The following is a 502970-nucleotide window of genomic DNA, read 5'->3' as shown; positions in this document are numbered from 1 at the left end:
TGCTGTGATTATGCAGATAAAGCTGTCAATATAATAAAACATGCCATAGCTATATGAGAGAAAATAACTGCCTGCTATACCCAAAGATTGTTTCATGATTTATTTAAAGGAAAGCAAGAATTTTTCCCATGGTTCAACATCCTCATTTTATAACCTGCACTTGCTGTTCACGCTCTGATCTGGCCCTTTATGCAGCTGATAAACGCTGATGCTGTACATAAAAAGACAGGTTGAGCGTGTCTGTAATCAGAGCTTTTGTGATTAAGGTCTCAGTTCCTGGCCAAGACAAAAGAAGTGCATTACATCACACCAGTATTATCAAGTCTTCATTCCTAACCTTCACACTTACTAAAATATTAGCCTCATGAGTTAGCAGGCTTCTGCCTGAAACACAAAGGCTGATGGATCTGGGATATATTTAGCCTGGCTCCAATGAGGACATACTTTGACATCCCAGAATGCAACAATGACCCCGGTTACATCTGGTATTAACATCCATTTCTGTGGTGAGCATTAAATACAAGTATAAAATAGTTTTTGTTAAAAAAAACTGATCACTCGGACCACATTCTGAAGTAGTCCACATTGTATTTGTAGTGTAAATGCGCAATAATGTACAAATATTTTCTGCAAAACAAAGAGTATTTAATCATGTACATGCTCATTTAATACATTAGATAACTATAAGCATGAAGCTTAACATTTCCAGATCAACAAGTTAATGTCAGATGTAAACATTACCTTAATGTTATCCCTACTGCTGTTTTTATTTCCGTCTGGAGAACATGGCACCAAGGAGGTGAAATCCTAAAAATAAGATGTATTAAAAATAATAATAAAAGGCCTCCACATAACAAATTACCATGCAGAATGCAGATGATGATCTCCACTGCCAGCATTTTCCAGAAAGGAATATCACTTGAAGAACTTTAAGTGTATGGTGATGGTCACAATTACAATAGTTCAGAGAATTTTCACAGGCAAAAAAGGTCCATTATAGAGTACAGTCATTCTGTGGCCTAATATATTTTATATAAGACTACAAATTACTGATATAGGTGAGGTAAGTACAAATTGTTCAGAGACTTACAGTACACCATCTAAGGTGCGGTATCTTTAGCTACATTTTGTGGCTCAAAAAAGGTCCATTGTCCATTATTAATAGTTTAGCAATGTGAGAATCACTCACACAGCAATCACATTTTACACCAAGCGGCTGGTCAAAGTGGCAAATTTTCCCGACCACATTGAACGGACAAATCTGCGTGGATAAATGTTTGCCCTCAGGTGAAACTTCTGATTGTGCGGATTTTTACTGCAATGACTGGATTTCGAACCTTCACAGTAAATGTGACCGACAGCACCTCCAGGACAGTCCACCTAAAACACACTGAGGTAAGTAGCCTTCTTCAGAGAGGTAAGAACTCTTTGATCACCCGTTGTAGAGTTTAAACCTTCAACATTTAAGAAAATTAAGCAATGGGTGTTCATCGTTTAATATTTCCTGGCTCTTGTTTAACTAATGTTCATTCAGTCTCCAGTCGAGTCTCCTTAAGTTTCTTAACAGGAAAATGTAATAAATGCCTCTGGTGCAAATGATCTCTAGTTAATTTTTTAAAGGTCTATTGGTGGTTGCTACACATTTCAGTTATAGTGTTATAGTCAAAACCAATCGTATTGCTTTAGTTATTAACTCTTTACTAAGCACCTTCTCAGCCAAATTGACTTTAGGCACAAACCTAAAATATTTAACCACTAAACTGCCACCAAACCCTACTTGGCCAAAGGGGTAGAGATCATTAGAGAGGTTATATAGTAAAAGAGGAGTGAACCGTTCCCTTAAAGGTGAAGTGTGCTATTTTTCAAACTTAAAATACTTATGTCAAAGAATATTATGCAGAGACAACTATAGGTAAACAATTTAAATTTTAGTTTCACCAAAACATCTCAAAAAAGCGTTGTGGCTCTGAAACGCTGTTTGCTTGAGTGGCCAGTCAGCCAATGGCATGTTTTGGGGTAGGGCTATCTGATTAAATAACCAATGGCAGACAGAAGTTGTTTAGTGAAACCTGTTTGAAACAGTCATAAATATTGTATTTGGTGACTAGAGATCCACAAATTACACACTTCTGCTTTAGGGTATAAATTTTCACAGGCATCCAACAAATAAAATTCTGCCTTTTCTTTTTTCAGTTTTGCATCACCGGTCTTGCCATTTCATATTCAGATCTTGTTGTTTTTGAAAACATTCATTATAAATAAAATGACACAAACTAATGACGATTTTTATGATCTCCTAGTAAAAACGGCAACCCAAGACTTCAATACCTTAACATAGTATGAAATTGAATGAAAGTGGGTAAAATATTTTTTTTTAAACAGCATCTAATACATATATTATTCAGATTTGTTTTATCTTATGGAAGACACCACTTACAGAAACTGCCTAAAAACACAACACAGTTAAAAAAGATTGTCCTTATTTTTTTAGACAGGTTTTCATTTAATAGAAAATGTGTCAGGAACTTGTAGATGGTCATTTTGCCTTGTCCTTTTCCCAGCTACAGACTATGCCTTCAGGAATTGGCACACTGATAGTAAACGGGCAGAATGAAGTATTTCAGCCAGTCACAGCCTTAGGTACACATGGGGAAACAGTTATATCCTCCTCAGCTTTGCCTTAAGATGTTTATTTTATTTATTTATTTATTTTACTGCACAATCATCATAACGACTAATTTACAAAGAAATGTTATAATATATCTATATTTTCTACTTCGGTATGCTTTTGCCAGCTAGAACTTGTACAGTGACCAATGTAAAGTGTTCTTTTGGCAAGTATCATTTTAAATAGCTAGAGGAAGAAAGTTTTTCTTACACTGGCCGTAAATTTGGAATATGGACTACTATCATCCAGGTCAGACTTCCCAAGGAAACTCATTTCTGGAAGACACTGCGACAGCATGCATTGTTTTAATATAATGATGATTATATTATGATTTTTTGTCATGTATCTTGAAATGACACTTCATGATCAAATCGCGAGTTTGAAAACTTTGGCTCACTTTGTATTCTTTGCTTGACAACCTGCTTTGTAATTCTCAGTCTGTCTGTTGTGGCTAAAAATAAAAGCCAAATTCAGCTGATGGGGAGACAGGTATGCACCTGTTTATAAAAATGCAAATAAAAAACACAATGTCTTTGGACAATACTCACTCCCTTTGTCCTCTTAGAAAGTGTCAGGTCTTTGGTAAAAAGGTTTGAATGCACTGAAATAAATAATATTAGATGGACATAACTGAACAGACAAATACAGACTGTAAATTGCTTGATATGATACTTGTTCAATGTCCAATTTCAAAACGGAAGTTGAAAGAATAGTCAACAGTAGTCATACAGTAAAAATATGATGGACAGGCATGAGAAGGGCATGTTTCCAGAACGGGAAGATTTCGGAGTAAATCTCTGCTAAGGCTATTTTGCTCTCACTGACATACCAGCTCAACACCAGCCTTCATTTGTCTCACAGTCGTAGAAAGGATTCAGAGAAATGATTTATTTTTACTCTGTGTATGCATATATGTGGTCATCTCACTAAAATACCCAACTAGTGGCCTTGTAACATAACCCTGTTGTCATGATCAGCCCACTATGAATTAGCATTGCACTAATCTACTTCAATTCAGATTTGTAGTGTGAACAGAAGTTGCTGGTTGTTAATTATGGTGCTGTCAAGGAGTCGAGAGATACAAGGTGAGAACATTTGTGAGGTCACACCAGGCCTTGCAGGTAATTTATGTTGAGTAAACTTTTGACCTCCTGAGCTTTTAGCACAGACTTTATTTCTCAAGGGGTTTCTAACTTGGCATAATGGTTTGTGTGTTCCATCTGATCACATTTTGTGCTGCATTTCTTTTGTTAAACTGTATGTTAGTCAATATTTGCAGTTTAGTTAGGCCATTTTGCCTTTTAATTTCTGTGAAATTATCTTTTTATTATTATTATAATTATGTTTTTCAAACATAGCATCATGGAAACTGAGATCTGACAATCAGATATTCTCAAGCCACAAACCCTCAGTTCGCCTTCGGATAAAGTCCATATCTCAAATATTCCTCCCTCTAGTGCTAATATTTGCAGTAATTTAATTTAACGGCCTCCTCGACCATGATGTTTAAAGGACATTTTTGGGCACAGGACAAACTTTGAGAAAAGCAGAAATTCTTGCTGGATTCGCTCAATGGCAGAGATGTGAAATAGTAATTAAGCATTTATTGGGAACTCATAATTGCACATCTGTTTTTTATTTTATATTCCAAGAATGGAGTTATGTGCTTTGAATTTGAAACCAGTTTTATTTTATTTTTTGTATTTTGTATGAATTTCAATACCTGTGATAACAAATAGAGATGTGAACTCAATACAGCTATTGTCATTCCATCTTTGTAGTTATTCTTGAGGTAAAAAAAACAAAACACTTGTTTTATTATCCTACAACATTTAACTACTGTACATACATACTTCAAAATAGCTTCCAGCTGAACAGAGCTACACCTCCCAAGACTCACAGAAGACAGCAAATAAACCCAGCAGACAAATTGTTTTGAAGTAAACTCCACTAACAGCTTTATAACCTGGACCTCGTAAAAGAGGGCCAGACTTTTGGTCAGTCTTCTGATTTCACTGGAATCCCCATTTGCTTGTCAGTGTGGAAACAGGGGGCGAGTATGTGTGTGTCCCTAAGGTGATATACGACTGCTGTGTCACGTTCCACATCTGACAACCATCCCAAGATGTACATCATCCGTCCTTTTCCCTTTTCCATGTGATCCCTCAATAAAAGAGGGGGTGTGAATGTCAGAGCAGAGGGGAGGGGAGGGGAGCCGAGAGGGAGGGGTAGGAGTAAGAGCTCACACACAATCGGCATGCGTGAGAGAGAGTAAAAGAGAAACAGAGAGAGGGGAGAGAGCAAGTGAATGAAGGAGAAGGAGAAATCTAAAGGCAATTGTTGCTTTAAAAATTTATTTCTATCCTAGAGAAGCCAGTTGGGATTGGATATTGCCAGTTAAATGGTACCAGGCAGAAGGTAAGACCTCCATCGTTGTAAAGGTGACCAGGTCATCAGATATCATTTTCAATGGCTGTAATGTTATTGTCACAAGGTGACGATCTTTAGGGGCGGAACCAAAATTCGGGAAGTTTGGTTCCGCCCGGAAGTGTTTCCGCCCGGACCGGAAAAACAGAACACCGGAACTTCCGGTAGCGCCGTAAGAAGGAAAATCAGGGAATTCGATGCACCTGTGCCTAGTTAGGGACAGCGGTTGGTGATTGGAGGATACGCTGGACAAGGCAGTACTTAAGGCCAAGTTATTTTACAGTCTGGGAAGCTCTCTTTGGTGTGTGTGAAGCACTGGGTTGTGCCCGTCTTGGTACGCTGCTGGTAGCTGTCTAACTCTCTCTCTCCCTCAGGCTGGAATTGTATGATTGTGAAGACATCGCGAACCTTAAAGGTTGAGAAGTGAACAGATTATACGGCGAACTGAGACGACGTGAAAAAGGGGATTGGAAGTGGCATTGATGTGAGTACTAAGAGCCAGTCGAAAGTGCCCTGTATATTGACCTGGCGTTGTGTAGATCTCTCCAGGAGGAGGAGGGTGGCCCTACCCCTAATATAGTGTGGTGGGAGAGCCGAAGGAATACTTATTGAAGTAGTCGCAACGACGACATCACTAGCTAGGCCGCATATTCCATCGCCAGATCCGAACCAAGCGAAGTGAAGGAAGACGGGTGTCCTTTCCGTACACTGAGTGTGGTGGGTGAGTCTTCGTGCTGTGAAAACCTATAATTTTGACGTGGTGTTGTATATTGCTGTGGGCTGCTGTGTATTGCCGTGTGTCCTGTCAGATAAACCCCCGCCTTCACGCACTTCGGCGTGGGAGGACAAGGAGATTGCTGGTCCTGGCCTAGTTCAGTACAGTATATGTTGTGAGCGTGCTTCAGATCTCCGGAGATAGCACGGTACGCTGTGTCCAGCCCAGAGGTGAAAGCCATCCAAAGCAGAGTAACTGTGTTTTGTGTCTAAGTTGATACCTGTGGAGAGGAAAGGAAAGAGAGTGAGTAACACAAGGAGAAACAGAGGAAACCTGTACTTACAGTGCGCTGTGTTCAGCCCAGAGGTGAGAGCCATTCAAAGCAAACTAACGGTGCTATTGTGCCCAAGTTGATATCTGTGGAGAGAAAAGGAGAGAGAGGGAATAACACGAGGAGGAATAGAGCGAACCCTGTACTTACAGTACGCTGTGTCCAGCCCAGAGGTGAGAGCCATTCAAAGCAAACTAACTGTGCTATTGTGCCCAAGTTGATACCTGTGGAGAGAAAAGGAGAGAGAGTGAATAACACGAGGAGGAATAGAGCGAACCCTGTACTTACAGTACGCTGTGTCCAGCCCAGAGGTGAGAGCCATTCAAAGCAAACTAACTGTGCTATTGTGCCCAAGTTGATACCTGTGGAGAGGAAAGGAGAGAGAGAGTGAATAACACGAGGAGGAATAGAGCGAACCCTGTACTTACAGTACGCTGTGTCCAGCCCAGAGGTTAGAGCCATTCAAAGCAAACTAACTGTGCTATTGTGCCCAAGTTGATACCTGTGGAGAGAAAAGGAGAGAGAGTGGGTAACACGAGGAGAGACTGAGGGAACCTGTACTTACGCCGCTGCCTGTGGAGAAAGAGAAAGCGAGTGAGCACCCAAGGAACGAACTGTGTGAACCAGTACTTACTGTGAGCTGTAATCAGCGAAGAGGTGAGAGCAAAACCAAGCTGAACTAACTGTGCCTGTGTGTCCCAGCCGCTGCCTGTGGAGAAAGAGAAAGCGAGTGAGCACCCAAGGAACGAACTGTGTGAACCAGTACTTACTGTGAGCTGTAATCAGCGAAGAGGTGAGAGCAAAACCAAGCTGAACTAACTGTGCCTGTGTGTCCCAGCCGTTGCCTGTGGAGAAAGAGAAAGAGCGTGAGCACCCAAGGAACGAACTGGGTGAATCAGTACTTACTGTGAGCTGTAATCAGCGAAGAGCTGTTGCCTGTGGAGGAAGAGAAAGAGAGTGGGCACCTCGAGAACGAACTGAGTGAACCAGTACTTACCGTGAGCTGTATTCAGCGAAGAGGAGGAAGAAGGAGGGCGCTACGGATACCTAAGACTCAGGCCGGGGCCCGAGCCCCACGCCCCGGATCCCCGTGGCCCCCTTGCTCCCTGACCTCTTCCCGGCCATAGCCCATCTGGAGGGCCGAGTCAGAGTTTAGTTTTAATTGCCCTTTCCCTATTCCCTAAGCTATTTTTAAATATTTAAATAAAGATTGTTTTATCACTTACTTGTTCTCGTGTTGCTTGGCCATTGGGTCGGGTTTGGGGACCTCCTCGAGGTGGAAGTTGAGAAGGGGTGTGGCTTAGTTAAAGCATAGCCAGCCCCTGGGTGTGACAGATTTGGCGTAGTCGGCAGGATTTCCACCTCGAGTTGAGTAACCAAGGTCGTCCAATGACCGACAACGCGGGGCTTTCAGCCCAACCCCGTGCCATGCCCGTTTTTATGGGGAGCCCCTGGATTCAAAAATATGGGGGGACAGAATCCGAGGTACGATTGTCTGAATGGAAGGCTCAACTAGAGTACTTGGCCGACCTACAGGGCCTTAGTGCAGCCCAGCGGCTTCAATTTGTGTTAAACTCCCTGGATGGAGAAGCGCGGCGAGAGGTGCATGCCGCCCCCGAAGCCGTTAGAGCCAACGCCCAAACCGTGTTCCAGTTCCTCACTGAACAGTATGGTGACCACACCCCCGTAGCTGTCCTTCGCTCCCAGTTCTTCAATTGTAAGCAGGGCCCCCGCCAACCGATTAGAGCTTTCGCCCTGAGGTTGCGAGAGCAATTCGCCCGACTACAGACCCGTCGGGACCACGGGTTGGGAGATGGAGAGACTCTATTGCGGGACCAGTTTCTTCTGGGGTTGAAGGAGGGTCCGGTGAGACAGAGCCTACGTATCCAGTTTCGAAGGGACCCGGGTCTTACGTTCGAAGATCTGAAGAAAGAGGCACTGGCCCTGGAAGGTGATGAGACTGAGGTGAGTGGTTCCCCAGTGTGTGCGGTTGTCAGTGAAGTAGCACCAGCACAACCCGGAGGCCCTGACTGGAAGCAAGCACTGAAGGCTGAACTTTTGAAAGATGTCCGCGATCAGATGTCTGAACTGTCTAAAGCCCTCGTAGGAGAATTGCGCCAAGGACGGGCGCGGGAGGAACCACGGCCGGCGCCCCGAGACCGAGTGTACTCAGAGGGAGGCCGAGAGCCGTTCAGGCGCCCGAACCACTTTAACCGGCCCCGTTTCGAATGGGACGAGCAAGGGCGACCCATCTGCAACCGCTGTGGCAAACCAGGTCACTATAGCCGCCAGTGTGGGCCCCGCAGGGCGTCAGAAGGGGGTTTTTAGGTCGGCCGGCCACTGTGGGTCGTGTGGCCGGGACCCCTCGAGAAGACCCTGGAAGAGGATATGGCTCTAGGAGCCAGATGATTGGGCGTAGCCCCGTGGCGAAGGTGAGAGTGTGCGGCAAGGAGATTCAATGCCTGGTAGACACAGGCTCCCAAGTGACGTTGTTTGCTGAGAGTTTATCCGAAGAAGTGTTTGGGAAACAAGGGGCACCAGGGGCGGAGGCCCCCTGGCTTACTCTGAAGGGCGCAAACGGCCTCGACATCCCATATATTGGCTACCGATTGACGGACCTAGAGGTTCACGGAGTGATGGTCCCCCAGAAAGGTGTGATTATCGTGCAAGACCATTGTCTGGGTGCACATCGAGCCCTGTTGGGCATGAATGTCCTCGCTGATTGCTGGGAAGAGCTATTTCGGGCTAGGCCCGTATCGAAGATACCACCTGCAGAGAGGCCCAAGTGGGAGTGTGTGGTAGCTGACTGTCGAAGGGTGCAAATGAGCCAAGTCCGCAGGGAACAGGAAGAGGTAGGAAGAGTGATGTGTCGTTTTGCTTTGTCTGTCCCCGCAAAAAGTGAGGCTGTTGTGTGGGCGCGAGTACCGCCCCGAAGAGCGGGCCCAGAAGAGTGGGTGCTGGTGGAGCCCCATGTGGATTGTCCACAAGTGGAAGTGGCACGAGGACTATCGACGGTCCGGCGGGGGAGAGTCCCCGTGAGGATACGGAATGTACATCCATACGCGGTGCAACTACATCGGCACCAACGATTAGCCCGTCTGACAACGGTTACATCCCACCAAGTAAGGGAAGAGAGGGATATTAGTTTTCGTCAGGTGTGCCCCACTGTCATCGAGGTGGCCCTGACTCAAGTAGACACCCCATGGGGTGGTATGGAGAGGAGTGTGCCGAGCCACCTGGCGGGTGAGTCGTTACAAGGGGAGGATTTAGAGCAGGCACAGACACAGAAGTTACAGGCCCTCCTTCGGAGATGGCAGCATGTGTTCGCCACCCACGATGAAGACTACGGATGCACCCAGGTGGTACAACATCATATACCTACCGGGGATGCAGGGCCCAGCCGGGAGAGGTATCGCCCAATTCCGCCCACTTTGTATACCGAGGTACGTACACTCCTGCAAGGCATGCTGAAGCAAGGAGTTGTTAGGGAAAGCAGCAGCCCGTGGGCGGCCCCCATAGTGCTGGTGCAAAAGAAGACGGGGGCTTGGAGATTCTGCGTGGACTACCGTAAGCTGAACCTCGTGACTAAGAAAGACGCTTTCCCTTTGCCACGGATCGAAGATTCGCTTGCCAGCCTCACGCAGTCGGCATGGTACTCTACCCTAGATTTGGCCAGTGGCTACTGGCAGGTGCAGGTGGCCGAAGCAGACCGGGAGAAGACTGCCTTTACAACCCCGTTTGGACTATTTGAATGGGACCGGATGCCTTTCGGGCTCTGTAACGCTCCGGCCACCTTCCAGCGGCTGATGCAGCGGTGCTTGGGAGGTCAGTTAATGGAGTCAGTATTAGTTTACCTGGATGATGTGATTGTCTACTCCCCAGATTTTGATTCACACCTGAGGCACCTCGAGGAAGTCTTTCGGGCCATGGAGAAGTACGGATTGAAACTACAGCCCAATAAGTGTCACTTACTACGGAGAGAAGTCAACTTTCTGGGCCACGTGGTCAGTGCGGCTGGAGTGTCCGTAGATCCTGGAAAGGTATCGGCCGTGAAGGACTGGAAGGCCCCGAGGACAGTGAGGCAAGTGCGATCCTTTTTAGGATTTGTGGGATACTATAGGCGTTTCATAAAGGACTTTTCAAAAATTGCTAAACCCCTTAATCAGTTGCTGGTTGGCACAGGTCGTAACCGGGGCCGGGGGTCGCCCAACGTAGACTGGGATGCAAATTGTGAGTCGGCGTTCCAGACATTGAAGCAGGAGCTGCTACAGGCCCCTATCTTGGCATACGCAGATTTCACAAAACCATTCCTTTTGTATACAGATGCCAGCAATCTCGGGCTGGGAGCGGTGTTGGCTCAACGGCAGGACGGAGTTGAGAGGGTCATCGCGTACGCCAGCCGGAGCCTCCACCCAGCCGAGAGGAACGATGCGAACTATAGTTCTTTCAAATTGGAGCTGCTGGCGTTGAAGTGGGCCCTAAGTGAGAAATTTAAAGACTACCTCTGGGGTGCCAAGGTGACGATCATTACAGACAATAACCCATTAGTACACTTACAGACGGCGAAGCTGGGAGCCGTGGAGCAGCGGTGGGTGGCCCAACTGGCCAACTTTGACTATCAACTACAGTACCGACCAGGGCGTGAACACATGAACGCGGACGTCCTCTCAAGGCTGCCCGAAGCGGAAAGCCCCGGAGGGGCCAGCCCGGAGGAGGGCTATATGGTAGGAGCAGTAGAGGCACCAGGCAGCAGACAAGAGGCCGTGCCTGAGAACTGGGGATGGGATCCCCGTCGGTGGAGGGAGAGACAGGCCAGGGATCAAGATGTGCGGCTGGTAAGAGAATGGCTGGAACAGGGCCGACGGCTGACGCCAGCGGAGAGGTTAGCCCAGACGGATACTGGGAGGAGGCTGCTGGGGCAATGGGACAGGCTGGAGCTGAGAGATGGCGTTTTGTGCAGAAGGGTCAGTGACCCGAAGTTGGGCGAAGAAGTACGCCAGATCGTGGTACCCGCAGATGAGGTAACGGCTTTAGTTTCGGCGTACCACAACCAGTTGGGGCATCAGGGACAGGAGAGGACCGTGTCCCTGCTTAGGAGATTCTTCTTTTGGCCCGGGCTAGAGGCATCGGTGCACGCCCTAATTCAAGCTTGCCCGAGATGCATATTGTTTAAGTCCAGACGGGAGGTCCGAGCGCCAATGGTACCCATCCATGCGAAGGCCCCCCTTCATATCATGGCTATGGACTTCTTGACACTGGGCCGACCACGAGATCGCTACCAGAACATCTTGGTAATAACGGATTTGTTCACAAAGTACGCTTGGGCTATCCCCACCCTCGACCAGACTGCAACCACCACCGCTACAGTTTTATGGCGGGCCGTCTTCCAGACGTTCGGATGCCCGGAGTTTCTGCACTCCGATCAAGGAGCCAACTTTGAGTCCAGGGTAATTAGAGAACTATGCCAGTTGTACGGTTGCACGAAAACTCACACCACTTCGTATCATCCTCAGGGGAACGGTGGCTGTGAGAGATTCAATCAGACCCTATTGGGGCTGCTGGGGACCTTGGACCAACAGCGGCAGGACGATTGGGTGAGTGCCTTGCCAAACCTCCTACAGGCCTATAACAACAGTATACATAGTACTACGGGTTACGCTCCCACTTACCTGATGTTTGGCAGACACATACGAATGCCTACTGACCTGGTCCTAGGAGTGATAGCCGACCAAGAGGAAGCAAGTGTAACGGAGTGGGTGGGGCGCCATCACCAGCGCTTGCATTTCGCCTACGAGCAGGTGTCGAAAAGGATACAGACGGCAGGAGAGAAAAGTAAGCGGTTGTATGATCGGACTGCTAGAGAAGCCCCTCTACTGCCAGGAGAGAGGGTGTTGGTGAGAGATAATCGGCGGCAGGGGAAGGGGAAACTGAGTGACCGTTGGGAGGCCACCCCTTATGTAGTCTGCCGGCAGCAGAGGCCGGGGCAGCCGGTCTATACCATCCGGCCAGAAGGGAAGTCAGGCCCCGACCGTGTGGTGCACCGGAACATGATTCGCCCATGCCCTAACTACCCTGAAGCCGTGGAAGAAGTCCCCACGGAACCTGTACCAGCGGCCCCCTGGATTGAAGGTTGGGCTGTGGTACCAGGGAGACCCGTGGTGGCACCACCCCCGATCGCCCCGAGAGAACCAGAAGCAGCCCCTGAACAAGCTGAGCCCGATTCACCAGTGAGACGATCCCAGCGAGAGAACCGAGGCCGACCCCCTGCCCGCTATGGGGAGTGGACAGCCCGAGGACGTTCTAGGGACTAGAACGGATTGGCGGGGGAGGATGTCACAAGGTGACGATCTTTAGGGGCGGAACCAAAATTCGGGAAGTTTGGTTCCGCCCGGAAGTGTTTCCGCCCGGACCGGAAAAACAGAACACCGGAACTTCCGGTAGCGCCGTAAGAAGGAAAATCAGGGAATTCGATGCACCTGTGCCTAGTTAGGGACAGCGGTTGGTGATTGGAGGATACGCTGGACAAGGCAGTACTTAAGGCCAAGTTATTTTACAGTCTGGGAAGCTCTCTTTGGTGTGTGTGAAGCACTGGGTTGTGCCCGTCTTGGTACGCTGCTGGTAGCTGTCTAACTCTCTCTCTCCCTCAGGCTGGAATTGTATGATTGTGAAGACATCGCGAACCTTAAAGGTTGAGAAGTGAACAGATTATACGGCGAACTGAGACGACGTGAAAAAGGGGATTGGAAGTGGCATTGATGTGAGTACTAAGAGCCAGTCGAAAGTGCCCTGTATATTGACCTGGCGTTGTGTAGATCTCTCCAGGAGGAGGAGGGTGGCCCTACCCCTAATATAGTGTGGTGGGAGAGCCGAAGGAATACTTATTGAAGTAGTCGCAACGACGACATCACTAGCTAGGCCGCATATTCCATCGCCAGATCCGAACCAAGCGAAGTGAAGGAAGACGGGTGTCCTTTCCGTACACTGAGTGTGGTGGGTGAGTCTTCGTGCTGTGAAAACCTATAATTTTGACGTGGTGTTGTATATTGCTGTGGGCTGCTGTGTATTGCCGTGTGTCCTGTCAGATAAACCCCCGCCTTCACGCACTTCGGCGTGGGAGGACAAGGAGATTGCTGGTCCTGGCCTAGTTCAGTACAGTATATGTTGTGAGCGTGCTTCAGATCTCCGGAGATAGCACGGTACGCTGTGTCCAGCCCAGAGGTGAAAGCCATCCAAAGCAGAGTAACTGTGTTTTGTGTCTAAGTTGATACCTGTGGAGAGGAAAGGAAAGAGAGTGAGTAACACAAGGAGAAACAGAGGAAACCTGTACTTACAGTGCGCTGTGTTCAGCCCAGAGGTGAGAGCCATTCAAAGCAAACTAACGGTGCTATTGTGCCCAAGTTGATATCTGTGGAGAGAAAAGGAGAGAGAGGGAATAACACGAGGAGGAATAGAGCGAACCCTGTACTTACAGTACGCTGTGTCCAGCCCAGAGGTGAGAGCCATTCAAAGCAAACTAACTGTGCTATTGTGCCCAAGTTGATACCTGTGGAGAGAAAAGGAGAGAGAGTGAATAACACGAGGAGGAATAGAGCGAACCCTGTACTTACAGTACGCTGTGTCCAGCCCAGAGGTGAGAGCCATTCAAAGCAAACTAACTGTGCTATTGTGCCCAAGTTGATACCTGTGGAGAGGAAAGGAGAGAGAGAGTGAATAACACGAGGAGGAATAGAGCGAACCCTGTACTTACAGTACGCTGTGTCCAGCCCAGAGGTTAGAGCCATTCAAAGCAAACTAACTGTGCTATTGTGCCCAAGTTGATACCTGTGGAGAGAAAAGGAGAGAGAGTGGGTAACACGAGGAGAGACTGAGGGAACCTGTACTTACGCCGCTGCCTGTGGAGAAAGAGAAAGCGAGTGAGCACCCAAGGAACGAACTGTGTGAACCAGTACTTACTGTGAGCTGTAATCAGCGAAGAGGTGAGAGCAAAACCAAGCTGAACTAACTGTGCCTGTGTGTCCCAGCCGCTGCCTGTGGAGAAAGAGAAAGCGAGTGAGCACCCAAGGAACGAACTGTGTGAACCAGTACTTACTGTGAGCTGTAATCAGCGAAGAGGTGAGAGCAAAACCAAGCTGAACTAACTGTGCCTGTGTGTCCCAGCCGTTGCCTGTGGAGAAAGAGAAAGAGCGTGAGCACCCAAGGAACGAACTGGGTGAATCAGTACTTACTGTGAGCTGTAATCAGCGAAGAGCTGTTGCCTGTGGAGGAAGAGAAAGAGAGTGGGCACCTCGAGAACGAACTGAGTGAACCAGTACTTACCGTGAGCTGTATTCAGCGAAGAGGAGGAAGAAGGAGGGCGCTACGGATACCTAAGACTCAGGCCGGGGCCCGAGCCCCACGCCCCGGATCCCCGTGGCCCCCTTGCTCCCTGACCTCTTCCCGGCCATAGCCCATCTGGAGGGCCGAGTCAGAGTTTAGTTTTAATTGCCCTTTCCCTATTCCCTAAGCTATTTTTAAATATTTAAATAAAGATTGTTTTATCACTTACTTGTTCTCGTGTTGCTTGGCCATTGGGTCGGGTTTGGGGACCTCCTCGAGGTGGAAGTTGAGAAGGGGTGTGGCTTAGTTAAAGCATAGCCAGCCCCTGGGTGTGACAGATTATCACTGATATTTTTGTAAGTGTGTTTACATATATATATTTCTACATTTTTTATATATAATGCATTAAGGGAGACTGCATATTAATAAAGTTAAGATCAGATGCATATGTATCTCCAAATGACTCATAACCAAAATAAAATGGCTATGTTATATATGATGAGCCTCACATAATGAGTGATGTGGGAGGTCGGTTGCTAAGGTAAGCCATCAGCTGCTTGTCTTGCACAGACAGTGACTGAATACTCGATTTAATGCTAAGCCAGAGGTCGTTAGCTGAGCACACCAGATGAGAAATCATAGATATTCTGAGGATTGTTTATGGAGCTTGAGGAAGAGGTGAACTAGAACCCTCCAGATGTTAGATATAAAAGCAGGCATGTCAAGCAGCGTTCTGTGTGCAACTCATTCATAATCAATACTACATAATAGTCCTTTGACGACTTTGCAAGATCTTTATGAAGAAATTAAAGCCTGGGGTATTTTCAGAAGATGACATCAGCTGTCAGTTTGCACGTCACATCAAAGTGGGAAGGTTAACAGGACAACATAACAGGGTCTCTAATTAATTTAACTGGAAACCCAGCCACGGATTTGCTGTGCACAGACGCTTTCATCCTTTAGCATTCCAATCAGACCGGCGCTTTTCTGAGAAGCTTAATGTAAAGCTAACATTAGTTTAGCATTGGCTCACATGGTTCCCTGTCTATTGGCAGCAAGCTACTTATAAAATCCACTGTGTTTGTCTTATCTTTATCACAGGGGATATATTTAGTGTGGGATTTAGCTGTGGAGATGCGTGCTACTGGCGTCGGCGTGTGGTGGCAGTGCCCCTGGCATGCTGCTAAGGTTGCAGATGGGCATGAGAGGAGGGCTGCGGGGTGATCCTGGCAGGAATCTGCCCTTTGGTTTATTAAAAGCTGGTTAAACAATAGGGTGCTAAACATGCAGCAAACAGTGACGTAAACCCTTCGCCGGAGGAGAGAATTTGGGCATGTCAATGTGACTGAGAAGACAATTCTGCTTATTGGCAAATATTAGGCGACCACACGCCTCGCTCCACAACTGTGGATTCAGCTGCTGTCAGACCCAGCATGCCCTTTTGAAGTTTTCATATCACTGTTTTAATCATTACTCAAGCAGTGAAATTAATTCTGAGATATTCATAGGGAACATTAAGTGATTCACATCAATTTTCTTGTATAACCAACAAATATATACAACAGTTAAGTGGTGGAGATTTTTTGTGACTCTTACCGCATATTACAGCCTTAAGCCAGTTGGTGGCCACAATGCAACAATTAAGTCCACATTATTCATTAAACAGAAGGCAGAAGTACCCGGATGACCTACTACTTCCACCAAGATTCTGAAGTGTGCATCTGATGGACCATTTACTATCCCATGAGGCCTGGGTAGAGGAGTTGTGAATGGCAGTGTGAATGCCAATTAAAGAGATACTCCACCTCAAAATTAACATTTTGTCATTAATCACTTAGCTCCATGTCGTTCCAAACCCATAAAAGCTTTGTTTGTCATCGGAACACAATTTAAGATATTTTGGATGAAAACCGGGAGGCTTGAGACTGTCCCATAGACTGCCAAGTAAGTTACACTGTCAAGGTCCAGAAAGATGAGAAAGACGTCGTCAGAATAGTCCATCTGCCATCAATAGTTCAACCATAACGTTATGAAGTGACGAGAATACTTTTTGTAAGCGATTCAAAGCTAAATACACATAGAAACAGCGCACCCTTGTGTTGCGGCTGATACAGAAGAGCATATGCAGCATACGGTGATATGGAGAGACACAGAGGAGACTGTTGACAAAGGAATGTTACGGTTGCACCACTGATGGCAGATGGACTATTCTGACAATGTCTTTCACACTTTTCTGGTCCTTGGCAGTGTAACATACTTGGCAGTTAATGGGACAGTCTCAAGCCTCCCGGTTTTCATCCAAAATATCGTAAATTGTGTTCTGAAAACGAACAAAGCTTTTACGGGTTTGGAACGACGTTGGTGTAAGTGATTAATGACAAAATTTTCATTTTGGGGTGGAGTATCCTGTAAGTCACATGACAATGACAACATGGCAGATGTTCATACTACACCAGGGGAGTCGCAACCGGGGTGAGAAAGGGTGACAGAGTGCATAGGGCACAGAGGTTGAGATGGGCCTACAACAATGTCCTTTAAGGGGCTTCCACTGAGATTGCCACCCTAATCCCAGCCTCCCCACAATGAAAATGAATTTGAGGGGGCCCCATAGCAAATTCTATGTAAAGGGCCTAGAATTACTAGTGACACCACAGACTACACACTTTCAAACTATATAGAATGTGCTTTTTTTAACAGTTGCAAAAGTATGTTTTAATTCAAATGTAGTACCTACTCAGTATGCAAACTGAGCTAGTGTCTTCATAAATAAGACTGAATCTCCAATGATTCGTTCAAAAAACTGATTCATTCAGGAACCAGAATACTGTGTATTGCTCTAAGATGCACAAGAGATTTCACAACAGTATATGCAGAATCCTGCATTGACTCGTTTGGATGTGACTTGTTTTTGTTGACTGTGAAGAAAAAAAAGAAAAAAAAACATCTAATATTGTATCTAAAATTAAAGTTATCAAATATCATTATTCCTTTTATACAACATTATTGCTCAATTATTATGATCCAGATTAAATGTTCTTCCAATGAAATCATTTTCTCAGCATAGTTTGGTTTGAAGGCACTAGGTGACTTTGACATGGATTACCTCAAAATTGAGTTCTAACTTTAAATAAGCCCATTTCTCCTTAGCAATGTTGAGGAAACTATAACTAATAATGTGGATTCAGTTGTCTCCAGATCCAGATAATCCAACCCCTTAGGTGGTTTTGAGTAGAAAATCCTCCTTAAAATGACAGTCTGTGCTATAGCTAAAGCAGAAAGAGCAGCACGGGTTAGAACAGGAGACAGAGACTGAGATATTAAGAGTCTGCTCATGATCCCGAGTTCTTTCAGTGTCTGCAATGATAAACCATCATGTGCAGATGCCATGACATGATAAAGCTTAACCTCTCTAAATCAAACAGACATTATGGTTTTTAACAATGTCACAACACAAAGAGCTGGGTGAGGTGAGAAGCGGCACTGAATAGAGTGCAACGACTCCTGCCTCACGGCCCTAACCTGTGGCTGCTTTTGAATGTCTGGAATTTCACAGTCCTAATGGCCCCTCTCCAGCCTTGCCGTGGCCTGAGAAGACCAGCCACCATTAACAGATCCATACTCTATTTTCACAACCACCAGTGCTTCGCCTAAGGACAGTTCATTCCAGGGATCCGCTCCCTAAGTGGCGTTATAGTTGCTGACAGGACTCCTGGTTAAGATGGGGTCCCTAGGCAAGCAGTCTGGGCCTGGGAGTTCAGTGATGTGAGGTTCTGGCATGTCTCTCCCGGCCCTGGCTCCTGCCTTCCTCTTAAATGTGTTTATTATTATTTTTTTTAATTCCTGTGGGATCAAATTTGGCAGTTAGTGAATATGAAAAATACCCTGTTTTGCATCTTGCAACTTGGAAATATTGTAGGGAGAGTTCACTTTTACTCAGTAAATGTCACTCCAATGACTTTTTGTTTCTTCTGTGGGACACAAAAGAAGATATTTTCAAGAATGTTTCAACTGTTTTTATAGAACCAATAAAAATGTAAAACAACAGACTTCACTGCATAAAAAAAGTTTTCCACAGAATAACAAAGTAATAATATAATAATATATATAATAAGTCACAATAAGTTTGAAACAATACCAGTGTGAGTAAATGGAACGACCGTATATATATACCAAGAGGGTTTACTTAGAAACTGTAAGATGAAATATGCCAGAATAAGTCCTGCCAGTGCCTCCTAAATAAAAGGGCCAATGGTCAATTGGTAATGCCATTTTGTCACTGGAAACACTGTTAAGCTATAATTACAATTATACTGCAGAGCCAAAAATATTCCGGTTAAACACTTTGGTTTAGACATCTCAGAAAATGTCCAACAAGAAAACCAAATTCTTGTCTCTGTCTCGAATTGTACTCTGAGAGCTAATTAAGGAAACATTCGAGTACAGCTTGCATCAGATAGTTGTTATGGACAGATTCCAACATGTCAAAGTTAATTTCCCTAGTCTATAAACTTTACAAATTTACGTTTACAAAGCGAATAGGGAATTACAAAGCCAGAGAGGGAAACAATTCCTCTGGTCAGAGGTGGCCAGATGTATGTGGTGGATGTTGTATCAGATGTTGGGGATTGCAAGTCCTTCTGCTGTTTGTAGACACATTGGGCTTTATAAATCTACAGGCTGAAGCAGGTGTGGACACATGGTGGTCAACATTTCCTTACATTGAAATCTGGCAAGCAACACGCCCACAACTGTCCTAACAGCACTAAAAGCTTTTAACTGATGAAGCTGTCATGGATGGTTGTGCCATGAGGTCACCATCTCATTGTTTATAACCTGAATTGGATCTGTAGTTATCTTTTGAGCTGGGGTGTCTACACTGCATTGTTAATTCCCATTATGGTGCCTACAGATCAGTGCGGCAGTTGCCCTAAAACAGGTTTGGATGTCAACAGTCTTGTCTGGGCACAATGATAAAGATGAAGATGGCGATTGCAATGCCCAATAAATAAATGACTAAGCAAGAGTATCCTGTAGTCAAAGAATCCAAGTTAAGAACAGACTGTGATATTGTGCTTTTGTAAACCCAGCAACACAAGCTCTCCAGTGCAGTTAGACATTTCAGGGACTATTTATTTAAACAGGCAAATTGATACCTAAAAATCTTAATGCGAGGAATGCTAAAATTAAATGAGTCGCTCCGGTAAGAAAGACACAAGGAGAAAGCTTTAAATTAGCCTGATGTGTTTGCGATTTCAGAGCAATTGCGGGTTTCGAAATAAATTGGAAAGAGGTTTAGACATAATGCAAGGCATTGTTTTAGTGAATGATAATTTCCTCTCTGTCTGATCCAGGTTTGCGGCGTCGGTAACTCTCAGGGCTCTGTTACTCTTTCTCCCCCTCATTACGCTAAAACTTTTAGCAGTTGTGGCTCAATGAATTTAACTGCCATGCACGAAGCATTGTCATGAGGACTGTAAATTACTGAGCTCATGAAAAAAAATATATATATATATACACACACACACACACACACACACATAAGTTTCTTTTTATGAAAAATTCACTGCTGGCTGTTTATTAATATATTAGGTTTCTTCACTGTGTAATAAAAACACCATGTTTTTTCAGTGCTGGGATTGTTAGAATAACACTACAGCGGTCTGCCAGAACTCCTCATACATCACAGCCCACTTATTCCTGGCTGGAGACATGGCAACAATCACCTTAACCAGCTGGCAAAGGCACAACAGACGTCTGTCTCGGGTCATCTGTCACTGCCGGGTTCTCACGCAGACAAACTCCCCCTCTCCCTCACTTTGCACCTTGCCTTAGCTGCCCAGTCCTGCAAACTAACAATTTAAACTGCTTGGCTAACCGGACAAAACATGCGAAACATTACCTGATATTGCTCTTTCGGGTGGGTGTCTTTTCTGCAACTTTCATCCTGAACTAACCATGGCTCCTTTCTTTACCCACAGATACATCCAGACCACTCAAGGGGATGGCTGAGTTTACATTAAACGCTCACTACATGTTTCGGTACATATATGTGGTATCAAAAACACAGTGGAGAATTCTTTGTTGTCTTCTGTAGGAGACGGTCAAGCTTTCTTTTGTTTTACCTGTGGAGATTGTGGACAATATGAGGAACTCAGTTGCTCTGAGCCAGCCTGGGATTCTATTTCTTCTGGTCACATGTCCTCTGCTGACAATCCTGCATGGTGTAACCTGCAGAGCAGAGAGTGGACACTTGGGGGAAAATGATCCTGACAGGTGTATGAGGCATCATTTTGTTGAGACCATTACACATCCTATTTACAAGTGCAATTCAAAGGTAAGAAGACAAAATGTTGATGATCTCACTCTAGAGATCCTGATTGCATCTGTGCTATATAAATGTTAAATATCCATAAAATTGTTGTTGTTTTAAATGTCTTTTTATTTCTGCATGTTTGTTCCAACATGTCAGTCCAAGGACATTTTGATCACATAATTTAAACAATATTTTATTTTTAGTAAAATAGTTACTAATTACTTATTTATACATACAGTATGTCTGTGCATGTATATCTTTATTTACACATTGTAATATTAACATTCAGTCAGTAAATATATCACTGTAGTCTTGTAAACCAAAAATACACATCGCAGAAAGTGTTTCTGTTTAGAATCTGAACAATGATTCGCAGTTCAGTGAGGGAGTAATTTGCAAACTCAGAGACGGACCTAATAATCAATTGACTGAGCAAACCTGATTCAAACTTCTAACACAAAAGCGAGATAGAGGCTGTAAATCTTTCTTACTTATAATAATTAATGGCTGCCTCATTAAAAATAATCTGAGACATGAGAGTAATTTGTTTATGAACTACAGCTTTCACTGTTTGTTGTTGTGTGTATAATGTTGGTCTGTACAGTGTTGTTATTATTAACTAAGATTGGTAATTGAAATAAATTTGAAATAAAATCTAAATATTAGATGAAAAATTTAATTAGATGAAAGTTTAACTGATATTGAAGTACTAAAATACAGAAATTTCCCATACCTCAAAAATGGCAACTTGATTTTATTTTTTTATTTTTTCGCATGTCGATGTGGAGTTCTTGTGGTCTTATAAAAAAGAAAAAAAAATGCTTATTAGCATCTAAGTGAAAAGCATACAAAATCGAGCTCCCATGATCCTTACTAAATTACAAAAATGGTCTAGGAGGTCAGATCGTCTTGTAAGACAATACAATCTCTACACCCACACCTTGCTTAAAGACAAATTCAATTCAGTTCAATTCAATTCAGGTTTATTTGTATAGCGCTTTTTACGAGACAAATCATTACAAAGCAACTTTACAGAAAATTACGTTTCTACAATATTTAGTAGTAGCTTATAAGTGGTGACTGTCAGTTTGTGCACGTATGACAGGATTTTTCAGAGAAATGAATACAAGACGTAGTCAGCCAGACAATGAACAATATTAACAGCAATTATTATATGTTGCAATCACACTTGTAGCAATATTTGTTAGTTCTGTTTGTTGATTCAGGGTTAGCATCATCTGAGGTCTTGTGAGGGGTTGGCATCATCTCTTCTCAGGTGTTCTGGATCCAGACTGATGCTTGTGTAAATCCTAGTTACAGTACCACGGGATGTAAATCAAATAGAGATATAATTAGCATAGCTGCTGTTCCAACAAAGTAAAATTAATTAGTTTAACCCAAGCTAAAGAATAAGAATGCGCATTTGATCAGATGCAACTACAGTCACAATTTATGCATTATTCGAATAGCTTGGCGAAAGAGATGTGTTTTTAATCTATATGATCGTATTTTCTTGACCTGGTAAGGACTCTAGCTGTTGCATTTTGGACTACCTGTAGCTTGTTTATTGAAGATGCTGGACAACCACCAAGAAGTGCATTACAATAGTCCAGTCTAGAGGTCATGAATGCATGAACTAGCTTTTCTGCATCAGAAACAGGTAACATGTTTCGTAGCTTGGCAGTGTTTCTAAGATGGAAGAATGCTGTTTTTGTAACATGGGAAATGTTACAAAAAAAAAGTTGCTGTCTAATATAACACCCAGATTTTTGACTATAGAGGAAGTAACAGTACATCAGTCTAGTTGCAAATTGTAATCTACAAGATTCTGTGTACTGTTTTTTGGTCCAATAATTAATATCTCTGTCTTATCCGAATTTAATAGGAGAAAATTATTGGTCATCCAAGTCTCCTGATGTTTTAAAGGTTTTAAATATAAATACTGACCATGGGGATGTTGTTCATAATTAGTCATTAGAACCCAAGGCTGAGAAGAAACCTTATTTTCGTTTATTGAATCAGATAGCATGGCTGGCTTGTCTAATGACCTCTACCTTTAGTTACTTTGACACCTTGGCAGGAACACTGCAAACAGCCTGCCTGTGCGGCCCAAAGCTTTGCCAGAAATAAGCACTCATGGGATGCATAAAACGTTTGGGAGATGGCACAATTCCAGGTCTCCACACAGTGCTGTGTCTGACATTTTTTTTTTTTTTTGGTTAGTGAAAGAATAGAGTGCCTCAGATACATCCCCTCAAAATAGAAGCATTGATAATAAACACTCCAGATGCTCTGATTCACCTGTACCCCTCAGAAGGGCAACCTCTGATGATCTGTGTATCATGAATTAAGATTCTCAGGCTCTTGTTCTTACAAACCAGCTGGGCTGTGTCAAAAAATATCCAACTTCCAATAAACTGAAGATGAGCTAGTCAGTCGCTTGTGCTGGAGCTGAAAATCTTGATTCTGCAATCATTACACACAATGTATTTCCTTATGAGACAAACAACCTTGATAATCCAAAAGCAGTGAGATAAAAAAGGTGGTCAGTTAAATGAGGCAGCTCAGTCTTTCCTAAATAATTATGACTGATTTTGCGTACATTACTATTTGTATTTTTTACTGTTGATTCCAGAAACATGATTAGTGAATAGGGTTGGGTTAATATACTGATATTCTAATCAATCGTAATTTTCATTTAAAAGATCTCTATATTTTTAAAATCCCTAGAACTAACCCTTATGTTGCTAAACAGTTTTCAACGTTGCACTTTGCACGTTGCAATTTCAAACAGGCAACTTCACAGAACAAGCAGTCACAACAACATATATGCAATATTTTGATTCTGAATTAGGAAAATTATTATAATGCAGCCAAAGTTACATTGCAAGACAAATGACCTCCAGAGTCCTGAGTCTTTCATTCATTTGTTGTTTGACAAATGCCATGAACAGATGTTCAAAAAGGACCCACCACTAGCATGTTTTATGTGAGCTGCATTCCGAATTTAAACAAGATACAACAAATGCATGGTACCACAAAGTAGTTGCACAAAAAGCATGTATTTTTATGAAATTGTCCTTGTGGACGGCAGGCGATATAATACATCCGATGAAAATGATTCATAAACATATGTCCCTTTTAGTAAATCACAAACATTCAGTGCAACCAGTGTAATCAGATTAAAGAACAAATGACTCTTATGAGTCGGTTCTATTCAGTGAATTAAAAACATTCAGTGCAACCAGTATAGCACCAAACAACCTCATGACTCTTATGAGCTGGTTCTTATACAACAGTTCAGTAACCAAGAAGTGCATATTTCCAAACAAAACCACAAAGGAATATCGTCAAGTTCCAAACAGCACACAGTGGTGGGGTGTCACGGTTGGTAAACCGTGATCTCTGGGTTTTGCACTTTGTGGGTGAAGTCTGTGTGTTACGCGTCAGCACTGATTAGTTTGTGGGCGTCTCCGTTAATTGTCATCAGCAACAGCTGTCACTCATTACTCATCCTTATATATTGGCTTGTCTAGCGTCTTGTGTTCGTGAGAGCGCAACCCACCACCAAGCAACACCACTTACCTTCGGCTCGCTTCCCCACAGTTCCTGTGTCACCCTCTCCTGCTGCCAACTCACCTCCGCCTTCCGGATTCGTCATTCCTCACCACCATCTTGGACTGTGCATTCCTCCCAGCGTTATTTGTGTCTCAGTTTTGTATTGTCTCATTGTCTTCATTAAATCTCATTCATCTCGCACTTGCTTCCTGCCACTCCTTCACCCAGTCGTTACAGAATGCTCTCACCAACCATGGAAGCAGCGAGCACCACTTCACTGTCTGAATTCATTCACCACAGCATCAACCGCATGGGTCAGCAGCAGGAGAGCATCATGAACACCGGATGCGCGATCCAAGCGCTGGTGACACAGGTGTCCGAGCTCACCCAGCAGATTCATCAACTCACCTCTCCCACTGCGCCCACCGCACCGCCTGTGCCGCCCGTCCCCCGGGAGACCTCCCAGGACCACTTCCGGCCAGAGCCGCGACTTCCGGCGCCAGAGAGTTACTCCGGTGAGCCAAACTTTTGCAAGACTTTCCTTAACAAATGTTCCATGCATTTTGCATTGCAGCCCCGCACCTTCGCGACCAAGGTTGTCCAAGGAGTCCAAGGTTGCATTTGCTCTTACCCTACTCTCTGGCAGGGCCGCCTTATGGGGGACAGCGGTGTGGGAGAATCAACATCCGTGTTGTGCCTCGTTCCACTCTCTCTCCGAAGAGATGAAACGGGTCTTCAATCGAGACGCGGCCAGCAGGGAGGCCGCTCATCAGCTCTCGGACCTGAAACAATGAAAATCATCAGTGGCGGACTATTCCATTCAGTTCCGCACCCTGGCGGCCGCATACCAGTGGAACGAGGCGGTGCAGTGGGATCGATTCCTGCATGGGCTGGCCGACCTTGTTCAGAAGGAGATCTACCTCCTCGAGCTGCCCCCAACGCTCAACGGCCTAATCGACCTGGCCCTTCGGATGGACGCTCGGATTAACCGCTTGGGTAGACAAGTCAGTCCTACACGCCATTACGTCTCTCCGGAAAGGGGCTGCTCGAGTCGAGAGAACATGGTCGGTCCCGTCTACGATCACGAACCCATGCAGGTGGGTAGAGCTCGGCTTTCCCGGAGGGAGAGAGAGCGGCGGAGGTCCCAAGGACTGTGTTTATATTGCGGTGGCTCGGAGCATTCCATCCATTCCTGCCCGGCAAAAAGAGCCAGCCCGGTAGAAAATTTGAGGCTACTATCGGGTGGGATCTCCGCCGGGAAGTCCTCAACCACATCATCAACTCTCCTTCCGGTTGAAACTGTGGTGTGAGAACCACACTCACGACTGTCACGCCCTTCTGGACTCTGAGGCCGAAGGTAATTTCATTGACTCTCTCCTTGCACGTCACTTGAACCTTCCTGTCCTTCCTGTGTCTCATCCCATCCATGTCACTGCACTCAATGGCCAGGAACTGCCACACGTCACCCACTACACTGAACCCATCACTCTGCTCACCTCAGGCAACCACAGTGAAACCATATCCTTTTACCTCATGGACTCCTCTGTAGCTCCCATTGTTTTAGGTCACCCCTGGTTAATCAAACATAATCCACGAGTGGATTGGGGTTCCAACACTGTCACCTTGTGGAGTGAAAGTTGTCATGAGTCTTGTCTGGTTTCTGCTTGTCCTGTTGTGCCTGTTTCTGTCTTTCAGAAAGAGACCATGGTGTTATCAAACGTGCCCGCAGAGTACTTGGACCTGAAGGAGAAGTTCAGTAATTCCCGTGCTGCTTCTCTTCCTCTGCGTTGTCCCTACAACTGTGCTATAAATTTAGTGCCAGGTAAGTCTCCGCCTAAAGGCAAACTTTATTCTCTTTCTATTCCAGAGAGGGAGGCCATGGAGAAATACATGTCTGATTCCTTGGCATCGAGGTTCATCCGCCTTTCCTCTTCTCCAGCGGGGGCGGGATTCTTTTTTGTGGGTAAGAAGGATGGTTCTCTGTGACCTTGTATTGATTACCGAGAGCTGAACAACATCACAATAAAGAACACCTATCCGTTACCGTTGATGTCTTCAGCTTTCAAGAGGTTACAGGGAGCATCCGTATTTACAAAATTGGATTTACATAATGCTTATCATTTGGTCTGCATCAGGAAGGGGGATGAATGGAAAACCGCCTTTAACACCCCTAGAGGGCACTTTGAATATTTGGTGATGCCGTTCGGGCTCTCCAACTCGCCAGGGGTTTTCCAAGCACTCGTTAATGACATGTTGAGAGACATGGTAGATCAGTTTATATATTTTAACCTGGATGACATACTGATTTTTTCTTCATCTCTCCAGGAACATGTTCAACACGTCAGACAAGTGCTCCAGAGATTACTCGAGAATGGGCTTTTTGTCAAGGCGGAGAAATTCGTATTCCATGCACAGTCTGTTCCCTTCCTAGGGTATATCTTCTCGTCCGAGGGAATACGTATGGATCCTGACCAAGTTAAGGCTGTGATAGATTGGCCATCTCCAGATTCCCATAAGGCCCTACAGCGGTTTCTGGGGTTCGCCAATTTCTATCGACGTTTCATTCGTAATTTCAGCCAACTAGTCTCACCTCTGACAGCCTTGACCTCCCCCAGTACTCCGTTCAGGTGGTCGGATGCAGCCGAAACTGCATTTACCAACCTCAAGAGCCACTTCGTTTCGGCTCCCATCCTTGTAGCCCCTGATCCCACACGGAAGTTCGTGGTGGAGGTCGACGCATCAGAGGTGGGGGTAGGAGCAGTTCTTTCCCAACATGCTGCCTCGGACGATAAGATGCATCCCTGCGCGTTTTTCTCTCATTGGTTATCTCCTGCTGAACGCAATTATGACATTGGTAACAGAGAATTGTTGGCCGTCAAATTAGCTTTAGAGGAGTGGCGTCACTGGTTGGAAGGTTCAGGGGTACCTTTCATTGTTTGGACCGATCACAAGAATTTAGAGTACATTAGAACTGCCAAAAGACTCAATTCCAGGCAGCCTCGGTGGGCACTTTTTTTCAGTCATTTTGATTTTACTCTGTCGTACCCCCGGGTTCCAAAAATGTCAAACCCGATTCTTTGTCACGTCTTTTTGATCCCTCCGCCCGCCCGGTGACTCCCAAGTGTATTTTACCTGAGAAAATAGTCGTCTCAGCACTCGTATGGGAGGTCGAATCGAAGGTCAAGACGGCCTTAGAAGGGGTAACGTCTCCGCCCGATTGCCCACCGAATCGTTAATTTGTGCCGGAAGAGTTACGGTCCGAAGTTATTCAGTGGGGTCACTGCTCTAACGTTGCTTGTCATCCAGGGATAAGCCGAACCAAGGGGTTAGTTAAACAACGATTCTGGTGGCCACTTATGGCTCGTGACGTCCACGATTTTGTTTTGGCTTGCTCAGTTTGCGCCAGTGGTAAGTTGTCTAACCGGCCTCCTGATGGGCTTCTTCAACCGCTGTCTGTCCCTTCGAGACCCTGGTCACATATCGCACTAGATTTTGTTACCGCCCTCCCGCTCTAATGGCATGACGGTCGTTTTGACCGTAGTGGACCGATTCTCGAAGCGGCACATTTCATTCCCTAGCCCAAATTACCGACAGCCAAGAAGACAGCGGTCACTGTCCTAGATCACGTCTTTCGGTTACATGCCCTCCCGGTAGATGTGGTTTCTGACAGGGGATCCCAATTCATATCCAAATTTTGGAAAGAATTTTGTAAGTTGCTAGGAGCGACGGTTAGCCTGTCTTCGGGTTATCATCCCCAGAGTAACGGGCAGTCTGAGCGAGCCAACCAAGATTTAGAGAGAACGTTGCGATGTTTGGTCTCCAAGAATCCTTCTTCCTGGAGCCAACAACTCTCTATGGTGGAGTACGCTCACAATTCATTACCAGTGTCAGCAAAGGGCCTCTCTCCGTTTCAGTGCAGCTTAGGTTACCAGCCACCAGCTTTTCCTAGTCTGAAATCTGAAGTCGCAGTCCCCTCCGCTCACGCATTTGTCCAGAGGTGCCACCGCACCTGGACCAGAGCCCGCGAGACTCTGCTCCGGATGAGGGAGTGCACTAAGGCCAAGGCTGATCGCCACTGGTCAAAGCCTCCCGTTTACGTCGTGGGTCAAAAGGTGTGGCTTTCTACGAACAATATTCCTCTCTGTTCCGTTTCTAACAAATTAGCTCCCAAATTCATTGGCCCATTTACTATCACCAAGATCATTAGTCTGATGACAGTCCGCCTCAAACTACCTCCAGAGTACAGGAGGATACATCCCACCTTCCATGTGTCCAAAATTAAACCTGTGTTTTATTCACATATTAATCCTACCCCAGTTCCCCCGCCGCCGCGTCTCGTAGATGGGGAACCGACCTATTCGGTTAATCATATTCTGGACTCGAGACGGAGGGGACGAGGATTCCAGTACTTGGTGGACTGGGCTTGTCTAGCATCTTGTGTCCGTGAGAGTGATGTTTCATGTATATAACCTATGCCTTGCTTTCTTGTGTGTTTCTTCGTTGGATGTCTGTGCCCGGAACCCCCTTCCACTCTACGCAACCCACCACCAAGCAACACCACTTACCTTCGGCTCGCTTCCCCGCCGTTCCTGTGTCACCCTCTCCTGCTGCCAACTCACCTCCGCCTTCCGGATTCGTCATTCCTCACCCCCATCTTGGACTGTGCATTCCTCCCAGCATTATTTGTGTCTCAGTTTTGTATTGTCTCATTGTCTTCATTAAATCTCATTCATCTCACACTTGCTTCCTGCCACTCCTTCACCCAGTCGTTACATGGGGTGCCTGAATGATGAATGAATTGTACCAAGAAGTTTCCCTGTGTAATTCACAGAGATAATTTATTGGATATCCAAGCAAAATAAACATTATAGACAATCTGAAATATGTTTCCACTCTGGAAATAAATCGGAAAACAATTTCTATTACACAATGAGCAACCGCTTAACATTTCCTGTCTAAAAACAGTTTCTGATTGACAGGCAAGTACGCAGACACACTGTCTAAAAGCAGCACAATGGATTAAGCTCAACTCAGTCACCTTTAAAGAAGTCTATTACACATTGCATTAGTTATGAGGATAGCTGTTGCTTCCATGCAAAAAAAAAAGCAGTCCTACACAATAGGATCCACCTGCGCAGTCACTCTGAGATAAATATAGAGGGGAAGAAGAGCTTACATCTGCTGCCCAGCTTTTGTCACCTTGCCATGTTTCCTTGGATCTTCATCTTCCACTGGCCACACACCTCCACTGCACCTCCCTCTGAAATCCCCCACATCTCTCCACCAATTGTTTTACGAATATGGCCGTATGCCTGCAGTTTCAGGTGACATTAAATAATGACATTAGCTAAAAGCAGCAAGCAAATGCCACTTCATTCATGGACGTCGGACCGTGAGTGATGCATATCAGGTACTTTTTGGCTTAAGTCAGGCTAGTGTTCCTTATAATGGGGGTGACACTCCGCTAACACTATGCAGCTGAAAGACAACATGACATAGGAGTCCATTTACGGAGTGTTCAGGAATGTGGCGGCCCGTTGTCTGGCCAGCACCTAATATTCCAAATCAGTAGACCATTGAACTGGGTCACGTTTGTGTCTATCATTACAGATGAGAATCACTCATTAACCTTTAATTAAGAGAGAACTCTTATATAGGACAGTGCTTTTGAAATGGGGATTTTTTTTTTTTTGATGAGCTAATCTTTCTTTATCAGCCAGTGGACCTCAGCGATGTAGCCAGGTGGATCACTGACCCCCATATATCGGTCCCACAAAATGCAAAGCCTTTCATCCGTCACACAACAATCCTCACAAAGCAGACAAAGCAAATTTGTGAGATTGAGGTATTTGGGGGAGTCAAGTAGCTTGAGCATCCAGGTCTGGGAGAGATCAACAACACTCCCATCAGCATGCAGGTGCAAGGTCAAAGTGAAAGAGTACACAAGCTTTCTTTGTTCAACACTCCAAACTTTCTCAGGAAGCTTATCTTAGTCCTGACACAGGGTTCAAATTAGGGATGGCACAGAACTCTTTGTCTTGTTTTATTATAGCTAAACATGTCCACTGGTGAAACTACTCAATAAATTTAGATTTACGTTCCACATGTATTCAAAAGAGGGTAGAAGTCAATTTGGGACTACAAAAATGCAGACTCAAAATAGATTAATTTTTTCAAAAAATAGATTGGGCTCAGATAGATAGATATTTTACTTAAACATGGAACTAATGAACTTTTTTTGCTCTACAGATGGTTCTCCTGGCTCGATGTGAGGGTCACTGCAGCCACACGTCCCGCTCAGACCCACTGATCTCTTTCAGCTCCATCTTGAAGCAGCCTTTCAAAAGCACGTGTTTCTGCTGCCGTCCTCATACCTCCAAACTGAAGGCGGTACGTCTGCGATGCTCAGGCGGCACAAGGATAACTGCTACTTACCGTTACATCCTTGCATGCAGCTGTGAGGAGTGCAGCTGAATAAATTTGTCATGGAGAAAGACCCTCTGGCTGAAACACACACACAAAAAAAGTTGAAGGTACTCTTTATTGCTGATGATTCAGAGCAAGCATTTTACAATTCATTAGCACTGCTGCAATGTTGCCAACAACCCATCAAGACTTCAAGAAGAATCGCATGTCATGTAAAGCAGCACATGCACTGGGACTTCCAGATGTTGTCGCACCTGCGCGTGTGCTCATCCTGTCAATTTACTTTTATTGCATTCCATTGTTTTGATCACTGCATGTGTAAAATAGCGGATGCCAACAACATAATCGTAAATCCTGAGGGAAATGTGATGAAGCTGACGGGGAGTCACTTTGCCGGACAATGTTTTACAAAATCTGAGAGACTTGATACACAGACCAGGACAGAAATGCTTGCATAGACAATACAGTATATAAGTTGGAGTTATGTCTAGGAAAGAAATGGATAGTTCACCCCCTAAAATCTCTTGGAATCACATGACAAAATATTGGGGTGAACTGTCCCTTTATGATCTCTGGAATTGCTCACATGTTCCAGCATACATTTTGCTCCATTATACCAGCTTAATATTTAAACAAAGAAAAATACACTTGTAATGATCATATTGCCAATTTTAGACTTTGTAAACCAAGTTTTTTTTTTTTTAATACTGTGGAGTTCACTGCAGTCTACCATGCCAGACTGTATGTGGAAAATGTATGTGTGTGTTTAAGTCTGCTTATTTCATCATCAAAGTCTCACAATGACTCTTGACATATAATATCAGCAAGTTGTCAAACTAATCATGTACAGTTATGATATCTATGATGTTTGCGTTGTGGAATTGTACAGTAATTGATGAGTACCATATATATATATATATATATATATATATATATATATATATATATAAAGAAAGAAAGAAAATGTATTGTTCCTCATATTTTTTGTGTCTGTGGAATAAATTCACCCTCTACAAATTGCTAAAACTGTACCGCTGTGAAATTATGACAGTTTGCTTGCTGGAAATGTTTGTACTCCACTACAAACCTGACAGCTCTTTGGGCTCTGCACATTAATCTAATAAACAGTGCCTTTTTGTTTTTAAAGACTGACTGGCTGCCTTATGCTAGCTGTCTTATTACACATACTTTAACTCCTCGATAATATGTGACTTTCAGCGGGGCTATAATTAACTTAATGGCTAATTCGACAGCATGACAGACAATGCACATAATAGCTGTCAGTTGAGTTCTCTGTCATTTTTATGGCTGCTCCAGGACATCTCCACACACGATCGGCTGCGTTGTTCAGCGTTGATCACGTTGTTCTCTGACCTTCTTTTAATTCTAACAGAACGTTCCAGGTGTTGTACACATGTGCGTCTTTATCCCGTCTCAAACAAGTGATAATTCAAGCAAAACTGACAAGTGTTTCAAACAGAATGAGGTTAAGTATTTCACATGATTACTGTTAATTGATGCCAGTCACAATTTTTTCCCAAAAGTGTGACTTTTCCTTTTTCTGTGATGTCCACTCGAGTAAAAATTATTTTTAACTATCTAAAAAAACAAAAAGGCAAGTTATTTTCTCCCAGAAATGTAACAGAGATGCTTTGATTCTGCAATAAAAGATAAAGCCATTGTGATCACTGAATCCACACACAACTGCATTATCTTTTTGATCTCTCATAAGATACTAATATGAGGCAGTGTAGTATTCTGTCCTCTCACTTTATTAGACTGAAGCTAATATCATCTGCAATTTTTCAGTACTGAAATTGAAATAGTTATTCGCTCGTATTTGTATTACTCACTCTATTCTTTGAGACAATCCTGCTTTACTGGGGTTGCGCACATGGCTACTTCACAATAAAATATGGTGCCAGAAAAAAAGGAACAGACAAATAATTACTTAAAAGCAAAAACAACTGTAGATCAAATGCTGTAAAAGTACATTTAATAAACAATATGACCAAAAGTTTGAAGAGGCATATGCTAAAGATTTTCCAAAAAGATTGACGTTATTTTGCCCCATCTAATTTTCTTTCTATCCTGACAAGTGCTCCAGTCCCTGCTGCAGAGAAACACCCCCAGAACAGGATATGACCACCTCCACTGGAGTGCTGTCATTTGGATGGTGAGCTGTACTGGATTTTCATTAGACATATCGTTTAGTGTTGAGGCCAAATAATTAGATTTTAGTCTCATCTGCCTCAAAATCTTCAAGGCGTCTTGGCAAAGCTCTGTCGTGGCTGCATGTGGACTTTCTTGAGGAGTGACCAACCCTCCCATACAAGCCACATCTGTGTAAAATTTGTGATCTTGTTGTCACATGCAATAACCCCTCTTTGTCATAAATTCCTGCAATGTCTTCAGAGTTGCTGTAGGCCTCTTTGTTCAGTTTCCTCTGGGCTCTTTCATCCAGTTCAGAGTGAGGTTCTGATCCAGGGAGGTCTGTGTTGTACCAAATACCTTCCACTTCTTAATAATAGACTTCATAATGTTTCTAGGCATTGATAAAACCTTGTAAATTTTTTCGTATCCTTCTCCTGACTTTATCCCGGAGATCTTTTGACTCTGCCTTACCACACCCATAGCTGATTGTTTGCTTCAGTTACACAAACAAGGACTGAAATGCTCCAGGAAAGCTCTTTTCATGCTGAGTTAATCAAAATGACCACAGCTGATCACAGCTGAAATGACAGTCAGATGGTTTTGTGTGCTATTGAGAAGATGATTAGCTACACCTGATTGAGTTTACAAGTCATACATTTATGAGGGGTGATCCTTTTTCCAACTCAGTGATTCTGACTTGAAGATTGCAGTCTACAAACGGGTCACCATTGAACTGAATTGAACTTGAGCAGTTCTGCAAAGAAGAGTGGGAAAATACCGAGTAGAGATAGATACACATCCCAGCAGACTAAAAGCTGTAATTAAACCAAAAGGTGATTCAACAAAATACTGACACAATGGGGTGATCCTGTGAATCTATTTTTTATTGTTTTTAATTTTTTCTGGCATGTTGGTGTTATATCTTTCATTTGGGTGTTATAACAAAATGTGATTATTTCACTCACTGTAGGTGCTGTTGCTTGCACACTTAATGTTGCACACTTACGTAGCAATTACGCCCTCTTGTGGCCAACATAATAGCTGGACTCTCTCTCTCTCTCTCTCTCTCTCTCTCTCTCTCTCTCTCTCTCACATTCTCTTGAAATAAATATTTCAACTAAAATTCTGTCATTATTTACTCAATCAATTTTTTCCCCTTCTTCTGGGGAGCACTACAAGAGATACTATGAAGAAAATTCATGCAGGTCTTTTCCCTACAATGAAAGTATATACAAGAGCTATCAAGCTTCAAAAATGTCTATACAACCCTAAACTATATCCCAAGTCTTAAATCAAAGCATTCCAGAAGTGGCCGAAACAAAACAATCTTATCAGAGAGTCTCACTATCATGTAAAATAACTGAAAATGTAGACATTCACTGATGCACAGCTACTTATTCTAAATGTATTTCAGTTTAAGTTATACATTATTAATATTTTATATGTAATATATTAATATTGCATTTTAAGTTTATACCTATGATCAATTTAAATACTTAAACATTAGTTTTGTGTAAAATGTGTTGCTTGCATCTTGGAAAAAAAAGATGCTAAAAGATGCATCTCACTGAAGCTGAGGTTGAAGAGTCAAAGCTTGGGGTGTCTGACCTCAAACACTCTTCTAGAAAGCAGTTGTCTGGAACACAGCATAATGGTTTTGCATTTTTGACTAAAGTCAAGTCTGTGGTGACATTACTTAAGGAAGTTTTCATGCTTTGTTCTATAATATAAATTAAACACAGTCATATTTTAAAAATTAGTTCTGAAACCATTACATAGTTAAAAAATTTTACGTTTCTTTACAAGTACTGCAGTGGTTGTCCTAAGCGCAAAGAGATGTGCTTGTGTTGAATCTGGGTTACTTGCATACTCAATTGGGATCAACAATGGATTTTGATTATCTGCCATATACTTATTATGGACATTATGATGTATGGCTTGATAGCCTCATCCTGAAGTAAGTGAGGTTTAAAAAATATATATTCTATGATATATCTCATAGCCTGAAGCAAGTAAGTGAGTCTACAGGCACAACCTACATGACTACATCCACCAGATGGCAGCAAACTCTAATAGGATACACAACAAAATAATAGATGCACAGCAAAACACAAACCAAGTAGTATACAGTCGTGGCCAAAAGTTTTGAGAATTACATATTGGAAATTGGAAAAGTTGCTGCTTAAGTTTTTATAATAGCAATTTGCATATACTCCAGAATGTTATGAAGAGTGATCAGATGAATTGCATAGTCCTTCTTTGCCATGAAAATGAACTTAATCCCAAAAAAACCTTTCCACTGCATTTCATTGCTGTCATTAAAGGACCTGCTGAGATCATTTCAGTAATCGTCTTGTTAACTCAGGTGAGAATGTTGACGAGCACAAGGCTGGAGATCATTATGTCAGGCTGATTGGGTTAGAATGGCAGACTTGACATGTTAAAAGGAGGGTGATGCTTGAAATCATTGTTCTTCCATTGTTAACCATGGTGACCTGCAAAGAAACGCGTGCAGCCATCATTGCGTTGCATAAAAATGGCTTCACAGGCAAGGATATTGTGGCTACTAAGATTGCACCTAAATCAACAATTTATAGGATCATCAAGAACTTCAAGGAAAGAGGATCAATTCTTGTAAAGAAGGCTTCAGGGCGTCCAAGAAAGTCCAGCAAGCGCCAGGATCGTCTCCTAAAGAGGATTCAGCTGCGGGATCGGAGTGCCACCAGTGCAGAGCTTGCTCAGGAATGGCAGCAGGCAGGTGTGAGCGCATCTGCACGCACAGTGAGGCCAAGACTTTTGGAAGATGGCCTGGTGTCAAGAAGGGCAGCAAAGAAGCCACTTCTCTCCAAAAAAAAACATCAGGGACAGATTGATCTTCTGCAGAAAGTATAGTGAATGGACTGCTGAGGACTGGGGCAAAGTCATATTCTCCGATGAAGCCCCTTTCCGATTGTTTGGGGCATCTGGAAAAAGGCTTGTCCGGAGAAGAAAAGGTGAGCGCTACCATCAGTCCTGTGTCATGCCAACAGTAAAGCATCCTGACACCATTCATGTGTGGGGTTGCTTCTCATCCAAGGGAGTGGGCTCACTCACAATTATGCCCAAAAACACAGCCATGAATAAAGAATGGTACCAAAACACCCTCCAACAGCAACTTCTTCCAACAATCCAACAACAGTTTGGTGAAGAACAATGCATTTTCCAGCACGATGGAGCACCGTGCCATAAGGCAAAAGTGAGAACTAAGTGGCTTGGGGCCAGAATGTTGAAATTTTGGGTCCATGGCCTGGAAACTCCCCAGATCTTAATCCCATTGAGAACTTGTGGTCAATCTTCAAGAGGCGGGTGGGCAAACAAAAACCCACGAATTCTGACAAACTCCAAGAAGTGATTATGAAAGAATGGGTTGCTATCAGTCAGGATTTGTCCCAGAAGTTGATTGAGAGCATGCCCAGTCGAATTGCAGAGGTCCTGAAAAAGAAGGGCCAACACTGCAAATACTGACTCTTTGCATAAATGTCATGTAATTTTCGATAAAAGCCTTTGAAACGTATGAAGTGCTTGTAATTATATTTCAGTACATCACAGAAACAACTGAAACAAAGATCTAAAAGCAGTTTAGCAGTAAACTTTTTGAAAACTAATATTTATGTAATTCTCAAAACTTTTGGCCACGACTGTACACATTTCACAAAAAAAAACAAAAACATTTGTTAGGATTGAAAAGACTCAAAAACATACAGGACACCCTCTAGCGTCAAACTTCTAACTTATTTTCATCTAAACCACTAGATGGCATAAAAACATGGCGTAGAACTTTCCAAAACATCCGTTTTCAAGATGCACGTGTCTGATCCTGATCCTCCTGTGCTTACTTCTCAATATTTTATGTTTTTTTTTTAAGCAGCAAAAATGAGAATCGCTCAAATTAATGCATATATTTGATATATGAGTTTCATTTTTTGTTAGTTTCAGTTTTTAGATAACGAAAGAATATGTAAAAGTACGTTATTTGGGGCAAAAAATGATAACTGATGGATAGCTGACTCTTCCATTTGTTTACATGGCATGGTGTCCACATTAGAGATAATCACCATGTTGAAAAAAAACATGATATTTAAAAACATTATATTAATCAAATCAAATAATAAAATAGAATTAGTTGTTATTACTGTAAATATATATTCAATTATTATTGGATCTTCGATACTTTCAGAATCTTTACTTATTAAAATTATTTTGTTTCTGTATTTCTTAAAAAATATATATTTTCATATTAACATTTTAATGACAGTATATTTATTGATTTTTGTTTCCAAATAAACAGAAAATAGTACAAACTTTGCTAAAGTGATTGTTTTTAACAATTATTAATTTAGATATTATATAAAATAATAATAATAATAATAAAAAACAACAACATTATTTTAGCCGAAGTATTTGTATCAGTACCTTGTGCCTTTTACCCCATGCTGGTGAGCCTTTTACCCCGTGTGTGGGGTAAAAAGCCCCTTTTGCCACCTCATATATTTATTTATTTTTTAAACAAAATAACTTGAATAATTTATTTTCACACAAAATATGCTGCTCCATTAATGTTCAATACAACGTGTATATATTTTTTTTTTTCCTGCAATTGTACATTTTAGGCGCAGTGAATAGCACTTTTTTTCTTAAGGTTGTACCCTACTGTAGAGGGGAGCTTCGGTGCTCTTCTAATCTGTCGTTCCCGGTGATAGTAGGTGGGGGCGGGGCTCAGAATGCTCTGAACACAGATGCTCTTCTGCTCTGAGCGTCAGTGAGGAGGCGAACAGCACCATGACTGCGGACGCATACGACGTGATTGTGATTGGCGGTGGCATCTCAGGTTAGTGTCATCAAAATAGCGCATAAAACTTCATATAATCTCATTGCAATTAACGCACTCCTAAAGTAACTTTATATCACTGAAGATTACAGGCTGGTGATAGTAATGCTGAGTTATGATCGTCGTTATTGAGTAAAATAAGGCGCGCGACAGACCCGTGCTAAACGACTATTTCATTTCCTAAGCATAAATGCCTTATAACAAGACTGTATTATGGCTGCATTTACAAAAAAAAAATAATAACAATGCATATTTACGTTTTAAATAGGAATGTGTTAGTTTGCCAAAAGGACGGGGTTAACGTTAGTTCTGCAGACTTCAAGTGAATCTGCTCGCGATGTCACCTGAGCTTGCTTTTCCACTTCCCTGACATGATTATTTCATATTCATAACGCCAGGGGCAGAGACAGTTACAAGGCATGCAATAGTCTATATAGCTATACATAAAATCCCCATTAACTTTTTTATACTCAACATCAAGATATTAGTTTAAAATATGCGTTTGTGTATAAGAGCAAGTGTATTCTTTTAAAATCACGTTTACCCTCACTAGCTCATTTAGAAAGATACTGAAATGACAAAATTATACGAAAAAGTACAAATATTTCATAATTTCTACAGTTTGTCTAGCATCTAGTCTAGTCTGCATGTATAATAATTATAGAAGCATATATTTTTGTTTATATGTGTCTAATGTGTAATGAATTATGTCACTACATAACATTAGCTCAGGGGCGCCCCCAAGGGGTGGCCAGGGGTGGCCGCGGCCACCCCTGTATAAACTGGCCACCCCTGCGGCCACCCCTAGGAAGATTTGCAGTGGGTACTATTAATTTAAATGCAGAATGTAAATTCACAATAGTTTAAGAAGTGAAAAAAAAGTGCAGCACCTGCTGCAGCCACAGTTTTGCGTCTCTGAGCAACATTAAAGTGTTTCGTTCCTGAATGAATCAACCGTTTAAATGATTCGGTTCAATCGCAATGACTCACTTATTAACAGTGACTCGCTGCCACCTATTGGCGGTTTTAATTTCACATTTAATGGAACCTTTTCATTTTTTAAATAATTTCAAACATCAGTTTACAATGTTTTATCTTTAAAATATCAAAACATTATTTATTCATTTGTAACTGCAGGTTAAAGTATTCCATGTTCCACGGAGCTGCATTAAACAATGTGTAAAAACATCTAAATGGCACTTCAGATGCAGCTTCTGTTTTATCTGCATTGCAAAGATCAATTTTGTTGATACTGATTGCATTTGCTTGGTAACAGCCCAAATGCAAGTATTTGACCTAAAATATGGTGCACACTTTTATAAACAATGGTGTAAAGGTAAAAAAAAAAAAAAAAATCAGGTGTCAGCACAATTAAAAACAAGATATCAGCACAATAACACTCAGCAAAATAGTGTAATTATCGTTATCGATAAAATCCTAGAACTCACAGAGATATAACTTTTTGTCTATATTGCAAACCCTTAATTTTTTCTTTATTTTAATGTGCCACCCCCAAAATTTACTGTGGCCTCATTTGGCCACCCCTGTTAACATTTTATTATGGATTAGCTACCCATTTTTCAATGTCAACTACCCATCCTTGTTACGTTTTCTGGAGTACTTGATTCTGATTGGTCAATCACTGCTTTCATCAAATGAATAATGACCAGCAATGTTGTATAACTGATCATTCATCCATGTGCTATTGTTTAATGTATTTAATCATTTTAACTGAATATTTTAGCTCAGTCAGTATTTCATGGCCATATATTTTATTTGAAAAAGATCTATAGAAATAATAGTCTTGTTAGATGCAACAGTTTCTTAAAAGATGGGATTTTCACACCTAAGACGTTCTCTTATGTGGAATGATATTGTATACTGAATTTAAAACGATTTAATATTTTATTATTTTATAATTATTATACATGCTGCTTTAATTGCCTCTGTTTCATTTTCGATATTTATTTCCGTCATCGATATTTTAAGATATTTCATAAAATATATTTTCTTTAAAAAATGTATTTTTCAAACTGCAAGATCATTTAAAATTAACTGGAAAATACCCAAATAGTGTTTTAAAAATAATCCAAAATTATTTTTAATCTCAAAAATTCACATTTCTTTATATTTTATATACATTTGAACCTACACTGACTTCTAAAAAGAAAATTCCTTAAACCTGCATCAACTACCCACTTACGCTGCAGTCCTTGTATGCACATATTTGTAAAGCTCTGGTGCTCTTCATAGCCTGTGCTTAATCCATATAAAACTAGTGTGAAACATAGCTTTGAATAATGTATATAGTTAATTTTTCATAGATTGCAGAGATATTCATGAATATATTACACTACAATAGGATGCAGTATTGATTAGAAAATACTGTAAGGAATCTGTAACAGTCAGTCCTACAATGTGACCTATTTTTTGCAGAGCAGCATGAAAGCACAGCATAATGTCCTAACGGTTATGACCTGACTGGAAATTCCATTTATTTTGTGCAAACTGACTTGTTCCCACAGTGAATATTATGCATTATTATATACAGGCATGACAATAAAAACCCAGCTCAGAGGGAGTGCACACTGGATGAAATCTTTCTTGTGTAAGAACAGCATTCTTGGAGACAGAACTGAGCAAAACAGCATCAAAATGTCCTCCTGATAACCTGCTGGAAATGTTATTTCTATTCATTCAGACTTTTTCAACAGTTTCAGTTTTATATGATATGTAAACAAAGACCACAAAATCAAGTCAGATGTTTTATTCTATATACTGTAGTTAATACTGTGTCTGATTGCAGTGTAGCTCACAATTTAATATCTCCTGACCTTGATAGACTACTGATTACTCAACTCAAACATTGTTTCAGAAAATGAAAGTGTGTGCTGTGAACTGAACCAGTCATACTACTCTGCTTGAAAAAAGCTAATTAATGTAAATCAGTCAATGTTATAATAAGGCCACACATTGTGCAATCCTGATTAGAACCTTTTTCACATCAGGTCTGATTCCCTTCCAATATTGCACGTCATCGGAGGTGTGAGATTATTTATATATTCCCTCACTGGTCAAAGGTACAGTGTAATTCATGCAATGACATGTACGTTTCATGATATGCATTATCTGATTTGTGCACTATTTCATTTGAAAACATTGTTGCAGTTTCTGTGAATAGGATCCAGATATGACTGCATTTGACACATGAGGTAGAGAGAGACAAAATATGTTTTCTCTCAAATTGCATGTTATTGTACACCTGTTGAATATGCAGATGTGTTCCACCTGTTGGCCTTTGAAGGAAATCAGAGTTTCTTCTTATTTAAACCAAACTTTATGAAGTGGGTGAAAAAGAAATGCAACATTGCTTCGGGGACCTTTTAATAATGCCTCAGCACTCCTTGCAAATCCAATTACTATTTACAAAGCCACTTGAGGTGCTCAGGGTAGACAGCACATTGGCAGAGGTGGTAAACAAAACTGACAACTCATTTTTATGCTCCCTGGGATACAAGAACACATGACAGGAAATGTGTATTTGTGTCTGTTGTCAAGCACCACAGGGGCTGTGCTTGACATAGAAGAGAGACAACTGATGCCTAAACAATGCTAAACAATGGAAATGACACCTTTTACTCTTGTGACCTTATTGTTTCATGTCAACAACTGAATTAAATTGTCACCGTTTACATTTTATTCCCACGGTTGAAAACAAAGTGTGTCATTTCGTACAGCTCTAACAGTAGAGTGTTAGCTCTAACAGTAGAGTGTTAGCATGCCAAGGCCATGGGGCTGATTCCCAAGGAATGCATGAACTGGCAAAAATGTTTTAGTCACTTTGCCTAAAAGCATTTGCCAAATACACAAATGTAAATTTAAAATGGAATTTATGCACCACTAGTGTTACCAAGTAAACACTATAAAAACTCCATAATCACGGGAAGAAGGAGGCGTGAACTGGCGGACATTTAAATGTAGTTTTTAATAATAAACACAAAACAGCACGACAGCCCCTCACGGATGACTGCCTCGCACAAACAAAAACCAAACACAAAATAAAATCCAGGCCTGGTCCTCTCTCGTCCTACACTGTCATCGCTCCTCTTTTGTATCCTTCCGATTTCCTCCGTGGGACTCGAGACCGGTGAGTGGAGCAGGTGTCGCTCATTTCCAAATCACTTCACCGGCCTCACTCCGTTCCCACGGCTCTCGGCCCCGCCCCACTCGTCACACATAGCAAAACTGGAAAAGGAACTATATTTTCTAAACTATGAGTGGCTCTTTCCTGTGCAATAATTGCTGTCATGATCCTAGGATGTTTTTCATGGTTGTCAGAATGTTATCATGTGGCTGTTCTGGTTGCCAGGGTGTTGTTAGGTTATTCCTTATACTTGCCCCAAACAACAAAGCCAGTGTTTCTGTTACAAATTACCTCTAAAGGAGAGTCTCAAACAATATGGGTTTTTAGTGAATTTTTCGCCCATTTAAAATAAAAATCGTAAGTTATAGCACACCTCTTCTCAGGGGCAGTCGTGGCCTAACGGTTAGAGTGTTGGACTTGCAATCCAAGGGTTGCAAGTTCAAGTCTCGGGCTGGCAGTAATTGTAGGTGGGGGGAATGAATGTACAGCGCTCTCTCCATCTGGGGGGAGTGAATCCACCTCCACCTTCAATACCACGACTGAGGTGCCCTTGAGCAAGGCACCGAACCCCCAACAGCTCCCCGGGCGCCGCAACATAAATGGCTGCCCACTGTTCTGGGGGTGTGTGTTTACAGTGTGTGTGTGTGTGTGTGTGTGTTCACTGCTGTGTGTGTGTTTGCACTTTGGATGGGTTAAAAGCAGAGCACAAATTCCGAGTATGGGTCACCATACTTGGCTGTATGTCACGTCACTTTTTTTCTCAATGAGTTGATGAGTTTGAGATATCATTGAAGTCCATAGTGCACATTGTGAGGGACAAGTTCCATGGCTAGTTTATTTTTTACATTTAGAGATTCAAATTAGGTTCAAATCTCTCACCCTCTTTCATTGGTCAGAAAAACAGATAGTCCATCCTCCAAACTCATGCCATTGGATCAACCAGTGCTGGACTGGTTGAGATGTTCACAGTTACATTTACATTTAATCATTTAGCAGATGCTTTTATCCAAAGCTACTTACAAACGATAGAAGCAATCAGACCAACGAGAGAACAACAACAGTTTAAAACTGCCATGACAAGTCTCAGTTAGTCTAGCACAGTATACGTAGCTAGTTTTTTATTTTTTTAAACAATAGAAAATTGAATAGAACAGAATAGAATAGGTAAGTGCTAGTAATAGTTGGTCAGGTGCTGGCGAAAAATTTCTTTAGATGTTTTTTGAAAATGACTAAAGACTCAGCTGATCGAATTGAGATGGTACAGCTGAGACTTTAGTCATTTTCAAATGACTAAAGACTCAAATAAACAGAGTAATGCTTTGATAATACCACAAAGTCACTCTGTTTACTCTTGTCTGAGAAATAAACCTACAAATGACTTGCTGTTGAATGTGTGTATCAAGCTAGGAAAGGAGAAAGTGTTTTTGTGTAACAATTAACTTTATCTTTATTTGCTTACATGTACAAATAGCTGTCAGAAACAGTTTGACAATTGAACAACCTGCAAGTGTTCATCAAATAAAAGCATTAGCGGAGTTGTTTTGCTCAGAACTGTAGTAGGTCTCAGCAGCAGCTCTTATGGGTTGTGCAAGTGGAGGGCAAGAATTCCACATCTAATTGTGGAGGATGTTGATGCTGATGCTTCCTGGTGGGTGTCCTGCTCTTGCTAAAGAACTTTGGCATTCCTGTTTTGGAAGTCAGCCAGGAAAGTCCGGAAACATGGAGATTCACAGGCCATGTCATAATGGGCTGCTTTTACATTGTGGTTTTGTGCTTATATGATATGTATACATATACCTGTTAGTGTGTGCTTTTTTAACAATGGCTTTGCAAAGATGTATACTACCATTCAGAAGTTTAGGGTCAGTATGATAATTTATTTATTTACTTAATTTTATTTATTTACTTTATTTAATTAAGGACACATTGAATTGATCAAAAGTGACAGTAAAGACATGATGTTACAAAAGATTTGTATTTCAAATAAATCAATATTATACATCAAAATAAATCAGTTTTCAACATTGATAATATAAGAAATCTTTCAGGAAATTGGAATGATTTCACTGTTGCCATCACAGGAATAAATAATATAATAAAATATACTCAAATAGAAAACAGTTCTTTTATAAATGTCACTAATATTTAACAATATTACAGTTCTTTCTGTATTTTTGATTGAATAAATCCAGCTTTGCGGAGCATAAGATACTTTAAAAAAAACATTAAAAACACAACCAACCACAAACTTCTGAAAGGTAGTGTGCAAGAAAACTTTGGACAGATGTTCTCTTCCTGTCCAAGTGGGTAGATATTGCACAGAATTAGCTGTAAAATAAACCACACTTTATGCTGCTGTATTTGCTTAAAGGGGTCATATGATGCGATTTCAATTTTTCCTTTCTCTTTGGAGTGTTACAATCTCTCGGTACATAAAGAACATCTGTAAAGTTTCAAAAACTAAAGTCTCAAATCCAAGATATATACTTTATAAAAGTTAAGAGTCAACCACTCCTACATAAAACAGCTCGTTCTAACACGCCCCACATGTCTGGCGCTTCTGACTCACAGCCTGTAAGTATGTTTTTTATATTTAAAGAATTTGTCACTGATGATTCAAACGCAAGTTTTGAGTAGTGTAGAAAATCGCTTATTGTTTGTCGTTTCTCCAGTCATGGTTTTGTTTATGCAGCACGATACGCAACGCAATGCATAAAAGGACAGTTAAAGTCATTATAATCAGTAATTATGTCCCCACTGGATGCAACAAATGCCTTGTTTATAATGGTTTTGGTCTTGTCGTAAGGGGCGTAACATTTCCATCACACGCTTGATGCATTTGGCCAATCACAACGCACTGGATAGCTGGCCAATCAGTGCACACCTCGCTTTTTAGAACGATGAGCTTTGAAAAATGTACGCATTACAGAAAGGCGGGGCATAGAGGAGCAACAATAATGTACATTATGTGGAAAATAATGTTTTATATATATAGAAAATTAAGCTGCATAAACCCGTTGCATTATACTTATTACACAACATAATGTTATTTTTAGCAACGTCATAAGAGCCCTTTAAAGTTCAACTTTGTCACCTCAGACATGGCCACATTGCCAGGTGTTGCAGTGTTCTTGAAAATTGCCAGCTGTCTTCTAAAAGACTTCTGGTTGCTTTGTCATTGCATTTCACTTATGTTTCAGAGCCTATTTAAAATGAATAAATCAGTGTTTATCCCAGTAATAGATACAGCTGTAGATCTCTGAAGGTCAGTGAAAACCAATTGCAAACATTGATTTTTAAAGCTCAGCATGTTTTGATGTATTTAGAATCAACAGTGCTTTCATTCTTTAATATCTCCAGTCACTTTTTTATTTCCCCTTTTTTAAATTTTTGTAAACCAAACATATGAACTTGGAAAAACACGTCTACAGAGTCCTAGAGCTAGGGAAATACTCAAATGCCTAAATGCCTTTTTTGCAGTGTCCTCTAAGCTTGTGTAAACAAACGTCATTGGTCAGTTTTTCCCCCTCTGAGCTGAGCAGAGAGGAGCCTGACTCCAGCTTGACTGGCTTTGTTATGCAACTTAAGATAATACTGCTCTGTTCCTCTCTAGACGAACAACTGTCCTTGGGGTTGCCAGGAGAACATGCCATTTCACTGATCTCTGTGTAATTGCTTTTCAATAATGCATCCAAACATCGTTGTTGCAGCTTATTGGAGAAAGCAATTGCTTCTAGAAGAGCATGAAGCATGTGTTCGCTGTCACGTACACATTTTTTTTTCCAAGTGATTATTTTCTGCATTAAATAAAATAAAAAACATAATTTTCTTTGCATTGGATTATCTTGGTGCATATTTAAATTGAAGAAAGGAATGGAGCATGCTTTAATGTAGACAGGAAAATGGATTCAAGTTCCTGCGTGCAATTATTTGCAGGTCAGAGGCCCAAGCATGTTACAACTGCACATTTTTTTATATCAGCTGATATTGTATATATAATTGTTAATGCTTGTTTTTAAGTATTTTTACATAGATTAGTTTACTTTTCTTGTGTAATCTAATGTTCAATTAAAGTTAATCTTTAAAAACACCAATAATTGTAATAATGCTGTCCAACCTAACTTTAGCATAATGTCAGAATGATTATTCTATTATCATTTTATACTTTATACTATAATATATAGATTCATTTATAGCATTTAAAACCATTCTTTTTAGTTTATTTTTAATTCATTGAGACAAAATAGTACAGAGATTTTATATTGAACGGTGTTATCGGCATAACATGAAAATGATCCTTTTATCAGTATTGACTTAAATTATAATATCGGTCCATTCCAAGCTTTTTTAATAAGTCAACAAAACTCTTTCAAAGTTCTGGTTACTTTTGTCTTGAATGAATGACGAATGAGCTGATTGCTAAAGATGATATTAGCTTTTTAATTGAGAAATTCCTTGAGGGATGAACCACAGATTTAAAGGAGGTCTGTGTCACCTCCATGGCTTGGTGATTCTTAATGTGTTGTGATAATTTGATTGGCAATTAGCACCAAAGCTGAAAGACATAGCCTCCTAAATGTGATTCTTCTTGGTCTGTAATTGTAGGTTTTATCAGGTTGTTTAAGAGTGCAATCAAAGCAATTCGATTTAGATTGTAGGATTAACACAAAAGGTGATTTGTAATTTGATAGAGTTGTAGACCTGACCTTTCAAAGTAACAGAGTTGCAAACTAATCCTGGCTTATGTTGGAAAAGACATAATGATGCAGAGAAAAGGTGTGGATGCTTTTGCCAAAGTCTTGAGAACAAAAATGTTAATAACATAGTTATTTCTTTTTTTCATATTATTTGTTTGCATTTCAATCAATATTATTTGTTTGCATTTCAATCAATTTCATGCTTGAATTGAATATTTTAAATATGCATGCATATTTAGTTCTAGATTTCAGTATGAATGCAAATGATAGACTTTACTACTTCATGAAAAATTGTTTTAATGCTCATTTTAGTTAAATGTAGAACGTTTGGTGGTCAACTGCCACATATGGCATATATCCTGTGCAACAGGAGAAGAGTGAATAACTCTGTTCTTACAGGACAAATTGGTGCTGCATAAGATTAAGATCAGGCCTATAAGCTAGTATGTTGTGTGTTTTACTGTATTTACCTTTAGTTTGATGTCTTACTGAAAAGCCTAACCTTGTTATGTCATGTCAATTAGAGCAAGAGTGCACAGCAGATTCCTGTTCTCAGTGAATACAAGGAGGTAATTGGTATAGATTTACATTTGCCAAGCGACTGCATCTTTATATGTACTGTTGCCATGGAAACTCCATCCAGCCTGAGACTCTTGTTTCCCAGTAAATGGCCCCCTGAACCAGCCCCAACAGAAGCAGTGAATCCAAAAATATGTTGTTTTATCATGATCAGCTAGGTGAGAATGAGAAATGAATTGGGTGGAAATGCAAAGAAAAGAATAAAATGAAGAAAACAAAGACATTGAAGGAATGTATGTGAGACTTTCACAGTCAGAGACAAGAATTCTCTTCAAGGGAAGTGTGACCTTTTCCGCAGAGATTTGATGATCTAGCTGGGGTCATATCTTCTCTATATGTGGTGAATATTAATCTGTTGCATGCAATTCAAGTCTTTATCATTCAAACTAAATTAGTTTGCTAAACTAGAGCAGCGAGGTATATCACAATTCAGACTTTATTTAGAGCCACTTCCTATAAAATAGTAGTTGGCAATGCAATGTGTAATTTTACACTCAAATATTACTGTATCATTTGGCAACAAAGCTAGTCTTAGTTTTTTTTTATAAGTTCTTTTGCTTATTTTACAAACCTTCTAGGGACTGTATTCCTGAGGCTGGCTGTTTGTGTAACTGTATTGTGATTCACGGCTTGATCTTTTAAGATCGTTTGGCTTGGCAGTATTTAACCAGATTGACTGCTTAAACTTAATCGTCAGCTAAATTGTTAGCTACTGTTTTAATGTCTCCCACAGTATTTTTGATCAAGTTTAGAACATGAATAACTGCAGCTTTGATAGTCAGCCTGAAAGGATACTTCATCCAAAAAAGAATAGCTCTGCAATTATTTACTCATCTTTATATCATTGTGGGCACTTATCTGGCAATTGTCAGTTTTGCATCATACTTGTCCATCATTTCCTGAAGAACAAAAGGATGGTGTTTGTGAAAACAATAGTTATTTGTGTTAAGAAGTTTGCACCATTTTTTTTTGATTTAAGGAATGTGTGGTTAAAGTCATGATGAATGAAAGTACTTTTCTTTCATATTGTGGCCTACATCCAAGTGAAAAAAGGATGTCCTACTCTGAGACGCAGTTGAATGACTGCTGCACAGATGTGGGCCCCTACTGAGAGAAGAAACATGAATGTAACCCAATGCATGTGTACTTAGACCAACAATGAAAATATTTTGCAGATTGAACACAAGAGCATGGCCTGTGTGAATGGTCCCAAGTCTACAATTGTGATCTTATAAAAGTCCAGCAGAAATCTTTCTTAAGCTTGACCACACTTTGAGATGTTTACTGTGTGTGCTTTTACTATTACTGTCTCCAGTGTTTATTGTAAACATGTTGTTTTTATCAAGCTGTGAGCTAAGCTTCATTTTTGTATGTGTGTTTAATTGGCAGTGGTAGAGTTCAGTCAGTTTGGTCCCTTCAGGGCTGCACTTGAGTGACAAAGACCACAGCTACTATTGTGCTGCTGCCAACTTCAAGTTTTTTCTTCCTTTCCTGACCATTTTATGTCTCTTAAAGAAGAAAATATATACTTGTGAGCCAGCTTTCTCAAACAGACCAACCTTTCTCATGAGAGCTTTTTATGTTAGATGAATATCTTCAATTTAGCCAAGCAGTGACAAACAATAACAGTATGACTGTTTGGACTGTCCTTGATATGGTATCATTGTTAATTGATGGGAGTTTGATTGACAGGCTATCAGACCGATCATAACGCCAAATCTGCCATTTTGTCCGACAAACAAACCAGACAGGAGAATAGATTTACATTGGTGGACTTGAACTTGAAAAAGTTGAAACAAGTTGAAACAAGATACCTTCTGATGTTCATTCATGTTTATTTCATGCTATAACTAGTAAAAAGGAAGAGATGATCAGTTCACGTGCCGCTTGAAGTAAGCCAGCACAGCGATCTGTTACAACACATTAAACACATCTGTCGGTGCGTTGTCAGTCTTCTCTTTGCACTACGATGTATTTTTCACTGCGGGAGAACATGATGTGTGGCATGAGAGTGCCATGGCTTGTCAGATGTAGCAACAGTAACTAAGGGGGACAGGTCTTTGCGAAAGGTCAATTGCATAAATGTGTGAAATATGAGGATGTGTTGAAATGGTTCTTGGAATATTTCCATTCTCTATCTCTTTGGGATAAGACTTGAAAACCTCCTACTCACGCCTCCTGGTTAAATAATCAGGTTTCACTGCGACGTATCTGACTGCGAGCTCATGTATTGTTCTCGGCTTTGTTTCAGACTGGCCTTTTTTTGTTTTGCTTTTGTTGTAGTCCGAGCACCGAAAACATTAAATTTCAATGTTTAAAAATCAGTGAAGTTGTAAAATGTTACTTTTGTTGACAGTGTGTATTCGGAATCGTGGTGAAATGCCATCATGAACATGAGCAGAGACAAAATCTTCTTTTTCCACACTGACAGCCACTCTCAGTTAGTGTTTGAGAGCCTCTTGACACTGTGCTGATGGATTTCTATAGTAACTGATGTATACATTTAATATTGTCTATGCTGTCTGAACAAACAAATAGGATCTCATCGCTTGCTAAATAGATAGTCAATCCTAAATATTGGATTTGAAAACCAAATTCCCTTTGTGAGTTGTGTGAACAATACCTTATAGGCTTATATTGGATTTCTTTCTAGCTCTGAGACTCAGCCAAAACATAATTTAGAAAAAAACAATCATTTCAAGCCTGTCAGATATCATACTTCACAGCTGTGGCCAGGGATTGTAGGCCTCTGCGGTTTCTTTTCTACAGTGAGTATACAGAAAAGAATCACCCCCTTTAAAATGATCACATTTTGCTGTATCTGCGATATTTCTGAGAGCATGAAGTGTGTGTTAGTAGCACAGCGTGATGTGGGTCACTGCCGGCCACAGAACCCAAATGATGGAGAGTGTTTCAGATGTTTGACCCATGTGTTTGGGTAAGCTGAGTCTGCCAGTTTCTCTCCTTATCAGAGGCAGTTTGTATTATTATATAAACTTCCAAGGTCATGCTTTGACCTCAGATGTTCTCTGCTGCATTGTCACATCACTGTAGCTGTAACAGAATTTTATAAAACAGGTTCATCTTTTTATTTATTCTTTGTTTGACAAACCATTTTAAGCAGTGACAATGTATTATCCAGATGTGTATTGTGGTGTACTCCATCTGAAACGGTATTAAACTTTATTAAACTTTTATCTAAATGTTGTTTTTCCAATCACATTCTAGATGTTGTTTTTACACATCTTTAGGTTTTATGATCACATATTAATCAGATATTAATTTTCATAATGGCAAAAAAACGACTTGTTTTTTATTAAATGACTGGGTGCTCTTGTTTTTGTGACATATCAGGACACAACTCTGTATAATGACATGGGTATGACTGGTATTACAAGGAGAGGGTGACTTATGAGGACATAACCCATGTCCCCATTTTTCTAAACGCTTATAAAACATACGGAATGAGTTTTTTTGAGAAAGTAAAAATGCACAAAGTTTCCTGTGAGGGTTAGGGTAAGGTGTAGGGTTGGTGTGTAGGGCCATAGAATATACAGTTTCTACAGTATAAAAAACATTGTTAAGAAAAAAATGTTTTATCCTTGTTAACATATTACATATTCTATGCCCTGCAGATTTCCACAGAGTTGGAAATGCCCACCATTCACACCCGTTCTACACATCTTCTATTCCTTGCGTGTTCATTAGATGTTTTGGCTAATTTGACTATACTTTCAGTTACTTATATGAATATGCCACTCTCATGCCCATTTGACTAATTTTACCAAGACAGACAGACCCCTGTGTCTTCCCTTTATATGTTGAGGCAAATGGCAGACAAAATATTTCCACACCACAACTTGTTTTCACAAAAGAGTTTTAAATATGTAGATGTTTTTTTTTTACACAATAGAAAGCCACAGTCAGATAGGAACTGAGTTACCAAGACAGGAACAACCTTTAATATTATCAGGAAAGGAACAGTTTGAAAACATGTACTCTTAAATGTACTCTTAAGCTCCGTTTTAGCATTTAGCCAAAGTACTGATCTGTTCTTATGCTGTTGACACAAGTTCAAATTCATTTCCCTCTCTCTCCTCATCATCTTCTGAATAAAAATAAGTTTTCTTAAAGACCAATCTATCAGATATTTTTACATATTCTATGTCTACTAAATCTTACAGACTGCATTTTACATTCCCAATTCAAAGGTCTGAGTGCCGCCAAGCTGTTGGTGCAGAGCGGCCTGAATCCTGTGCTCCTGGAAGCCAGAAATCGCGTTGGTGGAAGAACCTACACTGTTCAGGTAAGATACTCATGTGAAGCAAATTAAATTACTGCATTGTACGACACACGTTCTGCTTTTATGTGTGATAGGAACATGAGTCTGTTGACTATAGTCACAACTAGGGGTGTGCGATACTATAATATCGTAATTATTGTTTTAACATGTCACTCACAAAACATAAACTCACATACACTCCTTGTGATGCGGTGTCTGTGCTACTTTTGCACTGCAAAAATGGATATAGTTGATACTCGTTTAATGTGATTGATAACAGTGTCTTGTTATTCTAATTGAATTTATTGATTAAATATAAGAATTTTATTAAAGATAATGCATACGTCTAATAAAGTTAGAAAAAATGACTCTATAAAAAAAAAAAAAAAAAACCTGGATCCAAATTTCAGTCATGAGCTTCATTCACAGAGTCATTTGGCTTAGGTCAGGTGTTTGCCACCATGGCCATTCTGGCAAAAGAAGGGTGAAACAGTAAAAACTGAGCTGTCGAGTGGGACGCTGCCTATACAAGCGAAGGGATTCTGCTGTCTCTGCATACATATTCTAACACCCCCTTCTTGTTTTTCCTTTTTTGGTCTCAGCGTGGCTTGTAGAAGTATTAGTGACTATTTCATTGTGAATCTGACACAGATTTTGTGTGCTTTTTAGAATAAGGAGACGAAATGGGTTGATCTGGGAGGAGCGTACATTGGGCCCACTCAAAACCGCATCCTGAGAATAGCCAAGCAATACGGCGTGAAAACATACAAAGTCAACGAGGAGGAGTCTCTGGTTCACTATGTGAAGGTAAACCTCAGTGAAGGCCTACACGTGTAGCAGATCAGACTTATTACCGTATCAAAAGCAAAATATCTGTGTAATTCAAACAAGATTTTTCCCCTGTCTCAAAATCCAGCTCTCTTCACAGCTTCAGGGCAGAGATTCAGCTAATAATACGGCCTTTTGTTTGAGCACACTCATGTCTTAATGCACAGGAAGTCAGAGCTAGCCCCAGTTTGCTCAGCTGAACAGGGCTGAATATAGAGACCCTACTTCACATTAGTCTGCTGTGCTCGAGTCTGGAGATGCTAATCGCTGCCTGAAGGAAGTCTGGTTTCAGACGCTTGGAGTGGGTAAGAAGGGCGGAACTCAAGAAACCAGCCTTTCCCTTCCTCCTGTCCCATATTCAATTTGGGTAGACGCATCACTGCCCTTAGCACATGCACATTGCATGACCTTATTAGATTTGGCTGTAGATTCAGCATCTTCGCCGCTCTGACCCTGCTATTACAGAAATAAATCACTGGATTCTTAGTACTGCTCTTTATTCTGTGGGCTTTACTGCTTTCAGTGGTCATATTTCATAAGAAAAATGCAGGTGGTTTTAAAGTTATCATGGTAAATCAGAAGGATTCTTGAGATGGAGACCAGCAAAGCGACAACTCACACATACTCAAGAAGGCAGTGTACACAAAGGGAAAGGTCACGGTGGAGATCCATTGGAGTGTTCATTGTAGATTATGTCAGGATGGAAACTGGATTTCAGCTGCTGGGGAAAAGACCCTTTGGCATGTTTCCCAAAATACTTTGCTTTCCCCAGCAGAATAGTTAACTGTGTAACACTACACCATCACATCTATACATTATAAGTGTAAATATTTGGTTAATGCTGAATATTTATAAGCTCTGAAACTTTTAACTTTGCTTTCAGTCTCAATATCGTTACAATGGCTAACGGCTCAATATTAGAAATCAGGAATGTGAAAGTTGTAGAATCTTGTTAAAAGGGGTATTTCACCCAAAAAATGAAAACTGTAGTTCTAAACCTTTGACTTTTTTTTTTGTCTGTTGAACACAAAAGGAGACATTTTTGCAGAATGTGCAGGCTGTTCTTTTCTATGTAGTTACAATAATTGGCGTTTTTAAGCTTTGAAAAACAACAAAAACATAAAATATCATAAAAGTGGTCCAGATGACTCCTGCACTCTATTCCATAATTCAAGTCATATGATAGCTAGTTGTTTCAGTGGTCAATTAAACATAGTGAGTCAGTGAGCTAAATTTTAGATCAGTTTAATGCATCCTTGCTGAATAAAAAGTGAATTTCTTCTAAAAAAATTAATAAAAAATCTTATTGACCCTGAAATTTAGTAGTGTATGTTTGAGGAAATCACCTTCTGTCTTCCACAGAAGAAGATAAGGATGAATTAAGACAGAATTGTATTCATCAATCCCTTTATTGTTTTTATTCTCTTTATTTATCACTTATTTGTTTGTTTGCGAGCATGTTTTTGATCTTTTGAGCTACAGTACAGTGACTCATATTGCCTGATATCATACAGTACATGGAGTCATTTCTATAAAAATACAACCAATGCATTAAAAAAACAATCCTTGGTTCCCATCCCTTGGTTTGTGCAGTTTGACAGCACAATCATTGTCAAGTTCAATGTCAAGCCAGCTGTTTTTTAACAGGCTTTGTCAGAATAAACCCAAAGTCACTAATGCAGAAAGAGGTAGACGCCAGGAAGAGACCATGAACACATGTAGGCATATCTGATTGATTTCAAGGCTTTATTTGTTGAAGAATGCATCAGCATGGATTCAGACATCTGTAAGAGAGATGCTGTTCAGAGGCCCAAAGATACTACTTAAAAATAAAGGAGAGAGCTGTGCTACATAATGTTTTCATTTGGCTTCTTCATTTCAACCAATGCTGTTTCTGGTCTGTCTTGCTATAGGCTTCTTTTTGGTATGTTTTGTGATTTATAAAGAATGATTAATGATGTGTGTGTTTGTGTTAGTGTATGTTCTGAAGGAGCCGTCCCCTCTCTCCTCGTGCCATTATCTCCTGATCGGAGCATCCCTGTGGGTAACCATGGCAGCACTCCTCATCAAAAGACAATCGCTATCAGGATTGAGGGGACACACTCGCTTACTCTCTGTCTCTCTCTCTCTCTCTCTCTCTTGTGTTCTCACCCCATGATGTCTGGCTCTGTCTTTGGGATCAGGGGCGTTTCCTTCTCATAACCAGATCACTTCAGTCTTCAGGTTGTTAATGTTGAGCTATGCAAATGTCACAGCAGAGAGAATTTTTACTGGTGATCGACCCACTAATTAATAAAGCCAGAGTACACTGTCCAGCTAAAATTGTGGGGTGGGTGAGGGATTAGGGTTAATAGGAATCCATGCGATCTGTAATTTGGTGTCAGTGCGAATAATTTAGCAAATTTTCAAGTTAGTCATGGGGATTCAGTGAGTTGAGCGATGGAAAGCTGCTTGATTTGAAAGATAAATCTGCTTCTGCACTCTTTCTTGAAAGTTTACAACCGCTTTTATAGTATCACCTGTTACTCAGCAATCATGTATTGGCCTTGAGGCAGTATTAGCCAATAATGGCCTTACAATGAGCAGACCATTTTATAATTAAGGTGAGCATGCAGCCAAGGTGCCCCTGTAATCAGCTTTTCTATATTTATAATCCTAAAGACCAGACACAGTTTTTCTCTGCCTTGGTCCATGAGGAATCACATGCAACTGCACTTTCAGGCAGCTTTTGCATATCAGTATTATGATTGAACAGTTGTGCAAAGGCAGTGTTGTCAAAAATTAATACAGCCTATTAGACAATGTTTGCAGAACTGTGCATTTACATTAGTGGCAAAATTCTGAGCAATACTAATAAACCACATATACGTACTTATTGTATATTAATGTTGTGGAATTACTTGGAATTACATTATTATTGTTTGTATTGCAATCAATTATGATGATATGTAATATGCGTATACCTTTACTATTAATGCTTAAAAGTTGGTTTTCCCAAATTTTAAAGTACAGTTTGCAATTTTAAAATCATAAAGAGCTTTATTGCCAAGTGCACAAGGAATTTATCTTGGTGACAGAGGCTTCCAATGCTCAGACAGGTTGACAAGTAACAAACCACAAAAAAAAAAAAAAAATGAGTGAGTAAAAATAAAATGTTAAAAAAATTCACACAATAGACAAAAAGACAGTAGCAAATATATTGTACAGATCTGCTAGACTCTTAAAAATAAAGGTGCTTCACAATGCCATAGAAGAACCTTTGTGTTTAAATGGTTCCATAAAGAACCTTTAACATCTGAAGCACCTTTAAGTTTCACAAAACGTTCTTTGTGGCGAAAGAAGGTTCTTCAGATTATAATAAAGTCAGAAAGACATGGTTCTTAAATAATATTTGACTAAATGGTTATTTGTGGAACCAAAAATGGTTCTTCTAAGGCATCGCTGTAAAGAACCTTTTGAAGCACCTTTATTTTTAAGAGTGTATATACAAATTATGCAAGGGAACGTGGATAGATTTAAGATCTATGCAACTAGCAACACCAAACAGACTTGCTGAAATAAATACTGTTTCCTAGGAATGTACAATGTATCTGTACCTTATTGGTTATTGATATTAGACATTTTATATTGTATATATATTCAATTTATATAGACTGATATTGGATATTTAATTGCTCATGCTTATTTATATTTAGATTAATTTTGCATTCATTTAGCACTCACTTATATTTTAATCTTTAAAACACTAATAATCTTTAGCAAATCAAAGTAAATATGCATTTTTAATACTGTACATTTAGTGTTGCAATGCTTAAACTCACGGATTGCATTTTAAATATTTCCATATTTTCATTCTGTAAAAAGTCAACACTGTAACATACAGGCGAACAGAATTTTACTCTGGAGAATGATACAATTGCTGTCGGACAGGATGTGGTCTCGTTTCATTGCTTGTAAGCGGGTGGTGGGCGGCAGTGTGGATATAGAGCAGTATGAGGTTAGTGATAGTAGAGAGACTTAGTTTTTGCTCTGGCCGAAAGGATATCATAAGAGATGCACTCCATCTCCCCACCTCAATTCTGTCGCCATGGGAACAGACCTGTTGCTGGAGGCTGAGCGATCTAGTGTCCTCTCCTGCATTGGTCAGGCAGGCTTGCCAATGATATGGAAATGTCAAGTCCCTTATTTGATGAACATATTTTCTTGTAGTGTTAGTTGGCTTAGAAAGTGGCTAAGTCACTTCAAAGGCAGTAAGACTGCTAAATAATAGTAAGGAACCATGAATCATGTATTTTAAATGTAAAAAATATATATGTCAGAGGTTTGATTGCCAGGGAATGCATGAAATGTATAAATGTAAACTTTAAACAGGGCTTGCAAAATCACTAGCCCGATGTCCCGGGCAATTTTATCTTCCAGTCAGGCAACCAAAATGCATCACTGCGGTGCCCGACGGGCTAACAGCACAGGTACAGGGTTCAAAATGCGAAATGGGTGTTTTTATAAAAATGTGTCTCTGAAAGGAACTGAATGTCTTCAGAAAAGTTCAGATAGCATTTTCATTTCATCTTACCTGTAATGCCTGGTAAAGCAGTGTTTATGAAAGCAGCTATATTTCTGCCGTTTTAAAAGCCTGACCTAGTGATCAACATGAAAATCAACCCATGTGTTTATGCAGCAAACACACAGTTATAAATGTAGAAGAAGTCAATGTGCCTTCTAAAAGTCTCAATTAAGACAGTAAGATATATATTTATGCTTTAAATTAATAAAATAATTTATGTTTCTTAAAAATGGTTTAAGGCTGAAATGTGATCTTTATCATTTTTGTTTTGTGAAAACCTGTATCTGAACTGCAAATCATGTCCTTTTACTGTGTAATATGTTAACATACTTTTCCGACCCTGCTTATATGGTAGTATTTTTAATTGTTTAGCTCCTAAATTGGGTCATTAAAAAGCCTTTAATTTATTTATTTTTTATTCTACAGATACCCTCTAAATAGTGAAAATAATTCCTTGATATTTGTTTATATGTTTTTTTAAAAATGCTTTTGATTGACATTTCAATTCCTAAATTTTTTCAGCCTTCCAAAATCTGAAGGGCTACCAATTATTTAGACATTTTGTGAGCCCTGCTTAAATGCAATGAAATGTGCTTTGGATAAAAGTGTCTTCAAATCGATTAATGTAAACTTATAATAAGGCATGGTTCTTATAGTTTAAAAATGTGTTAAGTTCAGTTGCCTTTTTTATAATAGGCTAGTTTTTAACCCTGGAATGCTAAATGAAGACTGCTAAGTTATGATTTCTTTTTCTTTGATTTTGGTCATGTTTTGTCTTGTTTAGGGCACTAGGTGAGCGAGAACTGCTATAGTGCCCGCTCAAAAAAGTAGGAGCATGGTGTCCTTGCAGTGCTGACAAGTGTTTTGCGGTGGTTTGATATTTGAAGTGTTCAATAATTTATCTGTCCTACTAAGTGCATTCTAGTTCTACCCAAAAACCACTCTGGTTCACCCTCAGATGTTTTCTGCGAGCAATAAAATGACAGGGTTTTCCAAAACGGTATGCTGAAAATGCACAAATTACTATGACATGACAAATCGATCGGGAATTGGATGCTGGACATCAAACCCAGTGGTATGTGAGAATCTTTCTAGGTGACAGCTCTTTGACTTTGTCAGGAGTTTTGACTATGTTGCCTGATTCAGAGCCACAGTAACCTTTATTTAGCATGCTTTCAACTGTCAATCTAGAGTTCTGTGATTATAAATTTTCTTTTTACTAAATTAGCATTATCATTAATGTCTATTAGACATTAGATGCTTTATCATTATTGTATATTCCACTCCAACTCTCTAAATGAGCATATATATCTTTCTCCTGCTCTTAATGAATAAGATTGTCACATTTTTAATCGTACTGAGATTTGATAAGGTCGAGTTGTTTCTGATCTTCTGGTTGTATTAATGCAAACTGTAAAGGCTGTGAATGTTACAGGGAGTCAGACACGTTCGGATCCATATGCAGAACTTTATTATAAGAATGGTTGGACAAGCAGTAATCAGGAACGGTGTCAGGTATGTCAGGGATATCCAGAATCAATAACAGTCACAAGCAGAGGTCGGTGCAGGCGGCAGAGAATCAAAGGCGGTATACACAATCCAAAAATCAGACACGGGAAGAACAAACACAGGAAAAACGCTTGGAAATGCTAGATGGGGCTAAACAAGACTTCGCAAAGACTGAGAGTGATTGTGCTGCGTATATGTGTGTGTGTGTGTGTGTGTATTAGCTGCAGGTATGTTTGTGTAATTAGATGCAGGTGTGTGTGTGTGTGCAGTCAGTCCCAGGAATGAGGCAGGATGGGAAATGGAGTTTGAAAAAGGGGATGGAAACCCAAATGCCAGAGTCCTGAGTGGAGTGCCCTCTATTGGAGTTTATGGGCACTCCAACTAATGATCGTGACATAGATCAGTCCCCTTCATTAACTGATTTGATTCCAAGCCAGGTGAAATGCAGTTATGTAAATTTAATCAGCAAAAAACATTTTCCATTCCAGACTGGTTACACTTCTAATGAAAATGAGGTCATGATGGCTATGATAAAGACATTACATCAACAATGACAAAATAATAATCACAATTTTCATTATTTGGTGTTAAGGTAGGTTTCTTATAGATACTGTTTTTTGTTTCCAAGGGCAAATCATATGCATTCAAAGGACCTTTTCCTCCAGTGTGGAACCCTCTTGCCTACCTGGACTACAACAACCTCTGGAGGACAATGGACAAGATGGGGATGGAGGTAAAATTTTTATTCAGAACCAATTCCATTTGTATTAATTTTTTAAGGTCCATGAACTGTTCTCCTGCAAACATGAGACTGCAATACTTGAATGTCTCCACAACACTGCTGCTGAATCTACCTCACAAAACAGACACTTAAACACAAACAGTGCAACACGTGTAATCTGATTCCCGAATGAGAGTCGATTCATTTTAGTGAATCAAACACGCACAGAGTGACAAGTATAGTCCGATTTACCGAACAAATGACTTTCGAGTTCTTTTTAGTATGCTGTTGCATGCAGTTGATATATTTATGTATGTAGCAATGTACAAACTTCATAATCATCGGGAAGAAGGAGGCGGGAACCGGCGGACAATCAAATAAAGACTTTAATTGCAAAATAAACACAAAACAGCGCGTCAGCCCCTCACGGATGACTGACGCGCACAAATAAGAACTAAACACAAACTAAAAGCCTGGTCCTCTCTCGTCTGTCACTGTCGTCTCTCCGGTTTTATATCCTTCCATCTCTTCTGTGGGACTCGAGACCTGTGGGTCGAGCAGGTGTCGCTCATTTCCAATCACTCCACCGGCCTCGCTCCTGTTCCCACGTCTCTCTCAATGTAATTTGATGATTTCATGTAAATTACATTTTTGGAACAAATTACTATAATTAGCGAGCTCTTTTTAGCAAATTGAATGCATAAAATGCAACCAGTGTAGTCAGATTTATGAACAAATGATTCTAATGAGTCTGTTCTAGTGAATAAAATGCATACCAGTAGGTGGCAGCAAGTGATGAGTGAGTCATTGAGAGGTTCATTCAACCGATTCGTTCAGACGGCTGATTCATTCAAGAATTAATCAAGTGCCTGTCTTTATTCCGTGTGTGCATTATTTTTCTAATAATAATTAAACAGATCGAAGTCTATTATTCTGCTTATACTACAGTTACCACACCTCAATCAGATGTTATATTCCAAGACCTTACATTTTTTTGTCCTTACGCTCTTGTGTGTAGGGTTCATTTCTTACGCATCTCATCCAATGCCTGCATTGCTAATTCCAAAACTTAATTTTAGTCATAGTAATGGAGGCTTGAGCCGTTGAAGGCAGTCTAATGCAATTAATAGCCTTACTAAGTTATTAGAAAGAGACATAGATTAAGAGTGTGAATTAATGTCTAAGCATCTCTCAACAGTGTTCAGCAGCAGCGTCTCTACTAATAGTGTAACTTTAAAGGGATAGTTAACCCAAAATTTGCTAAATGATTTATCTGCTTACCACCAGGGCATCCAAGATGTAGGTGACTTTGTTTCTTCAGTAGAACACAAACTGAGATATTTAAGATGTTTAAATGGACCATTGACAGTCTATCTACAATATAAATTGGAAGGTCAATGGTAAATTTGAGAGATAGGTGGCAGTAATGCACTTATAAGTCTGAGATCCGTCTTAAAGCAAGCAAGAAGAAGAAGACACCTTACGTGCAAGGCTGTGTCGAGGACACGCAGTACATTTCAGACAGTTCATTTTAGTGCACCAGAGGTAAAAAAAACTATATAAATACTGTTCAGTTTCTTGCACAGACTTGCATTGTGTCTTTACACATCAGTGTATTGTCACGAGCCGCAGGGTTTAATTTGGTTTTGTTTATGTTTTTTTTTTTTTATTATTGTATGTTTTAGCCGTGATTCCCATCCACTTGCATTACAAGACTGATAGAATGCAACGGTTTGAGTTAAATATCCTAGTTTGTGTTCTACTGAAGAAACAAAGTCAACTACATCTTGTATGCCCTGGGGGTAAGCAGATAAACATTGAATTTTCATTTTTGAGTGAACTATCCCTTTAAGTTAATTTTCTTCAAGAACAGCGCCACTGTTACCTCGCTTGTGATTGATGTCATGTAGCTTTTAAGTTGCTAAACTATTTTTACTGATAAAATCATCAGAGTAGCGCTAACAACATTAGCGTGTGTTTCCATGTGTCTATACTGTATGTGTGTGCATCCGTATGGCAGAGAGAGTGGGAGAAATAGAGTATGTGCATCCCGTACATAATAATAAAATGTAATTTTGTGGCAAAAACATTTAAATAATCTGATTCAAGCATTTAACGGCCTTGTAGTAATAACTATTAGTTTGAAGTCTTGAAGCCTATAAAATCAACGTCAAATTTTCAGGGAAAACTGCACTCTCTTGGTCTTGTCATGTATGTTATAAATGCACTTTAGATTCCTAAAGAAGCTCCATGGAGGGCCCCTCATGCTGAAGAGTGGGACAAGATGACCATGCATCAACTCTTTGACCAGATTTGCTGGACCAGGTACAGAGAAGGGACCATTTAAAATCATATAAGATTGTGGCATATTGGCTTTTAAAGGCAAAACCCATTTGCCCTCGGGTTGCTTGCAGGGCCGCTCGCCGCTTTGCCACTCTGTTCGTCAATGTGAATGTGACCTCTGAGCCCCACGAGGTGTCTGCTCTGTGGTTCCTTTGGTACATCAAGCAGTGTGGAGGCACCATGAGAATCTTCTCTACCACGAATGGAGGCCAGGTAAGTCTTTAACAGTTTAGCTCGTATACTTTATCTCGGTTGGTTATTTCTCTGACGAAGAGCAGAATTAATTATATACCAAACATATGAACTCCACGACCACGTTTTCACAGCATGATTGTGCACATCTCTTTGGCTTTCTCACCGCACCAGCACTTGTTTACAGTATAATTAACATCTGTGGGAGAACGAGAGAAAGGCAGGCTGAGGGAGTGAGATGGGGGGGTTAAAAATAGTGATATAATCAAGCTGTAGCTGTTCATTCCAATGTTCCTGCCAAGTCCAGTAGTCATTGTCACTGTTCAGTCTGTACACCCATTTAAGTTAACCACAGCTCTCACAACGAGTTTTGTTGCAAGGCAAAAAAAATTACTTTCTGCAGAAGAAAGAGAAATGTTTTGCTGTTAAGAGTAAAGAAAGAGGGTTTCATAGTTTAGTTTAGTTTAGTTTATTAAGATCCCCATTAGCTGCTGCAAAAGCAGTAGCTATTATTCCTGGGGTCTTTAGACTTCAAAAAAAATATATATATATAAATATTCTTATAACATAAAACAATACATTATACAGACAAAAATGGAGTGCACACATTCATACATAACAATACAACAACGTACAAAAAATAAAACAATAAAACAACAGCTCTACATTATTCATTATCACAGTGCACAGTTACAGCTATACTACTATAGGGTTCATCATTTTCACAATGTTTTCCCTCTCTTCAACCATTCATATCAAAACAAAAGCAACAAATATAAATAATAACAATTATTCTAATGTAAATAAATAAAGTCTTAATCTTTTACGAAAAGTCGTTGCATTCATTCCCAAAATCAAAAACTGCGGAAGAGAATTCCATACCACCATTGCTCTATACAGCACTGTCCTTTGCATAAGGTTAGTTCGACACGGAGGTAACAAAAAGCGACTCTCTGTTGACTGATGAGTGGAATATTGATGCACAGCACTAAAAAAAGACAGTCTGCTGTATAGTATTTCTGGCATTTTTGTAACAATAATTTTTCTAACAAAGTTAACAATATAATAATTAATCCTACTTTTTACACTTAGCCAAACTAACCTAGTATTCAATTCTCTAACAGAGAAGGGTTAAAGGGAGCATTCACTTAAAACAAATATTCAGAGACAACCTTGTGTCATACCCATTCATTCCTGTGACAATGAACTGATTATGTAACGTACCAAAATAGTGCCCACTGTATCTGGGTCATATTTATCTCAGGAGCCTTCTAGCAAATGTGTCCTATGATAGAACACAAATAAAGCAAATAACAGTTTTGTTTGCTAAAATGTCACTTCTTTTATCTTTTACTCACTATGGAATGACATTGTCAATAAACAGTTATGATCTGCCTGTTTCTGTTCTTTGACCAGTTTTATATTCTGAACTTGTCTGATGAGGTATGTGCATGGTGGGCAGAATTATACAACTCTAACATAATTCTGTTTTTGAGAGACAGAGACACCTATTGGTGGATTAAAGATTTTCAGTCCTTGTTGAAATGTGAATGTTTATGTATATGACTATTAAACTGATCATATTTATTACATACAAGATCTAATCAAAGTATGGAAAACTGTTTTCTGCTGCCTCATATGACAGGAGCGCAAGTTTGCCGGAGGTGCCAATCAAATCAGTGAGGCGATGGCAAGAGAGCTGGGTGATCGTGTGAAGCTGGACAGAGCTGTCTACAGCATTGACCAGACTGGAGACCTCGTGGAGGTCAGGACAGTTAATGAGGAGATATACAAGGTGAGAATTTATATATACAGCATATTATATTATATTATTTCTTGAGCAACAAATCAGCAAATTAGAATGATCATGTGACACTGAAGACTGGAGTAATGGCTGCTGAAAATTCAGCATAAATGGTAATATGTGACCCTGGACCATAAAACCACTCATAAGGGTCAATTTACTCATAAATAAGCTTTCCATTGATGTATGGTATTTTAGGATAGGACAATATTTGGCTGAAATACAACCATATGAAAATCTGGAATCTGAGGGTGCAAAAAAAATCAGAATACTGAGGAAATTACCTTTGAAGTTGTCCAAATGAAGTTCTTAGCAATCAATATTAATCATATTAATATTAATCAATACTAATCAAAAATTAAGTTTTAATATACTTACGGTAGGAAATTAACAAAATATCTTCCTGGAACATGAACTTTATTTAATATCCTAATGATTTTTGGCATAAAAGAAAAATCGATCATTTTGACACATACAATGTTTTTTTGGCTATAGCGACTCAAGACTGTTTTTGTGGTCCAGGGTTACATATAGTAGTGTGCTAGCTTTTGAGTTTAGTAACCACACTGAGTAAGCAGTATTTTACATTTCATGCTAAATCGGCTAATTTGAAGGAAAAATGTATCACTTTGAAGTATGTATCAGCATGTATGTGTCTAAGCTTGGTGGATTGTTATCAGTAAGCCGCTCTTCATCCCTCTGTCCTGGTCACATCCTCTTTCCTGTGCTGAAAGCTTATTAAAGGATGCTATAGAGCTGCTTAACCCTCAGGGGAGGAACAGTGGGGGCGACTGGAACCACTATATTGAACAATATGTCCTTGCATATGTACACTACTGTTAAAAATGTTTGGGTCTGTAAATTTTTTGTATTATTTATTTAATTAAATCTTTTATGCCGATCAAGGCTGCATGTAGTAATTTATTTGAACATTTAAATTTATTCCTGTGATGGCAAAGTTGCATTTTCAGCAAAATTGTTGTGTGCAATTATGAGTTCCACATTTCTGAGAGGTTTTGATACTGTAAATCCATTAATGTAATGTAAAACTCTTGTTGTTATATACAAGGTAACAGAGACATGTGTGATTTCAGCAAAATCGATCAGATAGAAGAACCCTTTCAATGTGCGGCATTCCCAAAATATCTCTTACAAGAGTTTTCTTTTAACACTTAAATATCTGAAAAGATGTATTTGAACATTTTTATTTTTCTCTGTTCTTGTAGGCCAAATATGTTATACTTGCCATACCACCAGGGCTGAACTTGAAGATCCATTTCAACCCTGAACTGCCCCCTCTGAGGAACCAGCTCATTCATAGGGTCCCCATGGGCTCAGTCATCAAATGCATGGTGTACTACAAAGAGGACTTCTGGAGGAAGAAGGGTCTGTACTTCTTGTCCACTTACTATTACATAAATCACATGAAAGCCAGTTACAAACAATTCTTGGGACTGAAGATGCATTGGCTGCATGCAGTGTTGTTATTGTTAACTATAATGATTAAAAATCAGTTTTGTTATTTGAAATGAAGCTGAAATTAAATAGAAATATTTGGAAAAACAAACATAATTAAAAAATGAGAAATGTTGCATTGGCAACCAACTAAAATAAAATAGTTTGATGTACTAAAATGACTAAAACTAAAGCTAAAATAAATCAAAATATTTTAAAAACTAATAAAAATGACTAGCCTGACTACATCAGACTTCGTACATCTGCTCAATTTCAGTTCGCTTCTGTACTTCTGTGTAGCAGAGTTTGGTATTACCAGGCTAAAAAAAGCACATAACAAAATGATTAAAATCTAAGCTAAATTAAAACTAAAATGAACATTTAAAAATAAAAGCTAAATCAAAATATTATTTAAAAAACGATATAATTAGTAGTACAATAACACTGGTTACACAGTCTGTGTGCTAACCTGTGCTGCTTAATTTTTTTCAGGATACTGTGGCAGCATGGTGATCGAAGAGGAAGAAGCACCTATTAGTCTCACTCTTGACGACACTAAGCCTGATGGGTCTGTGCCTGCTATAATGGGGTAAATGAAGCGATGAGCTTACCATCGTAGGATGAACATGAACTACAAACAAAATAAATGAGATGTTTGAGGTTACAGGACAGTAAGCTGGCTCCTTCTCTTCACAGTTTCATCCTGGCACAAAAATCCAGAAAATTAGTAGGCCTTACGAAAGAGGAGAGGTAGATATTTCTTTGTTTTCATATTGGTCAAATGTCACTATGACTGTGCTGTAAGGATTATTCTTACCAGAAGTGTGTAAACCATTTCAGAAAGAGAAGGATCTGTGAGATTTATGCTCGTGTGCTCGGCACAGAAGAAGCATTACATGTGAGTCTATGTGACCAGAAGTCATCCTTTAGTCTTATAATTTCTTTATAACTTTTCATGCTTCATTTTTATGGCTATATCTTCTTTAGCCTGTGCACTACGAGGAGAAAAATTGGTGTGAGGAGGAGTACTCTGGTGGCTGCTACACTGCCTGCTTCCCCCCGGGTGTCATGACACAGTATGGCAGGTTAGTGCACTGCATTATGCTAGCCTACTGATGGTAAACTAGAGCATGCATTGACATGAGAAGTGACCGTTTCTCTCTGTTTCAGGGTGTTGAGGGAGCCAGTGGGCAGGCTGTACTTTGCAGGAACTGAAACAGCCACAGAGTGGAGCGGTTACATGGAGGGGGCCGTGCAAGCGGGAGAGAGAGCAAGTAGAGAAGTGCGTCTTAGCCAATAGTAATGTATATTAAATGAAATGAATAATTGCATTAAATAACATTTGTTTTAAATCTTACTGAACCAAGACATTTAAATAGTAATGTATTTACAGGAAGCTCTTATAAACTAACACATACACTTGCTTGCCACCTGTTATCGATCTTGTATATAAAACGAAAGCACTTTTTGTAATTTGCTCTGGATAGGAGCGTCTGCTAAATGCCTTAAATGCAAATGCTAATTGAAGTTTATGTCTGATTTTGAATAATGTCAACTGTTATTTTAAGAAAAAGCTCTAAATACTCTATGCTTCTTTCTTAAAGATTTTGTGTGCAATGGGAAAACTCCATGCGAGTCAGATCTGGCAGCCAGAGCCTGAATCATTGGTATGAACTGCATTTCTGAATGCACTTAAGAAACATGTTTTAATTGAATCCAGAAATATCAAAAAAGCATTTTTAGTTTTGGATCTTATTCAAATTCCGCTCTGAACACTTTTCCCCAGGATATCCCGGCCCAGCCGTTTGTCACTACATTTTGGGAAAGAAACTTGCCATCCGTTGGGGGATTACTCAAGTTCATGGGCGTGTCCTCCTTCCTGGCTCTGGCCACAGCAGCAGGAGTGGTTGCCTACAAGAAGGGGCTCCTCCCACAGAGCTAAAGCCCCTCCCACTTTCACAGCCTGTTCTCTGCGAGCTGGCCTTGTGATTGTGAGGTTCAGTCACCTAATCACAGTCATAATGCCATCTGGGTATGTGACCCGAGTTACTTAGATGTGATTTTACACACAATTACATTGTTTAAAATTAACCACGTGATTATTATGGCTTAATGAGTATCTAGTAATTGTTAATGTGGGAATTGCCCTGTCAAAGAATTCACAAACTTCCTTATGAAATGAACCGAACATGTGACAATCCACAACCGTTCATTGCGTGTGTGAGTGAGAGTGTGTTTTCCACCAGTCTTATTGATTGACTCTGCTAATTTCAGGTGCTGTTCTCAGGAACTCGTTAATTAACCTTCCAAAATATTAAAGTAACATTACAGAGATTAGATTAGCATTTAGTCTTGCATTTTATTGTAGTCTACAGGAGAGACTTTGAGGATATCTTCTCTACATCTTCAGCACAACTCAATATATAATTCATGAGAGAAGCATAGGCTGTTCTTACATTCATTCTCAGCATACAAACGAAAGTTAGTACAGACTGGCTTTATGTTTCTGGTAGTATAATGAAGTGAAATCCATCAGTCACAGAGAGCTGATTTGAAGGTTGTCCCAGTGTTTAATGTAATTTCTAAAAGCTACTATATGACTGAATCATATGAAAACATTTGAATGTAATTTTACATATTAGATTTTTACACGGTAACAGACCAGTGTTTACTTGAAATATGAATTTGATTGTTTTGACATGCATTCATTTTCAATCATCCGTTGTTTATCAATCCTCTAATCTCATGGTAAATTATTAATAGGAAAAAAAATTCTAATTAAATTAAATGATAATTTGTAGACAAATGTAAAGGCTTTCCCAGTTTATCTAAATGGTTTAATAGGGTTTTTTCTTTTTTCCCATCTACCAGCCTTGTGACAGACAGACAGACAGACAGATAGATAGATAGACAGACAGATAAATAATTGCTATATTTGCAAAAGAACAGCAAGTAGTTAAATCTCCCTCTCTCTCTCTCTCTCTCTCTCTCTCTATATATATATATATATATATATATATATCATGAAATGTATTGTTCATTGTCTTAAATTACAATTAATTGAGAAGAAGGTGATGTAGCCCTAGACAGACAGATTAAAAATAAAATGCATTAAGTGTATAAACCTGAAGTGTGTAAATTTTGTTTTTCCAAAGATCTGTTGTAACTGTTATTCGTGGTGCCTTTATCTGATGTAGTATTCCTCATTTCTCAAGTGCCTCTGTGCTGATGAGCTCCTCCAGTTTTGAACATTGCCCCTGGGTCAGTCACGATACTCCTTTAGGTGATGCTTTCTAAAATCAAGCTCCTTTCACAAGAGTTAAAAACAGAATTTCTGGTCAGAGATTTGTGAAGCTCTTTGGCTGATAAATCTGGATTTTAGCAAAATTGAAAACTCACTGCTCTAGTATTCTCTAGTATTCAGCATACAATGAAAAGCTTTTACAACTGCTTCCTGAAGAAGCCACTGATGATCCTGGACTGACAGAATCAGAGGCAAAGCCAATCCTGACTGTTGACTACAATGTTGGATAAGAAATCTTTCTACCTGTGATCTACATCTTGGTTAGAGTCTGGTCCACTGTGAACTGAATGATGTGGTGACAGTTTTGTCCTGACATGTTGTATTTGCTGTTAACTCCTCCACCTGGTATGCTAGTGAATTGTGCCTCTATGTGTGTGTGTGCTGCTAATGTTTTTCCGAAACCACATAACATGGCCCTGTTTGCTCGAGCTGTCATCGTCTGCTCCAGTTTGCATAGCTGCCCTACTATGATCAGGCCCTTTTGTCTGATTTTGTGTGCGTATCACAATGTCCAATGGTCTAGTCTTGTAATTGCATTATTTGATCTCTTTGTACAAATTCAACGACTAAGCTGATAATAAAAGTGTATTATTTACCACCAGACCCTGCATATGCCTTTCCTTTGTTATCAGTGTATGCAACATTCTCATCTGAATTATTTGCCTTTAAAGTCACAAGCGTCTTGATTGGCGTGATGTCCTCCTTCAGGGAAAAAAACAGATGATGCTCTTCCAGCAGAGATGAGCTCATTTCAACGCAGCAGGGCATGAACTGCCTCAGCCACTGATTTCCCTGTTGAAAAAACAGCATATGCTGGTTATGTATGTTTTGAAGCATGGCAGCTGGTTTAAGCTGGTCATATGCTGGTCCTAAGCAACTAGCTCCTCCTCAGGACCAGCTTAAACCTGTTCAAGACCAACTAAGTACCAGCTCAAACTAGTTGCCATGCTTCAAAACACACCTAACCAGCATATGTTATTTTTTTTAACAGCGTTAGGTTCCTTGGGTTACATGGAAAAAAACTTAATATGAGCTTCTTTTTTTGTCTTGATATCTTGTCTTTCTGTGATTTTGTGTAAATACATGAAACCTTAAATCTTTGCGTGTGTGTTTGTGTGTGACAAAAAAAGTTTTTGTTTTTGAAAACAAAAAATCTGAGTATAACGATTCTATAATTCCATAGTATATTATTATGTTAGTATTGAAATGTAATTTAAAAAATATAAATTAAATGTTAGAAAATGAAAAAAATTGAATTGAATTGTAATTTTTAGACGAATATAAAGGATTTCAAAGATTATCTAAATGGTTTAATGGGGTTTATTTATTTTTCCCTATCTACAAACCGGAGAGAGAGAGAAATATCTTTTAAGACGTTCACCACTTGTTTTGACCATTAGAGGTTGCCAATGTACCACAGTTATAACTTATAAAATATACTATTTCCTATCTATCTATCTATCTGTCTGTCTGTCTTTCTGTCTGTCTGTCTCTTTAATATTATGAATGTTGTTGAAAGTACTTCAGAATAAAATGATCGCATTTGTTGTGTTCCTCTGACCGAGCATGCGCTAAAAATTGCTGTCAATCAACCTGAGTGTGTCCTTTGTCTCGTCTCGGCAAGGTAAATGCAGATAATGAATGTAGGAAACCTATGAAAATATTGGCAGAAATCAATCTGGCAAATGTTATTGCTTCGTAGTCACTCCCTAGACACATCTCAGCTTTAAGTTCAAAAGAAGCATCAGTGTTGTAGAGATAAGGAATGCTGGGATATCATATCATCTAATGATACTTTGAAGTTCTGAATGCTGAAAATGGGCTGAAGTGCAGAGGGGAAAACACGAATAAATTTGTATGATTAAGCACTGGATAAGATTCTCCTCCAGAGAGGAGAGAGAAGAACAGGAGCAAATCACACATGAAAGGAATAAGAAAATATCCCCGAAGACACCCTGGGTCCTTATAAGAATTTGGCGTTCATGATAAACTGTCCTGTGTCAATGTATTGAGGAATAAGCTACGAGGCACTATATAATTCTATCAAAGAGTCTGCAACCCCTTCGGCTCATGACTATTATTTCTATTCAGGATTGTGGGAAATTATAAAAATAGCCAGATGAAGACATCTTATTAAGAAAGGATGTTCTACAAACACGAGCATCAGTAAAGCATTTTCAGGCTTGCTGCCTCTATCTCATTATTAAAAAGATAGTTCTGACTCTACATTCTGATTGGATGGGCAACGTTCTGTGACTGACCTACTGTAGAGCCTACTGTTAAACTAATTATTTGTTGGTGGAAGACTAGTTTTATTAATAATGTCACGATTTTTATGTACATACATGCACAAAGAAGATGAAGAGTCACAGTCTGTAATAACCGACATTTTATTACATCCTCAGACCTCAGTCACACGACGAAAAGGCATCATGCCTCAGACTAAAAGGCTTCAGGTCTCAGGAAAAACAATGTCAGGTGTCAAGTCTCAGGTAAAAAACGGCATCTGGCAAAACAGCCTCAGACAAAAAGGCGTCAGACATAAAGGCATCAGGTGAAACAGCCTCAGGCAAAAAGGCTTCGGACAAAAAGGCATCAGGCAAAACGGCTTCAGACAAAAAGGCGTCAGACATAAAGGCATCAGGTGAAACAGCCTCAGGCAAAAAGGCATCGGACAAAAAGGCATCAGGTGAAACGGCTTCAGACAAAAAGGCCTCAGGTGAAACGGCTTCAGAACTGAGGCCTGAAGCCTTTTTGTCCGATGCCTTTTTGTCTGAAGCCGTTTCACCTGAGGCCTTTTTGTCTGAGGCCGTTTCGCCAAACTTTCTTAAACATGCAAATAAAATTACAAATTTACAAAATTCGATCAATTCGGTAACACTTCTAAACCGCGTGCATGGGATGTCACAAAGAAATAAAATAAAAATAAGAAAAGAAAAGAAATAAAGAGTTTTTTTTATAATGAACGATGATTATGCGGTGGTCAGAGATTTATTCTGAATGGATCAGTATAATATCAGTATAATAGTGAAGGCAGTGGTCTTTGGCGTCTCCCTGTGGTCATGTTTCGTCTCGCAGCTGGACTTGTGTTAATTTGTATTGAAAACTTTTATTTATTGATTGATTGATTGGTTGTGGCACTATACATACATTGTGAATTATAATTTATTTAATATGAATAAAATTGGCACTTTTTTCCCACTTCAAGCACTGAGCCTAACTATTTATTGAAGAATGTTTTTTCTACATGGGTCTCTTTTTCATATTTTTCATAACCCGTAATTTTACCACTGTTACGGGTTAATCACAAATGGCACAATGTTTATTTATCTTCTCATGTTTCATAATAATTTGAATTTGTAATTTCACTGCAGAGCTCATATTGTAAATTGAATGCATGCTTATTTTAATAAATAAACATTATTTTCTGAAATTATACAGATTGAGAGTTAATCATAAAATATTAATGAAATTAACTGGTGATTTGCTGATCTGTTCCTTTAATGTTTTGAGGGCTTCTAAAGTTTGAAAATCTTAAAGATAGTATTGAAAACAGGTGGTTCATTGAAAAATCCCAGGTCTGGAGAATACCTCGTCCATGGTTGGACACTGTTTAGTCCATTCCACTGGAGATATGCTGCAGGCATGCTTTAAGTCACATTATTGTTGGGCTAATGACGTCTATTTAAATCCAGTGTCTCCAGAGTGATTCTGAATGAAACAGGCAAACAAAGGAGGTAAAATGTGCCCGTAATGAGAAGATGAGGTCTATAATAAAGAAAACAGAAGCACAAGCACTGCACAAACCAACTGGGGAAAGGGTCAGCAGTGTCACAGACAAACTGACCTTCCACCTTAGTCTGAAATGTGTCAAAAGCAGCTATAGAACAAGGTAGGTACCTGCTCATTTAATTATTTATTTTTAAAAAAAAAATGATTTCTGGTTTTATTTTTTAAACTAATGTTATGGGTTGTTTACAAATAACATGCACTAGCTTCTAGCTTTGAACATGTCCACAAGTGAAAACTGGGGCAGCCTTTCAGTGTGTGTCCGTTACACATATGTTTGAGCAAGTCTTAAGCAGCTCAATGACAGATGAGAGCAGTGAGTGAGAGATTAGAAGTGACAAGATAGATAGAGAAGTGTGAATACAGCAGCAGTGAGAAGTTAATCACAAGCACAGTGTGAAGGCAAACAGCTGAACTTTGGCCAGCAGCTGCAGGGGGATCCTCACTTCTTCCCTGGACTGCTATCCCGAGTCTGCCACTATATGAATAGAGATGTTGTCAGAGTCTGTCAGACCAGCATGCCATTAGCGACCTGACCATAGTACCACACAAAAAATCATGTTCACATACAAACATTGTATGTAAAGACAAAAATCAGCTCATATTTATAATACGTACACAGCAAAAATTGGAGAGTTGAAATTTCTGTGTTAAACATTTCCGAGTTGATTTCAACACCCAAAGAGTAATTTTAACACATTCAGAGTAAAATGGTGTTTGGTGTTGGAGTTATTTCACAGAGTTGATCATCAGTGTTAAACAAACTCCATAGAGACGTAATTAGACTCCGCCCATGCATTTCCAATCGTCCCTGGTGAAATCCATGAAGACGTCGCCATTATCCTCGTGTGGCTTTTAAAGGTAAGTTAAATTGAATCATACTTTTACATTTATGATTGGTGCTTATTCAGTAGAGAATGTACAACATAACATGCTATGGAGCACTGTGCATAAACGTATATTAGGCTGTGTGTGTGCGTTCGCTTCCACGTTTTAAGTTAACGTACATCGTGGCAGCGGTTTACTACGCTCGCGCTTTTCGATTTAACTAAAACAAGGAATCAAATTATAACAGCTTGGCCTCAAATTAATTAAAATGATTTACCGAAATTAATAAAACGAACCATCTTTTACAAAGCCTCGTTTATTGCCATCGTCGACGTGATTAGCTTCGTTAGCTAGCTAAGTTACTGTATGAACAGCAGAAGTATGTGAAGCTGGACTGCATTGAAGAGAGGTTTAACTTTATGCAATTTCACGTCAAAGGATGTTTTTTTTCTTACTCCTTTAAAATAACTAAGAATTTGATTAAAATCTGATAAATTCTGTGTATTGTGTTGTTGCCTCATTTCTGTATTTGCCTTTATCATATAATGTTCTGTAGAAGGGGATACATTGGAAAAAATAATTCATATTTACATTTTGCTTGCATCATAAAGATACGTTTTCAAATCAGACATTTGTTGTGAAGCAAGAAAGGGCGTCAACTTAAATATTTTTTTCTAATTTTTTTTCACTTATTGAGAAATTTTGCTTGCCACCTAATGCAACAGGGACAGAAGTCGATGCAGAAATATTCAGTGACCTCATTGGGCAAGGCTGTGGTGCTGACTGTTTTCTCAAATGATGGTGAGCTTTATTGAACGTTTAAGTTGTGTTATCAAGCAACTCAGGATAAATATGATAAATTGGCTATTTCTGATTCTTGTACTGGTCATCACAATATTTGTAATATTTTAATACTTTAATTATTTAGAATTTTCAGACTCTTTGTCTTCTGAGAAGTCTGACAAAAGCAACAGTTCAAGTGCATCGACTGTAATCTTACATGAGGTCCCTAACAAGAGACAAAGAAAAGAGGACACATCTGCACTGTCTGCAAAACAGGTTAGAACAGAGCTTTTTATGTCAGTGTCCTAAAGGTTCTGTTCACACAGAAATGAAAATTATCCAAAATATATAATTTTTTAACCCCTCTGAGTCTGTGGTAATTAATGAATCACCAAGGTCATTTTTAATTTTTAGTTGGTCGAGGATGTTCTAAAATTAAGGTGGTGAAGGAGTATCAAGAAATAGAAACTCTAACAGATGCCACAAGAAGACAAATGATCAACACACTGGTGGCTCACGTGATTGATACACATGGGTATTTTAATTTATTTTATAAAAAAAAAAAGCTGCATGACCATTGTATAAATTAAGACCAATTTGATATCTTCTCTTAGGCAACTCCCTATTAAAGCTATCAGAGAACAGTATGCTCTTGGCATAGTGATACTGTTCCCTCAGAGATCCATATTCCAAGAAAGGCTACGTAAGTCATCGTCTGCATGACCCTTTCATGTTATAATTGCAATGTTATGATATCTGACATAGAAATGTGATTCTTTTAAGGAACACTTTTATGATGCTGCAAGCAACATAGGATACAATGCTTAGCATATGAAAACAGTCCACAGGAAGATTAGACGAGGATCTTTGCCACTAGACAGCCCTCATGATGTTTCTCCAGGAGGCCCAAAATGCCAAAGGGCTACTAATTTTGGAGGGCAACTTGATGGGAGTGCTTGCAAAGAGGCCATTTCTTTGCTCAGCCATACCACAGAGGTTTGGAATAACATGTTTTCACAAGAATGCAATTTGAGAATATTGTTTATAGTTTAATATCTTCTTAAAGGTTGGTCAAGACTTCACTCCTTCCTGTTTGACACTGAGACATCCTCCAGGCTGCTTCAGAAGAGGGACACATTCTTCAGGCCAAATGTCATTAAAGACACCAAGCAACTTACTTCAACAGCAGAGATGAGTCAGTTTTTGCTCTCAGCAGAATGTCCTGAAGGAAGTGACCTTCATGAGACAAGTAAGTTGTATTTGATTTGCTTGTTTTTACACATCTGCTATATTTGCAGTTACAGTTACAATATATTTTGCTTTGATGACAAAAAAATATTAAAATTCAGGAACTTCAGTTGTTTTCCGTATTAATAGCAAATAAATAACTTGCACTACATAAAATCTTTAAAAAGACTACATTAACCAGGTGAATGTTTAAAATGCTTTCTATTCTTCAACTTAAAATATTTAATTAGAAGGTTTAGAATAATTAATTCATGTGTTGTTTTTTGTTTTCATGTGAATTTCATCTCTAGTTTACGACCGGGAAATGGCATCCCTTCTTTAACTGATACATCTCCTTCCACCATCACCAGGAGGACTGAAGTCTCCAAAAATCAGTCCATGTGATGCTGCTGAAAGACTTGTAATCTTTCATAAGGTATTGACATTTTAATATTGTGTTTTGGGTTGCTCTAACATGGAGATTTAAAATCATTCATATGCATTATCATATTGCACCAGCCGTTGAGTTGTTTGAACAGTCACTTTTATACTGTTGTTTTCTCTTACTGGACATTATGTTTGTGTCTAATATTCAATGTTCATTTTAAGTTTAGTCATGCTGCAGTTTGGAGGAGCCCCTCAACAACATCCAGCATCAGCATCCGTACCTCCTTGCTGTTGGACGCCAGAAAAGCAAGACTGAGTGCTTCTACATCATCTTGGATAAGCATCTCATCCCATGCCAGGCAAACTGTTCCCTTGGAGCATTTGATGAACTTTTCAAGGCACATTTTGTGTTCAATTTGTCCTATGATGGTGCACTTGTGAACTTTTACACATTCCTGCAGACAACAGTGTATAACATTGATGAAGGTAAAATGAAGTAGTCTCCCAGGGTTAGAGATTTGAGAGCCAGACTGCTCAACCAGAAAGTAACCTTAACTTAGTCGGGCAGTATGATGTTGACAGAATGCTAATCTGTTTTATTTGTCAAAAAGACCACCCAGACAGTCAACAGCTGATTTCACTTTTAAGAGGTGAGAATAACAAATAAACAAGTCATTGGCAAATATTTTGTGTGCTGTTGTTTATTTAACATTATTTTGTAGATCTTTTGAGACTGTACAGATTTAACCACCTAAAACATGCAACTCTGAACAGTGTTATTTTAACACTTTTTTTGGAGTCAAATTAGGAACTCCGGCATTGTGTTAAATATTTAACTATTTTGAAAGTGTTATTTTAACTCCGGAGAGTGTGGAGCTATATAAACTCTGAAAAAGTGTTGAAATCAACTCTGTGAGAGTTAATTTAACACTGGACTTTTTGCTGTGTATGAGAAAACAATTAAATAGAAATGTAATACTAATACAGATAGAAAAATATTCAGTTAAAAACACTCAGGTGCATACAGAGAATAGAGCAGAAGAGAGTGGAAATTGTTGTTGGTAACAATTTATTTTTAATTTATTTTATTTAAGATGTGTTACGTTCATGACCCAGTAAAACACAGGGAGAGAGAGATCCAAGAGCAGGTATGTTTATTAGGGTAATCCAAAACGTAATCCAAACAAGTTGAGGTAAAAACCAGAAATAAACCAAATAAACAAACACGGAAGGGACAGGAAGGGAACAGGAACTCGGAAAGCGAGGAACACGGGAGATGAGAAGACTGGGTATGGCGGGAAACGTAAAGACACGTAAGGCAAGGACTCCATACAGACAACAGGAAAATACTGGTAAATATAGGGAGGCTAATGACTATTAAATGAAGGCACCTGGTGCAATTAACAGGAGTGCAATTACTGTGATGAAGGGACAAGGCTAGTGGAAATTGTAGTGCCTACGGTGAGGTGCCTAAGGGGAAGTGAGCCCACTAGTGGACACCCAGGGAAACAAAGATCAGGCAGCGTGACAAGATGTCCTTGGTACAGGTTACATGTACTTACTATTATAATAACAATTAATTATGCATAATTACATGCAAGTAACCCAAAGCCAAACCCTAACCCTAACCATATAGTAAGAACATGTAGTTAATTAATATTACTCAGTGCTTAAATGTATAATTACACTGTAACAAGGAATACCTTCAAATAAAGTGTGACCTAGTTGTTATAAAGATTTCTGTAGTATAGCAGCATCTGTGGCTGATACACAAAATTGCAAATTACCTGTAAAGGAACTGGTTCATTTTTTCAGACTGAAATTGACTAGCTACAAAACTAAAAATGGCATCCAGGTAAGTACACATTTACATATATGTTGATTTGACCCACTGAAAACCATTTGTTATTTTGTGGGGGTTTTTTTATTTTTTTTTTTACTTTTGCATGCGTATGCTTTTGAAAGCTTTTTGAGTGAAGTGACGTGACACACAGCCAAGTATGGTGACCCATACTCAGAGTTCATGCTCTGCATTTAACACACACACACGGAGCAGTAGGCAGCCATTTATGCTGCGGCGCCCAGGGAGCAGTTGGGGCTTCAGTGCCTTGCTCAAGGGCACCTCAGTCGTGATATTGCTGGCCCGAGATTCAAACCCACAACCCTATGGTTAGGAGTCAAACTCTCTAACCACTAGGCCACGACTTCCCCATACTCTATAGAGTTATAAAAGAGTGAAAATGTTATTCTGCATTCACAAAAGACATTTCAAACAAATAAATATAATGTAGCTAGTTAATGCAGTTTCAACAATTTTGCATTTGTGCACATAATAGATTAGTATCATCTGTGAATTCTCATATTTAGCAGTAATCATCTATGCATGTGTAGCCCGGTGAGACTAAAAAGAGGCTAAATTATGGTTTGATCCTAATATGTTTATTTACATTTATAATGTGTATTTTATTTTTATAGTGTTTCATTATAGTGTTTTCATGTATATGCATATAGTTATAAATTTATATATATTTTTATATTATGTTTATTGGTTTATTTTACGTGCTCACGTATCACGTGGGAGGGGGAGAAGGAGGAAGGAGAACGGAGAGACGAGAGAAATTGCGTATAAAGTTATTTGAAAAAAAAGGATGTTCTACACGATAATCCTGTATATTTAGAGTGAATCCTTCATCAATAAGAACTAATAGGAACTTTATTTAGCAAGTATTGGTGACCTTTTACCCCAGATTACACTCGCGGATAGCACGTTCATTCCATGTGCTCGTGGGGTTATTAGCACGAGTCGGATCGACATTCAACGCAGAGAAGGTGAAACAGATAGCGCTCCGGGTGACCTGGAAAGCCCAGAGTTCCTCTGTCAATGAGGGACATATCGTCACAACATAGCGCTTTGGGTGACCAGAAAAGCCCGGAGTTCCTCTGTTGCTGCGTGGGAGAGCAGGAGCCTGCTGAGGCTGTCAAAATTACAACGTTTCATCATACCGCGGGACCCGTCGCGTTCTTGGAGAAACCTCAGGTGTAGGGTGTGTGAGTGAGTGAGATCGTGATTGTGGGCCCACTTAAGTGAGTTTTGTTACTGAATTTAATGATTATTTCAGTGGGGAAATCTAAAAGTGTAAGGTCTGGTTATTGAGTTGCACATTGTACATTTGTACATTTTTCCAATTTAATTCCCTAAAGTGTGTTTAACACTTGTGAAAATAGAAGTTTGATTCATTACACATTGTCACTTATTTTGAGAAATTTGATTTGACACATTTGTCTACACAGTTTATTTATTTATTTATTTATTTTTCCCTTTATTGCTTTACCAAATTCCTTGGGTTATTTAAATATAAACAAAGCCTTGTAAAACCAGTATTGGATTTTATAGTCTTTATTGCTGCTAAAACCAACGAAACCAGATTATAATTGACAATATAAGTTAAATATAGCATTGAAATAAATACTTACCCAGGCCCCAGCTTTAACATAGCAGGTAGTGTTACTGGGGTTACATGACTCCCTCTTGATGTATTGCCTGCTGATGGATCTGATCCATGGATCCTGAGTGCTAATAGAATGGAGGTTACTGCTTTGGATGGTGGAGAGGAAAGTTTCATCTCGCCTGATGAATCTGGACAAATAGAAGAAAATCAAGAATCAAGTTTGCCTAACTTGTTGAATGCTTCTACACCCGAGTCTATCATAAGAGCTGTAGGTGATTTGCTTGCAAAAACCACCAAAATTTCGAGTGATAGCAGTTCTTTTAGACGTCTAAGGACCTTTTCAGGAATCACACCCATTCCTGCTGGAGAGGATAATTTAGAGAATTGGATGGAAGAAGCAATGCTCATGGTAGAGGAAAGTGATCGTTCCGAAAAAGAAAAGAAGTTAAGGATAGTGGAGAGTTTGCGAGGACCAGCTTTGGAGATTATACAAGCAGTAAGGTTTACAAACTCCGAAGCATCTCCAAAAGAGTATCTCGCAGCTATTGAGAGTGCTTTTGGAAGTTCAGAGTCGGGTGAAGATCTATATTTCACATTCAGAGCATTACGGCAATGTCATGGAGAATGCTTGTCGGATTTCCTAAGGAGACTTGAGAAAATTTTGATCCAAATTATACAAAGAGGAGGCCTACCTGCCCAGCTGGCAGGAAAAGCACATCTGGAGCAACTCATCAGAGGAGCGACCCAGTCTGACATCATGTTGCTTCAGTTACGCCTGAGGGAACGAAAGGATAACCCACCTGATTTCCTAGATCTGCTACATGAGATTTGGGAAGAGGAGGTAAGAGAAGCTGAAAGACAAAAGTCTAATCCGACAGTTCGTCAAGTGCAAATTGGAAGTGAGAATTCCAAAGGCTTATCCTTTCAAGAGCTGACAACTGAGATCAAGGACTTACAAACTATGGTGGAAGAGTTAACAGTCATGCCAAAGGAAGATGCGATTTCTGGAAAGAAACAGAAAAGTCATCAAGTATCAGAATTCAATGACGAAAGTTGTGAAGTAAAAGCTCTGAAGAAAGAAGTGAAAAAACTCAGACAGCAAGTGAAAGGGCTGGCTGTACAACCATCAACTAATGTGGTGCAAGAGACAAATCCAACGGGAAATCAAGCGTGTCCAGTGCAGTTCACCTGGTCAAAAGTAGCTGAATCTCCTAAAAGCTCAGAAGATTACTTCTGTTACAGGTGTGGAGGTGACGGACACATTGCTCCAAATGCAGAGCTCCTGTAAATGAAAAGAAGGTGATTCAGAAACTTATTCAAGCTCTGCAAAAAGCAAGAGGTAAACCAAGGAATTAGGAGGCTCCTGTAGAGGAACACAACTGTTCTGTGAAAAAAAGGGCAGTTAAAGTCAAGCCAACCACAAATATCCCTGAAGGACTTGTGGGACCATCTTCTGTAATTCCAGTGAAAGTAAATGGAACACCTTGTCAAGCTTTGCTGGACAGTGGATCGGTGGTAACCATTATTTTTGAGGAATGGTATAATAAATACCTGACTGATACTCCAATTCAACCCATTTCTGGACTAGCTGTATGGGGTTTGAGTGACGCAAGTTCCCCTTATCGTGGCTATGTGGAAGTAGAGCTGCAATTTCCAGAGAAGTTGACAGGAGTGCAGCGGTCCATCAGTGTATTGGCCTTAGTGTGCTCAGAGCCTCATGGACCCAAACAGGTTCCATTACTCATCGGTACCAATGCCAGTATGTTCCAGAGGTTAGCTCAGCTTTGTAAAGAGTCTGCTGGAGTAGACATCTTCCAAACCCAAAGACATCCACAATGAAACTCAGCGAACAAACAAACTCAGAAGATGTGGTGGCTGAAATTCAATGGTCCATTGGTCCAGGTCCACTCCGAATTCCACCAAGACGTGAGTGTCAAGCTACTTGCAAAGTCAAGGTGATGCAATCCATTGACAAGAGAATCTTAGTAGTTGATCAACCATCGACTTTAAGTAGTCCTGCTGAGGTTCTCGTAAAGCCTACTATTATTCCCTCATCAGCCATAAAAGTGAACCGATTTCCTGTACTGCTAAGGAATATATCAAAGAAAGAAGTCTGTATTCCTGTGGGTTCAGTAGTAGCGCATGAATACACCACTGAAGTTGCTACTAGTGTGGAGAAAGACAATTCAGAAAGAGGATCACCTATAGATCCATGCTTGTTTAATTTTGGAGATTCACCGATTCCAAAATATTGGAAGGATAGGTTATCACAGAAACTGTCTGAGAGGCCAAATGTCTTTTCACTCCATGAATGGGATGTGGGATCTGCTAAAGGAGTGGAACACCACATTCGCCTGAATGACAACACACCATTTCGAGAGAGATCCCGTAGGCTGGCCCCTGCCGACATTGATGATATACGCCGCCATCTTCATGAGTTGTTGGCTACTGGAATCATCACAAAGTCAAGGAGTCCATATGCTTCCCCCATTGTTGTGGCTAGGAAGAAGAATGGCACGGTGCATATGTGTATCGACTATAGAACGCTAAATTCAAGAACCATCCCTGATCAGTATACAGTTCCACGGATTGACGAGGCGCTAGACTGTCTTACGGGCAGCAGGTGGTTCTCTGTTTTAGATGCCCGCTTGGGTTCTTTCAGTTCGAAAGGATGTCGCAAGGAATCTCTGGAGCCCCTGCTACATTCCAGAGATTAATGGAGAAGGCTGTCGGGGACATGAATTTGCTGGAAGTACTTGTGTACTTGGACGATCTCATAGTGTTCGGCAAAACACTAGAAGAACATGAGGAACGTCTGTTAAAAGTCCTCAAAAGACTGGAAGAAAGTGGATTAAAACTCTCACTCGACAAATGCCAACTCTGTCAACCTAGGGTAAAATATGTGGGGCATATAATCTCTGAGAAGGGCATTGCCACTGATCCAGCTAAGGTTGAAGCTGTGACCAATTGGAAGCAACCCACTGACTTGAAATCCCTTAGATCATTCTTGGGATTCTGTGGGCACTACAGGCGTTTCATAGCTAATTACTCTGCTATAGTCAGACCCCTTACTGAGCTTACCAAGGGATATCTGCCTACTCAACGTGGTAAGAAAGCTGCAAAAAACAAAGGTATGTACTTCAAAGAGTCTGAAGCTTTTGGGGATAGGTGGATGAAAGAATGTACAGAGGCATTCCAGAAGATCATTCAGTGTCTAACTAATGAACCTGTGTTGGCATTTGCTGATCCAACCAAGCCCTACATTCTGCATGTAGACGCCAGCCAGAATGGGTTGGTAGCCTTTTTTAAACCAGGAGAACCCAGAAGGGTTAAGGCCCATAGCATTTGCCAGCCGCAAGTTGAAGCCCTCTGAACAACGTTACCCTATCCATCAACTTGAATTTTTAGCACTCAAGTGGGCAGGGGTAGACAAGTTCCATGACTACTTGTATGGGGCAAGATTTACAGTAAGAACAGACAAAAACCCACTTACTTACATACTTACCACTGCAAAACTCAATGCAGCTAGTCACAGGTGGTTAGCTGCACTGTCCACATACAACTTCAACATACAGTATAAACCGGGAAAAAACAACATTGATGCTGATGCTCTGTCGCTAAATTTCTCTTCAACTGCAAGAGAACAAGAGTGGCAAGAGATATCACCTTCTGGTGTCAAGGCCCTGTGTAAAACAGTGAGTATCCAAAAGTGTGTAGAGATGCTGGGAGTGTCCCCTGAAGTATTACCTGAATGCTATGCATTTCCTACCAGACTAGACGTTGGTTCTCTTGAGCATTTGAGTACTCATGACTTAAAAGCTCTGGAAGAAGACTCTGCTATTGCCCGAGTAAGACATGCTGTGTCAAATTGGCATTTGTCATCACTGTCCAGAGACAAGGATCCTGAAGTACACCTACTACAGAAAGAGGGATCCAAACTCACTGTAAGGAGAGGCTTATTATTCCGGGTAGTACAGCGACAACAGCATGAAGAGTGTCTTCAGCTTGTTTTACCAAAGAAGTATCGGTTAATGGTCTTACAGTCACTGCATGATGAAACTGGAAATCTAGGGGTACATAAGACCACTGCTTTAATAAGAGATCGTTTCTATTGGCCGAAGATGTCACATGAAATTGAACAATATGTGAAGAATTGTGGAAAGTGTATTCTTCGTAAGACACAACCCCAAAGAGCTGCACCATTGAAGCAGATCACCAGCAATGGTCCTATGGATCTTGTTTGTATTGATTTCTTGTCCCTGGAGCCTGATTCCAAAGGAGTGTTTAACATCCTTGTAGTCACTGATCACTACACTAGGTACGCTCAAGCTTTTCCGACGAAAGACCAAAAAACTCTCATAGTAGCCAAAGTGTTATATGGAAAGTACTTTGTTCATTACGGATTACCAGCGCGTATACATTCGGATCAAGACCGTGACTTTGAAAGCAAGTTAATCCATGATTAGCTGATGATGTTGGGGATTCAAAAATCAAGAAGGACTCCATACCATCCCCAAGGAGATGCAAAGCCAGAACGGTTCAACAGAACTTTGTTGTCGATGCTTGGGACTCTTGACAAGTCACAGAAGCACAAGTGGAGTCAGCATGTCAGTCAATTAGTACATGCTTATAACTGTACAAGAAATGATGCGACTGGATATTCGCCCTATGTCCTCATGTTTGGACGAGAAGCAAGACTCCCAGTTGATCTCTGTTTTTCTGTTGAATCCGAAGGCGAAGAAAAAACTTACCAGAAATATGTATCTAAGCTGAGGACAGATCTTAAAAAAGCCTACCAAGTAGCTGCAGAGGCTGCAGACAGGAGCAATCAAAAGAACAAAAGACTCCACGATAAGAGGGTTCGAGATCAAGTACTTGAAGAAGGGGATCGAGTGCTAATGAGAAATCTAGGAGTTTCAGGAAAGAACAAACTAGGAAACAAATGGAGTTCCTTACCGTATGTAGTCATCAGTAAGATGCCAAACTTACCTGTCTACCGTATAAAACCTGAGAAAGGCAAGGGAACTGTCAATACAGTAAATAGAAATCATCTTCTGCCAATCGGATACCTGGTAAGAATGCCAGAAGAGACAGAGGAAGAGAAAGTACCTCAGAGTGCAGCGACAAGATCCCAATCCCGTCAACAAAATCTTCTCAGTGAGACGGGAACAGTCAATGTGCCTGTGGAAAGAAGTTATGAAGAAGATGAAGTATCTGTAGATCATGAGGATGTTGATGCATATATACCTCTGGAGACCCTGGAAGAGTTTCAGAGACTGCCAGAATCTCTGAATCTGAGATCTATACCACAGCCACGGGTGTCCATTCCTGTAGGGGGTGAGTCATTCAGGAGCTGTGACTACAATGAGGGAAAAATAACACATACTGTTGAAGATCCTGGGCAGGAGAATATTGATGGAAATCTGAGAAGGGAAAGTCTTGTCAATGAAACAATGTGAGAAGTGGAAAGACCTAACACTCCAGTGGTAGAAAGGAACACCTTGGCTTTTCCTGAAGAGCCTGATGGTGAAAAGAGTCCAAATAGTCTAGAGCCTTCTAGAGAAATTAGGTCTAAAAGGAAAATAAAGCCGGTAGTTTAACTCAGTTATGATGAGTTGGGTAAAGCTACAAGCCGCCCAATGTATATTATTACACATGGTATGCCAGTGCAATGCAATTTTGTTTCAGAGGGTAAGAGAAGTAATTGTAACACTGTTTGGTGCCACTCTCTTGCTACTTGTAGTAAATGCAGTACAGAATCTGAGAAGAAAAGAATTAAACACCTGTAAAGGCCCAAAAGTTTGATGGGGACCTCAAACATTTAGAAGGGGGAGAGTGTAGCCCGGTGAGACTAAAAAGAGGCTAAATTATGGTTTGATCCTAATATGTTTATTTACATTTATAATGTGTATTTTATTTTTATACTGTTTCATTATAGTGTTTCCATGTATATGCATTTAGTTATAAATTTATACATATTTTTATATTATGTTTATTGGTTTATTTTACATGCTCACGTATCACGTGGGAGGGGGAGAAGGAGGAAGGAGAACGGAGAGACGAGAGAAATTGCGTATGAAGTTATTCGGAAAAAAGAAGGATGTTCTACACGATAATCATGTATATTTAGAGTGAATCCTTCATCAGTGATTTGTATTTTGCTAATAAGAACTTTATTTAGCAAGTATTGGTGACATTTTACCCCAGATTACACTCGCGGATAGCACGTTCATTCCATGTGCTCGTGGGGTTATTAGCACGAGTCGGATCGACATTCAACGCAGAGAAGGTGAAACAGATAGCGCTCCAGGTGACCTGGAAAGCCCGGAGTTCCTCTGTCAACGAGGGACATATCGTCACAACAGATAGCGCTTTGGGTGACCGGAAAAGCCCGGAGTTCCTCTGTTGCTGTTTGGGAGAGCAGGAGCCTGCTGAGGCTGTCAAAATTGCAACGTTTCATCATACCGCGGGACCCGTCGTGTTCTTGGAGAAACCGCAGGCCTGCAACGTAGGGTGTATGAGTGAGTGAGATCGTGAATGTGGGCCCACTTAAGTTAGTTTTGTTACTGAATGTAATGATTTACATTGGGCCACGACTTTGGGAAGTTGTGGCCTAATGGTTAGAGAGTCGGACTCCCAATCGAAAGGTTGTGAGTTCGAGTCCCGGGCTGGCAGGAATTGTGGGTGGGGGGAGTGCATGTACAGTTCTCTCTCCACCTTCAATACCACGACTTAGGTGCCCTTGAGCAAGGCATTGAACCCCCAACTGCTCCCCGGGCGCCGCAGCATAAATGGCTGCCCACTGCTCCGGGTGTGTGCTCACAGTGTGTGTGTGTGTGTTCACTGCTCTGTGTGTGTGCATTTCGGATGGGTTAAATGCAGAGCACAAATTCTGAGTATGGGTCACCATACTTGGCTGAATGTCACGTCACTTTCACTGTCACTTTCATTATTTCAGTGGGGAAATCTAAAAGTGTAAGGTCTGGTTATTGAGTTGTACATTGTACATTTGTACATTTTTCCAATTTAAGATTATTTTTTATATTTATTTTTTTCTATATATAAATAATCTATATACAGATAATTTTTTTTATTTATTTTTTTCCCTTTATTGCTTTACCAAATTCATTGGGTTATTTAAATATAAACAAAGCTTCGTAAAACCAGTATTGGATTTTATAGTCTTTATTGCTGCTGAAACCAACGAAAACAGATTATAATTGACAATAGTGTCACATCTGCACCTCTGTGCCATCTGCGATCAATTTCTTGATGTGGAGTTAAAATCAAGCAAGCTACAATGCAAATATAACTGAAAATGTTATATTCAAATGTATCTGGATTAATGTAGACGTAGCCTAAACCCAGTCATTCTACACCCATGAAACAAAACATTGATCATTTGTTTCTTAATCAGTCATTGAAAGTATTAATTTCAAGATCCAGTCAGGACTGGACAGGTGATGCCAGACCACATCACTTTCTGTCCACTGCATTCTGACAACAGTACCAATTTCATGCTAAATGCTCCTCTCAGAAGAAACATTGGATTGTTTTTCATCAGCGGGTAAAGGCTTTTTGAAAACAGCCCAGAGGAAAGCAAAATACATCCAGAGAACAAATCTAATTGTAAATGCGCTGTACTCCCTCAGGAAAGAGAGTAAAATGAAGTTTGATCTGCACTCTCTGTAAAACCATTCCAGGGATATTTACATGATGAACCAAAACACTGCAGCATCAAACAGAATACTCACAAAGGGTCAAGCCTCCTGAAAAAAAAGAACATTGCTGAAATAGAGTGGATGAATCTAAACTACCAAATCGTGACAATCGAACTACCCAGGGATTTGCTTGGTCTGAACAATGCAGATTCACAAAGAAACAGAAGTTATCAAAAAAAAGAGAAGAAGCTGGAGGAACAGAAATGCTCATGAGGACAATAACAATCCCAAGCAAACAATAAAGCAGTATAGTGAAGGCTGAACATTTAAAATGAAAGAGAAGAGTGGTGAAAAGCCTCCTTAAAACAACATCCACTGCTGCAAACGGGAGAACCTAAAGAGTCTACTCCACCGAACTACTGTTATAAGCATGAGCCCCGTCAGACTGGTCGTGGCGGAGGTGTTGCAACAATATATAGTGATATTCTCAATGTTACCCAGAAAACGGGATACAGGTTTAACTCTTTTGAAATACTTCTGCTAAATGTTACACTGTCAGACATGCAAAAGAAATCTAATGTATCTCTTGCTCTGGCTATTGTGTATAGACCACCAGGGCCGTATACAGAATTCCTAAAAGAATTTGCAGATTTCCTCTCAGGCCTTCTAGTTACAGTTGATAAGGCGCTAATCATGGGAGATTTTAATATTCACGTTGATAATGCAAATGATACATTAGGACTTGCGTTTACTGACCTAATAAACTCCTTTGGAGTCAAGCAAAATGTCACCGGGCCCACTCATCGTTTTAATCATACACTAGATTTAATTATATCGCATGGAATCGATCTTACTGCTATAGATATTGTACCCCAAAGTGATGATATTACAGACCATTTCCTTGTATCGTGCATGCTGCGTATAACTGATATTAACTATATGTCTCAGCGTTACCGTCTGGGCAGAACTATTGTTCCAGCCACCAAAGAAAGATTCGCAAATAACCTGCCTGATCTATCTCAACTGCTATTTGTACCCAAAAATACACATGAATTAGATGAAATTACTGACAACATGGGCACTATTTTCTCTAATACATTAGAAGCTGTTGCCCCCATCAAATTGAAAAAGGTTAGAGAAAAACGTACCGTGCCATGGTATAACAGTAATACTCACTCTCTCAAGAAAGTAACTCGTAGTCTTGAACGCAAATGGAGAAAAACTAACTTGGAAGTTTTTAGAATTGCATGGAAAAACAGTATGTCCAGCTATAGACAGGCTCTAAAAACTGCTAGGGCAGAGCATATACACAAACCATTGCATTGAAAATAACCAAAACAATCCAAGGTTTTTATTTAGCACAGTGGCTAAATTAACAAATTACCAGTCGCCACCTGATTCAAATATTCCACCAACGTTAAATAGTAATGACTTTATGAATTTCTTCACTGATAAAATAGATAACATTAGAAATACAATAGCGAATGTAGATTCTACAGCGTCTAACACTTCAGTTTCATCCATCGCACCCAAAGATAAACTGCAGTGCTTTACAAATATAGGACAGGAAGAGCTAAATAAACTTATCACTGTATCTAAACCAACAACATGTTTATTAGATCCTGTACCCACTAAATTACTAAAAGAGCTGTTACCTGTAGCCGAAGAACCGCTTCTCAATATCATAACTCGTCGTTATCTTTAGGTCACATCCCAAAACCATTCAAGCTGGCGGTTATCAAGCCTCTTATTAAGAAACCAAAACTAGATCCTAGTGTACTGGCAAATTATAGGCCTATTTCAAATCTTCCATTTATGTCTAAAATTTTAGAAAAAGTTGTGTCTGCTCAATTGAGCACCTTCCTGCATAAAAATGATGTGTATGAAGAATTTCAGTCAGGTTTTAGGCCCCACCATAGCACAGAAACTGCACTTGTTAAAATTACAAATGACCTGCTCCTTGCGTCAGATCAAGGCTGCATCTCATTTCTAGTCTTACTTGATCTTAGTGCTGCGTTCGACACCATAGATCATGACATACTCATAGATCGATTACAAAACTATACAGGTATTCAAGGGCAGGCTCTAAGATGGTTTAGATCCTACCTGTCCGATCGCTACCATTTTGTTTACTTAAATGGGGTGTCATCTCATTTATCATCAGTAAAATATGGAGTGCCACAAGGATCCGTCCTAGGTCCCCTTCTATTTTCAATATACATGTTGCCCCTTGGTAATATTATTAGAAAATAGGGAATTAGCTTCCACTGTTATGCTGATGATACTCAGCTATATATCTCAACGAGACGAGATGAAACTTCCCAATTATCTAAGCTAACAGAGTGTGTTAAAAATGTAAAAGATTGGATGACAAATAATTTTCTCCAATTAAATTCGGATAAGACAGAGATATTAATTATTGGACTAAAAAACACCACACAGAATCTTGTAGATTACAATCTGCAGCTAGACGGATGTACTGTTACTTCCTCTACAGTCAGAAATCTGGGTGTTATATTTTATAATTTTATATTTTATAATTTTATTGTAATGGGCTCCTCACCGGCCTTCCCAAAAAGACCATTAGACAGCTGCAGCTCATCCAGAACGCTGCTGCCAGGATTCTGACTAGAACCAGAAAATCTGAGCATATCACACCAGTCCTCAGGTCCTTACACTGGCTTCCAGTTACATTTAGGATTGATTTTAAAGTACTTTTACTCGTATATAAGTCACTAAATGATCTAGGACCGAAATATATTGCAGATATGCTCACTGAATATAAACCTAACAGAGCACTCAGGGGAGTCCTCCTTTAGTTACCATGCCGCCCGCAGTTGGAATCAGCTTCCAGAAGAGATCAGATGTGCTAAAACACTGGTCACATTTAAATCTAGACTTAAAACTCATCTGTTTAGCTGTGCATTTATTGAATGAGCACTGTGCAATGTCCGAACTGATTGCAATATATATTTTCACAGTTTTTTTTATTTAATTTTACGTAAAATCCTTTTCTAACTGTTTTAAATTCATTTTAAATAAGTACAGTTTTAATAATTTTAAAAGTTTTAAAAATTCCTTGTTTTATTCTTGTTATTATTTTTCTTCATTACTATTTTACTTTCTTTTATGTAAAGCACTTTGAATTACCATTGTGTACGAAATGTGCTATATAAATAAACTTGCCTTGCCTTGCCTTATATTAGACAGCAATTTTTCTTTTGAAAATCATATTTCCAATGTTACAAAAACTGCATTCTTCCATCTTAGAAACATTGCCAAGCTACGAAACATGTTATCTGTTTCTGATGCAGAAAAGCTAGTTCATGCATTCATGACCTCTAGACTGGACTATTGTAATGCACTTCTAGTAGGTTGTCCTGCTTCGTCAATAATCAAGCTACAGGTAGTCCAAAATGCAGCAGCTAGAGTCCTTACGAGGTCAAGAAAATATGATCATATTACCCCAATTTACATCCCGTGGTAACTAGGATTTACACAAGCTCCAGTCTGGATCCAGAACACCTGAGAAGAGATGATGCTGACCCTCAGAGGACCCCAGATGATCCTAACCTTGAATCAACAAACAGAACTAATAATTATTGCTACATGTGTGACTGCATCATATAATAACTATTAATTAATAATATTGATAGTTCATCGTCTAGCTGACTACTTCTTGTATTATTATTATTATTTTTATTTTTTTCTAAAATCCTGTCAAACGTGCACAAACTTACTAGCTACTACTAAATATTGTAGAAACATAATTTCTGTAAAGTTGCTTTGTAACGATTTGTATTGTAAAAAGCGCTATACAAATAAACTTGAATTGTATTGAAAAACCATGCAAATATAACAATGTATAAATGCATATCATTAGGCATAAAAGATTGCCTTAATAAACACATTCACGTCTTTTGACTTCTAATGTGAATGGCCTGTTGCTGCTTTGCTTTTCATTTAGACGCAATTACGTCCCGCTCCATTAGTTTGATGTTTTTAGCCTGAATTAGATCTAGCAGCAGGTGAGACCCTCCTGATCATCAACATCAATCAGGATGAGTTATGTGTCAGACTGTCTCATTTACTTTTCAGTCATTAGCAACAGTGGGTGGATAATTGGTTTTCTCTTGATGGGTTTCTATGTCAAAGGACAAACAGAAGAGTACGAGAGACGTTCATTGCCAACATTTTTTGAACAGGCCAGGTTTCTCATTTTCTAGGTGTGCTGTTAGTGTACAAATTATACAGTGACTTCAGAGAAATGGAAGAATTTGCGGCTTTTTAAAAGCAATTTTAAATGCATTATAGTTGATTACATGTAAATGTACAAATTTCACAAGGTAATCTTTTGAGGTTTGTCTTACATGTTATATTGCAACGTGATCTCATGAGAATACGTGTGTATTTTTACGTTAAATGTGGTTCTACCACACGTACATTTACTTACGTTTTCATGCACATAAAAACGTACAACTTAGACGTATTTATAGCAGTAAAACGTACAAATACGTACGTGTTAGCAGCTAAAAAACGTAAATAATCTAACGTAAAGTGTGAATTTATATGAATTCCCATGTATTAATATTAAAATCGTGGCTTTAATGATTTAAATCTGTTGTATTTAATTGTCATATCAATAAATGTTTTTATTGAATTTATTGAAAGCAGTTTACTCATCTACTTAATAGGAAATAACATTTCTGTGCATGCTGCAAACCATAGATACACAAAAGCACAGCATAAAATTAAAAATCACATCCATTTTATTTGTTTGCTGTACTCCATATCTTTAGAATCCAGATGTTTGCAAGGAACATATCCATATCAATCGATCTTCATCTTCATTCTCAGCAACAGCGTCCGTCACAGTCAAAGCCCGCGCTCGTTATGATTCGAATTTGAAAATAGCGCCAGTGCGCCACGGGAACGTTATGACATGGTTTACGGCACTAATATCGAACTCTCATTGGTTCTCACATAATTCGTCACAGATTGCGACATGTCGTGTTTCAGTTGATCATTTGAAATCAGTACTGCTACTGCGCCAGTGCGCCTTCATGGAGAGAAGACAGATTCATAATTTCACGGATTAATAAATTAAATTCTGCTCTGTACCATATACAAACTATTACCTCCAGAGAGGACTGCGACTGGAACTCATTATCATTTGAACTACTTTTGGTACCACTTTTGATATTTTTTCGCAAAAAATAAATGATTAACATTATGTTTGTTTGTCTGTTATTTGTTTATTTATAACATTAACGTTATGTAGTTTTAAGAAATGGTCATGGGTAGGTTTAGGGGTAGGTGTAAGATTAACGTTAGTGGCTCAAAATAACGTTTTAATGTTATATTTTTACTAAAATTGTGTTTTATTATGTTTTATTCTTTTAACATTCTGTATAAAATGGGTAGGTTTAGGTTCGGGTGAGGTATAGGGATCTTACATTTATCAAAAAAAATTATAAAAAGGGAAAATATACATAAATATTTAAAAAAGTAATCTGATACGCATTGAAAAGCAGCTTCATGAGCAAATTTCTATGGATAACTGACTGGTCAGAGAACACGTTCTATCTGTACGTATTTGAGGTTGTTTTTACGTAAATTTCGATACGTATCACACCTGTAATTACGTCCAGATAATACGTAAATGACACTGTAAATACGTAAAGGCACATACGTATTGGACAGTTTTAATTTACGTCTAAATATGTACGTTTTGATTGTGAGATCAGGCTGTATATTATTGTGTGTTACTCAGTTTGTCTTATACTTGCTATGATCTCCTATATACTGACATAGCAGTTTATCCTGCTTTAGATTACTTGCTGTTTGTTAATAAGGCTCTGACTTTATCTTATGTTTGTGTTATTATAGTTATTATCTGGTTTACTGTAGTTTCACTTTCCACTTTCCACGTGCCCAGCAACAGTTAGGCCAATCAGCAATCCCCCTTATTTTTCTCCACCAATCAGACAGTCTCTACTAGCGCAACGCCGAACTGTTGTCAGTATGCATGTAAATTTCATCGGAGACACTCGCTCCATTCCTGATCCGATATATCTAGAGAAAATATCTTTATTCTTCAGTTCTGTTTCATGCGTCCATGAGAATGTGAGTCTATGTAAATATTGTTATCTTTTCCTTGCTTAGATTAATGGTGTATGTGTACGATTCCGTACACTTTACATTGCCTATTGATGTGTTTTCCTGGAGCTAAATAACCAAACCAAATTTAGGCTACATTATAGTTCACACTTTCCCATTTCTTTGATAATGTTTAGGCAGTTTAATCATTATATCTGTGCAATTCAAGATAGTATTGTATGTGCCATTTGTATATGTACTAGTTGTATAATGTTTGGCACTGTTGAGATTGTTTATTGTTATATTCTATCCATTGTAGCGATTTAGAAATCTTCTTTTCATACCTCAACTGCATTTAATGTTACAATGGTGATGAATACTTATTATTCATGAGTCCACTTTGATTTTCTGTTTTATTTAGAAACCATGAACAAAACCATGAACAAAACCATGGACAAAACTCACATCGTCTATGTCAAACTGTTTCATTAAAGAGTGGCATGAGAGTGTAAAATTCGTCCTCATTATTGTTCTGACCGGACAACCTGGGGAGATTGAAGATTTTGTATCAACCCTAAGTACAGTCCTTCTCAGAGGTCACAAGTTTGGGTCTCCTCCCTGACACCTCTTTTATATGGTCCTTCGAGTCGGATCTTCAGTTTCCTCAGCTCTACAATGGAGCACACTCGTCCTCGCCGTGATATCCGTCGGCCTCGCTACCTCGATGACTTTCTGGTGAATATTCCGCCACGTCATCCTTCTTCTCTCACACTCCATGGCCACTCCAACGAGGGAGCAGCTTTTCAACCTCATGCTCCAGTCATCACTCCAGATCCAGTTGGACCTGCATCTCAGAACCTCAGCTCTGAAGCAGTCATGTCAGCTTTGCAGGAGATGAAAGAGGAGAACAACCAGCTCAGGCGAGATATGCAAATCCTCTTCAATTCTCTCTCCCTGAGATCAGCGCCTCAGCCTCAACCCCTCGATCCAGGGCATTCTGCTCAGTTTGGGGATAGCGCCATCACATATATGCCTTATCAACTTCCTGAGAGAACATCCACTCCTAATCGCAATCTTCAAGCAGTAGTGGATGATCTTCCGCCCTGGCCTGACGCTGTACCAATTCCTCCCTGGATCGAGCCTCTACCTCCTCCACCTCCAGATGACGTGCCACTACCTCCTCCGCCGCCTCCGATGTCATATTTGCCTTCATATGAGGGAGGGATTCACTCCACTCCAGCGTATGTAGAGCCGTATACTCTCCCTCACAATACATACTCTGTGGAGGCGACATACAGAGGTCCAAAGCCGGACATTCCATGTTTCACACATGATGATCCACGACAATTTGCCCGCCTCAAGATAGCGCTTGACAACCTCTTGCCTAGAGATGCAACTGAGCGGTTCAAATACCAAATACTAGTTGATCACCTCAAGTTCGAAGATGCGCTCCTCATTGCAGACTCCTACTGTAATAGTCCAACCCCCTACTCGAAGACAATGGCCTCACTGACTGAAATGTATGGGCAACCTCACAAACTAGCCCTGCAGCGCATCAATGAAGTCCTGGCCGAGCCTCCAATCAGAAGTGGGGATAGTCGAAGTTTTCGCATCTTCGGCCTCAAAGTCAGAGCTCTGGTCGGTATGTTAGATCAACTGGGCAAGGAGGGCAAGACTGAGCTGGATTGCGGGTCACACACCTCCCGACTTCTGTCCAAGTTGCCGCATGAACTCAGAGCACAATTCAAGCGTTACATAGACCCCATCCGCACTCCGATACCTACCTTGGTGCACTTCTCTAATTGGCTTGAGTATGAGGTCCGTGTTCAGGATGAGGACTATCAACCTTACCATTCACGGTCTCCACGAGACGAATATCAGAAGGGCTTCAAGCCCAAGTTGCAGAAGTCCAGTGCACGCCCTACCACAGTTTTGCTTGGCTCTGATCCTTCTCCTAATTCACCTGAGTCTCTGTCACAAGTTCGACCTCACGTCAGCACTAAACTTGAGAAACCTAAGAAGTATTGCCCCTTTTGTGACGACATTCAACATTACTTCAATCAGTGTTCAGAGTTTAAGAAGTTTTCCACTGATCAGAGAGCGTCATGGATCAAAACTGGCAAGCGCTGCTGGAGATGTGGCAGAAGTCACCTTGCTTCTCAATGCTATCTCAAGGCTAAGTGTCAGCAGTGTAATCAGACACATCTTGATATACTGCATGAGGTCAACACTCCCGCAGCCAAATCAGCCCATCCAACTGCAGCGACTGGACAACCAGCTACCTACTACCTCGATCCAGACCTCAGGAGTAGCTGTGTATTGCTGAAGATGGTCAAAGTTCTTCTCCACAATGGCAAACGCAGACTAGAGACTTATGCCATCCTCGATGATGGCTCTGAACGCACCATCTTGCTTCACAGTGCCGCTCAAGAGCTACATCTCAAGGGACAGAGTGAGGACTTAGCGCTCAGAACTATCCGTCAAGATGTGAAGACTGTTTCAGGAAAGTCAGTGTCATTTTCCATATCCTCATCTGCCCATCCTCAGAAACAATTTCGCATCCACAAAGCCTTCACTGCGGTAGAGCTTGGTCTTTCCAAGCATTCTCATCCTGTTGAGGCCCTACGGAAAACGTATCGTCATCTCAGAGGCCTCCCGCTACATTCAATCAGCCAAGGGCAGCCACTTCTCCTCATTGGTTCAGACTACCCCCATCTTCTCTCTCCAGTTGAGCCTGTGCACCTAGGCCCACCAGGGGGCCCCGCAGCATTGAAAACTCGTCTCGGCTGGACTCTGCAAGGTCCTGCCAAAGTCCTGCTGCACCAGACGTCCACCCCCCAGTGTCTCCTTATTAACACTCCCACTTCCTCTAATGACCTTCTCAATCACGTGTCCAGATTATGGGAGATGGACATTCTTCCCTATCGTAGCGAAAGGCTCATCACCAGGTCAAAACAGGATAAGGCGGCCATCAAACTGTTGGAGGAGAAGACAGTCAGAGTTAACATTGACAACGTGCAGAGATATGCCACCCCACTGCTCTGGAAGGAAGGTCTTCCTCCTCTCAGTGCCCCAAAAGAAGCTGTCCTGAGTCAACTACGAGGCACAGAGAGTCGTCTCGCCAAAGACCCAGTCAAGGCTGCATCATACAGCCAAGAAATCAAGAAACTGGTGGATTCGTGTTACATCAAGAGGCTCACATCACCTGAAGACCAGAGCAGGCAATCGTGGTATATCCCTCATCACATGGTCCATCACAATGGAAAAGACCGCATTGTCTTCAACTGCTCATTCACCTTCCAAAACACCAGCCTGAATGAACATCTACTTCCAGGGCCAACCCTAGGTTCCAGTATTCTTGGTGTCCTGCTCCGTTTCAGGCAATATCCCACTGCGGTGAGCAGCGACATTAAGGGCATGTTTCATCAGGTCCGCCTCCTGTCTGATGATCAGCCCTTCCTCCGCTTCCTTTGGAGGGACATGAACCGCAGCAACAAGCCTGACATCTACCAGTGGCAGGTGCTCCCTTTCGGCACCACCTGCAGTCCCTGCTGCGCGACCTTTGCCCTCCAAAAGCACGTCATTGACCACAGCAGCCATGATGAAGATACTCGGTTTTCAGTGGAGAACTGTTTTTATGTAGACAATCTTCTTCAAAGCTTCCCAACCATCTCAGAAGCAAAGCAGCTCATTCACAAACTTCAGACTCTGCTCCAATCAGGTGGTTTTGAGCTGCGTCAATGGGCCACCAACGTTCCAGACATCATCAGTCATCTGCCACCTGAACTCAAATCCGAGAGCAGAGATCTGTGGCTATCAATGGAGGGTGCAGATCCCCCAGAACGGACCCTAGGGCTGCACTGGCACTGCAAAACAGATACTCTCACCTATCGCCTTCGCCACACAAAGCAATCTGAGCCCACAATGCGCAACATTTACCGAGTCCTAGCTCAACAATATGACCCTCTAGGACTGCTCATTCCCTACACCACTCGGGCCAAAATCCTGGTGCAGAGCCTCTGGGGAAAGAAACGGGACTGGGACGATCCTCATCTTCCCGAGGATCTGCTCCAGCTGTGGCAGGCGTGGGTGAGTGAACTTCCATTACTTTCTAACGTTACTGTTAATCGTTGTTATGTCCACTCAGATACCGACCTCCCAGCGGCCTCCCAGAGCATCCACATTTTCTCAGATGCATCAGAGAGGGCCTATGGATCGGTCGCCTACCTGCGTACTGTCAGCGCCGCTGATGATGTCCAGGTAGCGTTCCTAGCGGCCCGTTCCCGTGTTGCTCCAGTCCGCCAGCAGTCCATCCCCAGGCTGGAACTCTGCGCTGCCCACCTCGGGGCCCAGCTTGGTGCAGTCCTGAAACGAGAACTCACAGTCTCCATCTCCTCCGTCACCTACTGGACCGACTCCACCACCGTGTTGGCTTGGTTGCTGTCTCCTTCCTGCCGTTACAAGGTGTTCGTCGGTGCCAGAGTTGCGGATATCCAGGAATTAACTGAGAACAGCTCATGGCGCTATGTCCACTCCAGTGAGAATCCCGCTGACGATATAACTCGCGGACTGACCCTCTCACAGATCCAGAGTCACAGCCGCTGGAGATCTGGACCTGCCTTCCTTCATGAAAGTGAGTCAACCTGGTCTTCCTGTCCAGACATTACATGCCTTGATGATTCAGCAGAGCTGCGCAAAGCCAAGTTTTGTGGTGTCATCTCTACTTCCCCTCATCCACCTTTACCCGACACTAGCCAGTTTAGTAGCTTCCCAGAGCTGCTGGAAGCCACAGCTCGAGCATGTCACGGGGCGGCCACCGACTCTAAACCCACAGCTGAGTCGTTCAGACAAGCTGAACTCTCTCTCTTCAGACAAGTGCAAAGTGACTGTTTTCCAGAGGAGTTTGCTCTCATCTCATCCCAAAAGCCCATTCCATCCAGCAGTAGGCTTATCACTTTGGCCCCAGAATACGACCCAGAGACTCAGTTAATCCGTGTCGGGGGCCGACTAAGACACTGTGAATATCTCAGCTCAGGCACTTTGCATCCCTTTGTCTTAGACCCTCATCATCCTATCACAAAGTTGATCATTGCTGATTACGACAGCAAGCTTGCACATCCAGGCCCAGAAAGAGTCTTCGCTGAGCTACGCAGAAGGTTCTGGATTTTGCGAGGCAGAGAGGCTGTGCGCAAGCAGCAACACCACTGTCCAGAGTGCCGCAAGTGGTGTAGCCAACCCATTATTCCCAAAATGGCCGACCTCCCGCCTTCCAGTCTAAGGTTACACCATCCAGCTTTCTACTCAACTGGCATGGACTGTTTTGGTCCTTTCCTCATTAAAATAGGGAGGCGCAATGAGAAGCGATGGGCCATAATATTCAAATGTCTCACCACACATGCAGTCTACCTAGATCTGCTGGCCAACATGGACACTGACTCGTTCCTCATGAGTCTACGTCGTTTCATCTCTAGATGGGGAAAGCCTCATGAATTGCTGTCCGATCAAGGTACAAACTTTAAAGGTGGCAGCTCAGAACTTCAAGAGGCCTTCAACTCACTTGCCCCCGCTCTGCAGTCACAACTCGCTAGCCAGCAAATCCATTTCCGCTTCAACCCACCTAGTGCCCCTCATTTTGGGGGTTCCTGGGAGCGAGAAATCCGCACCATCAAGTCAGCGCTGCATGCCATACTGGGATCACAAACGGTCACCGAAGAGGTCCTCAGAACCATCCTTACTGAAGTTGAGAGTATTATCAACTCCAAACCGCTTGGTTACACCTCTTCTGATGTGGCAGACCCAGATCCAATCACTCCAAATGTGCTGCTGATGGGGCGGCTGGACCCATCTACTCCGCAGGTTGTTTACTCAGGTACAGAGCTCCTCAGTCGACGCAGATGGCGACACTGCCAGGTCTTAGCGGATCATTTTTGGATCCATTTTATCAGGAACTACTTACCATCCCTCCAGAGCCGCTCCAAATGGCAACAAGACCAAGAAGACATCCGTATTGATGACATTGTTCTGGTTGTTGACCAGCAGCTTCCGCGTGCCTTGTGGCTTGTTGGCAAAGTCACAGAAGTTTTCCCTGGAGCGGATGGCAGGATTCGTATTGCTCAGATTCAGATCAAAGACAAATCCTACACCAGACCTGTCGCCAAGCTCATCAAGCTGCCTGCACTTCCTCGAGACATTCCTGACTGACTCGTGTTCAACTTTGCTGCCCAAAGTTGGGGGCGGCTGTTAATAAGGCTCTGACTTTATCTTATGTTTGTGTTATTATAGTTATTATCTGGTTTACTGTAGTTTCACTTTCCACTTTCCACGTGCCCAGCAACAGTTAGGCCAATCAGCAATCCCCCTTATTTTTCGCCACCAATCAGACAGTCTCTACTAGCGCAACGCCGAACTGTTGTCAGTATGCATGTAAATTTCATCGGAGACACTCGCTCCATTCCTGATCCGATATATCTAGAGAAAATATCTTTATTCTTCAGTTCTGTTTCATGCGTCCATTAGAATGTGAGTCTATGTAAATATTGTTATCTTTTCCTTGCTTAGATTAATGGTGTATGTGTACGATTCCGTACACTTTACATTGCCTATTGATGTGTTTTCCTGGAGCTAAATAACCAAACCAAATTTAGGCTACATTATAGTTCACACTTTCCCATTTCTTTGATAATGTTTAGGCAGTTTAATCATTATATCTGTGCAATTCAAGATAGTATTGTATGTGCCATTTGTATATGTACTAGTTGTATAATGTTTGGCACTGTTGAGATTGTTTATTGTTATATTCTATCCATTGTAGCGATTTAGAAATCTTCTTTTCATACCTCAACTGCATTTAATGTTACAATGGTGATGAATACTTATTATTCATGAGTCCACTTTGATTTTCTGTTTTATTTAGAAACCATGAACAAAACCATGAACAAAACCATGGACAAAACTCACATCGTCTATGTCAAACTGTTTCATTAAAGAGTGGCATGAGAGTGTAAAATTCGTCCTCATTATTGTTCTGACCGGACAACCTGGGGAGATTGAAGATTTTGTATCAACCCTAAGTACAGTCCTTCTCAGAGGTCACAAGTTTGGGTCTCCTCCCTGACACCTCTTTTATACTGTTCCAAATGCAAAAATGTGAAAAGGATCCATGGAAAGCATGTGAGCACTGTTACTATGATATAGCTCCTCTGGCAACTGTGACTTTTTGTTTGTTTGCATCTATTTGGCGACAGGTGAAATATTCTTAAAAATATTCCTATGGTAAATAGAGCACTGAGTTTACAAACTCTGACTCTGAACTCAGTAGATAAAGCAAATGAGAATAATTCAGCAGAGAACAAGAGTGAATAAAAGCATGCCTGCTTAAAGTTCACCATTTGAACATGCTGACAATGTCAGAGCAATATGATATTACATAGTCTAACAGCCTGGATTTTAGAGTGGGGAGTAATATTTGAGTAATATTTGCAGAGCAATCAATAGGCATGATGGTTTAAAAAAATCAGATTGGGGATTAAAATACTGCAGAGACATCAGTCCTAGTTATTTTATTCAACAACAAAAAAATAAATAAATAAAAGTGCACAATGACAAATGAAATTGATTTTCAAGGAGGCCATGTAGGATATCTCTCTAAAGTCCAGCTGTGTTCTCCATTCTGGGTTTAGCAAGTTGAATTTGTATAAACGATAAAAAACAAGAACTGTCCCATATCTTGATTTAGGAGATATTTGACTTGTAAACCTCAGTGGGATTAAAAAAAACAAACAAAAAACCTTTATTTAGAGTGTTTGCATGAAAACTATCAAATGTGTAAACCTATATTTCAGTTTAACTTAATTAGTTTTCCTCCTAATTACATTTTCTCGACTCGGGCCCTTGATTTCTATTCCTACTGCGTTTGTTAAACAAACCAAAAAAAAAACATTGGACCAAAGTATCGCAATTCATGCAGATTACATCAAACATTGATGAGGACTGATTGTAGATGTTAAAATCGTATGTTACTTGACATATTCCACAGGTTCCACAAGGCAAAACATAACAAGCATGGTGAAGTACAAAATAGGTATGGGTATAGGTATGGGCATGCCTGTTACCAGGGTTTGAAAATGGGGTGGGGTTAAGAATTGTGCTATAATAACCCTTACAAATACAGCTCATTATATACATGATCATGAACTACTACCAGGACATGCACATGTGCTTCACCACTTGTTGGCAGCAATTGGAAATAGGGATCGCAATGGGATGCTCCATTTCTCCCATCCACTTTGTGGCAGCATTTGAGGTCATCTCCATCTGGGCAAGGCGGGTGGTGGGTGGGGTCTGGCTGCCTGCAGGTCAGAGGCTCCCGCCCCTAAGGAGCTATATGGATGCCATTTCCTGCCTGCTACGAACTGTCCCATGTACAACCAGGCTTCTTAAGAGGTTGGATAAGCTTATCACCTTGGCCAGAATGAAGTTCAAGCTATAGAAGTCAAGGAGCCTCTCATTGCGAAAAGGGAAGAGAAATGACAGAGTCACCTTCACCATCAGCGGAGAAGATATCACCCGCATCGTGGATCAGCCCATCCGAAGCCTGGGAAGATCTCTGGTCTCTCAGACAAGTATATGGGGAAAATCATCCTTCAGCAGCTGTCAAAGGCCTGTCTAAGATTGACGCAAACCGGGTACCTGAAAATACAAGGTCTGGTTTTATCACTTCACCTTGTACTCTAGGGGATGTGGTCTCTGAAGCTGTGGCAAAAGCAAACTCCTTCATCTGCAAATGGCTCGGCCTACCACCGTGCTTCTCAGCTGCTGGTCTGCATGGATGGAATTCACTCCAGCTACCCCTGAAATCCATCACCTTGGGCTATAGGCAGGAGAAGGCAAGGTTGGAGATGGAATTAAGGGATTCCTCTGACAGGGCAGTGGCTGATGCAAATGCCAAGAGTTGAGACTGGAAGTAAATGGAGGGATTGGGAGGAGGTGCAGAAGGTGATGGGAAGACTGCAACATCAACAAATTGTGGGCATGGTCCAGATAGGGTGTGCAGGCCTTGGATGAAGTGATCCACCAATCCTATTGTCCAAGGTAAGTAGGAAGGAGAAGATGACCTAGTTGTTGCAGAGGTCACCAGGATTGAGCAGGAGGAGCTCAGAGTAAGGTCTATGGCACAGGGGCAGCAGGGTCGGTGGACAACTTGGGAGGGTGTTGTGAGCCGAGCAATCAGCTGGGCAGAGTTCTGGAAACTGCCACAGGCTTGGCTCAGTTTCCTCATTAGGGCAACATACATCAACCTCCCGAGCCCTAAAAACCTCCACCAATGGATTGGAACAGAGCAATCCTGTCACCTCTATGGGAAGATCAATGCATCATTCAAACATGTTCTGTTGGGCTGTAAAACAGCACTGACACAGGGTCGGCTCAGATAGCATGACCAAGTGCTCAGGAAGCTGGCAGAGGTGCTAGAGAAAAGTCAGCAGGAGGCAAATAATCTAATAATCTATAACCTGCAATGCATACCAGCAAGAGACCACACGCCAAGCTATTAACACCATGGGCAGATGGAGGTAGACCTGGAAAGGCAGCTCCAATTCCCACAGGAGATATGCAGCACCACATTAAGACCAGACGTGGTGCTGTGGTCTGCTGCTGTTAAGTCAGTGATACTGATCGAACTGACAGTGCCATGGGAGGAGTGACTGGAAGCTGCCTACGGGAGAAAGAATGTGAAGTATGCAGACTTGGTCGCGGAGTGCAGAGAAAGTGGATGGAGTGTGAGGCTGTATCCGGTGGAAGTGGGAGCCAGAGGCTTTATGGGCAGATAAATATCATGCCTGCTCAAGGACCTGGGACTATACGGGAAGCTTTGCTATAGTTGATAACTTTGTCTAATGCTCTTAGCCTCTTATGGATGTTTTTAGCATGACTTTGTGAAAATTTCACTACTATACTAAATAGCAGACACTAGTTTTTGCATATTTCATTTCATTCTGTAACCTACTTGTTCTACAGATCTGTGTACTAGTGTTAAATGCTGCGTTAGATGATTGTGATCATTGAATAGCCTACCTATTTCAATTAAAATGCAATGCATTGCATTAAGAAATGGTTACAATCAAGAGTTTCAATAACCATTTATTTATTTTAATATTATTTAATATTCTGCAGTGAAAACACATCATCATGGTTTCTGCGTTCTAGTGAAATTAACTGAACATAATGCATTTATGTTGGCCTACATAGATAAGCCTGTAGAAATAATCACTATTACCCAGGCCTGCATTTCATCTCATGTTAACATATTAGGATTGTAAATCATTCCCAGAAGTGACAGAGAACATGATTACAACTGTCTTGTATTTAGTAGGACAAGTGGGTAAATGTTTGACACCTATAGCATGAAAGCTAATCACAGTTTGCTTCTGATGGAAGTTTAGATTCAGAACATATAATAATTGCCTCATAATCACAGACATGTTATTAAATCATTCTCCCACATGAAAAGCCTAGCATGTCTGTTTCTTCCTCACCCATCAGCTTATCACAGAAAACCAGGCTTATGAGGAAAAGTGTGTGTAAACTGTAAAATTAGTATAATCCAAACAGATGTGGGAGGAACTTTGAAACAGCTTATTTATTCCAAGTAGATCATGTGGAAAATGCATGTTTAAAGTTCAACCTTTCCCCCTTCAAAATAAAATAATTAATACACTGTGCATTATTAATAAATATATGAGAAAATGTTTATTTTAATATATATATATATACTGTTTAAAAAGACTATACAGTGTGTAATATTAAAGACTTAATTTAGTTTTCTTCCCATGTTATTGTCACTAAGATGAAGGTAACCATTATGAATACCAAAGCTGTAAAACCCAGACCCAGAGCAGTTTTATAATGTCATGAATTAAAGCCAAAAGATTGTCGACAACAGCGCTGCATTTCACACAGTTCCAGAACAGTTGGTGTCTTCATGCTGGGTTCTGAATCTTGAGTTCAGTCACAGCTCAGCAGCTAGAGGAAATCTCTGCAGCTCACCAACTGTTCTCTTGCTCTGCATTCAGATATCTGAGGTTCATAGCTGTAAGTGGATATTCATATAAAATTACCATTTGAAGTAGACACAAAGACAAGTAGACTAGTTATAAAAAAATATTTTTTGATTGCCCATGGGACTCTGGGTTATTATTTTTTAACCCTATAATACATAATAGGCTATTTTTTTTTCTTGCTCTGTTTTAAGTGACTCTTATTGTGAGATATATGGATTCGCCATTAAGTTGGCGGTAAGTGGCTGCATTAAAGAGCATATAAGTTAACCATTTATTCAACCGATTTGTTTACAAACACTGAATCTTTCAGGAATGAAACATTACTTCTGTGTGATCCTCGGATACACAGCGGTTGTTCCTGCTCTAGCTACGTTTGGATATTAGAATAAAACATGCAGAATATTGTGCCTGAAATGTATGTTACCTAAAATTGCCTTGTTTACTGAACTATAAAAGCAATCAATTTTGACCAACCTAAATGGCCAGTTCCGGACAGTCTGATTCATTCTAGTGAAATGCTTTGTTAACACAGTACATTCTAATGAATAATAAAAAAACTAAGTAAGATTTACTGATTCTACTCTTATGTAACATTGCCTTTCTGTTTAATCTTGAGCCAGAAATTATGCTCCGAGTGTGTGTCCATGGTATGTTTGTTTGAGTTCACTCACTGCTGTGTGTGTGCACTTCGATGGGTGAAATGCAGAGGACAAATTCTGAGTTTGGGTAACTGACCGTATACTTGGCCATCGACTTAGAAAATATGAAAATAGAAAATATGGTTTTGATTAGTATTATAATTTATTATAATACTATTATAATTGGAGTATTATAAATAGTTATAGATAGTTATAAATACTATTATAAATAGTATTATAATTCGCTCATTTCTCAATCACTCCACCGGCCTCGCCCCGTTCCCACAGCTCTCGGCCCCACCCCACTCGTCACATACCCCCATCGCCTCTCGCCGGCTGGGGGGTACCCACGAGACTGCGCTCTACTCCCCCCCGCTCCCTCCGGGGGGGACCGCTCATGGTGACCTGCGGGAACCTGGGGGCAGGACAGACGAGGCGAGAGAAAAGGAAATGGAAGGAGGAGCGACGGAGACGAGAGAGGGGAGAGAGAAGGAAAAAAAATTAGTTCCGGTTCCCAGACACACTGCCGCTCTGCTCTCCACCAGCTGGGTGATCTCCTCCGCGGTGCCTTGCGGTGGCACTGGACGGCTCTTGGTGGACGGCACGACACTCCTGTGCCGCCTGGTGGACGGCGACAGCTCCTCCGATTTTGTGCAGCCGGCAGGAGTCCCCCATTCCCTGCTTCTCTGGATTCCTTCACGGAGGCAGCAGGCTCTGGCCCCCTGGCGAACGGCGCCGACTCCTACGCTCCCTCACGGATGGCAGCTGCCCCTCCACATTAATAATATTAATCACTATATTCCAGTGTATCAGTTTTTTTATGTTTTGTATCAATATTTAAGGTGGACTTATTGATTAGGTGCAAGAGTAGTAGTGATGGTTAAAATGATAGATTAATGCTGAAATAGTAAATTGAGCCTTGTTCCTAGATGGACAGAGAGTGGAAAGTAATAGATCAAATGGGGAGATGGAGATAGAGGAAGAAAAAGAGGGAAATGTAGAGGCAAAAGTGACAGAAAGAGAGCAGGGAACAGCAAGCCAGGAGACAGAGGCTGGTGAGAAAGAGGAAAATGTAGAGGCACGAGCATTTTCTATAGTTTTTACTATAACCGCTGTAAACTTAAAATTGTCTTCTCTATTGTTTTTTTTCATAGTTTTGTATCAACACATAATCATCCTTATCGATACGGGAATCAGCAAGGAATGCATCACAATATATTGCTGTATTGATATTTTGAACAGCGCCATTTAAAGCCTTGTTCCATGTGCCCCTTTTATAAATTCTAACTGACCCTCTGATGTCACATGGACTACTTTGATGATGTTTTTCTTACCTTTCTGGACATGGACAGTATACCGTTCATACAGCTTCAATGGAGGGACTGAGAGCTCTCGGACTAAATCTAAAATATCTTAAACTGTGTTCCGAAGATAAACGGAGGTCTCACAGGTTTGGAACAACATGAGGATGAGTTATTAATGACATTATTTAAATTTTTGGGTGAACCAACCCTTTAAAGTTTGAGCATATTGTTTGCAAACTGCAATTGATTAATTAAAAACAAAGTTGATATGCTGTGTTGTTTTTGTTGTTTAGTAGCAGTAATATGCAGTTATTAGACGAGTCCACTGTATTTTTTGTTGGTTTTCATGAGACCCCCTTGAAATGACCAGGACCCACCATTGCCCCCCCCCCCCCCAATCAAAATTGTCTGGAGCCACCACTGTCCGTGGGACTCGAGACCAGTGGGTCAAGCAGGTGTCGCTCATTTCTCAATCACTCCACCGGCCTCGCCCTGTTCCCACGGCTCTCGGCCCCGCCCCACTCGTCACACAGTCCTGCTCCAGGAAATTACAATTAAGAAGACAAATTGCACCTGTCTACAGCTATCTTCAATGTTTGCAGCAAGCTTTAGAATGGGATGTATAAGTATAAATGTTTTTGCTGATGCTATTTTGCTACAGCTTATTAAAGTAGCAGGTGTGACATGCATGAGTGTGGATCTGCTGTGTGAAGACAATTCAGAGCTCTAAACACATCCCTGTGTGGTTCTTAGTGTCTTAAGTCATCGGCTTTGACTCATGATGCTATTTACTGTGACAAGGTCTTTTACTTGTGACACACCTTTCTTTCCAGACAGGAGAGGAATGGTTTGCTGAACTATTCATCTGTCAGCCACGTCCACGGGTTCACTGTCATTGAATGAGCATTAGGTCTCAGTGATATTTAATTAAATGTCCTAAATGTTAAAAAACCTAAGAGAAAAGGAGAAAACCTGCAGTGTTTCTTTACTAACTGAATGAGCTTGTAAATGTAATCATTTTTAAATTAAGCAGTTCACTTCTGCTAATATTCAGACTGGCACTTGTTAAGATGTTTCACACCATTGATGTACTGATACTAAAGGTCTATTGGTTCTCACATTTGTTGTAAATAAATTGTATATCCGGAATCTCAAATAACATTTGAAAATAAAAAAGCCTGTTCCTCACACCAAACTATAGTATGGCTGGAGAACACCTGGAATAGACAGCAGAAGTTGTATGGACAGCTTTTATGTTTTGTTTAGTTTAGTTTTTTTCTTCTTCTTTTTTTTAAACCTGTATTTGATTTTTTTATGGGGGGGGGGGGGGTGAGTAGTTTGTGCAGTTTGAAAAAAGTACAATAAAAATACAAATCTTAGACTTGCTTTGCATTTAAAATTGGGTTTTTGAGGAAGATATACTTCTCAACCATTGATGTACTGTTTTCTTTGGGTTTAAAGGTGTGCAGTTTTTAACTTTTAGAATCTGACAGCTCTTTAGCTCCTGTGGCATTATGGGATGGAATAGTGTCTGCTGTTTTCAGAGTCTCAGCAGAAGCATTAGGTTATCTGGGGTTATTGCTTACTGCATCATGAATACTGCATATTCATTTAGTCATCCTTTGACAAATGATATGCAGGTATAATGGGATATTTATGGTGCTGTATCTGTGAAGTAGCAAATAATATCCCAGCTGTTCATCAACTGTGAGTTTCCCAAAACATCATATTTGTATTTAATTGAGACTTCTTCAAATTAGGCTGAATAGCAGGAGCAGCAATTCAATTTGAGTTGAATCTTTTTGTTAGCTGACTGCCTGCGCCGTTCTCCTATTCAACTGCTCTCTGAGTTGCTATGGAAACTGCTCTCCTCTCTTTCCCCCATTTCTATCCCTCTTGCCTTCTTTTTTGTTCCATTATGGTATCTTTTTACCAACATATTCCTCTTAAAAAGGCAAAGAAAAGAAAACTGGTTGGGATTGGCGGCATAGGCTATGGACAGAACAGGAAGAGTGGAATGAATCTCTCTATGCCTGTTCTAAAGGCCATGTCATTGGCCTGACTGTTCTGAGCTCTGACATTTCTGCATACAATCACCAGACTAGTGCTGGAAATGTCCTTTCACCCCACACAATGGAAAACTCTTGACATTTTGTATTTACATTCTGCATAATCTATCAAAAGTCAGTTCTGTCAGACCCAGCAATGCAGTTAAAATGACAAAGAGAGTCAGAATACAAGTGATCTTTTGTCACCTTGCATTTTGTTATGCATAAAATCTGCATGAAATAACCAGGTATACTTGTTTATTTTGGTTTTTTTGTTTTGTTTTCAGGACTTTTCCATATGATTCTCACTCCAATTGTAAATGTAACTAGTTTGTAAATCACCCCACACTATTTGTGAGACAGACATATGTTTGTAATGTATATTTATCTTAAATCTTATATAACTGTATATTTATTTTAAATCTTCTGCTAGTCCACAAACAGTCGAGATGCAAGACAAACACTACTACAAAATTAGCAATAGCCTACTGCAGGGGTGTCCAATCTTGCTCCTGGAGGGCCATCATCCTGCAGACTTTGGTTCCAATCTGCCAAAATTACACTTGCCTGGACGTTTTGTATGCAAGAGATCGTAAGTCTGCAGTGAGATAAAAGAGCCAAGAAGTGGTGAAGTGGTCTAAATCTAAATCAACTATTCCACAGCCCTTTTCTAAGTGGTCATAACTATGAATTTCACATTTATACTGGTTCTTCAAATTTTTGTGGACAAAATCCAGTGCATTTCAATAAAGATTTTTGGTGTATGTTGCTGAAATTTGGCTCAATCAGAATTGTTCACACATTTTTTTCTGAAATTTGAGCACACTTATAAAACATTATAAAACAAACATCTAAAGATCTTGTGTTTTAAGGCTTCAAGACATTTCCTTTAGATTTTTAAAGAGTTTTTTCAAAAGCTTTTATGAAAGGTTTTCTGCTTAAGTTTTTTTTACATAATTAAGGTAAAGAACAATAAACTGTTAAAGTAATTTCATGCTAAATGTTTACTCTCAATCTATAACTAGCTTTATGAAAATGAATGGGTGATACACCACTCTCTCCTATCTCACCTACAGCTAAATGAATGCTGTGAGCTGAATTTATCTCCGAGGACTCTTCAGCTTCACACATTTAGTTTTTCCCTGGACGATTGTTGATTAATTCATTTTATTTATTTATTTTATTTTTTAATGAAAGTGCAATTGTATGTTATTTGTACATTCTTGTGTTGCTGAAACAGAGACAAATTAATAAACAACAATCTCAATATTAAATTGCAACTGTAAATATCAGGCCAATATAAAGTCAGCTGAATTTCTAAAGTGGAATCATGGTAGAGTAGAAGTATGCTTGATTCATCATGCAGGTTACATATTATGTTGAAATACAGAAATATTCTCCTTTTCCTGCTTGTACAGTACTTTAAGACCTTTAACAGCATGTGGAATATGGTCTTCTGTTTGTTTGTCTATACATCCTGTAACCACGTCTTTTTCATTAATTCACTCCACAAATAGAATGAAAACATCTCAAGACAAACATTAACAAATATATACACTGTGGTAAAAAGTATGTGTCCCCCATATTTACCAGTGATATGCACCCAGAGTAAATAAAGTGATGCACAACTTTTTTTATTCGTCAGCATGACAAAGCCCCTTTGCATTTTCGACAGCTTTCTTGATTATAACAGGCGAGTTGTTACTGAAATAAGATCTCATGGGTAAGGTGCTGAGGTACTGTGTGATAATGTTCCACAGCACCATCTGTCACATCGCTCACTTGGTTTTAAAATGTTTGCGATATTTAGATGACAAAGTGAACTTGTTAGGTTGTTTCATAGAATAAGGAAGCAAATGTTGCCATATTGTCTTTAAATGCAAACACTTTGATATGGCATTTTCCTTGTCAAAAAAAGAAATAATAAAAAGTCATGCAGCACATATATCAAAGCACGAGAGAATGACATCGAATTCTCAGTAGCAATGAATCTGTCTTTGTGATAACAATAGATGTTCTCACTCTCTCTCACAAGATCAGTGTCACAACTCTGGTTATTTAATATTCAGAATATGATATATTTTATTTACCAATTTCAAAACTTTTTGTTTTTACCTTTTCAAAACCCTAAAACATTCTGTTTATTTCTAGGTTGAAATCTGAGTTTGAATCTGTGATTTTAAAGTTAATATCAGACTTTTGGAAACCATTGGACATTCTCTATACATGATATTATGCAAAGTGATCATGATCCAACACTACAGAGAATTATTCCTTTGAAGGACTACATCAGGCCTGTTGACTCATGTTTTAATTGTATTATAATCTGTTAAGCTGCCAAGTCAGAATTCAGAACTAGGCTTTTCCCTCTCTGTAGTAAATTCCCCACACTCTCCTCTGTCATATTTAAATCTATGCTAATAGCACATTATACTCAGTAAGAAAGCAGTCAGAGTGCCCCATTACCGTACACAGTACTCACTGCCAAGCAGACACAGGCAATTTCCATTAATTAGCACTCCTTGAAAATGAAGCTATAATGATGAGAACGACCGAGTGTTTTATTATAAGAAACATCAATGGGAATTGAACCTCAGTTGAATCATGCATCATCACAGTACCTGAGCCTGTGTTCTTTGTGCCTCAACATACTGTAAGATCAATACATCTTGAACAGTCTGTTTTAGCATGAATTGTAATGACACTTAAAACATTAAAACATGTTTAAGGTCGTTGTGAGTGATCTCTTGTACACTGCTGTGTAATTTTCATTTTTTGACATTCTGACAGCAAGTAACTTTGCAACTGATGTCAACTAGTCATTAGTGGACTGTCTGCTTAATGTCTGATGAATGTCTGACATTCTACTGACTAGTTGAATTCTACTTTACCTGTAGTTGCAAAAGTTATTGTCAACATATGTTCTAAAAGGGACCATCAAATAAAGTGTAACCCTTTTTAGCAAATCAAAAACAGTGTAGTCCAAATCACCATTTTCAATCAAAATTTACTGTTATGAGCTGGTTCCTTAGGATAAACAAAAATGAACTGAAATATGTCCAAATGAATCGGAATTTAATCAAATAGTACATTCTTAGTAAAAAAAAACAAAGAGCAGCATTAAAATCAGTAGAAAAGCTGTCAATGGGATGGTACTCTTTCAAAAGTACTAGTATGTATACAATTAGGATAGGCCTAATATTTTACCCCTTTATTTACCCCTAGGAGTAAATAAGAAATAAAGGTGTAACTTTCGGAAGAATAGTACCCCAGGGACAGCTTTTTTTTTTTAACTTTTTTAAAAGTTAGGGAAGTTAGGGAAGTCGTGGCCTAATGGTTAGAATCCCACCACAACGGCAGGAATTGTGGGTGGGGGGAGTGCATGTACAGTTCTCTCTCCACCTTCAATACCACGACTGAGGTGCCCTTGAGCAAGGCACCGAACCCCCAACTGCTCCCCGGGCACCGCAGCATAAATGGCTGCCCACTGCTCCGGGTGTTTGTGCACAGTGTGTGTGTGTGTTCACTGCTCTGTGTGTGTGCACTTCGGATGGGTTAAATGCAGAGCACAAATTCTGAGTATGGGTCACCATACTTGGCTGAATGTCACTTCACTTCACTTCTCTTGGAGTGTAATCCAAATCTAATCAAGAATATTGGCAATCTATAAGGTAAGGCAAAAATAAAAAATATATACTTCCACCTGTTCAAACTTTTAACACATAAAATACAGCTTGAGCTGATGCCCAGTAGAATTCATTAAAACATCACCAGCTTTCCCATGAGATTATTTCTTATGCCTGTCTATGTGCTCACTGCTTAGTCCCTCTTGTTTAATTAAAAATGGTTCAGTGGACATCCATCTTGTCTTTATTTTTCTTTCAGTATCTAATCTTTATTTATGCCCTCTCTCAATAGGAAGTTTCAAGTTTTGTGATAGGTAATTGTCTTTTATATCAGATTCTCAACACTCAACTCTAATGTGAGCTGTGAAAGTCAGGCCACAAGAGATTTGGACTGAAACCAGTTTGGCAGGATAGGTTTATCTTGATGAGCAATTCAGCTCTGACTCTAAAGGCAGAGCTGAGGGAATAAGCATGATAATAGTGTACCTTCACTATGCCTGCAGTGCCAACAACACAAACTCAAGGAAAATGCCACAACAAAAATCTCAACAAGAACAACAGATGAACTTATGGTTATGATTTATGATCATGCTGAGTGAATTACAACACTGATGAAGCTTTACACAGACAACATGATTTTGAATGTACATTTCTTGAAACACATTAAAAAAAATAATATCAATATTTGGGACCTAATAAGGACAGTGACTTTCAGACATATGTTGGATGGAGTTTGTCCTTGTTTGTTTTATATTATAGTGATTCTTTATATATTTGGGCTATATTTACATTTTCCAAATGACCTCATGTTCTTCTATGGGCTTTAAAAAAGCCCATTTCAAACTGCGCTATTGACCAATATTTACCTTAAATTGTAATTAATGTGCACTTTATTGTATTTTTTAAAACTTCTCAATTATCTATTAACTTAATTTTTAAGCAGTAGTGCTATTTTAGTAGTGGATGTCATACTAAATTAGTATTTTTATTTTATGCATTTGATATTTTTATTTTCAACACCCAAACAACCTGTCATGTGATGCTTTCATATTTTCAGCTTCTAGATGATCCCTCAAATGTATATGTAATGTAATTTCTCTCACATATATAATAACTTTTAGGGTATATCAATAGTGAGGAGACATGAGGTGTGTAATTCCACCATAAGATTTAATGAAGCACCATTGTTACACAGATGGGCTTCTTCTTCACAGCTGTCCACCATAATTTGGCACATATGCTGCTCTGCCATTTCAATCTATTACACTGTTACAAAACATAAAGTGGTCTTCAGACTTCGAGATATATTAAAAAGACAAGCACAGAATTGCACTGTTTGAGGTCAAATATTAGAAATATTTAATTGTGTAACTATAATCTGTTTCTTAGACAATTATCTGTTTTTAGTGCATTTACCCCTAAATGGTACATATCTAAAACTACACATTAGCACTAATATTAGTACCTTTTGAAAGGGTACAGCCACAGTGACATTTTTGTACCTTTTCAGAGTGAACAGGTATAAATCTGATCTCACCATATTTCAAAAATGTAACTTTTTCCCTCCCATTAGCATGTAAATTGGAATATGTTGTGCATATAATAGTCTGGTTTATATTGCGGTCTAAAAGGGCTGTTTAGCCTTGCATCACTAGAATAATATATTATCTTATGTCTGCATGCTCATATTGATATGTAGCTCTTCTTTGGATATTGTGACATTTATCTTCCAGCGGGTCTTTCAGTCATAATCGGAGCATTTCTTTTTCTTGACGCATCAAGAAAGAAGTCTTCTCAGATCTCAGATGTGCCCTTTTTTGTTTGTTTTCAAATATTTATTTTTGCTTTCATACAGTATATACAGGAAAGTATGGTGTAGACAGGAAGAAAGGGCAACAGCAACCTAAAACATTTTGATGGTCTTCTTTTGGCTTCACTTGAGTTGGAGCTTCACTGAGGCATTACACACAGATAAGACCCATAACACACTGCTCCAAATGTTCTTGCAGGGGGAATATCACCTGTGGGCCTGCTGCAATGTCAGTTTAATGTTAAAATCTTCAGTGTGAGTTCAGAATTGAGTCTTGCAATAAAATATAATGAAAGCACAGGATGAGCCAAGCTATTGTATTCCTAATTAAAAAGTTTTAATCAAATCTGAAAGGTGTGACTCCCTTAGTAACTTCATGAATCACTAATAACATTAGTATTAGGAGGAAAAATGTGACAAAACATGACTAGAATGACTGGCTATTCTTCTACTACTACTATATTTACTGTATTTCTTAAGCCACTGATATACAGGTAAATGACTCATTGATTATGCAAAGTATGCAAAGATAATACACTTTAATTATCAGGAATAATGTGCTGGTAGTTTTACATTCTTTATAATTTATGTGATCACGTGCTGACATGTGATTGAGCTGTTACTGACTGATTTTGGGGAGTACCATTTTCAATGAGTTATGTGTATGGAGCCAGGGGGGGGGGGGTCTTCTTAATGTCTTGTACTCCAAATTGTTTGCACACCAACTGTGAGATTTATGCATCACACTTTAATGTAAAGAACTGGAAGTGATAATTATTCTATTTTATTTTCTCAGAAACATTCTGTGTACGTTTATGTATATATACTGTACACACACATCATTTTTTAATCCACAGTCTACACTTGAATAGAATCTCATACTAGTTGTACATTCTGTACTTTGCATAGTTAAGAAAATATAAATATAAAAGTATCTCTTGTTTTATGAACTTTTAAAATGTATTCCTGAATCTGTGTAATAAATATTAAAGAATATTGGATTTAAATTGTATATAATTGTGTAGTAGCCACATGGGGGCAGCACCCATATGACGCATTCTCAATTCAATTTTTGGGTCACTGACAGAGGTGATCATAGTAAATTCCCACTCTTTCAGGCCCATTCCCTGAGCATTAAAGTTTTGTATTGTGCATAGCAGTTGCTGCAGCATTATTACATTAAAACATGTGTGGTGAAATGATTGCATTATCAGGGGGTGTATGTTGTTTAATCCTTATGCAAGAGGGCACTGATAGAACATGTCAGGTCAAGCTCTCAGGAGCATCAGGACCCTGAGCATCAAAAGTGGTGATAATCTCATTACAGCAAAGTCTAATGAATTTATCCCTCTAGGTCACCAGACTATTTTGCATCACAGAGGAAGGTAATCTGATGTAAGAACTATCCCCTCTTATTTAATAAAACATCACAGGGTGACATGTATTCATATATTTTCATCTGTGATCTTTTATTCATCCATACTCACAGTCCAAAGGCTATGTACCAAAATGCTGTGGCAGGCTCAATCTTTGTGCCTATGTATTAGGTAGGCTACTTATAGTGATGCAATTTAGTAAAATATTTGAATATTTAAATGTTTTAGAGTACCTTTATTAATTTATTGCCAGTGTAATTTGTTAAACAAAAAATAAAGATAAATGTTCCTTATATATTTCAAAATGCCAATAAGAACCTTTATTTTTTTTTTAAGAATGAGTTCTACCCTGCTTGCTTCAGACTATCACTTCAAGTGCTCTGTAGGAAATAGCGATGCTCACTTTCTAATCGATTTTGTCCCAGATTTTAAATTACTTTCACAAATGAATATTTTGTTATTATCTGCAATTTTAGTTGCAGTCTATAATTCTGCTGTAACGGAAGAGGTCTGACACAACAGGTTAGTGTCTACTATAAAGTTAATTTAGGTCACGGGTGTAGGACCCTGACATGGTGAGAATATAGTTTGTAGAACAGTTCAAAGGACATGACGAGTGGAATAATCCAAGTCCTTGCCTTTACAGGAGCTGGAATGCAAACAGGAGGAGCACACACACCTCAGCTACCTGGGAGCTTGGAGAAACAAGAGACGCTAGGAGGAACACAGATGGTAAGTATTCAAATGGAAGCAGTAGCAAAGTCAGCAAGTCCTCTACATGTATACAAGACCAGACAATGAGAGTGTCTGAGGTGTGTGCTTTTATACAGGCTGCTTGATGAGGTGCCTGATTGGTGACAGGTGCAGGTGCTCAGTACTCCAGTGATAGGGATCGTTGTGATTGGTGGTGGAGCCTGGCCATTCTGTTATACCTGCCTATTACAAATGAATTAATAACATAGACAAATGTGCCTGTTTTGGACACTACTAAAATATAATTAAAGATTACTGAACTTAAATATTTTTGATAGTCTTTTCAATAATTAACTCAAGGTATTCCGATGCTGCAGGCACAGATTTCAGACACATTCACTCTGTGATGTTTTCTAACATGATGATGAGCACCAATATTTTCCCCCAAGTTCGTTTGACTAAATGTGAATAAAACATTATTGAGCACATCAGGCATAAGGCTACAGAATTTCCATAGCTAATGATTGTGAGCATTCTCCCATACAATTAAAAATACTTTTCTTACTAATAATTACTGCAATGTCTTCATTATAGAGGCCAGAGGGAATAATAATGGGTTTTCAGGGTTTTTCTTTTTAATCTTTTCCCCCTTATGTGCATTGAAAAACCCAAATTGACTATCACAGTGTTGTTCTTCAGGGCAGCTGAAACTGAGCATATTAAGAAGATGTGATTTTCCCTGCAATCCCCGTAATGGTCTCCTTGAATGATAGTAGAGAGCAGCACAAAACATGCACCTAGGGCACTCCACAGTGTGAAACAATCCCTTGTGACAATAAAACATCACAAAGGCCTTGCCACTCACCGCATGATATACAAAGCACCAGAAAAAGAGGTCATGCTGCCTCTGGAGACTAATTTGAGCTTTCTGTATGTGTCAACACATACAGTTATAATCATCAACACATTTTTCTGCTATGGTAATTCTAGCCAGACTGACCAGACATGTCTGTTTGGAGAGGTGTTCAGGTAATGAGAATTGCTGGTTGGCTGAACATGTTGAAATATGTCAGAGTGGTTTAGGTCTTAATTCAGAGATCCCATTGAGGGACATTTCTCTGGGGAAGCGTAGCAACAATATAGGGGTCAGTAAGTCTTCCCTGTGGCGACTGAGGACCTGTTTTCCCTGTTTGATGAATCAAGGTCTTATATAGGCCTCAAAACGCTTCTCTTTTCCTGTTACCCAGTGAACGTACAATAGGAATGAACCATTGCATCACATTACAAGTGTTATTGTTAACTAAATCTATAAATGATAAAAAAACATTTTGTAATTAAAATTAAGCTGAAATGTAAAATTAGATAAAACTGGAATAAAATAATGCTGAAAATAAATATTTTAAAAAATGACAGCACAAAGTCTGAAAATGAAATAAAATAAAAACAAAAATATAAATATAAAAATATAAGTATACTGTAATGGCAAATTTAAAATATTAATATATACTATAATAATAACGTATAAATAATACTAAACCAACACTTTCTACAAAGATTGAGGACAAGACAGGCCAAATAAAATTCCATCGGCATCCGGAGGCTGCTAACATTGGAAAATGCTAACTAGCATTGTTTTGCTTCTTTGATAACATCTGCCGGAATAACTGGCAAAGACTTGTTGAGTTGTGTTTGCCATTGACTGCTATAACAGATAATTGAATTCAGTGTTCCCGGTGTGTTTTTCCAATTACAACAATACAATTAGCCCCAAATCAGAAAAGCCATAGTTGAGTTTGCATTTTTCACTGCCAATTTTCATGTCAAAGTAACAATTATTAAGTTAACTGCTAAAAAGCCATTTTTCTATTGACATCTTTGCATGTCACAAAGTGGCTTTCATCACAAATTGATGATCATGCACTGTGTTTTCAAGTGATAATAGTCTAGATTGAATCTGTTCAGCTGTCAGAAATAACAGAGAAACACAGAGAGACAAAAACAGATGAACAGAGAGGCAGTTTAATTATAAGTCATGGGCAGTCTTTAGGCTTAGGAGGATCATGTAAATCTAAACTGGTAGGAAAAATAGTTTAAAATGTAAATAATCATATAATTAAGAAAACAAAATAAATTGACTTATCAGTTGGATATACCTGCTTCTCTATCATGCATTTCATGCAAACACTACATATTTGCATAGTTAAAAGTTACAAATGTTATTTTGTAGCATTTTAATGTGTAATTGGTACCCCAGAAGTAAAATGAAAGACATTTAAGTTACTCTGGCAAGTCTAATTCTATAGATTTTTACTCAGTTTGGTTAATGGAATAGTTAAAAGAACGGACTCCCGTTAGTTCAGGTTTTGTGAAGAAACGTGTAAGAAACGTCCATCATTACAACTTTAAACCATTGCTTCTGTCCAAAATATGAGTCTATTATTCATAATAACACGTCCAAACAAGTTGCCCTCTCACATCAAAATCCACTGACATATTTTTTTAGAACTGTTTTGGACTGTTTTCACTTATAAATGGTACTTAATCTGTTCATATTTCTCTTCTGATTTAGACGAGATGACTTCATGGAAGTCATATAGATAGATGACTCATATTTTGGCTGGAAGCAACTCCAGAGTAATCTTTTTATTTTGCAATAAATGTAAAGTCTGTGTCCTGATGCTAAACTAGTTGACAGTGTGTTTGTGTCTTATGTGATTTACGCAAGCATACAGTGATTGCAGGGACTGATTGCCCTGTGGCGCAAAGTCACTCAGGAGCTCAGACTCTGGGACACACACAATGTCACTCTTTCTGCCATTCACATGCTACCATTGGCCAGGGAAAGAATATCCCCCGAGGATACCAAAAATCCTCTGTCCATCACACTCACAGTGTCTGAAATGTGTATTAAAAAGCAGCTGCCTTTCAGTTTTGTCAAACTGATGTATAATAATTTCTAAATCAGTGTCCTTAGTAAAAAGTAACAGTTTGACATTTAACCAAATTCAGTGATGGTGTGTGTGTGTGTGTGTGTGTGAATTAGTAGATATATCTTTGAAAATCACTGCAGCTGAGTCAGCTGCCTTCATGCCTTTATATATTTTTCTAAAGACTCAGACTATAAATGGACATTGAGAAGTGACTGAATGAATTCTAGACTGAATGAATGGATTCAATGTACAAAATCCAATTAGCTCAAGTGTATCCCACCAATCTTCAGCTACAGAAATCAATGCAGTAATTCAAAGGCACTAATGTACAAAGTGTAGACAAAACCCATTTCAATTTTCCTTCATTGCAAACCTTAAGTCAGCTTTCTTATATTGGACTACAAATACACCTTGCTATCTCAATAACATTTATATTTGTGATATTTACCTCCCATTACAACCATTTGTGGTATTACAACCATTCATTTTATTTGATTATTTTATTTTTATTTAATTAATCAATTATAAAAAAAAAATAACAAAATGACAATTTAGTATACATAGTAAGTAAGAAAGTAAATAAATTAAGGATCAGATTTGGATTATATGGTTGCAATGAGATTTCTAATTTATTCTAATTTTTTATCTACTTTTTATCTAATTATCTAATTATTATTATTATTATTAGCCTATTACTACTACTACTACTACTATTATTCCTTTGAGTGATTTTTATGCATACCATGCTTAGTAATATTGAACGTACAACAATCATGGCAATAAAGCATTTTGAATTCGAATTAAATTTTGAGATAAAAATGACATCTCTTTTAATCACTTTTTCGTATACTTTTATTATTACATGAATATAGTGTAGGCTACATTACTATATAGACGTATAGTCAGACTAGTAAATAAAAGGTTTAAAAAAGCTGTTTAATTTGATTAATGCTTCGCATTTAGCACCATTAAGAAACTGTCAGTTTGGCTTACAAAGTCTGAGAAGCCTAGTCGTCATTTTGGTTCAAACAGTAGTGCTGGGTTATGCAGAAATACAAAAGTCCTGTCGGAGCCATTATGGCGTTAAGGCAATCCAGTTTCATAACCTTGAGTGGGAGGAGTCTGGTTTTTCTGGAAGCTGGGAGCAGCAGCGCTGGAGTCAGGGGGAACTGGAGCAACGGCAGCCAGCGTGAACGAGCAAGGGAAAAGCCTCGCGCGTTTCAGTCAAGCCCTGCGCGTGGGTAGAATGAGTAGATTTAACTGAACTGCGCACTTTAATAACAGCTTACGTTATTTTAAATCCCAGAAACGGTGTGTAGTTCTTTTTTTGGGCTCGATAGAAATAGTTAGTTAGTTAGTTTAGCGTTTAGAAGACTTAACCTACTTGTTTCCGTGACTTCAACTGCGATTATTTTGGAGTTGTTTTTAACGTTTGAATTACCCTAGCATCGAGTGGCGGGATTAAGGGGGCCGGGAGAGAGGGAAGAGAAGGTGGGGCAGAGTGAGTCAAACGGACCGAGCGCTCACTCCTGTCCACTCGCTTCAACTGAACCACCAACGGATATTTTCTTCCCCTTAAAACGAAAGGAATCAATCATTATTTGTTTATCGGAATTTGGAGACCGATAACGTCGGCTGTCAGCGTTTCTTTTCGCCGCACATTACAGGTACTCTAATCTACACTGTAAATCCTCTGATATTTACCGTTTGGACGGATTTTTTTTTGGAGGGGGGGAGTGTAAATTCCCCGGTCTTGTTGGACCATGGCCGACGACGACGTGCTCTTTGAAGATGTTTACGAGCTGTGCGAGGTCATTGGCAAGTAAGTGTCACGGTTTGATCACTTTTATTATGACACACGGGTAAATGCCCGTCTGTAACTCGAGCTGCGTCTTTTGCATGTTGTGTCTAGTGTCAGATGAGCGTCATAGTTGTCACTGCATTTTAGGATGTCATGGTGCAGTGCCAGTGCTGCTGTCGAACACATGACAGCTCCATTCAGTCGTAACTTCAAAAACTGCATGTTGTCTGAAGCAGGAGATATGGGAGTGGCGTGTGTAAGAGATGAGAGAAGTCTGTACTTTGAGAATTCATGCAGGTAGATGCCATTCACAACTAGTGTACAAGACGGGGATATTTTTGCATAGACACATTTATTGCTGTTAGCGCTGATATCCGCAAAGGATTGGGATGAATAAACTGTGTCATTATCAAGGTATTATCGATGTATTATCAATAAATATTATTAGGTTTGTGCTTGCAGTCATGCTAGTTTGTGATTATGTTATTGGTTATTGTTAATGGCCACTGCATGTCTTTAACATTGAGTTGTCGTTGTTGGATGCTCTTTGAGTTCTGGTTATTATAATTAGTTGTTTGATTTCAATATATTACCATAATGGCCCTAAATGGATGTTTCACCGAATGACCTGATATTTGTTCCTACATTCATTAGAGATGGACCAATATTTTTCTTATATTACAGATATGCAGATTGTTTTTAAGTGTCTGAAAAATTATATGCAAAACCAATCTTATTTCTATAACACATTATTGTACCACAAAATAATATAAATTATTCATAAACTTGTTGCTAGTGACATTTTCAATTTTAATAAAAAATGTTTTATAGTAATATGTAATTCAACCACATTGCAAGAGTAGTACAGTTGTAGTCAGGCTTAAAGTAATACGAATGGAACCTTTTAGGAAAAAAGCTATAGGGATGTAACACCATGGAGATTAAAGTTGTTTCTGATTTAATGCTTTGTTAAGCCATGTTACGAGTTTGGTGACTTTTTGCTGTGGTGAAGGGTACAGCCCTCACATGTATCAGCAGGCCTGGAGCCTTTCATATTAAACTGAAACAGAGTTAGTTATCTTACTATTTTCAGGTTGTAGTTTTACTCATGGGACTATTGACTATTGTTGTTATGAGACAATTTTTGTGTTATACAACCAGGTTTTGCTCCAACTGTGTTTGCTTGAGTTTCAATGTTAAGACAATGGTGAATATACATTTCAAATTCCATGTAATTAGAGCTCCCAACATGGTACTCAGAGTTTTTAATTAGAAGCATTTTGGTACATGCAGCTGTCTTATAATAAAAAACAACATATAGTTAGCATACACACTGTGGTGGATTTCACTTAACTATGTTTAGTGCACATTATATAAATTTGGGTGTAAAATATTCAGCTAATCAAAATATGTCAATGCAATTTTTTAAAATTAATAGTAGAACAGTTTTGACCTGTAGTACTGTAAGTTTTGTTTACAGGGCCTATATTTTGTTCTGCCATAGACTGGTTCATTTAATTTCAAAATGATGCACACACACGACACGACACACACAAAATTGCAATCCTTTCTGTCTGTCTCTGTGGCTTGTTGCTGTCTGTGAAGTACTTTCTTGTTTTGTGGCCAACTTAAGGCATCATGCTGGTGTTTGGAGGTAAAGAGATTGCTGTCCATTAAGCAAATACACTCCCACTGACACTGCTTTTCTCCTTAGGCCAAGTTCTGTGAGCTCAATAAAAGATATGTGTGTGTGTGTGTGTGTGTGTGTGTGTGTGCGTGCTGTATTTATGTCTGTTATTATAAATGGCACAGATTGCTAATGTAGCACAGGACAAAGGGTCAAGATAGATGACCAAGCCAGTCTGCAGTGCCATATTTCACTGTTATATTTTGTCTGGCCTCTCGGTTTGTTTGTAAAACACTGAAAGCTGCTACCCTCCAAGCTGCCATTTATATTGTGTTATTCAAAGCAGAACTGACATATTTATGTTAGTTTTTTTGTTCTCATGTTCAGGACAGATGTTATGGAGAATAAAAACTGGAAATCTATTCATTGTTTGAGTTTCATACAGCCATGGCAGATGGCTTTGCAAACTATTAGGCATGGGCACTAGTAGTATGCCAAACTGCAGGACTGGATTTAGTGGCTGAATATGGCTCTATATATATTGTTACTGGTCATCTACAGTAGTATAATTCCAAGTGGTGGGCTTTAAGTCTAGAGTGATTGTGTTGTTTAGGCACTAGTGCTTTAGTAGTCTCAGAATGGTGCCATATCATCCTAGCAGTCTGATTGAGATTTGCTGATGCATGAAACCGTCATCAAGCAGCCTGAACAAGAGTTTCAGGCCACAATGTGCTGAACAGCAGATTTAGCTCTGTTAGACCTGGCAGTGCAGCCCACTGACAGCTATAGATAACTCTTTCATGGTTTCCTGCAGGTAAGTCCCGACAGAGCTCAAATTAAACATACCTTCATAAAACCCACAGAATTTTGGATCCTGTTGTAAAAGCACGATAAACCAGCAGTGACTGACCTTCATTTATCCTCACCTGCAGGAAAAAAAATTGTTGTAACAAAGGCAAGCTCCCCCTACACTTCACCTCAACCCCACAAATGTGTTAATGTACATTGACAGCATGCTAAGCATGTTCTCTTTAATAGTTTTTTTTATGAGCGTGGGAGTGTGGTAATGAGGTCATTAAGAGTGTGTGTCACTGCCTTTGATTCAAGTCTCACTGACACACTGACCCAGATGAGAGGGTAAGATCACCAAACCACCTTGTTTGAGCATCTTTGAGCGAAAGGTTGGAAATGTAATTAAGTTTGACAGTGTTGTGACTTCCTTCAGCTTTGTGTTGTTATGAGTTGAATTTTGGCAATCTGTGCTGTGGTGGAAAGGGCCAGCAGGTTATTATTTTAGTGAAAGCATTGTCCCTCAGGTTGTACAAAATATTACAGTGTTTCCCATACATTCATTTATTTGTGGCGGCCTGCCACAACATTGACCGCCACAAATATCCACCACCCCTGCCATCAGCTCCTGCATCTCACACACAAGCTCGACTTTAGCACTATATTTAGCAACTTTTAGTGACTTTTTTCCATAAAAGTTACATACTGATAAGGGGTGTCCCCGACTAAGGATTTTCATAGTCGAATCGTAATTTTGACATCTTGCCGATATTAGACATTGATAATCAAATCATATGTCTGGGGGTGGGACAAAATTCATCAGTCAAGTCAGACGTTTGACAGCCATAATTACTGATGTTAACACACAGGGAAAATGTGTAACAAATGCCTTGCAAATAAAAATGGAGTTAATAATGTTTTATGTTTTGATTAAAACACTAAACGACAGCGAAACCCTAATAATTCACTAGTAGTTTTTTACAATAGTGCTCTCATTGTAACGTTAGCATATCAATAGTTATTAATGTTCTGCATTTCTGTTTTGAGCTGCGCACACTGAAGGTGAACAGAGTGAATTTGATAGCAAGTTTTTAATCAATGGGATTAAACTAGTAATTTCATAGAGAATACGTTTCATCATATGCAGGTGCATCTCAATAAATTAGAATGTTGTGGAAAAGTTAATTTATTTCAGTAATTCAACTCAAACGGTAAAAGTTGTGTATTTAAATAAATTCAGTGCACACAGACTGAAGTAGTTTAAATCTTTGGTTCTTTTAATTGTGATGATTTTGGCTCACATTTAACAAAAACCCACCAAGAGAAGCAGTGCATTCAGTTTGCCATACCACTGCCGACTCGTCAATAAATAAGTACAAAACAGCATTTGCAAACACCAGTCACTTACTGACAGATTGGGCTTATAAATATGAACTTAGTTCATCTGTTAATACAGTTAATGTAGTATTAATGGATCGTGTTTAGTCACTATTTATACTTGCTTTATGTATGACAACAGGAAATATGTAAACAGCTTTATTGGGCATTCAGGCGTATTACTGTATGCAACCCTCTACTTTGCCAGTGAAACACTCACATATGTGACTAAATCTTCACTCTGGGTGACTAAATGATGTCAATTATTATCCAATGGCTAATAAATTCTAAGATTTTTTTTCTCACCAGTGTGTGATTTTGAGGCTAAGTATGAGTTTAGCACATATATTTTCACTCGCCAAACACTGACTGAGCACTTCAGAGTTTCACTCTCTGTCATGTCTGACCACAGAAGCCAGACAAAACAAAACAAAAATAGCATTTGAGCAGCAAACCCACCAGATGGGTTTAGTACAAACACAGATAAAAAGTACCCCATGTACAGGGTTAAATATACTACTGGATCTTTAATGTTGTGGGCCTACTTTACTGCCGGAGGTCCTGGACGTCAAATTTTGCATGAAGGAATGGTCTCTGATTTCTTATCAGGTGTTCTCCAAACTCTTAAAGCATTATAGGAGCTGTTATCTTGGAAAAAAGATGTTGCTATAATTGGGTGCTAATAATGGTGGCCAACATAAACTAGAGAAAACATTTATTTCACAATGAGATTTTCCCTCCACTTAATTTTTTTTTTACTTTAATGAAAGTTTAGAATTTTTAGATTTATTTAATGAAAGATCAAAAGGATAAACAATGCAGATTTATTTTCACAGCCGCCTTTTCTCAAATGTATCGAGGGTGCCAATAATAGTGGAGGGCACTGTAATGACTGATTATATGATTTATACTGGCTTTTTACGTGATGCGTTGCGTATCATGCCACGTTAACATAAAACAATGTCTGGAGAAACGACAAACAATATGAGCTACTCTATACTGCTCAAAACTTGAGTGATGAAGTTTGAATTGCAAATTCTTTAAATCTAAAAAACGTACTTACAGACTGAGTCAGAAGTGCCAGACTGTCCTTGCAAAGTTGGAACTGAGAAACAGATGGCGGCCTAGAATGAGGAACAGCTGGAATTTATTTCTTGTAAGTATATATGTACTGAAGATTCTATATATTTAACAATGTAAAAGGGATGTGCATTTTAAGCAAAAGTAATAATCGATAATCGCCGGGTATTATTCGATTAGTATTCGAAAATCGCACCCCTCCCACGCATGCACCCATGCTCTCACGCATGCATAAACACACACCCATAAAAAGAGAGAGAGGGAGAGAGACAGTTCAGGCTTTCAGTCTGTATGATAACAAACCGTTTAATTCATTAGAGAATAGTTTATCCTAACCCAAGCCAGTTTATAGTTGTATGATTGCTGAAAAATATTTATATAACATAACCGAATGACGGCACTTTTTAACATAACAGTCTGTCGATTATCAACTGCTCACAAGGCTGTAGGAGCCTAGGACATTTCTATTCTAAAAAATTACCATGAACATTAATAGCATTTAAAAAAAAGTTTACAGATTAATTGAGATTAGAACAGATTAATCCAGTCATGAATATTAGGCTTAAAACACATTACTCGCTAAAACAGAATATCATTCTTTAAACACAGTAGGCCTACGCGCTAAAACATATTGTGAACAGCCTGAATGATGGCACTAATGTGAACATTAATTTTAACGTCTGTATTTATAACAATAACCTATTTCATATTAAAAAAAAAATGATCATGTCCACATGCTCGGGAAGAAGACGGGAGCACAATCTTTTCACAATTAGTCCGGCCGCAGAGAACACCCTTTCTGATGGCTCAGAAGTCGCAGGCACACACAAGTAATCCTTTGCTGATTTTGCCAGTCGGCGGTATTTGTGGTCGTTGGTTTTCCACCAGTCCATGGGGTCGATGTGGATGGGTGGGCACGTGTCCTGTCAGTACTGATAAAATTTGGTTGTGTCTGTGTTTTCTGCGTTATAGTCCTCACCAAAACAAGACCGCAATTACAGATATATAGTACAAACATATAGTTTAGTTTTGGTTTTTAATGGCAAAGTGGTCATATTTCCTTTCGATTCTTTATTAATTTAATTCAGAAATATGATTGGAATATTTTATGTTTGTTAAATTCAAGTTTGTTTTTTAAATAGCCTACAAAGCGGCCAGTGCAAGACAGTGAGTTGAGAATTTTTGATCAGTTTATCCTTCTAAAAAAAAATGTAAAAATAAAATAAGATTAGCATCATAATATTTTAGGAATAAAGTCATAATTACGATAATAAAATCATGTTACATTGCGTAAAGTAAAAGAATATATTACACCTGTATATACTCCGCCAAAAAAGTTATTAAAAAAAAAAAGTATGTGGTACCTGTCATTCTTCACATTTAACCCAAAAACGGCTTACTGACGATTTTTTTAACTCAAATCGATTTATTTCACGAGACACTCGTTTGTATTAAATTGTTCTGTTTTTTTTTTCAACATGTACCCAAATATAATATTTATTAGTTTTTATTTCGTGCTGCAAATATTAAACAGGAAAATATAATTGATTCACATGCCGCTTGAAACGAGGTGAATATCTCAATACAGACTAAAGAGTGTAAAAAACATTTATTGTTTGTATTTTATCTTAAAATCGACAGAAGGCTGAGATGTTGTGTTATAATAAAAAGTAAATCAATTATTGCGATTAAATCGTTATATATTATTTCCAAGCATTTATACCATAATTAAAAGCTTGTGAACAGTCAGATATCATTATTTACTTAAGAAAAATCTTCATAACAGAGTAGATTTTTTTATATATGGGCGGTAAATGTTTATGGTTATCCACCAGTGGAATATTACATTTTATTCTTTCAACAAATAACAAATCATTTTAATGCAGCTAGCTCGTATTCACGACTTAATACGCGGGAAACAGGAAGTTTCTCGCTCAGCACAGTGAAGTGCATCGTTTTGTTAACTTTGTGATTCATTATTTTGTGTCGGTTGGGATGCGGTGACATAGAAGACCCTCTCACAACATATTGATTTATAGATTGCGTTTTCCGCTCAGAAGTGTTCACGTAATCATGCTGCACGTATCAATATTTCGCTGCTCCGGCGCGGTTAGCACTCACACTGCAAGCGTACCGCACCCTAATTAAACTGAACCACGCTCTGGCCCACCTCTTCCAAACAACCGGGTCCGAGCACGAGTCAACCGAATCGTGTTTTGGGAGTCAGACGCACTTATGCATGGTTCACATCCTTAAAAAATTATCGCATAGCCTAATCGATATTTTGTAATTAAATTGACTAAGCGAATAGGCCTATTTGAAAATCACCCCCCCCCCACAATGTAATAATATTTTGTATTTTCACATGTAGCAGGAATTTTGTTAAAATTTGTACTACTGTCTGTTCAAAATAAATGAAAAGAAACCGAGCATAGTAGATTTGACACGTTTTCAACTAAAAGAAAACTTTAAGATATAACACATTATTGTGTATGTCTAATCATAAACTTGTTCAGAAATGGTGATTAAATGGTGACAAATTTGATTATTAAAAAATAACATTTCTCGTTAAACGTCATTTAAATGAAAGAACATTTGAATATTTGTTTTTTATGAGCTCAAATATTCGAATATGGTTTTTTACAATGTCCATCTTTAGTTCTTAGATATAGTGTGTTATACAAGGTATTTGCAGAGTAACCAATCATTAAAACATCTCTCTGTGCATCTCTTTGTAATTGTGTGCCTGTGCTCATATTTATTTTTTTCTGTTGCATTGTTTAATTGGCCTTAGAAAGACCTCATGATCTATGTTGTGACTTGGCTTTGATATTCTTGATATACCCCTCTATTTTATTATATCATCTCCAACTGAAGAGACAAAGCCCTTCCTATTATATTAATAAAATGCATATTTCTAGCTCATCTTTGAGGCCCATAGTCTCTCTCTTGATTCTTCCCCCTGTCAATCACTGCTGTGTCTACTGCTCCTGAAGCTGCTCTCTGATGGACACCAGCCCTTATCTCAGTCTGGATGATACACACGACATTTGCCTTATCGACTCTACATAGACAGGCCAAATTAAACCACTGGATTTGCTGAGGCAGACACTACCATTTTCAGCTTTTATAAACATCTTTTCCTTTTTTCCCTTTCCCTCTTTCATGGTGGGCCTTTTGAACTGAAGTCATTTCCTGCTGCCTTGCCAAGATACACAGCAGCTGGGCTGGCAGCTCAAAAATGGCTGGCTTAAATTGAACTATATTTCCTAGGTAACCACTCAGCCCTATTTTAGTGCATTGAGTCAGGCAAAGTGAATACAGAAGTCCCTGACCTGAAGTGGTGCTTGCTTTGAACATTAATGTGAAGCATGTCAACTGCAGGGCATCTATAATGGGAATGGTTCTTTAAGAGGGTAACACTTGATGTTCACACATTACAAGGAAACTGAAAGTGTTGTGGTCTTTTTCCTGCATATGTATGAATCATATTATTAGAGTTGCAACTTCTCTCTGAACAATGATAAGAGGAAGCACATTAATGCTGTGCCCCATCTCAGAGGAAGTTAGCAATGTCACAATGTAGTGTTCAATATTAAACCAGTATGATGTGAATCAAATATATACAGACCCCACACTTTTGCGTGAGAAGGTTAAAAATGCTAGGTTGTTCATGTGATGTTTAATTCATATAGTGTTCATTTGGGGGAATCATAAAGGACAGAAGATTTAGCAGGGTGTGCAAACTTGGCAGTTTATTGTGTTTATTTGCATGTTTATTGTGATTATCATTTATTAATGTCTTCTAAATTACGAGATAACTCGTCAATGGTGTGGAAAGAGTTAAGAAATGTTTTATGCATTCAAATAATTATAAATAAAAATAAAAAATGTGGTGAGAAAAAATAAAACATTTCATAGGGCCCTAAAGGTTGATTTATACTTCTGCATTGAACCTACGCCGTAGCCTTATACTTTTGCGTCATTGTCAGCATCGATGTGCAGTACACAGGAGGGGTTCTAGCAGACCAATCACAGCACTTGCAGTCCGTGTAGAATTGGGGTGCTGTTACATTTTTGGAGAGGTGCACGTCAGGCTACGCCATATTACACATAGCCTATGGCGTATCAATGGCGTAGTTTTGATGCAGAAGTATGAATTGGGCTTAAATATTAAATTTTTGTTAAACTTTTAGTAAATTGTTGTGAAAATGTATAGGTTTCATGATTTTAATTCATTAGACATGCTTTTTGATTAATAAAATGTAATTTAACTATTAAATAGGAGTCAAAAAAATTTAAATGGAAAAAATAATAATAATCGGAATCCAGAAATATTAAAACGGAATTTGGTAAACAAAAAAAAAAACTTAATGAAATTTAGTAAAAAATTAAACTGATTTTGATATTTTGATTTAAAGATCATATTTTTTTTTCATTTAGTTCTGTTTCCCAGAAGACAAAATAAGGACAATTTACCCTGATAATCCAATTCAAAAAGTTTACACTCTCATAAAGGGTTAACCCTTTAATGCATAGTGTTGCCTTCTTGCACATCAGTAAATGTTTTCACCTTTTGTAATTGTTATGTATGAGTCTCTCAGTTGTCCTCAGAGTGAAAAGATGGATCTAATGGATCATGCAGTCACTGTTGGAAAGGGTTCAGATATGCAGAAGATGCTGGAAAACCAAAGAATGTGCAGGAGTTAGAAGATTTTTCAGAAGAACAGAGGGCAGTTTAACTGTTTAGGACAAACAAGGGACCCGTGAACCTCTAACACAAAACATAAAAACAGTTGCGGATCATCCAGGAAATGACACATAGTATTAAGATTTAAGGGTATATAAACAGGGTCATTTTTACAAATCTAGTAATTCTTTTTTTCATGTGGAGTATATATAAACATCTGTTATGTGAAATCGTTTATTCAAGACAGTACTTTATAAAAAAATAAAATGCAATTTTCACGATCCCTCTTATTTTGTTAAAATTCTGATCATTTTGCATATTCAGCAAGCAGTATGTAAACTTATGTGCACAACTGTAGGCTTAGGCTATATAGTATATTGCCTGGCTGAAAGTGTCAAATGTTTATCTTTCATATACAGTGGCTTGAAATTCTTGAAATTGCTCTTAAACAGATGACTCTACTTAAAGGTTTGTAGGTTAATATTGCAGTACTTCATTTTTTTTCCTCTCCTGTGTCCTCTTTTCAAGGAGATTTGTCCAGACTTCATGATAATTGTGAAGTACTGATGCCATGTGATGATAAACAGCTTAGTCTGACAATGAAAAATGTGACTTCAGTTCGGTAAAGAGCTGAATAAAATATTCAGTCGGTTAGGGACTGCTTCTTTGAACTCTGAAAGTCAGCTAAAGGATGTTTGGATTGACATCAAGTTGCATTATATTGTGTGTTTTGTCTTTCTGTGAATCTGTTAGAATACTCTGTGACCTGCGAGTTGTATTTTCCCTTGATTATAAGTATAAAAATAATATTACAAAACATTCTGTAATTGTACAGTAATTGTGAATACCATTAGCACCTGCAGTAAGACAACAGTTGCACTCTTCAGGGAAAATCCTACAGCTTTTTGTTTATGGATGACTATTTTCATTTTTATATCTGTCTGTCTGTGTAGCACATCCATCTGAGCGCTTTGATCACTCTGAGTTTTCTTTTTTTTTGTTACCCAATCATGCTATTTTTGCGTTGTTTTGACTGATTCACAGGCTGTTATCCCAAGCAAACTGAATCATGCAGAGCAGTGTATTATGGAAAAGTAGATTTGATATAAAGGACAAATTTTAAATACAGTAGTATTTTAAATCTTTAAAGCACCTTTGCTAACACTTCTTAAAACAGTTCTTTAAATAAGCACAGTAACTTCAGGCTTTCCTAAGAGCCCTAACCAAACTGTTTTGGAGTCGCCTTTTTATCCTCTCCCCTCTCTGTTAATATGGCTTATTTAGTTCTATTTATCTATTTATAGTGAAAGTGCCCACTGAAATAACTTTAGATCATCTTACGGGGAGAGTGGACTAAAATTATTTAACACTCATTTCCCGGGCACTTGCTTCCTGCCTGAAATAGTGATTCTTCAGGAAAAACGGGCTATAATCTCCTGCCTTACTATCGCCACAATCAGAGCTCAGCCTGAGAGCAGATACTCTAGGACTCACCATCAACTGACTGAAGAATGCTAATAAGAAATTGTGAACTTTACATGCCACTCTTTTCTTGATTAGTCTAAGATTGTGTCATTTTCCTCAAAAATCATCCAAGCTGATGACTGACAGAGGTGATCAGCATATTGTAAATTATTATATCACAATGCAATACATACAACATATTCGTAATGAGACTCATGTAAACTAATTTAGACTATTCAAACAATAAATACCGTTTTTTTGCTGTTTAATGTTGAGTGACAGATCGTGGAGTGACAGATCAATCTGGTGCATCTGATTCCGTAAATATTGTATTATTATTTGCTATTGACTGTTCAAATGTGGAATTTGGTGAAGGTGTATTATCCTTTGTTTCTATGCTTATAACTGGCGGCAGAAAGATGACAAACGAAGATGCACATTGTGTTCTGTTTCACACTGTTCATTCAAGCAGAGCTGAAGTAGCACTAGCCTGTTGTGATTTCACAATGGCGGCGTCACATGCAGGTTTACCACTCTGATATGTTCCACTCTAGTGGTGCTTGCAAAGATGTTTCCGAATGATCAGCTTGGTCATCTGCATTGTCAGAACTAACTGTTCTCATAATTGCTTTGGAAGTTGAATCTCGTGGCTGCACATTTCTTTTTTTATTTTATAGTAATACAGTGTTTCCCACAGACTTACACTCTATTTGTGGCAGCATGTATATGCAAATTCATTCTCTGCCAGCAGAAGGCACTAATAGCTGGAGAAATAGAGGTTTCCCTGGGAACGGCTGTACACAAAGCATTGCTCCACTCACAACTGCTGCTTTATGAGAAATTACATGCAAAATGAAATGAAAATTACATCCAACATTTTCTGAAGACAGTCAGTTTCCTTCAGAAATACTGTGATATGAAAACACCTGCACCGGATTTAAATTTTGAAATGTGCAGTGCTCATGTTTATTCAACGAATTCAAAGCCTTTTGGAAAATCTATTTGTGGCAGTCAGTTTGATATTGTGGTGGGCCGCCACAAATAAATCAATGTATGAGAAGCACATAATAATCATTATAAAAGAAAATATGCATAAATATGATTGTATATGTCACTTTTTTCAAAAAAAATTTTTTTACTTTCACTTTGTACAGCACTTTAGCTCGGTGTTTGGTATAAATATGGAGTAGAGGATGTAATGAGATGCCTCCGTCATCCATCTGTTTAACACAATAGTGTGTAGGATGTGAAAGGTCAGACACCAGAGCTTAATAATCCTGGACAAGGACAGGAAGTGGCGTGACCTCAGTAAAATTATTGTTACTTTGTAGATGCAATAAAAAGCAGTTCATATCATAAAGCATTCACTGCAATAAATAAATAAATAAATAAATAAAATAAGGGAAAATGTTCTGGTCATTTTTGGCCAGGACATTGTGCAGGATTTTTTATGGACATTTCTTTTAACCCTAAAATACAACACAATGAAGTTTAAAGTTCAAAAGACAGGTAAAGATTTTAATACAGTACATTGTGCCCTATTTTTACAGATTTTTTTTTTCTTTTTACAGTTTTGTTTTCTAAATGCAGAAAAAAAGGCTGAGCTTAACTTGAAGATAATGCTCCCTCTCATGCAAATACCAGCTCTCCTCTGAACATCTGCATATCAGTTTCATTCATGGACCATATGCAAATGCAGACTCAATAAAAAAAAAAACTACCACATCACATTGGCGAATACATACTTCCTCGTCAGCATTATAGTATTTACATGACCATCAAATATTTGCAGTCTCCTCTCCCTTTGCAGATAGAGAGACAATCTGTTTACAAACGGTATTGAGAGCAGACGAGAGCGAGTGTGCTCCTCATTTTCAAATCACTTACTCCTTCTCTTTCTCTGTCTCTTGTATTGCGACCTAGAAAAAACATGGTGTTTAGATTTATCATTCGAGATTGAGCTTCTGCAGTCAGTTGCTTCAGGCCTTATTAACCAGCAGATGAACAGGCATAGGGCTGTCTTTAGGTTCGCTAGTCACAGAAAACAAGGTTAGGGAAATCATACCCAGCACTGACACTTTAATATTGGAAGTTTGTATGCAAACTTGTAAAGGTTAAGTAATCATTTACCCTTTACAGAAAGCTGTAAAGGATGCTAAAGCAGCCTATTTTTCTAATATTAAGAGAAAAAAACCCCTAAAAACATTAGGTCTGTCTGAAGAATATTAATGTCATCGCTTTTGATGAATTTGATCGGTTTCATCTACCGATATTAGTCATATTATTGCTCAATTGAAACGTCCAGCTTCCAGTTGGGTATGTTTTGCCCTCTGGTTTGCTTGGTGTGATAGCTGATTTTATTGGACCTAGTATTCATTCTATTGTAAACTGTAGCCTTTCTACAGGTATTTTTCCATCATGTCTTAAGCAAGCAGCCGTTCAGCCCCTTCTCAAGAAGTCTTCTCTGGACCTTGTGGTTTTCACAAATTACCAGCCAATTTCAAAGCTGCCTTGTATTTCAAAAATATTGGAGATATTATATGGAGATCTCAGCTGGGCTCTTTTTTGGCTAATAATGATATGCTAGATGCTTTTCACTCTGGTTTCAGTGTAGGATATAGCACTGAATCAGCGTTATTATGAGTTTCCAATCATTTGTTACTCATTGCAGACTTGGGTAGTCGAACTTTAATTATGCTCGACCTCAGTGTAGCCTTTGATCTAATAGATCATGATATCCTTATAAAACGTTTAGAGCATGTTGTTGGTCTGAGACGGACTGTTTTAAAATGGTTTTCTTCCTATTAGAAGGGAAGATCCTTTTCACTGAGGGTTGGGGATTTTTCTTCCTCTTCAATTTCTATTGATTGTGTAGTTCCTGAGGGCTCCTTTTTTGGGGGCCTATCCTGTTTTCACTATTTTTGCTGTATTTTAGGCCTTATTTAAAAAAAAAAAACATAGTATTTCTTATCATCTTTATGCTGATGATATTCGGATTATTAGATCTGGAGGATCAACTTCTCATTCATCTTTGTTATTATGTCTTGAGGAGGTGAAGGGCTGGTTTTACCTTGCCTACAGCTAAATGTGATTATTCTGAAGGTATAATTTTTGGGCCAAATAAGGCTGACAGTGACATAAATTATGTTTTAAGTAGGCCTATGTGGACAACAAATATGCAGTCCCAAAAAGGGAATCTGGGTGTATTTTTTGACTCTAACATTTGATCATCAGATTAAAAGTGTGATGAAAAGTTGCATCTTTCAATTGAGGGCTATTGAAAAAATGAAAGCCTTTTTGTCGGTTGCTGACCTTGAGATAGTGATTCATGCATTTATGACTGTTGTATTGCACTTTGTTTGGTTTGTTTGTTTGCGATCGGCAATCGGCCGGTTTTTGGTCTTTTTTCGGCCGATTTTTCCGGAAGTGAGCTCATGTGCACAGACTACATTGTAATGGTTCGCTATGTCATTTGTGTGGAAGTATTTCGAAATCTGTGCGCAGGACACGGGCAGCCGTTCAGCACTGGAAATGCAGAGCTTCATGTCTTAGGCACAGATGGCAGGAAGCGATCAGCCGTTGGTGTACTGGCGCACAAATAAGAGTCCCTTTTCTGCGCGCACTAAAGGTGACCGGTCCGCGCCCTGAACACGAGTAGACCACGAAGAGATGTTCAGATCAACTTCTCACATGTTGGTTGAGAAACGAAACGGACTAAACTGAGACAAAACTGAAATGTTTTTTTTTCTGTTTTTTTTTTTTTGTAAAGTAGAACTTGCATACACATTTGAAAAGCCAGAAGTAAACGTCAGTTCTGCATTAGGATGATTATTTTTATTTTACCTTGAAATTACATAGACTTAATTTGATTTAAAAATCACCTGCTGTAGCACACTCAAAAAAAGTGTTTCATTTATCCAATTAAATTTTTTTAGGGTAATGATTCACATCTATATTTTTTACTTGAGACAATAAATTATTTATTTTTCATTGGCTCAAGTAAAAAATATATAGATGTGAATCATTACCCTAATTTTTTTTATTTATTGGAGGAATGAAATACTTTTTGCATCTTTGTTTTATTATATAACATTATTTGATTTTAACATTTTGGAATAATGTATTTATATAGCATACTTTTATTTAGTCTCACTGGTAAATATCTTTTTTTATTATTTAAAAGCAGATTTAAAAACTAAAACAAATACTGAAAGCTGATTAAGAAACATCTTATTGAATGTGTGTTGATTTTGTTGTTTGGATTGTAGAACTATGCAGTTATTGCCTATATTTTCACATGGTTACAGTTAATCTTTTAATTAGGGGTGTGCACGGATAGTCGAACATTCGAATATTCGTTCTGCTCTAATTATTCGATAAATAAAAATGATATTCGAATTTCGCAAAAAAAAAAAAAAACAAGTTCACAATAAAACCTAATTTGGTCACTTTCTGTGATTCTCCATGGCATATTTGAAGATGTATGCAAGCAAAAAAATAACGAACTTGAGCGTGCAAAAGACGCGATATGTGAACGGCCCCTAAGACCTGCGGTCTTCTACAGTACTTCAAATATGCCGTGGCTAATCACAGAAAGTGACCGAATTCAAGAACATTGTTGCGGCATCTCTCATGCAACGAATAAACACAGCTAACTTGGAGAATGCAGTGAAAACTCCTCTTCTCGCATCTGCCCTAGACCCTCGGCACAAACATCTCAGGTTTCTCGATGAAAACATGAGAGAAGTAAGAAAAAAAAACTTTTTTGAACATTATCAGAGCATTTTCCTTGACGCGAGTGGTGTGGATGCAGCCACCTCCACCAACGATGAAGAGGATGCAATAACCACTCGTCGGAAAAGGCTGAGCCAGTTCTTCAGCGATGATTACAGAAAGTCCAGCCGTATTGTGTAGAGAGTATTGTTAACAGACTAAGGAGCCGACTTTCCCCCGATCATGTTTACATGCCTGTGTTTCTTAACAAGAACATGTTAAACAATAGAAAAAAAAGCAAAAAAGATTTGCGGACAGTTTAAAAGTTTCAAAGTTAAGTGTAGGCTACGTTCTACAATAGCCTAATTGCTGCAGGCTGCTTTATGTTTTTTCTTTGTTCACTTTTTTTTTTTTTTTTTTGCTTTTAATCTGTACTTTTGTTTGTTTGCACGCATTGTTAAAGGTTTTCAGCTACTAAACACAATGTGTAATGTTCAAGCTTATGTGTAAGCTTGTTAAAAATGACGGAAACAATAAATGATGCTGAAAAATAACGTCTGTCTCATTAAACTTAATTTAAATAAACAAATATTTGAATATTCGTTTTTTGTGAGCTCAAATATTCGAATGTGATATTTGCGGAAAACGCCCATCGCTACTTTTAATTTAAGGACAGTTCTCTGTAGTTTCAACACAATTCAAAAACAAAAGCTAAATGCTGATGTTTGTACCATCTATGTTTGTATTGAATGTAGGCTACTTACTGTGCAGTTACTGCTGTTAATTTCAGATGGTTACGGTTATTGTTTTCAATAGCCAAAAGCCAGTTTGGCCTATTAAATACCAAATAAACATCTTGTTTATGCACACATTCCTTCTTTCTTGTTTGTTGCTTAAAGATAATAAAAAAAAAATTCAGAAATCAGTATCGGAATCGGCCAGTTTGCTTGTAAAAAAAATCGGTATCGGCATTGGACATGAAAAATCATGATCGTGCATCCCTGCTTACTAGTACAAAGAAAAGGAAGCATATTACTCCAGTTTTGGAAAAGCTGCATTTATAAAGGTGTCCATGGTATGGCCCCAGAGTATATATCCGACTTGATTCATATGAATCAAGTAATGTATCGTTCTGTTTTCTTTTATTAATGTAATTGAATGGTTCATTTGTGAGTTGCTTTGGATAAAAGCATTTTTCTTAAATACAGATAAATATAGTTTTCATTAAATAAATATGAACTCTGGTAAACCAGGGCTCCACACGCACTCTTTCCACTGGTCGCTCTTTTGCGACTAACTTTCTCAGTTGGTCGCACAAGCACATGTTTTGGTCAAAATATTTTCCGTAGCCTATTAACTTTGTGAACGGCAGTTTCTCTTTTGCGTTATAAGCTGGGCTTTGGGTGCTTTCACTTTAGAATTAGCAATCTTGTCACTTTTTACAAGAAAAGATAATTGTCTATTTTGCTTACATATACCTTCCACTTTTTAAGACTAAAAGAAAAGATAGATTTGTTGTTATTCTTAATTACAAAGCAAAACAACAATAAAACAGTAAGATGACAATGACAAACTAACTTAAAAAACGTTTATTAACAAAATCAAATTGCATACACCACATGCTGTATTATATACCGACTAATAAATTACAAAACGTTTAGCAAGCAATGAGGAATAAAATAAAAAAAATAAAATAAGAGAGTGAAACTCTGAAGCACTCAGTCAGAGTGTTCAGCGAGTGAAAATATATATTTGCTAAACATACTTAGCCTCCAACTCAGACACTTGTGAGTAAAATCTGAGAATTTATTAGCCATTGGCTAATATAAGACATCATTTAGTCGCTCAGACTGAAGATTTAGTTGCATATGCGAGTGATTTACTCACAATGTAGAGGATTGCAAACACTCGACTGATGTTGTGGAGTAAAAACCTGTTGTAATTTTCTCTTTTGTTGGACACCATTTTTAAAAATGCTTCTCATTGCAAGTTATTACAAGAGAAGTGTGTTGCTTTTTCAAATGCACATTATAAGCTAGTAGGTGTTTGCTCATTTCAGTACGTAAGCTAATGTGCACACAAACAGAGCCAACTTGGAGAGAAATAAATTGCACGGAAATTAATTAACCGCAAACCGAACAACTACAATTCGCAAGTGTTTATTGAACCGTAGATTACATACTGAACGGTTTCATTTAATTTTGAGAACTGTGGCATCCCTAGTATACAAATACTTGTAACTGGTGATTTATATGTTTGAATGAATATTCAGACCAACAGTTCAATGGTTTTAAAAGACAGTATTTGCTTTTTTTTTAATCCTAAACCCAAAGTTTGACTTAAGCATGTTTTGCTGGACTGTCCTGCTTTTAATGTTATATGCTTTTATATACCTTTTTATAATAAAGGTTTTATTCAGAAATTTCATTTTTCATCAATTTCATAATGTTTTTGAAAAAGGTATCGCCTTGTAATATGTAATATGTCAAATATTTTAATGAAGTTTTTTTTATTTTTTATATAGCGGTTTAGAAATTGAATTATATTATTTTCCATCCACCAGTCCATTTTTCGCTGCTTTTCCAGGGCTAGGTCACGGTGGAATCAGACTAAGCAAAGCAGCCCACACTTTCTTTTCCCTGGCCAATTCCTCCAGCTTTTTTATTTGCTGTTATTTTAGCTTTGGTGTTGATATGCTGTTTAAAAAAAGTCTTCTGCAAATGTGGGAACAAGCATAACCTTGGTCTGAACCCAAAACTAAGAGAATTACTTGCCTCATGATTTCCATATGTTTTTGTTGTCCAATATGGTTCCAGCATAAGCATAAAATAAATAGAATGAAATCATCAGTATTTGATATGTACTGTTTGCTATCCCACCATCTGCAGGAATTTTAAACCACTTAACTGCTCAGCATTACACCAAGGTCAGGGAGTGTTTCAGTGCTGTTATGTGGCATCTCTTTACTTGAAGGATACATCCTTGACTTGTTTATTCATGAAGACAAACAGTTCTCTGTTCTTCCAGAGAATCAAACAGGCGTCGTTGTCTGTGTTTAGGTCGTTTACAGTGTAGGAGGTTTGAGGCTCTCTGGGGTTGCTGTTGAACGACTGATGTTTTGATTACTCAAATGTTACAGAATCTTCAACATTTCATTTGCATTGCTAAACACTAGGGGTGTAAAGGTATGTGTATTCGTACTGGACCGTTTCGGTACAGTGCTTTCGGTACGGTGCACGTGTGTACCGAATGACCGAATGCAATATTTTGTTTGCGGAACATATACATTTTCATGTTTCCAAACGAACATATCAAGTGGCGGAAGTCTTCGCGTTCAGCGCAAATCCCGCCCTGCAGCTGATTCTAAGGCCGGTGACACACTGGCTGCGTGGCGTGAGCGTGGCGTTTCTGCTGTTTGTCAGTTGCGTGACGGCTGCTTCACGTTTTCTGTGTCTTTACACACCAGAATTGTGCCTGGCGCGCTGCTGCTACTGTAGGTGACATAGAGGGAGACCGCAGAGGCGCCGACAGACCAGGCTCGTGTCTTCACTACAACAATATCTATACTTCATGTTGAGCATAAATATAAAGCCTACTGATAAAGGACATCGTCAACAGTATTGACGGTGTTTGACAGGTGCAATATGCCAGTGTGTCACCGGCCTGAGGTTTTCAAAAGGCATAACGCGAGTGTGAACATCACTACAACTAGGAAAAAACCGATTGTAATTCAAACGCAGCTCCCGTCGGCATTTAAACAGACCTTTGCTCTTAATTCTGATCGGCCCAACGCAATAATGAAATCTGAGCAGGTATAAAAACTGAAACTGTTCATGCTGCACTTTACACTTTGGAAAAGTTATATATATTTTAAATATGAGCAGGCCTACAAGCTGGGATTGGTAATGCTGCACTGTAATCATAGTTATTTATTTATATTTTTCATTATATTTTATTATATGATATTGGTTTGAGACTGAGAGTAGTTTAATTAGTGGAGAACTTTGCAGCAGTATTTTATTTCTTATTCTTTTTTTATTTTATATATATTTTATTAAAAAGTATTTAAAAAAAGTGTAAACAAATTGTTAAAAAAAAGTTTATAGTAATAAACAACCTGCAGTTTAATGTTTGCATTTCTTTCCCTTACTTAACCGAAAATGAACCGAACCGTGACTTTAAAACTGAGGTACGTACCGAACCATGATTTTTGCGTACCGTTACACCCCTACTAAACACAACAGGCAAATTGGCGCAAACACACACACATGCAGAGAGCCCTCTCTAAATTAGTGTTGTCACGATACCAAAATTATTGTTTTGATACCGATACCTAGTCAAGAATTGCGATTTCGATACTTTTTTAAATACTTTTCCTGAAAAGGGAAAATACACTCTCAAATATCATTGCTGTGCTTTATTTTAAAAACGGGACAACATTCTAATCATATAACACACTAATAAATGAACATATGAACAGCAGATATATTAAACATTTGAACAAAATATAAAATATCAAATTAAAAAAAATAAATTAGAGCAATGACATTCAAGGTAAAGAAAGAATAAATTTAGCAGCATTATCTCAGTTATCATAAGAAACATGAGTAATAAATTTATCTTATCTCTGAACTTTGAATAAAAATATGAACAGCGATTAATTATATTAAACAATGTTTCTGAACTCAGAACATTAAATGTCAAAAGATAAATATCAATTTAAGCAATGACATTCAAGTAAAAAAAAAAAAAGAGCTAATAAAATTTAGCAGCAATATCTCAGAAATTTTAACTTATTCTGTCAGTTGTGTAACCTTTTGTTTCAGAGAAAACTCAGCCAGTGAGCTTTAATGAACGTCATCTTTATTGAGTTTCATCTTTTTCTACCAGTCGTGGACCGACGGCCACAGTATCACTTGTGCTCGCACATGCAGCCTAGTGATGCGCGGGTCGGGTTTTTTTCCAACCTGCGGGTCCCGACTCCCGCTTTTATGAAATTATTTGGCCCGCCCCAGCCCGCAAATAAAGTAAAATTTCTTTTCTCATTTCTCGTTCACTGAAGTTCCTCCCTCCACAGCAGCGTGCGAGCACGGCGCTATTACCAGCACATGTGCAGCTCGTGAACAGCTCTGTGAACGTTTCATCCTGTCAAAGAGTTACTCAAGATGTGACGGAGCCTGTGCTTTGCTGAACGAGATCGAGAGATCTTCTCATTCGTGAATGAGTTGAATGAACTGATACATCTCGTTTATGAACGAAATGAATGAGTTTACAGGGTCAGTGAGCCAAGCATGTAAATCTCGATCAGCAATCAGCAGATACAAAGCGCAAAGCGGAGCTGTGCAGATACGCTCGTTTTCATATTTAGCATACAGAACATAACTCCACATTTAATCCCCGATTAATGTGAATATTATATATGAACTGTCTGACCAAACAATTAAAATGTTAATTATGCAAGAAAACCTTGTGCTTTGTTCATCTGAACAACTTATTTAAACTATTTAATGCGATTATGCACACATTTTAGTAAAGCCAAATCAGTTTAGTAAAGCCACTAATGAAGCCATCTCGCTGTAGTGCTTTTTTGCTGCTTGCGTGAGGAGAAAAAACACAGACGTCCATAGAAAGGCATTAGAAGCATACGTTGCACACACCAACATGAAATACGTCTCTTATAAATCTGGAACGCAGTCATTCTTTGAAGTATCGATACTAATAAATTTAGGAATCGTGACGTTTTTAATTTCCGAGAATCGCGATACTTTTGAAGTATCAGTGCACCGTGCAAACACTAATCTGCATGTGTGTGTGTTTGCGCCAATCCTAGTGTTGCACCACTGCCTGAGATTCATGATGTGGATTCTGCTTATCAGTGGTAATTTAACTTCTCTCGTCCTTACCTGACTTTGTGGAGCAAGCGGTATTATTACCCACAGCTTGCTGTGCACCCATTGACTTTTAAATGGGATTGTTTGAAAAAAATATTAAATACTACCTTGCCTTGATCAGATGATTACATATGGTGCTCTAGGGTGGCCTGTGGAGTCGACCTACACTACAAAAGTGCAAGCTTCAGGTCACATTCACTATACATTAGTTAGTAGGATATCATGTTTCAGTTGAAACATAGTTAGAGCTTATAGCGTGATTGTGATAATCATACAGTTAAAATATTGGGAATGCTTTAAATTGATCAATAGTGACATTTATAATGTTAGAAAAGATTTCTAAAATAAATGTTTTGTATTTTGTACTTGTATTCATCAAAGAATCCAAAAAAATGTATCAAGGTTTTATCAACATTGATAAAAAAATGTTTCTTCAGCTCCAGATCAGCATATTACAATGATTTCTGAAGGATCATTTGGTCGAAGTTATGGCTGCTGAAAATTCAGCTTTGTCATTAAGGAACAAACTGCATTTTAAAATATATTAAAATAGAAACAGTTATTTAAAATTTTTATACTATTTAATGTTTTTACTAATTTTAAACATAATTTAATTTAATAAATGTAGACTGGTCATAAGAGACTTAAGCCCCTTTCACACTGCCATTCCGGCAAATACACGGGTAAAGTGTTCCGGCAATTGTTCCCGGGTCGCTGGAAAAAAAAAAGAGTCGCGCGATAACGCACGGCATCACTTCGACACGGCATTAGATCTGGCTTTTGTTCACACAGCGCTCGTCCCGGGTTGAACCCGGCAATGTTACTAGGTCCCCGACCCGGGTTCAATGCCGGAATCAATCCCAGGACGTGTTTGCTTTCACACAGAAGGCGACCCGGCAATGTTCCGGCAATATGCCGTGTCCGACATGCAGTGTGAAAGGGGCTTTATTTTAAAACATTTTTTGGAATATTACTCACCCCAAACTTTTGAACAGTAGTTTAAATATGTTCAGTGTGACCACAACTACTAAACACCATAAAAAGTCTATAGGACTTGTTTTATATCTTTTTTGGAAAAGCTGCAAGTTTTCAAATACTTATTTAATTTATTTTTTTTCCTTTTTAGAAGCTTGACAGACAGGGATTTTCTTGGATATTCACAGAAGCTAGCGATGATCTTTGTCCGTTATGAATATAAATAAGAGGTGAGGGTGTGTGAGGTATTTGGTTGTTTGTGCATGATCTGCAGGGGCCAGAGCCTTGGAGACCTCTCCTCAAGCCTGCAAGCTGATGTTGTCATGGTGCCTTCACATAGTCTGATTGGCTGTCAAACACCTGTCAGAGCACAGCTAAACGCAAAAGAACCGACACCTTCCTGTTAGGGATGCACTGAAATAAAAATTCTTGAGCGAAGCCGAACTAAATGAAACACTGGGTTTTTCAACACGTTTTTTCAAATTTTCCCCTCATGTAGACCTATTTTGCCTTTTTTCCCACCATTGCATTAATTAAACCGCCAAAATTAGCTTTTTATCGTTTTGTCCTGCTTTTAAAATAAAAAATCAATTTAAAAATATTTAATTAACACTGAATTTTTTTAACATTCTAGCAGACATTATACCAATAAAGCACAATTTATCTTAAAATTGATAAGTTAGTAAAATTATATTTTTGGCCAATTTTTAGACTTGAATCAGGCATGTATTTTTTACTGTGCAAATAAAGGCAGCCTTGCTAAGCAGAAGAGACTTCTTTTAAAACATTAGAATATATTACAGATCCCAATTTGAACACTATGTGTGAATGTTATAATACATGTATTAATAGAGCTGTTGTAGGGTAATTATTATTATCATTATTATTGTCTTTTTTATTTTATTTTACAGAATGACAGTATAATTACAATGCTATCATTTATGAATATAGATGTATTTGTTGCTATTTCTTGGCTTTTATTTTGGTGGAAACCTGCAGGAAGATCTCAGGTCGGTACATTATGTTTAATGTGTGTTGAATATTTCAATGTGTGCTGTAAATATTTTATGAATCTTGTCAGAGTGATAATTGGGCCTTCGTTGATGTGTTCCTTTTCATTGTGAAAGAATTTGTGAACATGATTTTTGAGATTTGATGGCTTTTCACAGTTCCCTTCACAGTGCCCAGATGTCTGACTGTCAATTTTGTCATTATTGAATGAATAATAAACCGTAACTCTAAAAATCTAAGTGAATTCAAATCTAATTTAGCATAGTCTTAAGTAAAGAATTGTGACGATACCACAATACAAGCACGGTTGACCTGCAAATCGTTAAATGTGAGCCAAAATCATCACAATTAAAAGAACCAAAGACTTAAACTACTTCAGTCTGTGTGCGTTGAATTTATTTAATAGACAAGTTTCACAATTTGAGTTGAATTACTGAAATAAATGAACTTTTCCACGATATTCTAATTTATTGAGATCGACCTGTATATGATGTTTGGTAACTATGAGTTCATATTTTCATGATCTAAATGAAAGTGTATATTATAGGTTGATACCTATGCAACACATTAGTTTCATAAGAATCTTAAAAATTCTTCTCTTGAACCCCCCAATCTAATTTCATATGCAAGACACCATACTAGAAAACTTCCCTCCAAAAGGTACCATTACTCATTGGCTCACTCAAATCTTGAGGATGTGACATCGCCACCCTATATAGATCACTGATCACCAGATCAGAGCGGTTCTTTATGATTCAGGAATTCCAGGAGAAGATGCTGGGCGCCTTAAAAACCACCCTAAGCTTGCGCTGGGCCTTCGGCCTTGACTTTCCATTCATCAAGATCCTCTGATTCGAACTGGTCTTTCTCATCAACTCACTTCAGCTGAGACCAACTGGAGCCCCAAATTGCATCAGGACTCTTTTTCAAACAGACGAGACGTGCAAGTATCAAACATGATGTTATGCAAAACATTTTGTTTTATGTGGATATTGGAACTCGAGTAAAGTAGGCTATAATAGATAATAATTTGGCATTCAAATACATAGCGAATACTGAAACATTTGATTTTGTGTCAAATGAGAGACCCAACGTTGGTTTCAGTTTCTTTAGCCTACATGAATTTGTTTTGGCTTGTCGTTTATGTTGCTATAACTTCTTATAGGCATTTTTTTACCTACGGCTCTGTTTAGTAAATGCTGCTCCATCTGAAAGCACGTGAAAATACCACATTTAATAACATGTTTTTACTCTAAACTCGCTTCATAACATCAGCCGAGTGTTTGAAATAAATCCTTCTGATGGTGTGGCTTCTTACACAGAATAAGGCATGCAACATATTTCACAGTATTCTAAGCATTGATAAAGGCTATGTCAATTAGCATCGCATTATATATATACTTTATTATAATGAAAATCATAAGAAGAAGAACTCAGATAAACCATATATTGCCATAGTAGTGTGATTATTAGTCATGTTGAATCAATGAAAGCATTTAAATCTTCTTTTTATTCAGCAACCGCTAGTATTTCCTGTGTTTCTTCTGCGGGGCGTATTTGGACTTTCCGCATGAGAGTGCCCTTTGGCCTTCAGATGGAGATTTACTACTGATCACAGAACCGTGCTTCACAGAAAGATGCGCTTGACAAGCGCAGATCTGTCTACTTGCGATTTCGATTTCATTTCGATTTATCATGCAGCCCTAGCTGAAAGTGTATCTTTTCATATCCTTTGTGCCAAACTGTTTGACATTTCACCTAAGAAAACAAAAGGGACGTTTTCTTTGATCTGTAGCAGGAAGCTGAGTATTGTGCCAGGGTTCCCTTGGCGTAGGGCTGGGCGATATATCGAATATTAGCGACGACGATGTACAATTTGAATATATCGGGAATATCGAATATTTCAAATTCAAGCATACTTTCCCAAAAGAACGCACCGAATGTCCAAAAAAGGAACCTGTAACTGCTGACTGCTCTACGCCCCTCTACTACGAGAGCTGTAATGATAGCGGTTGCCAGATAACAAGAGTTTAAATCTCCCAATCAGAGCTCCACTGTTACAAGGATACATTTTCTGCCCGGTGTTTGCTTATTTTAAGCAAACTGGCAACCACGCACACGTGCTCACTCCTCATTGCGGAAGAGCCGCCGATGATAATCTGAAGACACTAACAAACTGGAATTGAGCGATCTAATGAAAGCGTCGTTCAGCTGGTCTGTGTTCTGTCGTGAGATCTCAACTGTATTGTTTGCATTTGTGATCGCAAAATAAATGCACTTACTCGACCGCTGATGTTTGAATAGAGAAACATAGGCTATGGCCATTTGGAATTACTATTGGGGAATTTCACTGATATGTTTACCAGTTTCCATAATATAGACAGAGAAAATGCAAAAGTCTTTGGTATTCATTTATATATATTTATATATAAGAAATAGCTATGTGCTTCAGCAACTAGCTCCCCATCTAAGAGGGTTTTTAGTGTCAATAAGAACATAGTTTCATGCCACAGAGCTTCTCTTAAAACCACAGACAGTTGACAGACTTGTGTTCTTAGCTTAAAAACTTGTTAAAAAATTAAAATAAAATACTTATCCCAGTTGCATAGTTTAAATTGTGAATTGCATGCACTAAAAGGTTGACAGAATGCACTTTCTGTAACTGTTACTTAATTTGCACTGCTTCAGTTACATATAGGCCTACATGTATTCATTAATAAAAAGCAGTAAGTGATCTCTTGGTCTAGATTTTTTAACTGCTTAAATTAGCTGTTTAATCTAAATGTTTTTTTTTTTTTTTTTATGGGCAAAAGAAAATCATGTTTTATTTTTTATTATTTAAATGCAAACATATCGAGATATATATCGAATATCGTAAAAAATTTGACAATATCGAGATATCATTTTTTTTTGTATATCGCCCAGCCCTACCTTGGCGTTTCATTAACAGTCGTGGTTATGGTTGAGGCCATCCTGATTTCACCGTGGTGTGACCCATCTGCTGTATATGTGGGCTAATCTTAGCTTTAGTCAGTCAACAGGGATCGAAGAGAAATAAGTAAGCCCCTGCTTCGCCACTGCTCTAGGACTGCAGGCGGTGTACAGCACTGCTTCCTGCCTTTCCAGACAAATTTTTTTTACTTTTTACATCTACACTTTCCTTGGCTTGCACTTCTGTGACTTTACTCTTAGTGCCACAGTTTGCACACAGTGGATTTTTAAAAATGCCACACAGAGAACTCCCTGTAAATTTGACAAGTCTGTAAAAAAACAATCTTGAGGAATTTGTTTCAACAGAAATGCATTGCGTTTCGCTGCGTGCGTAATGACCATGATCACCTAAGTAACCTTTGACCTTTATCCAACCAGGGACTAAATCCACGGGTCTATATTTGTGTAAACATGCATAAAGCAGGATTAGTCCACTGCACATGTTGGCATATACCTCTGCCACTAGCTTTAGATGACGAAATGGTTCTAGAGTGTAACAGTTGAATCTCATGTTATTGTTTTACTTCAGTCAGTTTATAATATCTAAATATTTTATATTGAGATATATTCTAGTCATAATAAATTACATTTACTTCCTTTTCATTTTGTAGTTACTATTAATACTAGTTACCTGATATGTGCTTATAATACTGCGTTTTTAAGGGGCTTGTTTAGATCTTTTAATTTTGTGATAACTGGCAAACCTTTACCTGGAGCCTCAATCAAGAGAGTTCAATATTGACTAGTAGGAGAGCAGCAGTATGCAAACTGAACATCAGCTAGACAGCTACTGTTAGTGGTGACTAGGGGTGTGACGATAACCGCATCACCGCAACACTGCATTAATGAGATGCCTACCGCGGTGTGAGGTCATCACCGCACATGATTTTTTTTTTTTTTTGCTGAAACTTACAGGACTGCATATGGTGTGTGATATGAACTATAAATACATTCATCTTTGCTAATAATTTACTTTTTCCGCGAGTCCTACGTTCAAGGGCTTCTGGGGGAAAAGCCTGCATCCTGCGCAAGGGAGGGGCAGTCCATTAAACATATGGGGGATTTTTTTGTGTGTGTGTCTGATTTTTAATTAACTGCTAGCCATGTTTCAGTACTTGTAATGTTTACAGATAATGTTAAATTAAATACACACAAACACGGGCATAAAAGACAATAACGTAACTTAAACAGTTGGAGTTAGTTAGATTTTAATTGCAAGTAGGTAATTAACTACCGGTAGCTATCACTTCATATGGTATAGGCAATAACCGTTGCCAGCGCTAGCTGACATTATTAAAAAAATGGCCACGAATTTAGTGTCTAAACCCAATACTGTGTCGCCTATTTGGGCACACTTTGGCTTTGAGTCAGATGACAAGGGAGAGCCGGTGAATTTGGACAAGGCAGTATGCCGTATTTGTCGCACAAAAGTATCCGTCTCGCGAGGAAATACAACTAATTTAAGATCACATCTGAGAATTAACCATCCTGTGGCGTTTGCCGGACTTGGGAGCACCAGCAGCACACCAACCTTAGCTACAACCTCAGGCCAGCAGCGACAGTTGGGAGTCTCCGAGGCCTTTGCGAGAGGTGCGAAGTACCAAAGAGGCAGTAATCAGTGGCGAGCGCTTACTGATAGCGTGACTCGTTACCTGGTTGAAGAAATGGTGCCATTCCGTACCGTTGAGAAGCCAGCGTTCAAAGCCATGTTACATACATTTGATAAGCAATATGTACTTCCTGACCGAAAGTACTTTTCTCAACCAGCGATCCCTGAAAAGTATCTGTCAGTGAAGGACGGCATAATACAGGACTTAAAATACGTTGATTATTTCTCAGTGACAACTGATATGTGGTCAAGCGTAAACATGATGCCATACATGAGCCTGACCATACATTATCTCAGCGCAAACTGGGAACTAAAATCGAAGTGCCTGGAGACTGTGTTCACGCCAGAAAGCCATACGGGTGACAACCTGGCGGAAGCCCTCAGGTCCTCCTTCCAAGAGTGGTCCCTGGACGAGAGGAAACTGGTCTGTATTACAACGGACAATGGAGCAAATATTGTGGCTGCGGTCCGAAAGCTTGGCTGGACATGGCTAAGTTGCTTTGGCCATAATCTACATTTAGCCGTCACCAATTCGATGAAGTCAGAAAAGGACCGCACTGCCCGAGCCATGGGTGTCTGCAGAAATTTGGTGACGGCTTTCTCCCAGAGCTGGCAGAAGAAGAAAAAGCTCCAGAGAGAGCAAGTCGAGCACAACCTGCCCCAACACTGCTTAGTTCTGGTGAGTTGTGCTAAACTTCGATTCTACTTTCTTTAGAGGTTGTTTTTCAGGTAACAGTCCGTGGATATAAACGTACTCGTCCAAACGCAACATGTTGAAACTTTGAACAATTTATTCTATATAATAAAGGGTTGCAAACGGTGACAAAACCTGCTGTATAATTCATATTAAACTCAAAAGATATATAAAAAAAGTAATCTATAAATAAATGTTAATTCATATTATTGTTAATATGTTTATGATGTAATAATTATAATTTTTCAAAGCGAATACAAAACGATATCGAAAAAAAAGTTATATAAATAAATGTTATTTCATATTATTGTTAATGTTTATAATAATTCTAATTTTTCAAAGCGAATATGAAACGATATCGAAAAAAGTTATATAAATAAATGTTATTTCATATTATTGTTAATATGTTTATGATGTAATAATTATACATTATCAAAGCGAATACGAAACGAAATAAGGAAATATAAAATAGCCTACTGTAAATAACTGGGCAAAACTTATGGAAACGCCAATCAATGCTCTGATTGTGAGCACGATTTAGGCTACTAATTCGTTCCCTCGATTTATAAATAATGCGCACAATTTACTATTTCGTTCCCTCGATTTGCAAAATCGTGGGACGATTTACTTTGTTCTTTCGACATGCTAAACGTAGCCTACGATTTAGCCTATTTTTTTCCTGCATGTAATGTGCGGAGCTCCGTACGATAAAACAGATGTCAAAAATAGCCTACACATTAAATAAAAAATAAAGAAATGGAAAATAAGGATAATAGCATCATATATAGGACTATAGGGCATAGGCTACAAAATACAGATTGATGTGAACATTGCACTTGTCGGGAAAAGGAGACAGTGGCACGGTGTATAGAAAATATATATTTTATTGCACAGGACAAAAAACATAGCCTAATTGGGGATTACAATTGTGTTTTAAATGTTTTCACAGGATTGTCCTACCAGGTGGGGCACTAAGCAGAAAATGGTTGCGCGCGTTCTTGAGCAAGTCCCAGCCATTAGGCGGGTTTTGATGGATGACCGGCGCAGCCAACATTTGATACCGACGTGGCAGGACATCGAAGTCCTCGAATCCATTAATGCAGCGCTGAAGAAGGTTGCAGATTTTACAGATGCGCTGTCTTCCGAGAAGACCGTTACAGCGTCCTCTGTTAAACCAGTCCTACAGTTATTAACTGAGGATCTTTTGCTCCCAACCGATGACGATACGGAGTTGACGCGCAACCTGAAAAAAAAATGGTTGGAGTCTTGAAAGACAAATATAGTGCACCTGCCACACAGCAACTATTGGCAAAGGCCTCATTCATTGACCCAAGACACAAGGACATCAACCCACGCGATGACGTTAAAGATGCGCTCCTGGAGGAGATGCTGGCAGTGCCCGAAGAACGGCGTGATATCGGGGATGGAGAAGCTGCAATGAGTGCCGCTGCGGCTGGAGAGGGAGAAGGAGAAAGTGCGCCATCTTCTCCTCCTCCTCCAAAAAAAAAAAAAGAATCTTGCGGACCTGCTTGGAATGAGAAGAGCACAATCCTCCAATCCGGTTCCAAAAAGAATCCGTGCAGACACTGAAGTCACAAGGTATTTGCAGGAGGAAGCACTCGATCTGCACTCTGATCCGCTTGCCTGGTGGCGGGATAATCAGGCTCGATTCCCTCTTCTGTCAAAAGTGGCAAGAAAATATATGTCTATATGCGCTACGAGCACTCCATCGGAGCGTGTATTCAGTGCGGCTGGCAACATCGTCACCCCGTTAAGATCCTCGCTGAAACCTGACAAGGTTAACATGTTGGTTTTCCTGTCACGCAACATGAAGACGGAAAAATAAAAGCAGCAGCACGATTCACTTAAACGGCCCAACAGACAAACGCTTGTTCACTTTTTGTTTTGTTGTTTTGCACTTTAAAAAAGGTTGTTCATGTTTAGCCTATATAGTTAACTATTAATATTTAGCTACAATTTAATATAAATTTTAATTTGTTTATTAGTTTATAATAGAATATTGCTTTATAATTATTAAGAAAAAAGTTTAACTTTAGCCTAATCATTAGTTAATTATTAATATTTACCATTTAGTATAACTGTAACTGTTATTTGTTTATTTGTTAATAAAGAATACTGCGTTGTAATTATTAATTTCCATATTATTCATTTCCATTACAAGCTGCATGCGTTCTTGAGTGTGTGACGCAACCGCCGGGGGATTTTGTGTGTTTGTGTGTGTGTGGGGTGGGGGGTGGGGGGGGGGCGGTTAACCGCCAAATCGCGAGTCTATTTGCTTCATCACCGCGGTAAGAAAAAATCCCATACCGTCACAGCCCTAGTGGTGACTAAGTAGTTTAAATTATACACGCCTTATAACCAATCATTATTTGACTCCAGCCCCGTGAAGACTGACACAGAGCTCAGCCTTTCATATTAGCCTTTAACGGCATGTGCATGCTTGTCTTCTCCATAATTAAAATGTGATCTGTTAATTTGAGTGTCAAGTTGAGAGATGTATCGAATCATAGGAGGTTAATATCAGTTGGTTCAGATAAGTGTTGAATCGTTTGGACTTAGAAAAATATAATACGCACAGTTGCATATATATATATATATATATACATATATATATATATATATATATATATATAAACACACAAACATGCACACCGTATACAGACATTGGCAGATGTACTGCAAACGTTACAATGGTATATACTGTACACAGACTTTGTGGTCACAATTATGAATGTGGGACTACTTGGTATAAACGTCTTGTATTTTATATGTATAATAAGCAGAATAATTGCAACATAAAGTGAAGATAAGGCTAGAAAGCATGAAAGCTCGCAGTGTCAGAATGCCAGTCTGTCAGTCAAGTCTGAATCAAGAATCAACCCATAACAATGCGTTATAACAACAACATCTCAGATGACAGATAAAAGTAAATGATAAATGAATGACTGATCATTACAAAAGTGGGCATTAAATAGACTGAACATGGAACTCAATGTGTGCAACATGCTAGAACAGATCTCAATGTTTTTCCCATGTCATACATGCACATTTGACTGATTTGAGCGTCTTCTTTTTCTTTTACCGGCGGTTAGCAAAACTTTGTCGATCCTCCTGATCGGTTTGGTCTTCTTTCTCCATGTTTCTTTGACAAATGGCAGCGTCTCAGTCTCACGCCCGCTGCACGTGAGATAACCATGGCCACTTATTTACATGTCACGGTATACACAGAATAACAAAAATATATACCGATATATACACCATCATACCGCCTAGCCCTAGACATGACAATCATGTGCTGTATTGTCCACTTTAACTACTTCTTTACTTTAGTATTCTGCTCAAGGCAAGGTGAAGAAGTGCTGCTTCTGGGTAATCCAGTGGTTCAGGGCTATTGTTTTTGGTGAGCTGTGTTGTACCTGTGTGACTGCACACGGAAATAACTTGTCTTTGCTTCGTTACACTCTTCTCTCTGACAGGGATCGGAGAGCAATGTCCTGCTGCTTTATTGCTGTGGGGCAGAGTTACAGAGTTCCTCTTCTGGCCTTTCAGAGTTCATTATTTATGAAGTTTATAAAGGTGGCTGAAAGTGGGCCTTCCTTCCTTCCTTCCTTACACACAGTTTGGGTGACCTCAGAAGAAAAAGAAAGCTTGGTCTTGAAAAAGTTCTTTTGTTAGCACAGTCAGTGATATTTTGTCTCTCCTCGCTGTAGTCTGGAACCTCTTTTGTTGTGCTCTTGTTCTCATATTCTCATTTGTCTCATTTTCACTCGCTCTTTGTCTCATTCTCCTTTTATCATTGCTGCATTTGTCTGATTAGCCAGGGGACTGCTCTGTGCCTAAACAAAATGGCCTTTATGTGAGAGGAAAGGCACTTCTTCAGTAGCCCTTATTGACACAGAACCAGTTTCTGTGCTTTTTGTGAATGGACTGCATTGACCCCCTGAAGAGTGTGATTTATCTTACCAGCTCCTGTAGGAGCTGAGCTTGAGCTTCATGCATAATTTTAGATCAGTAGATTTGAGTCTTTGATTTGGATGTCAAACCCATGACATTTAAAGAGTTACTCAACTCTGAATCAGATTACATGTGCTAGGCTTCTAGGTTCTTTAGGGATTAGTTCGAACAGGGTTGTTGTGGTTGTGGAAAATGGCCTGGAAAAGTCATGGAAACAAATAAAATCCTTAACATCATCTTTTAAGATAGTTTTAATTTTTGCAATATGTTGTTCAAATTAATTATTAAAAATAGTTTTTTCCACAATATCCAGTAATCATGAACAAATGGAGAAGTCATGAAAAAAATAGTGGAAATTCACTGGAAACCTGAATTTAATTTGGCTCTAGTACATTACCCAAAGGGGTGATGTAGGGCTTAACATTAAGCCTTCACATGGTTGTGTATAAATTAAATGCTGTGATTTTGACAATTGGCATGTGTCTTTTGTTTTGCGCTCAAACAAATTGTCCTCTTTTGCAGTTCAACAGTGGATGTAGACCATATTCAGAGTAGCACCGTATGTAGTTGCTGACAGTAATGAAACAAGACTGTTAGAGATAGAAATACAGTGTGTTCAGTGGATTGTACTGTTGTTATGAACGTTATGTATGTTTTGATTATACTGTGTTGTACCGATTTTCCTCATGATCAGCCCAGATTGGTGACTGGCTGATCAGTCTCACTTCTTTCCGATTTCGAGCCGACGACTCTTCTCTCTCACACGTCTCATTCGCTCCTTTTAGGGATGCGCGGTATACCGGTACTGCAAAAATACCGGTATATATTATATTTCAAACGGTACAGTATCATAATTTTGCTCAATTCGGTATTTGATGCGCTGCAGTTTCGAAGTTCACCGCTAAGCGGCAGTGCGCTACCCAAACAGACACAAGTCACTTGAAACCGGCAAAAAGTGACAACGGAGAAGCAAGCTGGATCGAGCTGATCAAGCTAATTCTACACGCCCTCAATTAATAAAGAAGGCAGTAGGAGTGAAATATGGCATTACTTTGCTTACAGAGGTAATGAAAAAGGTAAAGCTACAGACGTGAATGCCCCACTATGCAAACACTGTTTGAAATCATGTGTTGCAACGGGAGGCAACACTTCAAATCTGGCTAAGCATTTGTCTCTAGCTCATCCTGACTTATTCAGTGAGTTCAGAGATCGACAGATGAGTCCATCATTCAACTGATTTAATTTAGACTTTTATTCACAACACTGATCAGCGCACATACCCTATTATAAGATACGGTAAACACGAAAGAACAAATGTGCTTGCATGACATGCTAGAACCAATGAATGAAGTGTAGGTCTCATAATTTTTGCACTTTCAAACATTAATATATTAATTGAATTTGAATGAATAAAGAGATTACCGTATTTTCTATAAGTCACACTTTTTTCATAGTTTGGCTTGTCCTGCAACTTATAGTCAGGTGCGACTTATTTATCAAAATTAATTTGACATGAACTGAGAGAAATGAACCAAGAGAAAACATTACCGTCTACAGCCGCCAGAGGGCGCTCTATGCTGCCAAAGATGCTGCTCATTGCTCCTGTAGTCTACACTGAGCAGCATATAGCGCCCTCTCGCGGCTGTAGACGGTAATGTTTTGTCTTGGTTCTTAAATGCGACTTATAGTCCAGTGCGACTTATATATGTTTTTTTCCCTCATCATGACGTGTTTTTGGATTGATGCGACTTATACTCAGGTGCAACTTATAGTCTGAAAAATACGGTAGTAATATCACATGTGTGTACATGTGAACAATAATAGGCCACAAGAAGTTTGAGATCATGTTTAATGGAGCTCAAGTAATAAAGAAAGACATTTGTTATGCATCTACATCCGTCTGCATGGTGTAAAGCAATTACACTAATATTAATGTTAGAATAACACTTTACAATTAAGATACATTTGTAAACATTCATTAGGTAACCTGACCTAACAGTATTATAACATTTATTAATCTAGATGAATCAGTAATTATTATTTAAATATACTAATACTAGTTTAGCATGTTAACATTACTTTATGGAATGCATTAAACTAATTTGAACCCAAACATAAACCAAACAGAAAGCATTCGTTTTCCTGTCCAAAAATCTACAGCTGTCAAAGGAGCTGTCAAAAAAAAGTTTTTTTTGGTTTTTTAAATTGATACGTTTTGCACCATGTGATAAAGAGTAAAGACTGACAAGATATGAAGATATTAAACTATTTTAATAGTATCTTTTCAAAATTTAACCTACTGTATGTTCCCTGGTAGGGCTGCACGATGTGTCGTTTAAGCATCGATATCGCGATGTACGAATCCACGATAGTCACATCGCAGGATGTGCGATGTAGGCTGTCGTAGTTGATCCGTTATTCATTAACTGTACGGGCCAGCTACTCCCCTGCCCTTGACGAATGTGATTCGCGTATTAATTGCACAGCTTAACCATCATAGAGTGAAAGTTTATAATTGACAGGACTGAAAACCACATGCAAGTTTAACAAGGCAGAGAGAGAGGGAGCGCGAGAGAGACAGAGAGAGCGCGAGAGAGAGACAGAGAGAGTGCGAGAAAGAGCGCGCGAGAGAGACAGAGAGAGAGAGAGAGAGAGAGCGCGCGAGAGAGACAGAGAGAGAGAGAGAGAGCGCGCGAGAGAGACGGAGAGAGACAGAGAGAGAGAGAGAGAGCGCGCGTGAGAGACGGAGAGAGAGAGAGAGCGTGCGCGAGAGAGAGAGCGCGCGAGAGAGAGAGCGCGCGAGAGAGACAGAGAGAGAGAGAGAGAGCGCGCGAGAGAGACAGAGAGAGAGAGAGCGAACGCGCGCGAGAGACAGGGAGAGAGAGCGCGCGCGAGATAGACAGACAGAGAGTACATTAGAAGTACCATCAATGTTTATAGAAATGTATATGGATTTATTTTGCATGTATTTTTTTTTTTTTTCTTATGAATATATATGTATTTTTGTTTTGTTTGTTTCTATTCTGCTATGTACAATGCTTTGGGAATATGTACCTTTGTATGTCATGCCAATAAAGCAATATGAATTGAATTGAGAGAGAGAGAGACCGAGAGAGAGCGAGCTGTTTTCAAACAACACGAGCGCTGTCTTGCTCTCTCCCTCCCGCAGATGAATCAATTGACACGATGGTGTCGATGTTTAAATCATTTAAAATGAGAATGTAAGTGTGCTCACCCCATTTTTGTTTGTAAGAAAAAATATCGCAATATATATCGCAGAAAAATAAAATATCGCAATGTCATTTTTTCCCAATATCGTGCAGCCCTATTCCCTGGTAGGTTTTTTTTGTGTGAACATTTTGATACTTTTGGTTTGTACTTTTGGTGCAGTGGAGTTTCAAGCAGTGTTTTTTTTTATATATATAAAATTGTTTCAATTGGTTTTCTTTTGGGATTAAATCGAAATCGCAAAATTGATCAAAGAAATTGCAATAGTTTTTTCTTTTTGTCCATATCTCACAGCCCTAGTTCATCCAATAAACTATGAAATTCCACAATAACACTTACATCATCATTCCACTTATAACGTTCTCTGATGCACACCCAAAAATTTTATACACCGTTTTTGCATTAGAGTGCAAATATTTATTTTAAATTCAACTAATATTCCTTTTTTTGATTAACAGTCTCCTCATCCCAGGCAGTCACAGCAAGGCACTTATTTCAGCGTATGTTTGTGTGTTCTGTTGGCTGTCTGCTTGTAACTCATAATGTTCCTTTGAAGATGAAATATCGTGAAAATCTGACTTTATGCTGTTATGCTGTAGCTCAGGGGCCTCTTGTTATCTCAAGGCACCCCCTGAATGCTACACACTTTTATACCCAAATGCTATCGGTCAGCCACTCACAGCCTGACCCTTTTGAAGATTTTAAGCCTCTCTCTCCCCCACCAAGAGGTGTTACTTATAATTGATCATTTTTGCACCTCAAGTGCATTTTGCACTCCTGTGTCAATGTGACAATCCAAACTCATGCCAACCATCTTCCTTTTCTGTATGTGTTTACACAGTCCTCAAAGAGAACATTTAATTAGCATTCTCCCAGAGGAAGCCTGGTCAAGGGACGGGTCCTGTCCCTGGCTGAATCAGTATGAAGACATACAGCATAAGGCATGACTCATTGTGTGACTCCACTGAGAGGGCTGAAAGTGGGCGACCATGACATTACATGTATGCTCTGGGCACATGGATGGTTACTGTGCATCTTGCTAATTTTAGTGCTTTCATATGCTAGAGCTCATCTCCCTGTAGAACATGAGCTTGATATGGAATATAACAGTACAAATAGCAGCTTTAGTTTTAAGTTGGATTTTACTCAGACCAGTCCCTCTAGTTTATTTGCTTAATTTAATGTGAAAATTAGTTAAACATTTGACCTCACCTCTTATCGTTTTGTGTTCCACTACTGAGCCAAAAAATCTCTCAGCCTTGCAGTATAATTGATTATTTATCTTACAGTTGTTGTTTCTTGCTTTGGTCTTCATGTCTTTAATTACATTCACAGGTATTGTGCACAACTGTAATCTTTCGCACACATTCTGCATTCACAATGCATAAAATGTAGCTCACATTTAATAGCTACAACATGTAGCTGAGAATTATTAAAATATATACGGGGAAGTCGTGGCCTAGTGGTTAGAGAGTTTGACTCCTAACCCTAGGGTTGTGGGTTCGAGTCTCGGGCTGGCAATACCATGACTTAGGCTGGTGACACACTGGCTGCGTGGCGTAAGTCAGGTGTTTCTGCTGCATGTCAGCTGCTTTGCGTTTTCTGTGTCTTTACACACCAAAACCGTGCCTGACGCGGCGCTGGCGCACTGCTGCTGCTGTAGGTGACATAGAGGGAGGCCGCCGACAGACCAGGATCTTGTCTTCATGACAACAATATCTATACTTCATGTTGAGCATAAATATAAAGCCTACTGATAAAGGACACCATCAACAGTATTGACGGCAAAATAGACTATGTTTGACACTTTCATATGCACAGATCAGATAGTTTGAAAGACTGATTCACATGAAAAGATTGTTGAATTAAAAAGCTGCTTCATTCTCTCTCTTTCTGTCCTCTATAGTAGAGGAATAGATGCTTGTTAAGTTTAGTGTTACCTTGCACTGACATTATATTTACTTTTTATTTGCTCACCAAGTACCAAATGGAAGTCAAATTTGTTGATTATCTATACATTTATGTATCACACAGGTCTTGATGTGTGATTCACTGTAATCTGCTTGTCTCCAGTGTGCATGCTCACCTTAAAGGGGTGGTTCACTGTTTTTTTTTCTAGGCTTGATTGTGTTTATTGGGTACAGTCAAACGTGTTAATGCTTCGTTTAAAAAAAAAAAAACATTATTTTTCTCATAATTTACCTTTATTCTACACCACTCTGTCCCTTCTCTAAAAAACACGCTGATCATTTTCTTCTGCTGCATGTGCTCTGGTTGTCTTGTAAACATGGGCATCGTTAATATTGCTTATAAGTTTGAGCTCGATTTAGAAGCAGAGTATTATTGAAGATGATTGTGCAGAACTTGTGCAAGCCCAGCTTTTAATGGTAGGCCTATGTTCTTTTGTTTGTTGTTGCCTGATACTTTTAGATACACTGTTTTTTGTAAATGTTACTTCTAGGGCTGGGCGATATATCGAATATTAGCGATAATATCGTAATAATTTTGACGACGATGTACAATTTGAATATATCGGGAATATCGAATATTTCAAATTCAAGCATACTTTCCCAAAAGAACGCGCCGAATGTCCAAAAAAGGAACCTGTAACTGCTGACTGCTCTACGCCCCTCTACTACGAGAGCTGTAATGATAGCGGTTGCCAGATAACAAGAGTTTAAATCTCCGAATCAGAGCTCCACTGTTACAAGGATACATTTTCTGCCCTGTGTTTGCTTATTTTAAGCAATCTGGCAACCATGCGCACGTGCTCACTCCTCATTGCGGAAGAGCCGCCGCCGATAATCTGAAAACACTAACAAGCTGGAATTGACTGAGCGATCTAATGAAAGCGCCGTTCAGCCGGTCTGTGTTCTGTCGTGAGATCTCAACTGTATTGTTTGCATTTGTGATCGCGAAATAAATGCACTTACTCGACCGCTAATGTTTGAATAGAGAAACATAGGCTATGGCCATTTGGAATTACTTTTGGGGAATTTCACTGATATGTTTACCAGTTTCCATAATATAGAAAGAGAGAATGCAAAAGTCTTTGGTATTCATTTATATATAAGAAATAGCTATGTGCTTCAGCAACTAGCTCCCCATCTAAGAGGGTTTTTAGTGTCAGTAGGAACATAGTTTCATACCACAGAGCTTCTCTTAAAACCACAGACAGTTGACAGACTTGTGTTCTTAGCTTAAAAACGTAAAAAAAAAATTAAAATAAAATACTTATCCTAGTTGCATAGTTTAAATTGTGAATTGCATGCACTAAAAAGTTGACAGAATGCACTTTCTGTAACTGTTACTTAATTTGCACTGCTTCAGTTACATATAGGCCTACATGTATTCATTTAATAAAAAGCAGTAAGTGATCTCTTGGTCTAGATTTTTTTAACTGCTTAAATTAGCTGTTTAATCTAAATAGTTTTTTTTTAATGGGCAAAAGAAAATCATGTTTTATTTTTTATTATTTAAATGCAAATGCAAACATATCGAGATATATATCGAATATCGTAAAAATTTTGACAATATCGAGATATAATTTTTTTTTGTATATCGCCCAGCCCTAGTTACTTCTTATATTAGCTTTTCATGTACGGTTTTATCCTGATGAAAACTTTAATACAGTACGGCAACTGCACATGTGTCCATGTTTAAAACTTCTCATAAATATGTGAAAATAAGTGTATAATTGGAACAGTTCTTGATAGGAGCTGAGCTGAGAGAGGGAGATGCAGAGCATGTGCAGAGAAGGGGGATGCGAGAAACAGTATTAAGAACCTCTGCTTTAGAACATTGATTTTGAAACTTGTGAATCCATTAGAATCGTTAGAAGACAGAATCACGATTCATATATGAATAGATTTTTACGCGCACCTCTAGTTTTCTCTTCCTCTTCTCTAAAGCAGCGCAGCATGGCCTCGCCCCCTTTTTATCCTGGTTTGTTATGTCACGAACCTGTGAAGTAGCTTGTTGTAGTCCCTACCAGCCATTTTTTTGTCATTAAAATACAAGAATTTTGAAAGGCGATATCTCTGTTTGCAATGAATTTTTAGCTTCGTAACTTTGCAGTTATTGTTCAAACAGCAACATTACACACTAACTAACGTTAAAAAAGTGAAATCGCAATGATCCACCACTTTAAGGCTCTGGCTGACAAGCTGTTGCATGTTGCTCTTTGAAATCAAAGTGACTGTGGTGCAATATGAATTAGGGTTGTGCCGATAGACGATAGTATCGTGTATCGACGATAGTCAGAGATATCGACATAAGCAGATTTCTCTGTCGATAATCAAGACGATATTAGACTCATTTTCCTATTAATGTATTAGATTATAATAATAATAATAACTATTATTTTTATTGGGCTGCTTATTAAAATAAAACTGCCCAGCTATTTCATTTCAGCATCGCATTTCACACACACACACACACACACAGCACGTGCGAACGCAGGAGGATTAGTCACTGAAACTGTCCGCCTTGACTCTGATAATTCGTTAAATCCATGAAATGAAAGAGATAGAAAACGAGGAGTTGGTGTCCCACACATTTAATGGCTGCTACACAACACAAACAGACGTACATCGTCTGCAGATATAAGGTGTTTCATTGTACTTTAACAAGTAATCTGAACAGCCTATATATGTGCACTATTTTAAACGAGCCCTCACTGAGTTTAATGCCAGTTATGTTAGAATGCATCTCATTCTTGTTTCTGTGACGGTGCGTCAGACTCGTCATGAGGCGCGTGGTCCGGAGCGCTGTTTGACTGATGCATCAGTTCAATTCAACTTTACTCCAAATATATGAACTTACCTGTTTTAAATACTTTATATTTAACTTGTTCGTTTATGCCCAATATTAGTGTTAAACTGTTGGACTTTAAATGAAATCTAATATTGATTTCACCGTTGACTGATTATGCAGAACATTTAGACTGATAACTTCCGCACACAGATGCGGCAAATTGTCACAGGATGCACGATATGACAGTTGTGTCCGACTATATATATGAACGTAGCTGTTTTAACCACTTCAGCTGTTATTTTGATTTTTTGAGAATTAGGCATATGCAATATTGGACCCACCGGTGGGTCCCCAGAGTTGATGTGGTTAAATACAGTACAAACATTAGTTTATCAGTATGTTTTAAAGTATATTTTTTCAATAATTGGTGATTTCATAGGCTCTGTCACGCACCTGCACGGTTTAAAACACAAGAACAAAGAGTATCTCTCTTGCTCCACCCATGCACGATAAGATCGTGTATCGTCGATCTCACGGGCTGACGATATGACGATTTGAAAAATGACCATATCGCCCAACACTAATATGAATGTATTGTGATCGCTTTCTCTTTAGGCAGACCCTGCACCCCCTCTTCTTCCTGATGTTTCCCCATCCCTCTTGCAGCACACTCACATTAGCATTTGTGACAATTACGGTCCATTCCTGTCAGCAAAAGAGAGCAAGGGAGAAAAAAAAACCTGAATAATGCATTCAGCCGGTTTTGAGGTTTAATATCTGGTTCGTTTTTCCTTCAGCCTTGTTGCTGCCCTATTTAAAACTTTTAAACTCCCTTTCAAAAGGAGCAGTGTGGAGCCCATTGTAATGGTGGCGTTATTGCTGACAAATGAGAAGGGACTGACAAAGACATAATTACTCTCATAAATAAGATGAGAAAGGTTAAGAGAGAGAAAAGTGTGAAGAAAATAGATTTTTAGCAATACAAATAAATATTTAGACATTAGAGGGAGTTTCTAGTGCAAATAGAATGTGTGCTGAATCAGTCACGTTTCATCATCAATCAAGGAATCAGTTTGGTGTGTAAGATCTTGTATCATAGCAGCAGATAGTACCACCTGTTGGAAATGAGCTCAGCCTAGTTAGATCAGACATCCTTGTCCTGTCATCACTTTCTTTACTTATTAATTAACAGATCTGGAATTAATTAACTAGGCCCTGAAGCTTCTGTTCTTATTAACCCCTACATGTCACAGGGCTCCAGACTAAAGCCCCTTTCATGCTGCGATTCTGGAAAATACACGGGGTAATGTGTCCCGGCTAGGGATGTAAAATTTTGATTAATTCCATGATCGATTGTCGTTTAAATTAACGATCAATTAATCGATTAATCGTTAACCAAAATGCTGCAAAATGCATCTATTGCAGGCAGCAGTCACTGGCATGATAGGATGTGTAAAAGCCAAACACACACACACACACACACACACACACACACATACACACAAAACGCTTTCTCACTTGAATTAATGGGGTTTTAGTCTGAATAAAATGCTAGTAGCAGGATTATAAAATTAATGGATGTGATTATGATCATTTGATAAAATCAAGAGAGCGCGCCATACGTTTGGGGTCATTTACTTTGTTGACTGTTTTCTGGCACGGAGACCGCTAAACGAGCCTCCTTAAATGGTTTTGTGGTGCTCGTTGTTGTATTTTAAAACACACTTGCAATGTTTTCAACTGACATGATGGCATTTAAAATAAAATTATCCCAAACGTGACTGCGCTGTGCATTAAGTGAACTGCTTACATCTGCGTTGCTGCAGCAAAACACTGTTGCTCACATTCATTTGATCGTGCTGGATTTTGTTATGGAAAATGTCCGATTTTGAAATTGCGTTCCAGTAGGCCTAGCCTATTTGTTTTAAAAAATCCGACATACAGTTAATTAGATCATGACAGTGTGTGCGTGCAGACAAGAACGAGAGAGTGCGGGTTTGGCTAGATTTATTTGGAGATTACTTCTCTTGTCTCATTCGTCTTTTTAGACTGGCCTCAGCCAGACGGTTGAGATCGACTATTAAAGGTGGGATATTTTTTTTCCTATTGAATGAGCGATCATAGCTCACTATCAGCAGTTATTTTATCTATGTTCGTAACATTTCTTACATATTATTGCTCGGTGTAAGAGATAAATAAAGATTAAAGGTAAACAGTACCAGTACGAGTGATTGCGTGTGTGAATTAAAGGCCATGGTGCAGGTTAAACACCACTGTCGATTAATGGGTACATAAAGCAGTCAAGATATGTATATAAAGTTAGAAATGTCTCCAAAATGGTGTTAAAGTCCAGTTTTTGTAGTTTTTGGTTAGTAACGGTTATTTTTTACGCAATTCGGCGATGACGTCACATGAGGCAGCCGTGGTGGAACGTAGCCTCCTCAGCCTTGCTCAGCTACTAGAACTAGTTCTAACACTGACTATGGCGTCTAACTGGGATGAGGAAGAGGTGGCAAGACCCACAGTTAACATTTATGATGGCCCACAGCCATATAATTTCGAACCGTTTAGACGTGAGAGGGCGAATGAGGAAATACCGAGAGCCGATGGCCGTCAAAGACAAATAAATGCATGGTTAGAGGAGAATGACTGGAGAGTTGCTACCATTTAGAAACCCAGCAATGACTGGAGATAGTAGTCTATGAACAGCAGTGCATACAACAAACTTCTTTTTGCGTTCAGTGAATAGCATCGAGTGAAAGTCAACGTTCTCTTTATATCTAGTGAGAGTGATTATGTCGTTGGCTCAGATAAGTAAACTTAGTCAGACGATCTATAAATAGAAGGCATATTACATTTAATAATTACATTGAATAATCACCTAGTGTTTATTTATAAGCTTTTACCTCTTTCTCCGGTGAAAATGTTGTTTGCAAACGTATCTGACGCCGAGTAGGCTGGTCATGTCTTCAGTGTGATTATTATTGATAGTGCTAAGCAGATGTAACGTGCCTTACGCAGCATCCTGGATTTGAGGCATGCTGCCTGAATCCGTTTGTGCTACACATAGCATACTCACACTTCAGGCAGGATCATGGTCCCCTTCAAGCCAGCACGCACGAGTATGTTCATGGTTTATGTTTACTTTACCAATCTTTTTACACTGAGTCCTTTGAACAACAGCTAATTGGTGTCAGGAGATGTGTTGCATACACAATAAACATGCATAAGAGACAGGCTTAAAATGACGTTTACAACTTACTTACAGAGTTTTAAACTTAAAAATCTTTCCTACTTATTCCTAGGCAATACCGGTACACTGCGTACAGACAGGCTATACGATGGGCTTATGGAGTTTTAGGCAGGAGTATAAGGAAGCCTATACCCTCTTGTGTGGTTTCAACCATCAGACAAAAATTCCAAAGTGGTGACCAGACCTATCAGGGCTTTCAATGGCCTCGTTTGGATGAAAATGAATAAAAATAATTGCTTATTCTGTTGTGATCACCCAATTACCCTTAAAATGTTATAAAGTACACAGAACACACGGATTTTGATAAGAAAAAACTGTTTATTTGGCATTTCTTGTAATGGTTACTGAACATTTAAACATTTACTGAACAAAGACACAGGTTGGAAGTAAACAAATCTATATAAAAAAAATGGTTAGGCACAAAACCTACAAGGAACACTGATGAAGGGCTAGAACTGAAACGTTTGCACATTGTTTCTTTTGCCTGCAATATTGTGGTCTTACCTGAGGGTCAACTGATCTTTCTCTTTCACACACACACACACACACACACACACACACACACAGTGATGCATGCAAAAGCACATCAAGCAGACACACAGTGAGCCCCCCACCCCACACACACGCACACACAGTGATGCATGCAAAAGCACATCAAGCAGACACACAGTGAGCCCAGACAACACCGCACACAGAGGTTGACAAGGCACAGGTAAAATGATTGGTAAATTATTTTTAATTACATACAACAAATTCCATGCAAATAACAGACAGAGGAGCAGACATGCAGCATGCAGGACCCCTTGAATGGGGTACAGCGACAATTATTGCCACAAAGACGAAAAAAAGTAATTTTGTGCAAAGTAAAACCAAAGCAACAGCACACAAAGAAAAAACAAAACATGCAGCATGCAGGAAACCACCACCAAATGAGAGGACAGGGACAGAAGGAAAAAAAGATAAATACTTACAGCTAAATCATTGGACTTGTCTGTGAAAAAAAGAAAAGAAAAAAAAAGTGAAATTAGTTTTTTTTGTAGCGTGACTGCCGGGCTAGGTAGAGGCTGACGGCCTCCTCCTTAGGAACCTGTTCGAAGGATTTGGCGATGGGGGCGGGTGCATCGGAGGACAAATTGGCACTAACCTCTCGAAGAGCTGCAGGTGATTTGGTGTAGCTTTCCCGAAGGGCCTTCATCAATGATGTTGCATAACCTGTAGACATAATAATAATAATAATGCTGTATAAAGATCATTGCCACTGTCATTCAAACTACAGTACACAAAAAAAAAAAGAGCATTCAAAATGGTATATATTGGTTTTAAATTATCTCACTTGTGGTGGGGGTCACAAGTGTAAGGTGGCTCCTCATCAAACAAGTCCTCCTCATCCTCCTCATGCATCGGCTCTTCGGGCGCCCATGATAATTCACTGATGACAGAGGCATTATCATCTTCATCTGTCTGTTCTGGACTAGCGAGGGGAGTGGAGGTTTGTGGGCTAAATGACGTCTGTGTGCCCACACTGACCATCTTGGGCTTCAGGTTAACCTGCACAGCTGTGGAGAGGCAGTAAACATACCCAGACATGTGACAATTATGGCAAATCTAAGCGGCTATGTTTTGGTGTAGGCTATGTATTAATTTAATCAATGTGTATGGAAATGTCCTGCTTGCATAGATACTGGCAATGTTTTAGACAGAATATCTACCCCTTAAAATACCCAAGATTTATCGTGAGACCATCGGGGGGGCTTCAGATAACACTGTGTCTCAGCGTCAGAAGTGGAGGAGGGCAAGGGCTGATCCCCAGTATCGACACTCTCCACAGTGTCTACACTGTCCACGGTCTCCTGCTGTGAGACGTCTGTCAACATCTTGCGAAAACAAATATAAAAAAGGGGTCAGCGAAATGCAAGGGTGTAGTGGTGAAATAAGAGGTGGGTACACTATGAATACTTAGATCAGTGATTAGCAACCAAGGGTACACAAGCACATTGCAGGGGTACATGGAAACATTTAATCATTTATTTTCAACTTGGAAGTACTAAGAATTATTTACTTATCATCTTTGAAATGCCAAGACGATAAGTAAATATTCCCAGTCATTGCATAAGTTCATCAATAAATTGGGACGTGTGTGCTACAACTAGTTTCCCAGTGGAAACAATAACCTATGGCACAGCTGTACCAAAATCAAAACTGTGAGTGGGTGAGAAAAAGGCTAAGAGGGTACACAAGAGAAAAAACTTAGATTACAGTACAGTGGACCCTGATATGCGCTACTCAATGTTTTAAAAAATACATAAAAGACATTCAGAACATATTTGATGATGTTGAAGGTTACTGTTAAATGTTTACACCAATACTAGTGGTAATAGATGTCTAGAGTATATGTGGTGCATAAACTCTATGAGGTAGTGAATTTACTGAGAGGTAGCTAAACTCTGAAGTGAGAAGTGGATAAACTGTTTCTGACATTTCAGCGGTGGGTAAACTGCGTTTACTTGCGTTTAGTCCCCACTACAGCCCTGGCGACACGGTCACGGTCAAATATATGTGAAAGAGAACCGTAGCAGACTAACACAAAACGCAAACACACTATTGTGAAAGCCGCTTGATGATCATCACCACTGATCCAAACACTAGCCATGAAGCTTTCATGACGATATGGACATTTACTACAGGGCAATTTGGTTTTGGCTCATATTCGTGAATCACGAAATATGCTCTTCTAACGTCTGAGTGATCTTGTTTGTAGTGGAGGCTGTGTCAAAGGGAACATACACACAGAGCTAGCTAACACGCAACTTGTAAACATTAACGTTAGCATGATGCTTACCGTGGCAATAGCTCGCTTGCGGCAGACGGTGGTGTCTCTTGACCTCGGGACAGGGCAAGCAGAGAGGTTTGGATTCACAGACGGCACGGCGGTAGGAATTTTCTCATTCTTTAAACCAAGTGCGACCATCTTGGCGTCCCCTGAGTGGTAATCCTCCTCGTTGAAATGCGCGCTGCATATTCTCGAGTAGGCGGTGACAGAGCTAGCTGAAAAATCTGCCCGCCTAATCTTGACAAATTGAACCCAGCTTCGGAAGATCCCTTTGTCCTTAGGGAAACAATGGACCCTATGTCCAGTTTTGCTGGAGTTCTTGCACCCGGCACAAACACAGCGATACACCATTTTATCTATTTATTATCTACTCTTTCTCTAAGCTATCTGTTATGCTATGCTATGCTATCTCTCACTATCTATCTATTTTATGTTATGTTATTCTATCTATCTATCTATCTATCTATCTGTCTGTCTGTCTGTCTGTCTATCTATCTCTATATCTGTCTATTTACTTATATATCTGACACTGTCACTCTTTCACTAGCTGCTACTCTCACTACTCGTCTCACTCTCTCTCAATGGCGGGCTTTCGTCTGCTAGCTAGTGCCTCATGTGACGTCATGGAATGCATGCGGGAGAAATAAGAATCATCGCTAACCGCTAAAATATCACCTACTTTTCCTTATTATATTTCTTTTTTGTAATACTTTACAACATCAAATACAATGGATAACTGTTTAAATGTTTATTACCAACTAGAAAAGTGTAAAAAAAAAAAAAAAAAAAAAACCTGCACCATGGCCTTTAATCATACCGTCTTTATATTATTGTGAAGCTGGGGGTTGTAAATAGCCTAGTTCCTTCAAAAGTAGAAAAATATGCTATAATAAGTTTTGAGATTCTAAGATACTTTAGTGATAAATCACAGGACAGCGCTGACAACTGCGTTCCTCTGTGTGCGCAATCTTCACAGCTATGAGTTTTTGTGCCACAATGCAGCTGCGCGAACCTGGTAGCTCGATATAATAATACACATCCAATCGTCTAATCGCTTGAACGTCCAAATCATAAAACAAATACAACTGACAAAGTTTAGTGAAGACTCAAGGCTGACAGTTTGCGCGCCATCACTGTGTTGAACTGGCGTTCACCTCCGTGTTTTGCTTTTATGCCACTGACTGGCAGAATCATGTGGCTACACACGCTTTTAAGGGGGAAGTATTAACAGGAAATAACCGAAATAACCGACATGGGAAAATTACGTCGGTTAGAGGTTCTAAATTTCGGTTTCGATTACTTTTCGATTAATTGTCCAGCCCTAGTTTCCATATTCGCAATGTGTTTGAATGTTAAACCAATATTTATAATGTAAACTACTTACACATTCACACAAAATCAAAATCGTTCTTGGCATAACAGCAGAGTGGACCGGTATACTATGGTCTATTTAAACTGACCAGTGTAACTTTTTAAATGTTTAGATGACTATTTTATTCTGATAATGAACAGACTGCAGTGTAAGTTTGAATCGCTAGAATATACATGTGGACCAGGCTCCGTCGCGATCGAAAAAGCTGAGACAGAAAAACACATTTTCGCAGGGTTAGGAAAATGTTAGATCGTGACCATGCCTCTGGATGCCGTTCGAGATATAGCATTCATTAATGTGGCTTTGTTCTGGTTTGCCGGTACCTTTTCTTAAATCTTCACAAATGATTCTTCTGCACAATCTGACTTTGCTGCACCCTGGAATTGAACTGCTGGTTTCATCTGGCCCCCCAACTGAGCCTGGTTTCTCCCAAGGTTTTTTTCTCCATTCTGTCACCGATGGAGTTTTGGTTCCTTGCCGCTGTCGCCTCTGGCTTGCTTAGTTGGGGTCACTTCATCTACAGCGATATCGTTGACTTGATTGCAAATAAATGCACAGACACTATTTAACTGAACAGAGATGACATCACTGAATTCAATGATGAACTGCCTTTAACTGTCATTTTGCATTATTGATACACTGTTTTCCTAATGAATGTTGTTCAGTTGCTTTGATGCAATGTATTTTGTTTAAAGTGCTATATAAATAAAGGTGACTTGACTTGACTTGACAGTCTAACCCTCTAATTTCGCAGGTTTATTTTATCATCTTTCACTTTGAATCGCATCTCTTACTGTGTGTGGTAAACATGGAAAGGGAAATGAAAGATTTCATGAATTAAGAATTTGTTTGATTTATTATTTGTTCCCTTATTTCAGTTAAATCATGGATTATTTAGGGAACAAAATTAATGAAACATGGACAATTGCCACAAATTAATAAGTCGTAGGAACGAATTAAGTTGTAGGAATGAATAAAATATCTGTCCTGGCACTGTGTCCCGCAGCCCTGCAAAGCGCAGTTATCTGATTAAATGACTTAGTTACTACATTTCTATTGCTTTTCATCTTGAATAACTTGTTGATTCTATTTTAATGTAATTTTAAAGTTTAAATGACATTAAAAGCTTAATTAGTACATTGTGAATTAATGATGATGCATTTATATACGTCAACGTCACTCACAGCCGCTCGCACGCGTTTTGCGCATGAGCTGCACACAGCCCAACATTAAATCGGTTAACCGACCATCGACAGCCTTAATCGATTGTATCTCTTATCGACAATTAACCGACAATCGATTAATCATTTACATCCCTAGTCCCGGCAGTTGTTCCTGGGTCGCTAGATTTTACCCCTTTCACACTGCCAGTGATTACCCGGAATATGTGAGTGCGTTCACACACTACCTGTAAAGGTCTCGTAAAGATTTGTGACATCAGGATGTTATGTTTAATGTATGAGTTGAAACTTTCACCTAAGCTGGTGAACGATCTCAGCATCAGCACAGAAAGTGAGGAAGTAACTGACCTCTGTTTCGTTACAGATTGCACATATTTGTTTTTGTCGCGAACGCTGATCTGCCTTCAAAACACCTGGTAAAAGAGTCGCACGATAACGTGCATCATCACTACAACACACCAATTACGGCATTAGTTCTTGCTTTTGTTCACACAGGGCTGGTTCCAGGACTGAATGTTCCAGCTATTTTCCGGGTCCAAATGTGCGGTGTGAAAGGTGCTTAACATTTTAGAGCAGAGCAAAATATATATATATATATTTATAATCTCAAAATGTAAATCAAAAAAGTTGAAATTATTTAGCCAATAAGTGCTTCTCTGCTGCCATCTACTGGTACAGTGGTAATTTGATGTTGTTTTTTTATTTTTAATAAGTGTTTGTTTACCACAAAGTAAATTTTGGTCATCACATTAAAAATTTATACATTATACATTATACATACATACATTCGGAGCTTTAAAGTGCTGTAAATAGTTGTGTGATAGACTTGAAAGTTAGGGGTGTAACAATATTCAAAACCAACCAAAAAACTTTGATACACCACCCACGATACATATCGCGGTACCATTGGTATGTATTGCGTTTACCCCCAACACGCCCCCCAGCCCTGGTCAACTTGAGGTTGACCCCACTTGCACCATGGCTCATCTCAAATCTGATGATGCATGTAGAATAGGGCTGTCACTAACGATTATTTTGGTAATCGATTAATCGGTTGATTATTCTGACGATTAATCAGGTAATCAGATAATTAAAGTGAATTCTGTGTGAATGGTACCTGCTGATACATACTTATGGTCCTTCACAGAGCGTGTCACATGTAAGCGGTTAATCATGTTCTTTTCTCTTTACTGTTAACATTTACATATTGTCAACGTGTCTAATTCTACCGTTTGGTAATATTTCTATTCAAAATTGTGATTTCTTGATTTTTAGCAAATAAAATCATGACAATACATGGCAAATGAATCCGTAAAATCGGAAAAGTCACCCAGCCCTTGTCCTTTATGAACCCTTGGCCAGCACTGTCTTCTGCCTGTGACTCACAAGTGAGTTATGTAACTGGACTGACATGATATCAGAACCAATGGGCTTAGTGTTTTTTTCCCCACTCTCTGACTTCATGCAGTCGTGAAGCAATGTTTGAGTGTAGGCATGTTCATGTGTGGCACAGATGTGACAGGCACATACATATACTGCTCATTCGAGCAAATCTGAGTCTGATTGCTTTTCTGCTTCATTAGATTTAATAATGAAATTGAGCTAATAAGTTATTTCTTTTTTCTCTTTTTGGTGCAGCTGGTCACCTTAAGCACAGAGCTCATTAAATAGCACATTAACAATGCTTTAATATGTATTTAGTACTTTCTATATTTATGAGAGACACTTAGCTTTTTATTTGTAGGTCTCAATTTTGTGGTACACTCTTAAGAAAAATGGTTCTACACAGTACCAGAAAATTAGATTTAACTTTATTGTCATTGCACATGTGAGGTACAATGCAACGAAATGCATTTAGCATCTAACCAGAAGTGCAATAAGCAGTAAGTACAGGATGTACAGTGTCTACAATATGTTACAAATGTACAATAAATATACAGATAAGGCAGTACTATGGACATAATTTACAGATTTTTAAATAGTATCTGCATGATATACAGATAGGTGTACTATGAATATACTTTACAGATGGATTATGTAATTAGTGTATGTACACTATAAGTAGGGTTGGTTATCGATTGTTTTTTTTTTACGATACCATTTCGATACTTTTAAAACGGTACCAATGCCAGAACCAATTCTTAGAAAAAAAGAAAAAAAAAGAGCTACAAAAAAACTATGGATAACATTAGAGAACATTTACAAAATGTTTAATATAAATCCATAGCTTTCACACGCTCTTTGGATGCTCTCATTTCCCAAGCTTCCCTCACTCTAAGCCTAATAAATGTTTTTAAAAATTGTATTATCTGGGTCATTGTTTAATAGAAAACCACACATAATGTTTCTACTGTATCTCTGTCAGTTATTTATATTTTTTTGCTGTAGTGTGTCAGAAAATATCAGTTTACATTTTCAAACATTCATTTTGCCATTAATTTTAATAGTAATCTAGTGAGATTTTTGAATGCACAAGCAGATCTCTGTGTGGAGCACCGGCTGTTGTCAGCCTGCTTGTGCATTAAAAACTCACTAAATGATTATTCAAATTAATGGCAAAATGAATGTTTGGAAATGTAAACTGATATTTTCTACTGACACACTACACCAAAAGATATAAATAACTGGCCGAACACCATTCTTTGGGGTGAAAATACTAATGTGCCAATGACTTTTTTGCACAGTAGTGTATGTATAAAGTACGTATAATTAGTATACTATATTTAAATAAGTGTAATTAAAGTATGCGTTCATATGTGTTAAGGGCTAGATTTTCACTGAAGGAAACAGCTGTGGTGTGATGAGCGGTGAACAGAGTGAAAACTTTACAGTAGATGAGAAACCGACTGCCCTCATAACCTTTTGTAAACTGTATTTATGACAAAGAACTGCATCGATACAGATATTCTACTTCTTTTTCTGTTTGAGTCCACTCACGCTGCTCCACCACGGAGTGCGCTGAAAGTCGGAGAGAAGACATGTCTGCCACCATTTTCATATGAAATTTAAGGGGACGGACTTTAAGGCGATCGCAAATTTGTGTACAGTTTATGGAGCTAAATGCTTTAGCCCCGCTAAAAAGCCTAGCGACGCCTATGCTTCTTGTGTACATTTCGGAGAACCAGGACAAATATTTCAATCGATCGCTCAGGCATTTAAGAGGTACTGAAATGAAGCACCGAAATCTGCATTCTTATTCGGTTTGGTGCATACCATATTGGCACCGGATTTCGGTACCCAACCCAAACTATAAGCAGAAACTATGAACATATGAACATCATTTACACTAGTGCAATGGACAGTAAAAAAGTGCAAAGAAAAATATTCAGGTGTGCAAACGGATTATTCAGTATTCTGGATGAACAGACAGTAGTGCAAGTAATAACAAGTGAGCTGTTTTTTGTTTGTTTGTTTTTAAACCAGATGTAGTGTTGAGGAGTGGTGAGAAGTGTATATGTTTGGTGTGTGTGTATGTAGGGGGTTTTCAGATTTCAGCATGGAGACAGCTGTAGGGAAAGAGCTGTTACTGAGTCTGCTGGTCCTTGGTCCTTGGAGGGCAGGAGGTAAAACAGTCTATGGTCAGGGTGAGAGGAGTCCTTAAGAATGCTGTGAGCTCGACGTGGACAGCATTTTCTCTGAATGTCCTCAATAGCAGGAAGTGGTATCCTGTGATGCGTTGGGCAGTTTTCACAACTCTCTGCAGTGCCTTGCGGTCAGCAACGGAGCAGTTCCCACCAGACTGTGATGCAACTGGTCAGGATGCTCTCATTCGCACACCGGTAAAAGTTTACCAGAATGGCTGAAGACAGCTGGTTCTTCTTCAGTGTCCTGAGGAAGAAGAGGCACTGATGAGCCTTCTTGACCAGGCTGGAGGTTTGTGGTCCAGGACAGGTCCTCCGAGATGATGGTTCCCATGAAAAAAGGTTCTCTGGAAAAGGTTTTCTACATAAAACTTGGTGAATTGATTTCATTGAGTAGCATTAGGACTTTTTGAACAGGATTCTGTGGACTAAACATGAGATAATGTGTATGTGTTCTTAGAATGAACACAAAACGACAAACTTTGATGTTTATGGAAACTCACCCGGTAAGACACAGAAATGTATTCTTGCAGATCTCGTTGCCTCCAAATAAATAAGTCGTTCGGGCACACTTTCTCTTTGTCGGGGTCTTCTTTGTGGATGTAACCATCTCCGAAGTTTGCATTGTGCGTCTGTTTGCCTCTAAGTGTCCAATAATTTGCATGTCCTGCCACTCTTTTTCCACAGCTAAAGAATCCAGCCGTATGTTGTTCAAATGGAGAAGGCTTCTGGCTACAGGATTGTCTACCATGCAGAGAGTTCTTTTTTCTCCTCGTGTAGCATCTACAGTCAAAGTTACGGATTTTCCCCATTTCTCTGTCTTTATCCCCATCAAATGTTACTATTGATATAGCCTCTGATATCTTACGGTCCAACTCGTCTGACGCCAGTCCGATACATTCTTCCTCATCTTCATCTTCACTCAGTTGTAGATTAGAGATATTATTCAGTCTTATTATGCCGCTTTCATTGTCGATCAGATCGTCTTCAGAATCAGTGAGCGCTTGTTCATAAGCATCCGGCTTGTCGAAGAAGTACTTCAAAACATTTTCGGTGTAACGGCCACAGTTCAGCTCGTCTGCGATAATCTTTGCGGCGTCCATCTTCATTGAATTTTTATATCAGCTAGAGCCGTCCAGAGTGCTGCATAATAAGTAGCCACGCTTCCCTTGGAGGGCGGGGGCAATAACAAAAGAAACAAAAGGCTGGCTTATCCAGAATGGTAATACACACAGACAATGACACTCCCCTACTGCGTGCTAGTATCTCCAAAAACAAGCCGATTTCAACCTCAAAATGTACGCTTTTAAATATACCAATACTGCTATCTCAAACACAGAGAGGCTTCTTCGTGATCTCAACTAACAGATTCTGCAAAAAAAAAAAAAAAACGAAAATCACCAATAAAAAAATAAAAAAAACGCTTCTTTCTCATTTTGCTCAAAAGTTGTGATGCCGACTTGTGTCACTGGTTTCCTTGACATGTCACATATTCAGAATATGACTAATGATTTTTTTTCCACATTATTACATTATCGTCATTATTCACTTCTTAATTTCTAAATGCGTTGTTTATGATCACCACATTAAACCTTGTGTGCATTTAAGTAACTCAGAAAAGTCAGAAAGCATGCCTTTGTTTATGGTCGCCTCTCTCCTTTTATACAAATCTATTTTAAAGGCCAAAGTGAAAAAACAAGTGTAGCGCCACGGGGGGAAATTCCTTCAGTTGTGTTGTTAGCATGTATTGCTGTGTTGCCAGAAGACAGCTGCTTCATAATGTCAGAATAATGAAGCAATTAGGCTTGCAAATCTGGCAGCAGTCTTGTTGGCTAAAGGCGGCCCTAGATCATTTTGAGTCATACATGTTAGAATCGCATCAATGATGCACGCACATGGCACGTTTTTTTGCCTTATAATGAAGTGGCTTTTATGTTTAATATGCTCATTTATGCATTTAAAATCTGTAATAGGTCTAGAAACCTGCTGGAAAGGATGGTAAAATAGCTGTAATGATAATGCATAAGACTAAGCTGCCATTATTAATAGAATGACACTGGCTTCAAATGGGTCTTGAAAATTTTAGAGACTCACTTTGGTTACAGAATTGTTTAAAAAATGAAAATGTTCTAATTAAGAGTCTTTGTGTTACACTGTTGGCCTGTTACACTGAAAAAAGGAAATCATACAGGTGTGGTGCAAGATGATTTTGTGTAAATGACAGTAAATGACAGAATGTTCATTTTTGGGACTATCCCTTTTGTGAAAAGAACTATATAATGTATCCCCTTTTAACACGTCTAAGAGCTGTTTTCTGCTGTGTGATTGTAGTCACAGAGTCCTTCCCCTGAGACACTGTAAACTAATTTCTCTCTCTGCTGCTGTTACCACACATACCCCCCCCCCCCCCCCCCACCTGACGATCTCACAGGGAACAAGCGGGAGATGCTACAAGAAAGATGATGTCCTCTTCAGTGCTTTGTTAATAGGATCCCATTAGCGAGCTCCTGCTTTATGTATTCATCTCAGTGGACCTTAGATTCAATTGCCTGAAAAGAATTAAACTGAAAGATGTTGCTCAGTTGTTTAGCAACCATGTTACATAACAGCAAATGCTAGTGCTTTTAAAAGGGTCATATCTGATATGGCTAAAAAGAACATTATTTTGTGTATTTGGTGTAATGCAATGTGTTTATGTGATTTAAGGTTCAAAAAACACATTATTTTCCACATACTGTACATTGTTTCTCCTCTATGCCCCGCCTTTCTGAAATGCGTAGATTTTTTACAAAGCTCATTGTTCTGAAAGTGAGGAGTATGCTGATTTGCCAGCTATCCAGTGCGTTGTGATTGGCCAAAGTGCGTGACGGAAATGTTACGCCCCTTAACACAGATATTTTATTTAACAGAATTCGCCTACAAAAAACGATCCGTTTGGACTACATCCCTCTAGTTCCTGCAGTAATGACGTCACTAAAACAGTTTTTTGACTAACCTCCGCCCACATGAATTCACAAAAAGGGGGGCGTGGTCTTGTTGCGCTCCGACGGAGAAGGAGGAAGAGCTGCGTTTGTGTTTGTCGCCATGTCATTGAAACGCTGTTATTTTCATCTCGGAGTCCAATCATCTTTGTTTGGACTTCCCAGGGACGCTGTACTTGGAGATTAATGGTTACAATTTATTTTTAACTCGGTTCCCGAAAATTATAATCCACATGTAAAACTATGTGCAGCACATTTTGCTGAGGACAACTTCCTCAATCTCAATCAGTTTAATGCCGGATTCGCACAAAGATTATTCTTGAAAGATGGAGCAGTTCCCTCTTTGTCTGGAGAAGGTGTTGTTTATGGACCACAACCGGTAAGTGTATTTTATTATTTAAGTTGGTGCGTTTAACAGTTTCTGTAATTTATTACACAAAGGGCAACGCTGTTTAGCTTTGTTAACTAGATGTTAGGGCTGTGCAAAAAAACGAATGCGATTTTCATGTGCATCTCGTCAGTAAAAACGCTCCTGTGATTATAAGTACATCTCCAGCACATGCTCCTGCCCACTTGCTTCTCAAAACTAGTCCAAATCGCGCATTACCAGGAGGGCATCCTGCGCTCAGCTGCTGTCGAATCACAACACAGGAACCGCTGGCCCAATCAGAACTCGTTACGTATTTCTGAAGGAGGGACATTATAGAACAAGGAAGTCATCAGCCCGTTTTTATGACAGTGAAAACAGCGGTATACAGATAGGTGAATTGTGTGAAAAATACTGTGTTTTTTACACGCGAAACATGACACATGTTATATTGCACACTGTAAACACAATCAAAGCTTTAAAAAAAGCGCGAAAAACGGGACCTTTAAATAATTAAACAATGAAAAAATATAGATGTAACAAAACTCACAAACAAGCAGAAAAAGAAAATAAAGAATTCCGAAAGTGCAGTATGCGTTGCGAAAGCTATATAGAAAATACCAGCAATTTTACTCCCCTATAACACCCAGTGACGTCGATGCTGCGTTCACACCAAATGCGAATAGAGCATCTGGCGCAAATGATTTCAATGTTAAGTCAATGTAAAGACGCGTGTACGCGCGTCTGGAGGTCTCGCGGCGCGGTAGACGCGAATTCGCCTCATTCACGCATCTAGTTATAGGAGATGCTGAGCTATGAAAAGGACTATTGCAAGCTGACAGCGACCGACTTTTGTGGTGGAAAATTGGCAGTAATACCCCCCCCCACCTTGCGCAGCTGTACCGTACGGTCGGAGCACGTCTTCTCAACAGCTGGACATATAGTGAATAAAAAACGCTCTGCTCTGGACCCCGAAAATGTTGATTGACTTGTTTTCCTGTCCAATAAATTTGTAATGGCCCTAGCCTTTAATTATGCCTGCCTAGTGCCGCCTAGCCTAAGTGTCAGTTACGTTCAATAAAAAAAACACATGGCCTGTTCTCAAGTCCATTTAAAGTTTCATTTTTTTTGAACAGTTGTTTGAAATGGATTGAATCATTATTTAAAATAATCTTGGAGATTTTTAAATTGGTTAAAACATAAATGCAGCCGGATTAAAGCCTGCAGTGATGTTTTTCTTTTGTTATGCCAGCCGTCCCCTCTGCATATATATTTTTTCGAGAATGTTGCACTCCTGTTGCTGTTTGTTATACTGCACGAAACTTCATGACAATAAATAAAAAATATAGCTGACTTGTGCATTTCCAGCGCTCTCTTTACGTTCGTCCGTTATTTGATGTTGAAAAAGGAAACGTCTTTTTTTTTAGACATGGAAAATCGATTTTACAATCGATTCAATGAACACTTGTGTCTTAAAAATCGAAAATTATTTTTTCACAATAGTGACAGCCCTAGTGGGAACATAATTACTGATTATAATTAGTGGTGGACCGATATATATATATCGCCAAGGCCAATATATCAGCTGATATTTCGGCATCGGTCAATAAGTTTATCTGCTTCGCTGATGTGTTTGATTCAGGACTTTTATTTTGTCGACGCTGAGAACGACAGCAGCGCCTGAGCACAAAGTGCTCACATTCTTTCTCTTGTTTACTGTCGTTGTTAACAGTTCTGTCTAATATGGATAGAAGTCTGTCTAATAAGCCGATAAAATGGTTAAAGTTGCAGTACGTAACTTTTTTTTTTTTTAATTGATCCAAAATCAATATTTGAGCCAGTACATAACCAGCATTTATCGGCCTACTTAAGCCCGATTCACAACGGTTAATTTATAATAATGTTTTCTAATATTAGTGGTTCGGGTAGGTTTTTGTGGGAAAATCGAGCATGGCACTGTGTCATTACGTCACGTCTGTAAACATGAAGTGCTCCCAGTTATTAGGCTATCGCATGTGAGGATCCTGCAGGTGGCGGATCGTTTTAGCCTATTCCCTAAATTAAATTAATTAAATTAAATTAATTAAAGCCTATTCCCACAGCAACTGGAAGAATTAAATGTCAAATAATCATTTTGATGACCGATTGTAATCAAGAAAGATTATATGAAACGTGAATTAAATTAAATTATATTCCAGTTTTAAATGTGCCTCTGATTACAGATAGCCTGGGTTTACACAAGATGTGTATTTAAAGACAACCAGTTAAATGGGAGCATAGTTTGCTTTTTGGGTTAAAATATTTTCTTAATATGTAATTCAAATGATGTGACAATTAGAGATTATACTGTACAGAAATATCGGCATCGTCCGTCAAAAAAACAATATCGGTTGACCACTAATTATAATGACTTAAAATGTCTTTTTAAGCGTCGCGTTGCATATCCTTCTGAGTAAACATAAAACCATGTCTGCATTTTGATCGGAGAAATGACAAACAACAAGCTCTAACAGTTCAAACTCACTTTACTTTATAGAAACAGATGCCGGCATTGTAGGCTTCTCTCCCAGGAAACAGTCCTTGTCCTCCGCAAAATGCGCTGCACACATCTGAATATTTGGGTTGAACTGTTCTGGAACAGTGTTGTAAATACAACTTAACCACTGATTTCTAGATGTGTCCTCTTTTGGAAGGCCAAAGAAAGTAGTTTCGCTTTTACAACGAAACACAGAGTGTCTCCATAACATGTCAGTGGCGGCAACAGCGAGAATAAAAGTTACACCGCCTTTCTTTGTGTGAACATTTGGACGGCCTTATGCAAATCCTCCCACATCGTGACATAGACGTGGGGGTGTTAGAATGAAGTGTTTTATGTTGGAGTGGTTGACTCTTAACTTTTATAAAGAATATCTCTTTGGATTAGCAACTTTACAGATTATCTTTATGCACCAAGAGCTTGTAACACTCCAAAGAGAAAATATAAATTTTAATCGCATCATATGACCCCTTGAAAGCAAGGGCCCCAAAAATGTCACACTATGCAACTTATATAAAAAGTACTAGCTAAAAGTTTTACACATTACTCTCAGCTTTGTAACACCTGTGTGGTCTTGTTAAGTTTCACTCAGCTGGTCTGTAACAGTATTTTAATATGACTGATAACAGTCTAGTTCTGAATCAGTTTGTGCTGAAAGCTCACTTTAGTATATGTTGAATCAAAAGTATAAATTCCATTCCTGACAAACTGAGTCATACCACTTCTTGTTATTATTATTATTTATTGTTTAAATAATACATTTATCATTTAATTACCCACTTTTATTTATTTCAATGTTTTTATTTTATATATTATTCATTTTTTATTCTGATGTTCTATTGATTATTCTGTGTTAACGATTAAAGGTTCCTGTGCCTTTTTTTAAATATAGCATTTTTTTTTTTCTATTCTACAATTATTTTTATTTTTCTAACTTTTAAAAGACAGTTTCCTGTCCTGCTGCATGCTCTCTGAGCAAAGGTATTTTTCACAGAGCATAATAGCAGAGCCATTTAATGTCACAGTGGCAGGGTTAAGTATTTCCTCTTATCGATTTGCAAATTGGCAATCATTTGTAGCAAATCTCCATGCTGATCTTATAGGTGCCCTGCGTGCTGTGAGAGCTGCTGAATGAATATGTGCTAGAAAAACAAAGTGACCAACCCTCACCATGCCGTAAACAACAGATCTTAAGTGGTTGCCTGTTAAAGGGGTCATATGATGCGTTTTCATGTTTTGTAGTATATGTAGCAGTTTATGCATGTATGAGATCTGCAAAGTTACAAAGTTCAAAGTCTCCCACAAACTGAATTTTTCTATGTTAAAGAGAAGGCTGATTCAGACCAGCCTAAAACACGATTGAATTCTCCCTCAAATATCTATGTCACTATGTGGAAATACTGTATTTGCAAAATGGATACCCAAAGAAAGAATGCATGGTTTCAGGTATTTCAGTAGTGTTGTTGCCGCTATGTCATGGAGACTCTTTGTGTTTCTATTTGAAAGCAAAAGTCCTTTTTTTGGCTTTCCGAAAGTGGACTCAATTAGGAGTCATTTACAACCCTGTTCCAGAACAGTACAACCCAAATGTTCGAGTGTGTGCAGCAAAGCTTCCTGAACCCGGGAGAGCACAAGGCTGATGTGCAGAAAGGCTGATTCTAAATAATGTGGCACTACAAACTTTGCTAGGACAATCTGGCGCTTCTGAATCAGAGCCCGTAAGTATGTTTTATAATTTGCTATTGAGTGTTCAAATGCGGAGTTTGGTGAAGTGTAGAGTAACACATATTGTTTGTCATTCTTTCTATCACAAGTACAGATGGAGATGGATTTATGTTTACAAATGTAGTATCCTGTGTTCTTTGGTTATAACTTGTGGCAAAAAGATGACAAACATGATTCACTACGTGTTCTGCTTCATATTGGATGCTCAAGTGGAGAAAAAGCAGGACGCGCATTATGATATAGCTGATAATAACTGTTCTTATAATTTCTTTAGAAGCTAAAGCTCATGATTATGGTAAGGGGCATTACATTTACGACAAATGCTTGAGATGTTCAGCCAATCACAATGCACTGGGTCAGCTGGCCAATCAGAGAACACTGCACATTTTGAAGGAGGGGCATTGTAGAAGTGGATGCATTTTAGAAAGACTGCATAGAGGATCTGTAATACTGAACAATATGTGAAAATAATATACAATAATAAAATGTATTTTTTGAACAATAAAGCATGCTAACTTATTCTAGTACACCCAATACACAAAAGTATTGAGCTTTGAAAATAGAAAAAAGTTAGTTTTTTATCACAAGGTTTTCTTTATGCTCTGTAATCCAACTTTGACAGAAAATGATTTGGCTACTTTGTTTCTGAAGATGGCTGTTGACATGCACTTCAAGTAAAATGTATGCTTGGAGTTGGAGCCATATTCATGTTTTTTAATGTTTTGTGGCATCAGAAATGCAACACACTTTTTTACTACTAAGCTGAACAGCATGTCACCTCTCACTTATTGTTTCTACCCTGTGGGAGCTTGTGCACTGCTCATGCTGCCTGTCACTCCATATTCTGTTTCACTATTTACTTAGCATAGAATATCTTTTGTTTGACTTGACTTGTTCTGCCCTTTACCTTTAAACACCAAAAATTTGAATGATTTGTACATGTCTGAATAGACATAGAATTGTATTTATTGTATTTATTTAGTTAGTGTTTGATTGATTGTCTAAATGCATTTTCATATTATATTAATTCATTTAATTTTTTATATTTCATATTTATTTTTATTTTAGTAATATTTTGTAGATATTTCAATATAATAAACACTGAGTACATAATTTATGCAAATTATTCAATTGGTAACACTTTATTTTAAAAAACAATTCTCACTATTAACTCTTAGCGAATGTGTCCCCTAATCTAAAGTGTTACCATTCAATTTAAAATAAAATACAAATATTCAAGATGTTTGATTATTTTTTGTGTGTGTTTATTTTACTTAATGTTTACATGTTATATAGAAGCATTAGAGTGCCTAGTAGTTTTTTTTTTCACCTAAGATTGGAGGTTATCGGCGAGGAGCTGAGTGTGTTTTTTCTTATTTATCTAATGGGAGTTGCCATCAGTTTGCCATATGGCTCTTTACACATTATCCAGCCAGGGAGTGCAAGCATTTATTTATGCTCTGAATATGATTGGATGGTAAAACCAGGGCCTTAATATGTCAATATGAGATTCATTTATACTTCTAGGTTGCATGTAAAACGAGAAAGAGGCTGAAATGCTCTGATCTACAGTGACATGATTGGAGGGACTGAGTCACCGGAGTCAATCTGTGTGTTGACAGCTGGCTCTGTGTTATAATTTGCCCCGCTATAGAGAGTCTGGAACTGAGGAAGCTCCTAAATCCACACTGAATGCTGAATTAAACCTCAGTAGCAGTGCATAAACATTGTTTTTAAGGGATAGTTCTAGTTAGGGCTGGGCGATATATCGAATATTAGCGATAATATCTGAATAATTTTGACGACGATGTACAATTTGAATATATCGGGAATATCGAATATTTCAAATTCAAGCATACTTTCCCAAAAGAACGCGCCGAATGTCCAAAAAAGGAACCTGTAACTGCTGACTGCTCTACGCCCCTCTACTACGAGAGCTGTAATGATAGCGGTTGCCAGATAACAAGAGTTTAAATCTCCGAATCAGAGCTCCACTGTTACAAGGATACATTTTCTGCCTGGTGTTTGCTTATTTTAAGCAATCTGGCAACCATGCGCACGTGCTCACTCCTCATTGCGGAAGAGCCGCCGACGATAATCTGAAGACACTAACAAACTGGAATTGAGCGATCTAATGAAAGCGTCGTTCAGCCGGTCTGTGTTCTGTTGTGAGATCTCAACTGTATTGTTTGCATTTGTGTTCGCAAAATAAATGAACTTACTCGACCGCTGATGTTTGAATAGAGAAACATAGGCTATGGCCATTTGGAATTACTATTGGGGAATTTCACTGATATGTTTACCAGTTTCCATAATATAGACAGAGAGAATGCAAAAGTCTTTGGTATTCATTTATATATATTTATATATAAGAAATAGCTATGTGCTTCAGCAACTAGCTCCCCATCTAAGAGGGTTTTTAGTGTCAGTAGGAACATAGTTTCATGCCACAGAGCGTCTCTTAAAACCACAGACAGTTGAGAGACTTGTATTCTTAGCTTAAAAACTTGTTAAAAAAAAAAAAAAATACTTATCCCAGTTGCATAGTTTAAATTGTGAATTGCATGCACTAAAAAGTTGACAGAATGCACTTTCTGTAACTGTTACTTAATTTGCACTGCTTCAGTTACATATAGGCCTACATGTATTCATTTAATAAAAAGCAGTAAGTGATCTCTTGGTCTAGATTTTTTAACTGCTTAAATTAGCTGTTTAATCTAAATAGTTTTTTAGTTTTTTTTTAATGGGCAAAAGAAAATCATGTTTTATTTTGTATTATTTAAATGCAAAGGCAAACATATCGAGATATATATCGAATATCGTAAAAATTTTGACAATATCGAGATATATATATTTTTTTATATATCGCCCAGCCCTTGTTCTAGTGTTGTCACGGTACCAAAATTTCAGTATTCGGTACCGATACCAGTGAAAATCCACGGTTTTCTGTACCAATTTCGGTACCAAAGCAAAACACAAAAATATGCTAATTAAAAAATAACTTTTTAGCACTAAAAATAAAACCAATGCCATTCTTTATACTTATCTACAATTGTGTTTAAAGTTTTTCTACAAGTTATATAATTATGAAAAACAGTAAACAAGTTTCACCCAAATTTAATTTGTCTTTTAATTTATGAAATTTAAACACATTTTATTTCTGGTAAATAAAGGGGATTTTCTATTAAAATTATAACATGTAAGAAATATTGTGATTTATTTCTTTAAAAAATAAAGTTTTATAAATTTTTTCAACAGTAGTAGCAGTATCACATACATTTTTACTAAATAATAGTAATATTTCTAGCACAATGCCTTTATGTAAAAATTAACTTTTAGGCCTAATGAATGCATATTTGTCATTTTAACTGAACTTAAAACAGGTGGTGATATTTGGTCATTGATGGTTTCTGTAAAAAAAAAAAAATAATAGATCATATTAATTATTATTCATATTAATTATTATTAAAAGATAATACTACTACTAATTCTACTATCATACTGATGTATATCCAATGCACTATGAATTGATGAGCTGCTGGGTTCATGAATATTAATCACGTTGTCTGCGTTTGGTCAAACTGATTTGCTGAAATCAAAACAGGGACGGTAAGAGATCAGCGCCAGCCAATGAAATTGCCATTTGCGCATTAGCTCCGCCCACTACCGGAGAAACCGGTATGTCTTCTGCTTGTTCAAAAATGAATATGAATAATTCTAAATGAACTCCATTACAGGAAAAGACAATAAAGAATAGTTTACATATAGCGTGTCGATTCAGCGTGGTAAGACTCTCGCTCTCTCTCTCTCTTTTGCATGTGTGAGAAACTGAAAAGATCGCTTGATGGAGAGAGAACTCTGAAGCTCAGATGCTGAAATTAATGCAAGCGTCATGCGCTTCAGTCTATGTAGTAAACAAACCCGCACGTCTCTGTCATTAATTAATTCACACAGAGACGCGCAGAACACGGATTCATATTTCAAGCAACATTTGCGGCTTAACATTTACAGATACTGGTCCATATGGAGATATGATTTGATTAATTTATGCTAACTTTGACAAATTCTGTGACTGTCCATATTAAAATGTAAGTTTCATTTCCATGACTGGATTTTGAGATTCCGTCCTCGTTTTCTGCTTCGCGGAAATCATAGCGGTGAACCGGGTTTGAACGGGACCTCGGTACTACCGGTACTTACAGAAACCTGGTACCGTCACATTTAAATTTTTTTAGTACCGACTTGGTACCGAAGTACCGGGTCTTTTGACAACACTAGATAGTTCACCTAAAATTGAAAATGGTCAGTTTCTCATCCTTATTGCATTCTATTTTGCATGACTTCATTTTTTTTGTTGACCACAAAAGGAGACATTTTGAAATGGGATCAAGTGTCGTTTTAGACCCCATTGTTTTTATCTTATGGACAAAAACAGTTCTAAAGAGTATTTTGTGTTCCACAGTAGTAAAAAAGCATACAGGTTTAGGACTGAATGACAGAAGGTTAATTTTTGGATGGTTTACCTGCCAATTAATGTAAGGGGATTAATTCTGCAGGAATGAGCAGCATTTGTAGACACGGACGCATCTTATTAGTACAGGATGTCTGTCCTAAGGCCAGCATGCGGGCAAATTAATGGCCAGCAGCTCTGTCACATTCCATGGGCTTTAGGTTGAACCACTGAAGTGTTTTTTTTTTTTCTCTGAAGGGGCACACAAAACCACTGAGCGGCCCCAGGGTATTATATTCTGTACATATTACAGGGCAGAGGAGAGCATAAGACCTCTTTCTGAAGCAATAGTTAAGAAAGTCTGTTTCCACAGTATTAACAAGACTCTGAGGACATCAGCTGGAGTTTTGGCCAAAGTTTTTAGCTGATAGTATTAAACTTTTATTATATATTAATTGTAAATCTAAAGAAACATTAATGGTAAACAATCTGTTAATTCTCATATAATTTAGCTTGAAATTAAGTAATGTAAGCTATAATTAAGTTTTTGAATGTCACCCCATTAAAATAGCTCCCATCATCTGCTGTTAACATACAGTAAATGGCACGGCAAGGTATCATATTTATATTTGGTTTTCCAGGTGGATTCTCTAATCACAACAAAGCAAGCTCCCTTACATCTGTGACGGACATCTGTAACGTTTACAGCCCGAAGCCATTTGTTTTGAGAATAATGGCTGGCTGATGAAGTTATTGGCTGGCTAGCCGGCTCAGCCAAAACCTAAATGGCTGCTGCAGCCGCCAAACTTTTCATAGCTGCAAATGGCTGAAGCTGTCACTTCATCTCTACAGATGTCTATGTTATATTGATTAACTAAATCTCAATCTTTCCAAGCATTGCATGGCTTACACTATATTTCTACAAAATGCAATACAATGTAATAAAAAAACACCAGATTTTACTTTCACAACGTATGCACATATTTATTTTGTAGTCTGTATGCTACTAAACATTTTCAAATAGCCTACAATTGATGGGAAAAAAAATTACAGAGAGATTTATCGAAATCTACTTTTGTTATCCTGTAAATCAGAATATACTGTGTCAATAGCCTTAAAAAAATATTTTCGCCATGTTTTTTGGAATAAAATGTTATATATCAGGCTAGGAATAATATATTTACAAATCCCTCTGTAAATGTCTTCATAATATAACTAGGTACTACTGAAGTGGAGATTTCGGACTTGGAGTATGAAAGAAAGGTCATTTTGAGAAAACGGGCTTTAAAGATTTATCATCAGCCAATGAGATTGCGCATTCAGTCTTTTTACTTTCATGATTGGTTGCTGATAAAAAGGAAATGACCATATTTGGATCCAACAGGATTGTACAGAAGAGAGAGAGCTAAACGGTGCATGTGATGAGAGGGTGACGGCAGAGATCGCGGAGAAGTATGTTGATTAAGAACGCAAACTTTTGTTGAATTTATGAGAAATCTACAGACGCAAACAGACGAAGTGTAGTAAAATAAAGACCTAAATGTGTATTTCGGACTTTTTTTCTGAGTCTGAAAGAAGTCTGAAAGAAGATGTTATTGAAGACAAATATAAAAAAATCTCAAAATTGACCAGGAAAAAAAAAACGATGTTTTTGCCTGCCGTGTCTCGCCTTAATATAAACACACACTGTTATCAGTATTATTTTGGACAAAGTTTTGCACATTTCACTTCAATGTTCACTGAAGGATGCGTCGTGAATTAGCAATGTGGAAACGGTGGTTTCAGTTCAGAGCTATAAATCTCTCCGTTCCAGAATATTTGGTTCATAACATCAATCTTTGATTCAGGTGTTTGTGCAACCGTGCCCTGAAGATTTAACAAAAGTCTGGGTAGGCCTAAGTTAAAAAAAAAAAGTAAGTAGGAATAGGGCTGTGGCGGTTGCCGTAACAACCGCGTCACCGCGGTGGTCGGTTGCTACCGCGGTTGTCTACTGCCACCGGCGGTAGTGCACGCGACGTCACAAACTCTATAGCAAGCATAATACAAAGTTTTGTATATAAGTGTAATAACTGTAATAGTTGCAAATTCTATGTCTATGGTAATTAACAAATTACCTCAAACATTCCTTTAGATATGCAGATTTGAGCACAGGAAAATACAGTTTATGCATTCAGCAAATTAATTTAGTGTTGGGCGATGGATCTTGTTGGGAAAGCAAATACCGCATCACCGATCTGGAGTCATCTGCATTCATGTCACCCATCGGCGTTTGCACAAGTTCTCGTGATCGCAAACGCTGGCTGGTCAGGTTTGGTGAGGCTTTCTCCAAACTGGCCAAATACGAACGAGACAGCGATGAATAAACGATGGTAACAAGAAATATGGCAACGATTCCTATTTCAAAGAGAGCGCGGACAGATGAAGAGTTAGGCCAGTGACACACTGGCTGCGTGGCGTGAGCGTGGCATGTCTGCTGCGTCCCAGGAGTGTGGCGTTTTCTGTGTCTTTACACACCAGAAGCGTGTCTGACGCGGCGCGCTGCTGCTGCTGTAGGTGACATAGAGGGAGGCCGCCGACAGACCAGGATCTTGTCTTCATGACAACAATATCAACTTTTTTTTACACACCTACAACTACGCCTACTGATAAAGGACACCGTCAACAGTTTTGACGGCAAAATATACTATGTTTGACAGGTGCAATATTTGAAAATCGATAATTATTATTTATTTTTTTTAATTACATTTATATCTGAATTTATGTCAACCTATAGACTTTCAAACATCAAAATGTCATGAATTAATATGTATTTGTGTACAAAATGACATATAAACATATTTTCCTATTATATTTTGCCTGGAAACGCTTCCAACACGCGCGCGTGTCCCGTGAAAGATAGGCGTCGGTTCTATTTCTAGCATGCACACGTTTTCCGCGCGGCTTGAGCCGCGCCTGAGACGCGCGTCTCACGCAGGCAGTCTGCAAGCTCTAACCTGTTAACATGGGAGCCGGATTAAAAACGGACACGCCACGCGGCTGAGACGCTTGCGCCACGTTATTTAATAACCTTTTTTGGTAATTCCATGAATTAACTGACCACGACACTGCTTGCACATAGTTTATGCGCCGCCTTTGAGCACAGGACCGTCCACGCTCGCTTAACTTGCACCTGATAATAAAGTGAAGTGGAGCGCGTGTCTGAAACGTCTCCTGTTTAGTCATTCTGTGACTGAATAAATTTACTTCTTGTCTTGAGAAAAAGTGACAGAAGCAGCAGTTGTGAGTGGGTGGCCATCCCCGCCCCTACGTAAAATGATTTGAATACGTTAAACTGGAAAAAAATTGTCGCCTTCGTTAACGAGCAAATTTTGACACCAATATATTTATACATTTATATATATATATCAGCTATATATATATATATATATATATATATTTTTTTTTTTTTTCAAACACCGCGCCACCGGCGGTTGTTGGTCCATGACTACCGCGGTAGTAAAAACAGCCACCGTCACAGCCCTAAGTAGGAATTAGGAAAGTATGTGAGAAGTGAGATCAAAATTACCTTGCTTGCTTCTTTCCGCCATTTCACCTCAGTGCGAGAAAAAAAATGCATTGCTTCTTCTGTATGGAAAACGAGCAATTTTAATTGGTCGTCAATTCACTGTGAGTCTGTGTATCGTAGCAACGAGCACAAGACTGTGCTGTTATGAAACCAGTGGGAAAATAGATCTCGTGTATTGTTTATATATTTTTTGTGTATGTATGTCTCTATGTGATAGAATTATTATTTGATGCAAATAATTCTAGCCGGCTCAGCCAAACTTTATCAGATGGCGGCTCAATTTGCCTTAGGAAATTATTGGCTGGCGGCGGCTGAAATTCTAAATGGTGCAAATGGCGGTGCCTGGCGGCGGCTTCGGGGTCTAGTAACGTTCACATGTTCCGCTGTGAAGCAAAGAAGTTGGCATCCTGGATTTGGTGGATTTGGTCTGACTTAGACACTGAATTTAGATATTTCTTAAATTTTTGCAGCATATGTTGCTGTATTTTGTGGCATCAAATAAATGCTTGTCATAAACCTGTTTTATTTGAATGGTCAGAGTCATATACATATGACATAATGGCAATTGCATTTGCTGCATGGTTTTAGTGAAAGTATTAATAAGGGCTGCACGATGTGTTGTTTAAGCTTCGATATCGCGATGTACGAATCCACGATGGTCACATCGCAGGATGTGCGATGTAGGCTGTCGTAGTTTATCCGTTATTCATTAACCGTACGGGCCAGCTGCTCCCCGGCCCTTGACGAATGTGATTCGCGGATTAATTGCACAGCTTAACCATCATAGACTGAAAGTTTATCATTTGCATGTTTTTAAGTTTAACAGGGCAGAGAGAGAGAGAGCGCGAGAGAGAGGCTTAACAATATCTTTATTAGACCATTTGTCCTTTTACCTCAATACAATTTTCTTACAAAAAATTCCATGTCATAAATCACATTTCTATTTCTACACATTTAAAACCAACATTTCATTTTATCCAATTTGACAAAGTACTCCCCCTAACCGACCACATTTCAGAAAACATTACAATGTCACTGACCAATTTATAATATGTATACTCTCTCTTGATTCTAGCAGTTATCATCCCTCTTAGTACCATTTCCGCATTAATTGGACCTATACCTAACATTTTATTTTTTCTTGTTTTCGAAATGGACAACTTAGCTGAGCCCATCAGAAAATTCAGTAAACATTTCTTCCTCCTTTCTTGAAAATTATAAATTGGACCACTAAATTCTGATAAGAAAAATTCTCCCTAAACTTTATAAACACTTGTGTTAAAAAATTAAACATTCCCTTCAACCTAAAACAATCAATAAATAAGTGATTAACCGTTTCTTCCAAGCCAAAAAATAAACACTCTATCCCCACTGCTGGATTGAGGTGTGCCACGTGTCTGTTCGTAGCTATAGCCCCGAACATCAGTCTCCACTGTAAATCTGCAGTACGCTTCTCCACACTGACTGGCAACTTATACAGAGACCTCCAACATGCCTTAAACTCTGTCCCAAACACTTCTGACCACCTCCAAGTCTTCACTCCTCTTAGTTAGGGCTGTGCACGGATAGTCGAACATTCGAATATTCGTTCTGCTCTAATTATTCAATAAATAAAAATGATATTCGAATCTCAAAAAAAAAAAAAAAAGGTTCACAATAAAACCTAATTTGGTCACTTTATGTGATTCTCCACGGCATATTTGAAGATGTATATAAGCAAAAAAATTATTAATGAATGAATTAGGGGCCGTTCACATATCGCGCCTAAAAACGCGTGGAAAACGCTAGGCGCGCCACTTTCTCCTTCTTTCCAAAGCGCTCGGGCAGAAGTGCTCCTGAGGCGTCTGCCGTTGCTAAGCAACAATGACGTGCTCTCTCCATGAAGACGTGGAAATTTCAGTAAAGGATAAATGGATTTGCAGCACAAAAAAATCGCTTTCAGTAGCTCTGCTACTAAATTTATTTCAAAATGGCAATCCATATACAGCTATGATCAGCTGTTCCTTCATCTTGGCTGAGCTTTCAACGTTGTTACGGAAAAGGATGAAGCTGAATGGTTAGTTCTTGTGACCGCGTCGCTTCCATTATGAGCGCGCATACCGCGCGCCTACATTGGAAATAAGGAACTTGAGCACGCAAAAGACACGATATGTGAACGGCCCATAAGAACTGCGGTCTACAGTGCTTCAAATGTGCCATGGAGAATCACAGAAAGTGACCGAATTCAAGAACATTGTTAGGGCATCTCTCAAGCAACGAAACACCGCTAACTTGGAGAATGCAGTGAAAACTCCTCTTCTCGCATCTGCCCTAGACCCTTGGCACAAAAATCTCAGGTTTCTCGATGAAAACATGAGAGAAGTAAGAAAAATAAAACTTCTTTGAACATTATCAGAGCATTTTCCTTGATGCGAGTGGTGCGGATGCAGCCGCCACCACCAACGATGAAGAGGATGCAATTCTCACTTGTCGGAAAAGGCTGAGCCAGTTCTTCAGCGATGATTCCAGAGAGTCCAGCCGAGACAACAGGGAACAGTTCTTGCTGGAGCCATGTATTCCACCAGATGAAGATCCCATTCAGTGGTGAAACGAAAACACGGAGCGCTCCACAAAACGTATTCGCTTAGCACACCATTATTTGTGAGTCCCGACAACGTCTGTGCTGTCAGAGCATGTTTTCTCCACGGCCGGCCTTATTGTTAACAGACTAAGGAGCTGACTTTCCCCCGATCATGTTTACATGCCCGTATTTCTTAACCAGAACATGTACAACAATAGAAAAAAAGTAAAAATGATTTGCTGACAGTTTAAAAGTTTCAAAGTTAAGTGTAGGCTGCGTTCTACAATAGCCTAATTGCTTACACACGTTACATATAGTTCCTTCTTCTTAATCTCCACAACTCGGGGTACTCAAATGATAAAATTGATTGTCCAGTTTCCTCGATCCTCTTGCACAGCAGCAGATACTTTGATGGGTGGAAATGTATAGAGCCCATCCCAGTCCTGTGACAATGCCTCTCTGCAGGCCCCCGGTAGAGCTGCCCACACCTCCTCCATTATTCATCTCATGAGTCGAAGAGATCTCAACCCTGTAACACTCTGCAAAAACTCAGCCGTTTTCCAGTCATCACCACTTCTCAGATCCCCCAACTTGACATACCCAGCCTTCACAAAATAGCTTTCCACAGATTTAGAGGACAAAATCCTTGTTTTTATTAATGGGTTGTGGAACAGCGGTTCTCCCCTTATCCAGTCCTCAGGTTGTAAAATATCTCTGTGTATAATAAATGTCTTTTTCCAAGCTGTTATCATTAACTTATAAAAAAGGTGTCAACTCTTTCAAATCCACTTCATCACTTTTCAGTAAAAAAAGCTGTTTATCATACAATAATCCAGATGTTTTCCGCAGAAGAGCACAAGCAACATTAATCCACCCAACATTCTCCTCGTACAATAGTCTCTGGGCTGCTTGCAATCGAAAAGCAATTTTGCGGCTTTTGACCAGACCAGAAAATGTCCACCAGTTTCCTCTGAATCTCCTTAATAAGGTCATCTGGTGGCTCAAGCACATTCAGTTTATGCCATAACATAGAGGCCGTCAGGTTCTTTGTAATTAGGACTCTGCCTCTATAAGATAGTTCGGGCAATAGCCAGTTCCACTTAGACAACCCTCCCAGTTCTTTTCTTTATACTTATCAGTGCCCAGATACACCCCCAAAACTTTAAAACCTTCCTTTCCCCATTTCAATCCTTCAGGAAGTTGAGGTGGCCCCATATCATCCCAAGACCCCACAGCAAACCCATCACACTTTGCCCAGTTTACCTAGGCTGAAGAAGACTTTTCATAAAGGTTTAAATTTTTACAAAGTATCTGAATATCATTTTGACCAGAAATAAAAATATTTACATCATCCGCATAAGCAGACACAATACCTTAGCCCTGAATTATCTCCTGGTATCATTAAACCTTGTAACTCATTTATTAGCTTACACAGTAAGGTAGGGCTGGGCGATTTGGCCTAAAATCAAAATCTCGATTAATTGAACATTTTAACTCGATTACGATTAATGAACGATTATTTTATTTATTTTAAATTTTTTTGCCCTCATGGTTCACTGACACGTTTTTTTACAGTAAATATGCTCACATATTACAAGTGAGAGATATTTGAATGAAGGGTGCATTACTTGATTTTAAAATAATTGAAGGAAACACACACTATCTACTATCTATGATTATTTATTGAACATCAATGTTAAACAACTTAAATTAAAGCACACATTGCCTAAAACGAACAGTCACTTTGTTCTTATAAAAAAATAAAAATAAATAACTTGCACTTTTGGAAACAAAATAAATTACTTTCAATGTTTTTCTTATTAAAAGTAGAAAATAAGCAGTATCTCTTCAAAATAAAATAACTCTTGTATATCCTGTAAATAATATTTTAAACAGTGCATTTCTTGCATATACTGTAAACAAATATTTTAATGTGCAATGTATCAATGTAAACAACAGATTGTTGTAATGAAAATACACTGTTGCATGAGGTAATCTTAGCGATCTTGTTATGTCACTATATGAACATGAATTTACTCTAAGTTCTTACTAAGAAACACGAGCATGTTAACCTTTTCAGGTTTCAGGCAGGACCTGAGGCATGTAACAATGTTTCCGCCCGAACTGAAAACCCGTTCTGATGGGGAGCTAGTAGCTGGTATGCAGAGATACCTTTTTGCCACCTTACTTAGATTGGGAAAGTGTACATGATGCTTCCTCCACCAGTCCAGTGGATTTGCCTCACTATCCAGCATGGGGGACACCAAATAGCTGGTCATCTCTGCTTCTAGCGATTGCTGAAGTGACAGAGTGGGTGTAGCTGAAGGTATTGCCTCACTCCCTTTAAAAAAGCTTCCTAATGACCTCTTTTGCTTTTTTGCTGCTGCTGATGAAGTTGTTGGTTCTGCAGTCTCTGTAATCTGACTTTCTCTGCAGACTTCAGCTTCTGACATCTTCTCCATCTCTGTTTTCACTTTCTCCTGAATGGTGGGGACATTGTGAGCAGAAATATAGGTAGCTTTAAATCTGGGATCAACAAAACTGGCTGTGTCCAGTAGCTCTTCTGTGATTGGATCTGAGTACTTCTCCTTAAGGTACCTGAGGATGCTGGTTTTGATAGTTTTAGTCAGCTCCACATCATCTTCCTCCTCAGCAAGCACTCGAGAATTGAGGATGTGCAGTACAGGCTTTACAAATGAAATGGTCACATACTCTTCCCCTGATAGGGCGTCTGTGAACTCCATCAAGGGGGAGAGAGCCTTGCAGACAGCCTCCAAGACATCCAGGTCAGCCCACGATGGAACAAGGTGCCTGGATTTTTTGTCTTCAGAAAGGACCTGTGTAATAGCTTTCCTTTGTTCAAGGACTCTTGCAATCATCATTTGCATCGATCCCCATCTGGTAACACATGCTGTTTTTAGCTTGTGTTGTGGCAGGTTCAGTTCTTGTTGCACCTTCATTAACGCCTTCTTTTTTTTCCAGCTATAAGAAAAAGCACTGACTATGTTTTTGCACACCCTCACTGCACGTGTCACACGTTGATCTTTCAATCCATTTTCTGAAACACACAAAAATAAATATATTTTTTATTATTATTGACGATATTTTATTTATACCTAAAGCTTTAACAGTACCAAAATTAATGAGCCTCTTATATTTCTTAAATAATATCAGATTAACAACACATTTTTACAACACAATGATTTTTACTTTAATGATGTAGTGTTTTGTTACATTGTAATGTGAACTTAACATTGTAACACTGTAATATCAAGCATATTGTAACATTTATATAGGTGCTTTATAAACAAATTTAGCTTAGCCAGAATATAGTAAACACCAGATATGCCCAATTAGATAACATCCCAATGCTATTATATTTAATTAAGCTGACGTGTACTTACCAATTGCAAGGTGTAGTCGGTGTCCAAAACACTGCTGCCGTATCCATCCATTAAGCGCGGCAGCTTTGACAACATTTGCACCGTTGTCTGTCGTGATGGCTGAAAGTTTTTCTTCCGCGAGGTCCCATTCAGAAAGCATATCTTTCAGACCTTGAGCAATCATATCTGCCGTGTGATCGCTTGGAAAATATGCCGTCTCAAGGCATCTCTGGCGCAGCTTCCAATCGTCGTCAATGTAGTGCAAAGTAAGGCTCAAGAATGGGTCCATCGTCCTACTTGACCAGAGATCAGACGTGGCTGCAAAGTGTTGAACATTTTTCAGTTCAGCAGCTACATTTTTACAACATGTCTTGTACATGTCTGGCAGCGCAGTTTTAGAAAAATGTGATCGCGATGGCACAGTGTATCTTCTGTCGAGAGTTTTAACGAGGTGTTTAAACCCGCTTCGCTCCACTGTAGCCAAGGGAGTCATATCCTTTGCGATGTAATAACAAATAGCGTCAGTTATTTCTTTCCATCTTCTAGAACTCTTCTCATACTGTGTGGCATTTGTGAATGCTTGTGTTAAAGACATCTGCTTTGCGGAGGCACTTGTTGCTGGGCGCTTGTCAGTCTCTTTTTTTTTATTTTTTTGAGCCATGCACTGTTCATATTCAGTACCGTGATTGTGCTCCAAGTGTTGGAACAAATTGGTGGTGTTACCTTTGGACGTTGAAACTGTTTTTCTACAGTGTCTACATCTGACTTCATTTTGTTTAATGTCATCCTTACTGAAGCCAAAATGTGTCCAAATGACAGAGACTGCGTTTTTCTTTGGTACAAGCTGCTCTTGTTGCTCAGTTGTCTCAGTGATTAAGCTCTCCATGCTCAACATGTCGGCGGAATAACGTAATAATGTAAGGGAGCGGGGTCACGTGACTCCACACGCGGTAGTGTTTTAAAGGGAAAGTAATCGAAATAATCGACCTGGGAAAATTTGGTCGATTATAGGTTCTTAATGCCGATTTCGATTACTTTTCGATTAATCGCCCAGCCCTACAGTAAGGGTTCTATGGCTAAACTATAAAGTTGTCCTGATAGAGGACATCCCTGCCTAATTCCTCTTTTAACAGGGATTGGACAACTCAGGCCACCTCCTATCTTAAGCATAACTGAAGCATCTTCATAAAGTATTTTTATCCAAGAAATAATATTCTCCCCAAATCCAAAGGTTTTTAAAACAGTAAAAAGGTATTCATGACCTACCCGATCAAAAGCTTTCTCTTGGTCAATAGATAAAAAACCCACATCAAGATAGATATTCTAATAGATAAATCAATCACATCTCTCATAAGAAACATATTGTCCATTATTGTCCGCCCAGGAATACAGTAAGTTTGTTCACTTTCCACCACAACATGCAAAATATTTTTTAGTCTGTTTGCTAAACATTTAGACAAAATTTTATAATCGAGACACATTAAAGACACTGGTCGCCAATTCTTCAACAAGCCTAGGTCTCCACTTATTGGCAGAAGTGATAACACAGCTCTTTGACAGCTGTTTGGTAGACAACCTCTTTTAAAACATTCACAAAATAAATTATACAAATCTTGTCCTAAGACACCCCAAAAGGCTTTATAAAATTCTGCTGGCAAACCATCAATTCCTGGTGACTTTCCTGTAGAGAGCTGTTTGACCGCCTTCGAAAGTTCATCAAAAGAAATCATTACGTCCAATGAGTTTTTTTCCTCAGGCCTTAATTTAGGAAGATCTCTTAAGAACTGGTCCATAGATCCAACATCACAGCCCATATTTCCAAACAGTTCTTTTTAAAATTCAATGCCCATTGTTCTCATTTCTGTTGGATCTGAAGTAATAGTTCCATTTCTTCTTTTAAGATAAAGCATACATTTCTTTTGTGCTTCCTTCCGTTCAAGTCCAAAAAAATAAGCAGTTGGAGCATCCATTTCTTTAATTGATGATATTCTAGCTCGAACTAGTGCACCTTTAACTCTTTGTTCCAACAATGACTTCAATTCAATTTTTTTCTTTTTTAAAATATTCACTGAATCATCATTAACAACATCAATCATTCTTTTTTACATTTCATTAATCTCAAACTCAAACATTTTCACATTTCTCTTCATTGTAGCAGTAGCATTATAAGAAAATTGTTGACAAAAAACTTTAATCTGCGCTTTTCCCACCTCCCACCATTGAGTCAGATTTTCCAAATTTCCAAATTCCAAATTTCCCAAAAACTACAGAATTTTTCAAAAAAATCTGTATCCTGTAATAGTTTTACATTAAAATGGCAATAAAATTTCGGTCTTGACATTTTCACAACATTATAATCTAAAGCAACCATATGATGGTCTGAAAAACCATTTGGTAAAATATTAGTATTAGTTACTCTATTTATTTATGACTTATATATAACATATCCAGTCTTGCTCCTGTCACAACATCTTTCTTTATCCAGGTATATTGCTTCACCAACTCATTTCTGCTTCTCCACACATCCACCATCTTTAAATTATTTGTTATATCAAGTAATATTTACTAGATTTTGAGTGAGGCTCATCCCCATTCCTATCCAATAAGAAATGTGTCATGCAATTCCAATCACCCCTTATTACAACACATGTATTGCCATCATCATATTGTTTTATTGCATCATTTAATTTTTTATGTGTTATTTCACGATGCCATCCTATATTCGGAGCATACACATTAACAAAAAGGAATTTAACACTTAATTTCTGCTATAACTAATAACACTCTACCTTTTTCTACCTCTATTGTTGTCACAATTTTTAAATCCAAATGTTTTGAGAAGAGAACAGCAACACCCATACTTAAATTTGTTCCATGACTTAATTTACACTCTCCTTCCCACCATCTATACCACTCCAATTTATTATTACTATTGGAATGTGTTTCTTGTAAAAAAGTTACTTTGACATCATTTAATTTAATAAATTCAGAAATCAGTGCTCTTTTGACTCGATCTCTTTCTCCATTGATGTTTAAGGATCCTACTCTTATAGACTCCATAGACTCTTATTTTCGTGACAAACTTTCTCAATCGATACCTCTTCCTCCTACTTAGTTTGTCCTCTCCAACTCATTTCATCCAGTATAATGCAGAACTTTCAAATTTCTTAGTATCAGTAAAGTAATCCTTCACTTCTGCTACTTTCCCGAAAGTTTCATGCAGAAAAGCATCTATTTCCTCCAAAGCGTAAAACTGGTCACCTCCCATCTGAGATAAATTTGACACATCTGATACATCTGACAAATCATCATCACTTTCTTCCTCTCTTTCATTTTCAATCCTCTCTTCTGAATTCTTACCCTCTGAATTTACTATCCTTCTATTACCTGATTGATCTCTATCAACTGACATCACTTCCTCAACATGTTCTACCTTCTCCACTTGCTCTGTATTCTTCTCAGTTTCAGTCATCACCATCTCCTCAACCAGCTGTGTCTCACCATTAACATTCTCTACCACTTCAGTAGACACTTCAGTATTATTAGACTCGCTCTCAGCACCAACACTACCTAAATCCTTGTTATTATGCACATTTTGATCTTCATTTTCCACCTTTTCTTCCAGGGTTTGCTCTGCACTATCATTCGTATCTGTACCTGTCTCATTCGTCACTTCTTCCGTTTGCGGGCATGACAATCTTACGTGTCCTACAGCCCCGCAATCATAACAGCGCATTTCCCCAGCGTTCGCATACAACATGTACGATTTTCCTTCGTAAACGCAACAAAAAGACAAGTTTAATGTTGGGACATTTAAAAACATAAACACTTGCCGTCTGAAAGACAACACAGGCTTCAAAGACTCATGTTTACATCCAAGCGGTATCATCTTAATTCCACTTGCAAATTTCCCATACCTCAAAAGCTCACGCTGTATATCTTCATCAGGAATAAATGGCGGGCACATTTGAAATTACTACCTTCACAGTTGGAGATATTAAAGGTTGAACAATGACAAACGCTCCACTTACCACTATGCCGCTCTCAACCTACCGATTGACTAGTAGTTCTTCCTTCAAAAAGACCACCACGGCCTTGTACATTCGAGACGTGGAAATGATGTTTTCATGTCCCACTTGCTCAGCTACATCCAGCAACACATCCTCCACTGTTATACCAACTTGAGTGATGCATCTAATTCCGTGACGAAGCGACAGCGACGGCGTTCGCACACCCAGGTGCGATGCCATCTCTGCACTTGCCACGTGAATACTAATTCCACAACGCGTCAACTAACCTCAAACTAAACTCAAACTACTACTCAATTTAATATTAGATTTGAATCTCTAAATTACCCGAAAAAGTAGTAAGAAAAAACAATAGAAAAGTTTAGCGACTCTCCGTAAAACCCCTCACCACCACCCCAAACGCACCCAGCATCCACCGAAAGTGTGCGAGAGAGAGGGAGAGAGAGAGAGCGAGTGACCGAGCCCCGGCCGCACGCTCACCGTCTTCAAACAACACGAGCGCTGTCTTGCTCTCTCTCCCTCGCGCATATTAATCAATTGACAGAATGGTGTCCCTAGTATTAATCTATTTTGCTGGTCACCGGTCATTATTTGTAGCTCTTGTAGTGCATTCTGTCTGTAGTGGGGGAGAGAAGCAATGTGCATGGAGCGGAAAAAGCTTGAATGAAACATGTTTGGCTCTAGAAAAAATGTGAGAATAAAACACAGAGAGATTGTTACCATAAATGATCATGTACACCTGTGGTGTGTACTGCTCTGTTGTTCAGACGCGCTGCTGAATAAAAAATTGTAGAAACGGTAAAATAGTGCTACTGTTATCAGTATGTATGGCGGTCTGGTTGGAAACATTAAATTTAGAAGAGATAGAGAGAAATAGAAATAGAGAGAAGTGCAGGAATGTTCATCTAAATCCCAGAAAATTACTGTTTAATTAAAACTTCTTGTTAATGTGGAGAAAGGCTTGATTAATGATATCCCCTTTTTCAAAAAACAAAAACACTAAAGATTTAGCCAGTGTCTCATTGCTTAACTAAAAGAGCAATGTTTAAAGTGCCAGTGTTGACACTTTTCAGGAAGTCATATTAAACTGTGATAGTATTTTAACATTGAGAAAACCACACACTTCACCTTTAAAAGCTGTCTTTATGTCTCAATTTTCTTTTTCCCTCTTGCACACTCTCTCTCCTCGGATCAGGATCGAGTTTGCATTATTAATGCCTGGCGGAAGACAAAGACAACCAGCCCATAAATCAAGAGCTTCTTCTTCTCTGACTGTATGATTATGAAGGAAAAGAGGAAGTCCTTGTAAAACCATAAAGAAAGAATAGACTGTCTACCTTGTATACAATTCACAGTGACTTACAGGAGATAATATAAAAAATAATAGCATAGTGTCAGATGGCCACTATCGATAACATAACGACACCTATGCTGTTTGGTTTTTATAGTTAAGCAGACCTTTACATTTTCTAAAGAAAAGGTGATTTGTGCTTGACTGTGTAAACTATGCTAGGGAGTGCTAGAGATGTTATGTCAGCATTATTTATATACTATTATAGCATTTTCTAATATTTTGAATTGACTTTTAGTTTTGAATTCTCAGTTTTCATTTAGTTTTTGTAGTTTTGTAGGCATCGTGATTCCCCCCACACCCCTCCCTTCTTTGGAATGCACGATCGCTTTTAAGTTTCACTGTCACTTTCGAGATTTGTGATCGCACGTACTCTGTTTATACTATGGAGCGGCAGTACTTAACACACACGTGTGGCGCCGCACCGTATCAGCTAAAGACTGTCTACACTGTATGGCACAAAGAAACTATTGAAAATCATTTGAAATTTCTGTCAGCACATCATAAATAGAACGTGGCAGCAGTTGACTGTCAGGGATTTGTGGTGGCATCCAGTGTAGACAGCATCACTGATTATAATGAGTTCTATTGCTTTATCTATAATGAATCTCCATTATACCAGTGGTTCTATAGTATTTTGTCACGCTGCACCGCTCGCATCCAGTGTAGACACAGTTTTAGGAATCATTAGTTGTTTTCCCTTAAAAAGATTCACGCTTCAGCCACCCCCCACCCCCCATGATGACATCATCCTTCATGATGTTTCACTGTAGACATCACCCGATGCCAAATTTGTTGACATCACCCAACCCTAGTCCTAATTGTACTAATTTTAGTACTTCAGTGTAAACGTTTTATGTATTAGTTGCTTTGTCAACTGTTCTAATTTTTTTTTTTATCTACTATTTATATTTTCATCTGTTTGAAACAGATGATACAAGTCTACAGTTTTGATACAGTTTTGTTGTATTTATCATTTATTCACCATTATTACTGATCCAGCTGTTGGATCTCCTCTCAGATGGGCAATATCTAAAGGACAGGATTTCAAAGAAATCCCTAAAGCCATTGCTTCCAGGAGGATGCAGTTTAGCATTCTGTATCTGAGCATGAAAACAACTGTTTTCTTTTTTTCTCTCTTTCTTTCTATTTCTCTTTCTCTCCACTCCCTGTGGCTCTTCGTAGTCTTTTCTAGATTATATTGTGCCTTTGAGAGAAAAATAAAGTGTCTAGTATTGTCTAGAGTCTAGTATTGTTGGAAGTAGAATTTGAAATGAAAGCTACTTACTTCATTGGCCGTGTGTTACATTGTTCATTAATTAGATTCACATGCTGTTGAATGAGATGTCATACTTACAGTGAGACAGCACAACACTTGTTCTCTGTCTTTCTGCCTCTCTGTAAAAAACAAAAAAGGTGACTTGACCGGCTCAGAAATGTAGACGTAAAGCAGCACTGAGGCAAACAATGTTTCTCTGTTAGCAAGATCAGCACCGTAATCAGAGCTGTGCCATTCAAGCGTTTAGCGTTGTAAAAGTGCCATTCTAACCATGTACTTTAATAAGTGATCTTAAGTGAATGTAAACAGTTGGGCGAATATTGAATGTGTGTCAGTATAATGCACCCGTGCATTCGGTTTTAAAGGGACAGCAGCCTAATTTGCTTGCTGTTGTAAGTGTCGTTAATGTTAATCAAGCAAAAAAAGAAAAAGAGAGAGTCACTCACTGCTCTTGACTGAATGACTTTAGTAATCTAAGTTTATTTATATTATATATATATATATATATATATATATATATATATATATATAATATCTAAATATATATGCTTAAAAGAATGAAGAATGTGGTAAGTTGTTATAAAGAATGCGTATTATATAACTATTGGTATTTCATTGAATCTTAAATCCAAGTATCTATGTTGCATGATAAAACCTTAACATCATACCTATATAATGATTTAGCAATTCTTTTTATAAATGCTTAAAGGGGTCATATGATGCTTTTTTAAAGATTATTTTTTTGTGTATTTGGTGTAACAGAATATGCTGACATGCTTTAATGTTCGAAAAACACATTATTTTTCAAATACTGTACATTATTGTAGTTCCTCTATGCCCCGCCTCTCTAAAACGGGTCATTTTCTACAAAGTCTCTCCTTCCGACATGCGCAGTCTTCTCTTGATTGACCCAGTGCATCATGATTGGCCGATCACCGCAAGTACTTGTCGGAAAGGTAACACCCCTTTCCATAATCGCGAGCTTCATCTTTCAAAAATAATTGTAAAGACAGTTAATAATGTCCTTATTTTTACCATCAGTTCAAGCTCAAAAGTGTAACAGAGTGGCGTGACACACAGTGATGAAGCTCGTATGTGTTTGCAGTCCATAATCCATGGATGGTTAAGACAGCTGACTCCACTGTTTGACCGTCTCTCTCTCTCTCACACACACACACACACACACACACACACACATGCGGGCACACACACACATGTGACGTTTGAACAACACAACATTTGAACATTCAATAGCAAATACTTAAACTAATAACAAAACAAACTTACAGATGCTGATTCAGAAGCACCAGATTGTCGTAGCAAAGTCAGAATTGCCTCCTCTCCTAGGTTCCTGAAACGGTTGTCCATTAAATGTGTTGCTGTTCCTAAATTCATAAATACATCTGCTTTTGGAAGACCAAATAAAGTGCTTTTGCTTTCGCCTAGATACACACAGCATGTCCCTGACATGGCTGCTTCAACACTAACTGCGGTTACTGTAACCACGCCCTTCTTTCTTTGCGCATTTGGGCAACATTACACAAATATTTCCACAAAGTGACGTAGAGATGTGGGGCGTGCTTGAATGAGCCATTTTAGGAGGACATGGCAGAGTTTTAACTTTTATAATTAATATTTCTTTAGATTTGAGACTTTAGTCTTTGCAACTTTACAGATCTTTTTTATGCACTAAGAGCTTGTAACACTGCAAAGAGAAAGGAAAAAATGAAATTGGATCATATGACACCTTTAATAAATGCATTAGATTGTCACTAAACCAATTAGATTTTAGTCGATTTTAATAAATAAAAAAATTCAGATGACTAAAATATGTCTAAAGCTAAATGTTATTTTACTCAAAAGAATATGACTAAGACTAAATCGAAATTTGCTGAATATGAAAAAAAAAAAAAACGAAATATGTGCATTTTGGAATGCTCAGGTAAGATAGAAATTTAAAATTTGCCTCTGTGTGCACTCTTGACAATTTGACATTTGCTTACTTTTATCACTTTCGTTTTTCTTCTCTGCTGGTTCACTAAGCTGGACAGCCAATCAGAGTGATGTGTCTCACCAGCTGCCCAACGCTAATTGAACATGCTCACAGCGCCCCTACGGGGTCCAAATAGTATTGGAAACATGGAACACGCGCTAAACCTGAAGATAGCCTGATATTTGCAGACACTCAGCGTTGGTTTGCTGTGTCACAGCCTTTATTTTAGACCTCATTTGACTTCCATTGTATAAACAAAAATAATCTTAAAAATATATTCTATTATAGTAAACACTTGTGATTAAGAAACCACACAGAAAATGCCCCGGCAACTGCCCACAAGACCTTAGCATTATTGTTTATTTTGTATGCTCAAGTACCGCTTTTCTGAAGAACATTTTGCTTCATTCATTATGACATTGCATGCTATTTGCTTCACAGAAACATGTAATTAAAACGGTGGCAATGCAAAAACAGGGATTTTATTAAGTCTTTATTTTCATTTGCATTTTAGCAGGCAGCTGAACAGCTCTTGTGTTGATTGTTAAGTTAATAAGCAGAGTGTCTTGAAGGGATGTTTCCTGTGTCTGAGTGCAGTATTCTCTGCTACACTAATGTTGTTTGCTCAGGTCATTGATGCCCAGCCATGCACAGAGCAGAACCACAGGAAATAACAAGGCACTTCTGCCGCCAGCGCTGCTTGATTCGATGTGTGGCGACAGCCATTTGAAAAACAGTGAGTTTCAAACACATAGGGATTAATTATTTTTGCTTAATTGAATAATTATAGAATATGTGCCAGCCTACTTTTCATGTCTCAGTGGCTGACTGGAATTCAGGAGACCCTCATGGAGGATTTGTGTGTACACTAACCCTCTCAGGCCCTGTGTGGCACACTAATGAACAGTGTCTAAAGTTTGAGGGGGTATTTTGTGAGAACAAGGGTTCAGAGAGGTTAATTTTTTCACCCAAAAAGGAACATTTTGTCATAATTTATTCACCCTCGTTTTCTTTTAAACCTGTACAAGATTTAAAAGTTATTAATAAACTTTTATTAATAAAATGCAGTTATTAATAAACATTTTAAAATGCACACACACACAGAAAAAAAAATAGCCATTTGCCTTGTTTCTCTATTTGCCATAAGCATTTGTGCTGTTTGAGAAAGGACTCATGTTGATTTTGCAGAACACGGTGCAGCAGTGAAACTGATATGAAACATCTCTGCTAGGCAGATGGAAAATGAATTTTCAGGTTAGGTCCTGCTCTTATCTCTGGTTCTCTTGTTCTCCTCCTGTTTAATTTCAGTTTCTAATGTTCGGAGATGTTAGCATGCGGGCAGCTGGTGTACAGTGCTGAAGTGCCTCGGGCAACCTTGCTTGGGAAAATTAAGGCAAAGCTAAATTAATAGGTCACACACAGTCGATCAATGTTGGCAGTGGGGAGTTCATGCATGGCTGTCCAGCCTAAGCCATGTCACTTTGTCAGCATTTGTTTGTATTTCTTTCTGTTTAAAGAGTGTTTGATATGGCACTGTGTGCCTCTTCAGACCTTCAGATGGAGTCATACGCTCTGCCATCAATCGTGTGAATCATATCAGACATGACACTCAGTGTATGTTTGGTGTTTTCTGCACACATAAACATATATTATTATTATTATTTATTAATTTTTTTGGAAATATAAAAAAATTGTAATATCTAAAAACAATCATTTGCTATTAAAATTCTAACTTTTAATCCAAATAATTTATGAAGTGTTATAAAGTATCATAAGTATTATATATAGCATCACAGGAAGAGGCAATTTTTCAAAGACATGAGCAAGAGTAATACCCAAACACCTGTTTAGCTCACATCTTTTGTAACTTTTATAATACAGTTACGTCAGTAATTAATTTTCTTTCTGAATAAATGTATTCAGCAAGGACACATTCAATTACTATTCTTTTGAACTTTCTATTCATCATGTAATCCAAAAAAAAAATTCCATGTGTCCTCAGAAACTGTAGGCAGCAATACTGTTTTCAACACTGATAATATATATTTTTTCTTGTGTACAAAATCAGCATATTAGAATAATTTCTGGATGATTGTGGGACTGAAGAAATGGCTGCTGAAGATTGGTTTATGAGATAGGCCTTTATAGAGACCGCCGATCAATATTCCCCAAGCCATTATCGTCCGATACCGATCGGTAGCCAATCAATCGGAGCACCCTTAGTATAAATTTTTCTCACTTGGCTGTATTAATAATACATAAATAATGTAAATGCAGCCTTTGTAAGTCAAGTCACCTTTATTTATATAGCGCTTTAAACAAAATACATTGCCTCAAAGCAACTGAACAACATTCATTTGGAAAACAGTGTCAATAATGCAAAAATGATAGTTAAAGGCAGTTCATCATTGAATTCAGTGATGTCATCTCTGTTCAGTTAAATAGTGTCTGTGGATTTATTTGCAATCAAGTCAACGATATCGCTGTAGATGAAGTGACCCCAACTAAGCAAGCCCAAGGTTACAGCAGCAAGGAACCGAAACTCCATCGGTGACAGAATGGAGAAAAAAACCTTGGGAGAAACCAGGCTCAGTTGGGGGGCCAGTTCTCCTTTGACCAGATGAAACCAGTAGTTCAATTCCAGGCTGCAGCAAAGTCAGAGTGTGTAGAAGAATCATCTGTTTCCTATGGTCTTGTCCTGGTGCTCCTCTGAGACAAGGTTTTTTACAGGGGATCTGTATCTGGGGCTCTAGTTGTCCTGGTCTCCACTGTCTTTCAGGGATGTAGAGGTCCTTTCTAGGTGCTGATCCACCATCTGGTCTGGATACGTACTGGATCTGGGTGACTGCAGTGACCCTCTGATCTGGATACAGACTGGATCTGGTGGCTACGGTGACCTCGGAATAAGAGAGAAACAGACAAATATTAGCGTAGATGACATTCTTCTAATGATGTAGCAAGTACATAGGGTGTTATGGGAAGTGTTCCCAGTTCCGGTTTACCTAATTAATGCAGCCTAAAAATCCTTTAACGGATTTGGATATTAAAAGCATATTAGTATGTTATGTGTAAGCCAGGTTAAAGAGATGGGTCTTTAATCTAGATTTAAACTGCAAGAGTGTGTCTGTCTCCCGAACAATGTTAGGTAGGTTATTCCAGAGTTTAGGCGCCAAATAGGAAAAGGATCTGCCACCCGCAGTTGATTTTGATATTCTAGGTATTATCAAATTGCCTGAGTTTTGAGAACGTAGCGGACGTAGAGGATTATAATGTAAAAGGAGCTCATTCAAATACTGAGGTGCTAAACCATTCAGGGCTTTATAAGTAATAAGCAATATTTTAAAATCTATGCGATGTTTGATAGGGAACCAGTGCAGTGTTGACAGGACCGGGCTAATATGGTCATACTTCCTGGTTCTAGTAAGAACTCTTGCTGCTGCATTTTGGACTAGCTGTAGTTTGTTTACTAAGCGTGCAGAACAACCACCCAAAAAAGCATAACAATAATCTAACCTTAAGATCATAAATGCATGGATTAACATTTCTGCATTTGACATTGAGAGCATAGGCCGTAATTTAGATATATTTTTGAGATGGAAAAATGCAGTTTTACAAATGCTAGAAACGTGGCTTTCTAAGGAAAGATTGCGATCGAATAGCACACCTAGGTTCCTAACTGATGACGAAGAATTGACAGAGCAACCATCAAGTCTTAAACAGTGTTCTAGGTTATTACAAGCAGAGTTTTTAGGTCCTATAATTAACACCTCTGTTTTTTTCAGAATTTAGCAGTAAGAAATTACTCGTCATCCAGTTTTTTATATCGACTATGCATTCCATTAGTTTTTCAAATTGGTGTGTTTCACCGGGCCGCGAAGAAATATAGAGCTGAGTATCAACAGCATAACAGTGAAAGCTAACACCATGTTTCCTGATGATATCTCCCAAGGGTAACATATAAAGCGTGAAGAGTAGCGGCCCTAGTACTGAGCCTTGAGGTACTCCATACTGCACTTGTGATCGATATGATACATCTTCATTCACTGCTACGAACTGATGGCGGTCATATAAGTACGATTTAAACCATGCTAATGCACTTCCACAAGCAATACGAAATACCTCTAGTTTTGTTTTCCTCCAGTAAGTATACAAGAGTTCTTTGAATATAAGTGTTACTGTGCAACCCTCTACACACACCTTGGCAATGTAATCGCCATTGGCTCGTAAATTTTTTTGTTTACTCGCCAGACTGATATACTATTTCACACACACACACACACACACACACACACACGCACGCACGCACGCACACACACACACGATTACAATCAGCTTATCTTTGTAAAATGGCACAGCTTCTTAAATATTAGCTTCTTAATCAGTCAGTCAAGCATTATATAATGGTGTTATGATAATTAAGCACAATTTAATGATAGAACTTTAATGATTAGAACTAAAACTTTGTAACCATGTATGAATGCATATTTTTCATTTTAACTGATGGTGATGCTCAAGACATTGTTAGTCCTTCAGGGTTTCTGTAAATATATGTATATTAATTATTATTAAAAGATGATACTACTACTAATTCTACTACCATACTAACTATACAATGCACTACCGATTGATGAGCCGCTGGGTTTCTGAATATTAATCACGTTGTCTGCGTTTGGTAAAACTGATTTGCTGAAATCAAAACAGGGACGTTAATAAATGAGCGCCAGCCAATGAAATTTACATTTGTGCATTAGCTCCGCCCACTACCGGGGAAACTGACATGTATTCTGTTTGTTCTAAAAAGCTGAATAATTCTAAATGAACTCCATTATTTTGACAAGAAAACACAACAAAGACTATAGATTACATGTACCGTATTTTCCGGACTATAAGTCGCACTTTTTTTCATAGTTTGGCTGGTCCTGCGACTTATAGTCTGGTGCGACTTATTTATCAAAATTAATTTGACGTGAACCAAGAGAAATGAACCAAGAGAAAACATTACCGTCTACAGACGCCAGAGGGCGCTCTATACTGCTCAGTGCTCCTGTAGTCTACACTGAAAACATAGAAAACTGAAAAACAGCGCTATCAGCAAAGCGACGGCGAGTCGTGCGCCTTCACACAGAGTTTACAGAGCATCAAATACAGGTGTGCTGTGCATCCATTGAGATGAATTGAAAAAGTACAGATCGGAGAGCTATGGAGAGCATTTTTGCTATTTTGAATACTCATTGAGGAAAATTGTGCAGAAGTCTTCTGGGAGTCGAGAATGAACGGAGGGTGTCATGACTCTCTTAAAGCCGTCAAACATACTGCATCACTGATTTGATCTGTGTCATTTACTCACACTCACACTGACAAATATGCATGTGTATTATAGGAGGACAGAACTAATGGGATTTGTAAGGTTACAGATTAATACAGGATAGCAGTAAAAACGATTTACGTGCGGTAAAAGTCAAACCTCTCTCGCTTGTGCTGATAACTGAGCCTGTTTGAAGCACAGGTCTCCACACAGGATGAAATGCTGTTCCTCTGGCCTTCTTCCAATGAAAAAAGAAAACAGGTTTGCAGTGAAGAGTGGTAAGGTGGTAGAGGGCTGGAAATGTGTTTAGACTGTCAGCAGGGCGGTGAGCAGATGGATGGTAATGCTTAAAATAGAGCCCTCATGTTTCCTAAATATTCTTTGGGAGAGGCTTTATGGGGTAATAAAGACTGCTTGTTTGTGCCATAGCTATTCAGGTCACACATGCACATGCTTACATGATATTTATTTTAACACATATACTTATTCTTTTTTATTGCTAAATTTTAGATTCTGTGTGAATTTTATGCTTCCGTTCTTCTACATTTACAGGTGCATATATAATCAGAATATCATGAAAAAGTTGATTTATTTCACTAATTCCATTCAAAAAGTGAAACTTGTATGTTGTATTCATTCATTACACACAGCCTGGTATATGTCAAATGTTTATTTCTTTTAATTTTGATGATTATAACTGACAACTAAGGAAAACCACAAATTCAGTATCTCAGAAAATTAGAATATAACTTAAGTCCAATACAAAGGAAGGATTTTTAGAAATCTTGGCCAAGTTAAAAATTATGAAAATGAAAAGTATAAGCATGTACAGCACTCAATACTTAGTTGGAGCTCCTTTTGTCTGAATTACTGCAGCAATGCGGCGTGGCATGGAGTCGATCAGTCTGTGGCACTGTTCAGGTGTTATGAGAGCCCAGGATGCTCTGATAGTGCTCTGATAAATTTTCTATGGGGTTAAGGTCAGGCGAGTTTGCTGGCCAATTAAGAACAGGGATACCATTTCACAATATTCTAATTTTCTGAGATACTGAATTTTTGATTTTCCTTAGTTGTCAGTTATAAACATTAAAATTAAAAGAAATAAACATTTGAAATATATCAGTCTGTGTGTAATGAATCAATATAATATACAAGTTTCACTTTTTGAATGGAATTAGTGAAATAAATCAACTTTTTCATGATATTCTAATTATATGACCAGCACCTGTATACTGCAACGATACAGACACACAGAGTTGCCTGTCCTCATGTCTTCATGTAAAGCAGGGGCAGCTGTGAGGCTGGACAACTGATGAAGTATTGTATTGTAATTTAAGTATTGCTTATTGCCACAGTACAGTGTTAACAGTAGTAAGTTCTCATTTTCTCTCTTAGTTACAGTGCAAGAGTTAAAGTGAAGATTAGATGTCATGGAGTGGTCAATCAGCCTCCTGGTGAGGTGATAAGCACTTTGAACCTTTGGATTCTTACCCAGACGTGACTTCTAATAGTAGGTATAATGAAGCTGTAAAATGTTACTGCTTTGCCTTCAAGTTAGTAGATGCTGGTTTGAGTTCTTATTTATTTTACTGTAACACACAATTATTTTTCATTTCATCCTGATATCAATAGAAATTCTGATTTATTATTATTATATATATATTTTTTCTTCATCTTATCTTTGTGGCCAATGAATCACACTTGAGTGTTGGAAAGTGGAAGGAGTTTTTAACCATAACTAAAACAAAAGCATATAAAAAAACCTTACTGTTGATCAGCACTTCCTGCAGACTGAGATTCCTGCAGACTGAATCCACCAACTTTTTTTTTGTTAGCTAACATTTTTCAGGTGTGAGTAGATTGACTTACTTTCACCTTTTGTGTGGCAATAGTAGCTACACACACTGCATAATTACAGATGCTGTGTGATATGATCAAATGTTTGGTACTAAAACAACTTCAGCATTTCACTTTTTAGTACCATGGTTATTGTCAATACTGGTATATTGTGACATCCCTGGTGCAAAGTATATATTTTTATATATATATATATATATATATATATATATATATATATATATATATATATATATATATATATATATATATATATATATATTATTATAGTGATATATAATGTTCTCGAGTTGAGATGCTTTGTGACCATTTTAAACCCTGAAGAGAGTGAGCATTCTGCTTGTTCTGAAGCGTTGTGATGTCTTAATGTTTAATCCATGCTGACTGCAGCAGGAGATCGAGAAGTGAAAGTTTGAGTCTGATTACAGTGAGAAGGGTTGAGACAGATCACCTGTCTCTGATTGCCAGTGGAGTGGGCTGTCTCTCTTTCTCCCGCTTCCTGTTCCCTTGAAATTTGTTACGCTGGCACAAAAACCGGGACAGACTTACTGCGCATCACCCACAGTGCTTACCATGAGACTTCCTTTGTGTAAAAGACTAAATAGAGGAAGTTAATTGAATTCTTTCTCATTTAGATTATATTCATTCAAAATATGTATATGTTTTTGGAGGACTTTTAAACCTAATCTGCTCCATTAGCTTTACTGATGTGTATTGTTGAACCAGTCCATACTTGGGTGTCAGTAATCTATACCCCATCACTGGGGTTGTTGTTGCCAGCTGGAGGTTCTACTGATCTTGTGTGCTCTGCCCACTGCGGAGAGGAGCACAGCAGGCATTGCATTGGGCTGCCTGGGGCTCCTATAGCTGCACCGACAACAGATCTCTCCACGCCTGCTCCATCTAGCTTTGCCCTGGCAGCAGTGCTTTCTGATTAGCTGTGGCAGCTGTGGACAACAGGGAGGTTTGCCCAGCTGGCACAGGTACCTGATGTAGCAGCTGCTCTCAATAAAGAGCTGCTGACACCAGCTGGCCACTAGAGGACCAGCAAGCAGAGGAAAGTGGGAGAGACAGCATCATCACATAGCCTTACACACATGTTGGTTTTGAGTTTGTTTGTAGATCAGGATGACCTCACTGATAATTGTTTTTATATATGCAAAAGAATACAAAGTAGATGTGCACTGGGCTCATGTGCAGTACAAAAAAAGAAATAAATGAGAAGAATTTATTTTCAGCACAATGAAATTGCAGCTCCAGATTCAGATTCATTCAATGCTAACTGAACATCTCTTCTAGTGCCCTTCTGCTTTTTGTTGTCCCTGGAAATGAGGAGGAGTGAAGATGTTCACTCTCCTATACTGTATGTATCATCTTCAGTTATTTGCTGTGGTAAGTGCTTTCTGCAGTACGAGCAGTCATGTATGTGTATGTGTATGTGTTTTTGTGTGTGCATTGGCCAGCGCTGACAGGAAATCATTAGTGCTCTCAGGGAGGAAAGGTGCAGAGTGACGCAGCTCTAATGGAAGCTAAGGTTGTTGTCTGCTCTGCCACAGTCCCCAGGGGAGCGCCTTGAGCATCCATTCGCCTGTCTGTCTGCTGTCCCCTGATCTCTGCCTGTCTCCCTGTCTTCTGCTCCCTCACACTTAGTCTGTCCCTTGCTTATTTTATTGCACATCTACTCTAGAGCTCAACCACCATGACTTCCGCCTCTGCTTTGGCTTTCTCTTGTTTAGCGACTCGTCACTCTGATCTCACATCAGTTTGGCTTTGCTCACCTTGATGCAACCCTCACAAGTTCATAGATTTTCTGCTTTTGGATTAGATGCTTTTGGTGTTGGATGCCTTGAGGCAGTGCTGTCTAGTTTACAAAGCTTCATCTGACCTTAGATCAGGTCTTCCCCTCCATCTGGAAGCTGCACTATCATATAGGACAGGTCTTTCCCCTACTGTGAGCTAAACAGGTGTTTGGTTATTGCTCTGTACCTCTGTGGTTTGACGGTTTATTATTGTGCGTTAGCGGGGTAGAGCACGTGTTTGAACAATTGCCTCTTCCTGTGATGCTGCCAACAAATTTTTTTTCTTAAACCGCCAATAAAAGGAGATTGGCAGAACAGAGCAGAACAAAGAGATGAGCAAAATGGCACATTACCATTGAAGAATCATTCACAGTAAGGCCATATGTTGAGAATAGATTCTTATAGACATTTTTAATATTTACTTTTATAGCTTTTTCTCCAGAAAATGCAACTCATATATTGAGAATTGTCTCTTTGAGACTGCATGACATTGCATTATTTGATTTTTAAATCAGACTGTGGGTTATTAAAGTCTTGTTATTAAGTGTCAAGCTTATGGCTTAGCCTGTCAGGATGCTTGACAAAGTCCCTGCAAACACATAATGCCCACTTAAAACTAACAGAGAGATTTACATGAACTGCAAGATTTCGTCTTCTGTGTGAAATTTGAGATCATATTAACCCTAAAGCCTATTTTATCGTATTTGAAATGTACATTTCTAAGGCTTCTAAATTATCAACATGATCAAAACTGCCCAAAACCTGTTGTACACAATCTACCACGTCTTCTGTCATCTGATTTATACTTTATTTGAGCAGGTAAAAGGCCTTTTAGTGTAATTATAAAAATGTATATAAAAATCATTTATAACTTTTATATTGTTAGTAAGATAATCACTTTCTGGACTGAAGCTAGTTTTTTATTATTTCTTTATAATCCATACATCGGATTATCATGTTTATGTGTATATCTCTCAGTCATTATTGTATGACATTTCATTATACAGGTATGTATTCCTTCCGACTAGGCATTTTAATATCTGCTTAGTGATAAATATTATTGGGAAATATTGAGTGAGAATATGATACTCAAAATCAATACATAAATAAACTGTTCTATTTCAAAAATATATATTTTCGGACTATTATTTAGTATGTCAGGTTTTACAGGGTAGAGCTTATGAATAATTCTGAATAGATGAACCACTATTATCAAAGTGTCAGATTGCTACACTTTGTCAACCATAACCAGTCATAGATAAGGCTAATGAATTACATTAATTGGCAACAGTGTTGTTTATTATTTATTTATTAAATTATATTGCTGTTGCTACCTATAAAAGCATTAAGCTTACAATTGATTTTATACACACTTAAGATTTATATGGTGCGATGTAAAGGTCTTCATGGTTAAGTAGCAAAATGAGTCCGTTACAAGAATCAGAGACCAGAGACAGCAGTTATATACTCAGCTAAGCCTGTTTTGGTGCAAGACACATTGACTAGATAAGTTGAAGAACATATGAGGCAGAAAGAGTTGTGTGGTGAGATTCAATAGCTGTGTGAGATGGAGATGTGGGGCTGTTCTAATGGCTTGAGGTCAGTTAGTGTTAAAATGGAATGAAGGTAAAAGTGAACTTGATACAGATTCTCAAACAAGTTATGCTCACTGACACAGGAGCATGAATTATATAGTTTGTGAGTATTTTTGGATGCCTTAGCGGTATTTTTTCATTTTACAGTTTTTTTTAAGTCTTTCACTTACTCATTTTTTTGTGACAGATAAGTACTGCTTTAAATGCAAAAAAAACTGTCTAATCATCAAAAATGTATTATGTTTCCACAATAAATGTTACAATCCGAATTCCGGAAAAGTTGGGACGTTTTTTAAATTTTAATAAAATGAAAACTAAAGGAATTTCAAATCACATGAGCCAATATTTTATTCACAATAGAACATAGATAACGTAGCAAATGTTTAAACTGAGAAATTTTACACTTTTATCCACTTAATTAGCTCATTTAAAATTTAATGCCTGCTACAGGTCTCAAAAAAGTTGGCACGGGGGCAACAAATGGCTAAAAAAAGCAAGCAGTTTTGAAAAGATTCAGCTGGGAGAACATCTAGTTAATTGATATCAGGTCTGTAACATGATAAGCTATAAAAGCTTTGTCTTAGAGAAGCAGAGTCTCTCAGAAGTAAAGATTGGCAGAGGCTCTCCAATCTGTGAAAGACTGCGTAAAAAAATTGTGGAAAACTTTAAAAACAATGTTCCTCAACGTCAAATTGCAAAGGCTTTGCAAATCTCATCATCTACAGTGCATAACATCATCAAAAGATTCAGAGAAACTGGAGAAATCTCTGTGCGTAAGGGACAAGGCCGGAGACCTTTATTGGATGCCCGTGGTCTTCGGGCTCTCAGACGACACTGCATCACTCATCGGCATGATTGTGTTAATGACATTACTAAATGGGCCCAGGAATACTTTCAGAAACCACTGTCGGTAAACACAATCCACCGTGCCATCAGCAGATGCCAACTAAAGCTCTATCATGCAAAAAGGAAGCCATATGTGAACATGGTCCAGAAGCGCCGTCGTGTCCTGTGGGCCAAAGCTCATTTAAAATGGACTATTTCAAAGTGGAATAGTGTTTTATGGTCAGACGAGTCCAAATTTGACATTCTTGTTGGAAATCACGGACGCCGTGTCCTCCGGGCTAAAGAGGAGGGAGACCTTCCAACATGTTATCAGCGTTCAGTTCAAAAGCAAGCATCTTTGATGGTATGGGGGTGCATAAGTGCATACGGTATGTGCAGCTTGCATGTTTTGGAAGGCTCTGTGAATGCTGAAAGGTATATAAAGGTTTTAGAGCAACATATGCTTCCCTCCAAACAATGTCTATTTCAGGGAAGGCCTTGTTTATTTCAGCAGGACAATGCAAAACCACATACTGCAGCTATAACAACAGCATGGCTTCGTCGTAGAAGAGTCCGGGTGCTAACCTGGCCTGCCTGCAGTCCAGATCTTTCACCTATAGAGAACATTTGGCGCATCATTAAACGAAAAATACGTCAAAGACGACCACGAACTCTTCAGCAGCTGGAAATCTATATAAGGCAAGAATGGGACCAAATTCCAACAGCAAAACTCCAGCAACTCATAGCCTCAATGCCCAGACGTCTTCAAACTGTTTTGAAAAGAAAAGGAGATGCTACACCATGGTAAACATGCCCCGTCCCAACTATTTTGAGACCTGTAGCAGAAATCAAAATTGAAATGAGCTCATTTTGTGCATAAAATTGTAAACTTTCTCAGTTTAAACATTTGCTATGTTATCTATGTTCTATTGTGAATAAAATATTGGCTCATGTGATTTGAAAGTCTTTTAGTTTTCATTTTATTAAAATTTAAAAAACGTCCCAACTTTTCCGGAATTCGGGTTGTACTCGAGCGACAAATCAGCATGTTAAAATGAATTTTAAAGGATCATGTGACACTGAAAAATGAAGTAATGGCTGCTGACAATTCAGGAATAAATTACACTTTAATTTATATTAAAATAGAAAACAGTTATTTGAAATTGCAATTGTATTTTACAATATTGAAGTTTCACAGTATTACAGTACAGCCTTGGTGGGCATAAGAGACTTCCTGAACTGTATTTCTAGTAGGGCTGGACGATTAATCGAAAAATAATCAAAACCGAAATTCATAACCTCTAACCGACGTAATTTTCCCATGACGGTTATTTCAGTTTTTTAATCCTGTTAACACGTCCCCCTTAAAAGCATACTAGCGCGTGTGTAGCCACAGGACTCTGCCCCGTCCAGTCAGTGGCATAAAAGCAAAACACTTGAGGTGAACCCCGGTTCAACACATACTGATGGCGCGTGAGCGGTGAGCCTTGCGTCTTCACTAAACTTAGTCAGTTGTATTTGTTTTATGGTTTGGACATTCAAGCGATTAGATGAACTGTGGCACTAACACTCATATAAACAGTAGCTATGAAGATCGCGCGCACAGAGGAACACAGAAACTAGTTGTCAGCGCTGTCCTGTGATTTATCACTAAAGTAGCTTAGAATCTCAAAACTCTATTTATTTATGATATTGCTAATTGATTTGTTTGTTCCTTATCTTAATACTTGTCTTTAACACTTTAATATTTGAAATTTATATTAATCTAGTTGTTTTTGCTATGGTTTTTTTTTTTAATCACAGGCAAAATTCCTCTTGCAGTGTTTTTTAGGCTGCTGATTTTTGCTCATGTTATTCAGCTGCAACAGAATACTTTGTAAAAATGTTTGACATCTAAATGTTTGACTTAATTTTTTTTTATATTCGATTTTTAATCTTATTGGAATCGAAACTAGGAATCGATAAGAATCGGAATCGATGAAATTCAAACGATACCCAACCCTAGTAAGAAATGTTACGAACATAGATAAAATAACTGCTGATAGTCAATCATATTTACAGTACAAACCTTGTCAGTGAACTATGAGGGCAAAAAAAAAAAACAAACAAACAAAATAATCGTTCATTAATCGTAATCGAGGTAAAATGTTCAATTAATCGAGGTTTTGATTTTAGGCCATAATCGTCCAGCCCTAATTTCTAGCAATCCAACAATGCCCATCTGTCTCAGAACAATGATCTTGATTAGGGTGGGAACTGTAAAATCTGTGGTGGTCTTATACTGGTGTGTATTCAGTGAACACACTTTCCATTTGTCCGGAAGGATAAGAAATAAATCAAATCCTTTGTACCACTGACTTTTGATCTGATGCCATGTAACCTAACACAAACTGTAGTAGGTGGTCTTCTTTTGCCTATAACAACTGTTGGAGTGGTGCAGATTTTGAATGCCCTTCTGTTTGTTTTCATGCCATTATGACAGTATGATGAGCTGATGCATGTGTTTGTATGGAGCACCTGTCCCACGATGCACGTGATATCATTTTGTTGTTGTTATAGAGCTACGTGTGTGTGCTGTGCTGTGAGTGCTTTTGCTCAACAGACTGACGATAAGACACTAGGGCCTAAAAAAAAAAAAAGTTTGGTTCCGGTTGGTTGTCAGTTGAGGTCATTGGTCGGTAGGGATTTTTTTTTTTTTATTTATATTTTTTTTTTCTCCAGTGGCAGTTTTACACACACACACACACACACACACACACGCGCGCTGATTTTAAATGTGTGTACCGGTACTTTTACGACAGTGATTCTGTATTCCCGTTTAAAGTCTGTTGTTGCCATAGACACGCAAAACGCACACACACACACACAAAAAGCCTTCGCGGGAGTTTGACAGGCGATCTCATAGTAGATTAACATGGAGGATTTGAACTTGAAAAAACGGAGTGTACAGACATCTTTTTGTAGTCAAACAACATTTTTTGTTATGTTCATTTATGTGGTTTATTTGATTTTGATGCTATAAATTAACTAGAAGCAAGAGACGATCAGTTTTAACTGATGATCTAACTTACAGCGATCTGTTCGACACATTCAAGAGCCACAAAACGGTATTTATTGTTTACATTTCTTTAAAAAATGACCACATTTGAAAGGTGAAATAACCAAATGAGACTTTGTTTCATATTAAAAGTAAGCTGGTAATGTTAATGTCCTGTCTGTCAGCATGTTGTCAGTGCCCTCTCTGTTCCGCGATATATTGTTTACTCCCCCCTCCCCCCCTGTTTCTCTTAATGTTACGATTTCCAAACCTTAAGTTATAGCTCACTTTAGGAATTAACAGTTAAAGGGTTGTGATGCAATACTTAATGGTTTTTTACGGATTACTTAAGTGTAAAACAGCATTTAAAGGAAACTGTAATTTAATTAACGATGTGTGAAAGACCGTTCTTCCCCAGTCTCATAAAATAAATTTGGGTCGCACATAAATTGACAGGGTCGGTCGGAAACCGGAACCAAACAAATTTTTTTTTTAGGCCTAAGGGGAGGAGAAGTGAAATAAGCTGCTTTATTCTACTGAAAATATGCTAATGAAATTCACTTAAGCTTCATTTCCCAAATGTTTGCACTCTTCTCTGAAGTTTGATTCGATTTTTTCCCTCATTCCTCTGAGGTAACTTTCCTTTTATGTTCTGCTGCAGGGTTTTTGACTGCGACTGACATCAACTAATGTTTTTGCCCACCGTTCGAAGAGAGTCTAAATTTGTGTGTATGCAAACCTGAATTTAATGAGGTCAGAACTGCCTTTTTTATTAGTTTGTTCTATTCTCTGAGTTCCACTTATAATGTTTTCAAGACTTTTACATAAAAACAAGCTCAAGATGTGTACACAGTCTTGTACCTGTCACGTTGCACAAGGGAGGGATGCAGATAAAGAAACTTGGATTGTGAACACTATTTAAACACATGACTTGTTGAGAGGAAGACAAGAAACAACTGTAGGAGCAGACGCTGGACTCAGGATCAGGAGCCCTCCGTGGACAACACTAGGGAACAGGCACCCAGCCTGGGCCCAACTCAGAAACAGGTGCCCATCCTGGGCTTAACTTGGAAACAGGAGCCCTTCCTGGGTGGAGCTGGGGATCAGGGTACTGCTTACGTGGCTACGTGGTCCTATATTGGTTATAGGGCTGGCTTAGAAGGTACTTGTCTACAGTATGTTGACAGTGGCACAGCTCTCTTGAAACTGAGCTGCTCAGTCTCTGACTCTTTGTACCAGCAGTATAAATAAAGCAGTCAGCAAAAGCAGTCTCCACAGCCCCTCGAGTTCTCCAGCGTGTTTTTTTTTTTTTGCTGGAAGAAAGTGTGTGGTGTGTGAGTATTGATTGTAATGTGTTGTCAGAGATGCAGGGGGCAGAAATATCGCAGTTTGTCCCCTCACAGCCAGTTTCTCCACTTTACTGAAGGCTATTATATCCACTCACTGGGCCATGGACAAGCCTGTTGTAAAACACATGACATTTACAGTACTGACCTCCCTTTGTGATTAATTCTTTTTGTAAGGGCACGGAGGGTCGTTTTTAAATCACATTCCTGAGATGGATGGGGATTCTGGACTGAGAGTCTTTTATTTGGGCTGGACTGACAGGGGTATGTGATGCACATAACTCACCTGCTACAGCGTGCCTGTCTCTAAAGGCCTTTCTCACACATGTGGGTTAACTCAGCTGCTTGTATCCAGGCTGACATTGTGATTTTGATTTGTTACGGCTGAGTATTAAGGGCTTTTGTTCCCTGTAGGCCTCTCATGATTACATAATCGACTGCTTGTGATTGTTTGGTGCACTTTAAATGCTAATCATGTATTTTAATCAATACATGATACGTGATTTTTATTTACAAAAAAAAAGATGTAAAAGGCAAATATCCTTTTTTGTTGAATGAATAATTTAGCTTAACACATTTTTTTATGCATGTATTTATTTCTATTAATTATAATTTATTTATTTATTCAAATAAACAGACCTCGAGATATGTAGTGTTCTGTTTTCCTGAATGTCAAGTTAAAAATCGTTCGACTTTTAAAAGTGCTATTGTTCAAAGAGCAATCTATGATTATGGCACACTGCTCTGTCATGCAGCTGCACTCTTCCAAGGCTTCCTGAATGTGCCGAGGAGAGCCAGAGCAGTGCAATTTCTTTCTGAAGGCCTCCTTTACACCCTCTGCATCCCTCCACCACTGATCATCCGGTCTTCATTGTGGCCTGCAGTCTTTATGAAATGAGCTTCTGAGATGTGATTTCCTTTTCTTTTTGTTATATTTCCTTTTTGAATTAGTCTCTTGAGCGGGTTTTTATTCTAAGACCACTTTTTCCTTGATGGCAAGCGATTTAAGAGATGATTTTCAGTCTACAGCAGCTGAAATTCAAGTGTTGGAATGATGTTAGCATCTTTGTCATCTAGATTTACATTGCACTCTAATGAAATCTCTACTGCCCTGTCAGTGAACACAATCAGTCAACCCCTTTGTTGAGTTATGGTTAAATATCAGCCAATTCTGCCATAAAGTTCAGGAGTGAGCTCCTCTTGTGTTAATTATGTGCCCTTTTTGTGCACTACCATTAATTAACGAAAGCACAAGGAATTGGACAATTTATATATTTAAACATTTACATTTTTTAATTTTCACTTTGAAACAATACGAGTTGACTCGGCTTGGTGCATTTTTTTGGTGTTTGTTTTAAGTGGGTAATATGAACATTAATCAAGCCCTAAACAAGCATTTAAGATTTTTTTTTTTCCTGCCACATTGCTTGTTACTGAAGTGAGGTCATTCCATTTGTCCATCTGTTTTATGCATTGACCTTAGTTACACATATTGACACTGTACATGCACTAATTCATGTAAACACACCTGTGTACACACAATACCCTTTGCCTAATGTATAATGAATGCTATTCTTTCTTGACAGCCTGTGTTCTTGAAGTGGCAACGAGTCTCTTTAACATGGGCAGCAGTGCAATGCCCATTCATATTGAAGGGTTGCACGATTGTCATTGAAAGATTTCACAATTCCAAAATATTGTCAGTGCAGTAAACAAGTCAGCGTTTTGCGTTTGAAATAATGAGATAGAACAGTCAACTGGCCATAAATTTTATTTTTATTTTTTAACTTGCTGTCATTTCCCTAAATGTCATTTATGTGGAAATATTATAAAGATTGTAAAAAGGACGTTAATGGGAAATGCTAAAGATGTATAACAGAACATTACACCTGTTATAAATGTGTGAGTGTATATATATATAATATATATATATATATATATATATATATATGTATGTATATATATAAGGGGTGTAACAGTACACGGATTTGTACCAAAACTAATCTTAATTTTTACTATTCCACCCCCTTGCGCATTCGCTCCTCAAATTCACATGCTAATCAGTAAAATCATGTGACTTTTGCAAAATGGGACGTGCTTGATTTTTTAAAGTTGATTAGATTTATTCATGTTTTAAAAAGTATGTTATTTGCATTGTTCCTCAGGAGGATTTACTTTTTACGTGTGTAACAGTAAATTGGATCCATGCGGCTATTAAAGTGTGCTTAATATTAATCAAACAACAAAAAACAGCGAAGGGGTGACAGCAAATCACTCATTCCTCTTGACTGAAGAACTTTTTTTTAGCTTTCATAAGAAACAAAGAAAGTTTCATTCTTACAGTGAAGACTGTTGTTTTATTTTACATTAGATTATTCAGTTTCTGAAGTAGGCTGTTATCTGAATACTGTAGACTTTCATAAAAAACTATAGTTCAAACAAACATTCACAAACAACGTCACAAATTCATGTGGTTGGAACTAAAGCTCTGGACCTGTGGTAAGAAGTATAGTTTCTTGTTAGTAGAAACATATTGGCTTAAATAAATATGCTTTTGTGCACAATAAGCAATCTAACATGCAGTATGATCTATTCTATTTAAATACAAATGCATTTTAATCTATATATTTTTGCGCGTCTAAGTGCCGTTTTTGAAGAGTGCACATGTGCATAAATACCTAAGGGAACCCTGGAGTGTAATGAATCAAACATCAAATAAATAAATAATGACAGGGAACAAAACAGTAAATTAGTAAATTAGTCATGTTCAATACAGCAGCATCTTAGAGATGTCTAATCGGTTTAATAGCAAAAATTATTCATCACAAGCATAAGTACGTCACAAAAAAAAAAACAAATTGCATGGGTGCCTTATAGACATGATAAATATATCTACAGAAAACTTGTCTACTACTAAGAAATGTCTACTTTTAAACTAATATTTTCAAAACGAAATCGAATACTCCCTGATTATGTAATCTGAATGAAGGTTGCATTTCTGTCTAAAGGTGCATCCAGGACTGAGATGAGTCAGCATTAGGAATTTCATCTTTGCAGTTGACAAGGACTCAGAAAACACCAACACATAATCATAAGGCTCATTTTGCCTGTACTTTGTGGCAAACTTTATGCGTGTGCCTGTGCTCATAATGGATTTGTAGCTTATTATTTTAATGTAATATAGCTAAATGTGTAATTAGTTGAATAATGGTTTAAATGAAAGGCTTTATTTAAATATTTAGTGGGGGTAACCCTATTAAATACCCAATAGCATCTCTTTTAAAGTTTTTGAAGTATTTTATACAAGTTTCCATAGTCTGGGAAATTCTGCTTTCAGACTGTCACGTCCATAATGGTGAGATGTCACGTCCGTAACATTGATTTTTCCTTTTAAACACAAAAATGAAAATTGAAATTTAAAATATATTTTATGTTTTGGGAATAGCCAACCCTTCTCCAGATATTGTTGCTTTTGGTTTGTGCATTGTAAATCGCAGAAAATACAAAATATGTTGTCTCCCAAAAACTTGAGTCTTCTTTTGTCACGTCTGTAACGCATGTGTCTTTCCCTTATCTAAAATATGAAACACGTTTATAGACTGATACTTTTCTAATGTCTGGACTCTATTGTCAGGGGTTTATATATACATATATGTAGCTATATATAGTTATAAATATACACAAATAAATAGAGAAATATTAATATATTGGTATTGAATAAATTTTTCGAGAATTTATATTTCAGGTTTTGACTGCAAATGTCATGTCCTTAACACTGGAATAGTCCTGGTCATGGCAACCTTAATTTAAAGAAAATATATAGATTTAGATTTAGATATAGATTTTACTAGTATGCACTCATTTTCATAACTTTTCAATCTAAATGTATGTATGTATTTATTTATTTTAAAAAGTGCAATGTTGAACATTTCTCTGTGCGCTGTAGCCACTGAACTGTCAGGTGTCCTGAAGGTACCCATGCACACATGCCGTCTGAGGAGTTATCTTCCACAGGAAGATACACATACGCCATCATCTCTTGCTCACTGTAACAGATACCAGCTGTCACAAAACACCAGCGTTCTTCCCCTGCCAGCTACCCCACTGTCTGACCGATTCTCTCATTCTCCACTATGTCATTTTCTGTACTTCTCTCTCATCTTTCTGTGTCATGTCTCTCTTTCTGCTTTTTTTTCCTGTTTTTCACTTTGCATTTTCTTCCTCACCTCATATTTCTGCCTGCCAGCACATCTTCCCCCTTCATGCACTGCTACAGAGGACATCTTCTCCATCATTATTTATGATCCTTACGTTCAGCACTCTTGCTCAGAAAGACACTTCAAAGAAATATTCACTTACTCAACTTGCTTTTAAGTTATTTAACCAACCAAACACAGCATCCCTACTGTGTGCTACAGCTTGTCGCTGCTTGTTCTTGTCATCTATAGCAGCTGCTGGGAGCATAGGGCCGATGTACACTTACTGCACCATTTCAGTTTGCAAAGGCACTCACAATGCTTTAATAAATCAGCACAGTAGGGCACCTCACAGGTTTCTTTCTGTACTGGTTTTGTCTGATGCATTTACCTTTTTTCTCCTGAAAATAGTGATTTTAGTGTTTCTTTGGATAGTCCACCAAAAAAAATAAATAAATAACCAAACAAAATTAACATCCATTGTATGGATAAAAATACTATGGAAGTCAGTGGGTGCCGAAAAAGTTTAGTTTTTTAAAATATTGTATTTTTTATTCCACAGAATAAAATACATCGCCGTATAGGCTCTAATGCATAAGCAATTGCACTTATTATGGACTTAACAGTGCTTTCAAGGTCATCTTCCTCCATTTCAAAACAAGTGTGTGTTCAAATTGTAAAGAAATGTTTCTATTACTTCACTGGCCATCGGAGCGAACCAACCGCGTGACGTCACATGTGGTGGTACTGCAAGATTTTTGCACCAAAGGCTATAACAAAACATCCCTTTTTCTTTAAAATGGTTACATTAATCATGTTTGTTATATATTTGTTTATTAAAATGGAAGTTGTTTTCCCAACCAATGCAAACTTGACTGACTGCATCATTTCCACTTTAAGTTGTGTAAGATGCTATTTTTTTTAACTGTTTTTCTTGGAATTTATTGAAGCTCCTTTTTAAAATAGATTAAATTATTAAATGTTAAATTATTTTTAACCAGCTTTGTATTTTTACACCATCGGTAGTATAAAGTAATTGAACCATGTGTATTACTGTACACTAGGATTTATTAGGCTTTATTAGAGCTACTTAAGAACTACTTTAGAGCTACTTAAGAATAATTTGGATTTATTTTATGTTTGATGACGTTATCATCGCTGCTTCTGTTACTTCGCTTATTCTGTACAACTTCTTTAAAACAACCGCTGTTGTATTAATCGATATATAAATAAAGGTGAGTTGACTAAGATATCTCCATTTATCTGTCAGTTCGCTGAATTAAATAAAATGAAACAATGTAACGATTCACTGAACTGACAATGCGATACGTTTCATGATACTGATTTCACGAAACAATTTTATCAAGTTTTTTTTTAGGGATGCACGCTATTGGATTTTTGCCAATATCTAGCCTAGTTCTGTACTTGCTTTTTCAAATTAAATGCTCAAAACTGTGAATGTAATCACTGTTCAGGCAAATGTTGCTTAAAGAATGACCACACTGCTGACATGATCTTATTCATGAGCACATGTGAGTTACTCGTTTTATCGGCTAGGCATATCAACATAATTTTTCATTTCGGATTAATATTTGCATTTTGAGACATTATCGTGGATTTCGATAACAGTCCGATAATATCATGCACCACTATTTTTTTAGTTTTGTTTGTTTTTAACAAAATGAGATTTAAGACAAATTATTGCAGATAAATGGATACCACCTGATGTCTTGAATAGACAGCTCAGCAAAACTGATTGTTTTTTACATTTGTGGTGTGTGTTAATACATAATGTTATTTATATAATGTTTAGGGAACCTTTATGCCAAAAACAACATGAGGACCAACATGAGTAGATAAAGCCCATTCAGATGTTATGGTTATGTATCCACAGTTCCAGCAGTTTAGCATGGCCGAGTCCAGCTCTGAGCCATGCGTGGCTACACCTCGGCTCTCTGCCAGTAAGCAGCTTTGTGCTTCACGCCATCTGCTCTGGCAGTTTGTGTTGGGGAAAACACAGCCCCTCTCGCACCCATATTAGCAAGATACAGTGATAATAATAAGCTCTCAACCACTTCTTCATTTTGCATTCTTTCTTCAGTTTGCCAGCATTATGATTTTAAAGCTGAATCAGAATAGCCTTGTGCTTTAAATCTCTTTATTTATTAAGAAGTGTCTTGAAGGTCAGCAGACTACCATAAGTCACAAAGGACTAATGCTAGGAAGGTTATATTTTCTTGTAAGGTCTTGTAAGGCAACATGTAAGGTCATGTTAACACCTTAACACCACATTGTTTTATGATGTTAACACTGATTTTCTTTTTTTTTCAGCTCCCTGCTTTTATTGGCTTATTTGTGGCTTGTTCAGTGTGTCCATGTCTGTGTAGATACATCAAAATGATGATTTCTACATTTCATGTAATGTGGGTTTTTATAATGAGCCGATTTTTGATTTAGGTTATTTCTCTGCATCGCTTGGTGGAGATTTGTTTTTATAAATCCTTTATTGTTTCTGTTATGATGGATGGTCTTGTTGTTTTTTTAAAAGCTATAAGCTTCAAGACTGATGGTGTACCCATTCATTCTGACATGCCAGACAAGGCCTTTTAACCTTGTGGCGTATTGCTTTTGTAAATCTCAGCAAATGCTCTGCTTAAAAACTAATTTACACGTGACTCTTAAGACAAAACTCAAAAACAGTCTGTGTGTTTGTGTGCTTTTTGGATTTCAATTGTGTAAATTTGAGTGAATGAGAGAGGCCTGATCTGTGCATTTAGCTAGAGCTGTGTATGGTTTATGCATGGCTCTCACTTTAAACCTGGATAGGTTGAATTTACTTAAAAAAAAAAAAAAGAGGAAATTGGTTGCCTTAAAAAATGTAACATTTAAATATCGTAAACGTAAACAATTTCTTTTTATTTAACTTAAGATGTTTTGTAATATCAGTCACAAAGTTCAATTCATTTAACTCAAAATGTTTTGAAATATCAATTAATTTGCAGTTATTACACCTACTATATTTACGTTTACTTCCAAGTTAAATCCAAATCAGTTATTTTTTACATTTTTTTAACTAAAAAATTACGAATAAAGCAAACAAATAAAGAAACGCTCATGCAATTTTCTGTTTTATTTCAAGTCCAAATGTTAAATTGAAAACAAAACAAAACATGCATTTTTTTATATCCCGAAAACATTTGCCCATAAAATATGAAAAAACTAGTTAAACCAATTAACTTATTGTTAAGCACAAAAACAGTTTATCTCAGAATCCAACAAACAGCATCAAAACTATATAGTTTGTTTCCACTCTGAATTCACAATATTGGCAGCACTTTAGGTGCCAGCTCACCTTGATCCGAGATTAAGCATTACCTGCTGAATAAAATATAAAGTTCTTTTCATACACTTATAGTCCAGGTGCAGGGCATAAATAACTCTGAAAAAATGGACATAGAAGCCCTGAGATTGGTCAGTTTATCCATTATAAAGTTTTCTTCCAAGATGATTCCCAGTCTAGATGGGTTTAGATGTGGACTTGCTTGATCAGCGCTGAGGATTCATACAGAGACCATCATGCAGATCATGGCATACTTACGGCCCTATGAAATCAGTTTTATTTTTTCCCAAATTCCATTTTATTTTTTTCCAAATTCCATTTTTTTTCTGTTCCGTTTTTCTGGATTACATTTTTCTACTTTAAAACTTTTTAATGGTTAAATGTAATATTATTAATCAAAAAGCATGTCTAATTAATTAAAATCATAACACTTATACATTTTCACTACAATTTATTAAAAGTTTAACAAAAATTGGTTTAGGGGCCTATGAAATGTTTTATTTTTTCTTCACCATATGTTTTATTTTGACCTAATTCTGTGTTTTAGCATGTTTAATTATTTAAATTCTGTTGTGTATTTACATTTTTCTGGTTATCCTATGAAGACATAAAACTTTCCTTTATTTTTTTCTTTTAATTATTGAAAATTAAGCAAACTTTATTTATTGGTAAACAAGGGATTTCAAAAGAAATCTCAGTCACTGGTCAAGGGTTCAAGCGCAAGTGAGAAAGCTAACGATCGCTTTACTGATCACATACAGTCTCTCAAGGAAAAGAACGACACAATCAAAGCTAATGGCAGAAAATTACATTCATAGAACTAACTTAAACAAAATTTCCATCTTCTCATGAACATCATCATCCTTGATTTCACACACAATAACAAAGACAAATTGGCGTTGTTTACTTGAAGCACCAGTGTGGGAGAAGCGTGGTCAAGAGATAAACTTAATAATATGAGTTAATTTAACTTAAATTTATTCACAGGTTCAAATATGTAGAATCTACTTGTATCTTATGTATAAGTAATGCAGCCAAACTTAAATATTTAAGTATATTTTAATTTAATTGTTTAAATAGATTCGAAATCCGGGCTTACAGCTCTGTCCTTTGCTGGCAGCATAAATATATGTTCATAAGATTGGGTGAAGATTGTTTTTGTTTTTTTAAGAAATTAATAGTTTTATTCAGCAAGAGTGCATTAAATTGACCTAAAGTGAAAGTAAAGACATTTATTCCGTCTGCAGTTTTGGTCACAATGTAACACTGCTGCTCTCCAAAACATTCCTCCCTTAAACTCTGTCCTCCACATGTTCACTGCACCTGCAGTGCATTAACAGTTCAGCCAGAGAACTTGGATGACTGGGAGACAACAGCCTGCCTGAAAGTCTTCTCTGTGGAGCACTGACCTGGGAACTGTATAGAGAGATTCTGACAACACATATTTCATAAAATCTGTCTATTTTTATATCTGGATGTCTGTGGGTCAGAGTGAACTGGGTCGTCAGTAATGAAATGTAACTTGCGTACCTGAGGAGGAGGGTGAACATTTCTTATTGACTTGCCAGTAGTAATATAGAGAATAAATGTCAAGACTAAAAATATTGCCATGCTGAGCTTGATATTTACATTTGGATAAAGTTACTAATGTAAATGTAAATTTAATAATAATATTATTAAATTTAAAAAATAAATAATTTGTGTACGATTTATTTTATTTGTATATTATGATAATTAAAATGTTCCTCTCTTTTGAAATAAATGTGTTTAATTTTCATGTCCATTTATGTATTATTTGCTAATTATGCATATATAAATGGGATAATGTACAGCCAGACTAACTGTTTTTGTTGTTGTTGTTTTTTTTTGGGGGGGGTAATCACCGACTGTCTGACTGTAGACTGTTCGTCATCTTAACCTATAGGACAGAAAGAAAAACTGACTGCTGACATCAACCCATTGCACACAAACAAGCCAAATTTGCTCCAGAGGTCTCTCTGCTGCCATCTTTCTTCAGGCCTGCAGAAACACTCATGTTCACACAGAAAAGGTTCAAGTCATGTTGAGATTGGTTAAAGGCTTTGGAAAATCAGATCACAGTTGTTCACAGAAAGCCAGCCTCTCTAACTCCTCACTGTTCCTTAAACACTCAGTCCGCACAAAACATTCCCATCAATCTCACTGAAGATGTGAGCAATCCTTCATTCCTAGAAGGAGGCAAGGCTTTTTACTTTAGCCGCTGATACTCAACTTGTGGTTATTGAGTCATGTATGGTTCTAATTTCACTCCCCCCCCCCATTAAAAGTTTCCATATGAGGCAGGCATAAATCAGTTGTCATAATTGTATAAATTAATATTGGGTACTTTTTCTAGCTACAAAATCACCATCAGTGTGGAGGTCAAGGCGTGTGTGTTGTTATGTTCAATTGTGATTTTTGTGCTGTTGGGAAAGGTTTGGATTTTAACTGACAATTATAGTTTGTTGACTAAGTTGTTTATTGCTGCTGGCCTCATTGACTGATAAATCAGACTAAATACTCAACCAGCATTTGAACTTTGTAGGGATCATCACCATTTTTATGAACCCTAAACATGCTACCTGTTTTATTTCATTTTTAATTTCGATATAATGTATAAAATAAGTGTTTATTTCAACAATTTAAAGATTTGTACATCTCATTTACCATCAATAATTAGCAACATATGTCAGCATTATATTGGCCATTGTTCATCCTGTCTTTATCGATTTCAGCATTAGCCACTGAAAAACCCAACTTGTGCAGGACTCTAATGTAACTGTTTGTTTTCTTTCCAGGGGGCCGTTTAGTGTTGTACGAAGATGCATCAACAGGGAGACAGGCCAACAGTCTGCTGTGAAGATTGTGGATGTGGCCAAATTCACCTCCAGCCCTGGCCTCAGCACAGAAGGTAAAATGCTAATTTTCCTCTTTAGGTAATGATTATGTAGAAAATTCATCAGCTTGTGGCCTTTCCAGAGCTTAGAATACATTTTCAGCATTTTCTCACGAGTAAGCATTGAATTCATTACATACAGCTTGAAATGAACCAAACTGAATGTCTGGGTTTATGTTGATTTAACCGACCACTCTCTAATCAGGACCTTTGAAGAGGAAATCCTATATGTTCTAATGCAAAAAACCCAGTCTAAAGTACACCATCAGCTCGTTGATACGAAAAAAGAAGAACTGCTACTAAACTGTAAGATATATACATAATGCCCTGAGTGGGCAGCACATGTGTTTTGCTGAGATTGTGGATCGGCCTGCTGATTATACAGTAAAGTACATAACAGTGTGATAGAGTAACCCTGAAGACCTGACTTTTTGTAATGTGCTCTGTGTGATCAAAGATTTCATTTTAAATGGCAGCGTAGGGAGGCTTTAATAGCAGTACGCTAGTGTTTTCAATGTGTGTCTTGATCTGCGTGTGTGTGGCTTAAGCTAGATGTTTCTCAAAGCATCTACCTGACCGGACATGCATGTTTTATTTATTTTTTACTAACTGATAATGATATAATGATGCAGATTTCTATTTTTTATGATTTGATGACACTGAAGACTAGAGTGATAACTGCTAAATATTAAGCTTTGTCATGTTTTTATATATATATATATATATATATATATATATATATATATATATATATATAAAGTTTTTAGCAATTTTTCTTTTTCGAGAAATTGGTGCAATGCTGTATTAGTGCTAGTTCCACTAGTCGACTCAAAACAGTTGTGTGTAGAGGATGTCATCCCTGAGGACTGTTTCCTTCTTTATAATGTCATCCTCTTCTGTTCGGATTGCACTGACTGATTTAGATTTGACTAAACTACTCTCACTCACGTTTTCCTGTCACATTTCAACTTCCTGTTTCGGCAACAGATCATCGAGAAGCTTATCTTAATAAGGACAGGAGTAGCACACAAACATAAATAGACTGAAACTGTACTTCCTCTGCACTTCCTCAGTGAGGGTGTGTGTAAGCATGGAAACTTACAGTAGCAGAACAGTTTCAGTGTCAGTTCTCTGAAGAGAGAGAATTTCTTGGGTAGGATGTTAAGTACATGTGCATGTGAGAAAGACATCTTTGCCCAGGGCTTTGTTATCTCAGTCCACTGCTAAACCTCGGTCTCATCTCTCCTGAGTTTCACAGTCTTGGCAAACACTCTGCCCACCTCCCATCTGTCTTTCTCCTATGTGGGAGAGAATACACTCATGCTGGTATTTTAGAATCTACTGTGCAACTCATGAGACTCGATGATTAAAATGCTACAGTATCTCTGACTTTTGTCTCTGTATTACCTTTCAAATGTCTATTCCTCTCTGAGCTCAGGATAGAATCAACTCAATGAACGTTTGCCTTGTATTTTATTTGCAGTCCCACACACACACACACACACACACATGCACACGCACACTAGGGCTGTGCGATATGGACAAAAAAAAATGATTTTTTGATAAATTTTGCGATTTCGATTTTAATCACGATTTTGACACACACAGACATGCTTTACAGTCATAAATGCATTCAGTATAAATTTTAAACATATTTCCAAAAGAAAACCAATGAGAGCTTTATCGAATGTCTCTAGAACAGACATAAGTCAAAATAATCACTAAGAAAAGATGTCAAACAAAATGTCTAGACATATGAAAAAAAATAAATAAATAAATAAATAACACCGTGTTCAGGGATTTTTTTCTTCCTCTTTTTTTTCTTCTTTTTTTTGCCATGCATTGGTCATAAAGCTTACTGTAGCGGTGCCTCAGGTGTTATATGTTTTGACCAATATATTTATATACTTATATAATCTATCCGCTCGCACCAGTGATGCGCGGGTCAATGTATTAATAACCCGCACCCGACTGACGTTTTCAACTAACCCGCCCGCAACTCGGACTGCATTTTTAAAAAGCAGTAAATGCTCATCATAGCGTCATTGGGCAATAGGAAAAAAAAAATATTATAATTTTGTCAAGAATTATAAAAAATCGTCAGTAAGCTCATAATTTGTACTAAAATAGTCTAGTCTGTGTCTATTTGTATGTTTCTGCAAGGTCAGCAGACATTGAGGCTCGGGTTTGTTCCGATCAGAGCTCGTGAGCGGAGAGCGCATTTCTGAATATCCCGATCCGCTCGCTCATTCCGTGGGGAATCTCGCTCAACCCAGAATGGCCTGCTGGTTTGAAAATATGCAAGGAGTCATTTAATTGTTTAGTAATAAACTGGTGTTTTCTGTGTCGCTGCAAAGATGAAGTCGACAATGCAGACTCGCCATGAACGCCAGAGAGAAATGCACATTTCATATGGATTACATCATCAGAGAGTGGCCCATTTATTTTGGTTTGAATATTTACGTTTAAAAGAAGACATTTCAAGCTTTCTGTAATGTATAGCATATATTCCTCAAATCTGTGAGGCACACACTGAGTTTAGTTCACATGCAATGCAAGTGATCTTGCCGGCGCCTTATTACATTGTCTGCTAGGCTATATATTTGCTACTTATTTATTAAATACGGCAACTGATTAATAAAACATTGATCAAAATTAAGATACAATTTATACAAAACGAAAATCTTTTATAAAGAGTTTTCTATAAAACAAAACTTAATGAAGTCGTCAAAATCATGTTTTACCAAAAACAGCGACGTTGCTCCCCATGCAGTCTTCTTTGCCGCCTCCATCTCTACGTGCAGACTGAGCTCGTGTGTTATCTTCACCAGTTATTCAGCCAATAAAGTGTAGGCCTATGTATTTAAAAAATGTGTCTAGTACTATATAAATGACAAAGGTTTAATTGGCATTTTTATTTCAAAGGACCTGACCGACCGGGACCCGAATATCATAAAAAATATTTTTGGATGACTCGTAACCGCGGGCAACCACAGGCGACCGCAGGCAACCGCTCATTTTGGATCAACCCGTGGATCATTGACTCGCACGCAGATTTCCTTTGCTCTGTTAAAGGCACAATATGTAATTTTTCTGCTTTAAAAATAGCAGATATCACTATATCTATGTTATATATTTTTTGTTGTTGTGTACTTACATTATCCCGACAGTTTCCACGAACTTTAAAATCTGGAGAAAATTATAGTTTAATTAGAAGACACGGCACGTTTCTTTATTTCCGTTTTGTCGCCCGTCTATGGCGTCATATAAACTTTGACCCCTCTAGTTTATCTAACTTCCTGCGGAACCCGGCGGAACGCCAAATACAAAGGTGAACAGAAGCAAAGACGAGACGAAGAAGAAAAAGTAGTAGCTAGCCTTGGTCGAGACTATTATATTTTATATTTATATTGTTTATATTCGTATTTATACCTCAATCAATAACTTAGTTATGGATCATGATTATGCTTTGCCTGCACGTTCTGTGAAGCGCAAACATACGGGTGAAATAAATGACCTGAGAAGGTTTTGGGACGAAGAAGAAACGAGACACGGGTAAATATTGGAGTTGCATTTCCAAGATAGAGAGAGCTTCGTGACAAGCTGAAACTACAGAGAGATGCTTGCATTCTTATAAACAGGTATGCATCCATTCAGCTAACTAACGTTATATCTATCCGTATATTTTGTGAAACGATGATGTCTTGTGTAAAACGCAGACGGACTAGCTCTCATGTAGAGTATAATGTAAATCTACATGTGTTCTATATCTAGCTGGATAAAGTAGCTTCAAATGCAGTTCACTATCTTGTTCGATATCATAGTATAAACGTAGCCCAATTATAATTATTAACGAAAGGCAACCGTGTTTATTTAACATATATTACTACTAGCTAGATGGAATATTGATTTGATAGGGGTCTGATAATTCATATATCTCTCCGTTCGAAAATACGTGATTGTCAAAATACTAAGGCCAGTGACACACTAGCTGCGTGGCGTCTCTGCTGCGTGCCAGAAGCGCGGCGCGCTGCTGCTGCTGCTGTAGGTGACATAGAGGGAGAACGCCGACAGACCAGGCTCTTGTCTTCATGACAACAATATCTATACTTCATGTTTAACATAAATATAAAGCCTACTGATAAAGGACACCGTCAACAGTATTAACGGCAAAATAGACTTATGTTTGACAGGTGCAATATTTGAAAATCGATAATTATTTATTTATTTTTTAAATTACCTTTGTATCTGAATTTATGTCAACCTATAGACTTTCAAACATCAAAATGTCATGAATTAATATGTATTTGTGTACAAAATTACATATAAACATATTTTCCTATTATATTTTGCCTGGAAACGCTTCCAACACGCGTGCGTGTCGCGTGAAAAATAGGCGTCGGTTCTATTTCTAGCATGCACACGTTTTCCGCGCGGCTCGAGCCGCGCCTGAGACACGCGTCTCACACAGGCAGTCTGCAAGCTCTAACCTATTAACATGGAAGCCGAATTAAAAACTGACACGCCACGCAGCTGAGACGCTTGCGCCACACATCCAGTGTGTCGCCGGCCTCAGTTAAAATGAGTGAGGAATGTGGGGAGCGACAGAGCGCGTGTTCCAATGAACAACAACTCCCATGAGCCTAGGCTCTTTCCCGACGTCATCAAAGTACGTCTCATGTTATTGTTTTGATTGAGTGACCCCTGGTGGCCAAAAATTCCATACTGCGCGTTTAACAAAACCAGATGCGCGTGCTCAGATCATAGACTGTATAAGGCTCAGATACACGCTGCCTTACAACGTGTCTCCTCTCGCTCAACCTGTGTCCTGTGCACTCACAACTCTCTCTGTGCTCACGCGCAAGATATTAAATCTTTTCGCACCTTTCTATTTATAACCTTTTCTGTTCTCATCTTTCTACCGCGTGCAGTGTGAAAGTTCTGATCCGGTAACATGGGCTCGAAAAAAAAGGCTACGTATCACAGACAGAGTGTGTGAACCTGTAGTTGGGCATATGCCCAGTCTGCTCTGTTCTCGCGCTCCACTTAGGTGTGCTGCATCCTGATTGGTTCAGATAACATACTGCGGGAGGTCGGGGCCGTGGAAAATCATGCTATAAAGCGATTTAGAAATCGCGCACACTCAAAACGCGATTTTATTTAGATTTCGATTAATCGCACAGCCCTAACGCACACACACACACACACACACACACACACACACACACACACACACACACACACACACACACACACTCTCTCTTGCTTATGTGGTTTATGGGGACTCTCCATAAGCGTTATGGTTTTTATACTATACAAACTGTATATTCTATACCCTCACCCTAAAATCTAATCCTCACACAAACTACTAGTAATTTTTTAATAATAATAAAAAAAACACCATTTAGTATGTTTCTTAAGCCATTTGGTTTACAGGAACACAGGAGGTGTCCTCATAAACCATGTTTGTGTAGTACCCATGTCATTATACACGTGTGTCCTCATAAACCATATACACAAGAACACACAAACCCACACATCCACCCTCGCCTCTAACATTGTGACAAATACTCTTATGGAATGAAACATCTGTAAGATTCAAGCTTCTCTTTTAACTTTTAATTGATCATATTCTTTCAGGGAGCTTTGAAACAGGAAACAATAAAAAAATCCTAGCTTCTAACTTCACCATTAAACACACCAATTTTCTACCTAGGAACAATACATTTCTTAAAGGTTGCTGAGGCTATATCCAGCACAATGTCCTTTTACATAATATCACATATTGCGGACTTAGGTTTCCACTACAGTTCAAAAATGTGCGGTTATTAAGCTCTTTTTAAATGTTTTTAAAATTAGTCTCCTATGCGCACCTGCATGTATTTGTTATTATAACTTAAAATAACTGTTTTCTGCTTTATCAATGTTGAAAATAATTGTGCCGTTTAATGTTTATGTAGAAAACGTGATACATTTTATTTTTTTATTTGAAAGAAAAAAAAAAACAGATTTTATTTGTAATTAATAATAATAAATAATAAAAATAAATAATAAAATTAAATAAATGTAGTGTCTTTTTTTTTCTTTTTTTAAGGTTTTGAATGATAGTGTAAATAGTTTTTGCTTTTTTTTTTTAATTATTGTTTTTTGATTGGTTAAGATATGGTGTAAGAAAGGCAGCGTTTCCCAGAAATCTTTCATTTTGATGTTTGTCGCTTTTTTTACCGTTGAAAAACCTTGCCTTTCATTATCATAACAATCATTACATCCAGACCTGTGGAATCTCAGTATAATCTGAAAAATCAGCAGGAGCGCACAGCCTGGTAATGAGCCTTGTAGACGAGCAACACTACCCATAATTAAGTCACATTACTGACGCTTGCTCTGCGTGGCACTTCAGCTAGAGATTCTGCTCTATGATTTAAGATACTGGCCATCCAATAATGAAATAATCCAGTATGAGGGTTTTGTGGGAGTGGGGTTTTGTTGAGGTGCTGCTGTTTTTTCCCTCCTCTACTGTACAATGAATAACAGGTGGTGATTAACAAAGAAGTGCCACCTGCTTTTGTAGTACCTGTGCATATTTGTAGTATCACCTGTATACATAAATCTGTATTAAACGCTGTACTACTGTTGGCACATCCCAAAGCTGATCATTTTGTGTCATCTAGCCATCATTTGGGGGAAACTACACCTTAAGTTCATCATGCTAGCTGCCAGCCATCTGTGACAAATCCTCTCCAAAACTCTATAAAACCCATTCTGTGTTAAGGGCTTTTTGTTTGTGCAAGGCCAGTGTTTTATTATAGCAGCACTTAGGACATACACTGAAGTACGGATGCTTTCATGTAACATTGTAGCACTTACCGTAAAGCACAATGCTTACGAAAGTCCATAAGGGCCACTTAGCTCAGATGAGACAGATTTTCTGTTCCTGATGGACAGAACTTAACCTAAAGATTATATTCAGTGTGGTTTTAGTTTCTGAAAGACAGATTGAGGTTGTCTTAAAATGAAAGCAGTGCTTAAGTGTGTGAATGAATATGTTGAAAAGCATTTACAAACATAGTGGTTATTTATGGCTAATGCGATTCATTATAGCAAGACTAAGCTTGAAATCTGATTGTTTTATAAGTTGATAAGGATGTTGATTCATAATAAATTTTTGCTTGACAAGTCGCCTTGTGGCATCAAAAAAATGAAATAGCCTGGCATATATTCAATCTGTCATTTTAAATGACATTTCAAACTCTGCTGTTTGATTTGAAGCTCATAGCTAAAGGGTATGCTTCCCTATGACACATACTTTCTTCATTTAGCTTTTTGAATAGATTATAACAATATAATAGTATATTATAAATCTATAAAAAAATAGAATAATTGTAATTTTGAATACATTTATAAAATATTATATATTATTATGTAATATAACAATATATGTTATATTGATATTGTTTATAATCTTGCAATTTAGAAATGAAAAAAAAAAAACTGTTTTTGTACTTTATTCCTTGAAAAAGAAAATCCATCCCTCAAAATTCCGAGCATTCTTACATCTTTGTCGATGTCCCAATTCTATTTTATACCCCTTCCCCTACCCCTCTGCCTACCCCTTCACCTTGTCCCTTGAAACAGAGTGTCAAGGGTTAGGGGAGAAAATATTCCCCTAAGGATTGGGACACCAATACTATGCCGTCACACGTCATCATTCGTCGTCTAGCTCCTACAATATACACATATACTGGTGTGCATTAGAGCCTTTAATTATCGTTCTGTATTAATGAGCTGCTTACTGACACACACACATATCGGAAATCGAAATAAACAAAATAAACTTGTCAACGCTGCCCCATGACTTTTATTAAAGAGTTTAAATACGGAATCGCTACATTATATTTTCCAGCGACGAGAGGATACAATCGCTGTTTTTAAGTAAACTCACTCTAAAAACATAAACGCACAGACGCGAATACACGCAACTTCCATCTCTCTCTCTCTCTCTCGAATAGGCAATATTTGAGAAAATGCTTTAGCGATTTCTAATTATTGGGGGATTAGCACCCATCAATGTCTACGGCAGTTATCACCCTGATCATATGCTGTGGCACTATCATGCAGTCTGTAATGATATGACGTTAGCAAATATTAGCATTTTTTTTGCAATCATTTCTTTGAGTAACATGACAGTTAATATGAACTCACAATTAAATGTAATATAAAACAAATTATTACTTTTTGTTAAAATCTTTATTTATGCCAAAAAAGCTCACATTTATGTGTCTTTTTGTTCGCTGTAGCAGCCATGTTGCAGAGATAATTAATACCCCTTCGTTTTGAAGTGTGGTCCCGCAAAATCTGCGTTTGAAAGGCTATCTGGCCCTTCCCCTTATCCCCTTCCCCTCCAACCAAAAGAGAATCGAGACACCCCTACCCCTTCACGTGAACGCGCAAAACGGAGGGGTAGGGGAGAGGGGTAGGGCTAAGGGGTAGAATTGGGAATGGGCTTTGGAGTCATTCTCATTCTGTCTACTTCAGGACTGAATGAAATGTCTTTCATCCTCCAGCTTCAGAATCATAGATGAAACCTCACATTTAAGAATGGTGGCTGAACAACTCTCTCTGTAGGAATTCTGGCCAATCTGTAACCCTGTCATTCATTTTTCTTTTTTCAGCAAATGTGTGGTAATCTAGAGGGCCACAATCAAACTTTAGTGTGGTCCTAAAAAGAAGAGACCTGTCAGAGAGATGGGCTCTCTTATTGTCTTCATTGTGAGAGGTTGTAAAGTCTCCACCAGAGCACATGCAAACAGCCGAATGTTAAATGTTGTAACCATTATCATCATCATTACCGCCACTGCAGGGCTCCAGCCATGTCTTTTGCAACAAGAGGTTGTTTTGAGGTTACTGCTTCCTTTTCATTTAACCACGCAATTTATTTAATGCTATTTTTGGAAAAGAGGGTGTTTTGTGTATGTTTTTCATGCAGTTCCATTCAGGACATTTACAGAGAGGAAAGCCTCCAAACAGCCTGTGGGAAATCCACAATTATAATTTGAAAGTCTCCCTTGCTTTTCATGTTTGTTTCTTTGCAACATTTGTATAAAGTCACCAACTCATGAAATGATTCACTCAGAAAGCCGCAGTTGCAGAGGTTGTTAGCATGGGTGAACTGTTTTCTTCTATATCGGATCAGTATGGCTTGTTTTAACCTCTGTTTCCCAAGATCCAAAAATTCTATTTTTTCCCTTCTTTGTCTTCAGAAGGATTTAGCAACTTTTAAAAGTAGTTTCTTTTTCACAGGACTTTAGACAGACATGTTATGCAAAGATCTCTTCAAGGTAGTTTATGTATACATCATTTACATCCTGGTTGGTGTCACATTCTATGGCAGGTCAGATGTTCCTGCTTCTGTTGAAACACTAAATACTCTTTGGAACATTCTCAAATAATGATCATTCCCTCCACAAGTGTATCTGTATATTTATATAGTTGCACCATAAAAATGCAGGACTGAAGTGGATATATCTGTAGTACAGGGTGCTAAAGCCATGCATCTGTAACCCATGCCAGTGGTGAGGTGGACTTAGGCACTTGCACTGTAATTATTACAACACTTAGAGGACAATTAGGCTGTTCAACAGCCTGCTGAAATCAGCCAACCTCCCATTAAAGAATGAGAGATAGAGCCAGAGGATACAGCAGTGAGGTAAGGAACACTTTCTAGGCCTCTACTGGTGATTATTTATTATGCCTTAAAGATTAGGCCATATGTACCTGCATCCTAACATCCTAACAGTACATATTGATCATTCTCTTGCTGTCCTATAGACTTATGACCCCTTTAAAAAACCTGTGAGTCTACTCAGAGCTGAGTCAGCCATCAACACAACCCTGGAACTGAGCCGCCCACCTCTTTACTGTATGTAGCCTACTCTGATATTATTCTGAAGCTTGGCACCCGACAAAGAAATGTGAAATATGGATTTTCATTTTCATTCTTTAATAATTACAAAATCAAATCCAAAAAAGAAGATACTGTATTGATTTTTAGGTCTCCTGTGCCCTTCAAATCATAAATTGAGACAGAACCTATGGTAAATGGCTGTGTTAAAATGTAAAATCTTGTCTTGTAATATAAATGTAATATACTGTAGCTGTACCTCAGCATCTTCAACTTGCTGCTGTTTGCCTCCCTATCATGACACTCATCAGAGACTGAGAGATCATGGGAGGTGTGTGTTTACTGAGTGTGTGTCAGCAGCTGCGTTTGCTGTCATGTGAGCTGTGAAGGCCACACTGAGTGTGTGGATGCTGCTTGGCGTGGAAACACAGTGAGTCCCTGCCATCTATCAGCACCTCTGAATCACATGCCGACTGCAGCTTTCTCTCTCTCTCTATAAAAAAAATTGGGTGAGCGTAAACAGCCTCTTCATAATTTGTCTCTGGAAGTCATGTGAAATCCATGCCAGTGTGTGAACTCACATGATGAACGCACAGGTTGAGCTTGTGAGTAAGAAATCATCAGTGCTGTAAACATCTCAGTTTTTCTTCATCTACAGCCTCGTATATGTGTGAGGGGTTGATTTTGACTGAAACTAATCAGTTTTTCTTTCTTTCTTTTTTTTTATATTAAGTTTAAACACATTACTACATGTCTGTTAGGATTGAAGCCATCTGTTGTGTATACAAGTGAATTTCTAACACAAAGCTGAACATTAACAGATTAATAATATATATTTATAAAGATTATGATTGACATCAAATATGAGACATGCAAGTGCCCAAAAGTGTAATTTCCACCACAGAAGACTACTAAACACAATATGTGATAGAAATGACAAAATTCTCCTGGAATGCGTGCACATACACTGTTAGAAGATAAAATACACTAGTTAACAGTGAGAACTGTATTTTAAGCTTTTTTTTTTTCTAAAAGTTCACAGGGATGTGCATGCTACTAGTTGAAGAAACACTAACTGGATGTGCTGGGATGTGTCAAAATGTGGCAGTGCTCTCCACACTGTGTGGCTTTGAGTGTGTAGGCTATCATTTAGAAATAAGCTTTAAATGATTGCCATACACTTGAGAACAGGCTGTTATTCAATGTCAATGTCAATGTCACCTTTATTTATATAGCGCTTTAAACAAAATACATTGCGTCAAAGCAACTGAACAACATTCATTAGGAAAACAGTGTCAATAATGCAAAAATGATAGTTAAAGGCAGTTCATCATTGGATTCAGTTATGTCATCTCTGTTCAGTTAAATAGTGTCTGTGCATTTATTTGCAATCAAGTCAACGATATCGCTGTAGATGAAGTGTCCCCAACTAAGCAAGCCAGAGGCGACAGCGGCAAGGAACCGAAACTCCAGCGGTGACAGAATGGAGAAAAAAAACCTTGGGAGAAACCAGGCTCAGTTGGGGGGCCAGTTCTCCTCTGACCAGACGAAACCAGTATTTCAATTCCAGGCTGCAGCAAAGTCAGATTGTGCAGAAGAAAAAAGTTTCCTGTGGTCTTGTCCTGGTGCTCCTCTGAGACAAGGTCTTTACTGGGGATCTGTATCTGGGGCTCTAGTTGTCCTGGTCTCCGCTGTCTTTCAGGGATGTAGAGGTCCTTTCTAGGTGCTGATCCACCATCTGGTCTGGATACGTACTGGATCCGGGTGACTGCAGTGACCCTCTGATCTGGACACAGACTGGATCTGGTGGCCACGGTGACCTCGGAACAAGAGAGAAACAGACAAATATTAGCGTAGATGCCATTCTTCTAATGATGTAGCAAGTACATAGGTTGTTATGGGAAGTGTTTCCGGTTCCGGTTTACCTAATTAATGCAGCCTAAAAATCCTTTAACGGATTTGGATAATAAAAGCATATTAGTATGTTATGTGTATGCCAGGTTAAAGAGATGGGTCTTTAATCTAGATTTAAACTGCAAGAGTGTGTCTGCCTCCCGAACAATGTTAGGTAGGTTATTCCAGAGTTTGGGCGCCAAATAGGAAAAGGATCTGCCGCCTGCAGTTGATTTTGATATTCTAGGTATTATCAAATTGCCTGAGTTTTGAGAACGTAGCGGACGTAGAGGATTATAATGTAAAAGGAGCTCATTCAAATACTGAGGTGCTAAACCATTCAGGGCTTTATAAGTAATAAGCAATATTTTAAAATCTATGCGATGCTTGATAGGGAGCCAGTGCAGTGTTGACAGGACCGGGCTAATATGGTCATACTTCCTGGTTCTAGTAAGAACTCTTGCTGCTGCATTTTGGACTAGCTGTAGTTTGTTTACTAAGCGTGCAGAACAACCACCCAATAAAGCATTACAATAATCTAACCTTGAGGTCATAAATGCATGGATTAACATTTCTGCATTTGGCATTGAGAGCATAGGCCGTAATTTAGATATATTTTTGAGATGGAAAAATGCAGTTTTACAAATGCTAGAAACGTGGCTTTCTAAGGAAAGATTGCGATCAAATAGCACACCTAGGTTCCTAACTGATGACGAAGAATTGACAGAGCAACCATCAAGTCTTAGACAGTGTTCTAGGTTATTACAAGCAGAGTTTTTAGGTCCTATAATTACCACCTCTGTTTTTTCAGAATTTAGCAGTAAGAAATTACTCGTCATCCAGTTTTTTATATCGACTATGCAATCCATTAGTTTTTCAAATTGGTGTGTTTCACCGGGCTGCGAAGAAATATAGAGCTGAGTATCATCAGCATAACAGTGAAAGCTAACACCATGTTTCCTGATGATATCTCCCAAGGGTAACATATAAAGCGTGAAGAGTAGCGGCCCTAGTACTGAGCCTTGAGGTACTCCATACTGCACTTGTAATCGATAGGATACATCTTCATTCACTGCTACGAACTGATGGCGGTCATATAAGTACGATTTAAACCATGCTAATGCACTTCCACTGATGCCAACAAAGTATTCAAGTCTATGCAAAAGAATGTTGTGGTCAATTGTGTCAAACGCAGCACTAAGATCCAATAAAACTAATAGAGAGATACACCCACGATCAGATGATAAGAGCAGATCATTTGTAACTCTAAGAAGAGCAGTCTCAGTACTATGATACGGTCTAAATCCTGACTGGAAATCCTCACATATACCATTTTTCTCTAAGAAGGAATATAATTGTGTGGATACCACCTTTTCTAGTATCTTGGACAGAAAAGGGAGATTCGAGATTGGTCTATAATTAACTAGTTCTTTGGGGTCAAGTTGTGGTTTTTTGATGAGAGGCTTAATAACAGCCAGTTTGAAGGTTTTGGGGACATGTCCTAATGACAATGAGGAATTAATAATAGTCAGAAGAGGATCTATGACTTCTGGAAGCACCTCTTTCAGGAGCTTAGATGGTATAGGGTCTAACATACATGTTGTTGGTTTAGATGATTTAACAAGTTTATACAATTCTTCCTCTCCTATGGTAGAGAATGAGTGGAACTGTTCCTCAGGGGGTCTATAGTGCACTGTCTGATGTGATACTGTAGCTGACGGCTGAATGGTTGCAATTTTATCTCTAATAGTATCGATTTTAGAAGTAAAGTAGTTCATAAAGTCATTACTGCTGTGGTGTTGGGAAATGTCAACACTTGTTGAGGCTTTATTTTTCGTTAATTTAGCCACTGTATTGAATAAATACCTGGGGTTATGTTTGTTTTCTTCTAAAAGAGAAGAAAAGTAATCGGATCTAGCAGTTTTTAATGCTTTTCTGTAGGATATGTTACTTTCCCGCCAAGCAATACGAAATACCTCTAGTTTTGTTTTCCTCCAGCTGCGCTCCATTTTTCGGGCTGCTCTCTTTAGGGTGCGAGTATGCTCATTATACCATGGTGTCAAACTGTTTTCCTTAACCTTCCTTAAGCGTAAAGGAGCAACTTTATTTAAAGTGCTAGAAAAGAGAGAGTCCATAGTTTCTGTTACATCATCAAGTTGTTCTGAGGTTTTGGATATGCTAAGGAATTTGGATACATCAGGAAGATAACTTAAAAAGCAGTCTTTTGTGTTAGAAGTGATGGTTCTTCCATACTTGTAACAAGAAGTAAAATTTACAATTTTGGCTATATGAATTTTGCAAAGAACTAAATAATGATCTGAGATATCATCACTTGGCTGAATAATTTCAACACCATCAACATCAATTCCATGTGACAGTATTAAATCTAGAGTATGATTTCGACAATGAGTAGGTCCTGAAACGTGTTGTCTAACACCAATAGAGTTCAGAATGTCTATAAATGCTGATCCCAATGCATCGTTTTCATTATCAACATGGATATTAAAATCACCAACTATTAAAACTTTATCTGCAGCCAGAACTAACTCGGATGTAAAATCACCAAACTCTTTAATAAAGTCTGTATGGTGCCCTGGTGGCCTGTATACAGTAGCCAGTACAAACATAACAGGGGATTTATCATTAACATTTGTTTCTTTGGATAATGTTATATGAAGTACCATTACTTCAAACGAGTTTTACTTGTAGCCTGCCCTCTGAGAAATCCTGAAAACGTTGTTATAAATCGAAGCAACACCTCCACCTTTGCCTTTTAGACGTGGCTCATGTTTATAACAGTAATCTTGGGGGGTGGACTCATTTAAAATGATGTAATCATCAGGTTTTAGCCAGGTTTCTGTCAAACAGAGTACATCTATATTATGATCAGTGATCATATTATTTACAAAAAGTGTTTTCGTAGAAAGGGATCTGATATTCAATAAGCCAAGCTTTATCATTTGTTTATCCATATTGCTTCTGTTTTTTATTTGTTGAACCTCAATTAAATTGTTAATCTTAACTTGGTTTGGACTTTTTTTGTATTTTCTAGTTCGGGGAACAGACACAGTCTCTATAGTGTGATATCTAGGTGAAAGAGTCTCTATGTGCTGAGAATTAACTGACCTCTGTGACGGGAGGCAGCTAGCAGACGGTCGGTTTAGCCAGTCTGTCTGCTTCCTGACCTGGGCCCCAGTTAGTCAAGTATAAACACTAAGACTATTTGCCATATTTCTAGAGAGAAGAGTGGCGCCACCCCAGGAGGGATGAAGACCATCTCTTTTAAACAGGTCAGGTCTGCCCCAAAAGCTCGTCCAATTGTCTATGAAACCTATGTTATTCTGTGGGCACCACTTAGACATCCAGCCATTGAGTGATGACAATCTGCTATGCATCTCATCACCACGGTAAGCAGGGAGGGGACCAGAGCATATTACAGTGTCTGACATCGTGCTTGCAAGTTCACACACCTCTTTAATGTTATTTTTAGTGATCTCCGACTGGCGAAGTCGAACATCATTAGCGCCGGCATGAATAACAATCTTACTGTATTTACGTTTAGCATTAGCCAGCACTTTTTTGCTAGCATTAGCCAGCACAAATTTGCCAAGATGTCAGGCGCTCTGGCTCCCGGTAAACATTTGACTATGGTGGCTGGTGTCTCTATATTCACGTTCCGTACAATAGAATCACCAATAACTAGAGCACTTTCATCAGGTTTCTCAGTGGGTGCATCACTGAGTGGGGAGAACCTGTTTAATGTTTTGATCGGAACAGAAGAGCGGTGTTTTGACCCACGACTACGCTGCCTCACCGTCACCCAGTTGCCCTGCTGCTGGGGCTCTGTTTCCGGAACCGAACAATGTACAGGAATCCCTGAGCTAGACGCATCCAAAGCCGTATCTAGAGCCCTAACATTTTTACTGTCCTCAATTAAAGTTTGGATGCGTGTCTCTAATTCTGAAATCTTCTCTGTCAGCCTAACTATTTCCCTACAATTATCACATGTGAATCCCTCATCAGCGACAGAGATAGATAAACTGTACATGTGGCAAGAGGTGCAAGAAACAATGATAGGAGAAGCCATTACTCACCGTGCTTGATGAAAATTCTTACTGCGGTTGTTTGATGAACTTGTGAAAAACTGGAGCGAGGGAGAGGAGAAAAGAAAACAGCGATAGGTTCGAATGAAAACGCTAATGACAAGCTAACGAGTGCTAACGCTTTGCAGGTGTACTGCACTCACGGAAATAAAATAAAAGTGAACGATCAAAGTTAATCTGATAAGATTGATCGATAATATCAGAAATATGGTGTGAATTAAGTTATATTTTACCACTTTAAAAAACAGAGAGTGATAGTAAGATAAAGATTCTAGAGAAAAAAATAAAATAAAAACAGCTACACGGAGCTACAATTTGCTACAGAAGGCCAACAGGAAGTAGAGAAAACACTGTCCAACAGCGACACCCGCAGGCAGATTCACTCGGAAAGACATTAACTTGGACCTTCAAACTCCTCTTTCAGAAAGACACATGTTCCTCTTCTATTTAAGAGGGCTTAGAAATAGCTGGGTGTTAAGCAGAAGAGCCCCTTCTTCCTCAGCAATAGCATCAGTTTAACTTATTGTTTCATTTCTCTCTACCTACCCCATCACTGATTTGCGCTGCTGTCCTTGACTGACTGTTCTGAGTGTTTGTTTGAGGTATTTGACAGAGTAGGACATGTGCTGAGTGACTCTAAAGCTTTGCTTGGGGCCTGTGCTTTGGTTTTTGTGGGATTGAGATGAATGTAATTTTATAAATGCTTCAGGTGTCAATCAGGCTGGTTAGTGGAACTCAGTGTCAGGTGGCTCTCTGATACTCTGTTTGATGGATCACTGTTTACTCAGGTTAGTGACAGTGCTGTGTGATAGAGAGAGGCCACATATGCAGGAGTCACGGCCCAGCATAATTATTAGCTTGGAATTATTCTCCACCATAGTCAACAGACACACAGACCTCCTGCGGTCCGGCTGCAGTTCCAATCCAACTGGCTGACTTTACACAATTTCCAAGAATGCAATGAACACTTCTAAGGAAGAACTCATTAGTGGATTAGCAAATATGTGAGAGGTTCGTGGCATCAGATCCTGTTTAGTGCACATAGTAGCAAGTTACATAGACATGCAATGCATTATTTCCTCTTTTTTTCCCCCTGAGGTGTATGTATGCTGATTGGTCCATGTGTTTGCATTGAAATGAGTTGCCTATGCTTTAAGGGACATTTGACTTGCAAATGAAGGATTAGGATTTATGGGTAGGGTTATGAAGTGACACTTGTTAAACAGTTTCTGACTGGCATATGTGCAATGATTTTGCTGCTGTAAAATTAAAAAGCAATACAATTAAATATAATTTTCAATGTACTCAGAAGACAGGTTAGAAAATGAAAGTACCTTGATTATTTTTAATTCAGCAAGTTTGATTTATATTGTGCTTTAAGCATTTTGATTCTATATCAATTTATAGATTCCATACATTGCCCAGCCAGTGTTCAGTGCCAGTTACATTGACAGAAACTTATGTTCAACATGTTAATCTGTGGTCCATTACTAGGGCAAACAGCTCTTTTGTGTGTTGTTTTTCTGCATTGTCACTCTTGAGGACTATTTCTGAGAGAACTCCTTTGATTAGGTTCAATATCTTTGGGTTCTGATAGAAAGGAAAGCTCTGTCATTACAACATTTACATTAAAAAACAACAACAACAACAACAACAGTGTCTGCCTGTCTGGTGTAGGATGGTGTGTGCCAGCCTGAGCAAACAGTGGTATTTCATTCATCTCATTGTCTGTAATTATTTTTGCTGTGTTTTTTCCTCTTTGTATCTTCAGGTTCAGCAGAACTGTCCACCTTAAGGGATTCTTAATGTAATTTTTATGGCTGCCTGGAAGACATTGAAGCTATAAAAAGCATGCTGGGACTTAGCAGTTGTATGTTCTTTGGCAGAAATGATCTATCTGTATCTTTCTCTTTCTCTATGAATCACTACATCTGGTACACTTTGGTTGTATTCATTGTTTGATTTTGCTCCAGAATTATGATACTCTTATAGTGACAAAATATGTACACTCATATGATATTTTATATGAATATGTGTGTGTGTGTGTGTATTGTGATGCAATCTACAAAAACCCAAAACATTTTACCTTTTTTATGTTTTGACCAAGCAATTTTTATCCACATACTAAAATACTTCTGATTTATGAGCCATAATGCAAATAATTGAATCATCAGTTCAGTTAAACAGTCTGAATTGATTCACAGAAATTAACCAAAATTACCAATTCTAATGACTATTTTGCTACTGAAATTTCAATCAGAAACATCTGTCTTAACAATCTCATTCTCACAAGTTACAAGGATCACACAAGTCTTAAAACTAATGACCAAATAAAAGCACATAAAAATCAAAACAATATTAATGTTGCTTAATTTTATATTGGCAGCAATGTATTACATACAGTACTGTATATATCAAGAGGGCAAAGTTACATATCTCTGAACTGTGTTTAGTCACTGTTAATTAAAAAGCTCAAAACTAAACTTTTGTCTCAGTTCATCATAAATTTCACCTGGTTGATGTTTATTTCCTTTTCAATTGATATGGAAGTCCTCATCCTGAGGTGTAGGTCAGAGCACTCATGCACTCTCTGCAACCTTCAAAACTCTCATCTGCTTTCAAAGAGATTGCCATTCATTTCATTCTTAATAGAGCCAGAGAGAAGGAGAGAGAGAGCTTTATGGTTGCCATTGAATTGAAGGTCTTTTTTGCATGATTTTGAGAATATTTCACCCGTTTATTAGTTATGGCGCTGTGTGAGTGATGGTCCTCATTCTTCAGCAGGTACCCTTTGTTTCCCAGACTATTGTAATTCTGTGTGCACAGTTTGATTTGCCTGCTTGTTTTCATAGTGTGATATATACATACATACATCCTCAATAAATCCCAGAATGTTTATCTTAGATTAACAAAAAATATTTATTACATCTAACAAATGTAAAGAAAGAGGAAATAATCACAATGAAATAGTACTTCACATTATGGTATAAAATTAATTCCTAATGAATATCAAATCAGCAACAGTTTAGTCAGTTCAAACAGGAAGGTCACCAATATGGAAATACCCAGGTATATTTACTCGTTGGCGCTCTTTATCATTGGTGGACACTTGATATGGCATCAGGTCAGCAACAATGTAGTGTATTCCGATTCAATTGTATTACTCATGAATCCATGTTAATCTGACTCAGCAACAGTCACTAAGTGATTTCCCCGTAGGAATCCCTCCTTGCCACTATGTCATCCCTGATGAAGTCAGTAAGAATTGCTTTTCCACAATGAACAATTCAGCTCTGAATTAAAAAAACAACTAAAACGTCAGACTTAACCACAAAGCATTTACTAATTAACAGTTATATTTGTTTTTGATTTTCCTTACTCTTCTTCCTCGTTGCTGCACGTTCTTGATTCAGCCCCCTTCTACCTGTCTGAACCCTGATTGGACGATCACAGTCTGTCTCTCAAACAGGGGGAATGTCCTCATTGGCTAAAATAAATCTTGAGTATGTTACACACACACACACACACACACACATGTTTGTTTTTGTGAAAAGTGGGGACATCCCATAGGCGTAATGGTTTTTATACTGTAGAAACTGTATATTCTATCGCCCTTCACCAACCCTAAACCTAACCCTCACAGGAAACTTTGTGCATTTTTTCTTTCTCAAAAAAACTCATTCTGTATGTTTTATAAGCGTTTTGAAAAATGGGGACATGGGTTATGTCCTCATAAGTCACCCTCTCCTTGTAATACCTGTGTCATACCCATGTCATTATACAGAGTTGTATCCTGATATGTCACAAAAACAAGAGCACACACACACACACACACACACATACATACATACATACATATATATATATATATATATATATATATATATATATATATATACCGTAATTCCTCAAATAAAAGCTGGGGCCTTTATTTACCTGAACTACAGAAGGTAACAGGCTTTTATTTGAAGCAGGCTTTTATTAGAGGCAGGCCTTTATTTCTAATTCCATCTGTTTGATAAGTAATTGTTGTAAATAACCCATTTTAAATTAAAAGCGATAGCTTTTCAAGTGGACAGAGATCATAACATTAGCACAGAATCAGTTCAGAATCAATCACCAAAGGAATCAGTTCGGTTCAGACGCGCTGTGTGTCAGTCTGCTTCACGCTGAATCACGCATGCGCAGTATCATCAGCTCCTCGGTTCTCGAATCGACAGAAATGGTTCTCGGTTCGACAGAAACGGTTCTCGGTTCAGTGTTCTGGTGATCCGAAAACAGATGCAACCGGTTCTTGACTCGAGAATGAGAAATGCTCCGGCAGTGGGCATGTACGTTCGTTATTTGGCTCTGCTGCACAAATTTTCCCCCGGTCTTTATTTAAGACCGCCCTTTATTTGTCTGTGTTTACCACGCCCCCCGGCCACTATAAGAGGCCCGGCGTTTATTTGACTACCGGTTTTTATTTGAGGAATTACAGTATATATATATATATATATATATATTAGGGCTGGGTAAAAAAATCGATTTTTCGATTAATCGTTTTTTAAAATGTGGTCGTTTAAAAATCGATTCTCAAAGGCCATGAATCGATTTTTTTCCATATTTATTTCCGCAGACATTAAATGTAAGATTGGCATTAATCTAACTACAAATCTTCTCCACTAGATGTCACCCTCTTATGTGCCTCTTATGTTACCAACGAACCCATCATACATTCATTCAGTGCTTAAAGCAGTGGTTCTCAACCCGCGGCCCATCACGAATTCAAATGCGGCCCAACATATGCTGAATACGCACACACACACACAAAAAAAACTTTTGCAATTCACTTGAAGAAGTTCAAGCAAATAGAAACACCATATACTACCCAGCAATCATCCTTCATTGAAGAAATGTGGCAAAACATCTCTGGAGAGAACCTCATATTATTAAATTCGAAGGTGCTTTCCATATTTGGATCAACATAGGCTACATTTGTGAACGCACATTTTCTGCAATGTCGCGCGTCAAGTCATGCTCCCGTTCGCGTCTTACGCCATCGGATAATGTGTGCCGAGGCTCTGAGCAGACAACCGCGTAGACAGGTGCGCGTGGTCAGTAGGCTTCAAAAGCACAATTGCACATGTTCAGGCAGTGTGAAGAAGCTCATTGCTACTCGAACCTGTGCAATCCGTCAATAAAGAATATAAAGACAGCAATGACATGCAATGATTCTGGGCAATTATTTGTTCACATGTTTGTTGCAGAGCGAACCATCAGCGTGCGCTTTCGGGAAGTATAAATGGAAGAAGTCTGCATCCGTGCTGACCGTGTCTGCGTCCGGATTGCTCATGCGGAAAGTATAACAAAGGCTTTACAATCGCAACTTCATTGTGCTGTTACTACATCGAGCCGAATTTCACAAAATTGTCAGGTGTAGTAGAATTAATTATTTATTTCAATGAATCTAATCGATTAGATATGATAATATTTAGGCTATAATATTATAAATCAGGTTGGTTTGTATTGGTGACGTAATGTGCGTGCGGCCCGCGAGACTTGTACTTGGACCATAATGCGGCCCGCTGGAAAAAAAGGTTGAGAACCACTGGCTTAAAGGGTTTCAGGTGCTTTGTCGACGTTGATGCCACCTTCAGATAAAAAGTCAGAGGCATGGAAGCATTTTAGATTTCGTATTCAAGACAACGACGAGAGTGTTGTGGACTGTTCACTGTTCTTTTTTATACATATAGTATTTGTATTAAATCTATATTCATTGACTTGAATCGAGAATCGAGTATAGAAAATAAATCTTAAGATCTTTGCCCGAACCCGACGGGACCCGATCGGACTTCATTTCGATTCAGGCTTCATTTATATCATTTTACATGGGCTCGGGCTTGTGCGGTAAATGAGCGGTCATGTAATGTGTTTCGATTAGCGCGAGAAAGATGCGAAAATGTATGCTGAGTAGTTGAAACGGAGGCTTGCCTCTGACGATTACGTTTTGGTAGCACCAGCAACTAAAGCAAAGTCTGAGGTTTGGAAAAGTTTTGACCTTGTTTATAATGGGAATCCTCGAATAATGAGCCAGAGGGTTATATTGCTGGACGCACCATCAGTGAGCGCAGGAACGCGCTGAAGACATCTACAGTGGATTCAATCATTTTCCTCCACAAAAAAATACTTTACGCCTTACCTAATCTTGGTGAGTAAATGTTTTTCAAATAATAACTAAATATTAATTGAGTCTTAAATGCATAATGTAGGCAGAGTAGGCTATATAAGCTAATGTTGGCATTATTATTTTATTATGTCAGCTGCTATGCCGAAGCAAATCCGGCAGAGCCTTTATCTTAATTAATTTCATTATTGCCAAATACCCATCTTAATTTAGATTTTATCTTAATTCAATTTTTTAAGAAAGACTTGTTTTTATTGGTGCGTTGGCCTATTTATATGCTAAATGAGCCTATTCTATTTATAGAGTGCTGAGATATTACGCTGTTACGGAGGACTTTTTTTTTTTTTCGAACAAACTTTCAAGTGGCCTATTACGTTAGTCATGTATAAATTATGTTAAAACATGTATAAATGACTCATTCCTGACAAAAGGCAAAAGAGCTGTGCGTGCATACATTTGAATAATGTCGGGCTGTAAATGGGTTCGGGCTTTTAAAAAGCTGTCAATCAAAATGTACTTGTCGGGCTCGAGTCCTGTCGTGCTGAACTTTTAAGGCCCGATTGCAGCTCTAATAGAAAATCGAATCGAGAATCGAAATCGAAATAGAATCGATTTGAGAGCTTGTGAATCGAAATCGAATCGATCTGGAACATCTGAATCGATACCCAGCCCTAATATATATATATATGTATATATATATATACACGTATATATATATATATATATATATACTGTATAAATCTTTTTATCGTGGGCACTTCTAAATACCATGAATAATTATATGAATAATTATATATTTCAAAGTTTTCAGAATTTGAGATGCATTTTATGAATACTTTTCCCATCAACTGGTCAAAATGCATAACATTCACTCTCTGACATCAGATGGCGCTAAACTGCAGAAAATGCAGTTATTCTGGAAACCCATGAATAAAGCATTTTCTACTTCGCTACTTTCTAAAATGTATTTAAATAGATTTAAATAGTCATGGGCAATTCCATGCAAAGATCATCCTTACCATGAAAAAAAAAAAGTTTGGCATACACAAACAGACCTGTTCTTAAAATGTTCAAGACGGTCTATATTTAATTGTATGTAACCACTCTCATTGAATTTTACAGATATTTGTGGTTTTGTCACATCATATACAAGGTGTACATTATGTACATTACAACCTGTTTGCACATTCTCCTCTAGTACATTCCTGCTCATCAAGTCTACAGTATACTGTCCTGCACATTTTATTTTATAAGCTTTTTTTTTTTTTTACAAGCATATAACCATGTATGTGACAAATAAAACTCTTGAATCTTGAATCTCGGGGGAGTGTCTGTTTTATGGTTTATCAGTAACAAGCATCTGGGCTGGTCAGTCTGATTAATGTTCACTCTCTTGGATAGACTACTATTACTTTTTGTTCTGGCTGACGGAGAGGAGATTTCCTCAACTCAGCAGGTGATGATTTAAATGTTTGCAGTGGGGTTTTTTTTGCATCGCAACAAGCCAACTTCATGCATCAGACAGTATTGTACTCCAGTCTGTGTAGCTTCTCTGTAATCTGTAATATATACAGTAAAAGGCATTTTTTCCACATTTGACAACTGGGTCACAGCTAATGAAACAAGTCGGGGGGAGGACTTTACGCTATAGGGAGGAAGTGCGTAAGTTTTAAAAGAATGGAGAGGAGTTTTAGAAAAGTGTGAAGTACTTATATATGCATGAACATGTTGTGATGCTTATTGTTATTCCGAGTCATGGCCTTGTGGTTAGCATACATCCGACACTGAGGTGCACACTTCCTGTTCTATCTGATCTGTCTCTATCTGACAAAATTTAGTGTGGAACTTAAGAAGTCATTGAAGTGTGACCGTTCTGTGGACTGTGGTACGTAAAAGCCCATGCCATGGTAAAGCCATTGTGGTTTACACATGCAGAATACTTATTTATACTTTGTTTTTTTTCGGCCAGACTCGAATGGATTCACACATCACATCTGGTTTGTTAAACGACTGTTTTTACTGTCTTCTTAGGGCTGTGTGATTCTTGAATGCCAGCAGTTTTAATTACAGATGAGAAGAGCAGCAGTGTGTGAGTGTGTGTGTGTGTGTGTGGGGGGGGGGGGGGTCATCTACTAGGGCTGCACGATATTGGGAAAAAAATGACATTGCGATATTTTATTTTTCTGCGATATATATTGCGATATGAAATCTAATCTAATTTTTTCTTACAAACAAAAATGGGGTGAGCACACTTACATTCTCATTTTAAATGATTTAAACATCAGAGTATTATTTAAATTAGAGTAAATTATTTGTTATAACTTTAGGATATGGTTTGAATTGTTAACATATTAACTAACATGAACTTACCACGAGCAATACTTTTGTTACTATATTTATTATTCTTTGTTTATCTTAGTTTATAAAAACACAGCTGTTCATTGTTTGGTATTGTTACTTCACAGTGCATTAACTATGTTAACAAATACTGTACTAATTTTGATTTCGACAATGAAGGCTATAGCTTAAATGTTTAGTAAATGTTAAATAATGTAGTTAAATGGTTTAATAAATAGAACATTATTGTAAAGTGATTTTTTTAATACACCAATTCAGACGTCTCGTGAGTTCAGTGTTGGACAGGTCAGTTGTTTAAACCATTCATTAAATTGAATCGGTTCAAAGGAATAATTAGTTTGCGAATCAGACGTGTACAGCATGCGTTGTGTAATTATCTCTGCAGTTTAAGATATCGCACAAGATTTGACAACACAGAAAACATTTCATCACTGGATGTTTTTTTTTTATTTTTTTTACACCATCGTGTCAATTGATTTTGATTAATATGCGCGAGGGAGAGAGAGCAAGACCGCGCTCATGTTGTTTGAAGACGGATGAACTACGACAGCCTACAATTGCACATCCTGCGATGTGACTATCATGGATTCCTACATCGCGATATCGATGCTTAAACAACACATTGTGCAGCCCTATCATCTACACAGATTTGTGCAAAAACCTGCATCTGAATTACCATATAAAAACTAGTTTTAGCAGTGAAAAATGCAGATGAGATGTATGTGCTGAGTTTGGCTTTTTGTAATAATTTAGGATATAACAGACAATGGGCCTCATTCATTAAACCCGAAGAGAACAAATTTGAGTGTAAATCATTGGGAGTGTCATGCTGACGTAAATTTTCGGATTCAGGAAAATATTTGTATTTTGAAAATGTTAGTTGGTACAAAATAAATTTACACCTGCTCCCTACCATGTGTAAATGGTGCATAAAACATTTACACATTCTGTATTGTTTTAGACAAACTGATTACATTGTATTATAATGTTATTTATATAAGGTCATTTGCCTAGGTTTTTTTTTTTTTTTACCCTTTAACTTTGGGTAAAACGAAGAGCTTGTCACTGTCTCTTTTACATAACCGTCCAATCACAGTGGAGGAGGGACAAACACTACATTGACCAACCATCATAATTGTACAACACAACAATGAAGAAGTTAATATTGCTGGTTACTGAATTTTTACACTCAGTAATATTCTTCAAATAAGATACTCGTAACGTTACTGCTGTAAATATATTTTAGCAAACAATGCGTCACTCCAGAAAATGAATGATTGGAATTCATTAACATACACACATTTAACTATCAAATCTGACCTTTACGAATTATTTGTGAATCTGGAGTAGAGTTTTGCTTAAATTACTCAGAATCTACTCATATATTTATGAATGTTTCATGAAAAAGTCCCTGTAAGAATCTAAATAAAATTATATCATTCCTTATGCTTGAATTTAGCATTGTTATAAAATCTTTGCATACAAGTGTTTTTTTTTAATGTTGCTAAAAATAATACATTGTTTTGTACAAAATTTAATTAAACTGAAAATAATCTTTGCTCCTTTATTAAGAATAGTAATTCTCAGTGACTTCAAGGATGAAGCCAAGGATGAAGAGCTATCTTAAACCTGTCTTGTTTTTAAACTTTTGATATGCCTTTTTGTCTTTCTGTAGATCTGAAGAGGGAAGCGAGCATCTGCCACATGCTGAAACATCCTCACATAGTGGAGCTTCTGGAGACCTACAGCTCTGATGGGATGCTCTACATGGTGTTTGAGTTGTAAGTCTTTCATTCTGAGCAAATCTTACAAATACACTTTTGTTTTATCATTTCATGGCCTGAATCTGGTTTGATAGAAAATGGGAAATTCCCCCGTTAGGTGACTCTTATTGGGGGGGGGGTACTTCAAATTGTAAGACTTAAAAGCATGTGCAAATTATATATTCTGTCATTTGTCCCAAGTGTTTTTCACGCTGAAATATTTGCGGGAATTTCCAGCATTACAAGAGCATTATTTTGAAGCATATTGTGATACAGTTGGCATCTTAAAACAATGCATGAACTTGCTGTTGTCTATCCTGAGTAGCCTGTGTCTGTTTCTCTCTCAGCAGTTTTGTGTTATAGGGTGAGCTTTTTAATTCCTCAAATGCTAAAGGTTCATAAGTGCAGAACTTTTCTCAAATAACTTTCATGCAGTGTGAGTTCTTATCCGGAGAAGCACAGCTGCCTCTCAAGGGATTTTCTTTAACCACTTGAGCTGTTATTTAGATTTTTTGAGAATTAGGCATATGCAATATTGGACCCACCGGTGGGTCCCCAGAGTTGATGTGGTTAAAGGCCTTAGAGACCTGATCTGACACAAAAGCAGGGGAAGCAATTTCTGAAAATGGCCACAATTAACCAAGTCCACAATTCATTGTTCAATTTGTGCTCAGAGATAATAGGCAAGTACCAGCGAAGTGAAATACCACAATACCAGCACAGTTTTTAAAGTTTAATATATGGATTATTCTTACAAAATGATTAAAACACCATGGCACTAATTATTTTAGATATTAAACATGCAATTTAGTAATATAAAAAAACAATAATAAAAACTATAATGTTCTCAATCTTGTGCAAAGTGTAACCTAGCAATTAATTATTTTGAATTTATGTTATGCTGTTATTTAAACAGATTAAAATTAAAATATTCTGAAAAAAGTTAATGGATATTCTGCTACATGTTCATCCTCCACAACACTTTAAGGACCGTTTACACCATACATTTTTTATTGTTAAATAAAATTAATTTTGAATTAAGCAACACTTATGACAGAATCTTCAAAATAGCAACTAGGTAGGCAGATCTCTTTATATCTTTCCAGTTAAAAATTATCTTGTTAGACCATGTACACAACAAATTGATTATAATTACTTAAACAGGTAGTTTTCCACATTTAGAAAAATATTAGATGAACAACTTCATTAATGTCTGGTTATGTACACTGAGTCAAAAATTGGCAAAATCATCATGGCTTCTCAGTTGTTAGCAAAACATATTAAGACTCCTCATCCTCCGCAACACCATTCTCACTCAGCGAAACAATTTAAGGTCAGTTGTAATAGAGAGAACATATTTTTTCAGTAATTAGAATTTAATCATACAGACATATTTTTTAAGTATGTAATGAGTTATTAGGAAATTTGTTGATACAAACATTCAAAAAAAAAAAATATTTTAATTCTTTGTAACTAAAATTTCATGAGAATCACCCATATAGATTTGGCTCGTATCTTAGATTTGTAATTATTTCTTGTAAAGTTCAATTAGAATTAGATTTTAAAACTGATTGTACCAGTATTTGACTTTATATTGCTGATGAGTTTCCTGTCTTGTTCTGTCTTTCAGCATGGATGGAGCAGATCTCTGCTTTGAGATTGTGAAGAGAGCAGACGCTGGTTTTGTTTACAGTGAGGCAGTAGCCAGGTAAACCCCTTTGAGGACAATTTAATCCATTTCCTGTTCATGTGCTCTTCTTAAAGTTGTAGACTGAGATTTTTCTCTTTAATGCAATAGTTTACCCCAAAATTAGAAAATTATTCACCATTAGGGATACAACGATTATAGAATTTGTTTGTACTATTATATTCTGAAGAATAATCACTATTTCACTGTTATCACTATTATTATGCATAACACTACAAATGTATAAAATCACATGAACACATGTTATTTATTGCTGCCTTTTGAAACAGAAATAACACTGCAATCAAATGGTACAGCACAAAATAATAATAAAGACAAAAAAAGTCCATCTCTTCCATAAAAAAAAAGGTGAAAAAAAGAAAAACCTCTGCTCTCTAAACATCCATGTCAGTATTTCCCTTTTTAAAATAAGTGGAAATTGATCTCAAAATTGTGACCCTGGACCACAGAACCAGTCAAAAGGGCCAAAAGTTATATGTATACATAATCTGAAAGCTGAATAAATAAGCTTTCCTTTTATGTATGGTTTGTTTCGATAGGACAATATTTGAATATTGTCAAAACAAAATGAGCATTTGAAAATTTGAAGTTAATATGGGTTTCTCTCTTTCTCATTTTCCATGCTCTCCTTCTGTTTTAGTCACTACATGAGACAGATCCTAGAGGCTTTGCGGTACTGCCATGACAACAACATCATTCACCGGGACGTAAAGGTACTGTAGCCTCAGTGGTGTCTTAGTGCTTCAGATGAATGTAAGGTTTACCAAACTCTAGTATCACATAGCCAGACCTTTAGACTGATAGCATTAGGTTTGTGAACCTTGGCTGCTTTGAATGGCCAAGGACCAACTAAGAGCCAACATGACTGACAGGTAAAGTAACTAATCATGTTTCGTTTTGTGCCACATCATCTTTAGAGCCGTGGAAATGTCCCAACAATAACAGACCAGTGTGTAAATTTATTGGACATAAGAGAACGCAGCAAACACATTTCCCAGAAATCCTGTATAATTAAAAAAAAACAGATGAAAAAAACTTTTTTTTCTTTTTTACACATTTACATGTCTTAGCAGTTTTCACACTTTTGCAACTTCCTCCTTCTATGGTATGGTGCCAGCCTACCATCACACTTCAAGAGTAAACTGGGCTAATTTCTCATAAATATCCTTCAGCCTTCAGTAGAAGGGAAACTAATATAAAGTGCTGACAATCAATTGATTAAGAGCTGAACTAACCTATAACTCAACCTATAACTGTAGAACTATAGAAAACATGTCTCCCAAAAATCGCAGATGCTTACAGGAAAAAATCTTCATATATTCTGCTATGCTAATGAAATTTATTATCAAGCCAGGACATTTGGTTTACCTGTATTGAAGAAATGTACATATGTTTTTTTTTTTTTTTTTAAAGAAAACTTTATTTACAGTATCTGAATCTGTTAGACATGTAACAAGCTTTTGAATACAAACCTCAAACATGTACAGTAACACCACTTCAAAAATAAATGTGACAATTAAAAAAGTTAAACATGAAAATAAAATTTCGCTACATTTATTTTTACCGCTCAAAATATGTTTCACTACCAATAATATTTGGCATTGATCAGACATAACAATCGCTGGTTTAATTAATAAATACATTCTGTGTACCACTGAACTGTCATCGATAAATGCAAACACAAACTTTGGTGAAAATTTTGACAGTGTGTAATGAGCAGTATAAGCATTTTAAATTTTACTTGTGTTACTTTACTTATGTATGTATCTGGCTTTATACTTATATATGTGATTTGCAAGAGAAAATTAGGTATTTGCAACTTCAGGGTGTGATGCCTCTGAGATGCAAATCTACCATCACCAGCCTCAGAGCAATCAGATCTTATAATAAGATCTGATATAAGATGATCCTGATGACAAAAGTCTGTGAATCATAATTTACCTAAAATTCTGGATTTGTCTCAAACCATAAATGATCGAAATCTACAAAAGTCAGAGTCTTCACTCGTATTTTTATTTTTAATAAATTAATGCTGAAAGGGTGCATTATATTGGTCAAAAGTAACAAAGTTGAATAATGTTACAAAAGATTTTTATATATAATAAATTGCGTTCTTTAAAGGAATCAAGAAAGAAAGTTTTACCATTTATAATTTGTAATTATTATAATTTGCTTTGTATGTTTAGTATATGCACCATGCACCATTTGATACTACACAAAGCAAATGGTTTCCTTTTAACTTTTAAGTTTTCTGTCTGGATACACTGATACTAAGCTTTGCCTTTTATATCACTGACTATATTCTGACAAAATAGCTTTATGGAGCTAGCTACAGTTGCAATCAAAATTACTCAACCCCTCAGAGACTGCAGTACTTTAAAAATACAAGCTTTTCTGAAGATCCAGGTTTAAAAAAAATTGCATCTATAACAGTTCTTTGGCATATTAAAAGTGATATTGTCAATATATAATGTAATAGTTTTGAGTTATAAGATTTTTTAATAATACTGCTATGTCACAATTATTCATATATTATTATTATTCATTATTATAACACCTATTCAACCTTGCTGTTTTTAAATCACTTATTTGAATGGTGGGGAATAAAACAGCCTCAAAACACAAGCCTTTAGAAACTCTATTAAAAACAGAATTAGCTTGAGCTGTTACACATACAGTATGGCCCATGCATGTGCTGAAGTTGAGTAGCAAAAATGTCAACAGAGATCTCACAAAAGCTAAAGAGAATACATATTGTATTACTTTACAAAGTCTAAGGCTATAATGAAGATTTCCAAGACATTGAAAGATCCTAGAGACACAGCTCTCATCCTTATTCCTAAACTTAAGTGTTCCTAAGTGTGTTGTACCAGAAAACCTTTGAGGGTGCTGAAGAAAAAGCACAATATCATAAAATGTTTAATCAGAGCACCTGAGAAAAACCTGCAATGTACAGCCAAAGACTTGCAAGATGACCCGATGAAAGGAGGAAAACCATTTCAATGCAGTGTGTAAGAAGAAAACTAGACAAGTATGACCTTCATGTTGAGACATCTTGCAGAATACCACTAACGAATTAAACCTTAATAATCATCGGGAAGAAGGAGGTGGGAACCGGCGGACAATCAAATGAAAGACTTTAATAACAAAATTAACACAAAACAGTGCATCAGCCCCTCGCGGACAACTGATGTGCACAAATAAAAACCAAAACACAAAATAAAGTCCAGGCCTGGTCCTCTCTCGTCCTTCACTTTCATCGCTCCAGTTTTATATCCTTCCATCTCCTCTGTGGGACTCGAGACCGGTGGTGGGTCGCAGGTGTTGCTCATTTCCCAATCACTCCACCGGCCTCGCTCGTTCCCACATCCCTCGGCCCCGCCCCACTCGTCACAACCACTCTTGATCAAGAAGAACAAAAGGCCAACTTGAACTTGATAAAATTAATTTGTGTAAACCTGTGGAGCTCTGCAAGAATGTTTTATGGAGTTATGTGACCAAACAGGAACTTTTTGGACCCATGGATCAGCAGTATGTTTGCTGCAAAAAAGGCAAAGCTCATAAGCAGAAGAACACCATCTCCATCATCAAAATTGGATGTGGATCAGTCCTGTTATGGAGTTGCTTTACTGTAGCAGGAAGTGGAAGTCATGACTGTATGAAGGACATCATGGATTCTTTGAAGTATCAGGCCATTTTGACAAGAATTGTGATGCCTTTGGTGCAAAGACTTAAGCTGATGATCAGTGGACTTTCCTGCAGGACAGTCATCCCAAAGTACAGTACACATCCAAATCTACTTCTGCTTGGTTCAGGGATCAGTCATAGAATGTACTTGAGTGACCTGTTCAGTCTCCAGGCTTAATTCTCATTGCAAATATCTGGTTGAATTTGAAGAAAGCAGTGGCAATGTGAAAACCAAAGATTATCAGTGATCTGGAAAACTTTGCAAAGGCAAAATAGATAACTATAATCTTGCTATTTTATAGGAATATGGATGCAGACGTTGAAGCTCCTGATAGACTCTAATATTTACTGTCTGTACTGTAATGGCCTTTAATGCTGCTGTCATTAGAAACATAGATGGATACCTACTCCATCATGCATCTTTACCTGTGACATATAAGTGTGCTGCAGAAAAGTAAAAGCACCATTTGCAAGCACTCTTGTTTATACAGCTAGTACAGAAATTGTAAGCCCATTACATTTACCACAGTAACCAGCATGCAAATAGAAACAGGAAAGTGAGTAAATATAATGTAACAAAAAAGGAAACAAGCTGTCCTGCATGTACAACGACCTGTAACAATAACATATGTTTGAAAAGCAACCTGACATGTCAGTACAATCATTAAAAGTAAAAATGTGGCATGCTGTAAATATGTGAAAAAACACGTCAAAGGTACACTGTAGTTCAAAAAAAATATTTTTTCATTCTGTTATAATTTACCCCCATGTCATTCCAAATGTGTATGACTTTCTAAAGTTGTGATGAAACATAAATAGCAAAAAAAATTATTTCTATATCATACATCCAAATGAACAATCTTATCAAAGAAGGAAAAATCTATTACAGGTACTTAGTTCAAATAGTTGGTTTGTGATTGGATGGAAACTCATCTGACTGCAAGTTTCTTGTCAGTTGTAAGAAAGAGACAGGTTTTAGGTGGAATAAATGATTGGAGAATTTGTGAATTTCCATTTCATGCTGACTTTATTGACAAAAAAACACTGAGACAACAGAAGAGGGAAAGCCATTAATGTTTAGATTGACAAAAATTATGACAGAAATTTCAGGTCTTGGTGTCGTAAACTTAAATTTCAAAATGATTTCTGACAATTTATGGCATTTCCAGAAATGCCAGCACGTTTCAAGACGGGAGATCAGTTGTATGAAACATTGCCATAAGATCTAAAAGCAAAAGTATCATCACATTACCAGCATCCATTGGCAAAAAAAATCACAATTTCTGTACTATGGTGATTTTTAAACATACAGTATGGGATTTTTGGCCACCAGGGGTCAGTGATCAAAATAATAACAAAAGCCGTACTTTGATGACGTCGGGAAAGAGCGTGGGCTCATGGGAGTTGTTGTTCATTGGAACACGCGCTCTGTCGCTCCCCACATTCCTCACTCATTCTAACTTAGTATTTTGACAATCACGTCTTTTCGAACGGAGAGATATATGAATTATCAGACCCCTATCAAATCAATATTCCATCTAGCTAGTTATAATATATGTAAAAAAAAAAAAAAACTCGGTCACCTTTCGTTAATAATTATAATTACGTTTATACTATGATATCGAACAAGATAGTGAACTGCATTTGAAGCTACTTTATCCAGCTAGATATAGAACAAATGTGGTTTTACATTATACTATACATGAGAGCTAGTCCGTCTGCGTTTTACACAAGACATCATCGTTTCACAAAATATACGGATAGATATAACGTTAGTTAGCTGAATGGATGCATACCTGTTTATTAGAATGCAAGCGAGTTCGGCATCTCTCTGTAGTTTCAGTTTGTCACGAAGCTCTCTCTATCTTGGAAATGCAACTCCAATATTTACCCGTGTCTTGTTTCTTCTCTTGTCCCAAAACCTTCTCGGGTCATTTATTACCCGTACATTTGCGCTTCACAGAACGTGCAGGCAAAGCATAACCATGATCCATAACTAAGTTATTGATTGAGGTATAAAACTAATATAAACTATATAGATATCAAATATAATAGTCTCGATCAAGGAATAATGTAAGTACACAATTAAAAAAAATATATAACATAGATATAGTGATTACATATTATAGTGATACATATTGTGCCTTTAAAACCTGATTGAAATACTTCACAGATATCATTTTTCTCAATTAATGACTCCAGTTAAGTAAGAACTAAATATTTTGAACAGAAAAGGAAAGTCTGAGATTGTCTTTAAAGCTACATAAAGTACTCCAGTGATTCAAACCAGTGTGGGAACGGAAGCACAAGTCTGATTTGTGTCGGTTTCTCCCTGAACCAGAGCTAAATATTTAGGGATCTCACAGTGAGACTCCTTTATGTCCGTGTATAGTATCTACTCAAGTAATGTCTAAAGACACCCACTTGTTACCAGAGATAACTGTCCCACATTAGACTTTGATGACTGACTGTCTTTTGCACTAACGTGTAATCTCAGCAGGCTAAGCGCATGGTTACGAAACATCTTGTCCAGCAGGAAGTACATGATGGGGTCTGTGCTACACCGTAGAGTTGCTAAACAGAGCAGGATGTTCTTCAACTCCACATACATGGATAGTGGATGACAAGCGTCTTTTGGTGGTGATGCAGACCAAGACTGCTCATTGATGATATGAATGAAGATGGCTTTATAAATGTGGTGCGGCAGGAGACAGACCACCAGCACCACCATAATGACAATAATATTCCGAAACACTCTTGCATATACTCGCTGGTTGTCTGAAATGACTGTGCTTCTTCTGGACCTCCAGATGTGCCTGATCACGGCCATGTAAGGGCATAAGACCAACAGGAAGAAGACAAAGAACAGTGAAACGGCCACTAATGCGAAGACATGAGATCCTTCCCCACCAACCTCCACTGCTACGCTGTAACACATTTCATTGCTGTGCTTCACACTGATCGAGTACAGCACCACAAAGGAAATGACCGCTATGGTTACGATGGCCCAGGTGACCAGGCACAGAGCATAGGCCAGTTTCACTTGTCGTTTTCGACAGAGGAAGGCACCTGGTATAATTTTTAGCCACCGGCTTGGACGGTCAGCATGGGAGTGTTGAATCAACGAGGCGAAGCGACTGAGCGCCACCCAGCTCAATATCATCACGCCAATGCAGATATTGATGTGGATCACTGGAGTTAGACCATTTATTGCCATTCGGCACATGGTGTTGTGCTGGTGCCATTTGGTCCCAAGTGAGTAGTATATGGCCTGGAATGGCATGGTGAGGCAGAGTAGCAAGTTTGAGATTCCTAGATTTATCAGGTAGATGTGAGTAGACGTTTTGACAGCAATTTTGCGTATGAACACCCAGAGAGAAATAGCATTCCCTGGCAGGCCAGTGATAGACATAATGGTGTAGATAATGGGCAGAACTACGTTTGTAGTGGATGTTTGGCACAGGTAAGGTTCAGCAAGGTTCAGTGAATCGTTTGCCATTGAGAGCTCAGAAAAAGAGATTCCCAGTAGCTAAGGGTAGAAAAAATGTAAATAGTTATATTACTGTTAAAAATGAGTTAAGGATACAACAATTTAACTTAAAATTAAGGGTTTACTGTTAGTACATACTGTAAGTGAAAATTACATACTAATAAAAAAACTGTGCTTCCTGTTTCCTGTATTTACAGAAGTAACTAAGAATATTTACAGAAATGTAAACGATATTCAAAGCCAATTGCAGAAGCTGATAAACCACTTTCACAATAAGTCAAGGTTTTTTTTAGCACGCAGACATGCACTATTATCAGGAAAACGAGATTATTAAGCTATTTGAAAAATATTAAGATAGATTTCTATATATAATGTTGGCAGATAATCTGTAGTCGTTAATCCAGCAGTTTTCTCAGCAGTAAAGTGTGCTTGAGTTTTTACAGCATTTCACAGCAGCAACAACAGCAAAAGTTTTGCCGTTTTATTTACTTGTTTTTTTTTTTTTTTGTCTTTTTCTTATCTTTATCCTGGATAAATTTGATCCATAAATTTAATACGTGGACTTTTCATTAAAAAAATACTGTTGAATATTTACTATAGTTTCCAAGATAAATAGACTTTTAGATTTTTATAATAAAGAAATCAGTAGTTGAAACTAATATTTTACAGTGTTTTGGTTTTAATTCTAAATGACTTTAATTTCTAAATAACAATATAAGAGTAAGAATATAATGCATAATAAATGCAATATAATACACTTACCTCTCCAAATGCAGTAACTGATATGTTTAACAGGCATCTGTTAAGTAGCTGCTGTATGTTTTGGACCCCCTCCCTTGACTGGCTGTCTAAAGGAAGTGACAGTCTGAGTGTGAGTGTCTTTTGCGAGGCTCCTGATTGTAGAACTACTGTGAAACTGTAAAATATGCTTGTGTTATTTAATCATTGCTTCATAAATTAGCTCATAAACAAATGTTTTATAGAATTGTTAAAATAATTGGTACATGGAGGAAAACCTAGGGAATTTTTTGGAAAAGACATTTGAGTATCATCTAGACTTTTTGTAAAACTTCAAGTCACATCTGCTCTTGAATACCTATGAAGGATTTTTAATGGTCTCCTCATGACCTCTTATGAAGGACCTTTTAATGAAAGGACTATACAAAACAAATGTTAAAATCACATTGATTTATTTTATGAATGCAATTTTTTTAAGAAACATAATTTATTGTAGTTTTCGCACACAACAATACCTGAATGTGGATTACAGAGCTGGTTTCCCCTATTTGTGTATATATATATAATAATTTTTTTCAACCATGCATTACAACCCTGGGTGGTTACGAGTTAACATCCCAGTGACATTGAAAACAAAACAACAACAACAAAAGAAAAAATGTGTGTACGCATAATCTGAGTAACAGTACATCTACTGTAATGCACCAATAAATTCATCAGATTTACCTGTTAGATTAGTAAATGATACTCAAAAAGACATGCTCTTTCTTTTCCTTAATAAAACAAATCCCTTCCAAATGCAAAACCTTGCCCAAATCCATGATCCACGTATCAAAACTTGCCACTGGCTCAGCAGGGCTCCAGACTAACATTTGAGAGCACTGGTACCAAGAGCATTATTTGGTAGCACTGGGGAGCAGGTGTCTGGAGGTATTAAAAATAAAGATTATTTATCATAAAATGAAAGTCATTTTGCATTCATAACTGCACTTTCTAATAATATTACACATGTTTATTTCTTGTTACATTATGGGGCTGTTGAATGCTTGAATCTGATTGGCTGACGAACGTTTTAAGGTCTGTGATTATTTTCAGGGAAATGCACGGTTAACGTAGTTTCAAGCAGGTCTTGATCGCATTACACGGCCATATCACTTCACCAAATTATTTCAGTTATTTCAAAGGTCTTTACAGCCTACAACAGCAAAATGACTAAAACCCACAATGATACTGGCCAAGCAAATAAATATTATAAACAACAATACTTTTATTCTATTATTATCCATTCACACGCCTATTCTCTCTCTCTCTCTCTCTAATAACTTTATTATTAACTGCATTAGTCTGCCATCAACGGCTCATGTCTCTGTTACTACTGTAGGTCTAAAATGACGTTTTGGAATGCAGGCGTTGGATGAGATGCATAAGGAATCAACCCTACACACAAGGGTTTTAAGGACAAAAAACGGAGGAATGCCTTGAAATATATCAGTTAAACGATGTCCTTAGGTTTGTAACCATAGTATAAGTGCAATAATTAACTCCGGCCCATACATCTCGGGTGTGCATTATTACTCCTTATGTAAATCACATGGTGTGTAGGGGTATTTTATTATATAAATTATTATTGTTTTGCATTAATAATTTCACTTTCTAATAATATTAAAAGTTTTTTCTTTGGTAATACACATTTGACAGTAGAGCACTGAGCTTGAGTAGGGAAGCACGCAACATTTACTTTTTTAAAAACCAGTAACTTTTGCAAAGTATAATTTTATATGGAAAAAAATGTATTCTATTCTAGTTAAATGTATCATTATTCGTCTATAACATTATACGGAACTGACTAACAACTTCAGTAATTATAAGAGGAGTACTCTTGCTTTATGTGTGATTCTGATTCTAAGTTTGTTTTTCAAGGCACTTTGTGACTTTTCTTACTTCATAGAGAAAAGTGTGCAAAGTTTTGAAGAAATTAGTGATTTTATAATATCAAATTATAAAGCAAAAAGTAGAAAGGAACGACCAATAAATGTTCCTCTGCTGCCATCTGCTGGTTATTGTGGTAATTTGATGTATTTTTGTTTTTATTATTATTTTACACAAGTGTTTGTTTACCACAATAACTAAAAATTCCATTTAAAATTATTTTATTTTTAGAGCTTTAAAGTACTGGCTAGTTGTGTGAAATACTTGAAAGTCAATGTAAATTATTTACATTTCCTCCTTAAAAAGGTTGTACAAACTCTGAAATGAGTTATGTAGTTAATAACATCCGACTGTTTCTGCCACAGCACCATGTGGGTTACTACTTCTGTTTTTCTGAATTACCTCAGTGCTGTTTGATCTTTTTATAACAGAGAATTCTGTGCAGAATTTGAATGTATCTGAGCTCTGTTGTAAAATCAGACATCTTGCAAGTAACATGCTGAGGGGTTCCTCTTGTACTACTTTGTTCAGACCCACTGGCACCACAACAAACAATGCATTGCCTTTTTAACTCTTTTAAATACCCCAGAAAGACGACCAAAATATAAGTTCCATAAAGTTTGTGACGTGAGGAACTGATGGCTAAGCCTCACCTCTGCCTGTGGACATTTTAAGTGTCGGTGATATCTCTGGAGAAAATTTAGACAACCTACTTTGAGAAAAATGGTTTCTGTGAATAACATTAAATTGTAATGAATGCAATTTGACTATGCAAAGTATATATTGTGTGCCTGCAATATTTAATACATAAATTAATAAATACAAAAGCAGATAGCACAATATCAACACAAAGCCTTACTGAAATAATAGTTTAGTTGGCATTAATACAGAAAAAGTTGCTTCAACGTATTCAGTTAGGACTGTTGTTGTATACTATGTACTGTATATTGAAAAAAGTACTAAAAAGTAACTTAATATGCTGAGGTACCATGCTATCATGTACATTGGCCATAATGTTTGCTTCTGCTTAAGAGAAATGATTGCAAAACACAGTTCCCCGAGGTAAGCGTGTTTCACAGATCACCGCATGCATCACACAGGAAAAGCAAACTTTTTTTCTCTTTCATTCTTCAGTTTGTTTGCAGCTTCGTTCAGTTGATTTTTTTTTGCCTCTTCAATGTGTTCTGTCACATTTATAGTATGTATCTGAGGTGTGTCCAGGCTCTTGGAGTAGTCAGGTTTGGGTTTGGCCCTGTTGTTGCGATTGGCCCGACAGCAGCGCAAACGGAACACCAGCTGGAGGACAGGATGCAGGCAACAGCTGAGAGCTGCAATGAAGATGGTGCACATTTTAATCCTGAACTCTGCCTGACAGTTTTCATGCTCTGATATTAATAAGTTGATCCTTTGCACGTGGTAGGGTAGGAAGCAGAGTACAAACATTATGACCGAGGCCAGGATCTTCCTACGAACCTTTAGACCTCCTCCGGGCCCATATCCAGCACCGACTAGACTTCTTCCCCTTACCTTCTGCAGATGGAAGACCAGCAGGCTATAGCTGACCAACATCAAGCACAAAATGAAGAAGAATGCTGACGTACCTAAGCAGTGGATAGTATTAAACTTATTTTTATAGAAAATGTAACTATTGACAACTTGGTCAAAGCAGGTCCCATTCATTTGTAGCCTCAGTTTAACCCCCATACTAGCCCCCACAACTATGATGACAATTAACCAGGTTAAAAAGCAGAGGATCCAACAAGACTGTGTATGTTTAAAAACCTTAAATAAGGCGTAGCCTGGTTTTACCACTGTGGTATAGCGATTAATGCTGGTCCACAAAAGAAAGCCCATGTTGCAATAAAGGTTTATGTAGAAGCAAGAGAAAATGATCAGTTCTGCTGCTTTGCATGCTGGAGTTCCAGACTGCCAGTTGGTGTTTTCTTTGTAGTAGGCTATTCTGATGAAAAAACTGAAGCACATCAGCAGGTCTGATATGATTATGTTCAAAGTGAAGATGATAGTGGGTGTCCTCTCTGATCTCCAAAGATCCACCAAGACTATTCCATTGGTTGGAAGGCCCAGGACAGCCAAAGCGAGATAGAGCCAAGGCAAGATGGTTTTATGGCTTTCATCAGGTTTTATCATGCATGTGCTACAGAAATAAAAAAAGAAGGAAATGAAATTGAGAAACCCACAGCTTCACATCTCTGTATAGAAATAAGCCATTTTTTTGTGTATCCGGATGTGACGAGTGGGGTGGGGCGAGGCTGAGAGCCGTGGGAACGGAGCGAGGCCGGTGGAGTGATTTGGAAATGAGCGACACCTGCTCCACTCACTGGTCTCCAGTCCCATTGAGGAGATTGGAAGGATACAAAAGAGGAGCTACGACAGTGAAGGATGAGAGAGGACCAGGCCTGGGTTTTATTTTGTGTTTGGTTTTGTTTGTGCGAGGCAGTTGTCCGCAAGGGGCTGTCGCGCTGTTTTGTGTTTATTTTATTTCAATTCAAAGGACACTTTAAAAATCCTTCGTCCTTCACTGTCATCGCTCCTCTTTTGTATCCTTCCATCTCCTCCGTGGGACTGGAGACCGGTGAGTGGAGCAGGTGTCGCTCATTTCTCAATCACTTCACCAGCCTCGCTCCGTTCCCACGGCTCTCAGCCTCGCCCCACTCTTCACACCTGACTGAAGTTTACCTTTTAATCAGCAGGGCAGTATGCATTTATACACTCACACACACACACAACTGGTCAAAAATGTGGAATCATTACGATTTTTTTTATTGTTTTTTAAGTTTCTTACACTTACCAAACATGCATTTATTTGAATAAAATAAATATATTGTGATTATATTAAATTATATTATTAAAAATAACTAATTATTTATAATGTCATAAATATATGGTATATTTTAAATGTTTTTTATTGGTATCTTTTTACTAAATTGCCTATTAATGAAGACCAGTATCACTGATATCAATACTGCTGCTGATGTCTATTAAATGCATTTTTCCTCATTTTTTTTGCCATTAATTATAGCCATTCAATTTTACAGTATAATTTAAAGCTATTATTTGTAACATTTAATAGTCTTTGAAAAATATAACAACTTTTAAAGTGAACTTAAAACATACATAAACTAAATTGTACTGTATATACATAAACTTTAAATTGAATATAGATTAATCTTTATTCAAGGTATAAAAGTCAATCAGTCAGCAGCGCAGTGATGGATTTCTGTTTTTCTTTTTTTTCTTTGATTTACATAGACTTGCAGCAGGTTTCACAATACAATTCATCGAAGAACAAAAGAGAACTCAGTATGCATACTGTCTGAATCAACTTTCTGTGTGCGGGTGGCAGATGCCCATGTTCACAGAAATCTGCTTCACAGGCTGCACAGCAGTACCAAATTAACTTCTCTTTTGTCTCTTATCATGCTTGATAGCACGTTTATGTAGTCTACTGTAACTGTAGCCAAAGGATGGCAGGAAAAAAATGGATGCAACATTAATTGCTTAAATACTTACTTACTTACTTAATACTCTTAAGTAGCACATGATCCTTCATAAATCATTCTAATATGCTGATTTGTTGCTGAAGAAACATTTCTTTGTTTACTATGTCATCTTCACAATGTTTAAACCAACTTTTGCTGCTTAACATTATTATGGAAAACATCATACATAATTCAAAAGTTTTGGGTAAGAAGAAAAAATAAAACTTTAATGAAGCAAGATGCAGTAAATTGAAGAAAATGACAGTTAAGGCATGTATAATGATAAAAGCACATTTCTTTTTCAAAAAGATGTTATTTTGAACTTTCTATTCATTAAACAATCCTAAAAACATTGCTATAACCTTAGTCCAATTTTATGGTGTTTTATGAACAACAGCCTTTATAATTATGATCATGGACACAAAACATGGCAAGACTGCATCAGCAAAGAATAGTGGGTGAATGTTAGGCACCATCAAGCACTAAGAAGGATTGTATTTAAACAACATGCTAATGCAGCGAAATGACACTAAACCCCAATATTCACCTTGAAGACCACATTGACTAGCACACAGATGTACACTAAGCCACCACCCATTAAAGAGCTGCAACTGACAAAATCAATCCCACACATCACTTCTAAAACGTGACCTGGATAATATCAACCCACTGTTCTGGAGAGAAGAGTGAGAAACTGATTCCCTTCTCCAATATTGCTGAAACAACTAGCCGATTTAGAAATAGCTGTCACTTGCTTTATAAACAGTAACTTAAATAACACTCGTACTCTTTTGCCACTGTTGAGAGACTGACAAACCCCCCAAGTCAGATTGCTTCCTTCTTTTCTGAGAAAATCATTAATATCAGGAAGGCGATTTGCACATCCTCAAGTAATGCAGAGGTCAGACAGATTCGGCCACAATATCAAAAAGATACTATGTCTATTTTTGAAGCAATTGATAGCAAAATTCTGGAAGACATAGTACTGCACCTAAAATCGTCAACCTGCTATCTTGACACACTTCCCACATCTTTTTTCAAAAGTGTGCTTTTAAGTTTTTAGAAGCAGATCTTTTAGAAGTGGTCAATGCCTCACTTCTTTCTGGGACATTTCCAAACTCCCTGAAAACTGTAGTTGTTAAGGCTCTCCTGAAAAAGAGCAATCTTGGTAAAACTATTTTGAGCAATTTTAGACCAATATCTACAGTCGTGGCCAAAAGTTTTAAGAATTACATAAATATTGGAAATTGGAAAAGTTGCTGCTTAAGTTTTTATAATAGCAATTTGCATATACTCCAGAATGTTATGAAGAGTGATCAGATGAATTGCATAGTCCTTCTTTGCCATGAAAATTATCTTAATCCCAAAAAAACCTTTCCACTGCATTTCATAGCTGCCATTAAGGTACCTGCTGAGATCATTTCAGTAATCGTCTTGTTAACTCAGGTGAGAATGTTGACGAGCACAAGGCTGGAGATAATTATGTCAGGCTTATTGGGTTAGAATGGCAGACTTGACATGTTAAAAGGAGGGTGATGCTTGAAATCATTGTTCTTCCATTGTTAACCATGGTGACCTGCAAAGAAACGCGTGCAGCCATCATTGCGTTGCATAAAAATGGCTTCACAGGCAAGGATATTGTGGCTACTAAGATTGCACCTAAATCAACAATTTATAGGATCATCAAGAACTTCAAGGAAAGAGGTTCAATTCTTGTAAAGAAGGCTTCAGGGCGTCCAAGAAAGTCCAGCAAGCGCCAGGATCGTCTCCTAAAGAGGATTCAGCTGCGGGATCGGAGTGCCACCAGTGCAGAGCTTACTCAGGAATGGCAGCAGGCAGGGGTGAGCGCATCTGCATGCACAGTGAGGCGAAGACTTTTGGAAGATGGCCTGGTGTCAAGAAGGGCAGCAAAGAAGCCACTTCTCTCCAAAAAAAACATCAGGGACAGATTGATCTTCTGCAGAAAGTATAGTGAATGGACTGCTGAGGACTGGGGCAAAGTCATATTCTCCGATGAAGCCCCTTTCCGATTGTTTGGGGCATCTGGAAAAAGGCTTGTCCGGAGAAGAAAAGGTGAGCGCTACCATCAGTCCTGTGTCATGCCAACAGTAAAGCATCCTGACACCATTCATGTGTGGGGTTGCTTCTCATCCAAGGGAGTGGGCTCACTCACAATTGTGCCCAAAACACAGCCATGAATAAAGAATGGTACCAAAACACCCTCCAACAGCAACTTCTTCCAACAATCCAACAACAGTTTGGTGAAGAACAATGCATTTTCCAGCACGATGGAGCACCGTGCCATAAGGCAAAAGTGATAACTAAGTGGCTTGGGGCCAGAATGTTGAAATTTTGGGTCCATGGCCTGGAAACTCCCCAGATCTTAATCCCATTGAGAACTTGTGGTCAATCTTCAAGAGGCGGGTGGACAAACAAAAACCCACTAATTCTGACAAACTCCAAGAAGTGATTATGAAAGAATGGGTTGCTATCAGTCAGGATTTGGCCCAGAAGTTGATTGAGAGCATGCCCAGTCGAATTGCAGAGGTCCTGAAAAAGAAGGGCCAACACTGCAAATACTGACTCTTTGCATAAATGTCATGTAATTGTCGATAAAAGCCTTTGAAATGTATGAAGTGCTTGTAATTATATTTCAGTACATCACAGAAACAACTGAAACAAAGATCTAAAAGTAGTTTAGCAGCAAACTTTTTGAAAACTAATATTTATGTAATTCTCAAAACATTTGGCCACTACTGTAATCTTCCTTTCATAGGCAAAATTATAGAAAAGGTAGTTTTTATTCAGCTGAACAAATACTTAAAGGATCACTTCACCCATTTGCATTTAGCTTTGTATTGTTAGAAACCCAGTCATATATTATAATGATCATGGATTTTTCCTTTATTTTTCCCTGAGATGGGAGAAATAAGGATTTAAGTGTTTTACTTCCTGCTTATTATGACGTAAAAATCGTCATTTTGCGTCATAATAAGCAGGAAGTCAAAATTCATTGAAAAGTGTAGAGACTACACACACTAGCTTATTATTATTCCAGGGGGTGGGACCCACTCACCCTACAGGCCTATTACAGATCAGTGGGTGGGACTAAACTTACAGAAACGAAAATGAAAATCCGCCATCTTGTTTGGAAGCTATGTAGCTAAGCTAACAAGCGCTTATGGAGTCAGATTTACGAGAATGGCTGGAGGAACAACTCATGATATGGAAGAAGAGGATTTTCAAAGTCTGTTGCTCAAAACAGATGTTCGTGGCTATCTATACGAGCCACAATATAGCGCAGAGCAGCTGAGGCTGATGGAGGAACAGGAGGTGGCGGCTGCAGCCGAGGCCGGAGACCTGCCTGTCGCGTCCGAGGAGCCCGGGCGTGCTCGAGCTGGTGCGGACTGGTGGTGCCTGTGCTCTCGTTGTGCTCCTACGGACACAGAGCTAGAGTCCGTCTGCTGCCAAGAATTTGAAAGATGCCAATTTCTCCTCGAAGAAATGTCTGAGGCAGACAAGGACACGGATGTTTGTGTTGTGAACCATCCTAGTTTCGCCCCGCATATGGACAGAGGCGTCCTGGAGACATATTTCAGAATTGATTTCACGAAATGATTCCCGGTTAATAAGTTACGTAACGTCAACTGTAAAATGTTTGTGCAGTACCTTTTTTAATGCACAAAAAGCTTACTGTGGCATTGTTTACTACTGTGGCACGTAAATACCATACATCGCTAACTGTGTCCTCAATGTCTTGGGAGTGGGAGTGGCTTGTGGAGCTGTGCAAATGTGTTGCATTGTGGGAGTTGTGGTTTTCCATACAAATGAGCCCTAAAGTTACTTTCTGTACTAACTCGGTCAAAAAGGCACCAAATTCGAAAATTTAAATAGATTTAGACTACATATATGACCCACTTTCAATGAAGAGCAATGTTCCCACGGGTGAAATGCTCCTTTAAAATCAAATGGATACCTGGACAATTTTCTATCTGGTTTTCGACCGCATCACAGCACAGAGACAGCACTCATTAAGATAATAAATGATATTCGCTTAAATTTTGACTCTGGCAAAATATCGGTGCTGGTATTGCTAGATCTCAGTGCTGCGTTTGATACTGTTGATCATAACATACTACTAGAGAGACTGGAAAACTTGGTCAGGCTTTCTGGGATGGTACTCAAATGGTTCAGGTCATACTTAGAAGGGAGAGGCTATTATGTGAGTATAGGAGAGCATAAGTCTAAGTGAACGTCCATGACATGTGGAGTCCCACAAGGCTCAACTCTTGCACTGCTCTTGTTTAGCCTGTATATGCTTCCACTAAGTCAAATAATGAGAAAGAACCAAATTGCCTATCACAGCTATGTTGATGATACCCAGATTTTTACCTAGCCTTATCTCCAAATGACTACAGCCCCATTGACTCCCTCTGCCAATGCATTGATGAAATTAATAGTTGGATGTGCCAGAACTTTCTTCAGTTAAACAAGGAAAAAACTGAAGTCATTGCATTTTCTTTTAAAAATGAAGTTTTCAAGGTGAATGCATACCTTGACTCAAGTAAGGAATCTTGGTGCGATTCTGGAGACAGACCTTAGTTTCAGTAGTCATGTCAAAGCATTAACTAAATCAGCATACTATCATTTAAAAAACATTGCAAGAATTAGATGTTTTGTTTGCAGCCAAGACTTGGAGAAACTTGTTCATGCCTTTATCACCAGCAGGGTTGACTATTGTAATGGGCTCCTCACCGGCCTTCCCTAAAAGACCATTAGACAGCTGCAGCTCATCCAGTACGCTGTTGCCAGAATTCTGACTAGAACCAGAAAATCTGAGCATATCACACCAGTCCTCAGGTCCTTACACTGGCTTCCAGTTACATTTAGGATTGATTTTAAAGTACTTTTACTCGTATATAATATAAGTAAGTAAATGACCTAGGACCTAAATATATTGCAGATATGCTCACTTAATATAAACCTAACAGAGCACTCAGATCACTAGGATCGAGTCAGTTAGAAATACCAAGGGTTAACACAAAACAAGGGGAGTCCGCCTTTAATTACTATGCTGCCCGCAGTTGGAATCAGCTTCCAGAAAAGATAACTTAAGACTAGGGCTGGGCGATATATCGAATATTAGCGATAATATCGGAATAATTTTGACGACGATGTACAATTTGAATATATCGGGAATATCGAATATTTCAAATTCAAGCATACTTTCCCAAAAGAACGCGTCGAATGTCCAAAAAAGGAACCTGTAACTGCTGACTGATCTACGCCCCTCTACTACGAGAGCTGTAATGATAGCGGTTGCCAGATAACAAGAGTTTAAATCTCCGAATCAGAGCTCCACTGTTACAAGGATACATTTTCTGCCCAGTGTTTGCTTATTTTAAGCAATCTGGCAACCATGCGCACGTGCTCACTCCTCATTGCGGAAGAGCCGCCAACGATAATCTGAAAACACTAACAAGCTGGAATTGAGCGATCTAATGAAAGCGTCGTTCAGCCGGTCTGTGTTCTGTCGTGAGATCTCAACTGTATTGTTTGCATTTGTGATCGCAAAATAAATGCACTTACTCGACCGCTGATGTTTGAATAGAGAAACATAGGCTATGGCCATTTGGAATTACTATTGGGGAATTTCACTGATATGTTTACCAGTTTCCATAATATAGACAGAGAGAATGCAAAAGTCTTTGGTATTCATTTATAGGCCTACATGTATTCATTAATAAAAAGCAGTAAGTGATCTCTTGGTCTAGATTTTTTAACTGCTTAAATTAGCTGTTTAATCTAAATGTTTTTTTTTTTTTTTTAATGGGCAAAAGAAAATCATGTTTTATTTTTTATTATTTAAATGCAAACATATCGAGATATATATGGAATATCGTAAAAAATTTGACAATATTGAGATTTTTTTTTGTATATCGCCCAGCCCTACTTAAGACTTAAAACTGATCTGTATAACTGTGCATTTATTGAATGAGCACTGTGCGATGTCCGAACTGATTGCACTGTATTTTCACTGTTTTTTTTTTATGTAAAATCATTTTCTGTTTCGAACTGTTTTTAAATTCATTTTAAATAAGTCAATTTTTTAATCATTTTAAAAGTTTAAAAATTGCTTGTTTTATTTTTGTTAATATTTTTCTTCATAATTATTTTACTTTGTTTTATGTAAAGCACTTTGAATTACCATTGTGTACGAAATGTGCTATATAAATAAACTTGCTTTGCCTTGCCTTTAGTACTCATTTATCAATGAAAGAAAATTCAGGCATTTTTGTTTTTGCAAGTGTTCTGACAACTTAATTGTTGAACAAGTACTGTAGGTGTAAAAAAAAGGCCATTTGCATTATCTTTGTGCATAAATGATTGAAAAACAAAATTGTAACCCCTCCAGTGAGAAAGTATAAGATGCAAATCAGTGTACCTTTGATGACTGTCTGTATCGTTGACTCCTGAGGAATAGATTGAGAAGTTCCCTTGCACAGACATGACGCTGATTCCTCTCCTCGTTGTCTTCTGATGCTCATGTTCATTATTTAATTTGTAGAATCTTGTGTGTGTGTAAGCTGTTTGTGGGTGGGGTGTCTGTATGTTCACTTGTGACCACATCCTGAAAACATTTCATTTTTAGTTGCAGTTCCCACAAAACTCAAGCGTTTCTTTTCTTTCATTCAATAGTATAATTTTTTATAAATGTTTTATAATTATTTAATCAGTTAATAATTCATGAAAAAAAATATAACTAGAATAAGACTGACATAAAAAGTATTAATCTTTTTGTGTATGCATTTAAATATTTTTCTGTTGACAGTGAATAAGCATTTTTGAATGATCACTAGTGATTTTTTTCATCACATATTAATCCATCTTATGTAAAGCATTTCTTTCCCTCTTACTGTGCCCTACTCATGTGAATGGGAAGGTGTTTTACCACTAGAGGGCACCCAAAGTGATGTGCTGCTTTTTCTGCCTGTTAACGCCCTTTGATTTTCTCAAGGTATTGTAAGGTGTAAAATATCGTATCAGTAGAATCAGTTGAGTTGCTGTTAAATCAGTGTCAGTTGGATTGCTGTTTTTGTAATGAATTTATTAGGTTTCTCCTATTTTTACACAGTATGCACAGAGGATGCAGTCCATTACAAATGATCCTAGCTGTTATTGCAGTACATAGAATATGTGTTTGTTCATAGACGCATGAAAAACTCTTGAAATAGTAATACAACGTAACTATTGAGTGACATGCTTATTTTATTTGCAATACTAGGATGGCGCAGTGGATAAGACACATGCCTTTGGTGTGAGAGACTCGGGTTTGAATCCACTGTGAGAATGTGTCCCTGAGCAAGACACTTAACCCCTAGTTGCTCCAGAGGAGTGCAACCTCTGACATATATAGTAATTGTAAGTCGCTTTGGATAAAAGCGTCTGCTAAATGAATAAATGTAAATGTACTATGTATAGAAGCAATGCAAACACAGCTACCACATTAAATGAAATGTTGTAATGTTAACTAACACTTTACAATAAGGCCCAATTCGTTAACATTAGCTGATCCCTTAGATGTACTAACAGTAAATAATTCTTTTAATGCATATAATAATACTGGTTAATGTTAGTTATTTTTTAAAATATTCTAATACATTTTTAACATTTGAAGCTGTATAAATTAAAATGAGTTAATGTGTAATAAACAAACATGAATTAACAATGAACAATAAGGGCCCTATCTTGCACCCAGCGCAATTGACATTGTACACCGACGCATGTGTCATTCCTATTTTGCACACGCGCAAAGCGCGCTTTTCCCTCCTCAGAAGCACGTCGCTAAACTAGTGAATGAACTTGCGCTCCCTGGGCGGTTCAGCGCAAAAAAGGAGGTGTGTTCCGGCACAAACAATCCCTGGTGCTATTTTGCTGTTCCATTAAACAATTGCGCCACTGACCAGAAAAAACCTAGTCTAAAGTCAGTGGCGCGTTGCGCGTTGTTCATTATGCTATTTTAAGGGCGCATGCTTGACCATAATGTATAGCGTGCACAACGCGCATACACTTTGCTCATGTAATCTACACAGATGCAACAGTTATTTTTGCAAATCATAAATTGGTACAATAAAAAAAGATTAACACATGAGATGACGGAAATCATTGTGGTGTGCCACGAAGATGTGAAAAAATAGGCATAAATCTAGCTTACAAATTATTCAGGCTAATTGTAGTAATCAAGGATCAGACCTGTTTGCCCAATAGTGGCAAGACATATATGTATATAAGGACATCTGACAAATTGGTTTGTCCGTCAAGAACCAGGAAAAAAAATCGACTCCATAATGGAACTTGCGCACCTGCTTTTAAAGGGAATGTTGGATGACGCTCTGATTGGTTTATTTCACGTTACGCCCAAACCACACCTATGAATAATGAAGCTACTTCAGACCAACCCATTTTAGATTTGCGCCGGGTGCAAGAGCCATTTATCCCGCCGGGAAAATAGCAACAGCGCCGAGACCCGCCCACAAAGTTACTTGCGTTTAGCGCTTTGACACTTGCGTTTCAGATCGTTAAAATAGGGCCCTAATACTTATAAATATATGTATTTTTTTTATTTTTCATGTTTTTAAATTAACATTTCAATACATGCTTTGAAAAAAATGTGTTCTTTGTTAGTTCATGATGCAGTAAGGGCATGTTAATATTTTTTATATGAAAATTCTGTAAAATGTATGAACGTAACTTTTATTGAAAGTTTTAAAAAAGTGTTTCTAAAGATTACCGAAAGTAAATGCACAGATATACTCAGCACAGTTCACAACACAATAGTGCATTTCCTTTAACGTTCCATTGACTTTGCTGTGAACATGTAAATATTGTCACATTCTATACTTGCATAATAATAATAAAAATAATAAAAATAAACTTTCCTCTGCCTTTGGACATGGTTTATATTTTTTAAGAACAGTCATAGCCCCACTTTATCTGTCTCTGGTGTTTTTAGAAGTATGACTTCCTGAGTGTTTGTCATAGACACAACTGTACTGATATTTAGCAGCTCTTGTGGAGTGTCACTAGAACTGTTCAGTCCTCTTGCATTTTACTATTACAGATTATCTTCAGAGTCACTTTGCGAATAGAACTACAGAACAAAAAGTACATGACTGGATCCAGACAGCTGTTAAAGACAGACAGTAGCAGAACTACTTCATTGGTTTTATCCAACACCCTTATCCACTCACAAGAGGTGTTAGCTATCTGTGACATGATGTAGAACATCCTTACAGAGTGGTAGGGCACAAAACATATTGTGAAGAGAAGGAGCAGAAAGAAGGACTTCCATGCTGTTTTGTTGTACTTGGCCGCATTTGGGAAATCTGGTTTCTCTTTGGAGGCTCTTAGGAGGTTCATTCCGATCCTTCCGTAGGAGATTACCAATGCTCCATAGACCATCCAAAATATACCCACAATGGCAAAGTTTAAATAGGCTTTCCATTTGGATTCATAAAGTTTTTTGTATTGAAAGCACTGTTGGGATTCACCTTGCTCTGTATTCTGCACAGTGAAGCAAATGCCACAAACAAAAACCACAGCCCAGATGACACCGCAGAGAAGCAGGCTCCATCGTCTATCCAGGAACGACCGCCTACAGGACAACTTCTTGAACTTCAGATAACGATCTATACTAATTAATCCTAGTAAGACTATACTCATGTACATGTTCATGTAAAAGATAATCCCCACCATCGTGCACAATATTGGCGGCAGCACCCAACGTTCATTGTTTGAATGGTACACCACTCGGAAAGGCAGGCAGATCACAAGGAGTAAGTCAGCCAGAGCCAGGTTAATGAGGAAAATACGAACAGAGTTTTTCTTTTGATGAACTCGTAGAAACACCCAGATAGCCAGCAGGTTCCCAAACAACCCAAACAGGAAGAAGAGTGCATAGAAAATAGCCAGCAGGACCTGCAAGCTGATGTTGTCCGTCTGGCAGTTTTGTTGGGGAATTTTCGATGTGGTGTTCAGCGACGCAATGGGGACTATTTGAGTATTGTTTTTTGTCATTGTATGTGTATATATATCAGACCTTAGGAAAAAATGCTGATGTCATTATAATGCTTACCAAAGACATTAAGTTTTAATACCTTGAAATGCAATGGAATGTCTGATGCACACTTAGGTATTGAAGAGTAACTTACCTTGTGAATTCTGTCCATCAGAGAACTTCTCTGTTGTGTTTCTTTTTGAATATCTCTGTCTAATCTCAATTTAGCTCTGTCTTTGCAAACTTCCTTTTTGAAGAAGCTCTTCCTTTTTTAGGTTATCTAAACTCAGGCTTACCTCAAGGCACAGCTGTGCACCAGTTAGCATTAAAACAAAGTGTGCAGGCACTTTTAAAGGGTTAGTCTCAGAACCGGATTTCAACACCACCTTACATCACGTGATTACCGAAACTGATAGATGAGAGCAGTTGAACAATTAAATATTGTTTCTAGATTTTATGTTTAAGTTAAAATCAAATTGATAAAGAGGAGTATTTCTTCATTGTTTATTGAAATGGGAACACACACACCTACACACACACACCAGGGCTCTAGAGTGCGACCAATTTGATCACACATGCAACATAATATCTCAATGGAGCGACAAAAAAAAAAAAAATACAGCCATTCGAGGGAGTAAAAAAGTCTTTGCTACTCTGAAAGTCTCCTTTTGGTTCAACAACAGGCATTAGAGCCCTGCATTTCAGCCCGAGTCCGACGGTTGTTACTGCAATGGAGGATATGAACCATGAGATGTTCAGTTTAAAGCCCTTAAAACATTTAAATTAAATTTTATGCATTTATGTTCAGAAGTTTATTTTCAGCTCAGTGAAGCACTTTAAGCACCAACCCTTTTTCATTAAGTTACCTTTCTAGTAGAATTGTGATTCAAATAAAAAACTTTATGTTGACCAGATTGTTAGTTAATCATTTAGGCTACAAGTCAGTATTGCCTATATGGACAGTGATTAAAAAAAAAAAAAAGTGAACTTGTAAAATGCCATGTGGTCGGAAATTTGGGTACACCTAACTTTTGTGATGGCGCACCTAAGAAAAAAAGTTAGGCGCACCAGTGCGACCAGTGCAAAAAGTTAGTGTAGAGTCCTGCACACACACACACACACACACATACACACATATATATATATATATATATATATATATATATATAGACATATAGACATATAGATATATATATATATATATATATATATGTGTGTTTCACTTCCCTAATGTAAATTCCAGTGTGGTCTGTACAGCAGAGTAACTTGTCTTTTTTTTTTTTTTTTTTGCAGCCTCATTGTGTGTTGCTGGCATCAAAGGAGAACTCTGCTCCGGTGAAACTTGGTGGCTTTGGTGTGGCTATACAGCTGGGAGAGTCCGGATTAGTGGCTGGAGGTACTTGGAAAATCCTGTTATAGGTTAAACTTGTATCATACAATACATGGAAATTTCCTGTGTATCTGCACTGCATGCTAAGGGCTTCAATTAGAGCCCTGCATGGGCCTCAAATTCAGGCCCGAGCCCAGACCTGGACCTAGACGCTCAGGCCCGAGCCCAGCCCATTTCCGACAGCTTATTAGAATTACTGGCCCGAGCCCAAACCAAGCCCGCCTTTTTTCCCCACTTCTCCCAAAACAGCTTATACTACTGTTTCAGCTATATTTAAAATAGTTCAGTTTTGTATGTAATGGCAAAGTGATTATATTTCGTTTCTTTTTTTATTAAGTTAATTTCGAAAAATCTCTTGTAAAATCATCATGACTTGCCTAAAATTAAGTCTATAGATATACTAAAACAGTTCAAGCATTTAACAATGTTTAAACGTTAAACCTAGATAAATGTGTGCTATATACAATAGTTGAGAGTGGAAGCTGGGCTCTTTGCAGGACATGGAGACGCCAGCAATCACTAGCATGTTTTCCTCGGATACGCCGTCATTTTTGCTCATAAGGTAAGATTAATTCAGCATTCGTGACTGACTGTAAAGGGTCTAATTTTATTTTTGTTCACTCAGAATATCAACAAAACATTGTGCTTTCATAAAATAAATAAAACAAACATGATACGCTTTGTTCCGTCTGGTCTTGAATAGGAGTGCTTCACAAAAATGAACCAAAACTCAGCGGTTTCTATAGGAAGCTTTAAATTAGTACTAAGCTAAATTCAATTCAATTCAAGTTTATTTGTATAGTGCTTTTTACGATACAAATCATTGCAAAGCAACTTTACAGAAAATTTACTTTCTTCGATATTTAGTAGTAACTTAATAGTGGTGACTGTCAGTTTATATGCATACGACAGGAATTTTCAGAAAAATTAATACATGACGTAGTCAACCAGATGATGAACACTATTAATAGCAATTATTATATGATGCAATCACACTTGTAGCAATATTTGTTAGTTCTGTATGTTGTTTCAGGGTTAGCATCATCTGAGGTCTTCTGAGGGGTTGGCATCATCTCTTCTCAGGTGTTCCGGATCCAGACTGATGCTTGTGTAAATCCTAGTTACAGTACCACGGGATGTAAATCAAATAGAGACATAATTAGTGTAGCTGCTGTTCCAACAAAGTAAAATTAATTAGTTTAACCCAAGCTAAAGAATAATAATGCGCGTTTGATCAGATACAACTGCAGTAACAATTTAAGAGATGCATTATTCGAATGCTTGGCGAAAGAGATTTTTAATCTAGATTTAAACAGAAAGAGTGTTTCTGAACCCTGAACATTATCAGGAAGGCTATTCCAGAGTTTGGGAGCCAAATGCGAAAAAGCTTTACCTCCTTTAGTGGACTTTGCTATCCTAGGAACTACCAAAAGTCCAAAGTTTTGTGACCTTAGGGAGCGTGATGGGTTGTACCGTGGTATAAATCTACTTAGATACGCAGGAGCTAAACCATTTAGGGCTTATAGGTAAGTAATAATAATTTGTAACTGATACGGAACTTAATAGGGAGCCAGTGCAGAGACTGTAAAATTGGGGTAATATGATCATATTTTCTTGACCTGGTAAGGACTCTATAAGGTAAGCCGCTGCATTTTGACTACCTGTAGCTTGTTTATTGAAGATGCAGGACAACGACCTAGAAGTGCATTACAGTAGTCCAGTCTAAAGGTCATGAATGCATGAACTAGATTTTCTGCATCAGAAACACGTAACATGTTTCGTAGTTGGCAGTGTTTCTAAGATGGAAGAATGCGGTCTTTGTAACTTGGTTAATATGGTTTTCAAAAGATAAGTTGCTGTCTAATATAACACATACAGTAGAGGAAGAAACAGTACATCCGTGTAGTTGCAAACTGTAGTCTACTAGATTCTGTGTACTGTTTTTTGGTTCAATAAGTAATATCTCTGTCTTATCCGAATTTAATAGGAGAAAATTATTGGTCATCCAATCTTTTACATTTTTAACACACTCTGTTAGCTTAGATAAATTAGAAGTTGGAAACTGATCCCCTATTTTCTAATAATATTACCAAGGGGCAACATGTATTTTTAAAATAGCAGATGACCTAGGACAGATCCTTGTGGCACTCCATATTTTACTTGTGATAAATGAGATGACTCCCCATTTAAATAAACAAAATGGTAGCGATCTATGAGTATGTCATGATCTATGGTGATCTATGAACGCAGCACTAAGATCAAGTAAAACTGAGATGCAATGAGATGCAGCCTTGATCTGATGCAAGAAGCAAGTAATTTGTAATTTCAACAAGTGCAGTTTCTGTGCTATGGTGGGGCCTGAAACTTGACTGAAATTCTTCATACAGATTTTTTTGCAGAAAGGAGCACAATTGAGCAGACAAGTTTTTCAAACATTTTAGACATAAATGGCTGCCCACTGCTCCGGGTGTGTTTTCACAGTGTGTGTGTGTGTGTGTTCACTGCTCTATGTGTGTGCACTTCGGATGGGTTAAATGCAGAGCACAAATTCTGAGTATGGGTCACCATACTTGGCTGAATGTCACGTCACTTTCACTTTCAAAAGATTTGAAATGGGCCTATAATTTGTTAGTTCACTGGGATCTAGTTGTGAAGTAGCAAATAGAACTAATTGTGATACCAGTATCAGTATTGGTGCATCCTATCGGTGTTAGTGCATCCCTACTAATCATGCTTTCAGTTCCTTATTTTATGCGTAGGACGTAACTCTCTCTCAGTATCACTTCATAAATTGAGTCTTAAATCATTCAGGCAATGATTTTGTTCTGATTAATGAGCTCTTTGTGACAAATGCTGTTTGTGATTGGCTGTGTATGCATGATTGTGTTTAATTGTTCAGAACTTTTATCATCAACAGCTCTTTTTTATGAATTTGAATGGATGCTTCCATGTGACATGTTGTCTGTGCTGCAGGCCGGGTGGGTACTCCGCACTTCATGGCACCTGAGGTGGTGAAAAGAGAACCCTACGGGAAACCTGTGGATGTTTGGGGCTGCGGAGTCATCCTCTTCATTCTTCTGAGTGGCTGCCTGCCCTTCTATGGCACCAAAGAGCGCCTGTTTGAAGCAATCATAAAAGGAAAATATAAGGTAAAAGTTTAATAGCAAGATAACTGTAAATAAAGACATGCTGGAAATTTCCTCAACGTGTGGTGAAAGTGGCAGTATATAATGATTTGTTTAAGGGCTGAGGTTAGACATCTTAAGACCACATAAACCACTTCAAGCATTTTGCACTTTCCATTTCCTTTGGCTAAACTGCTATCATCAAATTATTCTCATCACATAAACAACTTCAACTAGTTCTGATTCTCTAACTTGGTCAGAGTTAAAGATAGTTGATCGTTTTTTTTTAGATGAATTCTGGGTAACTTTTTCCATTAAAATAAACAAGACATAAATACTTCTGTCCTTAGTCAGCTTTCCACACTGTTTGAAGTGGATATTGATTTTAAACGTATCATAAAATTGGAGTGTTCTAGACCAACATTCCAAGTTTTCTTAGGCCATATGTTAAGCTTTGTGTGAAAAAATACAATTTAAGTAATTAGTACTAAGCATTGGTGCTAGTGCCAGAATCATTGTGTTGCTGGTATCAGAGGATCTGGGTTTATCCTTAAATGTATGTGTTTGCTGTAAAGTTGAATCCTCGGCTGTGGGGCCAAATCTCAGAGAGTGCCAAAGACCTGGTGCGACGTATGCTGATGCTGGACCCTGCAGAGAGGATAACAGTGTATGAAGCTCTTAACCACCCTTGGCTCAAGGTATCAACAGCACTCAAGAAACACTGATCTTACTCATGTTTTTCATGTATTTATCTGTTTCTATATGTAAATTAAATTATATTTAAAAAAAATTATAATAACAATAGGGGGAAAATATATGTAAATATACTGTTTTATTATTGTTGTTATTATTATTATGGAACCATACAGACTGTTTCGCTAATTGGATATTCTTTTCCAGCTTTGAAGTTTTTATGGACTTAAGATATCATTCCTTAATGAGAATAAGCACCATTTGGAGTGTGTTTCCTTTTAGGAGAGAGACCGCTATGCCTACAAGATCCACCTTCCTGAGACAGTGGAGCAGCTGAGGAAGTTCAATGCCAGGAGGAAGCTAAAAGTGAGCCATCAGCACTTTACAGTCTCTGCATATTGCTTTAACAGCTGTTTCATGCACGATTCATGTGGATGTTCTGGAGTGTAAAATAAAGACCACAAATAAAAGTTACAGCAGCCACAGGAAATTGCAGGACATGAGTTGATTAATATATGTATGGTTTGACAGGGCGCAGTGCTCGCTGCAGTCTCCAGTCACAAGTTCAACTCTTTCTATGGCGACCCACCAGAAGAACTGCCTGACTTCTCTGAGGACCCTACTTCATCAGGTACTACAGCAAGCAGCAGAGATGCAACATCAGCTGCCAATCACTCTGTCTTCCTGAAGAGATGTTTTTTGTGATTTGTAATCTCTCATCAAACATGAGAATCTGGTTCATGATTCCTGTTTATTTCTCATATCATCTTTTGTAACTTTCCCTTTTTTTCTGCAACACTTAAAATTGTGTCACAAATTTAGTTTCACAAACATATCCTTTAAGATATGCAGTGCTGTCACTGGGGTTGTACCTGAGTGAACAAAAGCTGAAAGATACATCTTTGTTACTTATTTGCCCCTAACTGGTACAAGTTAGTACCTTAAAGGTAGCACCCCAGTGACAGTTTGATAATTTTTTGTTTTTTGTTTTTGTAGTGTAATATATTTTGAATGTGCATTTTTTAGTTATTATTCTCAAACTTCTCTAACTGATTGTTTTAAGAGTGTGGGTGAAACCTATCTCTATTCACATCACAATCAACTTTCTATTGTTAAATAATGCCTGTTGCTTGTTTCTATGCTGACCACCCTGTAGGACTACTAGCAGCGGAAAGTAGGTGTCACCATCTGTGTCCTTACAAAGTGCTACTTTCAAATCAAGTTAATGCTTTTCCTGAGTATTTAAAGGTCAATTGTGTTTGTGTGTACATGTCAAGGGGCTGTGTCACAAGTGCTAGACAGTTTGGAGGAAATCCATGCGCTGACTGACTGCAGTGAGAAAGACCTGGACTTTCTACACAGCGTCTTCCAGGACCATCACCTCCACACATTGCTTGATGTAAGAGACTGTAGCATACAGGCAGACACTAACATATACTCACCAATAAAATTCTTCCTTCATTAAACCACAGAATCTGATGTGTTGAGATGCTGTTGAATCTTGCATTGATTATCTTGATTTGAAATTGTCACATTATGTGATGTATGCCACTAGTTTTTAGCCAAATCATCTTCCAATAAACTCATTGCCGTCACACTCCCCAAGAAGCAATTTGATGGTAATTGCACACCAGTATAAATTCAGAATTGATCTTCGTGACCTCCACAGTGAGCTGTTAACAGCCTACTTCCTTAATCATTAGTCTTCCACCACCCAAACAAAAAGCCCTCCATGCTAAAGATAGGAATCTATTTGAAATAATTAGCCATAGCTAACTTGAAGGGTTTTTTTTTTCTTATCTGGGTACCTCAGCTGATTCATTCACAAATGTCAGTAGACGAATTTCAGAATTTTCAGTGTCATCATTTTTGTTTATATGAGAACTCAGTGGAAATGTTCATTCATTGTTCTTTGTTCATTCATTGCATCTTTCAATGCGTGTCCAAGCACACACGTCACACGAGTCTTTCAGTATCATGGATTTTTGCTGTTTTTGTCTGTGTGAATAAGTGCAGCTGTGGACTCTCCCTGCTTTTTCTGTGTTTGTGTGTGTGTACCAAGGCCTCTGTAGAGAGCCTGTCTCCATAGCTACAGGCCAGAGATAAGCAGAGAGAAGGGGAAACGCCCCTTATGCCAGTGCTCTGTGGGTAAGATTATCACCAGAAGGCTGTGAATGCACGTCATCATATTGAGAACTCAACTCCTACCCTAAATAGGGAAGGAAACAATAGCACCTATTGTCAGCCTCCGTAATTTTTCATTGTTGCAGCTCCAGCAGTATCTGTCTATTAGAAGAGCTGCTCCAGACATTAAGACTTTCAGGGTTTCTGCGGGGCCATAAAAAGTCATAAATTTAACAATAAGAATTTAAGGCCATAAAAAGTCATAAAAACTTCCAGATTTTCCATTCAAGGTCATAAAAAACTAGTAGATATGCTAGTCCATTAATTTGTTCTTCCATCAAAATGCGCTCGCAGCGGCAGCGGCAATGGCATTCATTTTTTTAGCCTGTTGTAGTTCTGTATGAGGAATCTGGTTGGTATCACACTGGTATCACAGCGTTCCAGAACTACAAGGTAAATGCGGCAGCATACAGACTTGTCAGAAGGACTTTCACAGAAACCTGCGCGAACTCCAAACATACTGTATCATACTTGTATCAGAGTCACTGCTTAGCTTAATTGAAATCATCCTGGCTATCACAATGGGAAAATGTACCTTTAACGATCTATGGCTCGAAGACGGTGCATTTAGTAGCTGGCTCAATCCCGATAACAATCGATATCAAGCATCCAAACACAAGACGCGGAAAAGCTGAACGGAGTACGTTAGCTGGTTACTCGCGCGCACTGAATTTGCTTCTTTTTGCTCTTACAAATACATACAAAATATGTCAAAATACCTCCCTTGGAATTATATGGTGTCATGGCTTTGCAATCAAAAAATGTCGTTATAATGGAAGTCAATGGGGCAAAAACAGCCACCAACAACAAATTAGGGAGAAAAAAATTAAATCTAATGTTGCACAAAAACATCTAAGGTTACGTATGTAACCCTGGTTCCTCGAAGGAACGAGACGCTGCGTCGAGAACGTTTGGGGAACACGTCCAGCGTGACGTCTCTGAATAATGTGTATAATCAGTCCAAAGGATGGGCGAGACGTCATAGGCGGGTGACGTCAGAGACCAGGAAGCATAAAGCATGAGCGGCAAAGCCGGAAATCAGCCTCAAAGGATGAAGCAAGCGCCAGCCAGAGATGCCGGAAGTGTGGCACTGCGACGCAGCGTCTCATTCCTTCGAGGAACCAGGGTTACATACGTAACCTTAGACGTTCCTCTTCAGGAACTCGAGCTGCGTCGAGAATGTTTGGGGAACGAGAATGTCCACGCCGCCAGACTTTCAAATCTCTGCCTAGTGTGGAAAAGCACAGCTAAAGCAAAAGAAGGAGCCTGACAGAATTCGGGGACAACCCGTCCAATGGCCAAACTTCAGAAGGAGTGAGTCTTGACCCCCAAGAGAGGGGAGATCAGAGGACTCGAGGCTTAGGATAGCATCCTGATCACCGCTTAGCATAAGCTTCTTCTGGCCAACCCTGCGGAGAGCCTGCAGGAACTCCAGCACTGTACCATACGGGCAGTTAACTGGGTCGAGCTGGCGGTCTCCGCACCAAGAAGTGAAAAGCTTTGACTTCAAAGCATACAGTTTCCTCATTGAGGGAGCTCTGGATTGGAGAACGGTCTTACAACCTCGGTTGAGAGACGGGAAGATAAGAGTTGTGCCTCTTCAGAGACCACACCTACAGTCTCTAAGCTCCATGCGGGGGCGCACCCTCCGCCTGCGAGAGGAGATCTCTCCTGACGGGAACCTCCCATGGAGTGCCGTCAGAAAGAGAAATCAGGCCCAGGAACCTTTCCCGGCCCGGCCAGAACGGGGCTACTAACAGCAGCCGGCTCTGTCCCGGCGCACTCTCTCCAGAACTTTAGAGAGCAGAGCAATCGGGGGAAAAAAATTACAGATGAAGCCTTGGCCAAGTCTGTACCATGGCGTCCAGCCCCAGTGGAGCTGGATGAGTCAGAGGAAGCCAGAGGGGACAGTGCGATGTGTCTCGAGTCGCAAACAGATCCACCCGAGTCTGGCCCTCTCTCCAACTCTGCTTCATCACCTTGGTGTGAAGCCGCCATTCCCCGGGCCTTGGCCCCTGCTTCAACAGGATGTCTGCTCCCATATTAAGATGCCCAGGAATGTGAACTCCTCTGAGCGAGAGGAATTCGTCCTGGGCCCACACAAGGATCTGGTACGCTATTTTTATAAACGGCGTGAGTGCAGACCTCCTTGGTGGTTGATGTAAGAGACCACCGCTGTGTTGTCGGTGCGCACCAACACATGGCGACCTCTTAGGTCTGGGAGAAAATAACGAAGTGCACGAAGCACGGCCAGCACCTCCAGGCAGTTGATGTGCCATGTCAGATGGCGACCACTCCACAGACCGCGGGCAGGGTGGCGACTCATGACCGCACCCCAGCCGGTGAGGGACGCGTCTGTCGCTAGCATCCCGCAGCGACAAGGAGCTCCCAGCACCGGGCCCTGAGACAAGAACCAAGGCTTCCTCCACATATCCAAGGCACGTAGGCAGCGCCGCGTGACCTTTAGCATGCGAAGTGGGTTTCCCTTCAGGGAGAACCCCTTGGTCTCGAGCCACCACTGTAGGGGTCTCATGAACAGCAGGACAATAGTATTCACGTTGGACGCAGCTGCCATCAGACCCAGCAATCTCCGTGACTGCTTGACAGTGAGTGACCGGTCTTCTGTCACTCTCGCGACTGCAGTGAGGATCGACTCGATCCGAGCAGGTGACATACGTGCCTGCATCGTGGTCGAATCCCACACCATGCCCAGATAAGTGGTTCTCTGAACTGGAGAAAGCACACTTTTCTAGGCGTTAAGTCTTAACCCCAGCTTTTTCATGTGAGCGAGAACGACATCTCGGTGCAGAACCATCATCTGCTCAGATTGAGCTGATATCAACCAATCGTCAACGTGGTTGAGTCGTGAAAGTGTGGGGTGAGAGTGCAAGGCCAGTGGAAGATCCGTATTGGTAGGCTTTTGCCCCCAAAAGCAAACCTCAGGAACTTCCGATGAAGAAGGATGGAGATAAGTGCATTTTTAGATAGTGAAGTACCAGCTGTAGGACCAGACTCTGCAACCCAAGGAGGGACCACATCGATGGTCTCCGTCCTCAGAGAGAGTCTACTTCTGTTCCATTACCAGAGCCTGCTTGGGGCCCACCAGAATTGGATTCTGTGGCCTCTCACTACAGTATGCAGGACCCACTGAGACAGCCAAACTAGCTGCTCTGGAAACCTCCCAGGAGGTCACGAGCCTCTTAGCACCGCTACGTTTCCGGGCGGTAACTGAGAGAAGCGCTCGCTGGAGACCGCTGCGCCCTGGAACACCGGCAGGGTTGGCAGATCGATCTCCTGAGGGCACTGAGGAGAGACGGGCACCGTGTAATGCGGTGTATACCGCTCTTCCCCAGAGGGGCCTGCCCTCCGAGGTCCTGAGCCGCAGCCTCAGGACTCTCGTAGCTGAAGTCTCCTAAAAACGACGTGCCTCAAACCCACATCGTCTGCTAGGAAGACTAGACCAGAGCCTACTCGGGGCAAGACCCCGTGAAGTACACTTGACAGGGGCTCCCACACTGCCATGTGACCTCCTAAGGGAACCAGTCTCGCGAGACTGGCCTCTGGTGTGCCTAGAGTCACTAGCTCGGAGTCCTGAAGCGGCGGACCAGCAGGGGACGACCATACTAGCTGCTCTAGAGACCTCCGTAGAGGTAGCGAACCTCTCAGCACCGCTACGTTTCCGGGCGGTAACTGAGAGAAGCGCTCGCTGTAGACCGCTGCGCCCTGGAACACCGGCAGGGTTGGCAGATCGATCTCCTGAGGGCACTGAGGAGAGATGGGCACCGTGTAATGCGGTGTACACCACTCTTCCCCAGAGGGAGCTGGCCCTCAAAACGTCATAGGCCTACGCGTCAGGACGTTATGATGAAGGCTATCCAGCGAAAACAACGGTCCGTAGAACTGCTTTCCACTAGAAGCCTTCGGCCTGGGAGCGCCACTCTGACTCTAGTGTCTGCGGAGTACAAAAGTGACACCCCCGGCATGAGGGGCTGGAACCTGGTTGGGACTGCTCCGCCCAGCACCCCCTGACCGCCTCAATCTCCTCAGAGGAAGAGCGGTACACACGTGTTCTCACATAAGAAATTACATCCCTAGAGCCCCTGCACATCTAACTCCACATAGTCAGATAAATATTAATATATAGTAGTCAACAACCAGACGAGTCAACACTGTCTGGTGTAGAACTCGCATAACTTTTAGATGAAACAATGTAATACACGCGTTGCCTCGGCAGCGTGCATGTTCTATTTTTTTATTTATTTTTTTTTAATATGTATATATGCTAGTCAGTCACACAGACAGTATCAATCCCCTCAGAGAAAGACGAATGCTGCAGCGAGCTCTGCCTCCGAGGACGAAGAAAGCCCAACACGGGTTTTCAAGCCTCGAGACCGAGCTCTAGATCTAGTGAACACGGGTGGAGATAGGACGATCCGACTGACACACACACACAGAGCGCTTGCTGAAGACACAAGGCTGATTTCCGGCTTTGCCGATCATGCTTTATGCTTCCTGGTCTCTGACGTCACCCGCCTATGACGTCTCGCCCTTCCTTTGGGCTGATTATACACATTATTCAGAGACGTCACGCTGGACGCGTTCCCCAAACGTTCTCGACGCAGCTCGAGTTCCTGAAGAGGAACTAAATTTTTTTTACAAATTTGGTAGTTTTGATCAGGACTGAGGTTGATTAACAGATTTATGCAAATAAAAATTGAAAAAAATATGAATCTGATACATTTTTACAGCAGTTTAATTGAGTGGATGTTTTCATCCCGAACAACTCGAAATGGTAGTGAATTTGAACAATCCACAAGGGTTAAATATTGTGTAAATAGCAAAAATAAATAAAAATGAACGAACATACAAATTAAACAATTTCGAACAGGGCCCACTGGTACAACCTTCAGCGGGGCCCCGCAAACCCCAGCTACAGCCCTGCCTGTGGGTGTTGAATACTGTGACCAAACACCAATAACACTTGTTATTTTGGAAAGTAATGCCATGAAATAATTGTTAATTTACAATGTTACTTTACAATGTTACAATTGTTAAGTGTTTCTGTGTTCTTGATACTCAAGAAAAAGAAGGCGAAGGCTTCAGTTTCTTACTCTTAAGAAATAATAGAATAACTCTTTAAATAATAAAACTTGTTACTTTCAATGAAAGTCAATAATAAAAAAAGACTTTTGAAAGGAATTGGATAAAGTTATTTATCGTAATTCGTGTAGGTCCTAATAGTCATTTTATCCTAATAGTCATAAAAAGGTCTTAAAAAGTCTTAAGTTTGACTGATTAAACCCTGCAGAAACCCTGGACTTTGCCATCCTCTCTATTCAAGCTCTGTGTGTAACTCTACTTTTGTGAACTCTACCTATCAGGACCAACTTTGTTTGAAGTTTAAGTTCCTCTTCAGGAACTCGAGCTGCGTCTAAACGTTTTGGGAAAGCGTTTAGTGTGAGCGACTCTGAATATCATATCTAATCTGTTTTATAGAAGAGCGTGACGTCACGGGCGGGGTGACGTAAGCGACCAGGAAGCTATAAAGGCACGAGCCGCGCAGCTGGCTTCAGCTTCGCATATTTCAGCATCGCTCTGTGTGTGCATGTCATTCTGTCTTGTCAGTCTTATTTATTGTTGTTTGTCACTATTAGCTCCTCAAAGAGTAAGCAATAGTCAAAGAGCAAAGCTAAGACGAGACATCTGAAAGGCGAATCCAAATCGCGTTTCAGATTGTGTGTTCATCACGAGTGGTAATAAATGGTCTGTGCGCGGTCTGCCTGGGATCGAGGCACGCTGTTTCGGCTCTTGAGGGAGCCGACTGCCTGCACTGGTACAAGCCAGTGTGGACGCTTCGATCCTGGAGGACTCTCTCGAGAGGGAGTCTTTGCCAGCATTCCTCACGGTCCTCACGGGCGCGTCCCTATCTCCTACCTCATGCGCCAGATCTGCCCGATCTCCGGGTTCGGAAGCCCGAGTGTTGCGGTCCTTCCCCCCGAGTGACGGCCATGATGCACCGCCTTTTTTTCTCTGAGGAGATTGAAATGGGAGGGCGTCGATGAGCTCGCAGTTGCACAAACATAAGCTGCATAAACATCAGTTGCACAGACAACAGTTACACAAGCATCAGTTTCACAAGCATATTATGCCTAACTGTATAACGAGCAGCATTTATGAGGAGCGCAGCTCACGCAGTCAGCTCTCGGTAAAAAATAAGGGGGCTGACTGTGCTTCTCACATATCTAAGGACGGGGCGAAGATGCTTTGGCTATCTCCACCCGTGTTCCCTAGATTTAGTTTTTAGTTTTAGTTAATTCTCGAGGTTCGGAAGCACGCACAGCGGTTCCTTCCCCCTCTGTGAACTCGCAGCTGCAGCTACTTATCTCTGAGGAGATGAATATTGTTTGTGTAAGCAGCTCGCGTGCTGCCGAGGCAACGCGTGTATTACATCATTTCAGTATTGATGTGAATCTGACCAAAACCAGACCGTCATTACTCGTCTGATTGTTTGTTTGCATTAAATTCTGAGGAATATAATGACATTTATCTCACTCTGAGAACTTATATATACTGGAGGGGCTGCTGGGCGGGAGCTGTCCTCTCAGTCTATCATCAGAGCGTTGCCGCCCGTACTCCCCCGCGTCGGGACCAGAGGCTGAAGCAACGCTCTGGACCAGGGTTTTCCCAGCCTAAGGCGGATCTGAGGGCTGTACTTCAGGCTGGGAGGTCCTCAGCTAAGAAATCCTGACACGTTTCGCTCACGACTGCAGAGGGCTGCCCCTACTGGGGTAGAGCGGCATTACTGTATTATTGTATACATTATTGTATACCGCATTACACGGTGCCCGTCATGCCTCAGCGCCCTCTGGGGGCCGGTCTGCCAACCCTGCCAGAGTTCCAGGGCGTAGCGGCCTCCAGCGAGCAATGTCCTCAGTATTTTCCCCCCGCGTGCGTAGCGGAGCTGAGATGCTCACCGCCCCTTCGGGTGGCCTCTTACACCAGAGGTCAGTCTCGAGAGACTGATTCCCTTAGTAGATTATTTAGCAGCGTGGAAACTACTGCCAAATGTATCTCAATGGGTCCTGCGTACAGTAGAAAAATGCTACCGTATTCAGTTCGGCTCTCCACCGCCGAGATTCAACGGGGTTACTCCGATGTAAGTCGGCCCCGAGCAGGCTCTGGTTATGGAACAAGGAGTGAAAATCCTATTAGGGGAGGAGGCCATCGAGGTGGTCCCTCCTCAAGACAGGGAGTCCAGGTTCTACAGCCGGTATTTCATAGTTCCAAAGAAGAATGGGGGGTTGCATCCGATCATAGATCTGTGGGTCTTAAATCGATCAGTTATGAAACTGAAGTTCAAAATGCTCAGGATCACGCATGTTGTAGCTCAGAACAGGTCCGAGGACTGTTTTTTTCACAATAGATCTCAAAGATGCATACTTCCACATATCCATCCTTCCACAACACAGGAAGTTTCTGAGGTTTGCTTTCAGGGGTGAGGTTTACCAATATTGAGTACTTCCCTTTGGCCTTGCACTCTCACCCCGCACATTCACAAAATGTGTAGATGTGGCTCTGGTCTCCCTGCGCATGCAGGCATCCGCATTCTCAACTATCGACAATTGGTTGATTTTAGCTCAGTCAGAGCAGGTTGCGGCTCGGCATCGAGATGTCATTCTCGCACATATGGGGGAGCTGGGTTTGAGACTGAACGCCAAGAAGAGTGTACTTTCTCCAGTTCAGAGAACCACCTATTAGGCGTAGTATGGGATTTGACCGCGATGCAGGCACGATTGTCCCCTGCTCGTATCGAGTCGATCCTCATCTCAGTCGAGAGAATCAAAGAAGGCCAGTCACTCACTGTCAAACAATTTCAGAGATTGTTGGGTCTGATGGCAGCTGCGTCCAACGTGATACCTCTTGGCCTGCTGTACAAGAGACCCCTACAGTGGTGGCTCAAGACCAAGGGATTTTCCCCGAGGGACAATCCACTTCGAACTATCAAGGTCACGCAGCGCTGCCTCCGTGCCTTGGAAATGTGGAAGAAACCTTGGTTCTTGAATCAGGGCCTGGTGCTGGGAGCTCCTTGTCGCCATGTCATACTAGCGACAGATGCATTCCTCACTGGTTGGGGTGCGGTCATGAGTGGCCACCCTGCCCGTGGTCTGTGGAGTGATCGCCATCTGACATGGAATATCAATTGTCTAGAGATGCTAGCAGTTTATCATGCACTGAAGCACTTCCTCCCAGACCTAAAGGGTCACCATGTGTTGGTGCGCACCCACAACACATCGGTGGTCTCTTATATCAACCACCAGGAAGGTCTGCGTTCGCGCCCCTTGTACAAGCCGGCGCACCAGATCCTTGTGTGGTCCCAGAGCAAACTCCTCTCATTAAGAGCAGTATATATTCCTGGGAAACTAAATATGGGAGCGGACATATTGTCGAGGCAGGGGCCGAGGCCCGGGGAATGGAAGCTTCACCCCGAGGTGGTGAAGCAGATATGGAGAGTTTATGGCAGAGCTCAAGTAGACCTCTTTGCGACTCAAGAGACATCACAATGTCCCCTTTGGTTCTCTCTAGTTCATCCAGCTCCTCTGGGACTGGACTCTATGGTACAGTCCTGGCCGAGGCTTCGTCTGTACACCTTGCTCTGCTCCCGGGAGCATGGGGTCCGTCTGTTGCTAGTAACCCCGTTCTGGCTGGGCCGAGTATGGTTCGCAGATCTGGTCTCGCTCCTCTACTCTCACAGGCGCAGGGAAGAATAATTTACCCTCGCCCGGAGTTGTGGAAGCTGTGGGTGTTGCCCCTGAGGAGGCACAACTCATAGCATCCGGTCTCTCAACTGAGGTTGTTGAGACCATCCTCCAAGCCAGAGCTCCCTCAACGAGGAAACTGTACGCCCTGAGGTTGAAACTCTTCACCTCATGGTGCAGAGACCGCCAGCTTGACCCAGCAAACTGCCCAGTTGGTACAGTTCTGGAGTTTCTACAGGCCAGGCTCTCTGCAGGGTTGACCCACTCCACGCTGAAGGTTTACGTGGCGGCCATTGCGGCCTACCATGCCCTTCTCGATGGTCAGTCTTTGGGAAGACACCACTTAGTTACACATTTCCTCCGCGGTGCGCTGAGGCTGAGACCTCCAGTACGGTCCCATATTCCCCCGTGGGACTTGGTTGTGGTGTTAGAGGCTCTTTGCAAATCTCCATTCAAACCGATTTAAGATATCTCAGACAGACATCTGACTCTTAAATCCGCCTTTCTGTTGGCCATTACCTCTCTGAGGAGAGTAGGAGATTTACAGGCCCTCTCAGTGGTCCCTACCTATCTTGATTTTGCACCTGGCATGACCAAAGTGTTCATATACCCTCGAGCGGGATATGTTCCTAAGGTGCCCTCTATCACACCACAACCTGTAAGGCTGCAGCTCTTCTGTCCTCCTCCCTTTCGGGAGCCCGACCAAGAGAAGCTAAATTGTGTGTGTCCAGCTCGAGCGCTGGATGCATATGTCCACAGAGCTGCCCTGTGGAGAAAAACGGACCAATTGCTTGTATGCTACGGTCCCCCCAAGAGGGGTTTTCCTGCTTCTAAGCAGACTATTAGTCGTTTTAATAGTTGAGACTATCAACGCCACCTATGAGTCCTCTGGTCGTCCCCCGGTGTTGGTAGCCAAGGCTCACTCTACACGGTGTAGGGCGGCCTCCAAGGCCTTTCTAGCAGGTGCGTCCATGCTGGACATCTGCAATGCTGCGGGGTGGTCCACGCCTTCTACTTTTGCAAAATTCTATTACTTAGACATGCCAGTCACTCCAGGCACTTCAGTCCTCTCGTCCTAAGCTGTGCTCTTCGGATACACACTAGGCAGGGGTTTGGTAGTCTGGCAGCATTGGTACTCGTTCCCCAAAGCGTTTCGACGCAGCTCAAGTTCCTGAAGAGGAACGTCTCTAGGTTACGTATGTAACCCTAGCTCCTCGAGGGAACGAGACGCTGCATCTCGAGGCCATACCCCCGGCACCCCTGCCGGCGCTTGCTGGTACTCGAAGTTGAAGCCAGCTGCGCGGCTCGTGCCTTTATAGCTTCCTGGTCCCGCCCGTGACGTCACCCTCTTCTATAAGACAGATTAGATTTGATATTCAGAGTCGCTCACACTAAACGCATTACCCAAAGCGTTTCAACGCAGCGTCTCGTTCCCTCGAGGAACTAGGGTTACATACGTAACCTAGAGACGTTTTGGTTGGTTCTTCTTTTGATGTGGTGAGTAACCTGGTGTATTTTCTTAACCAAACACTTTCTTTAGTAAGCATATGCCTTGTTGCTGGAGATATAGCAATTTCTCACCCTGAGACTTATGTTCTGTGTGTTATGTTGTGAAATGCAGATTAAGATGTATAAACAACTGATACCCTGTGTACATCACTTATAAATAGCATACCATGCATGTGTTATAGATGTGTGTGGTATTTTTTTTAAATACTAAAATACTTAAGCTAAGTCTCTGAAGAGCCACGTATTAACAGATGTGGTTTGCAAGAACATTTATTTTTAAGTAACTCACAACATGCTGAAGCTGACTGATGTGCAGAAGAAAGCGCCTACAGAACACTGGATACATGGAAACATCTGTTAATATAAAGAGCACTGTGTGTAGATGAGAAAGGGTTCACTTCTTATTTATTCTCCTCAGTAATATAACATATTACCCAACATGTTTTGTTATTAAACATTGATGATTATATTCAATATTGTTTTGAGCAAGCATGAATTTTAAAGGATCCTGATCTGTCCTTTCATGCTGCAATAAATCTTGTGATTGTCCATTTATCCATTCTATCCATTTTTTTCAGCTGTATGACAAGATAAACACCAAGTCTTCACAACAAATTAGGAATCCTACAAGTGACGCAGTTCAGAGAGCCAAAGAGGTGAGTGCAGGCTTCAGTTATAGAAAGATGCCTTTGTAATTGTACAATTATTAGGGCCTATTAAGTTCCTAGCACAAGTTTAATTGAACTTCATCATAGTGTTCAACTTAATCATTGATTTAAAAGAATAACCTCTACCAGACTATTTCTTTTTTCTACTGGTCTAAACAGTCTCTAATTTTGAAATGTAATGTCTCTTTTCAATATCTTCAACAAGAAAGTTTGTGACTCAGAATTGAATGGAACAATGTTTAGATGGTACACAAGCCACTGACGGTTAAGACAGCTGACTCCACTGTGTGACCGTCTTTCTCCCACACATATTTATAGAAGCAGATTCAGAAGCACCAGATTGTCATAGCAAAGTCAGAATTACCCTTCTCTCCTAGGTTCATGAAACGGTCATCCATAAAATGCATTGCTGTTCTGTTGTAAGTAAAAAGATTCCTAAATGCATCAACTTTCGGAAGACCAAATAAAGTGCTTTTGCTTTCACCTAAATACACACAGCATGTCCCTGACATGGCTGCTTCAACACTAACTGCGGTTACTGAAACCACACCTTCTTTCTTTGCGTGAACATTTGGGCAGCATTACACAAATATTTCCACATAGTGATGTAGATATGTGGGGGAGTGTTTGAATGAGTTGTTTTAGGGGGTGTGGCATCTTTGGAAAGGAAAACTTGAAATTGCATTATATGACCCCTTTAATATTCTGTCTAGTCTGTGTTTTAATTTTAATACAGCTCATCAGGACGTTCAGAAAAGACTCACTGCATGACCTACTCACTCAGAATTTCCTCACTGCATATTTCTGTCTTGTTTTTTTTCACTTCTGCTCTGACTGTAGTTTAGTGCAAACAATCATTTTAAGAATTAGTAATCTATAAAACAGGAAGTTCGCTAAATTGTCATAACTAAAAGCTAATTAAATGCAACAAAAAGACGATTTCTTTGTTAACAAAAAAAGTATCTTACAAATGATGGTCTCAAAAATTTTTGCTTTTCAGATAGCAAATCATATGGTTTTATCATCACGATATCGTGTCTGTTCATATCTATTTTTCTTTTCTTAAAAACAGAAGTTCATGATTTTATATAGTTTAACAGAAAACCTCAAACAGAGGTCTATTGCTGGTGTAAAAACATAGCTGTTTTCTTCCTGGTGAATTATAATACATTTGAACCAGCTGCAGTTATAAATCCACATTAACAAATTAATGTATTTGCTTGCTTTTACCAAAAGAGTAGATTAGAAAAAATATAAAATAACAAAATAATGATTGTGTGGTGTTTGACAAAGCAGCTTTTATCGCCGTTCATACACAAGTGTGGAAGGTTGATGAGAGTAGACTGACATGACACTTCTCAAATTACATGAAAGTAAATTTGAGAGTGAAAATGCATTTAGTTTGGTGACTGTCTGTGTGCTTGCCTCAATGTTGGCTGAAGCGTTTTGCTCTCTTCATTTGCACAGAAACCAGTTAAAATCATCACTAAGAACACAAACGGTGAATAGAATATGGCAATGGTTCTGTTTTGTCCATAACGCACTAAATGAAGATATAGGCGCAATCTATTGAACAAGTTTTCCTCCACAAGTCCCCCATATAGTACAACTTTTTCTGAAGTTGTTGCTTAAAGTTAGTGAATCAAAACTGATAATGGATTATCATATAGCAGAGTTGCGTCAACAGAAGCATTCAGAGTATTTTGAATATATGTAAACAAATCCTAACTTGGTGCTTCAGATAAGCTTGATCAAACAAAAGTTCCCAGAGAAACAAAAGTAATGTCATTTTGAATAGTTCAAACCATCTGCATACTCTTAAGATAAAAAATAATTAGATTCAAGCTAGTCTTGATGGTTGCTTTTGGTCTCAAACTTACTCAGTGGTCCTCTTGGTCCTGACCCCTCTAAAACAAGTCTGTCTCAGTCACAAGTCACACAAACTATGTTGACTGGCAGTGAGGAGCTGGCCAGGTGGATTTGAACATTGATTAGAGCTCATTAGAGATGATTAGTGTGGTTCAAAAGACGTTCTGGATCCGGCGCTCAGCAGCATTCAGCAGGGAGTTATGACATATCTGCAGTACTCTGCCAAATCACCCCCTCCCACCTGAACCGTCCCACCCCGCCAAAGTAAAAGGACCAAATGAGACCAGACAGCAGTGCTGATTGGTCACATGGGGTCTAAGGGTCATGCCAGAAATGTTTGCGTGTGTGTGTCTCTTCTGATATATGATGTGTGTGGGGTCTCAGCAGTCCAGCTCAAAGTTGTATTGCAGTGTACAAGATTAAGAAGCAACATCTTAACTTGCATCAAGAAATATATATTGTGGAGATGACAGCTTGAGGAAAAGCCTGAAGACTCTGTCTGTCTGTAGGCACTTGAGGAGATTTCATGCTACCCGGAGAATGCAGACGTTAAAGAACTGAGACGGATTTTATCCCAGCCCCATTTCATGGTGAGTCACACAGTGCTGATTCTTTTGTTAGTCTTTTTACAATACACCTTAAAATCAACATGAAATCAAAATAAACTGTGTTTGCTTTCTTAATGCACTTCCTTGTCTTGTTGTGAATAATTAATTTGTGCATGTTATTCTTTGTAAAATTTTATCAAAATGTTACACCTTGTTTTTCCTCTTAAACATCTTTATGTTGGTGTCACTTGCATTGGCTTTTGCATAAAATAGTAGCCAATAGCCAAATATCTTTAGTCATCAATTCCCACCATAACTTTTAGTATGCTGTTGGAAATACACTTCATTAAACATTGTTTTATTAATTTGATTTATTTTTATTAATTTTATTCATCTGCGACATAATAAACTGACTTAAAATGAAAGTAATGACATTTATATATATATTTTTTTTATTTTTATAAATGCTGTTCTTTTGAAGTTTCTGTTCATCAAGGCATCCTGATGTATCATGGTTTCCACAAAAGCATTAAGCAGCACAGCTGTTTTTAACTCTTTCAGCTGTTTAACAGAAGTAAATGGTTTGTTAGAGGCAATTCAAATCGAATTTAAGGTTCTCAAAGTGATTCTCATTATCACTTCAGTGTATGACAGCACTGCTAACATCAGGAAGTACAGTGAAACAACAAAAGTGGAGTCTTCAAGCTTGATTAAATTTCTGTCAGCGAAACTATCTTTGAGAGCTTAACTAGAGCACTTGTACTTAGTCTTCATGAGTTGGAGCTGTTTAATCGAAATGTTGTCAGGAGCGTTTCACCATCTCAGATTTTGCATTCCTTTTCTCTAATCCTCTTCTATAATCAATGAGCTGTTTGTTAGTCATCTGCGTTCAGAGCATTATTTCTGTGTTCTTATCAGTTGGACAAATAACCTCATGATAGATGAAGCAAAGAGTTTGCCCTTCGCTCCACACTGACTGTTTGTCAATAAGGTTCATCTAGAGCGGGGGTCCTCAACTAAACATGCTTGAAGTCCAGTAATGAACCCTACTCACCAGCCACGGTGTGGACTATTATATAGGCCTGCCTAAAAACATTAATTTTTACCAGACATATCTGCAGGACATTTATGCTCACATTTAAGACTTTTTTAAGACCTGCACAAACAAAATTTAAATGACTGTAAAAAGCATGATTTAAAGTTCAGTTAGAAGTTTTCACAAAGTCAAAGCTTTTTTTAATGATTAACTTCACATTTCAGCCTTTAAACAATTTTTTTAAGAAAATTGAGGCAAAAGTATCAATTATTAGATTAATTTAAACAATTCTCCAATTCTCATAAATTATTATAGCTTTTTAATTTACATTTAAATATTTATTATACTGTCTTAATTGTTCAAATTTTTATAGTGAATTATCTGCTTGTAGATCCACTAGTTCACATTTACAATGCTATGTGTTTGCTACATAAAAACATGGGTTGATTTTCAAATTGGTCTGAACAAAAATAGCAGAAGGGCTTATTGAAAATGCAGATTCACTCCCTGCCAGCAGGAGGTGCTTACGGAATGGCAGAAATGTATAGTTTCCTCGGTAACAGAGCTACACAAAGCACTGCAGCACATGACTTTCAAACCTGCAGCTCTTCTATTTATTCAATGAAATCATAGCCTTTTGAAGTTTAATCATCACACTAAGCCATATTACAATTGTTTTCTTATGGGAGTCCTCTGGCGTTTCACACTGATAATAACGTTTATTTAGCAACAAAGCAGCATATTAGAATGATTTCTGAAGGGTCATGTGCCACTGAAGACTTGAGTAAATGGCTGCTGAAAATTCACCTTTGCCATCACAGGAATAAATTACATTTTAAAAAATATTTAAATAGAAAATTGTTATTTTAATTGTAATTGATTGTAATCAAATTTTAAGATTTTACTGTATTTTTTTTATCAAATAAATGCAGCCTTGGTAAGAATAAGAGACTTTTTCAAAAAAATGAAAAATCTTATCGCAGCCTAACTTTTCCATAATAGTGTTCATTTCCTCAAGGAAACTTGAGGGTGTGAGATCTGTGATTGTTAATGTGATGCGAGTTGATTTATGTTAGTGTTACTCGCTCAGGTCTATAACTTGATATTATTATTGTGTGTGATCTCACTCTATATCACTTTCTTTCAGGCCTTACTTCAGACTCATGATGTTGTGGCGTATGAGGTGTACAGTGACGAGGCACTGAGGGTCACCCCACCCCCCACATCACCATATCTCAACGGAGACTCACCTGTGAGCATGAACGGAGACATGGACATAGAGAATGTTACACGAGTGCGCCTAGTTCAGTTCCAGAAGAACACGGATGAACCAATGGTATGAGTTACAACTTTACTGAACATTTACACACACGTATATAAACCTAAAGACTTAAATGCATAGCAGGAACATGACATTAGTTTCAAGTGGTTATGATACCCCACTTTTTCAAAGTGTGCAAATGCTAGCGCTGCAAATCATATATCCTGTGTTGTGAGACTTGGCACACATCTTGTCACCTTTATATGATGGTGTTGTTGATTTAAGAACTCGTAGCGGTTAAAATCTATTTTCACATGTTAGTCAAACTTCCTGAAAGCTTCGTTCTCATCACTGTGGCTTTTAATAAGTTTGTTGTCACTGTTTCAGGGCATCACATTGAAAATGAATGACTTGAACCATTGCATCGTGGCAAGAATAATGCATGGAGGAATGATCCACAAACAAGGTACATGCACCAGATCATTTTTTTCTTCAAAATCCATTATTTTCACCCAGCACTGCTATACTGAGATCCACTATCCTTCCGAATCTCCATAAACACTTCTCAACCCATGATTTGGAGCAGTGTGACACTGACGTACAAGCCACCCACATCCCATACACACATGCCATCATCAAGTATCTCCTACTTGCATCCTGCTTGCGGGACAAGCTTATATTAATTAAGATCTCATGCAGTTAATGTAGTTAAGTTTTCAATTTATGAAGGTTGTAAGACTAGTGACATTTATTGACACATTTAACATGTTGCTTTGTAACAAATCAGGAACTTTGCATGTTGGAGACGAGATCCGGGAGATCAATGGCATAAGTGTAGCAAATCAAACGGTGGAGCAGCTTCAGAAGATGCTTGTGAGTAAGAACTTAGCGTATTTCCAGCTGTGCCTAAAATAGTTTACCCAAAAATGTAAATTTAGTTGCCATTAAATCATCCTCATGCTGTGTGAATTATGATTTTTATTCTTTCGTGGACATACCTAGCAAAATGTCCGTACTCACAGACCACAACTTGTAGCAGGTGTCTACAAGTTGTGTTCCATTTAAACATTAGTGCCCTGCAAAGTGGACTTCGCAGGGCATTCCAACAGCTGTAAAGTGTAGAGTGTGTGAGACATGACTGTTACAATGCAGCTATCATCATAACAGTTAAATAAGACAAAAGACACATCTAAAAAAAAAAATAATGTTAATTTTCATATAAAAAATTACCACGGATATTTATCACTCTGATTAATGCAGAATAACACAGAGAGAATATTTTTATTGTCTACTTTTTCCATTTGTATTCCTTGAAAGAACGAACATAAGTAGATGACAAAATTTCAGGCATTAAACTTTACTACCATTATGCAGACATAACCCAGTAAAAATTCATTTTTTTTTATAATTAGCATTTTCTTTTTCTTTTGACAGCGGGAAATGAGAGGCAGCATCACCTTTAAGATTGTGCCAAGCTACCGCATACAGCAGTCATCCTGTGAGGTAATGGTCTCTGTGGCCTTTGCACTGTCCTGTGCTCTGTCTCTGCCAGTCTCCTCTCTCTGCAGTGCTGTGGTTTGTGTCCCTGGCCTATCCTGGCCTTTTGTGGTGGGGTTTGATTGCTGTGGATTCCTGTGTGACTAACTGCCTGCCTGATGGCTGTGTGCTAACGCTTTTCTCCCCAAAAGCCTTCATTCTGCTGGACCAAAAGGCCTGGCTCAGATATTACCGCACACCAATTTCACAACCAAGATACCGGAACCCTTGCTTACGTATTTCCAGTGTTGAGGGAAGTTTAGATGTACAGTGTTGGAATGTTTTACAGGCTGTTCATAAACGGTGTTGCAGCATTAATTGCAATTTAACAATGAATCTGTACCATGTTGATTACAGAAATAAATTTTTCATAACACTCACCTTCCACATCACACTACTTAAGAGGATGTTGGCATTAAAGTGACTAGTTTATACTTGGAGTTCCTTCACACAGTAAATCTTCGAAGGAAGATGTTTAGATGTAGACAGTTGTTTTGGCTCCCTCTTTTGGTGGGAAGCTGCAATGCTGTCTGATGATCAAAATGTTCCCTTTCACAACAGTAACGTTACCATACTATAAAAATGTCATTTTAATAACTTTAATCTCAAGCAAATCTTTAAGTTTCCCTTAAAAGATGTCCCCAATTTTTTTGTTGGCTAGTGTCCAATTGCTCTGCTGTTTCGCTGACCTCTGTATCTTATTACAGAAAGAATCCCCCCCCACTTCCAGACAGTCCCCTGCTAATGGCAATTGCAGCATTAACAGTTCTATCTTGGTAAGGATCCCAGGCAACCTCAAATAACGACCCCCTCCCACCACCCAACAGTCTCATAATGTTGTTTGTGATTATTTCACCCCCGTACTTGCAATCATACCCTCTTAATTTGCACCATATGTTATTACATGTTGTTTTGTTTGTCCAATTTGTTTTTATATATATTACACTAGAATGTTTAAATCTCAATACACAAATAACATAAATGCAAAGACTGAACAAAGAGTTTCCAAGTTTCCGTTATCTCAGGTCACAAATTGGTGTGCTCTGTGCTGCTGTATCTTACTCACTCTGACTGCCCGTGTGATTACAGTGTGTGGTCCCAGGCACACTGTACAGTGGATGTGGGATCTACTGTTGTACTTTGTAATTAAATATTGCTCTTTTTTAGTAAAAGTTATGTATTGTGGCTGACAGTGAGCACAATGAAACTCAATGGAGGCATCCATAGGATTCTCGGCTTAAATAAAAGCATGCATACTTCTAACAAAATGCAGTGAGATCAACATTAGTGCTGCATATGAATTTGGGGTGGGCGATACAGAAGTTGACTTGATAAATCAATGGGAATTTGTCAAATAATATAAATTTTGAGTTTTGTGCTTTGCATTGGCTACTGCATGGCCAAGAATGGGACTCTGCTTAGCCCTGTCAATTTTTAGTACAACTTTCCTACTAGTACTTATTCCACTGCTGGTAAACAAGGAGAAAAGAATGCATCAAATTTGGGAAAAAACTAAAATAATTCTATACATAATTTAATATATATATATATATATATATATATATATATATATATATATATATATATATATATATATATTCTTTCAAAATGTTCTAAGCAGATTTTTTAATGTTTAAATTAAAAATTTTTAATTTAATTTTAATTTTTTTAAAATGAATTAAATATGATATATTTTATATATTTATTAAAATATTCCTATTATATATCAACAAAGTACTGTAATACATAATAATAATTAATAAATATTTGCTCAATAAATTATTTTATTGAAATGTTCTTGCAAAAAAACAGTTATTTAAATGTAAGATAAGCTGCTTTTACTGCTTTTTCCTGTTTTTAAGTCTTTATATTCTGTAATTCTTTTTTTGTGTGTTTGTTTGTTTTCAGTAATATTTGAATAAATTCAGGAAATATATTGTCACTGGCCAAAATTCGAAATAATAACATTTGCTAATATCGCTCACCCCTGATATGGACGCAGTGGGACCCTCTAAGATGAGGGTTAGTCTCCATCTCATGAACATGCTTGAATGGAGGGTGGTGTTGAAGCTGCTTACTTGCTCCTTGCTTTCCTGTGTGTTGCTGTTCAGAAATTTATCCTCAGCAGTCCTTCTTTTCTTTTAACGCATGCATACACATACAATGAAGTAACATTTGTGGTCCTCCCTTATGGAGATAGCATTGCCCCCAGTGGTTTTAAACTGAATTTTTTAAATGTTTTTTTTTAATGTATATTACTTTTAATTGATATTTAGTTGTTTCATGAGTCAAAGTCTGCCTTTCCTTTGTAAATGGTCAATCTCTCCTTCATTGCTGGGTTTTGCTTTACAGGACTTGCCGTCAACCATCCAGCCAAAAGGACGTCAGGTGAATAGAGCATCCATCAGTCTTACCACCCTCTATTGACTAGAGCTTTTCCATACTGCTTTTGTGCTTGAGATTGAATGAACAAGTTAGTGATTCACCGCTATTAACATCCCGCTTTCTCAGTCAGTTCTTGCATTAACACTATTCACCATCTGACATTGTGATTTTTACATTAGCGATAGTGTTTATCTGCTCTACAGGCAGGCTGACTGTAGGGTGTAGTGTTATTGTGTTACACAACAAGAAGACTCGAAATGCAAAGGACTGGTTATTAATGCCTTTTTGTAATTACTAAAAAAGTTTAAATAAATTTCAAGGGCATTATCATTTTCACATTGATTTTTTAAATTACAGATGAGTTTTTCTATGCGTTGAACCAGTTGAGAAAATATCAAATACAAGCTTAAATTTTTGAATTGAATGTAACTAGTAGCATTTTACCTCTATTCCATTTTAAAATAAACAAGTTTATCAAATAAGTTATTTTATCAATTGAATTATTATTTTATATATATTTATTAATGATTATTATTATTATTATTAATTGTGATTCACAGACAGTAGATAACACTAAAGACTATAACAGCTAAGACATGAAGATACAGAAAAGACAGTTCTCTCAAAAATACCCATTTGAACCAACTTTTTAGACAGTATGTCAACTCTTAAGACTTTTTTATTTTGTCATAACTATTATTGGCACACTGTTAGACTTTTAGCTTCATTAAAGAATGGACCAGGTATTCCAGATTGGTGACTCTTTCTTATCCTTACCCCATGCAGTCTCATGCTTTTCTACTGGCCCTGGGCTACAGAGTGGTGTGTGTTTCCTTTAACATCCCACCTAAATTACCCTGCAAATCAACAAAGCTGACAACATGAGGGATCAAATCACAATTTGTTTTAATAATCTCTACTCCTCGCCTTGAAGCATTGTGTCTTGATAGGATGAACAGTAGAAAGGGAGACAGGCAATCAGCAAAGGGGACCATCTGCCAGCACGGTCTATCTGTGTTGGCTGAAGTACGTCACTGAGTGTTGGAAATGATCTAATGTTACAAGTGATGATAACACAGTGATGTGACTGACTTCACCACCCTGCTTTGTTCCTTTTTATCAACCCATAACTTTCCAGATATTAGCCTTTATAGATGCATTCTTCATCTCACCAACCCCTCTCACACTGCTGTACTAATGCCGCCGCAGTGCCGTGATATTGCATGATGTTTTTAATACTCTCATGCCCTAGATCGCCAGACCTCCAATCAAGGATACATATTCCATCAAGGTAAGATTTTGAAGAATGAGCCCAACCAACTGCACTGAAAAACATGTGGCCAAGTATGGTGTCTCATACTCAGAATTTGTGCTCCGCATTTAACCCATCCAAGTGCACACACACAACAGTGAACACACACCTGGAGCAGTGGGCAGCCAATGTTGCAGTGCCCGGGGAGCAGTTGGGGGTTCGGTGCCTTGCTCAAGGGTCTCACCTCTGTCGTGGTATTGAAGGTGGAGAGAGCACTGGATATTCACTCCCCCCACCAACAATCCCACGACCTTTGGGTTATAAATCCAACTCTCTATCCAGAAGGCCACGAATGCCCCACAAATAAAACCATTTAAGTCTAAATGTAGCAAGTACTCAAAAACAATTACATCTTCTGTGTGGTTCTTTAAAAATATAATGTTAGGCCTTAGTTTACAGTGTTTGTACTTAAAAGCCCATTTTAATCAATTCTACGTCATTTATTTTTAATCCGGGAGTCACACACCACTATACCCTCAGGCTGCCGTTCAGTACTCTACTGCACTAAATGTCCACCGAGGACTGCGTCACATAACTCACTCTCCTACATGCTTACATGCATCATCTGTTTGCCGCCATGCTCAGTTTTCATAGCGTGCTGCTTCAGCCAAGCATGCTTCTCATTGCAACCAAAACTTGTACCCTGTACACTAGCACCCTGACCTTGACCTCCTTTTGTACCCTGACCTCCTCTTTTAGTCAGTCCTTTCCTTTTGTGATGTCTGTCTGTGTAGGGCTTTTCTGACTTCCACTGACCATGTCTCTTCTCAGATCTTTGTACGGGCACAGTTTGAGTATGATCCGGTGAAGGATGACCTCATCCCCTGTAAAGAGGCAGGGATTCGTTTCAGGGTGGGTGACATAATCCAGATTATCAACAAAGATGATCATAACTGGTGGCAAGGCAAGCTGGAAAACACCAAGAATGGCACAGCGGGACTGATTCCCTCACCTGAACTTCAGGAGTGGTGAGTTTAGTTCTTTCCTAGAGCAGAATGACCACTTTTATTTGTATGATGGAAACCAGAAGATTGCGATTGGCAGCTGCTGAGGGTAGAGAGAAAGAAGATACAGTACTCTAAAGTACTCGAAGATGTACTATCATCAAGGCTAATAGATATGCTGCACGCTAACCACATGTTCATTAAATAATTGATCTTTTGTTTGTTTTGTTCTAGGAGGGTGGCCTGTATAGCCATGGAGAAAACCAAGCAAGAACAGCAGGCAAGCTGTACTTGGTTTGGCAAGAAAAAAAAGCAGTACAAAGACAAATACCTTGCAAAGCACAACGCAGGTAGAGTTTCCGATGGGTTTTTTGCACCTTTCCTCTCTGTTCATACAGGCAACGGCTAAATATACTGGTCAATCAGCTCTTTCTTATTAGTGATCCGATTAGTAATCTTTATGTGCCCCACAAGCTGCATTTTCTAGTTTCTAGCAAAGTACATTTTGTAAGATTTTAATCATTCTATCAGATAAATGTTACATTGTGCCATCTTAAGTAAAGAAAAAATCATAATAATTATACAGTGTATTTATATATTGTTTAATATTATATCAAAATAAAATATTAAATTGTATTTAACTTGAGATTTACAGTATTTACAAAGTATATTCTAAAGTTTGGAGTTAGAAAGACTAATAAACAAATACTTTTATTCAGAAAGGATGCATTAAATTGTTTTAAAGTGACAAAAAAGTAATTGTTTCTCATGGAGACTCTTTTTAACATTTACTGGGGTTAGTATGTGATTTTATTGCCATCCAAATCCATATGCAATGCAGGTATGCAATACAATGTTAAAATATGTATTATATACAGTTAAATGCATAAAATATAAACCTAGCAGCTTTATGTTTACCTTATGCAAAGAGTTTTAATGCTGAGGTGGCATGTAAATTTATTTTTTACAGACATCCACAGTAGAAACAGCTACTGTCCAAATAGGGCTTTTGTTGATGATCAAATACAACATTTTCTGATTTATATTTTTCTACATCATTACCGTTGTCAGATATTCAGAAACTATATGATAAGAAGCACAAGAGAACAATATGTTGTGATGGCCATTGCTAACTCAGTCCAGGAGGAACACTGTCAGGAAGAATGCATATATGTCTTTTTATATCAGTGACAGTCTATAATTAATATTATGTTTATATTAGTTCCTGGTTTTCAGTGAAAGCAGTCTCATGGGAAGGTTGTCGGCAGTTGTTGCAAGAAACAACTTCACTGAATGTTTCAGACTGTAGTTGAGAGGTTGTAGGGAGTCCTTGCTTGTGTAGTGGTAGTTATGGGCAGGTAACAGGGTCCTGTGCTGTCTAGCTCAAATAACCCAAGGTCCTGACTGCAGCATTTCCACAAATAGCAGGGTGACTTGTGCCAATACATAGCCAAGTAGCTATGTGTCTGATTCTGCTTGCTCTCTCTGACCAAACAGTCTATTAAGAGTGCACCAGAGTCTTTCATTTAGCTTCAAGTACCAAAGGGGCTCATTAAAGCCAGCTACAGGGGAAACCTGGGTCATTATCGCTAATGAGCACACCTGCATATGTATACCATTATGCAACAAGTGTGTTTATGTATGTGTTCTCACGGGAAATGCAAAGGCCGTAAGTGAGATGCCCATGTTTTCCGTAAGAGTTTGTGGTTTCTGGTAAAAGCCCGGGGAGAGAAAAAGAGTGTGTCTTTGCTGTGAGGAACTCATATGTCACTTTATGTGAATGGATGAAGTTCATGACTTCATCATGGCTTTAGTTCCAAACCAACACACAGACCTCCACTGAAGATGCACTCCTGTGAAGTTGTACTCTTGCTGCTCTTAGATATACTGTGACTCTACGCAAATTTGACAACCTCTATATAAATCGATCCTGACATTATGAAAGGCGGCCATTATATGATCTCATTAATTTGAAAGTATGGTGAAGCCCACCGCATATAACATCTTATATAAGCAAGTCATTTAGGTCTATAATATTAGCTAACACAGGGTCAGGCTACTTCCTCCGAACATACAGGAAATTAAACAATGCCATCAATTTTCACATTGTTGCATTATGCAGTGTTTCTGAACACAATTTATGATCCAAGAACACTACCATTCAAATTCAAATTTTAATTTATTATTATTATTTTATTTTTTTTACAAAAAATTTGATTCAGAAAGAGTCATTGTATTAATCAAAAGTGACAGTAAAACCTTTATAACATAGATTTCTATTGCAAATAAATGCTGTTCTTTTTAACTTTCTATTTATAAATGAATCCTATTACAGTTTCCACAAAATTATGCAGCACAAGTGTTTTCAACATTGATAATAATAAGAAATGTTTCTTTAGCACCAAAACAGGATATTAGAATGATTTTTGAAGGATCATGTGACACTGTAGACTGGAGTAATGGCTGCTGAAAAATCAGGTTTGCCATTACAGGAATAAATTATATTTTAGAATATATTAAAACAGAAAACAGTTGTTTTAAATTATTATAATATTTCACAGTATTTTTGTTTTTACTGTATTTTTGATCAAATGCAGCCTTGGTGAGCATATGAGACATCTTTGGAAAACATTTACAAACCTTACTGACCCTTAACTTTTGGTGCATTCTTAGAATTCAGGGCTTTACTCTGTACTTTGGCAAAATATAATTATAAACTTTGATTTATCAGTGTACTAATGGCAAAATAAATGATAAAAAAATGAATATATATATATATATATATATATATATATATATATATATATATATATATATATATATATATAAATTTTGATATTTTTCCCCCACAAAACTACACTCACTGGCCACGTTATTAGGTACACCTTGCTAGTTCATGCCGGCAGCCATATCACCCTGGAGCCCAAGACCGGTTTCCCACTGAAGCTAAGCAGGACTGAGCCTAGTCAGTACCTGGACGCAAGACCACCTGGGAAAACTAGGTTGCTGCTGGAAGAGGTGCTAGTCAGGCCAGCAGGGGGTGCTTAACCCTGTGGTCTGTGTGGGTCCTAGCGCCCCAGTGTATGGCGATGGGGACACTATACAGTCAACAAGCACCGTCCTTCGGATGAGACGTTAAACCGAGGTCCTGACTCTCTGTGGTCAGTAAAAATCCCAGGATGTCTTTTGAAAAGAGTAGAGGTGTGACCTCGGCATCCTGGCCAAATTCGACCATTGACCTCTGACCATCATGGCCTCCTAACAATCCCAATATCTGCTGATTGGCTTCATCACTCTGTCTCCTCTCCACCAGTAAGCTGGTGTGTGGTGGGTGTTCTGGCGCAATATGGCTGCCGTCGCATCATCCAGGTGCACACTGGGGGTAGATGAGGAGATACCCCCTGACTTTGTAAAGCGCTTTGAGTGCTTAGAAAGTGCTATATAAATGTAAGGAATTATTATTATTATTATTATAGTTGAACCCCACTTTTGCCTTAATTCTTTGTGGCATAGATTCCGCTGTTGTCTTCTGTGTCTTTCAGGTTAACTAGTGTCATGGCGGCTGTTTTGAACACAGTCGCGCTGAGAAAGTTGTCAAAACTGCCAACAGTGTGTCAAAAAAGTATTGGCCCCAACATTTCAATCTGCGTTTTCCTGCTTGCATAGTGTTTCTGGCCTAAGTAGGCCCGACCGTAGATCTGATCAGATCTGGGCTGCTGGAATCACAGTGTTCTCTGAGCACCCAATCATTTAGGTGATCAAATAGGCTGTGTTGAGCATAGCCCCCTCAGCCATCCGCGGCAGGGAGCGCAGATCAGACATAATCCCTCCTGAGCCCTGTGCCCCACTTTAGTGAGTCTGATTTGAGCTCACTCAGCCAGAGAGGCAGGAAATGGGATTCTTCAGGGTATTACGGCCTTTTTCAGAACTTATTGTTTAATTCTGTAAAGCGTTCTGATTATGTAGGGTTTGTCTAAGGCATGGGGCTTTGTTAGAGTTTTGCTTTGAGCATTTCCAGCTATAATGCACAGGTTCAGATCAGGTTAGGAAGGGAAATAGGAAGCATATGGTTGGGGATTTTTCAATAGGAAGCAGTTGTTAAGGACTTGTCCTTCACAGGGAGAATTTCATCTTTGGGAGACTGGGGACAAAAAAACAACAACAAAAACGTTACAGCAACAGGTTTATTAGGAAAATAGACCTCTATTTAAAGACTTGTGTATCTACAGGTCAGGGAGTTCTTCTCTCAGTTATTTGTGAAAGCAGAAGGGGGTCATTGGTGGCTTAGCTCAGTGTGTGTACAATTTTGATGTCCTAATAGCCCCACCTTTTACTCTGTTTCATCCTAGTCATTTCAGCATTGACACACGTGATCTAAATCCACTTTTCATTGTATCATTAAAAACCTGTTTATGTATTCATAAAAATTAAACCGTTTAAAAAACAAAACAGAACATACTCTTTCAAAAGTTTGGGATCAGTAGGGATTTATTTTTTTAAAGAAATTAATGTTTTTATTCATCAAGAGTACTTTAAATCAATAACCCTTTAAAATTCAACCCATACCTTTGTGACAAAGGGCCCTATTTTAACGATCTAAACGCAAGTGTAAAGTGCACGGTGTAAGAGCCAGTTGCACTCGTGCCATGACGGATTTGCTATTTACACAGTGGAATTTGGCAAGCGCAAAGACAGAACGCGTCTCCGAGATGAAAATAGATAGCCTAATTCTGATACATGCGATGACTATCCATTATGACATGTAGGCATTTTTATATATATATATATATATATATATATATATATATATATATATATATATATATATATATATATATATATATATATATATATATATAATTAGCCTACAAAAAATTATAATGCATTGCAATCCTTTAATTTTTAATATTTGGCATGTTTGTGTGCTGCTGTGTGTCCCTGTGTTTGATAAGCAGCGTGTACACACGTTGTGGACCTGCCTATACTAACACGCTCTTTAAATAACAAAGAAAAAACATTGCGCCAGACTTTAGACTAGGTTTGAGTTGATCTATGGCGCAGTCTGTTTTCAGTTCCTTAAAATAGCAATGCGCCTGAACACACCTCTTTTTTAGACCAGCACGCCCATGGGCGCACGAATGGGCGCAAATGCATTTGCTAATTAAACGACGTGGCACTGGATGCGAATGCGAATGGTGCCAGACTGAAACTAGCAAACACACTTGCGCTGAGCCTTGCGTCGCATTGCGCCGGGTGTATGATAGGGCCCAAAATCTTAACGTATATGTCAAAATATTATTGTACATGATATCCACTAAGGGAAAACTAAGTTTGGTACAGAAAATTACAACAAAATTCCTCTTTATTTAGAGAAATATATTATATTATTATATATTATACATTTAAAAAAAGAGGTACTATGCTTGTTTCTTGAGCACCAAATTGGTATAATAAAATGATTTCTAAAGGATCATGTGGCACTGAAGACTGGAGTAATGATTGCTGAAAATTCAGCTTTGCTGTCACAGAAATTAGTTCTATTTTAAAATAAAGGAGCAAGCAGTTTGTTTAAACTGTAATATTTCAGAATAGTTTTTTTTCTGCATTTTTGATACATAAATGTAGACTTGGTGAGCATAAAAAACTTTTTCAAAAACATAAAAGTATGTTAGATACCCCGAATTTTGGAATGCTAGTGTATATACACAGAAATAATAAAGGATGTGGGTTTGATGGTTGACCCTTGAATTGTCACTTTAAGAGAAACACCTAACAACATTCTAGCAGCCGTATTGCAAGGGGAGACCTAATGGTACAGTGCAATGGTAGGAATGTGGCAGACACTAGAGATTTTGCTTAGTTTATATTGTGGTAGACATGACTGTCACTAACATTTGTTAAGAATAATTCGTTCTTTTGGTTTATGTGATTGAATAATAATATAATAATATTATTTATCTCACATATGTCCACATACGTCATGATGTATAGTGTTACTGTAAAAGAACATTACTGTAATTACAACACTCACACTGTGACCGAAAATTATAATACTTAGCAGATTATCAGAAAAACCTCTTAATTCCAGCTTTAATTGCAGATTTCAGATTCCTGCCTTGATATGCTAGTGCATTGCTGTGATTGTCAGAGGCATGTTTCATTGTTCAGAGCAGCGATGTCTCTCACGCTCTGAAAGCACCCCATCCAGAGCAGCCCGAGCTCACGGATGGCCATCGTGTCTCTGTGCTTTGAGCATCACAACTTTGGGCTTGCTTGTTGTTGTATTTGTTTACTGATGTTCTGTTAACTGAGCCATAACTCAATGACCCCCTCCCCTGTTCATTTTACATGCTGTCTATCTACCAATGGCCTCTGTGCATGTAAGTAACTGTTGCTGTGGCATACAGCCTCTTTGCTTAATTCTCTCTTTCTCACTCAATGCCTTTGTTGTGTTGATTTTATTAAGCCCTGAAACCATCTTTGCCTATTAGCAGTGTTGGGGAGTAGCTAGTTATTTAAGCACATTAAATTTAACTACTATTTAAGTACAAAATATATGAAACTGTAATCTGTTTAATTAAACTACAGTTACTTATGAAAATGTTAACAATTACAAAGGGCGTTACATTTCTTTCCCAAATTACATTGACTGCTATAAAATATGAGACCACTATTTCAGGAGTTTAGGACGTCACATGCTTATTTGATAACTGTTTTATTTCCTATTTGGGTTTATCCATACACTTTATTTTTTGATAAAATAAATATGTTCCTGTCGCCATGCAAAGATTTAATTTTAAAAACAGTAGCATAGCTATTAAACTCTATCTTATGATTTTAAATCAGTATTTAAACCTTAGAATGACCTCTAAGAAAAAAGGGCTGCTAAAATCGGATTTTAAGGAGGCTGTGCTTTAAAATTGAATAATAAGTGATGAAGGATTCTGGAAGTCTGACATTAATCAGTGTTGAGTACTACTGTAAGGTCAACCCTGCTTGGTTTAAATGTTTCCAAATGATTAACAGTTCAAATGTAATCTGTTACATTACTTTAATAAAGTAATTGAAATAGTTACACTACTTACTACATTTTAAATAGGTTAAATTGTAATCTGTAACCTATTACATTTCCAAAGTAACCTTACCAACACTGCCTATTAGCAACCTCCATTTTTCTTTCTAAATCAACAGAACAAAGATCTTTTGCAGTGTGTGTTTGAATGTTTGTGTGGTATTCATGCTGTATTTTGTTGTGTTGTACTTTTTTTGTTTTTAGTTTATTTTTAAGTCTGTGTTCGCTGAACACTGTGCACCTATATCCACTGATCCACAGCACGACTTGAGGCTTCTCTGTGTGCAAATCCATTAAACATCCTACATATATAGAGCTGCATACACAAGGTCATGTGAAAGAGGTGTATATGAATCATTTAAGGCATCTATTCAGAGAGGGAGATGAGTACTGGAATCAAATTTCACGTGGAAATTACACAGATGTCTCACGTTTCCCACAGCCAAGCCAACTCTTAGTCTCCTGCAAACACAAATGCTATCTCCCTCAACACACCCCCGCTTGCACACTGCAGCCAGTTTTACTCATTATGCAACCATAGCACTGTATTAGAAAAGGCTTAGTGATATACCTTTGTGGAAGTTCACAATAGCAATCATACTTTGTCCTCCAGTGCAGTCAAATTTTAGAGGAATCATCATGTTTAGCCCATCAGCCTTTTTCTCTTTTTTTTAATGGTAGCATTACTAAAGACAGCATCTAACTATGAAATTTAACAGGTGTCTGTTGCATTTTTGTCTGATGCAATCATGTTCAATTGTTATAATATTCCACAATGTTTGTGTGGTTACTGTATCTGTATACAAATAAATGCAGCCTTGGTGAACATAAAACTTCTTTCTAAAACATAATATATATATATATATATATATATATATATATATATATACCAAAAAAAGTTAACTAATTTAAGCATAGTTACATTATAATGAAATGCAATGGTAATCTTAATGTAAAAATAAGAGGAAATAAACATGCAAAATGTTCTCCAAGTTTGACATCAGTGAAAGGTTTGAATATGCAGAAATGCCAAGCGTTAATGGCTGGGAAGTTCTCTCAGCTCGGGCTCTGTGCTGCATTTGAAGACACTGATACATGAAGCTACTCCGCTGCATTGGAGATTGAATGTCAGTGAGAGACCGCATCAAATCCCCCTATCAGGTCTGTAGCATTACATAAGCAGCCAAAACACATGCAGAGTCCTCATAGTCCAATTGAAAACAGAGAACAAACACCATTAGCATTACCCAAAAACATCCTCCTTTTCCTTTGTAAGATTCCCCATTTGTTTTTTATTTTAAAACAGCTGGTTTGTTGGAGTCTAATGACAACAACAGGCATTTTTTTTATTTAAGATCAGTCCCTCCCTCCCATTAAATAACAATCTTGTGTGTGTTTTTTTAGTGTTTGATCAACTAGATCTGGTCACATATGAGGAAGTAGTGAGGTTGCCAGCATTCAAGAGGAAAACATTAGTTTTATTAGGTGTGTATGTAGGTTTTGGTTTTATTCCACATCTTACCTTTGTTAGTTGGCATGAGGCATTTCTCTTACATTTGTGTTATCCTATCGTGGCAGGTGCTCACGGTGTTGGCCGAAGACACATCAAGAACACACTAATCACCAAACACCCAGACAGATTTGCTTATCCCATTCCACGTAAGAAACATTCCCAAATCACTAACAGGCCACGTGATTGGTTACTGCTGAACTGATAACCACCAACTCTCTGCCCCGACAGACACAACCAGACTTCCAAAGAAAGATGAAGAGAACGGCAAGAATTATTTCTTTGTATCCCATGATCAAATGATGCAGGACATCTCCAACAATGATTACCTGGAGTACGGCAGCCATGAGGATGCAATGTACGGCACGCGGTTGGAGACAATACGCAAGATCCATGAGCAGGGACTCGTAGCCATACTGGACGTAGAGCCACAGGTGACCGTTTAACTGCCCTCTGCATCTAATAATGAGAGAAGATGGTTGAACATTAACCTTATAGGTCATTCCTGTTATGCAGCAATGGTATTGCAGACTTTCAGAAATATGCTCTGGTTTAGTTCAGGAACTTTATTATTTACACAAAGAAAATTATTAATATGAGACTTAATAAGATTGAAATAAAGACCTATGGTCAGTTAGCCATTACTTAGTGAGGAATCTTACATAACAGTGTTAACTTGAAATTGGTTTAGATATTTACAGTTATATTGAATATTATCAAACAAGATGGAATATTTTGGATTGATATAAACCATCTAATACCACAAAACTTTATGAACGGAATTATAGTATGTTTGTGTTGGATTTATGATGTAATTTCCCTTTAGGATGATTTCTGTAGAGAACTGGCTGTTATTTATAGGAACATTACAAAAGACAAAAGGAGAGTGATATTAAAACCTTGAATATTTAGTCACTCAGATCCAAATAGTGTAATTATTCAAAATTGTAAGATTGTGCTTAAAGAAAATTGACAAATTTGATTGCATCTTAATCTTAATTTTATAAGTTAAATATCATATCTCAAATATATTAAGACGCATACAGTGGGTATAGAAAAGACACATTTTGTTGCTTTGCAGCCTGAAATGAAGATGGACACAGTTTTTCTTTTATCCAGCTGTATTTACTCAGTGCAACTTACAACATCAAAGTGAAAGATATAACACCAACATATCAGAAAAGAAAAAAAAATACAACCCAGAATCACTGAGTTGGGAAAAAGACCATCCCATTGTGTCAGTATTTTGTTGAACCATCTTTTGCTTTAACTACAGCTTTTAGTCTGTTGGGATATGTCTCTGTCTCTACTAACTTTGCACATCTAGACTTTGCTATATTTTCCCACTCTTCTTTACAGATCTGCTAAAGTTCAGTTAGATGTGATGTGACCGTTTGTGGACTACAGTCTTCAAGTTATTCCACAGATTTTCATGGGGTTAATTCTTTAACTAGGCCATGCAAAGACATTCACCTTTTTCTCCGTCAATCAATGTGTGCTCAGTTTTACTGTGTGTTTCGGTCATTGTAATGTTGTAAGGTAAACTTTCTTCCACTTACAACTTTCTGGCAGAGGGCAGCAGATTTTCCTCAAGAATTTGACAGTATTATACTCCATCCACTTTTCCTTCTATCCTGACAAGTGCTCCAGTCCCTGCTGCAGAGAAACACCCCCAGAACAGGATATGACCACCTCCACGCTTTACTGGAGGAATGCGGTCATTTGGATGGTGAGGTGTACTGGATTTTCACCAGACATATCGTTTGGAGTTGAGGCCAAATAATTCAAATTAATCAAATTTAAAACTTCAAAGTGTGTTTTGGGAAAGCTCAGTCTTGGATGCATGTGGAATTGAGAAGTGACCATTTTCTTGCAACCCTTCCATACAAGCCACATCTGTGGAGAATTTGTGATCTTGTTGTCACATGCACACAATAACCACTCTTTGTCATAAATTCCTGCAGCTGCTTCAGAGTTGCTGTAGGCCTCTTGGTCGTCTCTCCATTTAGTTTCCTTGTTGCTCTTTCATCCAGTTTAGAATGAGTCCTGATCCAGGGAGATCTGTGTTGTACCAAATACCTTGCACTAAATACTTCACAGTGCTTCTAGGCATTGATAAAGCCTTTTAATTTTTTTTTTTTTATCCATATCCTGACTTGTGCATGTCCACAACTTTATGCCGGAGATCTTTTGACTCTGCCTTACCACAACCATAGCTGATTGTTTGCTTCAGTTACACAAACGAGGACTGAAATGCTCCAGGAAAGCTCTTTTCATCCTGAGTTAATCAAAATGACCACAGCTGATCACAGCTGAAATGACAGTCAGATTGCTTTGTGTGTCATTGAGAAGATGATTGGCTACACCTGATTGAGTCATTCTAAGGAAGGGGGTGGTCATTTTTCCAACTCAGTGATTCAGAATTTTTTTTTTCTTTTCTGACATGTTGGTGTTATATCTTTCACTTGGATGTTATATGTTGCACTCTGTAAATACAGCTGGATAAAACAAAAACTGTCTGTCTTAATATCAGGCTGCAAAGCAACAAAATGTGATTTATTTTAAAGGGGGGTAATTCTTTTTTCTTTACTCACTGTATGATGGGGGCATAAAAATGAACTGCAATAACTTAATCTTGTTGTGTTCAAATATTCTCAGGCTCTGAAGGTTTTACGGACAGCTGAATTTGCTCCCTATGTGGTTTTCATTGCTGCGCCAACTATCACTCCCGGCATGAATGAGGTGAGATCAGGATCCAAAACATGGAGTTCTCAGTATGCCATAGCAAAAGAGTGCCCACACCCTTCTGTGTGAGGATCTGCTTTTCAAATGACAAATTCAATTAAATCTACCAACTGAAAAAAAAGCAACATTAAGAAAAAGCTTTTTGGGATCCACGTATGTATATTTATATTGAATTAATCTAATAGTTAATTGGTCACACTTTATTTTAAGGTCAAACTCTCACTTTTAACTAATCATTAACTATGACTTTTGCCTCAATTAACCCCTAATTTGCTGCTTATTAATAGTTTATAAGGTAGTTGTTAAGTTTAGGGTATTTGTCAGGATTATGGATGTCATGGATTATATGTACTTTGTAAGCACTAATAAACAGCCAATATGTTAATAATAGGCATGCTAATAAGCAACTAGTTATTAGTGAGAATTTGACCCTATACTAAAGTGTTACCAGTTAATTTTAAAATAACAATGTTCGATTTTTTAATATTGTAAAATTTGAACATTACATTTAAAACACCCACACAATAGATTCCGATAGCCGGGTCTTTACCTTATTGTGATGATACTTGCACTGAATGGAATCAGACCATTTTGCGTAATCTGGGCAGTAGCTCTGGTAGCTTAACTCAAACAAGGCTCCAGTTTGTCATCAGTCATGGCAGACCGGTGTTTTAATTAAAAAATCTTCATGTGGGAAAAGGCTGATTCACATAAATAAGCTTAACCAAACAATGCGGTCAGTGAGGTATGGATTATGCATTGTAAATGGATTTTATATAGCCTAGAAATGTGCAAAGAGCGCTCCCTTTTTCATCACTAAAATGTTGTCACTCAGTTCATCATGATTTTACAAAGTTCTGTTATAATCACTGAATCTCTATACTGGTCAGTGTATAATGAACAAAACTCGGCTGCATAAATGCCTCTGATTGGCCATTGCGTTCATGAAATTAACATATATGACTGTGGTTGGCTACACTGCTGAATGCTGTAAAAACATGTTGTAAATAGAAACCTTTTACGCGTTCAAAGCGCAAACACAAATACATACTGGAGCGTTTGTCAGATCTGTTTTGCAAACAAATCTGTTTTACCCCTGTAGAACTGGGCCTGCATTTAGCTGAAGCATATTTAAATGATGTGCGATTATAAGCACGGCCTTTGCCATTGACCTATTGGGCATGCTCCCATGTCGTAGCATGTCACCTCACTGGCAGAATAACTCCACCTGACTTCTCCTCCTCCTTTCATTTAGCTAAATCTTTATATAGCCGGTCTTTCTTTCTTTTTGCATGCACCTTTTTTGGCATGTTTATTTAATTTCTTCTACCTTTCCTCACATCACGCTCAGCTTCCCAGATGGTGCAGGAAGCTGCCTGTGAGTATGCCAAGATGTCAACTAGATCCTAGTGCCTACAAACTCTACCCAAACAAGTTTCACTGCGTATATGAACTTTATAACTAAGGTCAATTAGACAGATGGCTGTTTTTAAGAAAACCCTGATCCACATCTTAGTACTTCGTACCATTTTAAAGGTTAGGATCAGTAAGATTTTTTTGTTTGTTTGTTTGTTTAAAGAAATAAATACTTTTATTCAGCAAGGATGCATTAAATTGATAAAAAAAGTGACGATAAAAAATAAATATAATTGTACAAAAATATATACTATAAATATAATGTTTCCACAGAAATATTAAGCAGCACAACAGTTCCAACAGTTTCAACATCAGCATATTAAAATGATTTCCAAAGGATCATGTGACACTGAAGACTGGAGTAATAGCTGCTGAAAATAGAAAAAAGTTATTCTAATTTGTAATAATATTTTATAATATTATTGCTTTTAATTTTTTTTTATAAATATATATAAAAATAAATGCAGCCTTTGTGAGCATAAGAGACTCAGCAAAAAATCTTACTGGCCTCAAATGTTTGAATCATAGTGTACTGTGTATCTACACTAGTACCATCCTTCCCAACTCTCCCGTCCTCTGTTTATTCCTTAAGGATCATAAATCAAATTTTCTTAAATGGGCATGTTGTCAGAATGCATCAATTATCCTTTTTAAAAGGCCCTTTACTCTGTTACTTAATCTTTTCTTTCATTCTGCAGGACGAGTCATTACAGAGGCTGCAGAAGGAGTCCGAGATCCTCCAGAAGACATATGCACACTATTTTGACCAAACCATTATCAATAATGAGATTGACGAGACTATTCGACTCTTGGAGGAAGCCATAGACCTGGTTTGCACCACTGGCCAGTGGGTTCCAGTATCCTGGGTCTACTAAAACAGCGAACCCATCAGCCTGTAACCTTACACCCTTCATAACCTCACACTGTGTAGTGCATTTCTGCAAGAAAAAAAAAAAATGATTCAAACAGAAGCCCACCAACAACATCCATGTACCTTAAGTGAGCCTAGCCTTGGCCCCTCACACACTACCTAGATGTAGTGTTGTATTTATGAAAAAAAATTAAAGAAATACTAAATATTGTCATGTCTATATAGCTAGGAGGCAGCATTTTGTAGACTGATTTAAAGAGACAATATCCTACATGATGCATTTTCCTGCAATATTTTTTTATTTATTTTTATTTTTTCGTTTTTCTTCTCATTTTTCTGTTATTACCAGAGCAGAAGTGCAGTGTCTCTACAGCAGAATCCTCACAGCTTTCATCTGGCCATTAACTCAGCCATCATACATAATCCTCACATTATACATGTGGCAGAGCCCAGCTGCTTTAGCACAACCTTCCCATTTGCCTTTTTTTGTTTTGTTTTTCATCTTCTACTCGATGGATACTGTCTCTAAAGATGTACATAAATGTTTTAGAGATATGAATGAGATCTCATGCATGTGAACATTCACAAGCTTCCATGCTGTCAGTGTTAGCTGTGTTCAGACTGTCAACCACAGCAGAAAACATTGCATTCGTCTGGATGAACACATTCAAACAAGAGGGGCCGGTGACGATGAGGAAAAAAAGAAGACCTATGCACATCCCTTGCATTTTGGCAAATTTGTAAACAGTTTATTTTTACCAATCATGTAGTAAAACGTGTTTGTAAATGGTCTAAATTTTTATTTGTTGTAAGATTAAGGGGTTCAGGATGAAAATGAGTTCACTGAACTGTTCTGTCGTTTCAGAAATGTGTGGTTTCTGTGGAGTTGTTTGAGGAAGAGGTGCGTCTGTGCAAAGCGAAGGACAATGTCTGTTCTGTACATGACAAACTGTTAACTCAAACTGTTTACTCTGTGTAAATGGCTCTGCCGATGATGGAGCAGCTCTTCGATATGAGTGTTTTTAAAAAATATATATATTTCCTTTTATGTGGTGAAGATCTCCTCTGTCTTCTGCTCTGTGTTGCTCATTGTCTCTGTGTGAGTTGGCAGAGACGGGGCCAGTGGAAAACTGTTGGTAGGTCACGTCCTGCCCGCTTGACATATGTGTCTGAGTGTGACGCAGAGTGTGTTTGCTGGACTAACGGTACTCTTTCATATTTCTGTATGCATTAGAAACAAAGAGCGAGTGTGTAAAGTGTTATTTTAAAGAAGTCTGTTCTTCAAGGCTGCATTTATTTAATTACAAATAGAGTAAAATGGTAATATTGTGTTTTCTATTTTACTCTATTTAAAAACTTAAATTATTCCTGTAAACTTTACTTCAGTTTTCAGTGTTTGAACCTTAGGATATTATTCTAATATGCTGATATCATGTGATCAAGAAACATTATTATTATTATCAATTTTGTGGAAACCAAGATACATTTTTCCAGGATTCTTTGATGATTATCAACATTATGAACATCATTTGAAATTAATTTAATGATTAATGCTGACTTCCAATTGATCAAATACACATGAATGACATCTGCTGAACCACACTTGACATACAGAGGAATAAAAGCGGTTCAGCTGTCTTTTTTGGGGGAAAAAGACTAAATAGTCAACTGTAGTCTCACCACAAACATAAAATTACACAATCTGGGGGAATACCGGTATATATATATACACACACACACACACACACATGCATATACAAGGCTGCATTATTAACTGCTGCAGTACCATGAGAACATCTCAAACCTTTCACGTTGCATAAAATACAGGAGCTAAACTTTATGAATGCATTTTCTAAGACTAGGACAAGGTTAACCTGAAATTTAGATTTAATTTTAAGCACTATGCTCAATGTGAAAGGCCATAATGCTACCAGACTTGCACTGCAACGTTTAACCTTCATCAGTACACTTTCAAAACTTTGCACCGAAGTCATTTCACTAATAATGCAATGATTTTTCTTTATTCAAAGTATCTCAATCACAAGTGAACAAAAATCTGTATTAAAGCACAACAATTGGGTCTCTTCCACAAATACTTTATATTTAGTAGCTCAGAAGCTCATGTCAGAATATGACAAAATCATTCTGTGCACGTTGTGCTCTGTATAGTGAAGATTTATGATCGTAACAGAGAAACACCATGATAAAGCCAATCCATTTGGTTACAATATGAAGAAGCTTATGTTACTGAGTGCACTTAAGCTTTAGAGAATAGGAGGACTAATGCATTTTCCAGAACTGGAAACTTAGCCAATTCAATGATCCAAACAAAGAGGACAGCGTGTTATGCCTTCTGGTGAAATGATAGAGAGACACTTTATCAGATGAACCTCCTAAACAACAAATGTTACAAAGTTATGAAACAGAACAGGTACAAATGTATTTGCACTATAGATACGTTAAGATGTTTTAAATCAAATCTAGATAAAAAAAATAATGCTATAAAAACATTCGTGCCACTAGTTGCAGTTCTCAGAAAATGGCCCTCAGTTACACTTTACAGTCTTATTTGCTTAAAACGTGCTCCTTTCCCTTCAAGACCAGTTTCCATTCATTTAAAGAGATGATCATCTCCAACTCCCTTATATCTTCCAGAATTCCATATTCAACATGAGAAAACCCACCGCTCATGGCAAGATAGATCAAACATTTCATCACGGCCTTAAATCCAAACGTTTCCCATACTGGAAAATTACTTCCACTCTTGGATGCACTTCAATCCCTTTTGGTATTCACCAGACTCAAGAGGCATTAATGCCGTTAATCTGGAGTTGAAAAAGAATCACAAGAAGAGACACAGTCTGCGGAGCTCCGAACAGTCCACGTCCAGAAGAAACCTGACTCTCAGCGAGGTCCTGCTGGGTGCCGTTCCTCAGACCATCCGTGACGTTGACCATCTCGTCCCTCAGTTCCTGCTGTAGAAGTCTGGAGATGAGGCTATTGAACTTGTTCTCCATGGTGGAATACTCAGGAGGAGATGTGGTCAGGTTGAGCTCCGGGGGATCCAGACAGGTGCCGTTCAGGTGAGCGTAGACAACTTCACTCAGGTCCAAGCCCCCCACGGAGGATGGAGATGCACATGGAATGTCTCTCACCAACTTATAACTCTCCATCCACTCCCTCAACCACTCCAGGTCGCAGGTACACTCCCAGGGGTTTCGAAAGAGATACAGGCGGCCGATGAAATAGATGGGCTTGAAGACGGAGAAGGACAGAGACGTCAGATTGTTGCTGTTGAGGTGCAGCGTGATGAGGCTCGTCAAGTTCTCAAAGGCGCCCTCCTCGATGTAGGACAGCCGGTTCCGATCCAGGTACAGCACCTCCAGCTCCACCAGGTCACTGAACCATGTTTTGGACACATTGCTCAACACGTTCCCACCGAGATTCAGCATTTTTAAGTTGCTTAGGCCCTTGAAAGCATGCTGGGGCAAGTCGACCAACAGGTTATCGTTCAGGTAGAAGTTCTCCAGACGCACTAGATCTTTGAAGGCCTCATCGTGTATCACGTTTATGCGATTCTCCTGTAAGTTGAGGTACTTGAGGTTGGTTAGGCCCAACAAAGTGCTGTAGGCCACCGCTTCAATCTTGTTGCGCTCCAAGTAAACATGTGTGAGGTTTTCCATCCCCCTTATGGACCCGGGAACATGTCGAAAGTTGTTTTGGAAACACAGCAGTTCCTTCAGGGAGATTTGCTCCAGGAAGATGCGGTCTGGCATGCTGAACAGGTTACAGTCGGAGAGGTCCAGACGCACCAAGCGCTTGAGTGCCGTGAAGGAGCGAGTGTGCAGGTAGCGGATGTGCTCGTTGTGGGACAACTTGAGTTCCAGCAAGTTGGGCAGCCCTTTAAACGCTCCCGGTGTGATGAAGGAGATGTTGTTGTGGTTCAGCGAGAGTGTCTCGAGTGAAGGCAGGGTGCCAAAGGCCCGCTCGGACAGAAACTTGATGCTGTTCTTGTCCAGGTTGATGGAGGATGCCTCGCAGGGGAACTCTTTGGGCAGGTCCATCATGTTGACGTGGTCACACAGGACGCTGCAACTCTTCTCGTGAGTGCACGTGCAACTGGGAGGACAAGAGCGCGTGCAGGCCCATAGGGCCAGGGCATGACGGGGGAGGACAAGGAGGAAGTACACTGGCGAAAAAGAAAGAGATTTAGGGTTAGGGTACCATTTAACTAGACAAACTGTCATCTTGTCAATGTTTATTAAGGTTTTGTTTTGAAATATTCAAACTAAATATCAGTCGCACATTGCATGTAGGTCATTCTACCAAAATGTCGACATTCCGTCTTTCACGCAAACATTATTTAATGTAACACCGATGAGATTTAAATGAACCATATTAAAAAAAATAACAATTAAATGTAAATGTCAATTAATAACCTTTTTAACATGGTGTGAAAATTACCATGTTCACATCTGATTAGCTGCCTAGGAGGTACTTTTACAATTTTTGTTTTTTCAAAATACCAATTTTAAACATTTTCAAGGCTAATGACAAAAGAAATTTAATCAGTGGACAAGCATTCTTTTTAGATTATTTATATATATTAAATGGCATAAAAGAGGTTCACCAAACCTACTTGGCCAGTTAAAAAATATATATAATTTTGAGTATTTGGAAAAAAATGGAAAGTCAATATTTTCATAATTTTAAGAGTGAATTTATCATCACATTGAACTGTAAACAGTCCTATTGATGAATGTTTATTGAATGCCCCACACCACAGGTTTATACTAGAACTACATGGTCTATATTGCAGATAAATATTGATTCAACACAAAAAGCCTTTAATGAACTTTCAGATAGAACTTCCAGGACTCTTATTTTAATTATACTGAAACAAAACGCTAGTCATGCAGCATTAGCAGTTACTTTGCAAATGAACTGTGCTGGTTCTCCCAGCATTTAGGGGAAGATTACAGAGAGCACAACCAAACACTGGAGGAATAATTTAATGTGTGGCCTCCCCTCTGTCCTGTATCTGCTCCACACACTGAAAATATGGTGATTAAGAAAGGACAGATTAGAGATTACAAAAACAAACTAGGTCCTGTTTGTTCCCTTAAATTTCTATCAGAGATACTGCATTTCAGGAACATACTGTAACCACGCTTTAATATAATGTTCTCAAAAACATTGAGATCAGTTGAATTCAATAGATTGTTTTTAGCACAGTAGCTTAATTACACCTGCTCATATTGAAGAAATTCACAAACACAAAACAGCAAAAATCTTAGACTTACCAGCAATTAGGATGAAACGCATCACTGGCTCTGCTCAACTGTGGATTTTGTTAAGATAAATTAACTTAAGCATTTCCTCTAAAACTAAACAATTAGGAGATCTTGTTGTTGAACTGATAATCAGCAAGAGAGGACAGAACATTTTATTTGACCAAATTAAATAAAAAAATCCCAAAGTGTTAAATGTCAGCAATGGCTGCAAACTGCTTACCTGTCGAGCATGTTCGGTAAAGATTCTCGTGCACAGACAACTAATAAAAGTTCATCCACCATGACTGTCTCTACTGCTTCTCTCCTAGAGAATATGAATGTTTGTATGTGCACACATCCACTATCATCAGCACCCCCCTTCAAAAAGCCATCACTTAATGGCAGAAAAATCCTGGGATTATAAGCGTTTAAAGCAGTACTCTGAAATCAAAGCGAGCAGAAATGACCCACTGGGCCTCAATAGTACACAAAGATTACAGGCTGCAATCTCCTTATATAAACCAGTGGTCATGAGATACTGCACCATAATGTCAACGTTTCAGGAAACATCTGCAAGTATGTTAACACCTTGTCATTAGAGACCCCTCTACCACCTGGATTTCATATTAGGGGGCACTTTTCAGTTGGCATTGAGAAATAACAGAATTTTTCATTCTCTTTCCGTTTTTAGGACTCATCAGGCTTCAGCAGTGTCATGTTTAAAATGAATTATTGCTAAACACAAGGATTTATCAAAAATTCGAATGTGTTTATAAAGCACAAATATAAAATCAATGTCCATTCCCAAAATCTTATTTTTCTATAGATTATTAAAATTTTCTTAACCCTCTGGGCTTCTTCGTAAATGGGTCACACTTAGCTTCCTCCCGCCCGAAAACGGGCGAAGCCTTAAAATTGTACTTTACTTTTTCCCAGGATACCCAATCAAATATATTTTTGTTCTATAATGTTTTCTGATTATTATTTAGAATTTTTAGATTTTTTTATGATACTTTGCATTAATTATATAATTTTTATGAGGTATTTTTTCCATTAGAATTAATATATCATTTTTTATTTTATATTTATTTTTAAAAGAAAATTCAATAAATGCAGCATTTCACATCAAAATAGAGTGCCAGCCTAAAAAAAAAATGTTCAAGGAGAAGAACTTCATCTAGTGGCTTTAAAAAATAGCCACTTTTGTGTAATGTCCTGTACCAGCCTGTAGGCTGTCTATAGCTTCCTATATATCCTATGTAGAAAGGCTATTTGATTCCTTTTGTTGTTTTAGACATGATTTCTCTATCTTATTCGTTTTTTTATTTAGATATACATTTAGATATTCTAAAAGATGATTACTTTATTTTCTTAACAAAAATGTTTAGATAAGTATCAGGTTTTGCATTATGATTACAATCAAACTATAGCATTTGGTTAGAAAGGGAACACAATGTGTGTGTGTGTGTGTATGTGTGAGTGAATGTGTGTGTGTGTGTTGCATTTGAGCGAGAGTCTCTTTTTGTATTTTTTATTTATTTATTTTTGCATATTCTCAAAATTTGCTGTTGCAGTCTTACCAGTCTCTCTCTCTCTCTGTGTGTGTGTGTGTGTGTGTGCATTTGAGCAAGTTTTTTTTTTCATTTATTGATTTTATGCGGAATATTCTACAAATTTGCTGTTGCAGTCGCCAGTTTATCTGTGTATGTGTTTGTGTGCGTGGGTGTGTGTGTGTGTGTGTGTGGGGGGGGGTCTTATTTGCACTCTTGATGTTCTAGAGTGTCACCCCTTCATTGCTGTACACTTTTTTTCAGCACAGTTGCTGATCTGTAGCTTGTACCACCAAAAGTTTCTCTGAGTTTTCCTATTTTTTCGTATTTCCCATTCATTTCCTATGTCGCCCGTTTTCGGGCGGGAGGAAGCTAAGTGTGACTTTTTTTTTACGACCCTTTAACATATCAGAATCATCTCCTTGATTTTTTTGTGTGTTCATATAGGTAATACAACAAAAGTCACCAAGTTTCATACCCATCAGATGAAGCAAAAAAATTAAACATTTCAAAACGTTCAAGTTTTCGACCAGGTCAGAATCTTACATTGTATTATACAATGGCAGTTTATCAATATGTATCATATTTATACATATTTTCAGTCAGTCTAGTCCTTAACTACTAGTCTGTTAGCACTTTAACAGTGAAAATATGATCTGTGGCGATCAAAAAAAAATTTTGTAATTTGATTAACAGAGTTCCCAATCACCAGCACATGAAGAGCAGATGCTTGTCCAAATTTCTGCAACATGAAACGCTTAAGAAATCATGCTCGATTGTAAGGAATTTGCATCAGAAACTTTTATTTTGGTAAAATCATACAATAAATGCACAGCTGAGTCATCTCATGCAGTGCAGAGCCTAGAAGCTACGACATAAAGCAAATACTAAATCTAAAGAAGCTCTGGTGTCCTCTCAGGAAGCCAACTATTCTCCTTTTTCCATCTGGGTGGAGGGCAGGGGATGTGATTTCAGTGTTTCCAATACACTTTAAGACTTATTGCTAGCGTGGATACTTGCAGCTTCTCCTGAGTGGACTAATACCAGAGTCGCTGTATGTGTAAATACAACAGATCAACCACATGTTCAAGGTTGCCATGTGCCAGACACTGACAGAAACAAAACTTCAACAGAACCAATGCCAATCTGTAGGACAGAAAAAAGCACACATTTGGAGAATCTGGACACTTTTTGCACTGATATTTATTTAACTTTTTGTTTTTTAATCCAAACCTTGGCATGTTTTTTTTTCCTTCTTTTTTTTCGGTTTCCAATTCTGAGAGCCAATTGGTAATTCCATAGCGACGTGATGCCATTAGGCCTTTAACAGCTGTGGAAACTGATCAAGTTCATTACGTCTGAAACATTAAAAAAAGCTCACGCTACCCCGAAATACAGAAATTTTCCACGCATACAGGTGACATTCAACATTCAAGTGCCAGTGTTCAGGTATTGTCTTTTGGTCAAGTTACTTGAAACTTTCAAAGATTCACTTTGAGGCTTATAAAAATAAATATTTCTCAAAAAATGCTTAATAACTTACACAAAACTAGCAGCAAAAGTAGAATCTAGAAATCTGTGTGCAAATAGCTAAATTCCCCACTGCTGATTGCCCTGGTCCCAAATAAATCCTGGTAGTGAGAACCCTTCCCCTTTTGTAAACAAGCTGCGTATCCTGACACAACATTTGGAAGCTTGAGGACATGCACTCAAGACACGTTTATATATAAAACTCGAAATGTGCAATAAAATAACTTTGTAAAACTTGATGGGCACAACGTACACGGGCCTAGACCTAACTAAAGTAGCACCATTCAACTTGAAGTTCTTAATACTGTCAGTGCATCTGCTTGAATTCATCAAAAATAAAAAAAAATAAAAGAAAGTCAAGGCACATCCTCACTTGAGAAGAAAATCTATTGCACTTGCGATAAATGCCTTATTTCTCCTCCACTCGAGCGCTTCTGTCCTTTTCAAGAAAAGAAGCTGTAAACTGGCTCCTCAGCCAGTGGTTTAGTTCACATCTAACCAGATGAATTTCAGGAGCTGACAGCATTGGTATACCTGGTGTCCAGCCTCGCACACAACAGCGGGACTCCATACACAAGCTAAAATGGTGGCCTGTCTAACTGCACTCGCGTCAGGTCCAATGCAAACAAACTCCTGGTTTTGATCCACCAGTGCCTCAAAATGAACTCCCATGCTGCCTCTACCATGAAAAAGGGAGCAATGCTTGCTGCGCAGCTTGAAAAGAGAGGACGTTTGTATTAAAAGAAAGCCTGCAACAGTTCATTTGTCTTCTCTCCTTGACCAAAAAACAAAACACTAGCATGCGTATTTGACCAAAGCGGTCATGTAGCAAAGGCACGGCCGCTTTGGTTCTGTGGTCCGTTTGTAGCCATTTGAACTTTGCTTTCAGGATGGCAGCCATTTTTTGTTTTGCTGACATTTGTGAAGAACGTTTGATCAAAAAACCTCGGAGTTTTTCAATAAAATCACATCTGCTTCTCTAAAATGTTGTTTAGAGGAAGAAAAGTAGTAGTTAACAAAAAAAGCTGCCCACTTCGAGTGGCTAGCATGTGGTTCTTACTAGCTGCCGTAACACTGTCAATTAAAACAAGTGGAGTAAGAAGTTCCAGCATTTTGAATTTTCAAACACGGAGTGTTTCCAATATTTCATTATGAATATCACAACTGGAATGGCCTTTTCAAGACAACCATATCCCTAAAGAGGTGTCTCTGCAGGATAGAGTGAGCAAAACAAAAAGTCAGTCAGACCGATTTGTCCCTTGTGACACAGATGCTTCAGAGAACGGTTCTAGCAAAGCGCCTGAGATGCGTTTTACTTTGTGACTTGTATTGTTGGCTTCATGATATCGGTGATAATTTGAAGTTCAAATGGAACAGCGACTCGCTGAGTCATGTTATCCCAGTATTTGCCAAGGTTTGATTGAGTACAAGCTTTCAAATACCTTTACAGCAAAAAAACAAAAAATACATTGCTCCTGGCCAAGTTCACTCAATGAAATTAACAAAACTAAATTCCTGTCTATATTCAAAAAGGCACAGTACATTCACATAGAAAATGATCCTCTTTTTTTTTTTAAACAAAGAAAAGGTCAGAAATGAAGGTGCTGTAATAGATCAAATACACAAGTGTTTGTTATTCTGCTCCAGTTCTTCCACAGATCAGCTCCCTTTAGAATGTGGGCCGAGAATCACTGCGTGTAATGTACCGAGTTCATAAAGCTACACGGGGGGAAAGAGTCTGGCTATGATAACATGTGGTTTCCGCTCAGCTAGTTTGGCAAACGTACATTTAGTTGCCCCACCAGTCCACCTGGGCATAGTTTCCTCCATAGTTGCCCCCATAGCTGTCACCACCGAAACTCCCAAAGCCACCTAAAATGGACAATAAATTCAGGACTGCTTTCAACAATTTCCACTGACTTTTGATTGTTTATTGTTAAGTTTATTAATCTAGGCTACATGTTAACATTTATACACACACATATGCATGCGTATTATATATAAAATCAAATCATAAGATGTGGTTTGAAGTTAAACTAACCCTTATTGCCTCCAAAACCTCTGTTCCCTCCATGGCCACCAGTGTTTCGAGCGCCACGGTTGGTGAAAGCACTGCCGCCCCCAGCAACCTGGCGGTAATCCCTAGCCCCAAAGCCACCAGAGAACCTGCAGGACAAGAATAACATCATGAATCTGGAAGATACACAAACCCATTGGGGAGATCTGAAGAGCTCGGATGCTTCCGTACCTTTTGGGGCGTCCACGGTTGGTGCTCTTGTGCTGGTGCTCGTAGGCTAGGTTTTCAAGCCAGGAAGGCACCTCCTGTTTGGCCTCCACCAAGATGTCCAGCAGATCTTTTGTGATGTTGCTGTTCTTATCATTGTAGAAGGATGTGGCCAGACCTGAAGATAAATCAAGAATTCAAACAGATGTTCTGGCAAAAACTTCAAGATATTTTTGAAAACTATAGCAAAATTCACCAAGGTTTCCCACACGGCCTGTACGACCGATGCGGTGGACGTACTCCTCAATGTCACTAGGCAAGTCAAAATTGATTACGTGTTTCACGTTGGAGATATCAAGGCCACGTGCAGCCACCTATCAAGACAAAAACACAACCAGTTAAGCAATCAGGAGGAAAACCACAGGCTTCCAGTGAACGAGCAGACTCTACTCACAGCGGTGGCAACCATGATAGGGCAGCGCCCAGAACGGAACTGGTGGAGCGCTTCCTCACGATCACGCTGAGAGCGGTCCCCATGGATACTGGTGCATGCATAGCCCTCGCGATAGAGGAAGTCCTCAAGAGCATCAGCACCCTTCTTCGTCTCCACAAACACCAGTGTGAGAGAATCCTTGCCTACAAAGACAAAGGTAAGTCACTCTGGATAAACATCTTGCAAATGAAGAAATACATTTGTGCTTTTGTAATCTTAATTATCTGCACTGAATGCCATATTAGCCACAGCTTGCTTCTTTACTGTAGTCAGGTTTTGCCATGATGTCAATCAACACACAAGGATGAAACTGTAGAACGCCCTTCCATTAAAATGTCCCACTACGTGACTTCATTCCCTCCGTTTAAGCCTTCTGCTACAGTCTTTGCTTAGATCATGTTGGCATGGCAGCACTTATCACATGAGACTTATCTAAAAGCACGGGCGTCTCTGTTGCTATGGATATACATGAGAGCTTCCCCAAGAAGCCAATCACTGTTTCTACATGTTTACAACACAACAGCAATAGCTAAAGAACACTCTTTAACTTTAAAACCACTCAGATTTAAGTAATTTTATTTATATTTGCAAAGAAAAGGAGTATGTTAAAAAAATAAATGGTAATAACTCAGCTTCTAACTCTTCCCATATCACTATTTGCAGTACTATTTTTAAAAACTAGTGCTACAACAATAAAATCTATACACCCACATATACCCTCACACTGAGCTTGACCAAGAATTTGTTATTCCAGCAACAAGTCATCGAGGATCCCATGACATTGAGAAACAGTCGACGAGTAAAGACATTTTTACCTGTAGCATTGAGCAGGTCAAGGAGGAAGGAGCGCTTGTCATTCTCTTCCACCCAAACCACCTTCTGAGTGATGTTCTCTGAGGTGGAGCCCACTCGGCCCACAGCCAGGAATATATACTCCTCCAGAAAGTCACGGGCCAGAATCTTCAAATAAAAAACAATGAGTTCTTTATTAAAATCCTAACTTTTATTCAAGTCCATAATGAGACCCACTGGTTAGCCTCATATACCTGGATCTCTTTCGGGAAGGTGGCACTGAACATCATGGTCTGGCGAGACCCTTTTGGAGGCATGGTGTCCTGCTCCACGATACGTCTGATCTGGGGTTCGAAACCCATATCGAGCATTCTGTCAGCCTCATCCAACACCAGGTATCTACAAAGAATGTATAAAGTCATTTTTCTGAACCAAGATGTATTTGAAGTCTAAGAAAACTTAAATTATTCTAGCTTAGAATCATATTAGCTTCACTTACTTGCAGTAGTCTAGGCCAATCTTGCCCCGCTCCATCATGTCTACCAGACGGCCTGGTGTGGCCACTAACAGGTGACAGCCTCTTTCCAAATCACGGATCTGCTGGCCTATATCTGCACCTCCATACACCACACACGGGCGCACTCTGGAGCGGTAAGAGAACTGCAGAAGATGGCAAAACAATTAGTGAAGATGAGCTTTAAATTGGACCAAATTTTGCTAACCTATAACTGGTTTACCAGAAAGATATACCTTTCTGGCCTCGTCATAAATCTGAAGAGCAAGTTCTCTTGTTGGAGCCAGTACCAGAGAGATAGGAAATTGCTTACGACGGACGTACTTCCCATTCTCCTGCTTAAAGACCAAAACAAAATATTTTCATGACAGAAGCAGAAATGCTTTCCCTCACAAGACTCTTTGTACAGGTTTCGGCCAATTAAGAGATGTATAGTAACCTGGGTGCTGGCTTTGGTGGCCTGCAGTGCCTCTCCAGGTCCATCAGTGTAGATCTGACTAAGCACAGGAAGTAAGAAGGCTGCAGTCTTCCCTGAGCCTGAGAGAATAGAGCATACACACATGATGAAGCACACTCTCAAATTACTCTCTACTTATCATCCACATTAGACATCCAAAGCCAGAGTTTGCTCATTCAACCTGGTAAACATTGCGGTTTATACTGACCATGCCCTACCTACTGAGATAGGAAGAGGTCATCTAACTCACAAGGGGTCACAATCCTAGATAGAAAATGTTCTAAGGTAAATGTTCTAGAAGATATGCAAGTTGACAGATGTGAGTGATTCAAAATCAAAGCAATAGAAATGTCTACAGAAAAACATCAGTTTATCATACTTACCATTTTAGAATGATACCATTTATTACATTTATTTTCCTAATAAAGTTACTGTAGAGTAATGGCATTTGACTTTTTTTTACATTTTACTTTGTGTTCAAGGATCGGTCAATGAACTCTTGAAAAACATTCATTCAATTATTCAATGGCATGAACTTGGGCTCACACAATTACTCATTTTACTCAAGTCAACCAAAAAAAAAAAAAAAAAGCATTAACTTAATCAGAGGGTCGATGTTTATGTACATGACCCATAACACATAACGCAGCATCAGCAGTCTTTGCAGTTTCAGGTAAGTCCAGCTAAAGCTACTGGCACTGTAAAAATAAAATAAAATTTATATAAATAAAAAAGGCCTAGTATCCTACTTTCTAAGTTTTATCATCCCATGATTACAAATATACTTTGCATTATAGTTAAAGTGGGATGGAAATTTAAACCATTTTTCTCCCACCTGTTTGAGCACAGGCCATCAGATCCCTCTTGGCCTTGATAATGGGGATCGCATACTTTTGAACAGGAGTAGGCCGTGTGTAGCGGCTCAAGGTGATGTTGCCCATAATGATCTCGCCCATATCCACATCATGGAACTGAAAAAAAAAAAAAAACATATAGAAAACATCATCCATTTGCTGTAGCAGCCCTCCACTTTATTTGTTTTAATACTTGATTCAACAAGGCACTATGATTATTAGGCTTACACTCTCAATATGCCCAGGACTGTTTGATCCAGTGGCCTCCACAGGAATGTCATCATACTTCTCAAAGTTAATCCCAGTGTTGCTCGCAGAGAACAGCTCCCTGTCGTTTGGAGGGGGAGACAGAGGAGACACAAGATCTTAAATCACACAGACAGATGGACTCAGGAGACAGGACACACAGTGCAATTAGCAGGGGACCACTTACTGTTCCAGACGTTCGTTGGGGGGCAGTGGCTTTGACCAGTCCTCTTCATCTCTGGATTCTTCAACCCAACGACTGTTCCCTCCTGTTCCTCCTCCAAAGCCTCCACGTTCATACCTGCTAGGAAACAATTATTATTTTTATAAAAACACTGTAACACACCACCATAAACACTCAACTTTTACTTAATCTAGAAATCTTGCCAAATCAAATGTCAAAATGCCCATGATGACGTGTAGACTCAGTCTACACATGTAAACACAGTCCTTTATGCCTTAAGTGAACGTAAACAGTTGGGAGGTTGAGAACTTTTTAATTACAAGGCTAGTATTAGATTTTGCCGTTTTATTAAAACAATTGTTGAAAACTGGTGAAATTGCAATGGTATCTAAAATATAGTGTTACTGCACTCTTCCTCACCTTCCTCTTGAGCCAGCTCCTCTATCATTGAAGAACGCAGACTTCCCTCTGTCAGAACACCCACCAAAGCTAGTGTAGGCGTCTCTGTTCACCAAAGAGTTCCAGCCTCCATCTTTGTTCTCATAACTGACATAACCTGCAATTTCATTATGTTAGAGCATTAGAAACATGTACATCTTGCAAAACAATGACTATCATTTTAAAATTCTGTAAAACTCTCACCTGCATTATGCATTGGCTGGTTGAAGGGACCACCATTCCTGTTTCCACGAAAGCCACCACGTCCACCTCTGTCATTACGAGGAGGTCCACGGCCAAAGTTTGCAGTCCCATTCACACGACCATCATGGTACCCATTGACAAAACCATTGCTACGACCGCCGTCCCACCCTGGAGAATCTTTCAAAAAGGGACAGACAGGTAGAGAATGTGAGGATATTGAGGGAACGGCTCTAATTTATAACTTAGCTCAAAGCCAAGACTGATATCAGTGATGGGTAAGTGAGCGGCAGATGTGAAAAAGCCAGTAAAGCAGTTTGCTTCTACGGCAACAAATAGAACAATACAAGTAAGTTGAGTGAACCAGACAAACAGGTTCATGGGTAGGGATGGGTATCGTTAAGGTTTTAAGGGTATTACTACTCTTACCGATACTGCTCAACGGTCCGGTACTTTAACAGTATTCTTATCGGTACTTTGTGTTGTGTGTGTTTTTTTTTTAAGAACGACTTGAGAACAGAATTAACATTTCTTTATTTTTTTTATGTAAAATTAATAAAACAATTATTTGTAGTGCAAGAAACAGCCATGTTTGAACAAATAGCTATTATGCAAAAACAAATGAACATAAAACAAATGAAATAAACTATGTTTCTGCTAAAGAAGATACAGTGGTACAAAGCAACACGGGTGGGGCATGTAGGTAGGCTGCAAAAGGACTCTTTAGCCATTCTTTTGAAGAAAGATACATACTGATTTTTCTTTATTTGGAATTTTAAAAACAAGTAGAAAATATGTTGATTTCGTTCTCTCATTTCTCCCAAAAGAAATCAACAGAATTTCTATGTAAGGTTAGCAAACCAGGGAGATTTTACATTTATTTTAAATGACGTAAACAACGTTGATTCAACATGATTTTAGCATACTTACCTGACGTAGATGGGGCAACAACCAGAGACGAGCTAGCTAGGCAGTCGAAAACTTCGCATTTCTCTGTCGGCACATAATGCACTTTTGAAAGATGCTTTGACAGATTGCTTGTGTTTCCACCCTTACAAGCAAAAATTGTGTTGCACTTATGACAACGAGCTCTAGTTAGGGTGACCAGACGTCCAGAAAAATTCGGGCCAGTCCCGAAATCTAAACTGTTGTCCCGAATCTGGCCCTAATTGTCCCGAAAATTATACTTAAGCAAAATCTTGAGTAGTTATTGTCTATAAAACTGTCTGCGGAGGTTGAGTCGTCCTGCAACCATCCCCCGCCAGCTGCTCATTGGCTGCAGCATTTATTTCTAAGTTCTAAAAAAATACAATACGACCCTTTTGTCCCCTTTTTGTTTTAAAGCTTGATGAAGAGAGCGCAAGTTGCTGCAGCTGCGAGGAGGACAGTGATGCACGCGTACAGGAGTGATTGACAGTTCGCGGCACTGTGTACAAAAAATAAGTTTAAGCTTATTAGCCTTACAGAAAGGTCTGATTTACACACTGTTACAAAACTGTCTTTTTTTCTTTTTACAATGACATTGGAGTTCATGATTTTAATGTTTTTGTTTCTTATGGCAGACCAAAGAGTAATGACAGGCGGTTGATCTTTGAATAAAAATGTGTTTAGTTAAGGTTTGAAATGCATTATCTTTTATTATAGGCTACGCAGTCTGATATCAAGCCCCCCACCCCCCACCCCGAATTTCAGCCAATCTCATCTGGTCACCCGAACTCTAGTGAAGTATAACCAGACTTTGGAACGTTTTGCCCTCTCCACCATCGTCACTTTTTATTATTAAGCGGGAGTTTTCGTACTGTTATTCGTGTGTGTGCGCGACTGACAGACAGCCTCCGCTGCGCGCATGAGAGATCTCGCAGATCTCACAGACAAACGTCGTAATACAACCCGAATTCCGGAAAAGTTGGGACGTTTTTTAAATTTTAATAAAATGAAAACTAAAGGAATTTCAAATCACATGAGCCAATATTTTATTCACAATAGAACATAGATAACGTAGCAAATGTTTAAACTGAGAAATTTTACACTTTTATCCACTTAATTAACATTTAAAATGTAATGCCTGCTACAGGTCTCAAAAAAGTTGGCACGGGGGCAACAAATGGCTAAAAAAGCAAGCAGTTTTGAAAAGATTCAGCTGGGAGAACATCTAGTGATTAATTAAGTTAATTGATATCAGGTCTGTAACATGATTAGCTATAAAAGCTTTGTCTTAGAGAAGCAGAGTCTCTCAGAAGTAAAGATGGGCAGAGGCTCTCCAATCTGTGAAAGACTGCGTAAAAAAATTGTGGAAAACTTTCAAAACAATGTTCCTCAACGTCAAATTGCAAAGGCTTTGCAAATCTCATCATCTACAGTGCATAACATCATCAAAAGATTCAGAGAAACTGGAGAAATCTCTGTGCGTAAGGGACAAGGCCGGAGACCTTTATTGGATGCCCGTGGTCTTCAGGCTCTCAGACGACACTGCATCACTCATCGGCATGATTGTGTCAATGACATTACTAAATGGGCCCAGGAATACTTTCAGAAACCACTGTCGGTAAACACAATCCGCCGTGCCATCAGCAGATGCCAACTAAAGCTCTATCATGCAAAAAGGAAGCCATATGTGAACATGGTCCAGAAGCGCCGTCGTGTCCTGTGGGCCAAGGCTCATTTAAAATGGACTATTTCAAAGTGGAATAGTGTTTTATGGTCAGACGAGTCCAAATTTGACATTCTTGTTGGAAATCACGGACGCCGTGTCCTCCGGGCTAAAGAGGAGGGAGACCTTCCAGCATGTTATCAGCGTTCAGTTCAAAAGCCAGCGTCTCTGATGGTATGGGGGTGCATAAGTGCATACGGTATGGGCAGCTTGCATGTTTTGGAAGGCTCTGTGAATGCTGAAAGGTATATAAAGGTTTTAGAGCAACATATGCTTCCCTCCAAACAACGTCTATTTCAGGGAAGGCCTTGTTTATTTCAGCAGGACAATGCAAAACCACATACTGCAGCTATAACAACAGCATGGCTTCGTCGTAGAAGAGTCCGGGTGCTAACCTGGCCTGCCTGCAGTCCAGATCTTTCACCTATAGAGAACATTTGGCGCATCATTAAACGAAAAATACGTCAAAGACGACCACAAACTCTTCAGCAGCTGGAAATCTATATAAGGCAAGAATGGGACCAAATTCCAACAGTAAAACTCCAGCAACTCATAGCCTCAATGCCCAGACGTCTTCAAACTGTTTTGAAAAGAAAAGGAGATGCTACACCATGGTAAACATGCCCCGTCCCAACTATTTTGAGACCTGTAGCAGAAATCAAAATTGAAATGAGCTCATTTTGTGCATAAAATTGTAAACTTTCTCAGTTTAAACATTTGCTATGTTATCTATGTTCTATTGTGAATAAAATATTGGCTCATGTGATCTGAAAGTCTTTTAGTTTTCATTTTATTAAAATTTAAAAAACGTCCCAACTTTTCCGGAATTCGGGTTGTATGATCGCACATTAGAAATGTTTGGTGAGATAAAATGTGCACGATAACATTATTAAGGAAAAATACATACATTAATTTTTTCCCTCCAGTAGCGAAAGCAGAACCGATAGCGTCAGATCTTACTGATACTACGGTCTTTCATAATTTAGCCCCGGGGCCAGTTTAATACCGGGTTTCGGTACCCATCCCTATTCATGGGACTGCTTAATTTTTTTTTTTATAAAAAATGCAGATCAGGCGCACAGAAAGAACTATGGGGATTATTTGGCCAAAACAGGCACTCCTAGTGCTTACAAAACCATATGAAGAAAAAACAACCTGTTCGGTCATCCCAGTGACTTGCCCAACTATTCCTTTCTGATAAAAATCCAGTTTCAGGAACAAAAAGCACACACACTCCAAAATTTATAGAGCAATGTACTTTATCAAATGAGGTTGTGATCACACAAAAAAAGAAAAATCTTCCAAGCACTGGAGCATATACAGATGAATCACCACATAAATGGGTGATCATTTTCTGTCCAAAATCCGCCAAAAGCAGGCCAAGCCATGCCACAGTCTGATGCTCAAATTTACCACAGCGATCAGCCCAGCTGATAACACTGGCTACATCCTCGCTTCCGTCAGTGGCTACGCTGCTGTCAGTACGCGCAGGAGAGGCTGCAAGTGACACACACAGAGAAATTAACCAGGACTGCTCCCATGCATATGCATACCCACGCTTCATTACTCCAGCATACAAAAACGGGCTAAAAAACACAAACAACTTGCATATCTGACTTCCTCAGATGTGGTTAAACCACACAACCAAACATTAGCTTTCCAAACTTAATTGAAAAGAGCACAATCACTGCTGACCTACTTGCTAATCAGAAAGCCAAGGCATACTGTCAAAAATATAATGAAGAATCATCAAAAATACCATCTGTAGCAAGCAGTAAATGCTAAAGAAGTCAAAGTAAATGGCAAACAATCCCTTAAGTAAAATAAATATTTGCAACAAAAGTGAACTTGAGAAAAAAAAAAACAGAGTTGGTGTCTCTTGGCAAGTATGAAACCAAACAACTGACGTGGCAGCAGTGATACGTTAAAGCTCAGATCACTCAATCTTGGGCTAATTGGAGAGAACAAATTATGTTGTGGTGTAGTTAGAAATGTTAACATGTGCATCGCTTAGTATTTAAAAAGAACACAGACACAATTAAGCATGCTAATGACATGTAGCATTAGAACATGTCAGGAGCAACGTCCACAAACTTCAAGGTCTAGTTAAAATGTAGTGAGGTCACAGAGGACAGACAAGGAGAACAGAGGGATGATGCAGAAATCCCATGCATAAAGATATACCACATCGGTCTGGCCAGCCACTAGTGTACGTGTGATAAAACGAGAGCTCCTGGGATGGATTTCTCTGGGAACCTAAGCAGAGGCACAGGACACTTAAAAGACAACCATTCCTTCACATCGGAGGAGTGTAAAAGCAAATCAAGCCGTTTTGAATAGTTACCGGTCCTAAAGTCATTCCATCCAGTCGGATAGTTATGCCTGTGTCTTTGGTTTCCCTCAGGGTGCCAACTCTGAGGATACTGTTTGGGAGAAACTTGATGGACAGTTTCACAATGTCAGAAGATGGGGTAATATTTAAAAGTACTCAAAGGAGTGTGTGTTTACGCTATTGCATTCAAGCTTCTTTCCTATTTGTTCACATTTAGAGAGTCAGTTAGAAAAGAGAAGAAAGGAGAGAAATGCAAGCAACCACAGCTGCAGGATAATCACATGGAGCAGTTGGACAAAGCCACTAAAGCATTGTGGACTCAGAAATGGCTCCTTCAGTTTCATAAAGTGTGAGGTTCACTCAACACTCTGGGAACTGACTTAAAAATGCCTAGCCCCAAAGTACTGGCTCTGAAGGCAGGGAATTTAAATTTTCATGCATCTTGGAAGCAAAGCACCTTCAGAAGAACCTGACCAAGACTTACAGCTCTGTACTGGTGCCACTGAATAACCGCTCTGTCTACCAGAGGAATAAGCATTTCCTGCTGTGAGAAAACATGAAGTCAAAGTGCAGAAAAAAACTCAACAGTTGATCATAAAGCATTAATTCTAAGACAGATCTAGAGATCATTCTTAAGTGATGAGATGGAGTGGCTCACATCAATAAAAATGGGAAATGATTTATTGAAAAAAAAAAGTTTGTTTTTTGCAATAGTCCAGGTTTTTTATGATACAAACAAGCCCAGAAACAAATAATTTTTTTGTATCAAGTATTTTCACATGACAGTTATTTTGAATTGTACACATCCAAGGAAATCGCTAAAGATATCCAATAAAATTTACAGCAACTCAAAAGGCCAAAACTCAATATCCAAATTGTAAATATTTGCCAAATTTGCATGCATCTGACCCACCTTTTAAAAAGTAAATCAGGTTAACATACCATTTTTTGAGGCGTCTTTGTTTCTCAAGTGAGGAGGAATGTAACGCCCTGAAAGAAAATAAAAAATCTTTTTTTTTTTTATTAATTTGCATTTAAAATGTGCACTTTAAAATTCAAAAATATTAAAAAAAAAAAATTGGGCAAATACAAAAAACTATGAGACAGCTGTTTAGGCTTTTCAAGCATTAAATCTGAATTAGGTGAAAGCTTTAAATGAGATAAATCACTTACGACCAGAGCCAGGACCCTGTCCATCAGCTGAGTTCAAGTCTAAAACAGCAAGCTGAAAGATAGAAAGAGCAAAGTGGGCCACTTAGTCCACTACCAGCTACATACATATACATTATATTTATATATATATATATATATATATACATATACATTATATATATATATATATATATATATATATATATATATATATATATATATACACACACACACACCACAGTGTAAACCGAACACAACACTGGGCAAGTTTATCCTATGAAGATCTGAGAAAGAGGTTTCAAATGGTCTACATTAAACAACTTAGAGCGGCATTACAGCATAAAAAGAAAAATTATTAAAAATTATGATTATAAAAGAAAGGTTATTCCACATCTGCATGAGGTGATTTTTAGCCTCGATCACCTTTAATATTTAGTCCACATCTTACTTTTCCATGCAAGGAAATTAAAACATCTGCCTAAAGTTATCTTTTGTGTTCCTCTGAAGAAAGTCGAAAAAGGTTAGAACAACATGGGATTGCATAAATTACAGTGGAGCCCACTGACAAATCTTAAAAAAAAAAAACACCTAAGTTTCCGATGTACCAAATTTGATAGAAGTTTTAAACTCGTTTTCACGAACATCATCTTTCAGAGGGCTAAAGTATAATTAAACCGCTCTGGTCACGTGACTGTTTACATCGGCTATGTAAAAAACGCAATTAAGACAGTCTGTACGATCATTTATACTTGACAACTGTATAAAATACATCAACTCCTTAAAATCTTTAAACTAACATTTGGTCACAGATTTGGCCGCTGGCAGTAATTTGGCGAATCGAATTTCAACAGCGCCTGCCACAAATGTTTGGCAAGCCTTCATGGCCCTAGTCAAGCCTAAAGCCTATGATCATTGTACCAAGAGACACTTCGACATGGTCTTATGTTGAATTGTCTAAAAAAAATTGCTTAATAATTAAAACAAATATAAACCATCATCATCAGTCTGATATATGTACAAATGTTCACTCATATCCAATTAAAAAGGTTGCATTGAACAACAGGCCGCAGACTGAAATCTCCGACAGATTTCGACGTCATGCGTTTTTAAACTGTATTTCTAACAAGACGAACTATTTTCAAGGTTTTACATAACTGATAGGAACTATGTTTACTGTTAAGATGACGGAAAACCGTTCAATGCTGATGTTGATTCTGGTAAGCCTGCTGCAAATGCTGAACATAAACAACAGCGATAAACAGACAAATGCGTCGGCTGTGTCTAAAAAAAAAAACACTTCAAACTCTAAATGTGGACATGAAATAAATGACTAGCTATATATCTCCTGAATTTTATATCTTCAATGAAGAAAGAGATTATAACACGAGGAACTGCGGCTGCGTTTCAACACCTACTGAGGTGCCTTTCTTGACAGCATCTTTGGGTCAACGCAATGTTAGGAATGTTGTCTACAAAGGCAGCTCACTAGGTTTTAGGACGCAGCCTGCGTGTCAAAGCCAACCGATCAGAGCGATTACAGAGCTAGCACATTTAAACACATATTCACAGCCTACCTGCTGCTCTAGACTGTGTGAACCATCGACGACCACATGACTCATAACTAAAGAGAATATGTGAGGATTATTCCTTTATCGCCGAGAAGCTGTTTCTTTGTTGTCTGAAGGATTTCAGCCAAGTCTCCTTTTATAACGACGTCACTTGGTCTTTTGTAGTCCTGTCCTTCTTCAAGGGCTTTTTGTGCCAATACAATTTTTGTGACAAAAAACAATTACACGTTTAAGTGTAAATTATCCTTCCTGGGGCCTTATACTGGCAAAAAATATTGAAAATGTGAAATTTCTTTCACGATGTGTGTGTATTCTGGCCGCTATGCTGAGAGTAGCCCAGTGTGTGCTGTGCTTGTTGGCTCCAGGCTAAATGCCATTGGATCGGCAAACAGAGGAAAGACGTCACAGCGACCGGAATATCGCGAGATGTAGTCGGCACTTTTTTGTTGTTGTTGTTTTTTTTTTTCAATAAAAATTCTAAAGCTATTCAAATTTATGAAACTGCCACGATATTATATATATTATATAATATTACTTTTTTATCTGTTTATGTTCATTTTATGTTTTGTTGTTGTTATTGTTTTACATGCTTTAAACCGTACAATATTGCCTTGTACTTTTTGTTGCCTTGTACTTGTATGTGATGGAAAGCTTAAGTTCTGAGCTTGGATAAACTTTCACTTTGTATACTTTGTTCTAAATAATAAATAATTCTATGGAAGTTTCTTCTACTCCTGGCGGACATTTTTTATGTACCAGTGGATTTTTATTAACTTATGCATCATTTGTTTATCGGTAATTTTTGCTGCTTTTCAAATGCATTTTATATACGAATCAATGTAGATATAACTCGTGATCAGGTCATTTTCAAATTATGTAAAATGGTAGAAACAGTTTTTTTTATTATAAAATTATTATGCATTAATTACTGCTACATTTCAAATGGATTCTGTATCGATAAATGTAAATATAATTCGCAAACATATCAGGTTGAACAGGTTTTTTCTTCAAATTATGTAAAATGTATAGAACACTACTTGTGTGTATTTATGATACATAAAACGATTTAATGAATTAAGGTGACTCTGAAATTTCAACCACAAAATACCATGAAACACGATATTAAATTAAAGAGGCGATGAAAATGACACTGATAGGCCTAAGGATTCTGTGACTGTTGCACATTCATCGTTGGAAATTGTTAGTGGACAAATTAAACAAGCCAGTGAGAGTGTGAGAGCCGTCTACAATTGTATCCATTGTTGTCCAATGCAGCACAAGTGATTGACCCGATGCTGCCTCCTCATGGTGTCTCTTTATTCTACCTGTAAGATAAGACGCTCGTTGCTTTAACTTCAAACGGTTCCCAGCTCAGCCTCTAGGGGGCACAACGCTGACTGAACACACATCCGGGTACCTGAGCACCCTCTTACGCAGCCCATTTCTCCGGAAGAAAATCCGCACGCTCCCTTTTACTTCCTCTTTCCGTCAACGGAGTTTAGGTATGAGAAACAATCTCCAATTGCTCTACTCAATCTGATTACAATCACCGCTCAAATACACCATCCATATACACAACAAGACGCATAATGTCAGCATATCACTTAAGGACACATCTTTACCCTTTCGGGTCTGTCAGTGTTGAAACTGAATGTGATATTTATAGTTGATGCGATGGTGTATTCGTGGTCATGTTGTGGCCTCAAGCGCCGGTGAAACTAAAGAGTCGGCGGAGCTCATTTCAATTAAACGAGTTTAATAAATTGTAAGCCAACGAATTATTATGCATTGGTTTTAATTGTGGGTTTCGTCAGTGTGGGTTACTTTTAACTACTGGCTATTTATGATGTTAAACAGACTGACGGATGAACGTATGCATTTTCATTGCAACCTTTAAAATGTAAATGGTAATCATATGAGATGTAATGCAGAATGAAATAACGATTCTATGTTAATATTACACTTGTAATGGTTTGTGTCTACAGGCCACAATGGGACGTGTGATCAGGGGACAGAGAAAAGGTGCGGGCTCCGTCTTCAAAGCCCATGTCAAGCACAGAAAAGGTGCTGCTAAACTCCGTCACATTGACTTTGCTGAACGCCATGGCTACATCAAAGGGATTGTGAAGGTAAAGTGTGGATTAAATGGCGTCTTGGAATGCTCAATTGTCATCTAAAGTGGGAAATTGCAAAAAAAAAAAATCCTGCTTTTTTTTTCTCTAGGACATAATTCACGACCCTGGCCGAGGAGCTCCTTTGGCTAAGGTGATGTTTCGTGACCCTTACCGCTTCAAGAAGAGGACCGAACTGTTCATTGCAGCTGAAGGCATCCACACTGGCCAGTTCATCTACTGTGGCAAGAAAGGTAATGCATTTCATGTTGAGAACTGGTCAAACAAACATCCAGTCTTAAGTGCACATGCTGATTAAAGTGATTGGACTGTTACAGCCCAGCTGAATATTGGCAATGTGCTCCCCGTTGGCACTATGCCTGAGGGCACCATTGTCTGCTGTCTGGAGGAGAAGCCCGGAGATAGAGGCAAACTCGCTCGTGCATCCGGAAACTATGCCACAGTCATCTCCCATAACCCAGACACCAAGAAATCCAGAGTCAAGCTTCCATCTGGATCCAAAAAAGTAATCTCTTCTGCAAACAGAGCTGTTGTTGGTAAGCAAACATGGTTTTTGTTAATACCAAGAGGTTTTGGTCAATAACCTGTTGAGTTTTCTTGCATTGCATGGTTATACATTAGCTTTCTGATTGATTTTAACTTTGTAAAATCTTTGGGCGTTTGTTTTTCCTTATGTCATAACAGAACATTTTTCTTTGTGGTGCTTACCACTGAATCTCTCCATTGATGTATGTTGTGTGACCTTGGGAATTTGTAGTTTTGAGTATGTATTTCATAGTGCAGTGTTTCTCAAACTCAAATGAGTTTGTAACTTGAGTTAATAGTCACAAAAAACTACAGATTAAAAATTTTAAACGATGGTTATATTTTTAAAATATGTACTATAAATCAAAGAGGCTTGACTGACAAAAGGTTGGGAGTCTGTGCTGTAGCAAATGCTTAAGGGGTAATTGTGAACTGAAGTCTGTTGTCTTATTAAAGGTGTTGTTGCTGGTGGTGGTCGTATTGACAAACCCATCCTGAAGGCAGGACGTGCGTACCACAAGTACAAGGCCAAGAGGAACTGCTGGCCTCGTGTCCGTGGTGTGGCTATGAACGTAAGCAAACTTTTCTTTGTGATTACATTTTATTTCAGATTCTGAATAGTTGCCTAAATGCTGGTTTTAAATCTGACCTGTTGTGTTTGCTTCTCCAGCCTGTTGAGCATCCCTTCGGTGGTGGTAACCATCAGCATATTGGCAAGCCCTCAACAATCAGGAGGGATGCGCCCGCTGGACGCAAGGTCGGTCTCATTGCTGCCCGTCGTACTGGCAGACTGCGTGGAACAAAGACAGTCCAGGACAAGGAAAACTAACCTTTATATCCATAATAAAATCATCCAAACGAACTCATTTGCCTCTTGACGTCTTTATCAGCTTTTGCTGTTTCTATACTAACACTATCCAACATCACAAGCACAAATATGTTAGTTCAGTCAAATTACACACAAAAAAATCATATTAGAAAGGCATATAGGATTGCAGTTGTTACTTTTGTTACACGTTAAACCCTTGTTATAAGGGAGACTTTTTCTTGTTAAGGTGGAAGTGATGATTATTTAATTTCTACAGTTCCAACATGGTTAATTAATATGAAGGTGTGATTGTTTTGATTAGCTCCAGGGGTTCCATGAATAAAGATTCCTACTGTCAGGAAAGACCTAAATATATTGTAACTTTATAGTTGTATACAGGTCATTTAAAATATGTAATGAATGTTATAAATATCTAATTATTGTTGTTGTATTCAGATCAACTAGAAATATTTTTTTATAAAAACAATTCTAAATATTTTAAAATCATTCTCACTTGTAATCATGAGTGACAAAAATATGTTGGAACGTTAATTAAATCTAGGGTTTAGAAAATGACAGAATCGCCCACTGGTCTCGTAGATGACAGGCTGGTTAAGAATGGCAGGTGAACTATTCAACCTATCCATCAGGAAGAACAATCATGTGTTCACAGGAATCTGTTGAAGTATTTGCTTTGCCTTGACCAGATGGGTTTAATAGACTGAAGTTGAAGAGTCTCTTCTCTGAACAGAGACTAAAAAAAAAAAACTTAGTGGATTGTTTTGGAATAGCAGTCTAAACTGGTTTAAAAAAAAAAAAAAAAAAAGAAGCATATATAAGCATATAGCCATTTCATAGAAATTCTCCCATTTACTTCACGACCTGAAATTCAAGTGTTACCTTATTTCAGCAAAATCCTATGGATTATTATAAAGCATTTTAAAATCTTAATACCTGACACACCCACACACATGGGTGCAATTATTATTATTATTTTTTTCATTTTTGTGGCTAGAGCTTTGCACTCTACAGTATCTTCACAACAGACAGACATTTTCCAGATTTCTTTATTCTTGAAGGGCGCAATGCTTTTCTCTAATAGTTCTGTGCACAAAAACCTCACAAAGTTAAAGTCAACATTGTGACTGGCTTCAGAATTCAACGTCACATCATGGCCAAAACAAAAGTCGGCAAAAAACAGGGCGAAGAACTCTGTACAGTCAATAATCTTTAAAAATAACACAAGGACAAAAATGTTCCTCTTAAATCAAATCCTAGTTTTCCTTTTAGTGAAATACAACAAAATAAATTCTATAAAATAAAACAGCAAAATATTTAAATATATGATGGGCTGAATATTTTCACTTGCAGGAGTATTTGGTATCTGTCCAACAAAATTCAAAAGAGAAAAAAAAGCATTCAAGTTACCAATTAAATACATACAGTATCTACTGATGTTTACTCCTTTAATCCAAGAGACTTTTAACTGAAGTTGCAACATGACTAACCAGCAGTTACTTTATGGTACAACCCTGCTTTTACGTTCGCTCTCCTTAAATGAAGAATCCCCAAACAGAGCTTCAAGTACACTAATGTGAACCGGGATCATGAAGCCAGGAGGTCATTTGTCTGACACATAGGTCAAGACAAATAAGCAAAACGCATTGTCCACTAATGTTCCAGACATCCTGGCATGAACTGCTGCATCTCTTTTCTCTTTCTAAAATTCCTATCATCAAAACCGAAGCATTTATCTCATCAAAAAAAAAAAAACCGCGACAGCCAAATATTTATCAGAGGAAATGTGTGCAATTGTAAAGCCACTTCTTACATTTCTTCAAAAACATCAAATCTAGAAGAGCATATGTAGTAGGAGACCAAAAAGAGGGCTCTTCTGAATCGCTGTGGAGAAAGAAACTGCAGAATTGCCCTTCGGCTATACTAGTTTGATGTGAAGCCATGCTAAAATGTCACAGCGTGTCAGTTGGAGCTTTCGAATTATTGAATTATTACCAGAAAAAGAAAAAAAGGCAATAGGAATTTCCAGAATAAAGTTGCATCACCCCATTCACATCAACTAAACATCAAGATCATCACCAAACCATCCCATCGTTTACAAACTATGGCTAACTCTTGCTCACGAGGTGCCATAGCCAGTTAAACTTCGACATGAATATAATGTATGATCAAAAGCAGAATGACCCAAAAGGCCCAAACCTTACTACTGAGCATAGGGTAAAACAGGGATTTTTTTTTGTCTTTCACCGTTGTATTTGCATCTTTTTTTGTGGTTTTTCCATTTTGATAAATCTGCAGTCTCCCAACAGCAATCACACACGCTGTTGCTTTTGAACAGTCAAAACATTAACATAGTATGTACACCTCTGTCATGAGACAAGTGCGACAGGCCCATTTTATTATTACAAACAATATACACTGTCCACTGCAAGTTACACATTTGACAGTTAATACTGTCGAGCAGACGGTGAAGAGACTCTCCACTCCAGGGTTAGAAACTGAGGGAAGCTTAATGTTCTGGTTACACGGGCTGTGGAGTAGATCAGCATGGTGGGGCCTGGCCTTGCTCTGGATTCGAGTATCTCTTCTGGAGAACTCCGATGGAGGACAGTGTGACAACATGTTGTTAGTCTTTAGTCTGACTGGGCGGCACCTCCTCAGGGGGCTCCCAGTTCTCTTGTGCTCGTGGGCCTGGACGCTGAGGGTTGTTGACGTGCTGTGCTGCGGGGCCAGTGTACGGCTGCGTTTGCGGGAGGTTATTCTGCTTAAAAGACAACAACAAATCAAATGATTACATCACAACCAGAAAACACATATGCTTTACTCTGATTTGTAGATGCCAATATATAACAACTGGCACTTATTTAAAAGCAGACTTGTGTAACCGATTCAGAGCATTTAAAGTTAGGGGGAAAAAAAGTTGTTCACTTACACAACCAAAAAAAAAAAAAAAACCCAGGGCAAATACTCCCAAATGGAGTAATCATGAAAGCAATTATTCAGCAAAAAACTGGTAAAATAGGACACAAATACTCATCCAAATAAACAATTAAATAATTGTTTTTTTTTTGTTTTTTTAAGGATTGTTTTTTAGGCAAGGACGCATTAAATAATATCAAACCTGTTTTTTTTTTTACATAAATCAGGGCTGTCAATTTAACATGTTAATATAATTAATGGAAAACAAAATAACATGTTAAAATTAATGTAATTAACATACCCACCCAACATACATTATTTTACATTTCATAAACATGCAGAGACGTCTGTTCTCGCTGTACTTTGGTCTGTGCAGCATCACTTCAAGTCAAACACACCCATCCACTTTATTTTTCTTGTGAGAGCGGGTGCGGGCATTTGTAATTTAATTTGCAAGGCTTCCAGTGTCATACGCTTCCAGCTATTTTTAGCTGTACCAAACGGCTCATTTTACTGCTTGATATTGCAAACTAGTGTGTCTTGCGTGTTAATTTAAATGCATAAGCTTAAATACAAACACACTGGATTGTAGTGCAAACTGTTTTACCATTTACTGAACAAATCTAAGTGAACTTGAACAGTTCTGCAAAGAAGAGTGGGCAAATATAGCAAAGTCTAGATGTACAAAGTTAGTAAAGACAGAGACATATCCCAACACACTAAAGGCGGTAATTAAACCAAAGGGTGATTCAACAAAATACTGACACAAGAGGATGGCCTTTTTTTTTAACATGTTGGTGTTATATCTTTCACTTGGATGTTATAAGTTGAAATGAGTAAATACAGCTGGATAAAACAAAAACTGTGTCCATCTTCATTTCAGGCTGCAAAGTAACAATTTCATTATTTTAAATGAGGTGATTATTTTCTATACCCACTATATATGCCCCTAAAATGGAAGAGATTGGGGGGAAATGCCCCCATATGAGATTTTCTAAGTTTTATCATATGATATAGTTAAGCAATATCACAAGCAACGAGAACCATATCACACAAGTGCTGTTTTTGTCCCATATAGGTCCAGTGCAAATGTGATGATTTTATACAACAATTCAATGAGAACTTAATATGGTGTTCTATTTTAGACACAATATTGTCATGACAAAGACATTTACTGCCACCTATTAGCGGTTTTGTTTTTCTTATTTTGCAGTGAAGAAAGCTTATGAAACTCTTCAGAATGGTACTTCTAATTCACAAATACATTATATGGTTAAAGAGAGGTTGAGTAGCATGAGGCTTGTGTGACTGAAGCTCAGTACCTGTTGAAACTTTGTGCCTGGAGAGTGAGGGTACAGAGCAGTGTCCTCTGGAGGAGAAGTGTCCTGCTCATCAAGGGCCTCCTGCTCATCAGGCTCCTAAAACCACCATCAAAAATAATGTTTAGTGCTAGATACACAATATATCTGCATACAATATAAATCTGTTCGTGTAATACTATCTAAACCATGGATGTGTGAACAATATCCTCTAGAAAGAGTCCCTTTCATTATAAAACCCATTAAACATACAAAGTCATCACAACAGGAAAGCTCAGGGCTTTATAGGCTTGATTTAGACGAACAAGGTATATAACTTGGGGGATTTTAAGACGGATGAGGGAACACCATAAATGGACACACACACTCCTATACTTCAATTTGACAAACTTTTCCAAACTAAAAGGAAGCTTCTGATGACAGACAGGAAAATGCCCATGGATGAATTGATTAGACAGTGTCGTGACCATAATGCTAAACACATCCTCCTGAACAAATTACAAATTCCTCCTCAGAAAGTTAATCATCCGGATGGAATATAAAACTAACACCACTTCCAAATTTGCAGTCAAACAAACACTTCTCAGAAGCGCAGAATGTTTTCAGATCAGATGACCAGAACAATTCACATTCCCAAAATAAAAACTCCAAAAAAAAAAAAAAAAAGACACAACATTACCTCCGACTCATCTGTACACTATAGCCAAGGCTTAGAGTTTTCGATCACTTAGTTACCACATTAAGACTTAAAATTGCGTAGAAAGAAACAGTTTGGACACACTGAGATGAAGACGAAATAACAGTTGATTTAGAGTTGTTTTAAGGGAGGTGGAAGATGGTTCTGCCTACATCACACCCTGTGAACACCAACAAAAAGTAACGCAGATGGCAACAGTGTGGCCGGGCTATACAAGTCTTACGGTGTGCTGTTGTTGGCCTGTCACTTCCCCTGGCAAAAGTTGCTGTGTCGAGGACGGATTCCGGCCAGCGTCCTCTTCAGATGCCACCTCGTGCTTCGTTAAGTGACACTATTTTGAAACAGCAGTTAATATTGCATACTGTTTCAACAAATTATGCATCTATGGCTGAATACATTTAACATTTGTGGAAATCTGCTATTGATTAAAGCAAGCGATTTGTTCCTGCAAATTAATAGAAATATATAAATAAATAAAAACAAATGGCATGAAATCAAGCTTAAATCTAATTAAACTTAAATTTGTGCAAATATCAACAGTATTTATAATTGCTTTGCGTCATGAACATGAAAATCTGGAAATAAAAGTCGAAAACTCAAAGCCCTATCTATAGATAAACGTGGCTATTAAGCATACTAAACACTTCTACATTCTTCAAAATCGCTTTCCAAAAGTTAAACGTTTTATGTGTGTGCCTGCCCACCATACAGTCATGGTGTGAGATTTCAGTGCACATTTTTGAATAAAGTGTTTCTCAACATTAAACCAACATGTTCAGTATTTACTGAAGGGGTTCTATAAATAGCAACCATGCAAACATTTAAATAACTTAATAGTGGGCAGAAGCACACATACAGGATTAGACTTTTTAAACGAAACATACAGGCACTACTGTTGCAGACAATAAGGGGTGGCATATCATCACATACCTCTTCTGGGCACAGCTCACAGGCCTTGGCTAGAGTCATACGTGCACTGTGGGAGCGCTCCAGGAAGTATCCATTAGAAGTCTCATTGCTCTGGACAGGAGGGGACCAGTTATTATACGTGTACTGGGTATTGCCAGTGTATGGTCTACGTTCCAGCTCGTCACCGAGCCACTCCACTGCCCAGGTCCACTTTCTCTTTAAATCGCCATTACTCTGGAAAACGTAAATCAATATGTTTTTGTATATTAAAACAACAACAACCCCATTCGCATGCAAAGCCTTTCATTCTTAAGCTGACATTCTCACCTGGAGAATCTGATAGGCCACTGAGCAGTTGCTGAACAGAGCCACCATGCATTTGATACACTGATAAGCTCTCTTTTGGTAGTGATTTTTGGAGCGCTGAATGGTGTCAAAAAGCCCATCACGGTCATCAGGGATTCCCTTCAGCACATTGTGAATCCTAACAAACCATAAAAAAAGAGAGCACACCAGGACATTATGCAATCGGGAATATAATTAATCTTAAAAGAGAGGTCAAGAACCCTAAAGATTAAGGACTTCACTCCAGGAACTAAATTGCAGTACTCAATTACAATTGTGCTCTTAAGTGTTTCGGGTTGTTCCAGGGTTTTTTCCATAAAAGGCATTTACTAAATATGAAGTGAAAAGATAGACTGACCTGTGAGTCTGCCATGAGTCCTCAATAAACAAGATCTGAAGGAGCAAGTCCAGGTAAGGCCTTAACTCATACGTGTATGAATATGCCACCTACAAAAAAAAACACCAACATTCAGAACCATCTTTAGACAATCAGATAAAATAAATACTTAGAAACATGGCTAGATGATACAGCAAAAATGTAATATTTTATATATTTAACATCGGCCATGTAGGTAAACTTAAGAGTTCTGAATTCATGAACAGACCGTTTGCACTGATTCACAGACCTTTCAAACTCTAATAGCATTATACTACTCCAGATTAAATCGGATGCTATTAAAATAGTTTTCTAACTTCTCATTCTCACAATTTGCAAGAAAGGGAGATAGCAGAAAAATACTGAATGCCCAAATAAATTGTGCATTATTACAAAATGTAACTGCAATATTCACAAATATTACTTAAACTGAAAAGGTTTTGAAAGACAAATGCTGGTAATCCTTCTCACCTGCCACAGTAGTTCACTCAGCACAGTGGAGGAAAACTGAGGGTTTTCCCAGCAGCAGAATCTCAGCAATTTGATAGTGTCCTCTGAGTTACTGCAGTCCTCAATAATCTTCTTCACATAACTGGTACGTACAAAAAGGATGTCCACCACCACCTGCTGCAGAGGCATGATGGGTGCAGTGATGTTGGGGTCACCATATGGGTTTGGCAGGGGAGGGTTTCCTAAAAAAAATGTGAACGTGGAAATGTCAGCTCATATCCTTGCTTGTGGACTGGGAAAAAAGTGGAAGAAAATGTTCTTTTGCATACAAAACATTAGTATCAAAAGATCAAATGTAAAGCATAATGGATTATGTTGAAACACTTCGTAATTGAAGGTTGTATTTGGCTTAAAAAAAATAAAAATTTAAAATTAAAAAAAGAGAGAGAGAAAGTGCATCTTGTTTCTGTAAATGCCCTCAGCTCCAAGCAATGCCAACCTGGCAGATGCCTGGAGATGGCTTTGTGTCATTCAGGAAGTCCTGAGCAAGGATGAGCATCTTCATTGGGCAATGTGGACCAAAACTACATGCGAAATCCTACAGACCATCAGAATACGCACATTTAGCAGTAAGGTATAAAAACGCTCACCATTGATTGAGGACTGCATACGTGATGTCACATCACAGCAGCGAACCAGCTGTGAGACGACAGTATAGAGCTTTCCAAGCTCAGCATACTGGTACTTAATAGGAGGACCGGGGCCCTCATCCAAAGCCACAAGCATGAAGGTAGCTGGTACCCCAAGCTTCAACAGCTGCGTCTTCTCTGCCAAGCCTGAGAGAAAGAAATGGAGTGAGACAGGACAGAACTAATGCATGCAAGCCTGTACAGATGCAGACCTTAAGAGTGTCGAGTGGTTCTTACCAAGGTTGGCATACATGACGAAAAGGCTGAAGTACTGCTGCAGGTGACGGCCATGCTCAGACACTTCCCTTCTCAGCAGATTGAGTATGGCACGGAACAAGTGCTCACTCAAACTCAAATTATCACAGCTCTGAGACAAAAGGACAAATAATGTAAAAAGTACAACAACCTATGGAGTTCCAAATTTCAGAGATTCCACGATTTCCCATGAATGAGGGAAGGCTAGATTGAAGAGACGTACCTGACTTGAAGGTCCAGGTGAGGCAATCGGTGAAGGGCAGGGTCCATCTTGCAGGGAGAAATGTGCAATAAATACAATGAGTTTGGAGAAGGCCCCTCGAACCTCTGCACTGGGACACTCAAGCAGGTACTCAGAGAAGCGGTTTGGATATGCAAAGAGGACGTTTTGTGCAAACCAGTAACGCACATTCTTACTGTGTCGCAGCAAGATGCACAAAGCATCATACCTGAAATAAAAGAAACATTGATAAACAAGGATCAACTAACTGTTGAAGGCAAACATGTGCCTGAAAAACAAATCACATGCTTACCAATCACTAGCAGGGCCACGGACGATTTTTTTTGTGTGGAACCCAGTGCTAAAGAGAAATCTAGCAGAGAGCTGTATACTAATCATAGCCATTTCTTCTGCTTCAGGCAAAAGGTGGTCTTGACCTAAAAGCCACAAATAATTGTAAAATAAGTGTTAATGCTACAAAAGTTTTCTCCATCTCCTAGAATAGATTTTGCAACAGCAACAGCAACAACAGGAGCCTGGTGTGTAATGAGGAAAAAGGAAATCCATTTCCCAAACACACACAGTTAGACATCAACAGCAACACTGATGAAGCTTAAAGAATGTTTTCTGAAGGATCTAAAGGACTGGAGAAATGGCTGTTGAAATATCAGCTGTGACATTACAGAAATTAAATTATAATTAAAAAAAATGTTAACATAGAAAAGTCTTTAAATTGTAATATTTTACAATATTCCTTAAATAGAATCAGATAAACGCACGCTTGGTGGTGAACAACAACCGACCCCAAACCTTTGACGTGAATATAACTAACTACATTGCTCAAATTTTTTGAAATAACCAAATATAAATTGATATTTTCATTTAATCTTAAGGTATTAATACAATTAATTTTAAATATCAGGTGAATATTAAGACGTGGAGAAACTTTTTCCTCAAGATAAAAGAAAGTAAAATTCTGTTTTTTTTATACATTTATCAAAGAAAAAGATTAATGAAATGATTTAAAATGAATCACATTGCAGCCCTAATCCCATCTACGATGGAGGAGAACAGAGCAAGGTCAATGACTGGATTTACCTGGTGGTGAGTTCAAGTAGACACTGTTACATGTCAGCAATTTCCTGATAAACTGGAAGTACTCCAGGCTGTACTGCATACGGTTGTGCATAAACTGCACATTTTGTTTGCGCACGCTGCGTTCAATAGCAGAGGGCATCTTCACCTGGTGAGGTTTGCTGGTCACTGTCAGCTCAGTGATGTATTTAACTAGCTCACTATCCTTGTCTAATGTGTCCATTCGCTCATAAAAGAGAATGTATGCGTTCCACCAGCGCTTCTGTCGCCTGTAGGACATGCGTTTCATCATGTGGTCGAAGACCTCGCCCATGTATTCTCCACCAAAGCACTGGTTCTTCATCTCCTCGTCATCGTCCATCTTGCATTCAGTGACGTCACCATCGTCAAACTTGTACCAACGGTTCCTTTCTCCCTCGCAACCACTGCCGTTCCTCTGAATGATGTAGGAGTAATAATGACCTCCACTAGCCTGGCCTGAGTGGACCAGAACTCCCACCAAACGATAGCGAGAGCTGCAGGGTGGTTCCGGCTCCGACGGCTCATTCTGCTGAATCACCTGCTGCTAAGGATAGTTTCAAAATTTCAGATATAAAAATATGACATTTATATGAATTAGACCAATTTAACACCAAAGTAAGTGTAATACCTGGTTGTCTGGGTGCACATCAGACCCCTCCAGTTTAGCTACTCCAGCTACTGTATAGGGCTCCATGTCTAACTCCCGTGGGAACTCAAAGTAATCATTGAACTTGATGGCACACTCTCGTTCCCAGTCATAATCAAAGCGTTTCAGCTGGATGGCCAACACCGGAGGAAACTTCTTAATGAGTAAACGCTTCACTGTGTCCACCTGTCATGTAGACACACCAGCTTGAGCTTAATAGTGTTCTCTTAATTAACAACAAAATACATCCTAAAGGTAAATAAAACACACCTTCTTGTTGCATTTTTCACAATGATAGGCATTTGCACCCTCGAGCAAGTCCCCTTTCACATACTGCTCCATAGAATCAATTAGATTTTGATGGTTTCTGATATCTACATTCAACGTCGTAAATGATTCCTCACATTCATATCTGAAAAAGACAATATGGAGCTTGTTACTCTTGAACACAAGCAAAAAACAACAACAACAACAACAATATTAGCTTTCCAATGTACCTGTGAGGACAGCCCTGACATATTTTCTGGTCAGCAAAAGAGCCACCCAGTACTTTGCTCAGCATGGCAGGGTGACCCAAAGCTTTCAAAGCCTCATCTAAACTGTCTACCAGTGAGTTAAAGAACTCCAGGGCATCATGCTGTTCCCTTAGATTGACTGGTTCACCCCACAACCTGCAGAAAGAATAAAGTTTAGAGAATTACGCCTTGCTCGGTAGTCTTAAAAGAAAGGAGGATTACATAAAATAGAGAAGACGAATTCACCGAAATTGCTTCCAGAATCCCCTAGGCACGTAATATTGCAACCTGGAGGCAGCCAAGTGTCCAAAAATGACCTGCAACTGCCGGAGAACCCCAATGTTGTATTCCTTCCTGTCTTCCGTCTTACTGAGAGGTTTGTCTTCAAACTGGTGCTGATAGCCAAACACCTCATCCCGTGGATCCACATTACTCTGCAAAATTAAAGTTTAAAATTAAACTTTTTTTAAAATGCCCTCAGCTCCAGGAAGTACCAACATGGCATATACACTCCAGAGATAGCTAAATTTGTCAGTCACTTGGTACTGAGAAAGGATGACAGTCATCATCAGGCATGTACAACATAATTTAAATTTAAATGATACTAACTAGGGCTGTGTATTTGCAAAAATCTGGCGATATGATACACATCACGATACAGGGGTTGTGATACGATATGTGGCGATACATTGCGATACTGTTAGCAAGGCGATATTTTTAATTTAGGAATAGGACATTTTGTTAGGAAAGCTGTCATTAAGAACACAATTCAGTTCAAGTTTATTTGTATAGCGCATAATACTAATCTTTCCAAAGCAACTTTACAGAAAATTAAGTTTCTACAATATTTAGAAGTCGCTTACCAGTGGTGACTGTCAGTGTATGTACATATGGCAGAAATGTATGGAAAAATCAATTAAAGTGGTAATGAAACAGACGATGAACACTATTGCAATAACTATTGATTAGGGATGGCCGTTAGACGATAGTATCATGTATCGACATAAGCAGATTTCTCTGTCGATAATCAAGACAATATTAGGCTCATTTTCCTATTAATGTATTAGATTATAATAATTACTATTATTTTTATTTGCCGGCTTATTATAATTCGGCTATCAAACTGCCCAGCTATTTCACTTCAGCACCGCATTTCACACACACCGGGCGTGCGAGCGCAGGAGAAATAGAGCCTGTAGTCGCTGAAGTGGTCCGCTTTGACTCGGATAAAATCGTTAAATCCATGAAGTGAAAGTTATAGAAAACGAGGAGCTGGTGTCCCACACATTTCATGGCTGGTACACGACAACGCACTCTTCTCAAACATGAGATTTATTTTTAACGCCAAGAAAGAGTTAAAGTAAAGATAAAATAATAACAAGACGGCAGATCAAACTTATCCATAGATGGTTCTTAGTCCTTCTCTTAAAGACTAATCACTTAATTTATAACGCACACTGTGTGGTGATGACGTAAAAGGACTACAAGAGAACCACTATGGATGATAAGTTTGCTCTGCCTCATTATTTTCATGCACTCCGCAATATAATGTGATGCATGCAAAATTCCATCCAGAAACAGACGTACATTGTCTGCATATATAAGGAATTTCATTGCACTTTAACAAGTAATCTGAACAGTTTATGTGTGTAATATTTTAAAGAGCCCTCACTAACGGAGTTTAATGCCACAGTTATGTTAGAATGCATCTCATTCTTGTTTCTGTGGCGGTGCGTCGAGCTCGTCATGAGGTGTGCGGTCGGGAGCGCTGACTGATGCATCAGTTCAATTCAACTTTACTCCAAATATTTGAACTCAACCTGTTTTAAATATTTTAATATTGGGCATAAACTAAATGCGTTAAATATAGTGTTAAACTGCTGGACTTTAAATGAAATCTACTATTGATTTTGCACCTTTGACTGATTTTGCAGAACAATTAGACTGATAACTTCCGTGCGCAGATGCGGTAAATTTGTCACAGGATGCACAATATGACAGTTGCGTCTGACTATGTATTAACTAGCTGTTTTAAATACAGTATTTTTATATTTAAAGTTAGTTTATCAGTATGTTTTAAAGTATATTTTTTCGATTATTGGTGATTCCATAGGCTCTCTCTCGCGCACTTGCACAGTTTAAAACACCAAATAGTTCTGCTATGACAAGAACAAAGATTCTCTCTCTTGCTTCACCCATGCAAGATAATATCGTGTATCGTCGATCTCACGGGCTGACGATATGACGATTTGAAAAATTACCATATCACCCAACACTACTATTGATTAGGGCTGTCACTCAGGGCCGGCTCTAGGTTATTTGGTGCCCAAGGCGAGAGAGCCCCCCCCCCCCCCCCCCCCCATGTCATGAAGGGTAAAATTAGCTATATATAGACCAAACTCATTTTTTGCACCAGGCTGTAAACATGTTTTTTTCTGCTGTAAAGTTGGGCATATTAACATGGGGAGTCTATGGGATTGACTCCCTTTTGCAGCCAGCCTCAAGCGGTCAGTCAATGAATTGCAGTTTTAGTCACTTCCTTGTTGGCTTCACGAGAGCGGGAGGTTGCCGCTCGGCTTTATCAGACATTACATGCAAGAAGAAATTACATCCAAAATTTTCTGAAGACAGTCGGTTTTCTTCAGAAATACAGTGATATAAAAACACCTGCATCGGGTTTCAATTTTGAAACATGCAGTGCTCATGTTTATTCAATAAAGTCAAAGCCTTTTGGAAAATCTATTTGTGGCCCTGACTTTCAATATTCAACATCTTATATGGACCAAAAAGTGAGTAAATTGCCTTCACACGGTTTGTTGAAATTGAATTGAAACCTAATGGAAAAACTATGGAATACCCCGAATTAAACTAATTATGTAAACTTTGAGCACTTTGCGTTCACACTGCTCAATTTAAGAGGATCATACCCTGACCTCCTCTAGATATATTTGTTTTGCTTTATAATCCAAGCTTATTTGAAACATTCACATATAGGGTAAAATTCTCTTGAACACAACACCGTCTGAGACTGCGGGAAATAAACCATGTTAGGCAGTACCTCATTATCTTGCTTCTCGTCTCCAGACATATCATCTTCCACATCACTGCCCGTGCCTTCAATGGCCAGGATACCATTCCTGATGGGAGGAATCATGTAGAGCTGCTGGATCACTGAGTTCATGTAGCAAGTCGCACCTGCATTTTTCAGACCCACAAACCCCTTAGTGGGCCTTGGGCCAACTGGCGGCAAATATTCCCATTCTGTAAGTGGTTCACAACCTAAAAGGTACATACAAAAAACTGTTTAAAAAAAAAAAAAAAAGTAAATTACGGAATTATATGTATATATATATATATATATCATAAAAACTAATGGGATTGAGTAGACGGTTTCTAGGAATCCGTATCTGCAACACTTCTAACATTAGCACACACACCTAAATAGTACATATCAGTTAGTGTGTCCACAATCTGCTTGAGATTTCGCACACATCCGACAGCTAATGCCACCAGGAGTTCAAAGCCGGCATTGATTGTGGCTGGGGTGCAACACACAGGTATGGCCTGCTCAGTGGGGAATTCTCCACTCTTCATATATTGAAGGTACACATTAGACGCTGGGAACAGGAAGTCATCCATTAACTCCTATATGGTGCATGGAAAACAAAGGAAGATCAATTAGTCTGATATGGCAATGCAGAAAAAATGTTTTTTGCTGTTGTAATTAAGCAAAATTGGCCAATGAGTTTACCTTGATAAGACTAGCACCTCCTTTTTCACAGCCAATGTAGAACTTCTTCTCTGGGGTCTGGAAAGCTAGTAGCTCTTTTGTGACACCAATGTGACCTTCCAAAATGGTCTCCTCAACCCCAGGCTCTCCGGTCCTCTTCACTTCATCCTGGGCAAAAAAAATTAAAATAAAAAAAAGTGTCACACACTTAAGTTTACACCATTTTAATTCCAAAAATAAGTTTAGGTAAATGAACATACCCGTATGCGCTTTAACCAGTCAATCTCATTGTTTAAAAGAACTTCTGCATTAGGAAGATTAATGTTGCTGTTATATGCATAGTTGAGTAAGTGCCTAAGAAGAGTGAAGTAATCAGCAGCATGCTTTGCCCGCTCTTTTGCAGTGCTCTGGAACACAAAAGGACAGGACAAATATGACTACAAATAATGAGATGTTCTGAATTAAAAAAGAAAAAGAAAAAAAGCCCAGCTGTGTCACATAGAAATATACAAGACACTTACACCTAAAACTGTGAAGAGGAGGGTGATGAAGAAGAGAAGAGGCCTATGGCCCATACAACATCGGGTGGCCATGAGGAAGAACTGTTCTTGAGCCATTTGACGAACAGACCTAGAAACAAACAGTACGCACTGAATTAATTTCAAGTTCAAACATTCAATCCCTCAATTAGCACTGGTAAACTTTAGGACCATATTGTAATTTCTTTTTTTTCACCATTTTAAATGTTTAAACAAATGTATACACCATTTTAACAATAAATTAAATATACAATTAAATATTAATTTTTAGAAACAATAAAAAACATTTCTGAAAGTCTGGTATAACTTTATATAAAAATATACAAAGTTCAAAAGCAACAGCATAAAAGGGATATCTGTACTCTATTTTTAGACAACTCACTTGTTTTGGCAGTGCAGCAGCAGATCTATAATGAAGGTCTGCCAGGCCTTTTCTTTGCTAAGTGCATCTAGTGCAGTGGGCATAAGGGCGAAACACAGGGTCATGACCTCCAGAGCTTCACAGCACACCTGCTCATCTTCTGCATCCGGCTCATTGCCAGCATTTGTCTGCAGGAGATCACACATTATAGGCATAAATACTGAGTCTGATAATACTAAATCTGATTCTAATGAATCACACATAGGGATTTTATTTTTTTCCCAATACACCACCTTCTCGTAGATCTTGCTGATCTCCTCATTAGAACTGAAGACGTGCTGAACAGAGCCACAGCCAGAAGCCCAGACTATCTTCTGAACTGCTCGAATGACACAGATATCTGGGATGTACTTGGAGGCCTGGAAGAAGTTCTGGGTACAGTAAGAGAAAGACAAACTAAGAAAACTGACCCTGAAACATGAGGTGTTTCCTCAGTTATTTCCTTTGTACAACTCCATTACACACAAAGCAAAAAAGAGGTTTCAACAAAACACTTTTGATCATAATATACATTTCAGATATTTTTATTCAAAGCAGCTGAGGACATTTATTCGAACAATGCAAACAAACCTGTTTCTGTAGGCGATGACAGCGTGGTGTTTTATAACATACCTCATCTGAGATCTGTTGGGCGAGGCGGATGGCCACGTTCCGCAGCATGCACTCGGCGGAGGGGTTGGGGATATTCTGCAAGGCGTTCTGTAGCACTAGAGCCTGGTCATGTGTGGTCTGGTTGATCTATGAATAAATTAGAAAAGTGCAGATTCATGCTAGGTCTCCATATCACTTTCAGTCTCTCTCTTGCAGTTTATTTCACCAGGATAATCTTTTGTAACATAAGGTCTTCATTTTTAATCAATTTAATGCAGTCCAGCTAAATAAAAGTATCAATTCCTTTAAAAAAGATTTACTAAGCCCCAAATTTTGAACAGTAGTGAATACACATGAAGTTTATCACAATGTGAACTGTTAAGTGAGTTAGATACACTAATGCAGTTTCAAAGTTATAAACGTAACACTCTGGTTTAACAACCAGTGCTAAACCTATAAAATCCACTCAGTTAAAAATGGAAAAAAAGAAAAAAACCAAAAAGACACTTGCAGCGTTTCAAACAGAATTGTGTTTTTGCAGTAAGAAATCCTTACTTTCCCATTACCCCATAATTGGTCCTAATTAAAATACTAAGGCTGTGCCAAGTTTACTTTTATGAGATGCGGTACTAAGCCAAGCACACAAGTGAACGCAGGTTCACTTTTACTCCCTGAGACGTCAAGTCTCTCTTTTATGCCTTAGCTTCAGTTTTAAAGTCCCAATATGATATGGAAATGTATTAAATAAACTGAGAGTCTAAGTTTTGGTCCTTTTCTTAAATTTCATGAAGGTATTGTGCTTATACTTTTCCTTGAAAGGAACCGTTAGGAGCTAAAGCAAGAGCAACTTACAGGCGATACAGGGATAGTCCCCTCCACCACAGGCTGGCAGGCCTCCGCCACGGACTTCACATGGCCAAAGCCTACAGCTGTAAGCAGCAGTTTGGCTATTTTTAGTGCGTTGAGATAAGCTCCCCGCCGGGTCTCCATGTCAGCATTTGGCAGAAAGTTATTTCTGGTCAGCATGCTCAAAACGAGGGGCAGCCCACCACTCTTCAAGAAGTTGTACTGGAAGTCACTAGCATCCTCACCCAATGTCCCACTGGCAGGCATGAGCAAGGCGTACACAACCTGAGACACATAGAGACATTGTATATAGCAATAACTGATGCCAGACAAAAAAAAAGCCTTTTGGGACAAATGTACTGTACCCGTTTTTGCAAATTAAAAGTATAAATATAAGATGACAAAAACATGAAAAAACGAAAAACTCCTAAACTAAAATAAAAATGAAGCTAAATATACATAAACATACATACACACACACAATACACCAATTATCTGTATTTCTAATCATTGGAATGTTTTCAATCAGTAAAAAAAAAAAAAAAGCCGATTCAAAATATAAATAAATTCAGAAAAAAAAAGTACATAATCCTAAAATTATGCTGCTTTTGTTTAGTAAGCACAGTGTTGGATAAGTTAATCAAAAAAGTAACAGATTACAAATATGTATGCTGGCTTAACTGTGTGAGCATTAAAAACAGAAAAAAACTTACATTTAAAATGGTTCCGATTACAATTTGAAAACAGTATTGATGAACATACAGTGCATATTTGATTGCTAAAAATGTATCTAGCTTCTTTGTATACAGAGGTGATGTGGGCGTTTACAGGCTCGCTCGTCTCACGTGGATGATTACAGTATGAACACAGCACTGTACGTGGGCGTGATCACATTACAGATAATGAGTTCAGATGGGAAAAACTTGACCTCGTGTTGGATTCATATGGATTACTTTATCAGAGAACATTTGTTTTAGATAAGACTTACTTCATTTAAAATTTGACACTTTTTCAAACTTTCCATAGATCTGTTTCTCATGTCTGTGTGTGAAGTGTTCGCTGAGTTTGTTCATTTTAGTGACACGTTCCAGAAAGTAGTTTGTGGAGACAGAGACAGCTAAAAGCGCACCCTGTATATTTTCTTTATTTTATGAAAGCACAATCTTTTAATGATATTGTGAGTGTACACAAATTAGACAACAAAGTACACCCTTCACAGATTAAAATGATGTATTGCACTTGTATGTATTATCAAAAATGTTTTTTTGGGCATTTTAAATTCTATTGCTGTTCTCAAGGCAAAAATGCAAGTGATTGTGCTGGCGCCTCCGTCAACCTTGCGTAAAATGTGATTTTAAAAGGCATATAATTGTTTTTTTATAACACTACATTTGCAACGTAACGTTACTGTGTAACGGGATATACTCAACTCTGGGTATGCATAACCATATGTCTATGCTTGGCTAGTTTCATAAAATATTTTCATATTGAGAACCAAACAAACCTCGATCAAGTAAAGCACTTGAGATGGTGATGGTCCAAAGAAACGTGAATCCAATGTGGGACTAAGGCTGTTTTCGCCAAGTTTGGCGTGATCCAGACAAATGGCTCGCAGGTTTTCCACTGTGGCATTATCTGAAAGGCAACAACAATGAGTAATGAATAGAGACGGCAGATTGGAGCAGACATCTAATGAAGCATATAGAGCACCTGGAGGCATGAGCTTCATTAGAACACGAGCTCCGTCCCGGAGGAGAGGCATGTTGAGATTACAGCCCAGGTCTGCAACTTGCCAGAGGAAAGAGATGTAGCGTAGGTGCAGGGACATTATCTAAGACAAAAAAGAATCGGAGGTTACACTTAAAATTGCCAAACAAAACATTAAAAACAGTTATAATAAATGCAGTAATGAATGAAATACTAAATCCAGACATTTAGCGAATGGGTTGTGGGGGGGGGGGGGGGGTCATTTAATTATTTTTTTTAATAACTGACCGTTACATCAAAGTCAGCTTGAAACTTTCATTATTAGAGGAGGAAACACATTCCATTATGCACCATACTTGTTTGTGGGCATGTCATATAGTAATCTAGTACTTTAAGTCACTATTAGACTCTTAGGGTAGACACACAACAAACCAACACCAAAGAACCTGTGCTGAGGAACAGGGCCATATTAAGAGTGGTGACCAATTTGCTGCCCTAGGCAAGATTTTACCTGGTGCCCCATGCATCACAGCCCATTTCACCCTGTCATTGTGTTCATGATTTAGCATATATATATATATATATATATATATATATATATATATATATATATATATATATATATATATATATATATATTAGTGCTGTCAACGTTAACGCGTTAACGCATGCGATTAATTTTTGTCTGGTTTAACATGTCAAAATATTTAACGCAATTAACGCAGCATCCGTATTTTCTGCCATCCGTTGGCTAGCTTTACATTATATGATCACGCTCTTATTAATTTAAATGCTTTTAAACATTTCAAGCGCAGCAAGACAAAAGAGAATGCGCTGTCTGTGAATGCCCTTATGTGACACATACACACGTACACACACACACACACACACACACACACACAATGCATAGACAGGGCGCCAGAATCCAGTTCTCTTAAGCGCTTGAACTAACAATAAACATCCCAAAGTGCCAGTTTTGTCGATTATCCTCATAAGAGCAATCTTAAATGATTTATATAAAGTCTAAAATGAACAAAAAGAGTTGTGAGAGAATGAGGCGAGATCCATAGACAGCGTGTGTGTCTGCTCTTAAAGGGACAGCAGCCAATAAAGCTTCCTGTCAGTAAAGTTAAAGAACAAAGGGAACAGAGAAAATGACTCGCTGCTCTTGACTAAATAATTTGTAGCTTTAATAAGGATTAACTATTTAATTTATAGTTTATGCAGTGCAGACTGCATATAACTTTGATAACTTTATTAAATTTCTGTATATTTCCTAACTGTTAAGACAGGAAGGGCAGGAGTAAACATGACATTTATTATGGGTTTATGTTAACATTGTTTTAAGTTTACTTAAATTAAAAACTGTTATATTTTTGAAGCCTAATAATAAATGTAAAAAAAAAAAAAAAAAAAAAATCAGTAGCTGTATTAATATCAGTAATACTGGCCTTCATTCATAAAAAGATGTCATTTAAACAAGTATTTAAATTTAACTGTGAAATTATTACATTAAAAAATATATTAAAAACGTACAAAAACATTTCTTTTTTTATTGCGATTAATAACAGAAAAAATGTGTGATTAATCTAGTTAAAGTTTTTAATCGATTGACAGCATGATTTCTAAAGGATCATGTGATAGACCGGATGTCACATGTAACACTGAAGAATGGAGTAATGATGCTGAAAATTCAGCTTTGCATCACAGAAATAAATGATCATTTAAAAGTATAATAAATTGAAAACAAATTATTTTAAATTGTAATATATCACAATATTACATTTTTTTCTGTATTTTTGATCAAATAAATGCAGGCGTGATGAGCAGAAGAAACTTCTTTCAAAAACAATATAATAAATAATTTAATACATTAATAGGAGAATGAGCCTAATATTGTCTTGAACATCAAAAAAGATATCTCTATTGTCGATACTATTGTCTATCAGCACAACACTACTGAGGAGGGCCGATTGTGGTATCTCATCGCCAGGATCGGGGTAAAAAATATGGGAAGCCAAACACAGCGAAATTGGGATGAAACAGTGCGGTATTAAAGTGTTTGCGTAGCACTGACCGGTCATTGGCACGGCTCAATGGACCGAGCTGCGTGACCGACTCGACAGCGCAGAGAGGACGTGTTTACCAGCGCCACTGAACTGACAGCACGGCGCAAATTAATCGCACCAGCGCGGCGCCGATCAGTTTCAACAGTGCAGCATGAACATTCTTCTTCTAATAATGTTTTATGGCGGATGGCCATAAACTTTTGGTTTGCGTGAGAGAACATAACTATCCCACACCAGCAGGTGGCAGTAGTCTGTATTCAGCATTCCAACAGGGAAACCAGAGAGCTAGAACAGTGTATATACAAAGCAAGCAGCGCTTTACCATTGTTTACACCAGCTGCACTCATTACCAACGGATTTGTGTAGCTTTTTTCCAATCAGGTCTGCTAAATTGCAAATGGCACTAGTATTGTCAGTCTTTGGTGGTCTTCTTAAGAAAGAAAGAAACTGACAGAATGACATCAAGTGTCTGTACGTTCCCTCTAAACTCCATCATTGGTTTGCTTTCGTCAGTGGTATTTTTTTTCTTGTGTGCTCATTTGCAAAGCTAAATAGCCAATCTGAGCCCTCTTTCTCTCCGACAAGCTGATGATGTCCGACTAGATGCTCAAAAACCACCCAAACATTGCCTTGATGGGCCAACCGTAGGCTTGGTGTTTTACGGGCTTTAAGCGACTGGAAAATATACAGATCTCTCAGCAAAGCACCATGGATGGATATATACAAATTATCAACATAGCTTCAGACATTTAAGACATTTCTCAGCTCTTGATTTTTTGTGACCATTAATGCACTCCCCTTTCAATGTATGCAATGTGTAAATAAATAGACAGATTGGTTCAATTGTATGCACTGAATGGCAAAGAAGCTCACCACGCCAGGAAGACAGCTCTCCACTTCAGGGTTTGGCCCATCACTGAAGTGATTGCCATGGTTCCCAGGGGAGCCAGTAGAGGAGTCTGAGGAGCTGTCTGGACTGGAAGGCATATTGGTGCTAACCTGGGTGAGCTTGGCTGTGATGAGCTAGAGAGAGAAAAAAGAAAAAAAAAGGCACTCTTGTAAACTATAACATATCCTATTTAAATGACCTCTACAAAAAGGGATATTTAATGGGAGGCAAAGGTTGCGTGAGCAAATTGATACTGAGCAAATTGAGAAAAACAGCCAAGGAGATGCCTACAGTTTTATCTTTGAGGTTTAGCTGCCCAATTAGCTTCCTGTCATCTGCTGGGTCAATGATCTCTCCCCCGATGAACAGCTCAATTTTGGTGTGTGTGCTGTTGGCCTTTATTCGATTCAGAATACAGCGTCGCACGGAGCCAATTGTGTCGTTGGTATGTGACCAAATATCCAGATCATCAACCTGTCGGCCTTGGTTTGGGAAACGCACAACTAGTGTGATATGCTTTCCTCGGAAAGCCCTTAAAGAGAAAAAAAAATATTTAAATAGACTTTATTAGAATCTGGCCATCACAGACTGGCAAAAATTATTGAGTTAATTTATGACAGGTTTGAATGGGTCTACCTGGACATGGGCAGGATGGTCCTCTCCTCATGGTAGTCACTGTCACACTCAGTTATATACTCCCTGAGCACCGTCAGTACTCTCACCATACGGATGGCCTCCTGTCTGGCACAGTTAATGCTGTCTTTATCTCCATCCAGCACACACAGAGTGTCATAGGAGGCTTTGAGACGGTCAAAGCAAGATTGAATAAAATCCTCATGGATCTCCACCTGCAAACAGTCATTTGGCACATTTTAAAAACAAACTCAAGATCAGCCCAACATTCATTAAAGCAAGTGATATGCTTTTCCACTGTATTATTACCTGATTTGCTTGTAATTTTGGTCCGAGGTTTGTATAAATCTCTTTAAGCAAGTCAATTGCTCGGCTAGCAATATCATCACTTCCTTGAATCACAACCTGTCAAAGGAAAATAGATGGTTTGAGCTCAGGTTGACTCATATTTATTATATTACAACAAAATATATAACTGTGATGAGATCATCCAAAAGTTCCATCCAAGGGCATATTCCCAAATGTTCTACTTGACATTTTGTTAAAATACATTGACATATTTTAAAAGACAGACTAAGTCCCAATCCCAATTCTAGCCCTCAGCCCTTCCCCTTTCTCCTACCCCTCCGTTTCGCGCATTCATGTGAATGGGTAGGGGTGTCTTGATTCTCTTTTGGTTGGAGGGGAAGGGGTAAGGGGAAGGTCCAGATAGCCCTTCAAACACAGATTTTTCGGGACCACACTTCAAACGAAGGGGTATGAATTATCTCTGCAACATGGGTGCTACAGCGAACAAAAAGACACATAAATGTCAGCTTTTTTGGCATAAATAAAGATTTTAACGAAAAGTAATCATTTGTTTTATGTCACATTCAATTGTGAGTTCATATTAACGGTCATGTTACTCAAAGAAATGTTTGCAAAAAAAAATTAAAAAATCGCTAATATTTGCTAACGTCATATCATTAAAGACTGCATGATAGTGCCACAGCGTATGATCAGGGTGATAACTGCCGTAGACATTGATGGGGGCTAATCCCCCCAATAATTAGAAATCGCTAAAAAAAATTCTCAAATATTGCCTATTCGAGAGAGAGAGAGAGAGAAATGGAAGTTGGGTGTATTCGCGACTTTATCTTTTTAGAGTGAGTTTACTTAAAAACAGCGATTGTATACCTCTCGTCGCTGGAAAATATAATGTAGCGATTCAGTATTTAAACTCTTTAATAAAAGTCATGGGGCAGCGTTGACAAGTTTATTTTGTTTATTTCGATTTCCGATATGTGTGTGTCAGTAAGCAGCTCATTAATACAGAACGATAATTAAAGACTCTAATGCACACCAGTATATGTGTGTATTGTAGGAGCTAGACGACGAATGATGACGTGTGACGGCATAGTAGTGGGGTCCCAATCCTTAGGGGAATATTTTCTCCCCTAACCCTTGACACTCTGTTTCAAGGGACAAGGGGAAGGGGTAGGCGGAGGGGAAGGGAAGGGGAAGGGGAATGGGAATAAAATAGAATTGGAATTGGGCCTAAACTAAACCGACTAAAAAAAAGAAGGCATTTGAGACCGGTAATATCCCAGAACAAGCAGCTTTAAATATACCAATGAAGATTCAGCAGCTCTAATTGACTCTTACCCTCCACAGGTAATCCAGCCCTATCAGCTCCAAGTCATCCATCATGTATGCCCGGCGTTTTGCCACCAGCTTGCCCTCCCTGCAGTTGACTGCCTTAAAGAATCGTTCAAAGCATTTCATCCCGTTCTCTGTCAGCAGCGAGGGGTCAAGCTGCAGTACGTTGTTCTCAAAAAAGTCCTTGTTGATGTCAGGGTCAAGGTCGGGTTCGTCCCCCATAAGTTTGGAGTACCATTTGAAACAGGCCTCCCGATCACACAAGAACACTGCGTTCTCCGCCAGGCACTTCCAGATCTGCTTAGCCTGAGGTGCACACAGCCAGAGTTGCCCATCTTTCAGTAAGAACCTGAAGGATGAGGATATTTAATCATTTGTTATTTAGGGGGTCTTTAGAGAGCCTAAGAACTTGCTGTTTTAATAAAGACTTAGTGGTGCAGACCAAATCCATTTGATGACAGAGCTTGATTAGTGTGAAAGCTGTTTTCTGAAATAATGGTGCCAACCAAGAAATTGTCTGTTCCTTGCTGTACAAGAAATTTACCATTGACGACAAATAAATTGCCTTTTATATTACAATAGTCTAGAACATTCTGTGTGTGTTCAGGTTTGCTATTACAATCAAAAGGATAGAAACCAGAGTAAAAAAGTGAAAATCATATATAAAATAATTATCACCTAGCTACAGTGATAAACAGCTTATTCTAGTACACTATAACACCTATTGTTGACAAAAATGAGTAATGTTTAGAGCAAAATAATGTGAAGAGAGTAAATAATGGAACTGAATTTGGATTCTGCGATCTATGCAGTGTATAGGAAGGTTGTTATACAGTATAAATACCTCAAGAAATTGAGCCGCTCCTGGACCTCCTGAACATGACTATACCGACTTCCTGGTCTAACCGTCTGGGGATCAAAGTCTGTGTGTTCTGATAAAACATAAAAAGTTAGCACTGGCAAATGTTTAATACTTTGGCCATAAAAACTAAAAATATATGTTAAAGGGGTCAAGACATGCAGGTTCGAATTCTGATGTTTTTTTGTACCAAGAAAAGTCCAGTATTTATAAATACGGTAATTTTCCACCCACGTTTTCACTCTCTGATGAACCCTATCCATGCCCTGCTTTACAGCATGTTGCTTTTTAATACTCGAAATGGCAACAGGGTTCCAGACAAAAGAAAAAAAAAAAAAAAGTGTATATTTTTTTTTTTTACTTTTACAATGCAGTCATATGGTCGTGTTTATGTCTCCTTTTACAGCATCAACATTTTAATCCATCTCGTAGATGACTTTGGAACCAAGGTTCACTTAAAGTGGGAACTGAGGCACTCTGAGCTATCAATCATGCCCCATTAAAGAGCGCCAAAATGGATTTATTGTTTGCATTGGCATGTCAAGGAGAATCGCGATCTCACAATTCTCTCTACTTTTTTGTACAGTAACCTGTTATGTGTGTAAATATCAGGCACATTTTGATTCTCCATTTCCATTTCTAAAGAATAAATGGGTATGTCCATATATACAAATAATGTTAGCCTCACAAACCTTTCGAGAACTGCCTCATATTCTCCATGTATGCAGACAGGTTCTCCGCTACAAGAGTGACCAGTGCATGGTTGTGCTGCAGTTGGTTGATTAGGTCATGTCGATAGAAGACATGCGGGTTCCGTTGCGTTTGACTAAAGAAAGTAAGAAAAACACATGACTGGATTATCCTTCCCATCGTAATATCCTCATTATATTGCTTTTGTTTTCTTCAAACTAAATTGTATGACAATGGACTTTTTAGGTATATAGCTAATCAAAACTTAAATTTACATTAAAGAAGCAATATCCCTAGACTATCACAACAAATGCAGAATTTTTTTTTTTTCATATTAAAGGTGTTGGAAAGTATTAGAAAATGTGAGTTCAGGCTTCTGCGATTTTATTTTCTCCAACAGACTCACACATTTAAAGCATCCCAAAGGAAGAGTGCACTAAATCCAGACCATATACCAAGAGTATGCATTTGTAAGATTGTGAAATGTAACCCACAGCTGCACTCTTACTGTGAGAAGCTTTATATGCATGAACCTCGCCCACAGGCACTGATTGGTGATTTGATTAGATGGTGCAGGAGACACCAAGCAGATTTTCATTAATTACAGATTTACTGAAATCCAAAAAACAAACTTTAGCTTTAAAATTAGTTATAATAATGATGATGATAATATTTCCCAAAATTGCGGTCCACTTACCCCTCTAAGCTCTTTAGTAAGTTAATAGGTATTTTCTTTCTGAAAAACAACAGGGATGCGTACGATACATTTGCTACATTTACATGCTCTTCCTAAAATGTGTGGGTAGTTTTCATGTAAATATTCTTGAATAGGAGCAAAAATTCTTTTTTTTTTTGTTAATATATGTATTTTTTGTACTGAAATAAGTATCAATGTAACAGATGGTTAAAGTTGGCTGAGTTGAGTTGCATTACCTTAAATTCTGGGGGGCTTCTCCAAAGAGGCTACAGATCTCCCGTATTTGCTTCAGTGCAGGAATCACCCATTTGTCATTAGTTCTTAATTCTTCTATGAATCGGTCTATCCACTGCATCTTCTGTGTATCCCTGTCCTACAACAGTAAAAAAAAACAGTTTTTATTTCAATGTCCTCAATGGTTTACTCACTCTCATGTGACCAAAACATTGAATAAAATGACTTTTGTTCTGCACGAAAGAAAGAAATTCAGTCCATTTTTAAGTGAACTATTTAAATAAAGCTGATCAGGATACCTGGGAACAGCTATAGTCCAAAATCTTAATATGAGCACTAAGGGCCTGGTCCATGATATCCACAGGAACATCATCACTATGGGCCAAATTCCACAGCAGATTGAGGACTTTGTGAGCCATCACACCATCCTTGTCATCCTCTGCCAGTCGACGAATCAATTCCAGTAACTTCTCTCTCTGCTTTTTACTTGCATTAGTCCAGCTTTCCTATAAACCATAAAATGATTCCTTTGAGGACAGAGATTCTGTAATTGGTTGGAATGCTAGTAAGGCACACATAGCAATCCTGAGTCTTAATGAATTCCCTATAATTCATGGTCTCTACATTAAGACAATCTTTTCTTATGCATCAAATTGCAATCGCCAGTTCATTATGAATAACCTTGAAGCAGTCAAAGAGATGGTCCAGCTGTTCAGGTGAGAAATCCCATGCCAGCTTTGCGAGGAGATCATGAACATTCTTGACAATAGCCTCATGTTTCCCTGCCTGAGGATATAGATAGCATTATTACAATTAAAAAACCTGTTTGAATGACAAGATGCAGCAAAGTTTACTAATAAAGCAAAAATGGCTGCAAAAGGTAACATGTTAACAAATTAACTTAATTTAATATTATAGCCATGTGATTATGTTGATTGGTTCATCGTGTTTAATTGTAGGTATTGTATGGCTTTGCATGAAAATCTTGAATGACAATAATACTATGATTAATCATTTTACACAACAAATATTAAAATCACACAGAAACTTGAAAATGGCTCACTTGAGCGGCCCAGATGTTGTCCAGGTCCTGAAGCGTTAGGGCCTTTTCTTTGATGACAAACCGCAGGATCTTCTCCAGTTTCTCCACATACTGTGGCTGATGAAGACTGTCTCGCAGCACAATAGACAAAATATTGTTCTGCTGAATCCATTCCTGTGGGAAATGTATGCATGTTCAGTTAATGTGTAGATACAGATTTGAATCAAAAATGTTACTTCCATTGCCTCTAAGGCCTACACATACCTAAATAACACACCAAGTTTTGTTAGCCTAGTATATTCAATGATAATAACTGGAGAATGTTACAAGCTTTGCAAACTAATTCAGTTAAGTACTGCAGCATGACTTACTGCCATGCGTTCTGCTGTCAGCCACTCTTCCTCTTCAGGATTGCCATGACGATGCGTGTAGTAGGAAACACTTGAAATCACCTTGTTCACTTCATTTAGTGCATTCATTTTGCCATTAAAAGAAGAAATCTGCAATAACCTGTAACAAAAAAGGTCAATGATCAAGAAAAATGTTTTAATATGTTAATGTTTCAATATGCTGCACAATGTCTAGTTTTAGCTGATGTTCAGCTCACCTAAGTATCATCTTTAACCTAAATATCTCTAAATTCTTCACTGTTTCCTCTTGTCCTGGTACTCGGGAAGCCAGGTTCTTCAAAGATTTGATTATCATAGACAGGGCATCGTTTTTGGCTTCGTTCTTGGCTTCCTTTTTCAATTCCTCATCTGTGAGGTTTTCTAGAAACTGGGGAACCATTTCTATGATGGGAAGGAAGTACTTCTTCACTGTGTGCAAAGTGAGAAACTCGTAGCACTGTCCAAAAGGCCTGCAAAACAAACAAGTAAACCAAACCTTATTAAACTAAATTCCAGGTTCCAGGCAAATAAGTTAAATATGCTGAACTGTACGTACTTAATGAGTGCAGCAATGATCTGAACATTCAGAGCTTGGCCACTCATGAATCGATCATGCAGAATTTGAAACCCGTTTAATGTGCCAAATTTGTTAATTAAATCCACCAACCAGCCCTGCAGGAAACAAATGAACAGCAAGTTTTCTTTAAATAGACCAATACAGCAAAACACAAGAAAACACTGAAATTAAAGCAGATTCATAAACAGGTCATTGATGCATAAGACATCCGTGGATTTAAAGTCTGGCACAAACACCCACTCACCTTAGGAGAGCGAGGGTCAGGTGGACGGGCAAAAAGCTCATCCTCAGCAAGCTGAACCCCAGCAGGCACCGACTCAGAGGGCCGAGTACCATTGTAGATGTGGAACTTACAGTGGGGGTTGGCGGCCATCGCCAAGAGTTCTAGCAGAGGGAACCAGTCCTGAGAGAGCTTGGTCACACACAGCTCCACCAGTCGGTGGGCATTATTAATGATGCACCGCTGCCGAGAAAATGAGACCCAGATCGACATGTTAGGTCAAACACACACCATCCTAAAAGTATTGAGTATGTTGTGGCTTTAAAATAGACTGAAATGCAACCATAGTTGATGCACATTACATCTTAAATTGTAAAAAACAAAAAAATAATCTATATTTGAAGTGCCATTGAAGCTGATCCTAGAGCAGCCATGGAAGAGCTAAACCAAGCCTCATACGAGAGCGATGACTCAGCTCTGTGTCCTAATACTGCCTCTGTTTTACTAAAAGAAGCTCTTTGATCAAAGCTTTGGCATTTCAATCAAAAAGCCAAATTAGATGAAGGCAACCAAAATAAACATTGTTTCTTCACAGTCGCCCAAAGTAGTAATCAATACTTGAGCGGACAGACCTGACAGCCAAACGGTTAGTAAAACCCTTTATTGTTCAAACAAAAAGACAAAATGTGCTGCAGAAACTAAGGGAGTGATGAAAACGGCACCAACACACAAGTTGCAGGACTTACATGGATCTCAAATTTCCATCCACTAACAGCTTCATCTGTCAGTATTTTTGTAAAGGATATTGTCAAGCCATCTCTGAAAAACCTCTGGCATGCTTCACACTTGACATCAAGTCCTAGAGACAGAAATGAAAGAGCAACCTATCAGAACCTGACATTTACACAGGCTGAAGAATTCCTTCAAGAGCAAAAGAGAAAGCTTAAGATGATGCAGATAAAGGTAATAGTATTTCTGCCACTACTCAGCAGAACAATTTATGAAAACAGAAAGAATATTAAATGATGAACAAGGCCTAAAAATAAAGCATTACCTTTTTTACAAAGATCTATAGCAGCTTCAAGGAGAACTTCTAATTCACCCTTTGGCAAAACTGGAACGACCCAGCGAGGCCTGTACATATAAAAAACAACAAAAACAAACCATTAATCAACATAATAACATCGCTGATAAAACACAGATGTGTAATCTCACTAAATAAATGTCCTTTAATCAGTTTCCTTGTAGTTCATCTCCAGTGCTCCTGATTTAATTATAAACATTATTAGACCACATATAGGATACGAGCCCTAACCTGTTGATCATATCATCCAGCTTGGCCAGTTCAGTGTGGGGGAAAGCTGGCTCCTCCTCCTCCTCCAGGGGAGTGGGACTGCCCCCCTGACCCTGGTCATCTGGTGGGCTCACTGGGGAGTTCTCATTGGATGAGTTGGGAGAGGATGTCTGCAAGGCAAAGAGTTCACAGGTTTAGAAAGTATGTGACATGAAGATAACATTCAGGGTCATTTCCATAAACATAGAGAACAATATTAAGTGGCCTCATAACACAAAGTCTGCCAAACAGGCTATTAATGATGACATGAAATTATATTCATAATTTCAGTAAAAGTATTGTATTTAAGAATAAAAAAAAAAAAAAGTCAAATAATTTTTTTTTTTACTCTGAACTCTGAATATCATGTTATTTGATGCCAAGTTAGCATCGGAGACTATTCATAGTAAGAACAGGGTAAACTTAGTTTTTAAAAGATAGGCAAATCTATTCATAATCATAAACCATAGACAAACAGCATAAATAATCGACAAGTAATTTCTGAGATTAAAAGAAAATTCTAGACATTCTCCTGTTAACACTATGTTGTATAACTGACAGTAAAAAACAAGAAAGCCACACTCAGGAAACGTAAACCACCTTAATGACCTGTGTATCTTAGTGACGGGATAATCCTTCAAATAAGCAGGCATAAAGTATGTATCCATGTAAGGGATTAGAAGAATGAAAAAGCGAAAGAAAGATAAAAGCAGCTTTAAGATGCTCCAAGTCAGTTTCCTGTGCCATGTCAATGGATGCATGGTGGCTGGAGCTCTGCATGTAGAGCTGAATGGAGCCTGCAGAAACTTGGGAAATGTGGGGGTGTGCTGGAAAAGGCTCCTTCTGCTTGGCTGACCTACATAGCCAGTTTGCTTCTCATGTCTAGGCGCTACACATTTCTAACCAACTGGTGCGCTTTTCTCTGCCAGGCGTCTCATCCTCATTGATTCCTGCCTTTTAACATGCACTTGGTGAGCGCAGGTGTAATAGATAACACTGCTGCAGTCTATCCCTGGAGAACGTAACAATTGCCCTCTGCAAAATAATCAAAGGGAGTCAGCCGCTTGTCTTGTCTTTCGTCATAATCTTTTTTTTTTTTTTTTTCTAACCACAAATGCATTAAAATATTATTAAAACATTATTCAACCAGAAAACACAATGCTTCTGGGAAATCCAAAGTCATGGTAAGACCTCTCAAAAGACACCCACTTTTTTTAATCTTCTGAAACTAAATGTCAAAGTTAATAAAAAGCCACGGTGCAAGGCTGGCCAAGGCTGCACGATAAATTGCATGCGATATTCAATGTGCAAATCTTCATCACCTGCGCGCTTTCACATGGAGCAGCATTTACTACACAGAGTCGTTGTTCACTGACAAACTGCGCCAAACCACAATCATATTTTGCACGTTTTGCGCAGCTTTTCAGTGAACAACGACTCTGTGTAGTAAATGCTGCTCCATGTGAAAGCGCGCAGGTGATGAAGATTAAACGCTGATTACAGAACCGGGTTTACTGACAAGATGCGCATTAAATATCGCATGCAATTTATTGTGCAGCCCTAAAAGCCACACACACACAAATATAAATAATAACTCAAGCTTCAAAAAGTTTATAAAGTCATCAAGAAATAAACCCATTTGAATAAAGTGGTTGAATCCAAGAGACATGCTGGCTTTATAAGATGTTAACAAATTAACAGATTTAATTAAGGCTTTTATTTACATATAAATACTAATTAACACACACATAAAGCACATCAAATATGATAATAAACTTAAGCAGAAACTGATAACCAATTAAATTTTTCTCATCAAGGACACATGGTTGAGCCTATATTTACCACAGTTGTTGATGAGAAATGATATACAAAAATGGACTACATTAAAATATCTGCATTTATTGGGTGAACTATCCCTTTAATGTCTCACTGAGCTAGACTTTTAACTATCTGCATAATGCAAGGTCAACTTTACGGCATTTCATGTACTGCCCAATTAAAAAGGAAGAAAGATCTAAGAGTAATGCAAAAGCAAACAGTGTGTGGTTTGTCGCTTTACATGCCATTTAGTGGCCGGAAAACCTGAAATTAAGGATATTACAATATGAGGGCAGACAGCAATAAAGTAATTCAAAAAAATAAAAGATGCAGCAGAATGCAGTGGAAAAACTGTCAGACAACACTGAAAAAAAAGAAATGGAAAATGTGTGCAGTTTTTGTGATCAAAGTTTCTAAAGTACTGGTTATTTCACAGACACAACTACATGACATGAGTGCAACCATACATTTTTTTTTATATTTTGTGATATGATATGGGTGAAGTTATTTTATTTATTGATTTTTTTTTATGGTTTCCCTACAGTAACCTAATAACATTACCCTCTGTTGACATCCAGTGCAGAGCACTATTACAGAAACACATTAGCATTCATGGAAGTCGGGTTAATTTTTTTTTTTTTTTGATGGAACTCAAGTCAACTGTCAAATTGGATCAGATGTGGTTTGAAGAACATAAAACAGCACAACACAACGACACTGCATACCTCATTGATGATACAAATTCTCTTTGGCAACAGTTTGACTTCAATGACAGAAAAAAAAAAAAAAAGCAGCTGTCTTTCGACAGGGATCAGAATGGTAAACTCAAAATGGAGCACTGACCTGGTTCTGGGGCAGGGGTGGCTGGGACTGGCCATCCGGAGCCTGGCCCTGACCATCATTCCCTCCCACAGGGGAGCCACGGGTCGTGGCCGTCATACTCGACACGGGGCAGATCTTTGCAATCTTGTCTGCTTATGTCGCGGGCACACCAGAAGAAATCAGTTTCTCCTTAGGAGCGACGGAGAACCGGCACACTTCTAAAAGTGAAAGCACCACCTGGGGGACTGGATAAGTTGCAGAGACCATTGCATAACCTGAAAAATAAAGAGAATAACATCAGAATCTTTAAAACACACCTTTTGACGAATTATTTTTATGATGATTTTCATGATTACTGCACACACCATTTTATAGAGACTGCACTTACAAAGAGCCCATGAAATATTTTAGAGCCGAGTACAACTAGAAATAAATTTAATTAATATTTCAATAATTTCCATGCCATGTCCAGGCTTGGACCTCATATGTTTTTATAATAAAATCAATTTGAAAGTACTTCCTTTTCTAACATATTTCCTAGTGACCAGAAAAAAAAGGGGCAGTATGCACATCGTAGGTGTTGCACATCGGAAGAGAACTAGACCAAAGGTGAGAACAAGGTCTAAATAACTTTTTGGCTAAGTGACACAGTAAGGCCTAAATGAGATCTGCCAAAAAGGAAAAGGAGGAGCAAGTTTTCACATTATGATTCAAAATCACAAAGACAAGAAATTATTCCTTGAATCTGGTACAACAAGACCATGTGCATTAAAAAAAAAAGTAAACTGTGCCATTTTTAAATTCAAGCTTACATTTAACCATTCACAAAGCTCTTTCTCAATCATGCCATTTGTATACATGTAAATTATTTGGCATAGTATATTTAACATTTCATTTGTTCAACGAGTTCAAAATTGTTTGCTTCTAAAACTGAATGTGTTGACATTTTTCATATTTAAATCGCACAGACATGGTAGCACAGACTTGCTGTTTGGAAACTATGTTAAATTTCAAAATGAAGATTCTTGAAGATCCAATTCTAGTGGCCTTATCTGGTCATATATTGCATATCAATCACTACAAAACTACAAGATATATAGTGGGGTGGCACGGTTCGCTGAAAAAAAAACGAACCGTTCAGTTCACCAAACACGGTTCAGCATTCGCTGGGACCGCGGTTCAACTTAAATCTGACAAAGCATCTGTAATATGGTTTGCTATAAATAACATCTAGGACTAAAACAAACAGGGTTCAGTTAATATGCGTTTCTGTTGATGGATGCGCATTCTGGCTTCCCAGACATTACAATAACAGCGATGAGAAGAAAAAAAAACATCCCTGGACAAATCATTCACTTTTGTTCAATGCGAATGCCGTATTCTGGAATACAAGCAGTCATTTAATCCGTCATCACCTGGGTGCTGATAGCGCTCTCAGATGAGATCTGAACAGCACACGTTAATATGCATTTAAACTAAACTCATTTAAGCTTTGCCAGTTTAAACATTTAAGAGCCAGAGGACACGAGAGAAGATTTGTGAGTACGCTCAACCGAAACGCACAAACCGACACCTCGGAACGCGCGCAAATATTAAGCTCTCTCTGAAGTATTGTTTAAATGGACAAATTCAGACAAAAATTATGTCAAAATGCCCGTCTTGGTAAGTATCCTACAGCAGACATAGCCAGCTGAACGTAGGCCTACTGGATCAGTGCATTCTCTTAAAGTGTCTCAATATTCAATGCTGTTTTACATTTGATTACTTTGTTCAATTTCTGTACCTAAAAACTTATGCTAGACCTACCTGAAAAAAAAAAAAAAACGAAAATCACTGTTTATTGTTTGTATCTTTATTGTATTTATTTGTGCTGTTGCTTGAAGTTGGATAGAATATTCTTCTTTTTTTTAGTAGAAAGTATAGTTTTTCCATAAACATAGCACATACCGAACTGTACCAAAACTGTGACTCTAAAGCCGTGAAACAAACCGAACCGTGAAAAAGTTGAACCGTGCCACCCCTAATATATAGCTCAAAACATATAGCAGAGGGTTTACAACTATAGCACGTTATGTTTCCCAGGAGGATGCTGCTGGCTAGTGCAAAGTGCATTACATCATAGCATACAAAACAGGTACATAGATACAAGACCAAGTAAAGAAAAAGCAGTGCAGGGCACACACAAGCACACTGAGAACATGACACATTAAAAAATGAAGGAAAACCAAGGGATCTTTCTCATCAACACTTCTTAGCTAGCTGGACGTTTTTCAATATGCAAAGTATAATCGGAAATATAACAAGAAGCTGATGTTAAAAAAAAAAGTTTAAAGATTTAAAATTAAGAATACATTTCAGGAACTGATTTCTGTAACAGAGTGGATTTTTCGAAAAGAAACTTCTTGCATCCTGGCTGCTGATCAGGGTGAGAATTCCTAGTATTTCATTAATAAACAGCATTTCATTAATAAAAAAATAAAATCAATATTGCAGCATTATTGTAATTACAAAGTATTAAACAAAGTTTTAAACATGTACTGAAAATGTGATATCAAATGAAACGATTTATATATTCACACAATGAATAAAGAAATTTGACCAGCATGGTTCAATAAGGTCTTGTAGAGACCTAGTAGATTCTCAAATATCAGAAATAAATTTAAATGTAATTTTCAAATTGATAGCTGGTTGTCCTTCAAATAACAACACTATAAAACATAGAAGCATTCTGAGTAAAAGACTGTTTGAAACTTTTAACTGACCTGCCGGTTTGGTACTAATTATGGACATGCTGCTATAAGCATAATGAATACAAAAACATTTCTCTGAATCGATATGCACACATGACAGAGACAAAGCAATTATCTAATATGATACAAGTCGTTATAACAGATATTTTCACATTTGTCATAATAAACCGACCAGATGCCCAGAGATAAAAAAAACGTAGATTGATGTTCTCAGATAATGGGAGGAAACTAATTTTACTGTCACTTAATGACCAAATATGGGCGTTTCCCATACTGTCAATATAAATATTGGAGCTACCAGAAATAATTTCCAAATTCCAGAAAAAGTTATTATTGCATAAAAGAGGTGATACTGGCTGTCTCTCAAAACACAGTAAGCTGCCTATATATTCAGCATATGACGGCCCAAAATGCTGTCAAGGTAGGGAGCTAAATAGGTTTGAGGTCTCAGTCAGTTTGAACTCTGCAAACGTGCCTACGATGCCCAAAAATATTGTCTGGGTGGGCAGCACACTTTCTTTTGAGACACAGCCATTTATGCATTGGGCCTAGTTTGAAACTGTGGCAGTTCAGGCCCGTTTCCTCCTCCAAACACAATCAGTGATATAACAGGTTTATCCATGTAGCCAGCCATGCCTAAAATGTTATTAAGCTCTGGGGCTTCACTTGACACCATTTTTGAATATACAATAGTATTTTAGTACTCAAAAGCAAGAGTGAAAGTGAATGTAAATACAGCAACAGAAACAGGCTAACTTGCTAACGGCTAACAGCTGGACACCACCAAAACACAATCAGCTCGTGACAGCGAATTTAAAGCCATTAAAACATCAAAAAACCTCTTTTAATTATCCAACAAACCCATATTACAATTCACAACTTGGCAAAAACGAAAAAAGACCAGCTAGTGCCAAAAACAACCGACCTGCCCACGTCAAAACCACTTGTTTAGCCACAAATCATCCACCTCAATCTGACCTGCCCTTAAACGCAAATGCTAATTAGCGCGAATAGATCATAAAAGCGGATATGCAGGTAAAACGTGAGTTTATAAATATATAAGGGATGCTAAATATCCAGACGTCTTTAAATTCGCTCATTGAGCTGTTCGAGCTAAGCTAAGTGAGCACTCACTGACTTGCAAATCATCTGCTATTAGCCGCTAGCTTCTTTTAGCTTCGTACACAAACCCACTTACCGAGAATCAAACTGGATCTTTCCTCCATGCGACCCCAGATCGGATCATTTAAGTGCTGTTTAATAATTACTCAGCCGCGTGCATGTGCTTGGATGTCCCGATTATGAATAATACGTCTGTGTTGAGATCAGATCATTGGTTTATTGTCTGCTGTTGGGTGTTTTTCCTGCGTCACCAGCATCGACTGCTGCTGCCCCCCTCCCTTAAACTGCCTTCAGCCGCTCGCTCTCGCGCTCTCTCTCTCTCTCTCGCTCTCTCTCTCTCTTCGCTCTCGCTCTCTCTTGTGTCAGACTTGTTATGGGATGGAAGTAAATGAGAAGTATATCCGTGCACTAACTGCCTGGACTCAGCTGAGCATGCGCGCTTTTGAGGTCTGCTCGCCTACCTTTGTGACATTCAAACGTGTAGTAACATTCTTCTTATAACAAAATTAACGTTGTTGATTCTCCTGAACACATTTATAACTAGAAATGTTGCTTAAAATCCTTTGTTTAGTCATAAAACTGTAATATATCTTTGGACAAAAAATGCAAAATGAAGAATACTCTTCGTATTAATAACAAGTAACCTAATTCTCTTAATAAATTATTTATATTATTATTTACTGTCTCATCGAAATTTAAATTGAATATATATATATATATATATATATATATATATATATATATATATATATATATATATATATAAAGACTTGTGTGGTGAATTTTAAAGATAATATTTTGAAATGTCCATCCATCTTCTTCCGCTTATCCGGGGCCGGGTCGCAGGGGCAGCAGTCTAAGCAGAGAACCCCAGACTTCCCTCTCCCTAGACACTTCCTCCAGCTCTTCTGGGGGGACACCGAGGCGTTCCCAGGCCAGCCGGGAGACATAGTCTCTCCAGCGTGTCCTAGGTCTTCCCCGGGGTCTCCTCCCAGTGGGACGCGCCCAGAACACCTTACCGGGAAGGCGTCCAGGAGGCATCCGGAACAGATGCCCGAGCCACCTCTACTGACCCCTCTCTATGTGGAGGAGCAGCAGCTCTACTCTGAGCTCCTCCCGGGTGACTGAGCTACTCACCCTATCTCTAAGGGATCGCCCAGCCACCCTGCGGAGAAAGCTCATTTCGGCCGCCTGTATCCGGGATCTTGTCCTTTCGGTCATGACCCAAAGCTCATGACCATAGGTGAGAGTAGGAACGTAGATTGACCGGTAAATCGAGAGCTTCGCCTTGCGGCTCAGCTCTTTCTTCACCACGACAGACCGGTACATGGACCGCATTACTGCAGAAGCTGTACCGATCCATCTGTCAATCTCCCGTTCCATCCTTCCCTCACTTGTGAACAAGACCCCAAGATACTTAAACTCCTCCACTTGAGGCAGGAACTCTCCACCAACCTGAAGTGGGCAAGCCACCCTTTTCCGACTGAGGACCATGGTCTCGGATTTGGAGGTGCTGATTCTCATCCCAGCCGCTTCACACTCAGCTGCAAACCGTCCCAGTGCATGCTGAAGGTCCTGGCTTGATGAGGCCAACACGACAACATCATCCGCAAAGAGCAGAGACGAAATCGTGTTGTCACCAAACCTGACCCCCTCCGGCCCCTGGCTGCGCCTAGAAATTCTGTCCATAAAAATCATGAACAGAACCGGCGACAAAGGGGAGCCCTGCCGGAGTCCAACACGCACCGGGAACAAGTCTGACTTACTGCTGGCAATACGAACCAAGCTCCTGCTCTGGTCGTACAGGGACCGGATAGCCCTTAGCAAAGGGCCCCGGACCCCATACTCCCGGAGCACCCTCCACAGGCCGCCGCGAGGGACACAGTCGAATGCCTTCTCCAAATCCACAAAGCACATGTGGACTGGTTGGGCAAACTCCCATGAACCCTCCAGCACCCTGTAGAGGGTATAGAGCTGGTCCAGTGTTCCACGACCTGGACGAAAACCACACTGTTCCTCCTGAATCCGAGGTTCTACTATTGGCCGGATTCTCCTCTCCAGTATCCTGGCATAGACTTTCCCAGGGAGGCTGAGAAGTGTGATCCCCCTGTAGTTGGAACACACCCTCCGGTCCCCCTTCTTAAAAAGAGGGACCACCACCCCGGTCTGCCATCCCAGAGGCACCGTCCCCGACTGCCACGCGATGCTGCAGAGGCGTGTCAGCCAAGACAGCCCCACAACATCCAGAGACTTGAGGTACTCAGGGCGGATCTCATCCACCCCCGGTGCCTTGCCACCAAGGAATTTCTTGACTACCTCGGTGACTTCAGCTTGGGTGATGAACGAGTCCACATCTGAGCCCTCAGCCTCTGCTTCCTCAATGGAAGACGTGACAGCGGGATTGAGGAGATCCTCGAAGTATTCCTTCCACCGTCCAACGACATCCCCAGTTGAGGTCAACAGCTCCCCACCTCTACTGTAAACAGCGTTGGTAGGGCACTGCTTCCCTCTCCTGAGGCGCCGGACGGTTTGCCAGAATCTCTTCGAGGCCGACCGATAGTCCTTCTCCATGGCCTCACCGAACTCCTCCCAGGCCCGAGTTTTTGCCTCCCCAACCACCCGGGCTGCAGTCCGCTTGGCCTGCCGGTACCTGTCAGCTGCCTCAGGAGTCCCACAAGCCAACCAGGCCCGATAGGACTCCTTTTTCAGCTTGACGGCATCCCTTACTTCCGGTGTCCACCACCGGGTTTGGGGATTGCCGCCTCGACAGGCACCGGAGACCTTACGGCCACAGCTCCGAGCGGCCGCTTCGACAATGGAGGTGGAGAACATGGTCCACTCGGACTCAATATCTCCAGCCTCCCTCGGGATCCGGTCGAAGCTCTGCCGGAGGTGGGAGTTGAAGATCTCTCTGACAGGAGACTCGGCCAAACGTTCCCAGCAGACCCTCACTGTACGTTTTGGTCTGCCGAGTCTGTCCAGCTTCCTCCCCCGCCATCGGATCCAACTCACCACCAGGTGGTGATCAGTTGACAGCTGACATACGGCCGGAGGTCGGATGAAACGACCACAAAGTCGATCATCGACCTACGGCCTAGGGTGTCCTGGTGCCACGTGTACTGATGGACACCCTTATGCTTGAACATGGTGTTCGTTATGGACAAGCTGCAACTAGCACAGAAGTCCAATAACTGAACACCGCACGGGTTCAGATCAGGGGGGCCGTTCCTCCCAATCACGCCCCTCCAGGTGTCACTGTCATTGCCCACGTGGGCGTTGAAGTCCCCCAGTAAAACGACGGAGTCCCCAGTCGGAGCACTTTCCAGCACCCTTCCCAGAGACTCCAAGAAGGCCGGGTACTCTGCACTGCCGTTCGGCCCGTAGGCACAAACGACAGTGAGAGACCTATCCCTGACCCGAAGGCGCAGGGAAACGACCCTCTCATTCACTGGGGTAAACTCCAACACATGGCAGCTGAGCTGGGGGGCTATAAGCAAACCCACACCCGCCCGCCGCCTCTCACCATGGGCAACTCCAGAGTGGTGAAGAGTCCATCCTCTCTCGAGGAGTGTGGTTCCAGAGCCCAAGCTGTGCGTAGAGGTGAGCACGACTATCGCTAGTCGGAACCTCTCAACCTCACGCACAATCTCGGGCTCCTTCCCCGCCAGTGAGGTGACGTTCCACGTCCCTAGAGCTAGTTTCCGTGTCCAGGGATCGGGCTGTCGAGGCCCCCACTTTCGACTGCCGCCCAATTCTCTATGCACCGGCCCCTTACGGTCCCTCCTGTAGGTGGTGAGCCCACGAGAAGGCGGCCCCACGTCGCTCCTTTGGGCTGAGCCCGGCCGGACCCCGTGGGGGGGGGGGCCCGGCCACCAGGCGCTCGCATACGAGCCCCAACCCCGGGCCTGGCTCCAGGGTGGGGCCCCGGCTGCGCCATACCGGGCGACGTCACGGTCCTATGATTTAATTTCCTTATAAGGGGTTTCTGAACCGCTCTTAGTCTGACCCGTCGCCTAGGACCTGTTTGCCTTGGGAGACCCTACCAGGGGCATATAGCCCAGGACAACATAGCTCCTAGGGTCATTCGGGTACTCAAACCCCTCCACCACGTTAAGGTGGCAGTTCAAGGAGGGGATTTTGAAATGTTATTAATAAAAGGCTATGATAAATTGGTAATAAAATATAGTTAAATGCCAGTTAAATACCCTAAAAACAGACACAGACAAACTGAATTGATCACTTTTTGGAAAGAATGTTAGTTTTTTAGAATAAATGCACTAAAGAATTGAAAAGGCTGAAGTTTAGTCACCTGACCTAAAGAGGAAAGCACCTTCAGTTCCAAGTCGCTGCTCAACTCAAATAGCATCAAAGCTGCTTTAAATATTCAAGATGAAAACTGAAACATTGTAACTCCATATATTCAATTCAAGTGCTTTTATAACAATAGATCAACTGCGAACGCGTTAAGTTGTCGTGAATGTAAATGTGTGTATTATTAGTACCATTTTTCAGAATTATTAAAACGTGCCCCTCTCAGACAAATAGCAATTATATTGTGGTCAATAAAACAAAATGCATTTTAATTATAATTAAAATTACAATGTGTACACAAAAACAATCAAAAGTCAGAAAATTGTTGCTATGGTTGTGTGCATTTTGCTTGACTGAAACTCAGGGGCGTAGGAGTAGGAGCCATTATACGTGAGGGGGACACGTCCCCCCCCCCGACATTTCAAAATCTAAGTTTTGTCCCCCTCACTATTTCCCAATGTCAGATTTTGTTTTGCATTGCCTGCCTATCTCTGCCGATTTCAGAGTCTACAAATTATTCCATTCTGAAACTTTTAAATGCATATTTAATTTTTTAAAAACGAAATTATAGGCTTAAGAACGAGTCCACATCTGAGCCCTCAGCCTCTGCTTCCTCAATGGAAGACGTGACAGCGGGATTGAGGAGATCCTCGAAGTATTCCTTCCACCGTCCAACGACATCCCCAGTTGAGGTCAACAGCTCCCCACCTCTACTGTAAACAGCGTTGGTAGGGCACTGCTTCCCTCTCCTGAGGCGCCGGACGGTTTGCCAGAATCTCTTCGAGGCCGACCGATAGTCCTTCTCCATGGCCTCACCGAACTCCTCCCAGGCCCGAGTTTTTGCCTCCCCAACCACCCGGGCTGCAGTCCGCTTGGCCTGCCGGTACCTGTCAGCTGCCTCAGGAGTCCCACAAGCCAACCAGGCCCGATAGGACACCTTTTTCAGCTTGACGGCATCCCTTACTTCCGGTGTCCACCACCGGGTTCGGGGATTGCCGCCTCGACAGGCACCGGAGACCTTACGGCCACAGCTCCGAGCGGCCGCTTCGACAATGGAGGTGGAGAACATGGTCCACTCGGACTCAATATCTCCAGCCTCCCTCGGGATCCGGTCGAAGCTCTGCCGGAGGTGGGAGTTGAAGATCTCTCTGACAGGAGACTCGGCCAAACGTTCCCAGCAGACCCTCACAGTACGTTTGGGTCTGCTGAGTCTGTCCAGCTTCCTCCCCCGCCATCGGATCCAACTCACCACCAGGTGGTGATCAGTTGACAGCTCCGCCCCTCTCTTCACCCAAGTGTCCAAGACATACGGCCGGAGGTCGGATGAAACGACCACAAAGTCGATCATCGACCTACGGCCTAGGGTGTCCTGGTGCCACGTGTACTGATGGACACCCTTATGCTTGAACATGGTGTTCGTTATGGACAAGCTGCAACTAGCACAGAAGTCCAATAACTGAACACCGCACGGGTTCAGATCAGGGGGGCCGTTCCTCCCAATCACGCCCCTCCAGGTGTCACTGTCGTTGCCCACGTGGGCGTTGAAGTCCCCCAGTAAAACGACGGAGTCCCCAGTCGGAGCACTTTCCAGCACCCTTCCCAGAGACTCCAAGAAGGCCGGGTACTCTGCACTGCCGTTCGGCCCGTAGGCACAAACGACAGTGAGAGACCTATCCCCGACCCGAAGGCGCAGGGAAACGACCCTCTCATTCACTGGGGTAAACTCCAACACATGGCAGCTGAGCTGGGGGGCTATAAGCAAACCCACACCCGCCCGCCGCCTCTCACCATGGGCAACTCCAGAGTGGTGAAGAGTCCATCCTCTCTCGAGGAGTGTGGTTCCAGAGCCCAAGCTGTGCGTAGAGGTGAGCACGACTATCGCTAGTCGGAACCTCTCAACCTCACGCACAATCTCGGGCTCCTTCCCCGCCAGTGAGGTGACGTTCCACGTCCCTAGAGCTAGTTTCCGTGTCCAGGGATCGGGCTGTCGAGGCCCCCACTTTCGACTGCCGCCCAATTCTCTATGCACCGGCCCCTTACGGTCCCTCCTGTAGGTGGTGAGCCCACGAGAAGGCGGCCCCACGTCGCTCCTTTGGGCTGAGCCCGGCCGGACCCCGTGGGGGGGGGGGCCCGGCCACCAGGCGCTCGCATACGAGCCCCAACCCCGGGCCTGGCTCCAGGGTGGGGCCCCGGCTGCGCCATACCGGGCGACGTCACGGTCCTATGATTTAATTTCCTTATAAGGGGTTTCTGAACCGCTCTTAGTCTGACCCGTCGCCTAGGACCTGTTTGCCTTGGGAGACCCTACCAGGGGCATATAGCCCAGGACAACATAGCTCCTAGGGTCATTCGGGTACTCAAACCCCTCCACCACGTTAAGGTGGCAGTTCAAGGAGGGGATTTTGAAATGTTATTAATAAAAGGCTATGATAAATTGGTAATAAAATATAGTTAAATGCCAGTTAAATACCCTAAAAACAGACACAGACAAACTGAATTGATCACTTTTTGGAAAGAATGTTAGTTTTTTAGAATAAATGCACTAAAGAATTGAAAAGGCTGAAGTTTAGTCACCTGACCTAAAGAGGAAAGCACCTTCAGTTCCAAGTCGCTGCTCAACTCAAATAGCATCAAAGCTGCTTTAAATATTCAAGATGAAAACTGAAACATTGTAACTCCATATATTCAATTCAAGATCAACTGCGAACGCGTTAAGTTGTCGTGAATGTAAATGTGTGTATTATTAGTACCATTTTTCAGAATTATTAAAACGTGCCCCTCTCAGACAAATAGCAATTATATTGTGGTCAATAAAACAAAATGCATTTTAATTATAATTAAAATTACAATGTGTACACAAAAACAATCAAAAGTCAGAAAATTGTTGCTATGGTTGTGTGCATTTTGCTTGACTGAAACTCAGGGGCGTAGGAGTAGGAGCCATTATACGTGAGGGGGACACGCCCCCCCCCCCCCACATTTCAAAATCTAAGTTTTGTCCCCCTCACTATTTCCCAATGTCAGATTTTGTTTTGCATTGCCTGCCTATCTCTGCCGATTTCAGAGTCTCCAAATTATTCCATTCTGAAACTTTTAAATGCATATTTATTTTTTTAAAAACGAAATTATAGGCTTAAGTGCAGGTTCCGAAAGTTGGTAGTTTTGTGTCTATGGTTACACACACACACGCGCGCGCACCGTTGGCGGTGCGCTCAAAGTCTGTCAGTTGTGCAGTTACCCAAAATCTCCTGAATGAAGTTAAAACCCATCATGTCACTGGATGAAATAAAATCGACTAGCAAAGATACAAGAGGCCGCCTTATAAACGAGTGTGTGGAGGATATTGTCATTTCGCCGTAAGGTTTTGATGGCGTCATTTATTTATAAGGAGGGCAACACTCCAGTCCAAAAGGTGGCGCTAATGCACATAAAACGGTTTATTTTATGTATGCTTCGGCAGCCAGTGTTTATTTCTTGTATGTAAATGTAACCAACCGTAACATAGTAGAAAAGAAAAACGTGGAAGTAAAAATACTGAAATAAATACTGATCAGTGATAACACATTTTTGGTGGTTTTGTGTGCATTTTGGCGGTTTTTGAACCGTTTTTGGGCTGGAATACATCAGCTGGATCTGCCAAATTTAGACGGTTGATTTTAACGTTACAACTAACGTTAAACAACAATATTATTCACAGACGCACTTTGTATTTGAGGGAGATTGCTGGTTTTCAGTTTGATCATTAGTTTTATTGTATTTTTAAAAACTGTAAAATTTAGCCAACTTAGAAGCAAATGTTTTAATTTTATGTTGTGTAAAACAGGCAAATGATAACTAATTAGCTAATGTGAATTCAATGTGCCATTGATACGTGTCCATAAACTATGTAGTAACATTAGTCAAAATGTTCACACAGAGATGAGTATCCTACAATACTTCAAGAGGAACAGGACATAGGAGAACGAGCTTGTAAGTTGTATGGATAGCTACATATAGTATATTCTAAAATTCACATAGTAAAAGTACTTTAGGTCAGTAAAATTAGGCCAACGGCATGTCATCAGAGTTTGGTACCAGTTCTGTGTCCTCAAACATGTTACTTTCCTAGACAGGAGATGAAGAGACCACAGAACAGGGAGAGTTAGGTCCAAGTGAGAAATAGGTAATGGAAATATGACAGAATGCTAATTTTTGTAGGATAAAAGAATACATGGGAACTGTGTCCAACTAATTTAATTAGTTGTTGTTATGATTACCGTATTTTCCGGACTATAAGTCGCACTTTTTTCATAGTTTTGCTGGTCCTGCGACTTATAGTCAGGTGCAACTTATTTATCAAAATTAATTTGACATGAACCAAGAGAAATGAATCAAGTTAAAACATTGCGAGAGGGCGCTCTATGCTGCTCAGTGCTCCTGTATCCTACACTGAAGCGCCATCTCGCGGCTGTAGACGGTAATGTCTTCTCTTGGTTCTAAATAAATGCAACTTATTGTCCAGTGCAACTTATGTTTTTTTCCTTGTCATGACGTATTTTAGGACTGATGCGACTTATATTTAGGTGCGACTTATAGTCCGAAAAATACGAATATATACTAATTGGCTTTTTGATGGCCGATGCCGAAATCATAGAGAGCAGGGTGGCTGATGGCTGATATAAAGCCGGTGTATATATATATATATATATATATTTTCTTTTTCCTTTTTTCATCAATATTTAATAAATTAGAAAACAAATGTTCATTAGAAATGAGCATTTAAGTGCTTTATATATATATATATATATATATATATATAAAAATCTGGGGAATTTCCCCCGAACCCCCCCTGGCATATACTGTCCCGCCAAGGTTCAAAATCGCTCCTACGCCCCTGCTGAAACTTCATGAAACTATTATAGTTAATGAAGCCCAAGTACCACATACAGGTTATCCTATGTGAAGTGTAGGCTGGTGAAATGGTGACGCGAAAGCTCCCTCTACACCAATGACGGCACATCTAAAGACCCCTCTGTCAAGCTCCTGAAGTTTGCAGATGTGACCACACTCATCGGCCTCATTCAGGATGGTGATAAGTCTACTTACAGACAGGAGGTTAAAGAGCTGGCCGTCTGGTGCAGTCTCAACAACCTGGAGCTGAACACGCTCAAAACAGTGGAGATGATTGTGGACTTCAGGAGAAACCCCCACTCACAGTCATGAATAGCACTGTGGCTGCAGTGGAGTCATTCAGGTTCCTGGGCACAACCATCTCTCAGAACCAAAAGTGGGAATCACATTGACACATTGACATTGTGAAAAAGGCCCAGCAGAGGTTGTTCTTCCTTCACTGGCTGAGGAAGCTCATCCTGCCGTAAGAGCTGCTGAAACAGTTCTACTCCGCCATCATTGAATCACCTGCAAAAGCCTTTAAATGATCTCTCAGTCTAGTTCTGTAGGCTACACAATCACGGGGAAGACTGCTGACTTGACAGTTGTCCAAAAGACGACCACTGACACCTTGCACAAGGGGGACAAGACACAAAAAGTCATTGCAAAAGAGGCTGGCTGTTCACAGAGCTCTGTGTCCAAGCACATTAATAGAGAGGCGAAGGGAAGGATAAGATGTGGTAGAAAAAAGTGTACAAGCAATAGGGATAACTGCACCCTGGAGAGGATTGTGAAACAAAACCCATTCAAAAATGTGGGTGAGAGTCACAAAAAGTGGACAGCAGCTGGAGTCAGTGCTTCAAGAACCACTACGCACAGACGTATGAAAGACATGGGTTTCAGCTGTCGCATTCCTTGTGTCAAGCCACTCTTGAACAACAGACAGCGTCAGAAGTGTCTCGCTTCAAAAAGGACTGGACTGCTGAGTGGTCCAAAATTATGTTCTCTGATGAAAGTAAATTTTGCATTTCCTTTGTAAATCAGGGTCCCAGAGTCTGGAGGAAGAGAGGAGAGGCACACAATCCACGTTTCTTGAGTTCCAGTGTAAAGTTTCCAGTCAGTGATGGTTTGGGGTGCCATGTCATCTGCCGGTGTTGGTCCACTGTGTTTTCTGAGGTCCAAGGTCAACACAGCCGTATACCAGGAAGTTTTAGAGCACTTCATGCTTCCTGCTGCTGACCAACTTAATAGAGATGCAGATTTCATTTTCCAACAGGATTGGCAACTGCACACAGTGCCAAAGCTACCAGTACCTGGTTTAAGGACCATGGTATCCCTGTTCTTAGGTGGCCAGCAAACTCGCCTGACCTTAACCCCACAGAAAATCTATGAGGTAATGTGAAGAGGAAGATGCGATATGCCAGACCCAAGAATGCAGAAGAGTATTGCTGCAGTAATTCAGGCAAAAGGAGCCCCAGCTAAGTATTGAGTGCTGTACATGCTCATACTTTATGTTCATACTTTTCAGTTGGCCAAGATTTCTAAAAATCCTTTCTTTGTATTGGTCTTAAGAAATATTTTCATTTTCTGAGATACTGAATTTGGTATTTTCCTTAGTTGTCAGTTATAATCATCAAAATTAAATGAAATAAACATTTGAAATATATCAGTCTGTGTGTAATGAATTAATATAATATATAAGTTTCACTTTTGAATGGAATTAGTGAAATAAATAGCACCTGTACCTGCCAACAAAGCTCATTCTGATTGTGATTCTTTTTTATTTATTTATTTATAACCTGTGATACTTTTTGGTGGGTCATTGATACATGAAAAGTTAAAAAGAACAGGAATATAGATGTTTTCTAACAATATAAATATTTACTAACAGTGTTTCTATCAATTTAACAAATCCTTGCTTAAATAATACTAATTTCTTTCAACAACAACAAAAAAATACTGACCTCGGGCTTTTGAAAGTTACAAACATTATATTTTAAACAAATGCTATATATTTTAAACAAATGCTATATATATATATATATATATATATATACACAGTACAGACCAAAAGTTTGGACACACCTTCTCATTCAAAGAGTTTTCTTTATTTTCATGACTATGAAAATTGTAGAGTCACACTGAAGGCATCAAAACTATGAATTAACACATGTGGAATTATATATGGAATTATATAACAAAAAAGTGTGAAACAGCTGAAAATATGTCATATTCTAGGTTCTTCAAAGTAGCCACCTTTTGCTTTGATTACTGCTTTGCACACTCTTGGCATTCTCTTGATGAGCTTCAAGAGGTAGTCACCTGAAATGGTCTTCCAACAGTCTTGAAGGAGTTCCCCGAGAGATGCTTAGCACTTGTTGGCCCTTTTGCCTTCACTCTGCAGTCCAGCTCACCCCTAAACCATCTCGATTGGGTTCAGGTCCGGTGACTGTGGAGGCCAGGTCATCTGGCGCAGCACCCCATCACTCTCCTTCTTGGTCAAATAGTCACTTGATGCCTTCAGTGTGACTCTACAATTTTCATAGTCATGAAAATAAAGAAAACTCTTTGAATGAGAAGGTTTGTCCAAACTTTTGGTCTGTACTGTTTATATATATATATATATATATATATATATATATATATATATATATATATATATATATATATATATATATATATATATATATATATAAACATTTCTTTAATTGCCAGTATTTTACCTTTGAGCCCCTGCCCCTGCCCCTGAGGAACTCTCTGCACATCTCACATCTAGCTAATCACCAAACGATTCTGGCAGACATGTAAGGCCTACGTTGCTAGCTAAGCCAAGTTCTGAACGTAATATTGTGATGTTTCACTTAAACACCAGATGTCGCTGTGGTTCCATGATCTAGACTAGTGTTTCTCAACGGGTGCGATCGGAAACGGACAGCATTTACTAAACGACTTATTAGAACGGGATCTATGTGCTGACTCAACATGTCGTGCCGTTTTTGAGCCCGATATTGTTTTTTTTTTTGAAACTGCAAAAAGGGCAAGCAGACACGATAAAGCACAGTAAAACTATGATTTTTCTTATTTAGAAAAATGTATATGAATGCTTTGTTGTTTGCTGATTGGCTGCAGTTTGCTTGATATTTAAAGAGTTTATTTTATTCAACGACTCAACCTAATTTATAGACTATTCACGTGGCTCACTATTCACTATTCACGTCATTAAAATAAATGATTTAAATATAAATGTAATTATAAATAGGCTACACCACCATTCAAAAAAAAAAAAAAAGAAGAAAAAAGGTCAGTAAGATTTTTAATGGTTTTGAAACAAATCTCTTCTGCTCAGTAAGGTTGCATTTATTTTATAAATAATATAGTAAAAACAGTAAATCTACAATAAAAAGGTCTGCCTTGAAAATATGTTTTTCCTCTCATGCTAAAGCTCCATTACTCCAGTGTCACATGATTCTTCAGAAATCATGCTGAATGCTGCTCAAGAAACTTTTCTTATTATTATAGCTGGCACACTACACTGACAAAAAAGCAGTCACATCCTAATGGTTACAGAGTCTTGTACCCCGAAGGTTGTGGGTTTGAGTCTCAAGTCTGGTAGGAATTGTTGGTGGGGGGAGTGAATAACCAGGGATCTCTTCCATCCTCAATACCATGACTGAGGTGAGACCTTTGAGGGGTCTCAGGAACCAAACCCCCAACTACTCACCGGTTGCCTGCCGCAGCAATATGACTGCCCACTGCTCCGGGTGTGCGTTCACGGTGTGTGAGTGTGCACTTGGATGGGTTAAATGCAGAGCACAAATTCCAAGTATAGGTCACCACTTGGCCACATGTCAATTCACTTCACTATGACAAAGATATAAATCAGTAACTATTATATCAGTAACTATTATATTATAACTATTATATATATATATATATTACTTAATTGTTTTAAAAATAAATGAAACATAGTAACTATTTAAAACATAATTAATTAAAAAATTAATTCCCATCTTTCTACTTTCTTTAAAGTATTTGTAAGCAAACTTTGAAACATTCTCACAAAATCATGAAATACAGTAAAGGAGAGTTTGCATTTCTTCCAATTGCATGTGTATGCAAAAATGACCATGTCCTCTGTGTCAGAAAAAAAAAAGGAAATTCTATATATTCTGATTCTGGACTTCTCCAGAACGTCCAGATGGCTAGTCCGCCCTTGGCTACAGCCACTGATCTAGATGAGCTCACTGTCACCGTGACATCCTACATCAGTTTCTGTGAGGACATATGTGTTCCCACCAGGACTTATTTAACATCTAACACTGACAAAACTTTGTTCAGTGGAAAACTCAAACAGCTTCATCAGGCTAAAGAGGATGCCTACAGGTGTGAGGACAAAGCCTTGCTACACAAAATAGTATAAAAAATCACTCGAGACAAAAGAGCCACAATATCTTTTGCTCAATCACAACCTGGAACAATATCCATTAACAGTCCATGCAACAGTCCCTGGAATTGAACTACTGGTTTCGTCTGGTCAGAGGAGAACTGGCCCCCCAACTGAGCCTGGTTTCTCCCAAGGTTTTTTTCTCCATTCTGTCACCGATGGAGTTTCGGTTCCTTGCCGCTGTCGCCTCTGGCTTGCTTAGTTGGGGACACTTCATCTACAGCGATATCGTTGACTTGATTGCAAATAAATGCACAGACACTATTTAACTGAACAGAGATGACATAACTGAATCCAATGATGAACTGCCTTTAACTATCATTTTTGCATTATTGACACTGTTTTCCTAATGAATGTTGTTCAGTTGCTTTGACGCAATGTATTTTGTTTAAAGCGCTATATAAATAAAGGTGACAGGTGACATGCAGAAACAAAATTAGCCACTGCTAAAACACAACTATTATCTCTGCATGAAAAGCCAACACAAAGTTCAGTCTGGAGCAGGGGAGAAGTGTCTGAACTGCCCCAATATCCTCTTAGTCTTCTTCAGGCATGCTCTCACAAACGAGCTACAGCTGGTGATGGTTTGACCTGAGGAGTAGCAGAGAGAAAAAAAAAAAAAATATATATATATATATATATATATATATATATATATATATATATATATATATATATATATACTGGATTGATCGTCACTCGATTACTAAATCATCGCTAATAACAGCCCTAAAACAACAAGCAATTCCAAGACTCCTGCACCATTTATATGTAGACAAATCTAGCTGAGAAAAACTGTTTACTGAGTGCAGTTGTGACGAGGAGTGAAAATATCCATGTTAACCAAGGCCATCTGCTTTGCATGACACACGTTTGCACGTTTAAAACAATTTTAGCATTCAAATATTTAAAACAAACATGTCCTTCAATGTTGACTTTAACAAATAACATTATCTCCATTATCATTGATTGTCATGATGAATTACAACTAGCATTAAAAAAAGGTTTTGTTGGTCTTGCTGGTTTTCATGTGAATGTTTTCCCCTTTCTCAGTTTCCTTGTATTGTAGAAACAGGCAGCAGCTCTGAACAGAGAAATTACTCATGGTTTTATTTGTAGTAAAAGTGTAATAATCATGTTGTTGTTTTTTTTTGGCGTATTGATTACCAGTTGTATAGCCACATTTTTTACTACAAATACCATGGCTAAACTATGGTTAGTGTAACAAACTATGGTCACTTTGTGGTTACCATGGTTTAACTATAGTTAAATATAGTCTATAATTACAGTATCATTTCTCATGACTATTTATTTCTCACTTTGCTTCAGCATCAGTGACATACTGTAACATGAAATACTGTAATATGTAAGTGACAATGAAAATGTAGCTGAACTTCAGCTTCTTAACTTGAGCTTTGACTGAAAGTTACTGATATTTTTTTATGAATATTTTACGTTGTACTACATTTACAGTTTCTGTTCTTATCTGTACAAAAAATTCATATTCTCTATATATGAATATTCTCTATATATATATTCTCTTCTGTTCATATTCTCTATATATATTTTGCCTAGTTGTTTGTCAAAGTGAGAAGTTTGTGAATAATTTTTTTTTTTCTCATATAAACTAATTAGGCTGTGGGTAATTTTGGAGGACACATGAGAAAAATTGTTTTGGAGTACACTTCTTTTACCCACAAAAAAGAATGTAAAAAATCATGTAAAATGAAAGTGAAAGTGAAGTGACATTCAGCCAAGTATGGTGACCCATACTCAGAATTTGTGCTCTGCATTTAACCCATCCGAAGTGCACACACACACAGAGCAGTGAACACACACACACACTGTGAGCACACACCCGGAGCAGTATGCAGTATGATTCTGATTTGTGACATAAGAACTGTCATGGAGCTACTCCGTGACCATGCACAGACTATGGGGTGCATTCCCTCTTTTTACACACATGCTCACACAACATATATTTATATGGACTTTTATGATGCTTGGGGAGGCATAAAAGGGGGGTCTGTATAATATGTGGTTATCGTGTGTATTATGTCTAGTGTAAAAGTCTGTTTTGTTATATATTCTAACTAGTTAATATTTTACCAATTTAGCATTGTGTGCTGTTAGCAGCTACAGTACTCCGTTTAGTGCAGCAATAGATTGCTGGCTTGAACATGTTTACTGTAAATATTGTATAGTTTTTGTTCATTTCTTTTTTTGGTTATTTTTGGTTTGTAGCACTATTTTATTCCTGCACTGTGGAGCTTTTGACACTTCCTGCCTAATAAATTTGACTTCAACCGATTCCTGCTTGTTCTGGACACACTTTTATCTCCAACCGCATGGGTCATCGGCAACAATAACATATGTATAACACTAAATTAAGTAATGCTTTCTTATATGTTTTTTTCATTCATTAAATATTTTATTTTCGTTAATGTTTGTTTTTAATATTGACCATTACTTTATTCATTACTATTTATATTGCAGGCTCATTTTGTAAATGCAAACATTTTAAGTTTTAGACAATGCACACTTGGTGCTTAATGAAAAATTGACAAAATTGTGTTCACCCATCTATGCAAATATGATAAAACAGCTTGTGAACATTTAAGTAATGTTATTTACCTTAGAAAAGACAACAATGGGGGCGTTGAAGGCAACATTAAAGGGGTTATATGATGTTGCTAAAAATAACATTATTTTGTGTATTTGGTGTAATGAAATGTGTTACATTATTTCATAAATAATGCAACACATTATCATTATTTTCACATTATTATTATTTTCCATATACTGTTCATTATTGTTTCTCCTCTATGTCCTACCTTTTTTAAACGCGTTAATTTTTACAAAGCTCATTGCTCTGAAAAGCGATGTGTGCTCTGATTGGCCAGCTATCTGGTGCGTTGTGATTGGCCAAATACCTCAAGCGTGTTATGGAAATGTTACGCCCCTTACCATACTGTGATGCCCTGTGTCTCGGAGCGCCGACACAAAAAAATTAAAAGCCATTATAAATGAGGCATTTTTTGCATCCAGTGGGGATATAATTACGGATTATAATGACTTACACTGTCTTTTTTTTTTCATGTTGCATTGCATTGCGCCACGCAAACATAAAACCATGTCCGCATTTGTGATCGGAGAAAACTCAAACAACAAGCGCTGCTCTACACTGCTCAAAAGTTGCGTTTGAATCTTCATTAAATATGATAACGTACTTTCAGACTGTGAGAACAGCCGGTATGTAGTTTACTATCCCAGGATCAGGAAACTGTCCTCCATAAAATGCGCTGCACACATCTGAATATTTGGGTTGACAAGTGGATGAGTCTTCACTTTTATAAAGAATATATTTTTGTGTTGGAGACTTTAGTCTTTGCAACTTTAGGGAACAATCCAAAGAGAAATGAATACTTGAAATCACATCATATGACCCCTTTAACATATAACATTTGGAGAGGCCCAGACAAATGTTTTTGCATATAGGCTCGAGGCTAACATGCTACACCACTGAAAACCAAGGTGAGTTTTTGGGAAAGAGATCTAACATACTGAATAACCTTAAAGTACCCTGTGCATTGTCTTTAAAACATATTGAGAATCTATGGATAACAGAATCAACATGGCAATGTAAAAAAAAAAAGAGAAAATCTGCTTATTTTCTTTATGTTCTTTAATCTACCATTTATTTGTAAAACCTATCATTCTATTTTAATACGTTGTTCTAGCAAACCTTTTGCTTTTTGTGGAGGATAGAAATAAATATACATTATTATTCAGACTAGTATTTACATAACAATAACAGTAATGATGTGAATATCATAAAGACTAACATTTATGCACTGAATACAGCTGATATAGTCATCGGTGTAAAATTTAATTTAACAGTTATACTCCTTATAAAAGAAGAGCTATTATATTTTTAACAGAATGATCCTCATGGCTTATATTCAAATTATAAATATTCAATATAGTAAATAATTATTTAGTTAACCTAATATTTAATTTTTATTGAGTCGTATCTTTCCCCATTCGCCCTTATTTGGATTTTATGTGTACACATCTCCACAGATCAAACAATCACATGCTGTATGATCCTCATGACTTATACACACTTGACAACAAGTAAAGTATAAAAGCAACTTCTTTCTGGAACTTCACAAAATCTTCCTCTGAGATTCTGAAGGCAACATTTGGAAAACCAAGGTGAGTTTTTGCCAAAGAGTCTTGAATAACCTGAATACTACTGAATAACCTTTCTATATAAAATATCCTTGTGCTTTGTTTTAAAAATAAATTTAGAATCCACAGTGTGCAGTATATGATTGCAAACATTTCATTTTTAGGTTCATCATGGCAATCCTGAGAAGTCTGCTGCTTCTTTTCATTGTGTTCTCTATGGGGAATGCAGATGGTAACAAGACATTTATTTGTAAAAACCCGTTATCCCTTTTTAAAAACCAAACCTTTGACATTTTGTAGTTTTATGGAAAGGCGTAGCAAGACATATTATAATATTTAAGAGATTAAAAGACTAATATTTGAATGATTAATGAAGGTCAAGACTAAAGCACACATATTTATAGCAAATGATCACACAAACATAAAATAAGCTTCATAAAATGATACAATGAAATACTTTTTTGCCGTGAATATTACAAGAGCCTTAATGTTTGTACTCTATGCAGTTGAGATAGCTGAAAGATGCCCCAATGGATGGACAAATTTTGGAGTCCGATGCTTCAGGTTCTTCTCTCAGTCGGTTAACTGGGTCACAGCAGAGGTAAAGTGTTGATGATTTTTAGTATTTTTAAAGTAAAAATTCCTTTTCTGCAAATAGAAAATAATCAATCAGACCAGGCTTTGTTTAAAAATGACTTAAGTCACTTATGTTTTATGCTAAAACGAATATATTATGGATTACCATTAAAAAAAATGCTCTTTTTAGAGAAACTGTCAAAGTCTGGATGCAAATCTCGCATCTGTGCACAGTAAAGCAGAAAATGAGTTTGTGCAGAGTCTGTTGCCTACTTCTTCCACGCGTTGTTGGGTTGGTATTCATGATGGAGAACAAGTAAGTTAAAGACTTAAATTTCTAAGGAAGATCCATTAACTTTTTCAAAGCCAAACTAAATGGCCTACTAAATGAGTACAGCACTATAAGAGTTTTTCCTCTGTAGGAAGGACAGTGGGTGTGGAGTGATGGAACTCCATATGACTATGCCTACTGGTGTGCTGGAGAACCTAACAATTCGGGTGTTGAAAACTGTGGGGAGGTCAACATCAACCAGATTTGTAAGAATGCAGTCTGTTTTTTTTTTTAAGTACTTTAAATATTTATTTACATTCCTATAATTTAGTATCATACAGTAACATGAAATGGCTCATTTAGATGTCACACAGTACCTTAAGTACACATAGCATTTTATTTTGATTTTAACACCACTGACCAATAACTTATTTTTTCACCTTACAGCTAATCGTTGTTGGAACGATCTACCCTGTTTGAATCAAATAGGCTATGTTTGTGCTAAAATCCTGTGAGATCACATGCAGTCATCTTTCTCCAATATTCTGATTTCATCTTTAAAAACATGTTATTCTTAAATTAAGCCTTTTAGAGATATGCTCTCAACTTTAATCTCTCCTCAATACTGATACATTTCTCAAATCAATAAAAGCATTGATAAAGCAAATATTGTGTATTGTGGAATTAAATCAAAATTATGTAAAAATGTTTTACTACATTGTGTGTGTATGCATACTGCATTAAATATTTGAACAACACTTTTAAATTACAATGAAATTATATTAAGTGACTGACTCCCAGATGTTGATTTACGATGACTCATTAATTCAATAATATCTAATCGTCAGCCTGCCTACAGTGCGATATCAAAAATGAACATTTGTTATATCATGTCTATATGTTTAAAAACTTAAACTGCTTGATTAAGAGAGTTTGGGTTCCTTGGCACATTCGTCTTGCTTATTTGGGGTCTGAAAGACACATAACTTTCAGAAATGTATCGTTATAATCTTGAATCCAGTTAGGTCTGTTACTCCACCACCTGTAGGTGTGACCTCATATGTCACTGTTATGGGTTCACAAGCAAACAAGTGTTGCTAATATACACTTATGGTATGCTGTAATACTACTAAAAATCATGATAAGTTGTTAAAATAAATAACACAAGCCTAAAGACTGTAGTTGTAACGTTTGGTAATATTAATCACGCACCCCATGAAGAAGAATAATAGCTTTTAATAACAAACTTAGAGAAACATTACCAAACACTATAATAAACAACAACGGACAGAGACAAAGGTAGATCTAGAGAAAGGTGAAAGTAAGTGAAAGTGACGTGACATTCATCCAAGTATGGTGACCCATACTCAGAATTCGTGCTCTGCATTTAACCCATCCGAAGTGCACACACACACAGAGCAGTGAACACACACACACACACACTGTGAACACACACCAGGAGCAGTGGGCAGCCAACAAAACTGGCATTTGTTTTAGTTTGTGGGAAAAACAAAACTAAAACAAAAATAACAGCCCACAGTGGAGCGGAAGGTGGGAGGAGCCAAGGGGAAGCCTGGAAAAGGAGGAGCCAGAAATAAAGCCAGAGGTGCAGGCAGGATGAAGCCCCAGAGTGGAGTCAAGGTTGGGAGGAGCCAGGGTGGAGACGACTTGATGGTAGACAACTCTCTGGGGATGAACCCAGCAGTTTGTCTTCTCAGGGAGATCATCTCAATGAGGATTATGTATACAGAATTTTGCGGACCATGTCATGTGGTGGGCTTTGATGATATTGCCTTAAATGTCATTTTTCATAATAGATTTACTGAACCCATTTGTTTTAAGCTACCTGTGGGGAAAATCCATTGGTCTCTGGCTTGGCTTTGGGCTTGGCTAATCAGGAAAGTCAGTGAACATTATTACTCTCAATTTGCCTGTTACATACTTGCTCACATGTATGAGATCTGTGAAACCATATTAGACACTGGATATACTCTATAGGTTCACCAGATCAACACTCCATAGCAGTGAGGTACTGACATTTCGAAACATTTCAAAACAGTGAAATGCAACAAAGTTTTTCAAAATAGGGTTTCAAAGCTACATGTTTCAAAAGCATCTATACTAGGACCGATTTGTTCAACAGTGGGGATTTATTAAGTAACAAAACACCACTGGAAGGAGACATCAGAATTCTGGAACCAGAACGAAAAATAGTTTTTCCTCAAAATAAATTGGAATAAAAAAATGTTTGTTTTTAATCCATGCTTTCAGTTGTGTTTTAAATTTCTGGGGTCAAAGAAAATGTCTCTGCCTTCTGTGGTGTTTGATTTCAGGACATATCAGATGGGTGTGAAAGTAGCAAAGTGAAAAATAAAAAATATTTCAAATTGTCATTTTTCCTGAATCAGACATCAGAAAAAAAGAAGAAAAAAAAAACTTAAACAGCCACCATTCACATATACAGTATAAGAAAGCAAGTATACTTCATAATTTACATAATTTTTTATTTTTATGAGGAACCGCTCCTTATGACTATTGACTAATATTCCCTTAACCGTCCCTTATGACTATTAAATTACCACACACACACAAACACACATATATAACCTAACCTAACCTAATATTTACTTCTTTGTTTTTTTTTTTTTTAGTAAAACCTCATCTTACCACATTCTCCCATATTTGGATTTTATTAAGTCCACAGACAAAACAGTCACATGTGTAGTGTGGTAGATATTCACCTACGCACCTGACTTAAGTTAAACCAGCTGTCACCCAACACCAAAATTATCCTCAGGTGACTTTTCTGACCACACAGGCCTTAGACAATTCTGATAAGAATAACAGCTATCCGCACTTTGCAACCAGGCCTTAGACCAGTGGTGTCAAACTCAATTTCTGGAGGGCCATAGCTCTGCAGAGTTTAGCTCTAACCAGCTCCAACTCACACCTGCTTGGAAGTTTTGAAAACCTTGATTAGCTGGATCAGATGTGTTTGATTAGTATTGGAGCAAAACTTATCAGAGCTTTGGCCCTCCAGGAACTGAGTTATAGACCAATGCCTTTAGATAGTTCAGTTAAGAATTACAGCTACCCGAAGACTAAGAATCTCACTCCGAATCAGACAACTGTCATGTATTTACTGGCGAAACAAATTCAATGATAGATAGTCTTGGATTGATGAGTTTATTTGCTGAATAATACAAAAAGATTGGTCAGTTAGGAACTCGTACAATTCAACTTCAATTCTCTGGTATACTGCGCATGCACTTCAAGGCACGCTTCTTTTTTCTGTTGCTCTCACAACCAATCACAAACACTGTTGCTCTCGCAGCCAATTACAAACGAGTTCAAAAGTCAACTCAAATGAAAAGTTAACAGTATTCAGATACAATTATTAATACACAACAACAATGCTTTGCCCCCTAAGAACACTCTCACTTGGGACTGTGATCTCTAGTGTTCCACCACAACAGTAAAGGTCTCCGGACGATGCCTTTGAATATGCTTTAATCACAAACGGGAAGACCTCATTCCAACTTCAGAGAATGCCCCAGCAAAAAGGATACAACCGTTTAATAGGTATATGGCAAAAGTAATATCATTCATTACATCATCTTTGCAACACACTAACTTTGAGGAAAAAAAATGTTAGTAATGATTCATTAAAAACCTTACTCTTCTGAATTTCTTTGGTCTGTGATGTAAACCATTAGATAATCTAGAACATTCTATCCAACCGAAGGCAGAAACTGGAGATAATGTTTATTTCTTCAGATTTGGATTAATGGATCCTCTGCAGTGAATGGGTGTCACAAATATAACACAACCATAAATCAAAAACATTCCCTTCGGTACAGAAATAAAAATGTGCATTACAATTATTTTGCTGTAAATGTAAAACAGAGTATTGACTCAACACATCACACACACACACACACACACACACACACACACACACACACGCACACACACACACAAACATTCAATATTCACATAACAATAAAGACATATTATCCTTAATTTAACTTGACTGCAAAATTATAAAAGAATAAAAGAAGATGCCAGTACTTAGAAAAGGAAAAGGCATAAGGAAAAGGAATAAATCAATCGTGTTCATTAAAAAATGTAATTTCATGATTTCTTCATCCAGAATTATTTCCTTCTGTGGAACACAAATGAACATATTCTGCAGAATGTCTAAGCCATATTGTTTTCAATGCAGTGAAAGTGGGTTAGAATCGCTGATCTATAATATCACCAATTACTGGCAGTTTAGAATTCTATGAGCAATCCAGTCATGTAAAGATCAGTGGTTGTCATTTTTTTTAAATTGCCAAGCAACACAAAAGAATAGAAGTGGAATAAAATTAAGTTAAAAATAGTCCACATGAACTGTGTGCTATATTTCAAGTCTAAGTTAAAGAAGTGTCTTATGCTCACATAAGCTGCACATATTTGATTAAAAAATACTATGAAAACATTAATGTGTTGAAATATTATTTCAATTTAAAACAGTTTAAAATTCAGTTTATTCCCGTGATGGCTAAGTTGAATTTTCAGCGGCACATGATCCCTCAGAAATCATTCTAATATGCGGATTTGGAGTTCAAGAAACATTTCTTATTATCATTATGAATATGAAAAACAGATGTGCTGCTTGATATTTTTATGAAAACCATTATACTTTTTTCATTTCAGGATTATTTGATGAATAGAAGGTTCAAAAGAACAGCATTTATTTCAAACTAAAATAAAAATAAAAAGTTTAAATGTCTTAACTGTCGCTTGTGGTTAATTTAATTCTTCAATTTCTATAAAAATCTGACGGACCGCCAAACTTTTGAACAAACTTCTGGTGTTGTCTCTCACGAAGTGAAATACAGCCAAGTATGGTGACCCGCACTCAGAATTAGTGTTCTGCATTTAACCCATCCAAAGTGCACACACAGAGCAGTGAACACACACACACACACACACACCCAGAGCAGTGGGCAGCCATTTATGCCGTGGCGCCCGGAGGGCAGTTGGCGGTTCGGTGCCTTCAAGAGCACCTCAGTCATGGTATTGCCGGCCTGAGACTCGAACCCACAACCTTAGGATTAGGAGTCTAACTCTCTAACAACTAGGCCACGACTTCACCATTAGAGAATGTCCCATGTGCCCATTAGAGAATGTCCAACCACAGCTTCTGTTTTTTTATTTTTCAAGTTGACTTAAGTTTGACAATTCATATTTTTTTAAAATTATAATTTATCACTGGTATGACAAGAGAAAATGGTAACATGCACAAAATTCACACAAACAGTTCACTGGAGTCTCACATTTGAAACAGAGGCATGTGCTCTGGTGGGAAGGACACAGCGGTGTCCAGGATCTTGCAGGCTGACAGGTACATGTCCAGTTCTGCCTGAGGGAAGAGCAGCCCATTCTTGTCATGGCCACCCCGCAATTTACTCCTGAAACAGAAAGATTTGTTTTGTTTTAAAGTGAAGGGACAAAATATATACTTACAGCATTTTTCATAAAGGAGGACTCACTTTGAAACTTCTTTATCATCCAGCAATGTCTTCCCAAGGCGGTTAAAAATGCGTATCTGAAATATTCAACATAAATATTCCAACTGCACACAGCTAAAGTAGAAAGAACATCCAAAACAACTGATGAAGCATTTGAACACAATTGAAGAACAAATATTCTGAAGAGAAGAGAGGACCACAGGCATTTTTCTTACCAGTTCAGTGACCATGATTGGCCAGAGAGAGGTGAGATGTTGCGGTGAGATCCTTAACAGGAGAACACGAAACATGAGGAACATCTGAGCTGACACTGATGGGGTCTGTCCTGCACGCAGGTTCTCTGTTAGATGCTCTAGAATATATTCTGCAAAGTAAGTGTTAGCTCTTAGACACTTTCCTACTCTACATTACTAAACATTATTTGTTTTCCACACAGACTGAGTGATACCTTGTATGAGAGGCAAATAGAAGTGGTACTGGTCATTCTCTCCACTAAACATGGCAAAAGCCTGTCTTTTTAGTAACATATGCTTCTGCTCAGCACTGTTGAAGAGCTTCAAAGAACTGCTCTGCATGCCTGCATATAGTACAACATGAACACACACACAATACTAGTCAATACACTGATCATACAACAAATAACCAAAGCAAAAGTACGTACATACTGTACACTCACTCATCAAGTCTTTGAACATTGTCTTTTTCTGAGTCAGAAGATGGTCTATGATGGATCTCCAACTATATTTATATATATATATAAATATATTTGATTTATATACCGTACATGGTACTGGTCAAGATTTCGGTCAGGTTTTTAATGTTGTTTATTTGCTGCATTTATTTGATCAAAATTACATTTAATATAATCAAAAGTTATTCAACGTTTAAAATTAATGTAGTTTAAAATAAAAGCTGAATTTTCAGCAGCAATTACTCCAGTGTCACATGATCCTTCAGAAATCATTCTAATATACAGATTTGGTGTTTAAGAAACATCTCTTATTATCATTATCATCAATGTTGAAAACAATTTTTGCTGCTTAATATTTTTGTGGAAAATGTGAAAAACCATCAAAGGTTTGGGGTAAGACAGTTTTGACTACTTTTATTCAGCAAGTATGCATTAAATTGAATAAAAGTGACAGTAAAGATATTTAGGATTTTACTAAAGATTTCCATTTCAAATAAATGCTGTTCTTTTAAAATGTCTATTAATCAAATAATCCTGAAAAACAATTTATTAAGCTTTCCACAAAAAAATTTAACAACAAAAAATATTTTTAACATAGATAATAATAAGAACCATCATTAATAATTGAGTACCCATAATAATTGAGCACCAAATCAGCATATAAAAATGATTCTGTGAATGGAGTGCTGGCTCCTGAAAATTCAGCTTTGCCATTACAGGAATAAATTAAATTTTAAAATATATTAAAATAGAAAACAATTGCAATACTATTTCACAATATTGCTGTTTCACTGTGCTTGCAGCCTTGGTGAACATTTGACGAGGCAAATTATCTGACCAATATTTTAGCATTTTGATATTATCGGCATGCCTTAAAAATTTGGAGTGTTGTATAAGTGTCCATCTTACTGGCAGGAACATGAGGACTCCATTGTGAAAATTCACACAAACAGTTCACTGGAGTCTCACATTTGAAACAGAGGCATGTGCTCTGGTGGGAAGGACACAGCGGTGTCCAGGATCTTGCAGGCTGACAGGTACATGTCCAGTTCTGCCTGAGGGAAGAGCAGCCCATTCTTGTCATGGCCACCCCGCAATTTACTCCTGAAACAGAAAGATTTGTTTTGTTTTAAAGTGAAGGGACAAAATATATACTTACAGCATTTTTCATAAAGGAGGACTCACTTTGAAACTTCTTTATCATCCAGCAATGTCTTCCCAAGGCGGTTAAAAATGCGTATCTGAAATATTCAACATAAATATTCCAACTGCACACAGCTAAAGTAGAAAGAACATCCAAAACAACTGATGAAGCATTTGAACACAATTGAAGAACAAATATTCTGAAGAGAAGAGAGGACCACAGGCATTTTTCTTACCAGTTCAGTGACCATGATTGGCCAGAGAGAGGTGAGATGTTGCGGTGAGATCCTTAACAGGAGAACACGAAACATGAGGAACATCTGAGCTGACACTGATGGGGTCTGTCCTGCACGCAGGTTCTCTGTTAGATGCTCTAGAATATATTCTGCAAAGTAAGTGTTAGCTCTTAGACACTTTCCTACTCTACATTACTAAACATTATTTGTTTTCCACACAGACTGAGTGATACCTTGTATGAGAGGCAAATAGAAGTGGTACTGGTCATTCTCTCCACTAAACATGGCAAAAGCCTGTCTTTTTAGTAACATATGCTTCTGCTCAGCACTGTTGAAGAGCTTCAAAGAACTGCTCTGCATGCCTGCATATAGTACAACATGAACACACACACAATACTAGTCAATACACTGATCATACAACAAATAACCAAAGCAAAAGTACGTACATACTGTACACTCACTCATCAAGTCTTTGAACATTGTCTTTTTCTGAGTCAGAAGATGGTCTATGATGGATCTCCAACTAAAGGGCGATATCTGAGTTTAGCGTCTTTGAATATTTTAGTGAAATTATTGATTTATATACCGTACATGGTACTGGTCAAGATTTCGGTCAGGTTTTTAATGTTGTTTATTTGCTGCATTTATTTGATCAAAATTACATTTAATATAATCAAAAGTTATTCAACGTTTAAAATTAATGTAGTTTAAAATAAAAGCTGAATTTTCAGCAGCAATTACTCCAGTGTCACATGATCCTTCAGAAATCATTCTAATATACAGATTTGGTGTTTAAGAAACATCTCTTATTATCATTATCATCAATGTTGAAAACAATTTTTGCTGCTTAATATTTTTGTGGAAAATGTGAAAAACCATCAAAGGTTTGGGGTAAGACAGTTTTGACTACTTTTATTCAGCAAGTATGCATTAAATTGAATAAAAGTGACAGTAAAGATATTTAGGATTTTACTAAAGATTTCCATTTCAAATAAATGCTGTTCTTTTAAAATGTCTATTAATCAAATAATCCTGAAAAACAATTTATTAAGCTTTCCACAAAAAAATTTAACAACAAAAAATATTTTTAACATAGATAATAATAAGAACCATCATTAATAATTGAGTACCCATAATAATTGAGCACCAAATCAGCATATAAAAATGATTCTGTGAATGGAGTGCTGGCTCCTGAAAATTCAGCTTTGCCATTACAGGAATAAATTAAATTTTAAAATATATTAAAATAGAAAACAATTGCAATACTATTTCACAATATTGCTGTTTCACTGTGCTTGCAGCCTTGGTGAACATTTGACGAGGCAAATTATCTGACCAATATTTTAGCATTTTGATATTATCGGCATGCCTTAAAAATTTGGAGTGTTGTATAAGTGTCCATCTTACTGGCAGGAACATGAGGACTCCATTGTGAAAAACATTTGGTCCATGAAGAGCTCCAGCACCTCTTTCGTCCACGCTCACTTAGTGTAGGCATATTCACTCAGACTGCTCAACAACTGAGCACCCGTAGAAACTAGGCATGTTATAGGCACTGAGAGATAGAAATGGAGAAACAATTATTGAAAACTGCCATATACTGTATATGTATACATTTAACCACTGCCTTTATGTGCCATATAACAATAAATAGACCAAAGTATTTAAATTAAATACTAATCAGTATTCATCATGACCATAAGTATATTTTCAACTGAAGTGCATCTTTTGCATACACACCTATGATTTTTAGATAGGGAAAAACATAATACATAAGATGGGAAATGAGAGGCACTGCTTTCTCCTTCTCATCACTGCTACAGACCATATCCAAAAGAGGAGCCAGTGCCTTCAAATAATGACCACAATTGGAAACACAGTACATCTGTTGCATCTTGTTACTTGTCCATTTTTTAAGTCAGCATAAATTGAGTTTGAATTTTGATTGTGTGTGTGTGTTTCTTACCTCAGCCAGCAGAACAAGAGCTTGTACGCTGAATACAGATGGTGCTGAATGACACCATAGCGCTGCCCTGACCTGCACACTTTGAGAGAAAGACAGACCAGAATCCATTTTAAAACTGCCTCCGCTTCCAGTAGGCAATACAGCTAGCCATTATTATTATTATTATCAGATTATGACTTCAATACAACAATGGGCATTATACTAAAACTGTTTCATGTAATTAGTAAGATATCTCTATAAGAGTTTTCTAACTTCTTGAAATCTCAGATCAAACAACTAGGCGGTTTCATACTGATCTTTTTGCACTGGCACCAGTTATGCATCAGAGGTTAATATTCAGAGGTAGGGTTTGTTCACATCTCTAACCCTCTAAAGTATGAGAAATTGTAATAGTGACCACATTATTTTACTTAACTGAGGAGCAAGGAGTGTACAGGAGGGGCGAGGTTTAGTTGGACAGATTCTCTGAGAAGACAGAGGAGAGGATTGATGTTCTCTTGAAGAGCTTGTAAAAGACTGTAAAAAAGGCCACTTAGGACATTTCCATCAACATTCCACTAAAAACAATAACCAGTAAGAACAATATAGTTTAGGGGTGAATCTTTCATTGAACAGAAACTTAAGCCATTGGCATGAAATGGATTGCAACAGTAGAACATTTAGAACTCAGCAAGTCTGTCTGTGATAAGACCCAAGTCTTGACTGCCTTTCCATTTCAATGGAGACTGTTTACTGTCTCTATGAGAAGCATTAGGATCTAGCTGATTTACTTCTTCTTCTCTGGATCCACGACCTCTAAAAAATGCCTGAGAGATGAACATGAGTGAGACAGAAAGAGAGAAAAAGAAAAGGCAAGTACAGTGAGCACGCATGCATACTAGTATGGAATTACATTTGTTTCAATAATAATGAACGAAACTTTATAAAACTGAACGTAACTTTTTCAGAAATTATCAAAAATATGCCATTACAAAAGAAGAAAAAACAATGAAAACGAAAAGATGAACTCAGTCGCACAAATTTAACAGGCTCTTCAAATATACTTCATTCTTTGTTAATGTTTTTCAAAGATTCGTTTTCGCTAACCGTGGATTCTGAATTCATTGCCACAGATTTTGCTTACGTTTTGCAGTTTTTCGTTTGGTGTTTTGACACAAACCTCTCGTGGGGGCGGGCTTAACAGTGATCTACTCTGATTGGATAGTGAGCTTTTGATGGAAGTACACAGACGCCACTCAGTGGCGCACATATGGAAGCATGTATGTACTATCAAGCCTCTGCAACTGATCCAGAATGCAGCAGCGAGGGTTTTCTTCAATGAGCCAAAAAAAGCTCACGTTACTCCTCTCCTCATCAGATTACACTGGCTTCCAGTAGCCATTCGCATCAAATTCAAGGTACTGATGCATGCCTACAAGACGACCACTGGCACGGCACCAACATACCTAAACTCACTATTTAAATCTTATGTGCCTTCCAGAAGTTTGAGCTCTGCAAGTGAACGACGCCTTGTGGTGCCATCCCAAAGAAGTTCAACATCACTCTCACGGTCCTTCTCCTGGACTGTGCCCAGTGGAGCCCAGGTGGAATGACCTCCCAATCTCAATTAGTCTTTACTCATTTTCAAGAAACATCTAAAGACTCATCTTTTTCGCCAGCACTTAACCAACAAATACAAGCACTTTTCTTGTCTTTCAAACATATACAGGTCCTTCTCAAAAAATTAGCATATTGTGATGAAGTTCATTATTTTCCATAATGTAATGATAAAAATTAAACTTTCATATATTTTAGATTCATTGCACACCAACTGAAATATTTCAGGTCTTTTATTGTTTTAATACTGATGATTTTGGCATACAGCTCATGAAAACCCAAAATTCCTATCTCAAAAAATTAGCATATCATGAAAAGGTTCTCTAAACGAGCTATTAACCTAATCATCTGAATCAACTAATTAACTCTAAACACCTGCAAAAGATTCCTGAGGCTTTTAAAAACTCCCAGCCTGGTTCATTACTCAAAACCGCAATCATGGGTAAGACTGCCGACCTGACTGCTGTCCAGAAGGCCATCATTGACACCCTCAAGCAAGAGGGTAAGACACAGAAAGAAATTTCTGAACGAATAGGCTGTTCCCAGAGTGCTGTATCAAGGCACCTTAGTGGGAAGTCTATGGGAAGGAAAAAGTGTGGCAAAAAACGCTGCACAACGAGAAGAGGTGACCGGACCCTGAGGAAGATTGTGGAGAAGGACCGATTCCAAACCTTGGGGTACCTGTGGAAGCAGTGGACTGAGTCTGGAGTAGAAACATCCAGAGCCACCGTGCACAGGCATGTGCAGGAAATGGGCTACAGGTGCCGCATTCCCCAGGTCAAGCCACTTTTGAACCAGAAACAGCGGCAGAAGCGCCTGACCTGGGCTACAGAGAAGCAACACTGGACTTTTGGACAAATTTTGCATGTCATTCAGAAATCAAGGTGCCAGAGTCTGGAGGAAGACTGGGGAGAAGGAAATGCCAAAATACCTGAAGTCCAGTGTCAAGTACCCACAGTCAGTGATGGTCTGGGGTGCCATGTCAGCTGCTGGTGTTGGTCCACTGTGTTTTATCAAGGGCAGGGTCAATGCAGCTAGCTATCAGGAGATTTTGGAGCACTTCGTGCTTCCATCTGCTGAAAAGCTTTATGGAGATGAAGATTTCGTTTTTCAGCATGACCTGGCACCTGCTCACAGTGCCAAAACCACTGGTAAATGGTTTACTGACCATGGTATTACTGTGCTCAATTGGCCTGCCAACTCTCCTGACCTGAACCCCATAGAGAATCTGTGGGATATTGTGAAGAGAAAGTTGAGAGACGCAAGACCCAACACTCTGGATGAGCTTAAGGCCGCTATCGAAGCATCCTGGGCCTCCATAACACCTCAGCAGTGCCACAGGCTGATTGCCTCCATGCCACGCCGCATTGAAGCAGTCATTTCTGCAAAAGGATTCCCGACCAATTATTGAGTGCATAACTGAACATAATTATTTGAAGGTTGACTTTTTTGTATTAAAAACACTTTTCTTTTATTGGTTGGATGAAGTATGCTAATTTTTTGAGATAGGAATTTTGGGTTTTCATGAGCTGTATGCCAAAATCATCAGTATTAAAACAATAAAAGACCTGAAATATTTCAGTTGGTGTGCAATGAATCTAAAATATATGAAAGTTTAATTTTTATCATTACATTATGGAAAATAATGAACTTTATCACAATATGCTAATTTTTTTAGAAGGACCTGTATATATATATATATATAAACCTGGCTATTCGTTCTGTACTAGACTAACTGAGACTTGTCATGGCACTTGTATACTGTTGTTGTTCTCTTGTTGATCTGATTGCTTCTATTGTTCTCATTTGTAAGTCGCTTTGGATAAAAGCGTCTGCTAAATGATTAAATGTAAATGTAAAATGATTGTACATACATATACATTCTATACCACTAAAACAAGGTTATTTGTAGATTGATTAAACCAGTATAAAAAAAAAATGAAAGCTAGTATTTAAACAGCTTTATGTAATCATCCAAATCACTAGCTCAGAGAAGGAACCGGGCTTAGTTTATTATTGCACAGCACTTGAATCATGTTTTACAAGCATGCCATCAATAATGTCAACCGATATACAAAATGAACATACTCCGAGTGTGTTAAAAAGGAGACTGTTGATCATAGCATCATGTTAGATGTCAAATATCTGATTCAAATACACAAAACCTAATAGTTATAACTCATATTCACGTTGTTTTGTAACTCGCATAATATCCTGAAAGTCCCAAAGGGAAGAAAACAAGAGAGAGACAGAGGGAAATTTGAATTTCCTACATCTGCACATAAACACTGAAATGTGTTTAGAAATAAAAATGTGGAAGGTTGAGAGAGGAAAAGTATTTGTCTAATCTTAAGGACAGTGTACGCAAGTCCTGTTCAACCTATTCAAATCAGCTGCACTCTGAACATGTGTAATGTGTTTGAGGTCAAGCAGTAATGTTATACCCAGCACCTTTATTCAACAATACATGATCATGAAGGAACGTCTCTCACTTCTCTAAAAGTAGTAAAGCTAAAGTGTTTCTTTTATTAAATTCTAAAATACTTCTTTGCCAGTTTAATGTAAGACCTTAACAAATTGATTTCTCTGAAATATAAAAATGGTCTCTGTGGAGATATTTGAGTTTTTAAAAACAGAAATCAGTAAAGAGTGTAAAGTATTTTTAAAGAGCTGCTTGTATTGATTCTGTTTTTTAACTGAAGCAAATGATAACCTGTGTATTGCTTTGTTTTCTCCAGACTTTAGCTTGTTGAGTTTTCCTAGTGAGGAGATGAGATCGGCCAATTCACTAGATGATTCAAAGTTCCGCAGTCCCTTCTAAATGACAGCTGCGTAACTACGATAACGGTAGTCATTCAGAAGATCGGCTTCTTCAGGATCCATCATGCCTCAGTCATGTCCCAGCATGCTTAGTATCGGTCCATGAGACAAAATAGGCTGATCAGGAGAAATTCTGCATCCCAACTCTTGACTGCACAAAGAAACAAATGCATAATAAAGTAAGGTTAAATCCTGCTAATGACAATCGATTTCTGATATAGAAATGTACAAAAGGTGAATAGCTGGTGCACACTTACACAAGTATGGGTTGAAATCACAGAAATCACAGAGACATATGTTAAAGGGGTGGGAGTAAGGAGAGTAAGCAACCCTAGCAACCCCTGAACAATTTTCCAGATTTCGTCTTGAAGTTGAACCAAACCTAAATGCAAGAAGAGAGCAGCTTTTCATTGTGACATGGTGGTGGACTATATAAAACATGCTGAACAAAATCATGCCACAATAAACAGACAATTCTGTGTAAATCATGGGCATCTACAACATGAGACTATGGCTACAGAGCATAAACACAGTGGTTTGCCCTCTGATGCTCACCAAGACTACATTTATATATTTAAATATACAGTAAGAAAAGTCATTGTAAAATATAATTACAATTTAAAATGATGGTTTATTTCATTGTTTTAAAATGTAATTTATTCATGTATGTAAAGCTGAATTTTCTACAGCCATTACTCCACACTTCAGTGTCACAAAATCATTTAGAAATCTATGCTAATATGCTGATATGCTGCTCAAGAAACATTTCTTGCTATTAACACAGTTAGAAATGATGTGGAGTTGTGGAAACCCCAAAATACACAAACAGTAGTGTAAATGTCATTTATAATCTTCCATTTCCAGCACTCAATTTCTCAGAAAGAAAACAAACAAACAACAACAACAACAACAAAAAAAACATTGAATGGTTGTGTAGTACACATATCAGGCATTTCTTCTCTGAAGGGAGGCACTGTTTCCTGAAAAAATTGGATGAAAAAATCAAAGCAAGTAGCATATAATCCACTAATTTTTCTAAAGTAATACTGTCCAATAGAGACATCAGTGGATTACAGAGGGACACAGCATAGCTTTTGCCTCCCTTGAGCTCAGTGTTCTCACAGAGCAACTACTACGAGCATAAATGCAGGGTATAACAGCAAAATACAGGCGATAAATCACATGAGAGGAGTCAGTGCATCCATAGCACCATGATTGGCTTATTACACTTTCAGTGTAATCATATTCATAAATCTGCAAATCAGCCTGAATGAGTCAGACTGGTGCAAGTGGATGAATTAATTGTAGAGCAAAGACTCTGAACATAACCAATATCCATCAAAATGACATAGTGACAAAATGATTGCAGAAAACGCATCTGCATTATTCTGTGTTGGCCGGCTCAGAAACAGACATTGCAAATAAATACACACCAAAAGCAAAAGACAATGTAAGATAGATTATGGTCTCTGATTAGATACGGTGACATCTGTTAGCTCGCCAGTAATAAAAGCCTTGACAAAACACACATAAATGCATGCAAACACACACTGTGACAACTACATCTGTTCAGTCTGATGCCATGACCATCAAATGGGCATTTAGAGATTTACAGAGGATTTAACAGACAGAAACAAACCCCAAAACACGTGCCTGTTGAACAATCTGATTCATGTCTACTACCAGTACTCTTAACACTACTTGTTCAGCTTTCTGTTCTTACCACCCAGAAATGCACACTGCAACTCCTATGATGGATTTAGACTTATTACAGCCCAATTAGTAAGCTGCTGAATATTAAGTTACTGCACTTCATTCACACATCAATGGGATTGATGTGTGAACAAAACCAATATAGCAAACACACACAATATAGCAGCACTCACACAAATATCCTGGCTTAAGCTCTTAATGTCATCAGCAGCTTACAGTCATTATAATAGCAGCTCATTAAAAAGGTTACAAGCAATAACCAGCCTTGAATTATGATGGTGGTTAGTATAAAAGTTTCTGGGGTGGTATGGTACCTTTTCAAAAGGTAAAACGTGTTTTTTTTTTTTTTTTTTTTTTTACATAAGGGTGCTTATTGGTACCTTACATGTTAATACCCAAATGTTAGTACCTGAAAGGTATGAAAGTTTTGAAAAAGGTACTACTGCCCCAGTGGCAACGTTTGTATCTTTTGTCTGAGAGTGTACAGTGTTGTTATTATCAAGTTTCTAATCTAGATCTTAAATACACAGTTATAAACACACTGATACTTTTTCTCAGGGTTCTTTGATGAATAGAAAGTTCAAAACAGAACAGTGTTTATTTCTGTAACATTATAAATGCCTTTACTGATACTTTTGATCAATTTAATGTGTTTATGCTTAACAAAGATAAGCAAAATTATTACTAGAAGTAAAAACTTACTGACCCCAAACTTTGGAACATTAGTGTAAATGTCATGTATAATGGTCCATTTCCACTCTACAAAGCATATCCATAACCAGCTCTCCCTAGGCCATGTACTTATGGTACAAACAAAGTTGTGTGTAATGATATTGGTCTATTGATCTGGTCATTAATAGTGCTCCTCGTAGCAGCATACCAGTGAAAACAGTGTACCGGGAGCCAGAGAAATGTACATCAAATGGCTATAGATGTGCATTTGATAAATACATAGGCTGGGTATGGAGGAGGGGTCTCTGCTATACTTCTTTCTCAATGTTTGAGTACAGTTCTACAACCCGAATTCCGGAAAAGTTGGGACGTTTTTTAAATTTTAATAAAATGAAAACTAAAAGACTTTCAAATCACATGAGCCAATATTTTATTCACAATAGAACATAGATAACATAGCAAATGTTTAAACTGAGAAAGTTTACAATTTTATGCACAAAATGAGCTCATTTCAATTTTGATTTCTGCTACAGGTCTCAAAATAGTTGGGACGGGGCATGTTTACCATGGTGTAGCATCTCCTTTTCTTTTCAAAACAGTTTGAAGACGTCTGGGCATTGAGGCTATGAGTTGCTGGAGTTTTGCTGTTGGAATTTGGTCCCATTCTTGCCTTATATAGATTTCCAGCTGCTGAAGAGTTCGTGGTCGTCTTTGACGTATTTTTCGTTTAATGATGCGCCAAATGTTCTCTATAGGTGAAAGATCTGGACTGCAGACAGGCCAGGTAAGCACCCGGACTCTTCTACGACGAAGCCATGCTGTTGTTATAGCTGCAGAATGTGGTTTTGCATTTTCCTGCTGAAATAAACAAGGCCTTCCCTGAAATAGACGTTGTTTGGAGGGAAGCATATGTTGCTCTAAAACCTTTATATACCTTTCAGCATTCACAGAGCCTTCCAAAACATGCAAGCTGCCCATACCGTATGCACTTATGCACCCCCATACCATCAGAGATGCTGGCTTTTGAACTGAACGCTGATAACATGCTGAAAGGTCTCCCTCCTCTTTAGCCCGGAGGACACGGCGTCCGTGATTTCCAACAAGAATGTCAAATTTGGACTCGTCTGACCATAAAACACTATTCCACTTTGAAATAGTCCATTTTAAATGAGCCTTGGCCCACAGGACACGACGGCGCTTCTGGACCATGTTCACATATGGCTTCCTTTTTGCATGATAGAGCTTTAGTTGGCATCTGGTGATGGCACGGCAGATTGTGTTTACCGACAGTGGTTTCTGAAAGTATTCCTGGGCCCATTTAGTAATGTCATTGACACAATCATGCCGATGAGTGATGCAGTGTCGTCTGAGAGCCCGAGGACCACGGGCATCCAATAAAGGTCTCCGGCCTTGTCCCTAACGCACAGAGATTTCTCCAGTTTCTCTGAATCTTTTGATGATGTTATGCACTGTAGATGATGAGATTTGCAAAGCCCTTTGCAATTTGACGTTGAGGAACATTGTTTTGAAAGTTTTCCACAATTTTTTTACGCAGTCTTTCACAGATTGGAGAGCCTCTGCCAATCTTTACTTCTGAGAGACTCTGCTTCTCTAAGACAAAGCTTTTATAGCTAATCATGTTACAGACCTGATATCAATTAACTTAATTAATCACTAGATGTTCTCCCAGCTGAATCTTTTCAAAACTGCTTGCTTTTTTAGCCATTTGTTGCCCCCGTGCCAACTTTTTTGAGACCTGTAGCAGGCATTAAATTTTAAATGAGCTAATTAAGTGGATAAAAGTGTAAAATTTCTCAGTTTAAACATTTGCTACGTTATCTATGTTCTATTGTGAATAAAATATTGGCTCATGTGATTTGAAATTCCTTTAGTTTTCATTTTATTAAAATTAAAAAAACGTCCCAACTTTTCCGGAATTCGGGTTGTATTCAAGAAGCAACTTTGAAGCAACACAACATACAGAGACCTGTTACATAACACAAATCTGTCCTTGTTGAATCCATTGACTTCATGGCTACCACACAGAACATCATATCCATCATATGCATATAAATCCCTAAAAGAGTATTAAAAGCGGAAAACGTGTGGCATTATGCTGGTTGGTTAAATGCATTTAAATAAAAAATAATAAAAAGAAATTAAAGAAATGCACAATTTAACAAAACTTGTTCACCTACTGCTGTGGAAACAATAAGTAGCAACCATGCAGTATTTACAATAAACTACCCATTAAACTTGTATGGCATGCATAACAAAATGTCATATGTTATTGTTAGAACTGAATGACTCACTCACTGCAACAATAAAGGATGGTCGACGGTCTTGTGCCAAATAACATCACGAGTTTAGAAAAGTCGAAAGTTTAAAAATAGTTAAAAGCTGGCACGAGAGAGGACAGATGCGTCATATTAATAGGGCTTGGGCGTCGTGACATCATTACTTGGCGTGGCCGCCACATTGATGGCCTCCTTTACTGCTATTCGGATTACTGCGCAGTGTTTAGATATACTCCCTCTCATCCGTGTGTCTTAATTTGATTAATTAAAAATCTATTTCAACCATGGTAAACCGTTGCTGTATTGTGGGGTGTAATAGCGCAACACATAATCGCCATGGGGAAAATAAAATGAGAATGGATTAACTTTACACCGCTTTCCTTCTTGGAGGCGCAACCACGGAGACCATAACATCTGAATATTAATTTATATAGCTTAAGTCAGCATTGAAAATAAGGGAAATTTCTCGGGTTACTCATCCAAAATACGGGAAATTTCAACATTCATCTTTTTGTTGCTATCCCTCTGCTGACAGCAAATATTCATACTACAAAACTGCTGCATTAACTAACGTTAAGCGATTTGTGAAGCTAGGTCTACGTGACTTAAGTTACAGATTGGCGTGAAATCATGCTCTCATAACAACCACGCTATCTTAAAAAGCCCAACATCACGCTAAGGTTGCTTTCAAGTAAGCAAAACGATGCTTTGAAAACATCTGTTTCGCTGGAAGGGCAAGGAGTAGCAACAGGACAACAACACAGAGAATTGACAGGTCTGATTGGAGGGGCTAACGGGATATTTTACAGGAAAATACTAAAACGGGAAGACAGCGGGAAAAGAGCTCAAATACGTGAGAACCCCGGAAAAAACGGGAGGGTTGACAGCTACTAACTACACTTTTGAAACACATTGGTAAAAGTCCATGTGTGAATGGTTGTTAGCACTAACGGTTACTAAACTAGCAGCTAGGTAGAGCACAGCTTACCGGATTACTGTATACTGTTTGTATGCTGTTCCGGTTCTATGATTTGCAGCTCCTGAACCCATCCATTTGTGATCTGTACATGAACTCGGAACTATTCTGAAGTGTAGGCGCTCACAAAACAAACAAGGTAGCCGAAGATATCTGTAATGCAAAAGTGCGGCAGCAAGTCGTCGTCGGTACTCTACGCTTTGTTGGAAATTTCATATGGATCCAAACCGTTAATAGTGCAGATTTTGTCCACATACCGGTCCCTGGCATCCCTATTTAACGTATCCCTATAAATCCTACAACCTTTTCGCGATTTTAACATCTTTTTTCTTTCTCCCAACTCTGCTCTTCTCATTCAACCATAGACAGTAAAAGAAATGGACACAGCAACCCCATTGGAACTCAATTGAGACAAGTGAAGCGCATTTTTAGCGTTTTTTAGCACTTCCGTTTCTGACGCGCAGACTCAAACTAAGCTTGATGACGTCAGCAACCTGTCTGACAGATGTAAATCTTCTAGTGGCTGTGCGTGCAAACTGCCATCGTTAATCTTGCAGAGACGGCGAGCTTGAGCGGGGAGTTCTTTGGCGTAAGTGAGCAGGAGTAAGTATTCTGATTAATTATTTTGTATAGTATTTTAAAATGTAACGCCAGTACGCCATATTAAGTTAATTGCCTGCGAGCTTCTCCTCCTGTCCGTACGGTAATGCGACAGAGAGTCGAGTGGTTATGACGCAATCGTTAGCCTATTTTTTACAAAAACTGTTTCTACGGGGACATAATGTAACATAGAAGGAAATTGAGCCCTTTATACATTGTCGTGTATCTTTAGAAATAAATAATGGACAAACGGAGTCTTTAAATGCCTCAGATGTAAAGTTATTCCCTGTCAAAGTGACGCCAAAATGAATGGGAGTCAATGGGAATGCTAACGCAAGTGAAGTTCTGCTACAAGATGGCGGCACGCAGCCGACTTCAACTTTCGGTCGACTTCCTTGCCGCCTGCATTCAACTTGCTGTATGTTTACATTCGCGAGGCCAGCAACATGGCCGCCAAGTCCCAGAATGCAACTCGGCGCCCAAGCCCTATATTCAAAGCTGTAGCCATGAACTGAATCGCTCAGGGGTGCGTTTCCCAAAACAATAGTTGCTAACTAAGTTAGCAACTTTTTGGTTGCAATGCAATTTCCCATTGCCAACCAACTAAGTTGTTAACAGGTTAGCAACTATGGTTTTGGGAAATGCACCCCTGCTCAGCTGATTTCCACCAAACAGTTAATTTCTGTACATTTGATGGATGGAGGGGGACAAACCAAGCGGCGATGACAAGGGGGTGTGGCGGTGACACACATCATTATATGCTTTTATTTGTTCATAATTATATTGAGTTTTTAAATAAATGAATGATAAAATTGGTAAATATAAGTTAATTGCACTAGTATTGAACTTGTTATCCGCTTTGGTGCTGGGCAAAAACACTACTTTATTAGACGTCTACATTTTCAAGCTATACCCCATTCGTTGGTATCTTCCAGGATGTCATCTCTTTACATTTCTTGCACCAACCATCTACTTGCACTAGTGGTGGAAATTATGATTCTTTCAAGAGATTTGTTCATTTTCAGTTCGTTCACCAAAATTATTCGTTCAGAATCGTTCACTGATTCGTTCAGTGACCATTTCTTCGTATTACACAAAATATGCCAGCAGGTGGCAAAAAAGAGTGTATTATGTGTTATGTCTTAAGTCAACCAACTTATTCACTTGTTACAACAACTGATCTGGCTTTATTAAAATGTGTGCATAAACGCATTCAATATATAAAGTCTAATTAAGTTGTTCAGATGAACAAAGCACGAGGTTTTCTTGCCTAATTAGCATTTTAATTTTTTGGTCAGACAGTTTGTATATTATATATTCACATTCATAAATCGGGGATTAAACGTGGAGTTCTGTATGTTAAATATCAAAACAAGCGTATGTGCACAGTACCTATAACTGCGCTTTGCATTTTGCGAGATTGACATGCTAAATAGCAGACTAACCCAGTTTACTCTCATTTCGTTCATGAACGAGATAAGCTTTACCAGTTCATTTCATTCACGAACGATGTATCCATTCATTCAACTCGTTCACGAACGACATGTGTGCCAGTTCAGTCATTTCATTCACGAACGATAAGATCTCTAGATCTCGTTCGGACTTACCCGGTTCACCTTAGTGATGACCGATTCGTGAACGAATCGTTAAATTTAACTGGTTCTTCTTAGTGAACCGGTTGAACCAGTTCACCAAATCGAACTGAATCGTTTGAAACTGTTCGGTCTCCAATAAGCATTAATCCACAAATGACTTAAGCTGATAACTTTTTTAACGTGACTGACACTCCCTCTGAGTTAAAACAAACCAATATCACGGAGTAATTCATTTACTCAAACAGTACACTGACTGAACTGCTGTGAAGATAGAACTGAAGATGAACACCGAGCCGAGCCAGATGACGAACGAACACGCCCACTGCTGGAGCAGTTCTCGTTCTCGAGTCAAGAACTGGTTGCATCGGTTTTCGGATCACCAGTACACTGAACCGAAAACCGTTTCTTTCGGACGCGTCCGATTTGAGAACCGATGAACTGATGATACTGCGCATGCGTGTAATTTTTTAAGTATTTTGTTAAACATCGGAAAGTGTGATAAAATAACTATATATATATATATATTTCTTTTTAGATGAATGTTTCTAATCTGTATATTGTAGATTATGTATAAGCCAAAGGGGATTTCAGGGAAGTTGGACAATAATTAAGATTCTAAAGACTCTATGTTTAATAGGAATAAGGGATGATTTATGAAATATCTGTACTTTATTTATAGTTAATGATGACACATGCACAAATTGAGTTTGTAGTAAACAGAACATGAACACAAGTAGAGCAGCTGATGATACTGAACTGCAGCACGTGCCGGTTAGAGCGATTCTCGTTCTCGAGTCAAGAACCGGTTGCATCGGTTTACGGATCATCAGTACACTGAACCGAAAACTGTTTCTTTCGGACGCGTACGATTCGAGAACCGAGGAGCTGATGATACTGAGCATGCGTGGTTCAGCGTGAAGCCAACTGACTCACAGCGCGTCTGAACTGAACTGATTCTTTTGGTGATTGATTCTGAACTGATTCTGTGCTAATGTTATGAGCGCGGGTAAACCGAGGGCTTGAATGAAGGGCAATCTGTCGAAACGTAAGTTAATTTAACAAAAAATACATCGCAATTGATTATGTATAGTAAGTGGATCATGGTTTCTGCGCTGATGACACCTAATTTATTTTCCTTTTATCTTCAAGACTTAAATCCTCATATGCACATTATTGCTGTTACTGTATTTGGGTGCGTTGTGTAATAGAATAATGATTAGTTTTGTCTAAATGTATGACGTTACGTATGACGTATATGAGGAGGGACGTAAAGTGTGTGCATAGCGTGGCTACTGAATAGTTGTAAACGAGTTCACCAATAGCTTCAGTAAAAGTTCAAAAAACATAATCAAGACTGGACATTGTATTCTTCTGCAACATACAAAGGGGTTTATTACATGGTGTCAGAGTGCCGATCATCGGGATGGCGAACTTTAACCCACCTGAAAGCTTTTGCTTCGAGAGACCAGCGGAATGGACTGACTGGAAAAAGCGGTTTACGCATTACAGAACGACAACTAAACTGGATAAGGAGGACGTCAGTGTACAAGTAAGCACCCTTATCTATGCCCTGGGAGGCGAAGCAGAGAATATTTTCAGCTCATTCACCTTCGAGGAGGAGGGAGATGAGGACAAATACGAACTGGTGCTCGGCAAGTTTGATTCATATTTCATACCAAAGCGCAACGTAATACACGAAAGAGCATGCTTCTATCAGCGCCTTCAGCGTTCAGGGGTGAGAGTGGAATCTTTTATCCGCTCCCTTTATGAACTGTCAGAGTATTGCGAGTTTGGGGCCGCTCGTGAGGAACACATTTGAGACCGAATCGTGGTCGGAATTCAGGACAAGGAGCTGTCACGCAAGTTGCAGCTAATTTCAAATCTCACACTCGAGATGACGGTGCAAGAAACCCGCAAATCGGAGGAAGTGAAAGCACAAGTTAGCACGCAAGGAGAAGCTGCTGCGTGCGCTATTTCAAGAGGTAGCACATAAATGATACACACATCGGAAGCAACAAGCTCCAGGGCCAAAGTTCAAACAACAAGCCAGAGACAATGAAAGAGAGAAAATATGCGGCAGATGTGGAAAAGGAATGCACAAAAAATGTGACTGTCCAGCGCTGAAATCCTCATGCAACAGATGTAGGAAAATGGGACACTGGGTAAAGATGTGCAAGAGCAAAGTGGTGAGTGAAGTAAGAGACTGTGAAGAGCATAATTACCACTTTCTGGGTTCGGTTAATAGCACATCTTCATGCAATGAATGGACTGTTCAATTAGAGATTGGCAGTACACCGGTTAGCTTTAAAAGAGACACCGGTGCTGATGTGTGCATTATGACTGAAGAAGCATTTAGAATGCTCAAGCCTGAGAAAACACTACTCACTGCTAAGACTGTACTGAATAGCCCAGGTGGCCGTCTGGACTGCATCGGTCAGTTTATAGCACACACAGAGTTAAAAAATAAGCGGTACTCATTCAAAGTGTATGTTATCAGAGGAGAGACCCCTAGAAACCTACTTAGTTGAACAGTAGCCGAGCAGATGGGGCTGGTGAAGAGAAATCTGGAGGTGTACAGTGCTGTAATGGAGGTTGGCTTACTAAAAACAGAGCCAGTGAAGATTGCATTACAAGAAAATGCACAGCCCTATGCCGTATATACTGCGCGCAGGATTCCAATCCCCCTCATGACACCTGTGAAGGAGGAACTGAATAGGATGGAAGCCGAGGGTATCATAGAGAAAGTAACGGACCCCACAGAGTGGTGTGCACCAATAGTGCCAGCTCCTAAAAAGTCTGGACAGGTGCATATATGTGTCGACCTCAGGAAGTTAAATAAAGCTGTAAAAAGAGAAAGGTTTGTTTTACCTACTGCAGAGGAGATCACAGCTAAACTGAACGGCGCAAGAGTGTTCTCCACACTGGATGCAGCTGCAGGGTTCCGGCAAATACCGCTGGATAAAGACAGTCAAAGACTGACAACCTTCATTACTCCATTCGCCAGGTACTGTTTCAAACGTCTTCCCTTTGGAATTTCCAACGCTCCTGAAATCTTCCAAAGGAAGATGATGGAAACTCTAGAAGGCCTAGAGGGAGTGAACGTTTACATGGATGACATTATCATCCATGGAAGGGATGTGGCGGAGCATGACCATCGACTACAGTCAGTGATGGAACGATTACAATCAGCTGGCCTGAGGTTAAACACAGGGAAATGTAGGATGAGGCAAGAGAAGCTACACTTCCTGGGCCATGAAATCAGTGCTGATGGGGTACGGCCGGACCCGGCCAAGGTATCGGCTATTAACAAACTGCCTCCACCTGATAACACCCAGGGGTTCAAAAAGAGTTCTCTGGATGATCAACTATGATCAACCTGGGAAAGTACATCCCTAACTTAGCAGATGTAGGACGGCCGCTCTACGATTTGCTGAAAGTCAAACCAACATGGACATGGGGTCCAGCCCAACAAGCAGCTTTGCAGGAGATAAAAGGACTCCTCATGTCCTCACCTACCTTAGCATTTTATGATGCGAGAAAACCAACCATGGTGTCAGCAGATGCAAGCAGCTATGGAATTGGTGGTGTACTGATGCAGCAACATGACAAGGACTGGAGACCAGTGGCTTATTGCTCCAGACAACTTAGCGAAGCTGAAACCAGATATGCTCAAATAGAAAAGGAATGTCTGGCAGCTGTCTGGTCGTGCAAGAGATTTGAAAAATACTTATATGGTCTAAATGAGTTCAAGCTCATGACCACAAGCCATTGGTGCCACTAATAAACACCAAAGACCTGGACTTGGTTCCACTCCGTTGCCAGAGGCTGCTGATGCGATTGATGAGATTCAACCCTACTGCAGAATATGCACCCGAGAAAACTCTCATAGTGGCCGATGCTCTGTCCAGGAGCCCCTCAGACGATTTACAGGACTGTAGTGACACCCACTCAGATGTGGAGTGCTATGTGGCGTCCATTATTGACAACATGCCAGCTTCAAAGCAAAAGATGGACATCATCAGGTCTAGCACTGTCGAAGATGAAAGCCTGCAAAAGGTAATCACATATATTCAGTCAGGTTGGCCTGAACAAATAGCCAGGGTGCATCCGATGGCCAGAGACTTTTTCCCCGTGAGAAATGAACTTTCCACTCTAGATGGAATTGTCACCAGGGGCAACAGAATGATCATACCTGAAAAACTGAGGGCGGAGATCATAGATCGCATACACGATGGGCATCAGGGTCTGAGCAAATGCCGGGAAAGAGCAAACACATCGGTGTGGTGGCCCGGTATATCATCCCAAATTAAGCTTAAAATCTCGTCGTGCCAGTCCTGCCAAGAAATGAGAAGAGCTCAGCCCAGAGAACCACTCATTTCCACGCCACTTCCCGAAAGGGCATGGAAGAGGATCGGAATTGATCTTTGTGAACATAAACAGACCTACCTTGTCATTTCAGACTACTACTCATGCTTTCTAGAGGTTCTACACATGCCCACAACTACCAGTACACAGGTAATGAGAAAACTAAAAGCCACCTTTGCTATGGTATAGCTGAGGAGGTGGTCAGTGACAATGGGCCACAATTCACCAGTGTGGAGTTCAAAGAACTGGCTTGTGAGCTAGATTTCAAACACATAACCTCCAGCCCACATCACCCACAAGGTAATGGTCATGCTGAAAGAGCCGTACAAATAGCCAAAAGAATTCTAAAGCAAAAAGACCCCCTTCTGGCGCTTATGTGTGTTACAGATCTACTCCATGCAGTAGTACAGGTGCCAGTCCAGCAGAACTCTTGATGGGTTGGAAAATTCGGACAACCTTACCCACCCCCCCTTGATAGTAATCTGCTACCTAAATGGCCAAACAAAAAAGTCATCGAGAGGAATGATGCAGCCAAAAAAAAAGGAACAAGCTTATTACTACAACCAGCGTCATGGTGTGAAAACCCTACCTCTGCTATATCCAGGGAGTCAGGTCCTCACCAAAGTGGACACTCAAAAATCCTGGCTGACAAAGGCAACTGTGATGAAGGGAAGTGTCACACCACGATCTTATCTGTTGGAGACAGAGCAAGGGGGTATGTTACGCCGAAACAGACGCCACGTACAGGAAGTGCCAGTGGGGAAAGCACCAATAACACCATCTGTAAATACCCCACAGCATGAGACCACACTACCAACAACACTGAGTGCTGTCAAGACACCAGATGTTCCAGAACAATATGAAACAAATCCATCTCCTGACGGACTGGTGCGAACCAGGTCTGGCAGGATTAGCAGACCACCACAAGTCCTGGACCTATAAATGAGGAAAGAAAGATAAGAGACAGAACCGTATAGTATGGGTACTCTGAGAAATGTTAAGAGATGTTAAATGCAGTTCACAGTAAACCCAAGTTAATACAGGTTCATTAGAGACTGTGTATGTTCTACATACGTAAGGAATGTTTTGCCTAAATGTTGCGTCTATGCTTGAAGTAACAATGAAGCATTTGTTTGTTATAAGGCGAACGAGAGATTGAAAAGGGGGAGATGTAATAGAATAATGATTAGTTATGTCTGAATGTATGACGTAACATATGATGTATATGAGGAGGGACATAAAGTGTGTGTGTATAGCATGGCTACTGAATAGTTGTAAACGAGTTCACCAATAGCTTCAGTAAAAGTTCAAAGAACATAATCAAGACTGGACATTGTATTCTTCTGCAACATACAAAGGGGTTTATTACACATTGTTGCAAAACTTAATTGTAAACTTTTCATGATTATGAGGGTTTTAACTGACTAAAGTTATGATTACTAACTTTATATATTTGAATGTTCGATAGATGTGACGTCATTACGTAGAGTGTAAAAGAACCGCTGAACCGGTTCTTTCAACCAATTTATTGAATCAAACCGTCCGAAAGAACCAGTTCGCGGAAAAGAATCGAACTTCCCATCATTATTTCACCGAGCTGCGCATGCGCTGCTTATAGCGCCGCGCTGCTGTGGAGGGAGGAACTTCAGTGAACGAGAAATATGAGTCAGTGGATTGCGTGAACGAGAACGATTCGTTCAAAAAGAACGATTCGTTCGCGAACGACACATCACTAACTTGCACCAACCTGACACAGTTTGAGGTGGCTGGCTGACCGTCAGTGCTGAGTGATAACAACGTTTGACTATGACATATCATGAAGCATAGTTTACCAAGGCTCCGAAAACCATAAAGGATTTTTAATGTGAGATGCAGCTGCATGACAATCAACTGAAAGCATTGATGGATGAACTGTGAGACAAACACATAACATTATTTAAATGTCATAATACACTATCTTTCTTTTTTTATTTATTGAAAAATAATAAATTAATACTTTTATTTAGCAATGACGCTTTAAATTAACCAAAAATGAGAGTAAAGACATAACATTACAAAAGATTTATATTTCAAATAAATGTTGTTGTTTTGAACTTTGTATTCATCAAAAGAATCCTGAAAAATGTATCATGGCTTTCAAAACTATTATGCTGCAAAGCCGTTTTCAGAATAGATGTTAAGAAATGCTTCTTATGCTCCATATCAGCATATTAAAATAATTTCTGAAGGATCACGTGCTCATGGCTGCTGAAAATTCAGCGTTGCTATTGCAGGAATAAAAACTACATTTTACAATACATTTAGTTAGAAAGCAGTTATATAAAATGTAGTAATATTTCACTGTATAACAGCTTTACTGTATTTATCAAATAAATGCCACTTTAGTGAGAATAAAATACTTATTTTAGAATATTAAATAGTATAGCACTGTAAAAACTAAAGGTTCCTGGAGGCACCTTTAGTTTTTACAGTGGCTTTATGTGAAAGACCATTAATGGAGTATAGCACAAGTTGACCCAGTGAGATAACCTGCAAATACTATAATATATTTCCACTGTTTGCTGCAGATTTATAGTAAACACTGGTATAATTAAATCGCGTAATAAAGTTATAAATTAAGCTCTCAGTAACAAAACACTTTGGCTTTTGAAAAATCACTCACTGCTCGAGTGAAAAGCTTTTGTAACTTTAACAAAGAATCATCTTTATACAGTCCAAATGCTGTTTTACATTTAATTACTTAAATGCTAAACCTTCCAAAAAAAAAAAAAAAAAAAATCACTGTTTATTTTATTTGTATCTTTGCTCTATTGCATTTATTTGTGCTGCTGCTTGTAGTAAGATTTATATATTTTTGTATCCATAAACATAGCACATAACGAACAGTACCGAAATTGTGAAACAAACTGAACCTTGAAAAAGTTGAATATGATAGATACATAGGAAATAGTATTACAGTATGTCATTTAATAAGAGAAATAATAATAAAGCTTAATTGTTACATAATATTTATTTTGAACACAACTAGACAAGGTCATAGAACTACACAACAGCAGAGAGGTTGTTCTTTCTTCACCACTGAATCTTGATTCGATTAGGTCTGGTCAGTCCACAGGACTTAGGTCTCCCTGATCAGTTTTGTGAGCTTCTGGACCTTTGTCTTGGTAGACATGTCCACATACTTATCACCAATGCTGACGATCATGCCCCCAAGGATAGAGGGATCAGACTGTGGGAAGGAGGAAGAGAAACACATTAAACATCAGTATGACATTGCAATAAATATACCAATAAACAAAACCTCTTTGGTAAATCAATCATTTACTTTTGACTTATTCTAATTCAATGTGAACATTTTAGTACTCTTTCTCTGTTACGATACATTAGAAATTAATCATGGAAGTGTAGATTATAGTCTTTTCAAACTTAAGTGAAAAAAATATCAAAACATTAGGCTGTACCCTCTTAAAGGTCCCGTTTTTCGTGCTTTTTTTGAAGCTTTGATTGTGTTTACAGTGTTCAATATAACATGTGTTCATGTTTCACCTATCTGTATACCGCTGTTTTCACTGTCATAAAAACGGGTTAATGACTTCCTTGTTCTATGAAGTCCCTCCTTCAGAAATACGTAACGAGTTCTGATTGGGCCAGCGGTTCCTGTGTTGTGATTCGACACCAGCTTAGCGCACGCTGCCCTCCTGGAAACGCGATTGGACTAGTTTTGAGAAGCAAGTGAGCAGGATTTGTTTTGAAAACCTGGCAATCCTGATCTGAACGCACGTGCTGGAGATGTACTTATAATCACAGGAGCGTTTTTACTGACGAGATGCGCATGTAAATCGCATTTGATTTTTTTGCACAGCCCTAACATCTAGTTTAGCAATCTAAACAGCGTTGCCCTTTGTGTAATAAGTTACAGAAACTGTTAAACGCACCAACTTAAATAATAAAATACACTTACTGGTTGTGGTCCATAAACAACGCCTTCTCCAGACAAAGAGGGAACTGCTCCATCTTTCAAGAATAATCTTTGTTCGAATCCAGCATTAAACTGATTGAGATTAAGGAAGCTGTCCTCAGCAAAATGTGCTGCACATAGTTTTACATGTGGAACAGAGTTAAACATAAATTCTAACCATTGATCTCTAAGTACAACGTCCCTGGGAAGGCCAAACAAAGGTGATTGGACTCCGAGATGAAAATCACAGCGTTTTGACGACATGTCGACAAACACAACTGTTCCTCTTCTCCGTCGGAGCTCAACAAGACCACGCCCCCTTTTTTGTGTATTCCTGTGGGTGGTGGTTAGTCAAAAAACTGTTTTAGTGACGTCATTACTGCAGGAACTAGAGGGATGTAGTCCAAACGGGTCGTTCGTTTTAGGCGAATTCTGTTAAATAAAATATCTCGCTTGGCATTGAACTTTGAGCTTTAAAATTTTACAGATATTTATACTCGAACAACAAAATTACACACACTAACGAAAGTGTAAAACATGGGATCACGAAGAACGGGACCTTTAAATTTTTTTTATTTTAAAACGAACACTTAAATGAAGCCCAGCTTCTGGAACAAGCCGTATTGGCCCTTCTGGACAGCTGTGGCCTAATGGTTATGTAATCTGAAGATCACAGATTCGAGTCTCGGTGCTGGCAGGAGTTGTAGGTGGGGAGGGATGAATGAACGGAGCTCTCTTCCACCCTCAATACCCATGACTGAAGTGCCCTTGAGCAAGGCACTGAACCCCCAGGTGCTCCCCGGGCGCTGGATATAGCTGCCCACTGCTCCGGGTGGGTGTTCACTACTCACTGCTGTGTGTGTGCACTTGGATGGGTTAAATGCAGAGCCCTGAGTATGGGTTACCATACTTGGCACACACCGACTTTCACTTTTTTTACCTTGGTCTCAAGCTTGATGGACTCTCCCTTTGCCAGGAAACCATTCAGTGCCATCTTCAGCTCTGCAAGATTAGCTTCAACCAGAGGCTGCTCACAAAGTTTAATTCAAAATTAAACACGCAGATCAGAAATCTTTTAAATCTAAATATTTTAGATATGTAAATATTTTAGATATCACCGCTAAACTTTAACGGTGATATTAAGGTTTAAAAAATAAGCTTTAAAAAAGGTTTAAGTTTTAAATTTAAAAAAAAAAAAGGTTCAAACAAATGTATACAGTACATGGCTTACATGTGCGGTGGTGACTGAGCATGTGACCTCTCCTCTGTGGGCACTCATCATTTTGCCAAAGGCTGTGATGACATCAGGGGTCAAGGTCAAGCGGCCATTTTCTGCTAGGACATCTGTAAAAAAAAAAAAAAAAGTTATTACTTATTCATATACAATAAATTTTCAAACCCATAAATTCTCTGAACTTTCTAAATATAACTTTTATCATTTTCAATAGCATTTATATATAGGTCACTTCTACAGACTTTTCACTTTATATTTCCAAACTCTACTTGCACATTTATTTTAATCACATCATGGTTCTCACTGAATCAACCTGTAGACATATATAGAGAGAATAATGACTGGTCAGAAAACTCACTGATGAAGTTGATGGTGATGGGGGAGAGTTTTGCCTTGGTCAAAGTATCAGTGAAAGTCTTCTGTTTGACATTGCGCTTGACATGGGGGTTCATCACGATACTTAACAACTTAGGATCCTTAATCAGGCTCTAGAAAGATTAGGGAAAATTAAAGAAAAGCCAGAACTATTGAAGCATTGTGTAAAACAAGCACAAACAAAGAGAGGGAAATCCAAAGTGAAACTCACAAATACACGACCAAGCTCCTGTTCAACCTTATCAAGGCTCTTCTGCTTGCTGGCAGCAGAGAACAGGGCAGTAGCATAACGTCCCTCCACCCCATAGACCTGGATAGGGGGCTGAAGAAACATACTATGGTAAGAATAAAGCCTGGTGTGCAAAAAACGTTTACACTATTATGGAGCGATTCAATAAATACATCAAATAAAATAAAAAAAATCAAAGACATCTGAAACCTTATAACTCTGGCATCATGTAACAGTATATAAAGCAAATGCATCAGAAATAAAACGTGCAGTTAAATCAACACCGAAATAACTTATTAAATACTATTACACAAAGAAATCTCTGTGCATTTCACAAAATATTATATAGTTACTATAAATGTCAGTACTGCAGAATTATACTTAGAGTAAAATGTTTTCAGTATATGTCATGGTAACTTTTTTTCCTGGTATCTGTATATAATGTTACTTAAAATGAATGACTTTTCTTTGTTTTATTGGTTTGTTTACCTTGACAAGTTTTGCAACTGGTCGGATCACAGAGGTGCTAAACTGACGCACCTGCACGAGATAAAGAAAATAACATGCAGGAAGATTGATCAAACATCACAGACACAACCTGGTTACAAATATCAATTCTAAGCTTTCCATTTCAGCAGTGTCACTTTTTGCGTCTCAAAACCTTTATAACTGCATCCGATGTCGGTCTCATTTCTATAGGTTTCAAAACGTATGTCTAATCTCATTTTCAGTGTTTAATCTTTCTGAATGAGCATATTTGGAGAACAGTTTCATCGGGTCCTTTGCAATACAACTAAATAAACACATTTAGCTAATGAAACTCAAGATGAGAGATGCTAATGCACATTATTAACTATATAACGTTAGTGGATTGTTAAGATCTCACAAGAGTTTTCAGACAAGTCATGTTGGTTCCAAAGGTGAAACATTTCAGTTTAAAAATTTTATATAGATTGACCTACACCAAGTCTAATATCTCGTGGTTTTCCATGCAGATACCAAAGTTTAGTTGTTATACCTGCAGCCCCACTCCAAGCGCTGACATTCTCTTGCGACTGTGTAGGTCAGAAGCACTGCGCATGCGTGAAAGTCTCGGAAGAAATACGCTGGAGCTGCGCCAGCTGCGCTCATGCATTGTGGGAAATATGGTTAGTCATATCAGTGGAAAATTACTCTGAAAGATTACGGGATAGCCTACTTAACAAAGAAGACGTTTTGGAAACCTATTTAAATAAAGTCCCCTATTTATTATTATTTTTAATATTATATTATATTATATTATATATTTTATTGTCTCGTATGAATCAACGCGTAAAGCGTTTTAAATTGAAGTCGCATGTAGCATTCATCTTAAATCTGGTGGTCAGTCCAAAATCAAAGAAAATCTATTTTTACCGAACCTGATATACTGGTAAAACAGAGGCTTGGACGCAAAGATCACAGTTCTTAACTTCCAGTCTTCTGTTTATTATTGTAAAGTGATCAAGGTCATCACTGACTGCAGGCAGAATATCTTTGTCAAAAAAAAGAAAAGAAAGAAAGAAAAAAAGAAAAAAAAAACATTTAACAAACTTACACTTACATGGCTGCAGTTTACTTAGACTGGACTCTTTCATCTGTTCATTCTGTGTGAAGACAGATGCAGCTCAGATATGAGCAAGAAGGTATATGACATCATGTCAAAAAACTATCTTGATCCTTTCACCCAGATACAGACTATTGAGATATAACCAATGAGTATTTGTGTTTATTTCATCTTAAGTTTAATGTGTAGGTGTACACTCTGTTGGCACCTGTGGGATGATCAGGACTCTGTTAATGATCTGTTAATAGACTTGAATTCTATTTATTTACTTAACGAACTCCCGATGACAGAAAGGCTGTAAAATATATTGTTATGCTGGATGAAATTATAGCATGCATACACTAAAACTAAGGTAAACCAACTTGGTAAAGAACATTCTTAATGAGCATAACAAGAACCCTTATGGTGCATTTCCACATTGTCCTTTTGATTGCAAAATCTAAGAAGCTTAAAATGAGCCTTCCACAGACTGTCTCATTGAGTCCTGAAGTTTTGATAGTGACTAAAGAGGGCGATTTCTAGTCGTTTCCATTATTTAGTAAGGGGTTACGAGAGGTGATAAATCATGAAACAAAGGCTCGTTTAGAATAGACTCTGTCGTGAGATCTGGCAGGCGTGGCTTATTATGCAAATTGACCACACAAGGCTATGACACGTTTACGCACAAACTGTACAAGGGCGTTTACAGCGGAAGATAAAGAATAGAGGGACGTTTATAAAAGGCGCGTTTGTGGAACCATTCATTCTGAAGGAAATAAATCTTCAATTTCTGAACTTTTAAAGACCTCTTCTGACAACGAATATATCCTGCATCCTTCCCTTCCGCGTTGAAGCTTTCAGAAACAGTAACGTTACATGATCACTTCCTTTGGAGTCGTTCGATCATCTGTGAACGCGCTGATCAGTTTTTGATTTCGTTATATCATGAAAATGGTAAGTTGTATCTCAAGTGTAACCAGAAATTTTGAAAGTAAATAAACCAATGATTTCAAACTTGGAGTTGTAAAGAGACTGTATTTGTTGCGACGTACAAATGCGCCGTATGTGAATAATTTGTTCATTTAGTAGGAAGTTTGCTTAAATACCTGCAATATAAGCCTAAATAATCAATAAACTTTTAAAATGCTGTTTTTGAAATGACGTCATTCAAAATACATCTTGAGTTAAATGGATATTTCATTTAAAATTGAGCAAGGAGGCGTGACAGCATTGTTGTCATCGTCACCTTAATTATCATTTAGCATCTTTGAAAATGAATGCTGATGGAGGCTGCTCACAATAAAGTCGTACATGTTTTGAGGGTAATTAAATAATGACGGTCTTGGTCGCTACAAAAATATTACAGCGAGCGCTGCTTCTAGAAATTTCGCAGGAGTCGCAGTGGGTTGGTGTTGTAGCTTGTTGTCCTGTCACTCAGAGTAAAATTCCACGCAGAAAGAATCGACACATTTCCCAACACGATATGAGTGTCAATGCGCAGTGTAATAGGGCATTGTTTTTAATAGGGTCGGTTTAGCCACCCATGCTTGAAGAACTAGTTCTCTTCAGTTATTTACTGTCATGTATGTTTGTTATATGTTGAAAGTCGTTGCCACTTGTTGCTAGAGCACATTTAAGGTTGTAGTGAGGTGCTGCAAATGGAAAAAAAATTCCCTTTGGTCAACCAGATCATCCATAAACAGATTATCCCAGTCTGGCTGGTTGTTAGGCATCTGATGGTTCATTCAAAAATCAAAATGGTCACATAATTGTCAATGTCATCATTCACTCACCCTTTTTGACTCTTTCTTGGAGATGTTAGGCAGAACATTTGTGACAGTCAAGGTCACCATTCACTTTCAATTGCATCATTTTCACATTAAACCTAATGATTTCCAAGACTTGCATTATGCCTAACATCGCTTTTTGTGAAGGTCATATGAGGTTTGGAACGACATGAGGGTCATTAAATTATGTTAGCTGTCTCTTTAATACCTGGCTGACTTACTGTTTTGTCATTTGTGATGTGTTGTCAGTTATGCTTATGTTAAGTTTATATCAACGCTGATGAGCAAATGCAACCTGATAAGTCCTGTCATACGATTAGTCTCATGGTATCATGGTTGTGCCTTGATGAACAGATAAGGCCATGGTAGGTTGTAATCATTCTTTCTTAATGTGTTTTACAGCAATTCTATGTCTCAGTGCAAATGCACATACAGTATCTGAGAAAACTACAAGTGAAAACTTCATTAAATACAGACGGAGCATAACTTACCCGTTTTATAAAAAGCATGGGCTATGAAAGGGAAATCTAAGGGACCTTTTTTTCATCAGGTGATAAGGGGTTTAGTTTGGTAAGGTTTGGGCTCCTGCCTGGCTCCCCATGTTGGACTGTAATGTAAGAGGAACAGAGTTGGCATTTCTGGACAGCATACATCAGATACAAATGTGATACGCATATTGAGTGAGCTATAGGAGCAATTTCACAGTAATACCAATAGGTGGCAGCAGTCACTCCTTATTTACATTTCTTGAGGATTTTTTTGTTTATTGGCATAAGCATTTGGTCGTGTGTTTTACCATTGATTACGTTTAAATATTTGTTTCTCATTTCCATTTTAAACCTCAAAAGTAATATGACTAAACTGATTGGATAGTTGGCTGGGCTGTTGCAGTCTGACCTTTAACTTGCTGTTAGATATCATAGAATGTTAAGCTAGCTGTCAGAACCAACCGGTGTAGTGTTATGTAATAATCTGCCTTATGATTCACCCAAGGAATTAGTGCCTAAAGTCTGAGCTGGTATAGTTTCAAATGGCAGAGCAATGGATTTGGAAGTGTTGCGACGCATTTAAGTTATGCAAACATAAAAGCCAGGCAGTGATTATTGGAGACAAAAATGTAACAAGAGTTTATGCAAAAAATAAATAAATAATTTCCAATCTATATTGAGCTAAATTAAAAAATGTTAAAAGTGAGGTTTAATGAACTTGGGATAAACGTTTTTTTTAATAAAGACTGAAAGATGAATTTGAGAAGCCATTATAATGTACAGTTATACTCATTTTGATATTTGTTATTGGTGTTATTAGTGTTTTAAAATATTAAGTGAGGGAAAGTTAATCTAACTGTAAAATAAGGGAAATGTGAATGCACAATAAAATATCCAGTATTGTTGAATTCCAATAAATTAGTCAAATGTTTCAGATCTTCCAATTACTACTTTGTTAACATTATACAAATTTTGCATTATTTGTATTTTCTGCCTTTGTAAATCTTTTTGTATTCCTCAACAGAATAACAACTGTAACAATTATATAAATAAAATCTTTATGAAAATGCTATTTTTCTGTTTTGTGGTGATAATAGTCTGTCTGTGGCTAGTTATAATGAAATGCATGGGGAAAATCCTTTAGTCTTTTGATCCACACATGATCTAATGCATGCCCTGTCTCTGTCTCTCTCTTTCTTTCTGTGTTTGCTGTCTTGCAGGAATGTAAACTCTTTCCATTTCTAGACCAGAAGCCAGAGACATCCTCCCCAAAATAACTCCTGTGCTTCATGAGAGCACCGTTGGATAACCAATCAAATCAAAACCAAACACAAACCAAATAGAAATTCATCTGACAGATGGTGGATGCTTCCGTTTCCTTCTAGAAAGACAGCAAACCAAAGGAATAAGAAATTTTTATTTTGCTTGCATTTTTGCCCAAATAAGCCAAAATTATTTCAGACAATTGCATTTTGAACTGTTATAGTAGCTCAAACATGTTAAAAACGGGACCAGTGATGGAGGCAGTGGATATTGCAGTGGTTGCACTTTATTTTGTCCTTGTGCTTGCAATTGGTCTCCTCTCCATGTGGAAGGCCAATCGTAGCACTGTCACCGGCTACTTCCTGGCAGGTCGAACTATGAATTGGGTGGTGATCGGTGCCTCACTGTTTGTCAGCAACATCGGCAGTGAGCATTTCATTGGACTTGCTGGTTCTGGTGCAGCCAGTGGTTTTGCAGTGGGTGCCTGGGAGTTCAATGCCCTTCTGCTTCTGCAGCTGCTCGGTTGGGAGTTCGTCCCAGTTTACATCTACTCTGGAGTTTACACCATGCCAGAGTACCTCTCCAAGCGGTATGGAGGCAAGCGGCTAAAGGTTTACTTCGCAGCCCTCTCACTTCTACTGTACATCTTTACTAAACTCTCAGTGGACTTGTACGCAGGAGCTCTTTTCATCCAGGAGTCTCTTGGCTGGAACCTCTACCTGTCGATCATCTTGCTTATCTCCATGACCGCCTTGCTGACAGTAACCGGTGGACTGGCGGCTGTGATCTACACAGACACTTTGCAGGCTGTGCTCATGATTGGCGGTGCGTTAACCCTTACCATCATCAGTCTGGTCAAAATAGGCGGCTTGGAAGGAGTGCGGGAAAAATACATGGAGGCGATCCCCAATGTCACAGCCATCCTTGCTAACAACAACTTCAGCTTTCAGTACACAAACTCCTGCAGAATTCATCCCAAGCCAGATTCCCTCAAGCTCCTACGAGGGCCGCTTGATGAAGACATCCCTTGGCCAGGCTTCCTTTTGGGTCAAACACCCTCATCCATTTGGTACTGGTGTGCTGACCAGGTCATTGTCCAGAGAGTGTTGGCTGCCAAGAATATTGCCCATGCTAAAGGCGCCACACTTATGGCGGGAATGCTTAAAATCCTTCCTATGTTCATCATTGTTATACCAGGAATGATCTCCCGAATATTGTTCCCTGATGAGCTAGCATGCATCGGACCAGAGCACTGCATGGCTGTGTGTGGCAGTCAGGCTGGCTGTTCCAACATCGCCTACCCTCGGCTGGTCATGAGCGTGATGCCGGTGGGTCTCCGAGGGTTGATGATGGCTGTGATGATCGCTGCCCTCATGAGTGACCTGGACTCGATTTTTAACAGCGCTAGCACAATCTTCACATTAGACATTTATAAAATGCTGCGTGGATGTGCCTCCTCCTTTGAGCTAGTGGTCGTCGGCAGGTTGTTTGTGATAATCATGGTGACTATCAGCATCGCTTGGGTGCCTGCCATTATTGAGATGCAAGGTGGCCAGATGTACTTGTACATTCAGGAAATGGCAGGATACCTCACACCTCCCATTGCTGCCCTCTTTCTGCTTGGAGTCTTCTGGAAACGTTGCAATGAGACCGGCGCATTTTGGGGCAGCATGACTGGGTTCGTACTGGGCACCACCCGCCTCTTCCTTGGGTTCATATATCGTGAGCCAAAATGTGACCAGCCGGATGAACGCCCAGCTTTCATCACACATGTCCACTACATGTACATTGCTGCCGGGCTGTTTTGGATCTCTGGGCTGGTGGCTGTGTGTGTCAGTCTGTGCACATCACCCCCAGAAGAGGAGAGGATCAAGCGGACCACAATCTGGGGCTTGAAAAAACTTAAACGCCTTCCTATGACAGAACGAGAAGAGATGTACAAACTCACTAATGGCAGTGGCGACAGTGTTCTCAAGAAAGATGTTCCTGAAGACATCCAGAAGGAGAGATGTCTTGATGGGGCTGACATGAAACTCCTTATGCCCTCCTCTTGTGACCAAGATCCCATGACCCCCAGCTCTGAGGCATCCACACCGATGGATCTTATTGCCAATGGTCATGCAAATCTTGTAAAACAGAAGAATCAAGGCAAGTGTGATGAAAAGAGCTGCCTTCGGCGGTTTGATTGGATTTGTTGTCACAAAGAGAAAACGTCTGTTATCGAACCCAAAGTCACCGAGGGAGATGAAAGAGCTGTACGTGAAATGCTTTATGAACCTCCTAAGATCAAGATCTTACTTAACGTAGGCCTGGTATTCGTCTGTTCACTGGGTGTTTTCATGTTTGTGTACTTCTCCATGTAATATGGTGATCTTGCATTACCTTAAGGCCTGTGTGAAAGACAGAATATTTATCTGAACTATTTGTTAATACAAGCCATGTAGGGTCTGTAATATTTACAGTGTGGTTTATCTTTTTTTATAACTTCCTTTTAGGGGCTCTTAGCATTTTGAATCATACTGATGGAAGTTATTTGTTCTTTGCCTTGGCTCTGTCACACCTCCTTAAAAAATAATAAACTCTTCTTTGTGGTATGTTGATGAACAAATGTGTTGTTGAAACAGTAGCTTTTTGTATAGTTTGTTGAGCTAAGCTAATGAGAATACTATTTTTTTTTCCTTGGTGAATTTTGCCTTAATGTCTTCACTTCTCCAAACCAAAATGGTCAGTTTTTTACCACAAGTCATTTTTTTCCCATAATGGACCACCCAACTTAAATGTGTAAGGAATTTGTCTTTTGTATATGCATTTGTAATTGTAAGCACAGTCTTAGGAATACCAAATTTCTAAAACTTGATCTCACTTGTAAATGTTTCACCTGTGTAACTGGAAAAGTGTGTCCAAGGTTTAAATGTTAAATGGAAATTGTGAAAATAATGTTGTTCCATGTGATTAAACCTTGTACCTTGATGTACATCCCTAAACTATTTAGGTGCATTCATGTAAATTGTAACTGTAAATCTGTATGTAATTTGCTTACAACCTTTTGGATTTATAGCTCCTTTCATCCTTTCCCAAAAAACACCAAAATGCCTTTTGTGCAGAGCATAAGCTGTAAAGAGACTGCTCTTTCTTCATTTTGGTAATTTAACAGTTAATGTGAAAATACTTCCGAGATGTTTTCACTACAAAACAACGAAACTATAAACACAAACTGGTTATGTGGATGTTAATAAATGACCATCAGAACCGCGGCAGGAATGACTTGCTAGCTAGAGAACACTATCATTAATGTGTTAATAACTGTTATTATGATATCCTAATATTAGTCATTACTGGGATGTCCAATTTTGATTGCTGCGCAAAATAGTATCTTTTTCTTCTAGAAGAATTTGATTGTGGCTACAGTAACAGGCATTGCCTGTTGTTGATCTGCTGGTGAATGCACTATTTGTTCAGACAGGGGAACTGCTGGATGGCCTTATCGAATATGAGATAAGATGAACTTCTTATATTCTTGTACTTCTTTTTTTAAGTACAAGTTTACAATCATTGTATTAAAACCTTGAAAAGCCCTCAATTATAATTCAATTTGAATTCAGAAGTTATATCAAAAGAGTTATATGGAGTTTATTTTTTATTTTTTATCATTCCAAATAAAGTCAGATTGGGATAAAATCATTGGAGGGCTATTTTACATTGTAAATTAAATCTATGTCAATCACTCCGTGTATTTAAACCCATTTTTTATACAAATAATCTTTTTGTAAAAGGCACATTAATAAAAAAGAAAATGTTCAATAGAGATTTGTTCATTTATATTTATTAATTGATCCAAATGAATGGTTTGGTTTGTGACTGGTTTTTGTGAATGTTACTGAAGTTATTCTTATTTGTTTGCCGCTATCAGCTCATCTTGTTTTTATTTGTAGATTCATTCTCAGTCTCAGAGTGAAAAATCACAGTCATATCACTGCTTAAGTTGGAATAAAATAACTTAAAAGTAAAGGTACAATGTTTAGGAACTGTTGTGATTATCTGAGGCTTAATAAATTCAGATTCATTGTTCTCAGCATCCAAACCAGACATGATCTCCTTGAAATTACAAAATAAATGTTCCGTTTTCATGTGTTGTATAGATGCTCCAACAGAAAATCCTTTTAGCACACAATAAACACTTGTATGCATGTCCTGGCAGTGCCATACTACTTGCTTATGGGTCTGGTAGTGATGATTTCAAACCAATACCCAAATTTTTTATTTATTTTTTAATCTAAGGCACTTATACAGTATGTTGTTTGTTTGTGTTTAATAATGTGAATTTAAATTGTTACATTAATTTTTTAAAAACATAACAACAAAAGGGTTTTGTGTTTATTTGGTTTTATTTGATTTCAGTAGCTTGTTTTGTTTGTATCTTTTGTTACTGAATAGTGTATAGTTTGCAGATATTTCTGCTGTGTGATTTAGCGTGTGCACATTTATAACTATTACTTGTGTTGCAGAAATCTAGCTTTATCGATTCATTAGGATGAGTTCCATGAGCTAAAAAAGATCCATATGGAGTTTATTGCTTTCAATCTTTGATCTTATCAGAAATATGCAAATGATTTGTACATTGTACATTTGCTACTTTTATTATCAGAAGTTGCGGATGAATAAAAAGACATTCATTTGAGAAGAACAAACTGTATGAGCTTGGTTATTTGACATTAAATCTTGTATATTTTGTCATTTACTTGCATGTTGTTGAGCTTTTAATTCTTTAATTAATTTGTCCTCTTCCAAACAATTGACTAAACCACCACAATTTTACAGTCTTGTTTATCATGTCATTCATGGCTCTGTAATGTCATATAGAAATGATAATCCTGTCTTGTAATATGACATTGCAATAACACACCACCAATACTGCACAAAGTGATTTAGTCCCTAAATGAATATTCTGCATAAATATGATAATCCACCTACATTATAAAGACAATTACTCTATATACACATAGGCAGTATCAACCATTTTAATAATATACACACGTTAGCTGTAAAGTCACTAAGTAGTTTATATAAGCAGAACTACATAGACACTAGTGGTATACATCAAATAGAAATTTGTCTTTGAAAGAATATAAAATAAAGATTTCAGATTATGCATTGCTTTGAAGTGAACTGTAAAGTGAAAAGTGCTCTCTCTCTCTCTCTCTCTCCCACCAGAGCATGACAGTTTGTATCTGTGCACAGTAGTTTTCCACTAACAGCTTCCATTTAATTTGCATTCAGATTGCATGTTAGGAATGGAGGTGACTGAGTGGAAAACTTTCTTGAGGATGAAAACGTGTAGGTGAATAAACTGCAGGTTATTAGGGTGTGTCTGATTTGATGTTTATAAGAAAAAAAAAACTGCAACAATGTTCCAAGAACCTGTTTTGACAAGGTTAAAAATACACGAAAACCGATTCTAAATCTAGCGAGCGCTTTAATCTGGGCCGATGCAGTGTCCTTGGGCTTGGCGTTTAACCTGCATGGGAGATTCAATAATACTGTACGAATTGAAGGGATATAGCCTTGTCTAACCTGAGTCTACCGCTAGTAAGAACAAATTATCTATCCATATCTGGTTTGAACATACTACTTGTCCATCAGACTTTCCGCGATACACGGTGCTGACGGTGAAACCGCGGCACCGACTCCGCACCGTCGTTTAGATTTTTGTTTATAGTAATAAAAATCATTTAGGTCAGTAAAAGAACAGACACTACAATTAACAACTGAACGCAGCTACTCAATGCAGCCTGCAGAATGATAGTCGCATCACAGATCAGATTTAATTTCTTCAGTGAGGAGAGCTGACTGACAAGAAGACTGAGGTGAGACAGACGAGACGATGACGAATGATTTAGTTTCGAAACGAAATGCAAAAGAGCTTGTTAGGCAGCATTTGGGATTTTAAAAAACCTGAGGAGTTTCGCCGTTTATCTAAGGGGGTTTTTTGTAGTAGCTTATTATGACAAGACTGTTGGACTCGAAACTGATGTCCAATGAATAGTAGCCTACTGTGCAATCTGGTTGCATCCATTCAACAGGCGATATTTTACCTCTTCCGTATCACTCAGCCTAACAGCATCTTATAAGATATAGAGCTATTTGATAGGAAAACATACATTTGCTCCACTGTTTAGTTAATGTTACTGTGACCTCTTTTTCTGTATTTCCTCCTGAGGCTGGGGCTGCTACTCAGACAGTGGAAAAGTACTGGCAAAACAATACTGTGGGCTGCTCTTTGTTCATTGTTGCAGCAGAAGAGCAACAGTGAAAAACAACAAATCAATTTCAGAATGTATTAGACATGCACATTTGGACTGACCACTTAATTTTTACAACTAAAGGTCATAGCTGTGTGAATTGCACCCATAGCAGAATACTTCACTCCAGTTAATGACCAATTTAAATAAGAGACTTGGCATGCAAATAAGGTGCAAACATGGGAGATTGTTGGTAAATGTAATTCAGAAAGCATATTTTAAAGTCTATTTAAAGGCAATTTAGCGAATTGTTTCTAAATACATATGTATTAGAAATGTAGCCTATTGCTGAAAACACATGACAAAGACTGCGTGAATGATGTCATACTGAATTGTGGAGTTAGAACGTTAAATAGTTTTTCACCATTTTTGTGTTCAGGACCTTTTTAATTTAGAAAAGAGCACTGCAGTGTTTTTGTTTCCCCCATGTTGCTAACCACAAATCAGCTGTCTTGTCAGTCTAATCAAGGATTATTAAGCGAATGCTCTAAAATCTGGTTTGCTGTCAAGGAAACTGCCATGTTGGCAGAAACGATGGTGCTTTTCCACTACACAGTTCCAGCTCGCCTCAACTTGACTCGACTCAACTCGCCTTTGTTTGGTTTTCCAATGAGTAAAAGTTGTACCTGTACCTGCTTCCAGATACTTTTTTTTGTATCACCTCCGGCATTTTGAGCGAGCTGAAGCCATACTAGAATATGACATGAAAACACGGCAGGCTGCTGGTTGGTTATCAGATATATTAAAAAGAAATATTGCAATTATTCATGTATTAGTTGTGCAGCCTGTTTTTTTACATTTAAAAATATTTTGATGCAAAGTGTAAAATATTAAAATATGTTGTGAAAATAATGATGAAACTGGTGCATGTGCACAACTGAGAAGAGGACATTTATGAAGATAAATCGCAGCCCACGTCTCACAAGGTAAATAAAATAAAAAAATTAAAAAAATCAATGTATTAAAACATTTTTGAGAAATAAATAATTTGTACATTTACATATTTGGTAAGGGAAAAAGACAATATGTAGCTGTGAGTACACACCATGAGTTCAACTTTATTTTCGTGAACAGTAGGGAACATTATTGTATTTCATTCATTCACCGGACCCAAACATACGTATGTTTCAAATGCACTGGCTCAGTTAACATTTATATTATAGTAATAATAGAAGCGTAGATCTTATTTGCATTTGAAGTGTTATTATAAATCCTGTAAACATATATAGAAAGTAATATTTGGATTCTCCGGTTCTCTTCACTGCAGTTTAGCACAACCGGAGGTATCTGTGCACACTCTTGCAAGATCGGAAATCTAAGATGGCGGAGATATGCAACTAGCCCATTGAGCAAAAGTGGGCATTTATGACTTTGTGGGGGTTTTCAAACTGCTGGGTGTTTCTAAATCATACAATCAAAATGATCCCCCTTACCTAACCCCACCCCAAAACCTACCATCACTATGACGTCAGCCAATCAGATATCATGGTCTAAAAACACCATGATCTGGTAACTCCCATTACTTTCCTGCAGAGACCTATACTTGGAGAGCGACGACAGGTTTCCCGCTGACTGCGGACACGCCCCTAGCATTTGAGAACAGAGAATACTGTTTATTTTTTCAAGACTTTGATACCATATTTTATTGGCCTTTTTTATTTAAATTTGGCTAGGTGGTCAATAACGCGTTTTTCTGTGGTGTGACAAACTCAGCACACATTATTTAATATTGCTTTACCCGGACCGTAAGGCTTTATTTATGGGAAATAACACCATTAGAATCTTTTAAAAATCTTAATTTATCTTAATAAATGCTATTGACATTTGGAAGAAACAAGTTAGTTTTTTTCCTAGTTAATTCTAGTTATGGGAAAATTTACTTCATAAATCAAAACTGATACTAAAGTTTGGGCAACATTATATTTTTGTGTTATTGTCTGATATTTGCAAATTAAAAACCCTACCACCCAAGACACTGAAGTATGTTTCATCATAAAATGCAAATGATGACTCAAACATCTGATCATGAAATTACTTTTACTTAATAGCATGTCTTTAATGTTATTGAGAAAATTTTCAAGCATGTTGTTCCATAGTGGCATAGTGTGAAGTGAAGTGACATTCGGCCAAGTATGGTGACCCATACTCAGAATTTGTGCTCTGCATTTAACCCATCCAAAGTGCACACACACAGAGCAGTGAACACACACACACACACTGTGAGCACACACCCGGAGCAGTGGGCAGCTATTTATGCTGCGGCGCCCGGGGAGCAGTTGGGGGTTCGGTGCCTTGCTCAAGGGCACCTAAGTCGTGGTATTGAGGGAGGTGAGAGAACTGGACATGCACTCCCCCCACCCACAATTCCTGCTGGCCCAAGACTCGAACCCACAACCCTTCGATTGTGAGTCCGATTCTCTAACCACCAGGCCACGACTTCCCCTAAATCCCCTATGTTGTTCTTGTATGATCTACTTCCCCTATGTTGTTCTTGTATCATTCACAATTCCTATTTAATTTATTTGAAAACCCATGGATATAATTTATTTTATATAATATATGTACATTTTATAACATTTGGAACCTTAGTCAATAATAATAATGATGATAATAATAATAAAGTAATTTCTAATAATTAAAATGTAATATAATTTTTGACAAAATTACATTAAAAAATGAAACCTCCCAAACACAATGTTATGAAGAAAAGAAAGGAATAAATCAATATGGAAAATTCCTTCATATTAATGCAGTAATTTTTTTTCCCTAGCTTTTTTCATTTTTTACAGCTTATTTATTGTTGTGTATATATCTCAACTATCGTGTAAATACTGTCATATTGTGACAATCTTTTTTCTTTTTCTTTTTGTAACTCTTTTAACTGTTTTACAGTTATGGGACATTCAGTACTGCTTGGATGTTTGTTAAATGTCTTGACGAAATTGTTTTGCTTTTGTCCTTCGCCCTGCTTTGTATAAAAATAATTAGCCTCAATACTGAAAGGTATTCATCATGCTTGTGTTTATATTACAAGCTAGTTAACTGAATCATATAATGTGAACAATCCCTCAAAGATAACATCCCTGTCAAGCCTTAGGTAATGTAGTAATGTAAACCTGTCACAAGCAATTAAACACCAGGGAAGAGACACACGGAAAACAGCATTGTTCAGTATCTCATATGATGAATCATACTGTTCTCTACCACAACCCAAAGCAAAAAAAACACGGATGCCACACATTCCCAAAATTCAGTATAGATGGCTGGTTAAACGGTTCCACTGTGTAAGAGATTCCTCAACTAATGAAATCATTCCACAAAAAGGCATCTGAATGGAAAAGGGAGATATTTATGGATGCTGGGTTAATCAAGAGGCTTTAGAAGTGAGTTCAGGCCTGTATAACACACCTCAGAGGAGACACACTGATGATCTGTCATCAGAGGACCAAACCGGTTTTGCACAAGGTGCTGAACACATATTTAACTACTGAAATGACAGTAGTAAAGATGAATCATCTTACATCTGCTCTTGCTTCCTGTATAACTGATGTTCAGCCCATGACGAGTCTATTAGTTCTCCGACTCATTCTGCTGTTTTTCTGCTCCAGTACTTTGGATTGTTATATTGCCCCACACCCCTCAGGACAATTTATTGTGTTACATATTAAATTGCCTTTTTGTTTCTAATCATTAGCTTTTTTTTAAGGTCTACTGTATGTCCTCCAATGTATAATGCTGCTGCATACCTGTTTTTACCCATAGCTAATATATTATTTTCCGAAAAAAAAAAGTAAAAAATGGTAATAGTCAGAAGGGTGGGGTAAGAGGTTGTCACAGGTCTAACAACAGAAACGGGCTCAGGCTGAGGCATTATGACACAAGAAGGGACAGACTTAATGGAAAAGTACCATGCTGTCTTTGTACTTTTTAATTACTCCCTGTAACCTAAGAATTTTCTGAGTAATCCAAAATAACCTGGAACAGCAATAAAAGTTTTAGCATCTAACAAGAATCTAAATATAAAAAATATAGTTTACAAATAAATGATGGTTAAATACAAATGACTTGTATAAGTATGTATTAGAAGCGATCATTTTACTGCATAAGATTTATGGTTCAGAATAGTACAGAACCAGAATGTATAAAGCAATATGGCTCTAATTGGAACTTTTATTTTTAATTTATTTGACATTCTGAGAAGAAGACTATGGTGGCCACCGTATAATACCAAGTTAACACAAGCAGGATATAACAGCTCCATTAATATCAGTGTATCATTAAATCAGGTACTCAGGCCAACATACATGCAAAGGACATGGCTTAACAATTAACTGTCATTTATAACAACCTCTAACTTTAAGGAATAGTTATGAAGTAATGTATCTCAGAAATTATGTGTCTCAATGCAGCTTTTTTGTTACAATATACTGAGATTTTTTTAGTAACCCAACATAACTTTTGGCCCTCTATCATAAAATGGAAAATTACTTCCAGAGAAGCATTGTTTTGTTAATTATGTGAGTTGTAATATGGCCCTGTTTTACTGGTTGGATGAATTTGATGGTTGGAGGTGGATGTGCATGCTTACATGTGACGCAGTAACTGTATATTTAACAGGAACTGTTATTTTATACCCCACACCCTTCAGGTCACTTCATTGTGTTACATTACATTTTAATTAGTAAGAGTGCTTTCTAACATCATAAGTGTTCTTGTGATGTTAGAACGTTTTATTTTGCATGCATTTTCTACACAGGTTCACTTAACAACCCCTTATGTGAAAACCAAATAAACAAGCTCTTGAAAATGTTTCTTTTTTTAAAGAAAGAAAAGTGAGGAAATGTGATGTACTGATGTCAGTGTATAGCACATCTCACATATTTGTATTCTTCTGCCTTTTTTTTTTTTACATTTCATGTTCCAGTGGAAAGTCAGATATTTCCCTCAAGTTCTCTCTCTCTCTCTCTCTCTCTCTCTCTCTCTCTCTCTTTTACTCCATTTCTCATACTTTTTCCACTTTGTCCTTGAGTATGTCTTAAAGAACAACATCTTTCTGAGCCAGAAAGTGAGAAAATATAGTTTGTATCTGAGACAGGCTTTATTCTGTATCCGAAAAGATTACCCGCCTGTCCAAACTTATCCATTCATTCATTTAACTAGTTACTTTTATGAGTATGTATTCATTGTCATTCAAATGCCATTCACAATCATTCATAGAGCATCACTTGATTCAAATCTGGAACTGAAATGAACCAAGAGAGAAATTATGACATTACGTAAAGAGGCCATTTGAGAGGTTGTACATTCAGTGTTGCCAGTAATGTGGACACTTCAAGAAAAAATCCACAGCATTCCAAAGCAGTACTTGAAACAAACCAGAATCCTCTGTGTTTGTGAGGTATACTAAATTGCTTTAAATGTCAGTGCTAACAATACAGACCAATGCAGGAAACACTTAGAATGTGTCCAATTTAGGACGTTCAGTTTACATTGCTTTGTGAAACGCAGAAACCGTGGAGAATTGGTTTGCACTGCAATGGAACCGAATTCAATAAAGATTGGATTGGAGTTACTGTAAATGAGTCTGACATATGGACACGCTTGCCATCTAGTGGTTTTATTTAGCAACTTTTTTTTTATTTAGCAAATTTGTCAATTGAGACAAATATTGAACAGAGAACAAGGCACAAGTTCTCTCTCCAGTGTTTTCTTTCTGTTTTCCATTGTGATGGCTGATTGGCTAAATCTTAAAGCCTCCACCTGTACAAGAGACAGCTGATCCTAATTTAGGGCATGAGTAGTGCTTTGAAGTCAACTTCGAAGATTCACTTATAATATGTGATTTTGATTTAAACGTAACAAGTGTGAGGACTGGAGACAAAAGAACATTTATAGAAGCCTGTGGGCATAATTTGATTAATTATTCACTCTTAATTAATTCATTATCTATTTATTCATTTATTTATTTAATTGATTTATCAGTTTGAAGTAATGTATTTATTTATATAAAAATACAAAATACAATAAAAAATACAATAAAAAAATTAAACACCCATATAGTATAATGCAAGTTTAATGCTCTAGTGCTCTAAAAACACACACCCACCCACCCACCCACACACACACACACACACACACACACACACACACACACACACACAAATGTTTGTTTTTGTGAAAAGTGGGGACATCCCATAGGCGTAATGGTTTTTATACTGTAGAAACTGTATATTCTATGGCCCTACACCAACCCTAAACCTAACCCTCACAGGAAACTTTGTGCATTTTACTTTCTCAAAAAAACTCTCATATCACTCTTTTCCCTTCTAAGCATCAAATGTCATTAGCTGAGGTCTAATCACTCTTCTTTAGTGCTCTTGTTCCTTTGCAGTCCAACTGGGGTATTTTTAGCTCTGAAACAACTGGGCTCCTAAAAAAGGGTTAGAGGAACACTGCTATGTAAGGTATCCTGCCTGCTCTCTCCCCCATCCTATTACCAGCACAATCCACCAGCCACTCTTTGTCTCTAGTCAGGAGAGAAGGCAGAGAGTCAAGGGTTTGCCTGAAGAAAGCTGCATATTATTAGAAGAAGGGTACGCAAGCCCTCAAAAAGAGCGGTGGAAGAAGGCCTGGACGGTTTCCACTGTCATAATTTCTGTTATCAACTCTTGACACATTTTCCTATTTCTCACACTACTTCACTAGAGCTCTCTTTAACCTACTGGAGCTGCATGAAGAGCCACTGTTTCTTTTTGGAAAGGACTTAAGTTATTAGTATAGACCATGCAGACCACCTGGATCCTGCTGCTTGCCTCCCTGGGTCTCTCTACCCTGGCTGACACCGAGAAAGGCCTAGAATTCCCCCATTATGATGGCAAAGATCGTGTCCTGGACATAAATGAGAAGAACTACCGCAAAGCCCTGAAGAAATACGACATGCTGTGCCTGTTCTACCATTCTCCACCACCAACAGCAAAAGAGCTGCAGAAACAGTTACAAATGACTGAATTAGTGCTGGAGGTAAGACAGGAAAAGACAAGAATGAATGTAGAGTGTAAGATATAAAACTGAAAGGATTTCATAGAGTGTTAATTGGAGCTTTTATATTATTACTGTACTATGTTTTTAAATAATTACAAATATTCAGTATTTAGTATGACATTTTGGAGTTAATGGGTTGCAAGTGTGAAATGTAATAATAAATATAAATGTAACAGAATATAGGTTGAAATAATTTTTTTTGCATGTCCTATGTAATAACATCTTAGATGCCCAAAGGCTGCAGCTCACTCAATCTTCATTTCCCATCTATAATTATTTGGATTAAAAAAGTGGATAACATCAATCACCATGTTAATCAGGCACGTCATGTTCAGTACACCCGATAGCCTGAAGAGCCTTCTGAATGTGTGCAGAAGAGAATTGACTTTTAAAATTCAGCCATTTAAACTACTCGCATCACGATGAAAGCAGAACACTGAGGGTATTTATGGAACAAGAACACTTCTAAAATGATTACATAAGTGTGCCCTCCTTAAGTCTAAATTCATGGCTCGCAGGTTCACTATCTAGACAACAAGGCCAGTGTGACTCAGTGGTACTCCATGTACTTCTAATATTAACTGAAACATGCATACATTTATGTATATACATAGGTTATATAGACTTTGATTTATTTTATTTTATTGCACACACACACACACAAAAAACAAACAAATAAATACATAAATTACTGTTAGAGGACTAATCATGATTTGTTTTTCCACAGTTAGCTGCTCAAGTATTAGAGGAAAAGGATATTGGCTTTGGAATCGTTGACTCCCAAAAAGATGCTAAGGTTGCCAAGAAACTAGGTGAGGCTATAACTTTGGGTGGGATATCTGAATGAGAATGTCATCATTGAAATGTTAATGTACAAAATTAACAGTAAAAATAAACTAAATTACCTAATTTTAAAAATGTTTAACAATTATTTTGGCTATGAATGTCCAACAATTATATTGCTATTAATGTATTTATGGAATTTACAGGACCCGTAAAGTATTAAGATAACATGTCAAACATTTTAAACACTTTTCAGCCATTAATCTTCATCACATTTTAGTCCAGGATAAGCATTGAAGTGAAGTGAAGTGACATTCAGCCAAGTATGGTGACCCATACTCACAATTCATGCTCTGCATTTAACCCATCCAAAGTGCACACACAAAGAGCAGTGAACACACACACCGTGAACACACACACAGAGCAGTGGGCAGCCATTTATGCTGCGGTGCCCAGGGAGCAGTTCGGGGTTCGATGCCTTGCTCAAGGGCACCTCAGTCATGGTTTTGCCAACCCGAGATTCAAACCCACAACCCTAGGTTTAGGAGTCAAACTCTCTTACCACTAGGCCACGACTTCCCCTAATTGGCTTAAAACATCTCCTAAAATCCTCACTAAATATCCCAGTAAAACAAATTTTAGAACAAAATCAATGACGCTTTTGGAGATTTACACGAATGGATGCCGATTTCATTGTACAGTGTATGTTTTACTGCAGTGATGAATGTCCATATGTTTCATTGGAAGGTTTGCATGAGGAAGGCAGCATCTATGTCTTTAAGGAGGACCGTGTGATTGAATTTGATGGCCTGCTTGCTGCAGACACTCTCGTGGAATTCCTTCTGGATGTAAAGAATCTGTATTTATCATAAATCTAAATATCAAATTTTTGTAGTGCTTTTATATGTCATTCAACTTTCTGGCACCCTCTCTCCCTCGTCCTTTAGCTGATGGAAGATCCGGTTGAGATAATTGACAATGCTCATGAATTGCGAGCGTTTGACCGTATGGAAGAAGACATCAAACTCATTGGTTTCTTCAAAAGTCGTGACTCTGAACGTAAGTATGTGTGTGCAGACTATGAGGGACAATTATATCCTTCAGCTGCGGTTATCTGATCTCTGCACCTTCCAAACACATACCTACATAGTATGCAATAAATTAATACCATGCAATAAATGTTAACACATTCATTTTTAAACATCTCTACATTCCAGTTATGCTTTTTAAATGCACAATGAAATCTTATAGGCTCTCTTGAGCATTGTAGGCTACTACTCTTTCAAGCTATAGTTGACATTTAGAGGTCATTTATTTCAAGTCACCACTCAAGTAGGCTACAAAAATAAAGGTTCCAGTTACGAGTAAAAGGGAATTTACAGTTTTTGATGCAGTTGCCTTTTAGTAAACAAACAATCAATGCTTGTTTTTAATTGTTTTACGTTTCCTCAGATTATCTTGCATTCCAGGAGGCAGCTGAACAGTTTCAGCCTTTTATCAAATTTTTTGCCACCTTTGAGAAATCTGTGAGTATTGCATTTTGTTTTATATATTATGTTTTCGTTCAGAAGATCTTTAGGCTATCATTGTGCCATTCTTGTCTTTTGGGGACTGGAGAATTCTTTGAAAACCATTGATTGTAGACATGTTGTTTTAACTGTTGCATTTCAGGTTGCAAAAGAGCTGACTCTGAAGATGAATGAGGTGGACTTCTATGAGCCCTTCATGGAGGAACCAGTCACCATTCCAGACAAACCAAACTCAGAGGAAGAGCTGGTGGCCTTCATAGCCGAACACAGACGGTATTCAGTAAAAGCTAATCTAATGATATTCGAAAGGATGGACAGACAGATATGTGATACAGATTTCATTATATACATACTGATAATATCTGTTGACCTCCACAGACCAACTCTAAGAAAGCTCAGGGCAGAAGACATGTTTGAGACCTGGGTGAGAAATATTTGTTAAATGAAAATTTAATGGAATTGTATGATTTTTATATTTTATATGACTTATTTATTTTATATGAAGTTCTGAAAAGCTTTCTTCTGAATGGTCAATCGCATTATCTAGTGCAATGGCAATGCACTATATCAATCTGCTCATGTAATAACAGTGGAACAGTGAAAGAAAGCTTAATAACTAAATAAAGTCCCGTTGTGAGCAGAGGAATACCTGTGGATATCATAAAGCATTGATACATTGAAATAAATGTTCTCTTTTGCAGGAGGATGATTTGAATGGAATTCACATTGTAGCCTTTGCAGAAGAGGAGGACCCTGGTATGGACTATTTTAGGGCACCTCTTCATTCTTTATAAAGACAATGATATTCATTTAGTGTGAGCATCATCAAAATGTGACCTTTAATATGGGTTTCAGATGGTTTTGAATTTTTGGAGATTTTGAAGGAGGTGGCCAGAGACAACACACACAATCCAGACTTGAGTATTGTGTGGATCGACCCAGACAACTTCCCACTGGTGACTAAAAGAAGTCTGGATAGATGCATGATGATATATATTGTGTCATTACTGCTGTGATGTGAAATGGATGACAAAAATTGAAAGAAAAATTATTTCTTTCTTTTGAACCACCCTTAATATGCACATTTCCTTTCTTAGCTCATTCCTTACTGGGAGAAGACCTTCAAAGTTGACCTCTTCAGACCACAGATTGGTGTAGTTAATGTTACAGATGTAAGTGGATTACTTTCATTTTTAATCCAATTCATTATGAAAGCCTTCTTTCTCACTGTCATGTCCTCTATGACAGGCGGACAGTGTCTGGTTGAAGATCCCTGATGATGATGAGTTGCCGTCACCCGAAGAGCTGGAAAACTGGATAGAAGATGTGCTCTCTGGAACAGTGAATACAGAGGATGATGATGATAATGATAGTGATGATGACGATGACGACGACGATGATGATGATGATGATGACGATGATGATGATGACGATGATGACGACAATAAAGATGAAGACGACCATGGTGGTGATGACGATGATGATGACGACGATGATGATGATGATGATGATGATGATGATGATGATGAATGATTCATAAACTGTGAACTTCAAACAAATCTGCTGAAAGAACGTCTTGTACAGCAAAATCATTTTGTACATTTTGTACATCAGTGGATAAACTGCAGTGTTCTTAATATCACATTGAAACGATACATGTCAAAATTTCTCTTATTTATATAGATGAAAATCATTTATTTTAATCACCTCTAAACTGGAAATTGATAAAGGGATTCAAATGAAACACCGTGGTGTAATTTTGTCACAGCATTATATATTACTCGCGTTTACATTTTCTACTGTAATCAATCACAAAATATAATAAAAGTTTACAACTGGGAAGGAAAGCATGTTCCTATTTAACCATGTAAGGCCTTATTAGATTTCATATCTATATGATTTGACACAGATCAGACAGTGATCTGGGTGGTTAGAGTCCTCGATGCTTTTAGCAGCTCTGCCTCATCTGAGATAGATGTCATGCAGAAAGGGGAGAGCAGTCCTGAGCTCAGCTAAGTGTGCCACTCTCTGCAGGGCTTTGCAGTCCTGGATAGAGCGGTTCCCATGCCACACTTAGATACGCTGAGTAAGTATGCTTTCTATGCTACCAACAGTTATAAAAGACAAGACTTTTAGTGGATGTTTTGTTGAAAATAATGCACAGTACGCAATCTTCTAGCCTAGAATGCTACAGTATAGCATTCTATATGAAGCACAGACTTTATTAGAGTCACAGAAATGCAAACGTTTTGTTGAAAAATGCATAATACACAATCTTCCAGCATAGGATGAAATCACTAAGTACATTAACAATACTTTTAGACAGATATTATGCGATTTAATGGAAAATTATATGAGTTGCAGACTGTCAGGCGAACAATGTTGGTTGATGATGATGATGATGATAACGACAACGAAATTCAGATACTGTGAACCTCATACAAATCTGCTGAAAGAGCTTTTCTATGTCTTTTACCTTTCCTTTTATTATAATCACCTATCCAAACTGGAAATTGTTAAAAGGATTCAAATTAAGTATATTACCGTACCACACATTTACAATAATAAATCTTTACAGCTAAATAGAAAAGTGTGGTTATATTTAATTATGTAAGGCCTTATGGGTTTTCATATTTATACAATTTGACAGGACATTTGACAGATTTGATTAGTCAAAACCGCTGCAAAATATATTTTGATCTAAATTCTGATTTTGAATTTAGCAATGATCAATGACCTTATTAGAAAATCCAGTGAACAGTGCCTGTTTAAGAATTTGGTTCAAGTATTCTTTGATCAGTTATTAAAATAAATTTTTTTTTAATGTATTTAGATTGACACTTAAGAAGGTTGGGTTGACAGGTGTGTCAGTTTAGAACGCATTGTGAAAATATTTACTCTCGTACTCAAACTGTTTAAGTCAATATGGGTTTAAATTGCTTCTGTGCAAACAATGTTTCTATGTGAAGAGTATATGGATAAAGTCTGATGATCAGTAATCAAAATCTGTGAGTGTTTTAAAAATATATTCATTAGTAATAATAATGATGATAAAAAAAACAATTATTTGATGTTCAAATATTTAATGCAGTAGTGTTTAATTCAGTTTGTTGTCACAAATTAGTCTTGATTCCGCAGTGTCAATAAGCTCATGATAATAGAGGTGTATTTAAAAAATGCAATATATATTACATGCAAGTATATGGTTAATCTAAGAAGAATTTATTTTATTTTTATTTATTATTTTTATTTATGAAAACATGTATACACACACACGCACACACACACACACACAGAGTGGGTATAGAAAAGAATCACCTCTCCTTTAAAAGAATCACATTTTGTAGCTTTGCATCCTGAAATGTAGATGGACACAGTTTTTGTTTTATCCAGCTTTACTTAATTATAACTTATAACATCCAAGTGAAAGATATAACACACACATTTCATAAAAAATAAAAATAAAAATACAACAACGGAATCACTGAGTTGGAAAAACAGTGGGTTTTTTGAAAATGCTTAGTTTTAGTTTAGTTTTTATTAGTTTTAGTGTTAGTTTTAGTCACATCTTCTATACAGAATTCACACCCTATAATAAATTCACCCTATACAGTCAATAGCATACTCGATCTGGATTGAAGCAGCAAACATTCAGTGTAAAAGTAAAAAAAAAATGACATAACATTATTTAATATTTGAATCACAGCTTATATAGTGTATTGACATCGACAACCACTACCAGTGCATTTTACCTCAAACTTACGACTAGTTGTCAGGACACTGGTTTGATCATCAGGCCTTCTGTTGTGTTATGTCTTAAGTGGTTAATTCCACTCACTCTGCCTTCACAGCTGCACCTTATCCTAATTAGTGTTCCAGCTCACACACACCTGTCTCTCAATTTCACATTGATTTTCTTCTATACTTATGCTTCTCTCTTTCTGTGCTTCTCTGTCAGTGTGTCTTGGCTACCATCCGTTTCACTACTGCCCTTAAACTATCTTGCTCTAGTTGTGCCTAGTTTTCATGCCCTGTTTGTTTATTTAATCTTGTTTTTTGTCTTTTTGGTGTACCCAGTTCCTGTACACAGTTCAGTTTTGGATTCCTTACCTGGTTGCTGATTGCCGATTGCCAGCGTTTGTTTTGGACTATTGCCTTTGTTTTGGACTATTGTCTTTGTTTTGGACTATTGCCTGTTTTTGTTCAATAAATTTGGCAAACTGCGAATCTGCTCTTGGGTCCCTTTTTCTCCCAGCAACCGTAACAGTACACACTGACCAGGATGGATCCAGCAGATCAATCGCAGTTTCGCTCCGCTTTGGAAGCGCAGGGTGTGCTGCTCGGACAGCATCAGGGGAAGCTGGCGGCGGCTCATCATGCCATGGACACATTAGCCAGTCAAGTCTCTGAGCTAACTGAAACCGTTCGCCGGATGGAGACTGAACTTAACATACTGTCAACAGCCACTGGACGTTCTTCAGTCACCCCTGAACCATGCATCAACAATCCTCCCAATTACTCCGGTGAGCCTACAGAATGTCGATCATTTATTATCCAATGTGAGGTGATTTTCTCTCTGCAACCCCTCACTTATGCCTCAGATTCAGCCAAGGTGGCGTTTGTCATCTCCCTTGTTACCGGTCGGGCTCGGGAATGGGCCACTGCTGTATGGGCTGCTAAGGCAGCGTGTTGTATGGAGTTCGCCAGCTTTAAAGCGGAGTTTGTCAAGATATTCGACCGCTCAGCACTCGGTAAAGAGGCATCGCGGCTGTTGGCAGCACTTCATCAGGGGAGGCGTTCGGTGGCGGACTTCGCTATCGAGTTTCGCACTCTTGCTGCGTCTAGTAAGTGGAATGATGCAGCACTGGCAGCCAGGTTCACGGAAGAACCTGGAAGATGAGATAAGGGATGAGATGTATGCTCACAATCTTCCTGAACATCTAGATGAACTTGTTGACCTGGCTATCCGTTTGGATAATCGACGGGATCTTCGTCGGAGAGCTCGGGCTTCTACATTCTTGCCTTTTGTAAACCTTGTGTCTGCCTTTTCTGGGTCCGATACTCCCGTTCCCTCATCTGCTCCGGAACCTATGCAGTTGGGCAGGTACCTGTTATCTGCAGAGGAGAAACAGAAACATCTTTTTCAAAAGGATTACGCCTCTACTGCGGCCGTCATGAACATTTTGCTTCTTCCTGTCCGGCAAAAGCCAACGCTCGCTAGTAAGCAAGGGGGTACTGGCGAGCGCTACTTCCACCACCCCGTCTACTGGTTCGCGCTCTATGATTCCAGTCTCAGTCACTTATGAAGGTGCAGTTCATTAACTCTCTGCTTTTATCGATTCAGGAGCTGAGGGGAATTTTATAGATTTTTCTTGGGCTTTGAAGAAGGGCATTTCTTTTCAATCTCTCTCTCCTGTCCTTACTGCTCATGCTTTAGATGGCCACGAACTTACCACCATTTCTCAGGCCACAGTTCCATTACAATTAATCACGTCTGGTAATCATAGAGAGGAAATAGTATTCTTTGTCACTCGCTCACCCCTCACTCCGGTGGTCTTAGGTCATTCCTGGTTAACCACTCACAATCCACACATTAATTGGTCTGAAAGCACCATCCTATCATGGAGTCCCTATTGTCATGCCCATTGTCTTGTGTCTGCCTTGTCTTCTGTCTCTTCTTTTCCTGTGTTGCAGGAGGAACCGATTGATCTCTCCAGTGTTCCTGAGGTCTACCATGATTTGCGGGCGGTTTTCAGTCATTCCCGGGCCGCATCTGTCCCTCCACACCGTCCCTATGATTGTGCCATCAATCTTCTCCCTGGCACTTCTCCTCCTATGGGGCGATTGTTCTCCTTGTCCGGTCCTGAAAGGGCGGCCATAGAGAGGTATCTGTCTGAGTCTCTGGCGGCCGGTGTTATTCGTCCCTCTTCTCTGGCAGGGGCGGGGTTCTTCTTCGTGAAGAAGAAGGATGGTTCCTTGCGTCCTTGCATTGATTACCGAGGGCTGAATGACATCACCATTAAGAATAGGTATCCCCTACCTTTGATGTCATCAGCCTTCGAGATCCTGCAGGGGGCAAGGTACTTCACGAAGTTGGACCTTCGCAATGCCTATCATCTGGTTCGGATCAGGGAGGGGGATGAATGGAAGACGGCTTTTAATACGCCCACGGGGCATTTTGAGTACAGAGTCCTTCCCTTCGGTTTGACTAATGCCCCAGCCGTCTTCCAGGCGCTCGTCAATGACGTGCTGAGAGACATGATCAACAAATTTGTCTTTGTGTATCTGGATGACATCCTGATTTTTTTCTTGTTCACTCCAGGTTCACGTTCAGCACGTCAGACGAGTGCTGCAGCGGTTGCTAGAGAACCAATTGTTTGCTAAGGTGGAGAAGTGCTCCTTCCACAACCAGTCAGTTCCGTTCTTGGGCCACATCATCTCGGTGGAGGGGATCTGCATGGACCCTACGAAGGTAAAGGCCGTCTCTGACTGGCCCACACCTGGCAACTGTAAATCTCTGCAAAGTTTTATTGGATTTGCTCATTTCTACAGGCGGTTTATCCGTAATTTCGGCCAGGTGGCGGCTCCTCTGACAGCATTAACCTCCACAAAGAAACCGTTTTGCTGGTCCTTAGCTGCTCAGGCAGCCTTTGATGAACTTAAGAGGCGGTTTTCATCTGCACCTATTTTAATAACTCCGGACCCTTCCCGGCAGTTTATTGTGGAGGTTGATGCGTCAGAGGTAGGTGTTGGAGCGGTTTTATCTCAACGATCCCCTCTTGACAATAAAATACATCCTTGCGCTTATTTTTCACACCGATTGTCCCCCACAGAACGGAACTACGACATCGACAACCGGGAGTTGCTGGCTGTACGGCTGGCTTTGGGGGAGTGGCGCCACTGGTTGGAGGGCTCGGCGGAGCCGTTTCTGGTCTGGACCGACCACCGGAACTTGGAATATATCCAAACAGCCAAACGACTAAATTCCAGGCAGGCTCGCTGGGCACTCTTCTTTGGTCGCTTTAATTTTACCCTGTCTTACCGACCAGGCTCCAAAAACATTAAGCCTGATGCGCTCTCCCGTCAATTCACGGCCTCGGAGGATGCAACCCCACCAGACACCATTATTTCACCTGGTTGTGTGGTGGGGTTCGTCACCTGGGGTATCGAGGAGCGTGTCAGGCTGGCTCAGTCGGAGGCAGGGGTGCCGGAGGGGGGCCCAGTGGGTCGGCTGTTTGTTCCGGTTCGGCCAGAGGTTCTGGAGTGGGGTCACGCCTCCAAACTGGTCTGTCACCCAGGAGTGAGGAGAACATTGGCTGCCATTCGTCAGCGTTTTTGGTGGCCAGGCATGGGGGGGGGAGGTTCGTGATTTTGTGGTCGCCTGCTCGGTCTGTGCCCAAAACAAGTCCTCTAGTTCTGTACCCGTTGGTTTGCTCCAACCTCTTTCTGTCCCATCTCGCCCCTGGTCTCATATTGCGCTGGACTTTGTTTTGTTTTTTTAATATATTATATTTATTGTATCATTTTCAGATTTTCAAACAAATAGACAGTACAACCACAGGACAGAACCAAACACAACTACACAAAAAAAAAAAAAAAAAAAAAACTCCTTCAGTTAGATTCAAGTTTGCAGATAACCACATTACCAGGCACAGGCAAGGAAGGTCAGAACAGATTTTTGGCTAGTGTGACATTATAGCCCAGGTGAGATTGTACAACTGAACCACAAGAGATATACATAGGTATCTTAACATTGAAGACAGAAGTCAACAGAAATGACAATAAAATTCTAATAAAAAAATAAATGAATAGAAATACATTTTAAATAGCCTCATCATTATTGATTTTTAACAAGTGGTTGAAAAGAGGCCTCCAGGAGGCTTCAAATTTATCAAAATTTCCAGAAAAGCGTGGCTTTTCTTATCACTGCTACGCTGATGACACCCAACTCTACCTCTCATTCCAACCAGATGACCCGACGGTAGCTGCTCGCATCTCAGCCTGTCTGAGTGACATCTCTAGCTGGATGAATGACCATCACCTTCAGCTTAACCTTACGAAGACAGAACTCCTGGTGATTCCAGTTAACCCATTGCTTCATCACAACTTCTCTATACAGCTGGGCTCATCAACCATTACTCCTTCGAGGACAGCTAGAAACCTAGGAGTTGTGATGGATCATCAGTTAAGCTTCACAGACCACATTGCTACAACTACCCGGTCCTGCAGGTTTGCCTTATACAACATTAGGAAGATTAGACCCTTCCTGTCAGAGCAAGCAACCCAACTTCTTGTCCAAGCTCTTGTTCTCTCCAGACTGGACTATTTTAATGCTCTCCTGGCGGGCCTTCCTGCATGTAATGTCAAGCCTCTGCAATTGATCCAGAATGCAGCAGCGAGGGTTGTCTTCAATGAGCCAAAAAAAGCTCACGTTACTCCGCTCCTCATCAGGTTACACTGGCTACCAGTAGCTGCTCGCATCAAATTCAAGGTACTGATGCTAGCCTACAACACGACCACTGGCACGGCACCAACTTACCTAAACTCATTGGTTAAATCTTATGTGCCCTCCAGAAGTTTGCGCTCTGCAAGTGATCGACGCCTTGTGGTACCATCCCAAAGAAAAATCACTCTCAAGGACCTTTTCCTGGACTGTGCCCAGCTGGTGGAATGACCTCCCAATCTCAATTCGTACAGCTGAGTCTTTACTCATTTTCAAAAAACAGCTAAAGACTCATCTTTTTCGCCTGCACTTAACCAACTAACACTAGCACTTTTCCTTTTCTTGTCTTTATAAAAAAAAAAAAAAAAACCCTACCTATGCGTTCTATACTAGACTAACTGAGACTTGTCATGGCACTTGTATACTGTTGTTGTTCTCTTGTTGACCTGACTGCTTCTATTGTTCTCATTTGTAATTCGCTTTGGATAAAAGCGTCTGCTAAATGATTAAATGTAAATGTAATGTAAATGTAAATACTATATCTCAGTGTTTCCACATGGAGAGTGGAGGAAAGTTCTAACAACCAGATCTTGAATAGTGGCTTCGAATTTTTCTTCCACATGCAGAGTATAGATTTTTTGGCAATCATCAAACCATACTGAATAGGCAATCGGGTGGCATTATTAAGGCGCCGCAAGGAGGCCGACCAGCCAAGAACGGCAGTCGCAGGATCTAAGGGAAGCTCACAGGTATAAGCTTCAGAAAGAAACTGAAAAACTTCTGACCATGCATGCCCAAAACTGGGTGAATTCTCCCAGTTTTGGGCATGCCCAGAAAAGATGACCAAGAGAGCCCTCCGCAGATTCACATTTGTTGCAGAGAGGGGAGATAGTAGGATAGAAAGAATTAAGTTTAACCCTTGAGTAATGTAATCTTTGTAACACCTTATACTGAATAAGTTGGTGCCTGGCATTAATAGAACAGGTGTATATATTTTTAAGACATTTTTCCCAGTCCTCTTCAGAGAGCTGAACATCTAGTTCCTCTTCCCAGACATTTTTCAGATGAATAGTGGAAAAATCTAACTGACTTGTGAAGAAGTCAACAAATTTTGTAACTAACTTTGGAGTGTTGGGAACGCCAGTAAGCAATTTATATAATTCATTATCGGCTGATAATATTTCAAAATTTGACACAGTGGAACGAACATAATTTCTAATTTGTAGGTATCTAAAGAAGTGTGAAGCAGGAAGGTCATATTTCTCTGCTAGTTGAGTGAATGTGGCAAAATTATTGTCAATATATAAATCTCTCAAGGTAAGGATTCCTTTTCTTGCCCAACCTGAGAACACTGGGTCTAATAGTGAAGGTTTAAAGGCATGGTTACGACAGACAGGAGCAAGAAAAGAGGTATTTGGCAATTTAAATGCTTTACTAATCTGAAGCCATATCCTAAGAGAGTTATTAATCATAAAATTGGATCCTACTGCAGCTTTAAAAGACGCTGGGTTAGCAAAAAGTAATGAGGAGAGTGACGAATTTGAAGCTCCATGCTCAATCATAAGCCATGAAGGGATGTCAAATGAGGGACTGTCGGGGCGCGGGTCCTGCCAATAAGTTAAGGCTCTACAATTAGCAGCCCAGTAGTAATGTTGAAAATTTGGCAATTATGTGCTTTGAAGCCCCAGACAAAAGGCAACACAATAGAATCTAAGGTTTTGAAGAACTTTTTGGGTAAATAAATCAGCAAATTCTGGAAAAGATACAAGAATCTGTGGAACGTCACCATCTTAATAGCATTCACACGCCCCATCATTGATAGTGGTAAGGTCCTCCAGCATTTTATATTGTCTTTTAGGTTTTCAAGCATTGTTAAATAATTAAGCTTATATATATCCTTAGGGTTTCTAGGTATATTAACTCCGAGATATTTCAAACTGTTTATGGCTATTTTAAAAGGTAGACTACGCATAAAAATTGGACCGATGTTGTTAGTCACAGCCAAGAATTCACTTTTTTGCCAATTCACTGAGTAACCGGAGAGTTTACCAAATGTTTCCAACAGATTTAATAAGGGTGGAATAGACTGTTCAGGATTGCTTAGATACAGAATAATGTCATCTGCGTAAAGGGAAATATGATGGCTGATTTGGCCTAAATTCAAGGGCGAAATTAAAGGGTTATTTTTAATTGCAAGGGCGAGAGGTTCGATTGCAATTGCAAAAAGCAAAGGCGAGAGAGGACAGCCCTGTCGAGTGCCTCTGTGCAATTGGAATTGTGATGACTTGTTAAAATTGGTGAGAACTGAAGCCGAAGGATGGAGGTATAACAACTTCACCCAGGAGGCAAAAGCATCACCCATATCAAATTCTCTAATCACAGCTAAAATATAATCCCACTCAATTTGGTCAAACGCCTTTTCTGCATCCAAGGCAAGAATTGCAACACTAGCCTTAGATTCAAATCTAGTGTATAATATATTCATTAAACGCCTGACATTAAAAAAAGAAAAACGGCCAGGAATAAAACCAGTTTGATCGGGGTGGATAATTTTCCCAATGCAGTTATTTAATCTATTAGCCAGAATTTTAGTAAAAATTTTAAGGTCAGAGTTCAAAAGAGATATGGGTCGATAAGATGATGGGTCAGTTTCTTCTTTGTTTTTATAAGAATCAGTGAAATATTTGCGTCATACAAGGACTGGGGAAGTTTATGTCTGTCAAAAGAATGCTTAAACATCCTCAACAGCAAAGGAGAGAGCACCTGTGCAAATCTTTTGTAGAATTCAATCCCAAAACCAACTGGGCCAGGCGCCTTGCCACTGGGGAAAGATTTAATCGCAGCTAATATTTCCTCTACCGTTATGTCCGCATTCAAAGCTGCCTGCTCTGTGCAACCTAACTTTGGAAGGTGTAATGAATGAAGGAAATCTGCTAAAGCGGAGGGGTCAGAAGAACCCTTTGATTTGTATAAGTTTTCATAAAATTCTTTAAATGTATCATTGATTTCACCGGGAGTTGTTAGAATGACACCATTTTTGTTCTTGATTTTATGAATTGCCCTAGAGGCTTGTAGCCCCCTCAGCTGACGAGAAAGCAATTTGTCTGGTTTATCCCCAAGTTCAAACTGTTTTTGCTTCACTTTTAACAACATATTTTTAACTTGGTTCGAAAGAATCGAATTATATTCTAATTTAAGTGCTGTAATCTCGTTAAGAACTTCTGGGTCTGTTGAATCTCTGTAAGTGTCCTCCAGCCGAGGAAGACGGTTATCAATTTCTGAAAGGCATTTTACCCTTTGCTTTTTTAGACTGGACTCGTATGAAATAATATGTCCTCTCAGGACAGCCTTTAGGCTTTCCCATAGTGTCGAGTCAGAAACCTCGCCTGTGTCATTAAATTTGAGAAACTCCGCTAGCAACTCTGTTAATTGTTCACAAAATTTGACATCCGAGAGCAGAGTAGGATTAAAACGCCAGTTATAGGAGGGCTTAATTTCTACGAAATCTAGGGATATTGTCACTGCTGAATGGTCAGAGATGATTCTATTGTGATGCTTCATTGATTTTACACAGGGAATAATTTTAGAATCAACTAAAAAGAAATCTATCCTAGAGTATGATTTATAAACCTGCGAAAAAAAAGTATACTGCATGTCCGTTGGGTTTTTTAGTCTCCAGATATCAACGAGATCAAAAGAGGTAATCAGATCATTAAGAACAGAGGCAGCGTTGGCCAAGGGTATTCCAGAGCGAGAAGGAAATCTATCAACAGTGGGATCCAACACCAAGTTAAAATCAACACCTATTATCAGGTGCGTGTTCAGAATGCTTGGTAAAAGATTAAAGACTCTGCGAAAAAAAGCAGGGTCATCAAAATTAGGTCCATACACATTAAGCAGAGTGATATGAATTGAGGAAAGTTGTCGGGTCTCGGGGCTAATCACCTGTCTTTTTGGTGTGGGTGTGTGTGTGTTGGGATGGTTTGACAGCTCACCGCGTCTGCCTGTTTGTGTTTTCCCCGCCTCCCTTGTTTCCCCGTTGTTAACCTTAATTGCTCGCCACCTGTTCTCGATGTCCTTCTAATTTTTTCCCCTTTATTATTCCCTGTGTTTCTCTGTCTATTGTCAGACTGTTGTTATTCATACCAATAGCTCCGATCGTCTAGCAGCTCTTTGAACTCACCTTGTCGTGTCTTGTCCTCAGGCTCCAGTGTGTTTAGTTGATTCCTCTGCCCTTGTTCTTACAAGCCTTGAGCTCCTAGTAGCTTCCAGCTGTTCATCCCTCCGGTCCGGCGGTTATACGTACTCCTGTGAAACGTGACTCATCTGCTACTCATCCTGTCACTGCGAGTGAAACCTGTGAAACGTGACTCATCTGCTACTCATCCTGTCACTGCGAGTGTAACCTGTGAACCGTGACTCTTCTCCTCAGTTTCGAATAAAGCCTTGAGTTTACCCGCATCTGAATCCAGCCTGCTTTCTCCTGACAGAACAGTCTGACCAGATTATGGATTCAGCGGGATCTGATCCGCTTCGCTCGGCTCTCGTTCAACAGGGAGTGTTGTTAGGGCAGCATGCCACCCAGCTCAACACCACCGCGCAGGATGTGGACGTTCTCAGTGCCCGAGTCTCCGAACTCCTCACACGGGTGGACGATCTTCAGCGAGAGGCAACGAGCCGGGGGCCCGTTCCTCACACCAGTATGTCACACGAGTCCGAACCCCATGCCAACAATCCGCCGGTCTACGATGGCGATCCTAACGCCTGTCAAGCGTTTCTCTCCCAATGCTCGCTGGTGTTTTCTCTGCAGCCCCGGCGTTACGCAAATGAAGAGACCAAGGTGGCTTATGTCACTACACTCCTCTCGGGCCGTGCCCGCGAATGGGGAATCGCCGTATGGAGATCGCGGGCTCCCTGTTGTGCCACTTTCGCGGATTTCAGTCTAGAGATGGCCAAATTGTTTGATCGCTCTGCTCAGGGTGACGAGGCGGCGGCCCAGTTATCATGACTGTCTCAGGGGAGGAGCTCCGTCACTGACTATGCTATCCAGTTCCAGACTTTAGCTGCGGCATGCGGCTGGAATGAGAGTGCGCTGCGCGCTCGTTTTCTTGAGGGGTTGGATTTCGCCATTTCGGATGAACTCGCGGCCATAGAGCTCCCGCGGGAATTGGATAGGCTCATTAGTCTCGCGCTCCGCATTGAAGGTCGTCTTAGCCGGCGCCGCCAACAACGGCAAACACCCGCCCCGTGGCGCCACCTAGAGTCCTCCTCTGCCAGTTCAGCCGGCCGACAGCCCTCGGAGGAGGAGCCCATGCAGTTGGGTCGTCTACGGCTTACACCACGGCAGAAGCAGGAGCGTCTGTCGTCGGGGGCGTGTCTATACTGCGGCAAGGGAGGCCACTTCGCCCTTCAGTGTCCGTTAAAAGCCAGGGCCCACCAGTGAGGAGGAGAGTCCTGGTGGGCACGGTTCTCAGCTCTAGCTCTCCTGCAGCACGCACTCAGCTGCCGTTCCAACTCTCCTTCCAGAGTCGTTTACACACTGGTCTCGCCCTTGTGGACTCAGGGGCTGAGGGGAACTTCCTTGACGCTGCCTCTGCTCAACGTTGGAGAATCCCACTTGTTCCTTTAGTTAGTCCCGTTTCAGCATGGTCATTAGCTGGCCGTCCCCTTACCACCATCACCCACGTCACTCCTAAGATAGACCTCCATATTGCTGGCAGTCATCATGAGCGGATTGAACTGTTTATTATTGATTCCCCTAAGGCTCCTTTAATTCTGGGACACCCATGGTTGCACAAGCACAATCCCCACATTGATTGGGTTAGTAATTCAGTTTTAGCCTGGAGTCAGTCTTGTCACGTGTCATGTTTGGGTGCTGCTTTTTGTCCTGTCTCTGTGTCTTGTGTTCCTCAGGAGGATCCCTCTGACCCGGATGGTGTTCCGGCGGAGTACCATGATCTTCGGGCGGTCTTCAGTAGGGCCCGGGCCACCTCGCTACCTCCGCATCGCCCTTACGACTGTGCCATTGATCTCCTCCCGGGCTCTTCTCCGCCTAAGGGTCGTTTATATTCCCTTTCAGGTCCTGAGAGAGAGGCCATGGACAAGTACATACGTGAGTCACTTCAGGCTGGGCTCATCCGCCATTCCTCCTCTCCCGCTGGTGCAGGGTTTTTCTTTGTTCAGAAGAAGGACGGCTCCCTGCGGCCTTGTATTGATTACAGAGGTTTGAATGACATTACTATCAAGAACAGGTACCCCCTACCTTTAATGTCTTCTGCTTTTGAATTATTACAGGGAGCTCGGGTCTTCACCAAGTTAGACCTGCGCAACGCCTACCACTTGGTGCGCATTCGGGAGGGGGATGAGTGGAAGACGGCATTTAACACCCCTTCGGGACACTACGAGTACTTGGTTCTTCCGTTTGGTCTGACCAATGCTCCAGCCGTTTTCCAGGGACTCGTCAACAGCGTGTTGGGTGACATGATTAATCAATTTGTCTTTGTGTATTTGGATGATATTTTGATTTTTTCTTCTTCTCTCCAATTACACACCCAGCATGTCAGACGGGTTCTCCAGCGGTTACTAGAGAACCAGTTGTTTGTCAAGGCGGAGAAGTGCGAATTCCACGCTGAGTCTGTTACGTTCCTTGGCCATATTATTTCTACGGAGGGGATCAAGCCTGATCCCGCTAAGATTGAAGCTGTTGCCCAGTGGCCGGTCCCTGACTCCCGGAAAGGCTCTGCAGCGTTTCCTGGGTTTTGCCAACTTCTACCGGCGTTACATCCGGAATTTTGGTCAGATTGCTGCACCGCTGACAGCCTTAACCTCCACTAAGGTGTCCTTCAGGTGGAACCGGGAGGCGCAGGTAGCCTTTGACATTTTAAAGTCCCGTTTTGTCTCTGCACCTGTTCTGATGGTTCCAGATCCGGAGGCCCAGTTTATTGTCGAGGTTGATGCTTCGGACGTTGGGGTTGGCGCAGTTCTATCTCAGCGTTCCCTCCATGATGGGAAGGTTCATCCTTGTGCATTCTTCTCTCGTCGTCTCAGCCCTGCAGAACGTAACTATGACATCGGCAACAGAGAGCTGCTGGCGGTACGATTGGCCTTGGGTGAGTGGCGTCATTGGTTGGAGGGGTCAGCGCAGCCCTTCTTGGTCTGGACGGATCACAAGAACCTTGAATACGTCCGTTCGGCCAAGAGGCTGAGCTCGCGTCAGGCCCGCTGGGCGCTCTTCTTTGCCAGATTCAACTTCACCCTCTCGTACCGGCCGGGATCAAAGAACACCAAGCCTGATGCCCTCTCTCGCCTGTTCGGTGCTCAGGGAGGGGAGTTTGCGGCCGATGCCATCCTTCCTGAGGGGGTGGTGGTCGGTGCCCTTTCGTGGGGTATCGAGCAGCGAGTTGAGGAGGCCAGTCGAGGGGTGCAGGTGCCGGGAGAGTGTCCGGCGGGCAGGTTGCCGGTGCCGGCTGCGCTGCGCTCTGAGGTCCTTGAGTGGGGGCACTCATCCAGGTTAGTCTGCCATCCAGGTATTCGGAGAACGTTGTCTGCCATCCGACAGCGTTTTTGGTGGCCTACTATGGCCGCGGATGTTAGACAGTTTGTGTTGGCCTGCCCCACATGTGCCCAAAGTAAGCCTGTCAATCGCCCTCCTGATGGTCTACTGCATCCTCTCCCTATCCCTTCCCGTCCTTGGTCACACATTGCCCTTGATTTCGTCTCTGGGCTTCCTCCTTCGAAGGGAAACACTGTAGTTCTCACGGTGGTGGATCGCTTTTCCAAAGCGGTTCATTTTATTCCCCTGCCCAAGTTACCCTCCGCCCGGGAGACCGCCCAACTGGTGGTGGATCACGTCTTCCGTCTCCACGGGTTACCGGTGGATGTTGTTTCAGATAGGGGTCCCCAGTTCGTCTCCCGGTTCTGGAGGGAATTTTGTACACAGATTGGGGCCTCTGCTAGTCTGTCATCTGGTTTTCATCCTCAGACCAATGGGCAGTGTGAGCGGGCCAACCAGGATCTAGGAAGAATGCTCCGCTGTCTAGCATCCAACAATCCGAGTTCCTGGTGTCAGCAGCTCTCCTGGGCAGAATACGCCCATAACACCCTTCCTGCGGCCGCGTCAGGTATGTCCCCTTTTGAGTGTGCTGTTGGTTATAATCCACCTCTGTTCCCATCACAGGAACCCGACGCAGCGGTTCCATCCGCCCTGGCTTTCGTCCAGCGCTGCCGTCGCACCTGGGAGAGAGTCAGGAGGATTTTGGTCCAAACCTCTGACAGAACCAAGGCTGCAGCTGATCGTCGCCGGTCCTCTCCTCCTACCTATGTGTGTGGTCAACGGGTTTGGCTCTCTACCAAGGATCTGCCTCTCCGGGCGCCTTCTCGTAAGGTGGCACCCAGATTCATTGGGCCTTTCCGCATCACCAAGGTGGTTAGTCCGGTGGCGATCAGGCTCAAGCTCCCTCCTACTCTTGGTCGGGTTCACCCGGTGTTTCATGTTTCCAGGGTCAAGCCTGTGTTCTTTTCCCCCCTTAATCCTGCTTGCAGTCGCCCCACCCCCCCACCCCCTCGTCTTGTGGATGGATCTCCTACCTATACGGTTAAGAGATTACTCGATGAGCGGCGCCGCGGCAGGGGGTTTCAGTATCTTGTGGACTGGGAGGGGTATGGTCCAGAGGAGAGGTGTTGGGTGCCGTCCCGGGACATTCTGGACCGCTCGTTGATTGAGGACTTCCGGCGGCATCGAGGTAGGCCCCTTCCTAGAGCGCCAGGTGACGCTCCTGGGAGGGGGGGGTACTGTCGGGTCTCGGGGCTAATCACCTGTCTTTTTGGTGTGGGTGTGTGTGTGTTGGGATGGTTTGACAGCTCACCGCGTCTGCCTGTTTGTGTTTTCCCCGCCTCCCTTGTTTCCCCGTTGTTAACCTTAATTGCTCGCCACCTGTTCTCTATGTCCTTCTAATTTTTTCCCCTTTATTATTCCCTGTGTTTCTCTGTCTATTGTCAGACTGTTGTTATTCATACCAATAGCTCCGATCGTCTAGCAGCTCTTTGAACTCACCTTGTCGTGTCTTGTCCTCAGGTTCCAGTGTGTTTAGTTGATTCCTCTGCCCTTGTTCTTACAAGCCTTGAGCTCCTAGTAGCTTCCAGCTGTTCATCCCTCCGGTCCGGCGGTTATACGTACGTACTCCTGTGAAACGTGACTCATCTGCTACTCATCCTGTCACTGCGAGTGAAACCTGTGAAACGTGACTCATCTGCTACTCATCCTGTCACTGCGAGTGTAACCTGTGAACCGTGACTCTTCTCCTCAGTTTCGAATAAAGCCTTGAGTTTACCCGCATCTGAATCCAGCCTGCTTTCTCCTGACAAAAGTAGACCAGTTACAATTAAATAGTGGCCGTTAGGATCGCTGATAGTGGATAAGTGCTTAAAAGGGGCTGACTTACGGAACAGAATAGCTACTCCTCTGGCCCTGGAAGAGAAGGTAGATTGAAATACCTGGGAGATCCAATTGCATCTCAGTCGCCTTTGTTCAGAATTCCTAATATGCGTCTCTTGTAAAAATATTATGTCAGCAGGGATGGACTTCAAATAAGAAAAAACTTTAGCTCTCTTAACCTGGTTATTTAATCCCCGGACATTCCAACTGGCAAGAGTGACAATGCCACCTTTCAGTGAAGACCCCCTAGTGCACATCATGTAGTATAATATCTATTGTAGTGGCAGCTGCAAAATGAATTCGAAGGGGTATTAACCACTTAAGTAACCATTGAAGGAGATGTACAGACACTAAATTCGAGACAACAATCAAAAAGAACAAAAAAGACAAGACCACCCACCGTCCCCCTTTCATCAGCTTCTGCAAATGAAGCCAGGAAAAAACCCTCATATGAACAGTGGAGCTGCAGGGCAGCATAAGGAATAAGAGGAAAACCTGCCTACTAAAGAGAAACCAGGGGACTCCCACGCAGCCTCCGTGTAGGCCTAACTAAGTTATCAACAAAAGAATTGCTCTATAAAGCTGAACTATTGTGTATGTAGGACACAACCCTTGTAAAACAGAAATAAACACACACAAGATCGTAAGCAGTCTGTACAATGTCTCTCTTTTTTTTTTTTTTTTTTTTTTTTTTCTTTCTGCTTAAATACTCACAACCTCGTACAAAGGGCCGCCGGTAAACAGCAGGAACGATGATTTAAGTCATTCAGCCATGGAAACGACATTGAAAAACAATCCTACGCACAGCAAATCAAAAAGGGTCTTGAACAGTGATGGTGTTAACGAACGATTCGGCATCCGAAACCGAACCAAAGATTTTCTTGGTAGTGCCCTGGGTGACAAGAAGACGTGCGGGGAACAGCATTCCGAATCGAATACCAGCCTCCTTCAATTTCCTTTTAACTCCGTCAAACGCTCTTCGCTGTGAGAGTACCTCAGCCGTGAAATCTGGGAAGAGGGAGATGTGAACTCCGTCGTATTTTAAAGGCGAGTGTTGCCGCGCAAGCCGCAGGATCATCTCCTTGACCGGGTAATGATGTATCCTCTCGATCATAATTCGGGGACGCCCTCCTTTCGGTGGTAAAGGCCCGGTGCGATGTGCACGGTCAACTTTGATTCCTGCAGGAAAGTTCTCGGCTCCCAGGAGGTTCGGGATTAGTTTTTCCACAAACTCAGTGGGGCGACCAGACTCCACGTTCTCGGGTAGGCCAACAATCTTAATATTCTGTCGTCGGGAACGGCCCTCGAGATCATCCAGTTTTGCACGTAGGGCCTTATTAGCTGATAGTATTTCCTGACAGGAGGCCTCCCGGTCAGAAATGCGGCTTTCGTGCTCAGTTTTAACGCTCTCAAGGTCCACGATACGCGAGGTGGTTTCAGACAGCGCTGTTTGCAGCTGAGATAGAGTAGCTTCCAGCGAGTTAAATCGGTCGTTCATACTGTTATTCATAGTTTGAATGGCTGACAGGATAGCAGTTGAGTCCGTGGCCATGCCGCGATCGGTCTCGTGCTCAATAGACGACGGATTCTCGGCCAGATATTCAACTGCGCTGGTTGGTGAGTCACCTTTCTTGGGCTTTGTCTTCTTCATCTCACTGTTATATATTGTTGAGCAAACTTTCGCGGTCAAAATAGTCAAATAATACTAGTTTTTGGAGGCTTGTTGAGGGAGCTTCCTAAATTTACGTCCGCTCCATGTGGTGCTCTCTAGCGCCCCCCTATTGCGCTGGACTTTGTGTCTGGTTTACCAGAGTCCAGTGGCAATACGTTTGTCCTCACTGTAGTGGACCGCTTTTCTAAGGCGGTTCACTTTATCCCTCTCCCTAAACTTCCTTCTGCCAGGGAGACTGCTCGGGCGGTCGTGGACCACGTCTTTCGGATCCATGGTCTTCCGGAGGACGTGGTTTCTGACCGGGGACCCCAGTTCGTCTCCCACTTCTGGGGGGAGTTCTGTCGACAGATTGGTGCTACCACTAGCCTGTCGTCAGGATTCCACCCACAGACCAATGGCCAGACCGATCGTGCGAACCAGGACCTTGGGAGGACCCTTCGTTGTCTGGCTTCACATAATCCCTCATCCTGGTGCCAGCAGCTTACGTGGGTTGAGTATGCGCACAATACATTGCCGGTGTCGTCTACTGGATTATCTCCTTTCTTTTGCTGTCTCGGATATCAACCCCCTCTATTTCCTTCACAGAGTTCCGAAGCTGCGGTTCCCTCAGTTCAGGCATTTATCACTCAATGCCGGCGAACCTGGAGGAGGGCCAGGGAAGCGCTTCTGAGAACTAGGGAACGCACCAAGAGATTGGCGGATCGTCGTCGGGCTGAGGCACCCAGATACATCTGTGGGCAAAAGGTATGGCTCTCCACCAAGAACCTGCCTCTTAAGGTGTCCTCCAAGAAGTTGGCACCGCGGTTCATTGGGCCATACCCCATTGTTAAGGTGCTCAGTCCGGTGGCGGTTCGGCTTCGGCTTCGGCTTCCGCATCCTCTTCGTCGAGTGCATCCAGTGTTTCACGTGTCTTGTGTCAAGCCTTTTATTCGTTCTCTCTCTTCATCATCTTCCCCTAAACCCCTACCCCCTCCCCCCCTGATGGTTGAGGGTGCTCCCGCTTTTACCGTTAGGAGGATTCTTGATTCCAGGCGGCGGGGCAGGGGATACCAGTACCTGGTTGATTGGAAGGGGTACGGTCCAGAGGAGAGATGTTGGGTCCCGACTCGGGACATTCTGGACCGCTCTCTTATTGAGGATTACCATCGATCTGCCCCTCACCCTGGAAAGCCTGGTGGCATTCCTGGGGCGGGGGGTCCTGTCAGGACACTGGTTTGATCATCAGGCCTTCTGTTGTGTTATGTCTTAAGTGGTTAATTCCACTCACTCTGCCTTCACAGCTGCACCTTATCCTAATTAGTGTTCCAGCTCACACACACCTGTCTCTCAATTTCACATTGATTTTCTTCTATACTTATGCTTCTCTCTTTCTGTGCTTCTCTGTCAGTGTGTCTTGGCTACCATCCGTTTCACTACTGCCCTTAAAACTATCTTGCTCTAGTTGTGCCTAGTTTTCATGCCCTGTTTGTTTATTTAATCTTGTTTTTTGTCTTTTTGGTGTACCCAGTTCCCGTACACAGTTCAGTTTTGGATTCCTTACCTGGTTGCTGATTGCCAGCGTTTGTTTAGGACTATTGCCTTTGTTTTGGACTAGTGTCTTTGTTTTGGACCATTGCCTGTTTTTGTTCAATAAATTTGGCAAACTGCGAATCTGCTCTTGGGTCTCTTTTTCTCCCAGCAACCGTAACACTAGTTAACTTTCTAACGAAGGCTCAATTGCTTCTCGGGTCGACATTAACACACACACAAAAAAAACAGTATACTTTCTCTTTTTTTATTCCTTATTTGTCTAGCTTGTACTTATTTGAACAATGTATAAAACTTGGTATTACAAGCACAATCCCCCAATTGTATGTCGCTTTGGATAAAAGCGTCTGCAAAATGGCTAAATGTAGCCTAAATGTAAATAGTGCTGAATCTATAAGTACAAAGTTATTAGATACATATCCCATCAGACTAAAGGCATAAAGCAGAAGGTGGTTTAACAAAATAATAAAGCAAGGGTGTGGTCCTTATTCCAGCTCAGTGATTCTGATTTTTTATTTATTATTATTATTTTTTTCTGTCATGTTGGCGTTCTCTTTCACTTTGATGTTATAAGTTAAGTAAATACAGCTGGATAAAACAAAACCTGTCTCCATATTCGTTTCAGGATGCAAAGCAGCAAAATGTGATTCTTTTATATAATCTTTTTATATAATTGGCATTTAAACATATACCCACTCTATATGTTTGTACAGTTTAAACATGAAAGTACTATACAATCATTTAAGACAGTTCTCTTTATATAGAAACCCATGGGTGTACAGTACCCCACTGAATCTTTCCCCCTAAGAGTATACTACATAAGAGACACCCTCTTGAAGCCTACAATGCCATTATAATACCCATATTCTTAAATCTAGCTACACAATGTTGTACATAATTCTACTCCACAACGCAAAAGATTTTTCAATGCTTTTTTATTTATTTGAAGACCAATTTGCAGAGAATAACCATTTTTGCAAAGATAAGATTAGAACAATGTAGTACAATCAAGTAACTGTGGAGCAGGATGACTGTAGATCTCACAGGTCTTGAGCACAAACATAGCCCATTGAAGTTGAACAGGATGCATCATTCCAACGGTTAGCTGTGAGGTGGAAACAGGAAATTAAATAAGTTATTCTGATCATTATAGTGTGGTAGAAACAAGTTAAAACGAAACAAAACACTTCATTCTTACAGCTCCAGTTGAGCTCCCCGCAATTCTCAGTACCCAGATTGTTAGGTTCTCCAGAGCCCCAGTTGGTAAAGTCAAATGGAGTTCCATCACTCCACAACCACTGTCCTTCCTAAAGAGCCAAGACAGTTATTATAAGAGTGCACCAATGTACTCAGACTCCACAAAAAAAGGAAATTTAGCTTGGCTCTGAAGAAGTCAAACCATCTTCATTAGAAACTTTTGAGATATCAGTCTAGACAAACAAACTTTAGGCCACACAGTTTGACTTACTTGTACTCCATCTTGACCACCAACCCAACAACGTGTGTTAGCAGAAGGCAACAGACTCAGCAGAAAATCGTTTTCCGCTTTACTGTGGACAGATGCGAGATTGGCATCCAGACTTTGACAGTTTCTCTAAAGAGACACATTTTTATTGTTAATGCAAAATCTAATCTTCTAATCAGTCTGGTCTGATTGATTATTTACTCAGTATTAGTTTTCTGTCAAATTTATTTGCAGAAAATAAATTTTTACTTTAAAAATAATAAAAATCATCTTAACTAACACTTTACCTCTGCTGTGACCCAGTTAACCGACTGAGAGAAGAACTTGTAGCATTGGACTCCAAAATTGGTCCATCCAAAGGGGCATTTTTCAACTATATCAACTGCATATCAATTGTATGTTATGCAAATATTAGTCAGTGGAATATCCTATTTCCTGCTATTCATCTCCAAAAGGTTAACAAGCTTTTAAAATGGATTAACAAGGGTTTGTACAAATAAATGTTTTGGTTACCTTCTGCATTCCCCATGGAGAACACGAAAAAAAGAACCAGAAGATTTCTCAGCATTGCCATGATGAACCTGAAAATTAATAAGCAGGAAAATGAAATGTCTGCATTCAAATACTGCATACTCTGGATTCTCAATCTAATTTAAAGACATAAATACATTAAGAAGTAAAGTTTTTCAGTAGGTCTGTAAGCAAAAAGCTCACCGTGGTTTTCAGATCGTTGCCTTCAGAATCTCAGAAGATGATTTTGTGAAGTTCCAGAAAGAGCCCTGCTTTTATACTTTTACACCATGTCAAGTGTGTATAAGTCACAAGGATTGACACAGGATGTCGTTGTTTGATCTGTGGACTTGACACATAAAATAACATTCAAATGAAGGAGACTGAGATAAGACAATCCTATCGAAAATACAACATAAGCCTAATTCAATATTTGACAACAGTATTTGAAATGTGTGTTTGAAATATATTAATAGTTCAATATTAGTCTCCAAACTTGTGAGAAGATATGAAGGAGAAGGTGAGAAATAAAAAACGTTTGTCAGGTGATATCACACTCATAAGAATCAAAGTGCATTATGGGCTATAAGTCCCATGTATAATGAAATATTGCAGAATATAATGCAGGCATGATGACTGGATCATCCACAAACCTATTTGCTCTGTACACAAACTAAAGAGGATCCAGCAAGGGTCCAGTGATGTCTTTCAGATAGGCCAAGAAATTACTTCATGACCACAGACGTGAGACTGACAGGTATGTATTCATTAAGGCCTGTGATTTGGGATTTTTTTGGGGACTGGAATGATAGTGGAGCGTTTGAAGCAGTAGAGAAGTTCACACTACTCCACTGATCTGTTAAAGGTTTGTTCGGTTGGTAAGCTCAGGCTTTTAAACAGGCAGGTAAAACATCATCTGGGACTGAAGATTTCTTAGTCTTCTGTTTTCTGAAGACCTGCTTCACATCCTCTGCACGTTTACACATATCTGCGAAAACAGCAAAAATTGCTGTATTACGTATGCCAGGCCAGTAGCTAGCACTGTCACCTTGTTAGTAAACAGTACCTGTAGGGAAGTGTCAGTTATATGTTATATATGATGCGTCCCCACTGTTGGTTGTAATATTGGTGAAGTAAATCCACACTTTGCAAACTCTTTCATCTACTTTAAGGAAAGCCAAATAAAGTGGACTTATTTCATCCAGAAACAAACAGCATCTCTCTGACATGGCTGCTTCAGCACTAACTGCGGTAACTGAGACCAAGCCTTCTTCCTTGCGTGAACATTTGGCATTACGCAAATATTCCCACATAGTGACGTAGACATGTAGGGATGTGTTTGAATGAGCCATTATGGGGGCGTTGCCGAGTCTTAACTTTGATAAAGAATATCTCTTTGGATTTGAGACTTTGAGACAGATCTTCATTATGCACCAAGAGCTTGTAACCCTCCAAAGAGAATGGAAAATTGAAATCACATCATATGACTCCTTTAATATGTCATCAAGTCACGGTTTTGCTTTTATGTTTTTTCCCTCAAAGTAAAGTTATTTTATTATAATATTGATAAACAAAAGATATACATTTTTTATCATTGCTGCTGATAGGCGTCATAAGTGTTTGAAGAATTCAGTCAGCAATAATAGTCTATTTTTGGTGCATCATGACATAAATCATGTGCGTTTATCTCAGAGTTGCAGGTGATTTTGCTGAAGGGCGTGGTTTGCACCTGAATTGGATTATGGTGCTTTATAAGTGACTGAGCCAAATGGACATGGCACACGTTATTGTTTGTTGGTGGCTATAGCTGGTGCCACTTGAGACCTCGGACGAGCTGCCTGGATGTGAGGATGACAGAGGATCAAAGTGGCCGCTTGTCTTCCATCTTGACCATCTGCGCTCTGTATTTTTCATTGATTGATTGATTGGGTTGTCGTCACTAATTATACTTTTGTTCATTTGCTGTTATACTGATATACATTTACACTGATATAACGCATTTCACGCCACGCTTATTTCTTTAGTTAAATAAATATTGTCAAGCTGCAGTTGCATGTGGCATCTCCCTTATTTTTTCTTATGGTTTGGTTATAATCGTAACAATCAGGAATCTAGTTTTGCATTTATTAAGTATGAATAGATATACAACACCAGGGTGTGTAAATAATACCTGAATTAAATTTTTTGGGAGACTTACACATTTATGTTTACATTAACAAACTATATAAAAAGTTTGCCTGGATTCGAACCCAAGTCACAAAAATGTTAGCAAAGAAAAATGTATTTTGTCCAGGTTGGTATTCGGTATTGGTATTTGGTATTTTCCTCTAAACTAATGCAAATTATCTGATTAAAAAAAATAATACTAAAATAAAATAAATCAATTAAGGTGGTAGAGGATGGGAATGAGCAAAACAAATAATGACTCACATTTGAACAAGCTCTGCTGTGGTGTGGTCTGTTTGTACAACAAAAAGAAACAGATCTGAGATAAGAAATATTCACAGGAAACAACAAAACTTTATTTATGCTAGCGGCGAGCCATGACAGTCAGTGATGATGGAGATAATATTATTTGTTAAAGTCACACACAGATATTTACATTTACATTTATTCATTTAGCAGACGCTTTTATCCAAAGCGACTTACAAATGAGGACAGTGGAAGCAATCAAAAACAACAAAAAGAGCAATGATATATAAGTGCAATAACAAGTCTCAGTTAGCTTAAACACTGTACACAGCAGGGGCTTTTAAATAATAAATAAAAAGAAAACAGATAGAATAAAAATAAAGAGAATAGAGCAAGCTAGTGTTAGAGGTCTTTACACACACACACACACACACACACACACACCCACACACACAATTGCATAATAAATGAAAAGAAAATAGAATACAAAAAGATTATAAAGGTAGTTAGAATTCTTTTTAAGAATAGAATTAGAATAAAAGAGTGTTAGAGGGTCAAATAAAGATGGAAGAGATGTGTTTTTAGTCGATTCTTGAAAATGGCTAAGGACTCAGCTGTCCGGATAGAGTTGGGCAGGTCATTCCACCAGGAGGGAACATTTAGTTTAAAAGTCCATAAAAGTGACATTGTGCTTCTTTGGGATGGCACAATCAAGCGACGTTCATTTGCAGAAAGCAAGCTTCTAGAGGGCACATAAGTCTGAAGTAACAAATTTAGGTAAATGGGTGTAGAGCCAGTGGTAGTTTTGTAGGCAAACATCAATGCCTTGAATTTTATGTGAGCAGCTACTGGAAGCCAGTGCAAATTGATAAACAGAGGTGTGATGTGTATTCTTTTTGGCTCATTTAAAATTAATCTTGCTGCCGCATTCTGGATTAATTTTAAAGGTTTGATAGAACTGGCTGGAAGACCTGCCAATAGGGCATTGCAATAGTCCAGACTGGACAGAACAAGAGCTTGAACAAGGAGTTGTGCAGCATGTTCTGAAAGAAAGGGCTTGATCTTCTTGATGTTGAATAAAGTAAATCTGCAGGATCAGACAGTTTTAGCAATGTGGTCTGAGAAAGTCACTGACACTGTCTTGGCTAGCGCTTGAACGCACTTTACTGTTTAGCACAACAAGGGTCTAAGCAAGCGCACAACACTGACAACGTATGCGACAGAGTACAAAACCAAACGCAGCACGTCTCAACACAGTAAATAAACAAGAAATTTTTATAAATTTAATAAATTGTATTTATAACATATATACTGTATATATATATGTGTGTGTGTGTGTGTGTGTGTGTGTGTGTATGTGTGTGTGTGTGTGTGTGTGTGTATGTGTATGTGTGTGTGTGTATTTAGCATTTTTTTTTTCATTTTTCTTGCAAGTTTGTGTGCCTATAACTCAAAAAGTAGCTATTAAAGATATTTTAATATTCTTTTAGATACTGGCTCTTAAAGTACCCCAGCAGTCACTAATTTTTGTCACAAAAAAACTCATCTTTGATAATCAAATTGATAAGCATTTTTTCCCCATAAAAATAATGTATGCTTTTAAAATGGCTTGAATGTAACTCTACAATATTACCTCATTAAGTATACTAGGATCAATGAATATACCAGGTCCCCGCCTCCCCTCAATCACACCAGCTTGGACTTGCTCCACTTTGATTTAGTTAACTGAAGTACAACCCGAATTCTGGAAAAGTTGGGACGTTTTTTAAATTTTAATAAAATGAAAACTAAAGGAATTTCAAATCACATGAGCCAATATTTTATTCACAATAGAACATAGGTAACGTAGCAAATGTTTAAACTGAGAAATTTTACACTTTTATCCACTTAATTAGCTCATTTAAAATTTAATGCCTGCTACAGGTCTCAAAAAAGTTGGCACGGGGGCAACAAATGGCTAAAAAAGCAAGCAGTTTTGAAAAGATTCAGCTGGGAGAACATCTAGTGATTAATTAAGTTAATTGATATCAGGTCTGTAACATGATTAGCTATAAAAGCTTTGTCTTAGAGAAGCAGAGTCTCTCAGAAGTAAAGATGGGCAGAGGCTCTCCAATCTGTGAAAGACTGCATAAAAAAATTGTGGAAAACTTTAAAAACAATGTTCCTCAACGTCAAATTGCAAAGGCTTTGCAAATCTCATCATCTACAGTGCATAACATCATCAAAAGATTCAGAGAAACTGGAGAAATCTCTGTGCGTAAGGGACAAGGCCGGAGACCTTTATTGGATGCCCGTGGTCTTCGGGCTCTCAGACGACACTGCATCACTCATCGGCATGATTGTGTCAATGACATTACTAAATGGGCCCAGGAATACTTTCAGAAACCACTGTCGGTAAACACAATCCGCCGTGCCATCAGCAGATGCCAACTAAAGCTCTATCATGCAAAAAGGAAGCCATATGTGAACATGGTCCAGAAGCACCGTCGTGTCCTGTGGGCCAAGGCTCATTTAAAATGGACTATTTCAAAGTGGAATAGTGTTTTATGGTCAGACGAGTCCAAATTTGACATTCTTGTTGGAAATCACGGACGCCGTGTCCTCCGGGCTAAAGAGGAGGGAGACCTTCCAGCATGTTATCAGCGTTCAGTTCAAAAGCCAGCATCTCTGATGGTATGGGGGTGCATAAGTGCATACGGTATGGGCAGCTTGCATGTTTTGGAAGGCTCTGTGAATGCTGAAAGGTATATAAAGGTTTTAGAGCAACATATGCTTCCCTCCAAACAACGTCTATTTCAGGGAAGGCCTTGTTTATTTCAGCAGGACAATGCAAAACCACATACTGCAGCTATAACAACATCATGGCTTTGTCGTAGAAGAGTCCGGGTGCTAACCTGGCCTGCCTGCAGTCCAGATCTTCCACCTATAGAGAACATTTGGCGCATCATTAAACGAAAAATACGTCAAAGACGACCACGAACTCTTCAGCAGCTGGAAATCTATATAAGGCAAGAATGGGACCAAATTCCAACAGTAAAACTCCAGCAACTCATAGCCTCAATGCCCAGACGTCTTCAAACTGTTTTGAAAAGAAAAGGAGATGCTACACCATGGTAAACATGCCCCGTCCCAACTATTTTGAGACCTGTAGCAGAAATCAAAATTGAAATGAGCTCATTTTGTGCATAAAATTGTAAACTTTCTCAGTTTAAACATTTGCTATGTTATCTATGTTCTATTGTGAATAAAATATTGGCTCATGTGATTTGAAAGTCTTTTAGTTTTCATTTTATTAAAATTTAAAAAACGTCCCAACTTTTCCGGAATTCGGGTTGTAGTATGCACTACACAGTGACATGTAGAAATATTCAATAAATTGTTATATTGAAACCGTGAGTGATTTTTATTAAAATTGTGAATGGATAATAGCCTGGAAAGTCCCTTAATAATCACTTAACAGCTGTTCCTCATCAAAGTTAATAGCAATAGGTCAGTTTCTAGTCATAGACAGTCGCCTAGAGTGCAACCAGCAGGAGGGGGCGCCAATGAGCGCAAGTACTGGCACTACATTTTAGCAGGGTTTGGATAAAGAGTGGCACGGCCACCCTAAAATATAATTGCCACTCCCATCTCTGTATGTTCAGCTGAGCTACAGTTTTCAGGTTTATACTCACCACTTCCTGTGCACCTTTTGCACATACTGTAACATTTTTGTTCATTCACTTGTTCATTATGTATATTTCTGATATCTCTCTGAATGCCAGGGGTTTGAGAGATTCTGTGAATTTCTTTTTCTTTTTGGGAAGCAATACAATACCGATTTCTGTTACTTTCAAGAGTTTCACTCAACTGTATATGCTAACTTTTGGAAATCACATTAGGGAGGTGTTGCATGGTTTTCTTATGGATCTGAACATTCAGCAGGCATTTTAACACCAAAGAATAAGTTTGCTGGTGATGTTTTACATCACTATTGTGTCCCTTTGGGTATTTTATTTTATTTTTTGTTCTTTGAATATGAGTACTAAGAGTATGAATATTAATGTGGCAAGCCTGCCAGTCCCAAAGCTCACTCCAGTGCCCACCCCTCAAAAGCATCTTCCAGAGTGACCTCAAGTGCCCTCTCTTCCAGAGCTTAGGGTGTTCCAGGTGTTCCCCATTTGTTTTGATTGTATCCCAGGTGTGTCTCATGTTCCCATTATCCTGTTGTGTTTAAATAGTGTTCCTAGTTTTAGCTTTAGTTAGATTTTGTCCAACCAAACAGGTTGTGTCCAGGGTGAGAGGGGTCTTTGATGATGTAACCTGTCTGTTTCTTCACTCTGGAGTTGTACAAGTCCTGAAGGCTGGGCAGTTGCACAACAATGATCCTTTCTGCTACCTTGTCAGTCTTTTGCAGTCTCTTTATATCTGATTTGCTATCTGACCCAAACCAGATCATTACAGAAGAGTGCAGAAAAGACTCCATAATAGCAGAGTAAAACTGTGTCATCTGTGCCTGTGGCAGGTTGAACTTTTTCAGCCGTCGAAGGAAGCACAACCTCTGCTGGACCTTTTTCACAATGGAGTCAATGTGAATGTCCCACTTCACAGAGGTGGAAAGTAACGAATTACATTTACTCGCGTTACTGTAATTGAGTAGCTTTTTTGTGTACTTAAAGTAATTTTAAAATCTATAATTTTACTTAAGTATATTTTGTTTGAAGTATTGTATTTCGCTACATTTTAAAACATTAATTACGGAGTAAAAAAGAAAAACAAAAATGCTTCCTGAAAACTACTGCAGTAAATAATTGGCAGGAGGGCAAACTGGCGCTAAAATCACAAGAAATATGCAGACGGACAAAACAGGCGTTAGTGGTGCAGACACCGCTGAAAACGAAACCCTGTGTATTCTGAAGTTGAACTCGAAGGAAATGAAGTCAACCCCTGGCCATATTTATTTATCTCAAGATCTCAAGTTATTTATTCTCCAGAACGCTGTAGTCTCTTTTTTTTCTCTCCCGTCGAGTGGAACCTTGCTTCGCAAAGAGAGTGCTTGCGCTCGCTCTCTCTTGTTCTTTTAAACATGCGCCCAGCTGTCACAAGCGCAGCAGTTTATCTACATTACACACCGGTCAAATAAGACTTTGGCGGGACAAAAATTCGCTTTGGCGGCCGCCAAAAAAAATCTTCGATCGGGTCAGTCGCACAAGTGCGCCTAAATATCTTTTCATGGTCGCACACAGACATATTTTAAGCGCAAATGCGAGTGAAATGGTCGCACTGTAGAGCCCTAACGTTACCGTGGCGGCAAAAATTTTGCCGTGGCGGGCCGCCATTAACTAATCAACATAGAGGAAACACTGGGTAAGCTAAATAGTTGCATCATTGCATGGGTGGTTAAAATGAAGCGTTGACATTTTAGCAAGATGTTTTGCAAAAATTAGCCGAAAAGACAGTGGTGTGGAGTGTGTAATATATCGTCTGCGATAATATCATAATTATTGTTTTAATGATGTGCGCGCGCGTTTATAGTGCGTTCTTTCACTGTGTGATTCAGTCTGGTAAAATGCATTTAGAATGATCACAAAATTGAAGATAGAGAGGCAGAAAATTTACATATTTATATAATTTCATATAGTAAATCAAAATCACACAAAGAATGCATCTTTTCCTCCAAAAATCATTTTATATATATTCCTGTAGCTCAATTGGTAGAGCATTGCGCAAGCGCAAGATTGGGGGTTCGATTCCCCGGGAACACATGATAGGTTAAAATTGATAGCCTGAATGCACTGCAAGTCGCTTTGGATAAAAGCGTCTGCTAAATGCATAAATTTAATTTAATTTAATTTTAATTTAAAATTAATTTAAATATATATTTACAACAGGTCAGTAAACAAGTTAATTAAGAGACTTGCGTTTTAGACACCATATTGTCTGTTTTTGCTCTATTTCTACAACAAAAAATAATTCCAAACACAGCCACCAGAGCAGTTTTGCGTCTCTGAGCAACATGACAGTGTTTCGTTCCTGAATGAATCAACCGTTTAAATGATTCGGTTCAATCGCGATGACTCACTTATTAACAGTGACTTGCTGACACATACTGGCCATTTTAACTTCACATTTACAGTATCTTTTTATTTATTTTTTTTATAATGAATTTCTTGTAATTGCAAATGAGTATTCAACATTTTATGTGTTTTATATCAAAACATTATTCATGCATTTGTAACTGCAGATTAAATGCATTATTGTCCTACACTAAACAGTGCGTAAATACCGGTACATCTAAATGCCACTTCCGATGAAGCTTCTGCATTTTGTCTGCATTGAAAAGATGAGGTTCTTGATACTAATAACTGATTTCTTTAATTAAAAACAACTAGGTTGCGATTAATAGGCCTATCCCAGGGGTGTGTCAGACTCAGTTCCTGGAGGGCCGTAGACCTGCAGAGTTTTGTTCTAACCCTGCTCCAGCACACATATCATGTAGTTTTCAAATAAGCCTAAATGATTATGTGGCGTGGCACAAAGGGGGATGGTTCAAGGTCTGTTCTTATAATACTTTCTACCACCAACACGGTTAGTATTAAACCCCACTTACATAAAAGTAGCCGACTACGCCACCTAGATTGTTTACAAAAACCTAGGACCCAAGTTCACCAAATTCAATTATTGACTGAGGGCTGGGCACGATTGACACTCAACAGTAGTAGATTGAATTACAAAATATTTTATTACCATAAAATCAGAATGATCTAAATAGTAAAACAACTATTAAAATGTGGTCCTCAGCACAGTCCAATATGAAGTCTTTATGGTCAGCCGAATGAATGTCCTGGGTTGGTCCCACCACACATAGGTCTCCACAGATCCAGCCAGTCGTGTAAGTATGACTGGGTAGCAGTGCCCACTACCCAGTCTAATCAATTTCCAGCGTTGCACAAACCCTCCGTCACCGTCTCACTCGTCTCCAAAACAGTTGTACAAACGTGGTTACTCTGCTAGTCAACCGCTGATGCACTCAACTCCAAACACAGGCTGACTCACTCGTCTCCAAGAGCTGTGCCTGTGATTGCTCTACGTCTTCACAACACTTCAAATCACGGTTTTCTGCACAGCCTTAAAATGTTCGGTTATCACTGCTCTTGTGTTCCTTCTCAGATGCCAGAAACGGCACACAACACTTGACAGGGCGTCGCCTTCCACGTAGTTGTAATGTTTCTTATTTCAATGAAGAAACTGTTTGTAATTAAACTTATCTTTTAATTCACTTTCAGGTTGCGAGCAGGAACAGCAACAACACATGTGATGGTCTAACTCTCTGTCTCTGTATACTACAGGCAAGTATAATACTGACACCTAGTGGTTAGTTTCTATACAACTACACTATCACTACAGTAGTGATGTAATCCAAACGAGACACCTGTCAGTCTCTCAAGCACGGTCTTAAAGGGCAACAGTCTCCACCTCTTTTTGTAACCAACCTATGACACTCACTGATTAGTCCATCAACAGACGTGTTAACAGAACAAGCAGAATACAAATCACATGATCAATGGACCAATCATATACATTAAAATGTAGATCAAAAGTGCATTCATCTCAATAGTTCACTCCCATCACAATTAGATTAGCTGGATCAGGTGTGTTTAATAAGGGCAGTGGTTCTCAACGCGCGGCCCGTCACTTATTCAAATGCGGCCCACCATATGCTGAATTTAAAAAAAAAATCAGTTTTACAATTAATTTTATTTTTTAAATTAATTAAAAAATTTAGGCTACTAATGAAATATAAGCTATATCCTACTGTTTTATGTGAAATTATTTTGTTTTTCATATATTATTTTCAGACATGAGCAGACCCATATGTACGCATTTAACGAACACATACAAGCGCGCACTTTGGCAGAATTCAATTCAAATATAGTCATCAACAGCCATTAGTTAATGTAAAATTGAGCATCAGAATGGACAAATTAGTTTTTAAGGGAGAAAAAAAGAAATGTGAAAAATGCCAGCGAATGAACACGTACAAGCAGTAGCTATCAGTAGTGAAGGAGAAGTGCCGGATTTTCGGTTTGCTCGCAACTCACTTGAAGAAGTTCAGGCAAATAACACCATATACTACGTAGCAATCCTTAACTGAAGAAATGTGGCAAAACATCTCTGGAGAGAACCTCATATTATTAAATTCAAAGGTGTTTTACATATTTGGATCAATATAGGCTACATTTGTGAACGCACATTTTCTGCAATGTTGCACATCAGGTCATGCTCCCGTGCGCATCTTAAAGACTGCATCTTAAAGCCTCTGTTAAACTTTCAGCGTCCGCGAGTCCGCTATGAACCGCTAGGTAGGCATGACGTAAAAATCATCATCGGAGAGTGTGTGCCGACCATAGACTGTAAAAAATATGGACAAAGCGTCTGTGACGTCACCCATAGACTTTCTGAAGAACGGGTTTGAAGCCGTTTATGGGGAGTATGGGCTGCGCCATCTTGGAAAATCTTGGGAAATCCTAACCCCGCCCACCTTCTGACGCAGCGCGCTTCACTCAGCTCGCTCTGCAAATTCGGTTATCTCTGTGTATATTTTAGGCAACGAAATATGTTATAAAACACCATACTAACTATTTTCGTTTTCATTAAAAGAAATCTTAAACCTTATAGCCACACAAATGTGGTTCAGGCAACGCGTATTGATTATATTCAACTACACATAACGTTTGCCTATTTATGAAAAAACAAAATATAAAACACAAACCTGCCTCTTTTCATTTTAAATATAATGTAAAAATATTAAACATTTTATGGTCCAGGCAATATGTGCATTTGTACTAAACAACAGATTTTGCAGTAAACAACATTACAGATCATCTTCGTTGTATTAAAATTTAAAATGACAAAACTCAACCCAGTCTCTTTTTGTTAAATTTCAGTTTTATCAATATTAGCCATTATAAAAGTATAAGTAAAAGGTATAAGAAGCTATACAAATAAAGCAAACAATTCAGTTAAACATACAAAGTCAGCGCTCTAGTCTAACCATACATCGGTAAAGTTAAATAGCTTATAAAGTTATGAAACTTCCCCTCAGCCAAAACGATTGCCCAGGGAAAAAATTATAGATTTACGAGACCAAAAATCGCCCATTAGATATACACAAGATGAATTATATCTCATGTTTACCCACTACAGAGACGCCAGAGTCCGCGGCATTGGCGGCAAACTTTAGAAGGTCTAGCCGAGGAAAGACTGCTTCAGGCGGGGTACATGAACGCCGAGCGCCTGGTCATCGCTGGATCAACTGGATCAGGGGTTTTCAAACTGTGGGTCGCGACCCACTTGTGGGTCACAGAATGGAACAAGGTGGGTCACACAAAGTCACTTGGCTGCAGCTAAATTTGCGTTTCAATAAACACACACACACACACTCACACAGTTCAGTCTAGGGCTGCACGAATGTGACGAGTGGGGCGGGGCCGAGAGCCGTGGAGTGATTGGGAAATGAGCGACACCTGCAACACTCACCGGTCTCGAGAACCCCGGAGGAGATAGGAAGTATACAAAAGAGGAGCGACGACAGTGAAGGACGAGAGAGGCCACTGGGTGGCGTCTGTACTTCCCGGTCAGAGAGCACCTGTCCATCAAAAGCTCACTATCCAATCAGAGTAGATCACTGTTAACACCACCCCCATGAGATGTTTGTGTCAAAACACCAAACGAAAAACTGCGAAACGTAAGCGAAATCTGTAGCAATGAATTCAGAATCCACGATTAGCGAAAACGAATCTTTGAAAAACATTAACAAAGAATGAAGCATATTTGAAGAGCCTGTTAAATTTGTGCGACTGAGTTAATTTTTTTTCATTTTCATAGTGTTTTTCTTCTTTTGTAATGGCATATTTTTGATAGTTTCTGAAAAAGTTACGTTCAGTTTTATAAAGTTTCGTTCATTATTATTGAAACAAATGTAATTCCATAAGCAGGGCACAAATGCAGGATTAATTGTAACACTACAAGATTTAAACATTTCCACGTAACAAAATGTACAAAAGTTTGCAATATTTCCTTGATGTATCATCTCTGTTTAGAGAAAAATTTGCCAAAGTTCAGAAGTCTTTTGAAGATATTGCTGAACATTTATTTAACCATCACAAAAATAAATATATTTTTTTTATTATTATTTAAAATGAGACACATCTGTTTATTATAATTTTTTACCAATTTCACAATTATTTTAATCTCAAAACTGTGTTAGATAGCTCTGCTTTGCTTCTCATGCTTTTCTAAATAAGTGTTGGATTGTGCTCCGTTCTCGCCGACACAAACGGAAGATCATGAATGTATTTTCTGCAACAAAACACAGCAGCGCAGATTACAGTTCACTAGAGTGAGCCTGCTTCACGTTTTTATGGACACTACATATTTTAACGTCTGTAAACAAAAATTAAAACTGAAATATTAGTAGTGAAAATTTTTTATTTTTATTAAATACTTAATTTCTGTCATCAAACTTTTAAGATTAGGCTTAAAGTAATGTCAATCGTTTTCTTATTTTTTTTTATATATATATATATTTTGGTGGGTCGTGAAATAGATTACACTTGTCTAGGTGGGTCGTAGAATGGAAAAGTTTGGGAACCACTGAACTGGATAACATTTTCATAAATCTTTAAATAAACCACAGATTTGAGCTTTAAACAACTACATTCTCGCCTGAAAACCTCTTAAAACTACATTTCATGATACAGAAACAGTAGTATTATATACTGTATTAAAATGGCGCTTCTTGTTGTTGTCATTCTCCGTGGCGCTGCCTTGTCAGCTGTCAATCAAGCTGTCACTCAAAGTTAACCACACCCTTATTGTCATATATTTTATATCTAAATACGATCTAAACTAACGAGTTAGAAAAAAAAATCACCCCCCTCACAGTTGTCAGGCACTCGGAAGCTATCGAAAAATACAATAAAAGTCTATGGGACCAACTTGTAAAAACATGAATTTATGCTGTGAAAACGGACATTTTAACATGGGGGCTATGGACATTTGCTCCCTTTTGGGACCTTCCCCTGGCGGATTTTCGATGTATTGCAGTTTTTCGCACTTCCGGGTAGGCTTCATTTTTCAGATCAGAATGTTGCCGCTTGGTGCCGACCGAGGCTCTGAGCCATGGGCGTAGGTTTGGTCTCAGCTTTGGTGGGGACACCCCCATACACCCAGGAATTCTTTTGTTGTAAGATATCAGTGATTTAATGGTGATTTCCTTTTTTATTTTAGACTGTTGGCAATACAGAATATCACAGAAGTGAATCTACTTCATCTCATTATATTGTATCCTGACCAAGCGGCAACATTCTGATCTCAAAAGTGAAGCCTACCCGGAAGTGCGAAAAACTGCAATACATCGAAAATCCGCCAGGGGAAGGTCCCAAAAGGGAGCAAATGTCCATAGCCCCCATGTTAAAATGTCCGTTTTCACAGCATAAATTCATGTTTTTACAAGTTGGTCCCATGGACTTTTATTGTATTTTTCGATAGCTTCCGAGTGTCTGACAACTGTGAGGGGGGTGATTTTTTTTCTAACTCGTTAGTTTAGATCGTATTTAGATATAAAATATATGACAATAAGGGTGTGGTTAACTTTGAGTGACAGCTTGATTGACAGCTGACAAGGCAGCGCCACGGAGAATGACAAGAAGCGCCATTTTTTAATACAGTTGACATATAATACTACTGTTTCTGTATCATGAAATGTAGTTTTAAGAGGTTTTCAGGCGAGAATGTAGTTGTTTAAAGCTCAAATCTGTGGTTTATTTAAAGATTTATGAAAATGTTATCCAGTTGATCCAGCGATGACCAGGCGCTCGGCGTTCATGTACCCCGCCTGAAGCAGTCTTTCCTCGGCTAGACCTTCTAAAGTTTGCCGCCAATGCCGCGGACTCTGGCGTCTCTGTAGTGGGTAAACATGAGATATAATTCATCTTGTGTATATCTAATGGGCGATTTTTGGTCTCGTAAATCTATAATTTTTTCCCTGGGCAATCGTTTTGGCTGAGGGGAAGTTTCATAACTTTATAAGCTATTTAACTTTACCGATGTATGGTTAGCCTAGAGCGCTGACTTTGTATGTTTAACTGAATTGTTTGCTTTATTTGTATAGCTTCTTATACCTTTTACTTATACTTTTATAATGGCTAATATTGATAAAACTAAAATTTAACAAAAAGAGACTGGGTTGAGTTTTGTCATTTTAAATTTTAATACAACGAAGATGATCTGTAATATTGTTTACTGCAAAATCTGTTGTTTAGTACAAATGCACATATTGCCTGGACCATAAAATGTTTAATATTTTTATATTATATTTAAAATGAAAAGAGGCAGGTTTGTGTTTTATATTTTGTTTTTTTTTCATAAATAGGCAAACGTTATGTGTAGTTGAATATAATCAATATGCGTTGCCTGAACCACATTTGTGTGGCTATAATGTTTAAGATTTCTTTTAATGAAAACGAAAATAGTTAGTATGGTGTTTTATAACATATTTCGTTGCCTAAAATATACACAGAGATAACCGAATTTGCAGAGCGAGCTGAGTGAAGCGCGCTGCGTCAGAAGGTGGGCGGGGTTAGGATTTCCCAAGATTTTCCAAGATGGCGCAGCCCATACCCCCCATAAACCGCTTCAAACCCGTTCTTCAGAAAGTCTATGGGTGACGTCACAGACGCTTTGTCCATATTTTTTACAGTCTATGATCCTGACCCTGATATACCATCCTGTATACTGTCCCTAAAGAGCTAGTATAAGTGTATAATCTCAAAAATGCACTCTCAAAAAATAAAAACCTGAGACTGTGTAATGCTGAACAACCAAACGTTTTATTAACATAAATTATTATGTACATTAGTATTTACACTAACAAAATATACTCCGTCACAAGGAAAAAAATCTAAATAAATAAATATAATAACCTTTTTCTATTATAAACACTATTTACATTCCAGTACACTCACATTTATGTTGACTGCAAGATTCTAAGTTAAGGTACAGGCTAATTGACATTCAGTTACTTGCTAACGTAGCATTCTATCATCCTGGGTAACACATACTATCACCAGTTACTATTTTCCACAGTAGAATCTGCATTTGAAAGCCTGGTCAGTCACTACTGCTAGTTTATTTGTGTGGCTAGCTAGTTATTTTGCCTACTTACAAAAACCGGAATATTAAAATGTTTTTACTCTGGCCTTTCTATGTGGCAGAGAGACAGCACTGGTAACTTACCGTCGGCGTCGTCAACATGGGCGCGCGCGCGCGCACACACACACACACACACACACACACACACACACCACCCGCTCGCTGCTAGTGCAAGCACAAAAGTAGTCCCGGCCCGCGCGTGTAGCCTGTCAGATACCCCGCTGCCAATCAAATTACAGCGTTTCTTGTACTATCGTCGTCCTGGCCGTTAGAATCGATCCAAATAACAGTGCAAAGATCCAAATAGCAGTTCAAAGGAGCTCGGTTAATATTGGTGGGGACAAATTAGTCATCTCAAAATATTGATAGGGACTAGTACCTAGCGTCTCCCCCTAAACCTACGCCCATGCTCTGAGCAGACGACCGCGCGGACAGGTGCGCGTGGTCAGTAGTCTTCAAAAGCACAATTGCTGTGCAGGCAGTGTGAAGAAGCTCATTGCTACTCGAATCTGTGCAATCCGTCAATAAAAGAATATAAAGACAGTCAGATGTGCAATAATTCTGGGCAGTTGTTTGCTAACATGTTTGTTGCAGAGCGGACCATCATCTTGCGCATTAAGTATAAATTGAAGAAGTCTTCGTCCGCGCTGGCCGTGTACCCGTCCGGATTGCTCATGCGGTAAGTATAACACAGGCTTTACAATCGCAACTTCTTTGTGCTGTTACTCCTTTCGAGCCGAATCTCACATAATTGGTTAGCTCCCGACAGCATCAGGTGTTTTGTTTATGGGGAGTAGAATAATTTATTTATTTCAATGAATGTAATAGATTAGATATCATAATATTTAGGCTATAAAAGTATAAATCAGGTTGGTTTGTATTGGTTATGTAATATGTAAATTATATGCGTGCGGCCCATGAGACTTGCACTTGGACCATAGTAAGGCCCGGTGGAAAAAAAAGGTTGAGAACCACTGAATTAGGGTTATATCCAAACTGTGCAGGACTGTGGCCCTCCAGAAACTGAGTTTGACTCCCTTGGCCTGTCCCATTTTTGCCTCCCTCCCAATGTTAAAATGTAACTAAGTAATTTTTACTCTGAGTAAATTTTAAATGAGCTTTTTACTTTTACTTGAGTAGATTTTTAGACCGCTACTTTTACTTGTACTTAAGTAACATTTCGTTAATGTAATGGTATTTTTACCTGAGTAGAATATTTTTGTACTCTTTCCACCTCTGCCACTTCAGGTCCTGAGAGATGGTGGTGCCCAGGAACCTGAATGACTCCACTGCTGTCACAGTGCTGTTCATGATGGTGAGTGGGGGGAGAGCAGGGGGGTCATGAAATTTCCAAGATTTGTCCATCAGTCTTAACAAAATAATGTAATTTTGATGAATTTTGAAGCCTTAAGAAAAACGGCAGAACTTAAAAGCTAAACTTAGGCTATAAACGAGCTACAGCACCATGGTCGCTCGACTTCAGCGTCACCACCATCACGCTTCCCACCACTTTTACAAGATTATTTTTAACATGTTAAGCCCCGATCTGTACGAGTTGGGGGCGTGTCAGTGATTAACATGGCAGAATATACAATACTTAAAGGTATTTAGCTGTGATATTGTTAGGCTTTTCTATTTCAGCGCAGTAAGTTAATCAACGATGCATAATATGATAGCATTTTAATATAAAAATGCAACTTGTAACAATAAAGTTAGCAGCAGCTTCATAAATTAATTTAAAACATTAAAAAACAAAGTAAACCTAATGCACATTTCTTTGTTCTTCATTTTCTAGAACAAGAGTTTAAGAATATTGCTGTATTTTTGTGTTTTTAATTAAGAGAAAGTACTCTGCCATCTTGCTCTGACGAAAGTGAATTAAAGGCACATGTCGTCGTAAGCACGATTTCCCACCTCGTGCGTACGAACAGGGGCGGGAACTCCAAAACGGGGTGGGAGCTCCAAAATAGAGCGTGGCTTCCTCCCATTGAGAGACAGGCGCATTCACTCAGTGCAAACTCTGCCCCACAGCTGATTCTGAAGTTTTTATTGGTTGTGTCAGTTAAAGTGTTTCCTAAACTATGCAACAAAAATGCAAACCCCTAAACCTACCCCACACCTTACCTTAACCACTGAAATTGACTGAATGGCGGGATTGGCGCTGAATAGTGTGGTAAAGAAAACTGCATTTCAGGAAATAAACAGTTAATAGGATTATGCGATATGACACTCACTGGACAATGGCACCTTTTTAGTTACACCCAGCATCACTACCCCCTCCTAGCCTGTGAATGTCGTGTTCCGGGACAGCCGCGTTGCTTGGATTAAAAATAGAGAGTAAAATCTTTCCTCTCCACTGGGGCAGCTCCTGAGTGATTCCTGTTTACATCATGAAGCAGAGGTTCAGACTTGGGTCCAAACACCACTGGCCACCAGCTTTGGCCTCTGCTCTCATGGAGAATATTTATTTATATAGCATATTTTATTTTAGATGAACTAGAAACAATGTTTAATTTCTAAAGTTTTATTTTGAAATGTAAGTCAGTAACAATTGGCTGAAGCCACAGCCAATGGTGAAAGTCTTTGCGAAAGGAGACCCCATTTTGGAGGTTCTGCCCAGTTTTCGAGTTCACGCCCCATTTTGGAGATCTCTGGTCTGTATATATATCCTTTTTTTCTATTCTGTTTTTCCCCCTTAAGGAACCAGGGGAATGCTTACTTCTGGGCTGACCTACAAAGATTCGTCATCCATGCAACATCATTATCAGACAACATCAACGTGCTTGAAAAACACCGAAAAGTCTTAAATATAGATATATCTATGTAGCCATTGAAATTCAGCCAATCAAATTACAAAGCCAGAGCTTTCTCTTTTCTAAATAAAAAATTACACTAGGAAGAAAGACACACTAAACAAGGGCACAACAAGGAAACATAAACACAGACCCTTTCTTAGCAAGTAAATTATGACTTACATGCTTGCTATTTCAAGTCATTCTGTTCACTAACATCTAAAGTTTCCTCGCTGGAGAAAACGATCCAGAGGCCCAGGCTGAATGACAGGAAGATGAAAGAAGATCAGAGCCAACATGATGACATTACACAGGGAAGAATAGACTTGACAGCCGTTCCAGGGCATGGCATTAACCTTTTGGCATTGCCAGGGGCTTTCCTCCATTTACTGATTGATTTATTAGTAACTGATATTTTTTCCAAATAGACCAGTGTGTTTTTGCTACTTTATATATGAAAAGATTCTCATATGATTTATGAGAAGATAAAAACTGTCTGATGACTATGAAATTTTGATGACTTAATTTAATGCCATTCTAATAACCAACCTTGCTACACAGTCTACTTATATTTTAATACATGGATTTGATGTAACACCACAACATGCCACAACACACATGATTTGCTTTATCAATGCTTTTATTGATTTGAAGAGTGTAACAGACAAGGTATTGAGAAGAAATAAAACTATGAGAGAATTACATTTTCTTTAAATGTTTTTTTATGAATTTTTTTTTTTTTTTTTTTGTACAGATAAGAACAGAAAATTTAAATGTAGTACAATTGAAGTAACTGTGGAGCAGGATGACTGCGTATGATCTCACAAGTCCTTAGCACAAACATAGCTTATTTGGAATGAACAGGGCAGATCATTCCAGCAACGGTTAGCTATAGAATGGAAATATAAAATAAGTTATTCTGATCACTATATTGGTGTTAGACTCTAAATAAAATATTATGTTCAACTTGATATCCAGTTGAGCCATTTAATGTTATATGATATGAAACTATAGCATTGTAAATTATCATTGAAAGTATAAAAAAAGACTGACCGGTCCAGTTGATGTCCATACAGTTCTCGACAAAGGCATTGTTAGGTTCCCCAGAGCACCAGTTGGTATAGTCATATGAAGTTCCATCAGACCACAACCACTGTCCTTCCTAAAGAACAAAGTAATTACAGTAAACAGCTCATTAAGTTCACATTTGAACCTACGAAAAATCGTCTTCATTAGAAACTTTGTCTTGTGCTGAAATCTTCATAAAGACACTTTACAGACACTTAACATGTTTCTATTGTTCTCATTTGTAAGTCGCTTTGGATAAAAGTGTCTGCTAAATGATTAAATGAAAATGTAAATATTAACAAAGACATTTCAGACAAACAAATACGTATCTTTAACTTACTTGTTCACCATCATGAACACCAACCCAAATATGTGTGGTAGCAGAAGGCAACAGACTCATCAGAAAATCATTCTCCAGTTTATTGTGCACAGATGCAAGATTTGCATCCAGACTTTGACAGTTTTTCTAAAGAAATAGATGTTTTCATGTCATTACATAAAATCTTTTTAGCGTAAAGCATAAGTGACTTGTTAAGACATTTTCAAACAAAGTGCTCTGATTGATTATTTGCTCAGTATCTGTTTTCTTTATTCTCTATTTGCAGAAAAGAAAGTTCTACTTTAAAAAAATCTTCTTGTTGTAACTAACACTTTACCTCTGCTGTGATCCAGTTAACTGACGGAGAGAAGAACTTGTAGCATCGGACTCCAAAATTTGTCCATCCATTGGGGCATCTTTCAACTATATCAACTGTACCCAGTACATAAAGGTTAATATTAACAGCAAGTTTTTAATATTATTTTATGTAGCTCATTTTATGATTATGTGCTGCAAATACGTTCACTTAAGACTATGTAGGTCCTTCATTAGTCATGCAAATATTAGTATTTTTATCTCTTAAATATTATAACATTTTCTAATATCCCTTTCCATTAAACTACACTATTAAAAACAATCTCAAAGGATTGGCAGAACAAGAAAGGGATAACAGGGTTTTTTTTACAAATAAATGTATTGTTTACCTTCTGCATTCCCCATAGAGAACACAATGAAAAGAAGCAGAAGATTTCTCAGCATTGCCATGATGTATCTAAAAAATATTAATAAGCAGGAAATTTAAATGTCTGCCCTCTGCACACTGTGGATTGTCGAAAAACAATACACAAAGATATTTTATAAAGGTTATTCAGTAGGTCTGTGTGCCAAAATCTCACCTTGGTTTTCAGATCGTTGCCTTCAGAATCTCAGAGGAAGATTTTGTGAAGTTCCAGAAAGAAGCTGCTTTTATACTTTACTTGTTGTCAAGTGTGCATAAGTCATGGGGATCATACAGCATGTGATTGTTTGTTCTGTGGAGATGTGTACACATAAAATCCAAATAATGGAGAATGGGGAAAGATAAGACCCATATAGCTAAATAAAATATCATCCTACCTTTTAATAAATCTTTATAGGCCTATGGCACGGTTTTTACATAGGATGTTGATATACAGGACAACGCAACATTGGGACAATTCAAATGTGTTTCTGATTACCAGAATTAAGTAATAATAAATTAGAGATGGCTGTTCACTGTTCAGTGTGTTCACTAAGTTATTTTTTCAGTGGCGAGTAGAAAACCTACTTTGGCAACAGTGATGGCCCATTAGTTATACATATCTTTGCCTCCAAGAACAAGCACTACAACTTAATAAAAGAACACAGATTATACAGTCAACACAAAGGATGAAGATGATGGTGTTGTATAATGGTGATGACAACGGTGAAGATGCTGAGGATTCATACATACTGTGAAAATCAAACAAATCTGTTAAGAGAAGTATGTGTCTTTTACAGCAAAAATTTTTTTTTCATCAGTGGATAAACTACATAGTGCCTTTCATATGTTAAATTAAAATTATACAGAAAAGAAAAAACACAAAATATGATGTGATGTAGAACCATATAGTGCTTTTTCAAGAAGATCAAAGTGGTTTCGATAACTCTAGTGTTGTCACAATCGTGGATGTTCGATGCTATTTGGATTACCATCGTCTTTGTGTGCCTCCCTTCACAAGAGTCTGACAACTGTATGGTCCTTTTTTATGAGTTTAAAAGGAACAGAGGATTACACAAATCAGATTAAGAAAAAAAACTGTTTATTTTATAGCAGTGTATACCAGCTCAAGTCTATAAAGTGCATTTTTAAATATTCTCCGTCTTTCATATTTTTAATGTAATCATCAGGACATTTTTTTAATGAATGGTTTTGTAAAAACCAAGCGATTCTATTTATATTTGTCATCTTCAACAGAGGATCCATGACCAGTAGGGGATCTGTGACAGTACGGCAGGGTTCCTCAAATAACCTTAATTAATAAAATATTTGTTAAAAAATATCAGAAAAGCTCAAGTTAAGAAGCTGAAGTTCAGCTACATTTTCATTGTCACTTACACATTACAGTATTTCACATTACAGTATTTCACTAATGCTGGTGAGTAAAAAATAAATAAATGTTAACTATAGTTAAACCATGGTAACCATAAAGTTACCATGGTTTTGCTACATTAACTGTAGTTTGGCCATGGTACAGTATTGGTTGTAAAAAGGTGATTAAAGAACTGGTAATCAATATGTCAAAACAAATTTACACAAATAAAACATGGTTATTACACTTTTACAATAAATATAACCATGGTTAATTTATCTGTTCAGAGCTGCCACATGTTTGTACAATACAAGGAAACTAAGAAAGGGGAAAAAATTCCATGACAATCCACCATGACAATCTCTGATAATGGAGATAGTATTATTTGCTAAAGTCAATATTGAACCACATGATGTTTTAAATATTTGTAGGCTAAAATTGTTTTTAGTGGGCAAAATGTGTCATGCAAAGCAGATGACCTTGGTTAACATGCATTTGTTCCCCCCTCATCACTATTGAACAGTTTTTCTCAGCTGGATTTTTCTACATATAAATGGTGTAAGAGTCTTGGAGTTGCTTTTTGTTAGGGCTGTTATTAGCGATTATTTGGTAATTGAGTGACAATCAATCCAGTAATCAAATAATTATAATTTTTACATATTTTTTTATTTAGCCTTTAAAATGACTTAGATCAGAATAAGAATCAGCTTTATTCCCACAGTGTGTTCAAACACATGGAATTTATTTAGGAACTCTTGGTAAATACACTCATACATATATACAAACATATATACAGTACGTCACGAGAACAGAAAGAACCATTAAATAAGACTGAAGAAAATAATAATAATGTTGATGATGATAATTTGGTAAAATCTGGAAGAGAAGATTTATGTACAGATTTGTGTATTGTTTACTGTTGTATAAATAAAATATGAATATGTATTTACATAATACTTGAAAGAAGCAATTGCTGGAAATGGAAAAATGAATTACAGAAAACAGGTAATCATTTCTGTGTTAGCTGTTTAAGATGGAGATGGCATTGGGGGAAAAATGTTTTTTTATGTCTGTTCTAGTACACAGAGATCTGTAGCGTCTGCCAGAAGGGAGAAGTGCAAACAGGTTGTGTCCGTGGGGAGAGGGGTCTATAATGATGTTACCTAGCCAGTATTTTGAATATTAATAGTCAAGTCATAAGGGACATCCTCCCTTTTTATAAATCTTTATAGGCCTATGGCACGGTTTTTACACCGAACTTTTACAATGTTCGATGCTATTTGG

At 38.9% G+C, this 502970-nt stretch overlaps 14 protein-coding genes and 2 long non-coding RNA genes across 43 annotated transcripts; 6 read left to right on the top strand and 10 right to left on the bottom strand.

The window, feature by feature from the left end:
* The first annotated feature begins 37664 nt into the window (after positions 1-37664).
* Positions 37665-67647, top strand: LOC132152491 (amine oxidase [flavin-containing]-like). The gene is made up of 15 exons (XM_059561253.1): positions 37665-37775; positions 51407-51501; positions 52147-52284; positions 59007-59111; positions 61333-61424; positions 61514-61655; positions 63280-63429; positions 64665-64824; positions 65386-65482; positions 65590-65643; positions 65734-65791; positions 65881-65978; positions 66064-66175; positions 66498-66560; positions 66680-67647. Exons 1-15 carry the CDS (start codon positions 37727-37729, stop codon positions 66833-66835), a joined length of 1569 nt encoding a protein of 522 aa, XP_059417236.1. The 5' UTR covers positions 37665-37726; the 3' UTR covers positions 66836-67647.
* Positions 67648-118968: 51321 nt separating this feature from the next.
* LOC132153043 (peripheral plasma membrane protein CASK-like) lies at positions 118969-324668 on the top strand. Of its 7 annotated transcripts, none has more exons than XM_059562178.1 (27): positions 118971-119724; positions 229124-229236; positions 255318-255423; positions 257036-257113; positions 257754-257826; positions 281808-281910; positions 284878-285053; positions 285605-285727; positions 286005-286088; positions 286254-286353; positions 287000-287121; positions 298750-298827; positions 301218-301298; positions 303440-303628; positions 303941-304019; positions 304341-304426; positions 304988-305056; positions 305797-305865; positions 307442-307477; positions 308727-308765; positions 309558-309754; positions 309965-310080; positions 318222-318287; positions 318381-318461; positions 318544-318746; positions 320971-321054; positions 323172-324668. In XM_059562178.1, exons 1-27 carry the CDS (start codon positions 119666-119668, stop codon positions 323346-323348), a joined length of 2787 nt encoding a protein of 928 aa, XP_059418161.1. In that variant the 5' UTR covers positions 118971-119665; the 3' UTR covers positions 323349-324668. The 7 variants fall into 7 exon arrangements, with proteins under 7 accessions (XP_059418164.1, XP_059418167.1, XP_059418161.1 ...); XM_059562177.1 differs by having other exon boundaries at positions 118984-119724; positions 318207-318287; XM_059562181.1 differs by lacking the exon at positions 308727-308765 and having other exon boundaries at positions 118969-119724.
* LOC132152490 (probable G-protein coupled receptor 82) lies at positions 261956-265327 on the bottom strand. Its single transcript, XM_059561252.1, has 3 exons — positions 265053-265327; positions 262936-264329; positions 261956-262088 (listed from the first exon to the last, which is right to left on the bottom strand). The coding sequence occupies exon 2, from the start codon at positions 264297-264299 to the stop codon at positions 263211-263213; it is 1089 nt and encodes a 362-aa protein (XP_059417235.1). The 5' UTR covers positions 264300-264329; positions 265053-265327; the 3' UTR covers positions 261956-262088; positions 262936-263210.
* Positions 279109-280940, bottom strand: LOC132153044 (probable G-protein coupled receptor 34). The gene is made up of 2 exons (XM_059562185.1): positions 280669-280940; positions 279109-280556 (listed from the first exon to the last, which is right to left on the bottom strand). Exon 2 carries the CDS (start codon positions 280532-280534, stop codon positions 279551-279553), a length of 984 nt encoding a protein of 327 aa, XP_059418168.1. The 5' UTR covers positions 280535-280556; positions 280669-280940; the 3' UTR covers positions 279109-279550.
* Positions 324669-325379: 711 nt separating the features above from the next.
* Positions 325380-329450, bottom strand: LOC132153042 (nyctalopin-like). Its single transcript, XM_059562176.1, has 3 exons — positions 328859-329450; positions 328648-328685; positions 325380-327533 (listed from the first exon to the last, which is right to left on the bottom strand). Exons 2-3 carry the CDS (start codon positions 328667-328669, stop codon positions 326146-326148), a joined length of 1410 nt encoding a protein of 469 aa, XP_059418159.1. The 5' UTR covers positions 328670-328685; positions 328859-329450; the 3' UTR covers positions 325380-326145.
* A 1503-nt stretch (positions 329451-330953) lies between these two features.
* Positions 330954-346185, bottom strand: LOC132153040 (putative ATP-dependent RNA helicase Pl10). Of its 13 annotated transcripts, none has more exons than XM_059562164.1 (22): positions 345809-346185; positions 344256-344307; positions 344025-344072; positions 343567-343626; positions 343095-343187; positions 342935-343006; positions 342164-342247; positions 338104-338280; positions 337882-338017; positions 337465-337581; positions 337260-337359; positions 337013-337148; positions 336160-336257; positions 335957-336055; positions 335706-335866; positions 335461-335605; positions 335230-335374; positions 334376-334557; positions 334178-334295; positions 333946-334099; positions 333739-333863; positions 330954-333569 (listed from the first exon to the last, which is right to left on the bottom strand). In XM_059562164.1, the coding sequence occupies exons 1-22, from the start codon at positions 345851-345853 to the stop codon at positions 333487-333489; spliced, it is 2430 nt and encodes an 809-aa protein (XP_059418147.1). In that variant the 5' UTR covers positions 345854-346185; the 3' UTR covers positions 330954-333486. The 13 variants fall into 13 exon arrangements, with proteins under 13 accessions (XP_059418147.1, XP_059418148.1, XP_059418146.1 ...); XM_059562165.1 differs by having other exon boundaries at positions 337465-337578; XM_059562163.1 differs by having other exon boundaries at positions 335957-336058; positions 345809-346184.
* A 988-nt stretch (positions 346186-347173) lies between these two features.
* LOC132153038 (large ribosomal subunit protein uL2-like) lies at positions 347174-349321 on the top strand. 2 transcript variants are annotated; one of them, XM_059562162.1, is made up of 6 exons: positions 347174-347304; positions 347788-347931; positions 348026-348167; positions 348252-348470; positions 348916-349031; positions 349130-349321. In XM_059562162.1, exons 2-6 carry the CDS (start codon positions 347794-347796, stop codon positions 349286-349288), a joined length of 774 nt encoding a protein of 257 aa, XP_059418145.1. In that variant the 5' UTR covers positions 347174-347304; positions 347788-347793; the 3' UTR covers positions 349289-349321. The 2 variants fall into 2 exon arrangements, with proteins under 2 accessions (XP_059418145.1, XP_059418144.1); XM_059562161.1 differs by lacking the exon at positions 347174-347304 and adding an exon at positions 347479-347514.
* Positions 349322-350316: 995 nt separating this feature from the next.
* LOC132153037 (probable ubiquitin carboxyl-terminal hydrolase FAF-X) lies at positions 350317-385692 on the bottom strand. Of its 8 annotated transcripts, none has more exons than XM_059562154.1 (48): positions 385434-385692; positions 381507-381760; positions 378828-378976; positions 378567-378646; positions 378259-378371; positions 377537-377755; positions 377272-377387; positions 376934-377185; positions 376698-376836; positions 376348-376500; positions 375966-376070; positions 375584-375790; positions 375287-375423; positions 375051-375089; positions 374356-374489; positions 373649-373736; positions 372811-373153; positions 371476-371571; positions 371170-371381; positions 370825-371065; positions 370518-370667; positions 367579-367699; positions 367373-367503; positions 365875-366153; positions 365044-365169; positions 364665-364802; positions 364393-364559; positions 363993-364101; positions 363732-363878; positions 363493-363639; positions 363179-363386; positions 362800-363020; positions 359988-360175; positions 359724-359897; positions 359497-359638; positions 359209-359412; positions 358563-359124; positions 357778-357901; positions 357468-357693; positions 357227-357356; positions 356951-357136; positions 356322-356542; positions 355833-355921; positions 355457-355613; positions 355151-355363; positions 354444-354551; positions 353527-353622; positions 350317-352049 (listed from the first exon to the last, which is right to left on the bottom strand). In XM_059562154.1, the coding sequence occupies exons 2-48, from the start codon at positions 381600-381602 to the stop codon at positions 351912-351914; spliced, it is 7821 nt and encodes a 2606-aa protein (XP_059418137.1). In that variant the 5' UTR covers positions 381603-381760; positions 385434-385692; the 3' UTR covers positions 350317-351911. The 8 variants fall into 8 exon arrangements, with proteins under 8 accessions (XP_059418137.1, XP_059418136.1, XP_059418139.1 ...); XM_059562153.1 differs by having other exon boundaries at positions 359988-360179; positions 362801-363020; XM_059562156.1 differs by having other exon boundaries at positions 358563-359121; positions 359988-360179; positions 362801-363020.
* A 17466-nt stretch (positions 385693-403158) lies between these two features.
* Positions 403159-404647, top strand: LOC132152489 (ladderlectin-like). Of its 2 annotated transcripts, none has more exons than XM_059561251.1 (6): positions 403159-403199; positions 403340-403407; positions 403691-403776; positions 403942-404067; positions 404174-404288; positions 404470-404647. In XM_059561251.1, the coding sequence occupies exons 2-6, from the start codon at positions 403347-403349 to the stop codon at positions 404535-404537; spliced, it is 456 nt and encodes a 151-aa protein (XP_059417234.1). In that variant the 5' UTR covers positions 403159-403199; positions 403340-403346; the 3' UTR covers positions 404538-404647. The 2 variants fall into 2 exon arrangements, with proteins under 2 accessions (XP_059417234.1, XP_059417233.1); XM_059561250.1 differs by having other exon boundaries at positions 403172-403199; positions 403682-403776.
* A 5119-nt stretch (positions 404648-409766) lies between these two features.
* LOC132152488 (uncharacterized) lies at positions 409767-410279 on the bottom strand. Its single transcript, XR_009436526.1, has 3 exons — positions 410218-410279; positions 409990-410118; positions 409767-409893 (listed from the first exon to the last, which is right to left on the bottom strand). It is a non-coding gene; the product is annotated as an uncharacterized LOC132152488 (long non-coding RNA).
* A 1346-nt stretch (positions 410280-411625) lies between these two features.
* LOC132152487 (uncharacterized) lies at positions 411626-412134 on the bottom strand. The gene is made up of 3 exons (XR_009436525.1): positions 412073-412134; positions 411845-411973; positions 411626-411748 (listed from the first exon to the last, which is right to left on the bottom strand). It is a non-coding gene; the product is annotated as an uncharacterized LOC132152487 (long non-coding RNA).
* A 21024-nt stretch (positions 412135-433158) lies between these two features.
* LOC132152486 (ATP synthase subunit O, mitochondrial-like) lies at positions 433159-437113 on the bottom strand. Its single transcript, XM_059561248.1, has 7 exons — positions 437026-437113; positions 436497-436547; positions 435990-436100; positions 435762-435891; positions 435401-435513; positions 435110-435196; positions 433159-433440 (listed from the first exon to the last, which is right to left on the bottom strand). Exons 1-7 carry the CDS (start codon positions 437086-437088, stop codon positions 433330-433332), a joined length of 666 nt encoding a protein of 221 aa, XP_059417231.1. The 5' UTR covers positions 437089-437113; the 3' UTR covers positions 433159-433329.
* A 1143-nt stretch (positions 437114-438256) lies between these two features.
* LOC132153036 (sodium/myo-inositol cotransporter-like) lies at positions 438257-443502 on the top strand. Its single transcript, XM_059562151.1, has 2 exons — positions 438257-438525; positions 441067-443502. Exon 2 carries the CDS (start codon positions 441343-441345, stop codon positions 443470-443472), a length of 2130 nt encoding a protein of 709 aa, XP_059418134.1. The 5' UTR covers positions 438257-438525; positions 441067-441342; the 3' UTR covers positions 443473-443502.
* A 10392-nt stretch (positions 443503-453894) lies between these two features.
* On the top strand, positions 453895-458505 carry LOC132153035 (calsequestrin-2-like). Its single transcript, XM_059562150.1, has 11 exons — positions 453895-454428; positions 455177-455261; positions 455980-456080; positions 456180-456291; positions 456685-456758; positions 456904-457034; positions 457140-457185; positions 457463-457517; positions 457617-457717; positions 457859-457933; positions 458010-458505. Exons 1-11 carry the CDS (start codon positions 454192-454194, stop codon positions 458292-458294), a joined length of 1302 nt encoding a protein of 433 aa, XP_059418133.1. The 5' UTR covers positions 453895-454191; the 3' UTR covers positions 458295-458505.
* A 20250-nt stretch (positions 458506-478755) lies between these two features.
* On the bottom strand, positions 478756-480097 carry LOC132152485 (ladderlectin-like). Its single transcript, XM_059561247.1, has 6 exons — positions 480016-480097; positions 479815-479882; positions 479589-479683; positions 479305-479430; positions 479035-479143; positions 478756-478941 (listed from the first exon to the last, which is right to left on the bottom strand). The coding sequence occupies exons 2-6, from the start codon at positions 479873-479875 to the stop codon at positions 478877-478879; spliced, it is 456 nt and encodes a 151-aa protein (XP_059417230.1). The 5' UTR covers positions 479876-479882; positions 480016-480097; the 3' UTR covers positions 478756-478876.
* An 18841-nt stretch (positions 480098-498938) lies between these two features.
* LOC132152484 (ladderlectin-like) lies at positions 498939-500576 on the bottom strand. The gene is made up of 6 exons (XM_059561246.1): positions 500493-500576; positions 500301-500368; positions 499934-500028; positions 499618-499743; positions 499263-499371; positions 498939-499098 (listed from the first exon to the last, which is right to left on the bottom strand). The coding sequence occupies exons 2-6, from the start codon at positions 500359-500361 to the stop codon at positions 499031-499033; spliced, it is 459 nt and encodes a 152-aa protein (XP_059417229.1). The 5' UTR covers positions 500362-500368; positions 500493-500576; the 3' UTR covers positions 498939-499030.
* Between the last annotated feature and the right edge of the window lie 2394 nt (positions 500577-502970).

This window comes from Carassius carassius, chromosome 11 (genome assembly GCF_963082965.1).
Source record: "Carassius carassius chromosome 11, fCarCar2.1, whole genome shotgun sequence".
Lineage (NCBI taxonomy): Eukaryota > Metazoa > Chordata > Actinopteri > Cypriniformes > Cyprinidae > Carassius > Carassius carassius.
The sequence above is the reverse complement of the archived record's forward strand: the minus strand, read 5'-3'. Positions and strand labels throughout refer to the sequence as shown.

Bases quoted from the DNA above. Each gene is read 5' to 3' on its own strand.
- LOC132152489 (XM_059561250.1), top strand. From the start codon at position 403,347: ATGGCAATCCTGAGAAGTCTGCTGCTTCTTTTCATTGTGTTCTCTATG. The intron at 403,408-403,681 runs GTAACAAGACAT...TACTCTATGCAG, and splicing joins CTCTATGGGGAATGCAGATG to TTGAGATAGCTGAAAGATGC. The intron at 403,777-403,941 runs GTAAAGTGTTGA...TGCTCTTTTTAG, and splicing joins TTAACTGGGTCACAGCAGAG to AGAAACTGTCAAAGTCTGGA.
- LOC132153042 (XM_059562176.1), bottom strand. From the start codon at position 328,669: ATGCGTTTCATCCTAATTGCTG. The intron at 327,534-328,647 runs GTAAGTCTAAGA...CTTTTTCGCCAG, and splicing joins GCGTTTCATCCTAATTGCTG to TGTACTTCCTCCTTGTCCTC.
- LOC132153040 (XM_059562163.1), bottom strand. From the start codon at position 345,853: ATGAGTCATGTGGTCGTCGATGGTTCACACAGTCTAGAGCAGCAG. The intron at 343,188-343,566 runs GTAAGTCTTGGT...CTGTCCATCAAG, and splicing joins AGTGGCACCAGTACAGAGCT to TTTCTCCCAAACAGTATCCT. The intron at 337,149-337,259 runs GTAAGCCTAATA...TTTTTTTTTCAG, and splicing joins GTCCTGGGCATATTGAGAGT to TTCCATGATGTGGATATGGG.
- LOC132153036 (XM_059562151.1), top strand. From the start codon at position 441,343: ATGTTAAAAACGGGACCAGTGATGGAGGCAGTGGATATTGCAGTGGTT.
- LOC132153035 (XM_059562150.1), top strand. From the start codon at position 454,192: ATGCAGACCACCTGGATCCTGCTGCTTGCCTCCCTGGGTCTCTCTACC. The intron at 455,262-455,979 runs GTGAGGCTATAA...TTTCATTGGAAG, and splicing joins TAAGGTTGCCAAGAAACTAG to GTTTGCATGAGGAAGGCAGC. The intron at 457,186-457,462 runs GTGAGAAATATT...TCTCTTTTGCAG, and splicing joins AAGACATGTTTGAGACCTGG to GAGGATGATTTGAATGGAAT.
- LOC132152491 (XM_059561253.1), top strand. From the start codon at position 37,727: ATGACTGCGGACGCATACGACGTGATTGTGATTGGCGGTGGCATCTCA. The intron at 65,483-65,589 runs GTAAATGAAGCG...TTCTCTTCACAG, and splicing joins TCTGTGCCTGCTATAATGGG to TTTCATCCTGGCACAAAAAT. The intron at 65,792-65,880 runs GTGAGTCTATGT...TATCTTCTTTAG, and splicing joins GCACAGAAGAAGCATTACAT to CCTGTGCACTACGAGGAGAA.
- LOC132153043 (XM_059562177.1), top strand. From the start codon at position 119,666: ATGGCCGACGACGACGTGCTCTTTGAAGATGTTTACGAGCTGTGCGAG. The intron at 255,424-257,035 runs GTAAGTCTTTCA...TCTGTCTTTCAG, and splicing joins CTCTACATGGTGTTTGAGTT to CATGGATGGAGCAGATCTCT. The intron at 281,911-284,877 runs GTACTTGGAAAA...TCTGTGCTGCAG, and splicing joins GTCCGGATTAGTGGCTGGAG to GCCGGGTGGGTACTCCGCAC.
- LOC132152485 (XM_059561247.1), bottom strand. From the start codon at position 479,875: ATGGCAATGCTGAGAAATCTTCTGGTTCTTTTTTTCGTGTTCTCCATG. The intron at 479,684-479,814 runs GTAACCAAAACA...ATTGATATGCAG, and splicing joins CTCCATGGGGAATGCAGAAG to TTGATATAGTTGAAAAATGC. The intron at 479,144-479,304 runs GTAAGTCAAACT...TTGGCTCTTTAG, and splicing joins GTGGTCAAGATGGAGTACAA to GAAGGACAGTGGTTGTGGAG.
- LOC132152486 (XM_059561248.1), bottom strand. From the start codon at position 437,088: ATGCGCAGTGCTTCTGACCTACACAGTCGCAAGAGAATGTCAGCGCTT. The intron at 435,514-435,761 runs GTGAGTTTTCTG...TTTTTTTTACAG, and splicing joins CATCACCATCAACTTCATCA to ATGTCCTAGCAGAAAATGGC. The intron at 433,441-435,109 runs GTAAAAAAAGTG...TCCTTCCCACAG, and splicing joins CCATCAAGCTTGAGACCAAG to TCTGATCCCTCTATCCTTGG.
- LOC132153044 (XM_059562185.1), bottom strand. From the start codon at position 280,534: ATGACAAAAAACAATACTCAAATAGTCCCCATTGCGTCGCTGAACACC.
- LOC132153037 (XM_059562153.1), bottom strand. From the start codon at position 381,602: ATGACGGCCACGACCCGTGGCTCCCCTGTGGGAGGGAATGATGGTCAG. The intron at 378,977-381,506 runs GTCAGTGCTCCA...TTTGCCTTGCAG, and splicing joins CACCCCTGCCCCAGAACCAG to ACATCCTCTCCCAACTCATC. The intron at 363,021-363,178 runs GTGTGTGTGCTA...TGTACCTTTTAG, and splicing joins AACTGATATGTACTATTTAG to GTTGTGAACCACTTACAGAA.
- LOC132152490 (XM_059561252.1), bottom strand. From the start codon at position 264,299: ATGGCAAACGATTCACTGAACCTTGCTGAACCTTACCTGTGCCAAACA.
- LOC132153038 (XM_059562161.1), top strand. From the start codon at position 347,494: ATGTTGTGGCCTCAAGCGCCG. The intron at 348,168-348,251 runs GTAATGCATTTC...GGACTGTTACAG, and splicing joins CATCTACTGTGGCAAGAAAG to CCCAGCTGAATATTGGCAAT. The intron at 349,032-349,129 runs GTAAGCAAACTT...TTGCTTCTCCAG, and splicing joins TCCGTGGTGTGGCTATGAAC to CCTGTTGAGCATCCCTTCGG.
- LOC132152484 (XM_059561246.1), bottom strand. From the start codon at position 500,361: ATGGCAATGCTGAGAAATCTTCTGCTTCTTTTCATTGTGTTCTCTATG. The intron at 500,029-500,300 runs GTAAACAATACA...TACTGGGTACAG, and splicing joins CTCTATGGGGAATGCAGAAG to TTGATATAGTTGAAAGATGC. The intron at 499,099-499,262 runs GTCAGTCTTTTT...TCCATTCTATAG, and splicing joins TATGGACATCAACTGGACCG to CTAACCGTTGCTGGAATGAT.